This window comes from Schistocerca nitens, chromosome 3 (genome assembly GCF_023898315.1).
Source record: "Schistocerca nitens isolate TAMUIC-IGC-003100 chromosome 3, iqSchNite1.1, whole genome shotgun sequence".
In the NCBI taxonomy this organism is placed as follows: domain Eukaryota; kingdom Metazoa; phylum Arthropoda; class Insecta; order Orthoptera; family Acrididae; genus Schistocerca; species Schistocerca nitens.
The window spans coordinates 69,985,773-70,483,993 of NC_064616.1; the positions used below are offsets into that span (position 1 = coordinate 69,985,773).

General features: G+C 42.5%; 1 protein-coding gene, 1 non-coding gene and 1 pseudogene across 2 annotated transcripts; 2 read left to right on the forward strand and 1 right to left on the reverse strand.

Annotated features, from left to right (window-relative positions):
- The first annotated feature begins 210,264 nt into the window (after window positions 1-210,264).
- LOC126248030 (histidine ammonia-lyase-like) lies at window positions 210,265-487,016 on the forward strand. Its single transcript, XM_049948632.1, has 17 exons — window positions 210,265-210,419; window positions 273,069-273,245; window positions 273,326-273,392; window positions 332,162-332,189; window positions 332,296-332,370; window positions 356,144-356,216; window positions 365,335-365,401; window positions 371,446-371,609; window positions 374,796-374,935; window positions 386,178-386,469; window positions 392,947-393,086; window positions 404,163-404,307; window positions 420,724-420,810; window positions 461,369-461,481; window positions 469,120-469,250; window positions 485,971-486,088; window positions 486,253-487,016. Exons 1-17 carry the CDS (start codon window positions 210,365-210,367, stop codon window positions 486,358-486,360), a joined length of 1,980 nt encoding a protein of 659 aa, XP_049804589.1. The 5' UTR covers window positions 210,265-210,364; the 3' UTR covers window positions 486,361-487,016.
- On the reverse strand, window positions 218,986-219,103 carry LOC126249905 (5S ribosomal RNA; annotated as a pseudogene).
- On the forward strand, window positions 457,957-458,031 carry Trnas-uga (transfer RNA serine (anticodon UGA)). Its single transcript has one exon. It is a non-coding gene; the product is annotated as a tRNA-Ser (tRNA).
- Window positions 487,017-498,221: the final 11,205 nt, after the last annotated feature.

Here is a 498,221-nt window from a genome sequence, read left to right on the forward strand (position 1 = left end):
TTATCGAGAGAAGATATCAGTCTGTAACATGCCCAAGAATCAAATTTTTCTACCGAATAGTTTCCTTGGAATCGGATGATAAGTATTTCATAGCTGCCGCCGCGTCCGCGTCAGCGGTCCGGCGAAAGTTCGTGTGGCCCGGGATTCCGCACCTGACGTCACGCTCAGCGCGTTCTGTGATTGGCGGCGCGCACCTGGAGCGCGGCACGCGGTAGCGGAAGGGGTTCGACATGGTCAAACCGCGACGCAGAGCCCGCCGCGCCTTGCCGCTGACGCCGTTTCCATGGCAACCACGCCGCTGACGCGCGGTTTTGACGCGCGGCAGCCCTAGTGGGAACCGGCCTTTAACTGTTGCGCTGCACTTCAGCGTTTACATCGCTGTACTTGGGCTTCGCCGAGTGCCGTCCGTCCGTTAATCTCCGTGTTCGTTCCTATTCCTTGTGATCTGATCGCTCTTTCTGGTCTTGCTGCTCCTACTTGGAATTTTGGTTGTTTAACCGAAATTGCTTCGCTGGATTAACCGTGGCTACAAACCTCAGGAATTTGCTTTTGACAAGGAATCCCGTCCTCTTCAGCCGACATCCCTGGAAATAGATGACTGGATTACACAGGTAATTGGTCTAAATTCTGAAACCGTCCATACCTGGCAACTGGATCAGGAAAAATACAGTGTTTTTGTCAAGTTAATCAGTGCTTCAACTGTTGATACAGTGTTACGAAAGTGGGGCTATGAAGTAGATTTTGTGCATAGAAATGGTTATAAAAGTAAGGTTTCCATCTATAGAGCGGACATTCATTACAAAACCGTTCGTGTCTTGAATCTTCCCATTGAAATTGAAAATGATAAGATTAAGGAAGCTCTTTCAAACTACGGAGACGTTAAATCAATTGCAAATGAAAGATGGTCGCCTCGCTCTAAACTGCAGTGTTTTAACGGTGTCCGCTGTGTAGAGATGGACGTTAAGACGAACATTCCGTCTCACATAACTGTTTGTGGGTATAAGGCACAAATTGTTTATACAGGTCAGGAAGCTACATGTCATATATGCAACGAAACCGGCCACTTCAGACAGGAATGTCGGCGGCGAACTGTTGTTCTTAAAAGTAATTTGATACAGCGTCAGAAGCTTACCTTAAATGATCTGTTACCAAAGAATAGCCCGGAACAACTGGTTGAGGATGTTAACGCAGCGGGCCAAGCTGATGTCTCCCTTCACGATAACAGTCAATTTCCCCCGTTAACAACAAAAGGAACCCCTGTTGCCACTACTCGTGAAACTGAAATGCAACCGGAAAAACGACCTCTGGAGATAACTGATAGTTGTTCAGAGGACGAGCTGTCTTGCCCACTCCCTCACTTCGCAAGCAAAAATAGTGCGATGAGGAGGCAGAGGAACCTGAAGGCAAATGAACAGAAAGATAATACACATACGGTACCAGAAAATGAAGGGGGTGTAAGCAGCATTAATTTGCAAGAAACAACAGGTGCAGTAGCCGATTGCAAAGATCAGAATCTATCTGTTAATAAACAAATTCAGGGAGAGGTTGCAAAACTGCAGTCTCCATTTGTTTCCCTCGATCAGGAAGTGAGTGAAATTAATAAAGAACGAGGAAGTGGTGGCCAAACTGAAATCACGGTCAACACCTCAGGGCAGGCGCCGGCAACCGATGTTGCGAAAGCGTCTGCTGCTGCTCCAGAGAAGCCGCTAAGTAAAATACCGACGCAACCAAATGAGAATGTAGCTCGTAACCAAGGGAAGGGAAAATCCGGTAGGGGCGACCCAAGCCCAAAGAATGTTCAGTCCGAAACGGTCGTACACGAATCACTGGAGGAAAAATCAGAAAGTTTACCAGGAAATCAGTCTGCTTGCGGTACAAGAGAAAACATCAGAAGTAGAAAAAAACGGGACAGTAACTAATAACTGATTGAAGTGTTATTCCATGTTCAGCCTTCCGAGAAAACTGTTACAGCTTAACTGAACTAAATTAGTTCATCAAAACAACTACATAGTGACAGCACAATGACGCAATCTTATTCTGTCACCACTATAAACATTAATAAAATCACGACCGGTTTGAAATTATCGGCCCTTAAGGAATTTTGGTACGAATCAGCGACTGATATTGCCCTGTTACAAGAAGTTCTAATTTCGGATTTGGTAATTCCCGGTTTTGTCAGTTACATAAATGTGTTTCCCGAAACAAGTGTTTGAACAGATATTTTGGTGAGGGAAGGGATTACAGTAAGCGAGGTGGAAAGACTGGAATCCGGAAGGGGAATAGGACTAAATATCTATGATGTGACTATCATCAACTTGTACGCCCCTTCAGGAAGTTCTCATCGAGCTGACAGGGCACGTTTCTTCAAAGATGACCTGATATACTTGTTAAGGAAATCGCCAAGACAGTTATTACTTGGAGGTGATTTTAATTGTGTTTTAAATCGAAAAGATCAGTTACCTAATTTTAATTTCTCAAGTGAACTAAAACAACTAGTTACTGGTTTAGAATTAAAGGATATATGGGAAATCAAATACCCCTCCACTGTTGAGTTCACTTATGTCACGGCAACATCACGTAGCAGGATTGATAGACTATATATTTATAAAAATCTTGAAACTTCCGTGACAAAAGTAGAATGCATTCCTATGTACTTTTCAGACCATGCAAGTGTCTTAGCTTGCATAAATCTAACAAGACAGCCGGATCGCCGATTCAAGAATCAATGGAATTTGAACACTTCCTTGTTAGTAAATCATGATTTAGAAGATCTGATTAAAGAAACATGGGCAATATGCCTGCGAGCCCGTAGTAGATATGCCACTGCTATTGACTGGTGGGTTAAAATGGCAAAGCCAAAGTTGAGGAAAGTTCTTATTCAATACAGTGCCCACAGCGCAAGGGAAATGAAGTGAACTATAGAGTATTACTATTCCGTTTTGAGAGTTCTATACGATCAAGTCTCAGCAGGTTCCTCACTTCGGATATCAGACATCAAAAAAGTCAAAGACAAGTTACTTAATATCAAGAGAAGTCAAATGGAAGGGTTGAAAATAAAATCGAAGGCAAATTCGGTGTTAGAAGATGAAACTTCTTCTCTATATCATTTAGTGAAGCATACGAAAAACGGGAGAAGGACTTTTATTGATGAAATTCGAACAAAACACGGTACGATTCTCAGAACCCAGCAGGATATCATGGACGAGATTTCTCGCTATTATTGCGAGCTATATTCTGTACATCAAAGTAGTGATGTTTCCTTGGAAGAATTCCTTGACATCCTAGCCCCACAGCTGACAGAAGATGACAACGAAAATTTTCTCGAGGTTGTCAGTGAAGAAGACGTGTAGGAGACTCTGTGCGCCTCACCACCAAAAAATCACCAGGACCGGATGGTCTGCCAGCAGAGTTTTACATCCGTTACTGGCCAATAGTAGGTGCGAAAATCACGGACATGTAAATTAGGTTATTCAGGATAAAATGATTCCGGCTGAGTTTAAGGAGAGTAAAACTGTTCTGGTGCAAAAAATAATGGAAACAAAGATTAAAATAACTTTCGTCCAATTTCACTGCTGAATTCTGATTATAAATTAATAGCTAGAATAATAAACAAGAGAATTTCATACCTTACAGATAAAATTATTAGTCAACATCAGAAATGTGTGCAAGGCAGAACCATTTTTCAAAATCTAGCGGAATTCAGGGATATCATTGCAATAACTTCTGTAACAAACATAAAGTGTGCTTTATTGTTTTTAGATTTTTATAAAGCGTTCGATGTAGTAAATCATGAATATCTTCTACAGACATTGAAGAAAATAGGTTTCAACGATAGAGTCATACAGTTGATTAAGAACATAGCAACTGGAATAAATGCTACAATAGCGGTGAATTGTCAACAATCCAGGCCGATGCAAATACAACGAGGTGTTCCTCAAGGAAGTCCTCTGTCCATGTCGCTCTTCGCCATTTCGCTGGAACCTTTCCTCCGACATGTCCATGCTAGATTAAAAGGCTTAACATTATCAGGAAATAAAACAGTTATAAGAACCTATGCTGACGATATAGTGGTCATTATAAGGAATAATGACGAGGTAACCACGCTAGCAACAGTGATTGATTCGTACTGTAAAGCATCTGGAGCCAATGCAAACGAAAAAAAAGTAAGATGTTAAATCTCAGAGGTTTTGATAATATCAACGTCGAGTGGGCAAAATTAGTCCGACAACATAAAACACTTGGGATCACCCTGACAGCATGCCCTATGAAAATGACGGCTTTAAATTGGAAAGTTGCAGCAGATAAGGTGCAAGGAACCATTGTAGAGAATTTAACTCGATATATGAACCAATTTCAAACAACACAGTATATCAACTCATGCATCCTTGCTAAGGCTTATTATACTGCCCAGCTGTTTCCAATACCGAGAATGATAGCGAGGAGAATAATGTCCAAAATCACCAACTTTTTGTGGAGAGGTGAAGTGTTCAGAGAACCTGCTAAAGTAGCCACTTTAGATCCTAAAAATGGTGGACTAGGATTAACTGATATAACGGATAAAGCCTCTACTCTTTTTATCAAAAGGCAAGTTAATTTAATAAGAGACTCGCGAGAAAGCATAACCAACCAACTTTTCGAGATCATTAAATCTCCAAGCCTGCTTCCCCTGATTGACTTGCAGAATATCAACAGTCGTTTACAGCATGTGAGGATTTTCTATGTTGAGTTTAGTTATGTCAGTGTCCAACTCAGACAGTCCCGACACTTAACATCGAGAGCCATAATGCGGGAACGAAAGAAAAGCGAATGAAGGAACAAAATAGAACGAAGTTTCCAAACATTGAGTGGACTGAGATTTGGAAAAACATTAGTTCTAATGTGCTCACGTCTAATATAAAAACGTCATGGTACAAGATTGTTAACAACATAGTTAGCACCAATGAAAGACTACACGCAATCTGACTCTGTGAAACAAATTTATGTCAAGAATGCCATCTAGTTGACAAAATAATTCATAGATATACTTGCAGTGGTCACATGAATAGTTGGAAGTGGTATATATCGCTGTCATTGACCAACAGGCCTGAAGCACGCTATTTCCCAGAAGCAAAAAATAACGCTGTGTACTGGTTGCTGGTAAATTTTGTTAACTACGTCCTTAACAAATTAGGATCTGATAGCATCATAGAGTTCAAGGTACACATGCTGTGTGAGTTCCACAAAATTAGAAGGTATTCGAATCACAAGAAAAAGTTCGGTAATATGTTAAAAATTGTATTCGATAGAATGGGCATTGGTTAATATAAAAAATAAGACTGTGTTGACAGTGATGTATTGTAGTTACCTTAAGGATATTATTTAAGATTTTACGGTATATTTATGATGTGTTCTTTTTCTACTTCAGAGAGTAGTTTTTGACATTTATAAGCTAATGTACAGAACTTATGTGACATTGAGATTGTGTGTCTAATAGTGTCAAAACACAAAACATTAAAGGTGCATTATTGGCTTATATTAGAGTTTTGGAAATAGACAGTTTTTATAGAAATGTCGTTATCGATTCGTTAAAACCATAAGATTCTAGTTGATAACTGTAATATTCAATGGCTGCCACATTGCCCTGTTCATTTTTGCACTGTGATGTGTAAGTCAGTTTCGCAGTGAAAGACTGGTTATGTATATCTGATCACTTCAGATACTTAAGATTCAATTAATGTCCAGAAAGTGTAGTTGGAAGGCTAGTCAACTTTATTATATATCTCCTTTCCGCCATTCTCAAGTATTTCAGAAATTGTCTAATATGATTATTAAATTGTTTTATATTTAAAATTATCCCACCAACTTGCTGATATCCATCATAAAGAACTAATTATGCTTCTGTAAAGATTGGAGCTCATGTAATTCAAAGTGCAGATTTTACTTCTTCAGGTTGAAGTTTGAATGTCTTTAAAAAAATTTTCTTGATGTTTAACTCAATTCTTTCTGGTGATTTAGTCAGTAACACAATCTTCTGTTGTCTTTCCTTAACGTCAGCGTAATTGAAATGATCAAACCGTTTTGTTTAAGTAACTTCATGTATGTATAACTTAGTATGTACTTGGAATGTGTAACATTGTTTTTTAATAAATGTTTTGATAAAAAAAAGCGTGCTCGGTCAGAGGGTTAGCTACCCTCTGTAATGAAAAAACTGAGTGAGTGGATCAACAAAGAACCTGAACGGGTGTTATCGGACGTCCGCCAGGAACAAATCCAACGAACAATATAGAACAAAATGAGATTAAAAAAGAAAGTTGGTAGTGCACTTGCCCGCGAAAGACAAAGGTCCCGAGTTCGAATCTCGGTCTGGCACACAGTTTTAATTTGCCAGGAAGTTTCAATCGTTTTTATTTACCTTCACTAGCTATTACAAAGTTGGCGTCTTGTGATTCATAGTTTAAGAGTCTAGCTCGGTCTCTAGGAGAGAAAAGGGAATTAAAAGAATCAAAGGCTTCTTTTAGCTGTTTAATGAAATCAGTAGTTGGGTTCCTACTAACGGCGTGAATATTATTTTCAGAAAAGAACTCAGATGTTGTGTTTACTTTCTGACGATACCTTCTTGGTATAGCCATGACTACTATTTTACGTTGACATCTTTATATAAGTTGACTGAATAGTTGCGTTTGTCTGCCTCGATGATGAGTGCATTTTCTTCCCCGAGCCTCTTACTGATATGATTAACTGTGGCAAGAGAATTATCTTTCGTTTTTTAACTAGTGTTATTAATTTCTTTAGTAATAATCTTATTAACCTTGCACCCTATCTCGACTTGTTCAGATGTATCAAGCTTAACAGAGCCCATGGCAAGTTCACGTCAACAAGTAGTTTAGTAGATGTAGACTCACCTAGGGGGATGTCAACGTTATGGTTAAGACTCTTGTTTAAAATGTTAGTCCAGTTTCACCAAGTGATATGTTAGTTTTACCAGCAACCTTCTCATATAAAGAAAAAAATGGGAAGCTACTTTCTTTTTCTGACATTGGGTCTTTTGAGCATATTCAGAGGTGAAAGCTTTTTATGGTATTGCCGAATGATCAAGACTCGCTTCACAATTAGGCACTCCTGCATTGAATTTACAATAATGACAAACTGCGTGGCATGCAATAATTTACTGAGTTCTAAATAAAAAAGATAAGCTGAGAAAGATAAGTTGAGAAAGTTTTTCCTGCCATAAAGCGTACTTATTTATTTGTTAATTAAGTAGGACACACAGTTCCTCATAATGTTGGAAGGAGCACAATTTTTCGGAATTGTCGCATAAGCAGATACATATTTAGGAATTAGATTTCATAGAAGAAACAGCTTATTGAAGGAAATATGTTGGCTAGCTTTAAGAATTAAGCTTAATGTTCCTGTAGGTGGCAACAGTTCTTCTTACCTGACTAGATAGTGAATTCGTGGTTTTGTTCACAACTGTAGTTCAGCAGCCGCAGAATATTTCAGATAGATACAAAGTGAGTCGTCAGGTGCACAAGAGAACCTTTATGTGGGTCACTTTAACGGTTCCAACAGTTTACAGGGTCATCTTCAGACGTGAAATAGGGTCAAATCATATTGTAAGCCAATCTATAAATAAAAATCGGACGGTAGTGCCCTACAAAGGAATGGCAAAAAATACATATATAAAACAGTCTGTTAAAAACAAATGCACAAAGGTTGAACAGCAGAAGAGGTTTGTTAAAACAAATGTAAAATATTTAAGCCTGTGGGCCACAATATACCTTACACAATCAATAAAATAATGTGGAATCGCTAAAAATATGATATGTGCGATGAGTAGCAAACAATGGACTGTCAAATAGCAAATCGTACATAGTATATGTGATGAAAATCAACCAACAACTGTTGAGGGAATGGCATTGAACACGCCTATATACAAAGTGGAAACGCAAGTGTACATATAAACTGTAATAAATACTGCAACAGTCGAAGCGCACTTATGCATTCAACCTCAGAAAGCCGTGTAAAATGATTAACAAATGGCTCTGAGCACTATGGGACTTAACATCTGTGGTCACCAGTCCCCTAGAACTTAGAACTACTTATACCTAACTAACCTAAGGACATCACACACAGCCATGCCCGAGGCAGGATTCGAACCTGCGACCGTAGTGGTCAGGTGGTTCCAGACTGAAGCGCCTAGAACCGCACGGCCACACCGGCCGGTCAATGATTAACAACAGCATTTAAACAGACAATAACGATCGATCATGTTAAGCAAACAGACATAAAAATAATACCATTACTATGTAAAGGGAGCTAGACAAAGGAAAGTAAACTGTTCAAATTTTATCATTTATGAGGCTCCATGGGCCGCTGGAACTGCAACGTTACTTTGAGCTGTGCGATATCCTGGAGACATAGTCGGCCGCTGGACGCGCTACACTCGGGCTTTGATAGTGGACGCTGCCGACCCGAAGGCGTGCTGTGGGCCCCACCGCATGTTTGCAGGTTGAATTCGTGTGTATACTTCGTTCATCGTAATAATAAAATTGATGTAAACAAACACAAATGAAAGATTGATCAGCAGCCGTAGCTCTCGCGCACTGGTGTAGTTCTGCTCTTATAAGTTGGTGCAACTTATATGTTAGATATCTTATTACTATGTCACTGTAAATGAAACTTTAAGACATTCTGATGTATTAACAGCGATCAAGGTTTTTCTTAATCGTACTTTAGCTACGTAGTTTTTATTTGAAAAATCGTGTACATTCACAGTTTCTGTAAATGCTACTTTTGCTGATTGTCTCGCCGGTTAATACGTACTGTGAAAATGGGTGACCGCTTCCTGCTTCGTAGTGAAGCGCGCGCGGAGCACTGTTAATGCCGAGAAACGAACTGTTCTCGATGTTCACAGAGAAAAATCAGGTTTGACATTTTCAGAGAAACACTATAGAATAAAATGCTGTGTTCCAATTACATGTATGACGTAATTGGCAACTCATTTATACTGTGGGACGGCAGTTCGAATCTCGTTGCGCCCAAAATTTTTTGTTCAGTTTGAATACCTAAATCATTTAAATACACTCCTGGAAATGGAAAAAAGAACACATTGACACCGGTGTGTCAGACCCACCATACTTGCTCCGGACACTGCGAGAGGGCTGTACAAGCAATGATCACACGCACGGCACAGCGGACACACCAGGAACCGCGGTGTTGGCCGTCGAATGGCGCTAGCTGCGCAGCATTTGTGCACCGCCGCCGTCAGTGTCAGCCAGTTTGCCGTGGCATACGGAGCTCCATCGCAGTCTTTAACACTGGTAGCATGCCGCGACAGCGTGGACGTGAACCGTATGTGCAGTTGACGGACTTTGAGCGAGGGCGTATAGTGGGCATGCGGGAGGCCGGGTGGACGTACCGCCGAATTGCTCAACACGTGGGGCGTGAGGTCTCCACAGTACATCGATGTTGTCGCCAGTGGTCGGCGGAAGGTGCACGTGCCCGTCGACCTGGGACCGGACCGCAGCGACGCACGGATGCACGCCAAGACCGTAGGATCCTACGCAGTGCCGTAGGGGACCGCACCGCCACTTCCCAGCAAATTAGGGACACTGTTGCTCCTGGGCTATCGGCGAGGACCATTCGCAACTGTCTCCATGACGCTGGGCTACGGTCCCGCACACCGTTAGGCCGTCTTCCGCTCACGCCCCAACATCGTGCAGCCCGCCTCCAGTGGTGTCGCGACAGGCGTGAATGGAGGGACGAATGGAGACGTGTCGTCTTCAGCGATGAGAGTCGCTTCTGCCTTGGTGCCAATGATGGTCGTATGCGTGTTTGGCGCCGTGCAGGTGAGCGCCACAATCAGGACTGCATACGACCGAGGCACACAGGGCCAACACCCGGCATCATGGTGTGGGGAGCGATCTCCTACACTGGCCGTACACCACTGGTGATCGTCGAGGGGACACTGAATAGTGCACGGTACATCCAAACCGTCATCGAACCCATCGTTCTACCATTCCTAGACCGGCAAGGGAACTTGCTGTTCCAACAGGACAATGCACGTCCGCATGTATCCCGTGCCACCCAACGTGCTCTAGAAGGTGTAAGTCAACTACCCTGGCCAGCAAGATCTCCGGATCTGTTCCCCATTGAGCATGTTTGGGACTGGATGAAGCGTCGTCTCACGCGGTCTGCACGTCCAGCACGAACGCTGGTCCAACTGAGGCGCCAGGTGGAAATGGCATGGCAAGCCGTTCCACAGGACTACATCCAGCACCTCTACGATCGTCTCCATGGGAGAATAGCAGCCTGCATTGCTGCGAAAGGTGGATATACACTGTACTAGTGCCGACATTGTGCATGCTCTGTTGCCTGTGTCTATGTGCCTGTGGTTCCGTCAGTGTGATCATGTGATGTATCTGACCCCAGGAATGTGTCAATAAAGTTTCCCCTTCCTGGGACAATGGATTCACGGTGTTCTTATTTCAATTTCCAGGAGTGTATGAAACTGATCAAATGTGTGTGAATTCACTCATACTTAATCATCATTTTTCAAGAAAAATGCACTTCTTCAAGTTTCTAATTACACATCGAACGCAAAATTCTACTTTTCGTCGCAAACATAAATTCTTAATTATCGAAAATTTATAAATGATTTTAAAGATTGTTGAAGTTAAGAAAACTTACACAATTAAAGTTTTTGGACAAAAATGAAAAATCAAATACTCTTTACTTGAACGTGCCCTTTGTTTGGTAGGATAGATTTGGTCTCACACGATCCAGAGTGATAAGTGTCGTAGTAACAGCGAAAACAATAATTTTCACGGCGTCGAGCACACCGTACAAATGCAGAATTGTTACAGTTGTCACCGTACCACTACAATGTGAACCCAACAGAATTGATCTGGAACCAAGTTAAGGAATTTGTCGCGAGAAATACTAGACATTTAAGCCGCAAAACGTACTGAAAATAGTGCATGAAGCTTTGTGACACGTCACTGCCCAACGATGGCGAATTGCAGAACATCCCGCCATAAAAGAGGAGGAGGAAATTTTAAGTTTTTAGTGGCTTGGAATTCTGTTGCTGATCATTTCATTATCAACGTAGCAGTGCTGAAATGTATTCCTCGGAGTCCGATATAGGAGTTCAGAGATTATCAGACGACTGACCGTAATAGATTCAGTGGCTTCAATATTTAACTAATCGGGAAATTAGCACTGCGCTTTTACGCCACACACAACTCATGCAGAAAAATTACTCTTGTTAAAGTCAGGAATTTTCATCCCTCTTGTTTTTAATTACAGTACTATGTTAGCTAAGATCAAGAGCATGTTGTGTTTTACTTCCGGTCACTTCAAAAACGTATCGCCCGAGTTTTGCCATATATTATTTCCATCTGCTTAAAAATTAAATGATTTTCAAAGCTATGCTGCTGATATTCAAAGCTAAGCTGCTCATCTCTTTTTACATCTTTACAGTAACTGTTTACATCAGTGCAGGTGAGTTGGATCACTTGCGTGGTCAGTGCTGTCCAAGTTAAATGTGCCGGTAAAGCTGTAGCCCCGTATCATCACTGAGTCGATGTACGGGTAACGCACAGGATATAAAACGTACCGTAGTTGACTGCACTCGGGACAGCTTGGCTTTCGCGTCGCATGAAAAGAAATCCAATGAAGTTCCAGCAAACACGGAAGATTACAGAGTGCAATGTTTACATGAGGTTTATTCTTATGACGAACGGAGTGTAGAACCGTGCCTCTAGCTTATACAGACGCTAAGTAAAACCTGGGAAGGCGTTTTAGCAAGTCGGTGTGTGACAGTTACACATTAAAAATAAGAAGTAGCTTGTAGCTATGGCAAGCAGAAATCGTCAGAAAGTAAAAAAATCTGTGTTACCTAAAATTCATTAGTACATGTTAGACGTAGGGCAACAGCGGAGTTATCCCACTCTGCATTGTTTCCAAATTTATTCAAGATGCTGGATCCAAGAGGTTGGCGATAGATGTGGCAACATCGCAATGACGTCATGGCGGGAAATTCAAATTTTGGCAGGAAAATAGGTCAATTGGGCTACCTCCAGTAACCTAACCCCCTCCCCTTCCCCCTCCCCTACCCACTCTAAGAAACTGATGGGAAAAAATGGTGAGAAAAAAGGTCACTTGGGCTACCGCAACTAACCTAAGAAAATGGCGGGAAATTTTTGCCGGGAAAATAGGTCAATTGGGCTACATCCACTAGCCTAAGTCATCCAACTACCACCTCTTCCTTGGAATTGACGGAAAAAGGACTCAGTCTGTGCTGAGCTGCTGGATAGGGTGGGCGTAAGTCTTTATCTTGCATGCATTGTTTATTTAAACAATTTGAGTTTGTCATAGGTAGTAGCTCCATCTGGTGTGTTCACCATGAGATCTGGAGTCCAACTGACCTAGTACACAGTACCGCCACCAGTGGGCGCTGTCGTCCCTCCCCCTCTCTCCTCCCATGACGTAATCCAATATGGCGGTCAGGGGAAACAGTGGCGGGTAAAGAACTCTGTCTGTGTCCAACTGCTGGAGAGGAAGGAGTGCACTGCATTTATTTTCAGTGGAAAGTTGGAACAATTTATTTACAGATGTATTTCACGTACTTTATTTATTAACCTGATACAAAACACTCACCCTGAGGTGCTTGGAGTCACAACAAATAGTCTGTAGACCTGCAAAGTGCTTGTAAATTAGCGAAATAATGCAGTACACCGATGTACAGACAAGCAAACAACTCGTAAATTGTCAAAATGATGCATGTATAACTTTCTGCAAACATGCTCACAACACTTAAACAGCCAAAATAATGCAGTGCACAAGCACTCATTGTATGTAAAAACACTTTCCAGCTATTGTTAAGAAATTCGACACCAAAGCGAATTGATCCTTACAGAGATCCGAGGTCGCCGGGGCGCTGCGCATGTGTCCGTCCAGCATGTCTCATATGTGAGATGCCTCTGGCCACACATATGTTTACCTAACCACCATGGCTGACACATCGCCTTTGTACCTGCGGGTCCAGCGCCAGCTAACTGCCTAGCGAGATTTTCGTCTAGTGACTCACGCTCACAAGCACAGCTAAAATGTGTCAGTGTTATACTGACATCTCATGTCTATGTAAATAACAGCCAAGTCTCCCTCTGGTCGCGCTATAGAAATCTTTTGCAATGCTTTCAGAAACTCTTCACGAAAATATCCCAGAATAACACAGGATGCATTCTTCCTAACGATCCTAACGGGACAGCCCGTCCATTACATATCAACCCTACCCAGAAATCGATAAATGTTGCAGAAATAGTTAACGGTCGCTTTTGTTAGCGTAGGAGCTTTCTTGATGTCTCAGCTTATCTGCGTGGAAATTTTTGTCCTAACAGGATCTGTTTACGAAAATAACCCATAATAGCACCGAATGCATTCTTCCTGATCGTTCTAATGAGGCATTCCATCCATCACGTGTTACCTTTCCTAGAAATCGTAAGGACTTGCCTTCAACATATGTCTCAGAAACAGTAAACGTTCTCGCAACTAAAAGCCTTCATCATGTCTGTGTATGCTTGCAAAAACATTGTTCATTATAAAAGCATTCTTGTTGTTTGGAAAGAGAGCACTGTCTAAGCACAGACAGGAAAATCAGAACAACTGCACACACAGAATTCGAACCACTGTTCAAAAATGGCTCTGAGCACTATGGGACTTAACATCTGAGGTCATCAGTCCCCTAGAACTTAGAACTACTTAAACCTAACCTAATCAAAGGACATCACACACATCCATGCCCGAGGCAGGATTCGAACCTGTGACCGTAGCGGTCGCGCGGTTCCAGACTGAAGCGCCTAGAACCGCTCGGCCACACTGGCCGGCCTCGAATCACTGTCCTACAGAAGAGAAAAATGGCTCGAATCTTCGGAGTCCTACAGCTGCTGGTCTGGAGATGTCCTAATGCCACAATGGCGGATGAGGGACAGCATCACGCCGGAGATGGATGGTTTGTCTCAACTTGTCTTTGAACACTTGAACAAAGAAGACATCACGTTACTCTCAGAACTTTCTGTATATACCTTGCTCCCATCTTGTTCGAACCAGTCTGTAGAGGTTCCTATGTCCAAGCACAAAGGATGTTTAGTGGAAGAATGGAGTATTCTGATTGGCTCTTACTGAATTCATCCGCCAAATTGCTGCTGCTGCTGGTGTGAGAGCACTGTCCGCGATTTTCTGCAGATGAGACGTTCAGTGGCAAAACTATTTCGCACGGATTGCCATTTTGCACTGACAGTTAAACCTTGCAAAAGTGGTCTACAGATTATGAAATATGGAAAAACACTTCTTCAGTTACACTGCTCTGATGCTGTAGAGGAAAACTTGAACATTACAGCGTGAAGTCGATCTCCAACGCAGCTATATCACCACCTACCGTATGAATGTAGTAAATACACAATTCGTATCCTGCATCATACAAAATGACCACTTCTGCATCCTGCATGTGGCTACCGGCCACCAGATACTCATACAGATACCACAAAGCCAGATAGCACAAGCATATGCACTGTATATACTCCTTGCGCCACTAGATATTTCTCATGAGGTCGGGCAGTCGACCATTGCAGCCAACAGTCACAAGTCATCACGCACGCTGTCCTGATGTGTGACCAGAGCACCCCCAGGGGACTGATGTCACTCTCTGAACTGTTGTACAAAGGCGTTACAACTTCTGATCCCTACCTGCTTACTTGCTTGCTTTCTGCACCCATCTCCGGACTCTAAATTACAAGAACATATGTATTTTCACATGGTTCACCACAATATCGTACTATTAACGCAATACTTCTCGATATCAAGCACATAGCAATTTCACTTGAACAGCACATTCGCTTCCACAGTGTAATTTCGAAGGTAAAGACCGGAAAGTATTTCTCTAGAAACCAGAAGCTTTAGTGAGGTGCAGCGAAGTGGAACATGCTGCAAACCGCTGAGTAAATAGAAACTTATCTCTTCTGCGAAGACCTTTACATGAAACCTTGAAAAAAAAAAAAAGAGGAAACTGATCATTCCACTCGAGAATACAAATGTCGGTGATATAAAGATTACCGAGCGATTCTAGGCGCTACAGTCTGGAGCCGCGCGACCGCTACACTCGCAGGTTCGAATCCTGCCTCGGTCATAGATGTGTGTGATGTCCTTAGGTTAGTTAGGTTTAAGTAGTTCTAAGTTCTAGGGGACTGATGACCTCAGAAGTTAAGCCCCATAGTGCTCAGAGCCATTTGATATAACAGATTCCAAATTATCCTTATAATTTACAAAGTCCACTAAGGTGTTTCTCATGTCTAGAGAACCAGCAAACATGTGTTCCACCCATCCTTCACCTGCTAAATGCACACACACCACAACCAATGTTCCCTCAACCAAATAAAGACAGGAAATATGCAGAAGTAGTCAACTGGAAAATTTACATGGCAGAGAATAATGGTCCAGCGCCAACTTCTCAAATTTCCATGGAGGACACACACAATCACGAAGGCTGCCCAACGCATTCTGAGTATTAGTTCGCTATTCAGCTGTCCAGAGGGTGACATGTGAATCGTTCCCGCCACAGGCCACCACTGCCGCACGCCACGCACCCCCACAAAGAATCGTCCTAGGAAACTGGCCACATATATATTTGATCGCTGTACTTACAATTAAATATTATGATTGTAGCCTCAATCGGACGACATTAAATGAGCAAAGTATCGGAAATACCCCCTCCTGATGACTGTGGCTCTGGAAATACACTCCTGGAAATGGAAAAAAGAACACATTGACACCGGTGTGTCAGACCCACCATACTTGCTCCGGACACTGCGAGAGGGCTGTACAAGCAATGATCACACGCACGGCACAGCGGACACACCAGGAACCGCGGTGTTGGCCGTCGAATGGCGCTAGCTGCGCAGCATTTGTGCACCGCCGCCGTCAGTGTCAGCCAGTTTGCCGTGGCATACGGAGCTCCATCGCAGTCTTTAACACTGGTAGCATGCCGCGACAGCGTGGACGTGAACCGTATGTGCAGTTGACGGACTTTGAGCGAGGGCGTATAGTGGGCATGCGGGAGGCCGGGTGGACGTACCGCCGAATTGCTCAACACGTGGGGCGTGAGGTCTCCACAGTACATCGATGTTGTCGCCAGTGGTCGGCGGAAGGTGCACGTGCCCGTCGACCTGGGACCGGACCGCAGCGACGCACGGATGCACGCCAAGACCGTAGGATCCTACGCAGTGCCGTAGGGGACCGCACCGCCACTTCCCAGCAAATTAGGGACACTGTTGCTCCTGGGGTATCGGCGAGGACCATTCGCAACCGTCTCCATGAAGCTGGGCTACGGTCCCGCACACCGTTAGGCCGTCTTCCGCTCAACCCCCCCAACATCGTGCAGCCCGCCTCCAGTGGTGTCGCGACAGGCGTGAATGGAGGGACGAATGGAGACGTGTCGTCTTCAGCGATGAGAGTCGCTTCTGCCTTGGTGCCAATGATGGTCGTATGCGTGTTTGGCGCCGTGCAGGTGAGCGCCACAATCAGGACTGCATACGACCGAGGCACACAGGGCCAACACCCGGCATCATGGTGTGGGGTGCGATCTCCTACACTGGCCGTACACCACTGGTGATCGTCGAGGGGACACTGAATAGTGCACGGTACATCCAAACCGTCATCGAACCCATCGTTCTACCATTCCTAGACCGGCAAGGGAACTTGCTGTTCCAACAGGACAATGCACGTCCGCATGTATCCCGTGCCACCCAACGTGCTCTAGAAGGTGTAAGTCAACTACCCTGGCCAGCACGATCTCCGGATCTGTCCCCCATTGAGCATGTTTGGGATTGGATGAAGCGTCGTCTCACGCGGTCTGCACGTCCAGCACGAACGCTGGTCCAACTGAGACGCCAGGTGGAAATGGCATGGCAAGCCGTTCCACAGGACTACATCCAGCATCTCTACGATCGTCTCCATGGGAGAATAGCAGCCTGCATTGCTGCGAAAGGTGGATATACACTGTACTAGTGCCGACATTGTGCATGCTCTGTTGCCTGTGTCTATGTGCCTGTGGTTCTGTCAGTGTGATCATGTGATGTATCTGACCCCAGGAATGTGTCAATAAAGTTTCCCCTTCCTGGGACAATGAATTCACGGTGTTCTTATTTCAATTTCCAGGAGTGTAGAAATATCTGCACTATTCTTACGACTTGACAATTTTTGCTATTAAACAAAATATCTTTCATTCCCTTTACAGCTATCGAAGTTTTCCACGTGAAATCCATACCTTCCATTATGACAGTACATATCCATTTTCTTTGCACATGTCGGAACACACACACATACTTTATAAGCCTGATGCTCAAGGCAAATCTATCACGCATCTCCTACTACTAAGTATAATACTTCACCAATAACTGAATGCTGGCGATACGAAACAATACTGATGGAAAATCAGCGATGGGTGGACATGTCTCATAAGTTTTTCCTGCGAGTGGTACAACTGTGTCTTAGAAAGAGAAACGTAATCGTCTTACAAGCCGCCAGATGTTAAAAACACGATCGCAACAATTATGTTACTGTCACAATTTGGTCTTCGTTCTACAGTTGTGTCGCTAATGATATCCATGTTAAAAACTATACAAGCCTTATAAATCGAGGTATGGCATTATCTCCGAATGAAGTGCGTTTTCCAGACAAATACTGCGACAGTGAATATAGACAGTGTGCGCTGTCGTGTATATTAACAAACCGACAGTGCGCTTACACGTCGCCGACGGTGTAAGATCGTAATAAAATCATCTAATTTTGAAAGTGATTCTGCTAAGGAATGTGGCATGAAGCCGGTATTTGCAACTCCCTCATGCCACCGCAAGATATTTCTCCAGTATTTGTTATGCATTGTACCTCTCTGACATGTCAGAGGTTCTGTGATATATCGACTGGGTTACAGGCGATGATTGATTGAGAATTATCACATACAGTAGATGGTGTGATGATTGAGGTCGTAAGAAATGTACACTAGGTTGCCAGATCTCTAGAGTTACACTTTTGGTAGAAATGCGGTCTAAGATTTGGAATCAAGTATTTCCATTCAACCACATACCTGCATTGGGTCCTATGGAGAAGTCTTTTAAGATTACATCCACTAGTGAATCATATTTGTGACATTCTCATATCTCAAAACGAGTCACCTATTTCGAACCTATCTGCTACAATAAAATTCCAACGTGGTTTTTGATAGTCCCTAGGCATCTTGCAACTGCTCCTCAGACTTTGCGCTGCCATTCCATGCAGCTTTGCGAATGTGATCATTCCAATTTATGTCGGAACCGAGCAGAAGTCGGAGAGAGCTATATCTATCATATTCCGCAAGCCGTGTAGAAACAGGCTAACCTGAGTTAGTGCGACAAAACTGTGTTTTGACCATTCAGTTGAAATGGGAACATGATGTCGTAGCTCTGTCAACTGTGTACGATGTATAATGTCAGCGCCAAACGAAGCATGCTCCTGCAACACAAGGTAGTATAGAAGACAGTACAAACAGTTACGATGGGAAAATTATGAAGACTCAACATCATACAGGTACTGCAGTCCAAAGCAGATCTGCGTCCCTGAGGGTCCATTCAAGTCAATCACCCCAACATTCTATCTTCATTATTCAGTACCATCCAACAGGAAAAAATAACGAACTATAAAAGCTCTTCTAACTTCATGCAACACAGAACTCAATAAGATTTTTACCGCATCTTTCTCTTACGATATATCGAAAACAAATACCGTTTGCGTGCCGGCAACGAGCACATGCGGCAATCCTATTAAATTTACACGTATTCAACCATTGCACAGACCAGCGTAAAGTGTCAACATTCGTTCTATAGGAGGAGGAGGAACATATCCCACAAATTATCAGTCGCAATAGAGGCTCCCTATGACCCTGTGTCATTGTTTGAAACATTGTTTTTTTTTGTGGTGTTTAGAGGCACCCACATGCCTTGCCTTGCTCATACTGTGGCATCAGGCAGTCAGGCCTGCAAGATGAGTGGTCTGCCAAGCGAGTGGATTTATTCTTATTTATCGCAAAAAATCAATGACTGATTATGAGCTCTAGTACTCACAATTAAGCTACAAATTATTCTCATGTTTGAACATTACGCAACGGAAACGGATGACGCACATCTGACTATTAGTAATTTACACAACTTTGATTGTTCACTACGCACTGGCAACACCACATTTTCTTTCTTACTCAACGGCTTTGATCAACACGTGGCCATCGCACTGAATGTGAATGGCGCACACATTATAAATTCTGGATATCATGACTACACACTATTCGAGGAACAAGGCCACCAATCTTTTTCTTTTCACTATCTTTTTTTTTATTCCGAGAAATTCTATTATTCTATTATTACATTTTTATACAATAATTACACAGTCATGAGAAACTCCTCCCAGTGGGCATGGCTTTACGTTGGTGATTCTCTATCTTATGGTCTCGTAATTACCTAACGCTACAGTGCACTTTCTGGATAGGATGGCGGATCTTTTGCTATATCTCACACTTCGACTCTCACGCCCATCATCACGAAAATTTACTCCAGACCGAGTGGTACAAAAAGGAATATGCATAACCCACTGCCTCTGATCCTATCTTGCTACTCTCCCATACAAACCACACATACTTATATCACATGAAATACATCACACTGGCAACATACAATACAACACAAAGAATAGTCACAACGTTAGAATCACATCACTTTCAGCTTTCCCACTTCAGTCAGTATTCATCCCAGTTTCACACGACACTGCCCCACTTCGTAACTTTTCCTTCCTACTACGAACTCTGGAGGATATATGCTCGTCTTCCTGTGCAATGCAAGCCAAGTGGCGTTGCTGGATAGACGGCTGTCTCACCTTGCTTCACTCTCAGAGTATTAGAGTTTGAATCCAGCGTCACTCGGAAACATAACACGCAAAGTAATATTAAGAACACATTCGTCACACACGCGAGTCCTCAACTGATACCATGTATGAGTACTTCTCTTTATCCTTTGTCTCATACACAGATTGAGACTTACACAGAACTCACCACGTGGAAGTACTCGTCTCTAATTTCAAGTCGTGCACACGCCATTTCTTAAATATTTCCAACTTATAGTACACACGCCAGTAATTCAGTTTAACTTTAGCACTCGGGAGTATTTCAAGTTAGTATTAGTACACGCAAGTATTCCAACTTAGTACTAGCACTCGCAATTATTTCAACTTATTGCTACACGTGGTTTCACTGTGACTGTTGGTCACTTCCGAAGATTACTACGATCCCCTTAATATTACCTGCCTGTCATTTAATTCTCCTCCCAAAAGTTCCTGAAATAGAGAAATAATTATTCCAAACTACTCTTAAGTATTTCAAATGCATACAATTTTCTCCACTCTTTTGTCTTTACGGAGCACACCTAAGACAGGTCTTACCAACACAAGATCCAGCGCCAGAGTGCTGAAACATGGCCGTTCTTCAGGTCATCTCGCACCTCTGCCGAAGTGGGGGAGCACCTTGCTACCGTATTGGTCAGCCACATTTCAGGCGCTCAAAGCTCAGGTAAATTTCATCTCTTTGGTTCCAGCAAAGGTGACCAAAGGACCATCTCAAAGATGACCGTATTGCACATTCACTATCTGTGGTTAGCAGACCTCACCAAATTGGGTGTAGGAATTTATTTTTTGGGGGTGCACATGTGATCAATTAAATAAATAAATTGTCATTTTTTCCTACACTGTTATCCGGCTTCGGTGTATTAAGTGTAATTGAGTTATTATTACAAAAAATATGTTGTTCTGACAAGAATAACAAAGAATGTTGTATCTATTTTCAATGTCGGGCGGTACTGTACCCTTTCACCACCGGCTACCCATGTAGAAAAAAATGGCACGGTACTATCCTTGCAATGCGAGGGTAGTGCCAAACATTTTTTTTTAAGAAAGCTGTATTCGAACAAACGTAGCAAGTCATCATAATAACCAGGAGGAGACCTTAGCCCCTTGTGACCTCAAATAGACGACCAAATGCTGTTACTTTACCAAATTATTGACACAGTTGTTGCATTATTGTACTCTCCACAATCCGGAGTAACATACACATACAAATTTACAACAATCCAAATTACAAATAAAACATTACATCATACAAATACAAATAATTGTGAGATAGTAGACTACTTTAACATCCTATCACAGTGAACATATTAGAAACTGTTGATTCTAAAACAACGATATACCACGCACCTTTGTGCTTGTGACAGACTGAAATTAATACCCCTGGAAAGTGTTGTAACAAAAAAATAAGAAACAATCTATACAGTTCACAATTACCTATTACATAATATCAAATAGTAAACTAATTTAACATGCTAACACAATAAACATTTTAGAAACTGATGACTAGAAATCTACAACATACAATGCACCTTTGTGCTTGTGACAGACAGAAATTAGTATCTCTTTACATATTTTACCTTTTATTATATATAACAACATTTCTAGGACATGTATGTACCATCCACATGACGTCATATCCTGACCTAACATCGAGGTTCATCCAAATCAAACAATAAAGACTAATGGCCGAAATACTAAATGTCTTTTTCCAAAGCTGTTTCACAGAGGAAGACTGCACTGTAGGTCCTTCTCTAGATTGTCGCACAGTTGACAAAATGGTAGATATCGAAATAGACGACAGAGGGATAGAGAAACAATTAAAATCGCTCAAAAGAGGAAAGGCCGCTGGACCTGATGAGATACCAGTTCGATTTTACACACAGTACGCGAAGGAACTTGCCCCCCTTCTTGCAGCGGTGTACCGTAGGTCTCTAGAGGAGCGTAGCGTTCCAAAGGATTGGGAAAGGGCACAGGTCGTCCCCGTTTTCAAGAAGGGACGTCGAACAGATGTGCAGAACTATAGACCTATATCTCTAACGTCGATCAGTTGTAGAATTTTGGAACACGTATTATGTTCGAGTATAATGACTTTTCTGGAGACTAGAAATCTACTCTGTAGGAATCAGCATGGGTTTCGAAAAAGACGGTCGTGTGAAACCCAGCTCGCGCTATTCGTCCACGAGACTCAGAGAGCCATAGACACGGGTTCAGAGGTAGATGCCGTGTTTCTTGACTTCCGCAAGGCGTTCGATAGTTCCCCACAGTCGTTTAATGAACAAAGTAAGAGCATATGGACTATCAGACCAATTGTGTGATTGGATTGAAGAGTTCCTAGATAACAGAACGCAGCATGTCATTCTCAATGGAGAGAAGTCTTCCGAAGTAAGAGTGTTTTCAGGTGTGCCGCAGGGGAGTGTCATAGGACCGTTGCTATTCACAATATACATAAATGACCTTGTGGATGACATCGAAAGTTCACTGAGGCTTTTTGCAGATGATGCTGTGCTGTATCGAGAGGTTATAACAATGGAAAATTGTACTGAAATGCAGGAAGATCTGCAGCGAATTGACGCATGGTGCAGGGAATGGCAATTGAATCTCAATGTAGACAAGTGCAATGTACTGCGAATACATAGAAAGATAGATCCCTTATCATTTAGCTACAAAATAGCAGGTCAACAACTGGAAGCAGTTAATTCCATAAATGATCTGGGAGTAGGCATTAGGAGTGATTTAAAATGGAATGCTCATATAAAGTTGATCGTCGGTAAAGCAGATGCCAGACTGAGATTCATTGGAAGAATCCTAAGGAAACGCATTCCGAAAACAAAGGTTCAAATGGCTCTGAGAACTATGGGACTAAACATCTATGGTCATCAGTCCCCTAGAACTTAGAACTACTTAAACCTAACTAACCTAAGGACATCACACAACACCCAGCCATCACGAGGCAGAGAAAATCCCTGACCCCGCCGGGAATCGAACCCGGGAACCCGAGCGTGGGAAGCGAGAACGCTACCGCACGACCACGAGGTGCGGGCCGGAAAACAAAGGAAGTAGGTTACAGTTCGCTTGTTCGCCCACTGCTTGAATACTGCTCAGCAGTGTGGGATCCGTACCAGATAGGGTTGATAGAAGAGATAGAGAACATCCAACGGAGAGCAGCGCGCTTCGTTACAGGATCATTTAGTAATCGCGAAAGCGTTACGGAGATGATAGATAAACTCCAGTGGAAGACTCTGCAGGAGAGACGCTCAGTAGCTCGGTACGGGCTTTTGTTAAAGTTTCGAGAACATACCTTCACCGAAGAGTCAAGCAGTATATTGCTCCCTCGTACGTATATCTCGCGAAGAGACCATGAGGATAAAATCAGAGAGATTAGAGCCCACACAGAAGCATACCGACAATCCTTCTTTCCACGAACAATACGAGACTGGAATAGAAGGGAGAACCGATAGAAGTACTCAGAGTACCCTCCGCCACACACCGTCAGGTGGCTTGCGAAGTATGGATGTAGATGTTGATGTAGATGTAAAGCACAATAATGTTTTACTGATGGATCGGTAGCATCCCCTTTACAGGAGTGTGCGCATTGATCACACTACTCTACGACTCTCACTCAACTGATACCACATTTTCTTTCTCAATCAATCGATTAATACACCAACAGAATAGGTCTAGAAGTCAGCTAACCTTAACACCACCACACTCACGTCAACATACCATACCTTTGCTCCCTTATACTCAACCACATAACACATGGAGTTGTTCCGGAGATAGCATTCCAGTCTCCGATTTCGTCCTTTCACTCCGGCACCTCTCTCCATCGGCTTACCTCTGCATTCACTTTACTGTATATTCATCCTGCTAAATATCGACTTAGAATTGCGACATTTCATCTAAGAACAAAAAATGCACAAATTATTCATCCTGCTAAATAACTGTACACGTTCTTGGTACCGTCTTGATTAGTTATACTGGTACCAGGCTTCAACAACAACAAAAAATATTATTTTTGCCATATTGCAAATGTTATGGTAAGAATTAGATTTACACTTATATTACATCTTACGTCAGTATTCCACAACGTTCACCACCTGGATCTCATACTCCCTTTATGTCCTTTCACGTTGTGCAGTTGTCCTCCTCTCTTCATTCGTATTTCGGCTCTCCGTCCGTCCATTACTCAATCATTTCCTGGTCTTGCTTCGCCATTGGCATCAATCTCGATTGCAGCACACACAGGCCTCTCTGTAACATACATCGAAGACATCTCCACATTATTCAATTCTACTCACATTTATTTACCACTGTTTCATCACGTCCAATCTCTCTTTACAATGAAATGAACACCCTTAGCTGCTTACAAGCGTTGACATACGTCAACGGGGACAGATGAAAATGTGTGCCCCGAGCGGGACTCGAACCCGGGATCTCCTGCTTACATGGAAAACGCTCTATCCATCTGAGCCACCGAGGACACAGAGATAGCGCGACTGCAGGGATTTATCTCTGGCACGCCTCCCGCGAAACCCACATTCTCAACGTATTGTCCCGCACTACGTTCGTAGTGCCCCCGCCCATTATACTCATTACTCGCGGCACGTTGCCGATTCCCATAAGATTTCCGGCACTGTTTGTGCATTCGCACAGATGAAGAAGATGGTCAAGCGGCCGGTGAGCCTTAACTATATATATACTAAGACGGTATCTGTTTTTTCTCTCTTTATTAATCACACTGCTTCACGTCGCTTCTCTCCTTAAATATCACCTTTATGCACTACTATTTATCACGTCGCTTCTCTCTCTCTCTACCATCTTTATCCACTCATTAATCATCATGCCGTTTATGCTTGATCCTTATTCATATGACAAAAAAATACGTACGTACACCACTCTGTCGACTCCTGTTCATGACTCATTCGACCAGTCTATTCCGTCATACTTCCTGACATCCCGCCTGAAAATTCTTATGTTCGATTTGACCCTGCACAACGTTACACACCACAAATAAATACACTGACTATCTACCATAACTTGCCTACTTTCGATCTCTCCTTAACTTTTCCGTAATTTGATGTTAGAAATGTGATGAAGCCCACGCGATTGTTTTCCCTTGATCGTCTCAATCAGTACAGCATTTTCATGGACAATCCGCCCCACTCTGAATGGTCCACTATACACAGTAAAGAATTTTCTAGCTAGGAACCTGTAGTGGCGTAACAAGCTAGCTACGCCACACTGAAGTAGCCGAAAGGGCACGCGTCAACTCACGCCGTCTTGCGTTAAGTCTGAAACAGGATACTCTATGAATGCTATAAAGAAAAGAACGGAGCTTCTCGTATACTTAACTTTTATTCACTTCTGCGGTACATCGCTCTTGATAATACAAGTGAGACTCTCTCCAGATATGGTTAACTGCGCCTTGCTAGGTCGTAGCCATGGACTTAGCTGAAGGCTATTCTGTCTCTCGGCAGATGAGAGAAAGGCTTCGTACGTGTAGTCGCTAGCCATGTCGTCCGTACAACTGGGGCGAGTGCTGGTACGTCTCTCGAGACCTGCCTTGTGGTGGCGCTCGGTCTGCGATCCTGACAGTGGCGACACGCGGGTCCGACATGTACTAATGGACCGCGGCCGATTTAAGCTACCACCTAGCAAGTGTGGTGTCTGGCGGTGACACCACAGAATCTGTGTTTCTTTGATAATCGATTAGTTTTAAATAGAACCTTGTCTCCTACTGCTAATTCGATCTTACGGATCTTTCCTTTCTGCTTCTCCTGCCTATCCTTAGCTGGCTTCTTAATACGCTCTAACGCAATCTTGACAATTTCCTTGTGCCTTGGCTTTCCTGATCGCGGAAAATCTACCAGCTCCCTGACTCGATCTGGTGGTGGTTCATTCTTTAATACCGTAATTGGTGATAAACCAATTGCTCCATGTTGTAGCTCATTGAGGATGTCCTGAAAATCTTTGAGAAAAAAACTCCAAGTTCTATGTTGCCTATGGCAATAGATCTTACACAACTTTCCCAGTTCTTTTACCACTCTGTCACTGGGGTTACTTGCAGCATGGTATCTGGATATGAACACCGGTTTTATCCTTCTTCTCTTCAGTGTGTTTAGCCATTGTCTGGATCTATATTGTGGTCCATTTTCAGCTATGAACTTTTCTACAGTTCCTACTTCTCGCAAAAAGTTTTTAACGATCGCTGCTGCTACTGTCCTTCCCGTCGCACGTTTCAATGCGGTAGAAGTCACATACTTTGACACCAGTTCCGCTGCTACCAAAACATATCTATATCCCTGCACTGACTTAGGTAGCGGGCCAAACAAATCTGTTGCTCCGAATTCCCTCAATCTACCTGGCACTATCGGAAAAAGCGGTGCTTTGCATGAGATAGTTAACGATTTTGCCTTCTGGCACAATCTGCAACTACCAAGCACGTTCTTGATCCTCCTCTCCATACTAATGAAATAAACTGATTCCCTTAATTTCTTACAGCATTTCCTTGGCCCGTAATGCCCATAACTTAGGTGCGTATACCAGGTCAGCTTGTTGACTATTTCATTTGGTATACACAACACCCAGTCCTGTGTGCTCGGATTTCTACGGTAGAAAAGGACCCCGTTCTGAAAAAATGGTTCAAATGGCTCTGAGCACTATGGGACTCAACTGCTGAGGTCATTAGTCCCCTAGAACTTAGAACTAGTTAAACCTAACTAACCTAAGGACATCACACACATCCATGCCCGAGGCAGGATTCGAACCTGCGACCGTAGCGGTCTCGCGGTTCCAGACTGCAGCGCCAGAACCGCGCGGCCACTTCGGCCGGCCACCCCGTTCTGAATTGTATAGAAGCGCGCTATATTGGCATCTAAGTTCGCTCTAACTCTGTCCTTCACCATTCTCCATGACGCGTCTTTATCCTGCTCTTTCGCGATATTTGTGAGTACCGCCCCTATGTATTTCTCGAACGGCACGCTCTGCACATACAATATGTCATACCTGTTCTCGTTTACCTCCTCATCAAAGCATTGACCATGACCTACTGGGTTCCTCGACAACGCATCTGCCACTATATTCTGTGGTCCAGGAACATACATGACCGTAAACTGAAACTCCTGTAAATAGAGTGCCCACCTAGCGAGTCGTCTATGGTTAAGTTTGGCCGACATCAGAAACTGTAGTGACTTGTGGTCAGTATAGATTTTAGTATGCCTCCCATACAAATAGTATCTAAACTTACTAAAACCCCATACTATTACCAAAGCTTCAAGCTCAGTTACCGTGTAATTTCTCTCAGCTTTGCTAAGCACTCGGCTCGCAAATGCAGTAGGTTGTTGCGTTACTTCTCCTCCTTGTTCTTGCTCTTGGAACAATGTTACCCCAACTCCACTACGGGAATTGTCTGTGGCCATACAAAACTCTTTCCCTAGGTCTGGATGCCCGAGAAGAGGTGCCGATAGCAGTGCCTTCTTTAACGCCTCATACTCTTCCTGCGCGACAGGGTCCCAATTCCATACCGTTTTCTTTCCAGTCAGCTGACATAGTCTGGGTGTCGCTGCACCCCCAATCTTAATAAACCTCCAGTAAAAACTGATTAATCCTAAATAACCCCGTAGCTGACGTTTTGTTCTTGGCACCGGAAAATCTATGATTGCTTCGAGTTGGTCTGCATTTGGTCTTATTCCCTCTGGCGTCACAATGTGACCTAGAAACTCGATTTCTTTTCGTCCGTATTCTGACTTTCCCAAATTCACGGTTACCCCATGTCTCTCCAATTCACCGAGCAATATGCTTAACGTTCTATTGTGGTCTTCCCAGTTTCTTTCTGCTACCAGGACATCATCCACATACTGTGTTACCTTATCTTTTATTTCGTTAGGAATGACAGTATTTAGCGCTCTGATAAAGGCCGCGGATGATACATTTAACCCAAATGGTAGTTTCCGGAATTGATACGATTTCCCGTAGCACAAGAAAGCTGTGTATTTTCTACACCCCCCCTATCTAACTCCACCTGCCAGAAACTCATTCTCAAATCAACTGAGCTGAGAACTTTGATCAAGTGAAACTTTTGTAGCGATTCGTCAAGTGTCAGTGGCCGATCTGTCTCTGGCTCTATTATCTTATTAATCCTTCTTGAGTCCAAAACTAGTCTAATTGACCCATCCTTTTTTTCAACACAGACTAAGGGGCTGTTGTACGGACTGGATGCTGGTTCGATAATCCCTTGTTCTAGCATGCTTTCGATCTCAGCTTCTACTCTTTCTTTGTACACAACAGGTATCGGGTACACTTGGGCCCTAAACTGTTTATGAGGCTTGACCTTGAATCTATACACAAAACTTCTTATTGTACCCGCAGCATGTTTAAATGCCTTCCTGTTCTCGTATAAAATTTTCTGCAATTCACCGTAGACCGTGGTCCCTCGTAAATGCCAGATTTTCTCCCTGATCTCCTCCTCCAAACATTTATGAATTTCCTTCTTCTCTTGTTCGAACCCCTTATTCTGTGCCTGTCTACCGGAATTTACCGCGAGACATAATGCTAAGTGTGCGTTATCATTAGCACACAAGCAATCGTCGAATCTTAATGTAATTTCCTCCGAATCTCGTTTCAACTCCATCGAACCATTTCTCATGTTAACGAGTGCTTTATACTGGTTCAAAAAATTTACGCCTAATATCCCTTCAACAGTTAGCGACGACACAATCATGAACACTGTACTAAACCTCTTCGCTTGGCACACAAAGTCTACCTGCGCTTGTGACTTCACCTCAATTCCCTTTCCCGTAACTGCCCCTCTCACTGTAGTCCTTTGCAATGGCAACGTTGGCCATGGTTTTGTAAGACTACAACACTTAAACACATCTTCCCTCAAAACACTCAATTACACTGCCTGTGTCGATGACACACGGTCCGATTACATTATTTATTTCTGCGCTAATTATTGGGTGGACTTCACTCCCCACATCTCCTACCTCCTCTAACAGATTCTCCCTTAGTTTTCCGTAATCGATACACCTAATATTTACATCATTAATAGTCCTGGCTTGTATCCCTCTATCATGTAGTCACCTTCTTGTCCCTCCGTCATTGTGACAGTGGTTGTCCTGTCGTGAACCCAATGACTGCCTATCCTCTCTTCGCCCATCATTTTATTTTCCCTTCTTCTTCCATCTCTGTCCCATCTTCTGTTTCCCGGTTTGACGGCCGATATCCCCATGAATTCTGCCCTCTATTTCCTCGCCATCTTCCATTTCCGTCATTCCTCTGATTCCATGCTCTCCTGTCAGTCTGATAGTTTCTGCCGTTCCTATCCTCGACTCTGTCTGACCGATGAGTCATATCTCCGTTCACGATGTTGCTCTCATTACCCAGTTCCTGTAACAAGTGCTGAAGTGACGCAGAATCGTCTAAGCCTCTGCCTGCTATCACTATATCTCTGCGCAATTTCACTGGCAACTTCGTTATACAGATTCTAATGAGCTCCCCAGGTTCGTATGGCACAGCCAGATACCTATTTCATCTGAGCATTTCCTGATAGCACGCCACTGGATCTCTTATACCACCTTCGTTACAATTTGGCATCATCAATATGCTTTGCTTAACCTGGTCCTGCTTACTTTTCGACCAGAATTCATTTAAAAACTTGTCACAAAATTTCTTGTAGCTACTACAGTCTTTAATAACTTCCTGCATTTTCGCTCTAGCATCGTCCCTCAAATGGTTACACACAAACTTCATTTTGAGGAGCGGGCCCCACGATGAAGGTAATGAATCTTGAAATTGAGACAGCCACAGGCATGGATGTTGGTAGTTATCAGGATCCCGTAAACAAGTGTACGTTTGTACCGACACGAAGTGCATCCTACATTCTTCTTCCGCATTTATGTTTTCCGACCTTGGACTATACCCAGTTGGGTTTGCCACCTGTTTTATCCGACACAACCGTTCTTCTAATTCTCTGAGTTCGTCTTCCTCTTTCTGCCTATTTTCTTTTTTTGAATTTATCTCACTCTCCCTCTGCAATCTACCTGGTGGTGTGTCACCTTCGGTACTGCACGCTAATTGCAACTGTGCTAGTTCTTCCCTATCTTTCCTATTTATTTCTAATTGCGCCTCTTTAAACTGTAATAGTGATCGTATCTCCTCCTGGTCGGCATAAACCTCTCGCTGCGTACTGTCAGAGCCTGTCTCGCCTCTTATACTGATCTTTTCTACATCTGCACTAATCGTATTCATTCTGACCACTACCTCCGCAACTTCATCCCTGTGTTTATTTAGCGCCACTTCCTGCCGGGTGACTTGAGCTTCCACGCTGTCTAATGCCCCTTGTTTATCTGCAAGTAAGTCCTCCACTAACTCTTTGATTCACTTATCCGGCAACACGTCTCTACGTTCTGTAATATCACTCTCTATTGCAATTATTCGTACCTCCAAATTATTGGCTTTTTCTTTCACGGCGTCACATACTTGCTTCAACACACCCAGATTCTTCTCCCCCTCATCTAACCGATTATTAACTGCAGACAGACGCTCATCGATAACTGAGTGTAGCTTCCTCATTGCCTCTTTATTTCCCTTATCCATTGCCTCCAATCTTTCCTTATTATCTTTATCCATCGCTTCCAATCTTTCCTTATTCGCTTCGAATCTTTCCTTGTTATCTTTATCCATCGCTTCCAATCTTTACTTATTCGCTTCCAATCTGTCCTTATTATCTTTATCCATCGCTTCCAGTCTTTCCTAATTATCTCTATCCATCCTCTGTTAAATCTGCAGTAGCACATTGTCATTTGCTACTTTCGGTGCGCTCACCTCGTTCGCCTGAGAAACCGTAGCTTCGCTAAGGGTAGCTACACTTTCACTACATATCAGACCTAGTCCCGGCTCGCCCGCGTCTTCGGAAAAGCCCCCGATTGTGGACAAAGCCCGCCGCCTAAAGGATCACCTAGCCGCGGTCCGCTGACCAATTCAACCCCTTCCGAATGTTTGCCGTTCTCGCTCATTAACCCAAGGTCGACATCTCCTTCCTGCTCCACTGCTACGTTCACCCCAGAATCACTCTTCTCCGTGTTGACTACACTTTTCGACTGCGACCTAGTTACTACGGACATTACGCAAAAAAAAATGTATACAACGATCTTCCACCCTTGGACGACGTAGCAATCAATTACATAATCCAGAAAGAAATTGCAAACAAAAAGTTTTACTTCTTAGCGCTATCACAATATATGTAAAAATCTTGACAAATCCCATCAAAAAACAAATCTTAACAGCAAACCCTAACAGCACAATCCTGGCAGGGTCGAAATTATGAGAGGCACCCACATGCCTTGCTCATACTGTGTCATCAAGCAGTCAGGCCTGCAAGATGAGTGGTCTGCCAAGCGAGTGGGTTTATTCTTATTTATTGCAAAACATCGATGACTGATTATGAGCTCTAGTACTCACAATTAAGCTACAAATTATTCTCATGTTTGAACATTACGCAACGGAAACGGATGACGCACATCTGACTATTAGTAATTTACACAACTTTGATTGTTCACTACGCACTGGCAATACCACATTTTCTTTCTTACTCAACGGCTTTGATCAGCACGTGGCCATCGCACTGAATGTGAATGGCGCACACATTATAAATTCATGACTACACACTATTCGAAGAACAAGGCCACCAATCTTTTTCTTTTCACTGTCTTTTTGTTTTATTCCGATAAATTCTATTATTCTATTATTACATTTTTATACAATAATTACACAGTCATGAGAAATACCTCCCAGTTGGCATGGCTTTACGTTGGTGATTCTCTATCTTATGGTCTCGTAATTATCTAACGCTACAGTGCACTTTCTGGATAGGATGGCGGATCTTTTGCTATATCTCACACTTCGACTTTCACGCCCATCATCACGAAAATTTACTCCAGACCGAGTGGTACAAAAAGGAACATGCATAGCCCACTGCCTCTGAACCTATCTTGCTACTCTCCCATGCAAACCACACATACTTACATTACATGAAATACATCACATTGGCAACATACAATACAACACAAAGAATAGTCACAACGTTAGAATCACATCACTTTCAGCTTTCCCACTTCAGTCAGTATTCATCCCAGTTTCACACGACACTGCCCCACTTCGTAACTTTTCTTTTCTACTACAAACTCTGGAGGATATATGCTCGTCTTCCTGTGCAATGCAAGCCAAGTGGCGTTGCTGGATAGACGGCTGTCTCACCTTGCTTCACTCTCAGAGTATTAGAGTTTGAATCCAGCATCACTCGGAAACATAACACGCAAAGTAATATTAAGAACACATTCGTCACACACGCGAGTCCTCAACTGATACCATGTATAAGTACTTCTCTTTATCCTTTGTCTCATACACAGATTGAGACTCACACAGAACTCACCACGTGGAAGTACTCGTCTCTAATTTCAAGTCGTGCACACGCCATTTCTTAAATATTTCCAACTTTTGGGAAACGAAAGCAATACCGACGATTATGTTAGTATGTAATTAGTTCTGCCAAGTATAAATATAGATTCCTCTGTCTAGTACACACACCAGTAATTCAGTTTAACTTTAGCACTCGGAAGTATTTCAAGCTAGTATTAGCACACGCAAGTATTCCAACTTAGTACTAGCACTCGCAATTATTTCATCTTATCGCTACACGTGGTTTCACTGTGACCGTTGGTCACTTCCAAAGATTACTACGATCCCCTTAATATTACCTGCCTGTCATTTAATTCTCCTCCCAAAAGTTCCTGAAATAGAGAAATAATTATTCCAAACTACTCTTAAGTATTTCAAATGCATACAATTTTCTCCACTCTTTTGTCTTTACGGAGCACACCTAAGACAGGTCTTACCAACACAAGATCCAGCGCCAGAGTGCTGAAACATGGCCGTTCTTCAGGTCATCTCGCACCTCTGCCGAAGTGGGGGAGCACCTTGCTACTGTATTGGTCAGCCATATTTCAGGCGCTCAAAGCTCAGGTAAATTTCATCTCTTTGGTTCCAGCAAAGGTGACCAAAGGACCGTCTCTAAGATGATCATATTGCACATTCACTATCTGTGGTTAGCAGACCTCACCAAATTGGGTGTAGGGATTTATTTATTGGGGGTGCACATGTGATCAATTAAATAAATTGTCATTTTTTCCTACACTGTTATCTGGCTTCGGTGTATTAAGCGAAATTGAGTTATTATTACAAAAAATATGTTGTTCTGACAAGAATAACGAAGAATGTTGTATCTATTTTCTATGTCGGTCGGTACTGTACCCTTTCAGTGTAACGCGCTTTGGATGCTGCCTTACATTTTTTCTGTCCTCCACGACTTCGAGGTATGTTTCAGGTTCTAAACTGATATTAGCTCGGTTGGATCCACTGCTTCTCACAGAAAACTAGATGTCACATGGTGTAAGTCTTATTGTTGCTGCTGCTACAACAACAACAGCAACACACACACACACCCACCCACCCACCCACACACACACACACACACACACACACACACACACACACACACACACACACACACGCACACACTGGATGATTGAATACAAGGAAACTGGCAGAATTTTGCGGCATTGTGGAGTGTTTACAAACTGCTGTCCCAAGGTGATTGACGGCCTCTACATTTAAACACATCTGTCACAATAACGGGGTAGCTCATGTCTCTGTGTTGCATTTGGATTTATTCTTCATATTGCAGTCATGTATGCTATCACTGTTTTGGTGTTAGCCGTCCCCAGAAGGTGTTGCCTCTCCACTAAGCATACCAGTGGATAGATGGGATGGGAAGGACACCGTCAGTGTACACTGGACTCGCATTCGGGAGGACGACGGTTCAATCCCGTCTCCGGCCATCCTGATTTAGGTTTTCCGTGATTTCCCTAAATCGTTTCAGGCAAATGCCGGGATGGTTCCTTTGAAAGGGCACGGCCGATTTCCTTCCCAATCCTTCCCTAACCCGAGCTTGCTCTCCGTCTCTAATGACCTCGTTGTCGACGGGACGTTAAACACTAACCACCACCACCACCACACCGTCAGTGTACTGTAATAATAAGCATCACAGTTGATAGTGCGAACAATTTTAGCAATTTTACCGTGGTTTCAACACCGACCAATGAAACGGCATCTTCCCAGATTCTGTATCATCGCTAAACTGCTCCTCCTCTACTCTGCGAGTACCATTGCGAATGTCCATTCATTGTTAATTCTCGAACATGTACATCAAAGTATACCAGACAACGTTCTACATATTTCTAGCACTTCGGGCATAGTGCGTAAATTACGATCTTTCTCTATGTGTATGAAAGTCACAGGGCATTCTCGCATTCTTAGGATAAAGTTAGAGATTGAAAGATCTCCCCTCATTGTCTTTGACCAACCCTCCCTGCAGCACTGTCACCATTTTCGAATGCCGGACATTTGCCACACCGGACATTTGCCACACTTGCCCCTTCGCCAGGTAGCTTGCCTTCGACAGGTAGTTTGAATAGCGATCCTTCAGGTAAGGGACGCCCTTCCCCGCACTACCTCTGTCCGCTTTCAAACCGCCGTCTCCACATCTTACTCGATACAACCAGTACGTAAGGGACCTTCTTCTTCGACATCTTGGCCAAATACAGAGCTTCTTTTCCGAAATCGAAATATTTATAACTTTTGGGAAACGAAAGCAATACCGACGATTATGTCAGTATGTAATTAGTTCTGCCAAGTACGAGGGCGGTTCAGAAAGTAACCTCCGATTGGTCACAGTGCGGGTTGTGGGGGGAGTAGCGACGCCATCTGTGCGTTCACGCACTCAACAGGTCAGTCGGCATCAAGCCGTGGTCGAGTGAACGTCGTATCTGCGCTAGTTTAGTTTTTGTGGCAGTTTGAAATGTGTGCTGCAATAGAAAACCCCGCCAAATGTGAAGTGCGTGCTGTCATAAGGTTTTTTACAGCCAAAGGATATTCTGCAGCAGCTATTCATCGTGAGCTTTGTGCCGTGTACGGACCAAGAGTTATGAGTGAAGGAGTTGTCCGTGAATGGGTACGTTTATTTAAAAGTGGACGAGAAAACGTTCATGATGAAGAGAGGAGTGGTAGACCATCATTGGTGACTGACGAACTCGTTCAGACAGTTGATGCAAAAGTTCGTGAAAATCGACGTTTCTCAATGTCGGAGTTGTCTACTGGTTTTCCACAGATTTCTAAGACTCTCTTGTACGAGATAGTGACGACGAAGAGCTCAAAGATGCGGTCACAGGCTGGCTCCAGGCACAAGCGGGTGATTTTTATGCAGAAGGAATTTCAAAGCTTGTGAAGAGATACGATAAGTGCCTCAATCGCTATGGAGACTATGTAGAAAAATAGTGCAAAGATGTAGTTGTAAGATGTATATATTAAAATATTTTTATTTAATTTGGTGTATTTTTTTAAATCAACCGGAGGTTACTTTCTGAATGGCCCTCGTATAAATATAGATTCCTCTGTCTACACGGTAGCTTCCTTTCACGATGAAACGAGAATGTGAATGTACGCTAATCATTTCTTCCTGATCACTGCATTTGTGCCTACTTTAATTGGTACAACTGCATACCCAAAAGACAATAGAGAAAGAATAAATGGGTTTGTGAATGTTTGAAAAGAAGAACGACGTACTCCATATTAATTTACTCTCTAAAAACATTAGTTAATGAAGTGTAGCGGGACAATGTTCAAAAAGTAACTGAAAACACGTTCACTAAATAGAGATAAGAACCTCTATGATTGACATGTCACCTAAAGTCGACTTACAATTTTAAAATGTTAGAAATAAGGAAATGAAGTAATACAGAATGCTACGCTTGTAACGTATGTTGTTGTTCTACATTGTTTAGCTCTGGTATCCACAGGGTCACAAAGAAAGCATCTTAGGTTCTGGAGGGAAAAGCCGTAATTGTAATTATCTGCACTACAACAGAAACGAGAAGGACAACTTAAGGAAAAATAATGTAAGCTCACAATCGATTTTGAAGCAGATAGTTCCTGTGACTTAGTATGGGCAGAGGTTATATTCGACAGCCGGAATAAATTAATAACTGGCACCTTTTACCGACCCACTGTCTCACATGAAACACTTGCTGAACAGTTCAAAGAAAGGAAAACTTGAGTCTCATCACAAACAGGTACCCTACTCCTACAATTATAGTTGACAGTTACTTCAATCTACCTTCCGCATGTTGACAAAAATACAAAATGGCTCTGACCACTATGGGACTTAACATCTATGGTCATCAGCCCCTAGAACTTAAAACTACTTAAACCTAACTAACCTAAGGACATCACACAACACCCAGTCATCACCAGGCAGAGAAAATCCCTGACCCCGCCGGGAATCGAACCCGGGAACCCATGCGCGGGAAGCGAGAACGCTACCGCACGACCACGAGATGCGGACCGACAAAAATACATTTTCATACCCTATTGTAAATAGAAAACAACTTCCGTAATTGTTCTAAATGCTTTTTTTAAAATTATTTTTAACAATTAGTTGACGAGGCCATTCAAATTGTAAATGGTTACGCCGGTGGCGGTGGTCTCGCGGTTCTAGGCGCTCAGTCCGGAACCGCGCGACTGCTACGGTCGCAGGTTCGAATCCTGCCTCGGGCATGAATGTGTGTGATGTCCTTAGGTTAGTTAGGTTTAAGTAGTTCTAAGTTCTAGGGGACTGATGACCACAGATGTTAAGTCCCATAGTGCTCAGAGCCATTTGAACCATTTGTAAATGGTTACGAAAACACACTTGAACTCTTAGCCACAAATAATCCTGAGCATCACGACGGATACAGGAATTAGTGATCACGCAGTCGTAGCGAGGCTCACTTCCGTAATAAAAAAATTCACCAAAACTAAACGCGAAGTATATCTATTTATAAAAGCAGCTAAACATTCGGGTGACGTCTTTCCAAGAGGTAGTCTCCAATCCTTCCAAACTATATAAATTAAGACCATATGTGGCTTAAGTTCAAAGAAATAGTATCAACAGCACTCGAGATATTCATACCAAATAAATTAATAAGAGACGGAACTGATCCCCCATGGTACACAAAACACGACAGAAAGCTGTTGCAGGAGCACCGCAAAAGGCACGTACAATTTAGACGAACGCAAAATCTCCAAGATTGGTGCGGATTTCAATGCGAGATGAATTTAATAGCTTCCACAACGAAACTAGCTCTAGAAATGTGGCGGAAAATCCAAAGAGATACTGGTCACATGTTAAGTAAACCAGCGGAAAGGCTCAGTAAGTACCTTTACTGCGCGACAGTGATGGTAATGTTACTGTAGACAGTGCCACTAAGGTGGAGTTAGTAAATGCATTTTCCGAAATTCCTTCACCAAAGAAGACGAAGTAAATATTCCAGAATTCGAAACAGCTGGAAACATACACTCCTGGAAATTGAAATAAGAACACCGTGAATTCATTGTCCCGGGAAGGGGAAACTTTATTGACGCATTCCTGGGGTCAGATACATCACATGATCACACTGACAGAACCACAGGCACATAGACACAGGCAACAGAGCATGCACAATGTCGGCACTAGTACAGTGTATATCCACCTTTCGCAGCAATGCAGGCTGCTATTCTCCCATGGAGACGATCGTAGAGATGCTGGATGTAGTCCTGTGGAACGGCTTGCCATGCCATTTCCACCTGGCGCCTCAGTTGGACCAGCGTTCGTGCTGGACGTGCAGACTGCGTGAGACGACGCTTCATCCAGTCCCAAACATGCTCAATGGGGGACAGATCCGGAGATCGCGCTGGCCAGGGTAGTTGACTTACACCTTCTAGAGCACGTTGGGTGGCACGGGATACATGCGGACGTGCATTGTCCTGTTGGAACAGCAAGTTCCCTTGCCGGTCTAGGAATGGTAGAACGATGGGTTCGATGACGGTTTGGATGTACCGTGCACTATTCAGTGTCCCCTCGACGATCACCAGTGGTGTACGGCCAGTGTAGGAGATCGCTCCCCACACCATGATGCCGGGTGTTGGCCCTGTGTGCCTCGGTCGTATGCAGTCCTGATTGTGGCGCTCACCTGCACGGCGCCAAACACGCATACGACCATCATTGGCACCAAGGCAGAAGCGACTCTCATCGCTGAAGACGACACGTCTCCATTCGTCCCTCCATTCACGCCTGTCGCGACACCACTGGAGGCGGGCTGCACGATGTTGGGGCGTGAGCGGAAGACGGCCTAACGGTGTGCGGGACCGTAGCCCAGCTTCATGGAGACGGTTGCGAATGGTCCTCGCCGATACCCCAGGAGCAACAGTGTCCCTAATTTGCTGGGAAGTGGCGGTGCGGTCCCCTACGGCACTGCGTAGGATCCTACGGTCTTGGCGTGCATCCGTGCGTCGCTGCGGTCCGGTCCCAGGTCGACGGGCACGTGCACCTTCCGCCGACCACTGGCGACAACATCGATGTACTGTGGAGACCTCACGCCCCACGTGTTGAGCAATTCGGTGGTACGTCCACCCGGCCTCCCGCATGCCCACTATACGCCCTCGCTCAAAGTCCGTCAACTGCACATACGGTTCACGTCCACGCTGTCGCGGCATGCTACCAGTGTTAAAGACTGCGATGGAGCTCCGTATGCCACGGCAAACTGGCTGACACTGACGGCGGCGGTGCACAAATGCTGCGCAGCTAGCGCCATTCGACGGCCAACACCGCGGTTCCTGGTGTGTCCGCTGTGCCGTGCGTGTGATCATTGCTTGTACAGCCCTCTCGCAGTGTCCGGAGCAAGTATGGTGGGTCTGACACACCGGTGTCAATGTGTTCTTTTTTCCATTTCCAGGAGTGTAATTTAGGAGTAGATATCCCTGGTGTTGCAAAGCAACTGAAATTACACTGTCAGTGACAGAGGAAATGATCAAATATCTTTCAAAAAGTCTGTAATGTATAAGAAAAGTAGGTCTAATACATTTGATTCTGAAGGTCTTTAGTAACAATTAATTTTCAGTAGTAAGCTCCTTGCTTTTCTGACCTGTTAAAGATAATCAACAATTTAGTAAGAAATTTTAATTTTAAAGGATTATATTTAAATGTACTTAAGTAGATTTACATCTACTATAAATATTTGCAGCTAAACTTAAATAAAAAATATTTGTGGTGCCAAAATTGTCAACATTTGGATCATATCAGTTTTCGGATGTCAATTTTAGGTGCAATTCAAAGGTTAAGTTCCCATTTTCTTTCACAAAAGCGTATACTATCAGTTTAACAAACCATGATATTTTAGGTGATAGTTGCGATTCTGAAGCTTCAGAAAATTATTTTAGAACTCACAATTATTTAATAGTATGGCCATAATATTGGAAGATAGAAAAAAGTTATCTGAACGTTACAACAATAGGGATACTTTTGTGAGGCTTGAAACACTTTTTAATTTTTACATTAAAGGCTGATTCGCATCACACTTTGCACAGGCTTTGGACCGTGAAAATGATAAATGACCATTTACCATTCTGGCGTGTGTAAAATCAGCCTAAACACGCTGAACTAATGTACACTCTATTTACAATTACAACTTAATATTAGCTCCGATAATGCTGCTTCAATGTTTTAATAATTTTATCTTAGTAATCTGCGAGGACTCAGTGGTCTTCATAGCTTTTAATACATTTTAACGTATTTTAGTCCAGTTTCTGAATATGGGCAATGGCTTTCAAGCAACCTAATGTTGCCAGTCTCTTCATAATTTTTTACGATTCTCTCTATCCTGTCGTCCAGCTCCAAGTACTTCTTCTTCCTCTTCTTACCTTCAAGATTCATTTCCAATTTCATGTACATGCAGTTTGTGAGCTCTGCTTCCTTTTTCAAGCACTCCACCAAATAGTTGATTCTAGGGTGAGGGTTTCCAATAATACTATTTATTTTGTTTTGCCACCCTTCAACAGCATTCGTGCCTTTTTCCGTAACAGTCCCACATTCCTATTGCGATATCCTCATTCTCTAGCCAGTTATCCACAAAGTAGTCAAGAAAATGAGAGAACCGTCCGTTATCAGGAGCTTCTGCATGAATCTCAGTCCATCCATTGCTTACGTCCTCCGGTTTTACAACTGCCAGCGCTGCACACACGCTGACGTAAAGTCTTAAATCCTCGTTCTAGCGGTACTCCTCAGTTAGACCGAGAACTTTAATTCTTCTCCATAAACTCGTCTTCATATGGAAATAGAATCCATATACACTCCTGGAAATGGAAAAAAGAACACATTGACACCGGTGTGTCAGACCCACCATACTTGCTCCAGACACTGCGAGAGGGCTGTACAAGCAATGATCACACGCACGGCACAGCGGACACACCAGGAACCGCGGTGTTGGCCGTCGAATGGCGCTAGCTGCGCAGCATTTGTGCACCGCCGCCGTCAGTGTCAGCCAGTTTGCCGTGGCATACGGAGCTCCATCGCAGTCTTTAACACTGGTAGCATGCCGCGACAGCGTGGACGTGAACCGTATGTGCAGTTGACGGACTTTGAGCGAGGGCGTATAGTGGGCATGCGGGAGGCCGGGTGGACGTACCACCGAATTGCTCAACACGTGGGGCGTGAGGTCTCCACAGTACATCGATGTTGTCGCCAGTGGTCGGCGGAAGGTGCACGTGCCCGTCGACCTGGGACCGGACCGCAGCGACGCACGGATGCACGCCAAGACCGTAGGATCCTACGCAGTGCCGTAGGGGACCGCACCGCCACTTCCCAGCAAATTAGGGACACTGTTGCTCCTGGGGTATCGGCGAGGACCATTCGCAACCGTCTCCATGAAGCTGGGCTACGGTCCCGCACACCGTTAGGCCGTCTTCCGCTCACGCCCCAACATCGTGCAGCCCGCCTCCAGTGGTGTCGCGACAGGCGTGAATGGAGGGACGAATGGAGACGTGTCGTCTTCAGCGATGAGAGTCGCTTCTGCCTTGGTGCCAATGATGGTCGTATGCGTGTTTGGCGCCGTGCAGGTGAGCGCCACAATCAGGACTGCATACGACCGAGGCACACAGGGCCAACACCCGGCATCATGGTGTGGGGAGCGATCTCCTACACTGGCCGTACACCACTGGTGATCGTCGAGGGGACACTGAATAGTGCACGGTACATCCAAACCGTCACCGAACCCATCGTTCTGCCATTCCTAGACCGGCAAGGGAACTTGCTGTTCCAACAGGACAATGCACGTCCGCATGTATCCCGTGCCACCCAACGTGCTCTAGAAGGTGTAAGTCAACTACCCTGGCCAGCAAGATCTCCGGATCTGTCCCCCATTAAGCATGTTTGGGACTGGATGAAGCGTCGTCTCACGCGGTCTGCACGTCCGGCACGAACGCTGGTCCAACTGAGGCGCCAGGTGGAAATGGCATGGCAAGCCGTTCCACAGGACTACATCCAGCATCTCTACGATCGTCTCCATGGGAGAATAGCAGCCTGCATTGCTGCGAAAGGTGGATATACACTGTACTAGTGCCGACATTGTGCATGCTCTGTTGCCTGTGTCTATGTGCCTGTGGTTCTGTCAGTGTGATCATGTGATGCATCTGACCCCAGGAATGCGTCAATAAAGTTTCCCCTTCCTGGGACAATGAATTCACAGTGTTCTTATTTCAATTTCCAGGAGTGTATTTCAGTTGTGGGAAAAACTTGACGAATGGTCGATATCGCAGCTGCCTCAAAGTCCACCTTTACTTCTTTAGGACACCACTCAGACACTGCCTGTTTTATCAGACGAACATATGTGTCTTTCTTCTTATTAGCGAGCAGTGCAAATACAATAGGAAGAATGTTTGTTTCTTAAATCGGGCCTCCTAAGTCTACGTGTATGGTGAAGGACTGTACAAACTGCTTGCTGCATCTCTTAAATGTTCCATCCATAAAAAAATGGGCACATGTTTTTAAAATTTCTTTTCCTTTGCTTCCACTAAAAATCATTATTCTCGCCTCTAATCGATCGTCTTCCAGAAGAAAACTACTGCCATCTCCCATTTTAATAGATCTTCATGAAGATCAATTTCATAAAAGTTCTTAGGCTGTTGTTAGTTCCCCTGCTCTTGACTCCGTCGACGACGCATGGTTCTCTTCATAGATTCTGAATTAGGCATCACAGTAACAAAGTCACAATCTGTATTATGTAGGTTTCCCATTTCATCCGCGTATATCTCCGATAACGGTGTAGTTTCTTCTCGAGACCTTCTCTCCGCCCTTTCCACTTGCTTTCTCACTTTCAGAGCTGCATCGTCAGGTGGTCCACAAAGATGTTCTAATACGCTCAACACTTCTGCGTTCCTCGAAAGCAGCTTTCCCTTGCAATGATCCGCTTTTCGGGGTACACAAAGCCATGTAACAACACCTTCTTTAGATTCCCTCTGTTTAAGATACGCGTAACCTTTGTAATGAGCAGGAGGCCTGCCCTTGTTTGTTGTAATATCTTCCATACTGATGTCACGTTCGGAACTTCGAAAGAATACTGGGCGGCCGGGTGAGGAGCAGGAGGAGGAGGAGGTGGGGGAGGGGGGGGGGACAAGGGACCCGACCCTTCGGAGCAGGTAAAACCGTGGCAAATGTCCGGTGTGGCAAATGTCCGGACACCACCATTTTCATCTGCAACTGAGCAGTAGTTGACCGCTACACTCTGCTTCTCATGAAGGAATGGAGCGTGCCGAGTCCGTAACTGCTGCTCCGCACCCAACCAAGAGCACAAGATTTCTCCAGATGCGCGCGTGTCGAGGAGGTTAGCACCCCTTTTCGGTGTGTAATAGTAGATACGAAAGTGTTGCAATGTAATAGCAGATGGTTAAGAAGAACAAGAAACGGGTGGTTTCCATGCATAATGGAGCTTCAGATGGACGGAATTCAAAGCATTTTACGTAAATCAACTATGCTATCGATTATTAAGTATTGTCCTAGTGTCTGGGATCAGCCCGAAGAAAGTATTGGTAAGAGAGAACATAGACACAGGCACTCCTAAGGCTATACTGTTATTCAGTTAAAACAGGCTATAATGTTAGATCATTGCAGTTTCCGACCTGTTAGACATGTGGAACGCAATGCTGTTAATATTCAAATGTAAGAAATATATTTCCGGCGCATGACATACATCCTTCTTGTACGTTTCTCCACTACAGACTATGGTGACCAACTGTAATATTAAAAAACTATTTCCTTACAACATCGATTCTGTGTGATACATGCACAATATAGCTTTCCAGAGGTGTATAGCGTCCACTGTTCATATCCGATCACAATTCAGAATTTATATTGTAAGGTAGCAGTATTTTGCACCTTACTGTAATATAATAATTGTTGCAAAGACAAGTTAGATATCGGTTATTATGTATTTATCAGGCAATCAGCCTATTGAAATTAATATAGGGAGTATCAGACGGCATAAGACGCGTATTAACTTTAAGAAATGTGCATGTTGCATGAAGTCGGGGTACAGGTGATATTTTCACGGAGTTTGGCTGGAGCGGACGAGCGGCACTGCTCAAAGGCAGGGCAGAAGGGTGCGGAAGTTTACAACCGACCATTACGAGTCGGCATGCGAAAGCGTCCCACAGGGGGAGACGCGCCGCCGAGGCAGGTAGGCACCCATTGCGCGGACAACAGAGGCAGGCCTTCGAGGGACGGCGTCCCGTTGGCGCTGGACGTTATGCCGACGCCACTATGTCGAGATGAGCTGGCGCCTAAGGGAGCCTTCCCACGAATCTTAACGTTTTCTGGGGCTTTCTAAGAAACGCGGTTAAGCTAGTTCAATGACCTTTTCCCGCGCGAGGGCGAACAGAGAGACACGATTGGTGGGATCAATTTTGAACGGAGTTTCAGTTTGTTCCAGAACATTCTAGGCGCAATAAGGCGCAGAATGTTTTAATTGGCTGGAAGAAGCCAGGAAATAATAGTGGGAGCGAACTGTGCTGGTCTAGAGCCACGGGATTGGCCAGCTCGAAAAATAGTGTGGGGGTGATGATTTTTGCAGAGGGAAGCTTTTGGATCTGTTATCGAAGAGAAGCGTCTTAGCTCCTGTAGCGAGCGGACGTCGTGCTTTCGGCTCTGCTGTAGGAGAGTAAATTCTTTTCAGTGTGCTGTGCAGGACTTTGAATAAGTCTGACAGTTGCAACTGAAACTAGTATTCAGTTAAGGGAACTGTCATGTTTTACTGTTAGAGACAGGCTGATTCCGTTAATTACGGTTGGGAATACTGTCTCACAGGAAGCAGACAGGAGCAGAGCAATTTCCTTGAGCCACACTTTATCAAAGACGTTACTGGATTCCGCCTTTGGGCTGGTGAGTCCCGTCTTAACGAGTGCGAGACGATTTTCCAGCAGAATTAGCTTTTGAATGGGAGTTTACGAACAGGAAGCCTGTCCGCGAAAATAAATTCATTTTGTTGCAATTGAGGCTCCTCGACGACGCAGACGCCATCGGCAGCTTGCTGATCTGTCCACGATGCTGCATTTGGTAACGTGATGCTCAGTTTCGGCATTTAATCCGATATTACGCACGCCTGTGATTACCAGAGCTCAGTTTTCCAGCCACGCTCTTATTGAGAATTTGTTAATTGCAGTATATTTGTCTCACGTATTTTATGCCATCTGACAAGGGGAGAGAGTAGAAAATAACAAGTACAGATGCGTTATACGACCTTAAGAGTTAGTTTTGGAATTTAAGGGACATTGGCATTACTAGCTTAATTTTATCACTTATAAATGTATGTCATTGTTTAGTTTGAAGCCAGGAAGACTGGTGTTCAATAAATTTGTTCAAAGCTATCCTTGTTTGTTTAGTAGTGATCAGTTTCCTGAACACTATTTAGTTATTAAATATTAATCAAAATTAGTGAAGGGGCAGTTTTAATTAACAGGTTGGGTCTCATAACAGGCCTTCAGCCAGAGCCAAAGACTCGATCCAGTAGGCAAAGTTAACAAGTAAAAGCATTCTTGTTAACCCCCCCCCCCCCCGACATTTGGCTGACCCGCCTAGGGTCCCTTATCATCAATCATTGAAAGAAACCCCTTCCAATACTATGTTCGCATCCGCCATGAGCATCGGGCTCATAAAGTATGTGTGTGTGTTCTGACACGTGCAAGGAAAATGCGTATGTGCTGTCATACGGAAAGGTATGGATATGACGTGGAAAACTTCGACAGCCGCAAAGGGAATGAAAGTTTTTTTTTTTTTTTACTTGGAAAATTATGTCAAGTCATAAGAATAGTACAGATATTTCTATTTCCAGAGCCACAGTCGTCAGCAGGGCGTATTTACGATACTTCGCTCGTTGTCGAATGTTGTCCAATTGAGGCTGCAATCGTAATATTTTATTGTAAATACAGTGATCAAATACATATGTGGCCCGTTTCCTAGGACGATTCTTTCTGGGGGTGTGTGGCGCGCGGCGGCGGTGCCCAGTGGTGGAAACAATTTACGTTTCTGGCTTACGGCAGGAGCCGTCTGAATGGAAAGGCCAGGAACATAGCTAACCGGACCAAGCCACCCTCTAGAAAGCAGAATAGCGAACTAATACTCAGTATGTGTTGGGCACTCTTCGTGATTGCGTGTGTTCTCTGTGGAAATTTGAGAAGATTCAGTATGGACGCGTGTTTGGGCTGGACCATTATTGCCCCCTATGCAAATTGTCCAGTTGGCTGCTGCTGCATATTTCCTGTCTTTATTCCGTTGAGAGAACATCGATTGTGGTGTGTGTTTTGTGCATTTAGCATATGACAGGATGGTGGGAGACGTGTTGGCTTTTCTCTAGACATGAGAAACGCCTTAGTTCACTTTGTAAATAATATGGATAATTTGGAATCTGTTATATCACCGACATCGGTATTCGCGAGTGTAATTATCAATTTCCTCTATTTTTTTCGACTTTTCACGTAAAGGTGTTTGCTGACGAGATACGTTTCTAGTTACTCAGTGATTTGCAGCTTGTTCCAGCTTGCTGCACCTCGCTAAAATAAAGTTTCGGTTGTAGAAAGCACGCAGGCTGGGGTCAGAAACAGGAACGCCTTTGTGCCGAGGGAACCCACCCAGCCTTTGTACAACAGTCCAGAGAGTGACCTTGGTCCACTGTCCACTGAGGGTGCTCTGGTAATCCATTGGGCCAGTGTGTGTGTGTGTGGAGGGGTGCGGGGGGCAGACGACTTGTGACCGTCGTCTGCGGTGGATGACCACCCAACCTCGTGGGAAATGTCTAGTGCTGCAAGGAGTATATACGGTGCCTGTGCTTATGCTATCTGTCTTTGTGGTATCTGTAAGAGTGTCTGGTGCCGGCCGAAGTGGCCGTGCGGTTAAAGGCGCTGCAGTCTGGAACCGAAAGACCGCTACGGTCGCAGGTTCGAATCCTGCCTCGGGCATGGATGTTTGTGATGTCCTTAGGTTAGTTAGGTTTAACTAGTTCTAAGTTCTAGGGGACTAACGACCTCAGCAGTTGAGTCCCATAGTGCTCAGAGCCATTTGAACCATTTGAAGTGTCTGGTGGTCGATAGGTATATGCAAGATGCAGAAGTGGAGATTTTGTATTCCGCAGGATACGAATTATGTGTTTACTACATCGATATGGTATGTGGTGGTATAGCCGGGTTGGAGATCGACTTCACGCTGAAATATTCAAGCTTTCCACAACAGAAGCAGAACAGTGTAATTGAGGAAGTGTCTTTTCATATTTCACAATCTGTAGACCACTTTTGCAAGGTTCAGCTGTCAGTGCGAAATGTCGATCTGTGCAAAATAGTTTTGCCACTGAACGTCTCGTCTGCAGAAAATGGCGGACAGTGCTCCCACACATGCAGTAGCAGTATGGCGGGTTTCACACTGAAAAATTCAAGCTTTGCTCACTGCTACCAGAGCAGTGTAACTGAGGAAGTGTCTTTCCGTAATTGGCGATCTGTAGACCACTTTAGCAGGGTTTAACTGTCAGTGCAATATGGAGACCTGTACAAAATACTTTTGGTACTGAAAGTCTCATCTGCAGAAAAAAAAAAATGGTGGACAGTGGTCCCACACTAGCAGCAGCAGCAGCAGCAGTTAGACGGATAAATTCAGTAAGAGCCAATCACGATGCTCCATTCATTCACAAGACATCCTTTGCGCTGGAATATAGGAGCCTGTACAGACTGGTTCGAACTGGATGGGGGCAAGGTATCTATGGAAAGCTCTGAGAATAACGTGATGTCTTCTTTGTTCAAGTGTTCAAAGACAAGTTGAGACAAACCATCCATCTCCGGCGTGATGCTGTCCCTCATCCGCCATTGTGGCATTAGGACATCTCCAGACCAGCAGCTGTAGGACTCCGAAGATTCGAGCCATTTTTCTCTTCTGTAGGACAGTACTTCGAATTCTGTTTGTATAATTGTTCTGATTTTCCCGTCTGTGCTTAGACAGTGCCCTCTTTCCAAACAACAAGACTATTTTTATGGTTAACATTGTTTTTGGAAGCATATACAGACAAGATGAAGGCTTTTAGCGGTGAGATTCCATTTAGAATTAGCTAATCACATAACATACTTACCATTTTTTGATGAACTAATATACAGGGTTAGAACATACACTGAGACCATAATAGGCAGAAAACAGACAATCCAACAAAAGAAACTCACAAAAATGTTAAATCACACAAACACCCACCAATCCCACCACCAATACAACAAACACACCTTTCACAAAAAGAGTGATTAATCTAACAGACATAAAATTATCTGAACAAGAAAGCAGCCTACTTGAAAAGGGTCCCAAACATAACATTAACACAATGGTGTCACATAGCACAGTAGAAAATATCATAACAGAAACTCAAGACATCATAAAGCAACAAGAAAAAGTAAACACACCTGAATTTAATGCAAACCTAACAAGAGAACTAGTTGCTGAGGAAATAAGAAATATAATCAAAGAGAACAAAACTACCATAAAAGAAAACACTAGGACTTCTGAAGAAAAAACCTATAGAAAACTACAGAATAAATTAACACAAGAAAATGCCATCATCACAAAATCTGACAAAGGTAATTCAATAGTAGTCATAAAGAAACAGGAATACATTCACAAAACATCAGAATTCATCCAAAGCAACATCACAGAATTAACAAGTGACCCAACAAACCGATACCAAAGTAAGTTACAGAAAACCCTGAGAAACATAGAAACAATTTTCACAGAAACACAGATTTAAAAAATGGTACAGAAAAATCCCAAGGCCCCCACCCTAAAATCATTGCCTAAAGTTCACAAACCCAGAATACCCATACATCCATTAATTAACTTCACCAAAGCACCAACATACCACTTAGCCAAACACACACACACTCTGCTACAGTCAATATACAAATACACTGACAACAGAAGTCTAAAGAACTCAAGTGACTTAATAGAAAAATAAAAAATGAAAACATACCAAACACAGCAACATTGGTTTCATTTGATATAATTTCAATGCACACACACATCCCAACAGAAGAAACCATCAACATAATAGAAAGAAACCTCCAACTGCAAGGAAACATACCAACAACAAACATACAAGAAATATTAGCCATACTCAGGCTCATCACAGAACAGAACTACTACTTCACATTCAACAACAGATTTTACTCTCAACAAGATGGACTACCCATGGGATCCCCAATCAGTGGCCTCCTAGCTGACATTTTCCTCAACCAGATAGAAAAACAAACCTTTGACAAAATAGTAATACCAAAACAGTACAAAATAGTATATTGGTACAGATACGTAGATGACATAATTTGCTTAATAGCTGAACCACTGTCCCGCATAAAAGAACTTCATGATAACATAAACTCCATCCACCCACAAATACAATTCACCATAGAAACACAAACAGATGAAAAACTTAATTTCTTAGATCTCACTATACACAAAAGAAACAACAAACATGAATTCACAATCTACAGAAAACCCACACTCACCAGCACCATTATTCATAACCAATCCAATCACCCCATAACCCACAAAGAAGCCAGCTTCAGATATTTACTTCACAGGCTGAACAAAATACCCATGAATAAGCATGACTACACACAAGAACTGAACACAATAAAACAAATTGCACAGGAGAATGGATATGACGCAAAGAGAGTAGACAAAATAAATCACAAAATACAAAAACAAACAGCACATAACCATGAAACACACACACATACAAACACAACTCATCACGCAACAAATCAGCAGACAGTAAGCAACAAATGGCACATAATGACTTACAACAACAAAGTCACACACAGGGTGGGTAATATACTGAAGAAACAAGGACTCAACATAGCATACTGAACCAACAACACAATACAGAGCAGACTCGGAAGAATTACCACAAACACTGACAAATACAGCCAGTCTGGCATCTACCAACTTACTTGCAACTGCTGTCAATCTGTATATGTGGGTCAAACATGCAGGATCTTCAGAACCAGATATAATGAACACCTCAGAGCACTGAAAAGCAATAGCACACACTCAACATTTGCAGACCACCTGGTAGCACACAACCACCACCCAACAAACATTGAAACCGACCTTAACATCCTAAAAACTAGCAGCAGCCTATAGCAAAAATTAACTATAGAAGAAAACTACCACATCCAAAAATCAATAACCCAAGGAAAGAAAGTACTCAATGAATACACATCACTGTGCAACAAAACTCTCTTCGCCACAATAGAAGAACTATACAAGTAAAACACACACACACACACACACACACACACAAATCCTCTCTCTTTTCTTTCTTTCTTTCTTTCAGTCTCTCTCTCTCTCTCTCTCTCTCTCTCTCTGCCCCAGTACTCATCACACACACGCAAACCCACATAAACCACACACCACTAACACCAAATACAATTCAAACTCGCGCGCCTCACCCAGCAGAACACGCTACGAGACAAATGAACGCCACACAGCCACAAAAACACGTATTGGCAGCGAAAACTCCGCCTATGTTTTGAGTAATCGAAAAACTGCATTGCCACGCGAACACAGGCAAAGAAGTAAGCCTATTTACTTTGCCAACAACACAGGAAAACGTACCACAACTTCAAAACTGTAAGTTACAGAAAGAAAACGTGATACAGTGTTATTTCCGTTCGTAAATGCATAACAAACAGAAAATAAATTACGTTTTGCTGTTTGCAGATGACATGTTGTATATTGTGTAGCATAACAGCTACCAAAACAAGATGCTGGCCGCGGTGGTCTAGCGGTTCTAGGCGCTCAGTCCGGAACCGCGCGACTGCTACGGTCGCAGGTTCGAATCCTGCCTCGGGCATGGATGTGTGTGATGTCCTTAGGTTAGTTAGGTTTACGTAGTTCTAGGGGACTGATGACCACAGATGTTAAGTCCCATAGTGCTCAGAGCCATTTGAACCATTTTTTGAACCAAAACAAGAGGACAATAACATAATGTAAGGTATGTTACTTTTCGCCAATTACGTTATAAATGCAACTTTTACATAATGTTGTAAACGACACAAATGTTAATATGTTAACAACAGATTTACAGTTAAAAATAAAAATGGAACCCACTGACGATAGCACAAAGTGCTGAAACATGTATGGGTGAAACAAAAGACAAAAGATGTCTTGCATAAGGCGGAACTTCTCATCCCATTTTCTTAGCAAGCACGGAGACAACAAGAAGAACTGCACCACAAGATGAGAATATTTACCATTTCTGAGACGTATGTTAAAATCAGGATGTTACAATTACTGGGAAGGGTAACACGTGATGGATGGGGTGCCTTGTTAGGACCATCAGGAAGAATGCATTCAGTGTTATTTTGGACTATTTTCGTAAACAGATCCTGTTACAACAAGAATTTCCATGCAGACAAGATGAGACATCATGAAAGCTCCTACAACAACAAAAGCGACCATTAACTATTTCTGCAACACTTTACAATTTCCTGGAAGGGTTGATATGTAATGGACGGGCTGTCCCATTAGGATTGCTAGGAAGAATGCATCCTGTGTTATTCTGGAATATTTTCGTATAGAGTTTCAGAAAGCGCTGGAAAAGATTTCTATAGCGCGACCAGAGGGAGACTTGGCCGTTATTTACATGCACATGAGATGTCAGTATAGCACTGACAACATTTTAGCTGTGCTTCTGAGTGTGAGTCACTAGTCGAAAATCTCGCTCGGCAGTTAGCTGGCGCTGGACCCGCAGGTACAAAGGCGGTATGTCAGCCTTGGTGGTTAGGTAAACATATGTGTGGCCAGAGGCATCTCACATATGAGACATGCTGGGCCGACACATGTGCTGCGCCCCGGCGCGCACACCTTGGATCTCTGTAAGGACCAGTTCGCTGATACGTTGCGGTCGAATTTCTTAACAATAGTTGGAAAGTGTTTCTACGTACAATGAGTGTTCGTGCACTGCATTATTTTGTCTGTTGAAGTGTTGTGAGCATGTTTGCAGAGCGTTATACACGCATTACCGAGCGAGGTGGCGCCAGTGGTAGCACACTGGACTCGCATTCGGGAGGACGACGATTCAATCCCGTCTCCAGCTATCCTGATTTAGGTTTTCCGTGATTTCCCTAAATCGTTTCAGGCAAATGCCAGGATGGTTCCTTTGAAAGGGCACAGCCGATTTTCATCCCAATCCTTCCCTAACCCGAGTTTGCTCTCCGTCTCTAATGACCTCGTTGTCGACGGGACGTTAAACACTAACCTAACTAACTAACATGCATTATTTTTACAATTTACAAGTTGTTTGCTTGTATGTACATCAGTTTACTGCATTATTTCGGTAATTGACAAGTACTTTGTAGGTCTGTAGGCTATTTATTGTACCCCAAGCACCCCAGGGCGAATGTTTTGCATCAAAATAATAAACAAAGTACATGGAGTCGATCCCTCATTAGATTGTTACATCTTCCCACTGAAAATAAATGAAGTGCACTCCTTCCTCTCCAGCAGCTGGACACAGACTGAGTTCCTTGTTCGCCATTTTTCCCCTGACCGCCATCTTGGATGATGTCATGGGAGGGGAGAGGGGGATGGATGACAGTGCCCTCTGGTGGTGGTACTGTGTACTAGGTGAGTTGGACTCCAGACCTTATGGTGATCGCACTGGATGGTGCTACCACCTGTGACAACTCAAATTGTTTAAATAAACAGTGGATGCAAAATAAAGACTTAGGCCTGTCCTATCCAGCAGCCCAGCACAGACTGCGTCCTTTTCCCATCAATTTCAAGGAAGAGGTAGCTCAATTGACCTATTTTACCACCATTTTCTTAGGATAGCGGAGGTAGCCCAGGTGACCTTTTTCCCCTCCATTTTTTCCGCCAGTTTTTCCCACCATTTTCTTAGGGTGGGGAGGGAAGGGTGTGGGGAGGGGGTTAGGTTAGTGGAGGTACCCCAATTGACCTACACTCCTGGAAATTGAAATAAGAACACCGTGAATTCATTGTCCCAGGAAGGGGAAACTTTATTGACACATTCCTGGGGTCAGATACATCACATGATCACACTGACAGAACCACAGGCACATAGACACAGGCAACAGAGCATGCACAATGTCGGCACTAGTACAGTGTATATCCACCTTTCGCAGCAATGCAGGCTGCTATTCTCCCATGGAGACGATCGTAGAGATGCTGGATGTAGTCCTGTGGAACGGCTTGCCATGCCATTTCCACCTGGCGCCTCAGTTGGACCAGCGTTCGTGCTGGACGTGCAGACCGCGTGAGACGACGCTTCATCCAGTCCCAAACATGCTCAATGGGGGACAGATCCGGAGATCTTGCTGGCCAGGGTAGTTGACTTACACCTTCTAGAGCACGTTGGGTGGCACGGGATACATGCGGACGTGCATTGTCCTGTTGGAACAGCAAGTTCCCTTGCCGGTCTAGGAATGGTAGAACGATGGGTTCGATGACGGTTTGGATGTACCGTGCACTATTCAGTGTCCCCTCGACGATCAGCAGTGGTGTACGGCCAGTGTAGGAGATCGCTCCCCACACCATGATGCCGGGTGTTGGCCCTGTGTGCCTCGGTCGTATGCAGTCCTGATTGTGGCGCTCACCTGCACGGCGCCAAACACGCATACGACCATCATTGGCACCAAGGCAGATGCGACTCTCATCGCTGAAGACGACACGTCTCCATTCGTCCCTCCATTCACGCCTGTCGCGACACCACTGGAGGCGGGCTGCACGATGTTGGGGCGTGAGCGGAAGACGGCCTAACGGTGTGTGGGACCGTAGCCCAGCTTCATGGAGACGGTTGCGAATGGTCCTCGCCGATACCCCAGGAGCAACAGTGTCCCTAATTTGCTGGGAAGTGGCGGTGCGGTCCCCTACGGCACTGCGTAGGATCCTACGGTCTTGGCATGCATCCGTGCGTCGCTGCGGTCCGGTCCCAGGTCGACGGGCACGTGCACCTTCCGCCGACCACTGGCGACAACATCGATGTACTGTGGAGACCTCACGCCCCACGTGTTGAGCAATTCGGCGGTACGTCCACCCGGCCTCCCGCATGCCCACAATACGCCCTCGCTCAAAGTCCGTCAACTGCACATACGGTTCACGTCCACGCTGTCGCGGCATGCTACCAGTGTTAAAGACTGCGATGGAGCTCCGTATGCCACGGCAAACTGGCTGACATTGACGGCGGCGGTGCACAAATGCTGCGCAGCTAGCGCCATTCGACGGCCAACACTGCAGTTCCTGGTGTGTCCGCTGTGCCGTGCGTGTGATCATTGCTTGTACAGCCCTCTCGCAGTGTTCGGAGCAAGTATGGTGGGTCTGACACACCGGTGTCAATGTGTTCTTTTTTCCATTTCCAGGAGTGTATTTTCCTGCAAGAATTTGAACTTCCCGCCATGTCGTCTTTGCGAGTTTTCCACATTTATCTCCGCCATCTTGGATCCACCATCTTGAATAAATTTGGCAACAATGCTGAGTGGGGTGACACCACTGTTGCCCTACTACTCATGGTATCTTGAAACGATAAAATAAAATGACTTTAAACATCAAGTAGGTTACTGATGATGAATTCTTCTCGGCTTATCAGCCGAGTGGTGGCGTCGTCTTGTCGCAACGTTTCGATGAGTTTCGTACCCATGATCTTCTGGGTACGAAACTCATCTAAACGTTGCGACAAGACGACGCCAACATTCGGCTGATAACCTGAGAAGAATTCATCATTGGAATACGCTGAGAAAGACTGAAATCTCATATAAGTAGGTTACTGTCAATATTTTAATCGAGAAGCTGTACAATTATAAAAATCTGTTTTTCAGTGTGAGATGATCAATCAGCAAATCCTTAGAGGTAAGGCGGGAATGTTTGTAAATTTCAGCTTGTCCTAAAAGATTCGTGTTGTTCCCTTTGTCGACCATATGCAAAATTTCTGTATTGAGTAAAGATAGCGGGGAAAGCGTGTCTTTCAATTTTAAGATGTTCTGCAAAATCGTAAGCCCCTGTTGCTGCTCTGGATCACATTTAAATCTCGTAGACTGGTGTTCAAAGGTCACTGGTGGTTCCAACCTGCACTCTAGAGCAACAATTGCGGTTTCGCTGCGCTACAAAGGGGTCAGGTCACGTTGCAGATGGGGCAGACCCATAATATCCTTAGAGAAGGGCTAAAACGTCGGAGTGTGTCAGCAGTGTCAAAGGTTGTCAAGAATATCTTTGTGTTGCTCATCGCACTACGAACTGTCTTTTTCGACCGAGAAATGTGTGGAAATCAACGCCCGAGGGAAAGGGTTGGTTTCTTTGAGGTCCTTTATGGCACCCCCTGCTTCCTTTTCGTGCCAGTTCGGAGCGGCTGTGTGTGTGGAATGTTCCCTCGGGCAAGCATAAGAAAACCGCGTGATTTCAACGCTGTGAGTCGCTATCCTAACCTCCGTCGCAGATGAGTCAAAAGGAGTGAAATGCGGGTGATAGGGAGTGTGACGATCTTCCTATTGTGTGACGTTGGGCAGAATTGGCTGGTTCAAATGGCTCTGAGCACTATGGGACTCAACATCTTAGGTCATAAGTCCCCTAGAACTTAGAACTACTTAAACCTAACTAACCTAATGACATCACACACACCCATGCCCGAGGCAGGATTCGAACCTGCGACCGCAGCAGTCCCGCGGTTCCGGACTGCAGCGCCAGAACCGCTAGACCACCGCGGCCGGCTGGGCAGAATTGTGGTGAAGTTTGGTGCCAATGTGACATCATTGATCCACTTTACACGTCACATGAACTTCTGACCCGTGGCCTGTTTTTCGCATTTGTCGACTCCTTGCTGTTTGAAGCGTTTTCGAGCCCGAGGATGACGTCGCCGGGCGCCACGGTTTTGAACCGTTATAGAGGAAGGTTGTACGCATGCATCATTGAGCCACATTTCAAACTTAAGCGTAGCAATGAGTGGGAATTAAGGGGTTTCGAAAACGTGATCCTTTAATTCTGTTTTGCAGTGTATTACCTGTATCCCTCGCCTTATTTTTTGGTTAAGTAAATGTTCGTGATCATAGGATATATATTCCTGATAAGCCGGCGCTCATATCTACTATCTTTTGCGTACCCTGGTCTGCTTCCTGTTCACTAATCTGTATTTCTTCTTCCAGTTCACGCATCCACCTGGGTTTTAAGAATCACACTATCGGAAAACTGTGCCCCAATTTGCATAACTATCTGCACTGGCAAACGGCCTAGTGTTATCGAGTCGCTAGTCTTAAAAAGCAGACGTTGATTTTGCAGAAGAGTGTGTTAAGGGAAACTGATGTTTTACAGATTTCAATTTTTGCGGGAGAATGTTAAGGGATATTCCAATTTATTTGCCGAAAATATTCTTAATAATTGTCACAAAGCTATTTTTCGTCGCTAGTTCATAAGTATGGTAGATGAAGGTTTTCATTCGTATTTGTTGTCTCGTTAGTTGTTACAGGTGTAATGGTAGCACTGTGAAAAATTTTGTTACTGTATATGTAAATTTAATATCCATAATCTATTCTGTCCATCTGCCGTTGATGAAACGTTAATCTCATAGCACATGCATTTTTTTCTTTGTTGTACTTTTTTTGATACAATAATGTGGTATTCAACAAATGGACTCATTTTTTGCATTCTTTCTTTTGGTGTTAAGTTTGGCCGCAAATGCCACGTTCTGCGGCGGAACCACACACCAGTTCCGTAACGTGCGGAACGCAGAAACTGATTCTGCGCTATTCCAATTAAGCGTGCTGACAGCAAAACAAATCCAGAGGATGATTACAGTCATTGCAGAAAAAAAACATCCACAGAGATACTTTTGTTGGTTAAATCTAGCATTCTCGAGGCTCCTAGTATTTTTCTGTCACTGTCGCTCACACCTCTGACAATTATTTATTAATGAGAAAAATGCCAATTCTCAGTGTAGTTCGGTGTCCTCAGACAACTGAAAGCCCCTCCATAAATGGCTGGATTAGTAAACTTAGGGTGTGGAGGAAGGCCAGGGCATACGAGGGCTGTTCAGAAAATTCCGGAACTTTGTCCCCAGAAGTTTTCTGCGCTTACCTTTTACTTATTATGCATGGTCTCCTTCGAAATAAATGGTTCAAATGGCTCTGAGCACTATGGGACTTAACTTCTGAGGTCATCAGCCCTCTAGAACTTAAAACTACTGAAACGTAACTAACCTAAGGACATCACACACATCCATGCCCGAGACAGGATTCGAACCTGCGACCGTAGCGGTTGCGTGGTTCCAGACTGTAGCGCCTAGAACCGCTCGGCCACCTCGGCCGGCTCCTTCGAAATACTCTCCTCCAAGACTTGTAACCGCTTTCAACGCCTTTTCCACTTCCGGAAGCAGTCTCGGTACGTCTCTTGCTGGACGCGCAAAGCGCCGTCTGCGAATTTTCTTTTATCTCGTCTAACGGTACAAATCTTCGTCCTTTCAGCGGTGTTTTCAACTTTGGAAATAAAAAAAAGAATGTCCACAGGGGCCAGACCTGGAGAGTACGGAGTCGGAGGTAGCACAATGATTTCGTTTTTTGTGCAGTAGTCACGCGCAAACAGGGATGAATGTGCTCCTGCGTTATCGTGATGCATGAGCACGAATTATCTCGCCACATTGCAGGCCGTTTCCTTCTCACATTTTCTCGCAGGCGTCACAAACGACCCGATAGTACCATCAATTAACAGTTTGTCCCTGTGGCACAAATTCGTGATGAACTGACGTCGGTAGACGTCGAAGGGCGTCCTGAATCTTTAACTTCCGTTCGGCCATTTTTAAACCGTGTGAACCATTCGTAACACCGAGTGCAGTTTAAGAACTCGTCATAGAAAGTTTCCTGCATCATTTGGTGCGTCCCTGTAAAGATTTCTTGCATTTCAAGCAAAATATAATTAAGACGCATTGCCCCTCTAACACTGCCATCTCGAAATACGCAAACTGTGCGACATAACGTTCAACTTAATACGGAACTGAACAATAACTAACATACAACAATGAAACTTCCGACAGTTACACATTAAACACAGGCGTGTGCAGGGATACCAACTGCATTTCGCTTCAACACGCCACTGGCACGAAATTATGAACGTCCAGGAATTTTTTAAACAGACCTCGTACTACTTCCAATACGTACTGCCTCTTTACTTTTAAAGACTAATAGAATAATATTTCTTAAAACGGACTTATTCTGAATATTTTAGATATTTCTTGACCTTTTTCAAAGGTTAGCTATTGGTTCCGAAGTGCTGCAATTCCATATTTATTCTTTTTTCAGCTAGCAGACGTATTTTCTTGTCTTACAACGCATTCATAACTGTCTGGGAACAGACTGCTGTCCTTGGCACAAGAACTGGTCACACCGGAACGGGAGGAAAACATCCTTCTTGTTGTTTGCAGACAGGTAGCGCCGAGTGTAAGTGCCAAGTTAGAAGCAGGTTTCCACCAATCGTGAAATCGTAAACTCTGATAAATGCTTACGAATGTCGCATGAGATCGGGACGTGATTTAGCCAGCGTGAGCTGGACACTGCAGGACCAAATCTCTTTACAGCGTCTGTAATTGTGTGATGCATGAACGTTAGTGAATTAGTTTCTTCACACGAACAAATAATAAAATCAGTCATGAAAATAAATTAGTGTCTTTATTAAATATGTTATCTACTAGCAAATCAAACTGTAAAACTATAAACACTGTTTTAATTATTGTTACTTTCAGTTACCGGTGAATCATTAGCTACGTCACAAAAAGTATCATTTGCCTGTTTGTGTCTTAAGCGTACTACAGATTAAGAAATATTTTAACGAGATGCGTTTCGAAATGGCTCTGAGCACTAAGCGACTTAACTTCTGAGGTCATCAGTCGCCTAGAACTTAGAACTAATTAAACCTAACTAACCTAAGGACATCACACACATCCATGCCCGAGGCAGGATTCGAACCTGCGACCGTAGCGGTCGCTCGGTTCCAGACTGCAGCGCCTAGAACCGCACGGCCACTCCGGCCGACCGATGCGTTTCGAGTTATTGATAAAGTATCATACCAGTTACAGCTGATGATGCTTTATCAATAAAACGAAACGCATCAGGTGAAATTTCTTTTTTTTTTTTCAATTTGCGGCATACTTAAGACAGAAAAAGTAAAATAACACTTGTTATGTAACTTCTGCTGCGAAAAGTGGACATCCATACAAATATAATACAATATACATTGAACTGCCAAAGAAACTGGTATGAGCATACGTATTCATATACAGTGATATGTAAACAGGCAGAATACGGTGCTGTGGTCGGCAGTGCCTATATAAGATAACAAGTGCCTGGTGCAGTGGTTTATTTATTTTATTTTATTTATTTAGCACCCACATTGTCACATTCATGATACTGGACCTTTCAAGGTACAGAACAGTATAAAATATTACATATTTACATCATGTACAAAATCTTATCATTGGTATCAACACATCTTTGTAACAAAAACATGACTCTGCTTAATTTGATTATAAAATTATATACGTACATACAGATAGAATAAAAGCTAGCGAAACCCCTCAGTTGATTTTACTAAAACTATTAAATACCTGTACGTTAGTTAACTAGGCATAGTAACATATGGCACAAAAGATGGGTGCATAAGTAGATACATACATGGAAGAAAGAAGTTTGGTTTTATCTAGGAATGGTTGATAATTATGAATTTTTGTTTAGTGAGTTATGAAGCAGATGTACAAATTTGAGCAAAATTCCAGGTATCCATTAATGCTGTAGAAGCTGTTGTTTATTAGTAGATTTTTTATTTCTTTTTTGAATGTATTAATGTTTGCTATTTTTTGATGCTATCTGGCAATGCACTGCACAGAATTTTTGGTTTGTAAACAGCACTGTTCTGATATATTGATTATCTGTGGACATGCCTGTGATAGTCATCCCCGTTCCTTGTTTGATAATTGTGGAGCTCACTATTCGAAGCTTTCACTGTTCTGCTTTCAGATATAAATATAGATGGAAAGGTCATGATTTTTAATTCCTTAAAGATACCTCTACATGGTAATCTGTAAGCAACATCACTTATTAATCTTACAGCTTTCTTAATAAGTGTTATTGCTTACAGAGCAGATTGGTTACTGCTGATACAATGGCGCACGAGCGATGTGGCGCACAATCTTAGAGGTAGCAATGCAGTGGGGATTTACCCGTACGACTATTTAACGAGTGTTCCATGAATAACATGATTCCGGTAAAAAAAACGAATCTCCAACATCGCTGCAATCGGAAAAAGATCCTGCAAGAACGGGACCGACAACCACTGAGAGAGTCATTGAAAGTGAGAGAAGTGCAACCGTTCTGCAAATTGCTGTAAATTTCAACGCTGGGCCATCAACAAGTGTCAGTGTGTGAACCATTCAACGAAACACCTTTGGTACGGGCTTTAGGAGCCAAAGGGTACTCATGTACGCTTGATGACTGCACGACAGAAAGCTTTATGCCTCACCTGGGCCCATCAACACTGACATTGGACTGTTGATGACTGGAAACATGTTGCCTTGTCAGATGAGTCTCGTTTCAAATTGTTTCAAGCAGGTGGACATGTACGGATATGGAGACAACCTCATGAATCCATGGACCCTACATGCCAGCAGGGGCTGTTCAAGTTTGTGGAGGTATTGGAACAACAGATATTCTACCCCAAGTACCGTTATCCAAGATGGCGGAGAAGATATCATCCAAGATGGCTGCCATGACGTCATTCAAGATGGCGGGAAGTTTGAATTTTGGCGGGAAAGTGCCACGCCCCCTCCCCCAGGAAAATGGCGCACCACACCCCAGTTATATCTACTAAGCAAAGAAAATCGAGGGAAGTTAGCTCACTTGGACTACCTCCACTAACCTCTGTCACTCGACCGACACTTCTTCCTATGAACTGGCGCCATGTTTGAATTTTGCCGGTAAACAAAGGTCAATTCGCGTAGCTCTACTAAGGTAAGAAAATGGCGAGAAAAAAAGAAAACTTGTACTGACCTCAGTCGCCCGACCGCCACCTCCTCCTAAAGATTCGTGGGAGAAAAACACCTGGACATAAGTCTTTATTATTTAAACAACTTCATGCAGGTGTGTTTGTCACTGAGTCGAGAGCCCAACTGGCTTAGTACACATCGCCACCAGCGATGGCTCTCATGACGTCAGGAGATGACGCAAGTACTGTAATCCAAGACGGCGGCACCCAGTGTGTTCACCACGAGGTACAGATGCCAAATGACTCAGTACATTTCGTCGCCTCCAGAAGGCGCTACTGTGACGTCAGCTGATGACGCAAGTACCATTACTCAAGATGGCTGCATATATTTTGTTCGCCATGTGCTGTAGGACACAGCCACTGCACGATCCAAGATCGTCGCTCTCAGTGCATTAAACACACGTCACCCCTGTAGTCAAGCGCTGAGAGAGAAACATGCTGTAATGCTTTCTCTCTCACGCCTCTATAACGGCATGTGCCGCGAGTGTAGAGCCCGTGAGCGCCACAGATAGTCTTCTGGAAGTATGCTAGCGAATGTAACCAAAGACATGTGACACCCACATCGCGCATCAAATGTGTCAATTACCTAAGTACTTAATTCCAATTCAATTTTAATGATATTCCATAAATGAAAGTACTATTTGGGTATTCAATTATCAAATGAGAATTTTCAAATTTTACCCACTAGGGGCGCAGTGTTCATTCATGACGTAGCACCCCCCACCCCTAGAATGCTGCACTCCTACTGGCTACTGCATTAGTCACGTGATTCTACGTCACAGAACCCGAGATAGTGATCTGTATAGGGAAAATGGCGCGAAAATGACTCAAGCTGCGCTGGGCTGCTGGGGAGAGTGAGGAAGGACTGCACTTTATTTATTTTTGAACATTTTTTTAGGGATGGGGTACATTTATCACACTGATACAAAACACATGGTCTCACATGCCTGGGGCCATCTCACACAACCTACAGAACTGCAACCTACTTCTAAATAACGCTCTCCAGACACGCAAACAACTCCTAAATTAACCAAATAATTTCAGTACACACTTGCAGACTACTCCTAAATAATGCAGCACAGTGATGTGAAGACACACTCAGTACTCGTAAACTATCCAGATATTGCGTGGCACAGCCTACAGGCCCACTGGCAAAATAATGCAAGCACCCCCCACCCCCCCACCCCCCCGCCACACATACACACCTTGTCAACTGGACCTCAAAGTGACGCGGCCGTCAGCTGTCAAACCGCGCACAGACCCCCGCTCGGGTCCCGCAAGGATGAGGCGGCCATACCCCTTTCGTACTTCATTTCTGAGAAATTCCTATCCAGATACGTGTTCACCTAGACACAGGTCCTGGCGCAACCGGCCACGGACGCGCGCGCTGTCACAGTCGCGAGCTACCGCCAAACGCAGGTGAAAGTTGCATCTTGGTGCCGTTGATGACTCGATGGGGCGGGAGCGAAGACGTATTTACAGATCACAGACGCTCCAAGCTCGGCCGCGTGCGTGGGTTCGTCGCTACCCTCGCTCTAAATGCGGTCCGGCGAAGACGCTGCAGAAATCCATTCCAGAATAGCACAAGCTGCTTTCTAACGGGCCGTGCCTGACGTACGGTTGACACTTCGCTACTTACCGACGCAAGCACATCTAGCAACGTTGCTACTTCTGTTGTGCAACTAGTCACATCTTTTGCTTTTTTAATGCTTAGGATCAGCCTGCATTGGAGTAGTTAGTCTGAAGGAAATAAAACTGTCCATCCAGACCTCTGAGTCCTTTGAGCCTCCTGCTCCTATCGAGTTTCAGAAGCCGCTGCTCCGATTGGTGCCCTGTGACAGTGTCTGGCGCTCATCCAAGCAGTCAATCTGCCATCACTGGAAGTTTGTCTTCACCTGCTCCTAACCACTCAGGAACTGCAGACTGGCCTGTAACCTCCTTTCTCCCTCTGTTCTATACTACAGTTGGGGTCACGAACGATGGCGGTCGAGTTTAGGCTTGTTGTGCGCACGTACGTCACGCATTCTCCGACAGCCAATGAGCGTTCAGTAGGCTCCCAACGGGTGATCACTCGCAGCGGATGCCCCTGCAGTTCCGAGTAGGTACGCTGGCAGGCGCGACAACGACAGCTCCCATCCGTCGTCAAATTCAGATTGTGTAACATCTTCACTTGGCCGGTGTTCCGGCGTAGAATTAATAATGTTATGTTCAGAATCTTGGGTTGGTTGATGATTATTGGTAAGGGTTTCATAGTCTGTTCTTCTGAATCCCAAAACGGAACGAAGGTTGTACGCCATCCTGAAATGTCCAGCAAATAATACAAGCGTGGTAATAATAACCACTTCAAATGCAAACAAAATTAATTAGAACAATTACAATGACAATGTCGCTTCTCTTTTGATTTCTTGTGTACAAGCCTATATTTCTTTCTACCCTGATCAGGAGACCTCACTGCCCATGAGGCCATTTTCTAGGATGGCCTTCGGTTATGCGTCTGAGGTATGACTTGTGAGGTTATTTTATTGAGGTTCTAATAATTGTACCACAATGGCCTATAACGGCCTTGCCTAAAATCAAAATACCTGTTTGCATACCTTATACCATTTGGCATAAATACGTATTCTCTATAAGCGTCACTAAACTGACGCATCAATTCTTCCAAATTAGGCTTATAATACCACAATTCTTCCAATACTAGAACAGCTGCAGAACAATTAATCTCAGTTAGCCATGTACAGTAGTGTTCTGAACGCTCTGCTCAGAAGACCGTAGCTAATGCGAGCGTTAAGCGTTATCGTAGCAAGTTGTTAAATGAATTTAGTTCCATTTGTTGCGAGCTGTCGTGGCTGATGTTGGTGGTAAGTGATACATTCCGCATGAGGAAGCGAGAGACTTAATTTGCAGGATATACGCTTTCTCCAAGCGGAAGGCACGCGAATGCGCGTACCGCAACTGTCGCTTGGAATCGTCAACAACGCAATTTCGTCCGTGCCTCGACATGAACGAATCGTCATCGTTCGTAGGATCGCACTATATGACACGACAATATGTGCAAAACACACGTAGTTTGCTTATCGTAATACAGAGGTATTATTACAGATCTCAGATAGCGTATGAAAAAAATTCGGTCTCGTGTCAAAATAAAAATTGTTATTATTATTATTATTATTATTATTTATCAAAATACATAATATTTCGAGTATAAGTCACACGTGATGCTACTGTAGTAACTTATTTGTTCTGTAGCAGTAAAGAAAAATACATATGGATCCTATATTGAAATTATCGCTGATAAAAATGCATTATGCGGCTGATTAGTTGCGACTGACCCGTGAAGCAGCCACAACAACATAAATATTCCAGCGGATAAGGTTGGAAGCTCTACGAGGATGGTTGCAAATAATGCAGTTGTCTATGAAAAGATAGCATTGCCACAGGACTACAGGATCGAAGACTGATACAGGGACATGGACTCATGTAAATGTAACATACTGCCACAAATAGACCAAGAAATTCAGTATTTTACAATTACACTATTGATGACATATCAAGAAATTCAGTATTTTACAATTACACTATTGATGACAAATCACTGGAAACAGTAACTACTGTAAAATACCTGCAAATATCCATCTGGAGTGACCTAACATAGAATGACTACACAAAACAAATAGTCGGGAAAGCATACATGGGGCTGAGATTCATTGAAGGAATCTTCAGGAAATTTAACACAACAATGAAAGAGGTAGCTTACAAAATACTTCTTCGTGAATGATTTTTAGTATTGCTCATCGGGCTTGGACCTTTACATTATCAGAAGACACAGACAAGTTGCAAAGAAGTGTGAATTGAAAGCGATTGTTTAGTCAGTGATAAAATTTTATGGAGATGAAAAATAAACTCCTGTGGTAAATGTTACAACAGATGTCGACCCCAAGTACAATCCCATATACATGTATATTACAGCTGCAGTAACTTTGTTGATCTGTGTAATATTGTCAGGCGATATTGATTAGGAGCAGACCGTGAACATTTAAATTTGTCCTATTCACTCTACATGGTGTTGGGTACTTGGTACAGATTTTGATGGTTTTTTGCCCAATATGCATATTTAGCAACGGAATAGTGATTGTCTGGATGAAGCTGCATACACTTTAATCTCTCATATCTTACTCCCATAGTCCCTGTGTGAGATACACAGTCGTGGCAGTAGAATTATCATACAGTTTCTTTCAAGCAACTGTTCCCTAAACTTATCGAAAAGATTTCATGAGAATTACAGTGTCCCCACCAGGGGTCGCACAGTCCTTTGGTGGGTGCGTGTGTGCCGCACACGGGGCAGTGAGCTATTGCAATCTCCTTTCCTTTCCAGGCTGCATTACCATCCCTATTCCTCTCCCTCCCTATGCTTTCTCCTTTGTCCCTGCCCCATCTTTTCCCTCTTAGTGGACTTCCTTATGTCGACCTGGCTTTGTTTTGGTCTGTGCTATTGTTTAGTTTGCTGTTTCCATCTCCTTTTCGGCGTTTTTGGTTCCCTTAGGGTTTCACCTACATTTCCAAAACAAAATTTTCTGTTCAGGGTGAGCCATTTGGGGTTGAACTCCCTACCTAGCTTCCATGGTGTAGGTTCCTCTCCCCCTCCCCTCCCCTTTCCCTTTGCACCCTGGCCCCCTTCCTGCTAGGTCACCTGCACGGTAGCCAGTCCGTGTGGTGGGGCTGTTAAGTACCCACTTGGCTGAGCCCCCTGAAACCACAGGGATCACACTGCCAGTGCCTGAGCTGTTAACACCTCGTGTATGTGCAGGAGTCGATGCTCATCACTTTGGAGCACCAGAACTCCAGGCAATGGCCGCCGTGCCAGACGGCCCTTGATGTGGCTGGGTGGCGCCCGAGGGGTGAGCCACTGATTGGAGTGGGTGGTACTAGGGCGGACGCCTTGCGCATGAAGCGACAAAAGCTTGGTTCAAATGGCACTGAGCACTATGGGACTTAACACCTATGGTCATCAGTCCCCTAGAACTTAGAACTACTTAAACCGAACTAACCTAAGGACATCACACAACAACCAGCATCACGAGGCAGAGAAAATCCCTGACCCCTCCGGGAAGACAAAGCTTCACCATCCTGACCATTCTGTGGCCGTCTCAATGAGTGGTAGCAGACATGACCCTCCTTCCTCTGATTCTTCGGACTTTCCCTCCCTAGCCACCCCCTGGGAGGAGAGTCAAGCTCGCCAGCTTGGGTCGAAACCTTTCCCTTGGTACCTGATTTGTACCAGGACAAATGGCGGAAGTTTTGCCACGACCAAGCCTTTGTTTTTCATGGAGACGATTGAAGATAAGTATGGCAAAGTGGAATCGATGAGTAAAATGCGGTCTGGTGCTTTGCTTGTAAAGACATCTTCTGCTGCCCCATCTGACGACCTGCATGCTTGTGACTGTATCGGTGACGTCCGAGTCTCCGTCACGCCCCACTAATCTTTGAACTCAGTACAGGACATTATTTTCCACCGAGATCTTCTTCTCCAAACTGACGAGGAGCTCCGTGCTAACCTCGAACGGCGAGGGGTTTGTTTTATCCACTGTGTGCAGAGAGGCCCTCCAAAGAATCACACCGCTATGGGCGCCTTTATCCTAGCCTTCGAGGGGGATGTCCTCCCAGAGAAGGTCAAGGTAATGGTGTATCGGTGTGATGTAATGCCTTATATTCCACCACCGATGAGATACTTTAAATGCTTACCGTTTGGACACATGTCTTCCCGCTGTGCCACTGATCCCCTCTGCGGTGACTGTGGGCGCCCCTTCCACGAGGGGAGTGCCTGTGCTCCCCCGCCACTGCATGTAAATTGTCATAGACAGCATTCTCCACGCTCGCCTGCATGCCCGGTGTTTTTGAAAGAAAGAAGGATTCAAGAGCACAAAACGTTAGATCAGCTCACACACTGAGACTGGTCAAAAGTGTCCAGCTCCATCCCGTGTCTATGACTTCTACTTTTGCTTCAGTTACGTCCATTCCCCCTCCTACCACCTCCTCTTCCCAGCCCCACCCCATTCGCCCCATGCCTTCAACCCCATTCTCCCTCTCCCACTCCCCCCTCCCCCTCCCCATTAGTACCCATACCTACCACTTCGGGAGCTGCTCCCCCTCCCCTGCTAGAGAAGTGATCCGCTCCTTCAGCGGCCGCCGCTACTGGAGCTCCCTCCCAGGACTCCTCTTCCCGGCACCCCCTGCAAGGCGATCTGCTGCTCCACATCAGCAGCGTGATCTGCGGCCCGTGGGCGCCAAGACTGTCCAGTGTAATTCTGTGCCCGCCCTCGCTGAAGTCTGCCCTTTACTTCCTTCCCAAGACAAGAAGCAGAAACACAAGAACAAGGGCAAGGCCCCTCTGGTACTCCCTGAAGTGCAGCCTTCCCCTCCTCCAGTCAATGAACCATCAGAGTATGACCCAATCTATATGGATATTACCCCATCCTTATTGGTGACGGATGGCGACTCGGCGGCGTGATCGGCTCTGGTCCATTCACTTTCCATTTAGAATCTGGCTTGAGAATCCTCCACTGGAATTTTAATGAATATTTCCATCACTTTCCAGAGTTGCAGCCCCTTCTTTCCTTCTACTCTGCTACTTGTATTGCACTCCAGGAGACCCCTTTTGTCAATTCTTACTCACCTGTCCTTCGTGGGTTCCATGCTTTCTGCTGGAACTGAACTGGCCCCTTGTGGGCTTCTGGTGGTGTTTGCACCTTGGTCCTCAAGGACATTGTTAGTTAATGGGTTCCCCTCCATACCACTCTGGAAACTACTGCTGTCAGAATCCATCTGGTCACTCCAATCACAATCTGCAATCTCTACCTCCCGCCTGACAGGCCGCCCACATCCCTTGCTCCAACCACCCTTCTTCAACAACTCCTTTCTCCCTTCCTGATACTATGGGACTTTAATGCCCATAACACTCTTTGGAGTAGTCATATGACTACTGCCCTGGTCAGGACAATTGAAGCTGTTCTGGCAGGGCTTGACCTCTGTTTACTAAACACAGGCGCTCCTACACATTTTAGTGTGGCGCACAGCACTTTCTCTACCACTGAGTTCTCCATCAGCAGTCCCAGCCTTCTTCCCTCGATTCAGTGGGGTGTCCACCATGACTTATGTGACAGTGACCACTACTCCATTGTTTTGACAAGCCTTCAGTGTCTCTCACTCTGTCACCCTCCCAGGTGGGTCATATCTAGGGCTAGGGTGCCTTCTCCTCTGCTCCCATACCCCCGTGTACTGCCACACGACAATGTTCATGAATCTACACAGACTTTGACTGCCGCCATCCTTTCAGCAGCTGTTTCAGCAATCCTGTCTTCCTCAGGTTCCCCCCGCCAGAAGATGGTCCCTTGGTTGCCTCTGGAAATTGCTGCAACCATAAAAGACTGTCGCCGTGCTCTTCAACACTTCAAGCAGCACCCTTCTACTGCTCTTCTTCTCGTCTTTAAACGACTCCACTCCCGGGCCCGCTACCTAATCACATTTCAGAAACGGATCTGCTGGGAACGATATGTAGTTGCCATAGGACCACACACCCCCACTTCACAGCTCTGGGCGAATCTCAGGCGAAGTTTTGGCCCCCGTGTTCCCACTGGGGTTGCAGGAATTTGTGTACATGGTGTTGTCCTTACCAATCCAGACTTTGTAGCAGAAAATTTTCGCTCAACACTTTGCTGAAGCTTTGGCATCGGCTCAGTATCTGCCCACGTCCCTTCTCCTGAAAGAGCGCTCAGAACGACTGCCTTTTTCTTTTGTTTCTCGCTGCTCGGAGCCATATAATGCCCAATTCAGCGAGTGGGAATTCGCCAGCGCCCTCGCCCTTTGTCCCGACATAGCTCAAAAATGGTTCAAATGGCTCTGAGCACTATGGGACTTAACACTTTAGGTCATCATTCCCCTAGAACTTAGAACTACTTAAACCTAACTAACCTAAGGACATCACACACATCCATGCCCGAGGCAGGATTCGAACCTGCGACCGTAGCAGCCCCGCGGTTCCGGACTGCAGCGCTAGAACCGCACGGCCACCGCGGCCGGCTGACATAGCTCCTGGACCACATCGGATACATAACCAAATGCTCCAACATTTATCAGTGGCTGGCTACCATCGTATACTGACCCTCTTCAACTGTCTGTGGAGTGAGGGAGTCTTTCCTACCCAATGGTAGGAAAGCATTGTTGTTCCGGTGTTGAAGCCAGGGAAGCCACCTCTTCAGTTGAATAGCTATCATCCAATTAGCCTTACCAACACCCTCTGCAAGCACCTTGAATGCATGGTGCGTCGGCGGCTGTTTTGGATCCTTGAATCCCGCGACCATTTGTCATCGACTTAAAGTGGTTTTCGCTGTGAGTGCTCTACGGTGGATAACTTGGTCCACCTACAGTCTGCTATCCAGTCGGCTTTCGCCCATCGGCAACACCTCCTTGCAGTCTTCTTTGATCTGCATAAAGCCTATTGCACCACCTGGCGCCACCACATCTTCACCACCCTTCACGAATGGAGTCTTCGTGGTGCTCTGCCCGTTTTTATCCGTAACTTCCTTTCATGTCGCTCATTTTGGGTCCAAGTTGGCTGCTCCTACAACACTCCCCATCAGCAAGAAAATAGGGTTCCACAAGGTTCTGTGCTGAGCGCCCTTTCTGATAACCATTAATGGTCTGGAGACAGCTGTTGGGCGGACAGTGTCCCTCTCTTTGTATGCTGACGATTTTTGTATCCATGTCACTTCCTCCATAATGGGCGCTATGGAACACTGTCTATGGGGGCAATCTGCCAGGCGCACTCATGGGCTCTCTCCCATGGCTTTCGGTTTTCAGCAGCCAAGTTGTGTGTCATGCATTTCTGCCGTCGCCGTACATTCCCATCTGGAACTGTTCCTCAATGGCCAGCCCCTCGAGGTGGTGGACACCCATCACTTCTTGGGTCTGGTCTTCAATGCCTGGTTGACATGGCTCCCTCATCTTCGCCTGCTGAAGAGGATGTGCTGGTCCCATCTCAATGCTCTTAGGTGTCTGTGCAAGACCACATGGGGTGCAGACTGCTCTGTTCTGTGATTCTATCAAGCATTGGTACAGTCTCGTTTAGACTATGGAAGTCCTGTCTATGGTTCTGCGTCGCCTTCGACATTGCAGATACTAGACCCCATCCACCACTGTGGGGCCTGACTTGCGACTGGTGCCTTCCGGACTAGCCCCGTACTTAGCCTTCTCACAGAGGCAGGGATTCCACCACTGCAAGTTTTGCGCCAACAACAGCTGATATCTAATGCGCTTCGCATTTGCTGCACCCCAAAGCACCCTAATTATGGTCTCCTTTATCCAGACACAGAGATCACCCTGCCACAGCAGCGGCCACAGTGTGGGCTTACCATGGCTGTCCGCATTCAGTCACTCTTTTCTGAGCTCCAGCAATTTCCTTTACCACCTCTTTTCTCCACTCACGCACGTATCCCTCCATGGTGCATCTCTCGGCGGCAACTCTGTCTTGATCTCTCAATCGATTCAAAGTATTCTGTCCGTCTGATGGCTCTTCATCACCAGTTCTACTGTCTCCTCAGTTCTTTTCAGGGTTCAGAAGTGATCTATACTGATGGCTCTATGGTTGCTGGCCACACTGATTTTGCTTACACCTATGCGCGATGCACGGAACTTCGTTCCTTGCTAGATGGCTCTAGTGTTTCTACTGCACAATTGGTAGTCATCTTGCACGCACTGGACCGTATCCGCTCCTGCTCAGGACTATCCTTCACTGTCTGTAGTGACTCCTTGAGCAGTTTGCACGCTATCTGCCAGTGCTTCCATCGCCACCCGTTGGTCATCGCTATCCAGGACTCCCTTTCTCTCCTTGCTCAATGCGGATGGTCGGTGGTTTTCATTTGGACCCCAGGCCATGTCGAGATTCCTAGCAATGAACTTGCCGATCGACTAGCTAAATTAGCTACTACCAGGCCATCTCTTACTATTGGCATTCTGGAACTAGACCTTCGTTCGGCATTACATCGTCAGGTTTTGGGCCTTTGGGATGCCGAATGGCGCACTCTTTCTTCGCCGAACAAGCTCATGGCGAGTAAGGATTCTACAACTCTGTGGCAGTCCTCCTTATGGGCCTATCGTAAGGATTCTGTCGTCCTATGCTGGGTCCGCATTGGCCATACTTGGCTGACTCGTGATTATCTCCTCCGTTGTGAGGACCCCCCTCTCTGTTGTTGTGGATCAATGTTGACTGTGGCTAGCATCTTATTGGACTGCCCCAACTTAGCCACCCTGCGACAGACTTTTACCTTTCCAGACTCGCTACCCCTGGTGCTGGCTGACAATGCCTCAGTGGCGGATATATATTTACGTTTTATTCGTGATGGGAGTTTTTATCACTTTATTTAAGGGAGGGACCTTCCACCTTATCGTTGAGTGGAGGGGATGGCAGGCCCTCTTGCTCTCCCCTTCACCCCGACTGGATTGGCTTCAACTGGGCGTGGTGAGCTAAGCAGGAAATAAGACTTGCACCCAGGGGCTGAACGTACCTGGACGAGGTCTCCTGGCCAACAATGCCACACGATCATTTCACTTCATGTTTTACCTTGAAAAAAAGAACCTCCACTTGGGCAGCCATAATTAATTCAGCTGTCAGCCAAAAGGTTGAGGATTTGGTTACAGCAGGGTAATAAATAATCCTGGACCTTATTGTACCTTTTGAGACTTGCATGTGGAGGGGGGGATAAATTATCTTGGATAATAAATTATTATTAATGTGTATTAAATTCAGAGACAAGGATAATAAATGATCCTAGCAGGGTATTAAATTCAGAGACAAGGCTCACTAATGATAATTCCGCTATTTGTACATAAGGCAGTTAGCCCAGAGGTAGGCAAACCACATGAAACTGCACTGATGCTCCCTTTGCTCCCCGACGAATCATATTAGCAGCATAGTGCACCACTCTGCTGAATCATTCATTTTAGAGTATTTACCAGGGCCTAGAAGCCTGTCTGTTCCGCAGTGAAATGAGGAGCGCCGCTTTGCGGTCATGATGAGAAGCATTTCACTGCAGAGATTCACTTGCAGGCCATCGACTGTGAGTCTCACAGCCACATTGCGAGGGGAAAATACTGCCATATAAAAGAAAGGAGGAATAGTTACTCTACATGTTACTGACTTCTGCTTTGTTCCATTAAGTTTAATGGTCTCTGGGTTATTTTTAATTTTATATGATTTTCCATTATCTGCTTTCCAATGTTGTCACAGGGTTCACTTTTGCCTGTTTTCATGATTGTGGAATAATTTATTATCAGCAACCCTTAACTGGCCATTGCAGATTCTAGCCCTGTTGACTCGCCTTCCTGTATATCATGCTGAGTGTTACACTGTACTAGCCGGCACGGTAGCTCAGCGTGTTCAGTCAGAGGGTTAACCGCCCTCTGTAACAAAAGAACTGAGTTAATGGATCACTGATGAAGTTGAATAAGCGTCATGGGACGTCCAGCCGGAATAAAATTTAAAAAAAATCCGAACAAAATGAAATTTAAAAAAAGGCAGTTGAGCCAGTGTTCTTCAGACTGACAGTGAATTTCCTAAATTACTGCAAAGGATTCCAGGAGAGATTTTTTAAAAGGGCCAAGGTACACTTATTGCTACTGTTATTAACAGATTCTACATCTCAAATTAATTTCGATTTCAACATGGCGATAAAGCTAGCAAAAGTAAACAAATAGTGTCAGAGTGCAAATGCCATCAAATATTATAATGAAAGCATTACAAGTGCACTAACTTCCCAAGCCTCACAGCCTGGCATCTCGTACTAAACATACTTTGGTGTGGAAGACATGATAACATAATCCATGGAACAACTATACTGACAGACCAAAAAATAATTAATTTACTGTAATGAAATTGGGAATACATTTGTCTAGCTAACATATTTAAGTGATTAACATAACAAGATCACAAGTTAACGTAAGCGTGTGATATTGCATATGTGAAATGCTGGTACACTAATAACTGTCAGAGTGTTAACTGCAAGCATGCAAACGTGCACGCATTGTGTTATGCACGTGCCGAATATCAGTACATGGGCTGCAATTCCATGCCTCCCGGTCGGTCGATACAGGAACGGTTTATGTTGTTTGTGGATGATGCTGGAATTGTCGTCAGATATATCTGATATATACTCAATTGGAGATATAACTGGTGACTGAGCAGCCTAAGGAAACATATCAACACACTGTAGAGCATGTTGGCTTACAACAGCGGTATGTGAGCAAGTCTTTCGAGTTGACGCCATTCCGGCGACTTGCGTGTCGATGGGGGTGAAATAATGATGATAAGGACAACACAACACCCAGTCCCTGAGCGGAGAAAATCTCCAGCCGAGCCGGAACGCTGACCACCCAGCTACCATGGACGGACAGCGTTATCTTATTGGAAAATACCACCTGGAATGCTGTTCACGAATGGCAGTACAACAGGTCGAATCATCAGATCGTTGTACAAATTTGCAGTTAGGGTGCGTGGGGTAACCTCGAGAGTGTCCCCGCTGTCATACCCTAACTCCAGGTGTAGGTCCAGCGTGTGTAGCATGCAGACAGTTTGGCTGCAGGCCCTCAACTGTCCTCCTTCTAACCGACACACGGCCATCGCTGGCACCGAGGCAGAACCAGCTTTCATCAGACCTCCACCCTGCCCTCCAAGGAGCTCTCACTTCACACCACTGAAGTCGCAAATGGCGGTGGTTTGGGGCATCTGACTCGAAGCTGATCTGTCCTCGCAGTAACCGATTTTTAGCAGTTCGTTGCGTCACTGAGGTGCTATCTGTTGCTCAAATTGTTGCTGCAGATGCAGTACAATGTGCCAGAGCCCTAAGCCGTAGTACCACGTAGCCGCCCGGAGCCTGGTCTTTTTGCGACCACACATTCTTGTGACCACCGCTGTCATCAGTCATGTACAGTGGCTACATTCCTGCCTAATCTTTCTACAATATCGCAAAAGGAATATTCGTCTCCTTGTAGCACTTTTATACGAGCTCGTTCAAACTCAGTGAGGTGTTGCTAATGACGTCTTTGTGGCCGTAAAAGCGTTCTTCACTAACATCAACTCATCACGCCCAGTCTCAAAAGTGACAAACGCTCACCACCGCTGCAGCGTGCGTCCCCATAGTGACGCTACTAGCGCTACTCTTATGCGATACACGTGTACAACTCCATGTTCGTGATGCGATTTCTTTCCCGTCGGTGTATGTTCATCCATGCCTGCTAATGAAATGGAATGCCAAAGCCAAATTTCCTACACTTCTCTATCCTATACCACACTTCACAGGCAAACTACTCAAAACAAACTTGAGGTTGCAATTGATACGAGCTGGGGTTATTTCCACTGATTTTCCGTCACTATCTGAGACAGTTTTTGAATTAATCTATGCCGATGAAATGAAGGGAGAAAGGAATAAAAACGATCTCCGTCTAATTGTGTACTTTTTAACAACATGGGTCGGAACTTAATGTTACTAGTCACCGATAAACCTATCTTATGTGACAGCCAGTGTGAATCTCGCTATAAATCCTGTGTGTTTGTTGCACATATTTGACATTGCAAGTGCATATGAATGAGTAAGTCTTGGGAAACGTGACAGTGGAAATCCGGCAGAAAGCTCATGTTGACTTCAGCTTCAGTTATCTGTGTTGTCACAACAACACATTCGATTATGTGAATTCGTGACATCATTAAGAATCAGTAGAGTCTGAAGGTAAAACTTTTTCCCAACAGAACATTTAGAAATTTCAACAGCATATCAGTGACCGTCTTCTACTCGTAGTTCAGTGACCTTCGTGACAGTTCGCCTACACTTGCAGACATGAGACGTGCAGTGACAGAAAAAAAAGAATGAATGTAATACAACCAATTTAAAGTCTGTAAATTTAAATTCCTGACTGTCACGTGGTCTACTGGGACTGATCACGGGATTTACTTCTCTGTTCCATAAAAAAAGAGTTTGGCTTTTTGTTCTGTTAAGCTCGATTTCTTGCCACACTCCTGAGCGGCGCTGTATGCTACCCTTTGTACAGGTGGTTATAATTAAACTTAACTTACTCGAATGGGCCCGTGAAAAACGAGTGATCGTAGGACAATGAAACAGATCAGGGGTGCACAACACAAAGGAAGCAGCTAATCGGGTAGCAGAGTACTTGTGTACCTGCAGAAGGGAAATAACGAATAAACCATTGAAAGAAACACATTTTAATTTACACACGAGAGGGTACCATTGTTTAATAGCGTACAATGTTCACGTTCCAGGTTACAAACGTTGCTCAAAGTGACGCCCATCTGCGTCCACGACAGTTTGGGACCGCGCTAGACTACCACTTCACAAGTGTTCGCAGCACTTTTCGAATGGTCGACCACGGAATGTTCAGCTGTCGTGCCACTGCTCGTGCACTGCTTGACAATCGCACATTGCGTCCAGCGTTCTCAGCCAATAAATTTAGCGCGTGTTTTTTTGCTTATGTGGTTCAATCTCGCGTTTTTGTAAGAGTGAATTCATTCAGTCTGTAGCGCAATAGTTGTTCACTGAACAGCCAGCTACATAGCTCATTAACGCATCAGCGTCTATCGGTGACACGTCAGGAGGGTAGCAAGTTGTATATCTAGGATTCTGTCTGCTTTTATACACTCCTGGAAATTGAAATAAGAACACCGTGAATTCATTGTCCCAGGAAGGGGAAACTTTATTGACACATTCCTGGGGTCAGATACATCACATGATCACACTGACAGAACCACAGGCACATAGACACAGGCAACAGAGCATGCACAATGTCGGCACTAGTACAGTGTATATCCACCTTTCGCAGCAATGCAGGCTGCTATTCTCCCATGGAGACGATCGTAGAGATGCTGGATGTAGTCCTGTGGAACGGCTTGCCATGCCATTTCCACCTGACGCCTCAGTTGGACCAGCGTTCGTGCCGGACGTGCAGACCGCGTGAGACGACGCTTCATCCAGTCCCAAACATGCTCAATGGGGGACAGATCCGGAGATCTTGCTGGCCAGGGTAGTTGACTTACACCTTCTAGAGCACGTCGGGTGGTACGGGATACATGCGGACGTGCATTGTCCTGTTGGAACAGCAAGTTCCCTTGCCGCTCTAGGAATGGTAGATCGATGGGTTCGATGACGGTTTGGATGTACCGTGCAGTATTCAGTGTCCCCTCGACGATCACCAGTGGTGTACGGCCAGTGTAGGAGATCGCTCCGCACACCATGATGCCGGGTGTTGGCCCTGTGTGCCTCGGTCGTATGCAGTCCTGATTGTGGCGCTCACCTGGACGGCGCCAAACACGCATACGACCATCATTGGCACCAAGGCAGAAGCGACTCTCATCGCTGAAGACGACACGTCTCCATTCGTCCCTCCATTCACGCCTGTCGCGGCACCACTGGAGGCGGGCTGCACGATGTTGGGGCGTGAGCGGAAGACGGCCTAACGGTGTGCGGGACCGTAGCCCAGCTTCATGGAGACGGTTGCGAATGGTCCTCGCCGATACCCCAGGAGCAACAGTGTCCCTAATTTGCTGGGAAGTGGCGGTGCGGTCCCCTACGGCACTGCGTAGGATCCTACGGTCTTGGCGTGCATCCGTGCGTCGCTGCGGTCCGGTCCCAGGTCGACGGGCACGTGCACCTTCCGCCGACCACTGGCGACAACATCGATGTACTGTGGAGACCTCACGCCCCACGTGTTGAGCAATTCGGCGGTACGTCCACCCGGCCTCCCGCATGCCCACTATACGCCCTCGCTCAAAGTCCGTCAACTGCACATACGGTTCACGTCAACGCTGTCGCGGCATGCTACCAGTGTTAAAGACTGCGATGGAGCTCCGTATGCCACGGCAAACTGGCTGACACTGACGGCGGCGGTGCACAAATGCTGCGCAGCTAGCGCCATTCGACGGCCAACACCGCGGTTCCTGGTGTGTCCGCTGTGCCGTGCGTGTGATCATTGCTTGTACAGCCCTCTCGCAGTGTCCGGAGCAAGTATGGTGGGTCTGACACACCGGTGTCAATGTGTTCTTTTTTCCATTTCCAGGAGTGTAGTTTACTTTTTCAGTTAGTCTTGATAACACGGTTAGGATGTGTGCCTGCAGGAGGAGCCGGCCCCTGTTCGCCAACAACTGAGTGCGCTTTCGGCTACGGCCAGTCACCTTCAGGCTGCTGCCTCGGGGTGTAGCGGTGGCAGAGATACTGGCGTGTAACATAGGGTGTCACTTGTTTTGCCCGTGGGCTCTGCTTCCGAGGCACATCCTGCTATACCTGACGTGATGGATCCGCCCTCACCGCAGCGTGAGTGACGGCTGGTAACACATTCGCTTCGCTCGAGGCGGAGGGCCAGTGTGGAGAGTGGCCGCCTGGCCTCGCCCATTCACCCTAAGAGTGGACAGGTGGCCGGTCCGAGGGCGAGGAGGCACATCGGGGGGAAGAGGCGTTTACTAGTTATTGGGAGCTCAAATGTTAGGCGCGTTATGGAGCCCCTTAGGCAGACAGCACTCAGCGCTGGAAAGAAAGCAAATGTGTCTGCCAGGAGGGGAGGGGGGCAGCCTTGCCTGTGGCTATGAAGTGTGCAGAGTGCAGTCGTCTGCAAGTTGTGGCTCACGACGCATGTCGTTTGCGTTCTGAGACCCTCCTCAGTTCGTACAGGCAGCTGGCGGAGCTGGTGAAGACTGCTGAGCTCGGAGCTGGTGAAGACTGCTGAGCTCGAGCGCGGTGCGCAAGCAGAGCTCGTAATTTTCTACGTTGTTACCAGGCTCGATCGGGGTCCCCTGGTTCGGAACCAGTGGAGGGTATCAACCAAACGCTTTGTCGACTCTGAAGGCCTCGGCTGCAGGTTGAGAGACCTGCGTTATCGTGTGCGGATTTGCAGAACTCCCCTCGATAGATCAGTAGTGCACTACACAATGGAAGCAGCTACTCGAGTAGCATAGTACTTGTGGAGTGCACAAGAGGAGTTTTTAGGCTAGACGGTAGTTTGAGGTGCTCTGATAAACACTCCCCAATCGATACGCAGCAAGGGAAGTCAGGCGGAGTTCAGAGTAAAGACACGTCGACTTTCAAAATTTTATCAATAAATTGTCGAACTATTCGTAATAAAGTTCCCGAATTACTGCCCTCCAGGATAATTATCGCACTCAGATTATTCTTGGGACCGAGACCTGCCTGAAACCCGAAGTGGAGAGCTCTGAGAAATTTAGCGAGTTGTAGAACATATATCGGAAAGACAGATTATAGGCCATAGGAGGGGAGTGTTCATTCCAGTTGACAAAAATATTGCCTCTACTGATGTCGAAGTTCAGTGTGACAGTGAAGTTATCTGGTCACATTCGACAGGTGTAGGTAAAACCGAGTTAATTGTTGGCTGTTCTTACTGGCCACCTGACTCCGCTGTGACCGTTCTAGAGTCATTTAAACAAAGTCTACCGAGTATAAACTGGGATGACCGTGGATTCACTGCGAGCGGTACAGACAGACAGTCATGCGAAATACTTTTGAACACGTTTTCTGAAAACTGCCTTGAGTAGCTCTCTTGGCAGCCAACATCAGACCTAGTAGCTACAAAGAGGCCGGACCTTATCAACAATGTCGGTATAGAAACGGGAATTAGCGATCGTGATGTCATTATAGCAACTGTGTTTATGAAAGTTAATAAATCAGTCAAGAAGGCTAGGAGAGTGTTTCTGTTAGAGCAGATAAGCGGTTGTCAACATTTCACATAGACAGTGAATTGACATCACTTAGTTCTAGTAAGATGGACGTAGAGGAATTATGGGCACAGTTTAAGCAGATGGTAAATCGTGGACTGGAGAGTAACGTGGCTAGTAAGTGGATAAAGGATGAAAACGACCAACCGCGGTTTAATAAAGAAATTCGGAAGATGCAGAGGTAGCAGAGGCTGCTGCACTCCCGGTTCAAAAGAAAACGCACAAATGACAACAAGCAAAGCTTAGTAGAGATTCGTGCAGCTGTGAAAAGATCTGTGCGCCAAGCATACAACTATAACCACCATCACACCTTAGCAAAAGATCTGGCAGAGAACCCGAGGAAATTCTTGTCCTACGTATAATCGCTAGGCGGGTCCTCGGCTTCCATTCAGCCCCTTGTTGACCAGTCTGGTGTGGCGGTTGAAAATAGCAAAAGGAAAGTCGAAGTTTTAAGTTTCACGTTCGAGAAATCGTTCACGCGGGAGAATCGTACAGACATGCCGTCATTTCACCATCGGACAGACTCCCGTATGATCGACATAGTAATAAGCATACCTGGCGTAGAAAAACAACTGGAAGATTTTAAAGCAAATAAATCACCAGGTCCGAATGGAATCGGTTTGACAATGAGTACTCTACAGCATTGGCCCCTTACCTAGCTTGCATTTATCGCGAATCTCTCGTCCATCATAAAGTTCCAAGCGACTGGAAAAATGGGCAGGTGACTCCAGTATATAAGAAGAGTAAAAGAACGGGCCCGAAAAATTACAGACCAATATCCCTAACTTCGGTTTGCTACAGAATCCTTAAACATATTCTCTGTTCGAATATAATAAACTTTCTCGAGACTGAGAAACTTATGCCCACGAATCAAACTCAGCTTGACCTTTTCTCTCGTGATATACTGCGAACTATGGAGAAAGGACAACTGGCAGAGATTCCATATTTCTAGATTTCCGGTAAACATTTGACACGGAGCATATAGACAGTCGTTTTTTCTATTTGAGAGTGGATCAGGAAAGGAAATGACTAGTAGTGGTACAGGGTACCCTCCGCCATGCACTGTACGGTGATTTGGGGAATATCTGTGTAGATGTAGATTTAGACATGGCAAAAGTAACGTCTTCAACACTTTGTGGCGCAGTTAGCTGTCGGCCTCTCCTAGGAGCAATTCTCAAGCTGCCAGTTAATTCGAACTTCCTCCGATGCGGAAAGAGGACCCTTGTGTATTTCCTTAATGTGTCGATATTCAAGCAGCAACACTGTTGTTGAAACTTCCTGGCAGATTAAAACTGTGTGCCCGACCGAGACTCAAACTCGGGACCTTTGCCTTTGCCAGTACTGGCAGAAGTAAAGCTGTGAGTACCGGGCGTGAGTCGTGCTTCGGTAGCTCAGATGGTAGAGCACTTGCCCGCGAAAGGCAAAGGTCCCGAGTTCGAGTCTCGGTCGGGCACACAGTTTTAATCTGCCAGGAAGTTTCATATCAGCGCACACTCCGCTGCAGAGTGAAAATCTCATTCTGGGAACACTGTTGTTGTTTTGATGAAATACCTTCGAGTAAAGCCCTACTTGCTTTGTCCAGACCGATGTTGACTGTCTGCAACACGTCGTCGTACCTGTACCGGGGCCTAACGCAAATCCTGAAGCGCACTGTCTGAACAACATTTCTGTAACGTTGAGTATCCATATGGTAAACAGAATTTCGTCTACACTGACTCAAGTGACGAAAGTTTAATTATATCCACCCTGTAGTTTGGTAGTGGAAGGTGACTTTACAAAGTGTAACGTCCCCTTTGAAAAATTTATACACGACTGTGCTTAAACTGACTTTCAATAATCTCTACAAGAGAACGGCCCTGACTAACATTAACCTGTACTTTTCACAAATCACTTACCTCACAAAAATCTTGGTTACTTCCCCTACTGCAATACGGCAAGCGCCACTACTGCCAGCTAAATAAAAGATTCAAACTATGGAAGGCACTAACTACTGATAGGGATAGTTAGCAAATGAAAGATATTAATAGAGAACAAACAATGTATTTACCTTGATATCATCATATATATATATATATATATATATATATATATATATATATATATATATATATATATATATATATATACATATAGCAGTTCAAGACAAATTTCAAAACTCCGCCATCTCTCTCCCCACATCCACCACTGCTGGCGGCTCACCTCCAACTGCGCAACGCTACGCGCTGTTCACAGCCAGCTGCCTAACACTACAATGGCGAGTATTACAACAATGCAAAGCAGCCACAGACTGCACACAGCACAGCCAGTGATTTTCATACAGAGGTGGCGTTACCAATAAAAAAACCTAAACAGCCTACTTACATAGCCCCCATGCTACCCACAAAAAATTTTACAATTTTTTTTTGTGCACTGGCCAATACATATTTGTTAAAATTTTTCATAATCGTAATTACAATAACAAAGAAATCAAATGCACACACTTATTGATACAATGTTGGTCAAAAGCTAAAATTTTCTCACAGTCCATAAAGACAGTCCTGATCATTCATCATATTGCAGTGTTTTTCTCAAAGTCTGAGCAGTAAAAGAAAATGCACACGGAAGTAGTGGATTTCCATGCAGTCTTGAAGAAGTAGCGTTGTCCTTCCAACGGAAAGACAGTGCTGACTCTTGACATGCTGACAGGTAATGGGCCACAACAGAGCAAACCCACAGCGGAGTCAGTCGAAGGTTTGAAGAGTATTGGTGGGTAGGTCATCACAGAGCAGACCCACTGTAGTCCTGGTAGAGATTACGGTATTGGTGGGCCACCAGAGGTGCAGACCCACTGCAGTCCTTGTAGAAATAATGGTATTGATGGATCATCAGTAGACCCACTGTAGTCCTTGTAGAGATGGCCAGCAGCCATCCGTTGTGACTGTGCAGGTGCACAATAACCATTGAAGAGTCTTGCGGATAATATAGCAAGCCCAATAAACCACCACTTGTGCACTCACAAAGTTTTTTTAATTGTCCTTAGATCCAGCAATGCTGTTATCCAGTCCCTTGCTGAATTATTAACACACATACAAACACTAACAGTCCCTACTTCTCACATATTGTCCATATACTATGACCAACAGAAACGTGTGCAGTGAAATGTAACTTACAAGTTACTTAATTTGATGACCTGGTGTCAATTACAATTTTATAACATGAGAATACAATTACAAAGATACAGAAAACATCATTAAAAACATAATAGTACAGATAACATTCGTAGTAATAGGGGCTTTACAAAAGAATAGAAATAAACATATACATCAGTGTTACAAAAATAATGACATAAGTACATACATAAAAGATCAGAATAATTTTTGGAATATCAACTTCACACATGAGCATTAAAACAAAACAGAATAAATAATGTCTAAGCATATTTACAAGTTCAATAACATATTATTAAAACCAATTATATTTGAGGATAACAGTATTCCTCATCATAGTGAATAGTATTAGAAAAAAAATTCTATGAAACTACACAGAGACAGGAAGAAAACAAATACACAAGGGTACACAAACACATAGGGGGATAACACAATGGAAAGGACAGGGTTCGTTTTCAGTGTAACTTTTGGTACTGCAGTATTTTGCGAACAAAACCTATTTTGTTCTTGGAGATCTCCCTTCGTTCATCATTATTCCCAAAAAGCCCTATCTATACCTGTTTTCTGCATTCTAACCATATTTCTTTCAAAATAATTATGGCTCATTGTACAATACTCATTTTGGCCCAAATCTTTTTTTATATACCTTGTCAATGCATTGCTTCCAATTCATCATAGTTAGTTTCTTATATAGTCTACCCCCTCTTAAGCTAACTTAAATCTACTGAGCTCAGATGCTAAACTAAGGGACGAGGCAATGCAGCAGCACATAAAACAATTAACGCAAGCAGCAATGACAAAAAAGTGCAGATTTGCAAAGGAAGCAGCATTTTACAAATTAGTGAAGCAATTGCAATATTACGACTAATATAAGGCAATGTGCAGGAAACAAGAAAAATAAATCTGGCTTAGCAGAGTAACACAAATTAAAATTCAGTAGCACTATGCCTGGCAAACAGCATAACTTATACCTAAACATGACAAAGTTCAAGCAGAAAAAGTATTACACTAAAAATGGCCATGTCTAATACCTATGTCACATCTTAACACTAGAGTGATGCATCACGAGAACTTACACTAGCAGATAAGTTACCAAATCGTAAAGAAATTATTTATGCAATTCCTGTGAAGGGAAATGTCTATTTATGTGCCCTCGTTTTCTTGGAAGTAGATCATAAATTTCTTATTGACTCGATCTGTAGGCATAAAATAACTATATGAGTACATATATTAAATTTTATTTTAACCAATGCTGCAGTGCAGCTAGAAACTAGATATTAAACAAAATGAGTAAATATGTACAATGGAAGGCATGAAACATCATTCATTAGCCATAGGGCATTTCATAAGGTAGTACAGAAAATCTCTCAACTCTCGTAGAAAGACGCTTGTCATAATCAGGTGTGCAGATGTAAAAATGTTTCCAAGTTATTATTAGCGTGTCGTATTTACGATGCTTTCTACAAAAGAATGTCAATAGCGAGGATAATGGCCTCCCCTTTTTTTTCTACCACCTAATGGCTTTTTCTCAAGGCGGCTGGCACACCTGGCCGCTCACAACGAATTACATCACGGTCACTTACCTTTCATACCGAAATATTTACGACAGCAGTTTTCGCTACAGTGACAGTCTCATATAAAAAAATTCACAGGTTGAGAATTTGGTTACAAATGTGTAGAAACAAAATCTTATGAATATAACAGTGTCCAAAAAATTTTCGCCGGCATTGTGATACATTCACGCATTTACACACATTTCCTACCTCTTAAAGTACGATTCTTGGTTTCCAACATCCTTTTTCACAAGTCACTGTCCCTAACCGCTACTCATTACTCCTTACCTTATTACACATATATATATTCGTCGGCGCTTCTTTAATATTTCATTATATGAAATATGTAGCATAATCAAATTCCTCATATAGCATCAGCTTCTTGACCATAAACATACCTCAGCAGCATAATACACATCGTCGTCGTAAAAATAACATCATAACACCTCAGTCAACTCTAAAAATCGTCGTAGCTTCCTTCAATAGTTTCAAAACCTAAAAAAAATTCTCTGCTCATTTCAATAGTGTCATCAACCTCAAACGTACTTTAAAAATCATGATCCCATACCAAATACATCATTCAAAGCTCTCATAGTATCACAATGGTTCCAGAAAAATATGAGCATTTCACAAAGTACAGACAAAATACAATTTCGTAAGTGTGAAGTTATCCAACGGTATAATTACGTAAACATCTGTCACTGAGGTAGTAAAAAAATGTTTGTTTCTTTGTTAAATAATCAGATAGCTGTGTAATTTATGTGTTAGAGAAATATGGTACCGATGTGTAAAGTTGTATAAGCAAATACCATATTAGCTAGGGCTCCTTGTGCTCGCCAAACACATGGTACACAAAGTAAGCGTGTACCCCCCTGAGGATTAATGTAATTATACCCTCAGCTGTTACAGATTACAGCAATGGAATGAAACGTATCATGGAAAACTTTCTTTGTAATTCAAAAATCTTGAAAAATAAATGGCATAAGTACAAAATTAATCACTCAAATGCGTGTCCTGTAGTGCTAAATGTGCGTCTTGCTGTAAGATAATTCTGTGGAACTGTCGTAGTTATCGTCCTCTGTAAGCAAAGTTCTGCTGAAGTCAATGTACTTACCTCATCATAAACGAAAGTGAAATGCTTTGCTTATAGATATCGTAGTTATTACGTACCTTACTGTGATCAAGAAAGTACTATAATGTAACGTATTGTTGTGCTACAAAAAAGGCTGTCTCATTGTTGCTATACCACAAGAGTTACTACTAAAACATGTTTTTCTTTCCAGAAGAATTCAGAAAGCTGTGCAGATATAAAACAGATACACCGCAAAAGCAACATTGTAAATTGTCACTCATTAGTAGCGTCGTGATAAAATCGTGTAGCTGTCACATAAACTAACCTCTGTGTCATCTGGCACTTTAATTTCAGAATGTATTTTCAAATAAACCAAAATATTGTATTAAAATCTCATTAACAGTACTGGCAAATGTTCTAAGTATGTGAGCCTTATAGTCGTAATCGTGCAACAAACAAGCAAGAATGCACACACACAATAACACTGTGTCGTCTGTTCACAATAACAATGCATTCGTAATTTCTGTTTAAATAAGTTCTCTTGGTTCTTGATTGGATACTTAACTTCAAACATTGTTGTATGTTAACAGATTCTAAGTCTGACAAAGCTTACTAGTAGCGTCAATTGAAAAGTTTTATGGCAAAGACAAAGTTAAAAAGCAGATTATCTTTCAATAAACGGTTTTACATTTGAAATGTGGTACAATCTTTTACTCTTCAAAGTACTCAGAGTTTCAGCTTGAACGCAATTATCATGCAGTATACATCGGTAAAGAATACTGGAATTTTTCTCAAGGTTAGCTTCTATGTTATTTTTCTCTGAGCCAACCGGCGCACGTGGGTGCCTGCGGCGCGAGTCATTGTCTGTCTCTTTGTTGGCGCGCGCCGTTATTGGGATTAGTAGAGCTAACTTCTACAAATTCGCCTTGCCGAGAGGGCCCTGCCCTGTTTAAATCCCGCCAGTTCTGATGCAATTCAGGTCTGTCGTTACGAATATATCGTCTGTCGCCATGTCGGTAGGTTCCGTAGTTTCTTCCTTTTCCGTCACGTGGTGGAGAATTTCTCCCTGAATCGTAACTGCGCGCTGAACTGTCGCGTCTGAAATTATTCTGTCTCCCTTGATAATAATAGTTCTGGTTACCATATTGTCTGTTTCTATGGTTATCTCTGTCATATTCATTACTACGGAAATGCGATCTTTCTCTGTAACTATTACTCTGCCAGTGGTTGTCATATGGGTGGTGTCTGTTTTGGTCACGATTTACGTTGTAAGAATAGCCTTGTCGTGTCCAGTTATTATTTCTTTCATCGCGGAATTGCGACGGATGTGATCTGTAATTGTTGTGCTCGTGCGTTCCACGATTGTCAGTGTCAATTTCCAGTTCTTGTAAGAGTCCTTGAAAAGCTTCAATGTCGTCTTTGCAACGTCCTGCCAAAATAATATGTCGTAAATGTTCAGGTAATTTGATTAAGCAAATGCGGATGAGTTCTGAGGGGCTGTATGGGTTTGAAAGATACTGATTCTTATGCAACATGTCTTCAAAATATTTGACAAGACTGGAAAATTCAGATTGTTCAAAGTGTTTCATCATCATGATGCTATGTTTTACTCGGTCTTGTGTAGCTTGAGACCAATATGCTGAGAGGAAGGCATGGTAAAATTCTCCTTCACTGTGACAATCGTGAATGACCGATCGCATTCTTACAGCTGGTTCATTCTCTAAGTAGCCACACATAAATTCTAATCTGTGTTCTAATGACCAGTTGGGAGGAAAACAACGAGAGAATTGGTGGAGCCATGCTTGTGGATGAATGTTGTTGGCAGAATTCTTAAATGTTTTGAATTTACGTGTAGTAATGAACAGCTTATAGTCAAAATCATCATGTCGGCGAGTCGCATATCGGTCATTGTTAGGTCGTGTCGGCCGTTCCATCTCAAAATTCGGTGTACCTTGCCAATTTCTTTCATAATTTCCGAAGTGTCCTGTGTTGTTATTTTGTGTCTGTTCCGTATTTCTATGTCCCTCTTCCCGTACTGGAGCGCGAGTGTCCTCTGAAATATATAATTCTTGTATTACTTGTGCCAAATGATCTTGTACTTCCCGGATTTCTCTTTTGTACTGTGTATTGATTTGATTTTGATTTTGTTTGAATTTTCTAATTTGTTCATACTCTTCTGTGTCAGTGAAGGCTACAGGTCTTGTGTCATTCAGATCATCATCTACCTTTGTAGATAAGTTAGTGACCTGATCCGAAAGTTCGGCTACTTTCTCTGATAGTGAACACATTTCCTCAGTGTGTTTTTCTGAACCAAGTTTCAGAGTGTCCATTTGTGTTGAACTCGAATCTACTGTGTCCTTCAAGTTTTCCTGAGTTTTTGCAAGTTGCGTAACCGAATCGGTAGATGCAACTGAGTCAAATTTAGCTTGCAAGGTCTCATGATTTTCATGAACAGTAGTTTGCAGTTCTTTTATGGCTGCTTCGTGATTCTGTAGTGCATTTTCATGACGCGAAAAAATAGGTTGGAAATGCTCACAAATTTGTGTTTTTACGTCATTACAGACTTTTTGACATTTCGATTCAATGTGATGTAGCTCAGTAGTTAAATCCTCACGTGTTTGTTCAAGAGTTTGCTCCAATGAGTCTAACTTTTGAAGATTTTGTTCCATTGTGTCTAACTTTTGTAGCTTTTGCTGTGTTTGACTCTGATTTTGTTCCATTTGTTTCTGATTTTGTTCAAGCGTTGTGTCTAACTTTTGTAGCCTTTGTCCCATTTGTTGCATTAACTGTAATAACAATGCACTGGTGTCTGAAACACGTTCCTCAGTGCTTTTCGGCAGTGAAGTTGCACCGGCAACATTCACATTTTGACAAGCAGAAAATGTGTCTTGACTTATTTGAGAAAACGGTGAGGACCCAAAACCTGAATCTACAGTATTTGCAAAATTGTGTCCTGTCATTCCCGATTCCTGAGGCGAGCTGTTGCCGACCGATCGATCGATAATGCTTCCCTCTTCACTAATTGTTTCACTGTCCACGCCATTGTTTGCCGCCCGCTCCATTTCCCTATGCACAGTTACCAAATTACTACTTTGAATATTAGTTAATTCATTACACGGTGGCGCTAACACACTGCTTTCGTCTTCGCTGTCATTTCTCAATTTACTTTGGAGCCTAGTGTTACGTTTTTCACACGCCATTATTGTCACAATATTTCACACGACAACACAGAAAAACACAATTTGAAGAGCAAAAATAGGGGAACACAGTAACATAGCACTGAAAATAATATCCAGTTAATTGCAGCTGCGAAATACTTGGTGCAAATCTACATGCATGCCACAACTGTTTTACTGTACAACAATGAAAAACTACAACTACAATGGAAATTCTCTCTATAATTACGCGCTGGCAATAAACAAAAACTGCACTAATTACACAAACTACAAGAAAAAAAAATCAGAAGATTCCAGTGAGGTATCCTCGGCTAAGGGTCGACATATGTAACGTCCCCTTTGAAAAATTTATACACGACTGTGCTTAAACTGACGCACAATATTTTTAGCGCAACGCAATCTGACTTTCAATAATCTCTACAAGAGAACGGCCCTGACTAACATTAACCTGTACTTTTCACAAATCACTTACCTCACAAAAATCTTGGTTACTTCCCCTACTGCAATACGGCAAGCGCCACTACTGCCAGCTAAATAAAAGATTCAAACTATGGAAGGCACTAACTACTGATAGGGATAGTTAGCAAATGAAAGATATTAATAGAGAACAAACAATGTATTTACCTTGATATCATCATATATATATATATATATATATATATATATATATATATATATATATGATGATATCAAGGTATATATATATATATATATATATATATATATATATATATATATATATATATATATATATATAGCAGTTCAAGACAAATTTCAAAACTCCGCCATCTCTCTCCCCACATCCACCACTGCTGGCGGCTCACCTCCAACTGCGCAACGCTACGCGCTGTTCACAGCCAGCTGCCTAACACTACAATGGCGAGTATTACAACAATGCAAAGCAGCCACAGACTGCACACAGCACAGCCAGTGATTTTCATACAGAGGTGGCGTTACCAATAAAAAAACCTAAACAGCCTACTTACAAAAGTAAATATGATGACGTAGGTTTTGAAATTTTAAAATACTCGCTGATGCAGTGTAAAAGAAGAAGGGGAGTGACTGTGGGATTACTACATTACAAGAACCATAACTTCTACATTTTATATTTCGTGTACTGTGGCCCTGGTTGTCTATTGGGTAGAGCAATAGGCTCCAGCTCTGGAGGTCCTAGGCTCGCTCAATCCCTCCAGTTCCTCAGTCCAGTTCCCCCAGGACCGTGAATTTAGATAATAGTGGGGACAGTAATGCTATGCTGATTCCAGCACATTTTGACACTGAAATGACCTTCAAGGTGATCATATGATCATCACATGATCAGAGTCATGTATGATGTCATCAGCGACCTTGAACTCGTGACATCTTCACCATTATCAGTGTTGTCATCAATCAATAAAATAAAAAAAGTGAGTTTTAAAAATCCAACTACTTCAGTTGTGAATTATACCCCCTGATCTGTGTTTCGGAGAACGTTGGCATTGGCTTCACCACCTAGACCGCGAGGAAGGTACACATCTATATAAAAAAAACCTCAACCTCAAGGTATGCGACGTGCTGATGAGATGAATGGCTGTTGATGTAAGAGAGTTTCTAGCGGGCAACCTCTGGGGGCACCTGCCACGCCTAGTGTATAAGGTTTGCTCAGGCCTACAGGGGTCTGCCTGTGTCGATGGCTGTTTCCCTAGCGTCTCGTAGGATCCCTGCGTAACGATCTCATCAAACTACTAATCCTGACGGGACGGGAGTTCCGTCAGGTAGTACCTACACCCATTCATCAAAGAGAGCTCTGTTGGTCAGTCCTCCTGGAAAGAAGTCTCAGAATCATAGTAACATGGCATTGGTGTGCCGTAACACTTTCATTGAAATGAAGCGAACACGGGGATCCTTTGAGAAGGTATCCCCTTTCTATATTCACAAGGCATTGGAAAGTATTGCTGGGTCCCTAAAAAGTGTCAAACGACTTCGTAATGGAAACTTCTAGTTGCAACTGCTGATTCAAAAGAAATATCTAAGCTTCAGGGATGTAAGGCCTTAGGTGACTACCCAGTCGAGGCTCAGTTGCATAACACCATTAACATTAGTAAGAGCTTGGTTACCTGCTCCGATGTAATGGAGGTGGACCCAGCGGAGTTACGTGAAGAATGGCAAAATATGGGCGTCACGGAAGTGCAGAACTGTATGAGGAGAGTCAATGGCAAACTGGAAACGTTTGCAACATTTATTCCAACGTTTACTACTCAAGAATTACCTGAACATATCCTTGCAGGCTATATTTGTCTTAAGTTTCGCCGATTTGTTCCTAACCCAATAAGATGTTTCAAATGTCAAAGATTTGGCCATACCACTCTGGGATGTAATGAGAGGGCGACGTGTGGGAACTGTGGGGGCTGAGCTCACGAATCAGGCAATTCTTGTACACTTCTTCCGAAATGTATAAACTGCTCTGCGGATCACCCAGTGTGGAGCAGAAAGTGTGAGGTTTACAATGAGGAAAGGAAAATTCAGGAGTTGAAGCTACAGTGAAGCTAAAAAGCTTTTCAAAGCTACGCAACATCCTGTTTTTGCTTCTTCTTTTACATCAGCCACTAAGACGCCAGTTGCCAAGTGTGATGCCCTCACACAAACTCAGACCACAGATTGAAGTACGAGCACATGCACTTATCGGTGTACCTGTGGGGAAACGCTACACTTGAAACAGAAGTCATTTGGAAGCCGTCAGCTATGGGCTTACCAACTAAGCCACATACCAGTGCCCGCCATCAGAAGCCTACTAAGCCATTCCCTTAACCCAAGCAACCACCTCCTCTCATAAGTACAGAAAAACGTCCATCGAAAAGTTGTTCCAAGTCGAAGAAGAAAGTGTTAGTTAAACCTTCGAAACAGCGATCTCTCTCCCTCCCTGATGGCGAGTATGCCCTTGAGAATATGGACTTCCAATTGGAGGAACCAGAGAGCTGGGAACTTGCTAACATTCCCCCTGACATCCTTGGTAAATCACCACCTCCAAGAGAGAAAGAAAAGAATAACCATCGTTACACAATGGTTTCCACAGGAACTTCTGTGTTGCAGTGAAATTTAAATAGATATCAGTCTGGTTCATGAGAAACGCTTCTGCATCTGCTTACAAGAAACGTATGTTACAGTCACCAACACATCTGAATTATGGGGCTACCAGGCGTACAGGAAGGATGATATTACTGGAGACAGGGTTAAAGGTGAAGTGGCTGTTTTCATTGATCACATGTGACACTCCTCTCCTGTCCCTCTTACCACGACCATCCGAGCGATTTCCGTGAAAGTTCTAGCACGGTTTATATCACAGTGTGTTCTTTGTATCTTCCACCTAATGGTGCTTTGAATGCAGACGCACTGACAGAACTCTTATGGGCACTCCCACGCGCATTCCTCCTTGTGGAGGACTTCAGTGCACATAATGCACTGTAGGGCTCGGCTACCACTTGCTCCGGGGCTCGGATGATCGAGCGACTCATCCATTCTGAGAGTATTTCTTTCTGAATTCGGGTTGGATGACACACTTTTCCACAGCTACAGGGTGTTTTTCAGCCACTAGTATTGGAACAAGGCCAGTGCCATTCCAAAGTACCGTTATTCAAAATGACAGTGGAGACGTCATCCAAGATGGCGGCGATCACGTCAATCAAGATGACAGATTTTGGTGCGAAATTTCATTTTTGGTGGGAAAGTGCCACACTCCCTTGCCCAGAAAAATGGCGCGAAGTTCAAATTCGAGCGGGATAATTTACCACACCACACTTATCTCTACTAAGCATAAAACGGCGGGAAAAAGTACTTTTCTTTACTATTTAACCAATTTCAAGCAGGTGCGTTCTCCACTGGGTCTGGACTCCAACTGGCTTAGTTCATATCAGTGCCACAAGAGGGCGCTCTCCTGACATTAGGTGGTGATGCAAGTACTGTTATTCGAGATGGCTGCACCCAGTCTGTTCACCGCGAGCTCCAGAGCCCAACTCACTTAGTTCATATCATGGCCACCAGAGAGCACTACTGGGATGTCGGGTGATGACGCAAGATCGTCTGCTCTCTCTCTCTAACGCCACTGCCAGTGAGTTCACTATGAGCTTCAGAGCCCAACTGACTTAGTTCATATCGTGGCCATCAGAGGGCGCTACCGTGACGTCGGCTGATGACACAAGACTGACTGCTCTGTCTCTCTCTCTCGGCCATTATAGCCGGACACATGCTGTGTCAGTGGCCTGCGAGCTAACGCCACAGCCTAGAGTCCGCACCTTCATACTTGTGCTGGAGATAGTCTTCTGTAAATATGCTAACGAATTTAACTGAACACTTGTGACACCAACATCGCGCATCTAACTTAGCAATTACCTAAGTACTTAATTCCAATTCAATTTTAATCATATTCAATAAGCGAATTTACAATTTCAATATTCAATTATCAACTGACAAGTTCCACATTTTCCCACTATGAGCGCAGTGTTCATTCATGACCTAGCACCCCTCACCCCCAGAATTCTGCACTCCTATTGGCTACTACATTAGTCACGTGATTAGACTTCATAGAACCTAGGACTTGGAATCAATTTTCGCGAATACCACACCCACCTGGACTTGGAATCAAATAGTTATGAACTGTAGATTAAAACTGAAGAAACTGCACAAAGGTGGGAATTTAAGGAGATGGGACCTGGATAAACTGAAAGAACCAGAGGTTGTACAGAGTTTCAGGGAGACCATAAGGGAACAGGAATGGGGGAAAGAAATACAGTAGAGGAAGAATGGGTAGCTTTGAGGGATGAAATAGTGAAGGCAGCAGAGGATCAAATAGGTAAAAAGACGAGGGCTTGTAGAAACCCTTGGGTAACAGAAGAAATATTGAATTTAATTGATGAAAGGAGAAAATATAAAAATGTATGTAGTAAATGAAACAGGCAAAAAGGAATACAAACGTCTCAAAAATGATATCGACAGGAAGTGTAAAATGGCTAAGCAGGGATGGCTGGAGGACAAATGTAAGGATGTAGAGGCTTATCTCACTAGGGGTAAGATAGATACTGCCTACAGGAAAATTAAAGAGATCTTTTGGAGAAAAGAGAACCACTTGTATGAATATCAAGAGCTCAGATGGAAACCCAGTTCTAAGCAAAGAAGGGAAAGCAGAAAGGTGGAAGGAGTATAGAGAGGGTCTATACAAGGGCGAAGTACTTGAGGACAATATAATGGAAATGGAAGAGGATGTAGATGAAGATGAAATGGAAGATATGATACTGCGTGAAGAGTTTGACAGAGCACTGAAAGACCTGAGTCGAAACAAGGCTCCCGGAGTAGACAACATTCCATTAGAACTACTGACAGCCTTGGGAGAGCCAGTCCTGACAAAACTCTACCGTCTGGTGACCAAGATGTATGAGACATGCGAAATAGCCTCAGACTTCAAGAAGAATACAATAATTGCAATCCCAAAGAAAGCAGGTGTTGACAGATGTGAAAATTACCGAACTATCAGTTTAATAAGTCACAGCTACAAAATACTAACGCGAATTCTTTACCGATGAATGGAAAAACTGGTAGAAGCCGACCTCGGGGAAGATCAGTTTGGATTCCATAGAAATGTCGGAACTCGTGAGGCAATACTGACCCTACGACTTATCTTGGAAGAAAGATTAAGGAAAGGCAAACCTACGTTTCTAGCATTTGTAGACTTAGAGAAAGCTTTTGACAACGTTAACTGGAATACTCTCTTTCAAATTCTGAAGGTGGCAGGGGTAAAATACAGGGAGCGAAAGGCTATTTACAATTTGTACAGAAACCAGATGGCAGCTATAAGAGTCGATGGGTATGAAAGGGAAGCAGTGGTTGGGAAGGGAGTGAGACAGGGTTGTAGCCTATCCCCGATGTTATTCAGTCTGTGTATTGAGCAAGCAATAAAGGAAACAAAAGAAAAGTTCGGAGTAGGTATTAAAATCCATGGAGAAGAAATAAAAACTTTGAGGTTCGCTGATGACATTGTAATTCTGTCAGAGACAGCAAGGGACTTGGAAGAGCAGTTGAACGGAATGGACAGTGTCTTGAAAGGAGGATATAAGATGAACATCAACAAAAGCAAAACGAGGATAATGGAATGTAGTCGAATTAAGTCGGGTGATGCTGAGGGTATTAGATTAGGAAATGAGACACTTAAAGTAGTAAAGGAGTTTTGCTATTTGGGGAGCAAAATAACTGATGGTGGTCGAAGTAGAGAGGATATAAAATGTAGACTGGCAATGGCAAGGAAAGTGTTTCTGAAGAAGAAAAATTTGTTAACATCGAGTATAGATTTAAATGTCAGGAAGCGTTTCTTAAAGTATTTGTATGGAGTGTAGCCATGTATGGAAGTGAAACATGGACGATAAATAGTTTAGACTAGAAGAGAATAGAAGATTTCGAAATGTGGTGCTACAGAAGAATGCTGAAGATTAGATGGGTAGATCACGTAACTAATGAGGAGGTATTGAATAGGATTGGGGAGAAGAGAAGTTTGTGGCACAACTTGACTAGAAGAAGGGATCGGTTGGTAGGACATGTTCTGAGACATCGAGGGATCACCAATTTAGTATTGGAGGGCAGCATGGAGGGTAAAAATCGTAGGGGGAGACCAAGAGATGAATACACTAACAGATTCAGAAGGATGTTGGTTGCAGTAGGTACTGGGAGATGAAGAAGCTTGCGCAGGATAGAGTAGCATGGAGAGCTGCATCAAACCAGTCTCAGGACTGAAGACACGCAAACTACTCCTAATTTCAGTACAGACCTGCGAACTGCTCATAAATGCGCGGGATTAGCCGAGCGGTCTCAGGCGCTGCAGTCATGGACTGTGCGGCTGGTCCCGGCGGAGGTTCCAGTCCTCCCTCGGGCATGGGTGTGTGTGTTTGTCCTTAGGATAATTTAGGTTAAGTAGTGTGTAAGCTTAGGGACGGATGACTTTAGCAGTTAAGTCCCATATGATTTCACACACATTTGAACATTTTTTGCTCCTAAATAATGCTTCACAGTGATGTGTAGACATGCTCAGTACTCGTGAACTGTCCAAATAGCGCATAGCACAGCCTACAGACTTGCTTGCGAAATAATGCAATCAACGCGCACAGGCAGCCCAGCAAGCGACGTATCTGTCAGCTGTCAAACCACACACAGCTACACTCAGGCATGAGGCGGATACATCCATTTTCATACTTGACACTAGAGAAATTCCTATCGCAATACGTGTTCACCTAGACGCCGATGATGACGCGATCGGATGGGAGCGAAGACATATTTACAGCGCACAAACGCTAGAAGCTGGTCCGCACACTTGCGGTCGATGCGGCCGTCGGCTGTCAAAGCAGCTGTCCGTTCAGGACCGTGCTCTGTCACAGCCCCGAGCCGCAGTCATCAAACTCAGGTGAAAGTTCGGTCTATACAGTCACCGCTATACCGACGTCGCAGATTTCCAAGGTGCAGCCCCTATACACTAGACACCTCCTGGCAGAGATGTCTTTACCGCCTATGACACAACAGCACAGGGCGCACTGCTCCTAGCGCGACATGACACACGCGTTTAACCCTCGCATTACCAACCAGGGTATTCTGTCTACCTCAGGTTGATTTTTTCCCTATAATAATGTCATCTGAAGGGCCACATGCCTTTGGTTTCATCACTTTGTACTAAAATTATTGACGTTGAATTCACACTCACGACTGTCTAATTTTTTTGGCTTTATCATTGTTATTCAAGGTATTTATTGGTGGGATTGTGAGACTACCCCGGTTAGTATGAAACGTCTTATTTTCTTATTTGTAGAAAAAGAAGATTATGGGAAATATATCTGTCATTCACCTTCTTTGTTGAGTTTTGCCATAGATCCAATGTTTGTTATTGTTGCTGGTTACTATTGTTGAGTTGAATTTGACGTTCACTGTTGAGCTGACATTACACGAGTCAGTATTTCATCTGCAAGTAAGGATCTCCAAAGGACTTTCTAGCGAAGAGATCGTGGAAATTCTATGCAATTCTGATGTCAGTGACGATGAAAATGAATGGGACATTGATAATGAACTGAATGAATATATGGAACCTCTTGACAAAGACCATATCATAGCATCAGATGAAGCTGATGATAAAATATCAGAACACACTACACATTCACGTGAACAAGTAGGAGAAGAAGAAGAGGATGAAGAAGAAGAAGAAGAAGAAGAAGACACTGGAGATTTGTTTGTTTCTAGAAGTGAACTACAATTTTCTAGTGAACCACCAAAAGGTGGGCGGCGTCAACGTCGCAACATTTTGAACGTAACACCTGGCCCAGTGAATGATGGAAAAGCAATCAAAACAATAACAGAGTCATTTTTATTATTTATCTCACCGGAAATTGTGAGCATCATTGTAGAAGAAACGAACAGGGAAGCCAAACGAGTAATTTCTTTGTGGAATGCAGCTTATTCTTCGAACAAAACGACATGGAGAGATATAAATTCAACTGAAGTGTACACTGTATTAGCAATTCTAATAGGAGCTGCTCATGGACATTTCACAAGTGCTTCCGATCTGTAGGGAGGTAATGTTGCCTTTCGGCAACCATTCTTTTCTGCTGCCATGTCAAGAAACCGATTTTTGTCTACACTGAAATTCTTGCGATTTGACAACAGTGTCTCACAAGAGCACATAGAACTGAAGAAACCAAGGACAAGCTACAAGCCATCAGGGCAGTGTTCGACAAATTTCAATCTAACTTGTGCAAGAACTTCTATCCTTATGAATACGTGACTATTGATGAACGATTAGCAACTTACCGAGGAAACTGCCCTTTTAGGGTTTATATGAAGAGCAAGCCTGGCAAGTATGGCATTAAAATTTGGGTTTGTGCTGATGTGAAGACATCTTACTTGTTACAGATCCAAATTTACACAGGAATGGTGGACAATACTCGGGAAGTGAATCAAGGACAGAGAGTTGTTTTGGATCTGATGGAACCATTTCTGAATAACGGTCATGATGTAACAACTGATAATTTTTTCACCAGTTTTCCATTGGTTGCTAACTTTTAAAACGAAACATGACTTTGGTTGGTACCTTGCATTCCAATAAGAAAGAGATTCCGAAGGAATTCTTGCCCAACAGGAAGAGAGAAGTTCACTCTTCAATGTTTGGTTTCACAAATGACTTGACCCTAGTTTCCTATGCTCCAAAGAAGGGAAAGACAATAATACCACTCTCTACTCAGCATAATGAGAGACAAGTGAGTGGTGAAGAAAGTGATCACAAACCCGAAATCGTACTGCACTTCAACAAAACCAAAGGTGCTGTAGATAATGGGCACAAAATGACAAGAGAATACAGTTGTGTTAGAGGAACGAGGCGGTGGCCACTAAGAATCTTCATGGAAATGATAGATATTGTAGCACTGAATGCATATATTCTGTACACTCAAAGATTTCCTGAATGGTAGAAGGATAACCGATGCCGAATTAAACTCTTCACGACTGAACTGGCATTTGGACTCAGTAAAGGCATCATGGAAGAAAGAGCCAAAAACATCAACGGTCTTCATAAAGATGTACAAGATGCACTGAAAGCTTGTGGTATTGCAATTCCTACAGCAGTGATCCAGACCCAGTGTTCCAAGTTACCAACGCCACAACGATGTCAAGATTGCAAGAGAAACGAAGATCGGAAAACAAGATTCTGTTGTGTAACGTGCAAGAAAGCTGTTTGTAATATACGCAGAGAAGAAACTGTTACTGTGAAGTGCATGCAGTGCAAAAAAGTACTTGACTGAAAACTTGAAAAAAGTCTTGTGTTATTTTACTGCAGTGACTGTTGAGGTACATACATTATTAATTTTCTGTTCGTTGAGTACTGAATTTAGTGAAAGATATAAAAAAAATTTAGTACTTTGTATCTGTGATCTGATAACCTGAAAAGTTGTTTTTCAATACTAAATAAACCCATTCAATGAAAATAACGAAATCTGAGAACAAATACTGTAATAAAACACACAACTCCTTTGGGGAAGTCCAAATATCCCGCTTGATGAAATAGAGGTGTGAAAAAGCTTGGTAACGGGATGGTCAACCATACTTAACGACTCAACTCCGCCAGGTGCACGCACATAAATACAAATGCATCTAACAATGCCCCCAATGTTGTTCTTACATCACATCTCTTTGTAATAAAATAACAGCCAAGTCAACCTCTCGGAAATTGTATACTGTTACAGAAATAGTTAACCCCACTTTCTTCATGCCTCAGCTTGTATGCACGGAAATTCTTACCCTAACAGAACCTGTTTACGAAAATAGCATCGAATGCACTCTCCCCAGCGATCCTAACATATTGCCCTTCCTGTTCTCAACATAAGCAAATGTTCCCTACGTTATGTAGAGGCTCCTATAACCCAGCAGAAACGATGGAGTATCATAATTGGCTCTTATAGAGTTTACCCGACGAATTACTGATGCCGCCGGTATCGAACCTCCATCCACCTACTCTTTCTGGACCTTTCAGAGGTAAAATTCCTTTCTACACATGGCTAAATTGCATTGACAGTTAAACCTGCTAAGTTGTCTACAGATCATAAAATACATACTACACTCACAAGAATATTCTCAGCCAGGAAGATACCGTGTGATCAAAAAAGTCAGTATAAATTTGAAAACTTAATAAACCACGGAATAATGTAGATGTAGAGGTAAAATTTGACACACATGCTTGGAATGACATGGGGTTTTATTAGAACCAAAAACAAAACAAAATCACAAAGTGTCCGACAGATGGTGCTGGACAGCAAAACGCCAGTGACTGCGCATGACAATCGTGTATAAAAGGAGCTGTAATGAGAGAGAGAATCCCCCAGACTCGCACACGTTGAGTGGACATTCGCGCGCCGGAGATCATCGCCATCAGTTTCTCGTGTGTGTGCCATCGTTTTGTGATTTAGTGTTTTTCGCCGCCACGCTCCTTCGTTCACTTGTACCGTCCAAGTCATCAGTGTTTGTGCGCAGTGCCGACAGTTTTTTGTGTTTTTTCGTCAAGTGTGAACGGCTTCGTGTTTTTAATTTTTGTTCAAAAATGGCTCTGAGCACTATGGGACTCAACTGCTGAGGTCATTAGTCCCCTAGAACTTAGAACTACTTAAACCTAACTAACCTAAGGACAACACAAACATCCATGCCCGAGGCAGGATTCGAACCTGCGACTGTAGCGGTCTTGCGGTTCCAGACTGCAGCGCCTTGAACCGCACGGCCACTTCGGCCGGCTTTAATTTTTGTGTCTACTATTTTTAACCACCAATCTGTTACTTTTTGTCTTCATTGCCTCTACTTTTAATTCTTGTGGCTGAAGAGCGGAGTATCTTTATCCGCTGTCAGCCCACCTTTGTATGAGGTGAAAAGTAACAATAAAAGGAAAAAAAAGAGAGACAATCAGATGCGCCAGCAGTCGCAACATGCTGATGTTACCTGAAAAGGTTCTTGTAGTGAAGCTGTATTATCAGAATGGGGAATGTGCTAGTTCAGCGTTACGATCCTATCGCCATAGGAGGGAATTCGAATGGGTATAGGTCCGTTGACAAATGCAGCTGTGGCGAGAATGATTTCGAAGTTCGAAGCCACGGGTTGTTTAGACGATAGAACGCCCACAATTGCAGAATTTGGGCTACTGAAAATTCTAGAACTGTCGTGGAAACTCCATTGCAGGACGAGAAGGTCACGGTATGGGTTGGATTTACCACATCTACCGTTATCGGGCCTTTTTTCTTCGAGGAAATGCGTGACTCTGGTTTTGTAACTGGTACCGTGACGGGTGAGAGGTACGCCGATATGTTACAGAATCGCATCATCCCCAGCCTGGCTGATAAACACCTGCTGGAACGTACGATATTTATGCAAGATGGCGCTCCACCCCATTTTGCTGGATGCGTGAAAGATCTCTTGCGCGCGTCGTTTGGTGATGATCGTGTGCTGAGCCGCTACTTTCGTCATGCTTTGCCTCCCAGGTCCCCAGACCTCAGTCCGTGCGATTATTGGCTTTGGGGTTATCTGAAGTCGCAAGTGTATCGTGATCGACCGACATCTCTAGGGATGCTGAAAGACAACATCCGACGCCAGTGCCTCACCATAACTCCGGACATGCTTTACAGTGCTGTTCACAACATTATTCCTCGACTACAGCTGTTGTTGAGGAATGATGGTGGACATATTAAGCATTTCCTGCTTTGTCTTACTTTGTTATGCTAATTATTGCTATTTCGATCAGATGAAGCGCCATCTGTCGGACATTTTGTGAACTTTTGTATTTTTTTTGTTCTAATAAAACCCCGTGTCATTCCAAGCATGTGTGTCAATTTGTACCTCTCTATCTACATTATTCCGTGATTTACTCAGTTTTCAAATTTATACTGACTTCTTGATCACCCGGTATTTCCCAGTATAACTACAATTAAAAATTACAATTGCTGCTACAGTCTGACACTGATCAATGTACATGTAATGTCTCCTCTTGACGACCTTGCTCCAGTATCTATAGCGTATATAATTTTACACATAAAAAATCTCTCTCATACCCTCGTGGTTACTATGCTCGAGGTCTTAGAAATATGTAGAGCGCTGTCTGGTATACTTTGACGATTTATGTTTTCGAGAATTAACCGTGAATAGGTGTACTGAGTAGTCATCTACCCGTGTTCGCAATGATACTCGCAAAGTAGAGAAGGGATGGTTTAGCTATGACACTGAAATTTGGGAAAGATGCTGTTACATGATTGGTCGGTGTTGGAGTTACTGTAAAATTCTTTGCGCTATCCAGTGTGTTGCTTAATATTACAGTACAACGGCGGTGTCTTTTCCATCCCATCCGTGCATTGGTGCGCTGTTGGTTACCACATAATGATAGACAACGCTAGTTTAAGTTGGGAAAAAGTTTTGTGGATGGGAAACAACTCCTGGGCGTTGCTAGCAGTGAAACAGTGATCCGGTACATGAGTGCAAAATGAGGAATCACCCGAAATGCAATGCGGAGCCATCATCTATTCCGTCACTGTGACATGCGATTTTAAATGTTGAGGTCGTGAATACCTTTTGGACGGTAGTTTGGAAGATCTCCACAACGCAGCCAAACTCTTCTAATTTCCTTATCTTGTAACTGTCTTTTATTTAAAATTATCCAGTTTTATGCTATCGGCCGTAAGAATATCATTTACACCGTACGATATCTAGTTTTCTGTGAGACGCCGTGGATCAGAGCGTCTTAATGTCAGTTTAGAACCTGACACAGGCTTGGAAGTCGTAACAGAAAAAGGAAATGTTTGGCGTTGTGCAAAAGCGTGTTAGAAAACAGTGTTTGAGACAAGTAAACAGGACCAGAGGGAGCGTGTCATACGATAATTCGCCTAGAGTATAGGTGATCAAAGTTTGAAGTGGCCTCGGCGGCGTCCGCATATTTAATAGAATCTTGTCATACATACAGCAGCAGTAGGAGAAGCAGTTTGAGGTGAGAGCCTGTGAGGAAGGGGTTATACGGCTAGGAATGCTGGGAAATATTGTGAAACCTGTTTCCCCGGAGGCCGACCGCAGCTTTGCGTCATTGCGCCCGCATCGGTGCCTTGGTGACTTCTAAATTTTATGAGCTTTTATAGTTGGTAATTTTTATCTGTTCGGCTGATTGATTTGAATGGACGTAGATCTGTAGTACTTGTATCTAGTTTGGAGACGTACCACATTGCGTGCATTTCCACCGAATGGTCAAAACACGGTCCTGTTGCAGTAATTCAGGTCGTTCTGTTTGTACACAGGTTGCTGAAGGTGGTGGATATGTCTTTCTCCGACTTCTGCTCAGTTCAGACTTAAATTGGACCGATCACATGCGCGAAGCTGTAGAAACGGGAGCAGTTGCACGATGCGTAGGGGGTGACTAAAACCACGTTGGAATTTTACTGTAGAAGCTAGGTTTGGGAAAGGTGACTCGTTTCGAGATATGAGAGAGCGAGAATTATGATTGAGTAGTGGTTGTAATCCGATGCAGGTATGTGCTTGAATGGAGAGTGGTAATTCCAAATGATTGACATCATTTCGAACGTATAGCGTAACACTAGAGATCTCGGTCAGCACATCATTTGCTACTATTGTTTGTGTTCCTTCTCAACCAGTCATAGCCTATAACTAGGTGGATGTATTGCCGAACCTCTGATATGATGTCGAGACAGAGTGCGTTACAAATAATAAAGAATTATCAAGTTGGGGCGGTGGAGGGAGTCGCAAATACCGTTTACATACCACGTTCCTTAGCCTAATCACTTTCAAAGGTTAGTGACTTTATACCGAGTTTGCATCGTAGGCTGATAATACGTATTCCTACGATCACCGTCACGGTATTTGTCCAGAAAAAAACAACCTCATTCAGAGGTAATGTCGTACCTCGATTGGTAAACCGGGTATAGGTTTTAACATGGATACTTGTGTGCACCAGTGGAAGCAAGACTGATAGTAACAGTAACGTGCAGTAGTTGCTGGGATCGGTTTTTTCTTTAACATCTCGCCGATTACGTGTCTCTTTCTAGGACAGAGTGGGAGGACTCGAAAGAAGAACTTAAGAGACACGCATGCCCATCGCTGAGTTTCGATCAGTATTATTTGGTATCGTAGGCAATCAGTTATTGATGAAGTAATAAACTTAGTAGTACTGGTGGGTGCATTTATAAAGTATGTGTGCTTGTGGAAAGGAGATTACTATGTCCTGTTGTAGGGAAGGTAAGGATTTGACTTGGAGTACTGTGAGAGCAAAGGGGGGAGTACGTCCCATTGTAAGGAAGGTATAGATATTTCCGTTTCCAAAGAAATAGCCTTCAGTGGGAGGGGGGGGGGGGGTATTCCCGATACTTCGCTCATTGCCGAATGCCATTCGATTGAGACCGCGATCGTAACATTTAATTGTGATAGAAGATATATGTAGCCAGTTTTCTAGAATGTTTGGGTGTATGCAAAGTTTGTGGTGCTATTGAATCACGTTCGCCGTTAACGGCAGCATTCTTCTGAATGCAGAGGCCTGTTGGAGTGTTATTCTACCCCATGTAATGTTTAAGAGTTAACTATGCGGTACTGTACACGACTGAATAGCGAGCTAATATTTAGTATGTGTTGGGCGGCTTTCGTGATCAAGTGGAAATTTGAGAAGATGGTGAGTTTGCGGTGGAGCGTTATTGCCTCTCGTGTAAATTGTTTGGTTGACTGCTTCTGCAAATTTGGCTCATTTATTTAGTTGAGGGAAGATTGATTGTGGTGTATGGAATACGCATTTGCCTGTTCTCTAGACATGGGAAACACCTTAGTTGGTTTGTAAATTATATGGGTGATTTAGTGGTTTACAGAATGGTGCACCTCGCTGAAGTTTTGGGTTTGTAGAGAAATAATTTCCAGTCCATATCTCGGGAATTATGTTGCGGTAGCGCTTGGTAGGATGCTGCCTAGTGATTGATATCGAGAAGTACAGCGAAAATGGTACAATATTATGGCGAAAATACGGGTCTCCTTGTAATCACTGAGTCTGGATATGTGCGTAGAAAAGCGAGCGAGCAAGGAAGCAGAGACAGTAACGCGTTTGTGCCGAGGGGGAGACGATCTCGAATTCGTAGAAGAGTTCTGAGAGCAACTTCGGTTCGCTGATGTAAGAGGGATGGATTTTGTATGGCATAGGATCGGAATTGTATGTTTACTACATCGACACGGTATGTGTTGATGTATTGCCGCTTTGGAGATCGGTTTCATGCACTAATATTGAAGCTCCTGGCATGAGTGGGAGGACAGTGTGAATGAGCAGGTGTCTTTACGTATTTGACGATATGTATGGCACTTTGTGGGGTTTAGCAGTCAAACAATGTAAAATATTTTGTTGCGGCTGAATGTCACGTCTGTAGAAAGAAATAAAAGGTGGACAATGCTTCGCTAGGACTGGGGAGCATTGTGATATATAGCCGTGTGAGTGTAGGTATACGATAATGTTTTTGGGTGCTGTACAGATATAAAAAATAACTGCGCTGTTTGTGTAAAATGTGTATATATTGTATTGTAAAGTTAGTATGGTTTATGTTATGGCATGACTAGAGAGGATGATTGTGTGTCCTATCGTGAGGGATGTATAAATCATCACATCGATAACCATGAGGGTATGAGAGAGATTTTTTACGTGGAAAATTATATACATTATAGATACTGAAGCAAGGTCATCAATAGGAGACATTAAATGTACACTGATCAGTGTCAGACTTTAGCAGCAATTGTAATATTTAATTGTAGTTATATTGGTAAATATCTTCCTGGCTTAGAATATTCTTGTGAGTGTAGTATGTATTTTCTGATCTGTAGACAGCTTTGCAGGTTTAACTGTCAATACAATTTAGCGATGTGTGGAAAATAATTTTTCCTCTGAAAGGTCCAGAAAGAGTAGGTGGATGGTGGTTCGATACCGGCAGCATCAGTAATTCGTCGGGTAAACTCTATAAGAGCCAATCATAATACTCCATCGTTTGTGCTGCGATATAGGAGCCTCTAAATAGCGTAGGGAACATTTTCGTATGTTGAGAGCAGGGAGGGTAACACGTCAGGATCACTCGGGAGAGCGCATTCGATGTTATTTTCGTAAACAGGGTCTGTAAGGGTAAGAATTTCCGTGCGTACAAGCTGAGGCATGAAGAAAGTGGGGTTAACTATTTCTGGAACAGTATACAATTCCTGAGAGGTTACTAGGCTGTTATTTTTTTACAAAGAGATGTGATATAAGAATAACATTGGGAGTGTTGTTAGATGCATTTGTAACTATGTGCGTGCACTTGGCGGAGTTGAGTCAGTCACGCTGGGTAGTTAAGTACGGTTAAACGCATGTCTCATGTCGCGCTAGGAGCAATGCGCAATGTGCTGTTGTGTCATAGGCGGTAAAGACATCTGCTGCTAGGAGGTGTCTCGCATATGAGGGCTGCACCTTGTAAATCTATGACGTCGGTATAGCGGTGACTTTCACCAGCATTTGGTGGCCGCGGCTGGGGGCTGTGACAGAGCGCGGTCCTGAATGGATGTCTGTGTGTGCTTTGACAGCTGACGGCTGCGTCGACCGCAGGAGTGGGGACCAGCTTCTAGTGTTTGCGCGCTGTAAATATGTCTTCGCTCCCGTCCGATCGCGTCATCATCGGCGTCTAGGTGAAAACGTATTGCGATAGAAATTTCTCTAGTGTCAAGTATGAAAAGGGATGTATCTGCCACATGCCTGAGTGCAGTTGTGTGTGACAGATACGTCACTTGCTGGGCTGCCTGTGCGCGTTGATTGCATTATTTCTCAAGCAGGTCTGTAGGCTGTGCTATGCGCTATTTGGACTGTTTACGAGTATAGAGCATGTCTACACATCACTGTGAAGCATTATTTAGGAGTAGTTCGCAGGTCTGTACTGAAATTAGGAGTTGTGCAGCATTCCAGGGGTGAGAGGTGCTAGGTCATGAATTAACACTGCGCTCATAGTGGGAATATGTGGAACTTGTCATTTGATAATTGAATATTGAAATTGTAAATTCGATTATTGAATATGATTAAAATTGAATTGGAATTAAGTACTTAGGTAATTGATAGGTTAGATGCGCGATGTTGGTGTCACAAGTGTTAAATAAAATTCGTTAGCATATTTACAGTAGACTATCTCTGGCACGAATATGAAGGTACAGGGTCGAGGCGGTGGCGTTAGCGGCCGCACGTTCGTGGGCCGCTGATGCGGCGCATGTCCGGTTATAACAGCTAGGGGAGAGAGAGGAGACAATCTTGTGTCATCATCATACGTGACTGTAGCGCCCTCTGGTTTCCACGATATGAACTAAGTCAGTTAGGCTCTGGACCTCGTAGTAGACTGACTGACAGCGGCGTGAGAGAGAGAGCAGACGATCTTGCGTCATCACCCAACGTCCCGGTAGCGCCCTCTGGTGGCCACGATATTAACGAAGTCAGTTGAGCTCTGGAGCTCACGGTGAACAGACTGGGTGCAGCCATCTCGAATAACGGTACTTGTGTCATCACCTGGCGTCAGGAGAGTGCCGTCTGGTGGCACCGATGTGAACTAAGCCAGTTCGAGTCCAGACCCAGTGGAGAACACATCTGCTTGAAATTGGTTAAATAGTAAAGAAAAGTACTTTTTCCCGCCATTTTCTTTGCTTAGTAGAGATAACTGGGGTGTGGCGCATTATCCTGCTGGAATTTGAACTTTGCGTCATTTGTCTGGGTAAGGAGGGCGTGGCACATTCCCTCCAAAATTCAAACTTCCCGCCAAAATCTGCTATCTTGATTGACGTGATCGCCGGCATCTTTGATGACGTTATCGCCGCCATCTTGGATAACGGCACTTTGGAATGGCTCTGGCCTTGTTCCAATACTGCCACAGACCTTTGTTTTACCTTTGTGTTTGTTCCTGAACTATTGCAGGCTCAGTTAAGTGGGAAGTGGCTACAGATTTACATCCTAGTGATCACTTCCCAGAGTTGATCTGTCTGCCAACTAGGACGGTGGCTAACAGGAAACCACAAAGGTGGATGATAGCACATGCGAGGCGAGTAATAAAAGAATGGAAGAAGCTTCCTGGAAGGAAGTCACAACTTTCATTAATCAGCCCACTTCCACTGCACTACTTTGGGACTCAATAAGGCGGTTTGCAGGCGAGGGCATTATTCGTTCCCTTACAGCCTTCTCAAGTAATGGGGTCTTGGTGGACAAGTCAGAAGACATGGCTCAGGATTTCGTGGAACACTTTTTTATTGCCACTACTGTTATGGCGTAAAGTGAAGCCCCAGCACGCCAGTTGGGAACGACAAAGCAGAGAAAGCTGTGAGAAGGTGACAGCCAATTGTGTGCTGACTGACATCTCTCCCAGGACTACAATGCGACAGCAACGGTCCCTACATGATGAGGACATAAGCGCTGCGCCCGACTGGTGACGGGCCTACTTCGATAGCAGCACTTCTATAGCAGTTCAGGAAAGAATTTTGTCAGTTAGAAATCAGCAATCAGTGGAATGACTGATAATTTCGTACGTCTCCCTCTGCTTACGACACATCTGTGTAACTGTCAAAGTTAAGTTCTGTAATTGTATTTTTGTAATAAAACTCATTCATACGAGTTGTTTGTTTGTCTTGCGAACCTAGTAGGTAGGCTTAGTAGACGCAAGAAGATTGGCAATAAGGTGAACGAATGCCATAGCGACAACCCAGAGCAACCAGCTACCACTGATTTTATTTTATCGTGGGCTTTTGTGTTTTGCTGGCACCTAAATTCTACCTTACCTTTCCTTGCAGGGGCGTATTTATGTGTTTAACAGTCTCTAATAGTGTTTTTTCTATTCACTGTTTTCAGATGGGCGTTGTGGAATTTATTTTTGGCTTCTGTGCTTATTTTTTTTGCTTGTATTATCTGTTTATTGCATTTGCCAGTTGCAAAATGAGCAACTCACCTCTCCCACCCCCTGCCCAGGCACCTCAGCTGCAAGTGATAGATGCAACGCAGCTAACACAGATATTCCAGTTTTAGACACAGCAGATCGCAAGCCCACTTTGTAGCTCCAAGTGCCATACCTCCTTTTCGACAGTTTAACGTAAAAGAAGAGGACTGGCTCGAGTGGTTGCAACAGTATTAATCCCACATCATTGCTCAGAAAGTGCCAGGTACTGTGAAACTATATTACTTTTTATGCACACTAGGAAGTGCAGTCTTTCGCTCATTCAGAAATTGTTCCCTAACGCCACTCTGAGTGAACCTTCCTATGAACAGGTTACAAGTCCTCTGACTAACTGTTGTGGCCATATGTAGTAAGCGTTGATTCACGCAGTGGAGCATGGCAAAACAGAAGCACGCCGGCGACCGAGGCATTGCGAAGTAAGCTCGCAAAGATAGCCTGGCTGACAGCACCAGTCTACCAACAGCCTGACGCAAGAATGCACACAGACCGAGCGCCGAGCGAAGCCTGGAGAGTACTGAGTAAGGGGAAGTGAGGCCAGCACGCTAAGTTACACTGCAATATACTGCGGGAGTAATAACAAAAAGCTACCATCAAGACTAAAAACGTCCTCCTGCCGGATATAAATAGTGGAGCGCAGGCAGCAACAAACAGAAGCGACTAGGAAGCAGTTCGGATCTGAGGACGGATGTGGTCCATGTCCGAATGTTCAATCTTCGTAGGTGACTATTCTGGAAGTCTGTTCCAGCTCACAGGAGTCATCCGTTCGCCGCCAGATGTCAACTTCAGCTCTGGAGGTCGGCCAGAGTTCGGTCGGCATCATTGCTGACTAACTACAGTGAGAATTTCCAGCAGGACCGGCCGCAGCGCAGTCTTGGTCACAGGCGCCGCCGGACTTCACGGCAACCCAGCCCCACAGCGCGTGGTCCGTCCATGACGGGACCTCATGGACATCACGACTGACGGCTTCCCAGCCGCTGGTGCAGCAGGCGTCGGCAGTTGACCTCACGGTGACGCGGCTCTGTGGACGTGCCCATACTGGGGCGCCGAGTGGCGACGAGTTCATCTCAACCACAGGGCATCCTGGCTTCAGCAGAGCACTGGAGGCCTGAGGCTCCCGAGTGCGATCAGAATCTACCCGGCAGCAGCCAGGCAGAGGGACGCGCAGGGCTGGCCAGTGACGACAAGGGAGAAATTGTAAAGAAAGTTCAATAAATAATTGTAAATCTCCACGCTGTCTCAGTCTTTGGCTCAGCTGCTAACAAGTGGTGCAGAAGTCGTAACAAGTGGTGTCAGACACTCACGCCACGACTTTGACTAGCACCGTGCGTAGCAACTGAGAAACACCGAATAGGGTGAGTCCAGAAACTGCCTTCTCTGTGTAGCTAGACATGTTGAGGGTAATGTTAAGGGATGTGAGAGTGTCATTTGAAAGGCCTAGCAGCCCTGTAGACTTATTGCAGTTTCGTGGGAATGATAGTCACATTAACTTAGTACCATCTAAATGTGTAGTGTGTGGATTAACAGGTCACGTCGCTCCTTGCAATAAATTTGTACCAAGCACTTGTGATGTGTGTGGCTTCTATGGTCATGTAATGGGGCAGTGCGGTAAGCGTAGATGGCTTGCCATTAGACGTGCTAGGAATTAACTTGCTTCTGGGTATTTTTGTGAGGTGAGTTATACCACACGGAACATGCCAGAGACACGTGCAATCGAGACAAGTGACGCCGTAGCCGCATTGACAGAGCAAGTTAAGAAACTGATTGAAGAAAATAAGTTGCAAAAGCAGCACCTACAGAGGATGGAGCAACAATTGTTGCAAAATACTCAATCAGGCTCGGGAAGCGATAGTGTAGAATGCTAGGGTACTGTCTCTGCTGGTGTGGCAGTTTGTTTAGCGGCTAATTTGATACCTTCCTTCTCGGGTAAAACATCAGAGGATGTGAATGTATTCATTGGTGATTTACGTAGTACGGCTAGACTGTGTGGCTGGTCGGATGAAATGTGTTTGCAAATGGCGAGGTGACGGTTAGTAGGTGACGCAAAGACTTGTGTGGCATACCACGAAGTGTTAGAGGATGCTACTACGTTCACAGAGTTGGCTGAAGGATTATTTCAAAGGTTTAGGAAACGAAACAGTGCCAGATTTTTTTAGAGAAAAATTGGGGAGGATGATGCAAAAAACGAGTGAAACGGTAGAAGAATTTTCAGACAGAATTAGGAGAACGAATGCGTACACGCATGAGTTAACGAAAGAAGCGGAGAATAGAGCTTTAGACGCATTTTTGCGAGGAGTCTCGCCGGATTTTGCACGCTGGATACGGATGGAAACTCCAAGTGGCTTAGCAGCAGCATTGCGCATAGCTACACATTTGCAGGAAGTGGATAGCGCCACTAGAAGTCGCAATGAAAACAAGATTTTTTCGTCTTCCAAAGAGTGTTACCGTTGTGGGAAGCAAGGTCATTTTAAGGGACAATGTCAGGAACCGCAGTGTTTCAATTGTCAGAAAATAGGGCATAAGGCACGGCAGTGTAAAGCCAAGAAATGGGTTAATGATACAGCAGGTAAAAAACAGTTAAACGAAAAAGGGAGTGTTCCTGCCGTCGGGAGGCATTTCCAGTAAAAAGAAGTACTCAGAGAGTGCACGAAGAGGCGGATTGTAGTTTGATGGTTTGGATAAAAGACAAGTGGCGAAGAGTTTTAGTGGATACTGGAGCGCATGTATCAGTTGTCAGTGTGGACCTCGTGGGCAAGAAAGGATAGGAAGCTCCGAGATACAGATTGCGTGCAGTAGGTGATAAAAAATTAGATGCACTAGCGACAGCACAGCTCAAGTTTAAGATAGGGAACGTGTGGTTCCGGGAGCAAATGGAGGTGTTGTCAACTGTGGGACAGGGATTTTCAGCGTTACTTGGGTTGGACTTTCTGATTAAACATCACACCAAAATTGACCTTTCCCAACATACGCTGGAACTCGATGGGAACTTGTCCTCAATCGGTAGAGCCGTTGCAAATGTTTCAGAGTCGCAGGGTGCACCGATAGCTAAGGTGATACCAACTAAACTGCGTACAAGTGCATTAAAGGTGATTTCGTGTGACAAAGTACGAACAGGTACAGGGAAGTTGATTTGGGTACCAGTGGATGTCGATGTGCCACAGCAGTGGTTATTCTTGGTAGAGCCACTACTGAGTAATGAGGTTTTAGACGAAAAGCATTGCTTTATTCATAGTAGTGTATCACGGGTAATGGACATAAACGGGCAGTTTATGGTTCCAGTGATTTTAGATAACTTCGGGCGGGATGATGTGAATCTGCCGAAGGGATTAGTAATAGCCACAGTAGAGTTAATGGATGAAGAGGACATCGATAGTTCGAGGCTAGACTATGATGTAAAGCAAACCGTCAGCACGTCTGCTCTTCGTGACAAGGTGAATCATTTGAGAGGAAATGATCATTCGGGTATGTAAGCATTATTACTAAAGTATAAAGCATTCTTTGAAGCACAGGGTACGTTACCTGTTACACCGATAACACAACATCATATTCCGACAGGGAATCACACTCCGGTGTATCGTAAGCCATACAGACTACTGAAACAATTACAACCAGTAGTAGAGCAATTAATAGAGTAACAACTGGAAGATGGGATAATCCAGCATAGTAATAGTCCTTGGTCTAGTAGCGTGGTCCTAGTTCCAAAGAAGATACCACGGGTCGAAAAAATTTCGCTTTTGTTGCGATTACAGGCATTTGAATGAACAGACAGTGGCGGACGTATATGCGATTCCGAATATCACAGAAACGTTAGACAACCCGGGGCAGTGTAAATTTTTCTCCACTATGGATCTGCGAAGCGGTTATCACCAGATTAAAGTATGTCCGGATGACAGGCCAAAAACAGCTTTTACGATGCATTGTGGTCACTTCGAGTATAAAAGAATGCCGTATGGACTAAAAAACACTCCAGCAACATTTCAGAGGTTGTTGGATGGAGTCTTTCGCGGGTTGGAACCGAAAAAATGCATGGTGAATCTGGATGACATAGTTTTTTCAAGAGATATAGAGCAGCATGTGGAACAGTTAGAGGAGGTGTTTAAAAGATTAGAGGCAGCACAGCAAACATTAAATTTGGACAAATGCCATTTTGCGCAAGCACAAGTAATTATCTCGGGCATGTTATCAGTCAGGATGGGGTACGGACAGATCCTCGTCTCACTTCTGCAGTACGAAATTTTCCGGTTCCGCAAATGGTTAAACAACTGCAATCGTATATTGGTCTTGCGAGCTATTATCGGAAATTCGTACAGGGGTTCACAGAAATAGCGAGGCCACTTACTAAGTTGCTAAGAAAAGGTGTTACTTTCCAGTGGACGTCAGAGTGCGACAAAGCATTTCAAGAGTTGAAACAGACATCAGATCCAGTTCTGAAGTTTCCAGACTTTTCGAAGGAGTTTATACTAAAATGGAACGCATCTAATCACGCTCTTGGGGTTGTACTTGGGCAAGAAATTGATGGCAAAGAACATCCGATTGCATTCGCGTCTCGTCAACAAGGCGGAACAAAATAACTCCACGATGGAGAAGGAATTGTTAGCGGTAATATACGGGATTTCGTTCTTTCGATGTTATCTGTACGGTAGAAGCTTTAAGGTTGTGACAGATCATTCAGCTCTGAAATGGTTATTAGGTCTGAAAGACCCAGCGAGTAGGTACTGAGATGGGCACTGAAACTCAGTGAGTTCGATTATGAGGTGATACACAAGCCAGGTGTGAAACATGCCAATGCTGACGCATTGAGCAGGAAAGTGGCAGTATTACAAGTAACAGGGGTGACTGAAGATGAGTGGAAAAGGGCACAAGCCGTGGATAGTGATTGCCAATTATTCAGAAAGCAACCGCAGTTCCTAGTACAGGACGGGTTGCTTTGCAGGTCGACAAAATGCGGCCTGCGCGTCGTCGTACCAGTAGCGTTAAGATCTGAAGTTTGCCAAAAGGCGCATGACCATTTTCTTTCAGGACGTGGCAGAAGAAGAGCTACGGATAGGTGGATAGCGGAGAAGTTTTGGTGGAGGACACGACGTCAAGACGTGGACGATACGTCAGGAATTGTGTGCCATGTGCACAGCATGCGGACTTGAGCCATCAAAAGATTCAGCTTCAAAGATTACCAGAAGCAGACAGACCTTTCCAACAAATCGGGATTGACGTATTAGGCCCATTACAAGGAGTGCAGCAGGGAATAAGTATGTGTTAATAGTGATTGACTACTTTTCTAGGTATTTAGTCATGGTCACATTACCCGATCAGAAAGCAAGTACGGTGGCACAAGCTTTAGTTAAAACTGGTTACTCAGGTATGGCATACCTCAGTCCTTAATGTCGAATCAGGTACTAATTTCACGTCTGATCTGATGAAGCAACTGTGTAAGTCACTATGGACTAGTGCATTCCATCTGCAAGCAAACGGACGAACAGAGAGAGAGCATCGTACGATCGCTAAGATGTTGAGTCTCTACGTAAATAGTCAACACACCGACTGGGATGTGTACTTGCAATTTGTAACCAGTGCATATAATAGCAAGGTACATACATCGACAGGATTGTCGCCGTACGAAGTGGTGTATGGGTGGAAGATGCCATCACCTTTTGACATGCTTTGTCCAAGGCTGGGAGAGGAGGGCGAGCATGTAAGGCAGTTTGCGAAAATCATTAAGGAAGTATGACAGAGAGTTAGACGAGCTAACACGAATGCGTTGGAACCACAAGAACAGATGGGAGATACAACGAGGAAGTTGCCACAGTGCAGAGTAGGCCAATGGGTGCTACTAGCTAATCTGTATGTTCCAAAAGGGAGAACCAAGAAGTTCACAAACAAGTTCCAGGGACCGTACCAGGTAGTAGAAATGACATCACCTGTCAATGTAAAATTACAATTGCCTACCAAGGCAATGGTAGTTCACGTTAGTAGAGTTAAGCCGTTCCAGGGGGTAGTAGATCCATGCATATGTACTTCTCCTTCTGGCAGAAGGCGAAAAGAAGCGCCAGAAGCAGACAGTAAACTGGGTATTAAGTATAAGTTGCGTTCGAGGGATGTGTAGTTAGCAGTAATTATCATGTGTGTATTATTTTTGTTCACGGACTAGGGTTATTTTATTGGTATTAAGGGGTAGTGATGGGAGTTTTTACCTTCTCTCTCCATTCTGTAGGTGATGCAGGATGGGGTACCAGTGGATAGTATGGGGCGTAGTCCTCTGGCAGCTGACACAAGCTGGCCAGGTACAGGATATGTTGTTGTGAAGTGGGGTGTTGTTCGGGAAACAATCAGATGTGGTCCTCACGAGTCACGAGTGGGCGCTTCGGCTGGCACTCAACATCCTGCAGGTAAGGAACGAGATGTGGCAGCTACAGGAGTGTCGGAGAATAATAGTGAAGCCTACGCCACATTTTCAGCAAGTTGGGAGGCATTGGTTGTATTCAGTATTTGCTACGGAGAGGATATCAGCCAAGTGTTATGACAATAGGAATTGGACAGCAACCACGGAGATGGAATTACGGGACAGTGGTTTGCTAATCAACGGGACAAATTGTGAAATAGTTGGGGATCGTTTCAGCTTACCAGCAACAGTCACGGGAGTCACCAAGGTTACAGATACTTATATGACGTTGTACTGGCCAGATGCGTCATTCAGCATCGCTCCAGGAGAAAATTTGACATATATTAACAACACCTTGTATGCTACACTATTGCAAACGATAGATAAACTAGTAGATTCTGAGAAAGGTCAGATTTCAATGCAGCAATTATTAAGGTATGTGTGGAGGAGTACGATACCAGGCGGAAACGTAGCATAGTGACCATTGGTATTTCAACCAGTACTATTACCGTGTTGATTGTATTTATCGGTGTGGTATATGTCTTAGTACAACGGAGGATTCAACATGTTAATGCGAGACTGCTCCATGAGATTCCTGTAGAATGGATTACCAGTAGGGCATGAGTCAGGGCAACCTGGATGTACAGTATATAGGGAAGAAGTAGAATATAGGATAGAACTAGAGTTAATGATAGGGTACATTCGGGGACGAATTTAATTTTTAGGAGGAGCCAGTGTTGCCGCCACATGTAGTAAGCGTTGCTTCATGCAGTGGAGATGGCAAAACAGAGGCACGCCAGCGACTGAGGTGTTGCGAAGTAAGCACGCACAGATAGCCTGGCTGACAGCAGCAGTCTGCCAACAGCCTGACGCAAGGCTGCACACAGACCGAGCGCCAAGCGAAGCCTGGAGAGTGTTGAGTAACGGGAAGTGAGGCCAGCACGCTAAGTTACGCTGCAATATACTGCGGGAGTAATAACAAAAAGCTACCACCGAGGGTGAAAAACGTCCTCCTGCCAGATATAAATACTGGAGCACAGGCAGCAACAGACAGAAGCCATTAGGAAGCAGTTCGGATCTGAGGACGGATGTGGTCCGTGTCCGAATGTTCAGTCTTCGTAGGTGACGATTCTGGAAGTCTGTTCCAGCTCACAGGAGTCATCCGTTCGCCGCCAGATGTCAGCTTCAGCTCTGGAGGCCGGCCGGAATTCGGTCGACACCATGGCTGACTAACTACAGCGAAAACTTCCAGCAGGACTGGCCGCAGCACGGTCTCGGTAACAGGCGCCGCCGCGCCGGGTCGACACCTCCGGGATAACAAGGCCGCCCAGCAGTGTTAGTGACGTCACACTAAGTGGCCCATAGCCAACGCGGCAGTCCACGGACACCTCCGTATAGACGCGCCTGATGCTAACGATCTTCTGTCCGTCGTACAGAAAGGAGCGAACTAATCGATAATTCTAACCAAAGACCAAATTATATATATTCTTGTAAACAGCATAAAGGTTCATAACGAAATACCGATTACATGTACGGGCAGGAATAAGTTTAATCGATTCAGGAACTTTGCCACTATTTTATAATTGTCAGAACACTATTTTGCTTTAAAACTCGCATACAGGTGGTGACAAATGCTAACTGACAGCAGGACTTAACATTTTCAAGCCATTACACTGCAAGTAAATTATCTTAAACACTGTCATACGTACTAAACCCTCACATCTTTCGTTTACAATAAGGTAACAAGAGTTTGCTTTATCTCATAAAACACCTGACTGTTCTGCATTTACTCATATGTTCATGGCGACAGCTCTTTTCAAGAATTTTTATAAGTGTATCCCAGTAATAAAGAATGGAAACAAAGGACAGGGATCAAATATTCTCCTTTTAACATAGACATCACTGAACACAAGATTCTGTCTTGCACTATAATACTAAGGGACTGCTCTTTCCTTTAAGAAAACCCTGACAATTTGAAGTTCACTCTGCTATTGAAGATACACTTCTAGAAACAATATTAAAAAATATTATGAATGGTAAGATTAGTAGGAAATGAAAAACAGCCAAGTGCATTACATGTAAGAATGTGAGCAAAAGGCTGAGGCTCTCTTTACTTACCATTTTCAATCTCTCTACAGGTTACTTCCTTTGTCACACAGAAATCACCAACTACAAGTCTCATTATTGCTGTCTGGTACTGACAAAGTGCTTTTCTATTTAGCAAACCTGACAATTTGATGTTCATTCTGGTACTGAAGATGAACACTTTTGAAAGGAGTTCTAGAAGTAGGCATATATCACTGTAAAGGATGAGCCAGACAATAAGGGATTTTACTTTATTATATGAGCCTCCAACCGGTAACTTCATTTTTACATTGCGGCCAAGCCACGGACGGCAGTGTTAGCTGCCTGTAAATTCTTTCGTCCCACGGTCTAGTAACAGGAAGTCAGCACCGAGGAAGGGCACCTTGATCACGCGCCTCTCTCATGTGCTTACGAGGTAACGCCGCCCCAGGCGTCGCTTAGCAGGCAACGCTCTGGAAAGTTCCATGCCGCCCGCACGGTTTGCTCGGTCCTGACCAATCAGGGTGGAGGAAGCCGCGTCGTGCGTCGAATATACCCGGCCGCCCGTCGCCGGGCCCCCTCTCTTGTATTCTTGCTCACCCGCGAGTCGGATGCTCGCCCTGTAGCATTGAACATCTCCCGCTTCTCCCGGTGCTGCGGCACTGTGGACTTAGTTTTGGCAGACAACTACTTTCGGTAGCTTCGCGAACAATGTTCGCCAAATTGTAAGCTCTGGCTCACCCTCACCTCCCTAGGCCTATGTAACCCCTTTTCAACATGCTTTAGCCAATAAATGGCCTTTCTCTAAAAATTACGCTATTAATCCACGACGCCCACCGCCTGCCCATACCCGCCATCCTGTACATCACATATAGTAAGAAATGTTGAACAACCAAGGCCACCTGATGTGTTACTAAACTATTAAGCCTTCATTTGCCTGACATAGCAATGTACTGAAGTAGCAAATATGACATCTGTGCACTCTAAACAATGGAGTTTTCTTAGCAATCAGTGATAACAGAAACCAGCAATGTATGTTAAAACTGGTACGTCTGTTTCAATATTTTTTAAATCATGACTGACACATATCACAAAATGAAGCACATCAACATACACATTGCTGGATTCTCATCATTACCAATCATCTGTACAATTTTCAGTTTCCTATGTGGATGCACATTTAGTTGTAAGATACTCATAAATCTTAAATTCTTTTCTGATTCTAACAACTACCTACATGACATATGATACTACCTACATGACATATGATACTGACTTCCACATAATCGCCAGTAAAGTTCAAATCAAGCTACAGTATCTAGTGAGTCAGTTTGAAATTTACCTTGCAGGATATGTGACATATTTAGTTCTCCACAGCAGTAATAATTTATCTTCACTAAGCCATATGTGGTAACCCTAAGTGCTGTATATTTCTCTTGGGGCAATTCACCATTCTGCAATTTTAAACTTCTACATTTGTCCAACCAAGTAATGAACTTACCAGGAAATTGTACCACATATCCCTTATTTTGTTAGTCAGAAGTTTCTGAATTTTTTACTATGGGTTCAGATGCATGGTAATGACAGCAATCAATTCATCCTAAGCAATAAAATAAGATGTTAAGGCTGTGCCAAAGAGACTCAGTTTTGTTTCTTACAATTTTCAGGAAACTGTAGAGCACTTACATTTGGTTTAACACTTGACAGAGCATAATATCATTCATTTAAAGGGTAAAAGCAGTTTACTTATCTGGATGTTAGTAACAGGGAGCGAGCAATGTGTTTTAAGCAATATTACAAAAATTTTGAGGAATTGTGGCCGCTAAGAAGTAGATTTTTGATTCTTAGTACTTTGAAGACACTGTACAGCACTTGCATTTGATTTTACACAAAACACATTTCATCAATGAGTAAAATATTTTGTGTTGGGGACTTCAAAGAGTTCAGTAGGAGGTAGCAATAAAATACAGATTAAAGATATTAAATTTTAAAAAAAGTTTATTTCAAATTGTGGCACAGTGTTACAAGTTTCATCTTCTTAGAACTTTGGAAAGACTGCACAGAAGTTTCATCATTTTTCTTTTTACAAAAATTATTTAGTACTATATTTACAGTGGTCCACATAATTTTCTTACACATTTCTGATACAGTGTGCTGAGGACAAGAACTTTCACACAACAGATCAGCAGCCATAATTATTTTCCAAATTAGTTCAGCTGCTACTGCTCTTTGATTCAGCAGCTTCAGGAATGATGATGTTGCCAACAATTTTTGTAGAGTCAAGTAACTGTACATAACTACTGTCACAGGAAATTCATGTGGGAATTTCAAACTTCCTCTATCCAACTGTCTAATTAAATTAAACTGTTTCCTAGTTGTCATTGACCTATGCAGTATCAAAAAATCTGTGCAGTCTCTGCACTGAAGTTTCCTAATCAATGAGTGGCAACAGTAACCAGCAATGTATGTTAAAACTGGGAGTTCAGATTCAACATTTTTTAAATCATCTTCACTGATATTGATATTAAAGGTATGTCCACTATCATTCACACTGCTCTCAGTACTTTCATCACAACTATGCGTCTCTACAATTCTCAGCTTGTCTTGTGGGTGAACATTGAGTTCTAAAACAGTCATGAGTCTTAACTTCTTTTCCGTTTCTAACAACTGCCTAAGTGAGATATGATACTGACATCCTGATAACTGTCTATATAGACTAAACCTTGCTTCAAGAGAATCAGTCTGGAACTTACTTGGCAGAATATATGACATGTTTAGTTCCTTGCAACAGTATTCAGTTACTTGCATTAAGCCATATGTTGTGAGTCGAAATGCTGTGTGTGTTTACCATTCCCTGACTCTAACTTCTCCATTTAGCTAACCAAGTAAGAAATTTATCAAGAAAACTGTAACGTATGTCTCCTGCTTTATTGGTCAGAGGCTTCTGCATTTCTTCCTTATGGTGAAGTCCCTTCAGAGGTGCTTTAACATTGACAATCCCCCACCAAGTCCTAATAAGATTTATAAATTTAGCAGTACCTTCCCAGTTTTCTACATTATGAACTGGCCCCAACTCAACCATGCTACTTTCTACATAATCACTGAACATTTGAGTCACCAGCTTAACATTTTGCCTTTCTAAAGATGAAGGCCACAGGGCTTTCACAGGCAACCCATAACCATATTTTAGCAGTTTTTGGCTTTCTAAGTCATGTACTTCTCTAACTGCAGCAAAAGATGCATACCTAACAATATCAGAATTATCAAAATCTGGATAACAAAATGTTTGCCTGTGGTTCTTCAGATTTATCCAGTTGTTCGTTATGCACTTAAAAATATGGACAGTGTCATGTAGAAAAAACATTGGTCTTTTACCATCTGAAGGAGATGGGTATACAAAATGGCTTGTGGAGGATTTGCAAAGTATGTAACACATTTTCTGTTAATGGCATTATTATCTGTAACAAGTGAAACAACCTGAAAGCCAGCTGCTTCTGTACCTACTACTAGTTCTTACTACATTAAACAAGCTCTCTGTATTCAGTTTTTTCACAGGCAATACATGTACAACAGTTTTGAAAGGAGAAAGAATACTCTGAATCATGAATACATGTGCACTGCTGGATATGTCAGCAGTATCCAAAGTCATTACATTAATATTCTCCCCTTTATAATCTACATATGGTTTGATGTGGATCTCATCTAGCATAAAGGTAACAAACAGTTCGTGTGGTTCCAAACGTGAAACTTCATCTTTCAAACGACTTAAAAAATTTGGATTGCTTGGGTTCACGTTTATATTACAACTAAGCTTCCTTAATATGTTTGGATGTGGTAGAATGACAAAACCAGATGATCGTAAAAACTTTTAAGCATGTGGAGAAATTGTAAACAACACAGAACAAAGTATCAAAACCTCTGGAAGTGTGCTGGCAACAATCTCGACACCATTTACATACAATTTAACACTGAGATTTCTACAAACTGTTAAATACACAATATCATGTGGAGTTTTCTCAAAGTTAAGGTAGAGGAACAATATACAGTCTTCTTTCACAACTTTACTCCACTGTTGATTTTATGTAACATTCTCACTTTTTTTTCAAAAATTCACTATAATCTTGAAAACTGTCATTTTCCCTTTGTGCAGAAGCTGTTTCTATACTTTCAGATATAGCTTTACTTAAGGCATCTGCTTTTATCCGTTGTCTTCTTTGACTTGGGGGCTCTCGTTCAACATCTTGTCTTGAGCATAAATAACTGGGACAGTTTGGCAGGAAACATGGCACTGCATTTTCTTTCAGTCTTCGTGTTTGTAGAGGCAATGTCAAAGTTCTCCCCGTTTTCCAGTCACTTGCTGTGCTTTGAAGAATCAGGTCACTCTGACTGAAGTGTTCTTGACAAACCTGGAAAGGAAATGAAAAGAAAATTGTTCCATAATAATTTCGAAATTAATTAATTGTACTTAAGATATAAAGATTTCACATTAGTAAAAGTATGCCACACATCTTTAACACAAGGTGAGATAACTATTTAACACTACCTTAAAATGTTTTGTTGTTAGTAATTCAAAAATGCTACTCATCAAACGAAAAAACCTTAGGGGCAGAGCATTTGGTAGCCTGACTTGCATTTGTAACTGCTAGCCTAAATCAAATATACTTCTTACATTGTTATCTATAGTTTTACGTTAACTTACACACTTTACAGTTAATACATACTGAAACATTCTAAATCGGAACAATAAAAATCGTTTAAACAATATTTTCAATGAAAGTAAACAGTGGAGTCTTTGTAGTTGTAATTTATTGTTACGAAATTAGCTTCGGTTTTTTTGTTAATAATGTAATTTGTTACTACTTACCACCGAATGTTCAGAAGGAGTGAAGTTCTGCCATCGAATAGCATGTGTCCACTTCTTCCTCAGTTCAGCGTCCTTTGGAAATCTGAACACAGATATCTTTTTCCCAGTCCGGTAGTTGCCAATACAGCCCGGTACACAGCACTTATTCACCATAGTGTAACGGACAAGTACTTTGTGGTGGTGAATGAGATGTATCAAAATAACAACAGTTTCAGCAACTCACAGTTCGAACTCGAAAGCAATCCACTCACAGCAATATACTATCGCCATATTGGGCCGCTTGTCGTGACGTCACGGTGACGTAGCAACCCCTGTTGGTTGGCCTTGTTTTCTCGGAGGTGTCGGCCGGGGACTGATGCCCGGACTTCAAGGGACCTCGCGGACATCACGACTGACGGCTTCCCAGCCGCCGGTGCAGCAGGCGTCGGCAGCTGACCTCACGGCGACGCGGCTCCGTGGGCGTGCCCGTACTGGGGCGCCGGGCGGCGACGAGTTCATCTGAACCACAGGGCATCCTGGCTTCAGCGGAGCACTGGTGGCCTGTGGCTCCCGAGTGCGATCAGCGGCGCGCGTTGAGCGCATTGTCGGAGAATCTACACAGCAGCAGCCAGGTGGAGGGGTCCGCAGGGCTGGGCAGGGACGACGAGGGAGAAATTGTAAAGAAAGTTCAATAAATAATTGTAAAACTCCACGCCCTCTCAGGCTTTGGTGCAGCCACTGTGTCTGCTGCTAACAAGTGGTGCAGAAGTCGTAACATAACTATTATAACCAACATGTGAATGTGGTTTTTTTTTTTTTTTTTTTGTGGTTTTCGGGCGCACAACTTCAATGGTCATTAGCGCCCTGACTTCTCTAAGAATGCACCGCGAGGCACAAGTTGACAACAACAACTAAAAGGGAAAACACAATAAAAGACAGACTGACAGGCAGAGGATTAAAAAACATCATCAAATGTCCTTAGCGAGGTTTGTCAAATTGATAAAACAAAGAACACGAGCAGCTGCTCGTGGGTCATCCGCTAAAATGGCATCTGAAGTAGTAGGCAGGTTAAGATCGAGGCGCAGTGTTTTAAGATCGGGGCAGGACATTAAAATGTGACTAACCGTCAGCAAGTGCCCACATGGGCAGAACGGCGCCGGCGCAGCCGTCAGCAGATGGCGATGGCTGAACCGGCAGTGTCCAATTCTTAACCTTGCTAAAACGACCTCCTCCCGCCGAGAAGGGCGTGAGGAGGACGTCCAAGCCACGGGAAGAGGTTTTAAGGCCCGAAGCTTGTTGTCGGTAAGTGCAGCCCAATCGGCATGCCACAGCGACACAACGCGCCGACAAATGACCCTGCTAAAATCGGACGAAGGGACACGACAAGAAGCTGTCCGAGGCTGGAGGACCGCAGCCTTGGCCGCGGCATCTGCAGCTTCGTTCCCAGGGATACCGACATGGCCAGGAACCCACATAAAGCTAACCGGCGTACCGACGTCCACCAGCTGCTGAAGAGAGCGTTGGATCCGGTGTACGAAAGGGTGAACCGGGTACGGATCACTGAGGCTCTGGATGGCGCTCAGGGAATCTGAGCAGATGACATAAGCAGAATGTCGGTGGCGGCAGATGTACAGAACAGACTGGTAGAGGGCAAAGAGCTCAGCTGTGAAGACCGAACAATGGCCATGGAGCCGGTATTGGAAACTTTGTGCCCCGACAATAAAGGAACACCCGACCCCGTCATTGGTCTTAGAGCCATCTGTATAAATGAAAGTCATGTTGTTGAACTTCGAACGAAGTTCCAAAAAACGGGAGTGGTAGACCGAACCGGGGGTGACCTCTTTGGGGAGCGAGCTGAGGTCGAGGTGAACGCGGACCTGAGCCTGGAGCCAAGGTGGCGTGCGGCTCTCGCCCACTCGAAAGGTTGCAGGGAGTGAAAAATGAAGGTGTTGAAGGAGGCGACGAAAGCGAACTCCAGGGGGTAGCAAGGCAGAGACATACAACCCGTATTGAAGGTCAAGAGAGTCGTCAAAAAATGAACGATAAGAAGGATGGTCGGGCATTGACAGTAGCCGACAGGCATACCGACAAAGCAGTATATCGCGCCGGTAGGTGAGTGGCAATTCGCCAGCGTCAGCATGAAGACTCTCTACGGGACTGGTATAAAATGCTCCGATCGCAAGTCGTAAACCCCGATGTTGTATGGAGTTAAGGCGGCGTAAGATGGATGGCCGTGCAGAGGAGTATACGAAGCTCCCATAATCCAGCTTGGGGCGGACGATCGACCGATATAGACGAAGTAGGACGGTTCGATCCGCTCCCCACGACATACCACTGAGAACACGGAGGACATTTAAAGAACGGGTACAACGGGCGGCCAAATATGACACATGTGGAGACCAGCTAAGTTTCCTGTCAAAGGTAAGGCCTAAAAATTTGATTGTCTCCACGAGTGGGAGAGCAACGGGACCGAGTCGTAAGGACGGTGGGAGAAACTCTTTGTAGCGCCAGAAGTTAATACAGACCGTCTTCTCGGCAGAAAAACGGAAGCCATTGGCGACACTCCAGGAGTAAAGACGGTCAAGAGAACGCTGAAGACAGCGCTCCAGGACACGTGGACACTGCGCGCTGCAATAGATGGTAAAATCGTCCACGAAAAGGGAGCCTGATACATCAGCTGGGAGGCAATCCATTATTGGATTGATCGCGATGGCGAAGAGAGCGACGCTCAAAACTGAGCCCTGTGGCACCCCATTCTCCTGGCGAAAGGTGTCGGACAGGACAGAACCCACACGTACCCGAAACTGTCGATCCATTAAAAAGGAACGAATAAAAAGAGGGAGGCGACCGCGAAAGCCCCACGTATGCATGGTGCGGAGAATGCCCGCCCTCCAACAGGTGTCGTAAGCCTTCTCCAAATCAAAGAACACAGCCGCGGTCGGGCGCTTCCGCAAGAAGTTATTCATGATGAAGGTCGACAAGGTAACCAGATGGTCGACAGCAGAGCGGCGCCTTCGAAATCCACATTGTACATTGGTAAGTAGGCGTCGGGACTCGAGCAGCCAAACCAATCGAGAGTTAACCATTCGCTCCATCACTTTACAGACACAGCTGGTAAGCGAGATAGGTCGATAACTGGAAGGCAAGTGCTTGTCCTTCCCCGGCTTAGGAATCGGGACAACAATAGACTCGCGCCAGCATGCGGGAACATGTCCCTCAATCCAGATGCGATTGTATGTACGAAGAAGAAAACCTTTACCCGCAGGAGAAAGGTTCTTCAGCATCTGAATATGAATAGAATCAGGCCCGGGAGCGGAGGACCGTGATCGGCCAAGTGCGGTTTCGAGTTCCCGCATGGTGAATGGGGCATTATAACTTTCACAATTCGAGGAGCGGAAGTCACGTGGCCTAGCCTCCTCGGCCTGTTTGCGGGGGAGGAAGGCAGGGTGGTAATGAGCGGAGCTCGAAACCTCGGCGAAAAAGCGGCCGAAGGCATTGGAGACAGCCTCAGGGGCCACAAGGACTTCATTCGCGACCTTCAAGCCAGAAACTGGGGAGTAGACCTTAGTGCCAGATAGCCGGCGCAGGCTACCCCAGACAACAGAAGAAGGAGTAGAACTGTTGAAGGTGCTGGTGAAAGCAGCCCAGCTGGCTTTCTTGCTTTCTTTAATAATACGACGACACTGAGCACGTAATCGTTTATAATTAATACAATTCGCCACTGTAGGGTGGCGTTTAAAGGTGCGTAAAGCACGTCGACGAGCACGTAAAGCGTCCCTACATGCTGCGGTCCACCAGGGGACCGGTACGCGACGTGGAGAAGAAGTAGGGTGAGGGATGGAATATTCAGCAGCAGCGAGAATGACTTCCGTGAGGTGTGCGACCTGACGATCGCAGCTTGTGAAGGTTTGATCCTGAAAGGTCGCCCTGGAAGAGAAGAGCCCCCAGTCTGCCTTGGAGATGGTCCAACGAGAGGAGCACGGAGAGGGAGTATGCTGCAGGAGATGGATAACACACGGGAAGTGGTCGCTCGAATATGTATCAGCAAGTGCATACCACTCAAACCGGCGTGCAAGTTGGGGAGTAGATATAGAGAGGTCTAAATGGGAATAGGTATGAGATGTGTCCGAAAGAAAAGTAGGGGCGCCAGTATTGAGGCAGACAAGATTGAGCTGGTTGAAAAGGTCTGCTAACAAGGAGCCCCTCGGGCAGGATGCTGGAGAGCCCCAAAGAGGATGGTGGGCATTGAAGTCTCCAGTTAACAAAAATGGTGCAGGTAGCTGAGCAATAAGTTGCGTCATGTCTGCCCTGGTAACGGCAGATGACGATGGAGCGTAAACGGTACAAAAGGAAAACGTAAAAGTGGGGAGAGTAATGCGGATGGCAACGGCCTGCAGGCCGGTGTGCAACGTGATGGGATCGTAGTAAATATCATCCCGGACCAGCAACATAACCCCTCCATGAGCTGGGATACCTACCACAGGGGGTAGGTCAAAACGCACAGAGGTGTAGTGTGCCAAGGCAATTTGATCGCATGGGCGTAGCTTCGTTTCCTGGAGGGCTACGACGAGCGGACGATGCGAGCGGAGCAGCAACTTCAAGTCCTCTCGGTTGGAGCGAATGCTGCGAATATTCCAGTTAATAAGTGCCATCGTAAGAAAAGGAAGATGAGAGAAGGGGTCACCTCGAAGGCCGCTTAGGGCCTGGCTTCGAGCGAGCACTGCCGCCGCTAGCAGGAGGCGGACAGTCATCGTCCATGGGGTCTATAGGGTCATCGGCCATCTCAGGAGGATGGCCGGGAGGGGGAGCTTCCTCCGCCGGTGAACGGCCAGACGTTCGGCTACCAGCGGTGCGGCCAGGCGAAACGGATGACGGCCTGGGGCGGCAACCGCTGGGTGGCGCAGGAGAAGAAAGGCGCCGCGGCGGAGAAGGAGAACTGTGCTTCCTATGCGCCTTTTTAGAAGGACGTTTGGTGGAAGTACCGGTCGAAGGCTGGGAGGGCGAGGGACGGAGGAAGTCTGCACGGGATGGTTCCTTCTTGAAGGCCCGTGCATCTGACTTCGGGGTCTTCGACTGAGCAGAAGCTGAGGAAGTGGCTGGTGTCTGTGGGGTGATGGGAGGAAGAGGAGACGTCGACCGCGCGATCTTAGCACTGGCCGAACGGACGACCGTGGTGCTGAAGGTCAGATCGCATGTCTGGGTTGCTACCTCCCGGGTAGTCCGAGGAGAGGCGAGGACAGTGCTGTATTTCCCCGCTGGGAGCAGCGTGGGCTTCCTACTAGCCAATAGCTTGCGAGCAGCCGAGGTGGACACTTTCTCTTTGACTCGAATTTCCTGGATACAGCGTTCTTCCTTATAGACAGGACAGTCGCGGGAGGATGCGGCATGGTCACCCTGACAGTTCACACAGCGAGGAGACGGAGGTGGACAGTCACCCTCATGGGCATCCCTGCCACAAGTGACACATTTAGCCGCATTGGAACAAGACTGTCGAGTGTGATTGAAACGCTGACACTGGTAGCAGCGCGTAGGTGTCGGGACATAGGGGCGAACTGAAATAACCTCGTAGCCCGCCTTGATGCGCGATGGCAGCTTAACACTATCGAAGGTTAAGAAAAGTGTCCGGGTCGGTACAAGGTCATTGTTGACCTTTTTCATGACCCGATGGACAGCCGTCACGCCCTGCTCAGCGAGGAAAGATTGAATCTCCTCGTCAGTCAAACTGTCGAGGGATCTAGTGTAGACCACACCACGAGACGAATTCAAAGTTCGGTGAGCCTCCACCCGGACAGGGAATGTGTACAGGAGTGTGGCCCGAAGCAGTTTTTGTGCCTGAAAGGCGCTCTCAGTTTCGAGTAATAAGGTACCGTTACGCAACCTGGTACAAGATTTGACAGATCCGGCTATGGCATCTACGCCCTTCTGGATAACGAAAGGGTTGACAGAGGAAAAATCCTTTCCGTCCTCAGATCGAGAAACTACGAGGAACTGTGGGGCAGGCGGTAGTATTTTTGTCACTGTTGGCTGGTCACGTTTCCGTTTGTGGGTCGAAGTCGAAAGCGATGGAGTAGAATCCATTGCGGAGGAATCCCCCATGATTGCCAGCGTCTCCGATGGCGCGCTCCTTCCTTGTGGGGACCCTCTCAGAGGGCACTCCCGCCTTAGGTGAATGTTTACACCTCAGGCTCACACCTCCCGAGAAACAGACGGAGGGACCAATCGGCATGGTCAGAAGGTATCAGCTCAGGCAATCACCCCTCCCCGGGCCTGGCCTTTACCAGGGGGTACGCGCGTGCCTTACATGTCTACCCAGGGCGGGGACTTACGCGTTACCCCGTCACCGGCTACGCGTGCGAACGCGTGGGTCGGCCTTCAGACACGCACAGGGAGGAAGGAAGAAGAGGAAAAGGAAGAGAGAGGGAGAAAGAGGACAGACTGTCTCAAACGCCGAGGCGGAGACCAGAGAAGGCAAGGAGAAGAAGGCAATGAGAAAGCAAGGAGAAGGAGGCAAGGAGAAGGCAAGGAGAAGAAGGCAATGAGAAGGCAAGGAGAAAAAGGCAATGAGAAGGCAAGGAGAAGTCAAGGGAAAAAGTAAGGAAGACAGTGAAGTGGAGAAGAGCAAAGAAAGGAACCATAAAAGGAAGGAAGAAACGAGAAGTGAAAAACCAAAAAGACCACGATTATAGGTCATGAAACCGTCCGTCTCCGGACGCAGGCGCTAACTACCCCCGCGAGGGGGATGGACTCCTTTTAGTCGCCTCTTACGACAGGCAGGAATACCTCGGGCCTATTCTAATCCCCGGACCCGCAGGGGGGATGTGAATGTGGTGGCAGCTAGGTACCATTTCTTTAATTGAAAAAAAAAAAGGTTAGAACAAACTTATCGCGAGTGTGTAAAACATTTGTAGGGTACGATGAGGAAATGCAAATTCATAAGTGCTTGTGGTGCTTTATATTCATATGTTATGTTGCATGATGCGATTGTATACAATGTAACTGATGTAAACCTTAAGAGAACATATTCTGAAACAGTCAGATCTCTCATTTCATCATGTAGTGCAAATTCTAGATCAGTATGATTTAGGTGCCATAGCGGCCGATAAATCTGAGCAGTAACCAATTTGTCGAGTTGAGTCGTCCCTTGGTCATGACTGGCCAAGTTGGCAGAAACAGCAAGCGCGCGCCGCGCCGCGTAAACAGTTTTCTAAAGATACAGCTACATCGGTGAACAGAATTAACGGTACAAAAGCCAGCCAGGATTGCCCGCCCAGACAAGCACAGTGTTACGCTTGTGGCAAAAAAGATCACGTACAATCTGTATGTTTACAACAGAACAAAATAAGGATTCTGCCCACTCACAAACATCTAGTCACAAGGCCCATTTAATCAATGCAGTGTATTCAAAGCCTTCTGCAGGCATTAGCAAAACTAGCAAGCAAACAGTTTCTGCAATGATACGCCAGTGAAACAGACTTCTTGTTCATTTGCGTCTTAGTGAAAAACGTGTGAAATTTCAGTTGGACACGAGTGCCTCTGTTACATTGCTGAATCGTAACACATAAGAACTGTTAGGCTCCCCGCGCCTGTCTAAAACTAGCACACACCTGACGGCTTATAATAGACAAGACATTCCCGTTCTCAGAAAATGTACTTTGCCTGCCACGTATTGCTCAAATGGCTCTGAGCACTATGGGACTTCTGAGGTCATCTGTCCCCTAGAACTTAGAACTACTTAAACCTAACTAACCTAAGGACATCACACACATCCATGCCCGACGTATTGCTCGCATACGCGAACTGTGACTTTCACTGTGCTACAACACATATTTGACCTTGATTCGTTTGAACTGTTTGGCTTTCAAATTCAGGATACTGTGTTGACAATGACTGCATTCAACGCCAACGACAGCTGAAAGAATTCCCTGAACTCTTTTCTGAACGTTTAGGCAAGGCTAACACCTATGTTGCACATATTACTATAAAAGACAATACTCAGCCGAAATTTTACCGGGCCAGACCTGTTCCCATTGCATTACGGGACAATGTGGCTGCCGAACTTAAAGAATTGCTAGATAGCGGAGCTATTGCGCCCATACAAGCTAGTCAATGGCCAAGTGCACTGGTTATGCTCCACAAACCTTCAGGTTGCACTCGCCTCTGTACTGACTTATTGTTTTGCGCGACACATATCTTCAAATACCTCTAGATGAAGAATCTCAAACCGTATGTGTTGTGAACACTCATTTGGGGTTGTTCAAATATTTGCGCTTGCCTTTTGGCAGTGCTTCCGCACCTGCCACTTTCCAACGGTATTTGGAACAGCTGACTGCTCAAGTGCCAAACTGTTCAAACTGTTTGGACGATATTGTCGTAGTAGGTCGTACACCTGAAGAACACATTGCAAATTTGCGTGCTTTGTTTCGTGTGTTATCTGATGCAGGACTAAAGCGTAGAATGGGTAAATGTGGTTTTTTTAAAACTGAGTTGCAGTATGTTGGTCATGTCATAAACAGTCAAGGTGTACATCCTCTTCAGTCACATTTGTTGGCCATACGTGACTTGCCAGTTCCTGTCAATGTCACGGAACTGCAGTCAGTCTTAGGGAAAATGAATTATTATATTCGGTTCATACCGAATGCTGCATAAATTGTAGTTCCATTGCGCGCAAGGTCGTCCCCTTTGTTTGGACAGATGAGTGCCAAGAAGCTTTCCAAAAACTTAAAGACGCATTGCTCAGTGATCGATGCTTGGTTCACTTTGATCCCGACAAACCAGTTGTGCTAGAAATTGACGCTTCCTCTTATGGAACCGGTGCAGTGCTTTCTCACATATTTGGTGATAAAGGCAGGCCTATTGCTTTCGCATCAAAATTGTTGTCCAAAGCTCAGTGTAACGATTCACAAATAGAGAAAGAGGCATTGGCTATTGTGTATGGCGTCATCAAATTCCACCATGATTTGTATGGCAGAAAATTCGGCACTTATGCAGTTTAGCAGGTACGGAAAAAATTTCATTTTTTTTCCAAAATTTGATCGATTATAGTCAAATGTGATACGCCCCAGTCAATTATTTACATCAAAAAAATTGTTTTAAATTTTTTTAAAGTTTTTTTTATTTTTCAATATTTTGTCGATTACAGTATACGTTCATTTTAACGGAACGGTAGGTACGTATTTTTACTAATTAGCCACAATCAAACGCCAGTGCAAAATTAACAAACTTTTAACTAAATTTAGCAAAATAAAAATAAAACGTAATCACTGTGCTGCTTCGGGATACACTAAACGAACGTGCTCAACCAAGTTATGAAATGCATCCTTTTGAAAACGCTGACGCCACAAAAATTCTGCCAAATAGTTATCTAGCATAGTACGATGGGTACCGAACCTGCGTTTGTTTTTTTCCTTGGCTTTCTGCCAAACAGATTCTACGTGATTGGTTGTAGCGTGAGTAAGGGAGTCAGCGAAATTAATCGAATGGTTTACAGTCAAATGCTGATATCCCAGATTACCCACTGTGTTGTATGCTGCCCACAAATCCGAGACAACAGTAGTACCAGGGAGCACGAACTGTTGCAAAATAGGCAACAAAGTGCCAGCATCCCGTCTGTCTACAGTCACCATGAAACTTTCCTTTGTTTCCACATCGAAACCACCAAAAACCCATTGTTCTCTAACGCGATGACCACGTTCGTACTTTCGACGAACTAAACAACTTTCGTCGATCTCCACAATATGACCTCTGCCTCCCAGAAGGATCGGATTGAGCAAAAAATATTCGTGACAAATGTCCCTACAAAATTGTTTCCAATCAACAATCGTATGGGCACTTCCGATTTCCAACTCCCTCTGTAAAAAGTCCTGCTTATCTATATCATAAGCCCACAGATACATCAGTTGCAAGATCTTGGAAACTTCAATATGGCTTCCTGAAAAGAATGAAAATTTTCGAATTGATGCTTGTTTCCTACAAACTCGACCTGCTGAACAACGCCAGATGACACCATCCATAGAATTATTGTTTTCTAATCGCATTTCGTTGTATCCCACGCACTTGCCATCACAAATCATCACACTTTTCAACAATCCGTGTTGTTGAGCCCACTTAATCGCCTCCCTATTAGTGGCCGATATTTCTAATAAATTTTTGAGGCGAAATTCCGTAAGATTTGGAAATCTATTTGCCATATTCAAATGAACCTTTCAGTATATTGTCGACTAGCAAATCGTGTTCAAAGCAACGAATTCGACACGACAGACTACCAGTTCATTTGTTTCAGTTTAAACCTTTTCTTAGTTTAAACCTTTGCTTAGCGTATCCCGAAGCTGTAAACTAATCCGTTTTGTTTTTATTTCTACTTATTTTCGTTTACAATTATGAGCATCATATTCTCATCATCAACTCATTAAATGAAAATGGATGTTATATGGTGAATGATCACCAGTTCAATATTTTCGAATCATAGGCGGCCGCTGCCGCGGCCGCATTCCAAAAGAAAAACCTCCCAACCTAACCTCAAGTGGGCTACGCTACAGATGTGTAAATATACAGTGGGGGGAGTTTATTAAAAGTTTGTTAATTTTGCACTGGCGTTTGATTGTGGCTAATTAGTAAAAATACGTACCTACCGTTCCGTTAAAATGAACGTATACTGTAATCGACAAAATATTGAAAACTAAAAAAAAAATTTTTAAAAAATTTAAAACAATTTTTTTGATGTAAATAATTGACTGGGGCGAAAATAAATATCGTATTCGTAATCAGCGTATCACATTTGACTATAATCGATCAAATTTTGGAAAAAAATGTGAAATTTTTTCCGTACCTGCTAAACTGCATAAGTGCCGAAAATTCTACTTAGTAACGGATCACAAGCCACTAATTGTAAAGGTGGGCTTTGTTGTTGTCTCTATACCAGTACGAGATTGTGTATCGTCCGACAGCTCAACATGGTAATACGGACGCACTTTCACGTCTTCCGATTGACCCTGCTGCCTCTTGTTGTCACATCGATGTTTACGATTCTGAATTGCTTCAATCATTTCGTCTGAACTATAGGAAAATTGCACAGGTCACTGAAGCTGATTCAGACTTGAACATTTTGCTAAAATACATCCGCACATCTTGACCTAGCTCATTGCATAGCATAAAGAACTCTGTAGTGCGCCGATACTTTGCAAGTCGGCATAGCCTCGCTACATAGTAAGGTGTGATTCTTGTTCAGAATGACAGTGGACAGTCACGTGTGTTGATCCCCAAAGCTTTGCAACAAAAAATGTTGCAGTTACTTCACCGAGGGCACTGTGGGATTGTTGGTACGAACGGTTAGCGCGTCGACACTGTACTTGGCAGGCTATGGACACCCAAATGGAACAGATGTCACAGTGTTACGAATGTGCGGAAAATCAGTCCGCTCCGCACAAAAATTCTCTGCTTTGGCCTAAGTCGCAATCACCGTGGCAACGTGTGCACATAGACTTTGCGGGACCTTTTTGGAACATTCGTTAGTTGATTGTGGTAGACCCTTATAAAAAAGACTCCCTTTGCTGCACAAATGAACTCTACAAATTCACGTAGCACAGTTCAGGCGTTGTCCTCTATTTTTTGCCTCGAAGGTTTGCCTGAAGTCATAGTGTCGGACAACGGCCCTCAGTTCACGTCAAATGAATTTGAAACATTCTGTGAATGCAATGGCATACACCATCTAACTAGTGCACTGTTCCATCCACAGTCAGATGACGAAGCGGAATGTTTTGTCAGAACCTTCAAGCAGCAGATAGCCAAACTTCGCTCCACACACACCAAAGATCAAGCATTGCAACTGTTTCTCGCCTCTTATCGTTCGCACCCACGAGATGGCCCATGGCAGCGGAACTGCTTCACTTCCGCCGCCATCGGACACTGCTCCACCTGCTCCACTCTCCTCAGCATCCGGCGCCGAAGGAAGGCCGAAGTAGAGCTCCGCGCGGCAGCAGACGGAGGGCGCGAGTAGAGATCCTTCGTCGACTTGGTGCCTGCACGTGTCTCATTTCAGGCCCAGACAGATTGCAGCGCCGACATCACAATCGGCCTCGCCACTGTTACGTGCACGGTGATCCTTCTGTCTCTCTTCCCCCAGATTCACGGATCCCGAGGACCGCGCGGCCATACCAACCGCCAGAGATTGTCATCACGACACTGCGGGACGACCCCACGGAGACGGAGCCTTCACCTCTTCCGCCTCCTTTCGCCCTACCGATGGATCTGGACCCGCCCACGCCGCGTCAGTCGACGCCTTCTACATGTGGGTACCTTTCTGGGCGTTTTCCAGGGGACGTTTCCACAAGAGCGAAGGCCGAATGTCTGACGTCCCCGGTTGCTGCAGCCACAGCTTCTGGTCCATCAGAGCGTCCACGCTTCTGCCTCCCCCCCCTCCCCCTCCGTTGTTGTGCTCCATGTGCAACAACGGTCCGTCGCTTGGGGGGATTGGGGAGGGGGGGAGAAGGAATGTTACGGCGTAAAGTCGAGCGTCGGCACGCCAGTTCGGAACGACAAAGCAGAGAAGGCTGTGACTGACCTCCCTTCCAGGACGACAACGTGACAGCAACGGCTCCTATGTCAAGAGGACATAAGCTCCGCGCGCGACTGGTCGTCACCAGTCACTTGGACAACAACGTCAACGTTAGGCACTTCAATAGCAATTCAGGAAAGACTACCGTCAGTCAGAGGTCAGCAATCATTGCAAAGGATGATTATTTCGTATGTCGCCCTTTGCTTGCGACACATCTGTGTAAATGCCAAAGTTGTCTTTTTGTAGTAAAACTCATTAACACGAGTTATTTGATTGTTTGTCTAGCGAACCGAGTAGGCAGGATTCCAGACAAGCTCCTGCCTTTCAGGTGTTCCGTAGGACCGCGGAGGTGAGGAAGCTGAATTTCTTCTCGCATAATGAGGAAGTCTGCAATACTGCGTCCTCCATATTTCAATAGTGATACAAGTCCATTACCTCCACTTTTCTGCCTATAATGTTTCTGAAATTAATGATCCAAACAAACAGAAAGAAAGGTTCAAATGGCTCTGAGCACTATGGGACTTAACATCTGAGGTCATCAGTCCCCTAGAACTTAGAAATACTTAAACCTAACTAACCTAAGGACATCAGACACATCCACGCCCGAGGCAGGATTCGAACCTGCGATCGTAGCGGTCGCGCGGTTCCAGACTGTAGCGCCTAGAACCGCTCGGCCACTCCGGCCGTCAGAAAGAAAGGTTCATCTCTAACAAGCAGCCATATGCTTGAATATTTCTGGTATCTCAACTGCAGATTTTTCGGCGATCATTTAACTATTTAACTTTAGGACTCTGTATCTCATAATGAACAAAAATGGACTTACCACTATTGAAATAAGCCCTTCATATGGGAACTGGAATCAGGTTTGTCTGGTGCCAGAGACACTGCTCCAGGATCTGATGAGATCCATTAGGCCATGCTTCGTCATCTTTGTCCTGAAGCGAAAGGACAGCTCCTGTCTTGCTTAATCAGATTTGGTTTGTTGGACAGTATTTCACAACTTGGAAGAGATCAATATTAATTCCATTCTGGAAACCAGACAAGGACTGTAGCGCGCCTAACACTTAGGAGAGTGTAGCCCTTACCAATTTTACATCTACCTACATCTACATATATACTCCGCTAGCTACCATGCGGTGTGTGGCGGAGGGCACTATTCAGACCAGATTCATGTCCCCCCTCCCACCCCCACCCCCTCTGTTCCATTCGCGGATCGTGCGAGGAAAAAACGACTGTCTGAACGCCTCAGTACGAGCTCTAATTTCCCTTATCTTTGAATGGTGATCATTGCGCGATTTGAAAGTTGGTGGTAGTAGTATATGCTTTACATCCTCGGCGAAGATCGGATTTTGGAATTTAGTGAGCAGCCCCTTCCGTTTAGCGCGTCGTCTATCTGCAAGTATGTCCCACTTAAAACTTTCTATGAGATTTGTAACGCTCTCGCGATGGCTAAATGTACCAGTCCCGAATCTTGCCGCTCTTCTTTGGAGCTTCTCAATCTCTCGAATCAGAATCCAACTGGTAAGGATCCCATACAGACGAAAAATACTGTAAGACTGGACGAACTAAAGTATTGTAAGCTATTTCTTTTGTTGAAGGACTGCATCGCTTCAGGATTCTACCAATAACCCGCAATCTAGAGTTCGCCTTACCGGTTACTTATGTAATCTGATCGTTCCTTTTGAGATCATTTCGAATAGTCACACCCAGATACTTGACGGATGTTACCGCTTCCAAAGATTGGACATTTATTTTGTACTCGTACATTAATGGGGATTTTCACTTTGTTATACACTGTAGGATACACGTACTAATATTGAGAGATAACTGCCAGTCATTACATCACGCATTTATTTTCTGCTAAACCTCATTGATTTATTCACAACTTTCGTGTGCTACTACTTTCCTTTAGACTACAGCATCATCGGCAAACAGTCTAATGCCTATGACAATACCATCAACCAGATCGTTGATGTAAATCATAAAAAGCAACGGATCTGTTGCGCTGCCCTTCTCTCTGTCTGTTAGAAAACTTTCTATCCAACCGCATATGTCATCGGATAAACCGGAGCAAGCGACAGTGCGGAACTGAGTCGAACGCCTTTCGAAAGTCGAGGAATATGGCATCAACCTGGGAGCCGGTATCTAGAGCCTGTTGTATATCATGCACAAAGATGGCGAGCTGTGTCTCGCATGACCGCTGTTTCCTATAACCGTGCTGGTTTCTGCAGATGAGCTTCTCAGAGTCTAGAAAGGTCATTATGTCTGAACACAAAATATGTTACATGATTCTACAACAAATCGATGTCAGTGAAATTGGCCGGTAATCATGTGCATCGGATTTTCTACCTTTTCTTATAGATTGCTATGATCTGGGCCTTCTTCCAGTACCGTGGAACTTTCCGCTGTTCTAATAATCTTTGATAGACGATGGATAAGAATAGTGCTATATTTGCAGCATAGTCAATATAATATCTTACGGAATACCATCTGAGCCAGATGCCTTCCTGGCATCTGTATGGGTAAGCCTGTTGAACACACATGGTCAACTGCCGCCTCGTCTGGTTGCGGCAATCCCGAGGTCACCTGAGCCGCTCCCAGTGCGGTTTCAGGCGCTACCGTTCCGCTCTTGACAACTTAATTCTACTGAAGACGGTGATACAACAGTCCTCCTTATATCGAAACTATTTGGCTTGTGTGTTGTTTGACCTTAAAAAAGCATACGACATTACTTGGAGGCACAACATCATTTGCCAACTTTATGAATGGGAAGCCTGCCACTTCTTATCCAATCCTTTCTCGATGACCGGCATCTTCGATATCGCGTTGCCAAAGCTTTATCTGACTTACGTCCAAGAGAATGGGGTCCTTCAAGGCACTGTCCTCATTGTCACATTGTTTGCCGTCGCTATCAATGGCATTTCCTCTGAAATCAGGAACCCTGTCAAATGCTCTTTGTTTGTGGATGATTTTGCAATTTCTACTCTTCCTCTGACCTTACGATGACGACGAGGCAGCTACAGCTCACCATTAGGAGGCTAGAAACCTGAGACAAGACAACTGGTTTTCGGTTCTCACCAGAGAACATTACATGTGTCAATTTTGACTGCGCTCGTCGAAGTTTTAACCAATCAGTGCTCACAATGGGGGTTAACAGTAACAGCAGTAACAAAATTATTTACGCCGTGCGATGTCTAGAGTTATCACAATTGACCTATCTCACCTCCAAAATTAAAATTTCCTGCAAGCGGGGGGGGGGGGGGGGGGGGGGGGCTTGGCAGGGAGTTGCAACGATCTCCCGCGATCCTGGGCAGCGGTACTCGCGTCATCAGCTGACGTCAATCACGTCACCGTGCGAGGTCTGGTTTTCTGCGAGAGGTCGTGTTAATGTCAGTTTAGAGCCTGACACAAACCTCAAAGTCGTCGTGGGGAAAAATAAATGAATTGTTTGACAGTGTACAAAGCGTGTTAGAGCAGAAAAATTAATGTTTCAAACAACGAGACAGGGTCACAGGGCGCGTCTCTTGCGGCTTACAGTATAGTCCTCGGGGTACGATCTTTGTCCTACGGTACAGGTGATGAAACTTTAAACTGAGGTGTGCAGTTGATCAAAACGTGTATATGTAACAGGATCATCACATGTGATCGATGCCTGCAAGCATGCGGTATTTTGTTTTCGATACATGGTAGGAGAGTGATGTGGCGAAAATCTTATCGAGTTGTCTGTTGGATGAAGTTAGTGGATATTTTATAGTTGGTAATATTTCTCTGTTGGGTGGTACAGTGTAACGAATATAGGTGTGAATGGACGCGGATGTGTAATACTTGTATGTAGTTTGGGGGCGCACCACAGTACGGTAGAAAAAATCATTGTCCTTCTAGCAGTTCCAGTTTCCATCGAATGGTCAAAACACAGTCCTGTCACAGTAACGCAACTTAGCCTGTTTCTACATGGGTTGCAGAAGGTGGTAGATTTATTTTCCCCGACTCCTGCTCAGTTGCGATATAAATTGGAACGATCAGATTCGTAAAGCTGGAGAAATGGCACCAGTTGCATGGGGGCTAACTAAAACGAGGTTGGAATTTTACTGTAGCAGATCGGCTCGAGAAAGGTTTCGAGATATTAGAGTGCTAGAAATATGATTCATTAGTGGCTGTAATAAAGGACTTCTCCATAGGATCCTACGCAAATATATGCTTGAATGCAAAGACTTGATTCGAAATCGGATACTGGATTTCTAGCGGATAGCGTAGCACTAGAGATCTGAAAAGCTAGTGTACATTTCTTATGACCTCAATCAGCACATCATCCACTATTTGTGATCCTTCTCAATCAAGCATCGCCTAGAGCCCGGTCGATATATCACGGAACCTCTGACGTGGCATAGAGAGAGAATGCTCAGTCGATATATCACAGAAGTTCTGACGAGGCATAGAGAGAGAATGCTTTACAAATACTGGATAAATATCTAGCCGCGGTGGCTTGAGGGGGTTGAAAATACCCATTTCATAACATGTTCCTTAGCAGAATAATTTTCTAAATTGGGAGCATCTGGTTTATGAAGTATGTGTTTGTGTGCTGAGATGTGTAAAGGAGATGACTATGTCCAGTGGCAATGAAGGCTTGGATCTGACGGATAACACTGTGATAGCAAAGGGAAGAGTATGTCAGGTGATAAGAGTGCTACATGTATTTCTATCTCCAGAGCCGTGAGCAGGGTGTATTTCAGATATTTCGCTCATTGTCGAATGTCATTCAATTGTAAGTATAGCGACCAAATATATATGTGTTCGATTTGGTAGGATGATTCTGTTTTAGCGTGACCTGTGGTGGTAATGATTCAAGGCCATCTGATTGGAGATGGCTGTTGCAATGCGGGAATGTATTTGACCTAACCGTGTAGTCGTCTAGACGACCGAATAGCGAACTAATACTTAGTATGTGTTGGACAGCTTTCGTGATCAAGTGGGAATTTGACAAGAATGACTATGGATATGTGTTTGTGCTGGGTCATTATTCCGTTATCTTAGAGTGCTTCTTTGCATTTGACTTCTTTATTTGGTTGACAGGAGGTCGATTGTGGTGTATGTATCTAGCAGGCGGAAGACACGTTTGCCGGTTGTCTAGATATGAGAAAGATGTTATTTGACTTTGTAAATTATAGGGCCTTTCTTGGAATCCGCTAAATCACGGAAATCTGTATTCGCGAGTGGAAATATCGGTTTGGACGTAAATGTGTTCGCAGAGGTGATAAGTTTCCAAGTCGAACGTGAAAAACTATATAGATTTTTGCTCACAAAACTGGACTTTCTCTACTTCCGTGAAAAATAGGACATTTATTGTGATCGGAAATGTTTTGCTGTATTATAGGAGCGAAGTTGACGTTAAATAAATAATAATCTAACGCTGAACGGTGGCTCTCGTCTGGCTCCGCTCCAGCGTACTACGTGACGTAAAAACAGTCTGTGAACGCGAGGCGTTGTGGGGGTGTGCCAGTGATGCTTCGTAGCCATTAGGGACGAACAGGGTTCCAAGTGCTGTCTGTGGCTGATCCGGGCAATCCCAGAGGGTGGGATTATTGGTAACTGGGAGCTCCAACTTTAGGCGCGTTATGGGGCCCCTTAGGGGACTTGGCTGACAAGGAGCGTAAGAAAACCAATGTGCACTCCGTGTGCATACCGGGTGGAGTCATTCAGATGTGGAAAGGATACTCCCGGATGCCATGAAGAGCACAGGGTGCAGCCAAGTGCAGGTGGTTGCTGACGTCGGTACCAATGACGTGTGTCACCTTGGATCAGAAGAGATTCTCTCTGGTTTCGAGCGGCTAACAGAAGTGGTAAAGGCTGCCAGTCTTGCTTGCAAAATGAAAGCAGAGCTGACCATTTGCAGCATAGTCGACAGGACCGATTGCGGACTTCTGGTACAGAGCCGAGCGGAGGGTCTGAATCAGAGGCTCAGACGATTCTGCGACCGTGTAGGCTGTAGATTCCTCGACTTGCGCCAAAGGGTGGTTGGGTTTCGGGTTCCGCTGAATACGTCAGGTGTCTACTATACGTAGGGGCGGCTACACGGTTAGCAGGGGCTGTGTGGCGTGGACTGGGCTGTTTTTTAGGTTAGAGGGTATCGGGGAAACACAAGAAGTGCTTCAGTCACAAAGGGTGCAGGCTGAACACAGGAAGAACGTAGATAAAGCAGCCATTGGTATACGAGGTGTGGCTAGAAAAAGCCGGACTAGTACTGGTGAAACAATAAAACGAATGCAATAAGGCTGAAAGTCGCGTGGCCTGTCACGTGACTCTCGCTCCGCCAACTGCTCGAGTTTCATCTGCCTCCTGCACTCAGTCTGCCCGTGGCGTCTGTTTTAAGTAGTTTCTTTTTTTTTTTTTTTTTTTTTTTTTTGTGGTTTTCGGGCGCACAACTTCAATGGTCATTAGCGCCCTGACTACTCTAAGAATGCACCGCGAGGCACAAGTTGACAACAACAACTAAAATGGAAAACACAATAAAAGACAGACTGACAGGCATAGGATTAAAAAACATCAAATGTCCTTAGCGAGGTTTGTCAAATTGATAAAACAAAGAACACGAGCAGCTGCTCGTGGGTCATCCGCTAAAATGGCATCTAAAGTAGTAGGCAGGTTAAGATCGAGGCGCAGTGTTTTAAGATTGGGACAGGACATTAAAATGTGACGAACTGTCAGCAAGTGCCCACATGGGCAGAAGGGCGCCGGCGCAGCCGTCAGCAGATGGCGATGGCTGAAACGGCAGTGTCCAATTCTTAACCTTGCTAAAACGACCTCCTCCCGCCGAGAAGGGCGTGAGGAGGACGTCCAAGCCACGGGAAGAGGTTTTAAGGCCCGAAGCTTGTTGTCGGTAAGTGCAGCCCAATCGGCATGCCACAGCGACACAACGCGCCGACAAATGACCCTGCTAAAATCGGACGAAGGGACACAACAAGAAGCCGTCCGAGGCTGGAGGACCGCAGCCTTGGCCGCGGCATCTGCAGCTTCGTTCCCAGGGATACCGACATGGCCAGGAACCCACATAAAGCTAACCGGCGTACCGACGTCCACCAGCTGCTGAAGAGAGCGTTGGATCCGGTGTATGAAAGGGTGAACCGGGTACGGATCACTGAGGCTCTGGATGGCGCTCAGGGAATCTGAGCAGATGACATAAGCAGAATGTCGGTGGCGGCAGATGTACAGAACAGCCTGGTAGAGGGCAAAGAGTTCAGCTGTGAAGACCGAACAATGGCCATGGAGCCGGTATTGGAAACTTTGTGCCCCGACAATAAAGGAACACCCGACCCCGTCATTGGTCTTAGAGCCATCTGTATAAATGAAAGTCATGTTGGTGAACTTCGAACGAAGTTCCAAAAAACGGGAGTGGTAGACCGAACCGGGGGTGACCTCTTTTGGGAGCGAGCTGAGGTCGAGGTGAACACGGACCTGAGCCTGGAGCCAAGGAGGCGTGCGGCTCTCGCCCACTCGAAAGGTTGCAGGGAGTGAAAAATGAAGGTGTTGAAGGAGGCGACGAAAGCGAACTCCAGGGGGTAGCAAGGCAGAGACATACAACCCGTATTGAAGGTCAAGAGAGTCGTCAAAAAAGGAACGATAAGAAGGATGGTCGGGCATTGACAGTAGCCGACAGGCATACCGACAAAGCAGTATATCGCGCCGGTAGGTGAGTGGCAATTCGCCAGCGTCAGCATGAAGACTCTCTACGGGACTGGTATAAAATGCTCCGATCGCAAGTCGTAAACCCCGATGTTGTATGGAGTTGAGGCGGCGTAGGATGGATGGCCGTGCAGAGGAGTATACGAAGCTCCCATAATCCAGCTTGGAGCGGACGATCGACCGATATAGACGAAGTAGGACGGTTCGATCCGCTCCCCACGACATACCACTGAGAACACGGAGGACATTTAAAGAACGGGTACAACGGGCGGCCAAATATGACACATGTGGAGACCAGCTAAGTTTCCTGTCAAAGGTAAGGCCTAAAAATTTGATTGTCTCCACGAGTGGGAGAGCAACGGGACCGAGTCGTAAGGACGGTGGGAGAAACTCTTTGTAGCGCCAGAAGTTAATACAGACCGTCTTCTCGGCAGAAAAACGGAAGCCATTGGCGACACTCCAGGAGTAAAGACGGTCAGGAGAACGCTGAAGACAGCGCTCCAAGACACGTGGACACTGCGCGCTGCAATAGATGGTAAAATCGTCCACGAAAAGGGAGCCTGATACATCAGCTGGGAGGCAATCCATTATTGGATTGATCGCGATGGCGAAGAGAGCGACGCTCAAAACTGAGCCCTGTGGCACCCCATTCTCCTGGCGAAAGGTGTCGGACAGGACAGAACCCACACGTACCCGAAACTGTCGATCCATTAAAAAGGAACGAATAAAAAGAGGGAGGCGACCGCGAAAGCCCCACGTATGCATGGTGCGGAGAATGCCCGCCCTCCAACAGGTGTCGTAAGCCTTCTCCAAATCAAAGAACACAGCCGCGGTCGGGCGCTTCCGCAAGAAGTTATTCATGATGAAGGTCGACAAGGTAACCAGATGGTCGACAGCAGAGCGGCGCCTTCGAAATCCACATTGTACATTGGTAAGTAGGCGTCGAGACTCGAGCAGCCAAACCAATCGAGAGTTAACCATTCGCTCCATCACTTTACAGACACAGCTGGTAAGCGAGATAGGTCGATAACTGGAAGGCAAGTGCTTGTCCTTCCCCGGCTTAGGAATCGGGACAACAGTAGACTCGCGCCAGCATGCGGGAACATGTCCCTCAATCCAGATGCGATTGTATGTACGAAGAAGAAAACCTTTACCCGCAGGAGAAAGGTTCTTCAGCATCTGAATATGAATAGAATCAGGCCCGGGAGCGGAGGACCGTGATCGGCCAAGTGCGGTTTCGAGTTCCCGCATGGTGAATGGGGCATTATAACTTTCACAATTCGAGGAGCGGAAGTCACGTGGCCTAGCCTCCTCGGCCTGTTTGCGGGGGAGGAAGGCAGGGTGGTAATGAGCGGAGCTCGAAACCTCGGCGAAAAAGCGGCCGAAGGCATTGGAGACAGCCTCAGGGGCCACAAGGACTTCATTCGCGACCTTCAAGCCAGAAATTGGGGAGTGGACCTTAGTGCCAGTTAGCCGGCGCAGGCTACCCCAGACAACAGAAGAAGGAGTAGAACTGTTGAAGGTGCTGGTGAAAGCAGCCCAGCTGGCTTTCTTGCTTTCTTTAATAATACGACAACACTGAGCACGTAATCGTTTATAATTAATACAATTCGCCACTGTAGGGTGGCGTTGAAAGGTGCGTAAAGCACGTCGACGAGCACGTATAGCGTCCCTACATGCTGCGGTCCACCAGGGGACCGGTACGCGACGTGGAGAAGAGGTAGGGTGAGGGATGGAATATTCAGCAGCAGCGAGAATGACTTCCGTGAGGTGTGCGACCTGACGATCGCAGCTTGTGAAGGTTTGATCCTGAAAGGTCGCCCTGGAAGAGAAGAGCCCCCAGTCTGCCTTGGAGATGGTCCAACGAGAGGAGCACGGAGAGGGAGTATGCTGCAGGAGATGGATAATACACGGGAAGTGGTCGCTCGAATACGTATCAGCAAGGGCATACCACTCAAACCGGCGTGCAAGTTGGGGAGTACATATAGAGAGGTCTAAATGGGAATAGGTATGAGATGCGTCCGAAAGAAAAGTAGGGGCGCCAGTATTGAGGCAGACAAGATTGAGCTGGTTGAAAAGGTCTGCTAACAAGGAGCCCCTCGGGCAGGATGCTGGAGAGCCCCAAAGAGGATGGTGGGCATTGAAGTCTCCAGTTAACAAAAATGGTGCAGGTAGCTGAGCAACAAGTTGCGTCATGTCTGCCCTGGTAACGGCAGATGACGATGGAGCGTAAACGGCACAAATGGAAAATGTAAAAGTGGGGAGAGTAATGCGGATGGCAACTGCCTGCAGGCCGGTGTGCAACGTGATGGGATCGTAGTAAATATCATCCCGGACCAGCAACGTAACCCCTCCATGAGCTGGGATACCTACCACAGGGGGTAGGTCAAAACGCACAGAGGTGTAGTGTGCCAAGGCAATTTGATCGCATGGGCGTAGCTTCGTTTCCTGGAGGGCTACGACGAGCGGACGATGCGAGCGGAGCAGCAACTTCAAGTCCTCTCGGTTGGAGCGAACGCTGCGAATATTCCAGTTAATAAGTGCCATCGGAAGAAAAGGAAGATGAGAGAAGGGGTCACCTCGAAGGCCGCTGAGGGCCTGGCTTCGAGCGAGCACTGCCGCCGCTATCAGTAGGCGGACAGTCATCGTCCATTGGTTCTATAGGTTCATCGGCCATCTTGGGAAGATGGCCGGGAGGGGGAGCTTCCTCCGCCGGTGAACGGCCAGATGTTCGGCTACCAGTGGTGCGGCCAGGCGAAAGGGATGACGGCCTGGGGCGGCAACCGCTGGGTGGCGCAGGAGAAGAAATGCGCCGTGGCGGAGAAGGAGAACTGTGCTTCCTATTAGCCTTCTTGGATGGTCGTTTGGTGGAAGTACCGGACGAAGGCTGGGAGGTCGAGGTACGTAGGAAGTCTGCACGGGACGGTTCCTTCTTGAAGGCCCGTGCATCTGACTTCTGGGTCTTCGTCTTAGCAGAAGCTGATGAAGGGGCTGGTGTCTGTGGGGTGATGGGACGAAGAGGAGACGTCGACCGCGCGATCTTAGCACTGGCCGAACGGACGACCGTGGTGCTGAAGGTCAGATCGCATGTCTGGGTTGCTACCTCCCGGGTAGTCCGAGGAGAGGCGAGGACAGTGCTGTATTTCCCCGCTGGGAGAAGCGTGGGCTTCCTACTAGCCAATAGCTTGCGAGCAGCCGAGGTGGACACTTTCTCTTTGACTCGAATTTCCTGGATACAGCGTTCTTCCTTATAGACAGGACAGTCGCGGGAGGATGCGGCATGGTCACCCTGACAGTTCACACAACGAGGAGACGGAGGTGGACAGTCACCCTCATGGGCATCCCTGCCACAAGTGACACATTTAGCCGCATTGGAACAAGACTGTCGAGTGTGATTGAAACGCTGACACTGGTAGCAGCGCGTAGGTGTCGGGACATAGGGGCGAACAGAAATAACCTCATAGCCCGCCTTGATGCGCGATGGCAGCTTAACACTATCGAAGGTTAAGAAAAGTGTCCGGGTCGGTACAAGGTCATTGTTGACCTTTTTCATGACCCGATGGACAGCCGTCACGCCCTGCTCAGCGAGGAAAGATTGAATCTCCTCGTCAGTCAAACCGTCGAGGGATCTAGTGTAGACCACACCACGAGACGAATTCAAAGTTCGGTGAGCCTCCACCCGGACAGGGAATGTGTACAGGAGTGTGGCCCGAAGCAGTTTTTGTGCCTGAAAGGCGCTCTCAGTTTCTAGTAATAAGGTACCGTTACGCAACCTGGTACAAGATTTGACAGATCCGGCTATGGCATCTACGCCCTTCTGGATAACGAAAGGGTTGACAGAGGAAAAATCCTTTCCGTCCTCAGATCGAGAAACTACGAGGAACTGTGGGGCAGGCGGTAGTATTTTTGTCACTGTTGGCTGGTCACGTTTCCGTTTGTGGGTCGAAGTCGAAAGCGATGGAGTAGAATCCATTGCGGAGGAATCCCCCATGATTGCCAGCGTCTCCGATGGCGCGCTCCTTCCTTGTGGGGACCCTCTCAGAGGGCACTCCCGCCTTAGGTGAATGTTTACACCTCAGGTCACACCTCCCGAGAAACAGACGGAGGGACCAATCGGCATGGTCAGAAGGTATCAGCTCAGGCAATCACCCCTCCCCGGGCCTGGCCTTTACCAGGGGGTACGCGCGTGCCTTACATGTCTACCCAGGGCGGGGACTTACGCGTTACCCCGTCACCGGCTACGCGTGCGAACGCGTGGGTCGGCCTTCAGACACGCACAGGGAGGAAGGAAGAAGAGGAAAAGGAAGAGAGAGGGAGAAAGAGGACAGACTGTCTCAAACGCCGAGGCGGAGACCAGAGAAGGCAAGGAGAAGAAGGCAATGAGAAAGCAAGGAGAAGGAGGCAAGGAGAAGGCAAGGAGAAGAAGGCAAGGAGAAGGCAAGGAGAAGAAGGCAATGAGAAGGCAAGGAGAAGTCAAGGGAAAAAGTAAGGAAGACAGTGAAGTGGAGAAGAGCAAAGAAAGGAACCAACAAAAGGAAGGAAGAAACGAGAAGGAAAAACCAAAAAGACCACGATTATAGGTCGTGAAACCGTCCGTCTCCGGACGCAGGCGCTAACTACCCCCGTGAGGGGGATGGACTCCTTTTAGTCGCCTCTTACGACAGGCAGGAATACCTCGGGCCTATTCTAATCCCCGGACCCGCAGGGGGGGTTTTTAAGTAGTTGACTGAGTGCAGGAGGCAGATGAAACTCAAGCAGTAGGCGGAGCGAGAGTCACGTGATAGGCCACGCGACTTTCAGCCTTATTGCATTCGTTTTATTGTTTCACCAGTACTAGTCCGGTTTTTTTCTAGCCACACCTCGTAATAGTTGTAAATTATCGTAACTGTGTTGGGAAAGTACCAGAGCTCCAAGCGCTAATAGAAAGCACTGATGCTCAAATCGTTATAGGCACTGGAAAGCTGGCTAAAACCGAATGTAAGCTCAGCCGGAATTTTTGCGAAGAACCTAACGGTGTTCCGAAAGGATAGGCTAAACACGGTTGGCGGTGTCGTGTTTGTTGCTGTCAAAAGTAGTTTAACATGTTACGAAATTGAAGTAGGTACTTCCTGTAAGTTAGTATGGGCAGAGGTCATTGTTGGCAACCGGAATAAAATAATAATTGGATCCTTTTACCGACCTCCCAATTCAGATGATACAGTTGCTGAAAGGTTCAAAGAAAACATGAGTTTGTTTTCAAACACGTACCCGAATCATACGGCAAAATTGGTGGGGACTTTAATTTACCCTTCATATGTTGGCGACAATACATGTTCAATTCCGGAGGTACGCATAAAATATCATCCGAAATTGTGCTAAACGCATTCTCTGAAAATTATTTCGAGCAGTTAGTTCATGAGCCCACGCGAATAGTAAACGGTTGTGAAAACACAGTTGACCTCTTAGCAACAAATAATCCTGAGTTAATAACCAGCATCAAAACCGATTCAGGGATTAGTAAACACAGGGTTGTCGTAGCGAGATTGAATTTTGTAATCCCGATATCCTCGAAAAATAAGCGTAAAATACACCTATTCAAAAAAGCACATAAAAATTCACTTGACGCCTTCCTGAGAGACAATCTCCACTCTTTCCAAATTAATAATATAAGTGTAGACCAGATGTTGAGCTATTGAGAGATTTATACCAAATAAATCAACAAACGACGGGGCTGATCCACCTTGGTACACAAAACGGGTTAGAACACTGTTGCAAAAACAACGAAACAAACATGCAAAATTTAGACAGACGCAAAATCCCCAAGATTGGCGATCTTTTACAGCAGCTTGAAATTTAGCGCGGACTTCAATGCGAGATGCTTATAACAGTTTCCACAACGAAACTTTGTCTCGAAACCTGGCAGAAAAACCAAAGACATTCTGGTGGTATGTGAAGTATGCTAGCGGCAAGAAACAATCAATGCCTTCTCTGCGCGGTAGCAATTGAAATACTATCGAGGACAGTGCTGCCAAAGCAGAGTTACTAAACACAGCCTTCCGAAATGCCTTCACGAAAGAAGACGAAGTAAATATTCCAGAATTGGAATCGAGAACAGCTGCCAATATGAGTAACGTAGAAGTAAATATCTTCGGAGTAGGGAAGCAACTTAAATCACTTAATAAAAGCAAGTCTTCTGGTTCAGACTGAATACCAATTAGGTTCCTTCGGTAGTATGCTGATGCATTAGCTCCATACTTTACAATCATATACAACCGTTCGCTCGACGAAAGATCCGTACCCAAAGACTGGAAAGTTGCACAGGTCATACCAATATTCAAGAAAGGTAGTAGGAGTAATCCACTAAATTACAGGCCCATATCGTTAAAAGTCGATATGCAGCAGGATTTTGGAACATATATTGTGTTTTAACATTATGAATTACCTCGAAGAAAACGGTCTATTGACACACAGTCAACATGGGTTTAGAAAACATCCTTCCTGTGAAACACAACTAGCTCTTTATTCACATGGAGTGTTGAGTGCTATTGACAACGGATTTCAGATCGATTCCGTATTTCTGGATTTCCAGAAGGCTTTTGACACGGTACCACACAAGCGGCTCGTAGTGAAATTGCGTGCTTATGGAATATCGTCTCAGTTATGTGACTGGATTCGTGATTTCCTGTCAGGGAGGTCACAGTTCGTAGTAATTGACGGAAAGCCTTCGAGTAAAATAGAAGTGATTTCTGGCGTTCCCTAAGGTAGTGTTGTAGGCCCTTTGCTGTTCCTTGGTAGTGTTGTATTCCCTTTGCTGTTCCTTATCTGTATAAACGATTTGGGAGACAATCTGAGCAGCCGTCTTCGGTTGTTTGTAGATGATGATGTCGTTTATCGACTAATAAAGTCATCATAAGATCAAAACAAACTGCAAAACGATTTAGAAAAGATATCTGAATGGTGCGAAAAGTGGCAGTTGGCCCTAAATAACGAAAAGTGTGAGGCCATCCACATGAGTGCTAAAAGGAACTCGTTAAACTTCGGTTACACGATAAATCAGTCTAATCTAAAAGCCGTAAATTCAACTAAATACCTAGGTATTACAATTACGAACAACTTAAATTGGAAGGAACACACAGAAAATGTTGTGAGGAAGGCTAACCAAAGACTGCGTTTTATTGCAGGACACTTAGAAAATGTAACAGACGTGCCTAGAGACTGCCTACACTACGCTTGTCCGTCCTCTTTTACAATACTGCTGCGCGGTGTGGGATCCTTACCAGATAGGACTGACGGAGTACATTGAAAAAGTTCAAAGAAAGGCAGCACGCTTTGTATTACCGCGAAATATGGGAGAGAGAAAAGATACAGTATTTGGGATGGACGTCATTAAAGGAAAGGCGTTTTTCGCTGCCACAGAATGTCCTCCGAATGCGAAAATATTTTGTTGACACCGACCTACATAGGGAGGAACGATCACCACGATAAAATAAGGGAAATCAGAGCTTGTACTGAAGGATATATGTGTTCATCCTTTCCGCGTGCTATACGACATTGGCATAATAGAGAATTGTGAAGGTGGTTCGATGAACCCTGTGCCAGGCACTTAAATGTGATTTGCATAGTATCCATGTAGATGTAGATGCAGGATAACACGAGTTGTCAGTTTTTGCGTAGTATTGCGGTTCTTGTGCAGTGCTATGCATATAGTTATGTAATTAATGCATGATTTGAACCATTTGAGTGTTTGTGCATTGAATTATTTTCTGGTGATTAAGCATTGTGAGCATCTTCGCATGCATTATTTCAGTGATCTACGAATAATTTGCTCGTCTGCATGGTATCTTTGAGGGAGGAGACCGTAAGTATTGGAGCAACAGGATTTCTACGCCAAAGTACCCTTATGCAAGATGGCGGCGAAGACGTCATCCAACATGGCGGCGATGGTGTCATCCAAGATGGCGGATTTCGGCGGGAAGTTTGAATTTTGGAGGGAAAGTGCCACGTCCGCCCCCTCCCAGAAAAATGGCGGGGAAGTTCAAATTCCAACATGATAATGCTTCACACCTAGGAAAATGGCGAGAAAAATGGACTTCCTTTATTATGTAGCCAATTTCAAGCATGTGTGTTCACCAGCAGGTCTGGACTTAGTTCAGATCATCGCCACCAGAAAGCGCCACAGTGACGTCAGATTATGAAACAGGTACCGTCATTCAAGATGGGTGCACCCAATGTATACACCATGAGCTCCATAGCCCAAATGACTTAGTTCATATTGTGCCCACCAGAGGGCGCTACCATGAAGTCACGTGATACACAAGATCGTCTGCTCTCTCTCGCGTGCGCGTTATAACCGGACATGCGCCACGCCATCAGCCCACGGGCGTCCGACCGCTTACACCACACACCCTCGGCCGCCAACTCCATACACGTGCCGGACATAGTCTTCTGTAAATATGCTAACTTAAGTGACACCCACATCGTGAATCTAACCTATTAATTACCTAACTCCTTAATTGCACTTCAGTTTTAATCATATTCAATAACTGAATTAACAATTTCAATATTCAATGATCAAATGACAATTTCCACATTCTCCCACTAGCAGTGCGGTGTTCATTCATGACCTAGCACCCCCCCACCCCTAGAATGCTGCACTCTTATTGGCCACGTGATTCACTTCATATAGTTATGAAAAGGTGTTCACTATACTTTGAACTATCTAATTTCAACTACTTTTAAAGGTGCAGACCGCCACCTCCTCCTATGAACCAGCTCCAAGTTTGAATTCTGGCAGTAAAGAAAGACCACTTGCGCTTTCGCTACCAACCTAAGAAAACTGCGGGAAAGAAAGGACACTTGTACTAACCTCAGCCATCCAACCACCACTTCCTCATGGAACCCGCGCCAAGTTAGAATTATGCCAGTGAACAAAGCTCACTTGCGTTTTCGCTACCAACGTAAGAAAATTGCTGCAAACGAAGCTCACCACCACCACTAACCTAAGTCGCCAGACTGTCACCTCTTCCTAGGGGCGGGTGGTAGAACGACTCAGCCCACACTAGGCTGATGGAGAGAGGAATGAGTGTACTTTATTTATTTGGGAGCAATTTATTTAGGTGTGGAGTATATGTATCACAGAACACACGCTCTGACATGCCCCACAGCATACAGACCTACAACTATTCCTACATAACTCATGTATAATGCTCTACACACACTCTTGCTAATTTTAAACTGTCAGAAATAACTCATTGCACAGACATGCGAACCGCTCGTAAATAATGCAATACATTTACGTCCAGATAGCCAAACAACTCTTAATTCTCTAAATAATAACCCATCTAAAACACTCTGCTTGTTAATCTACGACTGTAGAAATCATACACCAGCCTTTATTTAAACAATTAGAGGCAGCACCACCACCCGGTGTATTCGCCACTGAGTCCATAGCCCAACTGACTTAGTTCATATCGATGCCACTAGAGGACACTGTAGTGACGTCAGGTGATGACGCAAGTAGCGTAATCTAAGATGGCACCACCTGGTGGGTTCACCACGAGCTCCAGACCCCAACTAGCTTAGTACATTTCGTCGCCGCTAGAGGACGCCTCAATGACAACAGCTGATGATACAAGTACAGTTATCAACGATGGCTGCAAACAGTGTGTTCTCCGTGAGGTCTAGTACTCAGTACCACTAACAGAGGACGCTGTCGTCCTTTCCGTATGTAAACCAAGATGGCGAGAGAAAATGGTGGGCAAACTACTCAGCGTGCTCTGGGCTGCTGGGGAGAGTAAGGGTGGAGTGCACTCTATTTTCAAACAACTTATTTAAGGATAGAGTATATCTATCACTCTCATACAAAACATCCTCCCTGATGTGCTTGGGGTCATGTTGCACAGTCCACAGACACGTGACCAACTCGTAAGTTCAGTACACAACAGCAAACTGCTCCTAAATAATTCTTCACACTAATGTGTAGACACGCTCAGTACTCGTAAACAGTCCAAATAACGCATGGTACAGCCTACAGGACCGCTCGCAAAATAAAGCAACTGACATGTGCAAGCACTCTCCACCACACCCTGTCCACCGTGAAGTCACACGCCATCAGCTGTCAAAACGCGCACAGGTCCGTGCTCGGCTTCCACAAACATGAGGCGGTGGCACCCCCATTCATACGTAACACCTGAGAAATTCCTATCCAAATACGTGTTCACCTACACACGTGCTGACGTGATCGGGCGGGAGCGCAACCGCAAGCTGCAGCCGAACGCAGGCCAAAGTTGCATGTAGGCGCCGTTAATGACCGGGGGCTTATTTACATAGCGTGCAAAAAAATGGCTCTGAGCACTATGGGACTCAACTGCCGAGGTCATTAGTCCCTTAGAACTTAGAACTAGTTAAACCTAACTAACCTAAGGACATCACAAACATCCATGCCCGAGGCAGGATTCGAACCTGCGACCGTAGCGGTCTTGCGGTTCCAGACTGCAGCGCCTTTAACCGCACGGCCACTTCGGCCGGCCCATAGCGTGCAATCCAAGCAGAGCCATGCGCGTGCGGCGTTCCTCGCTACCCTCATTCTAACTGCGGTCCTGCGAAGGCGCTGCAGAATTCCGTTCCACAATAGCAGAACATGCTTTCTCCTTAGCGATTCTTTCTGATCATACGTCACGTTTGACTCACGCTTCACCGCTCGTAGCTACATACTACCGCGAAATTTGGCAGCCACAGCTCGGGTCCCGCGTGCTCCGTCAGTCCCGAGCCAGCGTCGTCGAACACCGGCGAAAGTTGCATGCCTCTATACAGTCATTATACTGTCATAGCATTCGAAAGCGCGTTCACGCCGGTCTCATATTCGAGGCATCTCAGTCGCCACTTGTCTTTACCATTATAGGCAGATTAGCACAGAACGTGTTGACACACAAGTTCAACCGTACGTACCCGCCCCAGCGTGACTGACGCAACCCCATCTAAAACATTTTCAATGTTATTCTTACGTCATATTTCTTTGTGAAAAAAAATCAGTCAAGTCCAGTTGTCCGTAATTTTATAGTGCCTCAGAATTAGTTAACGCTCGCTTTCGCGTTGTCTCAGCTTGTATACGCCACAATTCATACCCTAACAGAACCTGTTTACCAAAATATCGCCCAATCCAGTCTTCCTCCCGGACATAACGTGATAGCCTTCCTGCTCGCGACATACGCAAATGTTCTTACCGCTCCTATATCCCGCCACAATCAATCAAGCGTTCTCATTAGCTCTTATCGAATTTACCAGTCGAATTACTAACGCCGTCGGTATCGAAGCACCATACCCCTTTTCTTTCTCAGGCTTTCTGTCGTTATTTTGCAAAGATTGCTAAATTGCACCGACAGTTCCTTCAATCTATACACTCCCAACCTGTTCTTTCTTTCTATAGACACTACACTCAGTGGTAATAAACTATTTTACACTGATCGCCATTTTGCACCGACAACTAAACATTGCTAAGTTGTGTACATGTCATCAATTATAATTGATACTCGCAAGAATATTGGAGCTTCAAACCGATCTCCAACTAGATAATATATCACCAAGTACCATCTCGATCTAATAAACATGCAATTCATATCCCCTACCATACCAAATCATCCCCTTTACATCAGCGAACCGAAGACACTCTCAGTACTGACATGCAAAGACAGGCTCGTTTCCCCTTGGCACAAACGCGTTAGTCTTTCCACTTTCTTGCCCGCATTTCTACAGACATCTCCAGACTCGTAGATTACAAAAACACACGTATTTTCGCCATAATCTACAATTTTCGCTGTACTTCTCGATATCAAGAATACCGCACAAGCCTCCCGATCGCTAACGCAACATAATGCATAAAATATACACCGTACATTATTTCTCCACAAACACCAAACTTTAGCGAGGTGCAGCGTGCTGTAAACCATTGACTAGTAGAGTAAACTGATATTCACTCTCTCGAATACCGAAGTCGGTCATCTAACAGATTCCTAATGATCAATATTCTTTACAAACGAACTAGGGTTTTTCCCACGTCTACAGAACAGGCAAACGTGTGTCCAACACGCCACAATCGATCTTCTCTCAACTAAATAAATGCCCAAATGTCCAGAAGCAGTCGACCGAATAATTTACATGGGAGGGAATAACACTCCTCCGCAAACGCACCATCTTCTCAAAGTTACACTTGATCATGAAAGCCGCCCTTAACTCTAATACATTCCTACACTCCAACAGGCCTCTGCATTCGGAAGACTGCTACCATTAACATGGGAACCCGAATCAATACCAGCACAGACTTTGCATACACGGACACATTCCAGAAAACCCCTCACATATATCTTCTACCATTATACTTACAATTAAATCTTACGATCGCAGTCTCAACTGAATGGTATTCGGCAATGAGCGAAGTATCGGAAATACACTCTGTTGACCGCTGTGGCTCTGGAAATACCTGTAACGTCCTTACAACTGCACATACACTTCCCTTCACTATCACTGTAGTGGACTGTTAAGGCAGCCAGTCCACAGGGAAGCAGCCGAAAGGGCACGCGTCAACTCACGCCGACTGGCGCGAAGTCTGGAACAGGATTCGTAATGAATGTGATAAAGAAAAGAACGTAGCTACTAGAACACTTAACTTTTATATCGTCCTTTGGTATACAGCATTCTTGATGATACAAGTGAGACTCTTTAGATTCATGAAGTAACTAATGGCGCCTTGCTCGGTCGTAGCCATGGACTTAGCTGAAGGCTATTCTAACTGTCTCTCGGCAAATGAGAGAAAGGCTTCGTCAGTGTAGTCGCTAGCAACGTCGTCGTACAATTGGGGCGAGTGCTAGTACGTCTCTCGAGACCTGCCTTGTGGTGGCGCTCGGTCTGCGATCCTGACAGTGGCGACACGCGGGTCCGACATGTACTAATGGACCGCGGCCGATTTAAGCTACCACCTAGCAAGTGTGGTGTCTGGCGGTGACACCACAATCACAGTACTCCAAGTCATATCCATACCCTCCCTACAACAGCACATAGACATTTCCTTTACACAAACAGATAGGCCTATACTTTATAAACCTAATGCTCAAATGCGAACATATCACACACCCAGCACTAAGTATAATATTACCTCCTCAATAACTGGATACATACGACACCAAATAATACTGGCCGAAAATCAACGATCTGTGTGCATGTCTCTTACTTTCTTCCTGCGAGTCATACCACTGTGTCATAGACGTAATCGAGCAAATGTTAAAGAAAAAATCCCGACCCCAAGCGCTCATCATTCTACATGTGCACCCAAGTATCCATGTTGAAACCTATAACTTATTTACGAATCGAGGTACGACATTACCTCTGAATGAGGTGGTGTTTTCTGGACAAATACCGTGACGGTGATTGTAGAAATGTGTGTATGGAGAGGCAACGATGTAACCTCGCGATAAACTCAATGAACTTTGAAAGTCATTCTGCTAAGGAACGTCTTATACAGGCGCTATTTTCGACTCCATCACACCGCACGCAACTGCATAATTCATTAATTTTTCCAACACATTCTGTCTCCAGACCATATCAGACGTTCAGCAATATATCCACTGAGTTATAGGCGATGACAGACAGTAGTAGTAGATGATGTGCTGATTGAGGTCCTAAGAAGAAAAATATACACTAACTTCCCAGATCTCTAGCCTTACGCTATATATTAGAAATTATGTCCATTCAAACATATACTTGCATAGCCTCACACCCGCAAGTCAATCATATTTCACGCACTCTCATATCGCTAAAACGAGTCACCTTCCTCGAATCTGTCTCCTACACAAAAATTACAACCTCCTTTCGCAACCATTTCTATAGCTTTTCACAAGTGCTAGTACCAATTTAAGTTGGAGAAAGACATATCCAACACATTCAGCAACCCTTGTAGAAGCACCGAGCGAGGTGGCGCAGTGGTTAGCACACTGGACTCGCATTCGGGAGGACGACGGTTCAATCCCGTCTCCAGCCGTCCTGATTTAGGTTTTCCGTGATTTCCCTAAATCGCTTCAGGCAAATGCCGGGATGGATCCTTTGAACGGGCACGGCCGATTTCCTTCCTCATCCTTTCCTAACCCGAGCTTGCGCTCCGTCTCTAATGACCTCGTTGTCGACGGGACGTTAAACACTAATCTCCTCCTCCTCCTCCTCCTCCTTGTAGAAGCAGATCGAGCTGAGTTACTGCAACAGGACCGTGTTTTGAGCATTCGGTGGAAATGAGCGCAATGTGGTGCGTACCCAAACTAGATACAACTACTACAGATCCCCAACATACTATCTTCGCTATTCTATACCCACGCCAACATAGAAAAATTACGAACTATAAAAGCTCATCCTATTTACAAGTCACCTAGGCGTCCATGCAGGCACAATGACGTATAGCTATGGTGGGCCTCCAGTGCGAAGAAAGACATTTGACAATACTTCCACAAAATAGCCTACCGTGCAGCCACCCCGGCATTCCTAACGGTTCACAAAGTCCGACACATCAGACCGCAGCTGCCTATGTGGAGACGATCATATTAAATATACAAACACCGTATAGACCACTTTAAACTTTCATCACGTATACTCTAAGCAAATTATTGTATGCGACGCTCCCTCTACTCCTGTTTCAAACACTGTTTTCTAACACGCTTTTGTACATTGCCAGACATTTCGTTTTCTGCCACGACTTCGAGGTCTGTGTCAGATTCTAGACTGACGTTAAGACGCTCTGATCCACGACCTCTCACAGAAAACTAGACATCACACAATGTAAATCATATTCTGACGGCAGATAGCATAACACTGAATGATTTTTACATAAAACACACTTACAACATAAGAAAACTGGAAGAGTTTGGTAGCGTTGTGGAGAGATTCCAAACTACTGTCCGAAAGTGATTCATGACCTCTACATTTAAATTCATACGTCACCGTGATGGAATAGATGACGGCTCGGCGTTCCATTTCGAGTTATTCGTAATTTTGCACTCATGTGCGTGATCACTGTTGAGCCGCAAGCAACCCCAGAAGTTGTTACCCATCCCCTACTCAAACAAGCTAATTCGTTCAATCATTATGTGGTAACCAATGCGCGGATGTGATGGAAAAGACACCGTCAACGCACTGTAATATTAAGCAACAGACTTGATAGTGCGAAGAATTTTACACTAAGTTCAGCACCGGCCAATGATGTGACAGCATGTTTCCCCAATTTCAGTATTATAGCTAAACCATGCCCTCTCCATGTTGTGGGTATCATTGCGAACATCGATAGATGACTGGGCAGTACATCCATTAACTCTTAATTCTCGAACACATCAAAGTATAGGAGACAGCGCTCTACATATCTCCCTCACCTCAAGCATAGTGTTTAATTTACGATCTATCTCTCAGCGTATGGGAGTGACAGAGCATTCTCCCCGACTTAGAGTAAAAGACCAACCTCACACAATCATTGGCCAACCCACCCTGCAGCACTGTTAGAGAATTACTCTTCAAGCAATCAGAAGAAGAACGTTACAATCCACCCATCGTGAATGATATAGCTATCCGAGTCCCAACCCATCCAAGTGCACGGGATGTGACCATGTCGAGGAGCTTAGTACTCCTTATCGATGTATAGTAACACATTTCAAATTGCCGTAATGTAATAGCATACACTTAAGAAGAACAAGAAAAGACTTATTTTTATATGCGACGGAGTTCGAGATGAATTTAGTTGGACACATTTTTACCTTAATCAACGAAGCTATCAACTCTAAATTATTGTTCTAGAGTCTAGGATCTGTACCTGGAAGGTATTGGTAAGATGTTGCTGTTGTTGTGGTCTTCAGTCCTGAGACTGGTTTGATGCAGCTCTCCATGCTACTCTATCCTGTGCAAGCTTCTTCATCTCCCAGTACCTACTTCAACATACATCCTTCTGAATCTGCTTAGTGTATTCATCTCTTGGTCTCCCCCTACGATTTTTACCCTCCACGCTGCCCTCCAATACTAAATTGGTGATCCCTTGATGCCTCAGAACATGCCCTACCAACCGATCCCTTCTTCTGGTCAAGTTGGGCCACAAACTCCTCTTCTCCCCAATCCTATTCAGTACCTCCTCATTAGTTATGTGATCTACCCATCTAATCTTCAGCATTCTTCTGTAGCACCACATTTCGAAAGCTTCTATTCTCTTCTTGTCAAAACTATTTACCGTCCATGTTTCACTTCCATACATGGCTACACTCCATACAAATACTTTCAGAAATGACTTCCTGACACTTAAATCAATACTCGATGTTAACAAATTTCTCTTCTTCAGAAACGCTTTCCTTGCCATTGCCAGTCTACATTTTATATCCTCTCTACTTCGACCATCATCAGTTATTTTGCTCCCCAAATAGCAAAACTCCTTTACTACTTTAAGTGTCTCATTTCCTAATCTAATACCCTCAACATCACCCGACTTAATTCGACTACATTCCATTATCCTCGTTTTGCTTTTGTTGATGTTGATCTTATATCCTCCCTTCAAGACACCATCCATTCCGTTCAACTGCTCTTCCAAGTCCTTTGCTGTCTCTGACAGAATTACAATGTCATCGGCGAACCTCAAAGTTTTTATTTCTTCTCCATGGATTTTAATACCTACTCCGAATTTTTCTTTTGTTTCCTTTACTGCTTGCTCAATATACAGATTGAATAACATCGGGGAGAGGCTACAACCCTGTCTTACTCCCTTCCCAACCACTGCTTCCCTTTCATGTCCCTCGACTCTTATAACTGCCATCTGGTTTCTGTACAAATTGTAAATAGCCTTTCGCTCCCTGTATTTTACCCCTGCCACCTTTAGAATTTGAAAGAGAGTATTCCAGTCAACATTGTCAAAAGCTTTCTCTAAGTCTACAAATGCTAGAAACGTAGGTTTGCCTTTCCTTAATCTTTCTTCTAAGATAAGTCGTAAGGTCAGTATTGCCTCACGTGTTCCAGTATTTCTACGGAATCCAAACTGATCTTCCCCGAGGTCGGCTTCTACTAGTTTTTCCATTCGTCTGTAAAGAATTCGCGTTAGTATTTTGCAGCTGTGGCTTATTAAACTGATTGTTCGGTAATTCTCACATCTGTCAACACCTGCTTTCTTAGGGATTGGAATTATTATATTCTTCTTGAAGTCTGAGCGTATTTCGCCTGTTTCATACATCTTGCTCACCAGATGGTAGAGTTTTGTCATGACTGGCTCTCCCAAGGCCATCAGTGGTTCCAATGGAATGTTGTCTACTCCGGGGGCCTTGTTTCGACTCAGGTCTTTCAGTGCTCTGTCAAACTCTTCACGCACTATCGTATCTCCCATGTCATCTTCATCCACATCCTCTTCCATTTCCATAATATTGTCCTCAAGTACATCGCCCTTGTATAGACCCTCTATATACTCCTTCCACCTTTCTGCTTTCCCTTCTTTGCTTAGAACTGGGTTTCCATCTGAGCTCTTGATGTTCATACAAGTGGTTCGCTTCTCTCCAAAGGTCTCTTTAATTTTCCTGTAGGCAGTATCTATCTTACCCCTATGAGATAAGCCTCTACATCCTTACATTTGTCCTCTAGCCATCCCTGCTTAGCCATTTTGCACTTCTTGTCGATCTCATTTTTGAGACATTTGTATTCCTTTTTGCCTGCTTCATTTACTGCATTTTTATATTTTCTCCCTTCATCAATTAAATTCAATATTTCTTCTGTTACCCAAGGATTTCTACTAGCCCTTGTCTTTTTACCTACTTGATCCTCTGCTGCCTTCACTACTTCATCCCTCAAAGTTACCCATTCTTCTTCTACTGTATTTCTTTCCCCCATTCCTGTCAATTGTTCCCTTATGCTCTCCCTGAAACTCTGTACAACCTCTGGTTCTTTCAGCTTATCCAGGTCCCATATCCTTAAATTCCCACCTTTTTTCAGTTTCTTCAGTTTTAATCTACAGGTCATAACCAATAGATTGTGGTCAGAGTCCACATCTGCCCCTGGAAATGTCTTAAAATTTAAAACCTGGTTCCTAAATCTCTGTCTTACCACTATATAATATATCTGATACCTTTTAGTATCTCCAGGGTTCTTCCATGTATACAACCTTCTATCATGATTTTTAAACCAAGTGTTAGCTATGATTAAGTTGTGCTCTGTGCAAAATTCTACCAGGCGGCTTCCTCTTTCATTTTTTAGCCCCAATCCATATTCACCTACTACGTTTCCTTCTCTCCCTTTTCCTACACTCGAATTCCAGTCACCCATGACTATTAAATTTTCGTCTCCCTTCACTATCTGAATAATTTCTTTTATTTCATCATACATTTCTTCAATTTCTTCGTCATCTGCAGAGCTAGTTGGCATATAAACTTGTACTACTGTAGTAGGTGTGGGCTTCGCATCTATCTTGGCCACAATAATGCGTTCACTATGCTGTTTATAGTAGCTTACCCGCACTCCTGTTTTTTTAATTATTAAACCTACTCCTGCATTACCCCTATTTGACTTTGTGTTTATAACCCTGTAGTCACCTGACCAGAAGTCTTGTTCCTCCCGCCACCGAACTTCACTAATTCCCACTATATCTAACTTTAACCTATCCATTTTCCTTTTCAAATTTTCTAACCTACCTGCCCGATTAAGGGACCTGACATTCCACGCTCCGATCCGTAGAACGCCAGTTTTCTTTCTCCTGATAACGACATCCTCTTGAGTAGTCCCCGCCCGGAGATCCGAATGGGGGACTATTTTAACTCCAGAATATTTTACCCAAGAGGATGCCATCATCATTTAATCATACAGTAAAGCTGCATGCCCTCGGGAAAAATTACGGCCGTAGTTTCCCCTTGCTTTCAGCCGTTCGCAGTACCAGCACAGCAAGGCCGTTTTGGTTAGTGTTGCAAGGCCAGATCAGTCAATCATCCAGACTGTTGCCCTTGCAACTACTGAAAAGGCTGCTGCCCCTCTTCAGGAACCACACGTTTGTCTGGCCTCTCAACAGATACCCCTCCGTTGTGCTTGTACCTACGGTACGGCTATCTGTATCGCTGAGGCACGCAAGCCTCCCCACCAACGGCAAGGTCCATGGTTCATGGGGGGGGGGGGGGCTAAGATAGAGAACATAAACACACACTCCTAAGACTACCACGTTCTGCTCTTGATAACGGGCTATTGAATACCTTTCCACCCTAATACACATACATCGTTCTTCACAGTTTCTCTACGCTGAACTGTCTTATCGAATGGTAAAACAGTTGCTTTGCATGATAAGAGCGCAATATAGCTTTGCGGAAACGTATAGTGGCCACTGTTCACATCCGATCACCGTTCAGAAATTATACGATGCCTGCATAAGGCCTACATAAAATGATAGTTAGTAGTGAGGGATGCATATTACAAGGAAACAGATAAACGCATAGCAGCAGCGTCTGACATGTGAAAATTACAAGTCATTTCATCACTAACTCTGTAAACAGCGCCCCAGTTTAGCAAATGTGTACACAGGGATTGCAGCTCATCACAAGCTGTTACCACTAAGTTAGTTATGACCCTGAAGTCTCGATTTTACACCCAATATGCGACAGGGGCGATTGCATAAATCAAAGCTCCTTTAGAGGAGTCTGTCAAGTTTCTTCACACATGAGATAAAAGTCCTCTGATGACCGACAGGTTTACCACTAACGATCGCAAGTACACAGTGCTTTAAAACAGATACAGAACACGTAGCTGTATACGAGTAGAACGCAGGCTACGTCACGTGACTGATGCATTCAGAATCACTCATACCTCAATAGACATAAGTATAATGCAGCCTCAATGGGAAAAATTGACTCCTCCCTTATTCCCTTCGTTTCGACGTCCACGTTTTCCGGGATTCCTCCTGTTGCAGCATACTTGGTCCCATATACAAATTGTTCGGCGCGAGGCAGAAGATAGCAAAGTACTATACCTATTCCATCGTCACTTTTCGAGATTCCATCGATTTGCGATCAGATCTATATATGCGATCACGACATAACATCTCGTTCTGTGTTCTAAAATTGATTGTAAATGCAGCACAGCTGCCACCCCCTAGCCCAAATGCATTGATCAGGACGTGTAAGATAACATTGGACTCGGCTGTATCCAGTCACCTCCACATTCGTAGAGCATTTGCTCTGCTTTCTGTATGTCTGCTATCTGTATGTATGTCAGGTTGGGGTTGTATAGATTGAGGGAACTGTCGGTGCAGTTTAGCAATCTTTGCAAAATAACGAAAGAAAGACTGAGAAAGAAAAGGGGTATGGTGTTTCGATACCGACGGCGTTAGTAATTCGACTGGTAAATTCGATAAGAGCTAATGAGAATGCTCGATTGATTGTGGTGAGATATATGAGCAGTAGAAACATTTGCGTATGTTGCGAGCAGGAAGGCTATCACGTTATGTCTGGGAGGAAGACTGGATTGGGCGATATTTTGGTATACAGGTTCTGTTAGGGTAGGAATTGTGGCGTATACAAGCTAAGACAACAAGAAAGCGAGCATTAACTAATTATGAGGCACTATAAAATTATGGAGAGCTGGAGTTGGCTGATTTTTTTCACAAAGCAATGTGACGTAAGAATAACATTGAGAACGTTTTAGATGGGGTTGTGTCAGTCATGCTGGGGCGGGTACGTACGGTTGAACTTGTGTGTCAACACGTTCTGTGCTAATCTGCCTATAATGGTAAAGACAAGTGGCGACTGAGATGCCTCGAATATGAGACTGGCGTGAACGCGCTTTCGAATGCTATGACAGTATAATGATGACTGTATAGAGGCATGCAACTTTCGCCGGTGTTCGACGACGCTGGCTCGGGACTGACGGAGCACGTGGGACCCGAGCTGTGGCTGCCAAATTTCGCGGTAGTATGTAGCTACGAGCGGTGAAGCGTGAGTCAAACGTGACGTATGATCAGAAAGAATCGCTAAGGAGAAAGCATGTTCTGCTATTGTGGAACGGAATTCTGCAGCGCCTTCGCAGGACCGCAGTTAGAATGAGGGTAGCGAGGAACGCCGCACGCGCATGGCTCTGCTTGGATTGCACGCTATGTAAATAAGCCCCCGGTCATTAACGGCGCCTATATGCAACTTTGGCCTGCGTTCGGCTGCAGCTTGCGGTTGCGCTCCCGCCCGATCACGTCGGCACGTGTGTGTAGGTGAACACGTATTTGGATAGGAATTTCTCAGGTGTTACGTATGAATGGGGGTGCCACCGCCTCGTGTTTGTGGAAGCCGAGCACGGACCTGTGCGCGTTTTGACAGCTGATGGGGTGTGACTTCACGGTGGACAGGGTGTGGTGGAGAGTGCTTGCACATGTCAGTTGCTTTATTTTGCGAGCGGTCCTGTAGGCTGTACCATGCGTTATTTGGACTGTTTACGAGTACTGAGCGTGTCTACACATTAGTGTGAAGAATTATTTAGGAGCAGTTTGCTGTTGTGTACTGAACTTACGAGTTGGTCACGTGTCTGTGGACTGTGCAACATGACCCCAAGCACATCAGGGAGGATGTTTTGTATGAGAGTGATAGATATACTCTATCCTTAAATAAGTTGTTTGAAAATAAATAGAGTGCACTCCACCCTTACTCTCCCCAGCAGCCCAGAGCACGCTGAGTAGTTTTCCCACCATTTTCTCTCACCATGTTGGCTTACATCACGAAAAAGACGACAGCGTCCTCTGTTGGTGGTACTGAGTGCTAGACCTCATGGAGAACACACTGTTTGATGCCATCGTGGATAACTGTACTTGCGTCATCAGCTGTTGTCATTGAGGCGTCCTCTAGCGGCGACGAAATGTACTAAGCCAGTTGGGGTCTGGAGCTCGTGGTGAACCCACCAGGTGGTGCCATCTTAAATTACGCTACTTGCGTCATCACCTGACGTCACTACAGTGTCCTCTAGTGGCATCGATATGAACTAAGTCATTTGGGCTATGGACTCAGTGGCGAATACACTGGGTGGTGGTGCTGCCTCTAATTGTTTGAGTAGAGACTTGTGTATGATTTCTACTGTTGAAGATTAGCAAGCAGAGTGTTTTAGATGGATTATTATTTAGAGAATTTACGAGTTGTTTGGCTATCTGGACGTAAATGTATTGCATTATTGACGAGCGGTTCGCATGTCTGTAGACTGTGCAATGAGTTATTTTTGACGGTTTACAATTAGCAAGCGTGTATGTAGAGCATTATAGATGAGTTACGTAGGAGTAGTGTACGGTTATAAGGCGCGCGTGAGCGAGAGAGCAGACGATCTTGTGCAATCAGGAGACTTCGCGGTTGCACCCCCTGGTGAGCACGATATGAACTAAGTCAGTTGGGCTATGTAGCTCGTGGTGGATACATAGGGTGCAGTCATCTGGAATGACGGCACTTCCGTCATGATCTGACATCACGGTGGCGCTCTCTGGTGGCGACGATCTGAACTAAGTCAGTTGGAGTCCAGACCCAATGGCGAACACACGTGCTTGAAACTGGTTACATAATTAAGCAAGTCCATTTCTCCCGACATTTTCCGAGGTGTAATGCATTAGCATGTTGAAATTTGAACTTCCCGCCATTTTTCTGGGGGAGGGGGGGCTGGGCACTTTCCCGCCAAAATTCAAACTTCCTGCAAAAATCCGCGCTCTTGAATGACGTCATCGCCGCCATCTTGGATGATGTCATCGCTGCCATCTTGGATAATGGTACTTTGGCGTATAAACCCTGTTGTTCCAATACTAATGGACAGTGAGGACATTGGTCTCATCATATTAGGGAAGGACGGGGGAGGTAGTCGGCCCTGTGTGGTGTCACTGCCAGACACCACACTTGCTACGTGGTAGCTTTTAAACCGGCCGCGGTCCGGTAGTATACGTCTGACCCGCGTGTCGCCACTGTCAGTGATAGGAGATCGAGCGCCACCACACGGCAGGTCTAGAGAGACGTACTAGCACTCGCCCCAGTTGTACAGCCGACTTTGCAAGGAAAGGTTCACTGACAAATACGCTCTCATTTGCCGAGACGATAGTTAGCATAGCCTTCAGCTACATTTGCTACGACCTAGCAAGGCGCCGTATTCAATTGATATTGAGATTCTATTAATGTATCATCAAGAGCGATGTTCTACAAATGTGGATTAAAGTTAAGTATTCCAGAAGCTACGTACTTTTCTTTATAGCATTCATTACGTATCCTGTTTCAGACCTCACGCCAGCCTGCGTGAGTTTAAGCGCGTGCCTTTCGGCTTCCTCTCATTGTGTCTAGGCTGTCTTGTCTAGACACAACATATTTGGCGACGAGTAAAAACAGGGTCATGTTCTTTATACTTGCTTAGATTACTTGTGTCATGGCTTCGCCACAATCTCCAGATGTACTGTCCGAATTTTATCGCTTGCAGAATCAGCAGACGCAGGCCTTATTGGATGCCCTTGGACAGCTCGTCCAGGGTCAACGTGCAATGCAAACCGATGCGGCAGCCGCCGCTCCACCGCTACCGCAGCCACAAAACGCAGTTGCACCACCTTTTCGTCATTTCGATGCGGCAATGGAAAGCTGGACGGAGTGGTCACGCCAATTTGGATTCCATCTCGCCGCCTACAGAATTCAAGGTAACGAGCGGCAGCCTCACTTATTGGCGTGTGTAGGGGTGCAGACGTACCGTGTGATAGTGAAATTGTTTCCCCGACGCGACGTAGCAACTCTGTCCTACGAAAAAATTTTGTCTGCATTAGATGCATATTTCAAGGAATCAGTCAATGTAGTTGCAAAACGGTATACGTTCTTTCGTACAAAACGTACGGCCGGTCAAACTAATAGGGAGTGGGTTGCTACTTTGCAAGGCCTTACTAGGGATTGTGCTTTTGAGTGTGAATGTGGACTCCCTTATTCAGATACTATGGTGCGTGATGCAATTGCACAGAACGTTTCTGATGTTCGTATACGGGAACAGATTTTGAAACTAGTCAATCCCTCCCTTCAACAAGTAACAGACATTCGTGTGAGAATTGCCCGTCACGCCAAGCTATTTGCTTTTTCTGTAATAAAATAGGACATGTTCAGAGTGTTTGCCAGAAAAAGCTCAGATTGGACACTAACAACCATTCCAGGCCCTTTGCTTCGCGCTGGAATCGGAATCGAACCAACAATACTCAGGCTCGTGAACCTTCGCCCATGGACATTCATGTAGTTAATTCCACTCCGCCCAGTGCCACTCTCTCTAAAAGTGACTGTGTGCGTCCCACAAAAAGTGTGCGTCGACGTCGCCGGAAATCACGTCAATTAGCAAGTGATTCTGTACCAGTGTCAGTTCAAATTGCACGAGACAGTCGCTCTTGTCGTCAGCAGGACAATAAACTTTTTGTGGACTTGGACATTCTTGGCCACGTAATACCATTCCAGCTCGATACCGGAGCTGCTGTTTCATTGATCAATAAAAACACGTACAAACAACTGGGCACACCTCCGTTGCGTGCCGCAAATGTTACGCTAACTACATATTCAGGTCAGAATATCCCTGTGTTAGGACAGTGCAGCCTTCTTGCCACATACAAGGGACAAACAAAATTGTGTCATTTTACGTCCTTCGTTCTTCTTCTGCAGTGAACTTGTTTGGTTTAGATTTATTTCAGTTGTTTAACTTGTCTATAGTCAATCAGGTCCTATCAGTGAACCAGACTGTGCCTTCAGCCAGTGTTTCTCGTCTATGTGAAGAGTTTGCAGACATTTTTGCACCGGGCCTTGGTTGCGCTAAGAACTATAAAGCACATTTGGAACTGAAAGTAAACGCGCAACCGAAATTTTTTAGAGCGCGCAATGTTCCCCACGCATTGCGTGATGAGGTCGCAAGAACATTACACGATTTGGAATCACAAGGTGTGATTGAACGTGTGCAGGCTTCTCTCTGGGCATCACCCTTAGTAATTTTGCCAAAACCTTCTGGAACATTGAGACTTTGTGTGGACTTCCAGGCTACAGTGAATCTAAAACTAGTGATTGCAACTTTTCCTTTACCCCGCCCGGAAGATCTTTTTGACAAACTGTGCCCGGGTAAATATTTTTCGAAGTTGGACCTAGCAGATGCGTACTTGCAAATACCAATGGACGAAGAATCCCAGCGCGTCTTGGTGGTTAACACGCATCTTGGTTTGTATCGATTCAAAAGACTGCCATTCGGGTGTGCATCCGCCCCTGCATTGTTTCAGCAATATCTGCAAACTGTTTTTGCGTCGGTCCCTACTGCCGCTAACTATCTGGACGATATTGTGATCTCCAGAAAGACGGAAGAAGAACATTTAGCCAATCTCAGAACATTATTTCAGGTCTTGCGACAAAATGGTCTTCGCTTGCGGAAGGACAAATGTGTATTTTTTGCTCGTGACTTACCATATTTGGGACATGTAATCAATGCACAAGGCATACATCCCAGTCCAGAGCACCTCCGTGCCATACAGGACTTGCCTTCGCCGCAGAATTTGGAGCAGCTACAGAGTGTGCTGGGAAAAATTAACTATTATCATTGCTATGTTCCCCATGCCTCTTCCATTTCAGCTCCGCTTCATCGCTTACGCCGTAAAGGTGTTCTGTTCGTCTGGACGACGGAATGCGAACGCGCCTTTCGCCAGTTGAAATCGGCGTTGCTTTCAAATACTTGCCTTACGCCATTCGATCCCCAGAAACCCCTTTTGTTGATGGTAGATGCATCAGATTTCGGGATCGGTGCTGTGCTTGCGCACAAAGATGGATCGCATGATCGCCCTATTGCCTTTGCGTCCAAATTTCTCTCGTCTGCGCAAAGAAATTATTCACAGATAGAGAAAGACGCTTTGGCTCTCGTGTTTGGTGTTACCAAGTTTCATGATTTCTTGCATGGTCGTCACTTTACCATCTTCACAGACCACAAACCTTTGACGTCACTTTTTCATCCGACCAAGCCTGTACCTCCGGGTACAGCGCAGAAATTCATTTGCTGGTCTATTTTCCTCTCGCAGTACCCCTAAGATATCTTGTATCGGTCCACTGCTAAGCACGGAAACGCTGATGCGTTGTCCCGTTTGCCTGTTGCTGAGGATAGAGCATCCGATTCTTCCGAACTTGCTTCCATGTTCATTGATGCGGAAACCGATGACGTGGTCGAATCGTTTCCGATTGATTTTCGTCGTATAGCTACAGCCACAGCTGCTGACCCTGCCCTTGCTACCGTTTTGCGTTTTGTTGCTACGCAATGGCCCTTATCGAAATCACGGATCGAGGCTCCGTTGGTTCGCCAATTTTTCGCTCACAAGGAGAGACTTTTTGTACGACGTGGTGTTTTGCTGTTGCGTTCTGATAATGATCAGTCCTGGGTCGTGGTCCCACGTTCATTACAGTCCTCTGTCTTAGGGCTTCTCCACCAAGGACATTGGGGTATAGTGCGAACGAAACAACTTGCTCGTCAGCACTGTACTTGGTTCGGAATCGATGCTGCAATTACAATTATGTGCTCTTCTTGCATGGCGTGTGCCGAACAACAATCCGCCCCACCGCGGAAATTCTTTGCATGGCCTAAAGCCACTTCCCCTTGGCAACGCTTACACATCGATTTTGCTGGTCCATTCTGGAATGCTCGATGGTTGGTTGTTGTAGATTCTTTCAGTAATTTTCCTTTTGTTGTCAGGATGTCTTCCACGACGTCATCTGCCACCATCCAAGCGTTATCTGCTATCTTTTGCATTGAAGGTCTTCCGCAGACTATTGTTTCCGACAATGGCCCACAATTCATGTCCACAGAATTTCAGTCATTCTGCAAGGCCAATGGTATTCAACATCTGACATCCGCGCCGTTTTCGCCTCAGTCAACCGGTGCCGCTGAACGATTGGTCCGGACTTTCAAGTCACAGATGTTGAAGTTGAAAGCGTCACATTCTCGGGAGGACGCGTTGTTGCTCTTTTTGTCTTCGTATTGCTCTCAGCCCCGAGATGGTCGCTCGCCGGCTGAGTTGTTCCATGGTCGTCCTCATCGAACCTTGATGTCTTTGCTGCATCCGCCGCATCAGGTTCCTGTGCGGCGGCAGCAACCTGCTGTTGCTCCAGGCGACGTTGTATACTATCGTAACTATCGAGGTTCACGGCGTTGGCTCGCAGGGCGCATTCTTCGCTGCCTCGGCCGCGCTATGTATCTGGTTTTGGGGGCCTCTGGTGAGGTGCGTCGGCATCTCAATCAGCTGCGCCTCTGTCGTCGCACGGGTTCTGCCGCTCCCCGTCTGCTTTCAGCGACGGTGCCGTCCGGTCAGCGCCCTGGGGACCCATCTACTGGCTCGCCTCATCCCCAGGTGTTACCGACGATACCTTCCATTTTGCCACATGGCGACGCGCCGCCGCCGCCGCCGCCGCCGCCGCCGCCGCCGGTCCTCCCGCCGGCGCCGCCCGCAGTGGACGCTTCGCTGCAGCCGCCAAGCGCCTCCTGGGTCACGCGCCGCCGATCGCTTCCCGTGACCAGCTGTCCTCCGACATGGGACTCTTGCCCGCTCCGGACCAGATGTCGTCTTCGCCCGTCGGCTGCCCCGACGCGATGGAGGTCGAATCTTCGGCCCCTCCTGTCTCTTTACGGGCGCATACACCGCATGTTGGCGTGCACCCTGGACTAGGTTTTCAGGCGTTTCCTAGCTCCCCTCGGACCGTATGGCAGGGTGCGGGTGGCACGGCCTCGCCTGTTGTTAGGCTCCCCACCTCGTCGCATACGTCAACATCGGGTCCTCCCCACGGCGGGCGGAAGCCTTATAACACAACCGTTCGCCGATTTGCGGGGGAGGAATGTGGTGTCACTGCCAGACACCACACTTGCTACGTGGTAGCTTTTAAATCGGCCGCAGTCCGGTAGTATACGTCGGACCCGCGTGTCGCCACTGTCAGTGATAGCAGACCGAGCGCCACCACACGGCAGGTCTAGAGAGACGTACTAGCACTCGCCCCAGTTGTATAGCCGACTTTGCAAGGAAAGGTTCACTGACAAATACGCTCTCATTTGCCGAGACGATAGTTAGCATAGCCTTCAGCTACATTTGCTACAACCTAGCAAGGCGCCGTATTCAATTGATATTGAGATTCTATTAATGTATCATCAAGAGCGATGTTCTACAAATGTGGATTAAAGTTAAGTATTCCAGAAGCTACGTACTTTTCTTTATAGCATTCATTACGTATCCTGTTTCAGACCTCACGCCAGCCTGCGTGAGTTTAAGCGCGTGCCTTTCGGCTTCCTCTCATTGTGTCTAGGCTGTCTTGTCTAGACACAACACCCTGCCCTTTCAAAGGAACCATCCCGGTATTTGCCTTGAGCGGTTTAGGGAAATCACGGAAAATGTAAATCAGGATGGGCCCAAACGCGGGATTGAACCGTTGTCCTCCCGAATGCGAGTCTAGTGTGTTAGCCACTTCACAAATTCGTAATTCAGGAGTTGTTTCCAGGTCTGTAAACTGAAAATAGTGAGTCTAAGCACGTTAGGGAGAGTGTTTTGCATCAGCGTAATAAATAAATCAGGCGACATGTGTAGCTAAAAAAATTGTTCAAAAAGTAAATAAGGTACACCCCATCCTCTCTACAGAAGCCCAGAATAGGCTAATTCCTTTTTTCACACCATTTTTCCTCCCCTCCATACCACTGGCATGGTGAGTGTTTTGTATCAGCGTAATAAACTAAGTGAGATCCGTAATTCGATGTATGTAGGAAATGTAGTTGGATGACCTTGAAAAGTAGTTGAATCTAGGTTTTTGGAAGTGCAGCAGACACCTTTTCTTGCCTATATGAATGAGCAGCCTCTAGTGGGGGCGACACCATACTAACCCCATACTAACCTCCCTCAGCAAAATTCATACACATTTTCCGAGATGATGGCAAACACATTGGATGGCGGTAGTTGGTCTAATTGTTTAAATAATGATTTATGTCCAGAGCATGTAATACAGCTATCGATATCTCAGCATCTTGTGGTGGTAACACAACACTAATGCTGTAGGTAGATAATAAATTTAAACGAATTTAAAGAAATTTATACAAATTTAAAGAAATTTATAGAAATTATATTCGAATTGAATGGAAACAGGATAATAACTCGCGTCAGCTGTTAGAGCAAATTTCGTGAACAGAGTTGATGGTTGTAGTGGCTCTAATTGTTTAAATAAGGACTTATGTCCAGTGCATGTAATATAGCTATTGATATCTCAGCCCATTGTGGGAGGGTGCGGCTAGCAGGCGAGAGTGTTCTTAGAGAAAGTGAGAATGCTTTTGTCCGGCAGACGTTAGAGGGTGTGAAAGTAGGCTAGTCGGCTGTCGTTCGTATTATCAGCGCGCAACACACACATACAGCCGGACGACAACATGACATATCGCGAAGCGCTGTAGTAGCGGCAACTAGGTCACTTGCCTCTTGTGCAAAGCATGACCGTACTCTTCATATGTTCAAGCATTAATGAGTGTATGTAATACAGCTATCGATATCTCAGCCTCTTGTTGCGGTAACACGAAACTAATGATGTAGATAATAAATTTAAATAAATTATATTCGAACTGAATGGAAATACCGTACTAACCCTTCCTCAGCTGTAGGAGTAAGATCTTAGGATAAAATTGGTGAACATTTTCTGAGATAATGGTGAGCATACTTGATGGTTGTAATGGGTATAATTGTTTAAATAAAGACTTATGTCCAGTGCATGTAATACAGCTATCGATATCTCAGCCTCTTGTGATGGTAATAAGAAACTAATTCTGTAGGTAGATAATAAATTTATAGTAATTTGTACAAATTTAAAGAAACTTAAACAAATTTATAGGAATTATATTCGAATTGAATGAGCAGCCTCTAGTGGGAGCGACACAAGACTAACCCCATCCACCCTCAGCAAAATTGAAGCACATTTTCAACGAGGATGGTGGACACAATTGATGTTGGTACTGTATTTAATTGTTTAATAAAAGACTTATTTACACTGCGTGTAATAAACACAGAAAACCTATATCTCAGCCTCTTGTAGCAGTAACACGAAACTAATACTGTAGGTAGATGATAAATTGAAGCAAATTTAAACAAATTTAAAGAAATTTGTACAAATTTAAATAAATTTATACAAATATAACGAAATGTAAATAAATTTAAACAAATTTATGGAAATTATATTCGAATTGAATGAGCAGGCTCTTGTGGGGGCGACACAATACTAATCCCCTCCCCCCTCAACAAAATTCAAGCACATTTTCACTGAGGATGGTGATCACCTTTGATGGTGGTACTGTGTCTAATTGTTTAAATAAAATCTTGTGTCCAGCTCCTTGGAAGAGGTGACTTAGGTTAGTGGAGGTAGCGCAAGTGCCCTTTCTTTCCCACCATTTTCTTAGGTTAGTATAGGTAGATCAATTGACAAATCTTCCCACCAGAATTCAAATTTCCGGAGATTTCGTAGGATGGGGTGACTCAGGTTAGTGGAGGTAGCCCAGTTGACCTATCTTCCCGCCATTTTGGATAACGGTATTTGCGTCATGGAGGCCATTTTGGATAACGGTGCTGTAGGGTAGCCCACTTGGGGTGATGTCCTCCTGAGGTGATGCCCCCCTTGCTTCTCAGCAACATCAAAAACTGTTTACTAAAGAATTATATAAGAAGTCATCCTGTTCACAAAAAAAAAAAAAAAAAAGGAAAAAGATGTTTCTTGGACAGGAAGGAGACTGCTCTTAGGACCGTAGCGGTCACGCGGTTCCAGACTGAAGCGCCTAGAACCGCACGGCTACACCGGCCGGCCCTTGAAGATCATTTAAAGGTCAAAATGTTCTAGGAATTGGCATAGAATTAGTACTGGAGAGAATTCTTTATCGTTCCAGGTCCTCCAAGATGGTTCCAGGTCCACTCAGTCTTCTGCCAAATGAATACTGGACATTTCCCCCTATGGTAAATAGCAGCCAGGGTGCTGGTCCTGTTATTCTTAGAGCCGTAGAGAGGAAAGGCTGTACTCCACCTGCAGTGAAATAAGTAGCACAGTCATAGGCTGTTCGCCACAGATTTTAGCTATTTTTTCTTTTTATGTCATATGTTTAAGCACTACGAAAACAAGAGCCTTTAGAACTTACACAATGGATTTTTGTACAAATATTCATAACTAAAGAACGTGTGGGAAATGAGCAAATGGGATATGAAATTGACCTGCATGGGAGCCAGTTTTGGAAAAAAGCATTTAATTGCTTGAAAGTAATTAGCGTGATTGAGAAAAACAGTGATTTGATGAAAGCTGAAATATTTTACAAATAGCTGTTGCTACCTATGTAAATAAAGTGTCTATGCCCTTAGAGTCCTGTCATCGGTGTGCAACAGCCAGCGTCTTTTAGTTACACACTATTCATATATACACTCGATTGTTAGCATTCTTTTCAGGGGAACAAATGCACGAAATATGAACACAGTTTTCAGACTTCAGGAAAGGGTCATAAGAATTATAACCAAAAACAATTGTAATAGTATGTTCAAAATACTGGGTATTTTAACTGCACCATGTCAATACATTTGCCAAGCAGTTGTACACATAAAAAATAGCATTGATAATTACTGCACAAACAGCTCTGTCCATGATCACTGAACAAGATCTCGATTGAACTCAACATTTACCAAGAAAGCATAAGCATAAGACTCAAAACAGTATTTTCTGCCAAGTAATAAAGCTTTACAGTAAATAACCAAAGGAGATTATAGAAATTGTTAAAACAAAGTTACTTAAAATACAGTTAAAAAGCACCTGTTAAACTACACATTGAAAGATTATTTAGATGACAGAGGGCAGGGGTTTGCCGAAAACTGTAACACAAATAGTTATAATGACAATAAAACAACTAACATTTCACATAACATTTTCATACTATAATTTTTCCTTTTTTTCCTTTTCTGGAAAAACATACTTCCAAAGCTATGCAATGTATAATACTGACATCTTATTCTTTTCCTGAGCTCTAACATCTCACTCTTTATAGACGGATGCTAACTCAGTTTTATAGGCTAGCAACTACACCCAGTGACATGCAACGACGTATTGCTGCAGCCTGCACGGACATCTCCCCTGAAATGCTAGCAGTTGTGCAGCAATCGTAGCATATCAGACTGGAAGCGTTTATTGCCGCTGCCGGTTGTCATTTTGAACACAGTTTATGATGGTCAACTGTCTCTTTACTGATCAGAACCCATATATAATTAGTGTATCAACTTGTGTTGTTCTTTGGTTCAAATGGCTCTGAGCACTACGCGACTTAACTTCTGAGGTCATCAGTCGCCTAGAACTTAGAACAACTTAAACCTAACTAACCTAAGGACATCACACACATCCATGCCCGAGGCAGGATTCGAACCTGCAACCGTAGCGGTCGCTCGGCTCCAGACTGTAGCGCCTAGAACCGCACGGCCACTCCGGCCGGCGTTGTTCTTTGGTATGTGTCACCACATTATTGTACAAGTGTCGGTGTGGTAACTTTTCAAAATACGATATCTCGTAAACGACTCGTACTAGAAGCCTGCAACAAACACCACAGACATTCTAATCTACACTACAAAAGTTTGTTAGTGTCAATAGGCATTGTTAAATTTAATAAGTGTGCGTTTGCATAAAAAATACACTTTCTAAGTATTATTACAATCTGTTGAAAGGCTAACAATACGAGCCTCTAACTACCAATCCATTCTGTGAAAATCGCACATCAACAGCACTTTCCATTACCGCAAGATTTGCGCAACAAGTTTTAGGTGATTCATCCTGTATATCTCTGCACCACAGAAGGATCTACACCATTCAGAGACATGTGTAGCTCATTTATTAGGTGTGCATAATGTAAATAAACTTATTGACAAGTTACCTGTTTTTAGATGTCTGTCTGTGTTTACTGACCACCTCCAAAACTGACACAACAGTTTCTTCATTCGTGGAAAGTTGAAGAAGGCTCTGAGTGCAGTCGCTGATCGAAGATTCGGTTCTTGTAGGAGCCACAGTATGTTCGTGACGGTGCCGGAGGGCGACTTTTAAAACGTTTCTTTCTGTTGGGTGTTTGGTGGCGGGGGCCAGAGGGAAGGAGGGTAGCAGAAACATGCAATTACTCAGGCTCTAACATGACGTAGATGCCTAGGATTTTTAATTATAATTACAATAAAGTATTAAAATGTTGTTATAATTTGCTTGTGTCAGTGCTTATGGTTAGACATTCTTGTAATTGATCGAAAATGCCAGTTTTAATTTTTTATTTATTTATTAGTAGAATTAGTGGACAATAAATTCCCAGAGTTTCAATAATAAAATCGCATCCGAAATGCCTTAAAAGTAATTAAATGTGTGAAGCGACCTTCCTGCCACACCCACTTTTTGAAGGAACACTTTGACACTAGCTCGATGAACAACGATTCCGTGGACTAATTTCCTAATGCACTTCTGAATGCACTGGAAACATCCAGAAGATAACGGACTCTAGATCGAGGAAACTTGTCAGTGATATGAAGGGCAAAAAGTTGGAAGTTGGAAGATGGAAAGGGCACTGCTGGAGCCAATGGACTCATAAAGATGGTAGACACTCTTCAAGAGTATTATGGGAAAGCTATCAGACAGAACCTCTCCAGTGTAAGTGAAATGAAAAGCGCAGTATGGGCTACATATTTCCAAATAGTGTCAATAGATGAACATCCCGTTCATCATCTGTGCCACATTAGCTGGTGTAAATATCTACAGGCTCAAAGGGATAACAGCCATTACACTCACATGCAGAGGCTTCGAAATTGTATCCTGGATATTTTCATGTCCACTTATAGGTTTCTGGCCGATGGTGAACTGAACTTCTAAAAAAGTCTCTCTACAGTTGAAAAGTCAGTTGAAGACCTGGTAAAGGAAAGAAGGCAGGAAACAAGACATCATAAGAGAAGCCTTGAAGGGAAAGAGGACCCTGACAAGGGAACCTCCCCATCGCACCACCCTCACATTAGTTATAATTTGGCACAGTGGATAGGCCTTGAAAAACTGAACACAGATCAATCGAGAAAACAGGAAGACGTTGTGTGGAACTATGAAAAAAATAAGAAAAATATACACAGAGTAGTCCATGGGTAACATAGGCAACATCAAGGATAACCTGGGCACAGGCGCCCCGTGGTCCCGTGGTTAGCGTGAGCAGCTGCGGAACAAGAGGTCCTTGGTTCAAGTCTTCCCTCCAGTAAAAAGTTTAAATATTTATTTTCAGACAATTATCAGAGTTCAGGCACTCACACATAATCAATATCGCTCTCCAAAATTCCAGGGCATGTTCAGATTTGCTTGGACATATGCAGGATTTGGCGGAAAAATTTGAAAACGTTAAAAACACGCGTTTTGACAGAGCACAGAGAAAACTGTGCGACTGTGAAACTGTTGCATTCATTTGTTACAGTTTATGTGACACACTCGTACGTTTTCATCACTTTCTTGGGAGTGGTTATCACATCCACAAGAAAACCTAAATCGGGCAAGGTAGAAGAATCTTTTTACCCATTCGCCAAGTGTGCAAGTTAGGTGGGTCGACAACATATTCCTGTCATGTGACGCACATGCCGTCACCAGTGTCGTATAGAATATATCAGACGTGTTTTCCTGGATCAAATGTTTTCGGTTCCCATTGGAGAGGCACGTCCTTTCGTCTACTAATCGCACGGTTTTGCGGTGCGGTCGCAAAACACAGCCACTAAACTTATTACAGTGAACAGAGACGTCAGTGAACGAACGGACAGATCATAACTTTGCAAAAATAAAGTAGGTAAACTTTTCGCTCGAGGATAGACTTGAACCAAGGACCTCTCGCTCCGCAGCTGCTCACGCTAACCACGTGACCACGTCGCTGCTGTACCGATGATATCCTTCACGTTGCCTATGTTGCGAATGGACTACTCAGTTTGTATATTTTGCTTTTTTTTCATAGTTCCGCACAACTTCTTCCTGTTTTTCTCGACTGATCTGTGTTCAGTTTTTCAAGGCCTATCCTCTGTGCCAATTTATAACTAAATCTGAGGGGGGTGCGATGGGGAGGTGCCCTTGTGAGTACAAATTGAGGCCTTCTGAAAACGTGGCATAAGAAGAAACGTTGGGTTGAACTTTAAATTGGTTTTCATGAAAATTATGTTTTCTAAAGGTTATGTACCTCTTGCTCAGAATCTATGAAGGCTAAAATTATGAAATTTTGTTCGCTTATTCCTGCAAACCCAATAAATGTTGTCTCAGGAGTAAATATTGAAATTCTGAATGCAAGCTGAGACATGAGGCAAAGTACTTTGAATTTTGCATGAACTTTATATTGTGCTTACAGAATTGTAACTAAAAAATTATTAAAATTCTCCTATTCGATATATTCATAAAACCTCATGCAAGTAGCTTACAATATGCGAAGAGATTAAACAGAGAAAATTTTGTAGAAATGGCTCTGAGCACTATGGGACCTAACATCCATGGTCATCAGTCCGCTAGAACTTAGAACTACTTAAACCTAACTAACCTAAGGACAGCACACAACACCCAGTCATCACGAGGCAGAGAAAATCCCTGACCCCGCCGGGAATCGAACCCGGGAACCCGGGCGTGGTTTGTAGAAATCTCACGAGTAGTTTATGAGAAAAAGGTACATATATGAAATATATATATAATGCAGTATAATTAACCCAATGTGTTAATTCCATGTAAAGCATGGCACAAAATTTCATTGTCGCATCTTCAAAATTGTGGATTTGTTGCACCTTTCAAACAGTGTGTGTTTTTCATCGAAGTTCCCCTTAATACATTATTACAGCATAACTTCAAAGAAATGGTAACTGAAAAATGAATTATTTGAAAACTGTTCGTCAGAAAATTTGACACATTGGTATGTCGTTCGGTTCATTGAAGAGCTATGATACACGGTGAACAATAAATAAATCGCAAACGGCAGAATATGTCATATCGCTTTATATTTCGCCCGTATACGTATCTAGAAGGCGTCAGCACATGTTGCGTGGAAGGTAGCCAATACACAGTACTCCGCGGCCAATTGTTAATGATATGCTGTCAGACCAAGCTGGAACATGTGCTACCCAATTATAACAACGCGGTTTGTATGAGCCGGAGGACTGTCCACAGAGAAATTCGTCTCGTATATGGTTAGAACTGTATTTCATGAAAACTTGTGTTCAACTGGATACAGGAATTCAGCAAAGGCCAACAAAAAGTCACAAACAAGGAGCGTCTTGGCTGTCCTGTTTATCCAGTGATGGCACATTATTTCCACGTCTAAGAGTATTTCACTATCCCCAGGACACATCAGTCTTATGTGTTGCATCAATTTAAAGAAGCAAACAAACTCGTTATATCCCGAGAAGTCACGCGTTAGAAGCGAAAGCTGCCATAACAATCTATGCTACAGACTCGTAACACCTTGTCGAATAATGGGATAAGTGTTTAAGTTTACAAGGGGAGTACACTGAGGTGAAAAAAGTCATGGAATACCTCGTGATATCGTGTCGGACGTTGTCTTGCTGGCGTAGTGCAGCATCCAACTAGTCGTTGGAAGTCCACTACAGAAATATTCAGCCATGCTGCCCCTGTGGCCGTCCACAATTGCTCTGAGCTCTCGATTAAGCCCCATAAATGTTCAATGGGATTCATGTCAGGAAATCTGGATGGCCAGATCATGCGCTCGGACTGTCCACAATATTCTTCAAACAAATCGTAAATTGTGGCCCAGTGATATGACATCGTTGTTTGGGAACATGAAATCCACGAAATGCTGCAAAAGGTTTCCAAACCTAACTATTTCCAGTCAATGGTGGGTTCATTTGGAGCAGAGGACACAGTCCACCCAATGTAAACACAACCCACACCATTATGGAACAACCACCAGCTTGTGCGAATTATTGACAACTTGGGTCCATGGTTTTGTGGATCTACACCACACTCGAACCCTGCCATCAGCTTTACCAACGGAAATCGGGACTCATCTGAACAGACAACGGTTTTTCCAATCCTCTACGGTCCATCCGATATGGTCACGAGTCCAGTACCTGCACTGCATGAGATGACGGGCTGTTAGCAAAGGCAGTCGCGTCGGTCATCTGCTGCCATAGAACATTGGCGCCAAAATTTCACTGCACTGTGCTAACGGATACGTTCGTCATATGTCTCACATTGATTTCTACAGATATTTCACTCAGTGCTAGATAATGGCTGTAATTTGATATTCTCAGCACACACTTGAGACTGTGGATCTCGAGATACTGAGTTTCTTAACGATTTCCGAAATAGAAACTCCCATGGGTGTCGCCCCAACTACCATTCCACGTTCAATGTGTGTTAATTCCCATCATGCGACCATAATCACGTTGTACACATTTTCTCATGTGTCAGCTGAGTACAAATGACAGCTCCGATAATGCACTACGATTTCACTCCTTGCGGACGCGATACTACTGCCATCTGCAAATAGTTGGACAAGGCTGGCACCAGCACAAGTTGCATTGCTGCCAAATTTATTCAAGATGTGGCAACATCGCAGTGACGTCATGGTAGGAAGATCAAATCTTGTCAGAAAATAGGTCCTTTCAGCTACCTCCACTTACCTAGCACACTCCCCTCCCCCTCCCCTCTCCTCCTCCCCTCCCTCCCCATCTGGAAATTGGCGGGAAAAGGACTCAGTCAATGCTAAGCTGCTGGATAGAACGTATGTAACTCTATTTTGTTTGCATTGCTCCCCTCTCTTCCCCTCCCCCATCAAGAAATTGGTGGGAAAGAGCTTAGTCTGTGCTGGACTGCTGGATAGGATGGATGTAAGTTTTTATTTTGTGTGCATTGTTTATTTAAACATTTTGAGTTGTTATAGGCAGTGTGTTCACCATAAGGTCTGGAGGCCAATTAACCATGTTCACTGCACCATCATCAGAAGGCGGTGACATCCCTCTCCCTTTCTCCTCCCATGACGTAATCCAAGGTGGCGGTGTAGGGAAAAATGGCGAGAAAAGGACTCAGTTGTGTCTAGCTGCTGGACTGGGAGGGAGGGCAGACATAATTGTTTATGAGAAAGAGGAATATATTGGCATCGTAGGGCTGTATCAGTAGCACTGATATTTGGTGAGGATGAATACGCTTCATGAAATAGTGATAATGGGCTAATTTATACTTTGCAACTCATACTGATGAATACGTGTGCTGTAAATGGAGATCATTCGATATAGGTCCAGTAGCACTAATTTTTGCGTTGAAGATGAATATAGGCTAAGTTATGCTTCACAACTCATACTGATAATGCATGTGCTGTAAATGTCGATCATTCGATAAAAGTCCAGTCAGTCGGTAAATGTCCAGTCAGTCAGTCTTTCAATGTCCAAGAGACAAGACGTTCACCCACGCCAGTGTGTGGTCTCTTCCAGCAGGCCCAGAGACTCGGCCAGGCAACACGACAGCTTACGGCACACCCAGGGACTGCGCAGGCTTGCAGAACAGTCACACAGTAACTGCTAAGCACTTCCTGTCACGTTCGAAATACCTGCGGCCTTCTTCCTCCCCATCCCCTGCACACGGATACCCTTTGTCACTGAACACGAACTGCTTCAGGAGTTATTACATCTGGTGTTGCAGAATATTGTCACATACGTAACCTGAAGATATCACAGGAACTAAATGTACCACTGCACAAAGAGAGAGGGAGAGGGAGGGAGAAGGGACGGAGAGAGAGAGAGAGAGAGAGAGAGAGAGAGAGAGAGAGAGAGAGAGCCTTGCAGATGATGCGAGAATGTTTAAACAATTACACTTTTTATGCTGAGAAATACAGGCACCGCCACACTTGAACACGGACTCTAAAAGAAAAAGATCGCAACACAGTTATGAAACCAACCCAGAGACACTTCGCTCGCTTTTGTGGGAAGTACCCTTGTCTTCATGCATGAGCTGCTTCAGGAGTTACTTAATCCAACTGAATATGTCTCTAAACAGACATTCAAAAAGATCGCTGCACACTTGTGAATCCTCCCTGAGACACTTGAGACGCTTTCGTGGAAAACAGATCCTGAAACTGACATCAGCTGCAATATCTGATTTCACATACCAAACCGATGATATCTGGAAGTCGAAATAAATATCTACATAACTACATCACCACTTTTCCAGTTTTAGCTGCCTTTTTGGCGGCACTGCCAGGGAGAGAGAAAAGTTGCTAAATCCTACAGCTGCTGTGGTGTTCATCACATATCTGAAATGGTGAGTGGGTTTAGTTTGATATTTGCTGCTGCTGGAGACAGGGTCGTTAGTTTTTCCTCACTTCGCGAAGCACTTTCTAAGCACAGACGGGAAAATCAGAACAATTACACAAACAGAATTGGAAGCACTGTCCTACAGATGAGAAAAGTGGCTGGAATTTTTCGGTGAATTTTCGTTGCCCTACAGTTGCTGTTCTAAAGGCATAATGGCAGAGATGGATGGTTTGTTTGGACATGTCCCTTAGCACTCAAACGAAGAAGACATTAGAGAATTTTCTGTAGATACCTTTCTGCCATCTTGTTCGAGCCAGTCTGTAGAGGCTCCTACGCCCAGCACAAAGGATGTTTGTGAACGAATGGAGCATTCTGATTAACTGTCACTGAATTTTCCCGCCGAACTGCTGCTGCTGCCAGTATGGGAGCACTGTCCGCCATTTTTTTCTGCAGATGAGACTTTCAGTGGCAAAACTATTTAATATAGATTGAAAAACATGATACAGCAGCCATATTGCACTGACAGTTAAACCCTGCATAAGTGGTCTACAGATCATGAAATACAAAAAGACACTTCCTAAATTACACAGCTCTGCTACTGTGGAGGAAAGCTCGAATTTCTCAGCGTGAAATTGATCTCCAATCAGGCTATGTCACCTCATACTATACCGATGTAGTAAACACAATTCATATCCTGTGCCATACAAAATCATCACTTGTGCATCCTGCATATACCTGTCGACCATCAGATGGCGAAGACAGACAGCATAAGCACATCTACCATGTACAGTCCTTGCAGCACTAAATATTTCCCGCGAGGTCTCTCGGTCATCCACCGCAGCCAGCGGTCACGAGTTAGCTGCCCCCTGCACATGCACCCTCCAGTCACTCTCCAAACCGTTGTACAAAGGCTGGGCTCGTTCCCCTCGGCACAAAGACGTTACTGTTTCTGATCCCGACATCCTTGCTTGCTTGCTTTCTACTCCACCTCCGGACTCTGGAATTGCGAGAACATATGTAGTTTCATACGGTTTGCCTGAATATCAACACCATTTACGCGATACTTCTCGATATTAAGCAGATAGCCGTATGCAACCGATCGCTCGCACAGTATCATTCTGAAGATAAAGCCTGGAAATTATATCTCTAGAAACCCAGAACTTTAGCGAGGTGGAACATGCTGCAAACCACTAAGTAACTAGACACTTATCTCATCTGTGAAGATCTTCACGTGAAAGCGTGAAAAAATAGAGGAAACTGGTAGTTCCACTCGCGAATACCGATGTCAATTATAAAACAGATTTCAAATCATCCGTCTACTTTACAAAGTTAACTAAGGTGATTCTCATTTCTAGAGAACCAGCAAATGTATCTTCCAGCTGTCTTTTACCATCTAGATGCACACACAACACACACCTCAATCGATGTTCTCTCATCAAATAAAGATGGGAAATGTGCAGAAGCAGTCAAGCGGACAATTTACATGGGAGGAAATAACTGTCCAGCGCAAATACACGTCCATATTGAATCTTCTCAAATCTCCACTGAGAACACACGCGATCAAGAAGGCTGCCCGACACATACATTACCCAGCGCTCTAGAGGGCGACACGGTTGGGTCAGCTACATTCCTGCACCCCAGTCGGCCTCTCCCAGCCGTAAGCCGGAAACGTGAACCGTTGCCGCCACAGGCCACCGCCGCCACGTACTCCCCGCACACCAGGCAGAATAGTCATAGGAAACCGGCCACATATATTTTATCACCGTACTTACAATTAAATATTTCGATTGCAGCCTCAGTCGGACAACTTTCGACAATGAGCTTAGTATCGGAAATACCGCCTCCTGAGGGCTGTGGCTTTGGATATAGAAATATCTGTAACATTCTTATGACTGGACATAATTTTCCAAGTAAAATATCTTTCATTCCCCTTATGGCTATCGCAGTTTACCATGTCAAATGCATACCTTCCTTGCGACAGGTCATAGTAATTTTGTTTGCACATGTTGGAAGGCATACATACTTTATAAGCCTGCTGGTCACAGCGAATCTCTCACGCATCCCCTACTACGTATAATACTTCGCCAAGAAGTGAATGCCTGTGATACGAACAATGCTGAACGAAAATCCGCGATGGATCAACACCACGTCTCATTTGTTTTTCTTGCGAGTGATACCAGTGTGTCTTAGGAACAGAAATGTAATCGCCTTATAAGTGACCAGCTATTCGACAAACACGATCACAACGGCTATGTTACTGTCACAAATTGTGTCGGTTCTCCTATCGCATACAAATATCCGTGTTAAAAGTTATACAAGCTTTACTACTCGAGATATGGTGTTCCTTCTGAATGAAGTGCTTCTGCTTGCTGCACGACATTTTTTGTATGTGTCAGCAAGATGAAGACATGCATGTACTCTAGCGTTTCAGCATATTTCTCCCTCAACTTATACGTCTTTTCCGTCAATCTTTTCGTAATTTATGTCACTTATGCCGACACCATCATGACATCAGTTCACGCCACATATTCTAAAACTGCTTGTAAATGTGATAGTACAGTCGTCAATACCTAGCGCAAATGCACTGTTTTCTGCTCAGACGGTATAGTATAGCACTGTACTCGAACACAGGTGCAGTGTATTGGCTCTGTCTACTGTATGTCTGTGTATCACGGATAGTGCTTCAGGTCTACTGCTGCCTTCACATGGTCACAAGGAAGGAAGGCTGCGGTATTGCCAGAGAGATAGGACGTGTGCCTAGGATTACCGCCTGTCCGAGCACGTGCCCTCACCGGTAGCAGTTGGCCCGGCAAAAGACGTGTGTTGCAGGCCGGCAGACGATGGGACGCTATGTGTATTAGGAACTGGGCTGACTGCAATATACAACTACAGAATGCATTGCGTTTTTGACCCCATGTAGGAATGATTTTGTGTTTTAAATCCTAACCAACAGTGTTTACTATGTGGTTCTCTGTACTCTCCGCCAGTCTCAACCTTGCAGTGTCAGCTAACAAACAGTTGCTGTATGGCAACATTATACTGTATTTCTAGTTCGGTAATAGTGATATACGCTAGTTGACTGCTGTCTTTCATGCTTTCCTGGACAAAAGAGAACCATCTGCCTCTAAACTTACTTGCATCTGCGTTGAAGGATGACAGAAAGTGGATGGAGTGATCGGTTGAGACGGAGTTGCAACGAGGTATGATTTAATGGTAGGCTGACGAGGCATTCTAGGAAGAGAGGTAGATGTTGCTGCACTTCATTTAACCATTTTTTTCCGTTGTTCTGTCGGGGTGCATCAGTTGTGTGGCATAGCCTGCGTTTGACTCGCATACAGCTGCATGTTCTTTGTGTGACTTAGAGCACTATCTACTCACGATCACTAAAAGCAAATGTCTCAGTCATCAGAAGACTTCCATCTCATGTGTGATGATGATGGAACATGTCCATCTTGTTTTAGCACTTTTCTCTAGACGAAGATTTATGAGACATACTCCATTCCCGTGGCAAATCTTAGGTATAAAATCGAGCTTTCAGTTTCATAATTATGGTGGTTCTAAGTTAGCGACAGGTGTATGTGTGGTACTGCAATCCCTATGTATACATCTGCTTGACAGATGTCCTGTTTATGGAGTTGCTGATGGCATGACATGTAATTTCACATCTCAAATACCGCTGATATGTGTTTATCTGTTTCATTGTAAGAGGCCTTCTCCGTTTCTAACGAGTGATGCGAGTATAGTGTAATTTCTAAACTGTAATTCGATGCGAACAGTGAGTCCTACACACTTCTGCAAAGCAATACTGTGCGTGTATCACAAAGAATGGATGTTTTAAGGACGTAGTTTTTTCATTTTACAGTTTGTCTCCATAATTTATCGTAGGGAAACATGCAAGGAGAATGCATATCATGCGCTGTAAATATATTTCTTACATTGGAATGTTAACAGCATTCCATTCCACATGACCAATAGATGGGAAACCGCACCACTCTAACATTATACTGTGTTTTAAGTGCAGAACTGTGTAGCCTTAGAAGTGCATGTGTTTATGTTCTCTCCTACCAATATCTTCTTCGTACCGATCCCAGACACTAGAACAACACTTAAGAATTGATAGGGCAGTTGATTTAGGTAAAATACATCAAACTCCGTCCGTCTGGAGCTCTATCATGCGTAAAAACCACCCATTCCTTCTTCTTCTTAACCGTCTGCTATTACATCACAACACTCACATCTACTACTGTACACCAATAAGGGGTGCTAACCTCCTCGACATGCGCTCATCTGGAGAAATCTTGTGCACTTGGATGGGCACCATGAGCAAGATCAGTGCGAAGAGCCGTTACGGAATCGGCTCGCTCTATTCCTTCACGAGATGAGGACTGTCGTGGTCTACTTCCGTTCAGCTGCAGAGTTAATCGGTGACAGTGCTGCACGGAGAGTGGTCAGAGACAGTGCGAGGAGATCTTTCAATCTCTAACTTTATCCTAAGAATGCGAGAATGCCCTGTGACCTCTATCTTCATAGAGAAAGACCGTGAATTCCGCACTTTGATCGTGTTAGAAATATGTAGATTGCTGTCTAGTATACTTTGGTGAATATGTTCTAGAGTTACCAATGAATGAAAGTACTGCACAGTCTTCTACCTACATTTGCAATCAGTTATATGGTCCTCACAAAGTAGTGATAAACAAACTGGGAAGCACGCTGCCGTGTCATTGGTCGGTGTTGAAAAAACTGTAAAATTGCTGAAATTTATTGCAATTTCAACTGTAATGCTTATTATTACTGTACACTGACAGTGTCTTTTCCACCCCTTCCGTCCACTGGTACACTGTTGATTACCACATAATGATTGACTTACATCATTTGTTTGAGATGGAGAAAGAGTCTTGGTGGAGGGGCAACATCTTCCAGGGATGGTTAGCACTGAAACAGCAATCACATACATGACTCCAATATGAGGAATAAATCGAAATGGAACACCGAGCCGTCAGCTATCCTGTCACTGTGAAAAATGAGTTGAAATGCAGAGGCCAGCAATAACCTTCGGACAGCTGCCTGGAAACATTCCATAAAGCCGCAAAACTCTTTCACTTTCCTTATGTTGTGACTGTCTTTTATTTAAAATCATCCAGTGTGTGTGTGTATTGTCGGAGCAGCAGCAACAACGTAATATAGACTGTGTGATGTCTAGTTTTCTGTGAGAGCCAATGGCTCGAAACATGTTAACCTGACACAGACCTCAAAGTGGTGGTGGAAAAAACAAAATGTATTGTGGAGTACAAAGCTGTGTCATACGCTGCTTGTACATGTTACAGTAGGAAAAACAATGCTACAAATAACGACACATGGACTTTCTCTTGTGACTGATAGTATAGTCTGTGGGATATGGTTCTCCTCCTACAGTACAGGCGATGATACTTCACACTGGTCCATACAGGCGACTTCAGTCACTTGCCATCTGCTCCAATGGATTAATACCTGTATATTTAGCATGATCTCCACATAGACTGGATGCCAACATGCAGATATATTTGTTTTCGATGTATACAGGGTGTTTCAAAAGTGATGGTCAATACTCAGGGATATGACAGGAATGATCATTCAAAACAAGAAATTCAAGTACTAAAACGCATACCTTAAGAGCTATGAGGTATTCTTGATCTTCAATATTGTGAAACAAATCTCTTCTACTGCAATCTCTTTGCTTTCCATATTTTGGGAAGTTGTAGTATGGACGAAAACAAGTAAAAAAAGGCCATTAAACATGTGCTCTAAAATGCATACCTTAAAAGTTATGAGCACTAGTTCATTAGAAGAGTTGTGTTCCAGAGAAGCAAAGATGAACAGGTGCTCACAGCTGTTAAGGTATGCATTTTAGAGCACATGTTTGCTGGTCATTTTTTTCTTGTTTTGGTCCATACTAGCACTTCCCAAAATGTGGAAAGCAAAGAGCTTGCAGTAGAAGAGATTTGCTTCACAATATCGAAGATGAGGAACTGCTCATAGCTCATAAGATAAGCGTTTTAGAGCCCATGTTTACTTGACTTTTTTTGTCTAAAATGATCTTTCCTGTCGTATCCCTGAATACTGACCATCACTTTTGAACACCCTGTCTATACCGAGTTCTCTGATGGGCAAAGTTAGCGGAGCTTTTATAGTTCGTAATTTTTTATTCTCTCTTGAATGGTACAAAATAGCAATGATACAATGTTTGGGTGACACACGTGGATGCACCATGAGGGACTCATATCTACTTCGGAATGTAGTACTGTATGTAGTTTGGAAACGTACAGCAACGTAGTAGCAAAATCCTCGTCCTTCTCTCAGTTCGTGTACTGTCTTTTTATATTACGACCACATCGTACATGGCTGGCGGAGCTGTGACAACACGTCCCCTTTTCCACTGAGTAGTGAAAACATGGTCCTGTCGTATTAACTCAGCTCATCCTGTTTCTACATGGTTGCAGAAGGTGGCAAGTATAATGCTCTCCAACATCTGCCCAGTTCCGACTTAAATTGGAACGATTACGTGCACAATGCTGCAAAGATGGCGGGACAGAGTCTGAGGAACAGTTACGTGATGCATAGGCACTGTCTAAAAAACCCACGTTGCCGTTTTACTGTAGCAGATAGGTTCAAAAAAAGGTGACTCATTTCGACATATTAGAATGCCGCGAATATGATGCACTAGTGGCTGTAATAACTAAAAGACATCTCCACAGGATCCAACGTAGGTATGTGGTTGAATGGAAAGACTTTATTCCAAATCGCAGACAGCGTTTCTACCAGAAAGCGTAACACTATAGATCTGAAAAGCCAGTGTACATTTCATTGCATTCTTTAAAGTGATTCGTCACATAGCACACCATCTGCTATATGTGATTATTCTCAATCAATCATCGCCTATAACCCAGTGGATATATGACAGAACCTCTCACACAGCATCAAGACAGAATGCGTTACAAATATTGGAGGAATATGTAGTGGCAGCAAGAGGGAGTCCTTAGCTGAATCACTTTGTAAATTCGGCAGTGTCATTATGACCTTACTCCATCAGCAACATGTACGTGCACGAGTTCTAAGCCTACCTCAGTTTCTAATATGGATATTTGTGTGCACCGGTTGTAAGGTGTCCACATGTTCGAGCCTTAGATAAGCTGCATAACGACGATACCGAATAAAATCCCCTGCAAATAACGATACTATTGACAACAGTAAATAATTAGTGCCATCTCATGTATGGAATAACAAACGATTTACCCTTTTAACGACAGGGGCATGAGTAATATAACAAAGTGAACGCAGCTTGAAGACGGACAGGGCAGGTGGCTAAAGACACTGGAATGACTCAGTTAGCTTTAACAAAAGAAAGCCCAGGTGCACTGCAGAAAGAAATAAGAGAAAATCAATATAATACCTAACAGAATAATCACGGCCGAGACGCAAGTAAGTGGCCAGAGTACATTAACGAGTGGAGACCTGAGCAAGAAAAATAAGAATTTACCTTTATCGTGGGAGCGGTCGACTGGAGCCAGATGTGTGACGTAGTAGACTCAAGGTGGGGATGATAACGTCATATAAAAGCACTTTGAGAACTCAATTAAGACACAGAGACAGAGAGAGCGGGCGCTCACGTCTAGCGGCGGGACACACCCCTGCATGTGGTATAGGCGCGACTCTGACTCTACGTTTGTGAAGTGAGGGCGACATGCTTCACGTATCGTGGCGACAAACGTAAAGCGACAGTTAAATATTCCTGCGGGAATCTTTTCTGGCTGAATTTTGTGCACGTCGCTTCAACCCAGACCGAGTGTGCAATTGCCACTAATTTCGACTAGGGAAATTTGAACGTTCCACAGAACGCATAGCGTTTGAGACTGATTACTTTCAGTCAAGGCCAGAGTAGGAAATTAGTGATTTCAGATCCAACATGGAGACAGCCCCGCCGTAGTTGCCGTTTGGTAATGTACGAAGTGCTTTTGGCGAAATTAAATGTTGAGTCCAATTTTGAGAGAGTTGCATACTCTAACATGCGTACGCTTTGAATAGAGACATTCAAGAGATAATTACTAACCTACCCTCCAATGAGTACGTGAGAATAGATTACATAAAGTTATCGTCTCCCAATTTAGTTCATTGTACAGCTACGGCGTAGGTGTAATTTTCACTGCTAAAGATTTACTTGTTTCAATTGATAACATTTTCACATATAGAGATATAGTTTGATTAATTACACATTCAATGTTTAAATATTAATTGATTTATTGAGAGAAGAAGTAATTAAACTTGCTTATTGCTTACAACTTGATTCTTGAGAGTTTTGGTAAATTTAATTTAATATGGAAAAGGGATAGATTGTGTTATAATTTTGGGTTAAATCCCAAACTTGTCATTAATATCAGTTTATGTATTCTTGGAATGTCACAGTAGCATTTTTGATTACTTTGCGATAGGGCCAGAATTAATAGCTATGTGGAATGTCTGTTTACCACCCTGGGCTTGAGAAGACATTCAGAATGTTATCCTTCGCCGCATTCAGAATTAACAAATTCAACGACATTAAAAAAAATGGCTTTAGCCTGCCAGGATACTGAATTAACAGCATTCTGACAGCTTGCCACGCAAATTGGAGAAAAATTAATTTTAACATTAAATGTGACTCAACTGAGTAGTTAAGTAAATAAGTAGTACATAAGTGAAGATAGAAGTGTTTCTTGTATGTTTATTGCTGGCGCAAAAATATTGTTGTATTGGGTTGTGTTGTGTTCTGTCTCAACTCCATGAACAGGAAACATTGAGTACAGGACTGTGAATAAGATTTTGGGGTAAAGTCAAATCTTACAATCTGATGTTAAAACGGAGTCAGTTTCGTAAAATTCAAGAACAACAACGCGTAGAAGAACGATCGACAATCACAGACAACAATAGGTCAAGACAGAGCGAAATAATGGCAAATCGTGATAGGATCGAGTTGGACATGCAACACCCGCGTGAACAACCCTTAACAGAGAACGTTGCAATACCAAATGAGACCAAAAATGCAACCCATGGTGTTCAATCAGGTCAAAGTAATGGGCACGAGAATAGTGTTGCATAGGATTCAGATGTAGAGTCAGTAGACAGCAATTTACAGTATGTAGAACCGAACGTGATTATAATGAATCAGACAGGTTTACAACCATATGAAAGAACGAGTGTTAGTGCACCTACACTGCGTTCGGAAAGGAGTGAAACATTTTATGAAAAACGAGAGAGGGAACGGTTGCATCACATGGCAACAGGTGAGAATGATGTAAGTGTAGAAAATGCTAACATATTTGTTATGTTCCAGCGTTTACTACAAACATCTCAAGAAACTAATAAGGGCAAATAGAATTAGCAGAGCGTTTAGAACGACGTATAACACAGGGGCTGAAAGAAACTAATAGAGAAGTACAGAAAACTAGTGATAATATACAAGGACAATTGGATCAAATCCGAACTGAAACTCAAGAAGCACAAGTCACGCTTCAAACGCTTATGACACGGCACGCACAAATGAGAACAGATATCGACACTGTACAAGCAGACATGAATATGTTACGTGAAGATAAGCAACATAGTGTCGTGAAGGTAAAAGGTAAGCTTTTGCCGTCAGAGCGTCGACAAAAGCGAAACATGTCTTTGCCAAGACGATGTCTCACAAACGAACAACTAAAGCTGCATTACGGAAATTCGATGCTCTTATAGGAAAGATACAAGAAAAAAACGAACATCAACTTCAAAGGCTCAGGTCGAAAATTTTTCGTTCAATTGAAAGTCGAGGAGACGCAAAAAGCATTAATGGGGAGTCGCAGACGATGATAGAATCCATGTTAATATCAGTAGATACTACTGTGAAGACGGCAAAGTCAACAGTCGCCACTAACACGACAAAAAACGAACGCGAAAGTACGTGTAAAAAAGTGTTCAAATGTGTGTGAAATCTTATGGGACTTAACTGCTAAGGTCATCAGTCCCTAAGCTTACACACTACTTAACCTAAATTATCCTAAGGACAAACACACACACCCATGCCCGAGGGAGGACTCGAACCTCCGCCGGGACCAGCCGCAGTCCATGTCTGCAGCGCCTGAGACCACTCGGCTAATCCTGAGCGGCAAAGTACGTGTAACGCACGACGGAAAGGCACATGTGAATGTCATTCCGAAAACACAAAGAGAGATCGGGAAATTAATTCAAAACAGCATATTACAGAACAGTACAATAACAGTGGGGAACAATGTGGTTTACAGCAAGGTTACATACGTCAAACACAGAACGTGACATTCGCAGACCAAGCGATAGCGCTAGATTACACAATACCACAACCAGTAGCACGAGTACCGACACGTTACAGTACGGTATCTATCGAGCCAGAATTGTTTTCTAGACAAGATACAGAGCCAGTAGCAGCGGGTGTTATACACGCATATTGCGCAATGAAACCTGCAAGTGATTCTGCAGCACAAATGTCACACAATGAGCAGCCAAATTACACACGTTTGTGGAGATTTGATACAAACCTAGGGTAGAATTTGAGTTTCCAAAACACAGAAGGTACATCGCAGAACGAAGTCCGAAACTTTGATGGTAATCACTTTCTTACAGTGGGCAAGTATCAGCACTATAAGGAAGACACAAACAGTCTGCACCCTCACATGTTTATAGATCAATTCAAAGTAGGGATACCAACACACCAGAGTCTAACGTATATAATTGTGGTACATATGAGGACATAGTACGGCAATATCACCAAGACTGTGTCATCATCAAGCCAAATACAGAAACAGCGTCGCCATAAAAGACGATTTAGCTACAAAGATGAATCTGCAACCTTCAGTGGCAGAAAACAAACATGAGAACGAGTTATTGACTCAGGGTGCGCGTACAGTCACACCTAATACAGAATTTAATGGAGCCATAGAATCTAAGCGAGAGGAAATCGATTAAAATACGATGGAAATTGAGGATACATTAATGGAGGAAGTTAAAGATGATAGCATTTTGGAAATAAGTCCGATAGTGCGTGTAACAGTAAAAGGTATTCAAATAACTTCCGGGAATTCAGCCAGGTAACACTTTCAGCGACCGCCGATATTTCGGCGGGAGAACACCCCGCCATAAAAGGTATTGGCGTTAGCGGAAGTGAGTTAACGGCAATATGTAATAGTGACAATGAGTTGTTAAGATTTCAAAACATGCAAGGTTAAAGTACATGGTCCAATTATAGGACGTTCGTCGAATGTCACAAGGCAGACAAGACTTACATTTGACTGCCAGGATCATATAATAGATACCAACTTCGTCATAGTACCGAAAATGTTAGTCGGTATGATTATCGGAGCTGATTTTCTTAGTCAACAGAAAGCGGTATTAAATATGGGCAGAGGAAGTCTCACTTTAGGAGAAATTACTTTAAAGTTTGAAGACAACCTGAGACATGAAGAAATCTGCGGAAATTACACACAGCTACAGATGCAAGTAGAAGGAGATATGGAGTGTCAGGATAACCCGTGATATCTAAGGATAAGTGAGTCACAGCCTATGGATGTAGATATACTTGAAGATATTCACACAGAGATCGAAAAAAATGGAAAGTCTAGAGTGGTTAACAGATCAACAAAGGCGGGATTCAGATGGAATATTACGCAAGCATGCTATTGTATTTGAAACAAAACCGGGAGCAATCAAGAAATTTTCAATACAGATTCGAGTTTAAAGACCACAAACCTCTTAGAGTTGCTCCATATAACATTCCATTGAGTTACGAACGAGCTGTATTCTCAGAATTAAACAAGATGGAACAGGAGGGTGTTATTGAACAGTTACCGTTAACGTATAACAGCCTGTTACGTGTTGTAGAAAAGAAGGATGGAACGATACGTTTAGCGCTAGATTCCAGACAAATTAACACAATCATAATTCCATAAACAGATCATCCCGAGAGACTAGAAGATTTACTACAAAAATTTCATAATGTAAAAGTATTCTCATCACTCGATTTACGAAGTAGTTTTCGGCAAACTGAACTAGCGCCAGAATGTAGGAAGTATACTACATTCACTGCTTTTGGTAGGTGTTATAGATTTAAAAAACTCCCTTTCGGATTGAACAGTTCATCTGCAACTTTTATTCGAGGTTTAGGAAGTACACTACTGGCCATTAAAATTGCTACACGAAGAAGAAATGCACATGATAAACGGATATTCATTGGACAAATATATTATACTAGAACTGATATGTGATTACCTTTTCACGCAGTTTGGGTGCATAGATCCTGAGAAATCAGTATCCAGAACAACCACCTCTGGCCGTAATAACGGCCTTGATACGCCTGGGCATTGAGTCAAACAGAGCTTGGATGGAATGTACAGGTACAGCTGCCCATGCAGCTTCAACATGATACCACAGTTCATCAAGAGTAGTGACTGGCATATTGTGACGAGGCAGTTGCTCGGCCACCATTGACCAGACGTTTTCAATTGGTGAGAGATCTGGAGAATGTGCTGGCCAGGCCAGCAGTCGAACATTTTCTGTATCCAGAAAGGCCCTACAGGTCCTGCAACATGCGGTCGTGCATTATCCTGCTGAAATGCGGTGTTTCGTAGGGATCGAATGAAGGGTAGAGCCACGGTTCGTAACACATCTGAAATGTAACGTCCACTGTTCAAAGTGCCGTCAATGCGAACAAGAGGTAACCGAGACGTGTAACCAGTGCTACCCCATACCATCACGCCGGGTGATACGCCAGTATGGCGATGACGAATACACGCTTCAAATGTGCGTTCACCGCGATGTCGCAAAACACGGATGCGGCCATCATGATGCTGTAAACAGAACCTGGATTCATCCGAAAAAATGACGTTTTGCCATTCGTGCACCCAGGTTCGTCGTTGAATACACCATCGCAGGCGCTCCTGTCTGTGATGCAGCGTCAAGGGTAACCGCAGCCGTGGTCTTCGAGCTGATAGTCCATGCTGCTGCAAACGTCGTCGAACTGTTCGTGCAGATGGTTGTTGTCTTGCAAACGTACCCATCTGTTGACTCAGGGATCGAGACGTGGCTGCACGATCCGTTACAGCCATGCGGATAAAATGCCTGTCATCCTGACTGCTAGTGATACGAGGCCGTCGGCATCCAGCACGGTGTTCCGTAATACCCTCCTGAACCCACCGATTCCATATTCTGCTGCCAGTCATTGGATCTCGACCAACGCGAGCAGCAATGTCGCGATACGATAAACCGCAATCGCGATAGGCTACAATTCGACCTTTGTGAAAGTCGGAAACGTGATGGTACGCATTTCTCCTCCTTACACGAGGCATCACAACTACGTTTCACCAGGCAACGCCGGTCAACCGCTGTTTGTGTATGAGAAATCGGTTGGAAACTTTCCTCATGTCAGCACATTGTAGGTGTCGCCACCAGCGCCAACCTTGTGTGAATGCTCTGAAAAGCTAATCATTTGCATATCACAGCATCTTCCTCCTGTCGGTTAATTTTCGCGTCTGTAGCACGTCATCTTCGTGGTGTAGCAATTTTAATGGCCAGTAGTGTATTTTAGCTAAGGAGTTTTGGGAAAGATTGACATGTTATGTAGATGGCATTCTCATAGCTGAGTCATCATGGGAGAAACAAAATGAATTTCCGGATACATTACTACAAACATTTAAAGAACATAGGGTAACAGTAAATTTGGAAAAAATCCACATTGGAGCACAACAGATAAACTTTCTGGGGCATGTCATATCTGCACAGGGAATAAAACTGAATTCAGATAAATTAGAAGCAATAAGAAATTTTGTAGCACCATATAACAGGAAGACACTCAGAGGCTTTTTGGGACTAGTAACATTTTTTAAAAGGTTTATTTGCATAGATACTCTAGCTACACCACGGTTATGCAGTTTAACTGGTAAAAACACTCCATAGATATGGGGTGAAACTGCAGAACAAGAGTTACAGAAATTTAAAAAGGCGCTAGTGGAAGCACCAATTCTGTAACCCCAGATCTTACCCAAGATTTCTATATGGCAACAGACAGCGCCAAGACTGGTTTAGGAGTAGTATTATTTCAACATTACGAACAAGATGGACAGACTGTACATAAAATCATTGCATTTGCAAGTCGTGTCTTATCAAAAAGTGAGAGGAACTATTCCATTACAGAGTTGAAAGCTTTAGCGGTCGTCTGGGGTTTCCGAAAGTTTCGATATTTCCCATTTGGAAGGAAAACTATTGTATACACGGACCATAAAGCTCTCGAGTTTTTACTAACGGCAAAGTTGACACATGGTAGCCTAGCAAGGTGGATTTTAATCTTGCAAGAAAATGATTTGTGTGTAAAACACATACCAGGACCTGCAAGCAGCTTAGCAGATTTTCTTTCACGATGTCCAAATGGCGCAACACCAGGTAATTTCGGTACAGATCAAGACCAAGTTGGAATATATTATCTAAGAGGAGTACCTTTTGAGAATTACATTACTACAGCCTTTCTAAATATTGATCCAGAAGTATTGGGGGTCAAGCATAAATGGAGCGACAAGAACTCGGTCGACATCGTCAGCATTATCTGCTGAAGAATGATGTGTTGTTCCACAGACGAGACCCAGGCACTAGTTTGTGGATGGTATGCGTTCCTGATGAATTAATAAATAAGTATATATAGTACACTCATTTAAGTAATGGACACTTTGTGGCAAAGAAACGTTTCGTGAAACTCAAAGAGATGGCATATTTCCCCAATACGGAAAGACGAATTCGTCAAGTACTTAAAAGATGTAAAGATTGCCAACGAGCTAAACACGCGAAATTTCAGACCAGACCACCATTATCACCTATAGTACCGAAAAAAATAAAACATTTGACAGCAACAGATTTAATGGGACTGTTACCAAGAACAAGGAATGGGAACACATTTATTTTCGTGGTTATAGAATTAACATCAAAATATGCCACATTGACCCCTCTGAAACGTACAACAGGTATTACAATTAGTGAAGCACTACAGCGTGATTTCCTTAAACAAGTGGGACATGTACAAAGATTAATTTCAGACAATGGGCCACAATATAGGTCAAAACCATGGATAGCAACTTTGAAAAGACACAAAATTAAAGCCATATTCATATCCCGCTACAAAACAAGCCCTAATAGTGCCGAACGGACAATGAAAGATATTGGAACATGGTGTCGGTTGTACTGTAGCTCACGACACATGACATGGGATGCAAATTTACATCAGTTACAAAATATCATTAATGAAATGCCCCATAGTACTACGCTCTTACCGCCAATCACGGTACTCAAGATCAAAAGACCTATGGATAGGGTAAGAGAAGTGGTACTGTTCCCCACATCCAGAAGACCGTCACACCAACAGATCATAAAAATAGCATTGGAAAACATAACACGAGCAGCCGAAAAAGGGAAGCTTAGTGGTGACAAAGGTGCATCCACAAGAAAATTTTCGGTGGGACAGTTGGTTCTTGTTAGAACACATCCATTATCAAATAAAGGGAAACAGGTCCATCACAAATTTTATCCCGTATATAAAGGACATACGGTAATTAATAAAATAGTTCATGCCAATGCAGTGGAATTGGTAAACCCATGAACTGGAAAGAATATAGGTTTACATCATGTCAGCCATTTAAAGTTTATAATTAATAAAATGTCTTACAGTAATTAGACATTAAATAGCCAAAAGAATAATCAATAGGCCGGACATAATATAGGAGAATGACAGTTATGTTACAGGTCGCAGCAAACATCTTGAAGCAGACAGAAGAACTATAAAAAAGTAACTATTCATCTTTAAATCTCATCACACTAATCAATTAAAATAGTAAAGAAGATCAAAACAGAATAATAAACAGGAAACTAATAGCATGACTAATGCATTAATCTATATATCACCCATCATATTCATATATGAAGTCAATGAAACGTACAACACGTGATAGAGACATGTAAATGATAAACGTATTAACTCAAAAAAAAGTATTTAAATATAGAATATATATTCATTATGTTCATTCATGCAAAAATTCAGTATCAAAGTCTGAATAACTATTTAATGTAAAGTTCATATTTATTGTATTATCTATGTAATTATTTATTGTCAAAATTGTGGTAAATTTATGTAAAAGAATTTTAAAGGGTCGAGAGGTCAAGAAGACGCAAGCCACGTCATCACTAACGTCTGGGTGAAGCAAGGCGCCGCCAAGAGATGTTAAAAAAAAAAAAAAAATCCAGCGTCTACGGGAAGCTACAGGTCTGAGTGAAAACGATTGCGCAACATGGTGTAGCAATAAACCAGCAACCAAGGGAAAGAATTCGCTGACTCACACCTCACATTAGGGTGGATAACGCGCCAGGTGGCCAACGAGCCAGCTGTTAAGGAGTGTGTCTCACACTTGACCACCCCTTTGCCATAAGTATTGGGGAAATATAGCCATTAAGACATTTGGAACACCTACGACGAAGGCAAGCAAACCTCAATAGCGACAACAATAGCGGCAGGAAACAAGCTCATCATTATGACCACCTGGGAAAGTATATACGGAATATTTCTCTTAATGAGTTAATGGACACGTGTATAATATCTGAAAGCAGATTTATCACTTCTGTGATATAGTCAAACTTAGTATCTCATAATAACAACTGGTAATCGTGTCAAATAATTTCATTAAACAGCAGATCCTATTACTATGCCCGAGAAGCACAAGTTCCTAGGCAGAAGACATGAAGAAGCACCAAGAAAAGAAGAAAAGAGAGATCCTAAGATGAGGGCAGAAGACAGAAGATTCCTTTTCTTCCCAATCATTTACCTCAACACCAATACGAGATTTCTCAAATTCACTACAAGTAATAGTCAACAAACTGTAACAACAGAACAGAGGCCAAATATGTGAGTAGAGCACATATTGGGGACGTCAAACATCAATAAAAAGTACTCAATCATCGAGGAGTTACATATGACATCCTTGATGCCAACCATACCAGAAAAGGAGCAAGGACATTTAGGTCATAGCCTTAGGACAATACCTTGGTCAAATTGAACATTTATTAGCAGTCATACTCAATTACTCAGAACTGTAGACACCATTGAACTTCAATTACGGCAGAGTCTACAACCATTGACCAGCAACCGCTAATCAGCAACGTTGAGACAAAAACCAACAGAAAGTGAAAGTGTACTGAGAAAAAGTGATGCATGTGGCAAAGTCATGGTAAAATAGTAAAAAAAAAAGACTCTCATTTAAACAAACACATCTAAAATTTTACATGACAGTTGACCTGTACACCTGCACATTTGTAATTTCTTTGTAATGTTGTAATTTCATTGTAATGTAATTGAAAAATGTACCCTGTTTTATATTATGTAATCCACATGTAAAGATGTTTCATTTTATCTGAATTATATTTTATATCTTTAGATTTCATATGTAAAGTCCATCCATTTAATTATTGGTATATTGTCAACGTAGAAAACATATTTGTAAAGACAAATAATGATTGCATTAATATAATGATAACGGAATTAGAGTAATAGATATATAAAGGTTGAGGCTATAGATACTAGGAACAAACAAAAAGTTTCCTTAACTTCAAGTCATCCTCATAATCTCATGAGTGTTTGATAAATGTGGAATGACTGTAATTATTATTGACAAAGGACAATATCAGAGTGCATGAAACATTTTCAAATACATTATAACAAAAGAAAGAAGTTGTCGTACAACTTCAGGACCCTTATAAAGACTAAAGAGAAGATTATCAAGAGAATATAACATGTAATGTCAGGATTCAAATTAGAAATTCAAGACTAAAAATAAGCTCATCTAGAATAGGTTATACCAGTAGCTGGACAATGGAAAATTAATTGAGATTATAATTTTGCACTGCAATGATCAATGCCTCAACCATTGTTCACAGCAGTACAAAATGAAGTCAGAAGGAACGGCATGTGCAAGGTGTCCACATTTTCGAGCCTTACATAAGCTGCATAATGACGATACTAAGTGAAATTCCCAGCAAATAACAATATTACTGATAACAGGAAATAATTACAGCCATCCCATGTATGGAATAACAAACGATTTACCCTTTTAAAAACAGGGGCATGAGTAATATAACAAAGTGAACATGGAGACGGACAGGACAGGTGGCTAATGACACTGGAACAACTCAATTAGCTTTAACAAAAGAAAGCACAGGTGCACTGCAGAAAGAAATAAGAGAAAATCAATATAATACCTATCAGAATAAACACGGTCGAGACGCAAGTAATTGGCCAGAGTACATTAACGAGTGGAGACTTGAGCAAGAAAAATAAGAATTTACCTTTAACGTGGGAGCCGTCGGCTGAAGACAGATGTGTGACGTAGTAGAATTAAGGTGGGGATGATAACGTCATATAAAAGCACTTTGAGAACTCATTTAAGACACAAAGACAGAGAGAGCGGGCGCTCACATCTAGTGGCAGGACACATCCTTGCGTGTGGTAAAGGCGTGACTCTAAATCTACTTTACGTTTGTGATGTGAGGGCGATACGCTTCACGTATCGTGGTGACAAACGTAAAGCGATAGTTAAATATCCCTGCAGGGATATTTTCTGGCTGAATTTGGCGCATGTCGCTTCAGCTCAGAGTGAGTGTACATTTGCCATTAATTTCGACTAGGGAAATTTCAGATTTACTTTCAGTCAAGGCCAGAGTAGGGAATCAGTGATTTCAGATCCAGAATGGAGACAACCCCGCCGGAGTTGCCATTTGGTAATGTCCGAAGCGCTTTTGGCGAAATTAAATGTTGAGTCCAATTTTGCGAGAGTTGCATACCCCAACATGTGTACGCTTTGAGTAGAGACATTCAAGAGCTAATTACTAACCTTCCCTCCAATGAGTACATGAGAATATATTAGATAAAGTCATCGTCCCCTAACTTAGTTCATTGTACAGCTATGACATATGTGTAATTTTCACTGCTAAAGATTTACTTGTTTCGATTGATAACATTTTCACATATAGAGATATAGTTTGATTAATTACACATTCAATGTTTAAATATTAATTGATTTATTCAGAGAAGAGGTAATTAAACTTGCTTATTGCTTATAACTTGATTCTTGAGAGCTTTGGTAAATTAAATGTAATATGGAAAAGGTAGAGATTGTTATAATTTTGCGTTAAATCCGAAACTTGTCATTACTATCAGTTTATGTATTCTTGGAATGTCACAGTAGCATTTTTGACTACTTTGAGATAGGACCAGAATTAAAAGCTATGCAGAATGTCTGTTTACCACCCTGGGCTTGAGAAGACAGTCAGAATGTTATCCTTTGCCACATTCAAAATTAATAAATCCAACGATACATTAGACGCTAGAACCAAGACCATTTGGGTAAGTAACATAACGAATACAATCGTGTTTTTCTTAATATCTGGTCACTTAGAAGGCGATAAAACCTCTCTTCCAACACACACTGGTACCATTCGCAAGAAAAACAAATGAGACAAGTCCATCCATCACAGAGTTTCGCTCAGTATTGTTTCATACCACTGGGAACCATTTATTGGCGAAGTATTATACTTAGTAGTGGTAGAGGATGCCTAACAGACTCGCTGTGAGCAGCAGTCTTATAAAGTATGTGTATGTTCGAACATGTGCAAAGTATGTGATTATGAGCCGTCGTAAGGAATGTATGGATTTGACGTGGAAAACTGCAAAAGCTGTAGGGGGAATGAAAGATGTTTTTTGTTTTATACTGAAAGTCTCGTCTGCAAAAAAAGGCGGACAGTGCTCCGATACTGGCAGCAGCAGCAGTTTGGCGGGTAAATTCAGTGAGAGCCAATCAGAATGCTCCATTCATTGACGAGACGTCCTTTGTGCTGGGCGTAGGAGCCTTTACAGACTGGCTCAAACAAGACGGCAGAAAAGTATCCACAGAAAGTTCTGAGAGTAACGTGATGTCTTCTTCGTTTGAGTGCTCAGGGACATGTCCAAGCAAGCCATCCATCTCTGGCGGGATGCTGTCTCTCATCTGCCATTGTGGCTTTAAATGAGCAACTATAGGACAACGAAAATTCACCGAAAAATTCCAGTCAATTTTCTCATCTGTAGGACAGTGCTTCCAATTCTGTTTGTGTAATTGTTCTGATTTTCCCGTCTTATCTTAGACTGTGTTTTGCAATGTGAGGAAAAAATTACGACCCTGATTCCAGCAGCAGCAAATATCAAACTAAACCCACTCACCATTTCATATATGTGATGAACACCACAGCAGCTGTAGGACTTAGCAACTTTTCTCTCTCCCTGGCAGTGCCGCCAAAAAGGCAGCTAAAACTGGAAAAGTGGTGATGTAGTTATGTAGATATTTATTTCGACTTCCAGATATCATCGGTTTGGTATGTGAAATCAGATATTGCAGCTGATGTCAGTTTCAGGATCTGTTTTCCACGAAAGCGTCTGAAGTGTCTCAGGGAGGATTCACAAGTGTGCAGCGATCTTTTTGAATGTCTGTTTAGAGACATATTCAGTTGGATTAAGTAACTCCTGAAGCAGCTCATGCATGAAGACAAGGGTACTTCCCACAAAAGCGAGCGAAGTGTCTCTGGGTTGGTTTCATAACTGTGTTGTGATCTTTTTCTTGTAGAGTCCGTGTTCAAGTGTGGCGGTGCCTGTATTTCTCAGCATAAAAAGTGTAATTGTTTAAACATTCTCGCATTATCTGCAAGGCTCCTCTCTCTCTCTCTCTCTCTCTTTCACTCCCTCCCTTCTCCCTCCCTCTCCCTCTCTCTTTGTGCAGTGGTACATTTAGTTCCCGTGAAATCTTCAGGTTACGTGTGTGACAATATTCTGCAACACCAGATGTAATAACTCCTGAAGCAGTTCATGTTCAATGACAGAGGGTATCTGTGTGCAGGAGATGATGAGGAGGGAGGCGGTGGGTATTTCCAATGTGAGACGAAATGCTTAGCAGTTACTGTGTGACTGTGCTGCAAGCCTGCGCAGTCCATGGCTGTGCCGTAAGCTGCCATGTTGCCTGACCGCTGGTCTGGTCTGCTGGAAGAGGCCACACACTGGTGTGGGTGAACGTCTTGTCTGTTGCACTTCAGAAGACTGACTGACTGGACCTTTACTGTCTGACTGAACTTTTATCGAATGATCGACATTTACATCACACACATTATCAATATGCTTTGTGAAGCATAACTTAGCCCATATTTGTCTTCTGTGCAAAAATCAGTACCACTGGTCTTTTATCGAATGGTCTACATTTACAGCACATTCATTTATCAGTATGAGTTGCTAAGTATAACTTAGCCCATAATCATTATTTCGTGAAGTGTATTCGTCTTCACCAAATATCAATGGTCTCGACATAGCCCTCAGGTGCCAATGTATTCCTTCTTCTCCAGCACAAACATCTTGTTCACTGAACAGTATGTCCTTCTAGTCCAACAGCTAGACACAGACTGAGTCCTTTCCTGCCATTTCCCTAGACCGCCATCTTGGATTACATCATGGGAGGGGAAAGGGGGAGGGACGACAGTGCCTTCTGGTGGTGGTGCTGTGAGCTAGGTTTGTTGAACTCTGGACCTTATGGTGATTACACTGGATGGAGCTACTGCCTATAACAACTCAAATTGTTTAAATAAACAATGCATACAAAATAAAGACTTACATCCATCCTATCCAGCAGCCCAGCACAGACTGAGCCCTTTCCCACCAATTTCCTGATGAGGACGGGAAGAGAGGAGAGCAATGCATACAAAATAAAGACTTTCACTAACTGTGACATAATCACGTACACAAACAGTGATCCAATATTGTCGAATGTATCTATTTTAGATCCATGTGATGATGCTGTGGTGATTATATTTATATGTTTTGACGATGCCATTATGGCCTTGTCACTTTAGGACATGGTGTAAAAAGGATCTGAGGATGGTCATTACTGAAACCGGTCATCTCTAAAGAATTCATATTGTGATCAGAGACTGGAATAAAAAACATTTGAAAATAAAGACTTACGTCCATTCTATCCAGCAGCTCAGCACGGACTGAGTCCTTTTCCCACCAATTTCCAGACGGGGGAGGGGAGTGAAGGAGGAGAGGGGAGGGAAGGGCAGTGTGTTAGGTTAGTGAAGGTAACCCAATTGACCTTTGTTCCTGCTAACATTTGAACTTCCCACCATGGTGTCACGGCAACGTTGCACATCTATGGTCACCATCTTGGATCTACCACCTTGAATCAATTTGACAACAATGTAACGTGTGATGGTGCCAGCCTTGCCCCACTACTTCTGCATTTGTGCATATCAATAAAATCAAAGTATGTACTCGACCACCAGTATTTCACTTAGCATGGCCATTGGAATACAGGCCTGGAGACTGTAACTATGCAAGCACATAAATGTGGAACACAGTTTGTTTCCGTCATTTCCGCCTACGTTTGATGAAGGTCAATCTTTCTATTGTTGTTTTCTTAGTGGTGTCAGGTATTTTGCCAACAACTATGTGGGATCTCTGATGTTGTTGTCAATGACCCCATCTCTCTGGGCCTTAGGGAGTCTATTAAATCTTGGCAGTACAGTTCCTTGGGGTAACAATTTGTTGATGACTCCCTCCACTAAATTCGAGTACTTGACAAGCGCTCTGGTCCTGCTCTCCACCTTCTTGTTGTGATCAACATTGATCTTTCTGTAGAAGTCATCCTCTAGCAGCCTCTGCATCGTCTCAGTGTTCTCCTTGTGTGAGAGAACAAGAGTAGTGTTGCCATTGTCAGGAGGTAAGGTAACAATCTCGGGGCACTCTCTCAGGTCCTGAATGGTCACCCTCTCTCTGCTGGTAATGTTTCATTTCGTAGGCTTGGTTCCGATCAGAGCACTGCATTTAAGATATCTCCCACTTACGTGAATTGAGGGATGGGAGCAAAGTTAAGTTCCCTATCTACAGCCAAAACCACATCGACACGCAGCTGCATGTTAGTTAGGTTGATGACAGTCTAACATGGGGCTTCCAGTGATGGGTTGCAAAAGTTTTGACCACGTATGAAACAGCTCGAGGGGGAAGGGATATATATCGTACGTAAGCCCCCAGTTTGGCAGCAAATCTGACGGTAGCACAGTGTCTGATCGACGAAATATTATGCCTGTTGGACACTATGAACCGGCTTTACATCTGTTGGTTGTTCATTGAGCAGATACTCCAAGAGAAACTGTAGTAATTAGTTCTTTCAAGAGATCACCAATCACATGAGCCTTTCCTTGAATCCACGCCCAACTGAGTCACATGTCATGGGAATATGGGATGGCACAAAATTTGATTTTCCAGAGAGCAGTCTATGTGTGAGGCTGTCCTGTCCACAATAAGCTGGAGCAACCTCAGTATGAGATTTCTGTACTATGCCCAACGAAGCATCACATTGCTCGATGATCCCACTTGCTACTGCTGTTGCTTTGCTTGTTGGTCTTGAGGTCATAGTGATGCGAGCAGTGGTTGTCTGTTATGACTATGAGGCTAAAGAAGTCATATGGATTGGGCTCATCACATGCCACATTTTCGCTGCTTCCTCAGTTCAGCTTTCTTTTTGAATGGGTGTGAGCAGTCGCATAATCCACTGTGCGTCAGTTTTGTCGTTTTCAAAATGTTGTACAAGACGTTTAATACCGATCCACGACTGATTTTCACTTTTTACACAGCCACATCGTCTGTGATACGCCAGTCTTCAGCAACCATCGCCTACACTTTTCTTGTGAATCCTGGTTCTTCACAGAGAGATGGTGTGCCGCTTCGTTCTTTGTTATTCAGACTTCTTTGACCACACTGGAAGCGTTGTTGCCACATGACCACTGCGTCACATGATAGTGCATTGCTAACATACACTTCCATCAACTCAGTGTGAGGTCTTGCAGCACTTTTCCCCTCGAAATGCCTGAAACCAAATGCAACGCGATACTCCTCCTTATCAATGGTCTGCGCCATTTTGTTTTAGCTCCTCTAGCGATGTGCTACGGTACTGTGGCACGAGGAACTTTTATGTATACCAGCACTGCAGACATAATTATATCTGTAAGCAATAAATTTATTATGTAACTTTATTCTCGAAAGAACTATATTTCTGTCTTACTGGAGATGTAAATGACTGTTCAGATCCCTTTTTTGAAAATACAGTAGAACCTCTGTGAAACTTGGCATCAGGGTCGCGAGCACATCTTCAGTTGAGCAAGAGAGTTTTTGCGCATGTGTAACTGGGGCTATGTAATTGCCGTACGGGCTAAATGCATAATAACGTGCACAGTTCACGTTGTGCACAGCTGCGCTCATCGCTCACTCCAAGTTTACGTCAGTGGCACCAGATGGTAGCACACTGCAACAAACGCTTATCCCCGTTCACTTATTCGTAAATCCGGCTAGATGGTAGCACACTCCTCAGATATGACTCACTATACAGGGTGATTCACGAAGATATGCAAATATTTTAATATGTTATTCTACAAATAAAACTAAAGAAAAAAGTTCATATAAACATACGTCTGCAAATGTCTAGTTACGGAGTTACGGCGAATAAAAGATTTTGTCTGAAATTTAGCAACTTCGCTAATATGAATCCATCGCAAAACTGTATGAGGTTAAAGTAAAGCACGATTTCCATTTATTTTGTTGTTATTGATCTGATGAATCTAATAAAACTTGACCCAGACGTGTATCTGCAGTAGTTTTCCAGAATATCCAAAGAAGCGAAGACGCAATTTCGCAAAAATTTTAAATTATTAACTACATGGACCAATTTGGTTTTTGAATTCCAGACAATTGAACAAAGGTTTCAACAGAAGTTGTAGAAAATTTAATTTTGGAAAAATGGTGATAATAACGTTAACTGAAACTCTATGAATGTGTCAGATCATCTGCTTTTATTAATACTATCCCTATTTCACAAATAATCTACAAACTACAACAGTTTCACATAAATACACTGTTGTTATTATGTTCTTTCGCTGAACAATACAGAAATAACTCGTTTCAAGGTTAAGAAATGACTGAAACAACTCACTAACGGTTGCCAACAATCACATAAACGTTTCTGCATTAATGGTAAGTGAACAAATTTACTTGTATAATAATCTTTGCTTCTCTGGATGTTCTGGAAAACTACTGCAGATACATTTCTGGGACATGTTTTGTTAAATTCACCAGACCAATAACAACAAAATAAATGGAAATCGTGCCTTTAACCTCGTACAGTTTTGCGATGGTTTCATATTAGCGAAGTTGCTAAATTTCAGGTAAAATTTTTATTAGCCGTAACTCCATAACTAAACATTTGCGGATCTTTTTTCTTTACTTTTACTTGTAGAATAACATATTAAAATATTTGGCATCCTGTATAGCACAATTATATCGGTCGTCAGTATGTTATACCGACAGAAAAACCTATTTTGTGGGTTTCTGAATAAGTTTTGAATTTTATCGTACAGTAATACATTTGAGGAGCTGAGAATCATAAGGGCCTAAAGCACATCATCGTCGATTGTGAGATTGTAGCATTTCTTCATGCTTCTGAAATCTGTTGATCTTATGGTGAGGCAGGTTTATCTGTGTCGTATAAACGAACATTCACGTAAGGCTGTCTCACTGATTTCTATGATACTGACTTACATGTGGGATCGACGACGGTGTGCTTGTGTGCTTTAGGCCCTTATGGATCTCAGCGCCTCATTTGTATTCCAGTCAAGTGACCATGTCGGTAGACGTTACTACTCGAGTTTAATCATTTCCATAAACGGCAGTTTTGTGTTTAGAGCTGGTTGTTTATTGTGCGGGAATAGGTTTTCGTGTGCAGTGTAAACATGAACCATATTGAATCTATTTTAAATGCTAATAGAAAAGTGAAGCTGTGAGGACGCGTCGTGAGTCGTGCTTGGGTAGCTCAGTCGGTAGAACACTTGCCCGCGAAAGACAAAGGTGCCGAGTTCGAGTCTCGGTCCAGTACACAGCTTTAATCTGCCAGAAGTATCATATGAGAGCACATTCCGCTGCCGAGTGAAAATCTCATTCTGGGAACATAAAAGTAAATAATCAGGAAAAGTTAGCCGCAAAGGAACTAGGGCCTCCAAGAACAGATCCTTTGATTGAAAGACTGATGCAACCAAATAAGCGTGACTAAAAGCGAACATTTAACTAGGGAAGTGTACAATTAGCACAAGTTGTTGTGTGGATTTAACGTAAGAATATCTGATTTTCAGCCTGGAAGTAAATTCGTGAGCTAAAACATCTGTTAGGGATCTTGTACATCTGCCCGAAAAAAAAAAAAAAAATGGAAAAGCACGAAAACTCCCACTTACACAAAAATGCGAAACGGAGAGTTGCGAAAGCTTACACATTTTTTCGTTATTACCCTAAACTGTACTTAATTTTGTACAAAACAACAAAATTCGACAAAAACAAGATAAGTGCGGTAATTCGGTCACTTTTTCAATGAAATAACTTGTTTTTAACTCGATCAATAAGTGATAGTGTGCGTGCACATTTATTTTCTAAATTAGTTACAGTACTTTTCTTACAATTTAAAGTGTCTAAAACTAAATTATGGCATCAACTAAACGTAAACGTATGACACTGTCTCTAGCGGGAAAACTGAAACAACTTTTGAGATTAGAGAGATGCGAGTCTCTTCAAAACATTGCAAGTGAGGTAGTGGTAGGCGTAACAGTTACTATTAAAGACTGGACAAAAATTAGAAAAACTCATGAAAGTTACACAATCACAATTGACAACAAGAAAGAACTGAAAATATGCAAGACTTAGAAGAGCGCTAAAAGTGAAATTCTAGACAATGCTTTTTGGGTGTGGTGTGAGCAGAACAGAAGGAAAAGAACTCCCTCACGTGGACCAATCATGAAAGAAAAGGCACAGATTTTTACGAAAATTGAAAACCTGGTCAAGTATGACATTGACGAGTCTGATTTAAACTACCAAAAGCTCCCTACGAGAACACTACACAAAATGACTCAGTTGTGTGTCAATGCTGTACTATAATAAGGTAGGTACAGCTGTTAAACTTTCAATCGCAGTAACAACTCTTGCCGTACGATACAAACGTATTATACAGTACAAGCTCTATTGTATATTACACTTTCGTGTGATTTTCTTTTTTTTTTGTGCATCGAAGTTTTCGTTTTGTACTGTTTTAACGAGGAACAGAATGTCAAAGAGTATTTCCAGATGAAAATTAAAGCGGTTTCATACTCTCTTGTGACGTTACAGGTCAATAAAAATGTATCTCTGATAAACTGATTTGTTTTACGTTCTGACCATGCTCTCGATCCCATATGGGACTGATTAGCGAGGTCGTACTGTGGTTCAATAATAAATTACCAGTTTCGGCTGTCGCTGGCCATCTTCGGTTCATTAGTTTACTTTAACCACTGAGAAAATCACATTTATTGACAACCACTATATATCCGTCTTATGATTTAAGATGGATGGTGACAGCCAACCGCAAATTTGTTATTGAAATCGCGTGTGCCGTAAAAAAATTGTTTTCAAAACTGACTTTATTTTAACACGTTTTTATCAGATCGCTTTCTCGTCTGTCTGTTTGTCTGTTCGGCTATTCGGTATATATTTTGCAATTGATATTAAACCGTCACCCCGATGAGCTAGAGGCGTGAAACTTTCAACAAACCTCAGAACTGGATGACAACGCAATATTAACTCATTTTCTTGCCTGGTGTGTGGCAGTGTGTACTTTGTTTACTACTGTCATTTCTCGATGAATTAGTGACCGAAAAATTTTCAACATAGCTCAGAACTGGATGACATTACAATATTAAACATATTTATTGTCTAGTGTGTGGTGAAGGGTACTTTGTGTGTCATTACCATTTTCCTGTTTCAGTTGCGAGTGATTCGCGGGAAGAACGATTGATGGTAAGCCTCCGTGCTAGCTCGAATCCCTCTAATTTTTCCCTTCTTGGTCTTTTCGTGAGATCTACGTTGGAGGAAAGAATATATTGCTTTACTCAAGTGAAGAGAAACCTGTTATCACATGTCTCTGTTGAATCTCATCAAAATGTTTGAAATCGTTTGAAAGCCATCACAGGCACATGGCCAAATAGCAGAAAATAATTAAATAAAAATCACTTGTCAGTATACCACAATTTTAAATTGTTTTAAAAAGTAGACTTAAAAAAAATTTCTCCTAGTCATATACAGATTCTTAGCCCCATACAGAGAGTCCTGAAAATACGTGATTGTAAATTTTTAATATCTATGAAAATACACTCCTGGAAATTGAAATAAGAACACCGTGAATTCATTGTCCCAGGAACGGGAAACTTTATTGACACATTCCTAGGGTCAGATACATCACACGATCACACTGACAGAACCACAGCCACATAGACACAGGCAACAGAGCATGCACAATGTCGGCACTAGTACAGTGTATATCCACCTTTCGCAGCAATGCAGGCTGCTATTCTCCCATGGAGACGATCGTAGAGATGCTGGATGTAGTCCTGTGGAACGGCTTGCCATGCCATTTACACCTGGCGCCTCAGTTGGACCAGCGTTCGTGCCGGACGTGCAGACCGCGTGAGACGACGCTTCATCCAGTCCCAAACATGCTCAATGGGGGACAGATCCGGAGATCTTGCTGGCCAGGGTAGTTGACTTACACCTTCTAGAGCACGTTGGGTGGCACGGGATACATGCGGACGTGCATTGTCCTGTTGGAACAGCAAGTTCCCTTGCCGGTCTAGGAATGGTAGAACGATGGGTTCGATGACGGTTTGGATGTACCGTGCACTATTCAGTGTCCCCTCGACGATCACCAGTGGTGTACGGCCAGTGTAGGAGATCGCTCCCCACACCATCATGCCGGGTGTTGGCCCTGTGTGCCTCGGTCGTATGCAGTCCTGATTGTGGCGCTCACCTGCACGGCGCCAAACACGCATACGACCATCATTGGCACCAAGGCAGAAGCGACTCTCATCGCTGAAGACGACACGTCTCCATTCGTCCCTCCATTCACGCCTGTCGCGACACCACTGGAGGCGGGCTGCACGATGTTGGGGCGTGAGCGGAAGACGGCCTAACGGTGTGCGGGACCGTAGCCCAGCTTCATGGAGACGGTTGCGAATGGTCCTCGCCGATACCCCAGGAGCAACAGTGTCCCTAATTTGCTGGGAAGTGGCGGTGCGGTCCCCTACGGCACTGCGTAGGATCCTACGGTCTTGGCGTGCATCCGTGCGTCGCTGCGGTCCGGTCCCAGGTCGACGGGCACGTGCACCTTCCGCCGACCACTGGCGACAACATCGATGTACTGTGGAGACCTCACGCCCCACGTGTTGAGCAATTCGGCGGTACGTCCACCCGGCCTCCCGCATGCCCACTATACGCCCTCGCTCAAAGTCCGTCAACTGCACATACGGTTCACGTCCACGCTGTCGCGGCATGCTACCAGTGTTAAAGACTGCGATGGAGCTCCGTATGCCACGGCAAACTGGCTGACACTGACGGCGGCGGTGCACAAATGCTGCGCAGCTAGCGCCATTCGACGGCCAACACCGCGGTTGCTGGTGTGTCCGCTGTGCCGTGCGTGTGATCATTGCTTGTACAGCCCTCTCGCAGTGTCCGGAGCAAGTATGGTGGGTCTGACACACCGGTGTCAATGTGTTCTTTTTTCCATTTCCAGGAGTGTACTTGTAATAATTAAAACGAAAAACATGGGCCCATGTCATACGTAATTGGTGTATGAGTAATTCACCTCCTTACTGTTAGCTATTGCAGTTTTGTTTTAAATCTTACAAGTATTTCTATCTATTAAAAATTCACAATCACAAATTTTCAGGATTCTCCGTAGGGGGATGTATAAGGCCAGTTTGATTTAAATAATAATTTTCCAGATGGTGTTTAAAACTTTACGACGACCAATTGTAGATGGTTACAGATACTCATTGTAAGATTTCCTCATATAGCGTAACGAACAGCGTGCTAACTAGCGGGACTGGGAGGTGTGGTTTTAGGGGGTTTCCCACACTCGCCTAGGCAAAGGCTGCGCTGGCGCTAAATTCCGCCTCAGAGAAAGCGATGCAGAAAACAGTTAAAATACGATAACGCGCGGAACAAAGTTCACACGACTTGCCTCCAGTAGGTTATCTTGGCAACTGTGGCGTCAGCCAGAAAGGTGAATAATGAAATAAAATTTGCCAAATTCTGAAAGAAAACGGGCCTCGTACTAGACGGGATAAACGCTAGGCAAAAAGAAAAAAGGCTTTGATTGTAGCATTCACATCTTACTGAATTCTTAAAACCGGAGCTCACAAAGAGTTCTTTCACCCTAGTCATTTATGCATTGCCTGGTATCTAATCAGTAGCATAAAACTCGTTGTAGCCACTTGTACTGATCTTAGCATTGCAATCGTTAAATCGTGAACGTATTAGGAAACTATACAATCCAGTGGATCGGAGCGAATCAATCAGCCTAGCGACAACTCAGCCTCCTAGTACATTCGGACCAGCCACCAATTTAGTTAGCCCTGTCGACGTTAATGAGATTATGCTCCGAACAGGCTGATCAGCATATGTCGTAACGCGTACTCTTATTTTTCTGTTACGTTGCCCTCTGAAACTCGAGTGGGACTGGAATAACCGGGAAAACATGGCCAAAGGTGGCAGTGGTCTCAAGGCCGAAATAAAAGTCCTTCTTTACGAGAGAGGGGCGCTGTCTATTTATTTGCAGCGCTTTCGACTTTAATTTATGCGTTGTTTACTAGTACGAGTCTGCACTATAAATTCTTTAACCAAGGCTGAAGGAGTGGTTCTGGCGGAAGGCGCTGGCTGGCGTGGAGCCCGACTGGTGTGCAGTGTGTTGTGAAGCGCCTCAGTATGAAGATCTCTGCGCGCGTTTGTGGCGAGTGGTTGCAGGTGCCTTGCAAAGACGGTGAGTCCTGGGTGAGAAGGCTACTGTACAAGTCACCGGCTTACAATATCAACCACTTCAGCGTTCGATGTCGCGTGGTTTGATCGTTCATTCAAAATTAAGCTTGATTTTAGTTTACGTACGAAAACTATAGTCGTTTAGGCTCGAATAGAATATATTAAAGGTGAGAATGAAATTATATTTTCACATAAGTACAGCTCATTTCCGCATGGAAAATTTTAAAATATGGTGCCGCGCAGAGAGGAACTTCACATTCTGCTCACCAGTAAGATGTCTCTTTTCGAAGGCCTCTTCTCGTGCGTGCTGCATAGCGCCTTGCTGGTCTTCTTTGCGCTTGACACAAATTCTGGAAACTGCCTGGCTGTGAGACGATTCGCTTTTAGTGTTAGAGCTGGATGACATTTGTTGCCAAGAGGATACGGCCAACTGTACCCTAGATTAATCACGAATTCCAATCTGGTGTTTTAGCCATTCTATTTTTTTTTTTTTTTTTTTTTTTTTTTTTTTTTGTACAGAACGCAGGCATTGAAGCAAGCGCCGTTCAAATGAATGGCGAAAAATCGTCCTGTTATATTTTTTTCATTTTGCTCCTCTCCATTTCGTAGCTTTGTGACAGAGAATTGCTCCTATTCACGCCTCCCATTATATAAATTTAATTCTTTATCGTCATGGAATATGCTGGCAGTCATGACGTTTCTTTTGTCCTTCCTTCTGATGAACAACTGCTTGTTCCTATGCGCCCATCTTCAATCAGTCATTTCTCATAAAGTCAGGGAACTCACTTCTGTTTCGCCGCATTGTGCCGAAAACATTGGTCCTCTTACTTTTTATTTTGTCAGCTCAGCTTGAAATACCGTGCCAGTTGTCGACGTAAATGCAATAACCCTATCCTAGCAAATCGAGAACAAGATCCATCACAATTTATCCTCACGATTAAAAACTGCCATAATTTGTTTTCCTACCAGCGTAAACAATTTAAAACTTTATAACTGGCCGTGAATTCATTATCTCAGCTGACGAGAGGTACAGACAAGTGCAGGAAACATTAACTAATAGCATTACAACGCCTGTCCGCCTGAAACTCGTCATTCCCATCAGCTACAAGCTACAGAAGCCGCCGGCGGATCCGTAGAACCCACATGATGGACTTGTGCCCACTTGAAAATATTATATTGGAGTTTTCACATGGCCGGACCACATAAGCATTGAAAATGAGACACATGGAAAAAAGTAAGTAAACTGTTTGTTATTTCAAAAGTAATCGCCGTAACTGTTAATACATCGGTCCCACTGCAATGCAAGACGGTCAGTGCCGTCTTGGAAAAATGTTTGCGGTTTACGGGACCATTATTGTGTCCAGTCGTGCACCTCTTCATCCGATGCTAATCGACGGCCACGAATGTCTTCCTTCAGGGCTCCAAAAATATGGACAGTAACGGAAAACTATTTTTTGCGAAGCATATATTTCAATTACAGGTATAAACAAGATGTCATTTTTCAACATAACTACCCTCCTCTTCAATACACTTCTCATACTGTTGCACCAATTTTTATATTGCATTCGAATAAAAGGTTTTCGGTTGCGCCAGCAACCACGAGCGCGCCGCTTCTTTAACCTCATCATCACTTTCAAATCGTCGTCCTCTGAGAGCGTCCTTCTGTGGTTCAAACACATGGTAATCTGAAGGAGCGAGATCAGGGCTCTATGGGGGATACTGTACGACTTGAAATCCACCCTGAAACAGAAGTATTCTGCGGCGCTCCGTATTGCTGGCTTCAGATCATTCTCCAACATGGCGCCGTACCGGGCACTGTTCACTCTTTCACCCCCTTGCTGAAAGTGCTCCTAAATGCGCTCATTCGTTCCCCAGAAAAGCGTGAAAAGGACCTTCCCGGCAGAGGACTGAGACTTGAATTTCTTCTTGGCTGGAGAAGATGTGTGTCACCATTCCGAAGACTCTCTTTTGGTGTCTGGTTCATAGTGATGCACTCCTGTGAGGATACGTGGTAGAAAGTCGTGTCCTTCAGCGTCATATCACGCCAGCCTGAACAGCATCATCTTGTGGCCACCAGTGAGTATCCTAGGCACCCATCGTGTACACTATAATGGTACGAATGGATCCGACATTGATACTCAGTTCCCTAGCTAAAGTTTCTGCAGAAATAAGCCGGTTGTCTCGAATCGTGGCGTCAACGCGTCCCACATTCTCGCCAAGTACGCCCCTGCTCTTCTGTGACTGACGTGCATCCACTACCCACTCGTACACTCTTCTCTCATTACTGTGCATCTATCTCTCTACCTTTACACCTTCTATGGATCTGTCAACGTCTTACGCCCTCCGATCACAAAAGTCGTATTACTGCTCGCTGTCCTTCTACGGTGCACACGGCTTGGGACGTGACCATTTTGTTTCAACTGCCTTCCCTATTCAGCTTGTCATATCATCTGTCGGCATATGCCATAACTTTCTCAAAACATGCATCTTCACATCACGGGAGTTTCAAATGCCTGACGTGTAAACTGAATTTAATACTGATAGTTTGCTGTTACTTTTTTAATTGCTCTTGTATTAACAGTTGAAGCGATTGATTTTTAAATAATGAACAGTTTACTTCCTTTATTTCCATCTGTCTCGTTTACATTTGTCTGTCCCTTATATAATAATAATAATAATAATAATAATAATAATAATAATTTCGTGTGACGGCCGGAGTGGCCGAGCGGCTCTAGGAGCTACAGTCTGGAACCGCGCGACCGCTACGGCCGCAGGTTGGAATCCTGCCTCGGGCATGGATGTGTATGATGTCCTTAGGTTAGTTAGGTTTTAGTAGTTCTCAGTTCTAGGCGACTGATGACCTCAGAAGTTAAGTCCCATGGTGCTCAGAGCCATTTGAACCAATAATTTCGTGTGGCTCGAGAGTGCAAGTCTTTCAACTGCACGCCACTTCGACGATATGCGTATCCCTATCCTACCCCAGTTATCCAACTGCTGAAAGGGTACCTACAGTTTAACGTGGAATCCGAACCACGTGCTGCTTCTGGCGACTCCTCGCGCGTTGAGAGGTGAAAGCAAAACGAAGATTGAAAAGTCGGTGGTCCGACTTGCCGTCTGGCGACTGCATGTTGCCATGTATTACCATTCTGACTATAGGGGCCCCTGTGAGGCAGTAACGGTCTTCAAACCCATATTGAATGACTCGTGGCCCTACTACTTGCGTTCGTTATTGTGTGCATGGTGATTTTATAGGAAAATGGATGCTGAAATTGAAACACAGAAATTATGCATATACGAGGTGTGGCTAGAAAAAAACCGGACTAGTACTGGTGAAACAATAAAACGAATGCAATAAGGCTGAAAGTCGTGTGGCCTGTCACGTGACTCTCGCTCCGCCTACTGCTCGAGTTTCATCTGCCTCCTGCACTCAGTCTGCCCGTGGCGTCTGTTTTAAGTAGTTGACGTTTTGTCTGTGCGTCGGAAAATGTTGAGTGTACAGAAAGAACAGCGTGTTAACATCAAATTTTGTTTCGAACTAGGAAAATCTGCAAGTGAAACGTTTGTAATGTTACAACAAGTGTACGGCGATGATTGTTTATCGCGAACACAAGTGTTTGAGTGGTTTAAACGATTTAAAGATGGCCGCGAAGACACCAGTGATGACACTCGCACTGGCAGACCATTGTCAGCAAAAACTGATGCAAACATTGAAAAAATCGGTAAACTTGTTCGACACTTTCCTTGTCAACTCCTGTTAACTCAGACACTGCTCTGATTGTTAAACGGCGATCTTGTCGAACAAGAATGCATCAAAATTTCTCCACGACCGGTTGCGGCCCTTAGTTCATTTTCAAGTGTTCATAACAGAACAAAAGGAACCCCTCTGTCTGTTACAGTGCAACAGATATTCCAGTCGACAGAGAGGCTCCTGTTGTTTGTGAACACTTTCGAATAGCCAAAGGGTCGGAAACGATCATGGAGAAATTTCCGTACAACTTGTTCTACGATTCAATAAAAATTGTTTTTTAATTAGAAGCTAGGACCTATACACTGGCCGGGCAATTCGGGGGTTAAGGCATTTGACTAGGATTCAGGAAAATCAAGGTTAGGTTTTACCGTTCAGTCGACGGAGAGGGTATCAGAGACGAAGCACATGCTCGGAATGTGGAAGACGGTCAGCGGTGTCCCTTCCAATGGAACCGCCCTGGCGTATGCCTTAAGCCACTGAAAATTAAATCTGAACGACCGTACGAGGTTTTGAACCGCCGTCCTCACGGATGCGAATCCAGTGTCTAAAGGGCTGCTCTACTTCGGTCGGTTGCGGTGGGGGAGGCTCAGGGTTGAAATCCACGTCCAGACAGCGTCACTCGAGTTTCTCACGGCCTCCCCTACATAATTTAAGACTAATTCTGTAGATATTTTCATAAGGAGATTCTCTACGTATTTCTTGTTCCTTCAAGCTAGTCCTCCGTCTGCAATAAGCCTTGGAATGGTATTCGGAATAAGTGAGGTTCAAAGCCCCATCTGACCATCCATATTTCCTGTGATTTCCTTAAAGCACTTCAGCCGTTTGCTGGGGTGGTTTCCTAACCTAATCGCCATCCTAGTGCCTCTGAACTTGTTCTCCGTCTCTTTTAACCCTGACGTGTAACCCATAAACATCTTCTCATCCGTCTCAATGACTTCGCTGTAGACGATACATTTCCATTTCTTTGTGTTTTTCTCAGAGAATCTTCCGCAAAACTCTCTATTTCCCCTGTTAAAAATACCTAATAAATTGTGTAAAATAACTTGGTTTACGAAATCTACAAAAAATTTAAGCTATCTACCTGTCTGCCTTACTAAACTGCATTTGGCAGCCAGAGTCTTTACCTAATTAGCTCTACAGGCGTGACCCACTGGTCGAGCGATAACTATTATCTAACAGCCCTTCCACACCACCTCCGAAACTCCATGAAAGCGGAGCCACATCTTTGTAGATATGGGGAAACGGCCTAGGTGTTGTTTCCAACATAAATCTTCCACTCAGTATCACTACATGCGCTGTGATGAAACGTCCTGACAAAGAATCGAGCGTGAACCCGTGGCTGTCATAGGTAGTGTTCTCACCGAAGAAGTTAGGCGTGCATGAGCTGCGACCCGTCTCATATAGCCCACGTGTCACTACTCCTCCCACACCTTATTTTTGCGGTATTCGTGGATCAATTTGTGACAAAATCATGTCACCATGAAGGCTGACCTCTGGCAGAAGGAAGACTGAAAAACCTTAAACAGTGCAGCACGTGTCAAACCTGCTTGCCAAAGATCACCCAGTAACGCGTATGGAAACTGTGAAGTTAAATGACCCTTCGACAGGTTTTGGGAAATCACATGAGGACACTAGTGTGATCAATTCTAGAGTATTGTTCTAGTGTTTGGAGTCCTCTTCAAAAAGGCATGATAACAGACGCCGATAGAAGCCCACTGCAGTCAGTATAGCCCATACGATAGTATAACAGAAATCCTCGTGGAACTTGGATGGGAATCCTTGGAAGAAAGACGATTTACTTCTCATGAAGCCCTGTTGTGTAAATTTGGTGAACCTGTATTCGACGAAGACTTTCCACCATCGTGCATCGCCGTAGACAGCATGAGAATAAGATCAGAGAGACTGGGGCGCGTACAGAGGCATATAGATAGACATTTTTCGTCACTCTATACTGACCCGAATAGCAAAGAAAATCAATAACATTGATATGATGTATTCTGCTTCATGTACTGTACCGTGGCGTACGGAGTCTATGTACGAGGGTCGTTCAATAAGTAATGCCCCGCATTTTTTGTCAGTACATATTTATTATTAAGAGTCAGAATTTGGTGACAATATACATCAACATGTCTTGTCCATGTCCTCTTTTTCTACGTAGTCTCCATCACGTTCTATGGCCGTACGCCAACGTTGTGGAATAGCACGTATTCCCTGCTGGTAGAAGCTCTTGTCCTGTAGCCGTAGCCTCTCGTCATCTTCAAAGTGCGTTCTTCGTAGAGAGTTGGAAGTCCGACGGTGCCAAGTCTGGACTGTAAGGTGGATGGGGCACTGATGTCCAATCATGTTTGGCGATGTGTGTGGACGTGCATTATCGTGTTGTAGCAAGATTTCTGCTCGATTCTTGTCCGATCGAACACGTCGTAAACGTTTCTTGAGTTTATTCAAAGTCTTCACGTATGCCTCTAAATTGATGGTTGATCCTCTTGGCATCATATCCACGAGAATGACGCCATCATAATCCCAGAAGACTGTCAGCATGACTGTTCCAGAAAAAGGGGTTGTCCGTGAGACTCAATCATGGCAGACCCATTTCCAATGCCGACCGACAACTGTAGAGCCAACTGTCGAGTGTGATGCGCCGGCCGGCACGAATAATTGCATCCGCACGATTCAGCATGTCTGGAGCAGTGACTATGACAGGACGCCCCGAGCGTGGTGGATTATGGAGCTCTGTTTTTGCATTTCCTGAGGCTGTAACTTTCTTTACTCATCGCCAACTGTACTCCTATCAACTGTAACATCGCACACAAACTTTTATGGGTGTTCAAAATGGTTCAAATGGCTCTGAGCACTATGGGACTTAACTTCTAAGGTCATCAGTCCCCTAGAACTTAGAACTACTTAAACCTAACTAACCTAAGGACATCACACACATCCATGCCCGAGGCAGGATTCGAACCTGCGACCGTTTTATGGATGTTCACCACGGTTTCTTTTTCTGCACACAAGAATTCAATAACAGCGCATTGCTTGTAACGTGAGTCGTATGTAGACGCCATCTGCCAGAACTGTTCGAAACTTCACCGGTTCACAGAACAAACATCCAATGTGAAGCACCAACAAGGGTGTTTGTCGATGTATATTAATGGATTTTTTAAAAAAAACGTGGGGCATTACTTACTGAATGACCCTCGTAGGTGTATACTGTCCAGTCACAATAATGTTCGACGTCAACGTGCAGTAACCACTTTCAGATGGCAGGTGGCAACACTAGCTGTGGAGAATATATAAAGCGTGTCCGGAGGACGCGGAAAACAGTGCAGTCATTGTCGTAATGGGGAAAGAGAGCGGTTTATCTGACGTTCAGAAGTGCACGATCGTTAGCTTTCAGGCCAAGAGCGCCATTTCCGAAAGGGCTAAGTTTGTAAGCTGTTTGCGAGCTGCTGTGCTTAAAATACACCAGGCATGACAATCTTGCGCTATCTAAAACCAGTGCTGAGGCAAATTTGGTACACCACGTGCCACAGATGACAGGGGTGAACAACGGTGGGTAGACGTGCAACTGTTGAGCAACTGACTGCCCAGATGAACCAAAGGGCTACCAACAGCGTGTTCTCAACGATCGTTCAGCGAACATTCCTGCGTATGGGTCTGCTTCAGCAGGCGGCCGGTTCATGCACCCGTGCTGACTACTGCTCATCAGCGACAAAGGCTGTAATTTGCTCGCCAACACCGCAACTGGGCATCCATTGAGTGGTGACAGGTGGCCTTTTAAGATGAATCACGTTTTATGCTCCATCGAACAGATGGCCGTTGGCGCGTACGGCGTGAAACGTCTGAAAGTACACACACTGCAGCAATTGTCAGCAGAGTCCAGGCCAAAGGAGAGAGCATTATGGTCTGGGGAATGTTTTTCCGGAAGTAACAACGAATCAACACAAGTATCCTTGTAGATCATGCTCAGCCCTACATGCAGTTTGTTTTTCCTCAGCACTATAGCATCCACCAACTGGACAGTGTATATGTACCAAATATATAATGTTAGAAGTTTACTTCTATCAGCAGCACAATGCAACGTGTCACACAGCTCGCGATGTACGTGCACGGTTCGAAAAGCACCAGGATTAGTTTACCGTACTCCCCTGGTCACCAAACTCCCCGAATTAAAACCCGATCGACAGTCTGTGGGATCAACACGATCGGGCTGTTCGCTCCGTGGACTCTCGACTAGAGTCGGCATGGCTTCACATCCCTGTCGGTACTTTCCAGAACGTCACTGACTCTCTTCCTGAACGTTTCAAAGTCGTCCACGCTGCAAAAGGCGGTCATCCAGGCTTCTCACAGGTGGTCACAGTAATGTGACTGAACTGTGTATATGTGAGAAATGTATAAGGTTAGAAGTTTACTTTGGGTACCCAGGAGTTAAAGATTACTTATATTACAGCAATAGCTCAATAATTCGGTGAGATAAAACAGGCCCATCAGCACATAACGATTCCGAATAATGGGAAAATTTGCGGCAGGCGATCCCTGCGAAGGAGAGGGGTAAATAAAGCATAGTGAACGTATGTCTGTAGTTGCAAGGGTCCTATACTAGCTATCTAACTACTGAACTCCCCTGATCAGGCCATGGAGGCCCAGTACGGTATTGACAGGCTGCCGTGTCATGCTCAGCCCACAGGCGTCACTGGATGCGGATATGGAGGGGCATGTGGTCAGCACACCGCTCTCCCGGCCCTAAGTCAGTTTCCGAGACCGGACCCGCTACTCCTCAGTCAAGTAGCTCCTCAGTTCGCCTCACAAGGGCTGAGTGCACCCCGCTTGCCAACAGCGCTCGGCAGATCGGATGGTCACCCATCCAAGTGCTAGCCCGGCCCGACAGCGCTTAACTTCGGTGATCTGACAGGAACCGATGTTACCACTGCGGCAAGGCTGTTGGCATCCCATACTATAGGTGATTTATTCATACTGTGCAGCACCCGCTACAGAGTATTCTACCCTTACAAGTGGCAGTAACGTCAACTTGCATAAGACCCAGCCTTTGGCCAGGTTGGTAATAAAGTCTCTGGTCATTTCTACGAAATAACTGATGTATTTACAAAATACGCACGTATGATTATCGTCAGTGTACGTATACATTTTCGTTGTGCTTCTACATGGCCTCCGTCAGTTTCGAAGCTGAGCTTCCACCGTTGAAGTGGAGACCTGAATACATTCTGAAGCACGTCTGGTGAAACAGTCGACGCTGCATCCCGGATTAGAGATCTTAGGATTTAAGTACTCCCTTACTATGAGGGCAAAGTAAGGGGTGAAATGAAATGATGGCCGGAAATCCCACCTGGAGAAGACCGGCCGCGGAGTTGCAGGCCTTTGCAGTTGACGCCACAATAGATGGCTTGCGTGTCGATGATGATGATCAGACCAACACAACACCCAGTCCCAATCCCCGAGCGGAGAAAATCTCCGACCCGGCCGGAATCCGAGCCCGGGCCCGCGGCATGGGGCAGTCACGTGTTGAACACTCAGCTACGGGGGGACAGTAAGAGATGCTCCATCCTGTTGGAACACAACAACGTCAGCAGAACCTTCTTTCCGAAACCGCGGTTCGGAAACTGCTCCACGTGCAGGTAAATGTTTTCTGTAAGCGTCCATTCTGGGGAAAAAAGGAGAGTTCCATCAATTCTAGCGTTTGTAAATCCACGCCACACGTTCACTTTTGATGTGTCTGTCTGCCATTCAGTATTATTACCTAAATGCATTCATTACTTACTATAAATGAGTCAAGAGTCTATGACCACGCTGTATTTGGCAGCAAGTTAACTAATGTGGCAGACATCGCGCTATTGTGAAAGAATTTTCGTCTTCCACAATCGATGGATCGGATTAGGCGGTCCAGCTGCAAAGCCCGTCCGATCGTAGGGTCTCGAGCCTTGTGTATCTACTCGTGGAGGTAAGTGTGAGGTATCGAACATTAAGAGACAGTAGAACAACGAGTTCACTCTGTCTGTGACGCCATTCATATGTAGACTAGTGCATCTGGGTGGCCAAATCATTTGCTGGTGAACTATCCAGAATGTTCTTTGAACTAATCACGAACAATTGTGGCCTGGTCACATGGCACAGCGTCAACCATAAAGATTCCATCGTTGTTTTGGAACGTGAAGTCTAGGAATCGCTGCGAATGGTCTCCAGGTAGCCGAACATAGCCATTTACATTTAAAGCTCGGTTCAACTGGACCAAAATACTTAGTCTATTCCTCGTAAACACAGTGCACATTATTATGGAGCCACCGCTAGTTCGCACAGTGCCTTGTTGACAACCTGGGTCCATAGCTTCGTGGGGTCTACGCCACACTCGATCCCTACCATCAGCGCTTACAAACTGAAACAGGGACTTATCTGACCAACCCAAGGTTCTCCAGTCGTCTAGATGGTCACAGCACAGGAGAGACGCTGCAGGCGATTTCGTGCTGCTAGCAAACTCAATAGCGTCGGTCGTCTGCTGCCATAACATATTAACGCCAAAATATTCCTTAACAACCCCCGAAATATTGTCATTAGAGTTCAACTTCGCCCTGTAGACAGTATTTGTTCATTACCCTATGAGGGATCGACCTCCGCAGTTTGTTCTCATTGCTCAGAATCACTCCCTATATTACTCGATTGACACGTAACAGTCACAAGTTCATTGTTGTCAAAACGTAAAGACTGCATACTCATTCTTATTCTTCTGATTTTACCACCTCTGAAATACACTCCTGGAAATTGAAATAAGAACACCGTGAATTCATTGTCCCAGGAAGGGGAAACTTTATTGACACATCCCTGGGGTCAGATACATCACATGATCACACTGACAGAACCACAGGCACATAGACACAGGCAACAGAGCATGCACAATGTCGGCACTAGTACAGTGTATATCCACCTTTCGCAGCAATGCAGGCTGCTATTCTCCCATGGAGACGATCGTAGATATGCTGGATGTAGTCCTGTGGAATGGCTTGCCATGCCATTTCCACCTGGCGCCTCAGTTGGACCAGCGTTCGTGCTGGACGTGCAGACTGCGTGAGACGACGCTTCATCCAGTCCCAAACATGCTCAATGGGGGACAGATCCGGAGATCTTGCTGGCCAGGGTAGTTGACTTACACCTTCTAGAGCACGTTGGGTGGCACGGGATACATGCGGACGTGCATTGTCCTGTTGGAACAGCAAGTTCCCTTGCCGGTCTAGGAATGGTAGAACGATGGGTTCGATGACGGTTTGGATGTACCGTGCACTATTCAGTGTCCCCTCGACGATCACCAGTGGTGTACGGCCAGTGTAGGAGATCGCTCCCCACACCAAGATGCCGGGTGTTGGCCCTGTGTGCCTCGGTCGTATGCAGTCCTGATTGTGGCGCTCACCTGCACGGCGCCAAACACGCATACGACCATCATTGGCACCAAGGCAGAAGCGACTCTCATCGCTGAAGACGACACGTCTCCATTCGTCCCTCCATTCACGCCTGTCGCGACACCACTGGAGGCGGGCTGCACGATGTTGGGGCGTGAGCGGAAGACGGCCTATCGGTGTGCGGGACCGTAGCCCAGCTTCATGGAGACGGTTGCGAATGGTCCTCGCCGATACCCCAGGAGCAACAGTGTCCCTAATTTGCTGGGAAGTGGCGGTGCGGTCCCCTACGGCACTGCGTAGGATCCTACGGTCTTGGCGTGCATCCGTGCGTCGCTGCGGTCCGGTCCCAGGTCGACGGGCACGTGCACCTTCCGCCGACCACTGGCGACAACATCGATGTACTGTGGAGACCTCACGCCCCACGTGTTGAGCAATTCGGCGGTACGTCCACCCGGCCTCCCGCATGCCCACTATACGCCCTCGCTCAAAGTCCGTCAACTGCACATACGGTTCACGTCCACGCTGTCGCGGCATGCTACCAGTGTTAAAGACTGCGATGGAGCTCCGTATGCCACGGCAAACTGGCTGACACTGACGGCGGCGGTGCACAAATGCTGCGCAGCTAGCGCCATTCGACGGCCAACACCGCGGTTCCTGGTGTGTCCGCTGTGCCGTGCGTGTGATCATTGCTTGTACAGCCCTCTCGCAGTGTCCGGAGCAAGTATGGTGGGTCTGACACACCGGTGTCAATGTGTTCTATTTTCCATTTCCAGGAGTGTATCTACTGCAACAGGACCTTAAGTTCGCCTCACCTTGGCACATTTATTTTTCAGAAATTTAGACAACATAGTTTACGGAGAATAGCCACCTGATACGATCTTCAGAATTTTTGGCCCCGTATCACGAGACAAGCGAGGAGCCGCCAGTACCAACCGTAGGGGGCCAAAAAACTCTGAACATAATTTTTCCATAAGCCGAAACCGGTTAATAAACAAATATTATTGCGATCTTGACTGTTCATTCTAACTTACACATTTATTTTTGCTGTACGCATTTATCCTTCCAGTCGCTTGTCGTTTCGACGTTTCTGAACAAGAAGCTTGTGAGGAGGAAGAGGAGAAGTGGAAGCAATCATATTAAAAATCAGTTTGAGAACTACATTGTACCTGTCTAACGTATTTTCATATTTTTATGTTTGAGTATTGAGAATCTGACGTGAGAAATGGAGACCAAATCTACGTTTGATTAATATATTTAAAAAATTATCTAAAAACTTCTTCTTGTTTGGTCAGTTTACCAGACGAGGCGACACGTGAATACAGTCCGATACGACCTCATTTCTATCCCACGTAAGTTAATTCTCTGCTAGTGTGTTACTTACAAAGAATTCCGAGATTCATTTTACTGAATCAAAACCAATATTAACTGATACTACTACGAATTATGTGAATTTTTGGTGACATTATGGCTGCAGAATTGATTCAATAACAATGAATTCCACAATGCGTCACGACTTTCCAACGATACTATGGTAAAATCTTATGTACAGCTCGTCACTACTACTCGGGGACTTCGCTCATAGTCAAGAATCAAGTCGTCTGCCGCTTTCAGAGAAAACAGGCTCATATTTCGAACAGCCGTAAGCTACATAAGAAACTACTTTCAAATGTAAAAGAGGAACGCTGGCGAGGTAATTGATTGTGTGATATCCTGTTGGACAAGATCCATCCGGCGACTCTTAGCTGTGCAGTAGAGCGTAAACTCCCTGATGGAATAATCGCGAATTTTTCTTTTTCTTTATTGTCTTTTTTTTCAATTCCTCACGAGTTGAGCGGGCTGGCAGCTGATATACTGTTCTTCAGCCAAAGGTTTTACATGTAAGCTTTCTGTTTTTAGAAACATACACTGGTGAACAAATTTTAAGATTTTTATGACTTTTAGGTGACTTTATATGTCATTTAAAATGTAATCAGTGATAATGTTAATGCTGCTATGTTATAATGGTGATGCTGATAGTGCATGATAGAGTTCATGATGACTATGGAATGTTGAATACTAGAATTAGGCTCTGTGGAATCGTAGGAAGCAACTAACATCTATTAAGGAAGGAGGAAAGTGGAGGGAGGACAAAGAGGAGGGCTCAAGGTGGAGTGCCGTTGACTAGGGATGGAAGGAAGAGTACATCTCGGGACGGATCTTATCACTGGTCATCCGACGGGAGAAGATGGATAAGGCATGGAGGTGCATAAAATGAGTGATATGGACATAGTGGATTGGGGATTAGTGAGTAGAATATTGGATGCTGGGACTGAATTTTCTGATTAATGTATTGGGTCCAAGGAAACGTCAATGATAGCGTATGATGTGGGAAATGGCTGAATTGATATAGTATGTGAGTCGGGGAAAGTACGTGGGTGTGGAAAGCGAGGCGCATTTCATGTATTCCTAGGTTTCGAGGGATTTGTAGATCACTTTCCTGTATTAGGGAGATGAATCGCACTTACTCGCAACGATCCAAGTTAAGTTACACTGTGTACCTTGTAAACCAACAGGGTACCGAAACAATGCCCTCTGTGTGCATGAAAACGAATCACAGAGACATTTCGCACTTTCTTAGGTAATGCCTGTCAGTCTGGTTCCATTTAAGTACACTCATGGAACTCACTGAGGGGCAACTGCCAAGTGAGGGAGTATGTGCCAGTATTGGGACAAAGCGGGCGGGTTCTGGTGCACTCTGCATAGTTGCCAGATGTATCCAAGACGGCGGGGATGACGTCATCCATGATGTCGGTGTGTAGATTTGTCGCCAGCACAAGACATCATCCAAGATGGCGGCGATGACGTTATTCAGTATGGCTGATTTTGGCAGGAAGATAGGACAATTGGGCTACCTCCATTAACATAAGTCATCTGACCGCCACCTCATCCTATAAACTGGCGAGAAGTTTGAATTTTGGCCAGAAGGCAGGTCAATTCGCGTATCTCTACTAACCTAAGAAAATTATGGGAAAATAGGTCACTTAGGCTACCTCCACTAAACTAAGTCACCCGACTGCCACCTCATCCTAGTAAATGGCGTGAGGGAGGACTCAACCTGTGCTGGACATAAGTCTTTATTATTTAGCATGAACTAGTCTTTATTTAAACAATTAGAGGCAGTACCACCATCCAGTGTGTTCGCCATGAGGTCCAGGTTCCAACTGACTTAGTACACAGTACTGGCACCAGAGGATGCTCCCATCTGTGACATAATTCAAGATGGCTGCCATGACGTCAGCTGATGACGCAAGTACCATTATCCAAGATGGCAGCAAACAGTGTGTCCACCATGAGGTCTGGACCTATTACACAGTACTGCCACCAGAGCGCACTGTCATACCTCCCATTACATAATCCAAGGTGGTGTGGCAAAATGGAGAGATACAGACAGACCACTTGCTCTGTCTCTACTAACCTAAGTACACGGTGGGAAAGAAAGGACACTTCAACTACTTCGTCTAATCTAAGTCACCTGACTGCCACTTCTTCGTAGGGATTGGCGGGGAAAAGGACCCAGCCTGTGCTGGGCGTAAGTCTTTATTTTGCATGCAGTCTTTATTAAAACAATTTGAGGCACTACCATCATCCAGTGTGGTCACCATGGGGTTCGGAGTCCAACTGACCTAGTATACAGTCGTCTGTTCTGTGACGTAAGCCAAAATGGCTGTCTCTAGGGAAAATAACTCAGCCTGTGCTGGGCTGCTGGAGAGAGGAAGGAGTGTACTTTATTTATTGTCAAACAATTTATTTAGTGATGCATTTTGAGAGATAATATGTTTATGACACTGATACAAAATACGTGTCTGACATGCTTGGGGTCACGCCACACAGCCTAGAGACCTGTGAACTTGTCCTAAATAATGCACTACAAACAACTCGTAAATTATTTAAACAATTTCGCTACACAGCGTACAGACATGCAAACTACTACTAAATGATGCAGTACAGTGATGTGCAGACACGAAATCAACTCATAAACCAACAGACCTGCTCACAAACAACGCGTGCAGGCACCGCCCGTCGCACCCCCCTGTCCACTGGACCGCACGTGAGGCTACCGCACACACTCCCAGAAGTTGGGATGCAGCAGCAACCTCGCGAAGTGATGCACAGGTGCCCGGAAGCATGATGCTGCGGCAGCCCTTTCATACAGGACATCTGAGAAATTCCACTCGAAATACATGATCACCTAGGCATCGTTGCTGATGCGAGCAGATGGGAGCTAAGACATATTTGCAGAGTGCAAATGCACCAAGGGCGTGCGCACGTCGACTCCATCTAAAAGACTCCCCAAACACGCTTGCTAATCATCAACTTTCGAAATCATGCCCTGCACACCCTTTCACAAATGCAACAAACACCAAAACACCTTATAAATCATCAAACCATAATGCATGTCTAACGCTCACAGCACTTAAACTACAGGAAATAATCCAGTGCACAAACACTCAGTACGTGTAATGCCTCCCAACTATCATCAGTAGTTACTATCACAGATCCCAACGCGCCCCTCAGGGCCAGCCATCACGAGCCAGCGCAGGGGCGCTGTGATGTCACATATGTGTCTAGGTAAATAAGTGCAAATTCATCCTGCGGGCCGCGCACGCGTGTGATCGCCGCTGTTGGTGTATGAACCTCCTATCTCCACCTGCAGTCCAGCATAGACTTAATCGCCGAGCGACTCACCCTCGTAGACGCTGTGGAAATCGTTTCCAGAATAGCACGGGGTACATTGTTCCTTGCGATCCTAACGGAACTTGTGAGCTGTGTCTAGTGTGCACGCGTACCCAGCGCGGCTAATGCTTCGTGGTGAAATGTTCGTCCTGCTGTCAATATACGTCTCAGAAACGTTAAACGTTCACACCACTAAAATGCCTGTGCACTAATGCAAAAACACCATTAATTACAAAAATGTTCAAATGCGTGTAAATTCCTAATGGACCAAACTGCTGAGGTCATCGGTCCCAAGATTTGCACACTACTTAAATTAACTTATGCTAAGAACAACACACACACCCATGCCCGAGGGTGGACTCAACCTACGGCGGGAGGGAGCGCGCAGTCCATGCCATGGCGCCTCCAACCACACAGCCACTTCGCGCTGTTAATCATAAAAGCATTCTTGTTTTTTCCCTGCATTTCAGCGTATTTTTCTCGCTTCCCACGCCCGGGTTCCCGGGTTCGATTCCCGGCGGGGTCAGGGATTTTCTCTGCCTCGTGATGACTGGGTGTTGTGTGATGTCCTTAGGTTAGTTAGGTTTAAGTAGTTCTAAGTTCTAGGGGACTGATTACCATAGCTGTTAAGTCCCATAGTGCTCAGAGCCATTTGAACCATTCAGCGTATTTTCCCTCAATATATACTTATTTTACGCAATTCTGTCGATTTTTATGTCACTTCCACCAATGCGATCATGATGTAACCTCACGCTCCGTGTTCTAAAACTGAGGAAGCACTTGTGTGTCTTCTGCTTGGCGCAGAGCAATTTGTACATGTGGGTAAGTATGCAACAGCAACAGGAATGCAGGAAAACGTCAACACAGAAGCGAACTAAAGCAGGGAAACAGTCTCTTTCCCTTCCGTTGAGGCGGCATTCAACTGTAAGTCTATTGAGGTAACAGTGATACACGTGAGTTGAGTAGTGTATTTGACGTTTTTCAGGAAGACAGAGAACCATCTGCCTCTAAACTTACTTGCATCTGCGTTAAAGGATAACAGCAAGTCGACAGGTTGGGTTATTGAGATAGAGCTTTAGCGACATACGATTTAATGGCAGACTGATGATGCATTCTAGAGCGGGATGGATATGTTGGCACAGGTCATTTGACCTTTTTTTCCACTGTTCTGTACGGATGCATCAGTCGCATGACATAGCTGGCGTTCGACTCGTATACAACCACTTGTTCTGTGTGGGTCTTAGAGTACTGTCTACTTGCAATCGTTAACAGTAAACCTCTGGATCATCAGAGAACCTCCGTCTCACGTGTGATGAATCATGACACATTCCTCCGAAGATTTATGCGATGTACTCCATTTCCTCATCGCATGTTAAGTGTAAAATCGATCTTCAGTACATAAATAAGTTAGTGATAGGTGTTTGTGAGACACTGCAAATAGTTCAAATGGCTCTGAGCACTATGGGACTTCACTTTTGAGGTCATCAGTCCCCTAGAACTTAGAACTACTTAAACGTAATTAACCTGAGGACAGCACACACATCCATGCCCGAAGCAGGATTCGAACCTGCGACCGTAGCGGTCGCTCGGTTCCAGACTGTAGCGCCTAGAACCGCTCGGCCACCCCGGCCGGCTTGAGACACTACAATCCCTGTGGTGTATACATCTGCTTGACAGATGCGCTGTTTACAGAGTTAGTGGCGGCAAGACTTGTAATTTCACATGTCGGACACCGCTGCTATGCGTTTATCTGCTTCCTTGTAAGAGGTATTCTCAGTTATTAACGATCATTTTATATAGAACTGATGTGGACATAGTATAATTTCTGAACCGTGATCGGATGTGGACAGTGGATGGTATACATAACTGGAAAGATATTGTCCATGTATCACATAGAACCAGTGTTTTACAGTTTGTTACCATAGATTATCGTAGAGAAATCTGCAAGAAGGATGTAAGTCATGCGCTGGAAATATATTTCTTACATTGGAATATTAACAGCGCTGCATTCCACACAACTGATAGGTCAGAAAGTCAAACGATCTAACATTATAGCCTGTTTTAAGTGCAGAATGTTGTAGCCTTGCGAGTGCAGGTGTCTATTTTCTCTCTTACCAATACCTTCCAGGTCCTGATCCCGGACTCTAGAATCATACTGTAGAGTTGATAACGTAGTTGATTTATGTAAAATGCTTTGAACTCCATCCGTCTGGAGCTCCATCATGCATAAAAATCAAATGTTCCTTGTTCTTCTTAACCCTGTGTTATTTCATCACAACACTTTCGAATCTGTTACTATACACCAATAAGGGGTGCTAACCTCCTCAACATGGGTGCATCTGGTGAAATCTTGTGCACTTGAATGGGTGAGGACTCGGCAAGCTCCATTCATTCACGAGACGTGGAATGTAGCGGTTTATTTCTGGTCTGCTGCAGATTAAATTGGTAATGGTGCTACAGGGTGGGCTGGTCAAAGACAGTGCGAGGAGGCATTTCAGTCTCTAATTTTATCCTAAGACTGTGAGAATATTCTGTGAGTCCCATCCGCATAGAGGCAGATCGTAAATTATGCATCATGCTTGAGATGTTAGAAATATTTAGCGCGTTGTCTGGTATACTTTGATGATTTGTGTATTCAAGAATTAACAATGAATGGACGTACTGCACAGTCATCTATCTACATTCGCAATGATACTCGCAAAGTAGAAATGGGGCGGTTTAGCTATAATACTGAAATTGGGGAAACATGCTGTCACATCATTGTCCAGTGTTGGAATTGCTGTAAAATTGCTAAAATTGTTCGCACTATCAACTGTGATGCTTATTATTACAGTATATTGGCTTTGCCTTTTCCATCCCATCCATACACTGACAGGCTGTTGGTTACCACATAATGATTGACTGGCAACGCTTGTTTGAACTGGGGAAAGAGTTTTGTGGGTGGGTGAAACCTTCTGGGTGTTGCTAGCACCGAAACAGTGATCGCATACATGAGTGCAATATGAGGAATCAGTCGCCACGGAATGGAGAGCATCCAGCTATTTCGCCACTGTGACAGATGAGTTTAAATGCAGAGGTAGCCCAGTTGACCCATCTTCCCTCCAAAATTCAAATTTCACGCCAAGGGAGCTTGGCAGGGGGTGTGGCACTTTCCCGCCATCTTGGGTAACGGTACTCGCATCATCAGCTGACATCACAGCAGCCATCTTGAATGACATCAATCTCGTCATAGTGCAATGTCTTGGATAATTGTACTTTGGGGTGATGTCCTTGTTGTCTGTGAGAGTCCATTGTTGTCTGCAAGAGTCCATGGCTCAGAACGTCTTAATGTCAGTTTAGAAGCTGACACAGACCTCCAAGTCGTGTCATAAAAATAAAATGTTTGGCAATGTATAAAGCTTGTTAGAAAATAATGTTTCAAACAACGAGACAGGGCCACAGGGGGCCGTCTCTTGCGACTTACCTGTACACTATAGTCCGAGGGATACGATCATACTCCTAGAGTACAGGTGATGGAACTTTAAACTGGTCTGTCCAGTTGATCAATACCTGTATATTTAATAGGATTGTCACATGTGCTCAATGCCTGCATGCTTGCGATATTTGGTTTAGATATGGGGGAGGAGAGAGATCCGTTAAAAATCTTATCTAGTTCTCTATTGGATGAAGTTAGTTGAGCTTTTATAGTTCATAATTTTCTCTTGTGGATGGTGCAGAATAACGAAGATAGCATGTTCGGGAGATAGATGTGAATGGATGTGGATCTGTAGTATCTGTATCTAGTTTGGGAATGCGCCACAATGCGCCCATTTCCACCAAATGGTCCTGTCGCACTAACTCAGGTCGCTCTGTTTCTGCACAGGTTGCATGTGGTGGATGATATGGCTTTCTCTGACTAAAAACACATTGGAATTTTACTGTAGCACACAGGTTCGAGAAAGGTGACTTGTTTCGAGATATGAGAGTGCCAGAAATATGATTAAATTGTGGCTGTAATCATTAAATGACTTCTCCATAGGATCGAACGCAGGTATGGTGTTGAATGGAAAGACTTGGTTCCAAATCCCAGACAGCATTTCTAGCGGATAGCGAAGCATTAGAGATCTGAAAAGTTAGTCTACATTTCTTACGACCTCAGTCAGCACACCATCTACTGTTTATGATCCTTCTCAATCAACCCTCGCCTGTAGCCCAGTGGATATATCACCGAACCTCTGATATGGGATCGAGACAGAATGCGTTAAAAATACTGTAGAAATATCTAGTTGCGGTGGCGTGAGGGATTTGCAAATACAGGTTTCATACCATGTTCCTTAGCCAAATCACTTACTAAATTGGGTAATTTTATCATGAGATTGCACCGTCGGCGACGTGTATGAGCACTGTTAGTCTGATCCTATATACTCCAGCGATCACAGTCACACTATTTGTCTGGACGAATTACCAGCTCATTCAGAGGTAATATCGTACCTCAATTTGTAAGGCGGATATAGCTTTTAACATGGATACTTGAGTGCACCTGTAGAACCAAGACCACTTGTGACAGTAATATATAGTAGTTGTTGGGATCGGGTTTTTTAACATCTGGCGGTTTGTAGGACGATTAAACCTCCCTTTCTAAGACACAATGGTAGCATCCGGAAGAAAAACGTATGAGACATGTCCACCCATGGTTGGTTTTCTCTCAGTATTATTTCGTATTGGCATTGATCTAATTATTGATGAAGTATTGTACTTAGTAGTAGGGGGCGTGTGATAGGTTCTCCTTTGAGCATCAGGCTTATAAAGTATGTGTTTGTGCTCTGACATGTGCAAAGGAAATGACTATGTCCGGGTTGTAAGGAAGGTATAGATTTGACGTAGAGTACTGTGATAGCGAAGGAAGAGTTGTTGTTGTTGTTGTTGTTGTTGTGGTCTTCAGTCCTGAGACTGGTTTGATGCAGCTCTCCATGCTACTCTATCCTGTGCAAGCTTCTTCATCTCCCAGTACCTACTGCTACCTACATCCTTCTGAATCTGCTTAGTGTATTGATCTCTTGGTCTCCCTCTACGATTTTTACCCTCCACGCTGCCCTCCAATGCTAAATTTGGGATCCCTTGATGCCTCAAAACATGTCCTACCAACCGATCCCTTCTTCTAGTCAAGTTGTGCCACAAACTTCTCTTCTCCCCAATCCTATTCAATACCTCCTCATTAGTTACGTGATCTACCCATCTAATCTTCAGCATTCTTCTGTAGCACCACATTTCGAAATCTTCTATTCTCTTCTAGTCTAAACTATTTATCGTCCATGTTTCACTTCCATACATGGCTACACTCCATCGAATACTTTAAGAAACGCTTCCTGACATTTAAATCTATACTCGATGTTAACAAATTTCTCTTCTTCAGAAACGATTTCCTTGCCATTGCCAGTCTACATTTTATATCCTCTCTACTTCGACCATCATCAGTTATTTTGCTCCCTAAATAGCAAAACTCCTTTACTACTTTAAGTGTCTCATTTCCTAATCTAATCCCCTCAGCATCACCCGATTTAATTTGACTACATTCCATTATCCTCGTTTTGCTTTTGTTGATGTTCATCTTATATCCTCCTTTCAAGACACTGTCCATTCCGTTCAACTGCTCTTCCAAGTCTTTTGCTATCTCTGACAGAATTACAATGTCATCGGCGAACCTCAAAGTTTTTATTTCTTCTCCATGAATTTTAATACCTACTCCGAATTTTTCTTTTGTTTCCTTCACTGCTTGCTCAATATACAGATTGAATAACATCGGGGAGAGGCTACAAGCCTGTCTCACTCCTTTCCCAACCACTGCTTCCCTTTCATGCCCCTCGACTCTTATAACTGCCATCTGGTTTCTGTACAAATTGTAAATAGCCTTTCGCTCCCTGTATTTTACCCCTGCCACCTTCAGAATTTGAAAGAGAGTATTCCAGTTAACGTTGTCAAAAGCTTTCTCTAAGTCTACAAATGCTAGAAACGTAGGTTTGCCTTTTCTTAATCTTTCTTCTAAGATAAGTCGTAAGGTTAGTATTGCCTCACGTGTTCCAACATTTCTACGGAATCCAAACTGATCTTCCCCGAGGTCCGCTTCTACCAGTTTTTCCATTCGTCTGTAAAGAATTCGTGTTAGTATTTGCAGCTGTGACTTATTAAACTGATAGTTCGGTAATTTTCGCATCTGTCAACACCTGCTTTCTTTTGGATTGGAATTATTATATTCTTCTTGAAGTGTGTGGGTATTTCGCCTGTCTCATACATCTTGCTCACCAGATGGTAGAGTTTTGTCATGACTGGCTCTCCCAAAGCCATCAGTAGTTCTAATGGAATGTTGTCTACTCCCGGGGCCTTGTTTCGACTCAGGTCTTTCAGTGCTCTGTCAAACTCTTCACGCAGTATCTTATCTCCCATTTCATCTTCATTTACATCCTCTTCCATTTCCATAATATTGTCCTCAAGTAGAGTATGTCAAGCCATAAGACTGGGTACCGATATTTCTATTTCCAGAGCCACAGCCATCAGCAGGGTGTATTTCTGATACTTTGCCCATTGTCGAGTGTCATTCAACTGAGACTGCAATGGTAACATTTAGTTGTAAGTACAGGGATAACGATTTCATAGGATCATTCTGTCTATGTGTGCTTGGCCCGCAGCGCCAGTGACCTGTGCGGAAATGATTCACGTTTCCCGTTAATAGCAGGAGCTGTCCGAATGCAAAGGCTTGTTGGAATGCAGGAATGTAGCTGAGTTCACTTTATCGTCCTCTAGACGGCAGAACAGCGAACTAATACTTAGTATGTGTTGGGCAGCTTTCGTGATCACATGGGAATTTGAGAAGATTGAAGAGAGACGTGTGTTTGCGCTGGACAGTTATTCCCTCCCATGTAAATAGTTCGGTTGACTGCTTCTGCATATTTCGTGCCTTTATTTAGTTGAGGGAACAAGGATTGTGGTGTCTGAATCTAGCAGGTCAAAGACACGTTTGCTGGTTCTCTAGTCATGAGAAACACATTAGTTGACTTTGTAAATTATAGGAATCTGTGTCTGCCCCAATAGCTGAGTCGTCAGCGTGACGGATTGCCGTCCTACGGGCCCGAGTTCGATTCCCATCTGAGTAGGAGATATTCTCCGCTCAGGGACTGGGTGTTGTGTTGTCTTCATCATCGTTTCATCCCTATCCAGCGGGCAGGTCGCCCAATGTAGCGTCGAGTGTAATAAGACATGCACCAAGGCAGCCAGACCTGCCCCGCAAGATGCCTCCCAGCCAGTGACGCCAAACGCTCATTTCCATTTTCCGTATGAATCTGTTACATCATGGACATCGGTATTCGCGAGTGGAAATATCAGTTTCTTTTATTTGTTCTGAGTTCTCACGTAAAGGTCTTCGCAGATGGGATAAGCGCTAAAGTTTCGGGTTTGTAGAGAAATAATTTCCAGTCTATATCTTCAGAATTAGGTTGCGCGAGCGATCGGTAGGCTACTGCTGTGTGCTTGATATCGAGAAATACCGCGAAAATGGTATAACATCATGGCAAACCATGCGAAATTACATGTGTTCTTGTAATCCCAGAGTCTGGAGATGGATGTAGAAAAGCAAGCATGTCCGGACCAGAAACAGTAACGCGTTTGTGCCGAGGGGGAACGAGTCCAAATGTGTAGAACAGTTCTGAGAGTAACTTCGGTCCACTGAGGGCACTCTAGTCACCCGTCGAGAGTGAATGACCGCCAAACCTCACAGGGAAATATCTATTGCTGCGAGGAGTGTATACGGTGCTGTCTGTCTTCGCGGTATATGTACAAATAATGTAAAAGGGATGATTTTGTATGGTGCAGGATACGAATTGTATGTTTACTACATCGACACTGTTGGAGATCGGTTTTGCGCTCTAACATTCAAGCTCATGTCCTCAGTGGCTCAGTGGGAGAGCAGTGTAATTGAGTAAGAGTCTTTCCGTATTTGACGATATGTAGGGGCACTTTGGAAGGCTTGATTGTCGGTGCAATATGGTGATCTGTACAAAATACAATCATATTCTTTGTGCTAGGACGTAGGAGAGTCTACAAACTGATTCGAATGTATAAAAAGTTATGAGAAAGCAAGTATTCAAAGACAAGTTGAAGCAGACCATCCATCTCTGGTGGGGATGCTGTCACTAATCTGTCACTGTGCCATTAGGACACCTCCAGACCTGTAACTGTAGGATACAGAAAATTCCGGACATTTTTCTCTTCTGTATGACAGTGCTTTCAATTCTTTTTGTGTAATTGTTCTGATTTTCCCCTGTCTGTGCTTAGACAGTGATCTCTTTCCAAACAACAAGAATGCTTTTATTATAAATGGTGTTTTCGCACGACTAGACAGGCTTTTTAGCAGTGTGAACGTTTAACGTTTCTGAGACGCAAATTGACAGCAGGACGAACATTTCACCACGAATCGTTAGCCACACTGGGTACATGTGCACGCTAGACACAGCTCGCAAGTTCTGTTAGGATCGCAAGGAACAATGTACCCTGTGCTATTCTGGAAAAGTTTTCTACAGCGTCTATGAGGATGAGTTGCTCGGCAATTAAGTCTTTTCTGGACCACAGGTGGAGATAGAAGGTTCATACACCAACAGCAGCAATCACACGCGTGTGCGGCCCACAGGATGAATTTGCACTTATTTACATAGACAGACATGTGACATCAGTATAACAGTCAAAGAACCTTCACAGGCCATGATTTCGTGTCTGCACATCACTGTACTGGATTATTTAGTAGTAGTTTGCATGTCTGAACACTACGTAGTGAAACCATTTCGGTAATGTATATAGTGCATTATTTAGGAGTAGTTTACAGGTCTCTAGGCTGTGTGGCGTGACCCCAAGCATGTCAGACATGTATTTTGTATCAGTGTCATAAACATTATCAGTGTCATAAACATATTATCTCTGAAAATCCATCACAAAATAAATTGTTCGAGAATACATAAAGTACACTCCTTTCTCTCTCCAGCAGCCCAGCGAAGGCTCAGTCTTTTTCCCCTCAAGACAGCCATCTTGGCTTACGTCACAGAACAGACGACAGTGCTCTCTAGTAGCATTACTCCGGACTCCATGGCGACCACACTGGATGACGGTAGTGCCTCAAATTGTTTGAATAAGGACTGCATGCAAAATAAAGTCTTATGCCCTGTCCAGGCTGGGTCCTTTTAGCCGACAGTCACTAGGAAGAGGTGTCGTTCAGGTCACTGAGATTAGTTGAAGTGTCCTTTCTTTGCCGCAGTATGATTAGGTTAGTAGAGATAGTGCAAGTGGTCTTTCCGTTTCCCTCCATTTTGCCCCACCATCTTCGATTTCATAATGGGAGGTATGACAGTGCACTCTGGTGGCAGTACTGTCTAATAGGTCCAGGGGGTGAACACACTGTTTGCCGCCATCTTGGATAACGGTACTTGTGTCATCAGCTGACGTCATGGCAGCCATCTTGGATTGCGTCACAGATGAGAGCGCCCTCTGGTGGCAATACTGTGTACTAGGTCAGTTGGAGCCCAGACCTCGTGGCGAACACACTGGATGGTGATACTGCCTCTAATTGTTTAAATAAAGACTGTTGCATGCAAAATAATAAGGACTTACGTCCAGCACAAGTCGAGTCCTTCCCCACACCATTTACTAGGATGAAGTGGTGGTTGGGTGACTTAGGTTAGTGGAGGTAGCCCAAGTGACCTATTTTCCCACCATTTTCTTAGGTTAGTAGACATACACGAATTGACCTAACATCCGCCCAAAATTCAAACTTCCCACCAGTTCATAGGATTAGGTGGTGGTCAGATGACTTAGGTTAGTGGCGGTAGCCCAGTTGACCTATTTTCCCACCATTTTCTTAGGTTGGTAGAGCTAACCGTTGTGTATTGCATTATCCTGATGTAATTTGAACTTCCCGCCAGTCCCTAGGAAGAGATGGTGGTCGGATGACTTAGGTTAGTGGAGGTAGCCCAGTTGTCCTACCTTTCCACCAAAATCAGCCATCTTGAATGACTTCATCGCTGCCATCTTGGATGACGTCATGCGCCATCTTGGATACATCTGGCAACAAAGCAGAGTGTGCCAGAACTCGTCTTGTCCCAATACTTATGCCAAATCTGTCCCTCGGGTGACGCCTCTTCTAAATGGACATATACAGTACAAGAGCAAAATGAAATGACTGATACAGAGTAAGCGTTGTTATCAACATAGTATTGTTTTGTTATATTTTTCTGTATTACAAAATATTATAGTCGAATGTTAGCTCAATGTATGGTTTCCTTTGGTTCATACAGATTCTAAAGTAGTTGTGTTCTGCGTATTTCTTTGAAATGGGTAAACTTTAAATTTCTGTATGTTGTAAAAGTAGATGTTAAGTATAAGTGCAAGATGAAATGGTCACGTCCTAGCAGTGAAATAATGCGTGTTTTTTTCTGTGTAGTTCCCTTTCAGACAAACGTTTTTCATCCAATGCTTTTTCAGTGATACAGTTCTCTGAAATGTGATTCTGGAAGATCTGTAAAATACCTATCTACGACTTACATAGCTTCTTCACCAGAGTCAAATCGATTTATAACCACAAATTTCTTTAGATGGAATGGATGAAAGACAGAAGGCGTCAAATATGGTGAGTAAGATGGATATTCCAACAATTCCTAGTTTCAGTATCTCCGTTTTTTCATTGCCAAAGAACCTTTGAGGGCAGTTGCAGTTTCCTGATGAAAGATTTGTTTCAATCTGGTCATCTCTTGTATTGAAATGTTAGGTCCAGTTGTTCCAGAAGACTTGGGTATTATTCCCCAGGTGTAAATTCATACACTGAAGTCAATTAATGAGAATATTTCTTTTTATTTCCGCCAATGATCACAAATAATTTGGTCCTTAGACTCCCCGTTTCAGTCAGCAATGGCCATGTTCAGATCTGCAGCAAATCATGGGAAATGGAATACAACTAGTGAACAAATTACCTCTTAGGACAATAAAACACACCACAACGAAAAATTATTACTTTCATGGATATGAAAACATGCGCTTGTAATATGACACGCCATCTTGTGTTATAACTTGTCCTAAAATAATAAAGGCATAGTGGTGTCATCAGAAAATATACACAAAATCAGCACAGCATATTAAAAATGTGATGTAAGCTATGCCACAGTTCTGGCAGAGTTATACTGTCTCTATCGTTACTATCCATAACAAACTGCAATACCGTTGCCACAACATACGTTTGGGTAGTAAGCTCGTTAGATGTCGCTACTGTAACCCTACACATATTCGTCAATTAAAAAAATTGTACAATATGCAATAAATGAAGAGTACAAGAGGTAAAGTCTTTAGTGGGCTAGCCAAATGTGTAAGTTATCATGGTGACAAAATGTAATAATTGAAAACAAGAATAAAGTTAAAATTAAAATTGTTAAACGGAAATGGTAAAGTAGTAACATATGATTTTGAGACGCTCTTGTGCTGATTTTAGATAAAAATAGTAACATACACAAGAACAAGCTACGGACCTAATTAAATAACATAAAGTTGATAGAATAACTGAGGAAAGAAGGGAACAAGGATGAGAAAAAAAGACTAACGTAATCAGCGACATATGTTGGCGTTGCCGCCACAATACAGCATAGGAGTAAAGTCGGTGGAACTTAACCGCCAGAGGGCCTCAAGCGCCTTGAGGCATGCCTTGCCAAGAAAAGTATAATGAAAAATTTTAAGTCACTTAATACGGTTATTTTGTTAATGAAATGTGTTACATAAACAGAGAAGGGATACTCAAACGCCAGACTGAATAATCTCTTTTGTAACACATAAAACACTGTTATAACCCTTCTAACGAACACACAATGGTGGCTTCCACCCACTGCTTTATCAGACGAAAATTAATATGCTTGTCGTAAAACGAGGCTACTGTTCCGTGTCTGATGTGAAATGCTCAACATCCACTCTTCCCTCACTTAATGCTCTTATCCACAATATATCAGTGCACAAAATATGTAGCAGTCATTTTCGCCTTCGAATTTGGTTTTGGGCAGCATTCAGCAAACATGGCACACTTTTTACACAGAGATACACGATAATTAATTACTCGTGTGTCATATATCTAAACTCTTTACTCTGGCGTGGATATGAGTGTGGTGTCAACTATTTCGTAAAACATTCATCGTCGAAATACATAATGTGTCGTTTCCTTGATTTCTGGTTGCACTTTTGTGACATCCTTCACGCGGATCGTTTTCGAGAGAAGTACCTCAAGATTTGAATTCTGCCTCCCCTTTCTCAACTACTGAAAAATAACGACTAGAGTTCTTAAAATATTCACCATCTTTGGTTGAATTTCTGTTGGCGTTCAACTGTCGAGAACAACAAATTTTATGACGCATCTCTTCTTTATTACATTACTGAATGGAAGTAATTCGCATCACGACGATTTCTGTACCTAAATCACTAAGTAGCCTGCTGTAGCAGTTGCTTAAGTGTGCAAGAACGATGAGCGGGAACTCGCATTTTCACTTAATTCCTTCTTACTCTTAGTCGAAGGGAAGCCCGCAAGTTAATGTGTAATTTGAAGAATATTACCAGATGAAAGACAACAGCAATGGCAAAGCGAGCCTTGGATACCGTCTTGGATCTACAATTTTACAAACGTTGGATGTTTCTCTGGAAATAGCTGTTTCAGGAAACTGTGGAGGCCAAAATTATACACATATGTATGTATGTATGCATGTTAACCGGAGGCCTAGTAACGATGGAGAGGCTCCGTCCCCGCCGCAGCCGCAGTGGTCCACAACCCCACGACGACTACCGCAGTCCACTTCACCCTTCTGCCGCCCCACACCGGCCCAGTCTTTCAGGGTTATTGTGCGGTTCGGCCCCTGGTGGACCCCCCACCCCCCGCCCCAAACCCCACCCCGCCTCCCACCCCCGCACCCCCCCTGGCGAACGTCTCACACCAGACGAGTGTAACCCCTATGTTTGCATGTTTGCGTGGTAGACCAATGGTGGTGTACGCGTGCGTGGAGAACTTGTTTGCGCAGCAATCGCCGACATAGTGTAGCTGAGGCGGAATAAGGGGAACCAGCCCACATTCGCCAAGGCAGATGGAAAACCGCGTAAAAACCATCCACAGACCGGCCGGCTCACTGTACCTCGACCCAAGTCCGCCGGGCGGATTCGTGCCAGGGAGCAGGCGTCCTTCCCAATCCGGAAAGCCGTGCGTTAGACCGCACGGCTAACCGGGCGGGCAAATTATACATATTCTTGAAACAGCTCCTGGAAGCTCGTTTTCCACTAAGACTACCTCATTGTACGATGCTAGGATCGTGGAAACCTTCCGTACAGCATAGCACCTTCCCTAGACTGGGTGCTGACGTGACAAGATGCCAATTGAAAGCATAAATGATACTGTCACTTAGTAACCGAACCACCAACGCTCTCCCCGAAGTAACAAACAACGAACTGCATACTTGGGACTAAACAGTATGCCATGTATTATACAGAGAAGTACCACAGCTCTCTGATCTGATTACGTACCGCGATAAAGGGGCTTATTGAAACAAAGGACAGCATCAAAAAATATCAATTGTTTCACTGGGACCGCTTTAGCCTGAAACTGTAACTATTTATTTATACCGCCATTAGCCATTTGTAGCATAAAATTCGTGCTGCGTCCGCAACGGGCGCCATCTGTGTTTAACCATAATCTGTCGGGCACATTTCGTTATTAACCGGCTTGCCAGTTTCACAAGTTGCACTCTCAAGGTTAGATGAACGTCAGGGACAGTCGATTAACTTTAAAAGTTAGACACGTGTTCACAGAATATGCAATGCATGCTGACGTTAATCTGTTTCCCAAAGCCATCCATTCGAAAAAATAATGCTCAATGTGGGTGTGACTCTGGTATAAAAAACAGTGAACTGTGGCGATTTTGAGCGATGTAACTCTTCAAAAATACGAATTAGATCGTGTAAGTTTATAAGGCTACAGTTGGTTGGCTGACAGCAGTGACTACGGCCACGCGCTATCAGGAAGAACTAATTTGGACTCTCTGTTGCTCTCCGCTGTAACAGGAAAGATAGACCCACGGCACTGTTAGAACAGAACAATAAGAACAATAATGTTGCATACCGGACAAACCAGCCTACAGTTAATACAGTATTATGCCATTATTAGAGGACATTAGTGGCGCTGAAATCGTCTACAGTGCAGATATTAAATTTTAGCTGCTTATCTGACAATATTGCACTGTACGTGAAGGAGAGTGCCGCTGGCTTACCTACTTTAACCTTAAGTATCAGGAAAGTGTCAATACATCACTATCAACATTTTTTAGAGTGCATATTCTCCGGTAATTGTAATGTGGAGGACATAGATATATAAAGATTTAAACTGCCAACGACCAACAACTACGATCAGTGATCTACGCTTCTCATAACACTCCAATAAAATTTAAAGATTTTAGCTTTCCCAGTCTTGACCAAGCGGCTGAGTGAAATTAAATTCCCTCTGCTGTACATTAACTTTACGTGGCACCAAGCTAATGGGATAACACAGTCTGACAAAGATGTACCTTCAGGTTTTCAAGGTTCTATAAGCTAATTTGCTGTTATGTTTTTGAAGTAAACTACTTGTCTCATTGTAAATAATAAAAAAAATAGAAAATCTCTCAAATATCTTGTTCTAGTCTTAGACAGTGCACCAGCACTACACAAACCTCAGTGGTGCTTTAAATTAAGTATTACGTTGCTAGTTTAATTATACAGCTTCTGTTCTCAAGTACAAATAATCAGTTGTGCAGTGCATATAGAACGAATCTCATATTCTATAACGTTAATATACGAGGGCGGTTCAGAAAGTAACCTCCGATTGGTCACAGTGCGGGTTGTGGGGGGAGTAGCGACGCCATCTGTGCGTTCACGCACTCAACAGGTCAGTCGGCATCAAGCCGTGGTCGCGTGAACGTCGTACCTGCGCTAGTTTAGTTTTTGTGGCAGTTTGAAATGTGTGCTGCAATAGAAAACCCCGCCAAATGTGAAGTGCGTGCTGTCATAAGGTTTTTTACAGCCAAAGGATATTCTGCAGCAGCTATTCATCGTGAGCTTTGTGCCGTGTACGGACCAAGAGTTATGAGTGAAGGAGTTGTCCGTGAATGGGTACGTTTATTTAAAAGTGGACGAGAAAACGTTCATGATGAAGAGAGGAGTGGTAGACCATCATTGGTGACTGACGAACTCGTTCAGACAGTTGATGCAAAAGTTCGTGAAAATCGACGTTTCTCAATGTCAGAGTTGTCTACTGGTTTTCCACAGATTTCTAAGACTCTCTTGTACGAGATAGTGACAGCAAGGTTGGGTTACCGTAAGTTCTGTGCACGATGGGTGCCCAAAATTCTTACCGACCACCACAAAACTCAAAGAATGGCCTCTGCATTAGACTTTCTGTCACGTTATGAGGACGAAGGAGAACCATTATTAAACAGAATCGTGACCGGTGACGAAACCTGGATTAAGTACGTGAACCCTGAGACAAAAGAACAATCAAAGATGTGGGCACATTCAAATTCGCCTACCAAACCAAGAAAAGCCTCGCAAGATTTTTCTGCCAGAAAACTGATGGCAACGGTGTTTTGGGATGCCAAAGGGGTGTTGTTGGTTGAATTCATGGAACGTGGTACGACCATTAATCAAGACGTGTACTGTGAAACAATAAAAAAGTTACGACGGGCTATACAGAACAAACGCCGTGGTATGCTGACTTCCGGTATCGTTTTTTTGCACGATAACGCCCGTCCTCACTCTGCTCGCAGAACAACGGCCCTTCTTGAGTCCTTCAAGTGGGACGTTATCAACCATCCACCTTACAGCCCAGACCTGGCGCCAAGTGATTATCACCTCTTCATGCATTTGAAGAAATGGCTCGGGTCACAGCGGTTTGATGACGACGAAGAGCTCAAAGATGCGGTCACAGGCTGGCTCCAGGCACAAGCGGGTGATTATTATGCAGAAGGAATTTCAAAGCTTGTGAAGAGATACGATAAGTGCCTCAATCGCTATGGAGACTATGTAGAAAAATAGTGCAAAGATGTAGTTGTAAGATGTATATATTAAAATATTTTTATTTAACTTGGTGTATTTTTTTAAATCAACCGGAGGTTACTTTCTGAACGGCCCTCGTAGTATTGCTAGGTTTTTCGCAAAACGAGGGCTAGAAAAAATACGATATCGCTGGCTTTAGCCCTTCTCAAACAAATACGTAACACCACAAACTTACTAGTAACTTTTAATTACCACGGGTGAGAAGTCCTAATTTTTATTTTATAAACAAATTCACATGAAAATTTACTTACTATTTCCCTCGTGCTTAATGACATTTAGAAAATTACGAGCGGTTCCCCTTCTTTTGTTCCAAGATGAACTTCTCTCTTAAAAAATCTCAACTACGGACTAGTCGACAATATAGTATTAACTCTCCCAGTAATTCTTTGCTCGCAAGCCCACTAAATACTTTTTCGTGCTTTTCCATTTTAACGTGTACCTTTTCTTTTTTTATCCTTTCATATAAACTCGCTAGGATAATATCACTGACTGACCAAAATTTTTGAGCGTATCATTTGGCTTCAGTGTGTTTCTATATACACTCCTGGAAATTGAAATAAGAACACCGTGAATTCATTGTCCCAGGAAGGGGAAACTTTATTGGCACATTCCTGGGGTCAGATACATCACATGATCACACTGACAGAACCACAGGCACATAGACACAGGCAACAGAGCATGCACAATGTCGGCACTAGTACAGTGTATATCCACCTTTCGCAGCAATGCAGGCTGCTATTCTCCCATGGAGACGATCGTAGAGATGCTGGATGTAGTCCTGTGGAACGGCTTGCCATGCCATTTCCACCTGGCGCCTCAGTTGGACCAGCGTTCGTGCCGGACGTGCAGACCGCGTGAGACGACGCTTCATCCAGTCCCAAACATGCTCAATGGGGGACAGATCCGGAGATCTTGCTGGCCAGGGTAGTTGACTTACACCTTCTAGAGCACGTTGGGTGGTACGGGATACATGCGGACGTGCATTGTCCTGTTGGAACAGCAAGTTCCCTTGCCGGTCTAGGAATGGTAGAACGATGGGTTCGATGACGGTTTGGATGTACCGTGCACTATTCAGTGTCCCCTCGACGATCACCAGTGGTGTACGGCCAGTGTAGGAGATCGCTCCCCACACCATGATGCCGGGTGTTGGCCCTGTGTGCCTCGGTCGTATGCAGTCCTGATTGTGGCGCTCACCTGCACGGCGCCAAACTCGCATACGACCATCATTGGCACCAAGGCAGAAGCGACTCTCATCGCTGAAGACGACACGTCTCCATTCGTCCCTCCATTCACGCCTGTCGCGACACCACTGGAGGCGGGCTGCACGATGTTGGGGCGTGAGCGGAAGACGGCCTAACGGTGTGCGGGACCGTAGCCCAGCTTCATGGAGACGGTTGCGAATGGTCCTCGCCGATACCCCAGGAGCAACAGTGTCCCTAATTTGCTGGGAAGTGGCGGTGTGGTCCCCTACGGCACTGTGTAGGATCCTACGGTCTTGGCGTGCATCCGTGCGTCGCTGCGGTCCGGTCCCAGGTCGACGGGCACGTGCACCTTCCGCCGACCACTGGCGACAACATCGATGTACTGTGGAGACCTCACGCCCCACGTGTTGAGCAATTCGGCGGTACGTCCACCCGGCCTCCCGCATGCCCACTATACGCCCTCGCTCAAAGTCCGTCAACTGCACATACGGTTCACGTCCACGCTGTCGCGGCATGCTACCAGTGTTAAAGACTGCGATGGAGCTCCGTATGCCACGGCAAACTGGCTGACACTGACGGCGGCGGTGCACAAATGCTGCGCAGCTAGCGCCATTCGACGGCCAACACCGCGGTTCCTGGTGTGTCCGCTGTGCCGTGCGTGTGATCATTGCTTGTACAGCCCTCTCGCAGTGTCCGGAGCAAGTATGGTGGGTCTGACACACCGGTGTCAATGTGTTCTTTTTTCCATTTCCAGGAGTGTATTATTATCTTTAATCGCTATTTCGTTATCTTATTTCAAAGACTATCGCTGAAAGCGAATCAATTCGTGAATAGTAAAGCATTCGGCAAATATTATTCCTTTTATTTTTTTCTCATTTCTTGTTTCCTTTTATTTCAAAATAGAATGAGGTTATTGAAATATTTGTTTATTTTGGGAAACTAAAATAACAAGTCGGGACTCTGGACACTCTGTTTAAACGTCCACATCAAATGTGATTTGTTTGAAAAAATAGCCACATACAGATAATGCGTCGCTGCGGACGAGTACCCGTGTTTTCCCAAACTTATTACTCACCTGGCCTATTTATAAAGAAAAAAATACTAATTTGCCACCGCCACTTTGGTCCTAAATGAAACAGAATTAATTAAGGCTGTGCGTCTTCAGACACTTGTCTCTACTCTACAACACTTTTCTCCAGTTGCTACGTTTATGTGAAGACACGCCGCAAATATTTTGTCAGTGGGTACTAACGCTATTCCTCACGCGGGTTAATGGTTCGGTTAGGTACAATATTACTCAGCTGACTGGTGTAGCTCTTGTTTGCCAGTGGGCTAACAGTACGGTATCACGAAGCCAAAAAGTTCCAGTACGACTAATCTAGTGCCTGCCTACTAATCTCGATCTCACGGCTACCATGTACCACAAACACCAATACGGTGTAGAAACACTACTGTCTACAGGAGTCTTCGTAATAGGGCAATAGGTTTGTAAACTGGAACAGCATATGAAACCAAGCCGACTTCGTATGACTGCCAGTTAAACTTTCCACGCGACCACAGGTGGCTTGTGATAAAACCACTTTTCGTCTAAACCTCTTTTGGATTCAAATCGAATAAATGGGCCCTCGCAGCTCTCCAAAACTGTACAAGATCTAACGTGAACTCGCTTCCTTTGTAATGAGTTTCCTCGTACAAGTTACACTAAAACTTTCAGATTAAACTTTCCAAAACAGTTTACAACCCGACTCGGTACAGAGCGATATGGACTCGTGGAACTCTCGCACTCCTCTCTGCCCAGAATTGCACTGCCATTAGCCATATAAAACCAAATTGGAAACATTAACACGAATAAATGAATAGCGTTAGGCCACTTTTTACAGTACACAACTTATTAAATTCAGCTGCCGCAATAATGTACTAACGGCCCGTTCCAGCTTCCTGCACTGCATGTTTGCCGCTTGTAGCGTTGTTACGCAAGCAACTCTGGTTCCACCAGACACGACAGTTTCTCTCTTCCTCCCGAATACCTTTTTTTCTTTGTATAACGATATACATACAACACATACAACATCATAGTACATTACGTTATAGCATCTGTACCTTTCAAACTTAGACGTGGCTGTAATTCTATCCGTAATGAGTTGAGGCGAAATATGGCCCGTAACGTACTCTGCAATATTATTTGGGCACGTTAGATAATTACACTGAACGCAAAAAATTACATACTGATTCCGTGCTGAGACTAATGTAAGTACTGATAACCATGCTAAACGAACGCTCACGCGGAAATTCCCTTTCACAAAGGTAGTTATTTAATTCGATGTAAATTTTAAAATTTAAAGAACGGCCTCGTGAAACCACCAGAAGTTGTTGTAATAATATCTATTCACCGACAACTACACTGGTGCACAAAACACAAGGGCCAAAGTAACGTTCATACGATGCCAAGTAACATATCTCGATGAATCTTGGACCACACACAGAAAGAACTACTACAGCATGAAACAAAAGGTAACTGAAAGAAATACGCAATGAGACGAACAGAAACTACAATTTTATTCAGAGACAGTAATTACACTGGAGTGAGTGGGATTTAGGATTACTCTGGGTAATACAAAAAGCGAGTGATCGCATATTCTGCAACGTGCCCTCATGGCCGGCCGCGGTGGTCTCGCGGTTCTAGGCGCGCAGTCCGGAACCGTGCGACTGCTACGGTCGCAGGTTCGAATCCTGCCTCGGGCATGGATGTGTGTGATGTCCTTAGGTTAGTTAGGTTTAAGTAGTTCTAAGTTCTAGGGGACTGATAACCACAGCAGTTGAGTCCCATAGTGCTCAGAGCCATTTTTTTTGCCCTCATGCTGGTAAGAAGTTCCTATTGTAGAGCACTCCAACGCGGCTGACAACTACTCAATGGTCATTGGTGTATGTGGACGTGCTGCAAATTTCTCCGTGCGATTTGTAGTGGGGGACTGGCAGGCCAGTCCAATCGTCAAGAGCTCCTCCACCTGTGTTGCTCGATGCTGTCGCGCATTGTTGTCCACAAGAATGAAGTCAGAGCCGAATACACCCACGATAAAATGCACATGCGGAAGGAGTACAGTGTCCGTCGACCGGTGAGTGTACAAAGATTTGGAGGTCAGTTGGCCTACGCAACATTATTGCTCTGAGCCATCAAAACGATCGTGTTCGACGACGCTGGACGTAACCTCAAATAGCGAGAGCTGGGAACGCGTGATGCACCCAAGAACATTGTCGAATATGATCGTTTTGGTGGTCTAGGTGTTAGTTCGTGATGGTCGTCTGACCGAAAATATTTCTCTGTCAATACGACCATCTGACCAAAAGTATCAGGACACCCTTATCGACCAGAAGATGTTCAAATCGTTCAAATGGCTCTAAGCACTATTGGACTTAACATCTGAGGTCATCAGTCCCCTAGAACGTAGAACTACTTAAACCTAACTAACCTAAGGACGTCACACACATCCATGCCCGAGGCAGGATTCGAACCTGCGACTGTAGCAGCAGCGCGGTTACGGACTGAAGCGCCTAGAACCGCTCAGTCACAACGGCCGGCTCCCAGAAGATGTCTCGAGAGGTAGACCTGCCAGTATAAAGGGAGGCGGGGACCATTGTGTTGTCAGTAGAGAAACAGTAACTGCACAATGGACAAGTCAGGAGAGCTCAGTGACTTTGAACGTGGACCAGTCACTGGATGTCACCTAAGGAACAAATCCATCAGAGACATTGAAACCCTTCTAAAGCTGCCCAAGTCAACTTTTGGTGATGTGATAGTGAAGTGGAAACGGTAAGTAACGGCCATAGCTGAACCAAGACCAGGCACACATTATGCAGTGATGGACAGGGACTGTGGAGTATTGCAAAAGGTGGCAGTTAAAATGGCAAGAAATCAATGGAAGGATTCGCTCATGAGTTCCTAAGTGCTACCAACAGTCCAGCTAGCACGGTGACTATGCGTAGGCAGTTAAAAAGAATAGGGTACATCCAAGGCTATTCTATGATGGTCAAGTTGCTCCTCATAAGCCGCACATTTCTGTAGTCAATGACGTAGTATAAAGAACGACGACGTCACTGGATTGTGGACAACTGGAAAAGAGTTATTGGATGTGATGAATGACGCTATAACCTTTAGCAATCCGGTGGAAGGGTGTGAGTTTGGCGAATGACTGGAGTCCGTTATCTAGCATCTTGCGTGCGAGCAGAGGAGATGGTTGTTACAGAGTGGGAGTACTCTTCGTGGTTATTGCGTGGTCCCGTTATTGCGTGGTCCCGTTATTGCGCTTAATAAACCGCTTAATGGGGAAGGATGTGAACTCATTTTATTGTATTGCATACTGCATACAGTAAAGGAACAGTTCAGGAACGATGACTACTTGTATCACCATCACAATGTACCCTGTCATAAAGAACCATCTGTGAGGCAATGGTTTGTGGATTGTTACGTTCCTAAAATGGACTGATCTGCCGATGGAACACCCTCGGGCTGAGCTAGAACGTCGAGTTCTCTCCACACCCCTGCGTCACACATGACTACCTTCCCCGGTTTCGCCTCTTGAGGAGGAGTGGGCTGCCATTCCTCCACATTCATTCACATACCTCACGGAAAGCGCCCCCCAGTAGAGTTCAAGCAAGGGTGGACGCACCCAATGTTAGTGTTCACTAATAAACGTCCGGACACTTTTGATCACATAGCGTACCTTGAAGCTCTGCATCACTGCCTACAGAAAATATTTTAAATTTTAAGGTTTGGAATTGTGTCCAATTTGTTATTAAAGAACTATTCAACTATCAAGACGAAAGTTTTTGTATTAAATGTCGTTATTAATGACTGACCAATTTTTTTCTAAAACAGAGTGTTATGAAATTTCAGTACTTACATAGCGTCTTCCCATCTTAACTTGCTACCCATATCCCATAATGTGTAGAATAACTCTAACATTTGTTTACGGTTTGCACAATTAAGCGGGGTGATGTTTACTCGGCACCCAGCGAGTTTACGTTGAAGAATTGAGAACCGCTGGGGTACAAGGATACGTACGTCGAAGGTATTTGAGTAACGTATTAATGAGTAAACTATGCACAAAGTAGATGCATCTCTTCCAGTCACTTGCGAAACAAGGCTACGTACGTCGAAGGTATTTGAGTAACGTATTAATGAGTAAACTATGCACAAAGTAGATGCATCTCTTCCAGTCACTTGCGAAACAAGTGAACTCCATTTTGACGACTGCAGACTGCTGCCAAACTGAACATTTTAATTTCAAATGAATTTAAACTAAATTATAAATGATGAACTATATTCTCAAAAGAAAGATTACCCAAAATATCTGAGTTTATTTCCTTACCACCTTACTGCAGGTTCTACCGTTGTCTTTTACACGCCATTTCCTACTCAAATACATAATGTTTACTTGTTTTAGTTTCTGTACGACGTAACGAATAGTGTTTAACGGGTAATTCACAAATGAGTGATCTCTCTAAATACTGGCAGATCAGTACAATTTTTCTTACTTGTACGTCCTAGCTGCGTATAAGGTCGCTTTAACGCTCCCGCCTCTATGCTGCCACATGGCACCTCGCTGAAGTCCTGGAGCATTTACCCTACAGTTGTTCAAATAGCTAGGTGAATGCACTACTTGCAATGGTGTACAGCGAAGACGACATATTGATAAGGAGAAAGAAGAGGAAGTATGAGTGTACCCATTGAATCCAGAACTTCCACAATGCGGATATCTTCATGAGTTACAACAACAGGCCAACAATCACGCAAAGCACTTTTTAAATTTCGAATTTTGCAAAAAAATTTTAACTTTATTTCAAATATTATTAACCATAAATAGTTAAACATATGAGACTGCACCCCAACATTATTAATGTAAGACGGCCGGTGTGGCTCAGCGGTTCTAGGCGCTTCAGTCTGCAATCGTGTGACCCCTATGGTCGCAGGTTCGAATCCTGCCTCAGGCATGGATGTGTGTGATGTCCTTTGGTTAGTTAGGTTTAAGTAGTTCTAAGTTCTAGGGGAGTGATGACCTCAGATGTTAAGTCCCATAGTACTCAGAGCCATTTGAACCTATTAATGCAATTATTATAGAAGAGACTTTGGTAGGGCTACTAATTCAGAGGTAATATTTCATCAGTTTTTATTCACATCTACTTCATGAACTACGTTTGTCACACATAGCTTTTAGCTTATCGCCGATGTTATTCAATCTGTTTATTTAGCAAGCAGTAAAGGAAAAAAAAGAAAAATTTGGAGTAGGGAGAAGAAATAAAAACTTTGAAGTCTGTCAATGACATTGTAATTCTGTCAGAGACAGCAAAGAACGTGGAAGAGCAGCTGTATAGAATGGACAATGTCTTGAATGAAGGATGTAAGATGAACATCAACAAAAGCAAAACGAGAATAATGGAATGTAGTCGAATTAAATCAGGTGATGCTGAGGCAGTTAGATTAGGAAATGTGAAACTTAAAGTAGTAGATGAGTTTTGGTATTTGGGAAGCAAAATAACTGATGATGGTCGAAACAGGGAGGATATAAAAGTGTTGGAACAACATTAGTACTAGTCTAAAGTATGGTTATCCAAGACGATGGCGATGACGTCATCCAAAATGGCGGCGATGACACCATACAATATGGCGGACGTGACGTCAATCAAGAAGACGGATTTTGGCGGGAAAGTGCCACCCCCCCTCCCCCACCCCCCAGAAAAAAGGAACAAAGTTCAAATTCCAGAAGGATAATGCACCACACCACTCTTACCTCTACCAAGCAAAAAAAAATGGCGGGAAAAAGTACTTTCCTTCATTATTTAACCAATTTCAAGCAGATGTGTTCGCCTCTAGGTCTGGACACCAACTGGCTTAGTTCATGTCGGTGCCACCAGAGGGCGCTCTCCTGAGGTTAGATCGTGACGCAAGCTCCATTATTCAAGATGGCGGCGCCCACTGTGTTCACCACGAGCTCCAGAGCCCAACTGATTTAGTTCATATTGTGCCCACCAGAGGGTGCTACCGTGACATCGGGTGATGACACGAGATCGTCTGCTCTCTCTCTCTCACACACATTATAGTCGCACAAGAGCCACATCAGCGGCCTGCCGAGCAAGCGACCGCTGACATCACAGCGTCCAGCCTACACCTTTATACCCATGCCCGACATAGTCTTCTGTAAATATGCTGACGAATTTAACTCAACACATGCGACACCCACATTGCACATCTAACCTATCAATTTCCTAAGTACTTAATTACATTTCAATTTTAATCATATTCAATAAGTGAATTTACAGTTTCAGTATTCAATGGTCAAATGAGAAAATGGTTCAAATGGCTCTGAACACTATGGGATTCAACTTCTGAGGTCATTAGTCCCCTAGAACTTAGAACTAGTTAAACCTAACTAACGTAAGGACACCACACACATCCATGCCGGAGGCAGGATTCGAACCTGCGACCGTAGCGGTCTCGCGGTTCCAGACTGCAGCGCCTAGAACCTCACGGCCACTTAGGCCGGCTCAAATGAGAACTTCCACATTTTCCCACTATGAGCACCCGTGACGGCGAAGTCATTTCTTCTCCGTAGAGATACATATCGAGCCCGGCACATCCATCATAGAAATGAATTCTAGTTCTCCTCCAGCAGCACGAGTATTTAACGCCTTTCAGTATCCCACGGAAAGTTGAGGTTTTACTGTCGCACGCTTGATACATCTTCCGAGACATTATCGGAGATCATCTAAATGCAAAGAGGGCTGTGAGCCATTCCTTACGTACACTCCTGGAAATTGAAATAAGAACACCGTGAATTCATTGTCCCAGGAAGGGGAAACTTTATTGACACATTCCTGGGGTCAGATACATCACATGATCACACTGACAGAACCACAGGCACATAGACACAGGCAACAGAGCATGCACAATGTCGGCACTAGTACAGTGTATATCCACCTTTCGCAGCAATGCAGGCTGCTATTCTCCCATGGAGACGATCGTAGAGATGCTGGATGTAGTCCTGTGGAACGGCTTGCCATGCCATTTCCACCTGGCGCCTCAGTTGGACCAGCGTTCGTGCTGGACGTGCAGACCGCGTGAGACGACGCTTCATCCAGTCCCAAACATGCTCAATGGGGGACAGATCCGGAGATCTTGCTGGCCAGGGTAGTTGACTTACACCTTCTAGAGCACGTTGGGTGGCACGGGATACATGCGGACGTGCATTGTCCTGTTGGAACAGCAAGTTCCCTTGCCGGTCTAGGAATGGTAGAACGATGGGTTCGATGACGGTTTGGATGTACCGTGCACTATTCAGTGTCCCCTCGACGATCACCAGTGGTGTACGGCCAGTGTAGGAGATCGCTCCCCACACCATGATGCCGGGTGTTGGCCCTGTGTGCCTCGGTCGTATGCAGTCCTGATTGTGGCGCTCACCTGCACGGCGCCAAACACGCATACGACCATCATTGGCACCAAGGCAGAAGCGACTCTCATCGCTGAAGACGACACGTCTCCATTCGTCCCTCCATTCACGCCTGTCGTGACACCACTGGAGGCGGGCTGCACGATGTTGGGGCGTGAGCGGAAGACGTCCTAACGGTGTGCGGGACCGTAGCCCAGCTTCATGGAGACGGTTGCGAATGGTCCTCGCCGATACCCCAGGAGCAACAGTGTCCCTAATTTGCTGGGAAGTGGCGGTGTGGTCCCCTACGGCACTGTGTAGGATCCTACGGTCTTGGCGTGCATCCGTGCGTCGCTGCGGTCCGGTCCCAGGTCGACGGGCACGTGCACCTTCCGCCGACCACTGGCGACAACATCGATGTACTGTGGAGACCTCACGCCCCACGTGTTGAGCAATTCGGCGGTACGTCCACCCGGCCTCCCGCATGCCCACTATACGCCCTCGCTCAAAGTCCGTCAACTGCACATACGGTTCACGTCCACGCTGTCGCGGCATGCTACCAGTGTTAAAGACTGCGATGGAGCTCCGTATGCCACGGCAAACTGGCTGACACTGACGGCGGCGGTGCACAAATGCTGCGCAGCTAGCGCCATTCGACGGCCAACACCGCTGTTCCTGGTGTGTCCGCTGTGCCGTGAGTGTGATCATTGCTTGTACAGCCCTCTCGCAGTGTCCGGAGCAAGTATGGTGGGTCTGACACACCGGTGTCAATTTGTTCTTTTTTCCATTTCCAGGAGTGTATTTATAAGGGAATATTATTTGAATTCTTAACCCAACTGTCTCTCTGGTGGCTCTGAAGGCTAAGATTACAGATTTTATTACGTTAAGCAAATATTTGTAACTTTCAATTACAGAGATAAAATCGTAAAAAAATTTCATGTGTTGACGAAAGGTAAAAGATAAAATATAGAGGGTGGTCAGAGACTGTTCGAAAAACTTGTAAGAATGTTGCAGGGTAGGTGGTGCTGAGAAAGAATCATTAAGAAAAAAATTGGAAACGTTGCCCCGTTTCCGAGTTAATTAGCATTGAAATCACGCCGTTGTGCGCGCAGAGTCAAGTGACCCGCCAGAGACGGTGTCGCCAAACGCTTTCTTCGGTTGATTTCCTAAAACCGAACAAGAGAGTGATACAAAAATTGGACATGGGATGGTAGTAAGGACCGAACCCGAGTTAAAAGCTGAGCAGTCTCGCGCGCTATCATCTACGCTATGAGAACAACTGACCACTAATTGTATATGGTGGGCGCTTGTATCTGCGCGCTCAACGGCCTTGCTGGCTAACTTTAATGCTAATTAACTCGGAAACGGCGCAACATATCGACCTTTTTTCTGAGCAGTTATTTCTCAGCACAACCTACACTGCAGTACCCTTACAAGCTTTTCAGACTGTTTCTGATCACCCTGTAAGAAATAATTGTGCACATTATGCGTCATAATAATACACTGAAGCGCCAGAGAAAGTGGTATAGGCATGCATATTCAAATACAGAGATATGTAAACGAGCAGAATACGGAGCTGCAGTCGGCATCGCCTGTATAAGACAAGTGTCTGGCGCAGTTGATAGATCAGTTACTGCTGCTACAATGGCAGGTTATCAAGATTCAAGTGAGTTAGAGCGTGGTATTATAGTCGGCGCAAGAGCGATGGGACACAGCATCTTCGAGGTAGCGATGAAGTCCTCACTTCACTTTTCCCGTACGACCATTTCATGAGTGTACCGTGACTATCAGAAATCCGGTAAAACATCAAATCTCCGACATCGCTGCGGCCGGAAAAAGATCCTGCCAGAATGGGACCAATGACAGATGAAGAGAGTCGTTCAACGTGACAGAAGGGCAACCCTTCCGCAAATTGCTGCAGATTTCAATGCTGGGTTATCAACAAGTGTCAGCGTCCGAACCATTCAACGAGACATCGTCGATTTGGGCTTTCCGAGCCGAACACCCACTGGTGAACCCTTGATGACTGCACGACACAAAGCTTTACGCCTCGCCTGGACCCGTCAACACCGACCCTGGACTGTTGATGACTGGAAACAAGTTGCCTGGTCGGACGAGTCTCGTTTGAAATTGTATCGAGTATGGAGACAACCTCATGAACCCACAGACCCTGCATGTCAGCACGGGGCTTTTCAAGCTGTTGGAGATTCTATAATGTTGTGGGGCGTGTGTAGTTGGAGTGATATGGGAGCCCTCATACGTTCAAATACGATTCTGACGGGTGATGCGTACGTAAACATCCTGCCTGATCACCTGCATCCATTCACGTCCATTGTGCATTCCGACGGACTTAGTCAATTCCAGCAGGACAATGCGACACCCCACACGTACAGAATTGCTACAGAGTGCCTCCAGGAACACTTTTCTGAGTTTAAACACTTACGCTGGTCACCAAACTCCCCAGATATGAACATTACTGAGCATATCTGGGATACCTTGCAACGTGCTGTTCAGAAGAGATCTCCACCCCCTCACGCTCTTACGGATTTATGGTGACCCCTGCAGGTTGCATGCTGTTAGTTCTCTCCAGCACTACTTCAGAAATCAGTCGAGTCGATGTCACGTCGTGTTGCGGCACTTCTGCGTGCTCGCGGGGCCCTACAAGATATTAGGCAGATGTTCCAGTTTCTTTTACCCTTCAGTGTATGAAATGTGTTTGCGAGCAGAATATGTACTGCTTTAGTGTGATTTCGGCGTATATCAAGCTAAACTCGGATCCGTGATTTACTGATCTGCCATTTACTGCTACCTGACAAATTATGAAATTAGACCAAACGGTTTATCCGTATATCTACATTTACATCTACATATACTCAGCAAGGCACCTTACTGTGCGAGGTCGTGAATACTTCACGTACGACTGTTATTTCCACGCTGTCCTTTTCAGTTCGGGAATGATGCGCGAGAAGTTAACTTGCTACGTTTACATGACGTACAACTTCCGGAGACGAAAGCTGAAATTCGGAAATCGTTTGCCTCTGTTGTGTTCACATCTTACGGCCTGAAGCGGTTTCGCTAGACCAGTCAAATAACGGTTTTCCGATCGTCAATTGGATTACACAAATCTCTTCTCGAAATCAGCTGTTCTGGCATCTGATTTAGTCAGCACAATGGCTTTTTCTCTTTGTAATTAAATATTGGAAGTAGACAACTTCATGTCTAGTGTAATATTTCTGCTTCTCCTTCACTGCAGAAAAAGTCACACCGTCCAGATTATCCGAAATTCTTTAAAAAGAAGACGTCACCTTTCAAGCCTAACGCTTTTCAAAAACGGTTGTGCGTTTACATGGGAGCTAAAACCGATTGTGGAAAAAGAAATCCGGCCGCTAGAACCGCATTTCCAAAATCGATATTGGGGTGTTTACATGATCAACCAGAAGCGGTTCGGGAAAACAGGATTACGAAATTTGGTTTTGGGAGCTCTTTGTAAGTGTAGCAATTAAAGAGTAACCCTTCTTTGACTTTACCGTCTTGGTCATTTCACAAAATGTATGTGGGAGAACATAATTTGTTATCTGAACGTTTTTTGGACGTAAAATCGCAGCATTTTAATAGTAAACTTGTTCGTCTTGCATAACGTCTTTCACGGAATGTCTTCACTGGAATTCGATGAGCATCTCCATGAGCTCTCGCTCTCACGTCCAAAGCAACCCGTGCCGAAACATACCGCTCTTTTTTGAGTCTTCTCTTATATACTCTGTTAATTCTACTTGGTGAGAGTCCCACACTAATAACCAAGAACCTGTCGAATTTGTAAGCTATCTTTCTCGTGAGAGAATTAAACTTCCTTTGAATTCTTCTAATCTCAAGGTCGTTTCCTGTGGTCGTTTCGTTTTTGGTTTCTCCGGACTCACACTCATAGACATTTTACGTTTGATTCTTTTTCAGTCGATTGATAACGGAGCATACAATCAAAAAAATTGGGGTTTTCCGCCTATTTGTGGGCAATGCGTCACATTAATTTATGAGGGCGCGCTGAAAAGTAATGCCTCCGAAATTTTATGTGAAAACTCTTAAAGCTTTTATATAAAACAAACGTTATTAACATTATATATCTTTGTTTTCAACATAGTCACCCTGGCGACGAATACATTTCTCCCAATGATAAACTAGTTTGTTGATACCGTCACTGTAGAATGTTTGACTTTGTTGACGGAGCTCCAACCTCATCTCTACTTGAACTGCTTCATCACTATCAAAGGGAAGTCCTCGAAGTTGTTTTTAAGTTTTGGGTACATACGAAAATCGGATGGGGCCTAGTCGGGACTGTATGGAGGATGATCAGTGGCAGTGAACCCGAGGCTTCGTCTCAGCACTCGTGTGTCATCTGGCATTGACATCCTAATGGAGAGGGTGCTTTATATGTGAATGAATTCTTCGAATTCGTGCTTTCACTTTTCTGAGGGTCCCACAGTACCTTGCAAAGTTTATGATGGTGCCTTTAAGCACCAACTCCAAATGCACCACACCTTGAACATCCCAGGACACTGTGAGCATGACTTTGCCTGTTGATTCCACGGTCTTGAACTTTCTCTGCACCGGTAATCATTTGTGGCGGAACTCGATTGCTGCTCTCTTCTTTTCGGGGTCAAAATGACGAATCCAGCTTAAATGTCATATCACAATGTTATTAAGGAACCCATCACCTTCACACTTAAAACGCAAAAGAACTTGTTGACAGATGTCCAATTTCCTCTGTTTCATGTCAGGAGTGAGCATTCGAGGCACCCACCATGCACATAGTTTCCTGTACCGCAGTTCTGCAGTGGTGGCCAGTAGATGCTCTCGTGATATGCCACACTTACTTGAGAGTTGTGTCTGTGTTATCCGATGATTTTCACTTATGAATTAGTCACCCTGATTCCGATGAAACTCGTCGGTTGCCGTATACAGTCGGCCATTCCGAGCTCTGTTGAGGTTAGCACCACCGTTTCCTTCATTATGAGCACGAACTACCTATTGTCGAACATTACTGACGTCGATACAATCATCACCGTACACACCTGTCATTCTGTTATGGATTTCAATTGGAGACACGTTTTCAACGGTTACAAACTCGATTACAACACGTTGTTTCTCACGCACTGACCTAGTTACACTACACAGCGCCATGTTACATACTGCAATTCGGAGCTCTCTAGCGGGAGAGGGTCATAACTTGAGTCAGCGAAGCGAGAAAGTCAGCCGAGTAATGCACATGACACGTAATACCTCAAGCAATGTTGAGAACAGGATAAAAAATTCGGAGCTGTTACTTTTCAGTCATTTCTCTTATTTGTATATTATTCGCTAACTTGTCTACATACTCAAAAGGGTTTCAGGACCAGTTGTGCACTAAATGTAAGGGCTTTAAATTCACGGTGCAAGACCGACCTCTAGGATATCTTAATGAGTCAAGCCATCAAATTAGGTCTACATTGTCCACATCGACAACGACAAATAAAACCACCACTGTGCTCCTAAGCAGACGGTGTTCAGATTTTTGGAGTACAGATAGACCACAACTTGAATTGGAAAACGCACTGCCTAAACTTAATAAAGCGCCTTAGCTTAGTTTTAAAATAGTGTATGATATTAGGACGAAGAAATCAGTTTATTGTCGTCAATCACTAAGAAGTTGCAGAATCGATTCATTTATTTATTGGCTCAAATGGTTCAAATGGCTCTAAGCACCATGGGACTTAACATCTGAGGTCATCAGTCCCCTAGACTTAGAACTACTTAAAACTAACTAACCTATGGACATCACACACATCCATGGCCGATGCAGGATTCGAACCTGCGACCGTAGCAGCAGCGCGGTTCCAAACTGCAGCGCCTAGAACCGCTCGGCCACATCGGCCGGTTATTTATTTATTGAGCGGGAAGAATTCGATATTCGGAGAAAAAATGTTTACAATACAAAAACACCTTACTAGAAAAACTTCAAGAGTTTGCATTAATACATAAGAATTAAATTTGATAGGTACAGACGTTTTCAAAAACTTGCCAGAGTATATTTAATGTCTTGCTGATAATACACTGGAAGTACAAGGGAATTGAGGGATTTTCTGTTGGCCAATTCCTTCTACTCCTCTGAACTGTAGTTTCACAGGAACTGTTAAGTTTGAAAAACTAGATTATAACATAATTCGTGGTAGTAATGTAATATTATATTTCATAAATATAAGCCCTTCTGTTGTGTTGTACCTGGAGGAAGTCTTTCTCCATTACAGAAACATCTCTCCCTACTGAACGACGATTCATTTTGTGGCTTTCTTGGCGACGGTAGAAAGGGAGGAAGTGAGCTTCTGAAACTATGCGGGCGAAAAATGAAAACTGTTTGCCGTTTTTCAATTTTTACGTCTGAATGACAGTATTTACTGCTTTACTCTTTATTTGCATTCCATTATGAAACCACTGGGAGTAGTATTCAGGCACGTACTGAAGGAATCGATGTACAGTACATCCGCAAGGATTTCACGAAGACGGCTGCGGTGGCCGTGCGGTTCTAGGCGCTGCAGTCCGGAACCGCGGGACTGCTACGGTCGCAGGTTCGAATCCTGCCTCGGGCATGGATGTGTGTGATGTCCTTAGGTTAGTTAGGTTTAAGTAGTTCTAAGTTCTAGGGGACTGATGACCTCAGAAGTTAAGTCCCATAGTGCTCAGAGCCATTTCAACCATTTTTGATTTCACGAAAACACGATTCATTTCATACATCCATTAACGGGTATAGCTGAACCTCAACTGACACGTCCAACCAAAATGCCTATGTGAAACTTAGTTGCACCTGTCAGTTGTGGGTGTAACACACCCGCCCACCTAGCTGTAACATTTGTTGTGTGCAAAACCGTGGCTACAGTCATCGTTAATACTAAATATTGTGTCCATTCTAATCAATATTAATCGAAGCTTGAGTAGCACCTTGGTTCGGAGGCCACGTTGAATTGTAAGTCCCCCCATAACTTCGTGGTTGAGTCAGTTCAAAAATTGGAAGAAGGCAAGAGCACACCATCCACAGTAGGACCGAGGCTAGTAAAGCACTGTGGTGTTCAAACCAACCTTGAGGTTGATTTCATCTTTACCTTTTTTAAGGGTCTGGATGATGAATATTAAAGGTCGCTACCTGAATGTCAAATCCAACTGCGGTTTACACATTTTGATTTAAGGAAACGTACTTAAAACAAATCGGCACAGAAAAGAGAATGCTGTACGCACAATATCCAAAGGTTGGACAAAGATATGGAAACGCATGCTCGAACGTAAATGCAGATGCTTACCAAGTGTGCAGGTGGCGTCGCTGCATTTGACCGTAAGCGGCACCTGTGCAATGCCCTCCATTAATTGGAAGTGTCAGTCACGGTCAGGATCGTGGACATTTGAAGCTGGCAAGGTGCCAGACACTCACCTCTCGCCAGGTAACTTAACCAGCTATCCCGCAGGTAAGGGAGGCCCTTCGTATTCGTCGTGTCCGCTTCGCACCCCAGGCCATCGCTCCCTGTTGTCGGCGGGTGACATTCAAGTTGGTATCCTTGCTGTTGTCCGGGGCTGAGTTCAAAGCGGGATTGAAGACTGATGAGTTCCACTTCGAACTGAGCCCCACTAACCAGCAAGACAGCAGTGGCAGGACAGACGTCTGTTTGTACAAATAGATGGGAACAAGTCATCACTGAAAACTGTCTCAGCTTGCATCCGACAGAGGGCAGTGATATCGCCGTATATTTTTCATTTACGAATTAACGACTTTCCCACCATTCGACAAGTCACTGTCAGTCTGTACGCCAGTACACGGCCTTCCTAACCTCTGGGAGGAACATCGATCAACTTGTCAACAGGACGCAGCGATAACTCGAGTCACCGAACAGTGTGCGAAGAGCAATAAAATCACCCTAGACCCTACAAAAACTGCAGGAATACTGTTTACGAAGAAACGGCCGGAACTGAGGATGCGACTTGCCAACAATGGACAGATAATACCCTGGACCACGATTACGAAATACCTGGGAGTGATACTGGATAAAGTGATGACTTTTACCCCATACATACAAGATGGAAAATTGAATAGTATGAAGATGATCCGGTCACTCACGTCGTTTTTCACGAGCAGGAATCTAAACCCATAAACGAAATTAAAACTTCATAGACCAACGGTACAACCCTCCCTGCTGTACGGCTCAACGTCTTGGGGAACAACATGTGACTCTAATATTTGCAGTTTGCAACCACTACAAAACAGGTGCTTGAAGTGGAGCCTAGGCGCTCCAAGGTGGGCCAGAACGAGAGAAATACACGAGCCAACTCGAGAATGTAAGCCAGGCCCTACCACGACAATGGCACAAATACTAGGTGCCTCGAGCCACTATTGTGTCCCCACAGGGCCATCAAATATGATGCAATGTTTAGTTATTAAGTATCCTACACGTAAATAGTTTCTCACTCGTCACTCGTACGACTACGTAACCAACATCCTCAAAGGACTAAAGGACCCATAGAGTGCTCAAGTACCTTTGCAAGCGAATAAACAATAATATGAAACTATTTTCCTTACCTTGCCATCCCAGAAGAAAAAATCGCCAAATGTGATCACTCTTTGGACACAAAACGCAAAAAACGAAAGAAAGGCAGCGATGGGATACCAACCTGATGGTCGCCCTCCATACAGCCCAACAGCCGAGTGTAAAACCCGGTATCACTCTTGGCTGTCTGGCCGTACTGCGGGCGTGCCGTATCTTTTCATAGCAAGATCCCTTTGGTAGTCATCCACGGCACTCTTACAGCACAGCAGTAAGTCCGCGACATTCTATACCTCGTTTTGTTGCCCTTCGTGACAAGCCATCCTGGGCTTACATTTCAGCAAGATAATGCCCAGCCGTATAGGGCGAGAGTATTACTGCTTGCCTTCGTGCTTACCAAACCCTACCTTGGCCAGCATCCAACAAACCTAACAATTAAAGGCTTGCCGAATAAATGCTTGCATAAGGACCAGAGGTGGACCAACGCGTTAGTGATTTGCTCAATTTATGAAGCCCTTTCTCTTGAATAAATCATCCAATTTTTCTGAAATTGTAGTCATTTGTTTGACTGTATATGTACATCACGTTTACCGATTTCCGTCCCATTCGGATAATTCCTTCACGGTGCGTCGTTTTCTTTCTTTCTTTTTTTTTTTTTGCCTTTGGGAGTACTTTATAATGTTAATTAAATAATCTGCGAGAGGACTCAGTGGTCTCCATAGCTTCTTAATACATTACTTTTTAGCATATATTAATCGACATTCTGAATACAGTCAATGGGTCGCAAGCAGGACCTAACGTTGCCAAACTCTTCATATTTTTTTGCGGATCTGTCTCCCGTTGTCCAGCTTCAATTATTTCTTCTTCCTCTTCTTTCCTTCAAGATTGATCTCCAAATTCATGAACATGCAGTTTGTGAGCTTCACTTCCTTCTTCAAGCACTCCACCAAGTAGGTGACGTAGGATGAGGGTGTCCAATAATGTTATTTATGTTGTTATTATTTTGTTGTGCCGCCCTTCTACGGTGTTCACCGTTCGATGCCACTTTCCGTGGCACATTGCTTTGGGGATATCCTCATTCTGTAGGCAGTTGTTAACAAAGTAGTCAAAAGATTGAGAGAGCTTTTCGTTATATTAGTAGCAGTGCAAGTGCAGTAGGAAGAACGTTTGTTTCGTCACTCGGTCCTCCAAAGTTTTCATGTTTGGTACAGATTTGTGCAAACTGCTTGCTGCACTTCTTAAATGTCACATCCATAAAAAATTAGAAAAACGTTTTTGAGCTTTCTTTCCCTTTATTGGCATTAAAAATGATTATCTTCTCCTGCAATTTATCGTCTTCTCGAAGAAAGTTACTGCCATCTCCCGTTTTTAAAAGACCTTCATGAAGATGATTCATTTTTAAAATGTGACTACGCCTATTCAGGCTGTTGTAGTTTTATTTCTAGACCATGCCCTCTTGGACATGTTATAGATACAGGTATATCTTCTGAAGAAGGCTCAATTATTTGGGCTGTAACCTAGGTAAAGGTTGGTTTCATTACCACAATCGAGGCTGGTAGTTTCTTATATATTAGATTATCACGATTGCTGACTGGGCTCCAATGATGACGGTACAAATTCATAAGTGTTTATGAGCTATTGTTTGTTCCCCACACTTGACTCCAGTGACGACGCAAGGTCCTCTTCAAAGATTTTGAGTTAGGCATCACGTAACAAAGGCATAATCTTTATCTTGAAGATTTCCGATTTCATCCACCTATTTCTCTGATAACTGCGTAATTTCTTCTCATGTCTCTTCTTCTCCCTCTCCACTTGGTTCTTCACTGCCAGAACTGAATCATCAGGTGGTCCACAGAGATGTTCTGCTATGTTAAACACTTCTCCGTTCTTCGAATGCATCCTTCCATTGCAATGATCCGATTTTTGGCGTAAGGTCACCCACGTAAAAACAGATTCTTTAGGTTCCTTCACTTTACGATCGTGTAACTACTGTGATGAGCAGATGGCCTGCCCTTGGCCGTTGTAATAACTTCCATACCGATGGTCACCCTAGGAACTTCGGAAGTAAAGTGACCATAAGGACTTGAGCTTCGACCAGCGTGGCGCTATTTTCCCTTCGTAGCAGGTAAAACAGTAAGTTTCTGTACACCTTCCAGGGGAATCCCAGGGGCTGTGTTCCAGGGTAGGAGGAGGAGACAAGGGCACTCAACCCTTCGAAGCAGGTAAAACCTAAAGTGTCTGCGTTCGCAAGTGATTGCACTCCGTGGTCAGAACAGTGTTCTGTGTAGTTGTGAGAGCTAAGTGAATTAGAAGGTGGGATTGTTGGTGCTCGTATGTTGGGTGCCTGTGTAACCGAGGTAGCCGAAGTGTTTGGTGTTTCAAGAGGCACATATCGAAAATTTAGGTACAGGGAAACATCATCCGCTAAGTCACAACGCAGATGAAAGTGTGTGCTGAGTGATTGTCACAGATGGTCATTCGAGAGGATTATGACCAAAAATAAAAAGGACGACAGCTTCAAAAATCACTGCAGAACTGAATGTCGCACTCGCGAACCCAGTCAGCAACAAAAAAACGCTAAGGGAGTCCATAAGGTGCGAATTCCAGGGCGAGCTGGAATTCCACAAGCACTCAGCAGTGATGAAAATGCCCGTAACATGAAAACGTGCTGCCGAAGCCATCAAACCTGGGTCGTCGAGCACTGTAAGAAAGTTATTCGCTCGAATGAATCTTGTTACACACTATTTCCAATTTCTGTCTGAATTTACGTTCCAAGAGTGAAACATGGTGGGGATTCGGTGATGATTTGGCAGCCATATGGAGGTATTCCATGGGCCCCACGGGTAACCTGCGAGGTCGCATTTCTGTCGAGGATTATGTGAATATTTTGGCTGACAGGTATTTCCCACTGTAAAACATTTATTCCGCAACGGTGACGATATGTTCCAAGACGACAGGGTCCCTGCTAACACAGCTCGCATTGTCCAGGACCAGTTTTGTGAGCACGAGGATGAATTATCGCATTTCCCTTGGCCACCATCGTCACTAGATCTCAATACTATTGAGCCTTTTGTGGTCTGCTTTGAAGACAAGGATGCGTGATCGCTATCCACCTCCGTCATCGTTACCTCAGCTTGCCACTATTTTGCGGGAGGAAGGGCACAATTCCCTTGAAAACTGTAACGAACCCGTATTTATCCATTCCAAGAAGACTGGATGCTGTTTTGAATGCTAGCGGTTGTCCTCCACCGTATTAGGCACGGAACTGTGGTTATTTATTTATTTAGCGTATGTGGTTTTCAAGTAAAAGTAGTTTCATGTTTAAATACATACAGACAGATAAAGATAAAATCAACATACATTATAACACATAAATAATATCTCGTCTTATGGACATTCAATTAAGGATAAAGTAGGCATACACAGATTGTTACAATAAGGTATTTTGTCATAGATAAGATAAAATTATCATACAGAAACTGTTGCTATAAGGTCATTCAGCAGTCACATATATGGAATCTATAGAGTCTCTTTAAAGTTCTATGCCTAGGTTTTTCATCCACTCGACGGCTGCAGGGGAGGCTGCATAAAGTTCTCGAACGGATCCTTTAAACGCACGTTTAGGGCATTCCTGAATGATGTGCTGGATCGTTTGCTCTGGATGTCCACAATCGCACTGTGGTGAATCTCGTATGCCCCATCTACAGAGCATCTCGCCACTTCTGCCATGACCAGTTCTGAGTCTATTGAGTATAACCCAAGTTCTTCTTGGCAGGTCTGTACCAGGTAGGTTTCCACCAGGTGATATTTCATTGCAGTTCTTGGATAGTCCAGTCTGAGACCATTCATTTTTCCGTGAATCCATAGCATCGTAAGACGTAACCATAAGGTTTTGAGCTGTTCTCCATGGTGGTCTTCTAGATCTTAGTCGGGAAAGATTTGGAACCAGCGCCACCGAAGAAATCTTCGAGTATGTACATCAGCTACCCAGCTAGTATTGGCGAGCTTTTTAATAGTATTATTTCTTGTACGTATCTTAGCAGCAGCATCTATTAGTTGTGGTTTGAATGTAAGCGATCTATCCAATTTAATACCAAGATATTTTGGGTTTGGGTTATGCTTTAACTTTCTACCAGCAAAGGCAACGTCAAGGGATTGGGTTGCTTGTTGGTTGTTTAAATGAAACACTGTAACTTCTGACTTAATTGGGTTAGGAATTTCTCTCCAAGATTTGAAATATTTACCCATAACTCCGAGGTCTTGGTTAAGGGAGTTTTCACACTGTTCAAAACTTTCATGTTGCACAGCCAGGGCCATGTCATCTGCGTAACAGAACTTCCGCGCATTTGTTGTTGGTATGTCGCTTATGTACACATTGAAAGTAATGGTGCCAATACAGAACCTTGTGGTAAGATGTTGTTTGAAACAATGGTTCGACTCTTCTTTACTTCTAGATTAACTTCAAGGGTTCTATTGCTGAGCATATCACTTAGTAATTTGTACAAGGTCTGGCAAGGGACAATCTCAAGTATCTTGCTAAGAAGACCACGCCTCCACACAGTATCGTATGCAGCGGTTAAATCTACAAATGCAACAGCTGTTTTAAGTTTCCGTTCATAACCGTTCTCGATATGTGTTGTTAAAGCCAGTACTTGGTCGCAACAATTACGTTGTGGTCGAAAACCAGCCTGCTCGATGGGGATTCTTTCATTTAAAGTCGTCCCAATACGATTATACAAGAGTCTCTCCAAGAGTCTGAAGCAGGTGCTCAGGAGAGAGATTGGTCTAAAGTGTTCAGGTTTGTCTGGTGTTTTCCCAGGTTTTAATATTGGCAATACTTTAGATCTTTTGAATATCTTAGGCACTCGGCCTTCTTCAAGGACGTTATTGTAGAAGTTCACGAGCCAGTTGATAACATTTTTCCCACTATACTTAATAAATTCTGGGTATAACTCATCTGGCCCAGCTGCCTTCCTAGTTTTGATGTTCGAGATAGCCGTTTTCAGTTCTTCCACTGTGAAAGGTGCTGCAGGATGTGATCTTTCAGTAGCTTGTCTCCACCGTGTTTTAATTAGTTTGTTAATGTTTCTGGCGGTTTCTTTGTCAAGAGGTGCCCTGGACATATTGGCTATACGGCCTGCAATTGCATTGGGAGTGGCTTTTGCTCTTTCACAGGGATTGTATGCACCAGATCCTAGTTTCCTGAGTAGGGCCCACGATTTTCGACTGGACTTTCTAAAGTCTATACCTTCCACGGTTTTTTTCCACTTTTCTCTTCGGGCGCTGTCAAGTGACTCGATAAGTTCCTCTGCCACTTCCCTGTCTCCCGATTCTTTGAACTCGTTGTAGAGGCGTTCAGTTGTTTCATTCCAGGCAGGTGTATATTCTTTCCTGAAACCGCGTGGTATAGTTTTCTTAGCTGATGCAATAAGAGCTTTACTAAATCGTTCATAGTTGTTCATAGTGGCACCGGCACGTTTTGCGTCTGACTCCCAATCAGCCTTTTCAAAATTCCATCTTAGTTTTGGGGTTGATTTTATAGGAGGGACTTGTATTCCAATGTGGACAATGACAGGTCTATGCTGGCCGTGTGGGAAGTTAGTTAGTGCTTTCCTGCTTGATGGGTAACCTTTACCCTTGTAGTCTCTACTAACAAAGCACAGATCTGGGTTGAAACCGCGTTGCCATCTAGCTGACCAGAAGGTGTGTCTCTCTTTAGCATCATATATTAGTTGCAGGTCTTCAATATCTGTGGTGTGTCCACATGTTGGTCCTCTCCCCTATAACATGGCAGCTTTCGCGGGTATGCTGAAAGCGTAAGCATTGCATTCAACATGCAGACTTCGATGCTATATCGCTACAGAGCGCTATATTGTTTCCTAGCTAAATTTAGTAACGAAAGAAAGAAAATATCTGATAGAATGAAGAAATATTGGACAGACAGAAGAGCAAAACACCTTTCATATAAGAATAGACTCTAATAATTATATTACCTAAATACCATATTAAGTTATTGTTGAGCCAAATTGTATCCCTGTGTAACAACTTGTTTACAACTTTGTATTTTTCACTGGAGTGTTCCAATGAAGTCCATAAAATAAATAATAGTAATGGACAGAAACAAGCCATACCGACCAAAGGCCATCCGACTTGCCCCGATTCCTGTGCTTCCTGTGATGTGGATTGGCAGGAGCCAATCCACGGGGTTTGGAGGAAGCCGAAAGGCACACGTTTAGCTCACGCAGGCTGGCGTGAGGTCTGGAACAGGATACGGAAATGAGACTACTAAAAAAGGTACGTAGCTTCTGGAATACTTAACTTTAATCCATAATTGGTGAACATCGCTCTTGACCGTACATGCATCACAAGATAAATAGCAAATGATAATGGCGCCTTGCTAGGTCGTAGCAAATGACGTAGCTGAAGGCTATGCTAACTATCGTCTCGGCAAATGAGAGCGTAATTTGTCAGTGAACCATCGCTAGCAAAGCCGGCTGTACAACTGGGGCGAGTCCTAGGAAGTCTCTCTAGACCTGCCGTGTGGCGGCGCTCGGTCTGCAATCACTGACAGTGGCGACACGTGGGTCCGACGTATACTACCGGACCGCGGCCGATTTAAAGGCTACCACCTAGCAAGTGTGGTGTCTGGCGGTGACACCACATCCTGAACAGTGACAAGCTATAAACTATCTGATCACAGGTACCCGGCCACCTCTATGTAACGCGGAATTCACCGTTAGATGTCGTGAGAGGCGGAATCAACAGTGTAAAAGGAGGTGGGTGTACTCTCGCATGCAAGTGATCATAAAAGTAAAAAATGTGGAAAAAAGAGGAAGGGGTGGGTGGGAATTGGTGACATTCAATCGCTCAGGGCACTGTGGTGGAAAGTTGAAAATTTGTGCCGGACCGGGACTCGAACTCTGATTTACCGCTTCTCATGAGCGGCTGACTTGACCTCTCCCTCCCCCCCCCCCCCCAATCCTATGTATTCCCAGCCATCCGGACACGGTCAATGAACGATTCGAATATCCAAATCGTTGCACGCTGCAATGCAGCGTTCCTCGTCCGTTAACTCCCTTCTCGCGAATAGTTGATTCCCATAGGATTTCGGACGATATTAATGCATCTACCCTCAAACAAACGTCAAGGAACCGTCGCGCTGTTACAGAAATGTATCTATTTGAGTGATTTCAGTTTTGTCGGACCTGTCCGGGATGAACAGACACCACTCGAATATATACCTTTCTATAAGAGTGGGACGGGTCCTCGACACGTCGGATATGTCCGACAAAACGGGTGACCCCTCACGAAATGCGTTAATTCCGGACTCGAGTCCCGGTCCGGCGCATATTTTCAACTTTCGCCATTGCATTATCACAATGCCCTGTGCGGCTGGAAGTCGCGAATTAACACCCATCCCCTCCGTTCTCATATAAATGTGCGCATCAGCAGCGTCATCACGAGTGGTGTCTGTTCTGTAGGACGTCACTCAAATACACTGAGCCGGCCGAAGTGGCCGTGCGGTTAAGGGCGCTGCAGTCTGGAGCCGCAAGACCACTACGGTCGCAGGTTCGAATCCTGCCTCGGGCATGGATGTTTGTGATGTCCTTAGGTTAGTTAGGTTTAACTAGTTCTAAGTTCTAGGGGACTAATGACCTCAGCAGTTGAGTCCCATAGTGCTCAGAGCCATTTGAGCCAAATACACTGAAGCGCCAAAGAAACTGGTATAGGCATACGTATTCAAATACAGAGACATGTAAACAGGCAGACTACGGCGCCGCGTCAGCAACGCCTATGTAGGACAACAAGCGTCTAGCGCAGTTGTTAGATCGGTTACTGCTGCTACAATGGCAGGTTATTAAGATTTAAGTGGGTTTGAACGTGGTGTTACAGTCGGCGCACGAGCGATGAGGCACAGCATCTCCGAGGCACCGATGAAGTGAGAATTTTCTCGTACTACCATTTCACGAGTGTACTCTGAATATCAGGAACCCAATAAAACATCAAATTCTCAACATCGCTGCGATCAGAAAAAGATCCTGCCAGAACGGGACCAAAGACAAATGAAGGGAATCGTTCAACGTGACAGAAGTGCAACCCTTCCGCAAATTGCTGCAGATTTCAATGCTGGGATATCAACAAGTGTCAGCGTGCGAACCTTTCAACGAAACATCATCGATATGGGCTTTCAGAGCCGAAGGACCGTTGGTGTACCCTTGATGGCTGCACAACACAAAGCTTTACGCCTCGCCTTGGCCCGTCAACACCGACGTTGGACTGTTGGTGACTGGAAACAAGTTGCTGGACGGACGAGTCTCGTTTCAAATGGTATCGAACGGATGGTCGAGTACGGATATGGAGACAACCTCATGGATCCATGGACCCTGCATGTCAGCAGGGACTCTTCAAGCTGGTGGAGGCCCTGTAATGATGTGGGGCGTGTGCAGTTGGACTGATATGGGCAATTCCAGCAGGACAATGTGACACCCCACACGTGCTGAATTGCTACAAAGTGGCTCCAGGAACACTCTTCTGAGTTTAAACGCTTTCGCTGGTCACTGAACTCCCCAGACAAGAACATTATTGAGCATGTCTGGGATGCCTTGCAACGTGCTGTTCAGAAGAGGTCTCTACCCTCTCGTACTCTTACGGATATGTGGATAGCACTGCAGCATTCACGGTGCCAGTTCCCTCCAGCAGTACTTCAGACATTAGTCGAGTCCATGCCATGTCGTGTTGCGGCACTTCTGCGTGCTCGCGGGGGCCATACACGATTTAGGCAGGTGGACCACTTTCTTCGGCTTTTGAGTGTGTACACAGATCATAATAGTTCCGAATGGCATCCTGAGACAAATTGTCCCAATCATACTGCGCATTTCGTTGCAATGCGGCAGTTTTTTTGTTGTCCCTGTAGAACGGATAAGTTTCCAATTGATCATGTCCCATTCATGTTCAGTTGGTGAGTTGATCTAGCGATCTTGCTGGCCTGTGGAGTTTTTGTGCACCATGAAGAGCACGTTCGTCGCAGCAGACGTTTATAGACGTGCATTATCATCATCAAAAAGCCCATGCTCTTTCTGTCGAATAACTGGCAGTAGCATGGGGGTAATAGCGTGTCCAATGTGGTGGGTACTGGTTACTTTACCCAGAAAAAATACCAAACGTAACTGCGGCTATAACTGATGGCCCACCACACCATGAAGCCTGGGATGGGACCTGTGTGTTGTCGTGGGCAGAGGCACTCTGGAATGGGCAACTCACTAGGTTTACATCATACATGTATATGTCCATCACTCATCTACGGGTAAAACCTACTCTCATCACTGAAGACAACAGAACCGATTTCTCTCTCCGGTCAACTCTTTTGTGACACCAGAGTAGTCATGCCTGGCGGTATTGTAGTGTCACTGTTATCCTGGCCAGAGGCACATTTGATCTCAATCCCGAAACACGCAGATGGCTACGAATGGTCCCTGATTACACATCAGGTGTAACATGTGCCCCGATTTCGTCACTGGATGACGTTTGGTCGGGCACTGCTGCTTGCACAACGCATCGGTGTTGATGTGTGTCTCTACTATGTGGACCTCCAGTAGCTGGTATACAAGTGTGGGAATGTTCCACCGACCACTGCTGAAAGCAGGCGTACACCACCGATGCACTGCGCCCAACAAGTGCAGCAATACATCGATACGTCCATCCAGCTTCCCGCAGGCCCACAATGAGACACTGTTCAAATGCCTGAAACTGTTCAGTTGGAGTACATACTCGTCGTCGGGGCACGGTTGCATCCTAGAATGAATGTTGCTAACACTGTTCACCTCTAAACTCAGCGCAATTACTGCCTGCAAAGTCAAAACAGAGTGTGCACAGATTGGTCTCCTGAGTGCTATCTGATCGCCGATGACTGTGACAAATAAATCGCTAACACTTCAGTACGCACATGTTATACACTAGTGCCATTAAACACGATCCTTGATTCTGATGCATTTTTTTCCGGCAGTGTAGGTGTCCGGATACTTTTGATCAGATAGTGTATACAGCTTTTCCGACCAGGGACTTAATCACCCTCCAACTGACCTCAGCAATGAATCAAGTCCCTCGGCACTCTGTGTCTTCTCGGCACGTTAGATGCGGGCCTACCTGGTCGTTGATTTTGTTCATCCTTAGTATTGTAATAGAATGTTGCTGAGATATTCGCTACCGATGAGGAGCTGTACATGTGCTTCCAGGTAGGACTGTTAATATTTTTAAAAACATCGGTAATTCGAGATATCGGTATTTAAAAGAATAACATTATCGGCATTGATATATCAAATAAAGGTACCGATATATCGACGGAAAAAATATCGACCAACCGACCTAGCCGTCCGGTGTGGCCGAGCGGTTCTAGGCGCTACAGTCTGGAACCGCGCGACCGCTACGGTCGCGGGTTCGAATCCTGCCTCGGGCATGGATGTGTGTCATGTCCTTAGGTTAGTTAGGTTTAAGTAGTTCTCAGTTCTAGGGGACTGATGACCTCAGATGTTAAGTCCCATAGTGCTCAGAGCCATTTGAACCAACCGACCTATAAACATATCGGATTCACATTGTAAATACACTGCCGGTTTTAGAGCTTTATATTTAAGTATTGATTCATTGTTAGATATTCTGTACATCAACAGCCGTGCGGTTAAAGGCGCTGCAGTCTGGAACCGCAAGACCGCTACGGTCGCAGGTTCGAATCCTGCCTCGGGCGTGGATGTTTGTGATGTCCGTAGGTTAGTTAGGTTTAACTAGTTCTAAGTTCTAGGGGACTAATGACCTCAGAAGTTGAGTCCCATAGTGCTCAGAGCCATTTGAACCATTTTTTGTACATCAACAAGCTAACAGACTACCAATCTCCCTTAAAGCAAGAATTCAAAGGAAAACGCTTGGCGACAACCCCTTTGCTAACAATGGTAACTGCATGCAAGTAGCACAATAACACGTGCCCGATGGGCCCGTTGTTCGGTTTCGTCACATACCGGATTTGTCCGGAACACTTCATGTCGACTTCTCAGTTTTTTCGTTTCTGTCAACGCCAGCGAACTAGCAGCTGTAGTGTCAAAATTACGTGATGAAGCTAGACGTTGCAGTTTCTGTTGGTAGCTCCAAGCGACGATTACGTCAGCATTTCCCCTCAGACGTCTCCGCGTTTTTTTTTAAAGCAGCTGGTGTTCTATACCCCCCCCCCCCCCCCCCCCCCGCCGCTCCCAATCCAATCAGACTACTTGTTTAGTGCCACGTATACTTGCTTCACATAATCAAAGAGAAGGACTGGACGTCACGAAAACTCTAAAAATAATAAGGTTCCTTCACACAGTGAAAGTAAAATTATGTTCTACTACAATTTCAAAAGAACAACTTCAAATATTTACCTAAATTTTTGAAAAAAAAATACAGTATAAAATAAAAAATCGGCACTCGATATTGCCGTTTTGATATCGATATACATAGGGAAGACATATTACCGATATACAACGTGAAAAAAAATCGCGCACTCGAACTTCGCAGCGCGATTCCTCACATACTGGCAATACAAAAGTTTCTCTCACAAAATTTCGTCCTGCACATATTTCGGGCAATAAATGGACGTTAAAGATAGGCAGTCTGGCGGCACTGTAATCACGAGTTTGGTAACTACCTCCGTCAGAAGAAAAACAGTGCTGCGCAGTTTGTGCACTGGATAGTGTTTTTGGTTGGCATGCAGAAGGTCGAGGGTTCGATACTAAGTCGAGGCGTGTTTGTCTTTGTTTGCTAAAAGTAGTCTGCGTGGTACGCTATCTAGCGTCTTAATCGTCATACAGCGATTACAGTGGGCCTTCTACAAAACATTTGGAGTTACATATTACGAACACAGAAATGGAAGTACAATCGTTTTTATTGGTCGGCTTTTAAAGAAGTCTTTAGCACGTCGTGGACGCAAACTGTTTCGCGCCACTGCTTCTACTAGATTCCAAACCTGTTTTCTGTGTACCCTCCCCCCAGTGGTCCCATCGAAATTATTTGCTAAGTAAGTCGCTAGACCTACTGGTGAGGAAGGCCCTAACGGATTGTAATGGACGCGAACGTGACAAGAATAATTGTCGGTATTAATCGATGGGACCATTGGGGAAGGATTACACACAAAACGAGTTTGGAATCTAGTAGACGCAGTTGTGCGAAACAATTCGCGTCCACCACATGCAAAAGATTTCTTTAAAAGCTGACCAACGAAAACGATTGTATTTCCATTTCCGTGTTCGTAATACGTAACTGTAGATGTTTTGTAGAAGACCCACAGTAATCGCTAGACCGTACCTCGCAGACTACCTTTAGCAGAAAAAAAAATCCACATCCCACAAGCGAACCGTCGTCCTCCTACACGTTAACTGAAAACGCTATCCACTGCACCAATTGCATAGCACTACTGCTATCCATTATCGATATCTTATCACAGACCTAGTTACAGGCACTGTTTCGTCTGTGACATGCGAACGTGTTGCAGGCTCCGAGAACGTGCACTGGCTCGGCTCGGAGGCGCTGATGCGCTACCGCAAGCTGAACAAGGGCAGCAGCGATGACAACGACGTGGAGGAGGTGCGCAAGATGCGCGGGGGCGTGCTGCTGCACATGGAGGACGCCATCGCAGACGTGCTCGACGACAACGACTTCGTCATCGTCGGTACGTCAACCTGCGCCGCGCTCTCACACGCACGCGCCCACTTTACCGGCAATGCCCACACACGACTTGTTCTCTTTCAGTGATGAGGTCGGACCTGCGGAGCGGATCCATCATTCCAGACAACCTGAAGCACATACTGGAGCCCATGTATCCTTCAAACTCTCACTATATTATATCGTCGTAAATGATATCCGACATCTCTCCCCAATGTATGTTTTTACCCTGTCTGTTTAATTTTTTCATCTAAATCCACACGATTACTCTGCAATTCGTATTTAAGTGCCTAGCAGAGGGTTCATCGAACCACGTTCGAGCTACTTCTCTACCGTACAACTCTCGAACAGCGTGCGTGAAAAACGAACACCTTCCCGTGTGACCTCCAATTTCTCTTATTTTATCTCGATCATCATTTCTACCTATGTAGAAGGGCGCCAATAAAACATTTTCACACTCTGAGGAGAAAGTTGGTGATTGAAATTTCATCAGAAGGTCCTGACCCAGCGGAAAACGCTGTTGTTCTAATGACTGCCACTCCAATTCGTGTATCGGTGGTACTTTCTCCCCTATTTCACGATAATACAAAACGAGCTGCCCTTCTCTGAACTTTCCTCGATATACTCTGTCAGTCCTATCTGATGCGGATCTCACACCGCACAGCAATACGCCAGAACAGGGCGGACAAGAGTTGTGTAAGCAGTCTATTTAGTAGACCTGTTACATTTTCTAAGTGTTTGCCAATAAATAGCAGTCTTTCGTTTGCATTCCCCACAACATTATCTATGTGATCGTTCCAGTTTAAGTTATTCGTAATTGTAATCCCCAAGTATTTAGTAGAGTTTACAGCCTTTAGATTTCTGTGATTTATCGTGTAACCGAATTTAGCAATTCCTTTTAGTATCACACTTTTCGTTATTTAGAGTCAATTGCCACTTTTTGGACCATACAGATATCTTGTTTAAATCATTTTGCATTTCGTCTTTACAAGACGGCAAATAACAGCATCATCTGCAAACAGTCTAAAAGGGCTGCTCGGATTGTCCCTAAACCGTTTATGTAGATCAGGAAAAACAGAGGGCCCATAACAGTTCCTTGGGGAATGCCAGAGATTACTTGTGTTTTACTCGACGACTATCCGTCAGTTACTACGAACTGTGACATTTCTGACTGGAAATCAAGAATCCAATAAAAAAATGAGACGATACGCCGTAGGCACGCAATTTGATTAGAAGTCGCTTGCGAAGAACGATGTCAAAATCCTTCTCATCATCATCATGATCATCATCATCATCATTTAAGACTGATTATGCCTTTCAGAGTTCAGTCTGGAGCATAGTCCCCCTTACAAAATTCCTCCATGATCCCCTATTCAGTGCTAACATTGGTGCCTCTTCTGATCTTAAGCTCAAAATGGCTCTGAGCACTATGGGACTCAACTGCTGAGGTCATTAGTCCCCTAGAACTTAGAACTAGTTAAACCTAACTAACCTAAGGACATCACAAACATCCATGCCCGAGGCAGGATTCGAACCTGCGACCGTAGCGGTCTTGCGGTTCCAGACTGCAGCGCCTTTAACCGCACGGCCACTTCGGCCGGCTGATGTTAAGCCTATTACTTCCACATCATTCTTAACCGAATCCAGGTACCTTCTCCTTGGTCTACCCCGACTCCTCCTACCCTCTACTGCTGAACCCATGAGTCTCTTGGGTAACCTTGCTTCTCCCATGCGTGTAACATGACCCCACCATCTAAGCCTGTTCGCCCTGACTGTTACATCTATAGAGTTCATTCCCAGTTTTTCTTTGATTTCCTCATTGTGCACACCCTCCTTCCATTGTTCCCATCTACTAGTACCTGCAATCATCCTAGCTACTTTCATATCCGTAACCTCAACCTTATGAATAAGGTAACCTGAATCCACCCAGCTTTCGCTCCCATACAACAAAGTTGGTCGAAAGATTGAACGGTGCACAGTCTTGGTACTGACTTCCATCTTGCAGAAGAGAGTAGATCGTAGCTGAGCGCTCACTGCATTAGCTTTGCTACACCTCGCTTCCAGTTCTTTCACTATGTTGCCATCCTGTGAGAATATGCATCCTAAGTACTTGAAACTGTCCACCTGTTCTAACTTTGTTCCTCCTATTTGGCACTCAATCCGTTTATATCTCTTTCCAACTGACATTACTTTTGTTTTGGAGATGCTAATCTTCATATCATAGTCCTTACATTTCTGTTCTAGCTCTGAAATATTACTTTGCAAACTTTCAATAGAATCTGCCATCACAACTAAGTCATCCGCATATGCGAGACTGCTTATTTTGTGTTCACCTATCTTAATCTCACCCAGCCAGTCTATTGTTTTCAACATATGATCCATAAATAATATGAACAACAGTGGAGACAGGTTGCAGCCTTGTCTTACCCCTGAAACTACTCTGAACCATGGACTCAGTTTACCATCAACTCTAACTGCTGCCTGACTATCTATGTAAAGACCTTTAATTGCTTGCAAAAGTTTGCCTCCTGTTCCATAATCACGTAGAACAGATAATAACTTCCTCCTAGGAACCCGGTCATTTGCCTTTTCTAGATCTATAAAACATAGATACAATTCCCTATTCCACTCGTAACACTTCTCCATTATTTGCCGTAGGCTAAAGATCTGGTCCTGACAACGAGTTCGAGTCTCGGTCGGGCACACAGTTTTAATCTGCCAGGAAGTTTCAACCTCTAAGAAGCCTAAGCCCATACTGATTTTCATCCAATTTGTCCTCAACTAATACTCGCACTTTCCTTTCAACAATACCTGAGAAGATTTTACCCATAACGCTGATCAAAGAGATACCTCTGTAGTTGTTACAATCTTTTCTGTTTCCATGTTTACAGATTGGTGTGATTACTGCTTTCGTCCAGTCTGATGGAACCTGTCCCGACTCCCACGCCATTTCAATTATCCTGTGTAGCCATATAAGACCTGACATTCCACTGTATTTGATGAGTTCCGACTTAATTTCATCCACCCCAGCCGCTTTATTGCACTGCAATCTATTGACCATTTTCTCCACTTCCTCCAATGTGATCCTATTTCCATCATCATTCCTGTCCCATTGTAGATCGAAATCTGAAACATTACTGATCGTATTTTCACCTACATTGAGCAACTCTTCAAAATATTCCCTCCATCTGCCCAAGGCATCAACAGGATTCACCAGCAGTTTTCCTGACCTGTCCAAAATACTTGTCATTTCCTTCTTACCTCCCTTTCGAAGACTGCTAATAACACTCCAAAATGGTTTTCCAGCAGCTTGACCAAGGTCTCCAACCTGTTTCCAAAGTCTTCGCAAGATTTCTTCTTGGATGCTGTAATTATCTGTTTGGCTTTGTTTCTTTCTTCAACATAACTTTCTCTGTCTACCTGAGTTCTAGTCTGTAGCCATTTTTGATATGCCTTCTTTTTCCTTTTACAGGCTGCCTTGACTGTGTCATTCCACCAAGCTGTATACTTCATCCTACCTTTACACACTACTGTTCCAAGACATTCTTTGGCCACTTCTAGTACTGTGTCCCTGTACCTTGTCCATTCCTTTTCCAGTGACTGCAATTGACTACATTCAACTAACTGGTACCTTTCTGAGATCACTGTTATGTACCTGTGTCTGATTTCCTTATCCTGAAGTTTCTCCACTCTTATCCTCCTACACATGGACCTGACCTCCTGCACTTTCGGCCTCACAATACCAATTTCACTGCAGATTAAATAGTGATCAGTGTCATCAAATAATCCCCTGAATACACGTGTGTCCCTCACAGCCTTGCTGAATTCCTGATCTGTTATTATATAGTCAAATGGCTCTGAGCACTATGGGACTCAACTTCTGAGGTCATTAGTCCCCTAGAACTTAGAACTAGTTAAACCTAACTAACCTAAGGACATCACACACATCCATGCCCGAGGCAGGATTCGAATCTGCGACCGTAGCGCCGGCCGAAGTGGCCGTGCGGTTAAAGGCGCTGCAGTCTGGAACCGCAAGACCGCTACGGTCGCAGGTTCGAATCCTGCCTCGGGCATGGATGTTTGTGATGTCCTTAGGTTAGTTAGGTTTAACTAGTTCTAAGTTCTAGGGGACTAATGACCTCAGCAGTTGAGTCCCATAGTGCTCAGAGCCATTTGAACCATTTTTTTGCGACCGTAGCGGTCTCGCGGTTCCAGACTGCAGCGCCTAGAACCGCACGGCCACTTCGGCCGGCTATTATATAGTCAATGACAGATCTGGTTCCCCTGCCTTCCCAAGTATACCGGTGAATGTTCTTATGTTTAAAAAAGGAGTTTGTGATTACTAAGCCCATACCTTCTGAAAATCTAAAAATGTGGAATAAATTTGACGTCCCCTGTCGATAGCGCTCATTACTTCGTGAGAATAAAGAGCTACTTCGGTTTCACAAGAAGGATACTTTCTCAATCCGTGTCAGCTGTTTGTTAATAAATCGTTTTCTTCGAGGTAATTGATAATTCTCGAGCGCAGTTTATGATCCAAAATCGTACTACAAATCAACGTTAGCGATATGGGTCTGTAACTCAACTTTTCAGTTCTTGGGTATTGCTGTGACTTTTCAGCTGTTTCGCTACATCGAGGATATCTGCTTCTTAAATTACTCATGTTAGCAGTTGTTCTTGATTCGAATTCTGTAATATTTACTTCGTTTTCTTTTGTGAAGGAATTTCGGAAAACCGTGTTTAGTAACTCTGCTTTAGTGACACTGTCATCAATAACATCACCACTGTTATCGTGCAGTGAAGATATTGATTGCGTCTTGCCGTTTTAACGTTTATTTCATTCCCCCTGTGAGGGGTCGGCTGATAGTTGCCATACGACTACTGTACAACCTTACGCCCCAGGGAGACATCACACTAATACTACACAACACCGTCTCTGGACTTGATAAACGGCCTCAAAGGTAGTCTACAAGTTTCTTTATTAATAATTAGATCACATAGAACTACCAAATTCCGAGAATGTTGATTTCTGCGTTTCATCCTCTGTTTCACATTATCCCAGATACGCTGATCAGCCAAAACATTATGACCTCCTGTTTAACATCGTGTTGTTCCACTTTTCAGTCACAGTACAACAGAGATTCTGCTTGTCACGGATTCTACAAGTCCGTGACAGGATTCCAGAAGTATGAGGCACCAGTTGTCTAGGCACAGGCCAAGCAATTCCCGAAAATGACGGGATAGTGGTTTACGGGCACGTAGCTGGCGCCCGATATGTGTCCCAGTAGGCACAGATCAGGCACATTTTCTGGCCAACACATCAACGTGAGTTCACTATAAGGCCCCTAAAACCACCGTAGCGCGATTCTGACCCTGCAATCCTGCCCGAAGATGTCATAGTCGTATGGGGAGACTTCAAGCACGAAGCGACGCAATAATGTTCACGTAGTTCACTGCATTCAAGATGCCTTCGATTACCACCACAGATCCAGTGGAAGACCAACTCAATGTACCCTGTAGCATTATTCTGCCCTCACCGGCCTGCGTGTTTTGTACAGCCATTCGCCTGGATGACGGCGTGTAAGGACCCAAACATCGATCTGTTATAGCAAGAAATGCGATTCATTAGACAAGCGACACGTTTCTATTGATCCACGGTGAAAACTCAAGATTTTGTGCCCACTGCAATCATAACTGGCGATGTTGATTCAACACAAGAACAAGTGGTCGTTGGAGCTCCATTTCAACAATGGCCTCTGAAAGGCGTGCTCCGAAACACTTGTGCCTGCTCCAGCACTACTCTGTCGTCAGATCTGCCACAGATCTCTGCCTATCCTAGATTACTCAGTGGGGGATCCTTCGACGTCTACGTTTTGTAATGAGACTTGGTCGTCCAATACCATACGGCCTACTCGTTATTTCACCATCCTCCAACCATTTTCCGTAGGTGCTCACGACAGTAGTTCGTCAACAGGTGACCAGATTCGCCGTTTCAGAGATTCTAGTTTCCATCTGCATGGCTTTAACAATGCGCTCTTTGTCAAAACCGCTTATATCAGATTTCCGCCCCTATCTTCGCTATAATTACTGCCCATTCGTATCTCTTCCGCTTACATTCCTTCCTTACTGCGCCATGTGCCCGCAACGCCAACAGGAGGCATTCAACCTCGAGAAGGGCAGGGGTCATAATGTGGGATTAAGACAGAGTGATTACTAGGCGTGCCAGTCTAGGTGCGATATGATGGCGGCGTATCTGCCAACGCAGGAACGAATGCGTGCAGCCAGGAACGAATGGGTGCAGCCGAGCAAACACGACTCTTGTCAACTTGGAAGACAGGAGGTCCACAGCACAGTCTTCGTGAAGGTGTGGCAGAAAGGACAATACTTGCCCAACGACAATGGCTCACTCGAGGTAAACTGAATGTCTGGCCTCAAATCGTGATACGAAAAACTGCCTCAAACCATCAGCTCGGGCCTGAAGCACAATCTTCAAACGCAGCGAACTGAACGCCTTATTGGGTCATCGGTGCCATCGACGCCTTGCATCATTTGAGAGAAGCCAAATAAGCGATTCGTCGTACCACACTACATGTCTACATTCAGCTGTTTTCCAGTTGCTGTGTTGACTGGCACGCGAAGGCGTGTATTCTTGTGTGTTGTCGGTTGTGAGTGATGGCATTTTGCTAAGTACCCAACTAAAAATATACATTGAATACAGTTCCCTTCGTAATGGCCCCTCGGAATCTGCCTGAGATGGACTTGCGTTCACTGACGCCAGCAAGGCCTGTCGAGTTGAAACAGATTATTATTACAAGACTGAAACTCTCGGTTAGGACCTTTCTAGAGCCACTGTTTTTATTCAGTGGCACATTGTTACGAGTTGCGGACCATTCCTTGCATACACTTTGGACAATCTGTGCTGATACACCAACACAAAAAAATGGCTCTGAGCACTATGGGACTCAACTGCTGAGGTCATTAGTCCCCTAGAACTTAGAACTAGTTAAACCTAACTAACCTAAGGACATCACAAACATCCATGCCCGAGGCAGGATTCGAACCTGCGACCGTAGCGGTCTTGCGGTTCCAGACTGCAGCGCCTTTAACCGCACGGCCACTTCGGCCACACCAACACATCGGACAACTTCAATCGTGGCATGGTTATGGACACGTTCAAACAAGAGAGCTCCTTCCTGAAATTCTGCCCCATCTCCACGTCGACCCATCTTACTGCACTGATTTTAAACAACCGACTGGCTCACACACCTCACTTCATTGCTGTGGCTTACGTCAGCGGTGGAGGATCACATGACCGCCTACTACCAGTTCCACTTGATATACGGCGCTCCAAAGCGACCAATGAGCTCCTTTCTTTCAAGAGGGTTGACTATTATAAGGGGAGATCAAATTGTTTTCGTTTCAGTGCGTTGCTACTGCGTAATATATGCAACGTAGCGTGAGTCCAATGCGGGAATATAAGCACCGACATGTAAGCAAGTATTAGTGTGGCGTTCGTGTCTTTCCGACGTGCGTGCCGTAAATGCGGTAGGTGAACTACTGTGACGTAATTGTCGAATGAGTCCAAACAGGTTGACAAGCTGTTATTCTTTTCTCGGTTGCCGAATGACAAATACCGGTAGACATCTGTCGGAGAATGAAGAATGTGTATGGGGCAGCATGTGTGCGAGAAGCGAGAATCACCGTTGTGAAATTGTGCGCCAAGGGGTGCTGCTACCTCACGATAACGCACATCCCCATATCGCAAATGTCGTAACGCAGAAGATCCGCCCAACTCGAACGCCCACCATATAGCCCTGATCTCTCCCCACGCGATTTTCACCGCTTTGGTCCCTTAAAAATGCCTCGAAGTACAGACGACTCCTGCCGGACGAGGATGTGCAGCAGGCAGTTACGGACTTCTTCACGCAGCAGGACACGGTGTTTTACCAAATCGATATCTTCAACCTAGTGTGTCAGTGGGATGATTGCCGCAATGCTCACAACGATTTTGCCAGATTGACATACCGATGCTGGACTGTACAGCCTTCGGAAGGATACTTTTTGATAACCCCTTATATTTCGTCCGGTGACGTTGTATACAAAACGGAACGACAACGGAATGAATTAAAGCAGATAGCGACACGAGAATAATGAAATTATTTTTTCAAAAAACTGTGATTATTATATGATAACAGTTTTTGGTGTAACGACGCTGATATGGAGGTTGCTTTTCGGTGATATGGGGGTAGAGATTTTGTTGTTATTCCTGTTGATGGTGGTAACGATGCTGCTGCGGGTGAAGCTGTAGTGCACGAGGCTTCATTGACCGTAGTTTACCGGTTCCCTTCGGTTGTTTCTGGACGAAACGGGGACGGAAAATAAAATCTGGCTGCTGATATGTGGAGAGAAAGAGATGGGTGTTGTAGGAAATGCGTGTGTACGAGTATTTGTATGAAAGTGGTCATTGGATCAAGTTTGGAGTGAGTGTGGACGACGATGCTTATTATTGTGCTTAACTAAAATGTCAAATAGGAAATTGATAAAGTAGAGTATCATGTACAGTGAATGCAAAATGTACTTGTTATACAAATGCCTTACTTTTATATTAAGATAGAAGGTGAAGTGGCCAAATGATGTTTATTCCATGTAGACTGTGAAAAGTATGTTTGTCAAGGAGGACAGAGTTGGAGAAGCGAATAGGTGATGGACAGAGGGAATAATTTGGTTGGAGAGAAGTATCAACTACGGTATAGGATAAGGGGCATTCAGAAAGTTCCGTTCGAAGGCCGTACAGTTCAGAGTCGGTATGCTAATCGGGCAAAATCGCCGTGAGCGTTGAGGCAATCATCCCAGCGACGCACCAGGTTGAAAATACTGCCTGCTGCACATCCTCGTTCGACCCTTCGAGGCTTTTCTTGAGGGATCTAAGGGGATCTAAGGCGTGATAATCTCATGGGGAGACATCAGGACCTCGAGTGTCTCTCACTTGAGTTGACACAACTTCAGCATTACGAAACTTGCTATATTGGTATGTGCGTTATCATGAAGCACCAGCACCCGCAGTCGCAGTTTTCCCGGGCACTTCGCCTTATCGTGCATACGAGTCGCGCTAGGTTGTATATACAATGCAGCAACGGCTTCAAACGGAAACTTTTTGATCACCCCTTATATATTATGGTTTTCTTGGGGTATTTGTTTCTGTAGGCGTTTACATATTGTTATGTGGTTGAAGTATAGCCCTTAATGGGTACCCATACATATCCTTGCTGTATGTGCAAGTTTTTTCAACCCTTGTGATTTAGCATTCCTTCTCTCAGGAGGGTAATAACTGAGAGCGTAGAAAGTTATACCAGTATTTAACTGTATACCTCACCTGTTTGCAGGAAAAGCTCGATCTGCTATCCTCCAGAAAAAGATAATACAATGGTGACCGGATTTCCAGGCACACATTCTACTTGGTATGTGTATATTAAGCCTTGTAGCTTGGGTTCGCAGTCATATGACACAAGCTTAAGCGGTCAAAGCACAAGTGTACCTCGTAAGTCATCTCCGTGCACTTCAGACCACAGACACATGTATCTAACGGATCTGATAATATTCTGTCGCTAGTTTCGTTCTGAAAATCCAGAGATTCGTGATGTTGTCTCCATACTCGTATACATCCATCCCCTCGATACAATTTGAAACGAGACTCGTCCGACCAGGCAACATGTTTCCAGTCATTAACAGTTCAATGTCGGTGATGACAGGCCCAGGCGAGGCGTAAAGCTTTATGTTGTGCAGTCATCGAGGGTACCCGAGTGGGCCTTCGGCTCCAAAAGCCCATATCGATGATGTTTCGTTGAACGGTTCGCACGCTGACACTTGTTGATGGCCCAGCACTGAAATCTGAGTAATTTGCGGAAGGGTTGCACTTCTTTCACGTTGAACTATTCACTTCATTCGTCGTTGGTCCCATTCTTGCAGGATCTTTTTCCGGCCGCAGCGATGTCGGAGATTTGATGTTTTACAGGATTCGTGATATTCACGGTACACTCGTGAAATGGTCGCACGGGAAAATTCCCAGCCGGCCGCGGTGGTCTAGCGGTTCTAGGCGCTCAGTCAGGAACCGCGCGACTGCTACGGTTGCAGGTTCGAATCCTGCCGCGGGCATGGATGTGTGTGATGTCCTTAGGTTAGTTAGGTTTAAGTAGTTCTAAGTTCTAGGGGACTTATGACCACAGATGTTGAGTCCCATAGTGCTCAGAGCCATTTTTTTGAAAATTCCCACTTCATCGCTACCTCGGAGATGCTGTGTCCCATCCTCGTGCACCAACTATAACACCACGTCCAAACTCACTCAAATCTTGATAATCTGCCTTTGTAGCAGCAATAACCGATGTAGCAACTGTGCCAGAGGCTAGTTGTCTTATATAGGTGTCGCCGACCGCAACGCCGTATTCTACCTGTTTACATACCTCTGTATTTGAATACGCCTGCCTATACCAGTTTTTTTGGCGCTTCAGTGTAGAAAGCATAGGGACAAACGGTTCAAGAGCATAATAGCAGCAGCATGTTGAAAATGTAACTTTCATAAAACTCGATCACATAATGTATCATCAACTTCTCCTTCTGAATTTAAGAAAAATGTACATTCTTTCAAAAATAAAAGCTCGTCTAGTTATGATGGTGTTTTCAATAGAGTATTAAAAATTTGTTCCCATGTAAGAAGCCCAGTCTTATCTGAAATACGTAATGCATCACTAACCCAAGGTATTTTTACAGAGACGCTGAAATATGTCATTGTTAAACCCCTCTTTAAGAATAGCGATAAGAGAGATGTCAATAACTACCGACCTGTTTCACAACTGACATCATTCTCCAAATTTTTTGAGAATATGATGTTTTCTAGAATAGTATCTCACTTTAGCAACAATAGTATCTTTAGAAAGTCACAGTTTGGGTTTCACAAGTGTTGCTCTACTGAGAATGCCATTTACACGTTCACTGGTCAGATTTTACAGGCATTAAATAACAAAATAGCGCCGTTTGGTATTTTGTGCTACCTTTCTAAGGGATCTGACCATGGGAATCACAGTATTCTCTTAGATAAATTAATGTGTTGTGGGATTGATGATATATCCAACCAACAGATAGCGTCATCTCTAACCAAAAGAATGTAGAGAATTGTACCAAGTAATTCAAGCAATATAGTCCAGAGACATAATTCTGACTGGGGGGAAATCATGTATGGGGTTCCCCAATGTCCAATCTTAGGTCCACTACTGTTCCTTGTACGAGGGTGATCCCAAAAGTAAAGTTTCATATTTTTTTATAAGTACATAGACATGTTTATTTCTACAATGGTTTGCATCAGTTTACAGCTTGAACATTTAACTATTTTTCGACATAATCACCATTTCTGTCGATGCATTTTTGTAGACGCTGTGGCAGGTTTTGTATGCCCATGTCATACCAGCTCACTGCCACGCTGTTCAGAAAGTTATGAACCTCTTCTTTCATCTTGTCGTCGGAGCTGAATCGCTGGGACCACCATTAACGCTGACAGGTACTGTGAGACTCTGAAAAAACTCAAACGGGCAATTCAGAACCAGAGAAGAGGAATGTTGAGCAAGGGCGTATACATTCTCCATGACAACGCTCGCCCACACTTCGCTCGGCAAACTGTTGCTCTCCTGCAACAGTTTCAGTGGTACGGAATCACCCACGCACCCTATAGTCCTGGTTCGCTAGGTTAAAAGAACATTTGTCCTGAAAGCAATTCAGCTCCGACGACGAGGTGAAAGAAGAGGTTCATAACTTTCTGAACAGCATGGCGGTGGGCTGGTGTGACATGGGCACACAAAAGCTGCCACAGCGTCTACAAAAATGCATAGACAGAAATGGTGATTATGTTGAAAAATAGCTAAATGTTCAAGCTCTAGGCTGATGTAAACCACTGTAAAAATAAACAGGTCTATGTTCTTATAAAAAAATACGAGACCTTACTTTTGGGATTACCCTCGTATATTTAAACGGTCTTCCGCCCAGTATACAACAAACGGAACTAGTCCATTTTACAGATGATATATAGTATTGCGATCAGTCCGAGCATATGTACAGAAACAGAAGAAATGATAAATAAATTTCTTAGAGGTATCATTGACTAGTTTTCTGCAAATGGTCTCACTCTACATTCTAAAAAGACACAACATATTCATTTCTGCACATGTAGAGGTACTACACCAATGATAAGGGCAACACATGGTGACGAAATAATAAATTTTGTGCAAACTTCAAAATTCTTAAGAGTCCATATTGATGGGTGTTTAAACTGGGGAAAAAACTCAGTTTGGAACTACTAAGACAACTTAGTTCAGCCACATTTGCGCTCAGAATCATTGCAAATCTTGGAGAGAGACAAATCAATATGTTGGCATACTTTACATATATCCATTCAGCAATGTCATATGCAATAATGTTCTGGAGTAAGTGATCTTTAAGAAAGGAAGTCTTCATTGCGTGAATACGTGCTGTAAGAATAATATGTGGTACTCACCCACGATCATCTTGTAGACATCTATTTAAGGAATTGGGTATTCTGATTATTATTCACAGTACATTTTTTACCTCATGAAGTTTGTAGTAAATAATCTACTACAGTTCAAAAGAAACAGTGAGGTACATAATCACAATACCTGAAGGAAAAATGACATCAATTACTCCACATTAAGGGTGTCTTTAGCACAAAAAGGCTTGCACAATGCTGCAACAAAAAGTTTTGATCACTTACCCACTGATCTAAAATGTCTGACAGACAGCAAAATGCAATTTTAATACAACCTGCTCTGTAGAATAATTTCTATTACTGTAATGTATAAAACGTAGTGGGTAGGAATTACTAATTCACATCTGCATATATTTTTATTTTTATAAAATAAATAAATCAATAAACTGTAGAAATGTTCAGTATGTAATTGTATGCTCCTAATAATTTCTAATGTGGATGTAAAATTACCCATTCCACATCATTACGATAGTAGTGGGACAAAGTATGTGCCACCCCACTTTCAATTGTTGTCAAATTTATTCAAGATGGTGCTGATGATGTCATCCAAGATGGCAGCATGTAGACTTGGCAACAGCACATGACCTCATCCAAGATGGCGGCTTTTGGCGGGAAACTAGGTCAATTGGGCTACGTCCACTAATCTAACCCTCCAGAAAAACCGCGGCAAATTTGAATTTCGGCAGGAAAGTAGGCCAATTGGGCTACCTCCACTAACCTAACCCCCCAAAAACTGGCGGGAATTTTGAATTTTGGCGGGAAAATAGCTCAATTAGGCTATGTCCACTAACCTAAGCCTCCAGAAGAAATTGGCGCCAAATTCAAATTCCAATAAGATAATGCATGCAAAACTTTACTTTTCTATATTATTATTCATTATTATTCATTATCATTTATTATAATTCATTATAATTTATTGCCATTTATTATTATTTGTTATTATTTATTACTGTTATTTATTTATTATTATTATCCTACCTCCATGAGAAAATGACTGGGTGTTGTGTGATGTCCTTAGGTTAGTTAGGTTTAAGTAGTTCTAAGTTCTAGGGGACTGATGACCATAGATGTTAAGTCCCATAGTGCTCAGAGCCATTTTTTTCCATGAGAAAATTAACGCCAAATTCAAATTCCAGCACGATAATGGCTGCAAAACCGTACTTCTTTTTATTATTATTATTCATTATCATTCATCATTTATTATTATTTATTATTAATGTTGGCCTAGTTCCACTAGAACATTGCTCCAAATTCAAATTCAAATTGTAAACCGTCAAAAAAGTCACTGCACAGCCTACAGACATGTGACACACACCAAAATAATTCAAAACATTTACGCCCATAGAACTGAACAACTCTTAATTTCTCTAAATAATTGTAAACCGTCGAAAAGGTCACTGCATAGCCTACAGACATGTGAAGCACACCTAAATAATTCAAAACATTCACGCCCATAGAACTGAACAAATCTTAATTTCTCTAAATAATTGTAAACCGTCAAAAAAGTCACTTCACAACCTACAGACATGTGAAGCACACCTAAATAATTCAAAACATTCATGCCCATAGAACTGAACAACTCTTAATTTCTCTAAGTAATTGTAAACCGTCAAAAAAGTCACTGCATAGCCTACAGACATGTGAATCACACCAAAATAATTCAAAACATTCGCGCCCATGGAACTGAACAACTCCTGCCGGCCGCGGTGGTCTAGCGGTTCTGGCGCTGCAGTCCGGAACCGCGGGACTGCTACGGTCGCAGGTTCGAATCCTGCCTCGGGCATGGGTGTGTGTGATGTCCTTAGGTTAGTTAGGTTTAAGTAGTTCTAAGTTCTAGGGGACTTATGACCTAAGATGTTGAGTCCCATAGTGCTCAGAGCCATTTGAACCATTTGAACAACTCCTAATTTCTCTAAATAATAGTAAACCGTCAAAAAAGTCACTGCACAACTTACAGACAAGTGAAGCACAACTAAATAATTCAAAACATACACACCCACAGGACTGAACAACTCTTAATTATTCTAAATAATTGTAAACCGTCAAAAAAGTCACTGCATGGCCTACAGAGATGTGAAGCACACCTAAATAATTCAAAACATTCACGCCCATAGAACTGAACAACTCCTAATTTCTCTAAATAATAGTAAACCGTCAAAAAAAGTCACTGCACAACCTACAGACATGTGAAGCACACCTAAATAATTCAAAACATATACGCTCATAGGACTGAACAACTCCTAATTTCTCTAAAGAATAGTAAACTGTCAAAAAAGTCATTGCACAACCTACAGACATGTGAAGCACTGCTAAATAATTCAAAACATTCACGCCCATAGAACTGAACAACTCTTAATTTCTCTAAATAAATGTAAACCGCCAAAAAAGTCACTGCACAGCCTACAGACATGTGAAGCACACCTAAATAATTCAAAACATTCACGCCCATAGAACTGATCAACTCTTAATTTCTGTAAATAATAATCCATCTAAAATACCCTGTTCCCTAATCGTCAACGTGTCAAAATCATATACCTGTCTTTATTTAAACAACTAGAGATAGACAGCCCAACCACCACCATCTCTATTCGCCGCTCAGTCCACGTTCCAGCTGACTTAGTACACAGGAGACCCCCCCCCTCCCCCCCCCCCCCCGATATCAAAATATGTCAATAGTTTTACATATATTTTTGTAACGTTTGCTTCTCGTAGGTCTTGATATGTAAGGCTGACCTAAGGCAGGTTCTGAACTCCAGTAGTGCACTACACTTGGCAACACAACCACACCCATCAAGATATTCATTCCAATCCAGGCCTGTAACTCCTCTACAGATAACTTTGTCCAGTTATTTGCTGACTCACTCACAGTCTGATCAGATTGCCGTTTTTGCGCAAAAACCACTCAGGCTGCGCTGTGCTGCTCGGGAAAGTAAGGAATTACTGCACTCTATTTATTTCGAGCCCTTTTATTTAGTCATGGAGTATATTTGTCACAAAACACCCGCACTGATCTGACTGTGGTCTCTGACACAGGCCACAAACACGTAAACAACTCCTAATTTCACCACACAATAGCAAATTGCTCTTAAATAATGCAGTACACAATATCCGCAGACGAGCTCTGTACTCTAAAACTCTCCAAATAACGCACAGCACAGTGCACAGACATGCTCGCAAAATAGTGCAACAGACGCGCCCAAACACCCTCACCCAATACCCTGCCCCCCAGGTGTCAAACCGACCAAAAGTCTCTGCCCTGCCTCCCCCAAACATGACCTCCTCACAGTCGCATTCGCGCCTAACACCGGAGAAATTGATATCACCTATGCGCCTTAGATTATGCTCCTAGGCAGGCAGCGCGTGCGTGCGGTCGGCGGGAGGGGGGGTTCCATAGCCTCCACCCAAGTTCAGCTTCCGCGCCCTCATGACAGCCGAGCAGAAAGGACGCTCTCCTCTGACACATGTGAATTCTGCTTTGCTCTTCGCATCTATACCGCCAGCGTCTCAGGTCTGGACCTGCCTTCACGTCTATTGTCAGAATAGCCCATAGCTCGTTTAGACGCACAATTAACGTCGCTGTGAAAACACTTACTACTCGCCTGCAACCGAGATGGTGACGGAAAACCAATCACTCTGATCTGCGCTGCAGGGGCGTGTAATGATTAACAGCACTCTATTTATTTTTTCAAACAATTTATTTTACCATACAGTATATCTATCACACTATCACAAAACACCCACCCAGATGTGTCCTGGGTCATGTTGCACAGCTTACAGACACGCTCCCAACTCATAATTTCAGTACACACAATAACAAACTGTTACTAAATAATTCTTCACACTGATGTGTGGATACACTCAGTACTCGCAAACTTTCCAAATAACGCACAGCAGAGTCTGCAGATCCGCTAGCAAAATTACTCAGCAGACGTGTGCAAGTACCCCTCACCGCTCCCTGCTCACAAGATCGTGAAGTCACGCATCCGTCTGATTACAGACCGCCCACAGCCCCTGCTCGGCTTCCGCAAGCGTGAGTTGGCGCGGTCGACGCGCTCTTCAGCTGTCAAAGCACACACAGACGTTCGTCCAGGACCGCGATCCGTCACAACCCCGAGCCACGACCACCAAACGTGGGTGAAAGTCAAATTTATATCAACGTTGCATAATTCCAAAGCGCAGCCTCCATATGCTAGACACATCATAGCAGCAGCACATGTCTTTACCTCCTATGACACACTGTGCATTGCTCCTGACACGACATTACAGGGCCCTTTAACTAAACATAACTACACATCCCTGCTCTCGCCTCGTCGCGTGACCAGCCATCGAAAACCTTCTCAATATTATTCTTACTTTACAACATTTTTTTAAAAATAAGATATAATTTACTCCTCCCACCGCTCCTAACATCAGACCCGTCCCACCATCAACATACGCAAATGTCCTCAACCCTATCTTGACGCTCATATATCACCCCTCACACCATCAATCAATTTACCATTATCATCCCCTCTTTTCGAATTACAAACGTAGCCTCTATCTAAACACCAATCAACTCATCTTTCTCGATCTTTCAGCAGTAAAATTAATTTTATACACACCCCGTAATACCAAACGCAATTAAAGAGTCAAACTTTTATACAGACCGTCAAGCAGATACCACACTCACACCAATATTCAAAGCCTGGTCCATATTTACCACCTCCAACTTGAATTAAATATTATTACCATTGCCCCAACATTCTTCCAGCGCTCGATTTGGACCTATTTTTCCGCTCTTAACTCTTGTCACTAGCGGTCCAATATCACTATCTATTGACTGCATAAATTTCCACATAAACGAAAAATCTAGCCCAGTTATCTATGTCATCAAGCTGCACCCTCTCACGATAGCATACCAACTCATCTTCTCTAGTCATTATACAACTTTTATCAGCGACACGCCTCAGTCGCTATCCCCGATAATGAATACCCGACCAGCGTGCGAAAGGCCTGTGAAGACGTCGGCGACGCGGGTTTGTGTACTGTAATCGTCGTCACATTTCATTGATCAACAAGGAAAGACGCGAATTCGCTCGTCCTCGATGTTCTAATGTCTCACTCCTTCCGTCCTGCATTACACATCATCCATTCAACATACTCATTCATTCGCGCCGCCGTTTAAAGACTCCTATACCGGAACACATAGCATCATTCAACAACTATCACTTGATCTTATCTAATAACTCATCCATCAGGTCTGGAGGCAAGGTCACCCCTTTCTTTCTTTCTTTCAGCAGGAGAGAGCTATTTTTTACAGTGGTAGCTAAATTGCGCCATCAACTTAACATCACCAATCGCGAAACATATCTTCAAATACGTCAACACTCTTACTCAATTACACAGCGTTCCTGCTGAGGACATGACCTTCAATATTACAGTTCTTAATCCAATAACTACCAAAACAAGTACTAAATGCTCAAACTAGTCCCATTGCACCTTACAAAGCGAGCGTCCGAGCGCCGGCGGTGGCATGTCAAAGCCACATATCTGTCCATCTAAACAGCCGTCCACTCAGCCCCAGCACCAGCATGCTGAAGTGGGCTCTCTCTATACAGTACACAAATGGATTCCTGAACAGCGCAGATCTCTAACCTCCCCCGACCTCCAACTCGACATGTAAACAGTGTATCCCCCAGCCAGCGATCCCGACATCATTCACGCTGTGCTGACAATTTCCACTCACAAATCTTAAACACTCACATGTATAAAACCATATTCACTCCTGCCAAAACTCACGTAAAAATAAAAAAGCAAGCCGGCCGGGGTGGCCAAGCGGTTAAAGGCGCTACAGTCTGGAACCGCGCGGCCGCTACGGTCGCAGGTTCGAATCCTGCCTCGGGCTTGGATGTATGTGATGTCCTTAGGTTAGTTAGGTTTAAGTAGTTCTAAGTTCTAGGGGACTGATGACCATAGAAGTTAAGTCCCATAGTGCTCAGAGCCATTTGAACCATTTTTGAATAAAAAAGCATTCTTCCTTTCTAAGCATAAATGAGTATGCATTTAGAACAAATAGACAAACATAATTCCAAGCAGAAGTCATGCATATGATTAAAAAGAAAAAAATTACCTCAATGTAGGTTATCCGACATTTATTTACATGTCCTAATGATACAGTCGTAGATGAGTCATGTTATCCACTCGCTCATTCCTTCAACACACGCTTTCTATGAGCTTGTTCTACTTATATGCCACCCGCCCTGTTATAATAATTTTGTACAAGCATTTACGCCCCCACATACAACCCAGCTCAATAGAACATAATAATTCCTTTTTCCACAGATAGTCATATTCGATGAATAATTAAACGTACTAAATTACTCATACATGTAGTCAAATAAGCAAACACTTTTACCGACATACACACCCCTCTCACTGAGAATAGGGTATTTAATATAATATACATAAACACATACCAATGATAACAATATTCAGGTCCAGACCTGAGACGCTGGCGGTATACATGCGAAGAACAAAGCAGTTTTCACATGTGTCAGAGGAGAGCGTCCTTTCTGCTCGGCTGTCATGAGAGCGCGGAAGCTGAACTTGGGTGGAGGCTATGGAACCCCCCCTCCCGCCGACCGCACGCACGTGCGGCCTGCCTTGGAGCGTAATCTTAGGCGCATAGGTGATACCAATTTCTCCGGTGTTAGGCGCGAATGCGATCGTGAGGAGATCATGTTTGGGGTAGGTCGGGCAGAGACTTTTTGTCGGTTTGGCACCTGGGGGGCAGGGTATTGGGTGAGGGTGTTTGGGTGCGTCTGTTGCAATATTTTGCGAGCATGTCTGTGCACTGTGCTGTGCGTTATTTGGAGAGTTTAAGAGTACAGAGCTCGTCTGCGGATATTGTGTACTGCATTATTTAAGAGCAATTTGCTATTGTGTGGTGAAATTAGGAGTTGTTTACGTGTTTGTGGCCTGTGTCAGATGACCACAGTCAGATCAATGCAGGTGTTTTGTGACAAATATACTCCATGACTAAATAAAAGGGCTCGAAATAAATAGAGTGCAGTAATTCCTTACTTCCTCGAGCAGCACAGCGCAGTCTGAGCGGTTTTTGCGCAAAAACGGCAATCTGGTCAGACTGTGAGTGAGTCAACAAATAACTGGACACATTTATCTGTAGAGGAGTTACAGGTCTGGATTGGAATGAATATGTTGATGGGTGTGGTTGTGTTGCCAGGTATAGTGCACTTCTGGAGTTCAGAACCTGCCTTAGGTCAGCCTCACATATCGAAACCTATGAGATGTAAAAGTTTCAAAAATATTTGTGAAACTATTGACATATTCTGATATCGGGGGGGGGGGGGGGAGGGGGGGGGGTGTCTCCTGTGTACCAAGTCAGCTGGACCGTGGACTGAGTGGCGAATAGAGATGGTGGTGGTGCTGTCTATCTCTAGTTGTTTAAATAAAGACAGGTGTATGAGTTTGAAAAGTTGACGATTAGGGAACAGGATATTTTAGATGGATTATTATTTAGAGAAATTAAGAGTTGTTCGGTTCTATGGGCGTGAATGTTTTGAATTATTTAAGTGTGCTTCACATGTCTGTAGGCTGTGCAGTGACTTTTTTGACGGTTTACAATTAGCAAGCGCGTGTGTAGAGCGTTATACATGGGTTATGTAGGAGTAGTTTGCAGATCTGTATGCTGTGGGGGCATGTGAGAGCGTGTGTTCTATGATACATATACTCCATCACTAAATAAATTGCTCCTAAGTAAATAAAGTACACTCCTTCCTCCACCCATCAGCCTAGTGCGGGCTGAGTCGTTTTACCATCCACCTACTAGGAATTGGTGGTGGTGGTAGACTTCGTTTTCAGCAATTTCTTACATTGGTAGCGAAGACGCAAGTGAGCTTTGTTTACTAGCAGATTTCACACTTGGCGCCTGATCCTACGAGAAAGTGGCAGTCGGGTGGATGAGGTTGGTACAAGTGCCCTATCTTTATGCGCAATTTTCTTAGGCTGGTAGCGAAAGCGCAAGTGACGTTTCTTGACTGACAAAATTCAAACTCGGCGAGGTTTCCTACAAAGAGGTGGCGGTCTGGTCCTCGAAAAGTAGTTGAAAGTAGGTAGTTGAAATCCTTTGAATACGTACATGAAATTGTAGCTTGAATTATTTAATATGATTAAAATTGAAATGGAATTAAGTACTTAGGTAATCGATAAGTTAGATGAGCGATGTGGGAGTTAGCGTATTTACAGAGGACTATGTCCGTCGCGTGTATGGAGGGGCGACCGAGGGTGTGTGACGTAAGCGGTCGGACGTCAGCGAGGGGGCGGCGCGGTGAGTGTCTGGTTACAAGGCGCGCGCTAGAGAGAGCCAATTAACTTTGTGAGCGTTCTCGTGGCGACCAAACGTGCTGTTATACAGTCATGGCGGATTCCACTGTCGAGCAAACTTTGGCACCAAATGTGTAGCACGGCGTTCTCGGTCACACAAATTACGTGGTGGACAGTGAACGGTCGGCATCGACAGGTTTGAATGTGTCCAGCGAACAGCTTTGGCGCCATCTGTTCGGTGGGGACAGACTGCCCTGTCCACAAAAACATGTTGACGAGAGAGCTGGACTGGCCATGACGTAGGGCGAGGCGGCCGCTCCCTTACCTGGGCTATGCGGCCGCTCGCTCGGCGACCGTGGCGCCTAGGACACGGGGCCAGGTGCGGCGACGATTTCAACTAATTCAGTTGTAGCGTGGACGCTTTGGCGACTGCACTGTGATCTCGAAGATGTGTACTGATTTTGTTGGAGAACAAATGATGACCGTACTGCTTGTAATAAGGACATAAGCCCATTTTTCCCACACAGAATCAAAGAATGTGAATTAGGTTACTATAAGTGCACTTTATTATTTGATGCGATTTTCATAGCTTAGCAGTGAAAGGATAAATGAGCGCGAAAGTTCGTAGGTTGTCGGCTATTTCGTACGTGTGATAGTTTATGGTGTTGGAATATGAACCTGTGAGAGATTTTTTGTTATGGATGTAATGCAAATGGCTTTTTTTCCACCTAAATGGGACATCTTGAATAAATAATAAATGATAATAATAAATAGAAGTACAGTTTTCGAGACATTATCGTGTTGGAATTTGAATTTGGCGCAATTTTCTAGTGGAGGTAGGGCAATATTAATAATAAATAATAATAAATGATGAATGATAAAGAATAATAATAATAAAAAGAAGTGCGGTTTTGCAGCCATTATTGTGCTGGAATTTGAATTTGGCGTGAATTTTCCCGTGGAGGTGGGCTAATAATAATAAATGATAATGAATTATAATAAATGATAATGTATAATAATGAATAATAATAAATAAAAGTAAGGTTTTGCATGCTTTATCTTGTTGGAATTTGAATTTGGCGCCAATTTCTTCTGGAGGCTTAGGTCAGTGGAGATAGCCCAATTGACCTATTTTCCCGCCAAAATTCAAAATTCCGCCATTTTTTCGGGGGGTTAGGTTAGTGGAGGTAGCCCAATTGGCCTATTTTCCCGCCGAAATTCAAATTTGCCGCCATTTTTCTGGAGGGTTAGGTTAGTGGACGTATGGTTCAAATGGCTCTGAGCACTATGGGACTCAACTGCTGAGGTCATTAGTCCCCTAGAACTTAGAACTAGTTAAACCTAAGGACATCACAAACATCCATGCCCGAGGCAGGATTCGAACCTGCGACCGTAGCGGTCTTGCGGTTCCAGACTGCAGCGCCTTTAACCGCACGGCCACTTCGGCCGGCTAGTGGACGTAGCCCAATTGACCTATTTTCCCGCCAAAAGCCGCCATCTTGGATGAGGTAATGCACTGTTGCCAAGTCTACATGCCGCCATCTTGGATGACGTCATCGCCGCCATCTTGAATAAATTTGACAACAAAGGAAAGTGGGGTGGCACATACTTTGTCCCACTACTTACGATCTATCGTGCCAAATGATCCTTGGAACATGTAACTAACTAACCAACGAACCATGGCTGGATATATAAGAACAAAATAAAGTAAGCTGTACTCGAACCAGAATCAAATGATGACCAGACTTTCAATATCACATGTACTTTTATGTTATAGGATTAGTCTAAATACAGCACATTGTGGACAATAAAACCGAGGACGTACTGAGGGCTTGACGAGTAGTTTAGGAATTAACTGGGAGAGGTACATGGCCTCTCCTACTCTTCCTGATCCTATCTTCTGCCTACACAGCAAGCTCATCTTAAACACTGGACTTCTTGTTGCAACTTAGCTCCAGTATTGTACAGTGTTTCAACTCTCCAAAACGAAATAAGCTAAAAGTGTCTACAGAAAGAAACCAGAAAAAATTGAAATAAAAGATTTACTTTTTCAGTAATTATACTGTGTAACAGTTTCTAAATAATAAAGTCAGTGGCTACTCTTAAATGTCAAAATACATAAAAAACACTAAAATTTCACATGTATCTGGCCACATCGCTCCTCAAGAGTACAGAGAACAAGAATTAGGTTGTACTTATTTTCTTAATTTGGAAGCTGCTGGACATTACAGTAAGACAAACAACTAATTGTGAGGGTATAACATTATTTGAATTACATATCCTTGATAATACTGGAGCGATAGACTTGCATTTTTAAAAGTTTAAAACGGATGACATGGAACGCTATACTTCTCAATTTAAACATTAATTTGCATCCATGAAACCTATATTTAGTACTGCTTCATCTAAATCATCTGTATATTGTAGTGAGGTTGACTAGCAAACTAGTGCACTGAATAGAATTTTGCTGTTCCTCTCCTCAGTTCAGATGCTCGCCCATTGTTTACTGGAACTGTGAAACATTCGACTTCTGATTGATCCCACATAAATGAAAGACTGTCTTGCCTAGGAAAGCTTCCTTCATTACTGTGGAGTTTCGATACTTTGCTGATGTCAGCTATGCTGTAACGGTTTTTCCAGTGACGCTCTCAGCTTTTTATATTTCGAAGCTATGTTTTTCTTCACGTGTATACGTATTGTGACGAGCCCAGAACGCCCACCAACACAATTTTAACTTGCTTTGTTGTGCTTTTTAATTCAGTCTAATAACTCATTTTCAAGAAATATTAATGCGTGTTTTTAAACCTTACATTAATGCAAATGATTTTCCTTCAGCTGACATGGATTTTAGTGCTTTTCTATAGCCAAGGAAAAGAAAGACAGAAAAAACGCCAAATGATTATGGAAAAAGTCACACTTCCGGTTCCCAGCTAAATCAATCGTTTGCCCACTAAATGGTACTAAAAAGAAGCCAGAGTTAGCTCTAAGAAAAGCTGATTTGGCAACGCTGGTGTTTCAAGATCTCAAAGGTCGGCGATTGAAGACTTCCGATGCCTACCGGCTGACGTCTAGAGTGAGGCGTGACAGTGGAAGAAGCAAGCATAAAAAGTTGAAAAGATGTCTAATTTACTTCACCCTTCCAACCATGTAAACAAACTTATGCTCTTCCATCGCTCATTTGCTGCTTTGTTCAAGCAATAACTACATGTCTGGTATTTTGTTGTTATTCATTTGTTTTCCATTTGCCCTTTATTTTTTATTTACCGACTTCATTTAGTAAAGAACACGTACGTCCTTTACTGGTAGCGATGCATCTCGGAAGCTTATACTTGTGACGCAATATGGTAGGTTTTTGTTGTACTGTACCTTACAGTTAAGCAGCGGAGACTGCGAGACCGGTAAACAAAATATTGAATATTATCTCAATGTAGGCACACAATTGTCACGCAATGCAAAAACAAAAAAAAAAAAAATACTCCCTGCTAAACCCAAGACTCGAATCCTGAGCCGCACGCGGTGAAGTTGCGCACGTAGGCCCGGAGCTACAGCGACGTGAATACATGAGTTGGGGTAGGCTGACCAGGTGCGACAGACCGATAGGCTCCACGTACAGCGAGATACGTCATCTGGTGACGTCACATATTCAATATTTGTCATCTACTTTTGGGGTATTTCCCGACATTTGCGGCCCCATGTATCTTATATTATCTCTGCTGTTATTTTCGGGTCAATATGACCTGATAATGACTTCGTTCTTCCATTACGTTTTAATATTTAAATGGAATTGCCCCAAACATGATGACTTTGTTTTTCTAAACATTCTAAATACTTTGAAGCTCAAACTCTAAAAGAATTACTTTTCACCCCTTTACTAAAACTTGATTTGTTACACTCACGTTACTCGGGTAATACTGACCCGAGGAGCATAAAAACTCACAGAATGTACAAATGTCATAGTCAAGTTTTATTTCCACATCCCTGAGGAATATGCATAACGGTTTTTTACGACAAAGTAAATATCTGATCCTTGTTGTAATGTACGAACGTTACGCAACTATGCAAGTTGCTGATTGCGTTCAGATTATTATATTAAATTATCGCTAACAGTTACATTTTATAAACTGCTGTGTGCAGACGTAGTTATCGTATCTACCGTAGTAATTTCTGTAATTCCTGGATGGCTATCCGGACGAAACGAGTTCTTTCCGATGAGCAATTGGAAACATCAGTAAACGCATCTGACTGCGTGGAGAATATTTCTGGAGAAGAAAATCACACTAGTGATGACAATATTCGTACTTCATTCGGTTCAGAAGACATTTCAGATATTGATACCTCTAATGACAATGTGCAGGCTATTGAACTGATTCAAGTTAAAGGCAAAAAAATCATGTGGAGCTTCAGAACCTTTTCCGCGTCCAGAAACAGATAGAGCCACCTTTCCTGACGTAATGTCGCTGAAACGGTTCTGTTGCATCTCACATGTGTTCCGTTTCGATGACAAGTCTGATCGAAGAGCACGAAGAGTAAATGGCAAGTTGGTATCTATAAGAGTTCTGTGGGATGAGTGGGTGGAAATACTTGCAAAACTATGTAATCCTGTCACAAATGCAACCGTAGATGAATAACTGGTGGCTTTCCGAGTTCTAAGTCCATTCAGACAGTATATACCGAGAAAACTCTCAAAATATGGGGTAAAAATACAGACATTGTATGATAGTGCTACTTCTTATGTTTTGAAGACACGAATCCATACAGGAAAATTACCTGGACAAGCACCTGAGGAAACTCAAGGTATGATGTCATGGATGTGACACATAAGCTAAAACGACAAAATGTCACATGTGATAGTTTCTTCACATCATATGCATTAGTCCAAGGACTTCTCAAAAAACATCTTACAATGCTGTAGAGGGTGAGAAAAAATAAGCCTGAACTCCCTGATAATATAGCAAGCAAAGAAGATGTTCACACTTCAAAGTTCCTTTTTACTAAGGATACCACGGTCGTATCTTACGTTTCAAGGAAGAACAAACAGGCTGTCCTGATGAGTACAATGCACAACAGTGAGGAAGTAAGCAACAGAGAAGACAAGAAACCAAAAATTATATTGGACTACAGCGCAAGTAAGCGACCAGTTGACGCATTGGATCAGCTTATTGACACTTACACATGCAAGAGGAAAACCAACCGCTGGCCAATGATCATATCGAAGGTAGGCAAAGAGAACTGCGTAAATCCATTTCCTTAGATATTTCAGGTGAAGGAAAAGCGGTTTCTTAAAAAATAATGTAAAGTTATAGAGAAAGTTGCTACAGTACAAGCCCAGTTATTGACAGACTAGAGAAATCCATGCACACTCAAACCTCACTTTGATTACGGAGTTAATGCTTACTGGAAATATACGTCTTCACTGACAGATGGAGTTACGAGGTTCTCATTGCCTACCATCGATATTATATAATGTTATTGGTCTGCCTACAGTGCTTTTGTGCTGTAGAGAGAAGTAAATCCAGGGTAGAAAAAAATGTTCTTTACAAAAGAAGAATGTTTCTCGATGAATTGGGAAGACTCCTAGTTACACCTTACATTGAAGCTGGAATAATGCTGCCACGAAATGGACAATCATCGCTCATTGGCCGAAGAATACAGACAGAAAGTCCATCAACAACAAGCTCCAGTGGTGGCAACCAAAACTGCAAACGTGCCAGATGCAAACTGCCCTGGCGCTTCTAACAAGGGAACCTCCCCATCGCACTCCCCTCAGATTTAGTTATAAGTTGGCACAGTGGATAGGCCTTGAAAAACTGAACACAGATCAATCGAGAAAACAAGAAGAAGTTGTGTGGAACTATGAAAAAATAAGCAAAATATACAAACTGAGTAGTCCATGCGCAACATAGGCAACATTTAGGATAATGTGAGCTCAGGAGCACCGTGGTCCCGTGGTTAGCGTGAGCAGCTGCGGAACGAGAGGTCCTTGGTTCCAAGTCTTCCCTCGAGTGAAAAGTTTAATTTTTTATTTTCAGACAATTATCAGAGTTCAGGCACTCTCACATAATCAGCTTCTCTCTCCAAAATTCCAGGACATGTTCAGATTTGCTTGGACATATGCAGGATTTGACGGTCTACACACGGAAAAATTTGAAAACGTTAAAAACATATGTTTTGACAGAGCACACAGAAAACTGTGCGACTGTGAAACTGTTGCATTCATTTGTTGCAGTTTATGTGACACACTCTTGTGTTTTCAACACTTTTTTGGAAGTGATTATCACATCCACAAGAAAACCTAAATCGGGCAAGGTAGAGGAATCTTTTTACCATTCGCCAAGTGTGCAAGTTAGGTGGGTCGACAACATATTCCTGTCATGTGACGCACATGCCGTCGGCTGTGTTGTATAGAATATATCAGACGTGTTTTGCTGTGGAGGAATCGGTTGACCTATGACGTTGCGATCAAATGTTTTCGGTTCCCATTGGAGAGGCACGTCCTTTCGTCTACTAATCGCACGGTTTTGCGGTGCGGTCGCAACACACAGACACTAAACTTATTACAGTGAACAGAGATGTCAATGAACGAACGGACAGATCATAACTTTGTAAAAATAATGTAAGTAAAATTTTCGCTCGAGGGAAGACTTGAACCAAGGACCTCTCGCTCCGCAGCTGCTCACACTAACCAGGGGACCACGGCGCTGCTTTACATACGTTATCCTTGATGTTGCCTATATTGCGAATGGACTACTCAGTTTGTACGAGGGCGGTTCAGAAAGTAACCTCCGATTGGTCACAGTGCGGGTTGTGGGGGGAGTAGCGACGCCATCTGTGCGTTCACGCACTCAACAGGTCAGTCGGCATCAAGCCGTGGTCGAGTGAACGTCGTCCCTGTGCTAGTTTAGTTTATGTGGCAGTTTGAAATGTGCGCTGCAATAGAAAACCCCGCCAAATGTGAAGTGCGTGCTGTCATAAGGTATTTTACAGCCAAAGGATATTCTGCAGCAGCTATTCATCGTGAGCTTTGTGCCATGTACGGACCAAGATTTATGAGTGAAGGAGTTGTCCGTGAATGGGTACGTTTATTTAAAAGTGGACGAGAAAACGTTCATGATGAAGAGAGGAGTGGTAGACCATCATTGGTGACTGACGAACTCGTTCAGACAGTTGATGCAAAAGTTCGTGAAAATCGACGTTTCTCAATGTCGGAGTTGTCTACTGGTTTTCCACAGATTTCTAAGACTCTCTTGTACGAGATAGTGACAGCAAGATTGGGTTACCGTAAGTTCTGTGCACGATGGGTGCCCAAAATTCTTACCGACCACCACAAACCTCAAAGAATGGCCTCTGCATTAGACTTTCTGTCACGTTATGAGGACGAAGGAGAACCATTGTTAAATAGAATCGTGACCGGTGACGAAACCTGGATTAAGTACGTGAACCCTGAGACAAAAGAACAATCAAAGATGTGGGCACATTCAAATTCGCCTACCAAACCAAGAAAAGCCTCGCAAGATTTTTCTGCCAGAAAACTGATGGCAACGGTGTTTTGGGATGCCAAAGGGGTGTTGTTGGTTGAATTCATGGAACGTGGTACGACCATTAATCAAGACGTGTACTGTGAAACAATAAAAAAGTTACGACGGGCTATACAGAACAAACGCCGTGGTATGCTGACTTCCGGTATCGTTTTTTTGCACGATAACGCCCGTCCTCACTCTGCTCGCAGAACAACGGCCCTTCTTGAGTCCTTCAAGTGGGACGTTATCAACCATCCACCTTACAGCCCAGACCTGGCGCCAAGTGATTATCACCTCTTCATGCATTTGAAGAAATGGCTCGGGTCACAGCGGTTTGATGACGACGAAGAGCTCAAAGATGCGTCACAGGCTGGCTCCAGGCACAAGCGGGTGATTTTTATGCAGAAGGAATTTCAAAGCTTGTGAAGAGATACGATAAGTGCCTCAATTGCTATGGAGACTATGTAGAAAAATAGTGCAAAGATGTAGTTGTAAGATGTATATATTAAAATATTTTTATTTAACTTGGTGTATTTTTTTAAATCAACCGGAGGTTACTTTCTGAACGGCCCTCGTATATTTTGCTTATTTTTTCATAGTTCCACACAACTTCTTCCTGTTTTCTCGACTGATCAGTGTTCAGTTTTTCAAGGCCTCTCCACTGTGCCAACTTATAACTAAATCTGAGGGGGGTGCGATGGGGAGGTTCCCTTGCAAGGTTTCACATTTCTGCACTTTCTGTTCTTATGGCCTCTTCTTACGTTAGTGCCCGTCCAGTACTCGCTCCCACAAAGCAATGTTGGCACTACCATTACTTTGTGAAACTTTAGAAATCTCCCGTCTGCTATTCCAAAAGTTCCACTTGACTGTTCCGCACAAAATCTGGAACAAAAGCTTTGATATGGTGTCACGATGTGACGTACAGGTAACGTCGTAATTCACAGATACAAGAGCTTGTTGACCTGCTACGTTGTTTTGTTGTTGTTATCTATGTTGGCTCGGACTGACTCACTTCCCCAGAATGTCAACACTGTGGTGTTTGTTGTAAAGATATCCAAATTTTATCCCTTTGCTGCTTTCATAAGTATCTGCAGCCTTCGTTAGAGATCGTCCTCTAAGTGCACTGAAATCAATTGGCCAACCTTAAAGATCATTGTGTTTAGAGTGGTGTCGTTAATTATACATTATACAGGTATTTTCTTCTGACATTTATTAATGACATCAATATAAAAATAAAATAGCGTGTATACCAGAGGCCACTCTTATATAAGGTCACTGGTTGTCTCGGCTTGGGTGGTGTCCTCTAGAATTCTGATATTCGTTGTTTTGTACGTACTTCCTTTTGCTCTTACTAGATGATGTGAGAGACTTGTTCACTAAGACTTCAAATACCTTCACTCTGTTTACTCTCTCGAATGCTTTTTTCATGATCAGTGAAAGCGGTGTATATTGGTGAATTGTATTCCCTGTGTTTTTCCATTACCTGTGCCAAACTGAATGAAACTGAGCGAGGTGGCGCAGTGATTAGCACACACATTCGGGAGGATGACGGCTCAAAACCGCGTCCAGCCATCCACATATCTCCGATAACCCTGATGTCGGCGAGACGTTAAAAGTAATCTTCCTTCTCTCCTTTTCCAAAGTGAATAACAGTCTGTGCACAATCTTCCTTTACGGAAGCCATTTTAGTATCATTTTTGTGTGCTTTGAACTACCTTAGTGCTAAGCAACAACAACGAAACATTTAACTTTAATATTGCTGTATGCATATAACACTTCCTCATCAATTAATAGTTTTCAGTAATATCAATACGCCTTTGTTACATATTTGTGTACCGTCTCCACGGTGGAGAGTAATATTGCATGCTCTATTTTCCGTTTTGATTGAGTTCCAACTAGCTGTTTCCTCTCTCGCCGCCGCACAACGCACAACATGGCACAGTGCTGACTCTAGCAGCACACTTCATTTGGCAAGTTGTAATCCTATTTTCTGAAATATTCTTCCGTGATACTGAAAAGGGGGGAAATCGAGTGAATAATGAAGTCACTGAAGACTAAGGACTCTCATGGATATGATGGAGTATCTAGCAGAATAATACCGTGCTGCACATGTTAGCCCTCTACTTAGCCATATTTATAGTTTCACTTAGGAATGGTGAGTTTCCTGGGCGATTAAAGTACTCAATAGCAGAGCCACTTTATTAAAAAAAAGACAAAGGGATAATGCAGACAATTTTAGACCTGAAACTTCCTGGCAGATTAAAACTGTGTGCCGGACCGAGATTCGAACTCGGGACCTTTGCCTTTCGCGGGCAAGTGCTGAAGCTGTGAGGACGGGTCGTGAGGCGTGCCTGGATAGCTCAGATGATAGAGCATTTGCTCGCGAAAGGCACAGGTCCCGAGTTCGAGTCTCGGTCCGGCACACAGTTTTAATCTGCCAGCGCACACTCCGCAGCAGAGTGAAAATCTCGTTCTGGAAATTTTAGACCTACTTCTATGCTATCAGTGTTTGCTGGAGTTACTGAAGAGGCTTGGTATGTAAGGATAACTGATCATTTGATTTCACACAATTTGCTGTCAAATGTATAGTGTGGTTTTAGAAGTGGTTTAACAAATGAAAATGCTATATTCTTTTTCTCTGTGAGTTGCTGGAGCGACCAAACACATTTTGATTTAACTAAGGTGTCTGGTTGTGTTCATCAGAAAATATTTCTTCAGAAGTTGGACCATTATGGAATGTGGGGAGTAGCTTAAAATTGGTTCACCTGTAACCTTAAGAACAGACAGCGAAAGCTCATTCTCCACAGTATTGAAATGGCTATGATGTGGGGTCCGAGTAGGGCACAGTTAAATGAGGGGTGCCCCAGGGATCAGTGTTGGGGCCACTCCTGTTCCTTTTTTATATAAATGATGTGCCTCCTAACATTACAGGTGATTCTAAAATATCTCTGTTTGATAATAACACTAGCTTGGCAGTAACGGATGTTTTGTGCAACATTTGCACTGTTTAAAGTAGTGTAGTTCAAGACATAAGTTCATGGCTTGTAGAAAATAAACTCTAAATCACAGTAAGACTCAGTTTTTACTGTTGCTAAAGCACAATTTAACGATACCTGACGTTCTGATTACACAGTATGGGCATATGATTAGTTAGACTGAACAGTTCAAATTTCTAGGTGTCCAGATAGATAGTAAAAAGTCCTGGAAAGCACATGTTCAGTATCTTGTTCAACGACTTAATACTGCAATTTTTACTATTAGAACAGTATCTGAAGTAAGTGATACTTCGACACGAAAATTGCTCTACGTTGTTTATTTTCATTCGCTTATGAGGTATGGTATTATATTTTGGGGTAACTCTTCCCATTCTCGAATGGTATTTTCGGCTAAAAAGTTCGAGCGATAAGCGATGTAAGTTCGCGAACCTCAGTGTTGTTTCTTGTTAACAATATAGCCTTATTCCCAAGACTTGTCAGCTTTCACTCAGTTAATACTAGCACAAACCCAATCTGCAGTTGGATCGCACCTACTTGACTCTTGTGGAGAAAGGCGTACAGTGGTGGTGAGTTCCTATCGGACCAAACTGCTGAGGTCAGCGGTCCCTAGGCTTACACACTACTTAATCTAACTTAAACTAAGTTACGCTAAGGACAACACACACACACCCATGCCCGGGGGAGGATTCGAACCCCCGACGTTGGGAGCCGCGCGAATTGTTGTAAGGCCCCTGAGACCGCGCGGCTACACCACGCAAGCAAAGGCGTGCAGTATTCAGCTGCATCAATTTTCAATAAGCTACCACAAGAATTCAGAAACCTTAGCAGTAACCCACGCGCTTTCAAATCTAAACTGAAGAGTTTCCGCATGGGTTACTCCCATTCTGTCGAGCTAATTCATTTGTTACATTGTTGATAGAGTTTATATAAACTTATAGCTTTCGTCTTTTTAGGATTCATAAACATTTCATTTTATCTATTATTACTTTTCTGTCGTAATTTCATGTACTGACACGTTCCATGACCATAGAGGTTTGCTCCTCAATTTGGTCCTATGGAACTAGACGTGTAAATTTAAAAAAAAAGAGAATCTCTTCCAACAAGAGCATTCCGCTTTCAACCTGCGCTTGTTTGCCTGATAGCCAGGCATGCAACCTGTCGCACGTTATCAGCAGAGCGGGCAGGCTGCTTTATTCCCATCCAAGACAACCTACGTCCAAACCAGGCAGTCTAAAGGAATCTTGCTTGCCTGCCAGTCTTCCCGCTATGCAGTTTATTCTGTACGCTTTTATTTTAGAGTTATATGTAATGTTCGGAAATAGATTAAAAGTCTTTTTCTACCCGATACGGCAAGTGAAAGAGAGAGATATATAGATTGCGAGAGGGATTTAAGTCGTGAGATTGTAATGGCGAGGCTGTAATAAAAAATTTAAGCGCTCTTTCTGACGATATCCGTACCGAATAAACAATCTGTCACCTGTACTTCACACGCGATTAAGTAATCCTCCTACTGCTGCCTTTTTCTTATTATTTCTTTATTTTGGATTGTGCTACAAGCTTTATACAACCAACAACGGTTATAAAGTGCCAAAGAAACATAATCGCAAAAAACCACATAGCACAAAATGACGAAGGTAGCATGTAAACACACCCTTAAGAAAAATACGTTGAAGTGCCAAAGAAATTGGTAGAGGCATGCATATTCAAATATAGAGATATGTAAACAGGCAGAATACGATGCTGCGGTCGGCAACGCCTATATAAGACAAGTGTGTGGCGCAGTCGTTAGATCGGTTACTGCTTGGCTCTGAGCACTATGCGACTTAACTTCTGAGGTCATCAGTCGCCTAGAACTTAGAACTAATTAAACCTAACTAACCTAAGGACATCATACACATCCATGCCCGAGGCAGGATTCGAACCTGCGACCGTAGCGGTCGCTCGGTTCCAGACTGTAGCGCCTAGAACCGCTCGACCACTCCGGCCGGCTCGGTTACTGCTCCTACAATGGCAGGTTATCAAGATTTAAGCGAGCTTGAACGTGGTGTTATAGTCACCGCACGAGCAATGGGACACGGCATCTCCGAGGTAGCGATGAAGTGGGCATTTTTCCGTACGTCCATTTCACGAGTGTACCATGAATATCACGAATCAGGTAAAACATCAAATCTCTGACATCGTTGCGGCCGGAAAAAGATGCTGCAAGAACGGGACCAACGACGATTGGAGAGAATCGTTCAACGTGACAGAAGTGCCACTCTTCGCAAATTGCTGCATATTTCAATGCTAGACCAGCAACAAGTGCCAGCGTGCGAACCATTCAACGAAACATCATGAATATGGGCTTTCAGAGCTGAAGGCCCACTGGTGTACCCTTGATGACTGCACGACACAAAGCTTTATGCCTCGCCTGGGCCCATCAGCACCGGCATTGGACTGTTGATTACTGGAAACACATTGCCTGGTCAGAGGAGTCTCGTTTCAAATTGTATCGAACGGATGGACGTGTACGGGTTTGGAGGCAACCTCATGAATCTATGGATCCTGCATGTCAGCAGGGAACTGTTCAAGCTGGTGGAGGCTCTGTAATGGTCTAGGGCGTGTGTAGTTGGAGTGATATGGGACCCCTGATACGTCTAGATACGACTCTGACAAGTGACACGTATGTAAGCATCCTGTCTGATCACCTGCATCCATTCATGTCCATTGTGCATTTCGACGGACTTGGCCAATTCCAGCAGGACAATGCGACACCCCACATGTCCAAAATTGCTACAGAGTGGCTGCAGGAACACTGTTGTGAGATTAAACACTTCCGCTGGTCATCAAACACACCAGGCATGTACATTACTGAAAATATTTGGGATGCCTTGCAACGTGCTGTTCAGAAAAGATCTTCACCACCTCGTACTCTTACGGATTTATGGACATCCCTGCAGGATTCATGCTGTCAGTTCCCTCCAGCACTACTTCAAACATTAGTCGAGTCCATGCCACGTCGTGTTGCGGCACTTCTGCGTACTCGTGGGGGCTCTACACGATATTAGGCAGGTGTACCAGTTTCTTTGCCAATTCAGTGTAAAAGTTCAATTAGACAAACACCAAAGAGACGCCGGCAGCGATGACAATGATTTTGGAGCAGAATTACAAAAAGCACTATATAGGAACATTATGACAAACGTAAATATGCTCTTATAGAAAAGACAAAACATCAAAGGGCAAACACTGTACATCATACAGTAAGTATAACAATAGCTGAAGAACAGAACTGGAAATAACGTCATATAAGAATGTGAGAATTGTAGCATACAGACAGACGCACTTGAAGTAAAAGAAAACCCAAAATGACAAACAGAATACAACCAACGCTATGTACAATACTGCCAGTAGAGCAGTGGCATAAAATGCACAGGAGAGGAAAAATGAATATGTAATGTACAAATAGAGGTCAGTACTCAAATTAAAACACAAAAATACGAACTCGATTACGAACCGGGCTGATGCCATTTGAAAATGAAGACCTCGGCAACTCATAAATTAAATTTTGATGCCGGTGGCTTTCAAACAGTCTGTGAGCAAGTTATGTTTATCGAAACGGTGGCGTAAAAGAGGAACACTGGTAGGGAGACCTATCGCAATCAATTTCTGATACAAGTCTGACTGTGCAGTCGTGTTGTTGGAACATGCCAATATGATGTGGTTGTGTCCTTATCGCAGTATCCAGACGTGATAATCTTCAACCGACATAGCTGCGGGGTCCAGCCTCATGCGAATGATAGAATTCACACGACGTCTACGAAGCTGCACCGAGGCAAACCATGGCAGATAAGAGATATTCGGTTGTATGGCCGCTAAGAGACATGCCATTCACAGTTACAAGCGTGATAAGCAGCCTTCCGTTATTGTCGATGTGAAATCCATATAGGGCCTAATGGGCCCTCTGTAATACTCTTCTTGCCGAGGCGATCAACAGTTTCATTATGAAGAATGCCACGATTTCCTTTAATCCACAGTAATTGAACGGCAATGCCCAAGGTTTGCGCGTCTCTTATGCCTGCCAAGACGTCCAGAACATACCTATTGGTCTGGTTATCAAACGCGAAATGTCGCAATTTCTGCAGCACACTTTAAAAGTCCGTAAGAATCATGACGAACATGAATGTCTGGGTATCATAATGAACTACTTCACTGATGGCCAGTAGCTCCGCCTTCTACATCTACATGACTACTCTGCAATTCACATTTAAGTGCTTGGCAGAGGGTTCGTCGAACCACAATCATACTATCTCTCTACCAGTCCACTCCCGAACAGCGCGCGGGAAAAACGAACACCTAAACCTTTCTGTTCGAGCTCTGATTTCTCTTAGTTTATTTTGATGATCATTCCCACCTATGTAGGTTGGGCTCAACAAAATATTTCTAGCGGTTCTGGCGCTGCAGTCCGGAACCGCGGGACTGCTGCGGTCGCAGGTTCGAATCCTGCCACGGGCATGGGTGTGTGTGATGTCCTTAGGTTAGTTAGGTTTAAGTAGTTCTAAGTTCTAGGGGACTTATGACCTAAGATGTTGAGTCCCATAGTGCTCAGAGCCATTTGAACAAAATATTTTCGCATTCGGAAGAGAAAGTTGGTGACTGAAATTTCGTAAGTAGATCTCGCCGCGACGAAAAATGTCTTTGCTGTAATGACTTCCATCCCAATTCGCGTATCATATCTGCCACACTCTCTCCCCTACTACGTGATAATACAAAACGAGCTGCCCTTTTCTGCACCCTTTCGATGTCCACCGTCAATCCCACCTGGTAAGGATCCCACACCGCGCAGCAATATTGTAACAGAGGACGAACGAGTGTAGTGTAAGCTGTCTCTTTAGTGGACTTGTTGCATCTTCTAAGTGTCCTGCCAATGAAATGCAACCTTTGGCTCGCCTTCCCCACAATATTATCTATGTGGTCTTTCCAACTGGAGTTGTTCGTAATTTTAACACCCAGGTACTTAGTTGAATTGACAGCCATGAGAATTGTACTACTTATCGAGTAATCGAACTCCAACGGATTTCTTTTGGAACTCATGTGGATCACCTCACACTTTTCGTTATTTAGCGTCAACTGCCACCTGCCACACCATACAGCAATCTTTTCTAAATCGCTTTGCAACTGATACTGGTCTTCGGATGACCTTACTAGACGGTAAATTACAGCATCATCTGCGAACAACCTAAGAGAACTGCTCAGATTGTCACCCAGGTCATTTATATAGATCAGGAACAGCAGAGGTCCCAGGACGCTTCCCTGGGGAACACCTGATATCACTTCAGTTTAACTCGATGATTTGCCGTCTATTACTACGAACTGCGACCTTCCTGACAGGAAATCACGAATCCAGTCTCACAACTGAGACGATACCCTATAGGCCCGCAGCTTGATTAGAAGTCGCTTGTGAGGAACGGTGTTAAAAGCTTTCCGGAAATCTAGAAATACGGAATCAACTTGAGATCCCCTGTCGATATCGGCCATTAATTCGTGCGAATAAAGAGCTAGCTGCGTTGCACAAGAACGATGTTTTCTGAAACCATGCTGATTACGTATCAATAGATCGTTCCCTTCGAGGTGATTCATAATGTTTGAATACAGTATATGCTCCAAAACCCTACTGCAAACCGACGTCAATGATATAGGTCTGTAGTTAGATGGATTACTCCTACTACCCTTCTTAAACACTGGTGCGACCTGCGCAATTTTCCAATCTGTAGGTACAGATCTATCGGTGAGCGAGCGGTTGTATATGAGTGCTAAGTAGGGAGCTATTGTATCAGCGTAATCTGAAAGGAACCTACTCGGTATACAATCTGGACCTGAAGACTTGCCCGTATCAAGCGATTTGAGTCTTGCCGCTTGTATACTTTACATACGACCAGAATTTCTTCGGATTTTCTACCAAATTTCGAGACAATGTTTCGTTGTGGAACCTATTAAAGGCATCTTGCATTGAAGTCCGTGCCAAATTTCGCGCGTCTGTAAATTTTAGCCAATCTTCGGGATTTCGCGTTCTTCTAAACTTCGCATGCTTTTTCCGTTGCCTCTGCAACACAGTTCGGACCTGTTTTGTGTACCACGGGGGATCAGTTCCATCTCTTACCAATTTACGAGGTATGAATCTCTCAATTGCTGTTGCTACTATATCTTGTAGATAGAAGATTCAGGTGGAAACGCAAACATTTGGTAGGCGGCACTAGAACGGCAAAAGAAGAAGTATCTCACACCCGCCTCAGATTTAGAACCGTCCGTATAGATGTGACTGTACTGCGACCATTGTATGCTGAGAAAATGATCCAGACGGCGAGTGATGCTGGTCTCCTTTCGGAAATCGGACGGCAGGTATGCCACTGGGGCTGGAGTGAAGAAAAGCCACATACCGTCAGGTGGCTTGCGGAGTATAGATGTAGATGTAGAAACAAAAAACGAAAACAGGAAAGTTTTGCGTCCTGTAGAACGAATGGAAAGAGATGGTACCATTTCTCGTAGCTGCGAGCTAGTAAAGGATTTCTGGTCAGTCGTCGTCCGTGAGGTGCCTCTGTTAGTCTCCAGAATCGAACCACTGCTCTAAGAGAGGCGTTCCCGAGTTCGATTCCCGGCGGGGTCAGGGATTTTCTCTGCCTCGTGATGACTGGGTGTTGTGTGCTGTCCTTAGGTTAGTTAGGTTTAAGTAGTTCTGAGTTCTAGGGGACTGATGACCATAAATGTTAAGTCCCATAGTGCTCATAGCCAATTGAACCATCTAAGAGCGGCACAATCAGGTATCGAAGATAGATTGAGGAGAAAAATATCAGACAATATCTGCCGTCTGGTAGACAACGGCGTGACGGATGCTTCCACTAGTAGGGCGTTGGTGGGCTATGATTTCATGGCTGCGAGAACAAGACGAATCGCGTTGTAATGGATGACATCGAGCTTGCGCAAAGTTGATTGCGGTGCAATGCCGTAGACAATGCTATCACAATCTAAGACAGAACCGATCAAAACCTTAAAAAGAGTCAAGGGCCTAATCGGTTCCTCTCCCCACCGCACTCGGTCAAGCATACGCAAAATATTCACAGTGTGATCCACCTTGTCGATAAGGTACGTAATGTGTCGCATCCACGTGAGCTTGCTGTCAAAGTAAACGCCAAGGACCTTAGCATGTGTCCGAACGGGCAATGTGTACAGGCCAATATGAAGTTCGGATGAGAAGTTATTTCTCCGTTTCCTCGTGAATACCACGACAACTGATTGGTCAGATGACAAAGTGAGCCCGTTTTGAATTCCCATTCGGCCAACATTTCACATGCGCCGGTAAGCCATAGGCGTTTCACTCAAAAACATATAAACTGTAGAGCCAAGCCGCGCGGGATTAGCCGGGCGGTCTCAGGCGCTGCAGACATGGACTGTGCGGCTGGTCCCGGCGGAGATTCGAGTCCTCCCTCGGGCATGGATGTGTGTGTTTGTCCTTAGGATAATTTAGGTTAAGTAGTGTGTAAGCTTAGGGACTGATGACCTTAACAGTCAAGCCCCATAAGATTTCACACACATTTGAACATTTTTGTAGAGCCAAAGAAGCTAATACACCTGCCTAATATCTTTTAGGACCCCCGCGAGCACACGGAAGTGCCACAACACGACGTGGCATGGACTCGACTAATATCTGAAGTAGTGCTGGAGGGAACTGACAGCATGAATCCTGCAGGGATGTCCATAAATCCGTAAGAGTACGAGGTGGTGAAGATCTTTTCTGAACAGCACGTTGCAAGGCATCCCAAATATTTTCAGTAATGTACATGCCTGGTGCGTTTGATGACCAGCGGAAGTGTTTAATCTCACAATAGTGATCCTGCAGCCACTCTGTAGCAATTTTGGACATGTGGGGTGTCGCATTGTCCTGCTGGAATTGGCCAAGTCCGTCGAAATGCACAATGGACATGAATGGATGCAGGTGATCAGACAGGATGCTTACATACATGTCACTTGTCAGAGTCGTATCTAGACGTATCAGGGGTCCCATATCACTCCAACTACACACGCCCTAGACCATTACAGAGCCTCCACCAGCTTGAACAGTTCCCTGCTGACATGCAGGATCCATAGATTCATGAGGTTGCCTCCAAACCCGTACACGTCCATCCGTTCGATACAATTTGAAACGAGACTCCTCTTACCAGGCAATGTGTTTCCAGTAATCAACAGTCCAATGCCGGTGTTGATGGGCCCAGGCGAGGCATAAAGCTTTGTGTCGTGCAGTCATCAAGGGTACACCAGTGGGCCTTCAGCTCTGAAAGCCCATATTCATGATGTTTCGTTGAATGATTCGCACGCTGGCACTTGTTGCTGGTCCAACAATGAAATCTATAACGATTTGCGGAAGGGTTGCACTTCTGTCACGCTGAACGATTCTCTTCAGTCGTCGTCGGTCTCGTTCTTGCAGGATCTTTTTCCGGCCGCAGCGATGTCCGAGATTTGATGTTTTACCGGATACCTGATATTCACGGCACACTCGTGAAATGGTCGTACGGGAAAATCCCCACTTCATCGCTACCTCGGAGATGCTGTGTCCCATCGCTTGTGCGCCAACTGTAACACCACGTTCAAACTCACTTAAGTCATGATAACCTGCCATTTTAGCAGCAGTAACCGATCTAACAACAGCGCCAAACACTTTTTGTCTTATATTGGCGTTGCCTACCGCAGTGCCGTATTCTACCTGTTTAAATGTCTCTGTATTTTTATACGCATGCCTATACCAGTGTCTTTGGAGCTTCGATCTATACAGACGTCGTCCGAGTACTAAAGGAGTTTGACGGTGCGGCTCAACAACATCTCTAGGTCGGCAACACCACACTGTCCTGATCGGTGATGTATACGGTACGGGGCCGGCCGGTGTGGCCGTGCGGTTCTAGGCGCTTCAGTCTGGAACCGCGTGACCGCTACATTCGCAGGTTCGAATCCTGCCTCGGGCATGGATGTGTGTGCTGTCTTAGGTTAGTTAGGTTTAAGTAGTTCTAAGTTCTAGGGGACTGATGACCACAGATGTTAAGCCGACCGCGGTGGTCTCGCGGTTCTAGGCGCTCAGTCCGGAACCGCGTGACCGCTACGGTCGCAGGTTCGAATCCTGCAGCAGTTGCAATTTGTTGATAAGTTTAGGTATGAGGACATTGTGATACACCCCCCAAGAGTGAAGAAATAAGGCCGTTAGATACCCGTTAGTGGAGAACGTGTTTTCGATGTTCATCACAAGCAAGGTAATATTCTCATAAGTACTTCTGCCCTTACGGAAGCCGTTTTGCGAGCACGGGATCAAGTTCTCATGTTTCAACGACCATTCTAAGCGAAACTGCAGGAGATGGTCGAATGTCTTACACACGCAGGACGACAGTGCAATTGGGCTATACGATGTCGCTTGACCAGGGTCTATCCCAGGCTTTAGTATGGGCACCAATACCTGAGTTACTGCTGCCTTCTCAACTGATCTAAGAAAAGTTTCTTGTAGCTAAATATGATGGCTGCAAAGCCAGAAATATTACACCGAATATCACAAGACGAGATTCAGTGAAATATGTGTTCAGTCTGGGACATTGTAGGTCAGAGAATGGCGGTTTTTATTTGTTCTTTACTTTCTTTTCGGCGTATTTCGGGGTTTCCTATTAATTTACACATGAGCCCTTTTGTCTGCAACTAGTACTGGTGATTCTCAGTATGAAGAATGTTATATCCTAGCCAGTAATGCCACCCGAGCCCGCTGCCAAAAGGTTGGCAGCATCAAAGTCCGGACGCCGTCCGCATAAGCAGCGCCAGCGAGACAGGAAATCGCCGCAAGTCTGCGCGCGCCACCGCTGGCTTCTGGCTTCTTAAGCGCTGGAGTCGCGAGCGCTAGGACAGTTCTGGATTCGCCGCTCAGTTGTATACTCGCCACCGAATTGTGTACCTGCTAGTCAGTTGTGTGTTCATTGCAGCAGAGTTGTTGTTTGTCGTCAGCCGACGCTGACCTAGCCGCTCCGACTCGAACTAGACAGATTTCCGTAGACCATGTTCACCACTGTGTTCTGTATCGTCGTTAATAAAGATAAGTACCGACTTTCATTTAATCCGAGTGTTTGGGTTTTCATCTTTCTGTTCACTGTTCCAGCGGACCGGTCGGCCCCCTATTAAAAGTGTGGCGGTGACTTCGTAGGCCGTTTCTACAGCGAAGTGTTGTCGCTACGAAGGCCGCCACAAAACTGGCGACGAGGACTTCAGAACTCGTGTGCAGTGCTGGTTCAACTTGTTTCTTGAGATAGAATTTTGGGGGCTGGTTTAATTTGTGTTCACTATGTCTGCCGAATTACAACAGTTGATCTTGTTACAGAGTCAGCAAATACAAAGTCTGGTGGAAGCAATCGCCAAACAAGCGGCTAATCCACCACCACACAAGGATCAAGCACAGGCAGCACCGCCTTTTCGTGCTTTTGAGGCATCACGAGAAGAATGGCAAGAATATTTCGCGCAGTTGCAGGCGCACATGTCAGTCTACAAAATCACAGGTAATGAGCGCCAGCTTTATTTAATTTCCACTGCAGGCGTGGAAGTCTATAGACTACTTTGTAAGTTGTTCCCGGAATCCAAGCCAGAAGCTTTAGACTATGACGTTGTTGTTACCAAGCTTGCTGAGTATTTCGAGTCGCGAGTTCATGTGGCAGCGGCCAGATTCAAGTTCTTCAGATTAAAGAAACTGCCACATCAATCTAATAAACAGTGGTTAACAGATTTACGGGGCCTCACCCGTCAGTGCCGATTTAATTGTGTGTGTGGAGCTTCCTACAGTGATGTCATGTTACGAGACGCTATTACTCAAAACATTGCAGATTCTCGTATTCGTGCTGCTATCTTAAAGTTGCCTGACCCGTCATTAGAGACTGTGATGAACATTATTGAAGCCCAAGATACTTTTGACTATGCTGAGTGTGAGTTAGATCAGCCATGTATTTCTCAAATTGCCTGTGCTAAGCAAGTTATGTCACGCCCGCGGCCCCACCGGCAGAGTCAGACTGTAAACACTAGCCGGCCGCGTCATGTTAAACACATTCGTCAGCCGCGTGTGCAAAATGATAGAGTTAAGTCTTGCCCTAAGTGTGTTCTTGCTCATCCTCGTGAACGTTGCCCGTTAAGAAACGCGGTTTGTCACTTTTGTCAAAGGAAAGGACACATCCAGACTGTTTGTTTGCGTAAACGCAAGAACAATTCTAGTGCTGCCCAGCCCATGGATATTCATGTTCTTCAAAGCCAGCCCGCCCAGAAGGTCGCGTTTAAAGACTCTTCCACGGTTCGTGTGGGTAATAAACTTGTTCGCAATCAGCCACCCACCCAGCCCTCTGCTATGCGACCCAAGCGTAATTCAAACGCTGTAAAAAGTAATGTACAGACTGCAAGTGAAGCGGGAGTTGTTGTTCCACCCGCCCAACCCACGAGTTGTCGTAAGCAGCGAACACGCGCTAAACGCGCTGATTTTGTGTCTTCCGCCTCCGCTGCACCGATCCAGAGGCAGTGTAATAAACTATTTGTGAAGCTACGCATCCAGGATAAGACCTTCAATTTTCAATTAGACACTGGTGCGTCTGTGACTCTCATAAATAGTACTACGTATGCGGCTATCGGCCGCCCTAAACTTTCAGCGGCAAAACATTCTTTGGCTACATATAGTGGCGAACACATTCCTGTGTTAGGTGTATGTAGCGTGCCAGCCACATTCCGTGGCAATACAAAAACAGTTTCACTCACAGTGCTACGCGCTACAGACAGTGTAAACATTTTCGGATTAGACTGTTTTGACTTGTTTGGCCTGTCTATCCAAGACAATGTGTTGCAACTTAATTCTGTTGTTGTTCCTCAAGACAGCATAACCGATTTGTGTAAACGATACAGTGACATATTTAAAGACGAACTCGGTTGTGCTGCGAACTTTGCCGCTCATATTACGTTAAAAGATAATGCTCAGCCTCGATTTTTTCGTGCTCGTCCAGTGCCTCACGCCCTCCGGGCACCTGTAGAAGATGAACTTCGTCGTTGGCAAAACGACGGTGTTACTCAACCCGTTTCAGCGAGCCAGTGGGCTTCTCCCTTAGTTATTATAAAGAAACCGTCTGGCAAGTTACGTTTGTGTGCTGATTTTAAGTCGACAGTTAATCCTTAGACTGTCATTGACTCTTTTCCTTTACCTAGACCGGACGAGCTGATGGATAAGTTAGGGGAAGCTCGTTTCTTTTCCAAAATTGATCTCCGTGAAGCATATTTGCAATTGCCCCTCGACGAGCAATCACAACAGTATTTTGTCATAAACACGTCGTTGGGGTTGTTCCGTTTTCTGCGTTTGCCTTTTGGTTGTGCGTCAGCTCCAGCTGTTTTTCAGCGTTTTTTGTCCCAACTTTTGGCTACTGTGCCATCGTGTTGCAACTATTTAGACGATATTGTTGTGTCCGGTCGGACGCCTGCTGAACATTTCCGTAATTTGGAGTGTTTGTTTACAGTGTTGTCTCAGGCAGGCCTACGTTGCAACATCGATAAATGTTCATTTTTCCTTACGGAGTTGGAGTATCTGGGACATGTTATTAATGCTCAAGGCATTCATCCCTCCCAGTCACATTTAGCAGCTATTCGTGATTTGCCCGCCCCTCGCAATCTGCATGAATTGCAAGCAGTTCTTGGCAAATTGACATATTATATTAGGTTTATACCTAATGCATCACAGATTGCTGCACCGTTGCATCGTCTCCGCCGTAAGAATGTTCCGTTTGTGTGGTCAGCTGATTGCCAATCAGCCTTTCAGCAGCTTAAAGAGGCTTTATTGAATGATCGTTGTCTGGTCCATTACGACCCTAACAAGCCTATGGTGTTAGCTTGTGATGCTTCTTCTTTCGGCCTCGGTGCTGTGTTGTCTCACCGAGTCGGTAACACCGAACGTCCTATTGCGTTCGCCTCTAAATTGCTAAACAAAGCTCAGTGTAATTATAGCCAATTGGACAAGGAAGCGTTGGCTATTGTGTTCGGTGTCACAAAATTCCATCACTACCTCTATGGTAGACCATTCTATTTAGTAACAGATCACAAGCCTCTGACGTCGCTGTTTCATCCGTCTAAACCAGTTCCTCAGCGGACAGCTCAGAGACTACAACGTTGGGCTCTTTTGTTATCACACTACCAGTATGAGATACTGTATCGCCCTACAGCTCAGCATGCAAACGCTGACGCGCTTTCTCGATTGCCGATTGCTGCGGATGATGTCTTCGATTCCTCTGACGACTCTTGCCATCAGATTAACGCCGATGAGCATCAATCCCTCCGGGATTTTCCGATTGATTATCGTCAGGTGGCACGTGAGACAGCTACGGATCCTCATCTGAGCCTACTATTACGTTTTGTTCAACGTGGTTGGCCGTCCAAGGCAAAGGACATATCGGATCCTGTGGTTCGTCGCTATTATCCGCAACGTCATCTGTTGTCTGTTTCGCACGGAGTTTTGCTGTTACGCACCGAGAATGACCAGCTTCGTGTAGTGGTTCCCCAAGTGCTCCAATCCAAGGTCCTCGACTTGTTGCATCAAGGTCATTGGGGAGTGGTCCGCACCAAGCAGCTTGCCCGCCGTCATTGTACATGGATCGGCATTGATAAGCAGATTGCGCAGATGTCTACAGATTGTTCGACGTGTGCCGAACACCAAGCTGCTCCGCCTCAACGCTATTTTGAGTGGGCACGCCCTGCCGGTCCCTGGCAGCGAGTACATATTGATTTCGCTGGTCCATATTGGAATTCTCGTTGGCTCATCGTGATAGATGCATTTAGTAATTTTCCGTTTGTTGTGCCCGTGCAGTCTACAACGTCTGCACAAACTATACAGGCGTTGACTTCAATTTTTTGTATTGAGGGTCTTCCAGAAGTTTTAGTGTCTGACAATGGTCCACAATTTACCTCTGCTGAATTTGAAAGTTTTTGTTCTGCCAATGGCATTCGCCATGTTCTTACTCCGCCGTTCCATCCTCAATCGAATGGTGCAGCGGAACGTTTTGTACGCACATTCAAGGATCATATGGACCGCCTTCGTGCTACGCACTCTCGTCAGCAGTTCCTGTCGTCGTACCGGACCACGCCACGCGACGGCCCTTCGCCTGCGGAGCTTCTCCACGGCCGTCGTCATCGCACCCTACCACGGTTGTTGCACCCCCCGGATCGACCCGCCGCTTCTGAGCATCGCACGCGTTTTCAGCGCAACGACGCCGTTTTTTTCAGAGTTTATCACGGTCGCCGTCGTTGGGAACGTGGTACCGTGATAAGTGTCCAGGGTCGCGGTTTTTATACTGTTCAAGGTGCTACTGGGGTGCACAGGAGGCATCAGAACCAGTTGCGCCGCGCTGGCCGCCCGGATTCTGCCGCTCGTTCTTTGTCCACAGATTTGGTCCGCGGCGGGTTCCAGCCGCGCCTTCAGACTTCGCTGCCGCCCCCAGGGCAGCAGCAGCAGCCGTCGCCGCTACGACGCCGACAGCCCGTCCCGTTGATGCCTCCCGCGCAGCTTCATCCGGGAGCGCCCCAGGTGGTCGCTCCGGCGCCTGCGGTCCCTCTTCAGTCGCCGCCGTCTTCGGAGCTGATGGACGTCGACCCCTCAGCCGGGCCGCCTTCCCAAGCGGTGGCTGTGCAGCCTGTCCTGCAGCCGCTTTCCTTGGGCACCCCCAAGGAGTCTGACACCGCAGCGCCTTGTCCGGCGCCCACTCAGCAGCCGTCGACGCAGCGTCAGGAGACACTGCCTCTCTTCGTGGGTCCCGACGCCCCGTCGCGTCCAGTACCAGAAGCTGCGCCCGTGGTCACAGGCGTGCACCCTGACCTCGGTTTTCAGTCGGTGTTTCCCGAGGCCCCGCGCGGCCAATGCTGGGGTGCGGACCGGGGACTGCCACCGACAACAGTCTCCGCCCCGGTCTCTTCTGCTACGCCTGCGGCCAGACCCCTCCCCCACCGTCGACGCTCGCCACGTCATTATTCAACGACGGTGCGGCGATTTGGGGGGGAGGAGTGTTATATCCTAGCCAGTAATGCCACCCGAGCCCGCTGCCAAAAGGTTGGCAGCATCAAAGTCCGGACGCCGTCCGCATAAGCAGCGCCAGCGAGACAGGAAATCGCCGCAAGTCTGCGCGCGCCACCGCTGGCTTCTGGCTTCTTAAGCGCTGGAGTCGCGAGCGCTAGGACAGTTCTGGATTCGCCGCTCAGTTGTATACTCGCCACCGAATTGTGTACCTGCTAGTCAGTTGTGTGTTCATTGCAGCAGAGTTGTTGTTTGTCGTCAGCCGACGCTGACCTAGCCGCTCCGACTCGAACTAGACAGATTTCCGTAGACCATGTTCACCACTGTGTTCTGTATCGTCGTTAATAAAGATAAGTACCGACTTTCATTTAATCCGAGTGTTTGGGTTTTCATCTTTCTGTTCACTGTTCCAGCGGACCGGTCGGCCCCCTATTAAAAGTGTGGCGGTGACTTCGTAGGCCGTTTCTACAGCGAAGTGTTGTCGCTACGAAGGCCGCCACAAAAAAGAAATATCACGACACCTCTCTGAATGTCGCGATCCTTTTCATCTAAGAACCTGAGGATATGTATTACACAGCAAAGCCAACTGAAGTAAGGTCTCGGAAGTCTAGTTTCTGTAATCTAATTTCTGTAAGCTACGTATGTTTCAGCCAGTTTTAATTAATTTTTCCAGGATGTGTACTGTGGGTTGGCTGCATTCATTGTAAGTGGCCAAAATAGTTCATTCTAAATTCCCCAAATGCATTTTAGCAAGCACGAGGTTCGTTTTTCATATTACGTTCATCTAAGAAGTACATATCTGAAAGAAGAAGCTTTTGTTTCGTACTTAACTCTCTCCGCACTACGCTGCAAACCACCAGAATGTGTTTTTTAATATCCAATGGGTTATATTATTTTCGTACTTTAATCAATGGTTGTACTAAATCTAGAAAGCCTTTCCATCCTAATGGCCTCAAGTTCTTAGCACACATTTCCACACAGTTGTCACCCACAAAGTCTTTGTCAGCTTTCAAAATAGTTAATATAGTGATGAAACTACTGGTCAAATTTACGAACGTGTGGTAACATACTCGAGGTTCCCGAATGAGTGTTTAATAACTTTTTCCACAATTTGCATTGCGAGAAACCTACCGATTTATATGAAGCTGCCTCATTTATACAACCGAAAACTTTTCCCCTGCTGTACTGGGGCTGTTTCGTGGCTGGTATACATTCCGCTTTTCTTCATTTTTTCTCAACCACCTTTCAGTTCGGTTTGCTCATTTAGACGCGCTCACCGTTATGACAAACGAGCCACAGTGTAACTATCGAGCCGGCCGAAGTGGCCGTGCGGTTAAAGGCGCTGCAGTCTGGAACCGCAAGACCGCTACGGTCGCAGGTTCGAATCCTGCCTCGGGTATGGATGTTTGTGATGTCCTTAGGTTAGTTAGGTTTAACTAGTTCTAAGTTCTAGGGGACTAATGACCTCAGCAGTTGAGTCCCATAGTGCTCAGAGCCATTTGAACCATTTTGTAACTATCGACGTAAATATATTTCTGGCTAGTCACGTTCGTTCGAAGGCGCAATCTGTTGCCAGTTGCACCAGGCTGAACGGCACCTTGCCAGGCTTGCCGAACTCCAAGTTGGCCTGCTGTAGCCACTGAACACATGTTCTCTCGTGTGTCCGTTGCGGCAGGCGCCAGGTTGAATTGCGGAGAGAGGGGCGAGCGGGCTGTGAAGAGAGCTCCTACACCTCTGCTTCCAACATCGCCCGCGAAAATTGTGTCTTCGCCAGAAGATGCAATAACAGAGTAGCCTGTGTGAAACGTCTCGCTCACATTGCGATCTTATGCGACAAGAAACCCGTGAACATTTTATTACGGTTAGTACTTCTCAACAAAGGGCTCTTTGGATGCATTGTCCTGCCTCGGGCACGGATGTGTGTGATGACCTTAGGTTAGTTAGGTTCAATTGGTTCTAAGTTCTAGGGGACTGGTGACGTCCGATATTAAGTCCCATAGTGCTCAGAGCCATTTGAATCATTTTGGATGCACTGTGGGAAGTGAGCTGGTCGCTCTACTCGGCACAACCACGTTCCTGTCGGGACCGTTGAGCGTTGTGACCTCGCTGTGCAAACAGAAAAGTCCTTGTGGACTAGCCCTGCAACTTGCTGTTACATTTACGAGGGACGCTCAATAACTAATGCAACATAGTTCTTTTCTCGGCCAATTTTGGTTGAAAAAATGGGGAATTTGTTGTGGAGCATCGTTGAATAATCCTGTTTAAGCCCCTACAGTTTCATGATGTTCCGATAGGTGGCAGCATACGTAGCCTTCAAAATGGTGTCTGTAAAGGCGGGTCTACACTGAGCGCGCCGCGCACAGAGGAGAGTGCGCCGCTCCGAGGCGCGCACTGCGTTCCAGTTGGAGCGCGCCCACGGTCTGAAGATGCAGCGAGCCGAAGCCAGTTTAGACAACTGAGCGCCACTTCCTTTGATGTACCGACAACAGCCGGAAAACTGCGCGGCACGGCGCGCTCAGTGTGGACCCGCCTTAACAGAGAAGCGTTCTAAGCAGAGAGCTGTCATTGACTTTCTTTTGCCGGAACACCAGAACATAGCAGTTATTAATGGGCGCTTGCAGAATGTCTACGGAGACAAAAAATAAATAAATAAAAAATAACGTGGGCGAGGCGTCTATCATCACTGCAATAAGGTTGTGTAAAGCTCTCCGATGTCCCGCTTGCTGGCTGGACGCACACAGCAACGAAGGACTGTCTGTGCGGAATTGCATGCGCGTTGCGAGGCTGATCGTGGCGAGTTTTTGTCGAACATCGTCACAGGCGATGAAAAACGGGTTCACTACTTCGAACTCGAAACAAAACGGCAGTCCGTGGAATGAAGCCACACCACCTCTTCTCCGAAGAAAAAATTCAAAGCCGCACCCTCAGCAAGTGAAGTCGTAGCGACGGTCTTCTGGGACTGTGAAGGGTGTTAGTCTGTTTCGTGTCCTCCCTCATGTTCGACGATCAATTCTGAAGTGTATTGTGCTACCCTCAGGAAATTGAAGAAACGACTTCAGCGTGTTCATCGCCACAAAAATGCAAACGAACTTCTCCTTCTCTAACACAACGAAAGGCCTCACACAAGTCTGCTCCCTCATCCATTTGGTCCTATGAAGGATGCAGTACGTGGATGAAGGGGACGTTATTCGTGCAGCAAGACGTTGGCTTCGATGTCTACCAGTAGAGTGGTGTCATCCTTGCATACAAGCATTCCCAGCAAGGTGGAGTAAGTCTGTCGCATTAAACGGAAATTATGTTGAAAACTGGGTTTTGCAGCCAAAAGAGTGGGGGATCATATCATTCAATTCGTACATTTAAATCGTACATTTAATTCAACTGATGCGGGAATACAAATAATCTATGATGATCCCATAAAATGGCCGACAGATTTTCGATCCGACACAGTTTGCTATAAACTTGTTGAACGAGGCCCACAGACGACTGACTGACTTAAATAATAACTACACATTTCCCTACACAGATGAGGGAAGGCACTTCTCTCCAAAATGTTTTTTTTTTTGAGTTCTACCGAACAGTGAAAAAGTAAAACGGCGATGGATGTTGTTCAGGAAGTCGAAGGACATGTTATTTTGTTTCCCTTGCCTCCCCCCTTCAGAAGACGACAAATTCTAATTTTCTGATTTGGAGAAAGGATTCAGTGATTAGAAACACGTAAATTACTTCATTCAAATACACTAAAGATCGTCAAATCACCGAAACTCATGCCTCAAGTGGAAAGAATTAGAAATTGGAATGGAAACAGGTGCTTCTATTGACGCTGACTTCCAAAAACGGCACAATAGCTGAAATGGAAAAATGGCTCTGAGCACTATGGGACTCAACTGCTGAGGTCATTAGTCCCCTAGAACTTAGAACTAGTTAAACCTAACTAACCTAAGGACATCACACACATCCATGCCCGAGGCAGGATTCGAACCTGCGACCGTAGCGGTCTCGCGGTTCCAGACTGCAGCGCCAGAACCGCGCGGCCACTTCGGCCGGCTAGCTGAAATGGAAAAGTGACATTGTGTCCTCAAATGTATTGTGACACAGAAAATGTTAGAAGAGGAAAACATGTATCAAGATATTTTTCTTCTAAAATTCAGAACGAGGTTACAGAAATTTTGGGAAATAAGGTTCAATCCGAAATAATAAGCTGTTAAAATGCTAAGTAGTGCTCCATTACTAGATTGTACTACAGAAACGGCGCATTTAGAACAGAGTCAAATTATTAGGTAAATCTACATTAAGAATGGAAACGTTCAGTAGAAGACAATTTTGTGGATTTCGTCGTTAGTGATCAAAAAACGCGAAAACGGTTACCGAAAGAAGCATTGAACAAATTGAGCAGTCATGGGTTGGACATTGAATACTGTCGTGGCCAAAGCTTTGGTAATAGTTCGAACATGGCAGGAAAATACGAAGGCGGTCAATCACATATACGCCAAAAAACGACCTTGCTAAATTTGTGCCCTGTACAGCACACAATGTAAATGTTGTTGGTGTGGGAGTGACAGGGCTAATGATTACTTTTTTGGGAATAGTGATGCAGTTTCTCAATTATTTCAGCATCTGTACTTTGAGATGGGAGGCTTTACTCGATTGTCTTAAAACGAGTCTCAAGAGACACTGTGACACAAGATGATCTTCTAGGTGTCAAGCTTCAAGCTGTGACAGTTCTTCGGAAGAATGAAGCGTCTGTGCACAAGGTGTTACAAGATATAACCAACAAGAGACAAGCGGACCTCTGAAAAAAGAAAAAAAAGGACGCGCGACGAAGGAATTATCCCAATGGGACGGACATCAGTAGATGTGATGTGCATGTTTAGATAGACAAATGATTATAATTTAAGAAAAGTTGGATGATATATTCAAGACAAAAAGCTTCACAAATTTAGTGGGTAAATAATGCGTTGGTCCACCTCTGGTCCTTATGGAAGCATTTATTCGGCATACCTTTAATTGGTAGACTTGTTGGATGTCCTCCTGAGGAATATCGTGCCAAATTCTGTCCAATTGGCGCGTTAGGTTGTCAAAGTCTCGAGCTGATTGAAGAGCTCTACCCATAGCGCACCAGACATTCTCAATTGGTGAGAGATTTGGCGTCCTTGCTGGCCAAGTTAGGATTTGACAAGCACGACCTGGTGGGTTGCCATTCATGAACAGCATTCCTGGACGTGTTTTCCAACAGGATAACGCTCGCCGGCATACTGCTGTTGTAGCCCAACATGCTCTACAGAGTGCCGACATGTTTTCTTGGCCTGCTCGGTCACCAGATCTATCTTCAACCGGGAACATATGGGACATCATCGGACGACAGTTCCAGTGCCATCCACAACCAGCATTAACTGTCCCTGTATTTAACAGCAAAGTGCAACAGGCACGAAAATCCATCCGACAAACTAACATCCAGCACCTGTACAATTCAATTCACGCACACTGGCAAAGCTGCATTAAACATCCTGTCAGTTACATCAGTTAATGGACCAGCATTTCACGTTTGCAATAGTTTACCTCGCGCTTACATTAACCTATGATCGTGCAATGTTAATCGCTTAAATGTGTTATCTAGACAAATGTATTTTCAAAATTTCATTACTCTACACTAATCGTCTTTTGATGCTGCGATTTTTTTCCGTCAGTGTATTTAAAGGGGAATTGTTGTTACCAAAAATCACGAAACAATATTAACCAGTTTACTTCAAATTCTTACACGATACTCTAATAAACGTTTAGACAGACGCAAGCTATATACAGGGCTATTACAAATGATTGAAGCGATTTCATAAATTCACTGTAGTTCCATTCATTGACATATGGTCACGACACACTACAGATACGTAGAAAAACTCATAAAGTTTCGTTCGGCTGAAGCCGCACTTCAGGTTTCTGCTGCCAGAGCGCTCGAGAGCGCAGTGAGACAAAATGGCGACAGGAGCCGAGAAAACGTATGTCGTGCTTGAAATGCACTCACATCAGTCTATCATAACAGTGCAACGACACTTCAGGACGAAGTTAACAAAGATCCACCAACTGCTAACTCCATTCGGCGATGGTATGCGCAGTTTAAAGCTTCTTGATGCCTCTGTAAGGGGAAATCAACGGGTCGGCCTGCAGTGAGCGAAGAAACGGTTGAACGCGTGCGGGCAAGTTTCACGCGTAGCCCGCGGAAGTCGACGAATAAAGCAAGCAGGGAGCTAAACGTACCACAGCCGACGGTTTCGAAAATCTTACGGAAAAGGCTAAAGCAGAAGCCTTACCGTTTACAATTGCTACAAGCCCTGACACCCGATGACAAAGTAAAACGCTTTGAATTTTCGGCACAGTTGCAGCAGCTCATGGAAGAGGATGCTTTCAGTGCGAAACTTGTTTTCGGTGATGAAGCAACATTTTTTCTTAATGGTGAAGTGAACAGACACAATGTGCGAATCTGGGCGGTAGAGAATCCTCACGCATTCGTGCAGCAAATTCGCAGTTCACCAAAAGTTAACGTGTTTTGTGCAATCTCACGGTTTAAAGTTTACGGCCCCTTTTTCTTCTGCGAAAAAAACGTTACAGGACATGTGTATCTGGACATGCTGGAAAATTGGCTCATGCCACGACTGGAGACCGACAGCGCCGACTTCATCTTTCAACAGGATGGTGCTCCACCACACTTCCATCATGATGTTCGGCATTTCTTAACCAGGAGATTGGAAAACCGATGGATCGGTCGTGGTGGAGGTCATGATCAGCAATTCATGTCATGGCTTCCACGCTCTCCTGACTTAACCCCATGCGATTTCTTTCTGTGGGGTTATGTGAAAGATTCAGTGTTTAAACCTCCTCTACCAAGAAACGTGCCAGAACTGCGAGCTCGCATCAACGATGCTTTCGAACTCATCATTGATGGGGACATGCTGCGCCGAGTGTGGGGGGAACTTGATTATCGGCTTGATGTCTGCCGAATCACTAAAGGGGCACATATCGAACATTTGTGAATGCCTAAAAAAACTTTTTGAGTTTTTGTGTGTGTGTGCAAAGCATTGTGAAAATATCTCAAATATTAAAGTTATGGTAGAGCTGTGAAATTGCTTCAATCATTTGTAATAACCATATATATATATATATATATATATATATATATATATATATATATATATATATATATATATATATATATATATATATATATATATTAGGTTGCTAACAAAAGCCTAAAAAATTTCTTGACTTATTTTCTTCACATTTTTCATGATACTCTAATAAATGCGCAGACATATATATGCTACATATCTTTAATATATATGTGGTATATAAGTATATGCATACTGTACAAATGGGAAAGGTTGTTAGCAAAAAATCTCGAAAAGTTATTGAGCGATTTTGTTCAAATTTTTACACAATCCACTAGTAAACGTTGAGATGGACACAGACTACATATTTTTAATCTGTATGGCATATAAATGTATATACTATATAAAAAGAAAAGTAGAAGGCAAATATCTCGGAAAGTTCAAGACTTAATTACTTCAAGTTTAGGGCCTATACACCATACTCTAATAAGCGTTTGGATGGGCATAGGCTATATATTTTTATATATGATTTATAAATAAGTATATATACTATATAAAAGGGAAATTTTGTTAGCAAAAATCTCAAAAAGTTCTTGATTAATTCGTATTTCTACACAATACTCTAATAAACGTACTAACAGACATAGGCTACACATTTTTGATGTACATGATACATAAGTAATTTATATAATATATATACTATATAAAAGACAAGCATTGTTACCAAAAAGCTCGAAAAGTTCATGCTCAATTTATTTCAAACTTTTCACACAATAAGCACTAAGACAGAGGATCATCAAATATGCTTGTGAGATGGAGGGGGTCTTTCCAGAAAGCCTAAAAGGATGATGCAGGAGAATCAGAAAATTACAGACCTGTGAGTATTTTAGCAACAACAGCAAATATCATTGAACGTATTCTGTACAACAGGTTGATGAGGTTTTTCATAGCACACAAAATTTTACCCAGAAGTCAACATGGTTACCAGAAAAATAAGTCCACCACTGACTACTATGAGCTAGATGCTTTTGACAAGGAAGAAACTACAACAGGGGTATTTTTTGGCCTATCTGAAGCAACTGACCTAGTAAAACACGAACTACTTCTGAAGAAATTTGAATACTTTGGTATCAGAGGTACTGCACTTCACTTGTTGAGACCCTAGTTGACAAACAGGTGTTAGAAAGTGGAAATATTAGATGAAAAAGGAAATAAATTTTGTGCAGATACAAAGGATGTTACACATGATGTGCCACAAGGAAGCATACTTGGGCCATTACTCTTCATTACGTATGTAAATCCAATGGCACCCAAAATAAGACAAGGATTTATGCTGATCATACCAATATTGTAATGAAGGCTGCAAATTTAGAAGAATGTGCTCTAAATGCTGAAGGGATTCTTTGTTATCTTGATAAATGGTTTTTCAATAATAGATCAGTACCAAATTACAAGAAAACCAATAATATCTGTTTTAAAAACAACATGACCAAACAAAATTTGTTAGAATTAAAAGTTAATGGCAACAGACTTGAGCAAGTAAAGATTCAAAATTTTTGGGTCTCCTCATAGATGACAAAATGACATGGTCAGAGCACATCAGTATCGTACGCCATAAGCTCAACTCGGTTTGTATTGCTATCAGGAAGTTAAGTGAAATTGCCAACATGGAAAACCTGATAAAATATTACTACGCACAATTTTGTTCCATTATGTCCTATAGGATTGAACTTTGGGGGAGTGCATTAAATATGAATAAGATCCTTATTATACAGAAAAATGCCATCCGCATAACGACAAGCTAAAGAGGTGTACCACTTGTAGACCAAAATTCAAGGAACTGAACATCCTAACAGCAGTAAATCTCTACATCTACAGAATTCTAACACTCACAAAAAACACAGCAATCTCTACCAAACAAATGAACAGGTACACCAATATGAAACCAGGAATTGCTGGAAACTAAGGATAATTCAGCATGATACCAGCCGATATGAGAAAGGGATTATGTACATAGAAAGACAGCTCTGTAACTGTCTTACAAACGTCATCACGCAAATAGAGAAATGAATGAATTTAATAACTGTATTAGACAAATATTGACAGGAAATCCATTTTATTCAGTGCAGGAATTTTTTGACCAAAACAAAGTTATGAATAAATGAATGTATGATTATAAACTTTTATGGTTATAGACTGACATGATTATAAACACTTTTGATTTTAACATGTAATATTATTAATCTTTATTTTAGTATTAATTTGTAAGTATATAGTAATTTTTAACTATATACACAAACTTTAATGAATTCTCAACTTTAGTGTATAGGACTGTTCAGCTGGAGAGAGGCTACTTATTTTTTACATATATATTTCATATTAATATATATGTAGTATATAAAGAGGAAACGTTGTTAACAAAAATGTGGAAAAGATTTTACTAGTTGACCTCAAATTTTCACATGATACTGTAACAAAATTAGGACAGCCTATATACACTCCTGGAAATGGAAAAAAGAACACATTGACACCGGTGTGTCAGACCCACCATACTTGCTCCGGACACTGCGAGAGGGCTGTACAAGCAATGATCACACGCACGGCACAGCGGACACACCAGGAACCGCGGTGTTGGCCGTCGAATGGCGCTAGCTGCGCAGCATTTGTGCACCGCCGCCGTCAGTGTCAGCCAGTTTGCCGTGGCATACGGAGCTCCATCGCAGTCTTTAACACTGGTAGAATGCCGCGACAGCGTAGACGTGAACCGTATGTGCAGTTGACGGACTTTGAGCGAAGGCGTATAGTGGGCATGCGGGAGGCCGGGTGGACGTACCGCCGAATTGCTCAACACGTGGGGCGTGAGGTCTCCACAGTACATCGATGTTGTCGCCAGTGGTCGGCGGAAGGTGCACGTGCCCGTCGACCTGGGACCGGACCGCAGCGACGCACGGATGCACGCCAAGACCGTAGGATCCTACGCAGTGCCGTAGGGGACCGCACCGCCACTTCCCAGCAAATTAGGGACACTGTTTCTCCTGAGGTATCGGCGAGGACCACTCGCAACCGTCTCCATGAAGCTGGGCTACGGTCCCGCACACCGTTAGGCCGTCTTCCGCTCACGCCCCAACATCGTGCAGCCCGCCTCCAGTGGTGTCGCGAGAGGCGTGAATGGAGGGACGAATGGAGACGTGTCGTCTTCAGCGATGAGAGTCGCTTCTGCCTTGGTGCCAATGATGGTCGTATGCGTGTTTGACGCCGTGCAGGTGAGCGCCACAATCAGGACTGCATACGACCGAGGCACACAGGGCCAACACCCGGCATCATAGTGTGGGGAGCGATCTCCTACACTGGCCGTACACCACTGGTGATCGTCGAGGGGACACTGAATAGTGCACGGTACATCCAAACCGTCATCGAACCCATCGTTCTACCATTCCTAGACCGGCAAGGGAACTTGCTGTTCCAACAGGACAATGCACGTCCGCATGTATCCCGTGCCACCCAACGTGCTCTAGAAGGTGTAAGTCAACTACCCTGGCCAGCAAGATCTCCGGATCTGTCCCCCATTGAGCATGTTTGGGACTGGATGAAGCGTCGTCTCACGCGGTCTGCACGTCCAGCACGAACGCTGGTCCAACTGAGGCGCCAGGTGGAAATGGCATGGCAAGCCGTTCCACAGGACTACATCCAGCATCTCTACGATCGTCTCCATGGGAGAATAGCAGCCTGCATTGCTGCGAAAGGTGGATATACACTGTACTAGTGCCGACATTGTGCATGCTCTGTTGCCTGTGTCTATGTGCCTGTGGTTCTGTCAGTGTGATCATGTGATGTATCTGACCCCAGGAATATGTCAAAAAAGTTTCCCCTTCCTGGGACAATGAATTCACGGTGTTCTTATTTCAATTTCCAGGAGTGTATATGATCTATAAGGGACATGTTTTAGTAATAATGTCAAGCAATATGCTCTACAGTGTCTCCGTTATAATCAGAAGGGTTTTGGAAACTCCATGTTGTGGTACTGAAGCACATGCAAAATTTTTGTGTACATAAAATCCGGTCTTAGGTGTAAAATTAGTTTTGTCTTATTGGCCTACTGTAGCAGGAAAAAAACTGAACCAGAGAAGGATAGTACACTCCTGTTTTAAATGACTCTGACTGAAAACTGGAGTACCAGTTACCTCATCCTATGTTCCTCAGCACCTCTAAAAATTTTCATAAAAATGTTGACGTGATACGCTATTTGTATTAGCGCTTTTTTATGCTGTGAAAGAATGAGACAGAGGCAGTTGGAAAGAGACGGAAAAGTAATAAATACTGGGAGGTAGTAGATAGTGGTTGTAAGTAATAAATACTGGGAGATAGTAGACAGTGGTTGTGGTATTGAAAGAGCGAAAGAGATAAGTCCATTGTGAGAGAGAGAGAGGGACACAGTGGCAGTGGAACACATTTGACGGTGACAGAACATTGCATGGAAAAGAGTGAAGGGACCGGCGCGAGTGGACGAGGAATAAAGAGAAGGAGAAAGTGGAAGTGGCTGAAAACCAGTGATGATGAGAGACAGTTTATGACAGAACGAGGAGGGGAGAGAGAGTCTCAGTCAGAAGAGACTGCATCAGTGGGAAGAAAGAATGAGAGAGTAGCAGTAACAGAGAGCAAGAGGGAGACAGTGGTAGTGAAAGAAGACAGCAGTAGTAGGACATAACGAAGGAGACTGTGGATTTGAGAGAGGAGTCAGAGACAGTTACAGAGGCACAAAGACATATTGAGTTGAGCTGAATGAGTGAGTGAGAATTGGCACGTGTGAGTGGTTGGGTATGAGTGACATACGACGATGGACAAGTGGCTGTGAACGAATAACAGTTAGGGGAGCTTGTGGGGGTGAAATGTGAGTTACATGTTAAAAAGACTGCGAGTATGATCGCATGCCAAAAATTTCTGAACGTGTTGAGGGTAGAATGAAGCAGCTGGTACCCCACTTTTCAGTCAAAGTCTTTTTAAAAATTAGCATATAGCCTTTTTGCGCTCTGATAGGAGCATTTTTCCGCTGGTCTCTATGCATCGTGAACATAGTTTGCGTGCTATACATTTTGTGCCAGCGCCTTTTCTTGAAAACTGGTAGTACGATTTTGTTCAGATGAAGTGCGTTTGAGGCAGTAGTAATGAATGGAATGATCAATCTCACATTACCTAGAATATGCTGGAAAATGTAGGAAACGTGGTCAACTTCAAAACTTCAGATGCTAAGACAGTCCAAAAGTAGAACTGAGATCAACCACAAATCTTATTTAAAGTTGTGCATTACTGGTGATTCTGTAACACAGTGGCGACTACAGAGAAAAGTTTGACAATCATTTTCCTTAACAAGTATCAACAGACCAGCGAAGTTCACCCCTCCTGAAGAGGTAAGTAAGATCGCCAAATAAACAGTGACTTGTTCCATTGTATGGTTAATTAAATGTGTCAGATCTTTCTAACAGCGGCATTACAAAATTAATTATTTATTTCCAGTATCTATACCTGGACGGCTCCAGTTTATCCATAAACGACTTACGGTCACTAGGCAAAGGAAACTTCAAAATAAAGGTGAGTGCAATGCATACAGAAGCAGACGATTCATAACTACCGAATTAGATTTCAAGGATTAAGTTGTGATATTTTCCGTCTGTGCGCTCTCTGTCTTATTTCTTTCACTTGTAAGTTCATCTTAGTTCCCTTCCATTTCCGTACGTATTTTGCTGTAGGAAAGCTTACTGCAAAGAGCAATTTTTTAACAGAAAAACCTCCACTATTCATGGGCATGTTCATCAACACACCACCAGTGCCAGCTGTCATCCCAGAACTTTTCCTGTTGCATCAAATTTCCGATATCACCTCTTCTTGTCTGTAACTTACTCAGAGTTCTTAGCTAGTCCAGATTCAACATTTTGTAACATCCTCTTTTCAGTCTTGTCGTTTAAATCAAACATCAAGCCGAAACCTATATTATTCACTCTCTTATTTTGTGTTATTGTTGTCAGTCGACGTGGGCTCCAAGGCAATAGATAGTTTGCTTTGAACTTTTGGTGGAACCAAGAAATAAATGTTATCCAATCTAAAAACCGAAAAGAAGTACAGTTTCGTGCGTATTCGAACAAATACACTAGAAGACGAAAGAAACGACGCAGCACCAAAGAATAACCCAAATGGGACGGAAATCAGTCGATGTGATGTACCTGTACAGTCAAACAAGTGATTACAATTTCAGAAAAAACTGGATGATTTCTTCAAGAGAAAGGGCTTCACAAATTTAGCAAGTTGGTCTACCTATGGCACTCATACAAGCAGTTATTCGGCCTGGCATCGGTCCAAATGCTGTCCAATTGGCGCACTAGATCGTCAAAATCCCAAGCTCGTTGACCCTGCCCATAATGTTTCAAACTTTGTCAATCCATAGACCTTGCTAGCCAAGGAAGGGTTTGGCAAGGATGAAGATAAGCAGTAAAAATTATCACCGCATGCAGGTGGGTATTATCTTGCTGAAATGTAGGCCCAGGATGGCTTGCCACGAAGGACAACAAAACGGGGCATAGAATATCGTCGATGTACTTCTGTGCTTTAAGAGTGCCACAGATGACAACCAAAGGGGCCCTGCTATGCAAAGAAATGGCACCTTACCCTGTGCCTTTCTTTTACCTCTTCTGTGGTTTTACTTCTGTTTTAATCCAATATCTAGCACCTTTCAGCAATCTCTATTATGTTAAGGCCTGTGAGAGGAGTGAGGTGGGAGTGAGTGAATGAGTGTCATTTTATAGGTTTTCTCCTCACTGCATGACAACAATTTTAGTCATTTTATCCACATTTGTTTCTTTTCATATATGTAAGGGCACTTATAACCCCGGCATTGGGTACCTGTAAGCTCCAAACACACACACACACACACACACACAAAGAAATGGCATCCTCAAGCATCATTCCTGGTTGTCGAGCCATATGGCAGGCGACAGTCAGGTTGGTATCCTACCACTTTCTGGACGTCTCCAGATATGTCTGCAGCCTGGAATCTCAGTGACTTCAGTAGAATTGTCTTCAGTGATGAACCCCGCTTCGAACTGAACCCCAATGACCAGCAATAAAGTGTCTACAGACAACCCAAACAGCAGTGGGATACCAAACTGACTATCACCCGCCATATGGCAGGTCAACCAGGAGCGCCATTTTTTATTTCATAGCAGGCCCCTTTAGTTGTCACCTGTGGTACCGCTATAGCACAGCAGTACATCGACGACATTCTACCCCGTTTTGTTGCCCTTCGCGGCGAGCCATCCTGGTCTTACATTTCAGCAAGATAATACCTGCCTGCACGTGGCGAGAGTTTCTACGGCTTGTCTTCATTCCAGCCAAACCTTGTCTTGGCCAATGAGGTCACCGGATCTCTCCCCAACTGAGAACATTTGGAGCATTATGGGCAGGGCCCGCCAACTAGCTCTGGATTTCAATGATCTAACGCTCAAATTGTACAGAATTTAGCACGATATCCCTCAGGAGGATATCCAATAACCATCAATCAGTGCTAAGCCGAATAACTGCTTGCAGAAGAGCCAGAGGTGTACCAACACGTTATTGACTTGCTCAGTTTGTGAATCTCTTTCTCTTGTATAAACTATGCAATTTTTCTGAAACTGTAATCATTTGTTTGTCTGTAGATGTACATCATATCTATCGATTTCTTCCCATTTGGATAATTTCTTTGTGGTGCGTCGTTTTTTCCCCTTAGAATGTGAACCAGACATTGATCCAAAGGCTGATTTGTGTGTCACTACGCATCATTATTATGTGTTTCGCAGGAAGTAATATGCTCTATGTCTACATCAGTCCCGGGTTCCCGGGTTCGATTCCCGGCGGGGTCAGGGATTTTCTCTGCCTCGTGATGGCTGGGTGTTGTGTGCTGTCCTTAGGTTAGTTAGGTTTAAGTAGTTCTAAGTTCTAGGGGACTTATGACCACAGCAGTTGAGTCCCATAGTGCTCAGAGCCATTTGAACCATTTTTTTCTACATCAGTACTAAAAATGGCTGTGAGCACTATGGGACTTAACATCTGAGGTCATCAGTCCCCTAGAGCTTAGAAATACTTAAACATAACTAACCTAAGGACATCACACACATCCACGCCCGAGGCAGGATTCGAACCTGCGACCGAAGCGGTCGCGCGGTTGCAGACTGAAGCGCCTAGAAGCGCTCGGCCACAACGACCGGCACATCAGTACTCTGCAAACCACTGTACAGTGCATGGTAAAGGGCAACTGGCACCTTCATTTGATGCTTTATTTTCTATTCCACTCATGAAAGGACAGCAGATAAAAATGCTTGCCTGTAGCTCCGCGTACATGCTCTTGTCTCGCTTATATCGTTCATACAATGATTCGACGAGGAATACAATCGAAACAGAAAATATTTTTACCGCATCTCTCGAAAATAGGTTCACTAAACTTTCCCCATAACTTCGATTTTATAGACATACACTGCTTAACGATACCTCCCAGTCTTCATCCACAATCCCTAGAACTTCGCTCTTGTGAGTCAAAAAGTCCATTGTTGATGGATGGCATGAAGCATGGGAACTTCTGCATCATTTTCACACAGCCTCCTAGTTGTGGCACTTCCCAGCGTTGGCTGCTGATTCCCTAGCAGATTTCAAACCAGATGTTCATGTAGAAACTGCTAAGATTTCCATCTGCATTGCTTATTTGTCGAGATGGCTCCTGCCCGACAACGAACACTCGTGTTTGTAATGGGAACACCTGTATGCCTTTGCTCAAGGGTCCCCAGGGATCCAGATGTTCCCATTACAAACACGAGGGTTCGTTGTCAGGCAGGAGCCAACTAAGCAATGCAGATAAACAGTAGAAGGAAATCTTAGCAGTTTCTATATGAACATCTGGTTTGCAATCTGCTAGGGAATCAGCAGCCAATGCTTCCAAACTTCACAGAGCTCTCCTGCAGACCTTGCAGAACTAGCACTCCTGGAAGAAAGGATATTGCGGAGACATGGCTTAGCCATAGCCTGGGGGATGTTTCCAGAATGAAATTTTCACTCTGCAGTGGAGTGTGCACTGACATGAAACTTCCTGGCAGATTAAAACTGTGTGCTGGACTGAGACCCAAAGCTGGGACTTTTACTTTTCACGGGCAAGTGCTCTTCCATCTGCCAGGAAGTTTCATATCAGCAAACACTCCCCTGCAGAGTGAAAATTTCATTCTGGAAACATCCCATAGGCTTTGGATAATCCATGTCTCTGCAATATCCTTTCTTCCAGGATTGCTAGTTCTGCAAGGTCTGCAGGAGAGCTTCTGTCAAATTTGGAATGTAGGAGACGAGATACTGGTGGAACTGAAGCTGTGAGGATGGTTCATGAGTTGTACTTGGGTAGCACAGATGGTAGATCACTTTCCCGTGAAAGGCAAAGATCCCGAGTTCGAGTCTCGGTCCGAAACACAGTTTTCATCTGCCAGGAAATTTCATATCAACACACACTCCAGTGCAGAGTGAAAATTTCATTCTGATTTCTTTCTGTCTTATAAATTGACACACATCTGAATTTAAATCCTGTTTCTCATTGTCACATCTCAATTTCTTAAGAGTTTTACCATTTAAATTTTCAATTCATTAACATATTCCACAAAACTATCACAAACTAGATTTTTCAGATTTCACAGTGTAGCCTCTAGCTGTTTTATTGTAATCACCAATAAAGTGAGAAAATATCTTTCCTCATGCCAACCATGAGTTGAGTCAGACCCATTCAAATCATTGCAAATAATCTCTATTGTTTCTTTTGCTTTGATTCCATTGTTTTCAGAATGTAAATTGTGCATTTTGTTTGCAGTACAAACTTACACTTCATAAATTCTAATTCTAAATTTGTTGGCACTTCTTCTACTTACTGATGTTTACTCCATATATTCAAATAGTTAAAATTTACATGTCCAAGTGTACAAAGCCATTTTTCCTTTACTGACATGCTATTCTTACCACTGACAATATTTTCATTAATTGCTTTCCTGTAAATTTTACTTGTCATTTTATACAGCCTATCTTCTTTCAAAGCGATTGCAAGTAAGTTATTTTCTTTATCAAAAACCTCGGAGATATTGCCTACAGATATAGTTTTGTGTTTTTCTGCTACTATTCCGTAGCTAATGAAATTTCTCTTCATGCCTTTGATGTAAAATGCATTTTTCATTTTGGCTGGATTCATGTTGTCATAAACTATAATGTAACTAATTATATTTCTTACTTTTGTTGCTTGCAAAACTTTACCATCCACAATTTTCACAGTCACGGGTTCGTTATGTGCTCAGAAAAATAATGTTCGTTATTAACAACATGATCTGTGCAGCCTGTAGCCAATAACCAATCAGTTTGTACATTTTTACTTAACTCAGCATTATTACACACCACTGTAGATCGTACCTCCATATAAAACTGCTCATACCAGTTCCATTCTGTTGAAATCCTCCGTGTCCTGGGTGATGACTGCCTCTTGAACCATAATGTTTACTCTGATACACATGACCGGTTGTTGCTGTTCCTGATGCACTGATCACATTGCCTATATTGCCAACTGCTGTGACCACCTCCTCGAAGATGTCTGCCACGTGTCCATGAACCTCTTCTTGTTCCTGACTGGTGGCAGGCCCTCTCAAAATGTCCTGGTTTGCCACATCTGTAACACAAATATTTCTGATAGCCCACACTGGTTTTCTTTAAAGCATTAAATGCATTCAATTTTATACTTTCACTTTCACCTTAGTCTTTTAAACCCATCATCTGATGTTTACTTTTAACTTATTCAACTGTCTGATCTTTTTTTCAAAACATCAGTCAGGTGCCCAATATAGTTCAAGGACTCCAGCAAGGCTCTCAACTGTTTTTTAGTTTCTCCTTTTCCATCACTTTCACACCTGCTAATTTTAATTCATTCACTCTTTATTGAGAAATACTGAAGAATGTTGCCATGTCACTGCGTTCATTTTAACCTCAGTTTGTCCAACTTGTTTCTGCACACAATTTGTAATGCTGTTGATTCTTTGGAGTATAATTCATTGAAATTTTTCATTATCTCAAATGTAGTGTCCTTAACACTCATGAATTCAAGCTGCTTCTTTGAGATTGCTCTGTATATGTAATTCATTGTAGTGAGATAGTCCTCATCCCAAGTATCTGCCTTGTATGTGCTTATTTTCACTCTTGAAGCCACTGTATAGGATTTCTTTGTTTTCAGACACATTTCCATTCTCCATTTACAGTTCCTATAGTCTTCTCCATCAAACACTGGTGTCTTAATGCCTGTCATGCCCAACTGCACAAAGAACATTTTCGAATAACAATCCCCTTTGTAGTTCACAAACCGATCACTACATTTCTGAATGACAGTACTCTTTTTTACTTTAAAGCTGTGACTGTTACCATGCTAAGAATATTTATTTAGAAAAAGGTAAACGCAAATATAACTGTCTTTACACAGTGAACACATTCATTGCACAGAACTAACCAACTAACTGTTGCAAAGTAAAAATATAATACTCATTGTTGAGATCCCTACCAACACAGTCAATACTATCAAAATGGCTCTGAGCACTATGGGACTCAACTGCTGTGGTCATAAGTCCCCTAGAACTTAGAACTACTTAAACCTAACCAACCTAAGGACATCACACACATCCATGCCCGAGGCAGGATTCGAACCTGCGACCGTAGTGGTCGTGCGGTTCCAGACTGTAGCGCCTTTAACCGCTCGGCCACTCCGGCCGGCCAATACTATCAATATCAATGTACCACACTCCAACAATTATTACGATTGTCATAAAGAATGGTCAAAATTTTGACCTTAGGCATTGACCTACAGATTGAGTGATTCCAGACAGACAATACTGCTTACTAAATTTTATCTAGACTTATAGCAAGAGAGGCAAGTGTCAGGAGTCATTGGTGTTTTCTTGTAGCCCTCTTACTTTTAATATACCCCACAGATAAAATTCTAGAGGCATTTAAACTGGTGAATGTGAAGGCTATTTTGTGTTTCCAGAACAACCTATCCAAAGAAGTCCAATTATTCAGTCAAAAGGACTGTAACTGAAACTTCCTGGCAGATTAAAACTGTGCATCAGATCAGGACTCAAACTTGGGATCTTTGCCTTTCACAATCGAGTGCTCTTCTGGCTGGTCTATCCAAGCCCTCACAGCTTTACATCTGCCAGTACCTCATGTCCTACCTCCCAAACTTCACAGAAAGTCTCCTGAAGGTAAGAGATGAGATACTGGCAATAGTGAAGCTGTGGAAGTGGTTCATGAATCATGTTTGACTACCTCAGTCAGTAGAGCACTTGCCTGTGAAAGTCAAAGGTCCCAGTTTCCAGTCCAGGTAAGGCAAGCAGTTTTAATCTGCCACAAAGTTTCAAATTAGCCTACACTCCGCTGCAAAGTGGAAATTCATATAGAACTGTAATTATCTGTGCTGAATGGGCGGGAAATCTGGTGTTGGTACCACATGGATAGCCAAATGTCCAGTGGAATGTCTTCCAACAACTTCAGCAGTGTATTTGTTAATGACTGTAGATACTTTGACTATATTTGGTTCCATCAAAAAACATGGACCAAGGAAGCAATTTTGAACAGCCAATGCATCTACACCTTCATACATACTCTGCAAATCACTATGAAGAGCATGGCAGAGGGTATTAATATTGGTTCTGACAATTTTTGAAGAGGTTTATGTAGGACAATTTGCCTCTATCTTAAAATGTCTGCCAATTGAGGTTTCTCATTGTTTACATGATATTCACTCGTGAGTGAAACAACCTGTGACTATTCAGGCTTCCATTCTTTTTATGCATACAGTATCCCTTATTAGTCCAATTTGTTATGGTTCCCACACACTTGGGCAATATTCAAAGATGGGATGCACAAGTTATTGGTGGACTGTCTGTATTTTCCCAATGTCCTGTCAATGAATAGAAGTCTGGCATTTGCCTCACCTATGAGGAGCCTATGTGATCGTTCCATTTCCTATCCCTACAAATTTTTATACCCTGGCATTTTTAGGAGTTCACTAATTCAAATTGTGAATCATTGATATTGTAGTCATAGGATATTACTTTTTTCATTTTAGTTAGCAGATGCCAATTTATGAGAAGAAATAAAGTGACTGGGTGGCTTCCATTTGTTTGCAATAGCCTCCAGTGACTTGTAAATCTAAATGAACTTTAGCTGATCTCCAAAAGTATCCAACTCATTTCAGATCTGTAAACATTTTAAATTGGGACATATTTTAGGAACCAAGAGAATTCCAACAGAAGACAAAAACTGTGCTTGAAAATATAGCACTATTCATATTTTGTTTCTACCACAGTCTCCATGAACTTAACTAATTTGCCTGGAAATCAGTGCACTGAGACTGGTATAGCAGTGTTCAAACATATTTCATTGAGGAAACTGACAAGGAAAGAAGTTATTGTTCAATAGCCTGTGGACAATGAGGTTATTCAAAATAAAAAAGGGAAAGAAACATATCATGAATTCTGCATAAGATGCCTACACATTACAATAATTTAAAGGTATGTGACAGGTTCTCTACTTGTGACGTCAACTACACTCGTGCTCATAAATTAAGGATAATTGTAGAATGTGGTGCCACACAATGTGGCACTACACAAAACTGGCACTAATAGCATAGGCACATAGGGAACACACACGACACAGATCTTAAAGTCCGCGGTATTGGTGATATGTTGAGAAAACTGTCCTGAAACACATGTGCTACAAAACGCCACTGTTTCCTGTGCATGACCCCAACATCAATATGGGATATGATCACCATGCACATGTACAAAGGCCGTACAACAGGTTGACACACTCTGGGTCAGGTGGTTGAGCAGCTGCTGGGGTATAGCCTCCCATTCTTGCAGCAGTGCCTGTCAGAGCTCCTGAAGTGTCTTAGGGGTTTGAAGATGTGCAGTGATATGTCAACCGAGAGCATCCCAGATGTGCTCGATGGGGTTTAGGTTTGGAGAACAGGCAGGCCACTCCATTCACCTGATATCTTCTGTTTCAAGGTACTCCTCCATGATGGCAGCTCGGAGGGGCTGTGCGTTACCATCCATCAGGAGGATGGTGGGACCCACTGCACCCCTGAAAAGGCAGACATACTGGTGCAAAATGACGTACCGATACACCTGACCTGTTTCAGTTCCTCTGTCAAAGACATGCGGGGGTGTACGAGCACCAATCATAATCCCACCCCATACCATCAAACCATGACCTCCACACAGGTTCCTTTCAAGGATATTAAGGGGTTTGTATCTGGTTCCTGGTTGACGCCAGATGAAAACCCGGTGAGAATCACTGTTCAGACTATACCTGGACTCGTCCGTGAACATAACCTGGGACCACTGTTCCAATGACCATGTACTGTGTTCTTGACACCAGGCTTTATGGGCTCTCCTATGACCAGGGGTCAGTGGAATGCACCTTGCAGGTCTCCGGGTGAATAAACCATGCCTGTTCAGTCGTCTGTAAACTGTGTGTCTGGAGACAACTGTTCCAGTGGCTGTGGTAATGTCCCGAGCAAGGCTACCTGCAGTACTCCATGGCCGTCTGAGGTCATTGATGGTGAGATATCGATCTTCTTGTGGTGTTGTACACTGTGGACATCCTGTACTGTAGTGCTTGAACACATTTCCTGTCTGGTGAAATTGTTGCCATAATCTAGAGATCACACTTTGTGGCACACAGAGAGCCCGTGCTATGACCTGCTGTGTTCGACGAGCCTCCAGTCGCCCTAGTATTCTACCCTTCATAACGTCATCAATATGTGTTCTCTAAGCCATTTTCAACACACAGTCATGTCTGAAAATGTCTGCACATTTACTCACTGCACCATACTCTGACATGCACCAACACACTTCTGCGTATGTGGACTGCTGCCAGGGCCACCGTGCGATGACCACAGGTCAAATGCACTGCATGGTCATACCCTGAGGTGATTTAAACCCACAAACAACCCACCAGACCATTGTTTCACCATGTAGCAACATTATCCTTAATTTATGAACATGAGTGTATCTCAATTCAAGGCCTATTATGTACAAGGCTGCATAGTGATTAAGAGAAAAGACTTGTATTTGTGGAGAGTAAGACCTAAATATTAGTCCAGCCAACATGAGTTTGGTTTCCTGTTTTCCATTTGAATGATTTTCAGTAAATTCTAGGATAGTTACTCAAATAAGACCACAGTTTATTGTATTCCTCTCTGCTGTCCTTGCTGTTGACTGCACTGCATGCCTTAGTAGACATAACCTACTTTAAAAAAGGTTTGCACCACCTATGTACACTGTCCAGTCACCTTAATGTAACCACCTGTCAACAGCCTGAATTACCACCTTTTACACTCCAGACCACAGAAAGAGATGCAGAAAGAGAGATGGTGAGGTCTGGAAGGTACTGACAAGGATGTGGAGCAATGCATGTAGGGGTGAACATGGTCCCCAGGGATAGAGTCATACATGTGTTTATCCATTGTGCCTTCCAGAATGATGAGATCACCCAGGGAATGCATCAAAAACATTCCATGGGTCGTAATGCTCTCTCCTCCAGCCTGGACCCTTCCAGTGATGATCCAATTACCATCTGTCTGATGGAGCATAAAATGTAATTCATCTGAAAGGCCACCTTTCACCATTCAGTGGACATCCAATTACAGCGCATGCAAATTCCAGCCTTCATTGCTAATGAAGAGCAGTCAATGAATCATGTGCCTGCTGCAGAGACACATACACAGCAACACTGGGTGAATTGTCATTGAGATGATACTGTTGGTAGCCCCTTGGTTTATCTGGACAGTCAGTTGCACAACTGTTGCACATCTATTCACCTGTATGCATCTCCACAGCTGTCAATCAACCCTAGCACCTATGGCCCATGGCACACTACATATGCCTTGATGCTGGGTTTAGATAGTGCCATTTTGCCACGCATGGTATACTTTGACAATGGTGGCATGCAAACAGTTTGGACACCAGATAAATCACTCGTTTTCTGTGTTACAGCAACTATCGCACTGTTTTCCACATCTCCTTGACATGCTTTATATTGCCACCATTGCTAGTGCTGCCACCTTATGCCTGAGGGTTGTTATTTCACTTTGACATTGAACATAGGTCACATTAATGTAAGTGGACACCATACATGTGAAAGTGTGTGGACCCAGATTCAAGGAGAGCAAGGAAGGAAAGAACAAGACTTATGAATAAAAAAAATGTTCAGATGGGTGCATCATTTTACATCTGTAGAATCAAAATCTGCTACTGAGTTACATTCAGTACTGTGCTGGTGTACTCCATGCTTTAGACCCTCCTCAGCAAGCCCTCCACAATGTGGTTAAGATATTGATTCTCATGTCTGTCCTATTCTTTCGACAGAAGCTTTCCCATTGTCATCCACTATGTCAATAAGTACCCCGTGATGACACAATGCAATTTTCAACTGGTCTCAAGCATGAACACTTAGGTTCACATCAGCAGATACCATGGGCCATCCCATGTGATGGAGTCCTGCCTCCTGGAGGAAGGTGTTCATGTGGTGTGTGTGGTGTGCTTCTGAGTTATCACATTGAAATATAAACCCAGTGCTGCAGTGTTGACTGTAAGGCTGAACATTAGGTTGGGTATCTTGTGCCAATACTGCAAAATCCTCAAATAACCCTCAGTAAGTATATACAACACATGGACAACATAGATAGCTATCCAAATGTGTTTATACTAGTATGTGAAATAATGTGAATCAATGAGTCATTGTCTTCTTTTTTGTAGAACTTCACAATGAGATCATGTCTTCTTGAAACATATTGCATTTCTCAAATAAAAATATTATATACTTGGACAACTCATTTGTTATAATTTCTGTACTGACATCTCAATACTGATGAAGAACATGAAGCCAGCCCAAAGCATTACTGCCCCACCCCTTACTGAACCCATGGCACTGCATAGTTGAGGAGACATGCATTGATAACTGACTGCTTCTACACTCTTTTATGATAATCATCAGATGTTCCAGTCATTCTAGTTGCTCTCTTGCCCACCTTCTTCATGCACCATAGTGTTTGAAGTTTCATGTTGTTGTTCATAATGGCCACCTATATGCAAAACTGATCACGTGGAGAGAGTTGTGTACTATGTGGGTCATCACTGCATCTCAGATGTTTCTCAAAAGGCAGTGTACAGATCACTTCCACTCTCCTCAATGTACTTAAGAACTAAAATCTGTTGGTAGCAGTCATCAGCTCATGGTGTTGGCAACTGCTAAAAAGTAGATCATCAATGTTTTGTGTCTAACAATAGGAGTTGAATTTTAAAATGGCATCTACATCTACATGTATAATCTGCAAGCCACTATATGATGCAAAGCAGAGGGTACCTAGCACCACTACTAGTCATTTCGTTTCCTGTTCCACTCATAAATGAAATAAGGAAAAAATTACTATCTACATGCCTCTGTATGAGCCCCAATTTCTCTTATCTTGTCTGTATGGTCCTTATGCAAAATATACATTGGTAGAAGTAGAATCAGTCTGCAGTCAGCCACAAATATTGCTTCTCTAAATTTTTTCAACACTGTTTTGTGAAAAGAATGTTGTCTTCCATCCAGGCATTCCCATTTGAGTTCATAAAGCATCTCTGTAATACTCATGTGTTGACTGAACTTCCTGGTACCAAATCTAGCAGCACACCTGTGTATTGCTTTGACATCTTCCTTTAATTTGACATAGTGGGGATTCCAAAAGCTCAAGAAATACTCAAGATCACACAAGAGTTCTATACATGGTCCCTTTTATAGATGAACTACATTTTTCCAGAAATATCCAAATAAACCAAAGTCAGCCATTCCCTTTCTTTACTCCCAACCTTATGTGCACATTCCATCACATATCTTTTTGCAACAATATGCCTAGATATTTAAGTGATATGACTGTATCAAGCAGCACATCTCTAACATTGTATTCAGACACTATAGGAATATTTTTCCCACTCATCTGCACAAACCTACATTTTGCTACATTTGTACAAGCTGCTAGTCATCACATAAACTAGAAATTCTGTCACAGTCATCCTGTATCCACCTACAGTCACTCAGTGGCAACACTTTCCAGTACACTACAGTGTTGTAAGCAAACAGTTACATATTGCAGTTCATCCTATCTGTCAAATATCTGTCACATATCTGGAAATCTATTCCATATGCTCAAACCTTTATTAAGTCTGCAGTGGGGCACTGTGTCAAACGCTTTCCAGAAATCTAGGACTATGGTATCTGCCTGTTGCCCGTTATCCATGTTTTGCAGGATGCTGTGCAAGAAAATGGGGCAAGCTGTGTTTCACATGAGCGATGCTTTCTAAACACATGCTGATTTGTGTGCAGAACCTTTTTTCCCAAAATAAATTGCTGTATTGTGGGCCTGTACCTAATCTGTCAGCAACACACATTACAGCCAGGCTATGTGGGCAGGCATCTTCCTTGCAGGTGACATACAACATCAGCCAGTTCCAGCATGGCCACCAGACAGCAACCCGAGTGCCGTCAGAGGTCACTGGCCCCCATGGACCTCTTTCCTTAAATGGGGCATGTGACTGCAACTAGGACCTGCTGTACCGTGAGCCCAGGCTGTATTTAGGCCAGCTTACAAGTCCTGAAAACTCAGTTCATTCCAAATGGGCTTCCTGGACCAGGTGTGGAATACAGTTGCATTTCATCAATTCAAACACACTTGGAGCCATTGGCGTGCCACTGCAGCAGTAGACAGGCAATAAACAGAAAAGGGAAACCCAAATCACTTAGTGGCTTTTCCATTTAATTTTGATGCTACTGGTGCATATGCAGAGGTGGAATGTGGATAGTGGAAATTGTCAGAGGCAGAAAACATAAATTTTTGTTGTAGATAGAGACACATGTGTCAGTGGCAATTTGGAACCTTTTAGATCAGAAACAATTGAGCCTACTGAACTGCAGATTCGATGGGGTGGGAGACAGCGATGTGAAGTCATTACGTTTAGCAGTATTAAGTTTTCAGGTTGAGGCAGTTCAGTTTAAGCAAGGTATGGAAATAGTGCCTTGTTTAACTGAAGATTGTAGTACAATTCTGGGGTAAGACTCTCTGTTAGAACATCATACCAAAATTGACCTTTGGTAACGCACGGTGGAACTTCAAGGGACAACATTCCAGTTGGGGGACACTGTCACCAGTGATGCACTATCACAAGTTTCATTTGTCTTAAGGGGAAAACTGGGGCCCCTGCTATGTTTCCAGAGAATAAAGTAAAATAACTACAGACCATCTCAAAAAACATTAAGACTTGAGTTAAATGATATTGTGCTGGAAGGCACGATAAAATTGCTTTGTATGAATGTAGAACCAGAGTTGCCTGTTGATATGTTGTGTATAATAGAGCCACTGGAGGAGAATGGTGTACTGGACAGGTCACATTGTTTTGTGAGAAGAAGCATTGTATGCATACAAGAGAGAGATGGCAGGCAAGTGGTACCAATAAAATGGGAAAATTTTGGCATCAATGAGGTAAAGCTAATAAAGGGTCTTTTAATTGCAAATTTAGTCATCCTAAAGGAGAATGATTGGAACAAGTCAAATATGAAAAATGGTCAGGTGCAGACCACTGCTAAAACTACAATATGTAAGAAGATAGACCATCTGAAAGGAACAGGAAGGATGGTGTTGGAAAAATTGCTATTAGAGTTCAAGGATTTATTTTATTCTCAGGGTCCATTTCTGCTGACATCCATAGTGCAGCACCAAATTCCAACAGGGAATGAAGCACCAGTATATTAGAAATCATATTGTGTACCTCAACATTTACAGCCAATTATGGAGGATTTTATAAACCGACAGCTAACGGATGGAATAAAAAAGGAGAGCATCAGTCCATGAGGAGCTGCCATCACAGTTGTGCCTAAGAAGTCAGCAGATGGTTCCAAAAATATAGAATCTGCTGTGATTACCAACACCTTAATAGTAAAATAGTAACAGACATGTACCTAATACCGAATATCATGGGGACCATCAATTACTTGGAACTTCTCTACCATAGACTGGAGGAGTGGGTACCATCAGTTGGAGGAGGTTCCAGAGGACTGATCAAAGACAGCATTCTTGGTCCCCTGGGGTCATTATCAATACTGGAGAGTGCCATCTGGATTATACAGTGCACCAGAAACATTTTCGCAATTGTTGGATTGGGTACTAAAGATGTTGAAATCTTGGCAATGCACGTTGTACTTTGGTGACAGAACTGTGTTATTGAGGGATATATGAGCTATACAATGGTTAAGAGGGGTTTTTAAGTGCACATCTTACACTGTGTGTGAGAAGTGTCTTTTTTCCTTGGATTAAGTTGGTTACTTTGGAGCATATAATTAGTAAAGAAGGGATAAGGATGGACTCCGATGTTGGTACAAGCAATGTGGGATTTTCCAGTTCCCAAGACAAGTAACGAGCTACAACATTTTTGGAGCTGGCCAACTACTGTATGGAATCTGTACAGGAATTCACAGATGTTGCATGCCTGCTTACACAACTGCTGAAAAAAGGTGTGAAATTTGATTGAACAAAGGAGTGCCAAGAGGTTAAAACAAAGCCTTGACATCAATCCCAGTGTTGATTTTCCAAGACTATCAGAAGAAGTTTGTGCTGCCATATGACATTTTCAACCAGGCATTTGAGTGTTTTAATACAGGTGGTATGTGGTTAAGAGTATCCTGTAGCTCGCACTTCACAAAAACTGAATAAGGTGGAAAGGAACCATTTCACAACAGAAAAAAAAAAACCTGCACAGCTTAATATATGGAATTACCTATTTTTTATGTTATTTGTATAGAAAGAAATTCAAGGTGGTAACTGGTCATGCAGCTCTAAATTGGTTATTTGGGGTAAAAGAACTTTCTAGTGGGCTCGCAAAGTAGGTGATGATACTGACCAAATTTGATTACAAAGTTGTACATAAGCTAGGCACAAAGGTAACAGTAGTGCAAGCCCTGGGTTATGTACTTGCAAAATGGCAGACAGTGCAAGCTGTTTATACCAACTGTATTCTGTACATGACACAGCAACAGTTCAGCATGTGTGACAGCATTAACTAGGTTGGGGCCACACATGGTAGTACTGGCAAAGTTCAAGGAAGAAGTATTAAAGGAAACACATGATCACATGATGCTGACCATGGAGATCATAGGGCAATGGACTTGAAGGTAGGAGAGTGGTACTTGTCAAAAACAAGGAAGGAACATGTGGACCAATATGTGAAAAATTCTGTTCAGTGTGCACAACAAGCGAAAATGAACCACAAGCAAGTATCGTTGCAAATGCCACCAGTGGCAACTAAACCTTTTGAAATGATAGGAATGGATATCCTAGGACCATTTAACAGGACTCTAGCAGGAAACCATTTTGTTTTAATTATTATTGAGCACTTCTCATGGTATGTGGAAATGATCATCATTCTGAATCATCAAACAACTACAGTAGCATAAGCAAAGGTCAACAGCTGGGGGCTGAAGTATGATGTATCTGAAATTCTATCATTTGCTATGGGTTCAGAAATTATGAACTAGTCCATTGCACCATAGACTAATGCTATAACAGAGCATGTGTGTCATACTCTTGGTAGGATGTAGAGTTACCATGTATACTCCCACTATAATGAATAAGATACAGACTTGTCACTTGTCTTAGCAGCATATGGCTCAAAGGTTCACACTAGTACTGGGCTATTCCTTTATGAGGTGGTGTGTGTGAGAAAGATGGCTTTGTTGAAATGGAAATGAGCATATGGCATTGTTAGCTGGGAGCCCCTAGTAGGGGAAGTTCGGCTGCCAGTTGCAAGTCTTATTGCATTCGACTCCACACTGGGTGACTTGCACTCTGGTGATGAGGATGAAATGATGATGAGGAAAACACGACACCCAGTCCCTGAGTGGAGAAAATCTCCAACCCAGATGGGAACTGAACTCGGGCCCGCTTGCATGGAAGGCGAGCATGTTAGCACCCGGCTAAGCATGTTGATATGGCTTTGCTGTTTGATTTGGTCAGACTAAAAATCAATAAGGACAGGGAGTCATTTCAAAATTTTACCAAGACACTAAAGATAGTTGAAGGCATGTGCAGAAGGCAAACATGAAGGCTCTGGAATGCCAAAAGTTAGTAGGAACAGCAGAGGGCAAACACCAAGGCCCTGGAATGCCAGAAGTTAGTAGGAAAACACACTGGAAAATTACTGCAATATGGGGTTGGGCAATGGGTAATGTTATCAAGGTCACATATCCCAAAGGGCAATATGAAAAAATTGTTACAAAGTACCAGGGACAATACCAAGTAATCATCACTCAGCGTAAAGCTTCTGTTGCCACCTAGGAGAACAATAGTTTACATTGGACACTTCCATCCTTTTCAGGGTGATTCAGATTCACTGCCACCATCAAGGAGAATGTGAAAGGAAGTAAGAAATGGTGCAAGCACAAAGATGTTGAGCAACCCATGCAGGAAGTAGTGTATGAATGAATGTCAAGGAAATAAGGATATTATTTTGTACATTTTGTGTTATGTTGTAATGTAGTTGGGGGTTAGGTTGAATTGTAACATTAGTTAAGGTGTGAAATTGTGTGGTTATTGGAAGGTGACATTTTGTTGCAAAAACAGTGTGGAGAATAAGTTTTATGTGCGCTGCAGTTACTGTAGTTTTATGTCAACAGTTTATTGTCAATGTATTTGAGAGAATTATGTAGGGTGACAATAGATCTTTTTTAAAGGGAGAGGGAGAGTAGTTGCAGCTTACTGTTCCCAGGTTTCTGTGCACCAGAGGAAAGGATGAAGGGAATTCTAGTTGTGGCAGCACTTCACCAGTTCACCGAGAGTGAAGCAGGAGCCTGCATTTTCAGTGGTTGGAGAGTAGAGTGCTTTTTACCAGGAAAGAGGATGTGGTTCTCACAAGACTAACTTTTAACAGGTGGGAGATGAGAAATGAGGTGAGAAGGTTTAAGGATGTGTTTTCAAGGTTACAACAAGCAGTGCAAAATGAAAGCAGCTGTCAGAAGGACAGTGAGAGACTCTTTTAACGAATTTGAAAGCAATATTTTATCTGCAGATTCTAAAAATAACCCCAAAAAATTTTGGTCGTACGTAAAATCTATGAACGCTACAAATAATTCAATACCTTCTCTTGCTGACAGTACAGGTAATGTAACTGATGTTGATAAACAGAAGACCAAAATTCTAAACTTAGCTTTCAAAAACTCATTTACAGTAGAGGACTGCAGCACCATTCCCCCTTTCAGTTCCCATAAGATTATATGTTGACTATGCTACAAATATAGCACCATTCTTATCCATCATCTATCAATGGCAGAAAGTTCCACAGGACTGGAAGAAGGCCCAGGCCATAGCAATCTATGAAAAGCGTAGAAAATCAGATGCACATAATTACCGGCCAATTTCACTGACATTGATTTGTTGTAGAATCATGGAACATATTTTGTGTTCAGACATAATGACCTTTCTAGACTCTGAGAAGCTCATCTGCAGAAACCAGCACAATTTTAGAAAACAGTGGTCATGCGAGATACAGCTGGCCCTCTTTGTGCATGATATACAACAGGCTCTAGATACCGGCTCCCAGGTTGATGCCATATTTCTCAACTTTCGGAAGGCGTTTGACTCAGTTCCGCACTGTCGCTTGCTACAAAAAGTGCGTGCTTACGGTCTATCCAATGAGATATGTGGTTGGATATATAGTTTTCTAACAGACAGGGAGCACTATGTCATCCTGAACGGGGTAACTTCAACAGAAACAAGAGTAACTTCAGGTGTGCCCCAGGGCAGTGTAATAGCTCCTCTGCTTTATACGATTTACATGAACGATCTGGCTGATGGTACTGTCATAGGCCTTAAACTGTTTGCTGATGATGCTGTAGTCTAAAGGAAAGTAGTATCACATGAAATTTGTGAACAAATTAATGAGGATTTGCAGAAAATAAATGCTTGGTGTAATGACTGGCAGTTATCTCTCAATATTAGTAAGTGTAGCCTACTGTGTATAACAAGGCAAAAAACCCCATTAATGTATGAGTACAAAATAGATGATCAGTCTTTGGAAGCAGTAACATAAGTCAAGTATCTGGGTGTGACTATTCAAAATTATCTCAAATGGAACGATCAGATTACACAAGTAATGGGTAAGGTGAACTCTACATTGCAGTTTATTGGTAGAATCCTGAGCGATGCAGTCCTTCAACAAAGGAAATAGCTTACAGTACATTAGTTCATCCAGTCTTAGAGTATTGTTCGTCTGTATGGGACCCTTACCAGTTGGGTCTGATTCAAGAGATTGAGAAGGTCCAAAGAAGAGCAGCAAGATTCGTGACTGGTACATTTAGCCATCATGAGAGCATTACAAATCTCATAGAAAGTTTGAAGTGGGACACACTTGCAGATAGATGACGTGCTAAACAGAAGGGGCTGCTCACTAAATTGCAAAATCCAATCTTCACTGAGGATGTAGAGCATATATTATTACTACCAACTTTCAAATCACGTAATGATCATTGTTCAAAGATAAGGGAAATAAGAGCTCGCACTGAGGAATTCAAACAGTTGCTTTTTCCTCACACAATCTGCGAGTGGAACAGATGGGGGAAATATGACTTTGGTGCGAATTGGGCCCTGCGCCATACACCGCCTAGTGGCTAGCGGAGTATATATGTAGATGTAGATTTGGGATATAAAGGGTCTATTCAGAGAAGTTTTGGGGTAGTACAATATATTGTACATGTCCTACGAATGGTTACAGGAGCAAATACAATAGGAAGTAGATGTAGTACAGTGTACCTTGCAAGGGTGCAAGAGGGGTTTTTTATATGCTGGAAGAAGGATATTGAAAACTGTGTTCGAGGCTCTGCGAGACAATGATATCCAGGTCCTAAATGGTACCAAGAAGAGAAAGAAGGAAATGGCAAAAAGTTAAAAAAAAGGCAGTTATAGAATGGCATACCACACAGATGTCAAGTTTGAAGCAGGAGCTGTTAAACAATGTGTGTGCTGCAGAAACTGACAATGGAGGTAATGAGGTATATGAAGATAGCTGTTGTAAAAAATACATGTTCCAGAATGTAAGATGCAACAAAACACTAGTGAACGTGGCACTGACTCAAGTGGATTTTTTGGACACAAGTGTAATAGTCACAAGGCTGTTAGGCTGTTACAATTGTTAACCAACAGCATCTGGGATGTGTGAGTGGTAGTGGTCAGTTTGTAAGAAGTCATCTGAAATGTAGTGTATGGATAGCAAAGTCCAGAATTGTTAGCACTAGAGAAGTAACTTACTGGCTTAGAGAAGGTATAAGAGGAATTACCACTATACCACCATTTAGCAGCAGTGGAAGTTAGGATATACCAGGCACGTCTATCTGTGATGATTCGTTTCCTGATTGCTAATGGCTACACACTGTCTTGGTGTTTTACCATTCAACCCTCCCATTAAAGTGGGAAGCCTTAGAAAAATTAATACAGGTAAGAACAGGGGAAACATTGCTAATACCAGAGGATGGGGTAGCCATGCAGTAATGACAGCAGAGCAGCTCAAAATTGTCAGAGGGAAAGAATTATAATATGTTAGACCCGAGTATTCCAGACTGGTATGGACAAATGCAAGATTCAGTTTTTCTTAGGCAAAAAAATGAGCAGTGTTGCCCACATTACAGCAGTCTGATCTGATCCACTCTCTTATCCACCTCATAACAACCCAAGAGGGGCATATTTCTGCAAAATGGATGCTACGCCATGTGCAGCAGTACTGGGAAAAACATCACATGGTTCTGATCTTGAGTGTCTCAATATCCAGCACCACAGTAGCTCTGACTCTGTTCTGTACAGCCTTAGGCAGAGAGCCACCCATCCATGTGATCCCCTGGTGGTGCAGATACCACACACTGGGCCACCAGTTGTACATTAAGAACAAAGAGTGATAGTAGAGAGTTGAAACTTTTTGTGTGAGTGAACACCACAATTTAGGTACCAGTAAAAAATACATGTTCCAGAATGTAAGATGCAACAAAACACTAGTGAACGTGGCACAGGGCCCCTGAGCAACTTTTCTTATGTGTTAAATAACACATGGAGAGCTGCCATTGTGGTATGACTAGTGAAAGGCAATACTAGCAGTTGTATATTGTATTATATGATTTTATGAGGAACAAAGTGGCTGTTAATTAGTGAGAATGGGAGGTTTCACATGTCAAATGTAAGTGTTGATTTCAGGAGAGTTATTAAGTGTAGATGAATGGTGAGCCAGAGGGCTAAAAGCATAAGATATATTCACTACCAATGAACTTTGTAGCTCAAGCTGTGTAGAACTTGGAGAGAAAAGTGTAAATATTATATATTGTTGTCCATGTATGCTGAGTTTTATTGCAGATCAGTCCAGGGCATTACTGTTGGGCATTACAGCCATTCCAGTTGAAGAAACTATAAGCAACTGTTGAGCAGCAAGACAACAGCCTGTAAATTGCAGCAACAGGGCTATTTATGTATTACAAGTCAGGTGAGCCTGAGCACCACAATCCTGTTGACACAGTGGAGAGATTTGCAGGACAGGTCAAGCTGTGTCTACACTGTTGAGCGATGGATCTGTTACTCCATATGTGGTTGGAAGCAGTATATTGGCACAACAAATGAACTTCCAACCATTATAAATAAACATCAATTCTAGAAGAGGTATTCGCAGTCCAGCAGCAAGTTCTATTACAAGAGGATTACATCATGCAACAGAATGATATGGGTCAGCAAGCAGCCTCAATGAGTCTGCGCCTCTGCTACTGCTAGGCCATATTCTAGCACTGGGTCCTCCTCCCTGGCTGGTGCCTTTCTAATGATGTGGAACCTCCAGGCTCACTTCAGTGTCAGCCACACTCCTGCACTGGGGGCAATAGATCATTACTAGGGCGGTGCAGCCACTGCCCTACCACAATGGGAGGGATGAAGGGGTGACATAGCACCATGTACCTTCACTCATAGGGGCAAATTCTACTTCCATAGGCTGGAATCTCCTAAAAGATTTCCAGCAGGCTTGCACACCACTGGCTGCATCTGCCAGCAATCACACTATACACTATGTGATCAAAAGTATCTGGACACCTCCAAAATCAAAATTTTTCATATCAGGTGCACTGTGCTGCCACCTACTGCCAGGTACTCCATATCAGTGACCTCAGTAGTCATTAGACATCGTGAGGGAGCAGAATGGGGTGCCCCGCGGAACTCATGGACTTCGAACTTGGTGAGGTGATTGGGTGTCACTTGTGTCATACATTTGTACACAAGATTTCCACACTCCTAAACATCCCTAGGTCCACTATTTCTGATGTGACAGTGAAGTGGAAACGTGAAGAGACACATGCAGCACAAAAGCATACAGGCTGACCGCATCTGTTAACTGACAGAGATTGCCAACAGTTGAAGAGGATCATAGTATGCAATAGGCAGACGTCTATCCAGACCATCACACAGGAATTCCAAACTGCATCAGGATCCACTGCAAGTACTATGACAGTTAGGCGGGAGGTGAGAAAACTTGGATTTCATAGTCGAGTGGTTGCTCATAAGCCACACATCACGCCAGTAAATGCCAAATGATGCCTTGCTTGGTGTAAGGAGTGTAAACATTGGACAGTTGAACAGTGGAAAAACATTGTGTGCAGTGATGAATCATGGTACACAATATGGCAATCCGATGGAAGGGCGTGGGTATGGCAAATGCCCAGTGAACATCATCTGCCAGCGAGTGTAGTGCCAACAGTAAAATTCGGAGGTGGTGGTGTTATGGTGTGGTCATGTCTTTCATGGAGGGGCTTGCGCCCCTTGTTATTTTGTCCAGCAATATTGCAGCACAGGCCTACATTGATGTTTTAAGCATCTTCTTGTTTCCCACTGTTGAAGAGCAATTCAGGGTTGGTGATTGCATTTTTCAACACGATTGAGCACCTGTTCATAATTCATGGCCTGTGTCGGAGGGGTTACATGACAATAACATCCCTGTAATGGACTGGCCTGCACAGAGTCCTGACCTAAATCCCTTAGAACACCTTTGGGATCCTTTGGAACACTGACTTCATGCCAGGTCTCACCCACCGACACTGATACCTCTCCTCAGTGCAGCACTCTGTTAAGAATGGGCTACCATTCCCCAAGAAACCTTCCAGTACCTGATTGAACATGTGCCTGTGAGTGTGGAAGCTGTCACAAAGGCTAAGGGTGGGCCAACACCATATTGAATTCCAGCATTACCAATGGAGGGCGCCATGAACTTGTAAGTCATTTTCAGCCAGGTGTCTGGATACTTTTGATCGCATAGTGTACCTAACTGGGCCATGCACTACTGAGTGGGTTTCTGAGTGTCAGCATTCCTGGGAACAGATTTCATGGTCAGCTTCTTGGCCAACAGCATACCACAAATCTACCACATCATGCACTAAAGGGGTATAGCCTCTGTGCCACAGTGCTGCTAGCGTAGCATCACAAATCTAGATACATTGTTTAACTTCATAATACTGGTTTCCTCAGCTAACAACAGCCTGCTGCAAATCGTCCCTGGCACTTCACCCCAGGCCACTTCAATTGCAGCTTACACAATTCCTGACAATGGACATTAAATTCTGTCCTTCCTTCCTTGATATACCACTGCTTATAGTAGAATCATACTAATCATATATTCATTTTATGTTCACAGTGAGTAAAATTAATGCACACTTTGTTCTGCTATTATAAAATTATTATCATTTAAATTTCTTGTGTGGAAAATATATTGAGCTTTGACCCAGGTAATTCCTGTAATTTCCTTAATGGTATCTTGTTTTGCATGAAGTACAGTTCATCCTGTTTCATGCAGCCAAAAAGCATATTTTATATGTAGGCCTATTTTCTCCATCATCATTCAAAATACTGCTCACACCTAGACATTTAAATATCTCATCAATAAGAAAGAAATGAACTGGATTTGAGAAAATTTTAGGTGTGTAACAATTAAATTTTGGCCACATAGAAATCTGCAATATATTTGTCATTTATCAGTGAAAACGTCTTTCTGGTTTTGTAATTGGTTATTTATGAGAAAATCAGTGAGCATTTTGCAAGGGCTGTCATTTTCATTCAATCATCATCTTCAGTTACCCACAGTTCTGTTGCTGTGTGTGTATTTTATCAACTGCCACCAATAAGCTCAAGCAATATTAAATGTTTCTGATAATTTTGCATTTCCTCTCATTTCAGCTCACACATGAATCAGAAAATAATGTTACAAGGGCAAGGGAACTTATTGACAAGATTTTAGGAGAAAAGAAAGGTAAGTATTTGTGTAAATTAGAAATAAACATTCTGAATTAGCACATTAAGTGCAACCTATGACTCGTAGAAGTGGTCAGCTGTGCAATAATGAAATATGGAAACAAAAATCAAGCATGGAAGCCATGTACTACATTCATAACAAATAAAGCTCTTGTGCCTGAAGACATTTATTTATTTATTTATTTTCTGTTCATATAACAAAAAGTTTTCGGACATTGCCAGGAAAATTTAGCTTACATTACACATATACAGTAAAATATTTACATTATGAATATAATAGAGGGAAACATTCCACATGGGAAAAATATATCTAAAACCAAAAATGAAAGCGTTGGTACGTTGATAGAGACAATAAAAAACACACAAACACATACACAAATTTCAAGCTTTCGCAACCCAAGGTTGCTTCATCAGGAAAGAGGGGAGGAGAGGGAAAGATGAAAGGATGTGAGTTTTAAGGGAGAGGGTAAGGATGCATTCCAATCCCGGGAGCGGAAAGACTTACCTTGGGGGAAAAAGGACAGGTATACACTCTCACACACACACATATCCATCTGCACATATACAGACACATCCTTTCGTCTTTCCCTCTCCTTCCATCTTTCCTGATGAAGCAACCTTGAGTTGTGAAAGCTTGAAATTTGTGTGTGTGTTTGTGTGTTTTTTATTGTCTCTATCAATGTACCAATGCTTTCATTTGGTAAGTTACAGCATCTTTGTTTTTAAAAATATTTACATTCTTTCATATCATCATATGGATCAGACACATGTCTGTACACACTATATTTCAAAAGGGTACTACAAGTAGATTCCTCTATAGTCTAACACAATTTAGCTTATATTTATAATAGTACAGTACACACAATACAGTGTATAATTACATTCTTTCATACCACTGATAGATCGGAGACATTGTCTATATACACTGTTTTCCAAGATGGCACTACAACTTAAAGTCCTCTATAGAGTAACAACACTTCTCTATTAATAATTACTTCAGTCTACTCTTAAGCATATTTAGATTTGCTTTCTTGAGTTCACAGGGTAGTGCATTGTAGAAAATTGCTCCCATTCTATGTGGGCTGTGGTCCGTTGCCTTTTTATTGGTCACAATTGTATGAAAATTTTCCCTTCACCGTGTATCATAGTTGTGTACATTACTGTTTGTCATATTAAATTCAGGATTTTGTTTCATGAACATGACTGTCTACAGTATATACATGGAGTACACCGTAAGAATTTTATATTTTCTAAAGATGTCTCTACAAGGCTCTCTCTTCTTTACCTTGGCTACCATTCTTACTGCCTTTTTTTGTAATCTAAAAAGTCTACCTATATGAACTGCTGATGCCCCACCCCATATCTCAATAGCATACTTAAGGTGTGGATTAATCAACCCAAAATATATTTGCCTTAAAGTATCATGGTCAAAGAAGGCTGAGACCCATTTCAGTAGATACACATTTATACTGATTTTCTTGCGAATATTATCTACATGTTCTTTCCATGATAAGTGTTCATCAACAATGATGCCCAAAAATTTATGTGAATTTGCATATGCAAGACCCAATGGGTCTCAGTTATGGCAGCATTATAACTGAGGATGAACTTCATTATTACCGTTTTGTCTTTACTTACAAGAAGCTTGTTTGCTGTGAGGTATGCGGACAGAGTATTGAAACTGATCTCGATACTGTTAACTGCAGACTGCATATCACTGCCTCAGCTGATGAAGGATATATCATCGGCATAGCTTACAACCATGCAATTTTGGGGTTCAAGTAAGTTATTTACATATACAAGGAACAGAAAAGGCCCTAGTATGCTTCCTTGAGGCACACCGCATTGAAGTGTCCTGAAGGTTGATTTGGTTGTTAGGAGCTGCTTATAATTTTTATAAGTTAGATTTACAGACGGTTTCCTGTCTTTCAAATATGAGGCAAGTAGTTTCAAGGCTAGTTCTCTCAACCTGTACTCTACTACCTAACACAGAAGAATGGTATGATTCACGGCATCGAAGGCTTTACTCATATCTAGGAAAGTGCCTATTACCTTGTCAATTTTGTCCAGCTTATTTAATATTTCATGTATAAAAGATGCTACTGCTGTTGTAGTAGATTTCCCTTGTCTAAATCCATGTTGTAGGTTGTTTAACAGATTGTGTTTGGTGAAGCATGATTCAACTTGATTTAGTATTACTTTCTCTAACAATCTGCCTAGTTATGAGGTTAATGATATTGGCCTGTAGTTTTTAATGTCAGTTTTTAATCCCTTTTTATGCAGTGGAATAATTTCAGTAATTTTCAAAAGGTCAGGGAATACACCACTACTGAGGGAGGTATTTATCAAGTGAGTCTGGGGTTTCACTAATTCATCCTTGCATTCCTTTACCAGTTTAGGTGAAATGTCATCCCAGCCACAAGACATTTTTGGTCGAAGTGCTGATATGATTGCTAGGATGTCCCTCTGAGTAATGAATGGTGTGGATATAAAAGGACTGGCTAATTTTCCAAGACTAGAGTTTTGTGGCTTGACATGAACTTCATTTGTACCAACTGTACTGAACTTTTGTATAAATTTCTCACACACTTCTTTTGGGTCATTTATTTCTTCATCATTTTCTTTTAATGTTATGTGCTGTGTTCACAGGAATTCTGTTTCACACTTCCTTTATGCATTATTTTCCAGGCAGTTTTACTGATACAGCTAGAGTTCGTTATTTCAGAGGTATATTCCTGTGCTTTTAGGTTAGTCAAGGACTCTCTATATGTTTTCCTGAGCAGTTTATATTTTGTTGAGAAATATTGTAGTTTAGTATCTCTAAAAAGTATATAGCAATCTTTCATTTTCTCCTTCAATTCAATAAGTTCAGAAGGGAGATTCCCGGCTTTATGGTTTACAGATTTATTTACTTTTTTAACTAAAGTACAGGTTTCATTTAAAGTGTTACTAAATAACTTATAGAAATATTCCCATTTTTCATTCACTTCAGTTGCATTGTACACTGGTTCCCATTTTTCATTCCCTAGTGCCATCTTAAGTTTAGAATAATTAAATTTTCTTTTATATATAACTGTACCACTTTCAGTTACATCTGTGTTCCCTACATCAATTTCCATAGTAAGAGCTCTGTGATCGCAAATGTAGTTTTCTAAGGTGTTTACATTTACTTTCTCTTTTCCTAATTTGTGAGAACATGGTCAATACATGTCTTCATATTTGCAGTGACTCTTGTAGGTTCTGAGTTCATTTGTTTAAAGTTATAACACTGTAATACATCCATATAGTGCAAATAATTAACACTATTATTTAATGAGTCTATATTGATGTCTACAACAAGCAACAAGTGTTTTTTTATACACTGCTGTCCCCTCCAGCAGGTCCTCTAGGCAATTTAGAAACTCTTCTGTGTTACTTCCAGGTGACCTGTACAGTGCTGCTATAATAAGGCTGTTGTTTCCATACTTTAGGTTTACTGCTGCAACCTCAAATACCATTTCAGTACTCAGATCATCTATCTACATCTACATCTACATCCATACTCCGCAAGCCACCTGACGGCATGTAGCAGAGGGTACCTTGAGTACCCCTATCGGTTCTCCCTTCTATTCCACTCTTGTATTGTTCGTGGAAAGAAGGATTGTCAGTATGCGTCTGTGTGGGCTCTAATCTCTCTGATTTTATCCTCATGGTCTCTTCGCGAGATATACGTAGGAGGGAGCAATATACTGCTTGACTCCTTGGTGAAGGTACGTTCTTGGAACTTCAACAAAAGCCCGTACCGAGCTACTGAGCATCTCTCCTACAGAGTCTTCCACTGGAGTTTATCTATCATCTCTGTAACGCTTTCGTGATTACTAAATGATCCTGTAATGAAGCGCGCTCCTCTCCATTGGATCTTCTCTATCTCTTCTATCAACCCTTTCTGGTACGGATCCCACACTGGTGAGCAGTATTCAAGCAGTGGATGAACAAGTGTACTGTAATTAACTTCCTTTGTTTTCGGATTGCATTTCCTTAGAATTCTTACAATGAATCTCAATCTGGCATCTGCTTTACCGACGATCAACTTTATATGATCTTTCCATTTCAAATCACTCCTAATGCGTACTCCCAGATAATTTATGGAATTAACTGTTTCCAGTTGCTGACCTGCTATATTGTAGCTAAATGATAAGGGATCTTTCTTTCTATGTATCCGCAGCACATTACACTTGTCTACATTGAGAGTCAATTGCCATTCCCTGCACCATGCGTCAATTCGCTGCAGATCCTCCTGCATTTCAGTATAATTTACCATTGTTACAACCTCTCGATATACCACAGCATCATCCGCAAAAAGCCTCAGTGAACTTCCGATGTTATCCACAAGGTCATTTATGTATATTGTGAATAGCAACGGTCCAACGACACTCCCCTGTGGCACACCTGAAATCACTCTTACTTCAGAAGACTTCTCTCCATTGAGAATGACATGCTGCGTTCTGTTATCTAGGAACTCTTCAATCCAATCACACAATTGGTCTGATAGTCCATATGCTCTTACTTTGTTCATTAAACGACTGTGGGGAACTGTATCGAACGCTGTGCAAAAGTCAAGAAACATGGCATCTACCTGGGAACCTGTGTCTATGGCCCTCTGAGTCTCGTGGACGAATAGCATGAGGTGGTTTTCACATGATCATCTTTTTCAAAACCCATGCTGATTCCTACAGAGTAGCTTTCTAGTCTCCAGAAAAGTCATTATACTCGAACATAATACATGTTCCAAAATTCTACAACTGATTGACGTTAGAGATATAGGTCTATAGTTCTGCACATCTGTTCGACATCCCTTCTTGAAAATGGGGATGACCTGTGCCCTTTTCCAATCCTTTGGAACCCTACGCTCTTCTAGAGACCTACGGTACACCGCTGCAAGAAGGGGGGGCAAGTTCCTTCGCATACTCTGTGTAAAATCGAACTGGTATCCCATCAGGTCCAGCGGCCTTTCCTCTTTTGAATGATCTTAATTGTTTCTCTATTCCTCTGTCATCCTATTTCAATATCTACCATTTTGTCATCTGTGCGACAATCTAGAGAAGGAACTACAGTGCAGTCTTCCTCTGTGAAACAGCTTTGGAAAAAGACATTTAGTATTTCAGCCTTTAGTCTGTCATCCTCTGTTTCAGTACCATTTTGGTCACAGAGTGTCTGGACATTTTGTTTTGATCCACCTACCGCTTTGACATAAGACTAAAATTTCTTAGAATTTTCTGCCAAGCCAGTACATAGAACTTTACTTTCGAATTCATTGAAGGCCTCTCACATAGCCCTCCTCACACTACATTTCGCTTTGCATAATTTTTGTTTGTCTGCAAGGGTTTGGCTATATTTATGTTTGCTGTGAAGTTCCCTTTGCTTCCCCAGCAGTTTTCTAACTAGGTTGTTGTACCACGGTGGCTCTTTTCCATCTCTTACAATCTTGCTTAGCACATACTCATCTAATGCATATTGTACGATGGTTCTGAACTTTGTCCGCTGATTGTCAACACTATCTGTACTTGAGACAAGACTTTTGTGTTGAACTGTCAAGTACTCTCAAATATGCTTTTTGTCACTTTTGCTGAACAGAAGAATCTTCCTACCTTTTTAAATATTTCTATTTATGGCTGAAATAATCAATGCAGTAACTGCTTTGTGATCGCTGATTCCCTGTGCTGCGTTAACTGTTCCAAATAGTTCAGGTCTGTTTGTCACCAGAAGGTCTAATATGTTTTTGCCACAAGTCGGTTCTCTGTTTAACTGCTCAAGATAGTTTTCAGATAAAGCACTTAAAAAAATTTCACTGGATTCTTTGTCCCTGCCACCCATTATGAACATTTGAATCTCCCAGTCTATATCCGGCAAATTAAAATCTCCACCCAGAACTATAACATGGTGGGGAAATCTACTCAAAATATTTTCCAAATTTTCCTTCAGGTGCTCTGCCACAACAGCTGCTGAGCCATGGGGCCTATAGAGACATCCAATTACCATGTTTGAGCCTGCTGTAACCGTGACCTTCACCCAAATTATTTCACACTTTGGATCTCCGTCAATTTCCTTCAATAATATAGTACTTTTTATTGGTATAAACACGCCTCCCCCTTCACTGTCCAGCCTGTCTCGGCAGTATACATTCCAATCTGAGTTTAGAATTTCATTACTGTTTACATCTGGTTTCAGCCAACTTTCTGTCCCTAGTACTATGTGGGCATTTTGACCGTTTATTAATGAGAGCAGTTCTGGGACCTTTCTATAGATGCTCCTGCAGTTTACTATTACCACAGTAATATTGTTATTCCCTGTTGCATTTTGTCTACTACTACCTTGCCACCTCTCAGGAGGCATCTTGTCTGGCCTAGGGAGGGAATTCTTTAACCTAAAAAACCCACATGTGCACTCCACACGTACTCCGCTACCCTTGTAGCCACTTCCTGCGTGTAGTGCACGCCTGACCTATTCAGGGGGACCCTACATTTCTCCACCAAATTTTACATCATTTCTACTATAAATGACTACCCCACCACTTTTGTGTGTCTTTCTGCAGTACAAGTTTATAAGTTTGTAATTTTTTAGCCTGTAACCATATGCTTCCTCTTCCTCGCATCTCAATTCACTCGCTAGGAAGAGGTGTGGCTTAGTTTCTTTTAAGTAAACACTCAGCTGCTCTGTTTTATTAGTTACATACTGGACATTCTGATATGCTAGAGTTAATTTATTATGCTTTCCTCTAAAAAAACATCATTGTTTACTTTGTGACTGAGAATTCTGTTTAATTCGTATTTTTCTTTGATAATTTCCCATATTTTAAATGATTAATGGAAAATCTCATATAAAGATGTGAAACAAATACTAACAAAGAGATAGAGGGGCTGGCCAGTACTTACCTCAGCTCAGTACAGCCGATAGGTACACAAAAAACAGAACCGAAAATTTACATTCCTAGCTTTTGGAGCAAATGTTCCTTCATCAGGGAGGAGAGTGGGGAAAGAAAGGGAAGAAGGGAAAGTAGATTCAGTTACTCACAACCCAGGTTATGAAGCAACATGGAAAGGAAAACAGGGAGGGTAGCAAGGATGGAGGCATGGTTGTCAGAGGGAAGCCAAGCAAGGGTTTGAGAGGTGGAGGACTTTGAAGAGGGATAGGAGCTGTTGGGAGTGGTGGTTACATGAAGAAGTGTAGAGATTCAGGACAAGTTGAGTAAGGGCTAAGGATTGAAGGTTCTGGAAGTCCAGGAGAGACTGGTGGAAGGAGGAATTGCACCCAGAGATGGGAACGTTTAAGGTAAGTCCTTTATGGGTAATTTCAAAGGTTAAGCAGGACCGGAGGAAAAGTATGTGGGATTGCAGTTTGGCTACGGTGAATGCATGTTTCCGGAACGTTAATGAGTGTAAATAATGTAGTATAGGATTAGGGTACATAGTGGGTAACTGGTGGGTAGGAAAATTAACGTTCATCCAAGATATTCTTGCAGAAGTCTGTTTCATAAGTTACAAATATTAACACTTACCTCTCAATTCATATTTTCTTTGATGATTTTTGTTTCTAACAACCTATCTCTTTTTAAAACTAATAGTGAATGTCATGATCATAATACTAGGTCTAAAAATGATCTACACAGGGATCTGAAACATTTAAGTCTTGTTCAGAAAGGTGTTCATTATTCAGCCACAAAAATTTTCAACTCCCTTCCATCAGGTATTAAAGATCACATTAATGTCTTACCTACTTTTAAATGTAAATTGAGAGAATACCTAATGGTAAATTCCTTCTATTCTCTTGATGAGTATCTACAGATAAAGTAATGATTTTTTATACTGATAAAAATTTGTTTGCTATAGATCACATTAACTGTTTAATTTGGAAAATGTACTATATTTCCTTTTTAGGTATTGTTTTATATTACTTGAGCTATACCTTTGATTTGATTTTAACCTACAAACTTATTCATAATCTTGTGGCACATTTTTGTCATTTTATATATGTGTATTATATCTGTTGTATGTAATCATGACTCATTCCACATCCTTGTGATTTATCACAATACGGATTAATGGGATACGAAATAAATAAATAAATAAATAAATAAACAGAAATGTGATATGGCAAGTCTGGAATTATGTTGGAGAAAGGAGAGCTAAGATACTTGTCATATCATGGTGCAAGCACAAATCATGTGCAGGTTACTCACCATGAGAGTAACAATAAAAAATCACTTGGAGAGAGGGAGACACACATGGTCATTTGCACTAATGCTTTTAAAAACTTTATAAGATTCATGGCACTGAGACCATTCTCTGGGGGAAATCACTACATAATCATTTGTCTTCAAATCAGATCATTGAGATGTGGATTGTGCACAATAATGGGCCAGTGGTAGGCAGAACTATGTCATTCTGATTCAGCATTCTTGTGACACTTTTTTTAGCCTTTCTGAACTGATTATGAACAGTAATATTTATCCTTAACAATTAAATAATAGTGACAAAAATTTTGTTGTACAGTCCAGTAAATTTGACTTGCTTTGAAGAACAACAGTTAATTTTGGAAACACTTGATTTCCAATATGACCAAAACTTCTTTGTTTCTCAGTCTTCTGTATTCTTTCTGAAGATAAGAGGATAATGATGTACTTTATGATTCATTTTTTATTTCTTTCGAATACATGAATCACTTTACCTGTTTCCTTGCAAGCTGCTAAATTACATAAGACTGACCTCATTATCATGCATGTGCTATGCTCTGTTTGGATGTATGTAGTAGTTAGTACATATACATACACTGTAAGGAAAAAACATGATATGCTACATTTCAACTGAAAATTGTTTAGTATATCTTGATGAAGAAAATAGAAATGTTGTACATTTTGTGATGAATATATGACCAAATTAAGCACAACTGTAGTAACTATCTGGGTTTGTGAAAGTTTTTCTAAGGATTTCTACAGGAAATAACTTCATAAATATTCACAATTAGTTTTAAAATTAATAATATTATAGTGAATATATATGAGAAGTCCATATTTCTTACTTAATACAATTATTTTATCTTTAAAAATGACTATATCTGTGGTGCAAATGTTTCTGCTTCAGTGGTTTACGGAATAACAACAGGTTTTGGAAAGTTTGCGAGGACCGTAATTGATGCTGACAAATTAGAGTAAGTAAATAGAATTTATATCAAAATGTAATTTATATTTTTCATTTCAAAAATCATAATTTAATTTAGTGTGCTTTTTAATGTAATTTTTTCAACTGAGCAAACCAAGGATCCCTGGAAAGTAGGTACATTTATTTCCCCAGCCTATACCTATTCCACATTTTTCCTGTGATAGTGATGGTATAAACAATGTATATAGGAATGAGACCATTACTGTTGCTTCAAGTTCCTCAAAGTTTGAAAGAAAAGGAAAGCCTGCTACCTGAATTACCTTAGCTGACCCTTTACATTTTTATACCACTAGCAGTGAGTCGGTTCACATCTGCCCAATGAAGTGGCTGTTACTTTTACTATACTGCTGTATTTGTAACTGGCTTGATCTCACTGTACAGTAAGTTCCTCTCATATTTAACGTGAGTACATCAGTATGTTCTGTTTTCAATGGCTGCTTATATTGTTATTTCTTTGAACTCTCTGAAAAAATACACATTTATGAACTATTCTAGAAATGTAGCTGCCTTAACCCAAAAAGTAAGTAGTGCTTATCTACCTTGTTCTTGGTTGTGTCAAAGCAAAATACAATATGTATAAATGTCTCTAATGGAAGTAATTTTCATTTTTTGTGCACTTTGATATCTTATAATTTATATGCTGTGCAATTGTTTGCTGTTGCCAGATACAGATCTATTTGAAACATTATGTGTTGTCTCAAAAAAAGTAATCTCCTGGCAGTCATTTCACTGGTAATATTTGTCTAAGAGCTGCACTCTCAAAAGATGTATTTGTAACATAAAATATAAAAATTTATTTGGTCTATAATGGTATCAGTGGATACTTACAGGGTGTTTCAAAAATGACCGGTATATTTGAAACGGCAATAAAAACTAAACGAGCAGCGATAGAAATACACCGTTTGTTGCAATATGCTTGGGACAACAGTACATTTTCAGGCAGACAAACTTTCGAAATTACAGTAGTTACAATTTTCAACAACAGATGGCGCTGCGGTCTGGGAAACTCTATAGTACGATATTTTCCACATATCCACCATGCGTAGCAATAATATGGCGTAGTCTCTGAATGAAATTACCCGAAACCTTTGACAACGTGTCTGGCGGAATGGCTTCACATGCAGATGAGATGTACTGCTTCAGCTGTTCAATTGTTTCTGGATTCTGGCGGTACACCTGGTCTTTCAAGTGTCCCCACAGAAAGAAGTCACAGGGGTTCATGTCTGGCGAATAGGGAGGCCAATCCACGCCGCCTCCTGTATGTTTCGGATAGCCCAAAGCAATCACACGATCATCGAAATATTCATTCAGGAAATTAAAGACGTCGGCCGTGCGATGTGGCCGGGCACCATCTTGCATAAACCACGAGGTGTTCGCAGTGTCGTCTAAGGCAGTTTGTACCGCCACAAATTCATGAAGAATGTCCAGATAGCGTGATGCAGTAATCGTTTTGGATCTGAAAAATGGGCCAATGATTCCTTTGGAAGACATGGCAGCCCAGACCAGTACTTTTTGAGGATGCAGGGATGATGGGACTGCAACATGGGGCTTTTCGGTTCCCCATATGCACCAGTTCTGTTTTTTGACGAAGCCGTCCAGGTAAAAATAAGCTTCGTCAGTAAACCAAATGCTGCCCACATGCATATCGCTGTCATCAATCCTGTGCACTATATCGTTAGCGAATGTCTCTCGTGCAGCAATGGTAGTGGCACTGAGGGGCTGCCGTGTTTGAATTTTGTATGGATAGAGGTGTAAACTCTGGTGCATGAGACGATACGTGGACGTTGGCGTCATTTGGACCGCAGCTGCAACACAGCGAACGGAAACCCGAGGCCGCTGTTGGATCACCTGCTGCACTAGCTGCGCGTTGCCCTCTGTGGTTGCCATACGCGGTCGCCCTACCTTTCCAGCATGTTCATCCGTCACGTTCCCAGTCCGTTGAAATTTTTCAAACAGATCCTTTATTGTATCGCTTTTCGGTCCTTTGGTTACATTAAACCTCCGTTGAAAACTTCGTCTTGTTGCAACAACACTGTGTTCTAGGCGGTGGAATTCCAACACCAGAGAAATCTTCTGTTCTAAGGAATAAACCATGTTGTCTACAGCACACTTGCACGTTGTGAACAGCACACGCTTACAGCAGAAAGACGACGTACAGAATGGCGCACCCACAGACTGCGTTGTCTTCTATATCTTTCACATCACTTGCAGCGCCATCTGTTGTTGAAAATTGTAACTACTGTAATTTCGAAAGTTTGTCCGCCTGGAAATGTACTGTTGTCCCAAGCATATTGCAACAAACGGTGTATTTCTATCGCTGCTCGTTTAGTTTTTATTGCCGTTTCAAATATACCGGTCATTTTTGAAACACCCTGTATTATCTACTTGTATGAGTAATTACATATATTAATTGACTGACTGGAAGTGTGACTACATCTAATATGTCTTTTATTTTGCTCATAGTGAAGCTGAATTATACTGCACATGACAGTACTATCAGATCCTTTTCGTAACATGGTGCTGAGACAAGGGGGCCCATACAATAGTTAGTAATGGATGGGGGAGGGGGAGGGCGCAGAGCTAGGGCTATGAGTGTTTTCACTAAACACAGACTTTTGAAATTGCTTCACCAAAGAAAACAAAGAAAATATTCCAGAATTTGGACCAAGAACAGCTGCCAGTGTAAGTAACTTAGAAGATCCCCTTGAAGTAGTGAAGCAACTTAAATCACTTCATAAAAGTGAGTCTTCTGGTCCAGATTGTATACCAATTAGGTTCCTTCCAGAGTATGCTGATGCAATAGGTACATATTTAACAATCATATTGAGCATCTTTGGTGGGAATTTAAGGGTATTGTCCACCATGTGCTTGAGAAGTACGTGTCTAGCAAAAATATAGGGAAGGGAAAGGATCCACCTTGGTACAACAAACATATTAAGAAGTTGCTGAGAAATCAGAGAATTTTGTACAGTTGTTTTAAATGTAGTCACTGCCCCGCTGACAAACAGAAATTATGCGAAATGGAAGCAACTGTCAGAAGGACAATGAGAGATTCTCTTAACGAATTTGAAAGCAATATTTTATCTGGAAAAAAAAAAAAAAAAAAAAAAAAAATATATTTTGGCTGTACATAAAATCTATGAATGCTACAAATAATTCAATACCTTCTCTTGCTGACAGTATGGGTATATAACTAATGATGATAAACATAAGGCCGAAATTCTAAACCTAGCTTTCAAAAACTCGTTTACAGTAGAGGACTGCAGCACCATTCCCCCTTTCAATTATCGAACAAACAAAAGGATGGCTGACATAGTGTTTACTGTATCTGGGATTGTAAAACAGTTAAGATCCTTAGACGCCAGGAAGGCATCTGACCCAGACGGTATCCCCGTAAGATTATGTGTTGACTATGCTACAAATATAGCACCATTCTTATCCACCATCTATCAGAGATCACTGGAACAGCAGAAAGTTTCACAGGACTGGAAGAAGGCCCAGGTCATAGCAATCTACCAAAAGGGTAGAAAATCGGATGCACATAATTACCGGCCAATTTCACTGACATCGATTTGTTGTAGAATCATGGAACATATTTTGTGTTCAGACATAATGACCTTTCTAGACTCTGAGAAGCTCATCTACAGAAACCAGCATGCTTTTAGGAAACAGCAGTCATGCAAGACACAGCTGGCACTCTTTGTGCATGATATACAACAGGCTATAGATACCAGCTCCCAGGTTGAAGCCATATTTCCCGACATTTTGAAAGGCATTAAACTCAGTTCCACACTGTTGCTTGCTCCAAAATGTGCGCACTTATGATCTATCTGATGACATATGTGGTTGGATGCAAAGTTTTCTAACAGACAGGAGCAGTATGTCATCCTGAATGGGGTGACTTCAACAGAAACAAGCGTACCTTCAGGTGTGCCCAGGGCAATGTAATAGGTCTGTTGGTTTTTACGTTTACATAAACGACCTGGTTGATGGTATTGACAGAGGCATTAGACTGTTTGCCAATATACTTTAGTCTACAGGAAAGCAGTATCACATGAAATTTGTGAACAAATCAATGAGGATTTGCAGAAAATAAATGCATGGTGTAATGACTGGCAGTTATCCTTCAATATTAGTAAGTGTAACCTATTGTGTATAACAACGTGGATATCCCATTAATGAATGAGTACAAAATAAATGCCTAGCCTTTGGAAGCGGTAACATCCATCAAGTATCTGGATGTGACTATTTGAAATGATCTCAAGTGGAATGATCAGATTACACAAGTAATGGGTAAGATGAACTCTAGACTACAGTTTATTGGTAGAATCCTGAAGCGATGCAGGCCTTCAACAAAGGAATTAGCTTACAATATGTTAGTTCATCCAGTCTTAGAGTATTGTTCATCTGTATGGGACCCTTACCAGTTGGGTCTGATTCAAGAGATTGAGAAGGTCCAAAGAAGAGTGGCAAGATTCATGACTGGTACATTTAGCCATCGCGAGTGTGTTACAAATCTCATAGAAAGTTTGAAGTTGGACACACTTGCAGATAGACAATGCGCTAAATGGAAGGGGCTGCTCACTAAATTCCAAAATCCCATCTTCACTGAGGATGTAGAGCCTATATTACTACCTCCAAGTTTCAAAGCACGCAATGATCACCATTCAACGATAAGGGAAATTAGTGCTCTGGCTGAGGCGTTCAGACAGTCATTTTTCCCTAGTTCGATCCGCGAGTGGAACAGAGGGGGTGGGGGGAAGGGGGGGAATATGGATTTGGCGTGAATAGTACCCTTCATGACACACCGCTTGGTGGCTAGTGGAGTATATATGTAGATGTAGACAACTCGCTCAATGAAAGATATATACCCAAAGACTGGAAAGTTCCACAGGTCACACCAATATTCAAAAACGGCAATAGGAGTAATCCCTAAATTACAGGCCCATATCTTTAGCATTCATATGTAGCAGGATTTTGGAACACCACTTAAATTGGAAAGAACACCTAGGGGAAGGCAAACCAAGGACTGTGTTTTATTGGCAGAACACTTAGAAGATGCAACAGAGACTGCCTACAATGTGCCTGTCCTTCCTTTTTTTGGAGTATTGCTGCACAGTGTGGGATCCTTACCAAATAGGATTAATGGGATACACTGAGAAAGTTAAAAGAATGGCGACACATACTGTATTATTGAGAAATATGGGGGAGAGTGTCATGGACATGATACAGGATTTGGGGTGGACATCATTAAAACAAAGTTGTTTCTCGTTGTGGCAGGATCTTTTCATGAAATTTCAATCACCAAATTTCTCTTCCAAATGCAAAAATATTTTGTTGATGCTGAACTACATAGGGAGAAATGATAATCATAATAAAATAAGGGAAATCAGAGCCCTCACAGATTTTCATTTTTTCCGCACACTGTTCAAGAGTGGAATAGTAGAGACTTATTGTGAAGTTGGTTCGATGAACCCTCTGCCAGGCACTTAAATGTGATTTCCAGAGTAACCATGTAGATGTAGATGTGGAAGATGAATGACAATTGTTAGTGGCCATAAAAAAGTTCGAGTTCCAACCATGTTGAAAACCTGTTTTAATAGCAACTTTAAATCATTTTCTTGAAAGAAAAACAACTTATTACACTATATTTTGTTCTTTCTCTGAGAGGTGGGGGGGGATGTCTCCCCCCCCCCCCCCCACCACCACCACCACCACCACCACCACCACCACTGTCCTTGCTTCTGTTTATGGGTGCCCTTGCTCTAAGACCATTGGATGAATCCTTTATAACCTGATGATATGAGATAAATTGTTCACATGTGGAAATCTCAAATCATAAATGTCATCTTTTGTATAAAAGTAAAAGCTTAAGTTTTAGATGTTAATCTGAACAATAAATTTGTATCTTATATACCCTATATTTTTTCTTTCTCTCAATGTTTCTTATAGAGAAAAATTAACTGTGTAGTCCAAGTATTAGCCCTTTTGCAAGGTAATTATGTTATTTATAAGGAAATGTTTTATTCACAGAGAGCTCCAGTACAATTTAATTAGATCTCATGCAGCAGGTGTAGGAAATCCACTGAATCCAGAGAAGACAAGAATGCTTCTAGCACTTCGAATAAATGTTCTTGCTAAAGGCCACAGTGGTATATCTCTCCAAACATTACAACACTTAATCAATGCATTTAATGGTAAGACTGTTAAATTTTCACATGGCAGTGAAAACATTGTTAAATGATACATTTCATATTATTATAAAAACCACATGTTGTAGAAAAATATTGAAGTTTTATTTTCTAATACTATCAATATTAAGCACTAACACATACTAATTAATACATCATTAAAAATTATGTAGTATAGACATGTCAAAAATAGAAAACATTCATCATCACATACTTCCTAATCATTTTTTTAGATGTCAAGCAGTGCCAGCTATGTAATGTGTGACTCTTTCTGCAGGGGTTTTATGAGTATTAAAATTTGATGTTACTTTTTTGGAAATTAAAAAAAAACAAGATTAATTCTTTTTTGTTGTTTATATTCATGTACAAGCTCTTTTGTGTACCACAGAGGTAAGTTTCATCACACTGAAATACTATATTTATTCAGATAATGATATATTTATTTTATCTGGTGCCATTTATTTACAGAACATATACTTGTAATTAGGAGACATCAACTTACTCATGTATCTTAATAATTAGGATACATATTCCAAATTATATAACTTAGAACTTTTGATTCATTTCCATGTGATCAAATGAGGACTAATTTGAAATGTAAGGTTACTAAACTTGTGATGGACAATTTTGCAACACATGTACTCTTATATGGCTTGGATGCATGTTATATTTAAACACAGACAGCACAGCCATGCAAACGTTCATTCCAGTGATGTACCAACGAATGTATCCCTGCATAGGAAGGATATGCAACAATCCTCTACAGCCTCATCATTATATTATGTTGGACACCCATGTAATTTGTGAAGCAGCCTATTTTATATAATAGTCAAAAGAGATGGAAATGACTACATGTTAGTGTGAGAGCTGTATAGGTAGTAGTATAATACCCTCATTTGAAACACCATAACTACACCACATAAGAAACTGGAAAATAGATTCATCCAACAATTTAATATGTACTAGTGATGTCAAGAATGGTAATAAAAGCACATGGAAGATAAAAATACTACAATTTGCATGTTGTGCATGTGGAGTCATCAAAAATAGGCATTTGCTGAATGCCTATTGTTGATGACTCCAGATGCACAACATGCAATTTGTAGTATTTTTAACTTTAGTTCTTTATGCAGGCTTTGTTACCTTAGAGAGTAATACTGTGAAACAGAGCATTTAAAATATGGTATTAAGCAAGACAAGACTCACCACCACATAAAGTCATTGTATCATTTTGAAATTATTACTGTTATGTGATAGTTCTTATGAGCAATCTTTTAGGTATTTTTAGTCTACAGAAGTACCACAGACCTGGCAATGAAAAATAGCTTGCACTGCTTCTAGAAGCAGACTGCCATAGGTTGCTGGATGAATAAAGCCTGCCAAGTGATTGGAAAGTTTGCATGCCATTCTCATTTCCAAGAAGGGCTGCTGAACAAATAAACACAACTGTGTGTTGTTATGGATGATTTCAATCTGTTGTACAGTTTTGGAATGAGTTTTATGCTTGTCTATAACAACCTTTCTAGAGGCCAAAAATATCCTCTGTAGGAAGCAGCACTCATTCTTCAAACAACAACCATGTGAAATTCTGCTCACTCTGTTGATCCAAGAGAGGATACATTGGAAGCTCCATGGAACTGTTCAAGGATGGTGCTGTTGTGTACAGAGAAGACACTGTGCGACAAAATTGTAACAGAATGCAGGAAGACCTGCAGAATATTGACACTTGGTGCAGGAATTGACAGCTGACCCTCAACAAGAACAAACTGAATTTTAATAGGATCCTGTAGGATTATGTGGTACACAGTAAATGTACATGTAGTATAGACATGTCAAAAATAGAAAACATTCATCATCACATACTTCCTAATCATTTTTCTTACATTCTAATATCCATGATTCTAAGTAGCAATATATACAAAGTTAATGTGATAAGTACTCTTCAACACTATTAAATTTCTTTTCCATCAGATAATCTTTGAGGTTCTTTGAAAACTTAGTGTCATGTACATTGCCAGAAAACTTTTTAGGCAGACTACTTAGTAGTTTTATATCTGAGTGCTGGGATCTTTTTTCAAGCATTGTCAGTTGGTGGGATATGCTTTGTATGCCATTCTTCCTCTGTGTGTTGTGGATGTGTACACTAGCATTTGTAGTTTACTCTGCACTATCTTTTAGGACATATATTATAGTTTTATATATGTACATGGATGTAAAAGTTAAGGTGCCTAGTCTTTTGAAGCAATTTCTGCATGTTTCAAAAGTCTTTCTTCATAATATGGCCTTGGTTGCTTTTTTTTGTGATGTGAACACCCGTTTTATTTCTTGAATGTTTAAGTTTCCCCGGACTATCACTCCATACTGCAGGTATGGTTCAAAGAGTCAGTGGTATACTGTGCACAAAAGCTGTTTGTCTGAATACTGTGACACCTGCTTCATAATGAATATAATGAAGCTGAGTTTCTTACTGACAGAATTATTATGGTGGTTCCATTTCAGCCCGTTATCCACAGTAATACATAAGAATCTTGTGGATTCTACTTCTTCCAGTCTCATTTCATCCACCTATAAATGCATGCGCACAGCCTTCTCTTTATTTGTGAACCTTACATACAGTCTTTTTTTAGATTTATGACAACTTCATTTTCCAGGAGTCACTGAGCTGTGGTGTTTGCAGATATCTATGCTCTTCTGTCAAGCTCTACCACATTTTCATCATTGTTCAGTATTGTCATGTCATCTGCATACAGTATTTTCTTCTCCTTCTCTTCAGTACCTATGTCATTAACAAATAGATTAAACAGCAATGGCCCAATTACAGATCCTTCCAGCATTCCATATTTCATGGCTTTGGTTTCTGACTGACATGTATTCCCTATTGATATATATGGTTTCCTGTTGCGTCTGTATGATTTTATCCTCTCACCTGCTTGTCCTCAAATATCATAGTTTTCCAATTTTCTTACCAGTATTTCATGAGCAACAGTGTCAAATGCTTTGGAGAGATCCAGAAACATTGCAGATACAACTGTATAATATTTTCTAAATATAATTTTTAATTGATTTGTTTGTTAATACTACAATTTACCATAGTTTAAAAAAAAAATGTGTTCATGCTGCTGGAAAATAATATTTCAGCCAGTATGAAAGTGTTCTTTTCTACATGTAATAATTTAATTATTTTCTTTACAGCTTCATGTTTGTCATGGGTGCCTGAACAAGGCTCAGTGGGAGCCAGTGGTGACCTAGCACCCTTAGCTCATCTTGCCTTAGGACTGCTGGGAGAGGGCAAAATGTGGAGTCCATCAACAGGCTGGGGGGATGCCAAAGATGTGAGAATGCATTTCATCATTTGTATTAAAGCTCAATAATTTACAGTTTTTTATTTTTTTAGTTGTTTGTACATCATGTAAAAAGTGGCTAGCATCCACTCAGGGATGTAGAAGAAGTCTAGAAATATATCAGTGTGTCACTCTGACTAATAATTATTGTTAACAATACTCTGCCCATGTAATATTAACAGATGGGATTTATTATATAAAATACATTTATTTTATATATACTGAAATTGACTGCAAGTTAATAACTTACTCGAGACAAACAAAAGATGCTAACATGAAATATTACTGTTGCTTTGCCACTTACACTATTCAGAAGCTGTTTCATAACTTACATATGTTTATCACTTGTTTATTTATATACCAGGTGGTTATAATTAAACTTTCCCTATTTAACAATTTAACATGTTATAACGTGGAAACTAATTACCATACTGGTACCGAACTTTGTAGCATTAATGTCCAGAGTATGGGGTGCACGATTTCCGTGCATCACAGTGCCACCATCCAGTTCCAACTCTGGCCACCAGGTGCCATGATCAGTCATCATGATTCTTAGTCTCACACACCTGACCAGTTGCAGTGCACTTGTTGATGCTTGAGCTTGGACAAAAGGAGCAGGGCATTATTCGTGGAGCTCTATTATCAAAACAACAGTAATGCTGCAGCTGCTCTTTGAGAATATTGCTGGCTGAAAGGATTATGGAAGTGTCCTGTTCCTCACCTGCTGTGTTGAGCATGATGAAGAAGTTTGAATCAATTGGAGAACTGGGCATCACTCCAGGAAGAGACCAATGAGCGGTTGCGCCACAGGTGGTTGATGAAATCACTGTTGCTATGGCAGGCAACACTGTGCACAATTCTCAATCGTCAGGCAGTGCGTTTACTATGTCATCACAGTTGAACGTCCCATGGTCCACTGTACAGAAGCTGCTTCAAACCAATCTCAAATCATATCCATACAAGATCCATATCTACAGCAGCTTGCACCTTGGGATGCACAAAAATGTGTTGACTTCACTCTCCAATTTTTCACAAGGATTGATGTCGATGAGAGCTGGCCCTCGACCATCCCACGGACAGACGAAGCTCATTTTTCTCTGACGAGTGAGGTGAACATACAGAATTGCCGAGTGTGAGGATCTTCACCTCCAGTCACTGTGCACGAAGTTCCTATGTACGGTGAACATGCCTATGTTCATCATTGGCCCATTCGTTTTCGAATAGGTCGGCATTCGAGTACCAGAGACGTGCAGTGTTACTGGCCAGCATTAAAGTGATATGCTTCACCCTACAGGAGAGACACACATTGAACTCAACAGTTTTCACGCTAGATGAGGCCCCACCACACATCGCTCATGAAATTCACCCGCTTCTCCAAAACACATTTGGAAATGATTGAATTATCAGCTGATCATTTCCAAATGCTTGGTCGGCACAGTCACCTGATCTCACTCCCTGTGATTTCTGGTTGTGGGGCTATCTGAAGGACAGGGTTTACCAGGGGAACATTCACACATGTGCTGATCTGAAGCACAGTATATTAAGAGGGGTAGCCAACATAACTGCAGACATGCTTTGTTCTGATGTCCAATCCTGCAGTTTCAGACTCTTCTGAACACTGATGGGCACTATATTGAGCCCCTTTTGTAGCAGCAAGGGTACCAATATGTAATGGTATGATGTATCATAGCAGCACATTAAAGGTGTTTCAACTGAATTGATTCTGCATTATTTCTCTTCCCTATGTCCTTAACATTAATGCTACCAAATTTGATACTAGTACGGTAACTAGTTTCCGGTTTACAACATGTTAAATAGGGAAAGTTTAATTATAACCACACATTAAATATCTGAATGCTATGCTGTAAAAATGTATAAAAATGTTAGTGAAAATATTGCTGTGTAATGAAAAGTGGTTGTTTTTGTCTGAAGATAGGGATCACCTTACTGGATCATCTGTCTAGCTTGCTTACTTAATCGTGCCCCCACTACCTTATAGTGAAGAGGATGCAAAGGACCTATACAGTTCTTCATGCCTATAGTCATAGCTATTGTCTCTCTCTCTAACAGTCCCCTATATTCTAGTAACTCTTCAGTTACATAGTCACAGGTCTATCTTGGGCGTCATCATACTTTTTTATCTTACATCTTTACCTCCATTAAACTTTCAGTACTAACTGCACATGTTCAAGTCACTCTGATTGTTCCACTTGGATCATCTGTCTAGCTTGCTTACTTAATCGTGCCCCCACTACCTTATAGTGAAGAGGATGCAAAGGACCTATACAGTTCTTCATGCCTATAGTCATAGCTATTGTCTCTCTCTCTAACAGTCCCCTATATTCTAGTAACTCTTCAGTTACATAGTCACAGGTCTATCTTGGGCGTCATCATACTTTTTTATCTTACATCTTTACCTCCATTAAACTTTCAGTACTAACTGCACATGTTCAAGTCACTGTGATTGTTCCACTTGGATACTATACTCATATCCTCTTTCCTGCTCAAATATGGCTTTTTACCCAGAACCAGGATAAGTATCTATACACTGTAGGTGAAAAAATTTGTGTTCTTTAGTAGTTCTCTTTCTTATTGAAGAAGTTTTGTCTCATCACAGTCAACAGTAAGTCTATTACTCCATCTCTTTTCCCAATCTTTTCTTTCGACTTTCCATTTGAAATTATGAATGACTCTAAGTGCATTCAAGCGGCTACTTGTGCTAGCAGTTTCCTATCCACTGAGATTTTGTCTCCGTGTGTCATAGTATTATTCTTACCGACATTCACCTCCATTGATCTGTCATTGTGGAGCCATACTAATTTATTACACCTACTTCAGTCATTTCATACTATAGAAGGTTCTATTAAGCTTTACTTGTATGTGTATTCCAAGCAGTTACAAAATACACCTTTATTTTATGCACATAAAGAAAGTTTTCTAAAACAAATTTCTGTACAAGATCTTATTAATAATTGCACTACATAACTCTGTGACATTTTAGATGTTTAGACAAGTATCATGTTTTTCCAATACAGAACCACAGTTAATAAATACCTGACAGAAAACATGTTGTTTATAAATGTCATGTATGTTTCATATATTTGATTACTGAACCATTAATACCTTTCCTGATGCAAAATGTCCAATGAAATTTTTTTGTTAGCATAGGGGAAGAAGTTTTCAAATGAGATTTTTTTAAAATAAAAATTTAAATAACTTCTGCTTGATATGCTCCAGACACTCAAATGTCACACACATTTGAATGTGTGTTTGGTGTAGTGTGATCAGTCACAGGAATGAACACATAGAAATATCTTTATGCACATATTTTTAAGATGATGAACTAATGCTATTTTGAACCAAAAGGTTGCTTTGAACATGGGAATGCTTTACTAGGCAAGCTTTAGGAAATGGTATGCCCTTTCTTTCTTCTGACCACTGAACTAACTCACCCAGTCAGCTATAGGGGACCTACAGTTTAATATGGGCTCCAAATTTGGAATTATTCTTATACACAAACAACTGTCACAGATGAAAACAGAATAAAGGACAGAAATAATTCTACAACTCGCTCATAATGAACCCTTGACCATTTGATCTGTAACCTGTCACTTACCCAGTTAGCCATCAGCCCAAATACTGTAAAAACACAATCAACATTTTCATCTATGACTATACTCATATTTTTTGTCTCCAATATCTACATAATTATTGAAAGAATTTAAAAAGGCTGTGTGGCTGGTTAAAGACAGTCACTGATTTTTCTGAATTTGTTTATTAACTGCTATATCACTTTTTGGGTTGAACCCATCACCTGATGACCTACTACAAACAGACAAAAGTAACAGATGTTATGTTAGAAATTTTACGGAAATACAAATTTCATATACAAATCAGTTCTAAATGAAAAATATTCCAGAACAAAAGGTTTTCTGATTCAGAAATGCATAATACTTTAGAAGCAAATACATGAGACTTTGATGTAGATGTCAAATATTGTCATTGTTAATGTGTAGAAGACAAGAAGCACCATTTGTTGCACAGTTTGACCCTAACTGCTGAAATACCATACTAGCAATGACAAACTCCACTGTGTGTGCTGGGAGGAAGGCTTGGTCATGGTAGGCAGCATAGCTGTGTTGATGCATATATTATGTAAAATGAGCTTATAAAAATCATTGGAATGCTTTTTGTTTGTATCCCTATGTAAAATTGTCAAGAACTGACCACCTGAAATCTTTCATAGTGCAAAATTGACTACATAACATAGCATAAAAATACATTTTCATTTTGATTATAAAGTGCAAACACATACATCTGATAGAGTTAAGACTTCACAAATGTATTTACCATTTCAGTTTCACAACAGAGCAAAGATTCATGGTCATTATTTGCTCGACCTAATACAAAATTGATGTAACATTAGATGAAGTACAAACCAAACATTTTATAGGTATCATACATATGTCATTTTGAAGAGAAACCCTAAAAGTTTTTTTTCACATATACCACCACACTGTAGTTTGGTAATTTGCTGATAGTCAGCGCTAGTCACAAACATGACAAGTTCAAATACGGAGCGAGCTGTTTCATGAAATGGCCTCCCCGATCATCAGATCTCACTCCGTGGGACTTTTCTCTGTGGGGACACATTAAAGATCTGGTGTATGTACCGCCTCTACCACGTGATGTATGGAAAGTGACTGCCACAGTCGATACCGCCATACTGGGATGGGTATGGCAAGAATTCAATTATAGACACACACACCCACCCACCCACCCACCCACACACACACACCTACACACACATACACACACACACACACACACACACACACACACACACACACACACAAACACACACACACACTACTGGCCATTAAAATTGCTAGCCATGAAGATGACATGCTACAGACATGAAATTTAACTGACAGGAAGAAGATGCTGTGATATGCAAATGATTAACTTTTCAGAGCATTCACACAAGGATGGCGCCGGTGACGGCAGCTACAATGTGCTGACATGAGGAAAGTTTCCAACCGATTTCTCATACACAAACAGCAGTTGACCAGCATTGCCTGGTGAAACAGTGTTGTGATGCCTTGTGTAAGAAGGAGAAATGTGTACCACCATGTTTCCAACTTTGATATAGGTTGGATGCTTATCGCGATTGTGATTTATCGTATCGCGACATTGCTGCTCGCGTTCGTCGAAATCCAATGACTGTTAGCAGAATATGGAATCGGTGGGTTCAGAAGGGTAAAACGGAATGCCGTGCTGGATCCCAATGGCCTTGTATCACTAGCAGTCGACATGACAGGCATCTTATCCGCATGACTGTAACGGATTGTGCAGCCACATCTCCATCCCTGAGTCAATAGATGAGGTCGTTAGTAAGACAACAACCATCTGCATGAACAGTTCAATGACATTTGCAGCAGCATGGACCATCAGCTCGGAGACCATGGCTGTGGTTACCCTTGATGCTGCATCACAGACAGGAGCACCTGCAATTGAGTACTCAACGACGGACCGGGGTGCTTGAATGTCAAAACGTCATTTTTTCAGATGAATCCAGGTTCTGTTTACAGCATCGTGATGGTCACATCCATGTTTGGCGGCATGGTGGTGAATGCACATTGGAAGCATGTATTTGTCATCGCCATACTGCCATATCACCCGGCGTGATGGTATGGGGTGCCATTGGTTACATGTCTCGGTCACCTCTTGTTCGCATTGACAGCACTTTGAACAGTGGACATTACATTTCAGATGTCTTACGACCCGTGGCTCTACCCCTCATTTGATCCCTGCAAAACCCTACATTTCAGCAGGATAATGCACGACCACATGTTGCAGGTCCTGTACGGGGTTTTCTGGATACAGAAAATGTTCGACTGCTGCCCTGGCCAGCACATTCTCCAGATCTCACACCAATTGAAAACGTCTGGTCAATGGTGGCCGAGCAACTGGCTTGTCACAATACTCCTGTCACTACCCTTGATGAACTGTGGTATCGTGTTGAAGCTGCATGGGCAGCTGTACCTGTACACGCCATCCAAGCTCTGTTTGACTCAATGCCCAGGCATATCATGGCCGTTATTACGGCCAGAGGTGGTTGTTCTGGGTACTGATTTCTCAGGATCTATGCACCCAAATTGCGTGAAAATGTAAGCACATGTCAGTTTTAGTATAATATATTTGTCCAATGAATACCCGTTTATCATATGCATTTCTTCTTGGTGTAGCAATTTTAATAGCCAGTAGTGTATCAAAAGTCTAAAAAGCCAGTTGCAGTTGCTTGTTGTCTGCCCATTAATCAAAAGGGTTAGATTTAACTAGTTATTGATGTAAATTTCCATATCTTCAAGTACATCCAAATTATTATCCTCATTCTCAGTGTGCAATAATGATAAACAGTTTTCAATGAAAGCTAGATGAGGATTCTGTTTCCGTCAGTGGTATTCCAGGGCGCTACCATTACTATAGTATCAATACTCCCTGAAATGTATTTGGAACCCCCTTCCCATTTGGCCAATCTAATAACACTCACAGGGCCCACATTTGGTCCTGCACACCTGTGTCGCAAAATTTATTTTTTGGGACTTTAAAACTATGTCACAGAATCTGCCCTAGTTTGTTGCTGTTCAGAAACTGAACTCATATTGATTTTTTTTAATTTTTTTATTTTGAAATATATTTGCAGTTCTCTCAGATAATGAACCATGCTAAGAAAAGAGGCTATGTCTAATGTTTTCCTTGTTTGTTATGAGCAGACAACCAGTATCCATAACTGGTTTTTTAGCCTTTTCGATGAACTGTTCTTCCATCACAATAAAATAAAATAATCCAGTATCTGATTGTCTGAGTTACTGAAGACTTTTCATTTATGAAATTTTAACTTAGATGAAATTACATTTATCTTGCATTAGGTTGGGTGAGTGCTGCCCCATGAGTCTTTGTTCTGTTGTCAAACTGAATTTGTAAATTCATTTGTGAAGTTTTAACTCTACTTATGTTGTACATATTTGCCCTTGGTCAGATGAGCAATGACCTAAGAACTTTTACTTTGTAATAAAAGTGAAAATGTATTTTTATGCTAAGTTACATTGCCAAATGCACTGAAAAAGATTTTAGGTCATCATTTCTTGACAATTTATATATATGTTGGTTTTATATAATATGCTGGTTTCATATAATATGTCACTTGAATTTTTATAAATAAGGTAGGATTTTTGCCAATGTGTGAGCAAGAAAATTTTAATTGCTTTATATAGGGTGAGTCACAAGGTTTTCCCCTGGTTTCTGGCGGGTATTCCTCAGGTTATTTGGAACAAAAAATGTAAGTAAAGTAATGGGATCAGAGCCATAAACTCAGAAAAATGGCAGAAAAAACTTTTATTGTTTGATTTCACTATCGAAAATTTACATAATAATTAATTTAAACAATTTTGTAGCAGCCTCTTGCATTCAGAGTGGATTTAAAGCAAGTGTTCAAGATTTCCTCCCAGCATTTGAAGCAAAGATTCACACAGGAGTGAACCATGCAAGAAGCATTTCATAATTTCACATGCTCATTCCTTATTGACATTGCGGCATCGAAAATTCGTTGTATGAATTCTTCTCATGTTTCCCCCTTAACTTCATACACAATGTCTTTCATCCATCCCCAGATGCAGTAATCTATGGGTGTTAAATCTGGGGATCTGGCAGGCCAGTTGATAGGGCCCCCGTGACCTATCCATCGATATGGGAATTGCTGATTAAGACCGCATGGTGGAAGTGTGCAGGTGCCCCATCATGTTGGACATACATGTGGCATCTTGTTTCCAGAGGAACGTCTTCAAGAAGGTGCAGTAAGTCTTCTCGTAAAAAGTTACCATACAACTGACCATTTAAATTTCCTGGGAGAATAAACGGCCCCAGTAACTGGTCACACACAACACCACACCAGACATTGACACTGAATCTGCATTGGAATTGAGATACTACCATGGCATGGGGATTTTTGTCTGCCCAGACATGCGTGTTATGCATGCTGTTGATGCCATCTCTTATAAGGGTTGCCTCATCACTGAACATTATGAAGTGATAGAGCTGTCAATTTACATTTATCCAGTTACAAAAGTGCAAACGGTTGGCACAATCATGTGGCTCTAAATCGTGAACTTTCTGCACACGAAAAGGATACAATCCATTCTCATATAGAATCCTACATACCTTAGATTGTGAAATGTTCAATTGGGCATCTAGGCATCTTGTACTTTAATGAGGACTGCACTCTACTGAATTAAGAATGCTTTCGTCTTCTTGAATGTCATGATGTCTTTTGGGGTGAATACAAATACTGAGAAGAGTACCAGTTTCTAACAATGTTCATTACGTTCCACTAAATGTTTTGGCACTCAGAATCCTACGATTAGGATACCAATGGTGATATTCAGCAACAACAGCTTTTGCTTTACCATCACAGGAGCCCAAAATGTACACCATCTCTCCATACTCCTGTGATGAAAACCACAAAGTGTACTATACACAGGAGACAATAACAGTGAACAGTGACTGCAGTATTGACAACATGGTTGTTACGCAAACGTACCAGTCACTGCACTTGTCTACCTAAGACTGAACATTGTTGTTGTGGTCTTCAGTCCTGAGACTGGTTTGATGCAGCTCTCCATGCTACTCTATCCTGTGCAAGCTTCTTCATCTCCCAGTACCTACTGCAAACTACATCCTTCTGTATCTGTTTGGTGTATTCATCTCTTGGTCTCCCTCTACAATTTTTACCCTCCACGCTGCCCTCCAATACCAAATTGGTGATCCCTTGATGCCTCAGAACATGTCCTACCAACCGATCCCTTCTTCTAGTCGAGTTGTGCCACAAACTTCTCTTCTCCCTAATCCTATTCAGTACTTCCTCATTAGTTATGTGATCTACCCATCTAATCTTCAGCATTCTTCTGTAGCACCACATTTTGAAAGCTTCTATTCTCTTCTTGTCCAAACTATTTATCGTCCATGTTTCACTTCCATACATGGCTACACTCCATATAAATACTTTCAGAAACGACTTCCTGAGACTTAAATCTATACTCAATGTTAACAAATTTCTCTTCTTCAGAAATTCTTTCCTTGCCATTGCCAGTCTACATTTTATATCCTCTCTACTTCGACCATCATCAGTTATTTTGCTCCCCAAATAGCAAAACTCCTTTACTACTTTAAGTGTCTCATTTCCTACTCTAATTCCCTCAGCATCACCCGACTTAATTCGACAACATTTCATTATCCTCGTTTTGCTTTTGTTGATGTTCATCTTATACCCTCCTTTCAAGACACTGTCCATTCCGTTCAGCTGCTCTTCCAAGTCCTTTGCTGTCTCTGACAGAATTACAATGTCATCAGCGAACCTCAAAGTTTTTATTTCTTCTCCATGGATTTTAATACCTACTCCGAATTTTTCTTTTGATTCCTTCACTGCTTGCTCAATATAGAGATTGAATAACATCGGGGAGAGGCTACAACCCTGTCTCACTCCCTTCCCAACCACTGCTTCACTTTGATCATGTGTCCTGTGAACCCAAGTGTAGTGCTCCATACACCATGGCATGTTTTAGAACTCTGTTGTAGCTCCTTAATTGTGGATCTGATTGTATTACTGAATTTACATTTTTTGTTCCAAATAACCTGAAGAGTAACCTCCAGCAACTGGGGGAAAACCTCATGACTTACCTTGTATATTGATACACGTTTTTGGCAATGTTGCCTTAAAAATGTAAGTGTAATATTTATACTGGCCACAAATCTGTGTGGCATTCTTTATACATGCATCAACATGGTTAGGCCAATTAGCACGACTGAGCCTTCCTCTCAGAGCACAGTGTAGCACTGGCCATTGCTTGTATGACATTTCAACAGTTAGGCTTGAACTGTGCAACAAATGGTGCTTCGTGTTACTCTACACATTAGTAATGAAAGTATTTAATATTTATATCAAAGTCTCATGTGTTTTTATGTAAAATTATATGTATTTCTGTGTCAGGAAGCCTTTTGTTCTTGAATATTGTTTGTTTAGGACTGATTTTTATAAGAAATATGCATTTCTGTGAAAGCTGTAATGTGCCGACTGTTACTTTTGTCTGTTTGTAATAGCTCATCAGATGACAGGTTAAACCAAAAGGCAGCATGAGAATTAACAAACAAATTCAAGAAAAACCAATGTCTCTTTTTAAGCAATCACAAAGCCTTTTCAAATTATATCCAATAATTATATTTATAATAGTTGCATGCCTCTACAATAACATTCAGTCTGATTTAGAATCTAATATCTCCATTATAGTTCTTCAGAATAATTCTATTAACATTTTCAAATTATTTTAATAACTCACCCAAATGTGGTCAGATAAGCTCATCAAAAGCCTCTGACATTTGAACAGGTAGCTGCTCTGTCATTTTCAAGACATGAACTGCAGTTTAAGCTGCTGATGCTGTGCAGAGTAAACCCATTGTAAATGAAGCTGCATAGACATGGACCATATAAGAAACCATGCATGAAGATATACTACACATAATCACCTCCTGCTAGAGATAACTTCTATCAAAACACATTGATAGTAGGCAAAGGAGTCATGCTCACTTTGTTCCAATTCTCTCATATACCTGAAGTATTTAGTGTTTAACTGGTACACAAACAATGTAGAAATTGTTGCCAAAAAGCTAAAGCTCTGTCCACTGGGCAGCCACCATGTCATCATCTGTGAATGGCATCATTCAGATGCAGTATTGAGGAGCATGGGGTCACCACACTGGTCTCCCAGCTGTTACCAGCTTCCCAGACCTAGGAGCCACTACTTCTCACTCAAGTAGCTTCTCAGCTGATATCTGTGGCAGTTCGAAACATCGATCCATGTGATCTCTCTTTATTGTGATTTTTGAATTCACTTTACATCTAGCTCTGTTCTGTGTTGTTACATTTTTTGATCACAATGTGAATAAAGTATATCATTATGATAAAGTGGCATTAAATGTTATTTTTTGCTGTAATATCATTACTTGCCTCATTGTGCCTGTACTGAGGAAACGTATCTGGCAGTACTGGGAATCAAACTCAGGTCCTCAATATAGGTTACTGAGCCTTCAGACAATGGTCTCCTTTAGAGCTAACTAACAAAAAGGCAGTAATTGTACAGGAAATACTGAAAAAATCTTTTTTTTTTTTTTTTCATGGAAGGTATTGAAGTCTCACAATTTGGAGCCAATGAAACTTGGACCAAAGGAAGGCATTGCACTCATCAATGGAACACAGCTTATCACATCCTTGGGAGCTGAAGCAGTAGAAAGGGCTTATTTTATAGCAAGACAAGCTGATGTAGCAGCAGCTCTAACCTTGGAGGTTCTCAAAGGAACATCAAGAGCTTTTGATTCTGATGTTCAAATGATTCGTCCACACAAGGGCCAAATAGCAGTTGCTAAAAGACTGAGAGCTTTACTGCACTCAGAATTTTATCCCTCTCAGATTGCAGGTTTGTATTATTAAGATATCTTGTGTCACATTTACATATTCTTAATGTATGACTTTTTCACTTTTCTTTCCTTTATGTAAATGAAGACATCCTTGAAGCATTGAATCTAGAGTGAAAGTAACTGTTTAAACACTTTAATTGCATGATTTTTATTTCCTGTTCTTCTAAGTTAATGAAAAAGAAGCACTTTATAGTATATTTCAATTGCTTGGAGATTTATGTATAGAGAAGTGAAATTAGAAGAGGAAAAAAGAGATTTCCAAACTCTTTAAGCTCATTGTATATAAGATGAAATTCTGAAAACTAAATATGGGTAGCTATCAGCCTCTACCAATAAATTTTTTATGGCAAAAAGGGAGAAAGGAGAGCAGATATCCAAGTCACCTGACCTCAATACCATTGAGTACATCAAGGACCCCATCAAATGATACATATATGCTTTGGATCCAGCTGGTACCAGTCTCCATAATTTGTAGATGTTGATTGGACAGTCATAGATTTGGATGTCTCCCCAGTGTTTTCAGTTTTGAGGAGTCCATGCCACTATATGTCACCACAAGCACCAGGGCAAAATGATTAGGATGGTGTACTAATGTAATTGCTCATGAGTGTATGTTGAAGATATATTTGAATATCTTATTACCAACAAAACTATTTTCACTGTATCCCGAACACAAGAATTACATCAGTTTTTTTGTCAAGTCATGTTTGAAGCTAACCATAAATCTCAAACAAGAGACTGATAACATAAAAAATGGCTTTATCATGGAGAAAAAGATGTAGATTAAATTATGTAAGCGTATAATTTTTACTCCCGAGATACATAGGGAGGGGATTCTGAAAGATCTGGGAGCCAAAAATAAAAATACGTAATACATACTTACAAAAACAGAGATATTGTAATGTTCCTTCCTTACAATCTAAATGAAATTGTCCTCATGGGTGTGTAAGTAAGGATAAATACTAAACATATTTTCATTTAATGGGTTATAAGATTTTAGTAAATTTATGACACACTATGGCAGGAAAAAAAGGCTGTTATCAATATAATTTAGCCATTAGGTTTACTGGGCACTTCAATGACAATACAAAATCATTATGGAGCTACCCATAAATGTGCTGAAATCATCTGAGATAGTAGGTAACAGTAATCTGAAAACCGTAAGAATGTCTAAAAATTGTTATTTTATAATCAAAATTAACTTAGCTTTCAGAGATAACTGTAACTTAATTGTGCCACTAATTTTTCTTGTAATCCATAATTTTCTTTGGTTAAAAAAATTACATAATAATTAGAAAACTCTCATTGGAAAATTTTGAACTAAATCTCATAAAATAATTTCAAGTTTATTTCAAAGATGGCAAAATTCTTAAAGAAATAAAAAGTAGAGAATTCAACTTTATTTTCATTTAGGTAAATAAATCAAGTGTTCCATTTCACTTTCAAATACACTGAGGTGACAAAAGTCATGGGATACCTCCTAATATCATGTCAGACCTCCTTTTGCCCAGCAAAGTGCTGCAACTTGATCTGGCATGGACTCAACAACTCATTGCAAGTCCCTTGCAGAAATATTGAGCCATGCTCTCTCCATAGCCATCCATAATTGTGAAAGTGTTGCCAGTGTAGAATTATGTCCCATAAATAGTTGATGGGATCCACATCGAGAGAAATGGGTGGCCAAATCATCTGCTGAAATTGTCCAGAACAATTGTGGCCTGGTGACATGGCACACTGTCATCTGTGAATACTGCATCATTCTTTGGGAACATGAAATTCATAAATGGCTGCAAATGGTCTCCAACTAGCTAGATATAACCATTTCCAGTCAATGATCATTTCAGTTGGACCAGACAATCCAGTAGAATTATGTCCCATAAATAGTTGATGGGATCCACATCGAGAGAAATGGGTGGCCAAATCATTTGCTGAAATTGTCCAGAACAATTGTGGCCTGGTGACATGGCACACTGTCATCTGTGAATATTGCATCATTGTTTGGGAACATGAAATTCATAAATGGCTGCAAATGGTCTCCAACTAGCTAGATATAACCATTTCCAGTCAATGATCATTTCAGTTGGACCAGACAATCCAGTAGAATTATGTCCCATAAATAGTTGATGGGATCCACATTGAGAGAAATGGGTGGCCAAATCATTTGCTGAAATTGTCCAGAACAATTGTGGCCTGGTGACATGGCACCCTGTCATCTGTGAATATTGCGTCATTGTTTGGGAACATGAAATTCATAAATGGCTGCAAATGGTCTCCAACTAGCTAGATATAACCATTTCCAGTCAATGATCATTTCAGTTGGACCAGACAATCCAGTAGAATTATGTCCCATAAATAGTTGATGGGATCCACATCGAGAGAAATGGGTGGCCAAATCATTTGCTGAAATTGTCCAGAACAATTGTGGCCTGGTGACATGGCACACTGTCATCTGTGAATACTGCATCATTGTTTGGGAACATGAAATTCATAAATGGCTGCAAATGGTCTCCAACTAGCTAGATATAACCATTTCCTGTCAATGATCGTTTCATTTGGACCAGACAATCCAGTCCATCCCATGTACACACAGTCCACACAATTAGGGAGCCACCAACAGCTTGCACAGTGCCTTGTTGACAATTTGGGTTCATGGGGTCTGTACCACACTCGAACCATTCCATCAGCTCTTACCAACTAGAATCAGGACTTATCTGAGCAGGCCATCATTTTCCAGTTGTCTGTGGTCAACCAATGTGGTCACAAGCCCAGGAGAGGTACTGCAGGCAATGTCATGCTGTTAGTAAAGGCACCTGTGTCAGTCATCTGCTGCCATAGCCCATTAATGCCAAATTTTGTTGCACTCTCCTAACGAATACATTTATTGTATGTCCCACATTGATTTCACACAGTATTGCTTGTCTGTCAGTACTGACAACTCCAAGGAAACGCCACTGTTCTTAGTCATTAAGTGACAGCCGTCGGCCACTGCGTTGTTTGTGGTGAGATGTAATGCCTGAAATTTGACACTGTGGATGTCAGAATACTGAATTCCCTAATTATTTTCAAAATGCAATGTCCCATGCCTCTAGCTCCAACTGCCATTCCATGTTCGAAGTCTGTTAACTCCCGTCATGCAACGTAATCGTATCAGAAATCTTTTCACATGAATCGCTTGAGTACAAATGACAGTTCCACCAACTCACTGCACTTTTATACCTTGTGTACATTATACGTCCACCATCTTCAAATGTGTATATCACTATCCCATGACTTTTGTCACCTCATTGTATGTTCCAATAAGAAATAGGAATATAAACATTACTGCTGAAGTAATGGGGTGTTATAATTAAGTTTAAAATATTTATTCTGATTGGAAAGCTTTTTCCTTCAGATAGACACTGTAACTGAGAGGAAGATGGTTTCCAGCAGTCCCAAGAGAACTCTTCAGACACAATACCTTCATAACCACTCTTGAATGAGTTGGGTGTAGACATATAAAAATGTTCATGAGCTTCATTGTAATCCATAATGTTTTCAACTAAAGTAAATTTACCTACACCAGGAAAACCATGTGCATACACTGTTTTATTGAAACCATTCTAAATATCATCATTCCATCACCTCATAACTTCAAAAGTTCAATCACAAAACATCAGTCCATACTTTGAAAATATGAACCTTTATTTCATACACTTCCACTGTGAACTTTGATACTTTTCAATAAATCCGGTTTTATTATTAAGTGTAACAATAGAGGAAGACAGAAAATCAAATTCTTTTGCAATGTTAATATAATTCCACATTAATAGAAAAATTGCAAGTTGGTACATAAAAAATACAGCAGCATCTTCTATTAAAATATAAACCAATACATTCCTTTTACTGTGACAAGGTTGTACATTGACAGAACCACTGCATCTTTTCCACAAATAATCACTCAAATGACCAACTAAGTGTTCAGAACAAAATTCAATGGATGCATGCATTTGTGTGTGTTCCCCTGTAACCTCACTTTTTTCACAACCATTGTGGTGGCATCTTGATGACTAATAGATATCATGACTGTGTGGTTACATACATTACAACACCTCATTCTCATTATGTCACAAGCCTAGAAAAATCATATGTGTCAGAGGAACTTATTTGGTACACTTGCACTAGGCCATTCTAGAATGCATGTAACAAGCAACAGTGCATTGCAGCAGCTTACACAGTCTATTGAGCACCCAGAGGAGGCCCCAAAGGATATGACAATTTATTGAGGACTCACAATGGCTACTAAGGAATAAATGACATCTTGGCTTTTGGCAAGATTGATGTATTTCTGCAGCAGCTTATGGAATAGCTTACACAACCTATTGAGCACCCAGAGTGGGACCCCAAGAGACAGATATTGTTTTAAGGACCCAGAGTGGCTACAAAAGAACAAATCACTTCTTGACCTATGACAAGTGCAATATATTTTATTTCCTAAAAAGATGTATAAGCAATAGAAACACCCATTGAAATAAATTTAGCAATATCTTTACATCCTATGCCCCATATACAAAAATACGCCACCACAACCAATGAAAAAAAAATAGGTTACAGGACTTTGCCATTTTTGAAACGACATTTGTATTGGAAGTAATTTTAGTGTCTCACTTTAAAACTTTGAGGAGCTGTAGGTCACACACAGAAAAGCAATGTTTGTTAAGGAATCTACTCCTTTTAACCTAATGTACATAACATTTTTATTAACCCTTTTTATTAAAAGCATTTTCACATAACTTGACAACAGATATTTAAACACAGTGCCCTAAGCCTTATCACATGCATAACATCACTGCAGTCAATAACTCTCCAACTCTGTTGAAGGTGGCAGGATTATGTTTCCTGTCATGAAATGCATCATATTCCCAAAGACGAAACCAGATGATGTGATAGCCTTACAACAGTTCCTACTCAACTGCCAAATATATTTTTAAAGTTAGCTGTACTTTAACATCAACAATGCAATATACTGGGATTCCATTGTGCTCAAAACAAATTTTGTTCTGTACAGATAGTGATATTGTGTCCACTGATTTTGTAAGTGTAATATGCAGAAACTTATGGAAAACTACTTCAGTTTACTGTACTGGCAGAGTTACAGTTCATGAAGATGACTGACAATTATTCCAGTCCAAATATTCATGGAAAAACATTTATTATTGAGACATAACAGCAACTACATTTTTTTAATAGCCCCAAATATGACCACTCTAACTGTTAAAATAACTGATACATGTGAAGTAGTCATAATCTGTGAGTAATATGGCAACATAATTGGCATTTTGATGAAGTAACCACTGCTTAGATTCCATATGGGGTCCAATTGGATGTGTCTTCTGATGGTTGTACACACGTTGGTTGTACTCTTTCACATTCTTCCAAATGATTATGTGACTTTTTTCATTGCACATACCACATCATATGTGTTAGTTGAACACAGATTAATACACCTCTTCATCACTACAGCCTCAAATCTAATGTCCTTACCTGTGGTTCGCCACTAACATGTTCAAGGTAATAATTTTCCCTTTCTTGAAAGTATCCATAAAGTGCAGCAATGGTACTGTGGAGTGGATGTGTCCTGTTAGGAAAACAATGTTCATAAATACGTGCATCTGTTCCACTGAAATGGGTTTGACATCTGGGGAGAAAAAGAATATATGTTGAAATTTTGAGTCAGTCCATGAGGTGTACATGGTTAATTCACTAAATTCATTAAAAGGCGGAGATTTGGGTTTGAGTCCTGATCCAGCATATGATTTTAACTTGCCACCAATGTGATTTTCATTTCCTCAATGTAGCATATAATCATGGCTGTAAGTTCAAATAAATGGTAGTCCACATTCAGTTGATAACATCACATATAAATAACAACAGTTCAGTCAAAATGAAGGCTTAAAAGCAAGACAACTAACTTTAAGTTGACTGTGGTGCAGTGGGTATCATGATCAGTACACTTCACTCATGGGCTCAGTGACAAGTTAAAGAGGATGTACTCCTGGCCAGAAAATGATTTGCTGTGTACGATCCGCTCTCCATCAAAGTTTATCGGCATGGTCCTGAAACACTAGGTATGATAACAGATAATGCTTTTAATACTCGATTGCAAAAGAACCCTCTGGAAGCATATTGATGATGAACTTATATAACAGAATATATAACAGGATAAGAAAAACAATAACAATATAATAATAGATACTTCTGGAGTTCTTTTCACCTTTATATGCTGTAAGTCAATTCATTTAGCTATTTTCTTCTTTTTCACGTATGTAATATTGACTTGAGCAGTCAACAATTTGTAAAAACATATTTGTTATTATGTGCTTCAGATGTATAGCAAAACATTTAACTCTCTGTAATGTTTATCTACCACATAATATGTTGAAATATATTTATCATTCTCATTTGATCATTATTTCTCATTCATGTGCCAATTCTGTCAGAGAGCCACCGATTCTGCAACCGTGTGCAAGATGCCTACACACTGCGGTGTTGCCCTCAGGTGCATGGTATTGTGCACGATACAATTGATTTCGTACAAGGAGTTATCACTGTAGAAATGAATAGTGGAACTGACAATCCAGTATCCTTTCTAAAATGGTGCATCTGTTTAAAGCAGCAATTATTTTAAGGTGTAATCTCTCCCGTAAGGTACCAAGCAGATGCATTTCTAGTTTTATGAATTATACAATATGCTGTTAGATGTCAGTGCTGCAATAAGTCATTAAAACATATGATGGTGGGTGTACTTCATTTTTTCAAAAAAAATGTCTTATTAGATTTACCATGTTCGGATGAGTCTCAAACCATTTTTTCATGGCTTTAAAAATAACAACAAGATATCACAATTTTTGTGAGCCAACAAATTAATATCTTCCACTTGTATTTTATTTCTCCTAGGACACTGTATTATGGTACTTTCTTCACCTGTGTATCTGTGTATGCCCTTTACAGTCATATTTCCAAATTTACAATGATAGCAAGATTTTTTTTTTTTTTTTTTTTTTTGTGAATAGTGTTTTATTCATCTCATAACATACAAATTTTAATCATATGATTAGTGTACAGGAGACATGTCAAAAAATGGATAACACAACTTAGGCCTAATTGGTACAAAGAATTTTAACATTGATAGAAACTTTTATTTTTCTTTCCTCCCTTTTGTGAAGGACAGCTACATTTACACACAAGACTATATGTAAATTTATCCTGCTCAAATGTTCAGTTCATCCTTCATGAACTCCTCAACAGTGTAGTAGCACCGTTTGACAAGTATATCATATAGCTTTGTTTTCAGTGTCTCTAGGTTCATACTCAGAACATTCTTTCTTTTAGCTTTTCATGAATTTTCATTGCCATATACTGAGGAGACTGCGCATACAGATTTAAGCGATGAATGGGAAGCATAAAATTGTCTTTGTTTCTTGTGTTATACGTGTGATTGAAACAATTTTTCTTGAATAACTCTAAATTGCTGTGTAGAAAGATGATAATATCATAGATGTATAAGGAGGGAACTGTTAATAACTGTTGTTTTTCAAATAGTGGGTGACATGATGTTCTTGGATGGGCAGTACACATGTTCCTTATTATTCTTTTCTGTAACTTTAGTATGCACAATATATTGCTTGAATTTCCCCAAAAAATAATACCATGCCTTACAACTTGAGGCATAGCACCATATACCAATCCTGCCTAGGAGGTGGTTAAGTGGGAGATGTGTCTCAGAGCTGGATAATGACAGATGATAATGCAAGACTGGATGTGCTTGTAGTTTATGTATCAGCCGATAGAGGACAGTATTGGATAGGGGACTGATTTAGTTTCGACTGTGCCCACTAGAGTGCACTAAATTAACAGAATGTTTTTCGTAAAGTGTTATTATGTCTTTTTGTGTATGTAAAATGTTATAAATGTGTTTTAGCAGTATGAATGATGCATGAGTGTGGTTTAAGGTCAATATGAAGATAATTGTTTAACAAGTTATGTAGTAGGTTTTAGTGTGGGAACATTTTGAGGAAGTATGGATATGAACAAAGGGGATTTTTGTAGAATACATTTGTAAAGTAAGTTATTGGTAAAGGGAAAGTTAATTCAGGCATAAATAACAATAGTAAATAACTTTATGCATAAAGAAAACTTCAGCATATTAGGTAATTATGTCGGTAAAATGTGCAGTTGTTAGGTTTACTATTTTGTGATTGGTTATTGATGAAAGGCATGGACTGATGCGGGAGAATGTTGTTTTGCTATTGGCTGTTGAGTAAACTGACCAATGGTAAAGCAATATTCAATGCACACCTTTCTCTGCTGGTAGAGAAGACTTACAGTATTCTAGGGAGGAGTGGGAGCCTAGCCATGAAACAGTTTTGATGTGTGTAGTAGTAGTTCTGATGGGAATGATAAGTTGCCCGATCTAGCAGTGTTTCATACATCAAAAGTGTGGTAAAGTGACGGCATAATTATTACGATGGGCGTGTAGAAATTTCCGAATTTTTAAGTGAATTTTGTGACGAGAAAAGACATATATTCTGCGTGGTGTATTGAGCAGGGCGGTGGCCAAAAACTGTGACTGCATTTGATACCGACAGACTTAATATTTGGCAAGCATTATCAATCAAAAACAATCAGTATTTTTGTAGCTATTACGTTTTCTGAAAATGCAACACCATAAACTTGCTAACGTGAGTGAAAGGGATTGTGAGTGACTGTGTTAAGACTAGCATGGGCTTGGCAGTGATACTTGTTCACCTACGTTTCAGGATATATTAATTGAGGACAAAATTTCCAACCTTTCATTTTGTGTGAAAACTTTCTCCCAAAATGTAGATTAGTGACTTTAATTGCAGCCTGGTTCACGTCGAAGTACAGTAGGTTTCACTTAGCCTCCCCACTGATGATATGCTGAGACAATGTTCACAGGTAGGTGCAGGTTTGTCGTAAAAGGACAGAAGGAACCACGCCACCGCAAACTGATCGAAAGTAGCTGTGGTATGCAATTTTCCTTGTATTCATGTCTGCTGCACCAGCTAATATTTGCATAGCAAATGCAAAGCTACATAATTTGTTTAACAGGTAGTCAACATGTTTATTCCAATTAAAATTTTTATCTAGGTTTAACCCTAAAAACTTCACAGAATCCACTTCTATATCTTGATTTTTATGAGTTATTTTAAATTCTTGGGGCTTTGACTGTTTTGTTCTGAATTGGACCATGTGGGTTTTGGGGATGTTCAATCTTAATCCATTCAGTTGGAACCATTTTTCTAGTTTGTTCATTGTGTTTCTTATGTAGAGAGGCATGTTTTCTGGCTCCTCGTTTTCAATTAATACAGGTGTGTCATCTGCAAATAAAATCGATGGAGAATTTATATTGTTCGTTAAATCATTAACATAGAACAAAAACAAAATAGGTCCTAGAATAGAGCCTTGAGGGACACGTTGAGCTACTGTTTTCTATTTTGAATAGTAATTTGCTGCATTTGATGAGACAATCACTCTTTGTTTCCTATTTGATAAGTATGAAGTAAGCCAATTTAGAACATTACCCTTGATCCCATACTTGTCAAGCTTATAGATGAGCAGTGCATGATTTACAGAGTCAAAGGCTTTTGTGAGATCACAAAAGATTCCTGCAACTTTATTATGGTTGTCTAATGATGTGCTGATCTTATTAATAAACTTGTTAATTGCATCAACAGTACTTTTGCCAGGCTGGAAACCAAATTGGTTTTCCATAATAATATCACATTTCTCCATAAAATTTCGAAACTGCATAGCAGCAGCATATTCAAAGATTTTTGATAGGACTGGAAGGAGGGAGATGGGACACTAATTCCCCATATCCTCTCTTGACCCTTTCTGAGCAACGGTTTTACTTGTGCATACTTCAGCACCTCTGGGAAGCTTCCTTGTTCAAAGGATTGGTTTATTATTTTAGATAGTGGGTATCCTATTATTTTACACACAAATTTAAGGACTTTTGCTGGTATTCCATCCCAACCTGCAGAATTTTTGTTTTTTAGTTTTAATATAATTTTTTCTACATCTATTGTTGAAACTGTTTTGAATTTTGTGAGGCATTCAGAATTATGATTTAGTCCAAAGGGACATACATTGTTCTCATAATCTGCAACATTAACCTCTGGTTTCACTGCATTAATGAAGAACTCATTGAAGCATTCTGAAATTTGAGCCAGATTTACAACGATCTCATCTTCAAGCTTAATTGTACTAATTCCAAGTCTAGAGGCTTTGATACCTAACTCATGTTTTACAACTGACCACACTGCCTTTGATTTATTCTCATGTTTTAAGATTAATTTAATATTTGTCATTTGCTTTGCTGGTTTGACAACTTTCGTAAAGCTTTGGATGTGCATATATATGGATCAGATCCAAGTACATATCTGCATTGTCAGTTTTACAAAATAATAATCACAACATTATTTAATTATCTTAAGTATACCATTTTTAAATACCATAGGACAATATGTAATTATACATTTTGTATCTTCTGCAGTCTACCTATATTACACCATACATAAGAACACATCTTGAATTTACTACCCGTCTGCCTATGTGCATTTTATTTTTATTACAAACTGTGGCTATTTCCAATTTTTTTTGCATTTAGTATGTATTCATTGTCTTAATAGAAAGGATTTTCTACAAGCAACAGTTTTATGGTTTGTTAAATTTCTGTTTCAAGCTCATATTTTAAATATACTGTTGTACAGTTTGGCATATAATCAGTGCTTCTGTAACTGCAGTCCATTATTTCATTATACTAATTCAATGAGTCAACAGCATTTTATTTAACTGTTTCATTTTAAAAAGTCATGTAAATGAAATTTGATAAGAACTTGAGTTAACAAGAAACTGAAAAGAGTAAATACAGCAATAGTAAGAGATGCCTGCAATCCAAAGAACAAATAAAATACGCATTGCACCTTAATCCAAAGTCAACACTTTTCATACAGCCTGCCAGCGGTAGAGCAGAGCTGCCAGAATGGGTGGGCACTTGTTGCGCTCTCATGGGCCTGATCTTGTGTAGAATGTCAATGCCTCTGGTGTTTCTTGAGGGCTTGCTTGCTACGGAAGGGTAACATTGGAGTTGCATGAACAGCCTCACTACCAGTTGGACTCAAAGTCACTATCAGAAATGGTAAAGCTGCGAATCTTGCTTCTGAGATGAAAGCAGAGCTCACCATTTTCAGCATAATCAACAGGACCAATTACAGATCTCTGGTACAGAGCTTTGTGGAGGGTCTGAATCAGGGGTTCAGACAGTTCTGTGACTGTGTAGGCTGCAAATTTCTCTACTTGTGCCATAGGGTGGTGGGATTTTGGATTCCGATAACTAGGTCAGGAGTCCATTACTCACAGGAGGTGGCTACATGAATAGTGGGGGCTGTGTGGCATGGATTGGATGTTTTTTTTTAATTTTTTTTTTAGGTAAGAGGGTCTTGGGGAAATGCAGAAAGGGGTTCCGTCTCGAAGAATACAAGTCAAACACAGAAAGAATGTAGATCTAGGAACCATCAGTATAACAGCCATAAATTGTCATAACTGTGTTGGGAAAATACCAGAGCTCCAGGCACTAATAAAAAGTACTGATGCTCCAGCCAAAATTTTTGTGAAGGATCTACTGGTATTCAGAGAGGACAGGCTAAATACAGTTGGCAGTAGCATGTTTGTTGCTGTTAGATAGTTCCTGTGAGTTAGTATGGGTAGAGGTCATTGTTGGCAACTGGAATAAAATAATAATTGAACTCTTTTACTGACATCCCAACAAAAATGATACAATTGCTGAAAGGTTCAAAGAAAATTTGAGTCTAATCTCAAATATGTACCTGACTCATACAATTACAGTTGACGGTGACTTCAACTTGCCCTTGATATGTTGGTGAAAATGAATGTGTAACTCCAGAGATATGCATAAAACTTCATCCCAAAATGTGCTAAATGCATTCTCTGAAAATTATTTTGAACAATTAGTTCATGAGCCCACGTGAGTCATAAACAGTCCTGGAAACACACTTGGCCTCTTGGCAGCAAATAATCCTGAGCTAATAACCAGCATCAAAACAGATACAGGGATTAGTGAACCCAGGGTTGTCATGGCAAAACTAAATACTGTAACTCCCAAATCCACCAAAAATATATGAAAATTATATCTGTTCAAAAAATCAAATATATTTTGGTTGATGCTTTCTGAGAGACAGTCTCCATTCCTTCCAAATTAACAGTGTAGTTTAGATCAGATGTGCCTTGAATTCAAAGAAATAGTATCAACAGCAATTAAGAGATTTATACCAAATGAATTAACAAATGATGGAGATGATACCCCAAAGGCACACAAAAAATGCCAAGAAAACTGCTGCAGAAACAATGAAGAAAGCATACCAAATTTAAATGAATGCCAAACCCCCAAGATTAGTGATCATTTACAGAAGTAAGAAATTTAGCAACAACTTCAATGTCAGATGCTTATAATAGTTTCCACAACGAAATTTTGTCTCAAAACCTGGCAGAAAATTCAAAGAGATTCTGGTCACAGGTAAAGTATGCTAGCAGCAAGAATCAATCAATGCCTTCTCTGTACAACAGCAATGGAAATACTATTGATGAGAGTGTTGCTAAAGCAGAGTTACTAAACACAATCTTCTGAAATTCCTTCACCAAAGATTACATAGTAAATATTCCAGAATCTGAACCAAGAACAGTTGTCAACATGTGTAACCTGGAAGTAGATATCCATGGCACGGTGAAGCAACTTAAATCTCTTAATAAAAGCAAGTCTTCTGGTACAGACTGTATACCAATTAGGTTCCTTTAAGAGCATGCTGATGCAGTAGGTACATATTTAACAATCATATACAACTGCTCACTCGACAAAAGATATGTACCCAAAGACTGGAAAGTTGCACAGGTCACACCAATATTCAAAAAATGCAATACGAATAATCCACTAAATTACAGGCCCATATCTTTAACATCCATATGGAGTAGGATTTTGGAACACAACTTAAATTGGAAAGAACACCAAAGACAAACCAAAGACTGTGTTTTATTGTCAGAACATTTAGAAGATGCAACAGATCTACTAAGGAGACTGCCTATGCTATGTTTGTCCTTCCTCTTTTGGAGTATTGCTGCACAGTGTAGTATCCTTACAAAATAGGATTAATGTGGTACATCGGGAAAGTTCAAAGAATGGCAACACATATTGTATTATTAAGAATTATGGGGAAGAGTGTCATGGACATGATACAGGATTTGGGGTAGACACAAATAAAATAAAGGCATTTCTCGTTGTGACAGGATCTTTTCATGGAATTTCAATCACCAACTTTCTTCTTCAAATGCAGAAATATTTTGTTGATGCTGACCTACACAGGAAGAAGTGATCATCATAATAAAATAAGGGAAATCAGAGCTTGCATGGAAAGATATAGGTGTTCATTTTTTCCAAGCACTCTTCAGAAAATTATTGTAAATGTGGTTTGATGAACCCTCTATCAGGACTTAAGTGTGATTTGCAGACTATTCATGTAGTTATAGATGTAGATGTATCATACCTCAACACCAGAAACATTACTGCACAGGAATGTACAGAGAGAAAACTGAATGACGTTCAGGAAAGAATGTGGTTTTGGTTGTTTTGAATTAGAGCATGCAGTACTCCTACACTTGACCTCTGAACCTAGCCTATTGAATCCAAATGTCACAGTTCATCACACTTGTCAATTACTGAGACATCAGGAATGTGGAAAATCATTCATGTGAAAATGATCTTTCTTGAAGCAAGAAATTTCTTTTTGTATGTGATTAGTCCAAATCCCCACCCTACACAACATACAAATCTTTTGAGCTGCTTCCACTGCCTTCATCCTCCATTAAACCAAAAGCAAACAATATGTCACAAATGTTAGACATTTTCCACTTGTGACTCGGTTTCATAACAACTTTCAGAAGACTGGAGTACGAAAAATCCAGTATGTAACTGCATGACAAATGCTAGAACTTAAAATAAGAAAACAACACTTGATAAATACACTCATAGCAACCCATGTGTCTTGTATAACTGCCAGGACTTCAATCAATGTATCAAAGTGGAAAATCAAACTACCATCAAAAACATTTTTATGCTAAAAATGAGAGAGCAGAAATGTGCTGGAATGTGCCATGCCTCTGTCACCTGGTTGGATGACAGCTGGTGGTAAGGTGACCAGTGGCAGGTTGCAGATGGCTTGTGGCTGCTACAGGGTGAGGAAGCTCTCAAGCATAAACTGTTCTGATCTTGACACAGCCACAAGTTCTTTTATGGAAAGTTTTGGTATTACTAGTGGGTTAGAAAGTGAAACGAATTATCTTCAAGGATTCATCAAAGTGATTACCTTTGCAGACAGCCTAAATGCAGTTAAAAAAAAATAAAGGAATGGGCTGACTCAAACTCGCTACTTTGCAACTATATTGCACGAGGTTTACAACTAGACTATGACAGATACAGCACTGTATATTATGAGCAGAAGACAACACTTCCTCTAGACACATGTGCATTCTTCAGTGTTGTCAGATTATGCAGATGGCCTAGCTTACAAATCTGAGGGTCAGCCTGTTTTATTGGTGGCTTAAGAGTATGACTCAGTCTTAATCTCTGTAGTGACCAGCAAATGGTCATGTTTCATCTCTAAGACCGTACCTTAAAATACACAGTTTATTAAACAAAGGAAAAAAGTAGTCAAATTTGCAGCACCTAATGAGAATGAAGCACAGCAATGCAATGTCACTAATTGCGTACAAAATAACTGCATTTTATTTAGTCACAAAAAATATGGCATACTGAAGCATACCATGGGATATGGCATAGTATCAGTTAGTTACCTTCTTTTTAATTTATAACCAGTTTTCTTCTACAGCCACATACCATGTAACTTATTAAGGGAGAACAGTTCCTGGAAAATGAATGTGGAGCAGGAAGAAATGTACCTTTTGTATATAAATGACACCTTTTGTGCTTACACGAATTCTTCATTTTGAACCTACGAAACAAGAGAGTCCTGTACAGTTTTGTTAAAATAGTTACCAATGTTTTGGTAGCCTACTGTTGAGTTGAATTGACAGCCTTTAGATTGTGTGATTTCTCATGAAACCGAAATTTAACAGATTCCTTTAAGCACTCATGTGGATGACCTCACGCTTTTTATTATTTAAAGTCAATTGCAACTCTTTGCACCATACAGATATCTTGTCTAATTTCATTGGTAATTTCACAATGTTATTAATATTTCACTTAGTTAAAGAGGAACAGTACCTCTACAGGGAAGGAAGCTGAGACACGTCTTCCTGAATATATCCACAATGAGTAAATACAACAAGGTTCAGTTTTTGTCAAGTTATAGAGGAGAATATTGCATATTTTTATGTATGTGAGTAATGTTTAATGTTTATAGGTGCCAAATTATAGCACTGACTTTTTTTGATGGGACTATATACTTTTTCTTGTGGTATTGGAAAAGAGACTTCGGAGAGGTTCCACATACATCTGCTCTCTTGTACCAGATGCAAGTAAACATATAACCCTCGTACAGTTCATGTGTTTGTTATTATGACTGGAATATTGAGTGCTTAAAGTGTTTACCTTGAGCATTAATTCATTTTATAAACTAAATCAACTCCAGACACATAGTACTGCATCTGGACGTATCACAACACAGGCCTGTGTTATACAGCATTTCACATCTTTGAGAGTCATATATGTTTCTTTGTAGACCCCTGGATTTTGATTTTTCCCACATATAAAAGTCCAGAGGTGTCAGTTCCAGTGGGTGTGATGGCCATTTTATGTTTTCAGAGTGACTTACCTAACAATCTCCAAATGTTCTGCTAGAAAGGACTAATTATCTGTGTGACATGGGCAGGACACCCATCATGTTGATACCACATGGATTGCCTTATGTTCAGTGGGATGTCTTTATAAACTCTAGCAGCATATTTGTTTGGAACTTTTGACAAATAATCCACCATAGGTGGAACTAAAATCACTAATTTTCCACAAATATAGTTTATTGTAAAAATATAGTACGCTCATCTGCTCCAATGAACCAAACACAATTAACACTCAAAACTGATTGACAAGCTGAAGGTCTTTGTTCAGCAACTCAAAGCCTCATACTTGGCCAAGTTTGCCACAAACTGATATTTACCAAGTTCTACTCCTGCACACAGAAACCAAGTTCCACAAGAGTTCATTTTTAATATGTGCACAGTGATATAGATCTTTGGAAAACAGAATATACTTAATGTTCTGCCAAAGTTTGTGAACCATCAACCGTGAACATCCAATCATGGAGACTGGACTGTCTGTGGAGCTGCAGAGGCCAGGCACTATCCATCAAGGAGGCAGCTGGTTAGCAGTAGGCAGTGGCATTGTAGTGTAGCGGATGTATGTCTTTAGCTCTAGCTTGATGTGAACTCACTCTGCATAGTGGTGTGCAGGCCTAAATACTGTCGTGTGGCAGGATATCACAGGAACTATTTTAAGTCACGTGGGTTGCGGGTGCAAATAGGTATGCCCCAGTCCATGACCTCTGGTGGTGCTGCTAGGGATGGCTAGTGGAACTGCTGCAAAACTGTTTTCTTGTGCAGAGTGGTCGCATGACATGTAGGCAACCCAGATATTGTTGTACCACAAGGTTGGCAAGCCATACAGGCGGAATGCTGCAACATCTCAGTAGATACTTGAGACTAATTAAAGTTCCATCAGCAAAACCAAGACCAACAGTACAATTCTTGATTGCCCTTTATTTGTAAATGGTGCTTCATCTGTAAACAATATGTTATGTAGAAATGCTGCATACTTTGCAGTTTTCATAGACACCATTCAGATAATTGAAACCAATTTTGAAAGTCATTACCATGAAGCTGTTTGTGGAGCAAAATGTGGAAAGGATGAAATTCAGTACTCACGGAATGCTCTTTTTGCTGAGCCCACTTGCACATTCGAACTGTCTCAACAGTGACATGTGGACTTATTGTTTCTGTAGATAAAATGTTTGCTGCATTTCTCTCATAACTTTCTATTCCTTTTTTTCCCACAATTCCAGTATCTTGAGTTTTTTATAAAGTTTATGATGACAGATTTTGAAAGAATGGCATGATCAGGATACCTTTTAGCATACAACCACACCATTTCTCTGACAGTTTGTTGATATTTGTCGTAAACGGAAAACATATCCACTTTTTTAACTGTAATTTACATAGTGAAATTCTGCAAATCTTCATGAGCAAGTTGTCTGATTGCTAAAACAGCTGAGCACAGATTGATAGCTTCAAATACACAGATATACACACAAACTGTACCTGAGTTGTATGTTTGCTTACATTTGATGTGGTAAAACCAATGCTTGTGGAACCTCTTCTCCTGGTGATGGGATAGCAGTGTCACCAGAGTTATCTAGTTACTGCTTCTTTGTATGAAAACTACTACCAGTAACCCTTACTAAATGTCAGTTGTATAGGTGCTGTGTAGCTAGCTACTACTTGAATTGTATGTCTGTTCTGTGCTTTTGTGATTTTTGTAGTAGAAATTTTTATCACATGGACAGTGTAATGTTTATAGCATGAGATCGCATATTTTCCTTAATAAATCCATATTGTATTTGCTGATAGAGGTGAAATTATTTCTGCTGGAAATTTTCATGGGGAATATCCTGCCAAAGTGCTTGATTATTTGGCAATTGCTGTTCATGAACTGGCATCAATGAGTGAAAGAAGAATTGAACGCCTTGTTAACCCTGGTAAGTACATATAATCCATTTTCTGAAGTTACTTGACAGAATAAGGGCTTCAACACTGCAAAATGAGTCAAACTGACATGTTCACCTTGAGTCAAACTGACATGTTCACCTGCAGTAAATATTTATCTACATGTATTTAATAGTACAGTTTGAGGTGAATCGCATTATTAATTGGCAAACTCAGACTGTACACAATCCTTCTTAAATAAAAATTAAATCAAATAAGAATAACAAAGAAAATATAGTATTTATTAATAAACAAAATGAAAATATTAAAAAATCAAATATTTTGGATATTAAGTTGGAAGGAAATCACTGCACACATCTTCAATTCATATGCTATGAAGAACCATTTTCTCAGTACCATACTACATGGAGCAGTTGCTCTTTCATCATTGCAACAGTCATCTGCTACTGTGGCAATTCTAGTGAAAACATCTCACATTATAAAAATAACACCTTTGTATGAAAACATTTCCTTTGTTCATCTAGGAGTGAGGACTGATCCATTGTCTTGGGGTAACAACTCTTGTCTAGAAAAGGGGAAAGACAGCAAGCTTAGAACTACAAAGCAATTTCCTTAAACTCATCATTTAGCAAACTAATGAAGAAAATCATGAAAGGAAAGCATAATGGAGCACTATAATACAAAAAATATCATAGGTGACTTCGAGCATGGCTTCAAAAGCAGTTATAGTACTATATCTCTCTCAGTAGTTTTTTCACCATATGTCAGAGAAAATAGATGATAGTTACCAAACAGCAGGAGTATTTTTATACCTCTCAAAAGCTTTAGACAGAGTTTACTGAGGTGTGCTCTTATGAGAAATTGTAATCATTGGTGTCAGTGCAAAGGTGATGCGTTTAATAGAATCATACCTAAAAATTAAACACAAATATTCAGAGATTATGTATGATTATTGAAGAAAGAAGGCAAAGATAACAAATATAAATTTTGGTGTGCTACAAGGCTCCATTTTGGTCCCTTTTGTGTCCCTGAACCTGTGTGAAAAAGGTAATGAGATTGACAACACTGTGAGTGATCTGGCAATGCTGTATTGTTCCATTTGTGTGGAATGGTGTGTTCATCCCTTCCATATGCTCAGTGTGAGTTTCAGCTCCATACAGCCATCACGTCATTTTTGAGATCATCAGCAGAGTTGTGTTTTTGCCGTGTGTTAATAAAATGGTTCAAATGGCTCTGAGCACTATGGGACTTAACATCTGAGGTCATCAGTCCCCTAGAACGTAGAACTACTTAAACCTAACTAACCTAAGGACATCACACACATCCATGCCCGAGGCAGGATTCGAACCTGCAACCGTAGCGGTCGCGCGGATCCAGACTGACGTGCCTAGAACCGCTCGGCCACACCGGCTGGCACTAATAAAATGGGCCAGCCCAATTTAGAGCAAAGTTTTTGCAATCAAGTTTTGTGTTAAACTTGAGACATTCAGATTCTTTATTTACCATTGACTACCTGAGGTGAAATAGGTGGCCAGCCGGGTTGGCCAAGCTGTTCTAGGTGCTTCAGTCTGGAACTGCGCGACCGCTATGGTCCCTCCCATACAGCCTTGGCATTTGAGGCAAACAAATTGGTTTGGATGCAGACTCTTTAAAGCAATATGCCATCATTTTCATCTCAGCATTCATTGGACATAATTACCCCATGAGCCTAGTTTAAAAGCTGATTCCCTGGGCCATCACGTTCAATCCTGGTACTGCCGATCCCTCCAAAAAAAAACTTTGGAGCACATCACTGGTCACTCAGTATTATCCTGGTCTGAAATGTATTAATCAGCTACTTCAACAAGGTCATGACTTCTTAAAATCGTGCCCTTAAATGAGATCCATTCTGTCTGAAATTTTGCCCACCACACCTAGAGAGTTTTTTTGTCGTCCTGCCATTCTCCACAATGTTCTTGTCAGACCCTATGCTCCTTATGCACCCTCCTGTTTACCTTATGGCTCCTACTCCTGTGACTGTCCCTGCAAGACTTGCCCTATGCACTCTCCTACCACCACCTATACCAGCCCTGTAACTGCAAAACATATACTAACAAAAGGAGAGACACCTGTGAAATGACCCATCATATTCCAGCTGTTATGTAAACACTATTTGAGACATTTACATTAGCATGACTACCACCAAATTATTAATTAGGGTGAATGGGCATAAGCAGAGGGTGTATACTGGCAAAACACAATATCCTTTTGCAGAGCATGTTCTACAAGGTGACAATTGTGACCTCAGTGATCATTTCACCACACGTGCCATCAGGATTCTTCTCCCAGACACCAATGTCTCAGAACTCCACAGGTGGGAACCAACACTACAACATGTCCTTGGTTCTTGCCACCCACCTGGCCTTAATTTACATTTCTTCTGTCTCGGCATTTCATCACAGTAACTACTCTTTTCTTCAGTCTGTTTTGGCTTTATACAACCTTCATTTTTCACCACCCCACTCCACCCTGTTATGTACAATGCACTTAGCTTCTTCTGGTTGAAGAAGCAGCCACTGGCTCCAAAAGTTTGCCCAGTTATAGCCTTCTTTGATGTGGGTGTTCTGGCACTGCTTGGTGAATAGATTTTTTATCTATCCAATTAAAACGTTTTGTCAAATTGATTCCTTTCATTGTTATATATTCTTAAGCCATTCATTAGATGGAAATTCCCTGTTATTTCCAGCCTATGCCTCAGTATATCTAATTTTATTTTGCATCTAGTGTTTTGTGTATGTTTTCCCTAATTTCAAAATATGCTGTGTTGTTTTTCACATACAGTGCTGAGGCATATATAGAGAGATTAATGAATTTAAAGTTTGTGACATGCACTAGAAAGGAAAAAAAGGGAAGAAAAAAAAGGAAAAGCTAAAACGTAAGAACACATCCAGAGCCAGTTGAAAGAGACTGGTATGTATTAAAATCATTGGAAAGCACTGAAACGTACATCTATTATGTAGCGTCAGATATACAGATTTTTCAATCCAAAATTTTTCTTTCGCATCCATGTAAATTATTTTATGGAACGTTATCTCTCTCTCTCTCTCTCTCTCTCTCTTTTTTTTTTTTACAAATTAATTTCCTCAGCATGAAAATGAAAATTAACACGAATTAATAACAGGAAAGACAATACTGATGTAAATTTCATGCATGTAACATCACAATTGAAATGAATGAGAACTAATCCAAATTCATTTTCTGGTGCTATTAAGTGATTAAAATTAGATAAAATGTCCAAAATTTATAATAAATGCACTTGTATCAAATCCGGAGATTGTAAGTCCTGTCACGGTCGCCAATTGTAGTGTTTCCTTTCTTCGGTGTTCTGCCGTGAAAATATAAAATAGAAAATGTGATTGGGTTTTGAATTTTGATGGAATAAGTTACGGATAAGGCGGACTTTGTATTATTGATTGAGATAGTTCTGTAATTTGACCATGCATGGCAGACCGGGTCGGCAACACTACAAAAAGTGACTGTAAGGAACCATGGACCTTGCCGTTGGTGGGGAGGCTTGCTTGCCTCAGCGATACAGATGGCCGTACCGTAGGTGCAACCACAATGGAGGGGTATCTGTTGAGAGGAGAGACAAACATGTGGTTCTTGAAGAGGGGCAGCAGCCTTTTCAGTAGTTGCAGGGGCAACAGTCTGGATGATTGACTGATCTGGCCTTGTAACATTAACCAAAACGGCCTTGCTGTGCTGGTACTGCGAACGGCTGAAAGCAAGGGGAAACTACAGCCGTAATTTTTCCCGAGGACATGCAGCTTTACTGTATGATTAAATGATGATGGCGTCCTCTTGGGTAAAATATTCCGGAGGTAAAATAGTCCCCCATTTGGATCTCCGGGCGGGGACTACTCAAGAGGACGTCGTTATCAGGAGAAAGAAAACTGGCATTCTACGGATTGGAGCGTGGAATGTCAGATCCCTTAATCGGGCAGGTAGGTTAGAAAATTTAAAAAGGGAAATGGATAGGTTAAAGTTAGATATAGTCGGAATCAGTGAAGTTCGGTGGCAGGAGGAACAAGACTTTTGGTCAGGTGATTACAGGGTTATAAATACAAAATCAAATAGGGGTAATGCAGGAGTAGGTTTAACAATGAATAAAAAAATAGGAGTGCGGGTTAGCTACTACAAACAGCATAGTGAACGCATTATTGTGGCCAAGATAGACACAAATCCCATGCCTACTACAGTAGTACAAGTTTATATGCCAACTAGCTCTGCAGATGATGAAGAAATTGATGAAATGTATGACGAGATAAAAGAAATTATTCAGGTAGTGAAGGGAGACGAAAATTTAATAGTCATGGGTGACTGGAATTCGTCAGTAGGAAAAGGGAGAGAAGGAAACATAGTAGGTGAATATGGATTGGGGGGAAGAAATGAAAGAGGAAGCCACCTTGTAGAATTTTGCACAGAGCATAACTTAATCATAGCTAACACTTGGTTCAAGAATCATAAAAGAAGGTTGTATACCTGGAAGAATCCTGGAGATACTAATAGGTATCAGATAGATTATATAATGGTAAGACAGAGATTTAGGAACCAGGTTTTAAATTGTAAGACATTTCCAGTGGCAGATGTGGATTCTGACCACAATCTATTGGTTATGAACTGCAGATTGAAACTGAAGAAACTGCAAAAAGGTGGGCATTTAAGGAGATGGGACCTGGATAAACTGAAAGAACCAGAGGTTGTAGAGAGTTTCAGGGAGAGCATAAGGGAACAATTGACAGGAATGGGGGAAAGAAATACAGTAGAAGAAGAATGGGTAGCTCTGAGGGATGAAGTAGTGAAGGCAGCAGAGGATCAAGTAGGTAAAAAGACGAGGGCTAATAGAAATCCTTGGGTAACAGAAGAAATATTGAATTTAATTGATGAAAGGAGAAAATATAAAAATGCAGTAAATGAAGCAGGCAAAAGGGAATACAAACGTCTCAAAAATGAGATCGACAGAAAGTGCAAAATGGCTAAGCAGGGATGGCTAGAGGACAAATGTAAGGATGTAGAGGCTTGACTCACTGGGGGTAAGATAGATACTGCCTACAGGAAAATTAAAGAGACCTTTGGAGAGAAGAGAACCACTTGTATGAATATCAAGAGCTCAGATGGCAACCCAGTTCTAAGCAAAGAAGGGAAGGCAGAAAGGTGGAAGGAGTATATAGAGGGTTTATACAAGGGCAATGTACTTGAGGACAGTATTATGGAAATGGAAGAGGATGTACGAGGGCGGTTCAGAAAGTAACCTCCGATTGGTCACAGTGCGGGTTGTGGGGGGAGTAGCGACGCCATCTGTGCGTTCACGCACTCAACAGGTCAGTCGTCATCAAGCCGTAGTCGAGTGAACGTCGTACCTGCGCTAGTTTAGTTTTTGTGGCAGTTTGAAATGTGTGCTGCAATAGAAAACCCCGCCAAATGTGAAGTGCGTGCTGTCATAAGGTTTTTTACAGCCAAAGGATATTCTGCGGCAGCTATTCATCGTGAGCTTTGTGCCGTGTATGGACCAAGAGTTATGAGTGAAGGAGTTGTCCGTGAATGGGTACGTTTATTTAAAAGTGGACGAGAAAACGTTCATGATGAAGAGAGGAGTGGTAGACCATCATTGGTGACTGACGAACTCGTTCAGACAGTTGATGCAAAAGTTCGTGAAAATCGACGTTTCTCAATGTCGGAGTTGTCTACTGGTTTTCCACAGATTTCTAAGACTCTCTTGTACGAGATAGTGACAGCAAGATTGGGTTACCGTAAGTTCTGTGCACGATGGGTGCCCAAAATTCTTACCGACCACCACAAAACTCAAAGAATGGCCTCTGTATTAGACTTTCTGTCACGTTATGAGGACGAAGGAGAACCATTGTTAAACAGAATCGTGACCGGTGACGAAACCTGGATTAAGTACGTGAACCCTGAGACAAAAGAACAATCAAAGATGTGGGCACATTCAAATTCGCCTACCAAACCAAGAAAAGCCTCGCAAGATTTTTCTGCCAGAAAACTGATGGCAACGGTGTTTTGGGATGCCAAAGGGGTGTTGTTGGTTGAATTCATGGAACGTGGTATGACCATTAATCAAACGTGTACTGTGAAACAATAAAAAAGTTACGACGGGCTATACAGAACAAACGCCGTGGTATGCTGACTTCCGGTATCGTTTTTTTGCACGATAACGCCCGTCCTCACTCTGCTCGCAGAACAACGGCCCTTCTTGAGTCCTTCAAGTGGGACGTTATCAACCATCCACCTTACAGCCCAGACCTGGCGCCAAGTGATTATCACCTCTTCATGCATTTGAAGAAATGGCTCGGGTCACAGCGGTTTGATGACGACGAAGAGCTCAAAGATGCGGTCACAGGCTGGCTCCAGGCACAAGCGGGTGATTTTTATGCAGAAGGAATTTCGAAGCTTGTGAAGAGATACGATAAGTGCCTCAATCACTATGGAGACTATGTAGAAAAATAGTGCAAAGATGTAGTTGTAAGATGTATATATTAAAATATTTTTATTTAACTTGGTGTATTTTTTTAAATCAACCGGAGGTTACTTTCTGAACGGCCCTCGTAGATGAAGATGAAATGGGAGATAAGATACTGCGTGAAGAGTTTGACAGAGCACTGAAAGACCTGAGTCGAAACAAGGCCCCGGGAGTAGACAACATTCCATTAGAACTACTGATGGCCTTGGGAGAGCCAGTCATGGCAAAACTCTACCATCTGGTGAGTAAGATGTATGAGACAGGCGAAATACCCACAGACTTCAAGAAGAATATAATAATTCCAATACCAAAGAAAGCAGGTGTTGACAGATGTGAAAATTACCGAACTATCAGTTTAATAAGTCACAGCTGCAAAATACTAACGGGAATTCTTTACAGACGAATGGAAAAACTGGTAGAAGCGGACCTCGGGGAAGATCAGTTTGGATTCCATAGAAATGTTGGAACACGTGAGGCAATACTAACCTTACGACTTATCTTAGAAGAAAGATTAAGAAAAGGCAAACCTACGTTTCTAGCATTTGTAGACTTAGAGAAAGCTTGTGACAACGTTAACTGGAATACTCTCTTTCAAATTCTGAAGGTGGCAGGGGTAAAATACAGGGAGTGAAAGGCTATTTACAATTTGTACAGAAACCAGATGGCAGTTATAAGAGTCGAGGGGCATGAAAGGGAAGCAGTGGTTGGGAAAGGGGTGAGACAGGGTTGTAGCCTCTCCCCGATGTTATTCAATCTGTATATTGAGCAAGCAGTAAAGGAAACAAAAGAAAAATTTGGAGTAGGAAGTAAAATCCATGGAGAAGAAGTAAAAACTTTGAGGTTCACCGATGACACTGTAATTCTGTCAGGGACAGCAAAGGATCTGGAAGAGCAGTTGAACGGAATGGACAGTGTCATGAAAGAAGGATGTAAGAGGAACATCAACAAAAACAAAACGAGGATAATGGAATATAGTCTAATTAGATCAGGTGATGCTAAGGGAATTAGATTAGGAAATGAAACACTTAAAGTAGTAGATGAGTTTTGCTATTTGGGGAGCAAAACAACTGATAGTGGTCGAAGTAGAGAGGATATAAAATGTAGACTGGCAATGGCAAGGAAAGTGTTTCTGAAGAAGAGAAATGAAACATAGAGTATAGATTTCAGTGTCAGGAAGTCATTTCTGAAAGGATTTGTATGGAGTGTAGCCATGTATGGAAGTGAAACATGGACGATAAATAGTTTGGACAAGAAGAGAATAGAAGCTTTCGAAATGTGGTGCTACAGAAGAATGCTGAAGATTAGATGGGGAAATCATGTAACTAATGAGGAGGTACTGATTGGAGTTGGAGAGAAGAGAAATTTATGGCACAACTTGACTAGAAGAAGGGATCGGTTGGTAAGGCATGTTCTGAGCCATCAAGGGATGACCAATTTAGTATTGGAGGGCAGCGTGGAGGGTAAAAATCGTAGAGGGAGACTAAGAGATGAATACACTAAACAGATTCAGAAGGATGTAGGTTGCAATAGGTACTGGGAGATGAAGAAGCTTGCACAGGATAGAGTAGCATGGAGAGCTGCATCAAACCAGTCTCAGGACTGAAGACCACAACAACAACAACGACATGTCTGAATATAGGCCAGCAGTGCCTTAATCTACCAGCATTACCCAGTGCCAATACCATCTACTTCTAATTTTTTAGAATTTCATTGATGTGAGGAGAATGTCCCCATATCAGCAGTCCATAGTCTATGGTGTTTGAAAGAGTCCAAAATAAATATCTCTTAAATATTCTTTCATTACTAAGCCTCTCGGTTTCCACATTAAATAAGTAACTTGAGATTATTTTATACAGGTATGGTTGATGTGTGTTTCCTAAGCTAACTTAGAATCCACATGAATTCCTAGAATTTTAATTACTTTCACCTCTACCTCTTTTGACAATCCCAGTATAATCTACTGGTTTTTATCTGGATTTCAAAGGAGTGTATTTGATAAAAACTATTTCAGTGACACTTTCATGCCATCTTGCACCATACCATATCTTGCAGGACTAAGGTGTTCTCATGCTGAGCTAGCACCCTTGTGTCATCAGCATAACAAATAACAGAGTTTGGTATGCAATAGTGTAATTCATTGACTTCAATTATAAAAAAGAAGGTTCCAAAGACAGAACCTTGTGGGACCCTTGTTTTAACTTCTTGTGGTTGTGAGTGCTTATTTCTGATAGAGACAAACTGTTTCCTATTGATACAATTATTGAAAATAAAGAGTCTTTTACACCACAGTATTTGAGTTTAGCAAGTAGGATATCATTAAAAATAGAGTCAAATTCCTTACTTAAATCACAAAAAAGAAGTGAAGCTTTATTTTTATACTCAAAGGTTGTTATTACTTCATCCACAGTTGAGAGAACAGCAGTGGTATTATTTATTCCCTTGGAAAAGCCAAATTGACTATAGAAAGCAAATTACATGACTGAAAGTGGTTGTTTAGTTGGTTGTAAATAGGCAGATTCAAATATTTTGGAGTATGTAGGAAGTGCTGAAATTGGTCAGTAATTTTTGAGATCATGTTTGTCCCCTTTTTTGTACAGTGGAAGAACTTTTGATATTTTTAATATTGTAGGAAATACTCCAAATTCTAGACATCTGTTAAGGGGAGATGGAAGGCAGTTTCCATCCCTATTCTTCCAATGCTATTTTACCCTTTCAATAGGTACACTTTTCAAGATAAATATAAGTGATAAAACTATGAAATTTTTACAGCATATATATAACATATATTCCTCAATTTACAAGTAAAATGAGCATAATACCTCTTCTAGTTTTCAAGTAAAAAAGTTATTCTTTCACAAGTAAAATTTAACTTTTTTTGTACATTAATTATTATAAAACAGTTTCTGATTGTGTGGTGGTTCTCAACTTACTTGTAATAACTTATTACAATCTGCAGTACAAATTGACCAAATTTCATGTTTCTAACCCCATTAGTTTATCAAATAATGGTACCTGAAAGTATAAAAATGTAGTATCGAGGAAAATCCATTTAAGGTTTAATATTGCAATTCTAGTATAGTTATTGATGAGAATTACTTACCACTAATATTTTCCTGCATCATACTGAGCATCATCTGACTCATAATGATCTCCTTTTCTTCTCTTGGTCCCTCTTCTTTTCTGTCTGGCTTCTTTTGTGCATTTTAAATTAGCAATATCTGCTTTGTGGATTCTCTGTTTATCAATTTGCACCAAGGATTTTGCAGTAATTCCACTAGATTTTATCCTCAATAATTCCAAAACATCCAGTTTTCTAATTACACCATCACTGAAGCATAAAATAGAATGTTGAGGGTTGTAAGCTGAACAAATACAGTTTCTGGTAACCAGTTCTCAATGACAGAATTCACACATTCATTAAAATTTTGGGTTTTCCCATGAAGACATTTCTTCAACACAGTATCTTTACAAAGATCTCTAAATATGGGTTTAATTTCATTCATTACTGATGCAGGTAAAGAATGTTTGTGGTCATATCTGGCACTTCTCCTGTACTTGCACCAAGTGTCAGGATCATACGGGCAAAGACCATGCACTGGATTTCCATTTGTGGAAAGCTTATGGAAAGAGATAGCCCATATAGTTTTTTTTTTCATGTTTTATGAATTCGTTACATTTCTTCTTATGGCCAAGCCATAATAATTCTGTAATCTATCTATTTCAACATTTGTCAAGTGACCTTGTGATCACCTTTGTCAAGTGATCTTCCTACCAGCTTCCAATACTATTTTTTACTTTTCTTTCAATATTCTTCTCAACCTGGACCCCATTCTCTTCTGGACATGTCCAATGCACTCTAATTTAGAAATTGTGTCATTAGGACCATAGGGTTGTTCTGCACATACCCAGCCATAAGCCTTGCTGTCACCATCCCCTAAAGACTGTGTGTATCTGACGCCTCTGTTTGCCACTGAATGATTAAAAATCCTGAGAACTCCTGCTACTTCCTTCCCCACACTTGGACCAGTATAATTCATCTGACAGTTATGGTCATGCTCTTTCTCAGTTTCACTGCCACAAGTTTTACTGTATTTGCTTAGAATCTGTACATCAACTACCAGGTCAACGGAAGTGTCTGAACCAACCCGTCAGCTTTGACCCATGACGTAAAGCTGTTGTGACGTGTGACGTCATGACGGCGCAGAGTTTGATTTGTGATGGTGGCATGTTTGAAGGTGTTGTCATGTTGCTGTTTTTGGTGCCCTCGTGTGGTGTGTTTAGGGGTTTCATGTTGTGTGGTGTATTGGGCTCAGTTTGGTGTTACTGCTTGTTCTGGGTGGTTCTGGGTTTGGCTGTGTGTGGAGAGGAATTGTTTTCAGTGAGTTACCGATTTGGTGTTTGTTGTATAAAAGTTATTGTAGTGCTGTTCACTGAAGGTCGTGTGTTAATTTGAGTAAATTAATTTGTTGCTGCTGTTGTAGGGTATGGATATGACTGACAAAATTAACAGTGTGCATTTGCATGCTGAGTTGGGGGCGAGCCCGATGGAGCTGATTAAGTTTCTGCAGCTGTTTGGCTTGTTGGCAGAGGCCGTGAAGTGTGCTGTTTGTGGTCATGACATGAAATTGGCAAAAGTTCTGGTGTCTCTTACCATGAACGGTTATATGTGGCGGTGCCATAGGGATAACATATGGTGCTCCATACGTCGCAGTTCCTGGTTTGAGAAGTCTAGGTTGGGCATGCACAAGATTGTGTTGTTGATGTACTATTTTTGTTACAAATCCTCCCACAGTTTTTGTGCGCATGAGACTGGTGTGAGTGAGAGGAGTGTGCTTGACTGGTTTTCATTTTGTCGTGAAGTGTGTTCGGAGTTTATTAAGTACAGGGGGTTGTGGTGGAGGTGGACGAATCACAGTTTGGGAAAAGGAAGTATGAGAGGGGTAAGTCTGTGTGGTTGGTGTCTAGGTGTGGGGGGCCGTTGTATCGGGGGGTGGGTGTTCGGAATGTATTTTTAGGGTTTTGGAGAGGCAGATTAAGAGGGAATTGGTGGGGTTAATTGAGGAGTTTATAGAACTGGGTTCTGCTGTAGTTTCTGATGCTTTTTCTTATTATAGGTGTTGGGAGAGAGGGGGTACAATCATTTAGAAGTGAACCATAGTTTAGAGTTTAAAAATTATGAGACGGAGGCTTGTACGAATACAATAGAGGGGTTGTGGGGGGCCATTAAGTCAGTTCTTGGGAGGGGGCAGATGTGCTCTTCTAACCTTCAGTCTCATTTACATGAGTACTGTTGGTGGAAGAGTGTCCCTGAGGGCTATTTTTTTTCGGGTTTTTTTAAGGGCTATCAGTAAGATGTACAGGCCTCCCTGGATTTAAATCCAACTTAATATGTGTGGGACACAGCAGGCTCACCTTCAGACAGCACTTAACCAGAATAGGAAACATTAACCCAAGCCATTCTGGATGGTTTGATCCACAAGGTGGGGATGTGTCGTGCATCCCAGCATCCTGCTTACCCATGTGAGGGTATCATATCCATTATTTCAACTATGTATAGCACCAGGAGTGTGACAACAAACACTGGAAGAACCACTCATGACCAATGGATGGTTTTCCAGTTTATCTTACATCTGACTCACTGTGTCACGCTGTTCCTATGACATCTTCTTGTGCATGTATTCTACATTTATGTCTACATCTACATACATACTTCACAAGCTACCATATAGCATAGGGTGAACGGTATCTTCTACCACTATCACACATAGTGAGGTTAAAATGACTGTGTATATGCCTCTCTATGAGCTCTATTTTCTGTTATCTTATCTTCACATTCCTTATGCAAAATGTTCACATTGGTGGCAGGAGAAGTATTCTGCAGTCAGCTACAAATACAGGTCTTCTAAATTTTCTCAATAATATTTTATAAAGAGGATATCATTCTCCCTCCAAGGATTCCCATTTGACTTCACAAAGCATTTCTATAACACTGAAATGCTGACTGAACTTACTGGTAACAAATCTAGCAGCACCCCACTGAATTGCTTCATATCTTCCTTTAATCTGACATTGTGTGGATCCCAAACACTTGAGCAGTACTCAAGAATGGGTCACACTAGTGTTGTGTGAATGGTCTCCTTGTATACAGATGAACTACACTTTCCTAGAATCCTCCCAATAAACTGAAATCAATTATTTGCCTTCCCTACTACCATCCTTATGTGCTCATTCCATTTCAAATCTCTTTGCAATGTTACACCTACTGTATCAAGCAGCACACCATTAATACTGTATTCAAACAATACAGGATTTTTTCCCTACTCATGTGCATTAGCTTACTTTTTTCTACATGTAGAGTAAGCTGCAATTCATCATACCAAATAAAAATTCTGCCTAAGTCATCATGTATCATTCTACAGTCACTCAATGACAACACCTTCCTGTACACTATAGCATCATTAGCAAATATGAGGGTGGTGTGAAAAGTTCTTGTAACAGAATAGTAAAAAGTTCTTACATCACTGAAACTTTTTCCATCTAGTCTCCTTGTAGATTAATGCATTTGGTCCAATGTTTCTTCCAGGCCTGCAAAATAGTTGCCAACTTGGGCTATCAATTCTTTGTTTGAAGTAAATCTTCATTCACCAAGAAAAATTTTCAGTTTTGAGAAGAGGTGGATGTCTGACAGAGCCAGGTGAATAAGGTGGGTGTGGCAACAATTCATACCTTAGTTCATGTAATTTTACCACAGCGATGGCACATGTATGCCAGTGCGCATTGTCTTGTCACGGCACCCATCTTGCAGATAATTTTTTCATTTCTAATTCGTCAGTCAAAATGTGATATACCCTATCAGATGACATCTGGCAAGTGTGAGCAATTTCACACACTTTCAATCAGCAATCCTCCATGACAATTTTGTGCACTTTTGCAATGATTTCTGGAGTAGTGACACATCTTGGCTGACCACTGCGTGGATCATCATCTAAGCTCTCCCAACCACATTTCAATTCATTTGTCCACTTGGCAACAGTTGAACATGAAGGAGCAGAGTCCCCCAGTGTATTCTGGAAATTGGCATTCCTTTGCTTTCATACAATTCTTTATAAAGTACTTAATCACTACTCAAATCTCGATTTTTTTCCATCTTCACAAATCACTACGTGGGAACAATGACAGAGCCACATCACCGCCACAGCTCTCTTCCAAGAGCACTGATGCGGCATGTGTTAACAGGCAACAGTCCAATGAATATCACGTGAACAACTTGCGCTAGTGCTGACCTCTCGTGGTGATTCAGAGAACTTTTCAAACTACCCTCGGAATCACAAATTGCTGCTTATGCTACCTGTCAGATCTTTCATGTATATGGTGAACAAGAGCAGTCCTTTCACTCTTCCTTGAGGCACTCCCAAAGATACTCTTGTCTCTGATGAACACTCACCATTGGGGACAACATACTGGGTTCTACTTCTTAAGTCTCTATAGAGCTACTCACATATCTCAAAACCTACTCTATATGCTCATAACTTCATTAACAGTCTGCAGTGGGCCACTATGTCAACGTCTTTCCAGAACTCTAGGGGCACATAGTCTGTCTGTTGTCCTTCATACATGTTTCACAGTATTTTGTGTGAGAAAGGGACAAGCTCAGTTTTGTAAAATTGTGATACTTTCCTGCATTTTTTCCAGTCCCTTGGGACTCTGAGCTGGGTGAGAGAGTCATGATAAATACAAACTAAGTAAGGGGCCAGTGCTGTAGAGTTCTCTCTGTAAAACCAAATTGGAATTCCGTCAGCTTCAGGTGACTTATTTGTTTTTAATTCTCTCAATTGCTCCTCTATTCCAGAGATGTTTATTAACTGTGCTCTCCATATGGGAGTCTCTGTGGCAGTCAAACAACATTATGTCTGTATGATCCTTTTGTATGAATGACAATATTATGGAAAGAATAGTTGCTACTCACCATATTGCGGAGCTGCTAAGTCACACACACACACAACACACATATATGCTACTCTCTCTCTCTCTCTCTGCAGTGTGTGTGTGTGTGTGTGTGTGTGTGTGTGTGTGTGTGTTTTGTCTAATTGTGATGAAGCCCTTTATGGCTGAAAGCTTACTTGCTGACAGTCATTTCGTTGTGCCTGTCTGTGACTCAGCATCCCCACTATATGGTGAGTAGCAACTGTTCTTTTCATAATAGTGTCATTATTCTGTCCTGGATCTTCTCTCCTGCATGAATGATTTTATAAAGGTGAAATTTGAAAATTCAGTTTTCCTTTTTCTGTCTTCCATTACCACAACAGATTTGTCGATGAGAGACTGGATAGAACCCTTTGGCCTGCTTAGTGATTTTACATAGGATCGGAATTTTCTCAGGTTCTCAGCAAGGTCTCTCACTAAGGTATGATGATGAAGGTGTATGCTTTGCACATCAATCTTTTTATAGAAATGTGAATTTCTAGTACCTTTTGCCTGTCAACATTTTGACATTATTTTTAACATTTGAATGCAATAATACCAACTTCCTTGTCATTTTCTGAACTTTGTTATTAAACTCTGATTGATCTTTCCTGTCCTCCATCCACTTATATAGCACATACTTCTCCAGAACATGATTTACAATAAACTTGAACTTTGCTCATAATTCCTCTATGCCCAACACATCGGAACTAAATGATGTCCCTTCACTGTCTAAGTCAGATGTTAACAACTCTTTATCTACTATTTCCAGCGTAAATACTCTCCTAGCCTCCTTGATCAATTTATTAATATTAGTAACCATCACCACTAAGATTATGATGTGATTCCTAATCCCTGTCTCTATAATGACACTCAATAATGTGTGACCTGTTTGTGGCTACAAGATCTAAAATATTTCCATTGTGTGCGGGTTCTGGAATTAACTGCTCAAGACAGTTTCTGAAAAAGGTGTTCAGAACTAATTCACAAGACTGACTGTCTGTAACACCTGCAATGAATCCATAGATGTTCCAGTCAGTACTTGGTAGGTTAAAGTCTTGCAGTGCCTCACGTTATTCCATGGATTTCAAATTTCCTTAAAATTATGTAATTTGTGCACTACACAAGACACTAAAACAAAGTTTTAGCTTCAGTCTGCTTAATATGCATCATTATTTGATCCATAATTGCACTGAAAAGAAATATATGAGAAACATAAATAGATAGATAGATAGATAGATAGATAGATAGATAGAGAAAGAGAGAGAGAGAACTTGCAAAGTAGATGACTTCCACCATTACAATCCACTCTTTTTGTAAGCTTATTTATATTTTCCCATAGAACCTCTGTAATTCCCACTCTTCTGTTTACTTTATTGTTTGAACAGATAGGCAATAGCTCACTTTGTCAAGAGAGTTTTGTAACAATTCCAGCAAAATGAGAGTACTCCAATGGATATTTGATGTACCTTCACCCCTGACACGTGTGATTCAGAGAGCATGCGTCCATACAGTTCATAGGCCTGCTTCCAGGGGCCACCTGGTCAGCCCCCTGGCACACTCTGGTGAGCCACCAAAGAAACAGTATTATTTAAGTGATCGCAAATGAGAGCTTGGCATAGTCTGTAACCTGTATTACTGTTGTCCAGGCAATGCGTCCAGTGCTATGCACAGTCTGTACTTCATTGTATCTTACATGTTTCTCTATAAAGTACTGCATTTCATAAACCATGTTTGTTCTTGCTGTAGCTGTAGTTTTTAAATTAATTTTTTCATTTAGGAAAAGCAAATTGTGTGTAATTTGTCAGATAATAGAAATTAGTGAGTTGATAGTTTTTCAATATATTTAATCAATTTAAGAGGGAGCAAAGTGTGCAAAATGAAATGATTCTTATATCTCTTGTCAAGTGATACATAAAAAATTTTATATTATGCTATCTTGTTCAGTACATGTATTTCTTGTGTGCAGCCTTGAGTGAGCTTCCTGCTTTCCTTGTCAAAGATGGTGGTCTGAACTCAGGCTTCATGTTAGCCCACTGTACCGCTGCAGCTCTGGGTGAGACATATTTACATTTTTATTTGTAGTACAATTTTATTAATTATTTGCTATCAGGTCACAAAGTGATGAGCAATTGCATGACTTTCTTTTATTATGAAATATTAACAACATCTTGAAGTGCAGAGGAAAATGATAATCTGTGTAATTCTATTATTTGTTATATGGTAGTTTATGGACACACGCACACACACACACACACACACACACACACACACACACACACACACACACACAAACACACACTATTTGTTGCAAGAACAGAGAATTTCAGAAGCAAGGTCCCATTGTAGCACACAAACATCCTAATGAGTGATTTTAATGCAATCTGGACAAATAACAAAAATACAGACATAAAGTGGGTAGGTGGTAACAGTACCTATGTTACAAAGGGAAATTCATGAGAGACTGCAAGGTCCTTAATCTATAAGTAAAGTCAGTGTCACAAAGATATTTAAAATAAAACATAAGATCTACACATCATCCAGACCCTTCCTGGAAACATTTCAAGCCACTCACATGGCTATATAATGAAAGACCAGAAAAGAGATCTAGACTGCCAGGGTACTAAGAGATGCCAGCCTCCATCAAGATCATTCGCCCTTCAAATTATAGCTGAAGTACATCCCCAAGGAAACTAAGATACTTAGTAAATTGATCCCTAGGTTAACTTAGCAAAAAGTTTGGTAACAAATTCACAGAGAACATTGGAACATCAGAACATAACAGCTAGGTCCACTGAAGTGTAACTTAGTCAAAGTTGCTGTAGAGACTGCCCAAAAGAGGGGTGTGGTAATGCATATGATTGACAACAGCCTGAGAAAAAGCAGTCACAGATAGAAAAAACCCACTAAGATAAAACTTGAATAATACCCAGACAGACAGGGATAAACTCATACCATTAAAACAGCAGTAATTTACAGACATGGCCCTTGGACAAGCAAAGCTCCAGTACACCCAAAACAATGTGATGAAACTGGATGGAGATTTTAGAAGGAAAATCTTCTAAAACTTCTACCAATCACTCAAATAGTACCTCGGTAAGTACTCTCCACCCAGCCTTTTCCTTTGAAGAGTAGATGGAAAGGAATTTTGTAATACTTTGGATAACTGCAGCTACACTATGTGATCAAAAGTATCCGGACACCCCCAAAACATAGGTTTTTCATATTAGGTGCATTGTGCTGCCACCTGCTGCCAGGTACTCCATATCAGTGACCTCAGTAGTCATTAGACATTGTGAAAGAGCAGAATGGGGCACTCCGCGGAACTTACAGTCTTCGAACGTGGTCGGGTGATTGGGTGTCACTTGTGACATATGTCTGTACACGAGATATCCACACTCCTAAACATCCCTAGGTCCACAGTCTCTGATGTGATAGTAAAGTGGGAATGTGAAGGGACATGTACAGCACCAAAGCATACAGGCCCACCACGTCAGTTGACTGACAGAGACTGCCGACGGTTGAAGATGGTCATAATGTGAAATAGGGAGACATCTATCCAGACCATCACACAGGAATTCCAAACTGCATCAGGATCCACCGCAAGTACTATGACAGTTATGTGGGAGGTGAGAAAACTTGGATTTCATGGTCGAGCAGCTGCTCATAAGCCACACATCATGCTGGTAAATGCCAAACAACGCCTTGCTTAGTGAAAGGATCATAAACAATGGATGACTAAACAGTGGAAAAACATTGTGTGGAGTGACGAATCATGGTACTCAATGTGGCGATCTGATGGCAAGGTGTGGGTATGGCGAAAGCCTGGTGAACATCATCTGCCAGTGTGTGTAGTGCCAACAGTAATATTGGAGGTGCTGGTGTTATGGTGTGGTCATGTTTTTCATGGAGGGCCTTGCACCCCTTGTTGTTTTGCATGGCACTATCACAGCACAGGTCTACAGTGATGTTTTAAGCACCTTCTTGCTTCCCACTGTTGAAGAGCAATTTGGGGATGGCGATTGCATCTTTCAACATGATCAAGCACCTGTTCATAATGCACTGCCTGTGGCGGAATGGTTACATGACAATAACATCCCTGTAATGGACTGGCCTGCACAGAGTCCTGACCCGAATCCTATAGAACACCTTTAGGATGTTTTGGAACACTGACTTCGTGCCAGGCCTCACCGACCAACATTGATACCTCTCCTCAGTGCTGTACTTTGTTAAGAATGGGCTACCATTCCCCAGGAAACCTTTTAGCACCTGAATGAACATATGCCTGCAAGCATGGAAGCTGCCATTAAGGGTGGACCGACACCATACGAGGTGCGGCTAGAAAAAAACCGGACTGATGCTGGAAAAAACATTTATTTACAATTATTTACAATTTCATGTTATCTCCTTCAATGTACTCTCCTCCTCGGTCTCTACACCGCTCCATACGAATTTTACACTGTTCATAGCAATGCTGCAGATCATTTTTGGTAGGTCCATACATTACTTCCGTCGCTTTTTCGTTTACTGCTTCAACAGTCTCAAATCTAGTTCCTTTCAAAGCTGACTTGACTTTAGGGAAAAGAAAAAAGTCACAGGGGGCCAAATCAGGTGAGTAGGGTGGATGATCTAAGATGGGAATGTTGTGTTTTGCCAAAAACGTCTTCACTGACAACGCACTGTGAGCTGGGGCATTGTCTTGGTGAAGGACCCATGACTTTTTTCTCCACAAATCGTTCGGTTTTCTCCGTACTCGCTCACGTAGGGTAGCCAGGACGCTAATGTAGTAATGCTGATTCACTGTTTGTCCCTCTGGTACCCAATCAATGTGCACAATCCCTTTGATGTCGAAAAAAAAACAATCATCATTGCCTTGAATTTCGATTTTGACATTCGTGCTTTTTTTTGTCGTGGAGAACCAGGAGTTTTCCAATGCATCGATTGGCGTTTAGTTTCGGGATCGTAAGTAAAAAACCACGATTCATCGCAAGTAATAACATTTTGTAAGAAGGTGGGATCACTTTCAATGTTTTCCAGGATGTCAGAACAAATCATTCTTTGGCGTTCCATCTGTTCAATTGTGAGACACTTTGGAACCATTTTTGAACACACTTTGTTCATGTTGAAACTTTCATGAAGAATCTGCCTAACACTTTCCTTGTCAACTCCTGTTAACTCAGACACTGCTCTGATTGTTAAACGGCGATCTTGTCGAACAAGTTTACCGATTTTGTCAATGTTTGCATCAGTTTTTGCTGACAATGGTCTGCCAGTGCGAGTGTCATCACTGGTGTCTTCACGGCCATCTTTAAATCGTTTAAACCACTCAAACACTTGTGTTCGTGATAAACAATCATTGCCGTACACTTGTTGTAACATTACAAACGTTTCACTTGCAGATTTTCCTAGTTTGAAACAAACTTTGATGTTAACACGCTGTTCTTTCTGTACACTCAACATTTTCCGACGCACAGACAAAACGTCAACTACTTAAAACAGACGCCACGGGCAGACTGAGTGCAGGAGGCAGATGAAACTCGAGCAGTAGGCGGAGCGAGAGTCACGTGACAGGCTACGTGACTTTCAGCCTTATTGCATTCGTTTTATTGTTTCACCAGTACTAGTCCGGTTTTTTTCTAGCCACACCTCGTACTGAATTCCAGTATTATCGACAGAGGGCAGCACGAACTTGTAAGTCATTTTCAGCCAGGTGTCTGGACACTTTTGATTACATAGTGTACATGGTCAAATATTTTGAAAATCTTTACAGCTGTGAATCTGCTGGTAAACGCTTTATGTATCAAGACAGTCCAAGTCAGTTGAGCTCCTAGCCTTGAAGAAATGAGGAAAGGATAGAAACCATCCCCATGTCTAAAATCTCATATAACACCAAAAGAAGACTTGATAACAACTTAGCTATAAGAGCCATGTGGAGACAGGATGATAGAGAAGTGTACAAAAATGCTAAAAATATCTTGGGGCATCAAAGGCTACAAAGCCAAGTGACTAGACATTTGCTTTGATTCATGCCTTACATGAGGAGGATGTATTGACTGACATAAAAAATCACCCAGAAATTTCAAAACAATGCATAATCATTCTGAAAACCTCCCCTAGGTTGTGGCTAAGTTGTTTCTCTGTGATATTACACTCCTGGAAATTGAAATAAGAACACCGTGAATTCATTGTCCCAGGAAGGGGAAACTTTATTGACACATTCCTGGGGTCAGATACATCACATGATCACACTGACAGAACCACAGGCACATAGACACAGGCAACAGAGCATACACAATGTCGGCACTAGTACAGTGTATATCCACCTTTCGCAGCAATGCAAGCTGCTATTCTCCCATGGAGACGATCGTAGAGATGCTGGATGTAGTCCTGTGGAACGGCTTGCCATGCCATTTCCACCTGGCGCCTCAGTGGGACCAGCGTTCATGCTGGACGTGCAGACCGCGTGAGACGACGCTTCATCCAGTCCCAAACATGCTCAATCAGGGACATATCCGGAGATCTTGCTGGCCAGGGTAGTTGACGTACACCTTCTAGAGCACGTTGGGTGGCACGGGATACATGCGGACGTGCATTGTCCTGTTGGAACAGAAAGTTCCCTTGCCGGTCTAGGAATGGTAGAACGATGGGTTCGATGACGGTTTGGATGTACCGTGCACTATTCAGTGTCCCCTCGACGATCACCAGTGGTGTACGGCCAGTGTAGGAGATCGCTCCCCACACCATGATGCCGGGTGTTGGCCCTGTGTGCCTCGGTCGTATGCAGTCCTGATTGTGGCGCTCACCTGCACGGCGCCAAACACGCATACGACCATCATTGGCACCAAGGCAGAAGCGACTCTCATCGCTGAAGACGACACGTCTCCATTCGTCCCTCCATTCACGCCTGTCGCGACACCACTGGAGGCGGGCTGCACGATGTTGGGGCGTGAGCGGAAGACGGCCTAACGGTGTGCGGGACCGTAGCCCAGCTTCATGGAGACGGTTGTGAATGGTCCTCGCCGATACCCCAGGAGCAACAGTGTCCCTAATTTGCTGGGAAGTGGCGGTGCGGTCCCCTATGGCACTGCGTAGGATCCTACCGTCTTGGCGTGCATCCGTGCGTCGCTGCGGTCCGGTCCCAGGTCGACGGGCACGTGCACCTTCCACCGACCACTGGCGACAACATCGATGTACTGTGGAGACCTCACGCCCCACGTGTTGAGCAATTCGGCGGTACGTCCACCCGGCCTCCCGCATGCCCACTATACGCCCTCGCTCAAAGTCCGTCAACTGCACATACGGTTCACGTCCACGCTGTCGCGGCATGCTACCAGTGTTAAAGACTGCGATGGAGCTCCGTATGCCACGGCAAACTGGCTGACACTGACGGCGGCGGTGCACAAATGCTGCGCAGCTAGCGCCATTCGACGGCCAACACCGCGGTTCCTGGTGTGTCCGCTGTGCCGTGCGTGTGATCATTGCTTGTACAGCCCTCTCACAGTGTCCGGAGCAAGTATGGTGGGTCTGACACACCGGTGTCAATGTGTTCTTTTTTCCATTTCCAGGAGTGTATTTTTCCAGGGGTGTTAGTCATTCAAGTTATACAGGAGAGCCTCTGTGAAGTTTGAAAAGTAGGACGAGGTACTGGCAGAAGTGATGCTGTTGGAGCAGGTCATAATTTATGACCTGTTTGCTAAATTGGTATGAGTGTTCCATGCAAAAGGTAATGTCCCCTGTCTAGGACATGATTTTAATCTGTCAGGAAATTTCAAAAGAGGGAACACACTGGTATAGAATGGAAGAGTCATTGTGGAAATATAGAGGATTCTCATTTATATTACATCTGTTAGTTATATTGTAAGGACTTGCTGAGTAGGAGCAAACTCCAGCTGGACCCACAACTTGGACAATATTTATGGGAGGGAGTTAGAAAATGATGTTAATGTGTGGAGTAGGTTTCAATTCCCAGATACTGCTTAAAATAGATCAAAAATGTAGGTTAAACATAACATCATGATCTTTACTTTATGAGCATATACAGACCTGCTCATAAGAAAATGGTACATGAGTAATTATAGAGAAGAAAATATGGTGCCCTATCCAAAAGGCGCTGAATTGCATCATATTATGACTTAAATTCAGATGCATGCTTTCAGAAAAATTAGAGATCAGAACAGTTGTTAGGCAGAAAAATGTTCACTCTCATTTTGTCTTTCAATGCGTGTTGCTGGAGGTAACCAGAGTGATGGAAACAACTGGATCATATACAGTATCTAAGAGGGGTTGAACTCAACAAAAATAGGATTTATAGTGCTTAATATCATACTTTCCAAGCTACCAAGGTGGGGCAGTGGGTGTCAGATAAGACAAAATACCAAAGCAACATCAACAGAGTTCACAGACTGAATATGACTGAATTGTGAAAGCTCATTGTTTCATTTAATTGCAAGTGTGACTCAACCAGTTCACTCAAAAAAGTTATCAGTAGCAACTCACAAGAGTGTACCTATAATCTGAGCTGGGGTGAGGCAACTCATGCTAGATTCTTGTTGAATGACAGAATGGTTTTGTGATCTCACAACAAATGACTCTGTGTACATCGTTTGAATATGCATTATATGTTCTGGCATTATTCAAACAGATATTAAATTGATTCATCTGTGAATTTGATAGGGCAGGATACTAGTTCAGTTTAGAATGTGTTCTTCAGAATTGTGGGGGGATGACGGGAGGCACAATTACCCTCCTCTACCCCTTGCTGGATATATTCTTGGGAATTCAAATAAGTAAGCTAGAAAAAGCATACTGACTAACTAGGAAAAGCTGTAATAAGTAATGTGCAGCTTTGTACACCAAAGTCAAATACCATTATACACAGATGATCACTATGAATATAAATGGTTGATCCTGAACAGGAAATTTCTGAGAGACAAATTTGGGGCAAGACCTATCAAAGAGCAAGGAGAATATTGGAGGTACACAAGTACACTGAGACTTTAATGGGCAACATGGTGAAGACAAATAGAGGAAACATTTCTAGCTTCCCAAAATCGCAAACCTTCAGTCTGGTTCAGGTTATCGATGACATCTTTATAACATGGACCCAAGGACAGAACTACTCACCTTCATTCCTCCACAACCTCAACACCTTCTCTCCCAATCTGCTTCACCTGGTCCTCGTCCACGCATTGTGCCTCCTTCATAGATGTTGATCTCCTCTTCTTAGATGGTTCCATCGACCCCTCGGTCAACTTCAAACCCACCAATCACCAATAGCACATGCGCTTTGACAGCTGCCACCCCTTCCACACCAACAAATCTCTCCCATACAGCCTGGCCAGCTGTGACAGATGCAGTGATGAGAACACCTTCGCCCAGTATGCTGAAGGCCTCACAAAGGCCTTTGTAGACAGTCAATACCCTCCAGACCTAATACACAAATAGATCTCCTGTGACATATCCCCACACACACCTGATCCTCACATCAATACCAAGAACCAACCATAAAGAAGCACCCCCTTGTCACTCAGTACCACTCGGGACTGGAATGACTGAACCATGTCCTTCACCAGGGCTCTGATTATCTATCGTCATGCCCTGAAATGAGGGACATCCTACCCAAGAACTTCTATCCCCTGCCAAAGTGGTGTTCCGCTACCCACCCAACCTCCACAACATCCTAGTCCATCCCTATGCCACTCCCACCCCCAATTCCCTGCCACAGGGGTCATATCCTTGTCGAAGACCTAGACGCGAGACCTGCCCAATCCACCCACCCAGCACCACCTTCTCCATTCGTGTCAAAGTCTTATCCTACCCCATCAGAGGCTAGCCCACCTGTGCAAGCAGCCATGTTATATATCAGCCCTGCTGCAAACACTGCACAGCATTTTACAGTGGTATGGCAATCAACCAGCTGTCAACCAGAATGAATGGCCACTGTCAAACTGTTGCCTGAAACACAAGGTGGACAACCCAGTGGCACAACATGCAGCAGAGCACAACATGCAAGATTTCAAGATTTCAATGGCTGCTTCACAACCCATGCCATCTGGATCCTCCCCCTGTAACCTGCCTGGCCTAAAACTAAGGTAAGTCACTGCCCCCCCCCCCCCTCCGGTAGCACCATCCCTTGTCCCAGTACCATTACCCAACTCACATCAGCTTACTTGTGCACTACCATCGCATGTCCTAGTCTGTCAAATCGCATGCCCAGCCGTCTGCCATCTGACCCCTCTACCTACACCTCTAGCTAGGCCCACAGATGGCTCTCACTCTCCCATGAGCCGCTAGGTGCTTCCTCCCCCCCCCCCCCCCCCCCCTCTCTGCCACCTGCCTCTTTGCATCACTCACCCCACCCCACTCTGCACCACCACCTCACCCAGTACACTCACCGTGGGCCAAGAACGAGCTGGCAGTCGACTGAGCACAATGTAGGGAGACAGGCATGTGCATGTGAGTGAGCATGTGTGTGTTTGTGTGCATGTTTCTCCTACAAGCTTGAAAAAGGAATTTCATTCTGAAAGCTAGCAAAGCATCCTTGTATCTCATTGCTATAAAAAAGATATAGAATTTGTCATACATTGCCTTACATAGAAAATATGACAAGAAAATATTTGCAATTATATGTCCATAAATAAAATATTATTAGATATAACATGAAACCATACACATAACAATGTTCATAATATGCTAAATTAGAATAATAAATGAATACAATTTTGTTTTCAATGAGCATTTTGGATCATTATGATGAAGGAAATAAGCTACTGTATATTGAATGCTGGTGATTGAAGTATTCCATGACACTAAAAAAACACTTGCTAATTAACATTTTTTAAGTTCTTTTCTGAATATGTGGAATTTTGGTATACTTTTAAATTCCTTTAGTAGTGCACTAAATAAAATTTTTGGCTGATAAATAACACTTTTTTGATACATAGCTTTTGTGTGACTTTCTCTATGAAAGTCATCTCTATTTCTCATTTTGTAGTTATGAACTTGACTGTTTAACAAAGAATGTTCCTGGTGTGCCTTCATAAAACACATACTTTCGTAAATATAGATACATGGTAGAGTCATGATTTGCAGTTCCTTGAAAACCTTTTTACATGATATTCTGTGTGTCATACCTCTGATTATTCTTATTGCTCTTTTTTGAAGCACAAACAAGTGTTTGGAAAAACTGGTATTCCCCCAAAATATGATACCATATCTTAGTGTGCTATGTATTAGTGCAAAGTATGAACATAACCCTGCATCAACACTACAGGAATTTTTTAGTATTCTAAGAACATAACAATAATGGCTTAATTTTTTGTTTAACGTTTCTGTGTGTTTCTTCCACATTAAATATTCATCTAACCATAATCCTAAAAATTTTGTATGGGGGGGGGGGAGGGAGGGAGGGTGTTTGCTCTATCTTACATTGCACAAATTCTACAGTTAGGTCTGATTTTACTTTGTTTCTTATATGTCTGAAGTTCATCCAAACTGCTTTTTGTCATTCACAATTAATTTTTTGTTTGTAAACCACATGTTTGCTTCTTCTGTGGCTACTGTGACTCTCTCCAGTAAGTTAGTTTCATTTGTAGCTTTGACAAACAGACTGGCATCATTGGCAAACAATACTGTATCTGTTGTTGATATATGGCTTGGCATATCATTTATAAATATTAAGAACAGCAATGGCCCCAGTGCATAGACCTGTGGCATGCCATACCTGACTCTTTGGCATGCTGATGAGTAGACTTTACTCACATGCTGTATCTCTACCTTTCGATACCTATTAGAAAGATAGGATTTGAACCAATCACATGCTACTCCACGAAGCCCATAGCAATATAGTTTCCTGAGCAGTAAATTATGGTCAATGACATCGAATGCTTTAGACAGATCCAAAAACAGACGACAGTTTAATTAATTTTTGTCTACAGACTTTATGATCAGTTTTAAAAAGCTATAAATTGCTGTGTCAGTTGACCTATTTTTCCTATAACTGTTTTGCCCATTAACAAGAATTTGATTTTTATTAAGAAAATGAGAGTCTTTCATGCATTACCCTTTCAATTACTTTTGAAGATCCAGATAACAATGGTATAGGCTGGTAGTTGGTGACTTCAGACTGGTCAGCCTTCTTGTAAATAGGCTTGACAATCCATTTCTTTAGTTTTTCTGGGAAGACTCCTGTGCTAAATGACATGCTAATCATGTCATCAAGTGGGCAAGCTATGTATCTTGCACTGTTCTTTATTACTTTGTCTGGAATCCCATCACAGCCACATGTCATTTTATTTTTTAACTGATTTAAGGCATTTTGTACCTTTAATCCAGTAACAGGGTATAGAAACATGGTTTTATCATTCATTGGTAGTTGCATTCTGGAGCTGAAATCACATCTTCCTTGAATTAGATTTGTTGTGATATTTGTGTAATGTGTGTTGAATATGTTGGCTATCTGTAGTGGGTCCTCAACTGTTTTCCCTTCGCTTTTAATTACAAAAATGCTGTAATTTTTTATTTATCTCTGCTCCTATTTACTACCTCCCAGGTTGATTTTATTTTGTTAGTACCTTTCCTGATATATGAGTCATTATTTAGTTTCTTAGCTGCTATTAGAACTTTTTTATGTACCTATCGACAATGCAGCACTTCTGCCTTTTGGTGAGTTGTCTCCTTTACTCCTCCTCCTCCTCCTCCTTCTTCTTCTTTTAGTGTTCAACCCTGATATTGGTTTGCAACAGAGTGCCATTCCTCTCTTCTGTCTGCCTTACTCTTCATTTCCATGTATGTGTTACATCCAACATCATTCATGATCTGTTGCATATATGATATCCCACCGATTCCTTTCCTCAGTAGCTCCTTCTACTATTGTTCCAGTGATGTTGTTGTGCCTTGGAATGTGCCCTACAAGTTTGTCTCCACAGAGATCTGGTTTCCTGTACTCTTCTAAGCACCTCTTCATTTGTTACTTTGTCTCTCCAGATGATCTTCTTCATCCTTCTGTAGCACCACATCTCCAGGGCCTCTAGCCATCTTCTCTCTTTTCTTCCAATTGTCCAAGTTTCACATCCATATAGGACCAAACTTCAAATGAGAGCTTTCATGATACATTTCCTTATTTTCAGACTGACGTTCTTGCTGGTGCGAAAGTATCTCCCCAGATTAAATGCAATTTTGGCCTGTTGTATTTTGCTCACAATTTCTTTCTGGCTTCTACCATCCCTTGTGATTTTGCTTTGCAGGTTGTAAATTCCTCTATCACTTCCAGCTCCTCTCTTCCAGTTCTCATTCTCAGAGGTTCATACTCTGCTTCTGTACTGAATACCATTACTTTAGTCTTTTTCTTGTTTATTCTCTTTCTATGTGCTGATTGCATAGAATCCTTTCCATTGTTCTGAGGACTTCCTCTAAATCTTCTTTTGTCTCCATGACTATAGAATATCATCTGCATAACATCACATGTCTATCTTCTGCCCATTAATTTTGATCCCCACCTCAGTAGTTTCTCAAATTTGGTCTACAGCTTCCAGATGTAAGCACTGAATATAAGAGGAGAAAGAGCATGTCCTTGTCTTACCCCTTTTCTAATATTTGCTTCTTGTCCCAGGTGACAGTTCCTAATCACTGCCAGCTCATTCTTATAGAAACTGAGTATCACACGGATGTCTTCTTACCTCATTCCACTTTTCCTCAGCACTCTGAACATCTCTTGCCAGATAACATTATCAAATGCCTTTTCCAGGTCTACAAAAGCAATATAAGTTGGTTTATTTTTCTGTAATTGCTTTTTGATAAGGCGTCTCAATGCCAGAATCACTTCTCTTGTTCCCATTCCCCTTCTGAAAACAAGCTGATCTTCACTCAGCATATCCTCCACCTTCTCTTCAATTCTCTTCAGAATTATTTTTATGAGAACTTTTGATGTATGTGATATTAGCTTAAATTTCAGTACTGTTCACATTTTGTAGCTGCTGCCTTTTTTGATATAGGAACAATGATGTATTTCTGAAAGTCTGTCCATATCTCTCCTGCATTATTTATTAGTTCTGCACAGATGTCACCCATGAAAATCAGGTTTTCATCTCCCTTAACCTTTCTCACCGCATTACTTATTTCTTTGTATATGTCATCAATGACTGCATCTTCTTATTTGGATGTTGGCATGTATACTTTTATTATCACAGTGTCCTTTGGTTTAGTTTCAAGTTTCAATAGTATTATTTGAGAGCTATATTGCACATATCCCTTGAACACATGAGCCTTAGTTTCTCCTCAAAATTATTCCAGTTCCTCCCTTTCCTGGTCTATCTTGGTCAGTTCCAGTGTGAATGACTTTGTATTCTTCAGACCAGGAATTGCCAGGTTGGAGCCATCTCATCTTTGATATGCCCAGGGTATAGATTTCCATTCATTCCATTTCAAGTTTTAGGTTTCCTAATTTGCTACACCGAAGCAGTGTTCTCACACGCCAAGTTGCTATGTTAAAATTGGGATTCTTTTTCTTCACCTTGTCTGTATCTTTTGCAGTCCCCACCCAGAGATCCGAGTGGGGGACGACTTTATCTCCAGAAAATTTTAGAGAATATACTGGCGTGGTTTACCGCTGGTGCTTAGGATATCTGTAGTTCTTTAATGTGGTAGTTTCCTGTTACCTTCCACATTCTACGCTGTTGACTATCAGCTGGTTCTTCTGCCATTGGAAATGATTTCTCATTTCCAGGGCAAGAGGTCGCCCTGCGCAGCAAATGCTGGGGTGATGACTTATCCCGGCCAATCCTAGGTCCCTGTCTACATTAGCCATCACATGAAGTGATGTTGCCCACACTCTACCATGTGGAGGTGTAGATTAGGAGTTTCCTTTCATTGGGTCTAGGGCCTGAACAGCATTTTCTAGTCCCCTCCAGTGCTTTAGAGAGTACATAATAATTTATATGACCTTTTATTACACCTCCAGAACAAATCCTTCCTGCATAACCAAACAGCTCTTCACCTAGCTGAATAACAAAAATATCAAATGTTCACTGTTTTTAACTGAAGTTACAAAAGATATTATACTACTTGTAAAATTTGAGTGAGAAAAATTTTGAATTATGAGGAGACAGACTGTTTGGCCATTGTTTACTTCTAGTTGGAAAAATTCCAAGTACTGCAAATCAAAGCCATGAAAAGTAGAAACTTATATGTTCCTTCCACAGGAAGGAATGTGTAATTAGTTGGGAGAGGGTGGCAACAAGGAGCAGATGATGGGTTATTAGATTAAGAGGGACTCACCTGTGGTAAGCATGTGGGGAGACAAAGATAATGGATAAGGCTCCAGAGAGATTAAGACATCAAAGAGTGCACATTGGTAAGTAATGTGTCAACTTCAGTTTAGAGATAATAGAAGGGACAGGGCGAACTATCTTGTGAATGCCATTGCTGTGCTTATATAGCCATGCCACTGCCAGTGACACCACTGGTGCCCAGTTCCTCATCATATATGACAATGTTTTGATATTGTGATTGCTGCACCACCAAAGCATTGCCATATATGGTGCAGAAATGGGCACTAGAGATATCACTGTTGCTGGTACAGCTATATAAGCATGGCAGTGGCACTCACATGACAGTCAACCATTTGACAATGGCAGAGATCTTTGCTAGAAGCTCATGGGCAGTTAAGCACTTGGTGTGTTTTGAAACCTGAGAATATTTTATTAATGTATATTGCCACGAGAGCATACATTCATACATGATAAAAAGTAATGGAGTAAATAATGAAGTTCAACCAGTGGGAAATTGCATCCTGCCGCTTCCCTGGATTTAATTTTCATTAACAACATCCCTTTTTCGCAGTAGTAGAATTTTGTTACATGGTGGTTTGTCCTAGAACTTCCAATAGCTCAGTATGCCTTATGTCTTCATCCTCCTCCACTCATTCTCACCACTCCCACTTTATCTTTATTAATGTTTCTTTCCCTCTTTTTTCTGTCTTTCCTCTGATTTCTTAATTACATTATTCATTGCACTTTTCACTTATCTTGCTTTTTTAACACACATCACTTTGTCATCTCTGAACTTAAGTTAGAACAGTGCGTACCAATGTCCAATCTGTTTTCTCGTACTCTCTCTGACATCTACTCTTTTATCTTTGACTTTCTTTTTCCTCACTACAAGTGGGTCCCTCTCAGTCTAGGGTTCAAGTGACATACCCCTTGTTTCCAGCTTACCTTGATCTATCCCTCTTTCCTCCCTGAGGAAAAATCATGCAGGCTTCAAAATCTAAAAAAATAATGGTCTCTGCTTTTAAGTATTTCTGTTGTCAACACTAGGAATTTTACCTCCTGGTTGAACTGAGCATAACATAATATACTATTAAACACTGAAGAATTTTTGAAAGTATACTGAGCCATAAGAGGTTCTGGGACAAACTACCATGTAATATGAGCATCATCCTTTTGATGCTGGAGAGAAAGAAAATGCATGCATATACATAGTATGAGTAATATCTGGGAAAATAGCAAGAACCATTCCAAGCATGCAATACATTCTCAGATACATGTTTTTGTTGAAATGCTGCAGTATTCAAGAGCAGAGGTTAATGACCTATGGAAATGATTTTTCACTCCCTTTGCATACCCTATGATGGATGTTCTGTCGATTCCATTTCCATTTTAGTTTAAGTTTCTGCTGTTTAAGATTGATCTATACAACCATAGCAGTAAAATAAAGTTATTACGCAACTTCATAAATTCTGTATAAAACAAAAATTGTACTTTAATAGTAGCTGGATGTAAACCATTAGCTTGCATGGGCAAAAAAAGGTAAGAATCGCTGTCTTTTGAATCCAGAAGTTTCATCATCTGACAAAAGAAAGGAAAGTGCGCTAATGTGAAACTAAGATGAGGATGAACACAATGATATAAATGATATGGAATGGAAACTGATTGCTGTGGGGTACAATATATCGCTTTTGGTGGAAGGGCTCAATCAATAAAAAAGTGCTTTGAGTGGTATGGGGAAAATAGTGGGCCAAATTTGAGTGTAAGACTTAGGCAAATTGTAGTACTGGTAGATTTGTTGGCTAGTGCACTCCAAGGCAGAGTAGTATTTTATATGTTATGTATTAAAACCTGGTAGTCAAAATTATATGAACTGCACCTTTTTCTTTCATTTTATTTTTTTATTAGCAACTGGATGAAATGTTATTATAAATCTATTAGTCAACATCAATGGTGGTGCAACTGCATAAAAGTCAAGCCATTAGTGAGGGGTCCTGTATACTTTTGCAATGAGTCAGTGTCCAAACATACATTTACTAGTGCTGCAGCTTCATATGGAAAGGATGGCGGCCATCAGGGTTGAATAACACTGTTAATTGGTGAATTTATTATGTGCTGAAGTGTGGAGGTGGGTGTTAATTGGCTGGAGACTAGATTTGTAAAACTACTGTAGGCTGCTGTAAACTCTCGTAAGCAAGCATAGACTATGGTAGTTTTCCTAGTAGCCTCGGTTACTTAAGGTCATACCCACGTTACCTATACATTAGGTGTGTTACACACCTAGCACTTGTTACCTCATATCAATTACTTTGTTTACATATGCAATCAGTGTCTTATTAGATCCACCTAGAAAATGGAATTGGTGAACCATCTAGAAACTGAGTGAGGATATATGAAGGCCTGCATAACCTATGGAACATTTTGTTCTACATAGTTATCCACTTGTCTGTTACTTAAAAATAAATGGTATTTATAGCAAAATTGAAATTGCCAGTGTTTAATTCAGCTTTTATTCGAAAATTGTTGATTTGTAACTTGAAAAAGAGGGATGTGGCAGTAAAAATGAAAAATAATAATACAGATTTATCATGTAGTTCTATAAAATGCAATCTCCTCAAAGAAAAGGTAAATTAAAAAAACTGCAAAACAAAAGTATGCTTAACATTGTTTCAATACTTCATTGAACATATGTAAAACATCTTTCTGTTATTCATAAACAATGTTCACATTTATCAATAATAACAGGAACTTTGCCTTTGATCATGATGAAGAACATTTTATTGACTACAAAATAACAATAATAATTATATAGATTTTTTTATGTTTGTGTATGTAAACTGTACTTTTATCAAAAGTAATTGCTTTCATTACATAAAAGCACAAAGTCATGAGAGCAAACAATTTTTATTACTTATAAAATGCAGTTCATATTCTGTAAGGGTTTAAAATACACAATGGACAGACACTGAAAGATGGTTGCTTCTAATTATGCGCCAAACAACCAAAGAGAAGTTGTTGGCCCCCAGATTTTCTCTTACATATTCATCATGTTCTTGCCCTACCAATGCTACCAACACTACAGGTAATCCTACTGTTTACTAGATCATTTATATAGTGTACCAAAACTACTGAATCGTAGTTTTGGTAGAGTGTAACTCTAATGGAGACCACTATCAAGAAAGAGCCCACTAGATTCAAATCTTATACATCAAAATTAAATCAGAAGTCTTATTAAGTCCAGCTGTTCAGCATAATTCCTTATTTAGATAGTTAAAATATCAGTTAATCAAAAACAATCTACCTCTGCAGCTAAGTGGTCAGAATGTCTGATTGCTATGTGAGGACCCATGTTTGAGTCCCAGTATTGCTAGTGTTTCTTCCTTGGTGGGACGGACAGAACAGGGTGCATTCAGCCTCATGATGCTACCTGAAGAGCCAGTTAATTGAGAAGTTGTTGCTACAAGATGTAGGAAGCTGAAAATGGCCATTATGGCAGTGTGCTGAGCCCATGCTCCTCCATATGATATCCAAAGGGCACAGCAGCCATCCAATACAGAATGGCAGGGGCGAGAAGACAGAGCAGAATGCCAGTCCAAGCTGCTGCAAATGGCAGCCATGTGTGCTTGAGGTGTGCTGCTTGTGTGAATGAAAGTGTGTGTGAGTTTCTGATGAAGGCTCTGGCCAAAAGCTAATGCATAAGTGTCTTTTAGTTGTGCCTGTCTGCTGCAACTTAACATGCCATCTTTATGATAAGTAGCAATCTATCTTTCCCCTACATTGTTGATGTTCTTAAGACAGATGGGAATAATGGCTTTCAAATAAAGTATACCAATCCTAAAACAAACAGTCCTTAGTGGGGTTGAATTTTGAAGAGCACATGATTTTAGTGAACTCTGAATTTTGAATATTTCATTAAGGAAAATGTTTTTATATGAAATATTTACACTGCTGCCATCAGCAGACTGTAAACTATACATTGAACAATAAAGTTTTGAAAAATAACACTTGAATAAGAAATTGGAAAGTTCATATATTCACAGTGCATGTATCACATATTGGACAGTGAACAGAAAAAATAGTTAGTGAATGAGATTATAGCAAGTGGAGCTAGTCCATGTTGCTATGTTTGAAGCCTTGTGAAAATGGCTGTTGTTATCTTGGGATGTGGGAGGGTCCATAGCATACTCACCATGGAGAGGTAGAATAAGAATGTTGAAATAACCATCTTAGTTCATGTTCACAGTAACCTGAGTGAGTAGGCCAAAGTCATAATATGAAAAATACCCCCAAAACATCTCAGAACAACCTCCAGCCTGAACTACACCCTCCATACACTGCAAGTTAAATGCCTCATTGACCCATTAGTATAGTTGATATCCTGCATCATTTGAAAAGAGACAAAATCACAATTAGTTGGGCCATGCTACATGCCTCCAGTCAGCTGTTGTCCAGTTTCTATGTTGTTTGGTCCACTGAAGATTTGCTGCTGTGAGAAGTAGCCCTTTGCTAAGTACCTATCTCAAACTGCCTAATGCATCCAGTTCACTTTGCAACATACATTCAGAAACTGGATGTGATGGACTGCCATTTACTGACAGAATCAGTTCCTTAAAAGCAGATATCATTAACAAGGCATAATGCTTGTCTCTGATCCTTGTCAGTTAGGATCTTTTGATGACCAGTGTTATGTCATGACTGAGAATGATGTACCATTCTTGCAGACACATCAGGTAGTCTGCATTGATATAGCAACCCAACAAATGAGGCAACTTCATTTATGGCATGGTTATGAGCACGTCACAACTTGATAGCTCCCTTCCACCATTCTTTCATATTTACATGTCAACCCATCTTACTGCATTGGTTCCATACATCTGACTGGCACATACACACCACTTCACTGCCAGTGGTGGAGTGTCATGCGACTATCTGGTACCACTTTTATAGTTTCTACAGTGCTTCAACATGACCAGTGTGCTCTTTCAATGCAGTCACTAATGTTTTGTCTAGTGAGCATAGTTTGAGCTCTATATGTTATTTTATTATGCTAGCACAGAAACCATTAGCTCTTATGATGACAGACATGCCACTGAATGCAGTTTTGTTTATGTTACACCTCAATTTCATCTACCAGTGATTACTGAGGATAGCAGATAGAAAGACACTTCTCTGTTCAGGCTACAACTGCTGTCTGATACACACATGGAGAGTAGCAAGTTATGTATTTAGCTTCTTCTGTGCTTTCTTAACAGTATATTTTTTGAATTCCCTGCATTTTTTAAAGAAAAAAAGGTGCAATCTCACATTTTTGTTACTGTAAAGTGTTGTCAGGCAGTCTGTGGTGCAGTTTTCATTTCAGCTCATGACTTATAAAGTGTCAGGCTCCTTTGGTGACCCATCAGGAGATTATCAAGCTGCATGTCCACGTTTCTGTCTGTGCTATTATTGTCAATTCTTAAGTTAGTAATACTGCAATGTGTAGGTCATATGCATGTTGTGTGCAGACACAGGAGGAACTGGTGGCAGTTCACAAACAGCTGACTGCACTTTTGATTATGGTTAGTCATCTTCAGGCTGCTGTTTCAGGATGTAGCTCCTAGTGTATCTGACATGGTGGATCTGCCCTTACACGAGGGTAAATGGTGGGTTGTAACATGTTCACATTGCTCAAGGCAGAGGGCCAATGTGAAGTTGGCCATCTGGCCTTGCCCATTCACCCTGTAAATGGACAGGTGACCACTCCTCCAGGAGGGTCCAAGCAGGCTCACAGGGGCAGGGGTTTACTAGTTATCGTGAGCTCCAACATTAGACACATTATGGAGCCCCTTAGGCAGACAGCATTCAAGGCCAGAAAGAAAGTCAATGTGCTCAGTATTTCTGCTGGAGGGGGGAGGGGGGGCTTCATCCAAAATGTGGAGGAGGCTTTGCCTGCATCTATTGAGAATGCAGAGTGCAATCATCTGGAAGTTGTGGCTCATGTTGGCACCGACGACAGCTGTCGCTTGGGTTTTGAAGCCATCCTCACTTCATGCAGGTGGCTGTTGGGCATGGTGAAGGCTGCTGGCCTTGCATGTGGACTGCAAGCAGAGCTCACAATTTGCAGCATTGTTCCCCGACTGAATCGGGGTCCTTTGGTTTGGAGCCAAGTGGAGCGTCTTAACTAAAGGCTTCATCAACTCTGTGACAGTCTTGGCCACAGATTTCTGGACCTTTGTTATTGGGCTCCCCTTGATAGGTGAGGACACACTACACAAAGGAAGCAACTACTTATGTAGCAGAGTATTTGTGGAGTGTTTAAGAGGGTCTTTTAGGCTAGATGGTAGTTTGAGGTACTCTGATGAACACTCACACTCGATACACAGATAGCGAAATCAAACTGCATTCAGAGTAAAGACACTTCAACTACTAAAATTTTGTTAGTAAATTGTCAAAGTATTCATAACAAAGTCCCTGAATTCACTGCCCTCCAGGAAACTTCTCATGCTCAACTAATTCATGGGAAAGAGAGATGGCAGAAACCAGAAGTAGAAATCTCTCAGATATTTAGCAATTAATTGAATGTATATCAAAAAGACAGATTAAATGCCGTAGGAGTGGGTGTGTTCATTGCAGTTGACAAATATATTGTCTCTGTTGAGGCCAAATTTGAATGTGACAGTGTAATTATCTGGTGGCAAATAGCAGATCTATGTGAAATAAAGTTAATTGTTGGATGTTTTTACCAGTCACTCGATGCCACTGTGATGGTTTCAGAGTCATTGAAAGAAAGTCTGCAGACAGTAGCATGGAAATACCCAGATCATGCAATATTAGTTGGAGACAACTTTAACCTATGGACTATAGACTGGGATGTCTATGGATTCATTGCACAGGGTGCAGACAGACAGTCTTGAGAAATTCTTTTGAACATCCTTTTCAAAAACTGTCTTGAGCAGTTGGTTCGACAGCCCACACACAATGTAAATATTTTACACTTTGACACTACAAACAGGCCTGACCTAATCAACAGATCAGTGTATAGACAGGGATTAGTGACCACGAAGTCATCACACTAGTGACTTTGGTTCATAAAGTTAATAAATCAGTGAAGAAGCCGGGACAGTATTTCTGCTAGAAAGAGCAGATAGACAGTTGTTAGCATCCCATTTAGACAATGAATTGACATCATTTAGTTCCAGTATGATTGATGTAGAGGAATTATGGGCAAATTTTAAACAGATTGTAAATCATACTCTGGTGAAGTATGTGCCCAGTAATTACATTAAGGAGGGAAAAGACCCACCACGGTTTAAGAACGAAATTTGAAAAATGCTGAGAAAGCAAAGGCTGTTGAAGTCTCAGTTCAAAAGAGAATCCGCAGATGATGACAGGCCAGAGTTAATAGAAATTTGTGTATATGTGACAAAATTGATGCACAAAGCTTACAACAAGTACCGCCCTCACACTTAAGAAGAAGATCTTGCAGGGAACCCAAGAAAATTCCAGTCCTATGTAAAATTGCTAAGTAGATCTAAGGCTTCAATCCAGTCACCCATTGACCATCAAGTGTGACAGTAGAAGATAGCAAAAGTAAAGCCAAAGTTTTAAATTTCACATTTAAGAAATCACTCATCCAGGAGAAGCATACAAACACACTGTTATTTGACCATCACACAGGCCTCCTTCTGGAGGACATAGTAATAAGCATTGATGACATAGAGAAACAACTGAAAGAGTTGAAAGCAAATAAGTCACAAGGTTCTGATGGAATTCCAATTTTATTTTACAGTAAGAGCTCTACAACATTGGCCCCCTACTTAGCTTGCATTTATCATGAATCTCTCACGCAACGCAAAGTCCCGAGTGGTTGGAAAAAAAGCACAGGTGGCTCATATATAAAAGATGTGTAAAAGAACGGATCCACAAAATTATGGACCAATATCCTAAACATCAGTTTGCTGCAGAATCATTGAACACATTCTCAGTTTGAATATAATAAATTTTGTTGAGAGGGAAAAGCCTCTGTCTACAAATGAGCATTGTTCTAGAAAGCATCATTCTTGTGAATCTCAGCTTGCCTTTTTTCATATGGTATCCTGTGAACTGTGGATGAAGGACAATAGGCAGAATCCATATTCCTAGATTTATGTGAAGCATTTGAGACGATGCAACTGCTGACTGTTAACAAAGTTACAAGCATACGGAATAAGTTCCCAGGTATGAGTGACTCATAAACTTCTTAAGTATCAGAACCCAGCATATTGTCCAAATGGTCTGGCAGACAGAGAAAGCAGCAGTCTGCACATGTTTGTTGATGATGCTGTGATGTACAGAATGATGTCAGCATTGAGTGACTGTAGGAGGATACAAGATGACAGACAAAATGTGTAGTTGGTGTGATGAACAGCAGATAGCTCTAAATGTAGAAGAATGAAAGGTGATGTTTGAATACAGCATTAATAGTGTGGTACTTGACACAGTCACATCAATTAAATATCTAGGTGTAATGCTGCAAAGCTATATGAAATGGCATGAGCATTTAAGGATTGTAGTAGGGAAGGCAAATGGTCAACTTAGGCTTATTTGGAGAATTTTAGGAAAGTATACTTCATCTGTAAAGGGGACTGCATATAGGGCACTAGTGCAACCCATTGTTGAGTACTATTTGAGTGTTTTGGATCTGCACCAGGTCAGATTAAAGGAAGACATTACACAATTTTGAGACAGGCTGCTACGTTTGTTTCCGGTAGGTTTCAACAACATGCAGGTATTACAGAGATGCTTCAGAAACTCAAATGGGAATCATTAGAAGGAAAGCACCACTTTTTTGAGGGTACTATTGAGAAAATTTAGAGAACTGGCATTTGAGGATGGAAATGCTTCAGGAACTCAGGTGGGAGGCTCTAGAGGAAAGGAGGCATTCTTTTCATGAATCGCTACTGAGGAAATTTAGAGAACCAGCATTTGAGGCTGACTGCAGTACAGTTTTACTGTCACCAACTTATATTTCGTGGAAAGACCACAAAGATAAGATAAGAAAGATTAGGGATCGTACAGAGGCATATAGGCAGTCATTTTTCCCTCGTTCTGTTTGGGAGTGGAATAGGGAGAGAAGATGCTAGTTGTAGTACGAGGTACCCTCCGCCATGCACTATATGGTGGATTGCGAAGTATGTATGTAGATGTAGATGACTATGGAATGATTCCACTGCTGCCAGTGTACATTTCGTATAAGAGCCATAAAGATAAGATTCAAGAGATTAGGGTTTGTACAGAGGCATATAGACAATTGTTTTTCCCTCACTCTATTTATGAGTGGAACAGGAAAGGAAATGATCAGTGGTGATACAGGGAACTCTCTACCACACTTCATACAGTGGCTTGCAAGGTATGTATCTAGATGTAGATGTAGATGCCCAGTCTGGTGTTGTTGTGTTGTGTATAGTCTGTACTTGTCTAGTATTTTGCGAACAATGTAAATTGTGAGTCCTGCATTATCTTCCACAGGCTTTATTGGTTGGTATATTTCAACTGGAAGCCTATAGGTTGACTTGATGTTAAGTCTTGTCAGGAGTTGTCTCACTTTCCTGTCACTGAAGCACAAAATGCAAAACAAAAACCCTTTTACTCTTCTTTCTGGTGATATTCCTGCTTGTGGATACTTTCTGGGATTACTATCAATACTTTTTTGTTGTTTTAACCATTCTCACAGAAAAAGTTCTTGTGGAAAGTTTTTGGCATCAGAGGCAGATTCCATTCAATGATCCAAGCTCTGAAGAACAGCGTGCTTTTGAGCCGGGTGGTTCTACATGAAAGCATGGAAATACCAGTCTGTGTGACTGAATTTTCTGTATACAAAGGAGCTGAGACATCACTGGGTTTTTGCTGGATGAAGACAAAGCAAAGTCATGGCACCAAATTTTTCAGCTTTCATCATTAATTTGAAGTAGTCAGAAATGCTATTGAAGTATGACAAGATTCCTTCCTGGTTTTCATGTCAGGGTGGCCAGACAACAAATGTGTTGTCAAAATAGTAGTAAAAGCAAATTGATTTTGCAGCAGCTGTGTTGAAGGTAATATTCTCAAAAGTTTCCATGAATAGGTTAGCTACCACACATTGCAAGTTGCAGCATGGTAGATAAGGAACCAAAACATTGCTTTATGTTGTGATGAACTGAGCACTACTGGCATCGCAGCCAGTAATAAGTCTTGCAACCAAAATGCATATAATTACCACTTGACAATGGTTATGGTTCACTCAGCCAAAATCTCAAGGATGTACAAACATATGAGATGGCTGGATGCCTGGGAAAGTTTGGTCATACCTCTTTGAGACCATGCATTCATACATGTTCTAGGCTTATTTCAGTGACAGGATTATATTGTAAAGGTTCTTTGATTGATTTCCCAAAGAAAATTTTATGGCCATTAATGTGTCCATGCCTGGCATGGTGATATTTAACAGAGCTCAACCAAAATACTGAACAAGACTGGCACATGGTCACTTGCTTAGCTCTGTGCTGCTATCGGGTCAGCACACATGACACTCTAATCACACCTCTGACAATGCTGGACAGCTGCTAACTGTAGTGCATCAGATGTACTGTCAACATCCTCCACTGCTGAGAAATTACAGTAATAAGTTCAAATTAAAGAAAAATAGTGTAATTAGGAAAGTTTGCTTAAATTTGGGAGCATGGTAAAATGTTAGCCCTTTTGATAGTGCACAAATCTCTCTACAAAAGTCCTCTCTTCTTCTTTAAAAATATTAGGAAGGAATAGTCCAGCATACTACTGCAGAGTTTCTTCCATTCTCTCTTGAATGTAATTTTAGTGTTGTGTACACTTGCAATGAAGATAGATCATCTTTTTTCCCATAATCACACAGCTGACATTTTATGGATACATACCATCTGAGAGAACATGCTCACATGGCTGCTACTTTATATGTGGGCCAAATGGCAGCAGATGCTGTTTGTTAGACATTTTCCAAGAAAAAAAGAAGAAAAATTTAGTATCTATATCACGCCAAATATGAACTATATTTCACGATTTCTTCCTCCCCATGTGGTGTGGTGATCTAGCACAAATACAAATCATGGCAACCCATGATTTTGCAAGAGACAATATTTTCACCATGGGAAAGACTGACTTGTAGCTGTTAAAACAGAAATATTGGTGCTCATTATTGGGAAAATTACAGTATCATTTGGTGATCATCATTATGGATCATAATGATTCTCCAGTTACATTTTTTAGTTCATTAAATACCTCAGAGCTTCCATCACAATACTTACTTAAAGTGTAAAGTTAGAATTTTGGTTTTGACTTCAAAACTTGAGTCCAGTGAATGACCATATATTTACATCTACATTGACATCCTTACTCTGAAAACCACAATGAAGAAAGTGGTAGAGGGATTGTCCCATTGTAACAAGAATTAAGATTTCTTCCTGTTCCATTTGCAAATGGGACATATGAAAAATTACTGGTTAAGTGCCCATGTGCATGTGGTAATTAGTCTAAGCTTGGCTTCATAGTTTCTACGGGACTGATACATAGGAGGCTGCAGTTTACTTCTCGATTCCTCACTTAATACTTGTTCTTGAAATGTTGTGAGAAGGCTTTCATGGGATTGCAGACATCTGTCATCAAGGGTCTGCCAGTTTAGGTTTTCACCATGTCTGTGACTCTCTCCTGGGGGTTAAGCAAATCTTTCACTATCCATGCTACTCTTCTTTGTGTACTTTCAGACTCTGCTGTTAAACCTATTTGAGCAATATTCTGGGATACACCACGCGGATATTTGGTAAATTATCTCCTTTGTAGACTGATTGCATTTTGCCATTATCCAACCTATGAAGTAAAGTCTGCCACCTCCTTCATCTACAGTGAAGTCTATATGTTCATTCCACTTCATATCCCAACAAATTTTTACATCCAATATTTATATGAGTTGATTAATTGCAATATTGACAATATTGATATTGTAGTCAATGGACTTTTTTATTTTGTATAGTGCACAATTTTACATTTATGAAAATGTAACACAATTTGCCAATCTCTGCACCAGATTTTTTTCTTTACAAAAACCGTTTTGTGTGTCTGATCATTGATATGCATCAAGAATAAAAAGGCCTCAATCCAGTGCCCTGAGGTATGCCTCAAGATAGTTACTATTGTTCTTAATGTAAAGTTCAAGCTCTATTGTAATATATGCATAAATATTAAATAAGCACATATAGCTGTGATTTGACGTATCAGTTCTTCTCATTTCTGATCGTGTGTACTTTTCATGGTAAACACATTGCTTTGCTACAATTATTATTTGACATAAGAGTAGGTGAAGAGCCCAGATCTCAGTTACAACAGCTTCTCACAAGGCCATTTCTACACACTTATCTCTGATGTCAGTTATACAGATTATCTGTGTGTACATGTTGTGAGAATTTGTTGCTCACTGAACATGACATACAAATACAGCAGTATTACTAGGCAAGCAGGGTGAAAAAGAATGGTAAATCATGGAAACATGTCATGATAGAACATCCAGATTTGAATAGTTACTTTATTGGAACATTAACAAGGCACAATCAGTTGCACAAACTTGCAGAAATGTATATGAACAAAAGAACCTTGTGCCAATTGGTATACCACAACATGCCATGAGTACCAAACATCTCTCGGAAAGATCAGTTAATATAGTCTCTTTAGGCAACATGAAACAACATTATTAATATTCTTGTGGTACAGCAAAGGTGGCTAATTTAATACCAGGATTAAAACTATGTAATACACAGTTAATTGGACTTACATGGGTAATGTGAGCATATCTAATCTGACAAAAATGATCAAGGCAAAATACATACTATTTATGAATTCAGAATGTAGTGACTATTCCAGTACAATATCCAAAGAAATTGCAAAGTTCAACAATGAACTTGTGGTATGTTGACAAAACTAATCTAATAACATTTGGATTTCATCCTTGGCCACATGTGTGGCACCAAAATAGGTTACGTAAATGATGACTAACTGAAAACCTCAGCTGCCGACAGGTGTTGTTGATATACCTCGATGTGGACAGATGAAAATGTGTGCCCCGACCGGGACTCGAACCCAGGATCTCCTGCTTACATGGCAGATGCTCTATCCATCTGAGTCACCAAGGACACAGACGAATAGCGTGACTGCAGGGACTTATCCCTTGCACGCTTCCCGTGAGACTCACATTCCCAACTGTCCAAAATTCTACATATGTATTGTACCTTATAGACATTTGCCCAACCACTCATTACTCGTGCGTGCTTTGGTGATTCCCGTAAGAGTTTGGGCAACCCGTGCGCATTTGAACAGATGAAGGTCAATGGCTGGGTAGCCTTTAACTATATATACGAAGACAGTGACTTGTTCTCGAAAGAACAGTTACTGTTGATGACAGTGCAGCTTTTCCCTGGAATAAATGATGACTAACTGAAAACCTCAGCTGCCGACAGGTGTTGTTGATATACCTTGATATGGACAGCTGAAAATGTGTGCCCCGACCGGGACTCGAACCCGGGATCTCCTGCTCAACTTCATTCATGAACAGTGTGTAGGGAAAAACAATTGTTGGTTGGCCTGCATACACTACATCTACATCTACATCTACATATATACTCCACTAGCCACCAAGCAGTGTGTGGCGGAGGGCACAATTCGCGCCAAAGAGATATTTCCCCCCCCTCTGTTCCACTCGCAGATCGCGCGAGCAAAAAACTACTGTCTGAACGCATCAGTACGAGATCTTATTTCCATTATCTTTGAATGATGATCATTATGCAAATTGAAAGTTGGTGGTAATAATATATGCTCTACATCCTTGGTGAAGATTGGATTTTGGAATTTAGAGAGAAGACCCTCCTGTTTAGCGTGTCGTCTATCTGCAAGTGTATCCCACTTCAAACGTTCTATGAGATTTGTAATTCTCTCGCGATGGCTAAATGTACCAGTCACAAATCTTGCAGCTCTTCTTTGGACCTTCTCAATCTCTTCAACCAAACCCAACTGGTAAGGGTCCCATACAGATGAACAATACTCTAAGACTGGATGAACTAACGTGTTGTAAGCTATTTCCCTTGCTGAAGGACTGCATCGCTTCAGGATTCTACCAATAAACCACAATCTAGAGTTCACCTTACCCATTATTTGTGTAATCTGATCATTCCATTTGAGATCATTTCGAATAGTCACACCCAGATACTTGATTGATGTTACCGCTTCCAAAGACTGATCATTTATTTTGTACTCATACATTAATGGGGATTTTCGCCTTGTTATACGCAGTAGATTACACTTACTAATACTGAGAGATAACTGCCAGTCATTACACCACACATTTATTTTCTGCAAATCCTCATTGATTTGTTCACAACTTTTGTGTGATACTACTTTCCTGTAGACTACAGCATCATTGGCAAAACAGTCTAAGGTCACTATCAATACCATCAAACAGATTGTTTATGTAAACTGTTAAAAGCAGAGGACCTATTACGCTGCCCTGGGGCACACCTGAAGTTACTCTTGTTTCTGTTGAAGTTACCCTGTTCAGGACAACATACTGCTCCCTGTCTGTTAGAAAACTTTCTATCCAACTGCATATGTCATCAGGTAGACCGAAAGCGTGCACTTTTTGTAGCAAGCGACAGTGCAGAACTGAGTCGAACACCTTTCAAAAGTCAAGAAATATGGCATAAACCTGGGAGCCGGTATCTAGACCCTGTTGTATATCGTGCACAAAGAGGGCCAGCTGTGTCTCGCATGACCGCTGTTTCCTAAAACCATGCTGGTTTCTGCAGATGAGCTTCTCAGAGTCTAGAAAGGTCTTTATGTCTGAACACAAAATATGTTCCACGATTCAACAACAAATCGATGTCAGTGAAATTGGCCGGTAATTACGTGCATCCGATTTTCTACCCTTTTTATAGATTGCTACGACCTGGACCTTCTTCCAGTCCTGTGGAACTTTCTGCCATTCCAATGATCTCTGATAGATGATGGATAAGAATGGTGCTATATTTGCTATATTTGTAGCATAGTCAGCATAAAATCTTATGGGGATACCGTCTGGGCCAGATGCCTTTCTGGCGTCTAAGGATCTGAACTGTTTTACAATCCCAGATATACTAAACACTACGTCAGCCACCCTTTCGTTTGTTCGTAATTGAAAGGGGGAACAGTGCTGCAGTCCTCTATCATAAATGAGTTTTTGAAAGTCAGGTTTAGAACTTTGGCCTTCTGTTTATCATCATCAGTTACATTACCCGTACTGTCAGCAAGAGAAGGTATCGAATTATTTGTAGCGTTCATAGATTTTTACTTATGACGAAAATTTTTTGAGGTTATTTTTAGAATCTGCAGATGAAATATTGCTTTCAAATTCGTTAAAAGAGTCTCTCAGTGTCATTCTGACAGCTGCTTTCATTTCTCATAATTTCTGTTTGTCAGCGGGACAGTGACTACGTTTAAAACGACTGTGCAAAATTCTCCGCTTTCTCAGCAACGTCCTAATATGTTTGTTGTACCGAGGTGGATCCATTCCCTCCTCTATACTTTTGCTAGGCACATATTTCTCTAGCACGTGGTGAACAATATCTTTAAATCAGATCTGTTTGTCGCCAAGATATCTAATATGTTCCCATTTTGAGTTGGTTTTCTAACCAATTGCTCAAGGTTGTATGTCAGAAGTATCCAGACACCCCATGTAATGCAGTGTAATGCAGAACTGACCACTAAATGTTATTAGTGACAGATACACCAGTATAAAAGAAGTCAGAGAGTATCGTGTTAACAGCAAAGAAGCAGTAACAGCAGAACTGCTCGACCAGGAGAGCTCAGGGGCTTCAAACAAGGACTAGTCATTGAATGTCACCTGAGTAACAGATCCATCAGACACATTTCAAACCTTCTCAAGCTGCCAAAGTTGATTATTAGTGATTTGACTGTGAAGTGGAAATATGAAGAGACAACCACAGCTAAACCAAGGCCAGGAAGACCCAGTGGCAGACACAGAAAAACCTCAAGGAGGGGATGCTAAAGGTATCTTGAGCTACCTTTACTTTTACCATAATAAAACATAATCAAGTCACATGCAAAGTTTAAGAAAGTTTTATTTACACAAGACAATGCCATCTTATGGTATAAAAAAGTTACAATTGTGGTTCTCTTCCCTTAAATCGTGAATTTGCACTGAAAAATGCAACACTAGTACACTTAGCACTAAAACACACATGGTCACTCTCTGTGTATTTATAATATCACTAAGAACAACATTGACTAAAGTCTGTGGTAATAGCCAATAATCACAGCTGTTCACTTTTTATCACTTCCAAGTTATCATGACGATTGTAGCTTTCAAACTGACTACCTGACAGCGACTCTGCTTCCCTTATATTTGTGGCTCAGTTGTTTTGGTAACATTTTCTCCCAGAATGTTCACTTCCAGACTTTTATGGAGTGTGAACAAATACCTACAGTGAAAGCGTCAAGCCAATATGTACCTTACAACCTATAATATAAGAGCTAGTTTCCAATGATGACATCATCTGGCAATTTATGTGTGTGGAACTTTTATTGTCAATTCTGTTCCTTTCTAGAGCATTTGATAGAGGGTCTATGTAGTAACTATGAGTTTTTAGGAATCATCTCGAAAGTCACTATTACCGGAGATACACGCATCGATGGTTTCCTGTACCTAACTCATATTACGAGTTACGTATCGGAAACTATTATTATGTTATTATTAAAAATATTGTTATGAGTCTTGTAAAAATATTTTTACTGAGAAATTAGTATGAATTACTATTATTAATACTTCACAATCAACTGATCACTCTTACTCCTGGCTAATCTACACACTTGCACTTGCTACTTCTAGGACTTTTTACTAATTCATTCTTCAGATCTAATATTTCTGCTTCTGAATGTAAACTAGCTTCCTATTTGATGAATAGTCCATATTTATAATGCTATGTATCTAAGGTTCTCTGTACGAGGTTCTCTGTACAAGAATATTCGTGACTTTTCTCAAACAAATACCAGACGGAATAACGTATCGAGATCACTAGAATGATTGCAACTTTTTCATAGGTATGTATTAGCTATCTATGTGCCGAGTAGTCCAGCTAGCACAATGACTGTGAATAGGGAGTTAAAAGGACTGGGGTATGGTTGAACAGCTCCCCATAGGCCACACGTTTCCATAGTCACTGCTAAGTGGCACTTGAGATGATGTAAAGAGTGACACCATTGGATAGTGTATGACGAAATGAGTGATTGGGAGTGATGAATCTTGCTATACCCTTTGGCAATCCAATGACAGTGCACCCTGTCATAAACCAGCATCTGTGAGGCAGTGGTCTGTGGACAGTAACATTTCTGGAATGGACTGGCCTGCCCACAACCCTGACTTGGACCCAACGGAACACATTTGGGATGAGTTAGAACATTGACTTCACAACCAGCATCCAATATCACTGCCTTCTCTGGTTTTGGCTCTTGAGGAAGAATGTGCTGCCATTCCTTTACAGACTTTCAGACACCTCACTGAAATTGTTCCCAACAGAGTTCAAGCCATCATAAAGATGATGGGTTGACACACTCCATAATAATGACCACTAATAAGTGTCTAGATACTGTGATCAAATGATTTATGAGTTATAATTTCTCTACCTTTTTTGTTGAGATCATATTTTAAGAGATATGTGGAGGGAAGTAACATGTTATACAATTGTTCTTGGTATATACTCTCTCAGAGTTTTAACTGTAAACCTGCCCATGATACATACCACCTTTCTTGTAGGATCTGACACTGAAGTTTGTTGAGCATCTCTGTAAACAGGATGGGATTTTCACTATGCAGTGGAGTGTGAGCTGATGTGAAACTTCCTGGCAGATTAAAACTGTGAGCCGGACCGAGACTCAAACTCGGGACCTTTGCCTTTCGCGGGCAAGTGCTCTACCAACTGACCTACCCAAGCACAACTCACAACCCGCCCTCACAGCTTCAAATCTGCCAGTACCTTGTCTCCTACCTTCAAAACTTCACAGAAGCTCTTCTGCGAACCTTGCAGAACTAGCACTCCTGGAGAAAATGATATAGCAGAGACATGGCTTAGCCAGAGCCTGGGGGATGTTTCCAGAATGATATTTTCACTCTGCAGCAGAGTGTGCACTGATATGAAATTTCCTGGCAGATTAAAACTGTGTGCCAGACCGAGACTTGAACTCAGGACCTTTACCTAGAGCACTTGCCCATGAAAGGCAAAGGTCCCAAGTTCGAGTGTCGGTCCAGCACACAGTTTTAATCTGCCAGGAAGTTTCATCTCTGTAAAGCTCTCACACTTGGTAAAGTAACCCATGATGAAACATACTGATCTTTGTTGGATCATCTCTAGCTCTTCTATTAATATAGTCTGGTAATGGTACCAGACTTTATGAGCAATACTCATGACTCAGTCAAATGAGTTTGATAGCCCATTTTATAGCAAACTTGTCATCTCCTGCTTTATGCCACTGTATCAAGCTTACATAGTTAAATATTAATCTGGGGCTTCATACTACAGAGTCTAACATTATATTGTTGTTGTTGTTGTGGTCTTCAGTCTGAGAATGGTTTGATGCAGCTCTCCATGCAAGCCTCCTCATCTCTGAGTAACTACTGCAACCTACATCCTTCTGAATCTGCTTAGTGTATTCATCTGTTGGTCTCCCTCTATGATTTTTACCCCTCACACTTCCCTCCACTACTAAACTGATGATCCCTTTATGTCTCAGAATATGTCCTACCAACCAATCCCTTCTTCTAGTCAGGTTTTGCCACAAATTTCTTTTCTCCCGAATTCTATTCAGTACCTTCTCATTAGTTATGTGAGGAACCCCTCTAATCTTAAGCATTCTTCTGTAACACCACATTTCTATTCTCTTCTTGTCCATCATCCATCTTGTTTATCATCCATGTTTCACTTCCATACATGGGTACACTCCATACAAATTCTTTCAGAAAAGACTTCCTGATGTTTACATCTATACTCAATGTTAACAAATTTCTCTTCTTCAAAAACTCTTGTCTTGCCATTGCCAGTCTACATTTTATATCCTATCTATTTCAACCATCATCAGTTATTTTGCTGATCAAATAGCAAAATGCATCTACTGCTTTTAGTGTCTCATGTCCTAAATAGTTACCACACCGTCACCTGATGTAATTTGACTACATTCCATTACCGTTGTTTTGCTTTTGTTAATGTTCACATTATATCCTTCTTTCAAGACACTGTCCATTCTGTTCAGCTGCTCTTTCAAGTCTATTGCTGTCTCTATCAGAATTAACATGTCATTGGCAAACCTCAAAGTTTTTATTTCTTCTCACTGATCATTAATTCCTCCTCCAAACTTTTCTTTGGTTTCCTTTGTTATTTGCTCAATGTACTGACTGAATAACATTAGAGATAGGCTATGACCCTATCTCATTTCCTTCTCAACTGCTGCTTCCCTTTCATGCGTCCTTGACTCTTGTAACTGCCATCTGGTTTCTGTACAAATTGCAAATAGTTTTTTGATTCCTGTATTTTACCCCTGCCACCTTTACAATTTAAAAGAGAGTAATCCAGTCAACATTGTCTAAAGCTTTTTCTAAGTCTACATATGCTATAAACATAGCTTTGCTTTTCCTTAACCTGTCTTCTCTGAGGCGTCATAAGGTCAATATTGCCTCGTGTATTCCTAAATTTCTCCAGAATCCAAACTGATCTTCCCAGAAGTTGACTTCTACTAGTTTTTCCATTCTTCTGTAAAGAATTTTCACACCTGTCAGCACCTGCATGATATATGCTTTTTATTTCTGCATCAAATAGTACTGCTTGTCCCCTGAAGAAGAGAAATTACTTTTAGAACATTCTTCATTCCTTTCCATTTTGTCCTTTTTTATGTTTCTTAATGCCATCAGAATTCTCTTATTTGTCTAAATTATAGTTTCCTTTTTTATCTCTCCTCTGCACTGAATAGGCCAAATTAGGTTGAGAAAGGTTACATTATCTCACACTCAAGCAATAATATTTCCTTACATATATACAAAGATATTAATGAAATTTGTTGTTTTCTATTGTAAATTTGGTATGCACATCCTACAAAAAATGCAGTGTGTAAGTGATTCAGAATGCCTAAGCCATATTACATGGTTCTATATTCCATTTTTGTTTTTTAAATAATCTAACAGGTAAGTTTAATTTCTTATTATGGGATGGGCAAAATTTAACAAATGTCAGAAATGTGTTTGATATTTTGTGACAATTTAATCTAAACAGCAAACAGTTTATGAGTAACTCTTCAGGCTTTCCCGGCAATCTAATGACATCTTGGGTTGTCGGGTGTTCTGCCAGATATCAGCGTCGTACTTGCACGATATTTCGGTCACGTAGCTCGTAACCTTCATCAGGTGCTACCTGAGACTGCTCCTCGAGTGGACCTGGTCCAGTATTTATGCCTATGGCCTTCCCCCTCCACCAACGGCTGCAGGCGCTTCCTCTGTGGTCCGCGCCCATTCCCTGTGACCTGCTGGAGCGTTGCTGCTCCGTTTTCTGTCTGCTGCGGTTCTAGCTGTTCCCTCTGCGGTCCGCGTCCACCAAACCCGCTCTTGGGGGTTTCATCTACAGTCTGGGGTACCAAGCGTTCCCCCTGTGGTCCGCGCCCGCTCACCACGACCTGTTGGAGCGTTGCCGCACCATTTTTCGTCCACTGCGGCTCTAGATGTTCCCTCTGCGGTCCGCGCCCACCAGTCCCACTTCTGGGTGTTCCATCTTCGGTCTGGTGCGCCTGGCAGCTCATCAGGGGTTCGTTTTCCATCTCCATGTCTCTGGTTCTTCTGTTTGTGTAGTGTTGCAGCTGGCCCCATTGCTCCTTTAACAATTCCAGAGCCGGATCCCAGGCTCTGCTTAGCTGGTACCCTGTGTCGCGGTTCATAAGATCGTCAGCCATTTTAATTTCTATCGATTATCTTATAACACTGTCCCAAAATCTGGGTGTTTGTGCTAGAATCTTGGTATCCTCATACTTCATGGCATGATCTAGTTCTAGACAGTGTTCAGCAATGGCTGACTTAGTCACCTGTCTTAATCTAGTGTGCCTCTGATGTTCTTTGCACCTGATCTCCACAGTTCTTGTCGTCTGGCCAATGTAGGACATGCCACATTGACAAGGTACATTGTAAATCCCTGGTTTTCGTAACCCCAGGTCGTCTTTGACACTCCCCAGCAGTCCCACGATCTTGTTGGATGGACAGAAAACACACTTGATATTGTGTTTACGGAGGATCCTACTGATTCTGGCAGAAATAGAGCCAGCATAGGGCAGATATGCCACCTTCTTTGCTTCATCTTGGTATTCTTCAGGAACCTGTGGTATAGTGGCTGGTTGGAGTGCCCTCTCAATTTGTCTGTCCATGTATCCATTCTTGGAGAAAACTGTTTTGAGACGTTCTATCTCTATAGGTAGATTCTCTTGGTCTGACAGGGCACGTGCTCTGTGGACCAAAGTCTTCAGAACCCCATTCTTCTGTGCAGGGTGGTGACAGCTGCTGGCCTGCAGATATAAATCAGTGTGTGTTGGTTTTCGGTACACACTGAGGCCAATTGATCCATCTGCTTTCCTCTGGACTAGTACATCGAGAAATGGCAGCTGGCCATTCTTCTCCAGTTCCATGGTGAACTTAATATTAGGGTGGCATGAGTTAAGATGTTCAAGAGAGCTTCTGTAAAGTTTGGAAGGTAGGAGACGAGATACTGGCAGAAGTAAAGCTGTGAGGGCCGGGCGTGAGTCGTGCTTCGGTAGCTCAGTTGGTAGAGCACTTGCCCGCGAAAGGCAAAGGTCCCGAGTTCGAGTCTCGGTCGGGCACACAGTTTTAATCTGCCAGGAAGTTTCATATCAGCGCACACTCCGCTGCAGAGTGAAAATCTCATTCTGGAAACATCCCCCAGGCTGTGGCTAGGCCGTGTCTCCGCTATATCCTTTCTTTCAGGAGTGCTAGTTCTGCAAGGTTCGCAGGAGAGCTTCTGTAAAGTTTGGAAGGTAGGAGACGAGATACTGGCAGAAGTAAAGCTGTGAGGGCCGGGCGTGAGTCGTGCTTCGGTAGCTCAGTTGGTAGAGCACTTGCCCGCGAAAGGCAAAGGTCCCGAGTTCGAGTCTCGGTCGGGCACACAGTTTTAATCTGCCAGGAAGTTTCATATCAGCGCACACTCCGCTGCAGAGTGAAAATCTCATTCTGGAAACATCCCCCAGGCTGTGGCTAGGCCGTGTCTCCGCTTTATCCTTTCTTTCAGGAGTGCTAGTTCTGCAAGGTTCGCAGGAGAGCTTCTGTAAAGTTTGGAAGGTAGGAGACGAGATACTGGCAGAAGTAAAGCTGTGAGGGCCGGGCGTGAGTCGTGCTTCGGTAGCTCAGTTGGTAGAGCACTTGCCCGCGAAAGGCAAAGGTCCCGAGTTCGAGTCTCGGTCGGGCACACAGTTTTAATCTGCCAGGAAGTTTCATATCAGCGCACACTCCGCTGCAGAGTGAAAATCTCATTCTGGAAACATCCCCCAGGCTGTGGCTAGGCCGTGTCTCCGCTATATCCTTTCTTTCAGGAGTGCTAGTTCTGCAAGGTTCGCAGGAGAGCTTCTGTAAAGTTTGGAAGGTAGGAGACGAGATACTGGCAGAAGTAAAGCTGTGAGGGCCGGGCGTGAGTCGTGCTTCGGTAGCTCAGTTGGTAGAGCACTTGCCCGCGAAAGGCAAAGGTCCCGAGTTCGAGTCTCGGTCGGGCACACAGTTTTAATCTGCCAGGAAGTTTCATATCAGCGCACACTCCGCTGCAGAGTGAAAATCTCATTCTGGAAACATCCCCCAGGCTGTGGCTAGGCCGTGTCTCCGCTATATCCTTTCTTTCAGGAGTGCTAGTTCTGCAAGGTTCGCAGGAGAGCTTCTGTAAAGTTTGGAAGGTAGGAGACGAGATACTGGCAGAAGTAAAGCTGTGAGGGCCGGGCGTGAGTCGTGCTTCGGTAGCTCAGTTGGTAGAGCACTTGCCCGCGAAAGGCAAAGGTCCCGAGTTCGAGTCTCGGTCGGGCACACAGTTTTAATCTGCCAGGAAGTTTCATATCAGCGCACACTCCGCTGCAGAGTGAAAATCTCATTCTGGAAACATCCCCCAGGCTGTGGCTAGGCCGTGTCTCCGCTATATCCTTTCTTTCAGGAGTGCTAGTTCTGCAAGGTTCGCAGGAGAGCTTCTGTAAAGTTTGGAAGGTAGGAGACGAGATACTGGCAGAAGTAAAGCTGTGAGGGCCGGGCGTGAGTCGTGCTTCGGTAGCTCAGTTGGTAGAGCACTTGCCCGCGAAAGGCAAAGGTCCCGAGTTCGAGTCTCGGTCGGGCACACAGTTTTAATCTGCCAGGAAGTTTCATATCAGCGCACACTCCGCTGCAGAGTGAAAATCTCATTCTGGAAACATCCCCCAGGCTGTGGCTAGGCCGTGTCTCCGCTATATCCTTTCTTTCAGGAGTGCTAGTTCTGCAAGGTTCGCAGGAGAGCTTCTGTAAAGTTTGGAAGGTAGGAGACGAGATACTGGCAGAAGTAAAGCTGTGAGGGCCGGGCGTGAGTCGTGCTTCGGTAGCTCAGTTGGTAGAGCACTTGCCCGCGAAAGGCAAAGGTCCCGAGTTCGAGTCTCGGTCGGGCACACAGTTTTAATCTGCCAGGAAGTTTCATATCAGCGCACACTCCGCTGCAGAGTGAAAATCTCATTCTGGAAACATCCCCCAGGCTGTGGCTAGGCCGTGTCTCCGCTATATCCTTTCTTTCAGGAGTGCTAGTTCTGCAAGGTTCGCAGGAGAGCTTCTGTAAAGTTTGGAAGGTAGGAGACGAGATACTGGCAGAAGTAAAGCTGTGAGGGCCGGGCGTGAGTCGTGCTTCGGTAGCTCAGTTGGTAGAGCACTTGCCCGTGAAAGGCAAAGGTCCCGAGTTCGAGTCTCGGTCGGGCACACAGTTTTAATCTGCCAGGAAGTTTCATATCAGCGCACACTCCGCTGCAGAGTGAAAATCTCATTCTGGAAACATCCCCCAGGCTGTGGCTAGGCCGTGTCTCCCCTATCCTTTCTTTCAGGAGTGCTAGTTCTGCAAGGTTCGCAGGAGAGCTTCTGTAAAGTTTGGAAGGTAGGAGACGAGATACTGGCAGAAGTAAAGCTGTGAGGGCCGGGCGTGAGTCGTGCTTCGGTAGCTCAGTTGGTAGAGCACTTGCCCGCGAAAGGCAAAGGTCCCGAGTTCGAGTCTCGGTCGGGCACACAGTTTTAATCTGCCAGGAAGTTTCATATCAGCGCACACTCCGCTGCAGAGTGAAAATCTCATTCTGGAAACATCCCCCAGGCTGTGGCTAGGCCGTGTCTCCGCTATATCCTTTCTTTCAGGAGTGCTAGTTCTGCAAGGTTCGCAGGAGAGCTTCTGTAAAGTTTGGAAGGTAGGAGACGAGATACTGGCAGAAGTAAAGCTGTGAGGGCCGGGCGTGAGTCGTGCTTCGGTAGCTCAGTTGGTAGAGCACTTGCCCGCGAAAGGCAAAGGTCCCGAGTTCGAGTCTCGGTCGGGCACACAGTTTTAATCTGCCAGGAAGTTTCATATCAGCGCACACTCCGCTGCAGAGTGAAAATCTCATTCTGTTCAAGAAACTCATTGAGCCTGTCCATCCCATGTGGCCAGATCACGAAGGTGTCATCCACATACCTAAAGAAGCATGTGGGTTTAAATGTGGCTGTCTCCAATGCCCTCTCCTCAAAACTCTCCATAAACATGTTGGCAACCACAGGGGACAGTGGGCTGCCCATAGCTACACCTCCAGTTTGCTCGTAATATTGGTTTCTGTACAGGAAATACGTGGATGACAGTGTATGACTGAACAGGTCCAACAGAGCACCGTCAATTTTCTGCCATATGCTGGCTCTATTTCTGCCAGATTTTGGGCCAGTGTTATAAGATAATCAATAGAAATTAAAATGGCTGACGATCTTATGAACTGTGACACAGGGTACCAGCTAAGCAGAGCCTGGGATTCGGCTCTGGAATTGTTAAAGGAGCAATGGGGCCAGCTGCAACACTACACAAACAGAAGAACCAGAGACATGGAGATGGAAAACAAACCCCTGATGAGCTGCCAGGCGCACCAGACCGAAGATGGAACACCCAGAAGTGGGACTGGTGGGCGCGGACCGCAGAGGGAACATCTAGAGCCGCAGAGGACAAAATATGGAGCGGCAACGCTCCAACAGGTCGTGGTGAGCAGGCGCGGACCGCAGGGGGAATGCTTGGTACCCCAGACTGTAGATGAAACCCCCAGGAGTGGGTTTGGTGGACGCGGACCGCAGAGGGAACAGCTAGAACCGCAACAGATGGAAAACAGAGCAGCAACGCTCCAGAAGGTCGCAGGGAATGGGCGCGGACCACAGAGGAAGCGCCTGCAGCCATTGGTGGAGGGGGAAGGCCATAGGCATAAATACTGGACCAGGTCCACTCGAGGAGCAGTCTCAGGTAGCACCTGATGAAGGTTACGAGCTACGTGACCGAAATATCGTGCAAGTACGATGCTGATATCCGGGAGAACACCCGACAACCCAAGATGTCAGTTTATGAGTATTTTTTAATGAATCTGAATACTAGAAAACATTACTCAAGGAACAACAACCTCCTGAAAAGTTTGACATAATTGCCTGGTCAGTTAGTTGCCCAAGTGGTAAATAAATAATTACCATGTCACAAAATTACATATCTGCATCTTTTTTCTTTCACCCTACCTGTTATGAATGAATTTAACCTTAGAGTCTAGCATGTTGAAGTTCAGTTCTTATGGTTATTTCTAAATGCAGTGTTATTGGGACATTTGGATCCTCAGTTTTTAATTGCTTCAGATGTGCCTTTTTTCAGTCTCTGTAGGCATTAAAACTCATTGCAAGTCATTCATTTTTGCATGCTTACTGGTGATTTGCACTCTTCTGCTGTTTAATGACAGTTATTTCTTGAACACATTATACACTGAAAAGCCAAAGAAACTGATACACCTGCCTAATATGGTGTAGGGCTCCCACAAGCTTGCAGAAGTGCTGCAATATAATGTGGCATAGACTTGACTTATGTCTGACATAGTGCTGGAGGGAATTGACACCATGAATCCTGCAGGACTGTCCATAAATCCATAAGAGTATGAGGGGGTGGAGATCTCTTCTGAAAAGCACATTGCAAGGCATCCCAGATATGCTCAATAGTGCTCATATTTGAAGAGTTTGGTGGCCAGTGGAAGTGCTTAAACTCATAAGATTATTCCTGGAGCCACTCTGTAGCAATTCTGGATGTGTGAGGTGTGGCATTGTCCTGCTGGAGTTGCCCATCTCCATCAGAATGCACAATGGACATGAATGGATGCAGGTGATCAGACAGGATGTGTGTCACCTGTCAGAGTCGAATCTAGACGTATCAGGGGTCCCACATCAATCCAGCTGCACAGCCCCACACCATTACAGAGCCTCCACCAGCTTGAAAAGTCCTGTGCTGACATGCAGGGTCTGTAGATTCATGAGGTTATCTGCATACTCGTACGCGTCCATCTGCTTGACACAATTTGAAACAAGACTCGTCCAACCAGGCAACCTGTTTCCAGTCATCAACAGTCCAATGTCAGTGTTGAAGGGGCCCAGATGAGGTGTAAAGCTTTGTGTCATGCAGTCATCAAGGGTACAAGAGTGGGTCTTTGGCTCCGAAAGCCCATATTGATCATATTTCATTGAATTGTTCACATGCTAACACTTGTTGATGGCCCAGCATTGAAATTTGGAGTAATTTGCAGAAGGGTTGCACTTCTATCATGATGAACAATTCTTTTCATTTATTGTTGCTCCCATTCTTTCAGGATCTTTTTCTGACTGCAGTGATGTCAGAGATTTGATGTTTTACCAGATTCCTGATATTCGAGGTACACTTGTGAAATGATTGTACAGGAAAATCCCCACTTCATCACTACCTCAGAGACACTGTGTCCCATCACTTATGGGCTGACCATAACACTACGTTCAAACTCGCTTAAATCTTGATAGCCTACCATTGTAGCAGAAGTAACCAACCTAACAACTGCGCCAGAGACGTGTTGTCTTAAATAGGTGTTGCTGACCCCAGTGCTGTAATCTGCCTATGTCCATATCTTTGTATTTTAATATGCATGACTATACCAGTTTCTTTAGTGCTTCAGTGTATATTAAAGAACAATAATTTCTGAAAAAGAAATATATCATCGCACTACACCATTTTATCTTGCATCTGATAATATTCTTCAAAATTGTAAAAGTTTCAGAAAACAAAGCATTGTGCCATCCAGCTTCTGTAGATTCCCTTAGTACAAGTGCAGGAACAGAAGACCATGTTTCAATGGGATGTTATGCTGCTAGAAAAGCTTTAATGGTAAGTATATAAGTATTTAAATAAAGTGAATTTCACTGAAACTGGCACATGAGCAGTTGGACACACACACACACACACACACACACACACACACACACACACACACTACCTGTATCACTAGTCCATATGCCTGTGTCATTGTTGGAAACAGTCATTTATTGAACAAACATGTTTAGAATCCTAAATACAAAATGAAAATAAACAAAATATTCTGAGCAAAAACTGACCATGTGCCCCTCTTAAGGTCACTCCCAAGAGAGGTTGTACCCATGTTAGGAACAGAGCATGATTGTAATGCCACAATCAATGTGGCAATGGCACCTGAAGCTGGGCTGTCTGTATAGATTGCATGTTTGGATCAATTTCCAAAGATATAGCAGGGATGTTAATAACTTGTGGCATTCGATGCATAACTGAGAAATCTGGGGCTGGTGTATTTATTGTTGTTGGCAATGTGGGTTTGTCATTGCCAGATGATGTTGATTTCACTGTCAGAATTCAAGAAATAGGTGTATTTGCAAATATCGTCTACCTACAACTGAAGCATGGACCAATGTATAGCACTGTTAGTCCTTTCAACAAGAAGCTAATTACCCTGGGTCATTTCCTGTTATTAGTTCTTAAATAAGGTAACTAAATGAAAAATTGTTTTTTTCTGTGCATCTCAGAGATCTTCAGCACCAGCCCACCATCATATTCTCATAACCATAGCACCTCTTCTATATGGTGTACAGAGATAATGTGTGGATCCCTCGTAACCTGGGATCTGAGTGAGCCAGCTCTCCTTCCCTATCTTCCCCAACCTGTTTCTCTTTCCTCCTGTAGTAAGGAACAAACAGTTCTGAAAGCTGGGTATAGTTTTTTTTTCTATTTTTAAATTCATTTATTATGTTCAGTAGTTTTGCCTCACAGCTGGCAGATATTTATTGAAAATCATGTTGAACCACAATCAGCTGCTATCCAGACCCTTAAAAGTTTCAGTTGTTGTTAATATAAACAGAAAGAAGAAGTTTTTCACTCACAGTGTCTATGTGATGTTCCACCACAATCTGAATAGTGTCAAAAACATGAACTGGTCAACATAAATCAATATATGGAAATTAAATATGTCCCAGAAGCTCCAATGTGTCAATAATCAAATCCATCCACCCACCAGAGACACACAAACTGTTGAAACAATGTCACTGTTGGACATTTGAACCATAACTGACTACAGTTTCTGGTTGTTTGAAGCTGAAGGAAAAACTGCAGAGAGAGGTGCACACTCCCAACTCACCACGATAGTTCCATCACCGTTCACATGAAACACTTCCACACCATAGTACTTATTAGTTAAAATGAAAACTTGACACGCTGCATTGTGTCATAGGATCCATAGCCAAACCTTTTATTATATTCTATTCATACGTTACTAGAGATAGTGTCAGTTATGCTCACAATAAAGGTTTCCCTTATAGCTGTGAAAAGTGGGGTGTCGGAGGTTATGTTCTGTAAAAATTGAAGCTCCATTGTTAGATGTGTGATGTGGTCCCTTAGGGATATGGCAGTCAAGGAGGGGAAGAGGTCCAATGTGCACTCTGTACGCATACCAGGGGAAGCCAGCCCAGATGTGTAACGGGTGCTTTCAGATGCCATGAAGAGAACAAGGTGCAGCCAACTGAAGGTGGTGGCTCATGTCAGTACCAATGATATATGTCACTTTGGATTGGAAGATACCCTGTCTGGTTTTGGGCAGTTATATTAAGTGTTAAAGGCTGTCAGCCTTGCTTGTGAGATGAAGGCAGAGCTCACCATCCGTAGCACTGTCAACAGGGCTGACTGTGGATCTATCAGAGGCTCAGATGGTTCTGCAACTATGTACGCTACAGATTCTTTGACTTGCAGCACACAGTAGGGTGGGGGGTTTTGGGTTCTGCTCAACAAGTAAGCAGTCCATTACACACAGGAAGTGGCTACATGGGTATCTAGAGTGGACTGGGTGGTTTTTTCTTTAGGTTAGAGTGTCTCAAGAAATTACAGAAATCGCATCAGTCTGAAAGAGGATGCAGTGCAAGTGCCTTTGGTACAGAACTTAATGTAGGGTTTCAATCAGATGCTCATATGGTTTTGTGACTATTTAGACTACAGATTCCTCAACTTGTGCCATTGTGTGATCTGTGTCTGTGTTATGCTTACTAGATCAAACAGGTCAGGAGTCCATTACAGACAGAATGTGACTACACAGGTGGTGAGGCCTGTGTAGAATGGACTGGGTGGTTTTTTACGTTAGAGAATCTCAGGAAATTACAGAAAGGGCATCAGTCTAAAAGGGTAAAGGGCAAACAAAGGATGAGAGTAGACCTCAGAACAATTGGTATTGTAATTGTAAATTGTTGTAACTGTGTTGGGAAAGAACCATAGCTCCAAGTGCTAACTGAAAACAATGAAGTTCAAATTGTTAAAGGTACTGAAAGCTGGCTAAAGCTGGAGATAAATTCAGCCAAATTTTCTGCAAAGGACCTAATGGTATTTGGAAAGGATAGATTAAATATGGTTGGTGGTGAAGGGTTTATTGCTATTAGATAAAGTTCACATTGTAGTGAAATAGAAGTAGATAGTTCCTGGGAGCTGGTGTGTGCAGAGGCTATACTTGACAAATGGAATAAATTAGTAATTGGTTCCATTTGAGATCACAAATGAGATGATACAGTTGCTGAACAATTAAAAAAAACTTGAGTCTCATTTCAAAAATGTACAATTATAGTACATTCTACACAGGGGCACCGACTTGTAAAAAATATTGGGGGGGGGGGGGGGGTCCATACTGGGGGTTTTGTGCCAGGAAATTTTCTAAATTTTAGATGAAAAATAGTGAGGTTTAAAGTTTTTTTAAAGCATTTTAGAGTCATATGATCAACATTAGAACCCTGAAAACTGGGCTCCTGATAACTCAACACTCCGGGAAACTCGACAAGCCTGACACATTTTTTGGCTTTGAGAAAAGAAACAAAACATGAACACACGTGGTATTTTCGTAAAAATCTAATGTAATTTACAGTAATAATCATGCTTATAGACTATTACAGAGCAGTGAATATATAGCTCTGAAAAGACTGAAATTATATTTAAATAAATCCTAAAATCTCATTAGAAGAATAAAACATAAAATATTGCTGTCGCACAGTAATAGCACTTTGATTCATAAGTGAAATAGCTAATTTAAGGTTACTTTGAATAAGGCTCAGGGTTAATTAAATAAAAACAATATCTCAAAGTTAATGATCTAATACAATTAATAAAGTTAATACAGTATGCCTAATACTTTCAGTCAAAAAATATGTAATTAGCTTGTTTTAATTGGGTCATACACCCTAAAAATATTTAAGTATTTGAAAATAACTAATACAGTACTATAGTAATATAGTAATACAATAATAAACTAGTCCTTATATTTGAAAACTGAAAATATAACATTATGCATGTATTTAATTCTCTATTTTATAAAGATTTTTAATATTGCCCTAAATGACATTATTATGGGTAGAGTGTCTTTAGAAAGGTGCAAATGTCAACTGACAGACTGGATTACTGAATATGAAGTTGTTGATGACTGGTCAGATATCCAATTCATCCAAAACATCTTGGTGGGCATGAAGAATAGCCAAGTTGTTCAATCGCCTCTGTCCCATTGTTGATTGGAGATATGACTTCAGATGTCTAAGGGTGCTAAATGACCATTCTTCTGTTGCTGTCATGATTGAAACTACTTGGAGAAGCTTAATGCACTTCACTACTTAACATTTCTCTAACTGCAGGCTCTTGTGTAATGTACTTTCTTACATCACGCAAGTTTTTTAAGACCAGTTGTTTTTTATTAGCGATATTGGCTAACATATTCAAGTGTAAGCACATTCTATCAATGTTTAGGTGATTTTTGAAAAACTCAGTTGATTTTTCCAAATTTGTTTCACTTCTGTTTACTAAAAGCAAGCACTCTTGTTGAGCTGCAATGACCTGTGTGTCCAGCTGAAGCAAACCGCTCAGTAATGCAAGATTGCACCGTTTCACAAACTTCAATGTAAATAGCTTTGTAGTATTTCTTTGGGGTTTTGAAAGTGTGCAGTGAGCTGGCTTCATTGTTTTCATACTTCTTTGGTATACTTCAATTCTGAGAAAGTGAAGGATCATCAACTTGTGAAGGTTTTTCTTTTAAACACAATTCCCAAAAGTGTTCAAAACTATCACACCTTCCATTCAATATACAAATCAAGCCCTCATATATTTTTTCCAGATCAGCAACACTTAGATGAGGGCAATGATTTTTTTCATTGACATCCTCTTCAGGCTTCATTGCAAGGCAATAAATATGTAAAAAGAAATAAGTCTTGAATTGTAACATTGACTCAAGGTAGCCTGCGCATTTGTAACCTGCCTCTGTTTTGTCCTCTGCAGAAAATGTTTCGAAAATTCTAGAAGTTCTTCAAAGTTTTTCAATATTCTCAAGATACTAGAAGCTCGCATAGTCTATCGAGTCGGGAAATGGGGTCATAGACCAGCTCAGTCGTTGTCACTCTCACAACGTATGCTTCTGAAAAGTCCCATCCTTTTGTTGGATTCCCTTACAGTGTTTATTAAGTCCTTGGCTAAAGCCATAATATCCCTCGGAGATGTAAGATGGTGGAGACTGTCTACAACTGCCAAGATTAAACTGTGAGCAGTGCAGTGCACATAATGTGCTTTTAGTTGTATATCCAAAACTAACTTTTTTAGTCCTTTGAACTTATCTCTCATATTCGAGGCACCATCAGTCCTGTTCTCTTAAGTTATCCATTGACAAATCAAGATGAGCAAAAACATCTTTTAAAATACTAAACAGAGTTTGTGAATCAGTGTTGGGGGTCTCCTATAAGCCAATAAAGTCTTCAGTGATGATTAGTGAATCATTGACAGTACGAATACAAAATGACACTTGTTCATGAATCAAAGAATTACTTGTTTTGTCAACCATAATAGAAAAATGTTCAGTCTTCTTGATTGAAGCCAATACCTTTCTCAAGACAGGCATTCCTAGTAGATCAATTATCTTATTTTGAATATTGTGGGATGTCCACTTATACCCTGAACGACCTAACCAATCTTTAAACTCAGGTATGTCATTCTTTCAGAGTTCCAACAATTGAAAAAGTTTCAGTTTACATCTTCGTGCTCTCTAATTGCTGGTGCTTGTTGACATAGAAAATGCACAGTAGTAAAAAATGTCTCAAGAGCTAAATGGTCTTTCTTCGTATCACTATCTATCTGTTCATTCAATTGGGAGACCACACTTCGTTTAATGATAGAATTTAATTTCAGAACACTTTCTTTATGCACAAACGTATTTTTCATGAAGACAGAATTTTTCCAAAGGCTCTTTTTTTTTTTTTTTTTTTTTTTTTTTTTTTTTTTTTTTTTTTTTAAGAAAATTGTAATAGAATTTTTAGCATCTGCCTCTTCGCAGGTTTTGCAAAAAACCTTTTTTGGTAGGTGCTTCATATTCTAGCCATGTATATTTGATCAATCAAGACTTCTGAAATGATCTTCCCTTACTGGATTGTCCAGGTTTTTGCTGTGAATGGTTCTCACCTGAAGACGATGAATCAATTTACGACACAATAATTGAAATTTCCTGGCAGATTAAAACTGTGTGCCGGACCGAGACTCAAACTCGGGACCTTTGCCTTTCGCGGGCAAGTGCTCTACCAACTGAGCTACCGAAGCACGACTCACGCCTGGTACTCACAGCTTTACTTCTGCCAGTATCTCGTCTCCTACATTCCAAACTTTACAGAAGCTCTCCTGCGAACCTTGCAGAACTAGCACTCCTGAAAGAAAGGATATTGCGGAGACATGGCTTAGCCACAGCCTGGGGGATGTTTCCAGAATGAGATTTTCACTCTGCAGTGGAGTGTGTGCTGATATGAAACTTCCTGGCAGATTAAAACTGTGTGCCCGACCGAGACTCGAACTCGGGACCTTTGCCTTTCGCGGGCAAGTGCTCTACCAACTGAGCTACCGAAGCACGACTCACGCCCGGTACTCACAGCTTTACTTCTGCCAGTATCTTGTCTCCTACCTTTTTGGTAACAAATTTATCCATTGCAAACTTAATTCACAATACACTAAGAGACTAAAGTAAATGAATAAAATATAGTCATACAAAATAGTCCACTAGATACTAAAGTTGGAACACTAAAAACGTCTGCAGCACGCACTGAATGAAACTATTCACACCGAATGACTGTGACAGCAGGGGGGACTTTATGTCTCAAAGCGTCATGGTGATGCATGGTGGAGGGTTCCAGGCACTTCTGCTCCAGTCCTTTTGATATCACCATAGCCGCAGTGCTGGCCCGCCAGTGTCAGATTTTACCCAAAGGTTCGTCCACCGGGACAAATTCTAAGTGTGCCTGCAGCACCGTAACACTATCATGATTCACACCACTCATTTTCTGTTAACCTGCTTACTACCATAATAATTATTTGTTTTAACTCATTACTGAATGTATTTTAAAAGGGAACTGTCATCAAACAAGGAAAATAAAAAATTTCAACACAATTTTGTGATTTTACAAAGCATAATACAATTAATAATTTTCTTAAATTATTGGGGGGCTCTGCCCCCCTCAAATGAATTTTTGAGGGGCTTTGGCCCCCTCAGGCCCCTTGGAGTCAGTGCCTGTGATTGTACATAATTTACATTTATATATGTCCTAGTGTCTGACATGCATAAAAGGATCAACAGAATATGTATGGAAATAAAAATAAAATAAACAATATAAAGTGGTTCATCTTCAAGCATCTGCCAGTTCAGGTTTTTTAGCATCTCCATGGTTGTTCCCAATGTGTCAAACAAACCTGTAACCATTCATATTGTATACATTCAATAACTGCTGTTAGACCTATGCAGCATGGGTCCAATATACATGATTAATAATCTAGGATGGGTACCAACAAGTATTTTGTTACTAATCATCTTTGTAGACTGATTGAATTTTCCCAGTATCCTACTAAAGAACCACTGTGTGCTACTTGCTATACCTATGACTGAGCCAATGTGGTCATTACATTTCATTTCCCAACAAATTTCTACACCCAGGTATTTCAATAAGTTGACTGTTTTCAACTGTGACTCATTAATAATATAGTCATAGGAGACCATGTGTAAAGTTTTATATTTCTATTTATTTAAAGTAAATTGCCAATCTTTTCATCACATTGAAATCTAATCAAGATCTGACTGAATATTTGTGCAGATTTTGTCAGACAGTTATACCTTACTACATTTCACGTTTTATAGACTGTCAGTGAGAAAAGTTAAAATTTACTTGTGTACATTATTTAAAAATAATATAACTTAGCGAAAACTGAACCATAATAGAACATAGCAGCTTTTGTACTGGTTCCAGTTCTTGTCTGTTACTGTACTCTGTGTTTCTTTGTAATCTTTTATCTCTTATGTGGTACTGCATAACAACAAATATTTATTTAATTGTTGACCTTGACCCATTTCACACACTTTGTATATATGATTAACCTGTTGTGTCATTTTTAGAAAGTAATATGGACACTGGATGGGAATACTTAAGCTATTTCTCTTCATAACTGTGTTATTTTCTGCAGGTGGTGGAAAATGTTGAAAAAGTAATTGCAATTGAATTGCTTGCTGCTTGTCAAGCAATCGAGTTCCTGCGACCTTTGAAGACAACATTACCACTTGAAGAAGTTTACAATGTTGTGAGAAACAGTGTCAGGTACCGTATGAAATAAACTGCTATCAAAACCCCTGAAATCATTAGAAACAAAAGTTCTCTCCTAGAAATGGGTTTAGTATAAGACAGTTGTGGATGTGAAGAGCTGTATTTACATAAATAACCAAAATCCAGTTGAATGTGATATTATAAACATTAATACAAACAGCAAGCCTTGATAAACCAGGTGGCACTTCCACAACCTTTCATAGAATGATGATGATTTTGTGATGGCATACTCAATAGAGAGATTATCAGTGCCATTCCTAAAATATTTATAGATGGATGTGACACAAAATGTACAGTTAATAGCTTAACAAGCTAAAAACATAATTAAAAATCCCAGTTTCCTTTCGACTTTGGATCCACCCATACAAATATGTATTCCCACTCAAAAAGACCAAAATTATATTGTTAATACAGTCTCACTTTAATGTATCTCTTTAAAATGTAGTTCAGAGTAATAGAACACATGCTAATATAATAAATCACATTAAACAGAAAATTCATTTTAGAAACATGTAGAAAATTTTTAAACATACAGGGTAGAAGGACATATCGTTCCCACTATTAGTGACAAAAACATATCAAGTGGAACACCAAATTATTCATACATGTCCATCTTAATCACATATAACATTTAATTCCCAGTGACTGGTTTTGGCTTACTGCCATCAGATCTGTTACAAAACAGAAAACTCATTAATGTTATGATTGTAAGTTCAAGTGGCTAAAGGACAAATGTACAGAAAAACTAAGAATATATGAAAAAGAAAACATGCCTGACAGCCATATACACCATTAAAAGTATTCTGATAAAAATATCAATATCAAATAATCTGTAAATGCAGGTATATAACATGATCTATTAATGGCCTGAAGGCATGCTATACATTGTATACATATACAAGCTATAGCCAGTAAAGGGAGCAAGTGCTCATGTACATAAGTAATAAGTATCATAGATTCAATAGCTCTAAACATAATATTCAGAGTCATTAATTAAAATGGTTTTACATACCTAAAGTGTGTGCCCAGCAATGAAACATAAAGTAAAATACAATATGTAGAAATGAAATCCATCAGTAAAATCAGAGTAAAATATGTCTAAAGTGGTATACAATCTACTAACAGAATATCTTTTAACATGATGAAGTCAATTAAACATAAAATTCTGTTAAAGGTGAATAAATAAAAGCACTGCATGGTGACATCTCTGTGGAATGTTTTGTTTCCTATGGTGATGCTCTTAGTAGGATCCCACTGTTTGCACAGCTTGTGGCCAGTGTACGTGGCCACTTGTCAAGTCAATGAAACTGGTGATGCTGTTAATGATAGTAAGTTCCTAAACACATTGAAATAGGCATTCATGAGAGACTCACTCATTTCATTAATCAATAACTCTGGTTCCATTTTCTATGTACATAGATCTCCATTTCCTTCAATAGATTCAATAACTGTCCTTTCAGCTTCCTATTCAACACATCTGAATTTTCTTGCATATTTCCTGCCACATGTATTTCCTGATCCAAATGCATACCAAACACACTCATATTGTGGCTACATATGTGTTTTCTGAAGTGAGTCTTAAAATTCCTCCCCTTCTGACCAATACAAATATTTCACAGTCCTGACAGTTGATCTTTAGATGCTGGCTTCAAAATATTTATTACAGTTATTGTTGTTAACTTAGTGGTGTAGCCTAGGGCCAATTGTACCTTTTGTCTAAAATCCAATTTTAACTGCAGTTTTTCTAAAAGTTTGCACAAAAATATGAGAAAGTGCATCTTTTTGTGAGATGGCAACAAATCTTTTGTCATCTAGAATTATTGTCTTCTTCTTGTCACTTATTTTTAACTGTAGTTTGTCATATAAGTGGGTTACATCATGTTCCCTATATACAGTTGTATATCCAGTTGTCCTGGCTACTTATAATTTTGGTCATGTGACAGTCTTAACGTCCTAGTAGTCATGGCTGTAAACCATGCCCATTTATACTTTTTGTGGTGACAGGATTTTGCATTTATGATCATGTCTATAACTGTCAGCATCCTAAATTTAATTCTGTGTCTTCCATCTTTTTTTAATTAACTTGAGATCACAAAGTCCCTCTTCCTCAAGTTCCATTGTAAATTTAAATTTTTCATGTCTCACATTCATTCTGTGTGCAACCTCATGGATTTCTTTTTTGTCACAGTAGTATGATGCTGTCCATATACTACCTGTAACACATGTATATGTCAGTATTTTCTTCAAAAACTTATTTTTTTGTTTGTTTACAAAAATTTCAGCTAAAGTGTCAGCCAGATTATTGCTCATCATGAATCTATCCTTTTGATAAAAAATCTTATCATCAAATTTAAAATAGCGCAATTAAATGATGATGAAAGTTCTAAAATTTCCGTAAGTTACATTATTTCTGCCTGACTAATTTCATTATGCATTAACATGCTTCTTCATATAATTTCCAATGTTTCATTTACTGGGTGTTGGTGTATAGATTAACAATATGCAAGGAAGCCAACGTTGTTCCATTTGTAAACAGTATCTCTTTAATATCCCTCACAAATTCATAACTGTTTTAACATTGTATGTTCTGTTGTAAGTATACACTGCTCTATCTTTTATTGCATTCTCTGTTAACTTTGAGATTGGGACGTGACACGATTTTTACTGTCAGTGTTATCATTTTTAATTTTCATTTCCATTTTTCATCAGAAAGCAATAAGCTGTATGGTGTAAAAAGTGACAAATGGCTCTAATCAACAAAATGAGTGAAGTCCTCCACATGAGTACTAAATGAAATCCATTTAATTTTGGTCACACAATACATCACACAAATCTAAAGTTCTTCATCTCAACTAAATACCTAGGAACTAGAACAATTACAAGCAACTTAAATGGGACTGCTCACATCAAAGACTATATTTCATTGGCAGAATGCTTAGAAGATGAAACTGGTCTACAAAAGAGACTGCCTAACCTACAATTGTTTGTCCTCTGCTAGAGTATTACTGTGGTGTACGGTATCCTTACCAGATAGTGTTGACAGAGGACATTGAAAAAGTTCAAAGAAGGGCAGTGCATTTTGTTTTATCATGAAATACGAGGAGAGAGTGTCACAGATATGATGAGTGAGTTGGGGTGGAAATCCTTAGAACATAGGTGTTTTGCACTGCAGTGAATTCGTTTAACAAAATTTCAATCACCAGTTTTCATCTCTGAATGTGAAAATATTTTACTGTTGCCAAACTACACAGGGAGAAATGATCAACAGAAAAAAGTACGAAAAATCAGAGCTTTTGCAGAAAGATGTAAGTGTTCATTTTCCCCTCGCACTGTTAGGGAGTGGAACAGTAGAGAAATAGTCTGAAGGTGCACAAGATTTGGTACTAAGAGAACAAAACTGTTAGGCATGATAAATAATTTAGAGAGCTTCACTTCAATTGTACTAATTATTTACTCAAACCCCAACAAAAACTTCTCCCGAACAGGCCATGAAGGCCCAACAGTACCAACTGGCCACCATTTCATCCTCAGCCCACAGGCATAACTGGATGCGGATATGGAGGGGTATGTGGTCAGCACACCGCTCTCCTGGCCGTGTGTCAGTTATCAAGACCACAGCCGCTACTTCTCAATCAAGTAGCTCTTCAGTTTGCCTCACAAAATCTGACTGCCTGCTGCTTGCCAACAGTGCTTGGCAGACCGGATGGTCACCCATCCAAGTGCTAGCCCAGCCCGACAGTGCTTAACTTCAGTGATGTGACGGGAACCGGTTTTACCACTATGGCAAGGCCATTGGCCCAAACCCTGACTAGTTTGGGATTTTAAAATCCCATCTTCATGTGTATGAAACTGTAACATACAAAGGAGAGGAGAGAATAAATATAATGCAACATATGTGTAAAAACCAAAAGGGCAGACTGTTGAAACCAGGTGATTTACTTATTATATTTGATAACACATAACCTGTTGTCAAGCCAGTCAGTGCAAGAGCTCCAATCACTGCATTTTGACAGAACTAGAAAAAAGGAGAGGGAGAGGGACAATAATCAAACTGAATTAAAAATGTAGTGTTCAGGTGGATGGGATGAAGAAACAGAAGCTAAGAACAAATAAAATACTCACATTCAAGTCACATATTGTCACATACTTGAGAGCTATTTAGCCTATCAACATACCACAGCTCATTCATGTTTTATTATGTTCTTAAACGAAATATCGCAAGCACTTGGACCAGTCAGTCCAGATTTTCCTTATCTTCAATGATAACTTCAGTTTATTACTTGTGCACTGTTGGCACCTGAGCCGCACCATGCTTCCAGACCTCCAGTGTGGCCCTGCACTCAGTATTAGTTGCTGTTCCTACCACGCAACTGCCCAGCAACGGACAGTGTGATTACTGTGTTTGTTCTCAGCTTCTGTTTTCTTTATCTCACTTGCCTGGGCGTAACATTTTTAGGTTAGTTTGATTATGCTCCCCCCTCCCCCCTTTTCCTAGTTCTGACAGCATACAGTGATTGTAAATCTTGCACTGACTGGCACAATCACATGTTGTGTGTTACCAAATACAATAAGTCACTTTGTTTTGCCAGTCTGCTCTTTTGGTTTTTACACATATGTTGCATTATATTTCTTTCCTCCTCTCCTTTGTATGTTACAGTTTCATCCACATGAAGATGGGTTTTACAATCTCAAAATGAGTCATGGTAGGAATAAATAATTAGTACAACTGATTGCAGATGTATATGTAAATGATAAAAAACTACTGTTTTTGATGTTTTATGGGAGCTAGATGAGTTGGAAGGACAATAGGTTGTTGAGAGTTTCAGAGGGAACCAGTAGGCAACGATTGACTGAAACAGGGGAAAGGAATGCAGTAGAAGAGGAAAGGGTAGCTGTGAGAGATGAAATAGTGAAGACAACAGAGGATCAAATAGGTAAAAAGACTAGGCCCAGTACAAATCCTTGGATACCACATGAGATATTGAATTTAAGTGGTGGAAGGGGAACATATAAAAAAAATGCAGCAAATGAAAGAGGTAAAAGTGAAGACAGGTGTCTAAAAAAATGACGTTCAAAGAAAGTGTAAAAATGGCTAGGCAGGAATGACAAGAGGACAAATGTGAAGCTATAGAAGCACGTATAATTAGGGGAAAGATAAATATCACCTACAGGAAAATTAAACAAATCTTTGGAGAAAAGAGAAGCAGCTGTACGAATATCGAGAGCTCGGACAGAAAACCAGTTCTGGGCCGAGAAGGGAAAGTTGAAAGGTGGAAGAAATATACAGAGGGACTATACAAGGGAAATGACTTAGAAGGTAACATTATAGAAAGGGAAGAGAGAATAGATGAAGATGAGGATGAGATGGGAGATATGGTACTGTTATAAGAATTTGATGAAGCACTGAAAGATCTAATTTGAAACAAGATCCCTGGAGTAGAAGACATTCCCTCAGAGCTATTGATATCTTTGGGAGAGCCAGCCATGACAATATTATTCCACCTGGTGTGCAAGATGTATGAGACAGGAGAAATACCCTCATACTTAAAAAAGAATGCAATAATTCCAGTTCCAAAGAAAGCAGGTGCTGACAGGTGTGATTATTACTGAAGTATCAGTTTAATAAGTCACAGTTGCAAAATACTGACAAATTATTTACAGAAGAATAGAAAAACTGGTAGAAACCAACCTCGGGGAAGATAAGTTTTGGTTCCAGTGAAATGTGGGAAGACGTGAGGCAGTATGAACCGTATGACTTGTCTTACAAGATACTTTAAGGACATACAAGTATATGTTTATAGCATTTGTAAAACTAGATGAATCTTTAAACAATGCTGACTAGAATACACTTTTTGAATTTCTGAACATGGCAGGAGGAACCCAAAGAAAAATTTGAAGGAGGAATTAAAGGTCAAGGAGAAGAAATAGAAACTTTGAGGTTCACCAGTGATGTAATTCTGTCAGGGACAGCAAAGGACTTGGAAGAGCAGTTGAATGGAATGGGCAGTGTCTTGAAAGAAGAGCATAAAGTGAACATTAACATAAGCAAAACAAGGATAATGGAATGTAGTAAAATCATGTGATGGTGAGAGAACTAATTTAGGAAATGAGACACTAAAAGTAGTAGATGAGATTTTGCTATCTGGGCAGTAAAAAAAGCATTCTGAAGATAAGATGGGAAGATAACATAACTAATCAGGAGGTACTGAACAGAACTGAGGAGGGAAGAAAATTGTGGCACAGTTTGACAAACGACTGGTGAATGGGACACACTCCGAGACATGAAGAAATCATAAAATTTAGTATTGGAGGGAAATGTGGGTGGGGGGGGGGCAGAGGGGGGTATGTAAATATTTTTAGGGTGAGACAATGAGATGGATACAGTAGGCACGTTCAAATTGATGCAGGCTGCAGTAGTAATTCAGAGATAAAGAAGTCTCCACAGAATAGCGTGGGATGGAGAGCTGCATTAAATCGGTCTTCAGACAGAAGACCACAACAGCAACATGAAAAACATTAATCACAACCACACAGCCGTGTCCTTTTGTTCTAATTTTTAAAGTTTAGCTACATCACAAGCAACTTTTAATTCCGCAGTAGCATTCTTAATTACGCTTGGGTTCAACTGTGAGTTAGTGTTATTGTAAAGACCCTTAGAAGATCCATTTCATTGTCCTTGATCTTTATGCACCTAAGACTGACTATTATGTTTGAAAATTATAGTTTAACTTTGTGCTTTCGGTACTCTTTTACACTGGTGAAAAAGACTATTGTAAAAATGATGAATCCTTGTGCTCGAGTGCTTCAGTCACAATGAGAGAAAAAAAAAAAAAAAAAGAGAAGAAGAAGAAGAAGAAGAATGCCTTTCCTAGTTGTACAATTAACTGAGAAGGCACTGAAAGACAGAGAGCAGTAAGCAGTATATACTTATAAAACAATATACAACGTCAAACTAGTTACAAGTTTGTGAGGGTTATTAAAGATGTACCAATTCCAGCTGGAGAAATATTAGCTTCCTTACATAGTGCTGATTTACACACTCACATCCCAGCAAGTGAAACATCGGAGATTATAAGTAGAAACTTGTTAACACACATGAAGATTAGTCAAGGGAAATTAAGGAGCTCATTGGAATTTTAGAGCTTGTATTGTCATTTAAATATCCTAATTTACATTTAATGATAAGATTTTTTACCAAAAGGATAGACTCATGACGGTCAACAATCTGGCAGGTACTTAAGGTGAAATTTTTGAAAACAAACAGAAACATTTTGATGAAAATCCTGGTGTATGCAAAAAGCAGGTATTACAGAGACAGTTTATGGATAACAACATACTACCGCATAAAGGTGACAAATAATAAATCCATGAAGTAGCACAAAGAATGAGTGTGATGCATGAAAAAATTAAGTTGCCAATGGAATTGGAGAAAGATGGAAGTATAAGCTTTTCGGATCTCAAGTTAACTAAACGAGATGGAAGACACAAAATTAATATATTTTTTTTTATGAAGCTGACTGCTACTGACTTGATCATAACTGTGAAATCCTGTCATCCTAAACAGTTTAAAAGGCCACATTTTACAGCCATGATTAACAGGATGTTAAATCTGCCACACAACCAAAATGATGAAGTGAAAGATCTGAACATTAATAAACAAGTAGCCAGGAGAAATACATATAGGGACAGTGATGTAACAAACATGTATAATAAACTAAAGTCAAAAATACATGACAAAAAGGCAGCAGTTCGAGGTGACAAAAGGTTTCTTGCCCTGTCACTCAATGGTGCACTCTCTTGTAGATTTATGCAAACTTTCAGAAAAACTGACATTAAAGTTGAATTTTCGACAGAAGGTGTAATTGGCCCTCAGGCTACACTACTAAGTTGACAGCAACAACAGTAATAAATATTTTGAAGCCAGAATCTACAGGATCAACTGTCAGGAGTGTGAAATATTTATATTTGTCAGAAGCGGAGGAATTTTGAGACTCACTTCAGAAAACACATATGGAAACACAATGGCGTGTGTTTGGTATGCATTTGGATAAGGAAATACATGAAGCAAGAAATATGCAAGATAACTGAAGTGTTGCATAGGACACTGAAAGGACAATTATTGAATCTATTGAAAGAAAAGGAGATCTATGTACATATAAAATGGAATCAGAGTTATTGGTTAGTGAAATGAGTGAGTCTGTCATCAATGGCTATTTCAATGTATTCAGGAACTTACTAGCATTAACAGCATCACCAGTTTTCTCGACTTGACATGTGGCCAACAAGTGGTGCAAACAGTGGGATTCTGCTGCAAGCATCAGTGTAGGAAAGCAAAATATTCCACAGAGAGGTCACCATGTGTTGCCAGCTAGACAGTCCTCTGAATAGGCTATCAGCCATCAAGATATTTAATTAAATAATTATTGTTTTATTTATTTGCTTTTCACAGAATTTTGTGTTTCGTTAACTGTATCATGCTAAAATATTTTCTGTTAGTAGATTGTATACCACTTTATACATATTTTATTTGGATTTTAAGTATGGATTTTATTTCTGCATATTGTATTCTACAGTCTGTTTAATTGTTAGACACACATTTTACTTATGAGAAAACATTTTAATTAATGAAACAATGGAAAATCCAGGAAGGTGTAATGACAATATTATATAAGGATAAATTACTACTCACGATATAGCAAATATGTCGAGTCTCAGATAGGCTCAACAAAAAAACTGTTACACAAGTAAGCTTTCAACCAAAAGGGCTTCTTCCGAATAAGACAACATACACACTCATGCAAACACAACTCACACATACATAACCACTGTCTCTGGCTTCCATGGCCAGGTCTGGCATCGGCAGCCAGAGACAGATGTTTTGTGTGTGTGTGTGTGTGTGTGTGATTGTGTGTGTGTGTGTGTGGTATCTATCCTTTTCATAATACTGTAATTTTAATTCATGACAATGGCTATTCTATTTTAAGCTATTAAATCTATGATGCTGATTACTTACGTACCTGAGCACTAGCCCTCTCTACTGGCTATAGCTTGTGTATGTATGCTGCATATAGGATGCCATCAGGTCTTGTTATGTACCTGCATGTACAGATTATTTCACATTGATACTTGTGTCATAATACTGTTAATGGCAGACATGGCTGCCAGCCATGTTACTTTTTTCATGTATTCTTAGTCTTTCTACATATTTGGTCTTCAGCCAATTAAACTTACAAGTATTATGTTAATGAGTTTTCTATTTTGTAACAGATTTTATTAAGGCAGTAAGCAATAACCAGTCATTATGAATTATATGTTACATTTGATCGAGACAGACATTTATGAATAAAGTGCCAAACATGATCACGGGCCCATTTAGACATTGTGTCTTCAATTGAGAAAACAATATGTCTAGCTTGTAAAACTACAATTTCCCTCTTCATCAAGGAAAGAAGAACTGGTTATTGGAGTTTATAAAAAGTGGGTTGGAGATGTAAGTCTCTCAGACCATAGGTTATGAAGGAGAGAGGAGGAGGTCAAATAGAGTACATTAGTAAGCACTGTCCAGCTTCAATTAAGAAATGATACAAGGATCAGAGTGAGAAGTAAAGCTGGAACAGAAGGGGAAAGAAACAATGAAATATGGAAAGTATAATGCAATTAAGGGAATAAAGAAAAAGGAAAAGATTGAGAAGAAAAAAAGAGGAGAAGAGAAAGAATAAATGAGTACATAATAATACCCTGACAATCACCATATGGGTGAAAGGTGGGTGGGTGGGGGGGGGGGCTGTAGAAGAGAAGGGATTTTACTAATTGAGGTTAAGTCTGAAGTGGTGGCAGGATGAGAAGGTGTGTTGCACAACAAGCTCCCATTTCTTGAATTCTAGGAAACTAGTACTGGGTGGGAGGATCCAAATGGTATACGTAGTGTAGCAGACACTCAGGTCTGCCAAACCATCTTGTGGAGTATGCTCAGCTGCTGGAAACATTTCTTTTGTGTCTGTTCATGTTCCTGCCCAATATATTGGGGCCATTCCTATATAAAAAGCTGTGAAGTGAAAACATGTCATCAAGTGAAATATATTTCATATATTGTTCTGTCTTTAATGTTGTATCATTTTTCATTGGTGGAGCTGGAGTGAGCACAGGAGACAGGTTTTACAGCTAGAATGATTGCAGGTGTAGGAACCTCAGGGTAGGGATGGTTGTTTAGAATTTATACAGTTCCACAGGAATGTTACACAGATTGAGAGGGTTGTGGATGATAACAGCGAATGGTGTGTGGCGTGTGTCACAGAGAGTTGATCTCATTTCAGGGCTGGATTGAGAGAGGCATAGCCCTGCTAAAGTAATATACTGAAGTATTCAAGACCCGAGTGTTACTGTGTGATAAGGGGTGCTTCTGATGTTTTTTGAAGTGGAAACTATGTTGGTGAGAGGTATGGAAGAGGAAACTACATGGGAGATTTGATTGTAGATATGGTCAGTGTTGCAGTTATGAGAAAGGAAAGCCAGGTAAATTTTATTAATATAGATACTAATGAATTTGGTTTTAGAAAAAGATATATTTACCATGGATATTGACTGTGGTTTGAATATGAACTTCAGTGAGTAGTTCAGCATACAGAAAGATTTGAAGAAGGCCCAGATCAATTTAAGTTGGTAAAAGGAGTTGAGTTGTTGCATAAAGTGGGAGAATTCTTTTCCACATTGAGTGCATATCATAATGTTACTGTCAATTAATATGTACAAAGCCGAAGGGCACAACTTGTGGCTCTGAAAGGTGAAACTGTTATGGGTAAGGACGAAGTTGTTTAGTGTGACAACTGATAAGAATTTTTGGAGGCTTTCATGTGAGCACTGGGAAATACAGTGTTCACAAGCTGAAATGCCTGGGGCAGAATGAATTTGTATAAGAATGTTTAAGGCAGGAGAAGTGTGAGAACTGATTTGAGATACTCCTGGAAGTGATTAGTATTTTCTTTATGTAGGATGGGAGGCTCTATGTGACAGATCGGATGTGCCATTCAACCGGGACAGAGATCTACATCTACATGGATACTCTGCGAATCACATTTAAGTGCCTGGCAGAGGGTTCATCGAACCACCTTCACAATTCTCTATTATTCCAATCTCGTATAGTGCACGGAAAGAATGAACACCTATATCTTTCCATACCAGCTCTGATTTCCCTTATTTTATCATGGTAATCATTCCACCCTATGTAGGTTGGTGTCAACAAAATATTTTTGCATGTGGAGAAGAAAGTTCGTGATTGGAATTTCATGAGAAGATTCCATCACAATGAAAAACGCCTTTCTTTTAATGATTTCCAGCCCAAATCCTGTATCATTTCTGTGACTATCTCTCCCATATTTCGCGATAAAACAAAACGTGCTACCTTTCTTTGAACTTTTCGATGTACTCCATCAGTCCTAACTGGTAAGGATCCCACACCGCGCAGCAGTATTCTAAAAGATGACGGACAAGAATAGTGTAGGCAGTCTCCATAATAGGTCTGTTACATTTTCTAAGTGTCCTGCCAATAAAACGCAGTCTTTGGTTAGTCTTCTTTCCAATTTAAGTTGTTTGTAATTGTAATACCTAGGTATTTAGCTGAATTTACGGCTTTTACATTAGACTGATTTATCATGTAACCGAAGTTTAACGAGTTCCTTTTAGTACTCATGTGTACACATTATTTAGGGTCAACTGCCACTTTTTGCACCATTCAGATATTTTTCTAAATCGTTTTGCAGTTTGTTTTGATCTTCTGATGACTTTAATAGTCAATAAACGACAGCGTCACCTGCAAACAACTGAATATGGCTGCTCAGATTGTCTCCCAAATCATTTATATAGATAAGGAACAACAAAGGGCCTATAACACGACCTTGGGGAATGCCTGAAATCACTTCTGTTTTACTCGATGACTTTCTGTCAATTACTATGAACTGTGACCTCTCTGACAGGAAATCGCAAACCCAGTCACATAACTGAGATGATATTCCATAAGCACGCAATTTTACTATGAGCTGCTTGTGTGGCCATGCGGTTCTGGCGCTGCAGTCCGGAACCGCGGGACTGCTACGGTCGCAGGTTCGAATCCTGCCTCGGGCATGGGTGTGTGTGATGTCCTTAGGTTAGCTAGGTTTAAGTAGTTCTAAGTTCTAGGGGACTTATGACCTAAGATGTTGAGTCCCATAGTGCTCAGAGCCATTTCATTTACAGTGTCAAAAGCCTTCCAGAAATCCAGGAATATGGAATCAATCTGAAATCCCTTGCCAATAGTACTCAGCACTTCATGTGAATAAAGAGCTACCGTAGTTGTGTTTCACAGGAATGATGTTTTCTAAACCCATGTTCACTGTGTGTCAATAGACCATTTCCTTCGAGGTAATTCATTATGTTAGAACACAATATATGTCCTAAAATCCTGCTGCATATCAATGTTAACGATATGGGTCTGTAATTTACTGGATCTCTCCTACTACCTTTCTTGAATATTGGTGTGACCTGTGCAACTTTCCAGTCTTTGGGCACGGATCTTTTGTTGAGCGAACGGTTGTATATGATTGTTAAGTATGGAGCTAATGCATCAGCATACTCCGAAAGGAACCTAATTGGTATACAGTCTGGACCAGAAGACTTGCTTTTATTAAGTGATTTGAGTTGATTCACTACTCCGAGCATATTTACTTCTGCATTACTCATGTTGGCAGCTGTTCTTGATTTGAATTCTGGAATATTTACTTCGTCTTCTGTCTTCGACAGTATCTCCATTGTCATCGTGCAGAGAAGGCATTGATTGTTTCTTGCCACTAACGTACTTCACATACGACCAGAATCTCTTTGGATTTTCTGCCAGGTTTCGAGACAAAGTTTCGTTGTGTAAACTGTTACAGGCATCTCACATTGAACTCCGAGCTAAGTTTTGAGCTTCTGTAAAGGATTGCCAATCTTGGGGATTTTGCGTCTGTTTAAATTTGGCATGTTTGTTTCATTGTTTCTGCAACAGTGTTCTGACCCATTTTGTGTACCAGGGAGGATCAGCTCCATCATTTGTTAGTTTATTTGGTATAAACCTCTCAATTGTTGCCAATACTATTTCTTTTAATTCAAGCCACATCTGGTCTACACTTATATTATTAATTTGGAATGAGTAGAGATTGTCTCTCAGGAAGGCATGAAGTGAATTTTTATCTGCTTTTTTGAATAGGCATATTTTACCCTTATTTTTTAAGGATTTGGAGATTACAATATTCAATTTCGCTACAACAACCCTGTGTTCACTAATCCCTATATCAGTTTTGATGCTGGTTATTAACTCAGGATTATTTGTTGCTAAGAGGTCAAGTGTGTTTTCACAACCATTTACTATTTGCATGGGCTCATGAACTAACTGCTCGAAATAATTTTCAGAGAATGCGTTTAGCACAATTTCAGATTATATTTTATGCATACCTCCAGAATCTTTTCTTTTTACACTTTCTGGTGTATTTTCGTCAACATATTGAGGGTAAATTAAATTCACCACCAACTATTATCGTATGAGTCGTGTACGTGTTTGAAATAAAACTCGAGTTTCCTTTCAACCTTTCAGCAACTGTATCATCGGAACTGGAAGGTCGGCAAAAGGATCCAATTCTTATTTTATTCCAGTTGCCAACAATGACCTCTGTCCATACTAACTCACAAGAAGTATCTACTTCAATTTCATGACAAGTTAAACTACTTCTAACAGCAACAAAGGAGCCACCGCCAACCGTGTTTAGCCTATCTTTTCAGAACACCATTAGGTTCTTTGCAAAAATTTCAGCTGAGCTTATATCTGTCTTTAGCCAGCTTACAGTGCCTATAACGATTTGAGCATCAGTGCTTTCTATTAGCGCTTGGAGCTCTGGTACTTTCCCAACACAGCTACGACAATTTACAACTGTTATACCAATGACCACTGTATCTATGTTCTTCCTGTATTCAGTCTGCACCCTTTGTGACTGAAGCCCATCTTGTGTTTTCCCGAGACCCTCTAACCTAAAAAACGCCCAGTCCACGTCACACAGCCCCTGTTACCCATGTAGCTGCCTCCTGCATATAGTGGACACCTGACCTATTCAGCGGAATCCGAAACCCAACCACCCTTTGGCGCAAGTCGAGGAATCTGCAGCTAACATGGTTGCAGAACCATCTGAGCCTCTGATTCAGACCCTCCACTTGGCTCCGTACCAGAGTTTCACAATCGGCCCTGTCGACTATGCTGCAAATGGTCATCTCTGCTTTCATCTTGCAAGCAAGGCTGGCAGCCTTTACCACTTCTGTTAGCTGCTCGAAACCAGAGAGAATCTCTTCTGATCCAAAGCGACACACATCATTGGTACCGACGTGAGCAACCACCTGCAGTTGGCTGCACCCTGTGCTCTTCATGGCATCCAGGAGGACCATTTCCACATCTAGAATGACTCCACCCGGTATGCACACTTAGTGCAAGTTGGTTTTCTTACGCTCCTTGTCAGCCAAGTCCCTAAGGGCCCCCATAATGCGCCTAACGTTGGAGCTCCCAACTACCAATAGTCCCACCCTCTGTGATTGCCTGGATCTTGCAGGCTGAGTGGTTCCTCTGAAACAGGACAGGCAACAGCATCTGGCTCAGTGACAGTGTCAGCCACAGACAGCACCTGGAACCTGTTTACCAGACAAACTGGCGAGGCCTTATGTGCAGCTGCCTGGGAAGTCTTTCACCCCCTGCTTCACCCCGGGGCGACTTCCCACTCGACCACAGGTGAGGGGTCAGCCTCAGTGCGAGCAGTAACTGGGTTGGCCACCTGTGAGAACCGATTGGAGGACTCTGACACACTGGATGTCCGTTGGATCCCCACGGCCGGCCCACAACAGTGGTGCCCATTCACTGCAGCCTCAATCCCGAAGCCATCACAGCCTGAAGCTGAGAGTGAAGTGTCTCCAACTCAGCTCACATCTGCACACAACAATTGCAGTCCCTGTCGATACCAAAGACCGTGGAAAACTAAATTATGCAGATAAACAGACTATCGGCACGTGCTGTGCAACTCTAATGTCGTCCCTGATGAAAACACACAAACTGCATCTAGTAATATGCAGATATTCAAGAACCTAACTATTGAAGCACTCAGGTGAAACCAAATAATTTGCCCCTGATAAGGAACTTGTAATATATCACAAAATTGGTTTACTTTCCGACGCAAACAGAAACACGAGAACTGTGGCTATTAGATTTTAAATTTACACGCAGAAACTCAAGAAACTAAACGATTAAAGCACACAGATGGTATAATAAAATTCACTCCTGGTTAGAAACTCGTAAATGTCACAAAAGCAGTTTACTTATGTGTTGCTGCGTCTGTCGCGGTCGACTACTACTGCCTGACTGAGATGTGTTTGTTTGGAAAATTGAAGACTGCTTTAACTGCATAGTCAAGATGTTTATATGTAGTAGATATGACATGGATCTAGAGGAGTAAGTGGTTGTACAAGATGGGTATGTAATTCCATGGAGACAGTTTTGAAGCCTAGTGAGACGTCTAGTGTGTTTAGGATTTTCTGCAGCTCAGTCTGAATAGAAAGAATTGAATCATGTGGAACAGTTTTCTATGTCAAAGTGCTTGACAGCTGACAAAGTCCACCAAACAAGATGGCACATGGCTGAGACTCTGGACTCACACTCAGGAAGATAGCAGTCCAAATCCCTCTGTAACCATCACTATGTATGTTCCATAATTTCTCCAAATTGCTTAAGGCAAAAGATGGTATGATTTGTTTGGAAAAGGACGCAGCTGATTTCCTTCCCCAATTCCTTGCCAGATCTAGCATGTGCTCTGTCTTTAATGACCTCATTAAGCCCCTCTGCCACATAATCACACACCCTAGTAGTGCAGCATTTGTCCAGAGGAAGGATTATGATAAAATGGTCTGCCTTCAGATCACTAAGAACTTGGGACTTAACTTAAGTGACACTTGAGATTTTGAAGATATTTTTCAAGTACAGCTAGGAGGCAATAGTAGAAATAATGAAAAGTTCTGTAGTTTTTGGATTGAAATTGGGTGGTGAAATGGTACTTCAATTGAAGCTATGGGTGAAGAAGTGGAGATCTTTCAGTATGGCAGTGTGATTAAATTTGGTTTTAGAACTGAATGTTAAACCTTTTGATAGAAGGAATGTCTCAGGAATAGACAGGGATATGAAAAAGATGTTAATTGGACCTGGGGCTGTTAAGTATTGGTATATGATTATGGCTCACATTCTCAATTTTCTGACTTGTATTTTCCATTTCATACAAATTAATTAGTAAGAAGACAACATTTTGTCAGTAATAATAACTAAACTGATATATTATGCTGATAATGGATGCTTTGTGACCACCGCATAAACAGTCTTTGTTTGGAAATGTCACAAAACGAAACTGAAGCATAATCTAAAACATCATTTCAGTAAGATACTTGCAAAGTGTTAGTAGGAATGCACTGTAGGTATTTACACATCTTTGTGAGAAGTTAGATTACTGGCACCCTTCAGTTAACTGTATGTTTTTGTACATTCAGCTGCTACATTGTTAAATTGCATATAGTTCTTTACTTATAAAAGTCAACAGTTATGTTTTCTTCTTTGTGAAAAATCCTATACAATTATACGTTCAGGAAAATTACAGTGCAAAAAATAAATTGACTATGATGATGATTACAGGCCATGGGATAAAGATAGGTATATGGCACCTGATATTGAGGCTGTGACTCAGTTATTGTTGGAGGACAAAATATGGGGAGCTGTCCGTCATCATATTGACTATTATCTGGCACCACATGTAAGCATAAAACAGATTTATCTTTCTGTGTAATGATAAGTAACGTTACTATCTTTTAACTTTTAAAATAAATAACCAAGCAAATCTGAACACATGAGTGGTACCATTCAGTATGCTACCAGAGAATATCTACTAATATGATCTTAAATTAAATGTTGTTACAGGAGAAAGAGACAAGGGTTTTCAGTCCAACTGCTGTAATGGTAGGAGAAATTCAAAGAGATAGGCCCCACGTGGACGTTTCAGCTAAGAAGCGGAGATTTGAGCCATAGTAAAACAATAATTTCTAAAGATTTATATAAAAATAATTATAGAAAAATGATAGAATCAATGTACCTTGCTACATGAAAAAAGTGAAGTCCTATGTAAAAGAGTTATATGAAGTTTTGATTCAGTTACAGTATCATTACTTACCTTATTGGGTCATAAATTACATCAAATTAATAAGGAATGGTCATTTGGCATAGGCCAAATATTTTAGACCTTATGTGAAGCAAATATAATTGCTACAAGTTATCTTGGTAGAATGTACAATGTGATGTAGCAAAATCTGTTCTCCTTAATTTTAAAGAATTTAACAAAAAGACGATGAGGCAGTTCAGTTTTTCATTTATCAGCCCTAGATTTTTAGTCTCCTATACAGTTTCTTTTAAAGTTTTTGCAGTTTTAACAATTGAAAAATCATATGTGAGCCAGATTTTAAGAATCTTAAGACTAATAGAAACATATTTTTCAAAACTAGCTCAGAGAGAACAATGGTAGAAATAAAGTGTTACAAAACCCAAACTAGTTGTGGTAAATGAATGGCACATTATGTAGATAATGAAAAACTACAACATGTTTATTAAATGTAATAACCATGTGTAATCTCTTCCACTGCATCTTTAAACTTTATTCCAAATAGTTAATAAATTTATTTTCTTTCACACATTACATTTGAAACTATTATTTTGTTCTTCTTTGTTTTTCAAGCTTTATTATTGTTGTGTTGTTTTCTAAACTTAGTCTAAGTGGAAATTTCCTTTATATCACTGGTGATAGATTCTGGAATCAGCAAAAATATTTTATCATGGATTTTTGAAAATTCATAATGTGTAATGTGGTTGTGAAGGCAATACCCATATTTTCAGAGTGTTCCTCTATAAGCAATGGTCAGTGTAATTGAGAGTCTTGTTTCTATTTAATACTGAATGCCAACTATTGATGGTTAATTAAGCCAGGACCGTCACTGTGTGCTCATTAATATTTTCACTGTTAAATTCAGTTTTCATACTAGTGGAAGGAGGGTTGTCATGCTGATCAGTTTTTATAGCTTGTTTTTCATTGAATCATTATACATACAGAAGAACTGTGTTACAACATTTCGTAGCATTAGGCAAAAAGTAAAGTGATTTGTGGATGCTCCTGCTCAGATGAATACACTGCATATAAGAAGGTAGTAACTGTTCTCGAAAGAACAGATACCACTGATGACCGTGCAGCTTCTCTAGAATAAATGATAATTAATTGTAACCCTCAGCTGCTGACCGGTGTTGCTGACATACCTTGATGGGGACAGCTGAAAATGTGCGCCCTGACCAGGACTCAAACCCGGGATCTCCTGCTTAAATGGCAGACACTCTATCCATCTGAGCCACCGAGGACACAGATGAATAGCATGACTGCAGGGACTTATCCCTTGCACGCTTCCCGTGAGACCCACATTCCCGGGTTCTAGTCCTGGTCGGGGCACACATTTTCATCTGTCCCCATCAAGGTATGTCAACAACACCTGTCGACAGCTGAGGGTTTCAATTAATTATCATTCACTGCATATAATTTTTAAGGGGATACCCCTCTTGGAAGAATGGATTTGATGAAAAAAGGCAGTTCAGCAGTAGACAAGAAAATAGTACATTGCATTAAAATGTATCTGTTTCTTATAGAAACATGACTACAAACAAATATTCTATCAGTTCTGTCATCAGCAGATATAATTAAAGAATTAAGATGCATCCAAGTAAACAGTAAATAGGAAAAATTACATTATTAATCAATGCTCAAGGCAAACCTATAAGTAGGAATGTCATCATAGCCTGTGGTCTTGTGCTGGAGACAATGCCCACATAGTACATCTCACTGACAGTTTTCCATTCTGTTGGTGTTCGGCAGTGCTGCTACATCACCTGTCTACATACAATAAACTGTTGATCCATTTTTCATGTGTCATAATAGATGATGAATGGATTGCAAATGTGAATACAAATTTAGAGGCTCCTACATTAGTCCGTAGTTTTACATACTGTGTAGTGAGACAAGCATAATCCTGAGGAAGAATATGTCCTAATATTATGGTCTGACATAGAACGATAACTGTCATTGGAACTTCTAAACATTGACGCAGGCTGATGACAAATATACAAGACCTACTCTCTTTACCTCAGCGCTGTAGTATATGCTCCACATTTCAGTATTGGTACAGAACAAATTTATGAAGTTTAGGATGAAAAAATCTCCTCTTTTGTGCAGATCCATGAACCTATACATGTCCTTTTCCCCAAATATCTACAAAAGTTTGTGACCTGTCAGATTTGCAAATAACATCAGTTAAGAAGGAAGTAAATTCTTCACTGCATTTAAGGTAACAGGAATTCCAATATGCATTGATGACTTATTTCTTTTTTGTAGCTTCAGTATATGCTTGTTAGAAACACATTATCATAGAGCCAAAAGAACTGTATATTACACTAACTGAGTGTGTGAAAAAAGTTACTCTAAGAACTTTAAACAATAACCAAGCAACCTATGGGCAACATTATGTTTCAATTAATACAACAAATAAAAATTATAAATAGACTTTTGTCTGTAAAAGGAAACAAAACAGGCAAAAGCAAAATTGGAGTTAGACTACCAGCTGTGTGTTGTTCAGGCTAGATATTTTCCCAAGGAACAAAAAAGCCATTGAAATTTTCTGGCAGATGAAAACTGTGCTGTACTACAACACTAACCTGATTAAAACTATGCTGGACTGGGCCACTAACCTGTTCCAGTCCAGCACACTGTTTTAATGTCCCAGAAAGATTCATAACAATGCAAACATGATAGATAGAGAGAGAGAGAGAGAGATAGAGAGAGAGAGAGAGAGAGAGAGAGAGAGAGAGAGTTTTTGGGGGTGGGTGGTTGTAATCTCTCCAGAGTTTCTGTGCAAATCAAGGTTTTAAATTCCCGTGCATAGTGCTTCTTGACTGCAGCTAGTGTTGAAAATGGCAGGGGGTGCTCCAGTCAAAATATCAGCAGTTGCCAATGATGTCATCCAGCTGGTTAGTCTATATTGCTCACACACCTATCAAAAATTATAGTTTGGTGGGGAAAGATGACTCCATAATTTGTGTTGCAGTAACTCTACACCACATTCCTGTTTTCACAACATGTACAGGGTCTTGAGGATTTTCAGAACTCCCACAATGATTGTTGAGCTTAGATACCCTGATAAATGCAGCTATGTAACATCAGAATAAAAAGAGCATTTCAGAATCAGTCTGTCCATCAAGTGCAGACTGCAACAGCCAGTCACTGTACCGACATCCAGCAACAGTACCTGCATTGATTAGTCAATGCATTACCACTAACTTGTAAGGTTTCACTTTGAGTTTGTGTACACTTGTATTAGCAGATGCTACTGGAACTGTAGTCTGAAGTAATAGAAGGCACAATGATTTTCTCAGATTTTTTTCCAAGGCCACTCCTAATAGTTCTAGTCCATTCTTCATTAAAACACTTGGTTTTTTACACATTTTTCGTCTAACATATGTTTCATATGTTTATTTATTAGCCATTCAGCATGTTTACCATGCAATTGGCTTTGTCAAAATACATTTTACATATTCATAAAATTATAGTTGTTACCAATTTTTACATTATACATTACGCATATATATACATATATCTTTTCAGTAGTTAGTAATTTTTACATTTTACACTCATCATCATTTTACATATACATAAATACATAAACTTCTCACTAATCAGAAGATTTCACCAGTAATCACTATACAGTTTACACTCAAGAATTAATTACACAGTTTATACATTCCTCCCAAATTACTTCCAGGATATTCTTTAATTGAGTAGTATGCTTTATTTTTTAATCGTGTGTATAATACTTCCTTAAATTTAGACGGGGTGAGGGTTTTGACTGATTGTGGCAGTTTATTATACACACATCAGAAAAAGTTTTGCATCACCTAGGTTCCCAGAACTCCTGAAGAGAAATGTTGACTGTGGATACTGTATCACAGACACCGTCCTTTTGACTGTTTAGAGATGTCACTAAACCCACCCAAAGATGTAAACAACCATGCATGAGCAGCACCTGTTAGACGCAGGGGGTCTGACAGCTGATCAGTTCCCGTCATACTACCAGGAAGGAGGTACACGGCTCATGTTGTCTGTAGTTCAACCACACCCAGATTGTCAATACCACAATTTGATCACATCCACACTGTTACTTTGTGCCAGGAAGGGCTCTCAACAAGGGAAGTGTCCAAGAGTCTCGGAGTGAACCAAAGTGATGTTGTTCGGACATGGAGGAGATACAGAGAGACAGGAACTGTTGATGACATGCCTCACTCAGGATGTCCAAGGACTACTACAGCAGTTGATGACCGCTACCTACAGATTATGGCTTGGAGGAACCCTGACAGCAATGCCACCATGTTGAATAATGCTTTTCATGCAGCCATAGGGCGTTGTGTTATGACTCAAACTGAGTGCAATAGGCTGCATGATGCGTAACTTCACCCCTGATGTCCACAGCAAGGTCCATCTTTGCAACCATGACACCACACAGCGTGGAACAGATGGGCCCAACAGCATGCTGAATGGACTGCTCAGGATTGGGATCACGTTTTCTTCTCCGATGAGTGTCGCATATGCTTTCAACCAGACAACCGTCGGAGACGTGTTTGGAGGCAACCTGGTCAGGCTGAACACCTTAGACAAACTGTCCATTGAGTGCAGCAAGGTGGAGGTTCCCTGCTGTTTTGGGGTGGCATTATGTGGGGCCAACGTACATCCCTGGTGGTCATGGAAGGCGCCGTAACGTCTGTACGATACGTGAATGTCATCCTCTGACTGATAGTGCAAGCATATCGGCAGCATATTGGCAAGGCATTCATATTCATGGATGACAATTCACACCCCCACTGTGCACATCTTGTGAATGACTTCCTTCAGGATTATGACATCACTCGACTAGAGTGGCCAGATGTTCTCCAGACATTAACCCTATCGAACATGCCTGAGATAGATTGGAAAGGGCTGTTTATGGACGATGTGACCCACCAACCACCCCTGAGGGATCTATGCCAAATCACCATTGAGGAGTGGGACAATCTGGAGCAACAATGCCTTGATGAACTTGTGGATAGTATGCCATGATGAATACAGGCACGCATCAATGCAAGAGGATGTGCTACTGGGTATTAGAGGTACCGGTGTGTAAAGCAATCTGGACCACCACCTCTGAAGGTCTCACTGTGTGGTGGTACAACATGCAATGTGTGGTTTTCATGAGCAATAAAAAGGGTGAAAATGATGTTTATGTTTAACTCTATTCCAACTTTCTGTACAGGTCCGGGAACTCTTGGAAACGAGGTGATGCAAAACTTTTTTTGATGTGTGTATAACTTTAGACTTAGGTGTTTGTGACTGTTGTGTGTCAGTGACAGCCTAGAATACAGTATATCAAGCATGCTGTTGCTTCTAGTGCTGTGAAAATGTAAATTCATTCTCTGTGTAAATTGTTGTATATTTTCTTTTACGTATATTAAGCAGTTATAGGTATAGAGACTTGGGAGGGTCATTATGTTTAATAGGCTGAAGTGCTCCTTACAGGTTTCTCTTGGACCCAATCCTTGTATACATCTAATTGCTTTTTTCTGCCATCTGAATACACAGTTTGTACCTGTTGAATTACCCCATAACAGAATCCCATATTGTAGCTGTGACTGAAAGAGTGCATAGTAGCAAAGCATCAATAAATTTTTACTGACAGAATATCTTAGTTTATACAGCAGGAATATCACGCGTGCTAGTTTGTCTAATTTCAGTCCCAATAGTTTGACACTGTGATTTTCTTCTTTCCCTACCTTCAGATTAAAATAAATTTCCTCCATTTTTGTGTTGTTCATACATAACTGGTTAGCAATACACCACATCCTACATTTTTCAAAAAGTTCATTATTTTTGTCTGCCACCTCTTGCATATTCTCACCTGGGGAGATCATGGTCATATCATCAGCATATAAAACATTTTTGCAGGCTGTACAGTTTGAGAAGTAATAACATAGATAATAAAGAGGAAGGGCCCAAGAACAGAATTCCTCTCTTAATTTTCATTAGTTCTGATCTCTCATTGTTCACATACACTAACTGTTACCTGTTATTTAGGTATAATTTAGTCAAATTAGGTGGTTTGCCTGCAATACCATAATATTCTAATATTTTAACAATTAACTCATACAATACTGAATCAAATGCTTTGCTTAAGTCTTAAGTGTCGCACAGGTGGACAGTTTCCTTTCAAAAGCATTGTGGATTTCAGTTTTCATAATAATAATAATAATAATAATAATAATAATTTTATTGTCTTTAAGCCATTACAGCAATAGACAAAGTCATACATATAATACAATACAGTACATGCTATGAAAGAACAGAATTGTTATTAACGTTACAGTTTAATATCACAGGTTATGAAATCCTTTATATTGTAGAAAGGGTTTACAACTAACCAGTCATGAAGTGTTTGTTTGTATTGTTGCTCTGGTAAATTTTGTATAGCTTGTGGAAGTTTGTTAACTAATTTGTGGCCCATAAGTTCACAACTGTTAACTGATTTTGACAGTCTGTGGTAGGGCGTATAGATACAGCTGTTTGTCCTACGTTTGTAACAATGTATATTTGCCCTGCGTTTTACTTTAGGAAAGTTCTTTTCTGTGTAGATTAAAACATAATAAATATATATATATATAAAAACAAAGATTCTGTAACATACCAAACGAAAGTGTTGGTACATTGATAGAGACAATAACAAACACAAACACACACACAAATTTCAAGCTTTCGCAACCCACGGTTGCTTCATCAGGAAAGAGGGAAGGAGAGGGAAAGACGAAAGGATTTGGGTTTTAAGGGAGAGGGTAAGGAGTCATTCCAATCCCGGGAGCGGATATACTTACCTTAGGGGGAAAAAGGGACAGGTATACACTTGCACACACACACACACACACACACACACACACACACACACACACACACACACACACACACACATATATATATAATAAATATATAGGTTTATTACTGTCATGATTTTTTATTGAGTAAACAAAGGTTTACAATGAGCCTTGTATGGCGAGCCTGTAACTATCCTAATAGCTTTCTTTTGCAGCAACAGTATATCATGCACACAAGTGGAGTTTCCCCATAAAATAATACCATAGGATATGATGCTTTGGAAAAATGAGTAGTAAGATACTCTAACATAATTGTTAGGTACACAGTGCATTAATCGCCTTAACAAATAGATTACCCTAGACAATTTACCACTAATATACTTAATATGTGGATTCCAAGAAAGTTTATCATCCAAATATACCCCCAAAAATTTAACACAACTAGGATCATCTGATGGAAACTTGTCTTTTTAACTAAATACCATCTGCTGGGATTTGCTTTCATTAAGCAAGAACTCATTTGCTTTAAACCAGGGTGAAGGTTGCTCAATTGTCATTCAATATCTTTTATGGTTGACTGATTAATTCTAAATACAAACTGGCTGTCATTAAGTAATTTATTGCTCTCAAAATACATGTAAATGTGTGTGTGTGTGAGCAACTATCTGTGATTTTGGCCAGTATAGGGACAATTGATATTATTCTATAGTTATCTGGTATTTCTCTGTCACGTTTTTTGTATATGGTGTGTGTAACCGTAATTTTAAGGCAATCATCATCAAGGATTTTATTTGCAAGGTAGCGTAGAGGAGTTCTAATTTCCTTAATTATAGCCTTTATTACAATGTTACTGAATCCATAGTAGTCTTCTGTTCTAGAGTTGTTCAGCTTGTTTACAGAGTTACTTATGCCTGTAGCAGTTATTCTACTCCAGTTAAATCTTTTAGCTGTTTTATTCTGTGATCGCAAAAGAAAAGTTTCTGCATCAGTTAAATTGTCACTTTTTGGTACATGAGAATTTACTGAATTTATGAAGTGTTCATTGAGATTATCACAATTAACTGGGTTACTGATTTCTACCTTTCCCATGTTTATCTCACTTTTAACTATGTTCCAGGCAGATTTACATTTGTGTTTAGAATTTAAAATATACTCTTCATTTGCTTTCATTTTTGTTGCTTTAATTTCAGATTTATATATTTTTCTAAAGTTTAAATATCTATTCTTGTTTTCTTGACTGCTTTCAGTTTTGTCCTTCATCACGAGTAGAAGGATTCTGATTTTACTGAGGTGCAGGGGTGTACCACTACATAGATGTAGTCTCTTCAGTTTCTTTATTACTCTATGTGTCATTGAATCACTGGGAACATATACACTGGGAAATTTTTGTATGAAGGCAACATGGCATTCCGCATATCACCGTTGTTACACAGTTTAACATAAGAGACATTCATTGACCTTTTATGTGTACTATAGTGAACAGAAAATAAACACAAGAAAGAAAGAAAAACTCAATTACAAAATAAATGAGGCACAGCACATGCTGTCATCACCATCTGAGCAATAGGCCAGTGGTGACTGGAGCTTGTCTGTAGGGGTATCCCCTCCTGCACAATGTCAAAGACAGCATATGTGAAACACCATGCACATAGTACAATGGCTTTCACATACTTTCTAATATACTGGAATGTACTAACAAAAGTTTTCTGTATTTATTGTTTATGTGACTTAAGACATGCAATAACAATTTTTACACCAGTGTAATTTCTAAGAAACAGGTGGAACAAGCATAATGAATATAGTACACTATCACTCAAAATGTTCAACACAGTTTTTCACATGCATTTCATTAAGTACTAGTGAGGCCAACAATGCCTTACAATAGCTAAATATGTACGGGAATCAGATATAGGTCCTAATCTGGGTTAGTCCTGGGAATTGTGCCAGGACATAAATTTCAGCTCCTCATTGCAACTTCACCCAATTTGAAAGTGTGGAACCCGTAATTGTAATAAATCATCAATAATATGAATGAAAAAGGCTCCTTTGTTTTTGTTTTTGGTATTTATCATTTTTGAGGCTTTTTTTTAATTTTTTGTACACAATTCAATTACAAAACTTCAGAGTGTACTACATTTGTTGATTTTTTGATACTGGGTGGTAAGTCTATGAACTGGTTGTCTGAACTACCAGTTTGTGAAAAGGTAACATACAACTGACAATGAGAAAAATTTTTCAATTTTTTTAAATTCCCTGCTATCATAGTTAAAACTGACAGCAAGAAAGAAACTGAAACCACACATTTTCACAGTAAAGCACAGCATTTACTTTCTCACAATCAGGTGTAATAGAAAAACAGTACATCATTATTTAAAAAATATACAGCCTACACCTGTTAGATTGTTTATTAGAATACTGTAAAACTTTGAAGTAAATTGGTGCAAACCTTTTTGAAATTTTTGGGAACAATGTTTCCCCTCTATGTATTAGTATAAATATGAGATTATTAATGAGATTATGAACAATATTTTCTCCCTCCAAAAAGAAAAACAATTCTTTTCATCTCTTGGACAGATGTAAAAGGTGTTAATCTAGGTGCAGTGAGTCATTCAGACTAGTCCCATACATGGACAATGAGATTCGAGACCAGGAAGAATGCTGGCCATGGAATTGTACAGGAAATCAGATATTTCAGCTCTTCTCACACACTTAAGTCCAGCAGTACTTGCCCAGTGTGTAAATAGCGCGTCAGGTGATGAAAACTATGGGAAGTTGGATTACTTGGCAAACTTCTATTCATCAGTTTTATATGGAATAATTTTCTGACACAATTCCACAATTAGACACAAAGTATTCATTGTACAGAAACACTTTGAAGGAGTAATATCTGGTATCCAGTCTCAAGCCACCAGTGTCAGCTGTAGGAGTACAGATGTGTAGTATCACAATTCAAGAGTTTGAGATATAGCAAAGCAAGGGTCACTACTCTTGCTACAATTCTAGTCCTTAAGTGCATACTTTTTCTTTTTTCTATTAAGTACAAGGAATAGTCAAACTAAAGCAAGACAGGTGGAAAAAAAGTAAGTAAACTGTTTATTGGCTCAAAAGTAATCATCATACCTGCTAATACATTTATCCCACTGTGAGACAAGACAATCAGTGCCTTCATGGAAATATGTATGTGGTTGAAACTTCCTGGCAGATTAAAACTGTGTGCCCGACCGAGACTCGAACTCGGGACCTTTGCCTTTCGCGGGCAAGTGCTCTACCATCTGAGCTACTGAAGCACGACTCACGCCCGGTCCTCACAGCTTTACTTCTGCCAGTATCTCATCTCCTGTTACTGACAAAGTCATGCACCTCTTTGTCTGGTGTAAATCAATAGCCATGAATGTCTTTCCTCAGGGGCTCCAAAAATATGGAATTTGCATGAAGACAGATCGGAACTGTATGGAGGATGTGTAAGAGCTTCCCTGCAAAACTTCTGCAGTGTACTTGAAACAACCTCAGCAACATGTTGGCAGGCCCACATGTTGCCAAGGTCATTTTTGACTGTGCTGGAGAAGTTTTGCTGTGTAGCCCTTACACATCTTCCATACAGTCCCAAATCTCCACTCACATGAGTCCATATTTTTGGAGTCCTGAAGAGAGATATTTGTGACTGTCGATTTGCTTTGGATGAAGAGGTGCACACCTGCATAAAATCATGGTTCTTTAGGCAACCACAAACATTTTTCCTTGAACGCTTTGACCATATTGCCTCACAGTCAGATAAATGTATTAACAGTTAGAGTGATTACTTTTGAAATAATGACCAGTTTACTTACTTTTCTTCCATCTGTTCAAAAAAAATTGTTGTTGACTGAGTAATTTTGTGATTTCTAACAACAAAGGAGTAATTAGTTTATCTGAAAAATTTTGTTTAAAAGATTATTCAGAATTTTAAATTCCTGCAGAACAAATTGAGTTGAGATTTCCAATGAGCAAACAGCAAGTTTTTTATAAAATGTTGTACCTCAGTCGAAAGCCCTTATGCTCCTCATACTAACAGACATTTTACTCTTCCCAAAAACTCCTATTTCAGAAAGTATTCATAATCAAAATTCTCTCTTTCTGGGGTAATCTTAACTAGAGTTTATTTCCAAAAATTCAATATAATAATTTTTCTGATCTTGAAAATGCACACTTCTACCAGAAAACCTTGTTATTTTTCATTTTTTAGGCATTTTTTGTGAGATATGTGAATCCCTGCAGAGGCAGAAACAGGTTTCACAAGAGGGTCCATATAATTTTTTCAATTTTCTCATTATGTAACCCACAGTTAAATGAAGCTGATATTTTGTCCAGTAGAGTATTTTATCCTCTGACTTTGCTCTTTTTCCAATTATAAATCAAAATATAGTAGCAAATTTTAATAATTATTCATATACACATCTATAAATTGTTGTTGTTATGACCAGATGAAACTACAGGTGTCTGGCTATAGCTGTGAGTTCCTTGATTCCTCTGGGAGATGGTTCACTGGATCACTGGAACTATAATATATGAAATATTAGTTCACTTTATTACATGACTGAATAAAAAGTGTTACTTAACATGATGCAGTTCTTCGCCACATGAGTGATTGATAATTTACAACTGTCATTGACTATTGAAGCATCACTTGATGCACTAATTAACAAACTGTTCTCTTGAAGTAAAATGTTCAACATTTACAAAAGCACATTTCCATCTGAGACTTGAATAACTCCTTAGTACTACTTGAAGATGTTGACTGCTTCTGCTGAGGTCAGAAACTGAGCACAACACTTTCTTGCTCAGCTCTATATTGATCTTCTTGTGAGGGCACTGTTGTGCTGAGAGAAAGAGAATGGGTGTGTCTTCTTTAGCATCTCCCATTGATCATTGTGGACTGC

Bases quoted from the DNA above. Each gene is read 5' to 3' on its own strand.
- LOC126248030 (XM_049948632.1), top strand. From the start codon at position 210,365: ATGAAGATCTCTGCGCGCGTTTGTGGCGAGTGGTTGCAGGTGCCTTGC. The intron at 210,420-273,068 runs GTGAGTCCTGGG...AACGTGTTGCAG, and splicing joins GCAGGTGCCTTGCAAAGACG to GCTCCGAGAACGTGCACTGG. The intron at 420,811-461,368 runs GTGAGACATATT...AAATTGTAAAAG, and splicing joins CTGTACCGCTGCAGCTCTGG to TTTCAGAAAACAAAGCATTG.